At 35.8% G+C, this 576,716-nt stretch overlaps 1 protein-coding gene and 1 long non-coding RNA gene across 2 annotated transcripts; both read right to left on the bottom strand.

The window, feature by feature from the left end:
* Positions 1-28,428: 28,428 nt before the first annotated feature.
* Positions 28,429-29,347, bottom strand: LOC122140781. Its single transcript, XR_006157353.1, has 2 exons — positions 28,705-29,347; positions 28,429-28,631 (listed from the first exon to the last, which is right to left on the bottom strand). It is a non-coding gene; the product is annotated as an uncharacterized LOC122140781 (long non-coding RNA).
* Positions 29,348-30,623: 1,276 nt separating this feature from the next.
* Positions 30,624-286,122, bottom strand: adgrb2 (adhesion G protein-coupled receptor B2). The gene is given in 35 exon segments (XM_042745491.1): positions 30,624-31,139; positions 33,389-33,442; positions 41,767-41,880; positions 44,294-44,329; positions 47,587-48,035; positions 48,038-48,331; positions 49,958-49,972; positions 50,152-50,191; positions 53,127-53,201; positions 56,610-56,781; positions 59,906-60,004; positions 63,971-64,056; positions 68,158-68,224; positions 70,174-70,231; positions 73,758-73,923; positions 75,728-75,830; positions 76,885-76,920; positions 79,777-79,835; positions 91,430-91,721; positions 112,090-112,133; positions 115,257-115,359; positions 118,184-118,259; positions 122,980-123,126; positions 123,270-123,378; positions 129,194-129,262; positions 129,769-129,963; positions 132,288-132,394; positions 134,186-134,251; positions 136,187-136,351; positions 137,170-137,334; positions 143,827-143,991; positions 152,419-152,604; positions 154,735-154,815; positions 217,568-218,396; positions 285,428-286,122. Coding segments are annotated over 34 exon segments (4,884 nt in total). The 5' UTR covers positions 218,382-218,396; positions 285,428-286,122; the 3' UTR covers positions 30,624-30,962.
* Positions 286,123-576,716: the final 290,594 nt, after the last annotated feature.

Consider the following 576,716-nt stretch of genomic DNA (forward strand, 5'->3'; position numbering starts at 1 on the left):
GATGTTCAGTTTAGCGAACGAGTCAGTGCCCGAGAATTAAAGCGAAAGTGATGAAAACAAGCACGTAAATGAAGAAGGTACAGACAAGGTACAGCAATAAGTTTTCCCCGAAAAGTCCTGACCAGTCACAAACAATGACACTATCTCAACCAAACCTTGTGCGTTTAGGGTGGGGCTACCTGTTTGTCTGACCAATGGCCAATAGGGGGAGTCATTATATTCTGTTTGGTTCTGCCACTGTTATAAGGATTACACACTTCATCTTTAATTTCCAAAGTGAACAACAGTCCAATCCTCTTTAAGGTTCATTACATATTCTAATACAATACCAGAAATCTCCTTAGCTTCTGGTTCATGTCTTACTAAAATCCCAACATAAAAGTCTGAGCTGCTGTAGTATGTCTGGACTTCGGATGGCCTCTCTTCTCAGTTCTGTAGTGAATAATGATGTATTTATTGCAAATGGTGTTAAAATGCCCCACCATTTGCAAACTTGTCTTTTGTAGAATAATGCTAAACTGCGGGAGGTGACCCTCTGCATTAGCATTCACCCGACTGACTGCTTTCCCCAATAGCATATGCTTTTTGGCTGTCTCTTTTTCTCTTTTGCCCCCTTTTTTCCCTTCCTCTGCACTTCTTCCTTATCAGCCAGTGTTTAAGATGATAATTGACATTCTCCGACAATATCAGCAACGGAAGAATGAAAATAAGCCCATTTAGACCACAGTCTATTAAAAAAAAACGCCTGTTGTTCCTCCAGTAATTACACTGCGGTTGAAAAGATCACCATTGCTCATTGAATTCATATCAGATTAAATTGAAGTGGCATCTGAACTGTCCAAGCTGTTCATCTTCTGTGAAACTCTCCCAAATTAGTTAGTTATTCTCTCAGTCAAGCTTGCTTTTATTCTCTGTATGCCCTTATCTTTGACCATTTACACATTCCCCCTGCTTTTATCGTTTTCCCCTCTCTATACCCCATTCTCTGTGTCTTTCTGGTTCCAGATGCTCCACTTTGGTGCATCATTTTCATCATGTAATTGTTTTTCTGTCTTCCTTTCCTCTCATCTTTTTAGTGGCACACATAGTGCTTTATGTGCTCAGACTGCATGATTGTGATGTTCCATAGCAAACCATCCAACAAAGAGAGATCTGAGATGAGTGTTTTCTCAGGTCGCAGTTCTCCCATACACCACTTGGAGGCAACGTTTACATGGTTGAGCACGTGCGTTTGCCCAACGAATGACTGCAGCAGTTGTCTTTGGCCAGCCACCCTATGCAGCCAGCCACCCCTAAATCAAGCCAGATGAAAACAGATGCTGGATGGAAATGTCACAAGTGTATCTCAAACTGCCAGCACATTAACCTCCTTACCCAGAGTGCCCTGCTCCCCTGAGGCCCTTTCTGAACTCCATTGATTAAAACACTAGCAGGTTATGAGACATAAGGGCGAGAGAGAGAGAAAAAAAGAGTCAAAGTAAGCAAACAAGATCTCTTTAACTCACCTTGCTGTCAGAGGAATGAGACAGAAAGGAGGGGGAAGATACTTACTTTATTTAGTCTGTTACCAGGCCCTGGTGCTAAAACTGAATGACATGAGCAAAAATAGTAAAATATATATAATACTGTAGGTAAGTTTGATCATTCTCAATAAAAAAAACAACAAGTTTGGCTTGCATAGGGAAAGAAACAGGAAAAAAAAGAGGACTGAAATAACCTGATCTTCATTATCCTACATTGATATTTGTGATGGAATATTTGAGAACGCACGTGATTTAACAGGAAGCCTGGTGTCTGAAACCATAATAAATCTTGATGTGTTTTCCTCTGCCGTCAAATTCTTCCTTACACCCACATGCACCAAGCAGCGGCTCTGATCTTCAGACCTCTGGCTCCTCTTAGTAATTGAAGCTTCTCCTAAGCAAAACGCATAGAAAGATGTTTTGATATGCACTCCTTTATAATAACTCTCTTGAAACTGTAATTCAGCGTAAACGCTTCTGCGAGGCAGTGGCGGAGGTTTCATTTGAACATCAAACACCCTAAAGAGCATACACAGATCTTAGTCAAGGAAGACATATTGAATTTTATACTAATGAAATCTAGGCTGTGAGGGATTGGCTACAGGTTTTAAAATGGTATGTACTGTATAAGAGTAATATATCACATACTTTTCAGTCCCTTTTTAATATTCAAATGCTGTAAAAATAAAAACATTTGTTTAGGCCAGTGGTTCTAAATTCCAGTCCTCTCGCCCCCCCAGCTCTGCATATTTTGCAGGTCTCTCTTTGTTATCACACCTTATTCAGATAATCAGCTTATTAGAAGTGAGCTCTGTGCATGAACTTTGTTCTGATTGACATGGTCCCTACACAGTGTTCATTGCTCCCTACTCCCTGAACAGGGGAAATTTTGGAACATTCATTCACGGATTTGCGCTGTGCAATATCTTCACACACGGACAAGTGTGACATCATATACCTCTGTAAATAAATACAATTTAAATTGACGTCTCGCACACTTCAATGCACTTTGAATGGAACATATACGTTCGCTTCGAACTGGAATCATGGCAAAATATCCTGCAAAATACAAACAAAAAAAACACTCATAGCAGGGGGGCGCCAATGTCTGAAGCCATAAGAGAAACATACAAAATGTGCAGAGCAGGGGGGCGCAAGGACTTGGATTGAGAACCGCTGGTTTAGGCCAATTTAAACACCTATTATTTCTCATTACACAGAGTTTTAGAATATTTAATCATGGCAATTAAATCTTTAAGAAAATATCACACATATATATACAGACAAACAAAACAATTCTATACAACAGTTCAATAATCATTAGATTAATATTGAGTAAATTTAGACATACTGTAAAATTGACAATTACCTGATTTAAGGTCAACAAAAAATGGTAAGGAAAAATGCCTAAGAGAAAAAAGTCTCATAGCAACATGCAGTAGTGGGTTTGTGAATAAATGAACATTTTTGAACAAATCGATTGAAAGAATGACTGTTCAAGTTAGTCAAACAAAAATGGTCTGTTTACACTTGTAGTTTGGTTTCATGGTTCTTTTAAACCAGATTAGAAAAGTGAAAGTTAAAAAAAAGTACTCTTAGTTTTCACACTGTCATTTTTAACATAGAACATAGGATATGGTCACAACCTGATTGTATTCATATTGGATTGCATCCAAATCTGGTAAGTATAAAGACATCCAAAAAGTGACTTCTGCTTGAGTGGTGCTACATGCTTCACTGTATTATTGACAATGGACAACAGACCTTTTTGGCCTGCAAATGTCAGTTAATTTTTGTTAATGTGATCAGCCATTAATGCTGTAACCTGTAGGAAGTGTCACTAAATTTCCTTATTAATGTGCAAATGGAGACTGAAATTTAGCATAGTACATTTTACTATTTCTGCAGCATTTTTGTAGGTTAATAATTAGGCATCATAAAAGCTGTATTGTTGTTTTTCAGTGTGAGTATGCTGTTATAAAAGTGCACTGATAAACATTTAACCCTGTTCCCGAGGTAAAGTGATGACCAGAGCTGTCAGCGTTCTGTCTTTTCAACCTGTTGATCTGCTACAGGTAGACATGAATATAACACACGGGTGAGCTGCTGCAGGTAGAGCTGACTTTAGCACAAGTACAGCTGGGCCCCGCAGGCATGGCTAGCGGTGAATAGACAGGAAAGAATACAGCCCCAGGGAGGGTGTCTGCTGATGGCCGTTCTTCATTGTCTGAGCTTGGCTCTGTCACCAGGCTATGGTCAGAGTGTGTGGCATAACAGAGTTACATGAATGCTAGTACTGCAGTGCAGCAATAGTGCCTATTTACCTGAACTGTTTCCTTACTGAGTTAGTTTTTTAACAACTGTAAAAAAAAAAAAAAAAAAAAAAATTGATAACTCATTTAAGAGAATGCTGACTAATAATAGTAGATATGACGGAAAATAAAGAGCATTAAAGTACTGTACTGTGGCATAAAAATGGTACTGTAGTATACGTTAATAAATATGTAGTTTACAGTATATTTAATACATAAAGATGTGAACTACTTCAAAAACTACTTGAATTAAAATACATGACATTTTTATGACCTCCTATTAATTCGGAGTCTACTGCATACTGTATGTACTTGTACTGTATGTATATACTGTACTTGTTTATGAAATAAAAATATAGACGCAGATATGACAGAGAGGGTTTATCATTATTATTATTATTATTATTATTATTATTATTATTATTATTATTATTATTATTAAAGATGTCTCTTATGCTCACAAAGCCTGCATTTGATATAAGGATTTCTTATTAATATTAATGTTGAAAACTGACAATGGACAAAACCATGCTATTTTTAAACCTAAAATTCAGGAGAACAGCTTTTATTTTAAGGAGAAATATTTTGTAACATTATAACTTTTAAATGAAATATTTTTTTTCTTTGAACAGTGTACAGTATATAGGGTATATGGTGGTATATGGTAAGACTGTATTGAAATACCTGTATTGTAGACTGTACACTGTACTGAAGTACAATGAAATACCCATGTTATTGTCAGATTTGCTGCCATAAAACAAAACAAAATCAGAACTTCGAATGCTTGAAACTCACAAAAACAATTGTGAAATAATTCACAAATGGGCACAAATAATCTTAGATGACAGCTCTTGGCATTGCTTTGTCTTTTTCTTGGTCCTTTTCTTTATTTTCTCCCGCTCTTTCTCATAACTAATGTCTCATCTTCGTCAGCTGTCATACATTGTCATACTCACATTTCTCTCTATTTTCAGGTCTCTCTCTCTTTTTCCCATCAACATTATTGGATCACTGGACCTCAGCCACAGTATTAAGTCACAGAGCCCTCCAGCACTGGAATACATGGTTTGTCTGCTCGACACTCTATACCAGGCTTTTGCAGCTGTTGAAGCACTCAGTGTTGAGGGTCTTATGCTGGATGTACATTACCCATGCAAACTGTTAAAAGTTTACAACTCAATCTACACAATGAACAAATAATAACCCGTTGAACAAATTTGAAGATATATAATTCCATATAAAGATAAGACCTAAAATCCAGGTCACCAACTAATCCCCTCTCACCACCGTGACCGGTGAGCTTATGCAATGACATACTAATAAATCACCTGGCAGCAAGCGTTGTTTATGTTGGGGGCAATTATCCCAGGCATATGTAAACCATCAGCACCGTGATAAATTAGATGCTGTGAATAGGTGTCCAAGAATGACACCATCACCGCCCTTCAGCGCACAACACCAGCGCTGATACAGAGTACAACAAGCTTCTGTCACTCACCGTCAACTGGCTACTTATGGGCGAGGAGGGAATGGGGTAATTGGGTAAGAGAAAGGGAGAAAGGGACTGGCGGGATAATGAGCACAGGGTGTGGGATATAAATAAGCCTTATTTTGTTTCAGTTTATTTTTGACTGTTTTACGTTGTGCGATTTAATTTCTGGCTCTGCCGAGATGTCTGCAGAGTGACTTATATCCCGTCTGGAGGAGGAAAACAGAGTGGGATCCAGGCTTCCGGAGAAATAGAAGAATGACAGATAGAGAAAGAGTTGGCAGTCTGGACACGATGCCATCCACCACAGCTATCAAGGTTAACTCTCTGGCCATTCCAAATCGGACGGATTGTTCCAAATGAGGATTAAGCCACGAACACAATGTGCCCGCTATATCCCACTCAGAAGAAAGTAGATGGTAATAAAAGTTTGTTTTAAGGTAGCAGCCAATCTCACACCACGACGAGTACAGCTGGTGAAGGACACACTCTAGTGCTCCTTAATGTTGTATGGCGGCCGTGGCTGCAAGTATAACTGTGGCACATCGATGCGGGACAGCATCACTTACTCCGATAGGAAAATCCAGCCAGTGTCACTAGAGGTAAAGAATGCAATAGATCTCAGCAAAACAAATCTAGAATATTTATCAGAGGGATGAGAGTGACCTACTTGCGATTCTGTTGTTGTGCTAGCGAAGTAATATTAATAGTCAGCCATGAAGAAAATGAATAAAGTAGGAAAGGACGCTAAAACTATGATTATCCTAGAAATTGTCCATCACCACCCATTAGCTCCGGGAGATAGATGTCACCCGAGTAAGACGCAGATATGACAGATAGGCTGATTTCATTTGGTCAACTGCTAACCATGAGTGATGACAGCTGCAAGCACATTGGCATTCCTGGTGAAGAGGACTGACTGATGACCCACACAGACCGATGACTGATGAGACACAGAGAGATTTGTTAACACCAAACTGTATTTTACTAAAGGCAATTATAAAACCCAGTGGTCCTAGAAAGCATTATTGCTTTCAGAATGCTATAACATGTACAGTATTATCACTTAAAGATGCACAATAAGTCAGAGTGCCAAATATTCTGCAGTCATTTATACTTTTAAGTCTGGTTGAACAATAAGATGTGGTTTATAGCTGTGATTGCCAACATGCATATTTCAGAGGATTAAATTAATCAGTCTGTAATTTCTTGTAACTTTAATCTGTGTGTCCATTTTTACATATTTTATAAATATTTATTTTATTTATTTATTAATAATGACCAGGTCCTGTAACAGCCCTCTAAATGTGTCTTTGCACTGGCCACTTTATAATTTTCCCCTTGGCCTTAAGAATTCAAGCCAACATATTTAATAAAAGGTAAAATATTGTGACTAATATGCTGTAAAAGCATAAGGGTTAGCAATAATAGTAGGATTTCAGGCTTATAAGTACTACACCTTTTTTGAATGAATATATATATATATATATATATATATATATATATATATATATATATATATATATATATATATATATATATATATATATATACAATTAAATTTTATATATATATAAATACACACACACACACACACACACACACACAAACACACACACACACACACACACAATACAGTACAATCAACTGTATAAGTCTTTTCAACATAAGTTACATTAAACTGACTTAAAAACATGAGTTGAATCTTGTATAACTCATTTTAAAAAGTTGAAAACTGCTTAACTTATTTTGGTGAGAAAAAAAATGTTGTCGTGACTTATTGATCATACCATATATGTAGCTCAGACGTTGAAAATCTTGTTCTCCTGGACTTTTTACACATTACCTCTCTAAGCAGATGTTTATCAATGACATTGTAGTATTTATTTGCTTGCGTTTTTGTATTTTTTTTTTCTTCTTCTAGGGTCTAGAATAGGGTCTAGAAATTCCAATGGAAGTTCCAGCGGCATTCAAATTCCAAAACTCCAAGAAGTTCTCGAGCTCTTGGGCGTTACGCAGTATATTGTAGTTTTATGATTGATGCCAAGTTATTAAAACATAAGATACAGCCCAGTACCTGCTTAACATCACCTGAGCTTTAATCAGTTTTTAATCAAGCAATTGTTTTAGCAAGAAGCATAAAGTTATTCACACAGCGGGATTAAAGACAGAAATTCATTTTCCATAATTGTGATAACTCTCTTTCACAGCAGCTTACACACCGGTATCACTGAAGTAGATGAGTCAGCCCTCGAAATAGACCAAGTACTTTTCACTTAAAGCTGAAAAGGATCAGAAATGGACCACCCGAATGACATGATACCCCTGTCTGTTTGTGTATGGAGTGTGTGTATGTGTGCTGTATCCTTGTGACTGCTGGAGTGGAACGGTAATGAATAAAAAAAGAGAAAGGTCACTCCCAGCCTCTCTGTAGAGAACTTCTAACCCCCACCCACTGAACAACTTCAAACAACATCAACACACCCACACATTCAAAAACACAAAAAAAAGCTAACATAAACACAAAATAAAACACTTATATCAATGAAATTTATATCCTTGAGTCTCTTAGTCTGTGGTGATTACAGACTGGGTATAAATGTTGGTCCATGTCAATGTTTATATTAGGGATTTGCATGAGTATTTAAGTACACAAACGTGACAGCAACAATCAATCATGAAAACAATGATTGTAAGATCTGATAGTACAGATAAAAATGATAAAAATAATTTTCCCATGAAGATCATAGCCCAATCCCCTCAGTTATTCAATTAATTGTTTTACTGAGCTTTCAAGTACTCGAAAGTAAAAAAAAGGGCAAAAATGCTTATCCCTGTTGTGTGTGTGTGTGTGTGTGTGTGTGTGTGTGTGTGTGTGTGTGTGTTTTGGTGTATTTGACTCAAATTATTCTGAAGGGCAGTTAATTGATTTCAGTTAAACAATTCAATTACGCTGATTAATTATTCAAATTAAGTAATATCAGTATTTCCTCATCTATCCATCTGTGTGAGACAACATAAGGCGTTTTATTAATTCATGTGTGTGTGTATGTATATATATATATATAACATGGATGAGTAAAATGCCTTATGCTGGCTTGCAAGTCTTGTGAAGCTCCATGGGGAGATATGATGATAGATATGAGCAGCGGAAAATTTTTCAGTTTTCCGTTTCTCTTTCCGCGCTGACAAGCTTCTGTCAGTTTTTGTATGAGAATTCTCTTGACATTGTGCTGATGCTTACATCACAACTAGCAACACATACACTGACTGAATACTCACTACACTTTCAACACAAACTGATTCAGCTTCTTAATTAAAATAAACTTAACCTGTAAAACTTAATTAAAATAAATAGAGTTGTTAACTAAAATAACAAAGTAAACAAATTGAAGCTATAAATGTACAATACAATGCAATTATAAATTATACTGAGTTACACAAATATTTTCAGCCAGTGCAGGATGGTCCAATTTAATAACGCCTGATGACCTCACTTAATTCTCTTAAGACAAAAACAGTTGTTTAGACAAGAAGGGGGCATTTGATTGACATGTAAAACAATCAACCACAGTTTGAATTGTGTAAGTCTACATCTGAATTTGTCAAGAGCATCATAATAAACCAACGTGCAGCAAAGTAGTTACAGGAAAAAGGCTGCAACCCACTCTGTGAATTATTTTAAGGACAGTACAAATGAAAATGAGTGTCATTTAGTTGATCCAAGTAGCCTCAAACAAAACTCTTGAATATATTTCAAAGATTTGGTGCCATAAAGATGATTTTGGCAAACCCATCAGACCATCTTAGTGGATACCCTTGATGGCAGGGTGATTCTACAATTTAATGCAAAAATAGCTTTATTGTTTTATAATTTAAAACACATTTCTCTGTATTGTTATGAATGTTACACACGTTTGAATATGAATTTGAACTGATGGTAATATTTTGATTATGGTTGCATGTCTCGTCACAATATGTGGTGTTGTTAGGGAATGAAAAACAAAATAAATCATCATTTAAAAAATACATACAAAATGCAAGCTATTTATGCACCATTAGACTAGCACAATTTTGGTCTGCTAAACAAATGGTGTAAATCAGGTGCATTGTAATTTCCCATTAGTTCAGTGCAACCAAGAAATGAACAAGGTGCTCATCTGCTTGAAGATCCTTATATCCACAGAACTCATAATAAAGCGCAGATCTCATCAAGCATGTCCAGACAATCATATATGATAAAGCATAACGGCATCTCATTTCATAATTAAAAGCCCATTTTCTTTATCTCCATGACTTCTAGGATGAAAAGGGGAATGGCACTTGATGAGAAGAGATACTTGCTCTACGGATGAAACCGTTAAGCCGCATTAGAGAGGCCATGTTCATTATCATTAGAGTCTCGCACCGCTGTGGTCTGCTTTGCTCCAGTTCCCCCTGTCTGCAAAAGCAATTGCTCCCCATATCTGAGCCATATTAGAACAAAAGAGGCAATCAGGATAGAGGAGAAGAAAAGCCCAATTTTCTCCTGGCTAATTAAAGTAAAGGAAGACAAGATGAAGGGCAGTGCCCCCGGCATCCCTGTGCAAACTGAAGGACCCTTAAAGGCTGCTCTTTTATGTGTCTGGAAATTGGGCGCCACTTTTTTTCGATCTCCAAAGAGAAGGAAAGAGAGCAGATTAGAGTGATGGAGGATGTTTTCATGTCTTTTGATAGCAAGACAGGAGACCTTCTACATCTATACATTACAGAAGCATGAAAACAATTACAAGAGTGACATATTACCTTCTGAAAGGAACATGACTTCAAACCAACTGACTGTGTAAATGTTTTGAATGGAAATTATATGCAATACAATTATAAGGGGGCTTCAACAGCAGAACTTTTGGTGCAAAACCAAGTCTGTTCATTTGATCAGCGTGAAAGAGATTTTCTGAATTAAGCAGTGCACCAGTGAATTGCTTAAAAATGTGGTCAGGGGTGCGGTTCATGTGAATAATTGGTATGAATGCAGTCAACGTTTCTCAGAAATTCACAGTGTGACTCAAATAAATAAAAAAATAAAAAAAAAAAAAAAAAAAAAAAAAAAAAAAAAAGTCAAAAGTAAAAATATATAAAATATTATTTTTGTAGTTATATGAATAAACTTCCCTTAAGTTCAGTAATTGCTGTTTATTTATGACAAGCAATATTGAAAAATATAATAAGATATACTGTACAAATTATGAACAAGCTTGGTTTTGTCTACGTTTGCATAAGAATGCACCTTCATGCTCAATCCTGCAACTGTAAGCATGCATGCAGATGTTTCTGAAGATGTTCTGACATTTAAATGTATTCAATTGTTTATTTGTGGAAATGCTGAATTATTACATTTTATGTTACTGTAGGGAGCCAGTTCTGTTTTCTATTGCAACTGGCAGAGCCCACACTATCACTGACATTATCTGCTCTCACACAGTCACAGAGCTGCAACTAAAGAGATTTAGATGTGTCACCTTGTTCCCCTGGTAAAGGAGCCGGTAATGCCAGGCTGCAGAACTGTACTCGGCACACTATCCTCAAAAGAATCACCACATTTAATCAGATTTTAATTATTTAGTCAATACAGGAGGTAAATTTTCATAGGCAGAGAAGCACACTGGAAATACTGTAATTGATGTTTATAGGAATAAAAAACAAAGTGAAGAGAGAAGAATAAAGTGAGGGAATTACAGCCATTAAATACAAACAGAACCATGATGGTTCAGTGACTGCCATTAAGGTGTCTTCAAAATTTTACCATCATTCACTCACCCTCTTGTCATTTCAAACCTTTGAATTTTCATCCTTCTTTTTATACTTTAACAGAATGTCTGATGGGCTGTCAACTCAAAAGACAAGAGGGTGAGTAAATGAGATTTCATTTTCAGGTAAACTATCCCTTTAAGAAGATTCTTGGTTTGACTTTTGATGCTCAGGATTAGGTCTAATGTAACGAAAACAATGAAGTTGCCAATTATGAACAGTAGATGACACAGAGTTATGACTTTTTGTCATTCCTCAATAGATATGAAAGGCTCTCATCTCTAAGAGTGGAGTAATTCATAAGCTAATGCTGGAGTGTGTGGGGAGAAGTCTGACCTTAAGGGATAAGTGGTGGCAGATGATAAATGATAGAATAAAAGTGCAGCAGAATAATGAAGGCACAACAAACAGAAAGAAAAATGAACTCAGAATGAGCAGTGTTTAAATGATAGTGTAAAATATATGAGGCAAATATCAAAATATCTAAATTTACCTGAGGCAAAATTAAACCTTTCCCAAGAATATATTTCTTGAATTAAGTTTATTTTTCTTATCACATTGGCAAATAGTATAAAACTCACTAAAGTATGTTTCAGGATTTATGCGGAAAAAAAAAAAATGGGTAAGAAAAAAAAGAAACACTGGACACAACATATTATTAGTTCTTCTTGTTTTAAAGGTCCACTCACATGTTATGGCATTTTAGAGCTACTGAAGAAAACACCAAAAAATTTTGCACTGAAGGTCATGTTGTGACCAAATTATTTGTTGTTCCGCAGCTGTTTTTTTTTTTTTTTTTTTTTTATATTGCATTTGTACAATGTTGTTTAGTGGCACATAAAAAACAAATAAATAAATTCTAAAATTGAGGTTAAAGTCATAATATTTGAGAATAAAGTCAAAATGATGAGAATAAAATTAAAATATTTTGAAAATAAAGTCAAAATGACGAGAATAAATTCAAAATATTAATTAATTGCTATGATTTAATGACTTTTTTATTTTGACATTTAAATATTTTGACATTATTCTTGTAATGTCGACCTTATTCTCAAAATATTTAACTTTATTCTCATAATTTAGATGTTATTCTCAAAATATTTTGACTTTATTATCCTATTGCTACTTTTTTTTCTCACAAACAAATTGTTTTTCAAACAAATTTAGTTACCAGTGGTACTGTAGAAATGTTGTATTTAATGCCAGCCATGATTAATGCATTTTACTAGCTAAAAAACAGGGAGGTTATTGAGATAAAGTGAGTAGTATTCAAAGGGTCTTGTGATCACAACATGGCAGCCCCATCAGCATTTATTTGGTAGCTGATATGACTGCTTTGTTAAAAAAAAAAAAAAAAAAATATATATATATATATATATATATATATATATATATAGATATGTTTTGAAGCATGGCAGCTGGTTTAAGCTGGTCCTAAGCAACTACTGTAGCTCCTGCTCAGGACCAGCTCATAACCAGCTTATAACCAGCTCATGACCAACTAGGGACAAGCTTAAACCAGCTCAAACCAGCTGCCATGCTTAAGCATACCTAACCAGCATATGTAGTGTTTTTTCAACAGGGTGGACAAAAACACAAGACAAAATAACATATTTTCATGGAAAAAGAAGAGTATAATGGGCAGTAAGGACAACGGTGCAGCCTGAACCAGTCAGAGAAATTAACAGTATGGAGAGGGATGTGGTGACAAAGAAAGATGGAGGGAAGAGCGAAGAGGAAAGCAGAGGGCAGAACCAGCAGAAGAGAGCAGGAGAAAAGGGCAAAAGCAATGGATAGATGGGGGTGGATTGTGTGCAAAAGTGTGATGCTGAGTTTGGCTGGCTTACAGACCCTCTCCATAATTCAAGAGTTCTCTTCCTGGCTGAGCCTACAGGCTGTCTGCCACTCAACCCAGAGCCTCTTTTAAATAATGCGAGGTGGGGACTCAGAAATCCCCAAAACCCTCACTATCTCCTGGATAAGGCTCTGTCTTTTGTCAGCTATTTTCCTAAGACACAGTGTTTTAATGTGTGAATGAGTAATAATGAAAATCTGTGTGTGGCGCATACAAATCCCCGAGTGTGTATTCTGTGTTCATACAAGCATACTTTATAAATGTCCATTCTTTTCTTATGAACAATTAAGTACAATTAAACATCCATTTAAAGGCCCTATTAAATTCAAATTTGAGTTTTGTGGCTTTTAGTTCATGTCTATTAACTTTTGAGGTCATCTACAGTACCATTCAAAAGTTCAGTGTCAGTAAGATTTTTGTTCAGCAAGGATGCATTAAACTAAAGTAAAAGACATTTATAATGTTATGAACGATTTCTACTTTAAATAGAACCTGTTCTTTTGAACTTTCTTACTTCAAAGAATCCTGAAAAAATAATAATGCATCATGGTTTTTACAAAACTGTTACTGTTTTCATCATGGATAATCATACAAAATGTTTCTTTAGCACCAAATCAACATATTAAAATAATTTCTAAAGGATTATGTGACACTGAAGACTGGATTAATAATGGCTGCCATCACATAAATAAATTATATTTCAAAATATATTAAAATGGAAAACAGTTATGTTAAACTATAATAATATCTCAAAACATTACTGTTTTTACTGAAATTTTGTTCAGATAAATGCATTTAAAATGTATTGCTCTTCCAGGAAAATCGATTGAAAATATTGATGACTCATCCTGCACTACAGAGATCTTTCTCCAATCGAATGCTATCCAGAATAAGAATGCCCTGCCCCCAGATACCACCTGCAGCTCATTAACATCATGGTACCTTCATCAGGGTCAACTCAAGATTGAATCACGCTGAATCAAGAAATTGATTCATGAGATCGGTTGAGCCTCCTGCTTCTAATAAAATGATAGATACACACCTCTGTAACACTCCAAAAAATAAGAACTCATTCAAAACTCCACTCCATTTGACTTGATTGTGTCCAATCAAAGAATCTGGCTGCAGGGGCCGTGTGATTGGACCGAATCATTCAGTCATTAGCCAGGCAATCAGCTCAAATGCCTCCTTTCCCATGGGATCCCCACATCAGCCATTCTGAAAGAGAGAAAGGATGGGAAAGAAAAGTAGCAGAAAACAACGGCCCTGTTCAATCACAGTGTTAATCAGATTTCTAGTTACCTTCTATGTCTCTTCTTTTTTACTCTTTCACACTGAAATGTGTCTCCATATCTGGGTGCTCTTGCGCATATCTCTTCTCTTCTCTTCTCTTCTCTTCTCTTCTCTTCTCTTCTCTTCTCTTCTCTTCTCTTCTCTTCTCTTCTCTTCTCTTCTCGATGTATGGCTGCTGTCAGATATGGAATCAATGGGATGGTGGTTGTTTTAATTTAGCAGAGCACTGAGAGGATACTGACACTGGCAGGCAGAGAAGAGGAATGGCAGTGGCCTTTCACCATCTGTTTTTACTTTCCCTTCCTGATTCACACATTGATCAACATCCAGCACTTGCAGCGAATGCTTAACCCGCTTGGTGTAGGTGGCTGTGCACAAACTACCGCCATCTTTGGCACCAGTGCTAACTGACAATGTTAATCTGTATATTTAAATCGAAGACTTCAAGGTAAGGCTTAATATGGATCCACTTTTAGCTTGACACCGTCTCACATCAAACCTATCATTATCATTTTCATCATCTTGATTAATGTTATTCATTTCTCTCTATACCGTGTGACTGCAGGACGCCTGTCTGGAAATTCATCCACTGGAAATAGTAATGAGAGACAACAGCAGGAATAAAGAGGGACGGAGCCTATATGCTCATAAATAGCAACAGATTTTACGGCTATAAATTAAGACTTTAGTCATAAATTATCATTCTGACCATCAAAGCTAGTGAGCTCCCTCAATAGGCAGCATTTTAATGCATCATAGCAGTGCTCCTGAACTTAATTATGCTGCCTACTTTTAGCCTAATTTTAAGGCAGCACTGCATTCTTCATGAAGAAGGCTATTCCAGAAGTGCAGTGAAAAAATAAATCAGTGATGGTAAACAGCGCAAGAGGAATGTTGAATATAATGCAATTATTATTATTCTAACAATACAGTATGTATGTATGTATGTATGTGTATATATATATATATATATATATATATATATATATATATATATATATATATATATATATATATATATATATATATATTAGGGGTGGAATGGTTCAACTTTTTCATGGTTCGGTTTGTATCACGGTTTTAGAGTCACTGTTTCGGTATGGTTCGGTATGTGCTATATTTAATGAAAAACTATATTTATATCAAATAAAAATAAAGAAAAGCAAAAATAATATTCTATCTTAATACAAGCAACAGCACAAATAAATACAAAAGAATAAAGATACAAATAAAATAAACAGTGCTCCAATATTTTTTTTTTCCACATCATGCAAAAGTTTTCAGACTATCAGACAATCACACTTCCCATAAAGGACTGATTATGAAAATGGTATGGTTCTTTTGTATTGCAAACATGATACTTGACTCTGAACTGCTGCTAATTGTTATTCTTTTGTCTAAAATATTCTGACCATTGCTGCCCGTCTCACACCTAGATTGCCCACGCTTCTTCATTTCATCGTTGTTGTGTTTAGGGCATACAGCTGCTCTCGAGTCATGTTTACATTAATATACACACCACCTCCAGCAGCGCGGGGGTGTTGAAATGTTCGAAAACAGTATACCGTCGCTCAGCCTTTTCGAAGTTCTTTTTGCCCCCAAACAAAGAACGAAAACGAACTTCGTTTGATGTATATCGGGGCCTTTAGTTTTCAGGTACAGAAACTGAATAAAGTCATCAAATGTAATACAGCATTGCATATTTGACCATATACATTAAAGATGAATATTTATTAAAGTTACAAAAGCTATTCAATCAAGAGCAGTGAGTGATTTATTTGTTGTTGCTGTTCGATTAATATTAAGACTGTCACTTTAAAAGAATGCACTGATCCAGTACTATGTGCTTTCAATCGATTAAAAAAATTAATCGCACTAATTAATAACTAAGGCCCCATTTACACTGCATGGTTCAAGTGACCCAATTCGGATTTTTTCCTCTCATGTGGCACAGATCGGATATGACCGGTGAACGTGTAAGCAGGAAAAAAACGCATGGATTCCGATTTTCTCCGATCGGATTCAGGCCTCATTCATATGTGGTAATAAATCGGATATGAATCGGATACGTGCATTTGCGTGTGCCATGTAAGCAGACAAATCGGATATTCCCCAGTAAATGCGAGTCGTACGTCATTAAAAAAGTGACGTTAACTCAGGTGGACACCACCAACTGAGATCACATGACTTATTATAGGCGCGACGGAGGATACACACAGTGGAGCAATGCGGAGGTTTCATGTCTTTTAAGTCCTCTTTTTTTCTCCGCCGTACGAGACCAATGTTTTGCTGATTTTTTTTGTTGACTTTTCAAAATATTGTGGAAAGCAAAACACTGTAGGCCTATAATTTTATTTGCATCTGAATCCATTGATTTTCGTACTGTTACTACTTCCTTTTTCTGGGTCAGAACGTCTACGTTTGGTAGTTTCAGCAGTGTATAGTGTAAATGCAAAAAATCGGATACTGGTCACTTTTAAAAGATGATGTAAGCGGGTCGTCAAAAAAATCGGATATAGTCAGAAAATCGGATTTGGGCATCAAGACCTGCAGTGTAAATGCAGCCTAATTAACTAACCAGGATTGTGTATATATATATATATATATATATATATATATATATATATATATATATATATATATATATTGTGTATATAATTCATTTTTTTTTAATAAATATATATATATATATATATATATATATAAATAAATATATATATATATATATATATATATATATATATATATATATATATATATATATATATATTAGGGCTGTCACTTTAACGCGTTAACTTAATTAGTTATGAAAAAATAACGCAATTAAAATATTTTAACAGTTAACGCACTGGCCCCCCCTTCAGACCTGTACGTCATCTTACATTTCATACAGTTTACTGTTGACAAATATGATGCAGCGCAAGAAGCAGCTCACTAGCTTTTGAAAGAGTGTTTAAATGCTGTTTAAATAGCTGACAGGGGGCCTTGTGAAGTAAATTTGATGTTGGCACACCGTATAAGGAAGCGAGCAACGAGGAAACGAATGGCGAAGGGTTAATGGAAGCGAGCATGTAGACTCCCTGTGGTCCCGGAGAGCACTTCCTGTGTAGCCCACAGGCAAGAGATGAAGAAAAAGCATTAACAGTTCTCCCAGCCTTTCACATGAGATCTGCCTCATCTACAGCCATATACATCGTTCCTAAAAATGACATGAACCAAAGAGCTGAAAAGAGGAACAAAGAACCTGAGATGGAGAGTGATAAAAGGAAAGGTGAGGTGCGTATGGGAGTTTTAAGCATGTTTTATATAGTGTGCGACTGCCGAGAGTGTGGGAAACGGATCTCTCCTGGGCTCTTTAAGGATAATAGGACCATCTTCAACCTGCCACGTTTCCTCTTCACACATACTTTTTCATCGACTCATACATTCACTCTCTCTCACACTCTTTTCTCTTTCTCTCTAATAGGCCAATCTGTCCTTCTCCTGCTCGGCCGCCCAGACTGCTCTTTGAGTCGCCAGTAGTTTTGATGAGATTCGCCATAGACAGGCCACTGACCCTGAACTGATCTGAGACGCACTCTACTTGACTGGTCATTTCCCGGCTTGTACTGGGAAAAGGTGACAGGGGCTGATCTGTCTGCTGCATGACCAATGCAGGACAATACACAACCCACACCTTATAACCATGGACTTCAATCTGTAGCTAATGGTGAGGCAAAGGTTAATTGATCCACAGCTGGGATTGCTGCTCCGTCAGCAAAGGAGAACTGTGCCAATAAATGATCCTAACCAAGCCATTTATCATCATTTATAAAAGGTCAAAATGTCCCTACTACCTCTCAGGGTGGATAACTAAATAAAATAGCCTTTTCTTTTTCAAATAAGTTATGAGTTTTAAGTTAAAATCCCTTCAGAAGACCTTGACCTCTTGGCTCATTGATCAGTATGCATATGTGATTGTGCCCCAATCAACATTTCTTGAGAAATGCGTTGAAGGCAATGGCCCATAGGGGGAGCTGTGTGATATGATACTGACCGTATGGTGATTTATTCTCTCATAGAGAAAGCATTGAAGACGAACATGGAGGGGAGTGGAGGGGGGTAGTCTGACATTTCAAGTTCAATGGACGCTACAGGCGAAAAACAAGCCATAATACTCAGCCTACAGTATCTGTCAAAGTCAAGAAAAGTTTTCCGAAAGGTGGAGAAAGTTACGCTCTAATCTGTTCATTACCTCAACACTCTCTCTCCATATTGTTCCTAACTCTATTTTGTGACCACGCATACACCCACATATGGTTTCAATTGGCCATCTTACATAAATATACACAAACATATTTCAATACAATACCAAAAACTTTGCAGCCAGTTGTGAAACTTGAATTCTCAAACATTAAATTCTGCGATCTCTCTGTAGGCTACAGAAAGTAAAGCCCAAGACACACTGCAGATGATGACGCCTATTGACTTGCATGCTATGTGGAATGAGTAGAAATATGGTGTGGCCCCTTTAAGAGGTGTGTATACGAGGTGTTTCTATTTTTCTGTGCTCCTTTAAAGTTATTTTCTTTATTAAGTAACGGTGTGGACGGCACAACGTTCATGACGGACAGTTACACGAGTTCCATGGGGGAATAAAGCGCCAGTTGTGAAATGTCAATCGCCTTCGTGAAGTCTGTCTGATATCAGAAAGCTAACTGAGCTATCCCTATTTGTTCCGTACACACAGCATTACATATGACGCACATTACTAGAAGAATAGAACATCATCACATTCATCAGCATGCTAGAGTGGTAAAAAAAAAGAGTCACACTTTAGCAGTTATAGTTTTTATGTGTGCTGAAAAAAAGTGGAAGTGGTGAAAGAGGAAGTGATGCTAAAGGTAAGCAGTTTTATGTTTTAGCGCCATGTCGCGTTGATTTCATGTCGCATTTTTATTGGCTGGTCAGTAAATGTGGGTAGTAGCAGCAAACACACTGTAACACATAAAAACGCAGTCGGTTATGTATGTGAAGGTAAACAGCTGGGAAAGGATTTGCATGGTTATATTAGATCTGTGTATTAAGTGACAGCAGCGTAATATACAGTATATGCTGTCTACACTGTTAATATGACCCCATATAAAATAAAAACAGAAAATCCCAGTCAATAGAAAAGTGTATGTCAACAGTCGTGGGCGGGGCCTGCAAAGTGTGATGTCACATTTTACGCATTGTTCTGAGCTACTGCTTATGATTTATGGGTATTAAAAAAAAACACATTTATGTTTAAACAACATGTAAAAGTGAATTTTGCATAATTGGCGCCCTTTACACAATAATATTTAAAAATGAGGAGAATAAATGACTAAACGAATAAAAACAAACTAATAAATAAATAAGATCTATAATGTGTACGTATGCTGTTATTCCTCAATGCAGTATTTACAATATTTAAAAATGCAGGAGAGGACTTCAGAGTGGTGTACATTTCAGAGTGTTGTTACAGCAGACGTTATGTTTCATCTTAGAGCCAGAGCCATTGGGGAGAGAGTGAGAGAAGGAGAGAGAGAGGAGACGGGGTGTTAAAGATGGAAACAACAGCCAAAGGGTTTATCACACCATCCTTACTAGTGTCTGCACCAAAAGGCATATGAAAAGAGAAATAATGACTAAAGATGGACGGAAAGCTAAAGGTGAAAGTTAAGACAGCCTGAGCAATGCTATAAGCCACTGTCACCTTCTATCCCTAGATGATAGTTTCACAATTAATATTGAATTTAATTTAATTCAAAACACTTGTAATATACCAAAGGGTATAGCTAAAGGGCAGGTTGCAGCTTTTTTTTCTTTTTCTTTTTCTTTTCTCTAACCCGCACTCACCTTTCTGGTATCTTTAGCTTTTTTATTTTTGCAGTGGTTACTTTGAGCAATGTTAATATCACAGTCTTCTGAAGCATGAAAAATTTGAAGCTGCACTCAAAGGGCCCTTTGAAATGGCATCATTAAATGGTAATAGCCTGAGGCACTCACTTTACAAGAGTATTCATTGTTAGCCTCCTGTGAATGGGAATCTACTATACGTCTTTACAGTGCACTTGATCACAACATTGCTGACTTCTGAGAAAGTTCCTATGAAAGCACACATACGAAAAAGTCTGGTGATCATCACAATTACTCACAACCAAATGCCAATAACTGTAATCCTGCCATTTTCAAGACTGACTTACAGCGTGAAATTATGTGCAAGCAGAGGATCACTAATGAATTCATTGAAGGAACATCCATAGCTTAAACAACTGCACTTTTCCTGGTAAAGAGGGAATTAAACTCAGGCTCAGCTTTAAAAATGATGTACATAAGAGTGGTGTTCACATATCACCTATGACTTGTTCTTAAAGCCTTACCTGACACTGCATGCATGAAATAAACACTCTACAAACCAAATACTATTTTCCAAATCTAGCAGATTCATTGGCGACCATTAGCTTACTGTTCTGATTCAAATTTAATATGCAAAAAAAAAAAAAAATAAAAAAAAAAAGGAAAATACACAGAGTACCTGCAAAGCTGCAGAGTACCTGAAAAACAATGTGCAAGTATACCTGGACAAAAGCTGTTTTAAATGCAAAGGATGGTCACACCAAATATTAATTTGATTTAGTTAATAGAAGTTAATTAATAAATAAAATCCATTTTATGACAATATTTTGGAAAGCATCCTTTACAGCATATTTACACAAGTGCCTAAAACGTCTCACAGTATTGTAGCTTTGGATGCAGGTTGGCAAAATGAATGTTTGGAAATGTAAACTGATTTTTTTCTACTGACACAATACAGCAAAAGATAGAAATAACTTGCTTAAAACCCATTTTAAGCATGTGAAAATACTAATGTGCCTAAGACATTTGCACAGTACTGTATGTCTTTAAGCATATGCATATACATTTTTTACAAATCTGATTTATGGGATAACCTGTGATGCTTATGTTTAAGCTAAAGCTTTTTGTTAACCATAGATCTTGTTAGCCTTTGTTCTCATTATCATGTTCAAACAGTGCCAGAGAGGCTCTTAAAGTACTAACTTATATTACACCATCCACATGGCTGAACACTGAAAACACACTGCTTAACCCCCCCCCCCCCCCCCCCCCCCCACCCGCCACGCCACATAATCTTACTTAAAATATTTTTCTTTGTCTTCTTTAAAAAAAAAATAAAAAAAAAAATAAAATGAATGATTGGAGCTTGTCTAATCTCAGTTGTTTTGTGATTTGTGGTACATAATGACTGAAAACAGTTCCATCTCTCAGGTTTGCAGTACAAACAATCAGACAAACAAATACAACTCCCAAAAAAGAAAAATACTCATCATTTACTGACCCTCGTGCATCCTAGATGTATATGACTTTCTTTCTTCTGTGGAACACAGAGATCCAAAACAATCCATCTCTGTGAGTCCATATACAAAGCAGTTGATAGGTCCCTCAAAGTTGACACTTCAAAAACCACAGTAAATGAACACAACAGTAATCTGTATGCTCCAGTTGATGAATCTGTGTCTTCTGAAGCAAAACAACAGGTGTGTGAACTTAAAACTATGTACTATCAATTCCAGAAAACTGTCAGCACGTTGTGAAACTTGATAAAAGTGTGTGAGAAATTATGTGTAAAGCAGCTTAGGTTGCAGTGTTGACAAGTCCATGGTTTTCCCGCAGAATTGTGCTACTTTTATAATGCTGTCACAGGTTGTTTTTTGAGTCAAGCGAAACCGATTTTGATAGCCATTTTCAACCGGAACGTGAATGGGCTTATTTTGAGTATCAATTGTGCTGGTTTTGTGCAGACCTGGCAACCCTATTAAGTGGAAGCACAGATGACAGTCACTTTTCACAAGGGTTTCAAAACTTGATCACGCTTCAGATTTCTAATTTATCATTTGTTTTGGAGCATCTGCTAAATCATTAACTGTTATGACTTAAAGTACATTTCGTACAAGGCCAGCTGTTCATTGACACAATAATTCCAAAATAGAGATTCCATCTTGTGCCAAAAAAAAAAAAAAAAAAAAAAAAAAAAAAACTCAGACAGCCTCGGGAATTCTGCACTTTGGAATTCTATTATATGGTTCTGGAAACCATTTCAGGGTTTCAGGACTCGTCATGTCCATATTAGTTTTCATTTTCGGCATGGGTAAAGAGTGGAAAAGTGTCATCACAGCAACACCTGCTGCCGTGAATCAGCATGAATGCGGAAAAGCTGCAGAGGTTTTATTAGGATCTCACACTCCGCAGCTTAACCGTGACTTTCTGCAGGAAGCAAGCCAGCCGCCGTGTTTCAATATATCAAAACCACAGGGCATTAATTTCCTCTTATAAACCATACTTATGATAAAAAAAAAAATCCCAACAACCACATCTTCCCTTCTTAATAACATTATGAGAGAATCAACTGTGCCATCAACCACAGCTGCCCTTCTGAATAACATTAATGTTCCACAGGAATGATTTTGTGAGGACGATGACACTAGAGTGACGAGACCACCGATGTAACACTGTGATAAAAGGGCAGAGAGAACAGACACCGTGCCGTTATGAGTCTGAAATACCGTGACATTCTTCAGTGGGACAATTGAAGAAGCCCCAAGAGAGTAATTGATCCAATTACTGAGGTACTCTTGGATTGCTATAAATCTGCATACTGTAGGAGATACAAAACATTACAACAGTGGAAATGATAGTTTGATTATGACAAAGATGCATATCATGTGTCTCTCATGAGCACCCAAGCCCAAAAAGTTCTTTGCGTTCAACCCCAACACTATCCCCACACATACTCTGTGTGCTCAGGTTCAACCCCAATAAAACAATCGACACGCTTTTCACCCTAATGCCACCACTAGCTCCAGTCAGAGAGAGCGGCTTGCTTGGCATCCAAAGATAGCTCTGAATGGACCAAGCCCTCAGGCTCTCAGTCCCTGCCTGACTGCCTGAAAGTCACTGTGAATTATGCATCATATTTCTGAGATTTGCCCTTCTCCTCTATGCAAAAATAACAGTGGAGAGTGCTTAGAGGCAGACCTACACAGTGTTCAGTGAAAATTAGAGACACAAAGAAAGAGGTTTTGAAGACAAGAAAAAATGGTGAGCAGAATAAAGTAGCCGAAGTGTGTCCATGTGCATACATATATATGGTCACAAGGACACAAGATCATATTTTCCAAAGATAATGTGGTGGATTTTTAAAATGAGGATGCTAAGTGACCCTATAATAATAAAAAATAAATAATAATAATAATAATAATAATAATAATAATAATAATAATAATAATAATAATAATAATTTTGTCACCAAGGCTGCTTTTATTTGGTTAAAACACACACACATACAGTAAAAACTAATATTGTGAAAACAGTATTACAATTTAAATGAACTGTTGTCTGTTTTAATTTGTTTTAAAATAGAATTTATTCTTGTGACGGCAAAGCTGAATTTTCAGCAGTCATTACTCCAGTCTTCAGTGTCACAATATTTTTCAGAGATTGTTCTAATGTGCTGCTTTGGTGCTCAAAAATTTCTTGTTATCTTGCTGCATAATATTTTTGTGGAAACGTGATACATATTTTTCAGTATTCTTTGATGAACAGAAAGTTCAAAGGAACAGCATTTATTTTAAATATATATATATTTTTTGTAACAATGTTAAGGTCTTAACTATTATTTATGATCAATTTAATACATCCTTGCTGAATAAAGGCATTAATTTCTTTAAATAAATACAGATCTCAGTGATCCCAATCATTTGAATGGTAATGCATCTTTCGCCTTTGCGACCACTAGTCAACCAATGCTCAGCAAACATCACAGAGGACATAAAGTTAACAGACATGGAGGTGCTGTTTAATTTAAGAGATCTGAGATGTTGCAAAAAGCATTTGTTTGTTCCAAATTTGTTCGCTGAGCCACTGCGTCCCTTGCCTCCTCAGACAAAACACTCCTGAGTCTATTGTACTTTTATTTCGGGCAAATCAATTTTCTTAATTTTTTCCTTGTGCTAATTTACATCTACTACTTTTACCACAAAACACATTAAATAAACATTATCTTATAAAAAAGCAGAAAGCTTTTATTTTGTCTCTCTTGTATGAAAGCTGAGCTGTTAAAAAAAAGAAAGAAAAATAATTCTGTTTGAAGAGTGCAAGAAAAAAGCCTGGCCTTATTTAAGAAGACAGCTAATTTGTTTTTTCCTCTTAAAGTCATGGTTGGGTCACTTAGGCAAGCATGGAATCCAGACAGTATCATTAAAAAATCATGGTTTTTGTTGCAGAAAAGAAATGCAGATTCATTGTCTTGCTTAAAAACATTCCTCTAAAATGTGGACTACTAGAACAACGAGTACCACAGGCTTTGAATATCTTTAACACAAAACAACAGCAATGATTATGCTTCAAAAACATTGTGATTGTTAATTGCAAAGCAGTAGGTGTGCGAGGGAAATCAATGAGACTTCCCGTGAATACTTAAATCCATTAAAATTCCTGCACAAAGGGAAATGTATGGATCCAGCAGAGCATACATACCATTACTATCCTCTGATAAGAATACACACATTCGTGCCTGCATAATAAAAAGCTATTTCCCTGTCGACAGCATGTGAGTATACTAGTATGGATGTGTTTTTGTCTTGCCATCGGGATGGAGCTGGTGCTCCTCTTGCTGGGCGAAGTATGTGCCGTTCCCTGAGGCCGAGCATTCCTGAAAGCACATTCTTTCATCCAGGGCCATCCTTCAGGCATCCAGAAGAGGAAAATCATCTAGTTAATGCCAGGATGAAATCCTTCCACACATGAAACATGCATTTTCTGCATGTTTGGGGGACACCTTACATCCCAGCTGCTTCAAAAGACAAATGCTGCGAAGGAGAAATGCTGCTTCTGAGGGCTGAAAGGAAATTTTGAAAAACTCATATATATATATATATATATATATATATATATATATATATATATATATATACATATATGAGTTTTTTTCCTGATTATTTATGTATGTATTGATTTATTTATATATTTATATACCACTTGCCTTCTCTGTGAACAATATGCCTTCTTTGTAAGCACATCACATCACAAACTGTGGCTACAAACAAGTAAAAAATTTGACCAACAACAACAAAAAAAAAAAAAAGTCCCAATTGTGGGATTAGTTGTGACATTGGAACCTGCCATTAGTAAGGTTCATTATCCCACTTATTTGCACACACACACACACACACACACGTGCGCACACACATGCACACACACACACACACACACACACACACACACACACACACACACACACACACACACACACACACACACACACACACACACACAAAAAAGAAATAGAATGAAAAAAAAAGAAAGTCAGACCAGTCAGAATCAAGTAGGCTATTGCATAGATGTAATAAGATATAATAAAACATGTAATAAAGCAGCCAATTAAAGACTTTTGAACAAATATAATACTGAACAATGAATAAAACAGTAAAAAGGCAAAATATCAAACATTTGTAAAATACCAAACTTATTCATGTCCTGACATATAAAATACATATCTTTGTCCTAAGAACATAATTCAAACTTTAATTAATATTCTACATTTATTCTATAATATCTGACTGAAAACATTATATGAGGGCCACAATTCCCTTTTTTCAGTTATAAGTTGCTTTGGATAAAAGTGTCTGCTAAATAAATAAATGTAGTGTAAATGTAAAATTTATTTTGATGAAAAAGGATAAAACATCCAGCTCAACTCTGGATACAAGCTAAATGGAGAGAAAAAAAATCAATGTAGTCTGTGAAGGAACTAAAAATAAATGGTGGCCATGGGAAAAAGTATGCTGTCTGACTTTAACATCATGACTCAAAAACTATATTGAAGAAATAACATGATCTTTCCAGTGTCATGTTATCTAAAGAAAATAGTGCCAGGTGAGTTAATGCCTCAATTTGCCTCATTTGATAGAGGTCAAACCCCTAAATAACAAAAAAAGAGCAAAATGGCTCTCGAGGCCCGATTTCGGTTAAAATAGATGTGAAAAACTGACACTGAGCGAAAAACTACACCTTAAGGACTAACAAGCTAACAGGAGATTGCTCTCAAAGCTTCATTTGGAGAGGCCATGGCTGCTATTAGCAGGCAGCTGTGTAGGAAGAACATCTCATTACTCAAACATGAATCTTCCACTGCTGTAGAGAGCATCCTTTCCACTCGTCCCACTCCCACATAGTCGTGGAGAGGCCCCAAAGGCCACGTTCAAAGCCATCGCATTAGATCACTCGCAGGCATAGCACATTGGATTGATAGCACAGAGGCTTGATGTGCTTCAAGTGGCTGCCCATTGGACAGTAAGCCAATTGCATTTACGATGAGGCAATCGGCCAAAGCGGCCCTCAGCGGAGAAACGATGCACAAGCTCTTGCAGTTCAACTGTAGAGACGAGGGGATCAAGCTGGCAATCTTTGTGCTTTCCAAGGGGCCTCTGAATATTTGCATTTGTGCAAGACAGAGAATTCACATTCATTCTCTTCTTCCAGAAGCAATCAGAGACAAATATGGTCTGATGACAAGCATCAAAATGGTCTGATGAGTGCTTATCAGGAGACAGACCGTTTGAAATGGACCACTGGCTAATTGCCATTGTTCTGGAACAGAGCTTTGATCGTTGAGCTAAATTGTGGCGACCTCAAGGAAGATTTATTCTGTCAGTATCACCAAGGCCTTGATTGTTTCTTTTCTCCCAAGTTCTTTTCTTTCTAATAAATTGATTGCAAAACCACAGCATCAAGCTTTATGATTACAGCCTTCTTTCACAATAACTTATGATTAAAACCAGTATGAATTTTAATAATGAGACAAGTCTGTTGGGTGTCGTACCTGTGGGTATACAGATCTCACAATAGACACCTGCATATTTAGTATCAAAGAACCTTCTAATTATGCAGACCTTCATTAACACAGAAATCTTGTTACAACCAATCAGACCTGAACAACATCCTCCTGAGGTGACAGTAGAAGTTTCAAGACTCTGTAAAAATAAAAAAGGATTTAGAGGACAACAACAACAGAAAACACCTTTTCGACACACACTCTTAAAAATAAAGGTTCCTACCTTTAGGCTATATATTTAAAATACCTTTATTTCATACTAAGTATAGTTCAAATCTATTAACATACTGTATTTACCGACATATCGCTCAAGGCTTACTCATAAAAAAAAAAAAAAAAAAAAACTCCTTATTTGGAATACTTGTGCACAATACACATTTCTTAATATTAAGCCAATATGTGTTTTAATGTCACTATTGATGAGGATTGTATGACCTTTGCATAATATCAGTCTTTAAATGCAAGATATTTTAAGTGTACCGGAAGTAAACTTGCAATAGTTCTACATTAGCACAATCAAATATACTTCAGTATATCTTTATTTGGAATTCATCTCTACTTCCGCACAATTAAAGTGCATTAAGTACAACATTAGTTGTTCCAATTTAGCAGACTTTTAAGTAAACCAGTTTAGTATTCCAAAAGTACAATTGCAGGGTATTTAAGTACATAAATATGTAAATGTATTTGTAGTATACTTGGCATGAAACAAATGTGTTTCAAATACTTTTTAGTATATTTTTTTTAACTAGGGTAGAGAGACTTTTTTGCAGAGATTTGGTTCCCCAAAGAATCTTTCAGTGAACAGTTCCTAACAGAACCATTATTTTCTTACTGAGAATAATATTTAATTAATTAGAAGAACCTTTGTCCACTGACTGTAAAGAGGTCTTTGTGCAGTGGAAAGGTTCTAGAAATGTTAACGGTTCTTCGTGGAACCACAGATGCCAATGAAGAATCTTTATTTATTTTTAAATTTGGAGAAATCGACATTAATATGGCATAGTATGAATTCTGAAGGGGAAAACAGTGTTACAACCACTCCATGTACTTTGACAGCAACATTTAGGGATAAGCTTTCAAAACAACTTTAATTTGCAGCAGATAAATGTGGAAAATGTATATCAAAGTTAAAAACTAATAGTGTAAACAACAGTGGATTACAAAGTGACGGCCATCCCCATTCTCTCCTAATTGGGTTTTACCAATGGGATTAGGAAACATGAGGAGGAAAAACCCTACAAGGGCATTCATCAGTTTGAAAATTTATTTTCATATAAAAAAACACTATATGAAAACAGTAGAGGACTACTTTGTACAATCTTATGTATAAAAAACCTAAACGGTGCAAGGAGGATTCTCTGTGATAGCCATCTTCTTTAGTCAATGGGATTGTGTGTGCTGGCAAGGGGAGGGTCCAAAAGTTTCAAACATGTCAAGCCATGAAGAAAACTTCCTGTAGATCAGGAAGTCCAAGCAAAAAAATCCACCCCACAATACACACACACAAAACACATAACCATTCATACATTTTTCTACGTGACAATCCTCCTCACAATACATATCTCATAAATTTTATGTGACTGTAAGGCCATTCTCAATATTTTTGTTTCTTTTTTCTTTTCTTTTTTTAAAGAGCATTACATAAATCTGTTTAAAACATAGTAAGTTTAGTGGGATTCTGGAGTATAATTCCCCAGCTTCAATAAGTAGGACTCTGTCTATGAAAAAAAAAAAAAAAAAAAAAAACACTCATATACAGAGACGGAAATAGAGTGGAATGATAAAATGTTGAAACGGTTGATGACTGCATCAGACAAAAGAGCAACAAAAACAAAACAGGCACTGTAAATAAAGCAGGGTTTGCGTACAGCTGTATGGTTGCGAAGAGAACAACTCCAGAACTAAAATAGCTGTCTCATCTGTGTGGTTTGTCATACTGACCTTTTAAGACAAGGCTACAATGACCTTACTTCCTTTCACCAAAGACTTTATCTAAATCCCAAACATTCTGAATTTTAAAATTCATATTATAAACATTTAGTTACAGTCCTCCGGTGATTGATTAGCCGGTGTTCCAAGAGTGCTAATATACAGTCGAACTGCATTTGGACTTTTCCAGTTCTTGTATCTTGGCTTCTGTAGGAATTATTTTCATTGGTGGAACAAAAAGTTAAAAAAAATATCAAAAAAAAAAAAAACTACTTAAAAGAACTGTTAAAAGCAATATCACAAACACGCTACAGTACTGAATATCAACAGAACTGTCGCCAAACAGCACTCTTGATTATGCAATATTGCTTTTCCCAAATATGAGAGTAATATTCAGTCTTTCTTGAATGCAGGATGACACAGGAGAGACGAAAAACTAGTTTTAATTGCTATGGTGGTTTGGAAATATATTTCATGAGGACTATGCAGCCCGTGTTCCCCATTAGTGCAGATTACTTGCAAAGGATCAAATGGCATGCTCTAGTCTTGCCATCTGTGCTTATATGATATGCTGACTTCAGGGATCTTTGAGCAGATGAAAATTGCGCCAAGTAAGAAAATGTCAGGACAAATCATTATTCCCCCAAGATAATTACCACAACTCTCTCTCCCTCGTTCGCCCTCTCGTTCTCGCCTTCCGAGTCTCCATGTGGAGTTACATCAGCCAACACAACTAATGAACGGGTTATAAAGAGAAGCGGGTTAGCAAAGATGACCTCTGCAGTCTTCTTAGCATTAAGCCAACTGTCAAACTCCACAGTCGAAGTGCAGAAATAAATCCAAATCATTTCAGGAAGACTGGTAGAGTCACTGGACTTCAAATGAAAACATCACAATGCACTACTTATTGCAAAAGCCGAAATGTAGCACCATATTAAGATGGAGAAGAAATGTGGAAACTTAGCACTACCTTTGTGTCGGTTCAAAATGGAAACGTTCTCAGCTGGAAGCGTGTCTCTTACTGGATAAGCCCATTCTGGAACACCAAAGCTCCTTATGACTGGAATGTGTATTCTTTTGGTTGTTTTGTATAACATGGAGCAAAGATTCTTCCCTGGTGTGAATGAATGCAAATTTGACAATAAATCGCACATACTGTATAGCACAAGATTTTCTGTCAAGCATTTTAAGAAACTTAAAACACAATTACACAGCGGTATGACAAGAAAGACCTTCTTTCACCCATAAAACGATACCTGAAGTATACTAAATACTAAATAAATTAGAACACACAGCATGTAAGTACACTATGCCTGATGCAGAAAAAACAAACAAACAGAGGATGGCACATATTAATGAACACTTTCAAAACTTCCCCTCACTCTTCCCTGAAAAACAAAGAAAAAAAACCCTAAGGGGTTATTAAACTGTGTGCGAATCATCAGTACGGAATTAAAAAGAAAAAAAAAACAACAGCAAAAAACTTAAGGGTTATTAAACAGTGTGTGAATCATCAGTAGTTTTTTTTTTTTTTTTTTTTTGTTCCTCTATAAAAAGAAGGGTGCATTTAAATTCCCAAATCATCAAACAGGAGAAAGAGAATCCTTTCTGGAGTAAAATCAAGACATTTCAGAAACAGTTTTTTTTTTTTCTTTACCATACTCTCAGGCCCTACTCTTTCATTTAATGTCTCTTTGTGAAAATATAGAATAGAGCACTCTTCATCTCTGGTCTGTCCTCACACCTGTAAACAAGTACAGAAACCTTTAGAACACGTCTTGCTGAAGACCACTGACAGTGTGAGTACGTAAGAGGGTTTAGTTGTCTCTCAGTTTGTTGTAGGTGTGTGTCCTCTTCACACTTCAGTCTGGAAGTCTCCTTCGGATGAATCAGGTGTGTTGGCGGAGCATGTGTCCCAGGGTTTATTGCGTAACTCCAGTCTGTCCTTATGTTTGCTGGAGCCACACGTCTGCTCATGGGTCATGGTCTTAAAGCTGTCCCAGGATCGCTGGTCATCTGTGGTGGACTTGTCCTGAATATGCACATACACAGAAGAAAATTTAAATTTAAATTTGAGCAGGAACCCTAATCACCTCTAACCTCAGCCAAAAAGTGTCCCTGCTACAAACATACAGGTTTTAGCAGGCTGGTTTTTAGAGGGGTTTTGATATTTTTTAGCTGGTTACAGTGGTGGCTAAAACCAGCTTGGCCAGGCTGGGATTGTTCAAAAGAGATACTTCCAGTTCAGCTAAAACCATATTGGTTTTGTTTTATTTAATATTATAATAAGTTTCCCAAAGATGCAAAGATATAAACTCAAAATAATTACATTAAAGGTGTACATTAATCTTAAGCAGCTTTTTTAACTGTTTTTTTTTTTTTAGAGTGGTAATATTAATAGATATTTTCTTGAGCAGCAAATCATTTTATTAATATTAGAATGATTTCTGAAGTATCATGTGATAAAATAAGCAGCTCAAATAATAAAATAATAAAAATAAAAAAAACCCTAAAGAAAATAAATAATACAATAAAAAGCTGTTCCTTTGAACTTTCTATTTATCAAAGAATCCCTAAAAAAAAAAAATAATAAAAAAATAAGCAGCTAACAATAAAAAAAAAAAAAATTTTAAAAATAATTCAGAAATAATAAATTTTTATAAATTATTTAATATAATATCAAACATAAAATAAAAAAAACATGAACAGTTAAAAAATGATATGTATATAATAAATTAAAATATATTATATACATATATATATATATATATATATATACTATAATAAATTAAAATATATTATATACAAACTTATTCACACTACATACACATTTGGGGTTAGCCACCACTATAATAACAAAAACAATACATAAATCATAACTACAAAGTTCAATAACAATAAACACAAATATCAACATAATACTGACAAAAAACATCAATACTCAAACAGAAACAAAAATAATAAAAAAACAACATTTTATCTCATCTGGAACGTAACTAATGAAAATGTGCTCAGGCATTTGTAATTTCGCATTTAATATGCCTGAATGCATGTTTCAACAGCAGCATAAAGACTAAATGGCCTTATAGTCTTGCTACATTACGGCTTGTCTATACAACATATGGAGCGACCCGCTCATCGGCATTAGTGGTGGTCTGTGCTGCATTTTATGCCCGGCTATTCAAGGTGTTCATTACTTCAGATGGCCAGAACACATACACTCTCCATCCCATTGAGGCTAATGGTGTATCCTACAGCTATACAGCCTTTTAATGGTAGGTAAATTGCATTATACAGTAGGGGCAGATTAATCTAATCATAAATAAAATATTGCAAAAAAATGATGTAACAACAATAATAAATAAAACAATAAAAAAATATATATATATATATATATATATATATATATATATATATGAGAGACAGACCCCTCGAAGGGGCTCTGTTGAGACCTCACAAATTTACCTTGCAGTTTCCCTCCTCTCAAATCTATTCCCAGCTTCCCCAAAAAATGAGATGTATGAACCTGCATATTTCTAAACGTTTGAGGCGATCAATTACAGGGTTGCTGTTGGCTCCCCCTCAGCTCAAACGCCTGCTGATTGCATGTGTGACGGATCGGGGAGATTGGAAAATACCATGTAAATGACTCGTCTGAGATATGACTGAGAATAAGTTTCTCTGCCTTCCTCTTGTTCGTGTTTGTAAAGGGGGAGGCTTAAACTAAAGCTGTGTGGGTGGGTTTGCCGGTTACCATGGAAATGGAAATATGAACACAAACACATGTACACACTAAACTCACACATGCACATTACGACAATATTTCGAGTAGAGAGCAAACTGGACAGCTTTTCTTTTGGCTCTTATTCACAACCTTAAAAAAATAAGCCATAGTATACAAGCTAAAAAAAAAAAAAAAAAAAAAACTGACAGTCGACAAAATCCATACCAAGTTTCCGTCCACTAGGGGGCGATAGCAGCCTGGTTATAATTCACCCAAATTAACAGGCTGACAGTTGGCAAAATGGATACAAAAAGCATAATCTGGCAGCCAATTTGCATGCTAAACTCTGAAGAAGGAACATTTTGTCGAGCAGAAGTGTTGTTAATGCTGAAGAGGAGCCCGACTTTATTCCTAAGAGAATGCTAACGCGACTGTGCTGCTCTTGCGTATTTCCTTTGCCCTCCATCTCTCTTCCTCCCGATCGCTTTGCTCCCAACAACCCTCCTTCACTTCCTCTAGCTTTCTCCATCTCTCCTTGTCAGGCCTTTTCTACTTACACTCGAAGAATTCTTTTCACCTCCGGCAGACGAAATGCTCCATCGCTTTTCCCTCTGTTGCAATAAAAATGAGGATGGGAGGAAAGAAAAATAAAGGAAGAGAGACAGAGAGAGAGAGACAGACAGAGCGAGAGAGTGAAAGAGAGAAAAGGAGGGGGATCACAGTCACTGAACATGTCTGGGGGGAAGCGATGTTTGTTTGAATTTTTGTTACCTTGATGGAGGAGTCTATGGATTCAATTTTGGAGGCATGTGCACTCCCTTCCCCCATATTTCTTTTGCACAAAGACAGAAACAACTTAAACGGCAGCAGCACTATGCTCAGGAAAAGTAACTGCTAACTTCAGCATATATAGTATGAACCATGTCAGACATGTCTGTATTGAAATACTGCAGTAGAGGAAGAAGAAACTTAGCACTGCAAGCTAAAGAGAAGGAAATTCTGTGATGTTTTGGAGGCAAAAAGGACATAAATTCTTTCTAAGGCAGCATGCTTACAGAAATAAAACCTTATTAGTGGTCTTTAAACTAAATTGAACTACTGTTTGGTTAATACCTTCCAGTATTGAAATAATAATTTTTTTTTTTTTTTGACTGTCTACAATTTTGGATAATTTTGGTGGGCCTATTTTAAAATGTCGCTAAGCTAACAGAATAAAATAGCTAATTTAAAGATTCAACTATTTTTGTCAATGCCTTTCAGCATTAAATATATTTATAATCTGAAATTTTCTTGATTTAATCCATTATTTTGGATACATTTTAGCAATTAAACATCTTGCTGTGCTAACAACACAATAAAATTGCTCATTTGAACTTGATTACATTTTTTGTTCAATAGTAATGAATTAAGTTTATTTAAATTCTGTATTTTTCTTGACTCCTTTCACTATTTCGGATACATTTTAGGAATACATTACATGACTTTTCCCAGATATTTGCCTCAAATTTTAGTCTGAAGTTGTTGACATTAGTTGTCGAAAGTCAGAGCCAGTCTGCAGTTTTGGACAATTGTTGATTTTGGCAGAGTTGATAAAGGATTTTCACATATTGCACAGTGGGCATATAATCCAAATTTAAGTCCATTCAGTTGGAGGTCATTTAGTGTATGATGCCCAGTGTTTCGATTCTGAAAGCTGTGTAGTGCATTTCAGCCTTAGTATATAAATTTCACTGTGGTTACAATTATGAGCTTGATTCCTTGCTTTGCAAGGGTTATATATCATGCTGCCTCAGAAATGATCCAAAATGAGAAATATTAGGAGGAAGAATAATGTTGCTGCCTACCATTTGAAATAGCTTTCACATCAGGAGTACACCTACAAGCCCTTAAAATGCTGTCTTGGTAGGCAGCTCACCACATATTTGAAAATAACTACTCTGTCTTTACTAATTTTCTAGCAAGTCCCTGTAGAGGATTCTTACAGACTATAAGACTACCTCACTCTCTCTTTCATTCCTCCCTTTTCTGAAAGTAGTGATGGGCAGGAATGACATCAGCAAGAACACATATAGTCTGCACTACCCTAGACCATTAATGAGGTATATGAAAATGATAGCATCATTCGAATCACTCCTTTGATTTTTCTTCATCTCTTCCTTCATTACATTTAGTCATCAATTCCACCATCCATCATTCATCAGTCTTTCCCACCAAACAAATTCTTCTTTTTCTTCTCTTCTTCTCTTCTTTTTTTTGTCCCAAGAAAGATTCACCAATTTATGTTTTTTACAGAGTTAACAACTGCATCTCCCCTTCTCCTCAAAGACACTTTTGGGATTCGAAAAGTAGTAATAAGTGTGAGCAGACAGAAAGGAAGGTACGGCAACACAGCAGTGACCACAACCTACAGTCTGTGTCCACCACACAAATGAGAACGCACAGGTCAGAGAAGAAGTCAGCTGTTGCACAATGAAGCAAAGGAAAGATGTGAAAGGAGCAGTGTCTACAGCAGCAGGGCAGCGGGAGAGAGCAAGTTTAGTCGCTGCGGGAGTTCTGTACTGGTCTAGAAGTTTCTATGGAGACTATAGGCTGGAAAGGACAAAAACGAAACACTCTCTATGACTCTATGGCTCACACACTGCTCTCTGGATGAGATTTTTTTTTTTTTTTACCTTTTCTCTGTTTGTCGCCCTTGGGTCTGCTGACTGCCTGGCTACAGTCAAACTATGACAGAAAACATGTAGTTTCAAACCAAGGAAAGACAAAAACAGGCAGCAGTGCATTATGAATAAACAAACAAACAAACAGACAAATAAGTAAATAAATATGACAAACAACTGCACCAATAAACAAAATAATAAGCAATAAATAAAGAAAAAAACAGTGGATCAAGTAAAACAATGTGGGTATGAAACACAGAACAAGAAGCAGGATAGAACGACAAGGCCTTTGTCAGAGATGAGTGTCTGGGGTGAATTCACTAAACAATCTTAGTTTTGCCAATTTGGTAGCAGTAATTAATTAAAATTTAAATAATGGAGAAGAGCATTATAACTGGCTATTTATATATTTTTAGCATTCTAAAGCCAATTGAGGTGTCTGAATTGGAGTGATGTGCTAACACTATATAGTCCAGTTAAAGTATGCCAGATTGTAATATAGTCTACTGCATTGTCCACAATTTAACACTGAAAAGCTTTCAAAAGACACAATAGTCCACAATTTAACACTGAAAAGCTTTCAAAAGACACAATAGCATCATGCAAATTGTGTTGAAGGCCACATTTGTTTAGGCATGTTTGCATTAAATTTTAAATTTAATTAGCATAATCTCTTTAGTGTACATATACTGAAACAACACTTGCACTCTCAAAACCAGAATAAAAAAACAAAATAATATGCAATTTTAGTGAATTCTCCCCTCCACATTTATACACAAAAGACAAAATTAATGATCTTTGTTACATAAAAAAAAGAAAAAAATACCAGAAAAATTCTAGAATATACAGATTAACCTTTTTTTATTCAGTAGTATATGTATCTTAACTTCTATATAGTATTAAATATAATCGGATAACCACAAGAAATGTTGATGTATACGGTCACCTTCATTGCATACATGATCACTGAGTTCCCTCCATTATGAAAGTCATACATTATGTATAAAGGATAATGCGCTAAAAGCCTTATCTGGTCTCTCTGCCATGACAGCCATTGCTGAGTTATACTGCATTATGTCAGCTCTGCTAATATTCTGTAATCTATTCTACTCAGTTCAATGTTAGAAAAAACACAAAAGGCCAAAATAGACACAAAACTGTCACAAAAATGAATATTATTTCTTCTATGCCATGATCCAGATATGAGCTGAGCTACAATACAGCAGGAATAGAGTCCTACATGACAAAATCTGCAGACACATATCTCACTAATTACATCTTAATTGGCACAGACTGCAAATTAGCATTTGGCTGTGTGTGTATGAGTGTGTAAGAGTCCCATCCCAGCTTTAAGCCCCTTCATTAAGCTGTTTGATGGTGCATCTGCTTCACGTTCGGTCAACACAATACACCGTAAAGAAAATATCATTTCGGACCTAATTCTGTGTGGACAAAAGGCAAATACAAGATGGCAAAAAAACAGTTATCGAATTAATACCCGAGAGGGATGAAGCCAAACAAAATAACCTCAAATACATACATCGACAAGGGTGAAAACATACTCATCCTCACTGTAGCAAATTTTTTCAAACACCTGAACTTCACAGTTGAGCTCAGATAGCAATGATTTAATTATGTTAACAGTTTCAATGAGGCATAACCAAACATGCTAAAAATAGGTAAACATTCACAGATGCACACTAATGTGTACTTACAATCACACACACACACACACACACACACACATTGCGCGAGTACTGATAAATGTTCAAAGCATAACCTTTAAAGCACGACAATTACAATATTAGATTCATGAAACCACTCTACTACTGATACTATATATTATCAGTGTTATAGGGTTTTGGGCGTTTTAATGAGCCATTTGTATTAGAAAGCAGTTTGAATAGTACTAGTTGATTGGGGTCACAGAATGTAATCATGCTTTGGATTAAACTTTCTAATTGCAGATGTTTCTAATGTTTCTTTCTAATAGCCTTTAACACCTAAACGATAACCAAATTACACATGAGTCAGACTAAGTAGGATAAATATTTTAGCTGAAAATATATTTTTATAAAAAAGCCAGCAATGTTGTCCAGATTACAGATGAGTTAGCCATAATGTATTTTACCAGAAGACTTTATAAAAAAGCTGTGGTTGTAATTCTTTTCAGGAGTGTAACATAACAAAAAAATCCCAATGTACAGATCGAAAAAATAAATAAATAAATAAAAAACAGAAAAAAAAAGGAATAAATAAAAAAATGAAATTACATACATAAAATATTTAAATTGTGGCTCATGTTTTTATTTACAAAAGCAAATTATTATTTTTTATTTTAATAATTTACTCTGAAAGTACATGCATTTCATTGATGAGTATTATACATAACAAATGTCAATTTATGCTTTTTATTTTCATAAAAAAATAAAAAATGAAAAAATCACAAATTTTACCCTCAAGATTTATTTATTTATCTATTTAATATAAAAAAACAAACTATAAGATTTAAAGCATCACAAATGCATAAATGTAGCAACTATAAGATTTAAAGCATCAGTCATGTCCATAGTATACATTATGCAGGTTATGCACCTAAGTTAAGTTTAGGGGATTGTTCAAGTCTTACAATATTGCTAACTCCGTGCATGTATTTATGATGTTTACTCTTTCATAAAACAGTCAGTGGGTGTAAGAGCAGAATTTTTCAGCTAATACATATTTCAAGAGCCAGACTGTTGCCTTCCCCTGCTCTCAAGTTCCCTGCTGTGTTCATTTGTAGGATCCCCATTAGCATGAATAGATTGAACACAGGGTACTAGTCCTTCATCCATTTGGGACCATATGGGGTGCCTCCACTACAGCTATCAGCCCAGCCAGCATCTTCACTTAGAGGTTAACTGCCTTTCAAACTGCATCAAGCTCCATTCGCACTAACACAAGCAATTTAACAGACTGCAAGTGACTAAGGCGCCTCCACTGTCCCTATAGAAAAAGAAGAAGATGAAGCGAACCCGTGGTACAAACGAGAGATTGAAGTCAGCGTATGTAGGAGGGAAATAGAGAGAGAAAGACGATTAGAAGAAATGGACAGTGTCTAGAAGGGGCCATTTGGATGTGTTAGAGACCCCACTAAGCTCACTTTCCTCACCAGCTGTTAGAATGATCAAATCGGATAAAAGGAAAGTCTACAATAAGACAGGAGAGAAAAATTGCTTGGATTTTTCCCGAATGTGCACTCATCTCTTTAACGGCCCATACACACACACACCAAACGCGCTTCTAATAACATCAGCATCACCTTGTTGCTGGAGGAGTATGGGCTCACTTACCATACACCAATAGGGTTATTCTCACTTTAATGCAGATTTGTGGCCAAATTAAATTTTGTGTGTTTATGATCTTTTAAAACACATTTTGATAAATTTAACCGAAGGTTTTGTGGTTTACAAGGGTTTATATATGTACGGTTTGGTTTTAAATAAAAAAATAAAAACTTAAAGGGTTTAAAACAACACTAGCACAAGCACGATGTCAACGCAAGGCTGTGTGATTTACAACAGTACATCACAACATTGCAAGGAATATTCCACGCTGAGTTAACACAATCTAAAGGGGAAAAAAAAAACACCCAACATCTAGTTCTCTACACCTCTTAGACTCCACAAAGTGAGGGTTTACACTTCACCAATGAGAGCCTTCATAAATCGGCCCTACCACACGGGGCTGGGAATACTGGGTCTGGTTGACATGCTTACGTTGGCTCTCTTTGTAAACGAAGCTCATTCTCCGTGTTAAAGGCTCAGATTGTCGTGGTGGAGGTGGAGGAGGATCCTGTGAAGTCGGCCGGATTGTTAGAGGGGTTTAAAGACCACTGGCATGGCACTTTATTTTAAGCACAGATTTGTTGTTATGACAGTTTTTGAGCTATAGAGAAAGTAATTTAGAGAAATTAATTTAGGGAAAGTTGTGTAATGTTGAAGGGTTATGAATCCAGCAGGATCCTGTAAAGTGCACTTATGTTTTTTTTTTTTAGATTACATTTATCATCATGCATTTGAAAACCAATTCTTTATGAAGGAATTATCAAAAATAAATGGAAAATCAGTCTCACACTGGTCCTGACCTAAAGAAGAAATCCAAACAATTGATTGTCTTAGGCACGGAGTTATTATAATAATAACAAATGTGCAATTTCATTTTTTCAAACCCTCCTGCACACCATTATCACTGTAATTATAGCATTGTCAACATAATCAAACCTGTGGAATGAAATCAAAAGAATTTTATGCTGCAAGCTGGAAGCTTTTCCATTGGGAATCGAAAGGCGAATGCTAAAAACATCATGACTCATCATCAATACTGTCAGAAGAACTCTGTAGTGTCAAAACATTTGAAAAGCATTTAGAAAGCATTTGATCTTCTGTAATGTGACAACATGAACCTCTAATCCAGCGGTTCTCAATTCCAGTCCTTGCGCCCCCCAGCTCTGCATATTTTGCACGTCTCTCTGTTAACACACCTAATTCAGATAATCAGCTCGTTAGAAGTGAGCTCCGTGCATGAACTGCGTTCCCACTGACATTGTCCCTAAACAGTTTTCATTGCTCCCTACTCCCTTAGCAGGGGAAATCTGTTGAAGTTTACCTCACTTTGGAACATTCATTCACGGATTTGCGCTGTGCAACGTCTTCACGCACGGACAAATGTGACATCATATACCTCTGTAAATAAATACAATTTAAATTCACGTCTCGCACACTTCAATGCACTTTGAATGGAACATATACATTCGCTTCGAACTATAATCATGGCAGAATATCCTGTGATGTCCACTTCGCAGGGCACTTATGTTTGAATAGAACAAAGTGATAAGGGAAACATACAAAATGTGTAAAGCAGGGGGTCAGGGGACTGGAATTGAGAACAGCTGCTCTAATCTAATGCTTGCCTGAAGTTATCTAGTAGTGGTGAGTCCAGACTTTTTTGACTGGGGTGGCCCATGTAGGGTACAGACTCATTGTCAAGAAAAATACTAAATATACTGTATCTCCACTGATAACTTAAGAGATGGCTAGAATTTTGGGGCGACCAATCAAACCACTCCAATCACCATCTCCACCACAACAAAACACACCTCTAAAAAGCAATGAACCACAAGGATCTAATGGGCTGAAATAGGCCGTAACTGAGGCTGCAGACAGCATGATCCAAATGAAAAGTGAGTGAGCATGTGGCAAATGCCACCAAAGTATACACTTGTCACAAATTGTGGGCAGGTAATTTTCCGCAGGGTATTTGTTTTTAAATCTTAATGACAAAAGCCTCTGGACAGTGGTGTATGGATGTTTGCAATACTCCTTCTACTAATAGAACATTAAAGATTCAGCAGTCTAGCTAATGCAAAGATGAACAGTCAGCTATTTCCAGGGAAAGCAGATAGGAGACAGGACTGCAGCAGGCAGGTGTACTTTGAGAAGCTTAATGGAAAGAGACTAAATATGATCCAACTATTAATACTGTACTAATTAGCTTACAAAACACAAGTCTTGTAAAAACCAAAAACAAAAAAACCAACAATAAACACCACATCACCAAACATCATTTTCATTTCAAACTAGTTTTTTTTTTTTTCTAATTAAAATTCAAGTATCACAATACAAACTGTTCACTCCCCATTCTTTCTTTTTTTAACTTTTAAAGAGATATTTCACCCAAAAATAAAATTATCTTATCATTTATTCACCCTTGCGTCATTCCAAACATGTACTATATGCTTTTCTTTTTTCTGTGAAACATAAAAGATATTTCTTAAAAAAAAATAAAAAATGTTCTTGCCCATACATTCAAGTCTTACAGGTTTAAAACAACATGAGAGTGAATAAAAGATGATAGAATTTATTTTTTTATTTATCATATAGCATATCCATTTGAATCATTTTAAATAACAAAACACAAATTAATTATGAAACCATTACAAGTTTTTTTTTTTTTTGTGGTAACAAATTAATTAATACACCATTAAAACAAGAAGTTTCCTCCAGTAACAAATTACTTACATAACTATCATTAATAATTCTTGTATAAGAAAATAATTTAGAGCTCCAGTTAGAATTGCAGCATTGCACGTGTATAGTAATACATTAGCGAGTTTGGAGACGCAATTATGCAGGATTTTTAGAAAACACATGGCGAGATTATTTAACTTAAAGTGAACGATTTGACTGTGTCAGGGCTGGGTATCAGTGTGGGCTCGCAGGTTAGAGGGGTCTTACCTTGAAGGAGGACATGGCAGGGTCCCTGTTATACCTGTCTATGGTGTGGAACTTGGTGGAGTGGTTGAGTTCATGGTAGAGCTCTGAGTGTCTTTTGCGAGTGTGCATCACTTTCTGTAAGGAAGGGGGAAAAAACAAACAAACAAAAAACAAAAAGAAACAAAAGCAAAAATAAGAAAGGGCAGGCCAGGGAGGAGCTGGGTCAACGGCTACTGGTGTTAAACAGCAAAACTAGGGTCAATATGAACACGCATCCTCTTGAAGGGTGGTGCTCTGATTGAGTAGTAAAACAGATTGGTCCTGATGGGTATTAAACAATGTTAAAGCTCTCTGGTCAGTATCATTTCCTAATGACAGACACTTCCACCAATTCCCAGACTTAATTGGAGGTGGTTGGAAGCCGGCTGGGCTGTTTTGTAGTCACAGCTGGTGTTCACATAGAGCTTACATGGAGCTCCAATCTGCAACCATGTACTATAGGTTGATTTCTGAGAAATAATGGAATTTTGGGTTTATTTTGCTTTCTATTTCTAATTCTCATTTGTTTTAGGGCTGCCAAAGTTAAATATATGTATTTATAAAATGTTTACATTTTGTTTTATGCATTTAATGTAGCACATTCACTCGTTTAACTTCATTATGCTCAGTGTGAATTCTACTTGTCAAAATATGATTGCCAGAACATAAACACACAACAATCCAGCCTGACCAAAAAACAAGTGCTACAAATGCCAAACCAGCAAACAGATTAGTTTAACCAGGCTGTGAGACTAACTGCTTTTTTTTTTTCTCACCAGAGCAATACCTATTTTAGTCGAATATTATTTTGTTTTTGTTTTCAAGAGGAATTTAATGAATTAAAACTAAATGCACTACATTATTATGTATTTACAGGGATATTTCAGCTAATTAACTTTTCCGAATGAATCCTAGTAACAAAACAAATGACTATCTAAATCATTTAAAATAATTTTAGTCAACTGTCAACCTCAATTGTTTGTCAGGACAGGAGGAAGATCTCATGCAGCACTTACTTGGATGGAAAAGGTTATGAAGCTCTAAAAGCATCTGAATGCGTTAGTAACAAGACATACCTCCTGTGTGAGAAGAAGCCTCCATACTGGAGAGCAAATATCCAGTCATAACATAAGCTTTCAAACATAATTGAAGAACAGCTGGTTTAAAAGCACACACGTGTGTTCTGGAGAAAATGGATTGGGATGTTTTAGACTGGAGATTTGCTGGATCCTGCCAGTTGATCATTCCATGGAGGTGCCCTCCAGGCTGCCTCAGTCATACACGTGCAGTCTCTACTCATCCCATTATGCCATCTATCTCTTTCACACACAATAATGCCACTCACTCAACACTTACAGAGCTCTACACTGGTTCAGTGTTTCTGCAGCCTTGATCCTTTTGTATTCAGAAACATGTCCTGCTTGTACTGTATATGGTGTCATTAAACAGCACACTTTGTGATGACATATTAAAGATGTCATATTGAAATAGGGTGACCAGATTCCGGAAATGCTAAATACAGAACAGTTTCTGAATTTACTGAGCATAGCTATTGCTGCACAATTTTTAAACTATATTTGAATTGCAGGAATGCTGTAAATTACAATCATTCATCAACTTTACATCTATTAACTGTCAGTACTGTTTAAATTAACTTTAAATCTACTGTCAAATGAATGACATCCCCACGAAAGACCATGTAAATGTTAATAATTTTTATTTGCAAATGATCAACCTGTTCAAAAGTTTACATCCCCAACTCTTAATGCATTGTGTTGCCTTCTTGAGAATCAGTGAATGTTTAACTGTTTAGGACAGGAGTGTCCAATCCTACTCTTTGGGGGCCACTGTCATGCAGAGTTTAGTTCCAACCCAATTAAACACACCTGAAACAGCTAATCAAGGTCTTACTAGACATACTAGAAACTTCCAGGCAGATGTTTTGAGGCAAGTTGGAGTCAACTCTGCAAGACATTGGCCCTCCTTAACCAAGTTTTGGACACCCATGATTTAGGACAAACCAGTGACTCAACTGTTGATATTCTAGGTAGGTTGATCTTCTACACCTCATTCAGGACAGTACTAAATAAATAACATATCATCCCTTCTATTTTGTTAAAATCATGAACATCTTTCATATTCCATCGGGGGGTGTAAACTTATGAGCAGAACCGTATGTACACACAAATGCTTATACACACTCAATTAAGTTAATGTATATTTTATATTAAACATATGTATATATTAATTTTATCATATATATTTCAAAGTGTGATATGTGGTCACCCTATTTTGAAACAATGCCGAAAAAGCCTAAGAAATCAAGGCATGTGAAACACTAAGCAGTTCTGCCATGGATAGGACTGTTGCTAATACTTAATGCATGATGGGAAACAAGCACCAGAGCAGCAACTATCATTGGCTCCTGTTTGAGTCCATTGAAAAATCTAGATAATGTTGGACAGAAGCACAAACACCAGTCTAAGGACAGATGGGGACGGGGTCTTACCTCAAAGTCCAGCTCAGAGTACCGTACTCTTTTCCTCTGGGGGAAGGGGGAGGGGAGAGAAGACACCATCAATCACAACTGCACATCTTTCAGCACCTGAGTAAACTGACGCCCATGACGCAATTGCCTCATGCAGGTGCAGTGAGCATATAATACCCCTCAGATGACTGAACTGTGCTTTTCCAGTGGATGTTTTATGTTTGGATTGAAACTGACCTTCACCGTGAACACAGGAAAGGTGTATTTGCCTTCAACAACAAATGGGTATATGGCGGACGTCTTACAGCATAAGAGAAGTGCATAACAATGTCCACAAAAAAAAAAAAAAAAAATGTAATGTAAACTTTTCAAATCATACCTGAAACTGATTTCATCTAATACAGTATATTTAATGACATCGTTTTAAGGATATTTAACTGGCATCTGTTAAATTTATATTTCAAACAGGCCATATTGGGCCACTGGTTGGATAGGCCTTGGATACGATTTTCCTCCATAGAACAGCATAAGTGATATGATATGAGCCTTTGATGTAATAAATAAATAAATAAATACTCTGTCTGCATATAATGTAAACAGCAGAAGCAGTTGTATGTTTAGAAAATGGCATAATATTTCATAAATGTCCAAGTCTGTAAACATCTCTAATTTTCTGTAAACACCAAAACCACTTGCTCGGTAGGAACTTGCTTAGTTCTAACAAAATTTGTTTGTACTTCTGCACTTTGCATAGTAATGTACAGGGTCTCAAATTAACTTAATGCTCCACTTCGTGAGTCAGTTGAGAAGACCAATAGGCAATAAATGTTTGTTATAGGCCCATGAATCTGTATTTTCATTTATTTTTATTAAAGAACAACTTCACAGATTTTTCAACCAGCTTTGTGTTGTTACAGTGTTGGTAGTATAAATGAACAATGTATAGGCTACTCTTTCTCCATGTTACCTGCACTTAGTTTCTTTTCTTTTCCATTACAAAGGTAACCAAAAAATAAAAATAAAAAAAAAAATAAAAAAGATTGAAAATCCTTTATGCACATATATTTGTCCCTAATATTGCAGGTCATTATGTCACTCATAGCAACACAAACAGGATGAGCCAGTCTGTGTCTCAGTGACATGACAACTGTCACAAAAATGTGAAGACCTATTGTGGTAAGGAAGTTTTTCCTCACATTTCCATTTTATTGGCTAATACAAATAATAGGACACACATAATGTTGCCACATTGAGTTCTGTAGAAAATACCTTCTGAGCTAATATATTAATTATATAATATATACATTTCTAAAGTCTGAAGACATTTAAATCATAACAAATTTTTCATTAGTAGAATATTTGCATTTAAGACTGAATGGCTCAGCAAGGATAAGACTAACATACTGAAACTAAGCCGGTCTATGTGTTTCTTGGCAATGACATTTGACAGTTATGAGTATTAATTTTGGACTCTAGGACTGTAGCTTTTTATTATAGTTAGTGTCCGTTGAGTGTTATATATGCACCTCAGAAGGGTTTCCTATCCTGTTGTATTAGAAGCTTAAAATTTCATATAAGAGACAGTCTATAATAAAAATAGTTCTTCGGAACACTCTCACAAATACAGTTAACCAATAGTGTCAGTACACATTGTGCCAATTTGTCACAAGCTCAGACTCACAGAACACAAATCAGTCAAGACCTGGGCCTAAGCTACTATGCCACTCACAAAGGGAGTATGAGTCACGATGTTTACTTTGTTTAAAGTGTGAGAAGTTAGTTGTTGACAAAGTTACTTCAGGTGTCACTGGGTGAGTTAGGTGAGAGGAAGCCAAAGCACTACAGACCCCACCAGTGTTCAAGCCCAATAAAACATTGATACGTAGGTACCTTTCCCTGAGTGGTCCAACCTTATGGCAAAGCGCTTTGGGTGTACAACAATACACAATAAATCGCTATATAAAATGCCCCATTCATTCATTCATTCATTTGGTCCCAAACTTACTAGGCCTTATAAACAAAAAGATTAATGTATGGAAGATTTTACCCTGCCTTACTTATAGCCCTTTTGCTGTATTATTATAAATAGTATATTTTATACTTTTTTTTGTGTGTGCATGATTTATTTGATAAAATTATTGCTAGAAAACTTTAAATCACAAATCACTGTTTAAAATGGAAGAAAAACGATTTTAAATTAGTTTGACCTCCTGAGACCATGCTTAAGCACCTGTTCGTTGATAATTTGCAATTTCATACCCTATTTTGTTTGGTAAGAAAGCCCTACAGAAAAAATAAAAAAATAAACTACACATTTTATGTTGACTTTAGGTTTGACAACTGACTTTAGTTAGAAATTCATGCCCCAGCCCAAAGAACTATGTGTAGGAGACAGAGAGGGAAGGTTTTGTGTCCGTTAATGAAGGAGTGCAGGCTCTCTCAGGCACTTCCTCTGGCTGTTTCTCTCTCACCATCTGCTGTTTCTCCTTGTAGGGCTGTAGTGTAATTATAGAGAGAAGAGCAACTGCACACACACATATACACACACCGATGCAGTCACTAAGTTGTGTAACATCATGTTGACAGGGGACTCTGGGTATAGAAGGCACACCTGAATGCATTCCTGTGACGGACTGATGAGAAAGCTGCAAGATGATCAGCATGTATGGTGTCTCAGGGACTACAGATGATGTGGTGTCATCCGGCCCCAAAATGAAAGGAGACATTACTAATAAAATAATTCAGCCTCAGTATTTCTCCCTTGTAACAACACCTTTAAAGTATTCACCCTCATGTTATTCCAAACCTGACTTATGTTCTTCATCTTAAAAAACAAAATGTATCAAGTAAAGCAAATGACCCCAATTACTTCATAAAAACCCCAAAAAATCTCAAAAAAAAAAAAAAAACCTTCAAAATATCCTCTTTTGTGTTTCACAGAGGAAAGTCATACATGTTGGGAATTATGTGAATGATGACAATTTTCATTTTGAGAGAACTAGCAAGAAATTGGCTGTTGCTAGGTTAGAAATGTACTGTTTGTGTGTTTGGATTGGTGTGTTTCGCAATCACTGCATTCATGCTTGTTTTTGTGCAGATCTAACTGACATTTTCCTGCCATAATGATTCTCTGTGCTATGTGGTCCCCAGTTCCCTTTTCCTGGCAAGAATGCTTGGAGATTACAACACTATTGTGCTCCTAGGTTGTACACCAAAACTGCAAACTGCAGGTGGTTTCCAAAATACCCTGGGACATTCAGCAGTGATGCTTCTAGATTGTGAAAGAATGAACCCCTTCTTTAACCCTTACTTACTTCCAAAGATCCAGCCGAGAGGCTGGTGTTGGTGCTGCCCAGATTGCGGGGTAGGGTTCTGGTGCGCTCCACTGTTCCCGAGGTGAGGATCTGCCGGACAGAGGGATGATTCTGCTTGACCTGTAGGGTGTGGGTGTTGGTGTGGGAGTGTGTGGGCCCAGTGTGGGCTGGCAACTGTTTGAGTGTGCCGTAGGAGCGGTTTAAGTTCATGCTGATGTGGTCCACAGCTGCAAAGTCTGCGGGGTATGCCTCACTCTCTGCTGGATGCAGAGTCATGGGTGAAGGGGGTGGTGGAAAGGGAGGGTCGTCTACTGTAATGTTCAGGGGCTTCCCCTCATCCTGGGTTGGAGGAGGGGGCTTAAGACTGACTGTCCGACGAGGCAACACCATGTAGTCCCCTTCCCCACCTCCGCCACCAGCTGAATCCTGGGTGGAAGATGGATTTGGTCGGGCCAACCCAGCCCGCTCTCGGTGCACAGGTAGATGGGTCCAGATCGTTGATGCTGACCTTGTTGCTCCACATTAACCTCCTTCTTTAGTGGCTGCTCACTTAGCTCATTCAGCGGACCCAAAGGAGGTACCTGCACCAGGAGATTAGGGGGTGGGATGTTCCCAGGCAGGCTGCTGAAATTAACGCCTTCCTGATGAGCTGCCAACTTGGGGTCATCCTCATCGTCCAGGGAGATGCGGGATAGAGTGCCAGTTATGGTAGCAGGGTTACAGGTGTTTACCTCCTTAAAAATGACTGAGGTAGAAAGAAGAAAGGGAAGAGAGAAAGAGAACAGAAGACAGAAGTGGGGAGGAAGAAAGAGACAGAAACAGAGGTCGAGTGCACATGATCACACAGATGGACACAGCGGCAAAGAACCGAGAGAGAAACCGATTATAACGAAGTTGGATGCCAAAACATGACAGAAAAGGAAAGGGGTGTGATGGAAGATGGTTACAAGCAGTTCCCAAAGGTATAGAGCCCAGATGTTTTGGAGAGAGGTTGAAGCAGTTACAGAGTAAGCAAGATTGATTTGAGTGGGTGCGGAGAGAATGGGATAGAATGTGATAGGGTAGAGGGAATGATGGGAAAAAAAGACAAAAGAAAATGAGCTCAGTTACAGTGCATGGAAATGGAGTGTATGTCAGTGCAGAGGTCAAAAGAACAGCTAAAGTTAAGGCAGTGAGGGCAGGAAAGGACAAACATTTTCAGGCAGGTGAATTATTATCCAGGAGTTTTGGCATGCAGAAGTTGTATGGTTGCAAAGTTGGTGCCCCAGAGGTGTTACAATAGGAGTTCACTTGAATAAGGTAGGGTTAGAAAGTAAAACCATGCACATATCAGCCCCTCTAAGAGAAAAAGCATCAGCCATAATGGCCTACCGGTTTTATACATCATTAATAAGGTCACATTTAACAGCCAACATAACTCAGTCCAAAAGGTGAAAGAAAAGAAATTAATACAAAACAAGTGCATATATTCAAAATAACAATTTTTTTTTTCTTTTTTCTATTACTATAATGTTCAGGTTACAGACCAAGATAAGTTTGGACGTTTATAAACCTGCCATGCCAACACTGCAGCACAGCCTTTTTCTTTATGAGGCGAAACTAGTAGCATGATCAAGTTGGATTAGTGTTAAAACTAAACCTGCCAATTACGGTTCTTTGAACTTGAAATTCCAAGCTAAAATTAAAAGGACAGTTCACCTAAAAATGAAAATTCCGTCATTATTACTCACCTTCATGTCATTTTCAAACCCGTAAAACCATTCATCGTTCATCTTCAAAACACACATTAAGATATTTTTGATGAAATCCAAGAGCTTTCTGACCCTGCATAGACAGCAACGCAACTACCACGTTAAAGGCCCAGAAAGGTAGTAAAGACATTGTTAAAATAATCCATGTTACATAAGTGGTTCAACTGTAATTTTACAAATATACGAAAACACTTTTTGGGCACAAAGAAAACTAAAATAACTACTTTTTTCAACAATTTTTCTGATGTCACATGGACTATTTTAATGATGCCCTTAACTACGTTTCTGGGCCTGGGAACATTTCAGTAACAATGCTGTGTCTATGCAAGGTCAGAAAGCTCTCGGCTTTCATCAAAAATGTCTTTATTTGTGTTTCAAAGATGAACACAGGTCTTATGGGTTTGGAACGACATGAGGGTGAGTAATAAATGACAGAATTTTCATTTTTGGGTGAACTATCTCTTTAAGACTCTAGTATGCCAAAGTAGATAAGGATATGACAATCAAAAAGCAGGCATGCACATTTGTATGTCAGTTTATGCAAAACAAAAAAATACTATAATCTAACTAACACAAATGACATACAAACAGGAATGTTCTAACTAAAGAGTGAGACTTACATGGGTGTCCTCTTTCTGCAAGTGAGGGGGAGACAATGATGTGTAGGGTTAACTTTACATAAACAATTTTTAACAAACAAACTGCATTAGAAAAAGGGCAAAGTGAAAAATGGTGAGGAAAGTGCAAGAATGAGAAAGCAAAGAGGTAGGACAGTGGTAGTGAAAGAAAAAATGGAGGTCCCAGAAATACTTACCTGTTTGACACGCCAAATCCACATCTTTCTCAAAGTCCGTCTGTATAGGTCAATGAAGGACAGAGAAGAGACTACTTCAGCTTGTTGCAAATGGCATTCTGTCCACAAGTGAACTAAATATATAGAGACCAATTCTTGATAATTTACATATGGGTCATACAACTTATGTATAATGAAGGGTGGAGCTAATTGCTGTTACAGGCAGTATGTGGTGGTTAAAGATTCCATCAAAAATAAATAAATTGTTCATTTTAGCAATCATCCCACTGTGTTTCGACAAAGTACTATTCAAATGCAACACATCTGCAACACCTCTACAATAAACAGCAAATCCCTTAGCACCAGCACAAATTACAATGAACCAAAGTGAACATAAATTAGCATACCACAGTCTGACAAAGCTGGGCTAGACTTTCCAAACAAACAAAACTGATATTATTTTCATGAAAAAAGGGGAGGACTCTTAAAAAGAGGTACAGTACAATGGACACAAACTGACTGAGTCCCTCAGGGTAAACCGAAAATGTCCGTCCCAGAGCAGGCTCTTTTTAACTCCAGGCCCTCATTGAAATGCAGCGTTGGCTATTGCTGCCAAAAGAATTGACTCTCAAAGGAGTTCAAAACAAAGCTTTAGTCAGGGCATTACACTGTGTAACAATTTTAGCATGCCCTAGCAAGAGCAACTTGTATGTACAGTATGCATATACCTGCATGTTAAAGTTAAAAGTGAGACAAGAAAAGAGACCTGCGACTATGCAAAACATTTACTGCACAGCCATGGAAACTAAGCAGTTACTTTGCACTAAATAACTTGATGACAGCTAATCACTAATTAGCTGGCTAAAATGCTCATGCTAAGCTGTCAGCTACACTCTAAAATTGACAGCACTAACTCTAAAGCAAACACGTGCAATCAAGCACATTTGAGAGACGTACGGTCATGTGATTGTGCTCCAAGACAAGGCTCTGGCTCTGGTGGAGTACGTGGGCATGGTTGTGGTTAAGCGTATGCAAGTGGTTGTGGTTCAAGGTGTGGGTGTTGTTCTTGTCGAGGGTGTGGTTTAGAGTATGGACATGGTTGTGGTTGAGGTTGTGGGCATGGTTGTGATTGAGAAGGTGGGTATGGTTTATAGTCTGAGTGTGGTTCTGGTGAAGAATATGAGTGTGGTTATGGCTATGTCCATGACTGTGATTGGCCAAGGCTAGAGGAGGGTGGGCGGGGCAGGTTTGGTGGCAGCCTTTGCAGCACCCAGGTGAGTATCGGAGCGAGCCACACTGCTCCTGACTGTAGAGGCTCGGACGGTGTGGGCACCTCTGCCGGCAAAGAGGCAGAACGGAGAGAAAGGTAGGAAGAGAGAAAAAATGAGGGGTGAGTTGAAGAGAGGAAGCGGAAAGGTGGAGCAGACCTGCAGAGGCAGTGATCCCTCTCATCCAAACTGATCCACACACACACTTGGAGAGTTCCTGCTGTAGTTACCATGGTTACATGCAAGTCTAGTCTTTGAAATCACTGTAAGGCACTGGGTAAAGTGCTTAATAACTATATGAAAATACCCCATAAGGTTGTAACTCCTAATTAATATAACTACAAACTTTAATTTTTTTTTTTTTTTTTGTATTGGATATAATTACTGGTAATTTTATTCACAACTAGTTGACCTTTCAAAAAAAAAAAAAAAAAATGCTATTCAAAAAGCTTACGATTTTAAAAGGCACCTATTATGCCTATTTGTGATATAAGTCTCAGATTTCTCCAGAACGTGTCTGTGAAGTTGTAGCTCAAAATACCCCACAGACAATTTATTATATAATTTTTAAAATGCCTATTTTTAGTGGAAACAGAAACTCACTGTTTTCATGAATGTCTTTAAATGCAAATGAGCTGCTTCTCACCACCCTGTTTTCCAGAAAAGGGCTGAGCCTTTACAGCTCGCTCCTCAGATATTCTGCTAAAAAAAATTCTTTTTGGTTTTGATTGTCATGTCTATTGCACTGAAATCATGCATTTTAAAGCACTATCAGTTTAAACTTCCGATTTAAAAAAAAAAAAAAAAAAAGTTTTTTTGAGTGCACACATCTGAAGCACACACAAAGAAAGCGGCTGTTACACGGCATACGAGTAATAAACTAAATTCTCTTTCATGTCTTATTACACAAACTGTCAAATACACACAAGTTCATGTTCAAAACACACATAAGTTGCAAAAACACAGTCGGTAATGTCTATGATGATAAACAGCTGGGAAAGAAATCACATATTTATATCTGTTCTTTTTATTAAGTGACAGTAGCAGAATATACAGTATTTATCCAGCTGTCTATGCTTATAATATGACCCAAAATATTAAATAAAAAAACTGAACTGAAAACTTCTATAGATTTAATAAAATGACTTTTTTAATACTGATTTTTATACTATTTTTTTATATGTGAAAATAAACATGGTGGATTGTGTGCCGCTCACTCAAGGTGGGGTCTCTACTAATACAGCAATGTCTGTCAACAGTTGTAGGCGGGGCTTGTAAAATGTGACGTCACATTTTACAGATTCTGCAAACATCTTGTTTTGAGTCACTGCTTATGATTTATGGGGATTAACAAAGGAGCAGATGGATCTTTATGATTATATGGTGGTTGTGTACACACACTGCCAACACATGTTATATTTATGTTCAAACAACATGTAAAAGTGAATTTTGCATAATAGGTGCCCTTTAAGTCTCTAACTGAAAACAGATTGCATAACTTTCATCTAAATACTAGAAATTGCACAAAATGGCTTTCCTAAAGGAAACAAGACATAGATGGGAGCTTTAACTAGCAACCTTCTCTAGAATAGTCAAATCCACCAGCTTCAACTAACAAAAAAAAAAATACTATAAACACAATAACCCAGTATTAAAATGGAAAATCAGAAAGAGGTGATGCAGACCCTCTGAGAGATGTGAGATGAGATGAAATGGAATGCTATTCACCATGATCTGCACCTGGCCATTCTTGCAGGAGTCCGGAGAGTTTTCACTGTCGTCTTTGCACCCACCCATCCTGAATCACACAGACACCCATACAAAATTAAAATAAGAAATAGTAAAAAAAAACGACAAGCCGAAAAAACAAATTAAAAATAAAAATCAAACCAAATAAAAAAAAATAAAGCAAACCAAACAAAAAAAAAAAAAAAAAACAATCATTACTTCAATCCTTTCTACTGTCCATTAATTACTGCAGCAGAATATGGTTGTCAGTCCCGTTTATGTTCATACACAGCTCAGGTATGAAAGAGTGCATCAACCATATTCCATAACAAAAGCGACCCCTTAAAATTTCAGGAGGCACAACTGAATTTTTAAAGTGAGTATAGTTAGTATGTGCTTACCAACTGAAAATCAGTATGTCCGTCAAGCATGTGCTTTGCACGTGTCAATCACTAATGTTAGGGTTGTCAGCCTCTCTCGGTTTCTGAAAAATGGCAGAAAATGAGGTATTGTGTGGTCGAAGAGCAAGACAAAACTGGAATGTTGTCAACACAGATCTGAGATGAAACCAGGAGTAAGAGTGTCCTAAAATGCAGACTAAAACATTTTAGAAGGAGTAATAGTGTCCTAAAATGCAGACTAAAACATTATAAAATAAGTATTAAATCCTTAATTTTTTTTTTACTATCCGTCATTTTGATTCTAGATTTTTTTTATAATTATATTCAATCACTGTATAACATGTAGACTGTTAGTGATTCTTAAGACTGTTACATCATTATTAGAAAAAAAAAAGAATAGGAGGGATGAATATCCATCTTGTGTTGATGCTAACATTAAACTAATGATGATAGCAAATATCCTAAAGACACTAGCAGCTTCTATATACTCAAGAGAATCTGTCGGTTTAATCTACAGAGGGCGTCTGTATGTGATTTCTCATAAAACTTTGATATTAGTTTATATTCCTGAGTGAAAAACATTGCAGTAAGCCTGTTTGCATTTCCGCAGGAAGAGTTTACATAACTGCAGATGTACGGGCTCTACAACAATAGGGAGGAAGACACTCCCTTTAATCAAAAAAAAAAAAAAAAAAAAAAAAAAAAAAAAAAAAAGTGTGATAGGCTGTTTCCCCTGACAACAGTGTAGCCTTAGCAACGGGATGCCACTCATTTGCATACAGATTTATGGCCAAAACGCCTACAGAATGACCAAGTGAAAGCACAGTGTTTCCTTACTGGGAAGATCAGAGCTCTTGTTGCCAAAAAAGAACATAACTGAGATTAACTGAGACTGTCTGGATGCATGACAAAGAGCCCTCTCAAGTGATTCAATCACAAGAGCACAGAGCTAAATACAGGTGTAACGAGACATCTTAGAAATGCACTCTGACTTAATTGTTCAGATGCTGTATTGACACACACTGATTGCCCCTAACACATTAACCTATACTTAAAAATTAGATGACAGTGAATAGTCAAACATAATTAGTGTATTGATAAGGATGCATTACAAAAAAGAAAAATTACATCAACAAAAATTCACAACAATGACAAAAATTAAAATCCAAATTATATAATGAGATCGCAATTTCAAATACATTACATGTAAGAAAACAGCAAAATTTTTAATTTTTTCCTGGTAAAATTCCAAAAGTGTTCACTGGAGGCTCTTTCAAAAACATTAAAACATCTTACCCACCCTAAAATTTTAAATGGCAGTGTACATGCACAAGACAAGAACATTTGGTTTGCCTGGTAAAATTCCAAAAGTGTTCACTGGAGGCACATTTGAGACATGTTAATTCTACAACATGCTGTACATATCCCAAGTGGTTGATCTGCCATGACCTTTATGGTTGGCAAAGGTTACATGCTGAACAAATGACACTTTAATCTATTTGCGTCCTCCCAATAGCATCAAGCATATTCTGTTGAAACACTTTATTTATTGACTGCACATTCTCTACACTGTTTAGTAAATCCCTTCTCTTTCTATTCAACTGAGCATGAGTTATCATGCTTCAACACTATTCACCAGCCTAGACCAGAATCTGTAATCAGTCTGCTCTCCTCCCCATAACTAAAATTACGATGTGCAGGAACACTAGACTGTTTCGCAAGACAGAGCAGGAGACGGTCTCATTTTCAGAGCTTGTTTATGGATGACTGTCTGCCGAGTCAAAGCTGTAGACGTATCAGAATGACACCCGACGGCATGCCTTCTAGACTCTCTCTATCTTCATAAATGCATGAGAACAAACTATTCCCATAAACCATTCCCCACTCATTTGCCTGTGCTAATCATGAATGCTGCCTTTCCATTATTGGCTCTTCCATCTCAAAGTGTACTTTGCACATCAAACTGCATATAGCACAAGGATCCGGTGCACAAACTACACTCCACTCCACTCTCTTGTTTTGCTAAAGCTATTAGGGATTACATCAAAGCCTTGCCAGGGATTTTCATATATTTACTAAAATAATACCAGGATTTATTTTACTTCTAATCCTTCGGTTTTGCGATATTGATTTAACATATAAGGCTTAGCGATTTAGAACTGATTTTTTCTCTCCCTCCTTAAACTCCAGCAGCATATTTTGATTTACCCGATACGTGAAAGTCAGCCAAGTTACCACAGTACATGCTGGAGAGTTGAAACTGTCACATCTTGGCTACAGACTCACTACAATGTGACTATAGTTTGATCCATCAGTTGATTTATTTATGGCCGGTCAGACCAACCCATTATTACATGAAAGCGGTGCATGCCATTTCAAAAAACTGACTGCGTCAGCGGTCCAAGCCAAGTTTTATTCCTAAGTGGGCCTTAAAATAATTGACTCAAATAAAAGTCCCCCTCCAATCTCCATTTAAATACACCTCTGACTGTCCTCTAAGACTGGCAGTATAACAGTGAAACTTTTATTTCTAATTGTAATAAGATGCATATTGTTATGGCCAATCACACGCACATAATATTGTGATCAAGACTGAGGTTATCTAATTCAGTCATATATATATATTTATTTTTTCCCACATATTATCATATTCTTTGATGCTGGAGGCCAGAGAATTTTATCTCTTATTATATTTCTCATCTAAAGAAAGTATTATATTAAATTTTTCCTGTAATGCACAATTATTAAAAAAACCTACAGTAATTTGCCTAACAAACCAAAATTAATAAAAAACCAAAAAAAATTAAAACATAATGCTGTTCAATGACCTAATGAACTAACCTACAGTAATTTGCCTAACTAACCTTAATTAATTAAAGCTTAATTTTCCTTGCGGGAAAACCTAAACATATACACACACAAATACTATCCTTACGCAACAATACTATTTAATCAAACAAAAATATCATAATCCAGGAAAACTCCTAGTACAATTATAAATATATGAAATCTAACTCTTCTTAGAATTTCTACACAGATAACTAAATCATTGCTGGTTGCATCATAAATGTAAGCAACTGACCTCTCGGCGCATGGCACAATGCACGGTGATGATGACGAATCCCTGGACTGAATCAAAGACAGCAAAGAGCACCTGGAAGAGGGTTGATCGGCGGTCTGTGATAGCCAACACAGCTGACATCCACGTGAGTGCCAACAGAGGGAGAACCACACAAGAGCTCCATAACGACGCCCTGAGCAGAGAGAACACAGAGCAAAATGCACTTCATCCTCCATGCAGTGAGGTGGCGACATAACCGCACCTGGAATCATTAGCCATCAGATATTATCACGATTAGAGTTGAGTTATGGGGGTGTTGATGAGGTTAATATACTTAATGAGTCATTAGTAATCACAAAAAGTATATAACAGACATAAAAAACAAAATTATTACAACATTTAAATACAATAAATTAAAATACCATAAACAAAAAAAAAAAAAAATTCATCTACAAAAGTACACGTCATATAAAGAATATATCCAATTTACAGATTTTAAAGTCATTAAGGGCAGCTAAAAGTAATATGTAGCAACCAATTTACAGATTTTTTTTAGAATTACTTATTTATTTATTTCTACAAAAGAACTTAAATATGTATCCCATAACATAAAAAAAATCATAATAATATTGCGATTATGATATCATTAAAAATTGCATGTATTACAAAAATTAGTATACAACATAAAATGTCTACCAAAGTTTTTGCATTTATGTAGCCATAAGATTTTAATATTTGTGTTTTATTTATTTATTTATTTAGTTCACAATAACACATTACAAATTAAAATAATAAATAACAAAAAATCAATAAAATCAAATTCAGTAGTTTATGTATTTTGTCAATTTACTGTTGTTTGAAATTCTGTTCATAGCATATTACATTGCTATACTAAGTTAAATTTTTAAATTTTTTTTTTTTTTTTTTTTAAACATATTGCATTTTAAGATTCTGGCATATGTAGCAGATTTCAAAGTTTCATTTCCTGTATTAATTTATTTTATTCTTACAGTTTGTTTATTTCACTTTGTAGGAAACTATGGTTACCATGGTCCATTTTTCTTAAGGGAATGACAGCATGTGATCATGCAAAGACTACTACTACCACCAATAATGATAATTATAATTTAATAATTTATAATATTATTAATTTATAATTCAATGAAAAGACGCACATAGTAAATCAGGTTAGGACACGCTCTCAGTTTGTTTGTAAAACAGGCAAATAATTGCTGTTCATAAAGCTGAGCGCTTATGCTAACATGCCCTGATGAATTTCCAACATGTTGCTAATTCTACTGGAGTGTTTTGGTTCTGTATCATGCAGAGCCTATTTAGATAAATATCAGGTGTCAGTAAGGATTGTCTGCACGAGCTCAACCAAGCAAGGGCACACCACAGCTGGGCATCAATTTAACATCTTCACGCTGCACTGACTCAGTCTCCTGCATATGACTGCGATGGGACGGACATTAGCAATGAGACAGAAAGAGTATTTGCTTCTATGCAAATCTACAGTATGAGTTCTCATGCTCATATAAGAACAATGCAGGAAAATGGAAGACAAGATTGAGTTGGTAAATGTGAAACAGCATGACTCAAATTCAATGTCCCCCCCTAACTAACTGTGGAGAGAAAGCATGGGGTTGGGATGGTGCAGGAACGCTGACATCAAATAAAATGAGGTAATCAATGGGATCATTGTGAATATGGTCCTCACAAACTTCTTTTAGGTAGTCATCTTCATTAATTTCTATGAATGGACGTTGTTTTATGGCACCACACACATATGCCCAATATTTATACTCGGATAGTGGAGACAGAAAAAGCAGACAGCAAGGACAAGATGAGGAACAAAAAAATGACAAAGAGAAAGAGGAACAGAGAAGCGATATCATTCATTTCATTATCATTTCAATAACATGACTCCCTCCAGCAAATAGCAGAGATGAGTCCAATTTATCCAAAGCCAAAAGAATCAGAGGTGGCCCACATTCGGATCCACACTCTGATTCTTTACCTCTTCAAAGAGCACAATCCTCCATGTTTGCATGTATTTGCATGTATTTGTGTTTCCAATATGGCTGTCAATTTAACAAATTCATTTAGTTTAATAATAATAAAAAAAGGAATTGCCTAAGTAATACAATTATATGAATTTTATTAATAAATATATATTTATAAAATAACATTCAATAATGTTTTTCCAAGCATTTGAGTAATTTGACATGTTTTTTTTTTTTTCCATTTTTGGTAGACATACGTATTCCGTGTTTTTGCAGTGGGAGTTTTTCAGCATAGCGCGAGATTTGTAAAAGACATTGCAGGAAAAAAAAAAAAATAATAATAATAAAAAAAAAAATCCTGCACATATTTTTGTCTAATTTGCAAGTTAAAATTTAAACACAAGCTAAATTTACAACACAAAGATATTAAGTCTTTTAGTAAGTGTATTTTGTCGTACTGCAGTGGCAGTTTTGTCTTTCTTTTCTTTTCTTTTCTTTTCTTAGAAACAAGACTTAAAATAAAAAACAATTAAACAAAAACACATTAACAAAAAACAAAACAAAAATATAATAAAAAAAAAAAACTATAAAAATCAAAAAAATGCAAACAAAAAAAGTCCAGAATTTTCTATCAAAGATGTCCATTGGCACGTGTAAACAAAACAAAACAGTCACTGAATGAATGACCCCTAATGGCTTGTTACCACAGAACAGGTTTTTCTATTCAAACTTTCAAAAAATTCACCTTGCCCAATATAAACACACCAAAAAAACATCAATTAAAAAAGTTACACACATAAAAAATGCATCTACAGTGTCCTCAAAGTGCCTAAAAACGATCAAGTTAAAGTTAAAAAGTTACACTTTTAAAAAATGCATCTCGAGACCTTGTGTTTTTCTCCCTTCCACCACCCACGTCTTTCATTTTTCAAAGCAAAAACGTGTTCTGTGTGAATGGCCCCTAAGTCTGTCTTGGACACTTTTATAACTGGACTGCAAAATATATTGCACTGAATTGTGGTTCCAGTAGACTTATGTCTGACGAATAAACAATATAACGACTTCTAAAGCCAGTTTTATAATGTCTATTCAAAGATTTGCAATATTGTGATGCCATAAACGATCTTCTTTGAGGGCAGTTTTCAGCAAAGATTTAAGAGAATGATTTAGTGTGCAGACAGGAGGGTGGCTCTTTGAAGAGTTTCTGTTTCTTACTGTCAGTGTTGGGCTCTAGAGATAGAAAAGAGAGAAAAAAGAAAGAAACGGAGAGAGAAAGAAAGAGACAAAGAGAGAATATGGAATGAGACTAACATGGCGCTGCTGGCGGTAGAGCTGGACAGGGCGGTACTGGAGATCACACCGCACTTGGAGCATTTCAGGAGCAGCCTGCTACGCGCTTCCAACGGCGGACTTCAGGACCCAATACACACACACACACACACACACACACACACACACACACACACACACACACACACACACATATATATATATATATATACATATATATATATATATATATATGACATATATCATTAATATATGTTCATACAGGAACGAAATGTACATGACACAAAGCAGCAAGGTAGGCAGGAATATAATAATAAAAAAACACACTCATTAATATCCATCCATACACACATTCATACCAGTACACATTAACATAACAAAGGTAAAAGGTTTGAATGTAGAATGCAGGGGAATTACAAATGGAATTTTTGACAGATGACGACAAAACACGCACATAAGGAAAGGGAACACAAAACAGAGGAAAAAGAAAGAGAAAGAGAAAATTAAAGTAATGCCAAGAAAACAGCATCAAGCAATGAACAACAGCAACGACAGAGTGAGATCTGTAATGAATGTCACAGCGTGAAAGTGGCAACACAGTACAATAACGAGAGAGAGAAACAGATGATGATGGCAGGAAAATGGAGAGAAACACAGTAGAATGCGACCACAGATCATTAACAATCAGCAGATGAGGCAGATGGGAGCTGCAAAGACTAACCTACTTCAGCTGCTCACTGAAGTGTGTGCGTATTATAGGAGTATTTGTGTGTGAAAACAGGAAAAGCTGCTGCAGAGAGAAGGATAGTCTCTCGCTGTTGTCACACACAAACACACACCTGATACCACCCGTGACCCCCTGATTTGTGTAAGCATTGTTAGAAAGCAGATCAGCATGTCCAGGTTGGTCTCCCTCAGGTCATTAACCAGGAAGTTCAGTTTTTAATGAACCCTGTTACAATCCCCCTCAGCTTTATAAATAAGAGTCTGCGATGTAAAAGTGGCACTACAAATGTAAAGGACACTGAATACTTTTCCAATCAGGAAAAATGGATTATGTATGTGTGAATATGTGAATACAAATGTATTTTGTCTTGTGCCTTTGGGAGATTTTTCCACTTTGTTTTAAGTGAAGAAATGTTTAAATTAAGTGAGATTTATGCTAAAACCTACTGAAATGGAAAAAAGACAAATTACACATATATATATGATATATTCTTAGAAAATACTGATGTCTTGGGAATTTCTTATGCAGTTTTACATCCTGGGTAAATTATTCTTGTTTTAAGGACGAGGCTAAGACTTTACATTGACTACATTGTTACAAAAAATAATAATAAAAATAAATAAATAAAATTCTATTTCACATGAATGCTGTTCTTTTGAACTTTTTATTCATCAAAGAATACTGAGAAAAAGAAAAAAAAATCCACCAAAATTTTAAGCTGCTCTATAGCTATCTGTGTGAGCCATAATAATAGGCACAACCAGTTTTATTAATTGAGAGATTTATTCAGTAAGGAATAATTATCTCATCATTTTATTGCAGTCATACGCACATTCCATACAGTTTGTCCGAGTTGTGCATTAATCTGAACGGTGAGCTTGGTTTTGGTGGAGGAGGTTTTGATACATCGCATGAGATGCAGCCACAATATTTTTATGCCGCACAATTGATTTAAACACAGTCAGTTATATTTTAAGATTGATTTTATGGATTACGAAACTTTAATTTCCTTGATCTTAATTATATGATGTCATTACATTGCTGTCTTGCCGCCAGCCAATCAATGCATTGCTGATCATGGTTTCAAGTATGGATATATCTACCCTTTTCAATGAACATGACAACAGAAAGTAATTTTAGACAACATAATCTAGACATTTTAATCTAATCTTCAGACTTGTTTGAAGAACCAAATTATCCAGAGATCAGTTATCAGGATTAAAAGATCTGTCAAATAATTTCAGATGTATTAAGCGGGGTATGAAGAACAGACCCCAGCACTTCTATACTGATAATAATAAGAAATTAGAAATTAAGAAATACTATTTTCTTTTGGCTAAATGAAATTCATTTGTCCAGTGCTTTATGGATTTACTGAATAGACATCCTACACTTGGCTCAAACTCGACAGTTAATTCAACTCGCTTAACTGTATGGCGCTCTGAAATCGTAAAAAAATACACAAAACTACTGTACATACTGTACATATACTTTATTCCATTTGGTTTGAATTTAGTGTGTGTTCTGAGATGCTGATTGAAAGTGTAAAGGAAACAAAAGACAGCCTCATGTCACAGACTTGGAGAAAGTGTTCTGAACATCAGAAATATGGAAATGAGGGGCACTCAGGATCAGCAACTAAGAGAAGAAGCAGCTTATTACAACAGTGGACCTGTGTTCCATTTACACACACAACCTTAAAACACAGAAAGCATGAAACTAAATTTAGTGTAGTATTTAATTTACTAAAAAAGAAATATGTCCACCACAATAATAATAATAATAATAAAGGATTGTGAATAAAATATGACTAAGGTTTCTTAAAATATGATTAAGGTTTCTTGCTAAGGTTTCTGAGTGGTTTTGCTCTTGCAGTGCGGTTGCTTACTGGCCCACTTCCAATTATCTGATACTGCAGTCTCTAGATATGGCTTTGGTCCCTCCTTGAGGTCTATTTTATCGCCTGCCAGGTGCAGTCAGGTTGCTTTGAAAAATAATAGCGCTTCCTCTCAGTTAGTCACATGTTTTGAGGTATCATTTATGCACACAGCACAATGTGTTACGTGGCAAAATGGAGCACCTGAGGTTAGGGACAGACAGCAAACTCCTAAGGCACAAATATGAGCGATAAAAACAGTGATGTTTGTTGTACTAAAAATGATTGCAACTAAAAACAGAACTGCATATGTACTGTACTGTTCTGTATGTGAAAGACAGCATGAGTGTGTGAATATGGAAATGAGTCAGATTGAATTTAAACGCTGAGACATTTTTATATCAAAGCCACTAGCTTAAAAATCCATAGTTGGCCATTGCAGCTCCCAATATGCATTGAAATCCCTTGTACATAAACATTACAGGACAAGAAAAGTGGAAAAAGACAAATCAATTAGGGCAAAATTGCAGAACGTACTCTTGCCTGGAGGGATTACAAATATCCGGTCATTGGATTAGCTCAGATATCTGATTAGCTCCTCATTCAATTAGTAAGACCCACAGTTTCCTGTCAAGACATCGGTATGGTGGTCCACCAAAGCAATGCCACATATCTAAATGGCATTTTTACAGCTTACATTCAGATTACAATGCAGAGAGGCTATCGGTAGCTATTAGATTCACTAATTCAGTTGCATTGTGAGCAGTAAGGCTGTTCTCATGCCTTCAGTACTGGCTAAAACACGTTCATGCATCACAATGAGCTCAACAGCAGTTGAACCCTGTGCTCATTTTAAACAATGTAGAGCACTTATCTTTGCTTAAAAATGGGGGTTTCTGATGCAGCGTTAGTTTAATTAAAGACGAAGGGCTGTGAAAATGCTCTTGAAGTTTCCAGGTAGTGGATTCATGGAGCGGAATGGGAATATTCAATCTCTCAGTGCGATTTAGCCTCTTGTTTGAGGTGAGGGATGTGGCGGTCCACTCATTAACACAAGTGTTTAATGGATCACTCTGCTTTGTGTCCAATCAAACAAAGGCAAAACAGAACAAGCATTTTAAAAGCACAAGGGCTCCTTGATCCTGTCAGTATATGCAGTTACATGAACAATGAATATACACTTAGCTAATGACAGAGCTATCAGAAGACAAGCCTGAGGTTAGCAGGCCAGCAAATCAATACAAGTCCATTAATGAAGCTGTCATATCTTGGCTTTCAGTCTGATGTTTTTCAACTTTTAGTGGGCGTGTGTGTGTGTGTGTATGTGTGCGTCAGAGAGAGAGAGCATGAGTTACTTTGCCCATACAAATATTTGACAGGATATTTTAAACCTTCAACAGGCCAGTGGTAAATGAGTGACTTGGTGCAAATCCAGAAATAGATGGGTATCACATAGCCATCACTTTGACCTTCACTTACTTACCCTGCTCTCTGCTTTTTGGACTTGTCTGAGATGCCATCTCTAGACATGAGCTTATTGAAGACCACTATTCCAATCAGCATGTTCACCTGCAGCAAAGAGAAAGAGGGTTAATTTATTTATTTGTTACATTTTTTGATGCTAGATTATGCTGGTTATTTCAAGTCAGGATCTTATTTAGCCTGTAAAATGTAACTATCATATTTTTTTTGTGGTGAAGTCAGTGAGAGTAGTGTTTGTTGACTAGTTAGCAACAGGGTTACACTCTATTCAGAACAGAAGAAAAAGCCTTAAAGTTAACAGGTTTATAGACTTTCTGACAGATAGACAGATACAACAAATCGACAGAACGACAGAGAGAAGAGTTGAATGACTGATTGATTGAACGATTGAGTGGATCGACAGAACAATCAACATATAGAGACTGTTAGATAAAATGATAGAACACTATAATGATAAAACAGATAGAATGACAGACAGACAGACAAATACAGGTGCATCACAATAAATTAGAATGTCTTGGAAAAGTTCATTTATTTTAGTAATTCAACTCAAATTGTGGAACTTATGTATTAAATAAATCCAATGCACACAGACTGAAGTAGTTTAAGTCTTTGGTTTTTTAATTGTGATGATTTTGGCTGACATTCAACAAAACCCCACCAATCTCAGCAAATTAAAATACTTCATAAGACGAATTAAAAAAAAAAATAATAATAATAAAAAAAAAACATTTTTAGTGAATTGTTGGCCTCCTGGAAAGTGTTCATTTACTGTACATGTATTTAATATATGGCAATGAGGTGATCAGTTTGTGGCACTGCTGAGGTGGTATGGAAGCACAGGTTTCTTTGACAGTGGCCTTCAGCTCATCTACATTTTTTGGTCTTTTGTTTCTCATTTTCCTCTTGACACTACCCCATAGATTTTCTATGGGGTTCAGGTCTGGTGAGTTTGCTGGCCAGTCAAACACACCAACACCATGGTCATTTAACCAACTTTTGGTGCTTTTGGCAGTGTTGGCAGGTGCCAGATCCTGCTAGAAAATGAAATTAGCATCTTCAAAAAGCTGGTCAGCAGAAGGAAGCTTGAAGTGCTCCAAAATTATTGGTAAATGGGTGCAGTGACTTTGGGTTTCAAAAATCACAATGGACCAACACCAGCAGATGACATTGCACCCCAAATCATCACAGACTATGGAAACTTAACACTGGACTTCAAGCAACTTGGACTATGATATTCTCCACCCTTCCTCCAGACTCTAGGACCTTGGTTTCCAAATGAAATACAAAACTTGCTCTCATCTGAAAAGAGGACTTTGGACCACTGGGCAACAGTCCAGTTCTTCTTCTCCTTAGCCCAGGTAAGATGCCTCTGACGTTGTCTGTGGTTCAGGAGTGGCTTAACAAGAGGAATACGAGAACTGTATCCAAATTTCTTGACATGTCTGTGTGTGGTGGCTCTTGATGCCTTGACCCCAGCCTCAGTCCATTTCTTGTGAAGTTCACTCAAATTCTTGAATAGATTTTGTTTGACAGTCCTCATAAGGCTGCGGTTCTCTCGGTTGGTTGTGCATCTTTCTCTTTCACACTTTTTCCTTCCACTCAACTTTCTGTTAACATGCTTGGATACAGCACTCTGTGAACAGTCAGCTTCTTTGGCAAAGGAATGTTTGTGGCTTACCCTCGTTGTGAAGGGTGTCAATGATTGTCTTCTGGACAACTGTCAGATCAGCAGTCTTCCCCATGATTGTGTAGCCTAGTGAACCAAAACTGAGAGACCATTTTGAAGGCTCAGGAAACCTTTGCAGGTGTTTTGAGTTGATTAAGCTGATTGGCATGTCACCATATTCTAATTTGTTTTGATTGTTGAATTGGTGGGTTTTTGTTAAATGTGAGCCAAAATCATCACAATTAAAAGAACCAAAGACTTAAACTACTTCAGTCTGTGTGCATTAAATTTATTTAATACACGAGTTGCACAATTTGGGCTGGATTACTGAAATAAATGAACTTTTCCACAACATTCTAATTTATTGAGATGCACCTGTAGATGGATGGGTGGGTGGGTGGGTGGGTGGGTGGATGGATGGATGGATAGATAGATAGATAGATAGATAGATAGATAGATAGATAGATAGATAGATAGATAGATAGATAGATAGATAGATAGATAGATAGATAGATAACAGCTAAATACTTCATTTGAACTACTGCAGCATCTAAGTGGAAGAAAATAATTTAGTACTCCTGGCCATAATTTTTGTATAAATACAATTTGGGTAGTGGGACAATAAAGCAGTGTTGTGAGGTGACCTTTAACCCAGGAGCATTTACAGCAGTGGCTCGCTAACAGCCTGTGACAGGTGTTGTGGATTTAAGCCTGGAAGCAAATGGGCAGGTGGGATCATGAAGGGACAGTAATGCCCTCATGTCTCTCAACCACTCTCTCTCTCTCAGCAGATTGTTGTCCAGTCAGCTCAAGCCAGCTGCCCACTGGACACACAGAGCACTGAAGAGGAGCTTAGACAAAGGCCATGGAAAGACCACACACACACACACACACACACACACACACACACGCTCCTGTACCTTTGATACACACATGATTTGAGCCAAGACTGTACTGTTTCTCTTGTATTACAACAGGATGGCACAACTGTAGGGACTTATATGCAACTATTGCAGAAGGTTCATCTGACCATGTAGAATGGAGACTTATTTCAAATAAATGAGCCCCTGGTATATAAAATAAAAAACTTAGTCACCATTTTTAAACAAAAAATAAATTATATTTGGAAACATGTTATTAAAAAATACAATTTAATGTAACATGTTGTTATGATACATCAATTATTTTTGATCTGATGTCATATACAAGTACGATACTATGTATTACTTAATACATTTTAATGTAAGAGAGAAACTGTTATTTCATTAACATTATTGAATGCATTAGCTATCATGAGCTAACAGTGAGCAAAATGTTTACAGCATTTATTATTCTAGATTAATGTTAATTTACAAATATGTATATTGTAAATCTAAAATAATTTATACATACTTTATTGCTCAAATGTTTGGGGTTGGTAAGATTTTATTTTTATTTATTGTTTTATTTGTATTTTTATAAACAAGTTTCTTCTGCTTTCCAAGGCTACATTTATTTGATTAAAAATACAGTAAAAACAGTAATGTTATTAAATGGTATTTCAATTTATTATAAATGTTTTCTATTTTAATATTTTTTTTCTTTTAAACAATCAATTATCAATCATTAATTACATTATTCATCATCACCACAATAACACACATATAACACTACAATATTTTGCTCAAAAGAAACATTTCCTATCTATATCCTACTGACCCCAAACTTTTAAATGATGCTGCATTTTGTTCATAATACATTAATTGTAATTTTTATCAATTTGAGATGTTAAATATGTATTTATATATGTTGTAAACACTTTAAAAGTACTATTTATTGTTAGTTCATGTTACTAATGTTTCATCCGAGCATTACCCAAAAATAGTTTGAGATGAAACAATAATTGGCTGGACCCACGAAAGACCCCCTGTTGAAAACCCCTGCACTAAATTAACACTCAGCCTGTTCAGTCTGCTCCGAGAGCATATACAACCTACCAAGTCTAACACGTTTACAATTGCCGTTCATATTCTCATCATGCAAGGCGCTAGCTTAGACAATAGGTCTTCCGTTTTACTATTTGCTAGAGGCAAGATTAATTATTTTTCCATTAATTAGATTTGCCTCTCCAAGGAGGGAACCAGCATCTCCAGATGCCCAAATCTCATTTGCAGTTGTTTGTTTGAGTGGGCTGCTTCATGACACCACCAAGAAACAAACAACGCAAATCACATCTGACCATGAAAAACAACGCAAACACCTCACAGAAAACACACAGCACCTGAAGGGCTGTGGACGATATATATATATATACACACACACTTTGGTTGCTTTAGGCTAATAAGCTCATCAAGTTCACTCATGCATTTTACACTGATGAAAAATACACACATTTGAAATGAGACAGGCCTCAACTCTAATCTCATTAGTGAAAATTCTCTTTGACTGCCAGCTTGATATATTTAAAATGCATATTAATCTGGGCAGAGATCATGTTGGCTAAATCTGACCAATGAAAAAGCACAAAGTCTGAGACCTACCAGTACAATGACAGCAGCAGGACCGACAAAAGCATAAAGCAGCCCTCCTTCCAAAGACAACCAACAACTGAAATTGAGAGAAATAGATACAGTGAAATATAAACGCTGCAAATTACAAATGAGAGTTGAGATATTTTTGGCTTTTGTTCAGAAAAAAAAAAAAAGGGTTGTTGAAAGTAACTGAAAAAAAAAAAAACTAAATAAATTATTATATTATGCAGTTTTCATTATACCTTTAATATATATATTATATATATATATATCACAAAAATAAAGATTAAATAAAAAAAGGAGAAGAAAAATAAATTAAGCCAGCTTGTATTCTAAACAAATTGATTCCCTAAATTAAAAACTGAAGAGGATATCTCAAAAACAACCTCTCCATCTTACTACTTTGTTTTTAGAAATACCATACTGTTAAAGTGCTTTCATTGCAGAGATCAAATAAAAACGTCATAGCTAATAGACCAATAAAGATAGTGCCTGGTAAAGTTCTACACAAACAGCGCTGCAAAAGCTGGAAGGTCATACTTTATAGATGAGCGTTATTAATCATGATTTTAAAGGAGCTATTTCAATATTTGCTAATGTTCTGGTCAAGTGCAATCAAATAGATTTCAATTTAGTTTGTATTCTGAAGTCCTTGTGAAATGTCCTCTTTGAAAAGATCATGGACGTATGCACTCAATCATGCAGACGTCTGTAGAGAAGAGTGCCTGTGAAGTACTGTAAGCAGGCTGTTACTGATCAAAGATCTCAAAAAACACCACTATTCCCAACTCTTGTCACCAATCAAAAATGTGTCCTTTGGTTTGAGGGGAATCCATGTGTCAGACGTATCCAATTAAAAATCTCAAAAACCACCACTGTTTGCAACTTTTGTCTCCGATTAGTCAGGGAGCCCCCTTCCTTAAATCAATTGCTTAGCAGTGCAGCAAAGACAGAAACCATTATATGCAGAGCAGCAGACAATGGCCACCACTTTGTGGGAATCCATATGAATAGAGGTAGAACAGGACTTTCTGAGGACTCTCTGACTCAAGATTCTTGTTGAAGAATTTCTTCCAAAGTAAAAGGTCAACATTAGGCAGAATATACAAAATACAGCTCTAAAGATGAAAAAAGCTGGCATCATATCAGTTGATAAAACCTTGGTTATTTTCAGACTTGGATTTGGATTGCAAATATTTAATTTGGTCAGACTTTTACATGTCACACTTTGGTCCAATTCAACTTTTACCTCAAAAAAAAAAAAAAAAAAAAAAAAAACCTCCTGATTTGCTGCTTATTAATATTTGATATGGTAGTTGTTAAGTTTAGATACTGGGTAAGATTATAATAATAGGCATGCTAATGAGCAACTACTTAACACTGAGAATTGGTCCCTGTACTTAAGTGTTACCTATTATTTGTTCATTGGTCTCTTGAAATGAACATAAATAAGGACATGTCGATCAAAAATCAATGTTAGATATCAAATCATCATTCTTAGAATGGTGAAACTCTATATACTGGAATGAAATGTGTCATGTATATTGCAATAAATGAAAAACGTGTATTTTTAACATGCTAGTAGTTTCAGTTTCACTTCAAATATTATTTAGGCTTGTCATTTATACTAAATATTTATAATGAATGTATATATTTCATTCTTGTTCTGCTCTGAATACTATACATTTAAATAATTAGTTTTGGAGTGAGGGGAATTCAATGCATTTTTATAGTGGTTGTTTTGTTTTATTTACCAGTATTTTACATTATTTCTGAATGCGACTTACAATGCAATATGTCCCACTACCCATTTTACCAAGTACTCTGTGATCATACAAAATTACTGTAACATGTACATATCTTAATGTATTTTTGATGTACTGTAGGTACTTCTGTATTTATTTTAACATCCAAAGACTTGACTGAGTCTTGACATACTGTAACCCTCAAAACAGAACCAGAACAATGTTTTAATGTAACATAAATGTTGTCTTTGTGAAACTGTGCTGCATCAGTGATACTTACTAACTTGGCGTGCCGTAACCTCTGGCCCGGGTAAAACCCACAGATACAGCGAAAAAAAAAACAAAAAAAAAACCAAAACAAACCTAAATAAAAAAAAAGGGGGGAAAAAAAGGAACCCACTGAAATTGAAAAGTTCATTGAAATGATTTACTGATAAAGAATATTGAGTTGAAATTCCGAAAAATAAACTAAAATATTGACATGCATGCAGAAATTGCCCGCCACATATAATAACAGATGACAAGCACTGCTAAAAGGAAAATTCTGAACAGAAAATGCGACCTAGAATTTTTTATTTTTTTTCAGAACCATTAATGGCAAATGGCCAGAGGCTGGAGGGGAAGTTAGCTGAAGTAATCTCCTCTCACATTGGCGACTTTCTTTAGCTTTTGCCCTTTTCACGGACAAATGCACATGGCGTACAGGTACACCATTCCCCCTGTGCGCAGTGCCCTCCCAGACCCCAGACACGCTACTTTAGCAGAGAGCAATTCCCATGGGTCTCTGTGTATGTGTCTTTTTTCATGAGGTCGAAGTGTAGCAGTGTAAACGTTCCTGTCTGTGTTCTCTAAAAGCGCTCCACAGGGCAAGTACACAGAGCAAGCACTGTGACCCTCTTATAGAAACACTGTGAATGCTAGCTGAAACCAAAAGCTTTTATGACGTACAGTATAATATCATTAAATACACATTACTGTGTTTTGCTTCAGGTGTTAGCTTTCAAATGCATGTATTAAAAATGTTTCAGTTCAGAAATCCAAGGGCTCAAAGTGTAAAATAACATGTTCAGTATAGCAAATTTATTTTAATAGAATGAAAGGGATATTTTAAATACAACCTCTTTATACTACTTAAGGTTTCTGGATATATCACATTGTTAAATTGCTTTGTGATACAGTTCAATGTAATTAAATGCATATTACTGTGTTTTGCTGCGGGATTCAGGTGTTATCTTTCAAATGTATATATTTTATATATTTCAGTTCAGATTTCAAATGGCACAATGTGTAAAATTAGCACATTCACTATAATACATACGTGTTTAAAACTGGCCAATAATTATAATTAATTTCTTTGAAAAAATGACTTTTCAGCCAGAAAAACAAAACAAAACAGGGCTCTAACATTTGCTCACCACCTAGACTTTTGTAAAAAAAAAAAAAAAAAAAAAAAAAAAAAATGGGGGCGCTTCAGAAAAAAATCATAGCTTCCCATTTATAAATAAGATGTACAAAAATATCATAAAACTAACTTTATGTATATATTAATATATGTGGATGGATGGATGGAGATATATATATATATATATATATATTATATAAAAATAAGCATGCAATTGTAAATATTGACAGGTCTTGGAATTGTACAAATGTATATTTGTAAAAAATAAAAATAAAATAATAATAATAATAATAATAATAAATAAATAAATAAATAAATAAATCTGAAACCATAATAAAAAATAAATAAATCACAAAACCTTCAAAAACAGCAACAATAATGAATGAATGAATGAATGAATGAACAAACGAACAAACGAATGAATGAACGAACAAATTTGACATGCTGTTGGCAAAGTATGCAGGATTAAATAATAATTATATATAATATTATATAATTACATCATTTTTTTTAATTTATTTTTTATAATTGGATTTTCTTTGTGAGAATCTATATAATATTAAATGTTCATGAGTTCATGAATATAATTTCCTGCCGTAGGAATAAAAAAATACAAATAAAAAAGACTGCATTTTACTATTTAGTATACAGCAGTAAACACTATCATAGCTAAATATCTTTTCAGAATGAAGTTTCCCATCTCAAGACTGGTCCTTGATTACACTGACATGTACAGTGACCTTTCCTCTCCACAATCCCTTCCTCCCAATCCTATCCGGTCTGTGAGACCGGTTTCACCCAATACATAAATAGACCCAACCATTACTCTTGCCCTAAACAGTCAGGGAGGCCAGCTTTACTCATGTGCTAATTAGACCTATCCATTCTTCTCGCTCTATGTCTGTGTGCCACGTCCACACATAATGAGCTCTCCTCTGAAATATTCATGTAATTAACAATGCTCTGATTAACTCTGGAAATTAAAGGCAATTAGAAAAAACTCCAGTTTAGAGAACAGGATTGAAAGACGTGGGAAGGGAGGAGATGAACGGGATCCAAATGCGGCTCTGGAGGAAGCAGCACACAATGAAGGAACATGAGTTTGCTCTGGATTCAAGCTGTGATCATTTCATACTGTAACCAGCGGGGGGTCAAAGTTTGGATAGTTAGAATAGTCAGCTGGCTCCTTCTGGTCGATTCTTTAACCATACTATGTGGGCAAAATAATGTTTCTTCACGGATGGCAAAAGTAGCTGTATATTGTAATAATTTCTTTTTTCAGCAGCATAAAAAACTACACTGAGACACAAACAGTAATCTTAAAAAATTATCAAATCTTTATAAATATATAATATATCTTGCAGCAGACAGGCTATAATGTAGGTAAAAAATAAAAAATAAAATTCTGTCACTTGTGAAATACACACACACACATTCCACTGTTATTTATTTATTTATTTATTCTGTAAGTTCTAACAAAGAGCCCAGTCACATAAATAAATAAATAAATAAAATTGTGCAGGCAGAGGTAATATGCAGTGCTTGATGAAAACAGGAATATTTATATGTTAAACATTAAAGATTAAAATGCAATAATTCTATTTTCCTTTGTTGGGAAACTATGTCATTTTCAATGTCCATGAATAGTATATAATTTATTTAGTCAATTAATCATGGCATTTTTTTTTTTTTTTTTTTACATTTTAATCATTACAAACTATATTTTCTTTAACCATATGTGTTTCATATTCATATTCATATTTAATTTTCTTTCTTTCTTTCTTTCTTTCTTTCTTTCTTTCTTTCTTTCTTTCTTTCTTTCTTTCTTTCTTTCTTTCTTTTTATAATAGGCTTTTGGCTTTATGGATTAGACAGTCAGATATAAGACTCCAAACAATAGGGAGAAGAAATAACACAAGCTGGATTCAAATTTAGGTTTCCCATGCAATCACCACCATCTGACCTTGTACACGACCAGCCAGAGCACATCTATAACAATATCCACATTTCACATTTTGAGTAACATGAGTAATACTTTGTGGACATCCTAGTTAGAAAACTACCACTTCCCTGTGGGCGGCAATGCTATTCTACAATATCTGCAAAGGGCATCTATGAATTAATGGAAGTGATAGTGGATCAATAAGTTACAAAAGAAGTATGTGTGTGCTACTGCAAGTGCTTGAATATCCTTTCAGATCCCGCCAGTGTTAAGATGGTGGCACAAAATGCATTTCTTGTCAACTATCAGACATCTAAGTCTTAATACAGAAGTAACATTGAGCTCCAGTGGCATGTTTATGGTGTATCATTGGGCTCCACTGAAGCAAACTGACATTGCAGACAATCTGATGTGACTGAATTGATAAGAGCTGGCATGTTATACCCCTATGGATGAAAAACTGAAGCTGAAGCATTACAATAACATCAATTTTGACCTTTGATGTTAGTTTCTGGTGTGTGTGTGGGTGTCCTACCCCAGCCCAGGCACAGGAAACGCTTGCGAATGAGGCGGGACCTCATCTTGCCAATCACAGCCAGGTAGGACTGCCATGCCTCTGTCAGTACCCAGCAGAAAGAGGCCAGAAAGAAGAAGTGCAAAAAGGCAGCAGTCACAGTGCACAGTCCCTAGAGACAAAAGAGGGAAGAAGAAAGAAATAGGGAGTAAGAAATAATGAAAAAGATGCGTGAGAAAGCACAGGAAGCAAGAAGAGGTGCAAATAGCTCTCAGCTGATCGTTATCAAAGCCAAGAGAGAGAGAGAGAGATGAAATGATTAATAAGGAGAAGTGGGAACGAGCCGCGGACATTAACGAAAGTCCATTTGGAGAGAAACTGACTCGGTTCCACTGTGGTGTGAAAATGAGCTCTAACGACGCATACTGTCTAGGCTTTTTTTCTTCGTAGACGCTACTTAAAAAGTGAAAATGGGTAAAGTATGATTTAAGTTAGCGGCAAAGGCAAATGAGAAGCGGTAAGCAGAGTATCTCGCTGAGGTTTTATATAATAATGAGGTGCATGTTCTAATGCTAAACACCAGGCCGCTCAGCAAATGACCCAGGAAATGAGAGGGATTTCACACCATTCATGGTTTCCGAAATTAGGCTTATCTGTACTTTCTGAAACTAATGCCGAATATGAGGATTTAGTGAAATATTAAGTCTGGATCGAGGGGGAAGGGGTCCTCCGAGCAGTTTTCTCTGTAGCTCACAGCGACAGGTTGGGTCTTAATTCCAACTCTCATCTCTAATCTCCCTCACTATTATTTTTCAGTGTGACTGTCACAGCTGACACAAAGCTGACCCTCTAGGGCCTTCCACGCATCTGTCTGCTACACATGCCTGCCTGACTTTCTCAAATTCTATTGTGGCCACTTACATAATTTCATGACAGGCTGGAAAGAGAACAAACACCAGTTACCTGTACCACAGACAGACTACTATCTCTATGGAGTCTGCGATCCGAGGTTAAGTACCATTCAGTACTCAATTTTAAATTGAATGTATTTCAATGTATTTTATGGTGCCCTCGTTACACGTTACATGTACTTACAATTATAAAAACAATAAATTATGCATAATTACATGCAAGTAACCCTAAACCAAATCCAAATCCTAAACTTAACCATATAGTAAGTATAATTACAATGTAACAAGGACACCTTAAAATAAAGTGTAACCTAATTTAATTTTTGAATTTGAACTGAATTTGTATGAAGGTAGGGTTAGGGTTAGGTTAAGATATGTAGCAGATTTACAATTGTAATTTCAAATTGTGTAGAATTAAAATAGAATTAAATTTAAAGAAATAAATTGTGTATGTAACTAAATCATTGTAATAATAATAATAATTAAAACTCACCTTATAACGTTATATAATAAATCACTTTATATAATAAATACCAGTTACATACAATTATGAGGAAAACAAAAATTAACAAATGCATATAAAACTACCTTTCAGTTATATAAAGTATTATTATATATTATTACACATTAAATAAAGATGACGATTGTTTATGATTATTATTATTGTTATTATTATTATTATTATTTTTATTATATATATATATATATATATATATATATATATATATATATATATATATATATATATATATATATATATATATATATATATATATATATATATATATATATATATATATATATATATATAAACAAAAACAGCTACATAGGGGCTACTTCCAGAAACACAAAACTAATATGTATATAGTTTAATGAGTTATCTATAATTTTATAAGTTAATATCATGTAGATCATGCTGGAAGGACATATAATTCCCCAGAATACTCTAATATCTTCAAATTGGAGCCAAACATAAAGGGAGCAAGATGGGAACCTGAAGGTTGTTCTTTCTCAGCTCTTTCTCTCATACACATGAGAGAAACACAAATGTGCACACATACTCACCTTACTGAGAGTTTGGGACTGTCCCACCAGTATCAGCACATTGGAGGCCAGTATGGACAGGCAGAAGTTCACCAAGATGATGGACCTCTCTGAACGAATGTACCTAAGAACCAAAGAAAGACAAGAATATCACACGCTGACAACTTTAACAGCGACTTTGTGTTGCTATAATGCCATTGTTATCTGCACAAAAGCTTGATATACAGGTTTATGACATAAAATGTGTGGGATCCATTTATCAAAATCCATTTATCATTTTTTCACTTAATTGAACACTGACAACAAGAGCAGCATCCAGATGACCTACAGATGAACTCCAAAACAGCTTCTTGCCCACAAGCACCGGTGAGCAAAATGTCCTCATCCGCTGTTTGAGCTCTGGCCAGATCTGCTCAAGAGGACAATGACAGTGTCCCCTGGATCTATGGTCTGAGTGATGGGGAGACCTGTGATAAGCTCTCTGATGTGGCAAGTGCACTAATCTTGGACAGAGGAAATACCTTCCCACCTGCTACTCAGGAATTATGGGATAAGGGGCAAAAATCATAGTATGTCGAGACATAAACCAGCTCTAGCACCATTAAAAATTAGCACCAAAACAGCATATTAGAATGATTTCTGAAGAATCATGTGACATATAAATTCAGGGAAAAATTAAAGTCATTCTTCTGAGGAGATAAATACTTGACTAAGCACTTCACTCCTTGTCCACCTTCCACACTCAGTGGTGTTAGCTGATCACGTGACTGGCCTGGGCCATCTGCCACACTGAGTTGTTAGCAACCATGCTAGCCTTCACTAGCACTCTCCACATAATCCTGTCCTGCCACAGGCGGCTCCCGCCATCCCTCATTTGTTCGCAATTATTGCTAATTGCAGTTTTGGCCCACTCTAGATCTACCCCATGCCAGCTGCTCTATCCCATCCGGGGCAACCCCATGTGGGAAGCTACAGTCTGAAAAATGAATCTTTTAGAGTGTAAGTGTACCTGTGAGAGCACTGGGAAGTAAACAAGGGGAATAGTGCAAAAATAGCACATAATATCCTATTATCAGAAGAGGACAGCATAACCTGGAAGCTACATTCAAAGGGGGTCTTCTGTAGGTCTGTGTTGTGTTGCTGGCTGTGGGCCAGTGAAGGGTTTTTGTTGAACCCACCTCCAAAAGGCATATAATATAAGCACCAAAACCATAAAAACAGAACAATATATACAACAAACAACATAATAAGATCACAAACATAAAACTATACCACAACAAACACTCAAAAAATATCAAAATAAAAAACAAACCTTACTGTGAGATGTTTATGGTAAATATATGGGATAAGATACAGTCAGTTGGTCATTAATACAAAATAAACCTGAAGGATAACAGGAGGACCTCGAATCAGCCTGAAGGGGTTTATTTTGTGATAATGACCAGGTGACATTATGTTATCCTGCTAATGACGTGGTTACTTACCAAATGAATAAATAAATGAACATAAAACATTGGAACTGGTACAGTTTCAAAGCAAATAGTTATACAGAATATAAAATGTATAAATGTTATGCTCCACTTCACTTGGTTAAAGTTGCTTACTGGGACAAGCTTTACACAGCTTGATTTTCAGTAAAATTATTTTGAATAAAAGTGTGACACTGCAAAAGAGTATATATTATAATATACACTACTAATTAATATATAGGCTACACTATTGTTTAAAAGTTCAAAAGTAAGAAAATTAAAGCTTTTATTTAACAAGGATGCATTTAATTTTTCAAAAGTGTCAGTTGACACAAAAGATTTCGATGCTGATATTAGTTCAGATATTAGATGCTGAGCATTGTTCATCATTGTTCATAGTTTTCAACACTGATAATAAGTCTGATAAATATAGCACCAAATAAGCATATTACAAAGATTTCTAAAGGACCATATGACATTCAAGACTTTTGACTTTGTCAAAATAAAATAAAATAATAAAATAAAATAAAATAAAATAAAATAAAATAAAATAAAATAAAATAAAATAAAATAAAATAAAATAAAATAAAATAAAATATTATTTTAAACAGTAATATTTCACATTATTATTGTTTTTTTCTGTATTTTAAAAAAGACAGCCTCTGTAATCATAAGACACTTGACATTCAGCTGCAGGATGGGTGAAGGATAAAAAGTGCAGGGGAAAAAATACAGAGGGGCGGTAGGGAGAGGATTACATTCTGCTCAGGATAAAGCTAAAGGCCAAAGGTCTTCTTTCTGAACAGCGTCATGCTTCCCTATCTTCTTTTATACTCCTGGGTTCATTTTCTCTGCTTCCCATCAGGTCAAAGCTAGATTCTCTTCTTAAAGTGGGCATTCTATTCACATCAGCCCTTTAACACTTGCGACCCCTTTGCCCCAGCTTATTAGGCATCTCTGCCGAGAGAAGGGTTACTACGGGTGAACACATGCCTCATGTTTCTGGATTAACCCTCCTACTCAGCCCTACCACCAAGAATTATGGGTAGATCTGTGCAACCTCATATTACCACTGAGATAAATGTTCAGTTCAGGGTTCAAAAGTGCAACATGCAAATGCAAAGAAGTCTAAAATACACAAAATAAAATAAAATATCAATGTCATTCAGCTTTCTCTCCAGTCTGGAAGGAATGACAGTGTTAAATGCAGTGCTGTAATCAGTAAAGAACAAAGAAAATTCTGACATTAGTGCTTTCCTGTTGAGTCAGTGCAGCATGAAGATCCCAAAAAATTGCCTTTTCACTGGACATGTTAGATTGTGAACTCCAGGGGGTCTAATCACTCAGACTGTATCATGTTAATGCGCTCCATCAGCAGCTCTTCACAGCACATCATTATGGTGGATCAGTCTGTAATCATTATACAGGTCACGGTATTTTTCTTTGCAACTAGAAAAATATCATAGTCATAGAGTAGTGAGAAATCCCTACTGCCTTCATTTGTCTGTTTTTGTGACTATGCCACAAACTGTGGTACACAAAGATCAGGAAAATTGTGTTCATTTTTTTATGTTACTACTCCTGATAGACTACTTCTGAAGGTCATGCCTATGCCAAAACGTAAATCCACACTTCTCTTTTGAATTCTATGTGCTGCTTATGGGAGATAATAATAATTCAGTAGAAATCTGTAGAGCTTTCTACCATCTGCTGGTTGGCATGATTAAAGTCTTCCACAATCAGGGACACAACATCAGGGTAGGTACTTTAATAGCTCTTAATATTAGTTTACAAAATGTCTTTTCTTGATCTGAATGGGCAAAACATTTATTTAACAGTAAGATATTCAAAGTTAGGGCAATTAATTGCTTAATCAGGACACCGGGAATTTACAGTTAATTATTATTATTTTTTTTTCTTTTGTGCATTTTCTGTTCTGTGGAAATTCGCAAAGTTTATTTAGCGGCCACAGATTCTGTGTCAGCATACCTTTTAAAATCAGTCAATTTTAAAAGACTACTGGTGACTAATGTTCATCTCTGGGATGAACGTTTATTGGTGTGATTCACAATGCACTGACTGTCAATTCAACTCAGCTGTTATCATCGTAAACAAATTATTGAATTTATTACACAGAACTATGGAAGCTAATTTTTACTACAGAATAAAAAATATAAAAAAAGATAGTTGCAATTTTTACTGTGGCAGAAAAAAAGATTCTGAGAGAGAAAAAAATTGTGAGATGTAGACAGAGAATTCTGTGGGGGGGGGGGCAGTACTGGTGATGTACAGTAAACTCAAAATACAGAGAAAATAAATCAGAATTGTGAGATGTAAATTCGCAATTACGAACTTATAACTTGTTACTGTGACATATAAACTTGCAAATCTGAGAAAAAAACTGAATTGTAAGGTACAAAATCACAATTATGAAAAAAAAAAGTTTTAATTTTTGTATTCCATGGTGGAAATAAGCTTACATACTGAACAGCAATTCAATAAAGCAGCTTTTAAATACATTCTTCAAGGTGATTAAGATAAAACAAACAGAAAAAATCTTATCTTAATTGAATCACTAACAAGTGTAGTTCACTGACTCACACCACTTCAACTGCTCCTGCATCCAGTGTCCCTGTGGACACATTCTTCCTCTTCAGGTTCTTGGAATAGGAAGCACAGGCAGGTGATCTGCGATAGTGGTGTGGCAGTAATCAAGAGCATTCTTTCAGGGCAAGAACCATGCTGGTAATATTTCTAAAGAAATTAAAGCATCCTGCAATCATTAAAGTCTCCTGCAATCAGGGACACAGCATCAGGGTGGCTACTGTCATAGCTGTTAAAGGCACAGTTCAGTCAAAAAAATAACATTCTGTCATCGTTAGCTCATGTCGTTCCAAACCTATATTACGGACTATCTTTTTGTGGAACATAGAAGATATTTTGGGAAATGTCTCAGTGTGTTTTTCCCATATGGTAACCAAAACTGAATGGTTAGCAACATTTTGTAACCTCAAGGTGAGTCAATGATGACAGAATTTTTATTTTAGAGTGAACTTACTGATCTGATTGGAGCAGAATATAGATTGCATACATGATGTCAAATGAAAATCCTGAGGAAATGCTGTTATTTAACAGTGGGATTCCATATTGGAAGGACAACAAAGTCAGAAAACCAGAAGCTTAACATGAGACATGTGCCACCTTTCAATCCGTGTGATCCATCAAGCTGCACAGCTTCAGTTGTATTAGGGGTCAGCTAAGGATTGTTGAGACAGAATCTAGCAATACATGATGCCCAACTAAAGGCTTAACCTCTCTGTCAGTTTGTTCATCCCATTCTTCACAGACTTCATGCTGAACAGAATGCATATATAAAGTTGATTGGAAACAATGAGTATTGTCAAAAAAAAAAAAAGATATAAATTACCAGTTTCACAAATATTTTGTGTGAAAAGTTTAATTTAAAATGTTATTTGCTTCTGAAGAGCATCTTGTGTTTCAATGTACTGTACAATAAGCATCTGACAATTCATCTCAAATCACATGCTCAGTGTCGTAAATTAGCTTTTTAGATTAGTGACCAAAAATGTAACACCATAGATATTCAGACCCCACTGTATATGGTTCAACAGCCACTATAAGGTCAAAGGCAGTCATAAATATTGGTGAAATGAGTGGCGTGGGTCGACATGCAACAATCTATTTCTCTTCAGTGTCATGAGACTCCACAGGTCTGTTTCTATATTCAAAAGCCTCTCTTTATGTTGCCTTACCATTAAAAACACAAATCTTTAGATTTCCAGTCAGGCCTTCTCTGTGACTTAAACACTTGACATGATGGATTTAAAAAGCCATGGCAGAGACTCAAATAAATAATACTGAATGTTCTTTAGTAGAGCCTGAAATGGTACAGGTTTGCATTTATAAAGCTTGCAGCTGTTTAGAACAAGCTGTGAATTGGCTTGAATATGAAGTCCTCATTCATGCACTTACAGCTCAATTGGCCTCCTGGTGTGGACCGGTCAGGCTTCCACACAAAGGGTTTATGACTAAGCAGCCTTTGTGAACAAAGATCCCTAGAGCTTGTGTGTGGGTTGTGGCATTGGCCTACCAACAGCGCACACTGTGCGTATCTATGTGTGCACATCTGTTCTCTGTAAACCTGTGTGAGTGTTTGTGGGCAAAGGAAAGGTAGGCAAGGGAAAAAGAGGCGATAAAACAGCTTAGAGAGTGGGAGAGAGCTCAGAGCGGGTATAGCAGCAGTGTTTTTACTGGAACTGGCAGGTGCAGGTGTAACAGGTGGCATTGGAAGAGGTGCTGCCAACCTTCACTCTCATCTTTTGCTTAGCCTATTGTCCCTGGCATATTAATTGCCAACATTATGCCTCTGCCGGCTTCGGTTTGGCAATTTTAACCATTTTAGTAAGCCAGCAGCCTGAAAAATGACTAGAGATGTTGTCTTTCTCACAGAAATGCCATTGACAGAGTAGATGGGAGGATTGCTCCTAATGTGAAGCTGAAAACACTAAAGCACTAGGGGCGTATGTATAGAATATCAGTCTCTGTGAGAATAGACAGCAACAGCTGGGTGTTGAGAGCAAAAATTACATTCAATTTCTCTACAGAGAAGGCTCAAAAGTTTTTGTTGTATGGTCACCTACCAAAAATTTTAGGGTTGGTAATATTTAAAATGAAAAAAAAAAAAAAAAAAAATGAAAAAATTGATGCTTAAGAAACATTTATTATTATCAATGTTGGAAACAGTTGTGTTGTTAATATGCTTGCTAAAACTGTGATAATTTATTATAATTCTTTGATGAATAGAAAGTCCAAAAGAACATGATTTATTTAAAATAGAAATCTTTTGTAGCATCATAAATGTCTTTACTGTCACTTCTGATCAATTTTATTTTTGCTAAATAAAAGCTTAAAATACATATAAAAATTTCAAATGAAATAAAATTTGTATACTCTAAATCAATATTTTCACATTGTACCATTGTTTTTCATGATATTACTTTATGCCCAAGGAGTCATGGGATGCACAGTTCATTGCCTCCAGAGTCAATTTTCACATTTTGATTTTTATGCGTCAAATCAAAATCTCAGATCTGGCTGGTTTTTGTTCATGGCTCTGAACTCTTTATTGAAGAAAAATGATTTGGAAAAATACTTTGGTAACCAAGGCTGCTTAAATTGTATGAGGACACTGTAGCGCTCCATAAAAATAAGTGAAACAAAAAGAGAGTATCCTTTTTTTGGCAACTTTAGCAGAGGCCTAATTTCCAATTCACCACCACATCTCCAACAGATGTGTGAATGCTACACAGCATGACATCAATACATCAAAAAAACAAAAAAAAAAAAAAAAATCAAATTTATTACCTCACAAACAAAAGAGAGATAGAGAAAAATAGTAACTTTTTTTAAACACACTGAAGAAGAAGAAGAAGAAGAAGAAGAAGAAGAAGAAGAAGAAGAAGAAGAAGAAGAAGAAGAAGAAAGAAAGAAAATATCTGTAAGTATTATTGCTCTTCTAGATTACTAGGGACAGCTTCTCATCCTTCAGCTGATGCAACAGTGCAACAGCACGAGTCAATCTACACTGCACTGTCGACACTGTATGTCACTGCATGACACTACATTTATAATGTTACACAATAATTTTATTTTAAATAAATTGAACTGTCTATTCATTAAAGAATCCTGAACAAAATGCCACAAAAATATTAAGCAGCACAAAAGTTTTCACCTTTGATAATAAGAAATGTTTCTTGAGCACCAAATCAGAATATTAGAATGATTTCTGAAGGATCATGTAACACTGAAAACTGGAGATATTGCTGATGAAAATTCAGCTTTGCCATCACAGGAATAACATCTATATTTTTTAACAAAATGTTTCACAATATTACTTTTTTTTTACTGTCTTTTTGATTAAATAATGCAGCCTTTGTGAGCATAAGATACATCTTTCAAAAACAAAAACAATAACAACAACAACAAATCTTATTGACCCCAAAGTTTAGAACAGTAGTTTATACATTAGGTTAGAAACAAAATATGAGTTATATTAGCAGGTTAGAGAGCAGAGACATTACAAGCTGAAATTATTTAACTATATCAAACAACACTAAAAATATGACAACACTATCAAATTTGAGTTAAAACATTATTTTTATGGTCCTCCAACACACATTCTACTGACTATAAGAAAGTATAATGTCAACTGATTCTACTAACCCTAACCCTAACCCTAACCCTAACCCTAACCCTAACCCTAATATAACAGTCTACTAATGCGCTACTAATAATCTAATTAGAGTTAGTCCACATATAGTTGCAAATGCAACAGAATGCCTAAAGGAGACCATTAAAATAAAACATATCCTTTCATTTAATTTCAGACAAAAAGAGAAAATAAAGTGGCTGGACTATTTATCAACTGCAAGCATACGAGACGCTAGGCTGCTTTGTTCATTTCATTTTGCTTGAGTTTTATCACATCACAACATGTCACATTTAAATATAATGATAGTTCAATCAGATCATTTACTAAAAGCACTAAACTTCAAACTAATGCTTCTCCATGATACCCACGCCTACTTCCCCCATCTGAGCCACACACACATCTTTTTAACTCTAAACTAGTCCTACTTGTCTCTCAAATTCACACTTACAATAATACCACACATTTATGGTGAAATTCACCCATATATAATCACAAATGTCGCCCATTGAGGGGTTATATGATCATTTGCCATGTCCACAGAGAACCTGCTGAGGTGGAACCTGTTCCCATTCACAGGCCTGCAGCCCTAAGCAGCCATACCATAAGACATGTCCTAAAAAAGCATATGCCACAGCTCCCATTGGCACTGAGAGCCATAGAAGTCACGCAAATTACAGGCCGTCTATCCCAGCACACCCTAAACCAAATTCAACATCCTCACAAAACAGTAACCAACTCCACCATCATCACAGGCACTTTAGCCTACTTCTCAGCCTCACGCGCTGCACAGCCACCATTTATCCCTGATCTCTCAACTTCCATTCCTTCTCGCTCCGCAATAACTCATTATGACAATAAGAAATGCACTTAGCAGAACCAGGAAGCGGGGACAAGGGAACACAAGAAAAACTTAACACGAACTTAGTCAGACTCTGCATTAATCAAACAGTTGAAACTCTCAGAGGTGTATCGTTCCCTCATCTAAGACCTTCCGAGACAAAACCTCGATCCACTGTTTGGATGCATGCCGCAACGCTCCACCTGATTAGCCCAGTACATATCCACATCAGGAGAGACCGAGTGCCATTTTATCACATGCTAACGCTATCCTTCAAGTTCCCTGGACACTTGTTATCTTTGAAGTTGGCAGAGAATCGCAGGGTGGTGGGACTGTTTGTTAGGGAGTCTAAAGCCCAAAACAGGGCGCTGATCAATCATCAGCCTCCAAACTTACCACAATACACCCAAACCACGACAACCAAATAGAACTCCATTATATTGTTAAGTGGTTAGCACTGCATTATATGAAGATTTGCTGTAGAATAAACCGGTTTACATCCTGTAATTGGGAATTAAATGAACATGCAAGAAGGGACAGCTCTCCTAACAAAAATGAGCTGGGATGTGTATCGCCCAGGAGAGCAGCTATGCTTATTACTGTGTGAGGAAACGCATCACCTCAGCAGCGACTTACACTAGGCCGTGTGCTAATGAGAATCATGGCTAGCGTCTTAGCAATTGTGCCCGTGTCACAGCGGAGACTGAGCATTTCACTGCGAGAGACTGCGCATTTATTAGCATTTAACTCCTCATGTTTTATTTCACTCATCTCTTTGGAGTCTAATGGTTAAAAATCTGGGCTGGTAATCAAAAGGTTGAGGGTTCAAATCTTGTAGTAATTAAATAGTGGTCATATTCATTAATATCTTGTGCAAGATGAACCAGCATTATATTAATGTAACACATAGAACTAGATTTGAATTTCCTAAAGAAACGACCAATTCTGGCAGCAGAAGACAGTGAAAGTGTTTTAGTTCTGCATTAAAAAATAAACGTATAAAAACATTTTTGTTAATTGAAATATAGATGAAATAAAATAAAATATAATGCTAAATGGAAAATTTTAAATAAATGAAAATTAGAAATATTGCCTTGGCCTCTACCTGAAATAAATTAAAGCTGAAGCACTACAGTTATTAAGAGTAAATAAATAAAAACTAAAAGTTAAAAAAAAAAAAAAAAATATTTCATCTAAATAATATTACAAAATTGCTAAACATTAAGCTAAAATGAAAACTAAACTGGAATATATAAAAGCTATTTGAAAATATTAATAAAAAATAAGTATATTAACAATATTAAAGGAAGACTGCTTCTTTGCAGTGTGAAATAATTGCAGGGTAGAAGACTGATTAAAATTCAAAATGCAAATACAATGACGATTCAAATTTGAATGGTGAACATTCTATTAATGTACATCAAAGGGAATTTTTCACATTTTAACTGTATGTTTCTTAAAGTTCATATAAATCAAAAATAACCACATCACACCTAAGGCTGAACTTTTCTGCAAAAGATAGTTGGAATAGAGTCTGCATGTTAAACGGTTTGAGCTGAATTAATTGCATGAAATTGCTGAAAGAAAAAAATGTTTGAGGAACATCAATATCGTTCTGCCTTGCAAACACTGTAAAAACTGTTTCAACAGACTTTGCTGTTTCAGTGACATTAGCTAACCTTTAGAGCTATTTTACATTTTTTAAAGAACCATACACCAAAAAAATACACTTATTTTTGCAATTCAAATAGCTTTACATGCCTTCTTTGACAATACGTGCAAAATAACAAAACATAGATAGGGTGAGATACACAAGACCCTATGAAAGCCATGCATCTACAGAGTCTTATGGGACGGTTAAAGATACACCACGTGGAACAGATAACCTGCAGACATAATGTTTATCTCCACAAAATACTTATTTATCTGTGCTTCTGTTTATCTGTATACAAGGATAGCAACTAGCAAGATTGGTCAACAAGCCTGAGGCAAATTACAACACTATAGAGATTCCCTGATACAAAGAGAAAGACCTCCGTCCTTCATCCAACCAGACAGCGAGAATCTTAGTATGCAGGGCAGGTAGGCCTACTTGTTCAAAATAGACGCATGCGTGTGTCTGTGTTAAAGTGGGTAATAACACCAGATCTTAGCGTGCTCCGTCATGTGTGTCTTTGTCTGCGCTTGAGTGCCTCTAGTTTAATCCTATGTGACGATGAATCAGTTGCATGGGAAAACTGACAGGCGACAAATTGTTATGGCCTAAAGAAGCCGCTATCTTCTCTGTGCCAACAACTCCCATCATCCATCACTGAGTAACTGATCAGCACAGAGTTATTATGCATACTATGAGGCTAGCATGATAACCATAGGAAGCCTTTGAGCTTGTAGTCACTGTATAAGAAAAGAGGCGCTGGCTTAAATAAAAGCTTTATTTTAAATAAAACAGACCTATAACCTTGGAAAATAGCAGTGTTTTCACTCTTTGGCAAAGACAGCAGGGGATAAACAGGATCAGTGGGTGATAGCAGCTAAACTAAAGATGGCCTGTAATGACAGCCACTTTCCACCCTCGCTCTCCTCTCGATTAAACATGAAGGCTAATCCATCCATCTATCTCTGTCTTATTTGCCATTAAACATTTGATCTGTCCCTCTTCCTCCGTAAAGTCTTGAAGACGGGGCTAGAGCTGTTGATACCCCTCAGTTTGTTTGAAGTGTCAGGATTGCTATAGGATGTTTAAATATATTTATTAATGACAGTTTACACACACACGCAGACACAATAACAACAATAATAATAATAATAATGGGCTGTTATTGTTTATGTGTTTATTCCTGACAGTTTATACAAACAATAACAACAACAACAATAATAATAATTATAATACATAAAAAAATGTTATAATTATTATTATTATACTGTAAGTGTTTGAGGAACATCAATACAGTTCTGCCTTCCAACAGTTTTAACTTCATTATTATTATTACTTTTATTGTTTTTATTATCATTATCATCATCATCTTACAAAAATTGGCCACACTTTATTTTAAGGTCCAATCCTCGCTATTAACAAACCATTAACTATGACTTTTTCCTCTTTCTGGTACTGCGCACCGGTATACCATGCAACACAATCTTTGGCTAAAGTCACACACACAACAAAACGCCAAAACATCCCTTTAACAAGTTCCTAAGACAGTATAATTGAAATGCATTTTCCATCACGCCTGACTCTCTTCTAGTTCTCAACTACAAAGCCCAAGAGCAGACTTGATCTGTAATACTGAGAAGATACCAGAGCCTTGGGAGGGCAAAGAGCTCAGAACAAAACAAGATGAATGTGTTCAGACCACTGGATATCTGTCAGAGCAACTGTTGTACTTCGCAGGGCCCTATTCAGAACTTTCCCATCTGAGGTTTACGGATTCAAAAAAGGAAGAAAACAAATGAGCTCTGTTCTAAAAGTGAGCTGTTTTGATGTTAGAATCCTGCCTTTTAACCAAAAGAGAACCTCAAATATGACTGATTTGAAACATTTTCCATCAGTATGGTCACTCAAACTGTACACAAGTAGCTCTACTTCCTTGAAGTGCAAAAGATACTTCATTAACAGTAGAATGTGTGGTTAGCGTGTTGCTATAATGACCATGTGCTAAAGCAAAACAAGCACACATACTGTACCTAAACTAGATATTCTATTAACACCTTTTAGAACTGAATAAAAAACATTTCCCTCAAAGTTTCTGCAGCGCATTCTGTGCATTTATGTGTGAAAAATAGAGGTGTCTTAGAAGCAATCACAGTTTTTAAAACTACACTTTGAAACATCTTTTGCATTTAAAGGGCATTTATAAGGCCTAAAAATGCTGCCTAGATAGACAACACACTAGATTTTGGAACACAGCAACAGTGTCTGGTTTAAGGTTTTTTTTTTTTTTTTTTTTTTTTTTTTTTTTTTTACAATGTTAAGCTGCTGGAGAACATTAAAGTCTCTGATGGAGATGTGATGACCCATGCAGAGGCAGGCTAATGGTTGGAGACTGTTTGCTAATAGTGTCGTTTACTCTGCACTTCCAAATGTCACCAGGCACTCCCGCAAAAGCCAATAGCCAGGCACTGACGTCATAATGAGGGACAAAAATTGATAAATGTCGATTAGGAAGCATTGACCTACAGCTTAAGGTCTGGGTGACAGATAAGAGACGTGAATTATAATTTTATTTTTGCTTGTCACTCTTCTATTCTCTAAGGAAGCAACATATTCAGCATATTTTAAGAACAGTGACATTTTAGAAAACTTTACGACTGAAAACCATTATATAATGAATAACGAATATAATGATGAAATATAAATCAACGAAAGTGACAGCAAAGACATATAGTTTTACAAGATTTTTATACTTTGAATTTTCTTTTTTTTTTCTTTTTTTTGTGTGCATCAAAGAATTCTGGAAAAATATCTAAAAACAGCACAACTGTTTACATTCGTTTCACTGCAGCGTTGGCAAGAAAACTGGGCTGGTAACCTTTTCTAGCTAAATTTGGCAAATCTGGCAACTATTTATTGCCAGAGCTCGACAAGGCTGCATTTATTTGAGCAAAAATACTACTACTACTACTACTACTACTACTACTACTGCTACTACTACTACTACTACTACTAATAATAATAATAATAATTATTATTATTATTATTCAAGTTAAATTTAAAAAAAATATATTTTTTATAATGTAATTCATTCCTGTGATGGCAAAGATGAATTTTCAGTATCACATGATCCTACTTTTTAATATGTTGATTTGGTGCTCAAGAAAAATTCCTTATTATCATCAAAACAGTGTTGCTGCTTAATGTTTTTGTGGAAACTTAGATTTTTTTTCAGGACTCTTTAATGAACAAAGTAAATGTATTTTCAGTCACTTTTGATCAACAGCTCTTTATTTCATGGAAATAATAAGTTTTATTTATGAAGTGCTTTTCTCATACCCAAAGCAGTAGACACACTTTAGTCTCCCATTATTATACTCTATTAGTAAACATGACTTCTGACTTTAAAATGTTCTGTCCTCGACTTTTCCCTCTTTTTATTTTAGTATTCCTTTTAGCTCTGCAGTTTTTAGAACTGGCATTGCATCCACCTTGCCTCCCTGTACCCAAAGCTCAATGCCCCTGCCTGTGCAGTACTGTGCCTGATGGGCAGTGCTGCTCTCTCTCTCGCTCTCTCTCTCTCTCTCTCTGCATGCGTGTTTCTGCCTGGCACGCTGTCTTTAGCCAGTGTCAGTGGTGATGGCAGCCAGCAGCGTGTGGTCCAGCTCCTGTGTGACTGTGACTAGCCTCTGGCTCTACTCTCTCCGCCCCACATTGCTCATTCCTCAGGGCTATTCTCCATCTCCCAGCATCCCCTTCGCCTGCCATGCATATCAATCACTTTAATGGGGGTGCTTTCAGATGAAAAAACACTCGGCTAAACTAAACTGGGTCAGTATCCTTTCATTGATGATGCAGTTGAGGGGAGGGGAGGAAAGAAACGGGAAATGAATGAGAGAGATAAATATGTAGATAGAGACATGGACAGACATATATATAGAGAGAGAAAGAGAGAGAGAGAGAGAGAGATACAGGACACATAGTCCTAGAACAGTGAGGTCTAAGCAGCCTCTCACTTCCATTAAGTGAAAAGAGGGCAGAGGGTCAATATAACAAGCGGCAACATGAGTCATTAACCTGGATAGCTAAAAGCCACATCACAGATACAACACTTAGTGTCTAGTCCAGTCAAAGTTGACACATATCTACTCAGTAAGGACTCCAAACATTAGTTTGTACTTAAAATAAATAAGGTGAACATAATAAACAAAAGCTAAAGATGCTAAGCTATTTATTTCTATTCATGTTTAGGAACATGTCAAAGCAATAGTTATATTAGCATGGTTTTTAATTTTCTTCCTATTGGCAGTAGAAAAATAATAAAAATAATCTAATGGCAACAACAGCAAAAAAAAAAAAAAAAAAAAAATTGTAATTTTGAAAATGGCACTATTAACTATACAGTGCTTTTCACAATACTTTATTTAAAACAGCTTTACAGAAAATCATTGGATGCATGTAAAAAATGGTCACTGTTTTACTCAAAGTATAAAATGTGTACACTACTCAAAAACACACAAAATCATACTTGACCAAAAAAGGTGTGAAAATGTGATTTTTGTTCCTCATATTTCAATTTCAGGGAGATTTTCTACATTTGTCATCAAGGCTGTATTTATTTGATGAAAATTTGGTGAAAATGTAAAATATTTTATTCAAAAATTTTGTACTTTAATACACTACTGGAAATTAATTTATTCCTGTAAAGGAAAACCTGAATTTTCAGCATCATTACTTCAGTCTTCAGTGTTAAATAATCCCTCAGAAATCATTATAATAGGTTGATTTGGAGCAAGTAACATTTCTTATTCATATTATCAGTGTTGAAAACTGTACAGCCTAATATTTTTGTGGAAACTGTGATACCCCCCCCCCCCCCATACAAATATTAATATTTAAATATATATGCATTACTAAACGGTCTGAAATCTTTAAACGGTACCGTATTTCTTTTTCATTTTTACTTGATAACTGTATACCCATTCATCCCTGGATGCCTCACAATTTTGATATCCACTGCTTTATTGTATTAATCGCTACTAGTGAAAAAGTGCCGCTCATTTGATTGATAATTATGTACAAAGGGTAGGCTTAATAAGCAGAGGCTTCAGCCTACACCTTTTCGGTTATTATGTACAACTTTATTTATTTTTGTATGATTGATTGTCTGTGAGGACCGAAATTAATTAAATAAACATTAAACATTAAACATTAAACATTGATATTAATATTCATAATCACAGAAAAACAACAACGTTGCTGTGCATCAGTGCCTTTAAACTATACCTGGGAGAAATCCCAAGCTAGAAAAACCCTGACACATAATGCATACCATGATATATTAAACACCTGATCCACCATCTGCTTCTGTATGATACCCTCACACTATGGAGGCAAGTTCACATCAAATGTCACAGCAACAGTGCAGATGTTACACCCCTACCTTTAAGAAATCTTTACAACAAAATAATTACCCAAGAACACAGTTTCTGATCTTTTTTTAGCTACAGCATCTAGCATATGTGGAACAGACGGGATAATGACCTTCTAGAGAGCAACCACACAATATTCTCAATGTATGGCAGCATATGTTATGCATAAGACAAATTTCACAGAGGTCTCGGTCGGCTAGGCCCTGTCCCGAGCAGATGCTGAGAGGTAAAGTGTGGTGTGGAAAGGTAAAGATAGCACTCACCGGTTCTTTAGCTTTCTGCGCTAACACTGCAAAGGTGGACAGCTTGCTGCACAGACATTTGGTGTGGGAGACTGCCGGCGATGGGAGCGTTTGGCAGCTCTCTGCGTCCCAGTTTTCTTCGCCAGCCTCTCTGTTGATAGGGTATAGCAACAACACACACAAACACACATACAGAAAAAAAGAATGAAGAAAAAAAAAAAGAATGAATTAATTGGGTCATTCCATGAGAGAGAACAGGAGAGACCGTAGTGAGTTGTACGGTGCCATGAGAACTAGTCGATGACAACCCCACTCCAAATGCTCTCAGCCACAACGGCCCTCAAGTCCACTGGCCTTGCTTTATAATGGGCCGTCTAGTCTTTCTGTGAATATCTGCTTGTCATAAACACTTTCAGGGTCTTGTGGCTGTCATATGTACCCTTCATCATCCTCTTACTCAAAGTGTTCTCAATATGTCCTCAAAATGTCTAGCAGAAGCACTGTAAAATTCCCATCGCTTCTGAACTACAATTATAATCATGTGATTGTTAAATCCTTCTTTCATTAATCTATTAACAAGTCATCTTTATTTTACAGTATGCCTATATTAACACTACCATCCAAAGGTTTGGGGTCAATAAGACTTTACTTTTATTAAGGAAGGACACATAAAATTGATCAAGAGTGACGGCAAATACAAAATTAAAGTTAAAAAAAATTCCTGTTAAATATAATTATAATCATAAATTCATCAAAGAAAAATAAATAAAAACTATAAAAAACATCAAAAATAACAACTATCATCATCAGCATTGATAATAATAAGACATTTTTAAACATCAACATATTCAAATGTTTTCTGAAGAACCATCTGACACTGAAGACTGGAGGTATGGCTGCTAAAATTCAACTTTTCCAACACTAAAAACTACATTTCAAAATATACTACAATAGAAAAAAAGTTATTTTAAATTGTAATAATATTTTACAATGTTTTTACTGTATTTCTCATCAAATAAATACATACTTCTTTCAAAAACATTTAATAATTTTACCCACCCCAAACATTTTAGCGGTAGTGTATATATGCACATATTTACATCATCTGTTTCAAATGCTTTATTTTATTTATCTATTCTATTCGTTTTTTTTTTTTTTTTTTTTTTACGTACAAGCTGCCAATGTGACCCTGTGAACTTAACATACTCCCTCATATGCACATCTTAAACTCAGGGAAGAAATAATGCGAATGGAGGATGGGAAGTCATAAAACCTTTGTTAAATGTAAACTGTAAAGCTTCATGTTGATCTTCAGATTAAACTCACTGCCGAGGCCAGATGGTCGGACTAAGAGGAACTTCTAATTATGGATTCAGCAAATCGTGTACAACAAAAAGCACAACTGATTAAATATGTGTAACATTCTGTTTCCACAACTGAAACCCTATTTAAGGCAGATAAGTCTGTACATAACCGGTGACGAGTTGGGTCATTTTCCAGCAGTAAGGGTAGTGCTGTGCTCTTTGCTAGTAACCAAAAAATGGTCCATGAATCATCACCATTGTGTCCTTGAGCAAGACACCTACTTAAGTCAACATGAAATCAAAATTCAGAAATTTCTTTGTGAGCAGTTCATCACTTCATGTTATTCCACAAGAGAAAACACTTTAGCAAATGGCAATTTGTCATGTTGACTTTAAAAAGTTACAATGAATGAATCTTTCAAGTGAACAATGAATAAGTGAATTTCATCTACTTCCAAGTAATGATTTGTATTGTAAGCAGTAATAGCCTTTTCAGTTCACTGAGGTCTCTCTTTTGTATTTGACCCCTTTAGAGATTTTCAGATTCTGACTATAGTATATCTAAATAGCCTTACTGAATCTAAATGAGCTTGGTTGGGACAATACCATTTATATATCAATACACATTGATGTAGCAAATACATCTGAAAGATACCCAAGGACACAGAGTGAGCTGTTGGAGGAAAGGTGCATAATCCAAATTGCCTTAAACGTGAGATGTGTTTTATATTAAGAGTACAGTTTAAGGGAGTCTGCCAGATGTGTATACTGTATAATTTGAGACAATTGTTCCTCAGCACATAATGTTCATTTTTACATTTTACTATTTTGCACAAAGGGTCTCTGTTAAACTTCACAGACTTCAATGAATGAGCGCTGATGTGCATTTGCACATTAAACAGACAGACTGAAATATATATTTTACTAAAAATATTTTGCATCCAAAAGTGGAAGCTCTTAAAATCTCTATAAACTACAGTACAAAGATAGACTTTCTGAAGTTAAAGACAAAGCCATAGTTTCTTCAATAACCAGGAAGATGAATAAAGAAAAAAGAAGATATTTGTTTTTTCTCCCCGCTGTACTGAAAACATACCAAACCAAGGGTATGTACTGAAACCGTCATTTTTGTGTGCCATTACATCCCTAGCAAACATAGAAGAGGTGGTACATTATTAAAATGCATTTACTTTAATCCTAGTACTTTTATTTTATGGAGTAAAGGAAGCAGGTATATTATTATGAATATCTTAAATTAAGAGGTTATGAGTCTGTAAAGTCTACTCAGGCGGCAAAAATAAAGATAAATCCCAACTAAAAAATAACTATAAATAAATAGTCCCCGAGATTAATTAAAAAAGGTCCAAAAATAAATAAAAAAAGGTCTGTATACAAAAAAAGCTCAATCAAACAATTAATCACAAATCCACTAAAAACTATCATAACTTCCCTCAAGGTCAAAATCGTTTAATCAAACATTTTAGGACAAATTCACTAAATAGTTGCATCACTTTTGTGTGCAATATTTCTGTTTAAAACTCTACATCTTAGTTACTAACAAGCCAGATTTCAGTTTAAGTCATTGTCATTTTTTTTTTTTTTTTTTTCAGTGCAAACTTTCTATGCAAATTAGACTTGATATAGATTGAGCTATATTCACTTTTAATTTGCCTGGCACAAATGACACTATGCTATTACCGCCTGTGGTATTTTGTTTAAAAGACATGTTTGTGTAGATTTTCAAGGCGTCAAGCCAGCAGTGATTCATCAAATGATGATAAAATTATGGAGAGGCACATTGTAATCAGGCATTTATCCAGGTTTGTGATTTAGACTGCAATTTCAATATTTTAAAGAGTCAATTCAGGCTTCTGGGTTACAGTGCAGTGATGCCGGACAGGTCTAGTAAAGTATGCCAGATTGGTGTAGTCTGCTGCATGCTTCACAACCTAGTCTCACAACTGCATGGGAACTGCACCATGCAAATTTAATTGGGCTTAGGCTAACTAATTAATTAATAAGAAAAAACAATGCTATAAGAATGAGCAATTAATTCCTAGTGCAAGAGTTTTGTGAAATATCAATCAAACCTATGCAGAAGCAATACAAGAGCACATCTGCATTGTCTACATTTTAATTTCTCTCTCTCTCTCTCCCTCTCTCTCTCTCTCTCTCTCTCTCTCTCTCATAAACATGCATCATTCTTTTCTTCAACACATATGCTACCACAGCTAGAGCTCAATAAATAAAAACCTACCTAATGCAATGTAAGTGCAATCTTTCTCTACCCTTGATCTGCAGATTGACACTTCAGAGGCAACTGATCTGAGGCAACTCCCATTCAAAGTCTCTCTGACACCAACAGAAACAAAGATGAGCCAACAGACACATGAATGGAATTCTGGGTATTTCTAGTTAGGCTAGGATCAAGCATAGAACATCAGGTGCAAACCTCCCGAGGATATTAATCAACAGCAGGTGAACAGGAGCAGGTGAGATAAGAGATACAGGGCTTTGTGAAAGATCATCTAAAACATTGTTTGGCAGATCAGAAAACATCCAATTACTGAGCTCTCAGAATGAGACAGGTACGCTGTCCGGACAACATCATTTACAGCCCTTCGGGACATTATCTTTTTATGCAAGATTATACCTGCTGGAAAGATATTGTTTTGAATGATGGTTGCCAGTATGGGATGGCTTTTTAATTTAATTTAAAGTACCATGTAAATCCCATACTATATAAATATTTTAACCATTCAGTGCCATGGGGAAACATACATGGAAATTACTAAAAGTTTTTTTGTCAAAAATCCACACAAATGCCATATCAACAAATATCAGTATCAAAACCAAATAAAAAAGTATATCTGTTATAAATAATGAATGAATGAATGTTCAGTAAGGCAAATGGTCATGTTACAAATGATATGGGGAAAAAAAAACTATGCATGTTTATACAAAAAGTCAATCTGTATTTAATGTTAATGTAAGTTTTAAAGACTTTAAAGATGTGGTCACATTAGAACATATTCTGTGATATGTTTGTGGGCAAAATGGTCCATTGTCTAATGTTGATGAGTTAAGCACAGCTCACAGAAGCAATTTTCAAACGAAGCAGCTTTCTGTTGGTCAACAACAGAACCTGATGCAAAACCTGTTTGGGGAGATCACATTCCTCACATTAAATTGCAGATCACATGGAATCCTATTGAAATGACTGGATTTCACCCATGAAAATTTACCAAACAGCAGTGAATGTGACAGCACCTTAAAGTTTGTGTCTGCACATACGGTTTATTTTAAAAATAAACCAGCAATGAGAATTATACTGTAAAAGATGGGACTTGCCCCAGTCACCCTTATATCAACATACCACGTGGCTTTAGACTCTGAGATCATGAGTGAACCACAACTTCACCAAAAAGGTCATGCAGGTACCATAAACCAAATTTCAGCAGGGCTAATTCCAGAAAAAAAAAAAAAAAAACAAAAAAAACAAAACAAAACCTTTGCATATGTCCAACTCAATTCTATACACAATTAAACTCCCACACAAGAGGAACCTCCATAGCCATTCCTATGCTTCAAATAGCATCGGAAAAAGCACATGGGTACACTGTGTACCCTCTTTACATTATTAGCCAGCATGGTAAACAAACTCTGTGAACCTTTTCATTTCTCCTTATGGTTTGAGGTTTTTCTCTCAATAGCTCAGTAGGCATCTTCACTCTTACGCTGCCACTCTGTCGTACACACAAAAGCAAATATACATGCTAAAAGCAAGGGCAAACAGGGTAACATATGGAGAATGAAATGCCACAGCAGTCATTTTTCACCCTTTGGTGTGTGAGTGCGGCTCCATTATTTAATTAGCACATGCTGTGATAGGTTTAATGAACCAGCAGCGTGCTCCCTTCCTCACCAATGGCCCGGCCCGTGTTTGTGTTTAGGTCTCTGATTAAATGACCAGATCTGCCATGACAGTAGTCTGGGGGGGATCAGATTACAGAACAGACCAAATTGACTTTGTCCCCTTTTGTTTTTAATATCCACTACAAGATGAGCTGCCTCAAACCACAGGATGAAAACATGAGATAAACGCTGGTAAAAGAGATCAAGCTGTGGTGGATTACAGCAGCCATCATCTTGACATAGGGTGGCGGTTAAGTTGGAGTCACGTCTACCGTGAAGGCTGAAAATATGAAAATACGCCTTAAACAAACAAATTAAACGTGGATTCTGACAGCTAATCCATGTGATGAACAGTTTTATTTCGGGAAAGCAATTAATTCTAATCTGGTTATAGGCACCTGTGTTATGAGCTAAATATGCCCTATATGATTACAGTGAAAGGGTGTTCAGAGAAGAATTATGGGAGTGTTAAAAATTAATGCAGAGTATAAAATGCTAAAAACAGGGGAAAAACACTGAGAGAAAAAAAATGAAAAAGTGATCTGAAAGGGAGGAAGCGAGAGAGAAAAAGACTGAAAATTAGCTCTGGAAGTATAAAGGAAAGGAAATATTACATGACAAGCGTAATACACTCAATCTGGCATATCCTTTTCACTACACAACAGAAGAATTTTCTGGAACTTAGTACATGTAAGACCATTCATAACCAACTTTAGTGATATATTTAGGGAAGTTCTGATCAATTTAGAAAAGAAATGGAGCTGGTTGGGGAAGCAAGTGTAGTTCTCTAGGCACAAGGCTCAGACTGATATTCTGAAAAAACAAATGCATGATTTTGAGTATTATATGGCTTTTATCTGACAGTTCAATAAACAAGAATTTATTACTGAGAAACTTGCACTTTAGAAACAATATTGCCAGGTCATGTTTTTGCACTGAACAGAATTGAGTAGCACACAGTAGTTATGTTTGATTTCTGAATGTATAAGCATTTTTTGTGAATGTTTTTGAAACTGTTTGTGTTTTTGAAAGTTTTGAAATGTTTGAAACTGTTTGAGTGAATGATTCAATGACTCACTCATTAAGACAGTCACTTGTGCTGTTCTTGAATGAATCAGTGTGTTTGAACGAAATGTCTGAATAGATTAATCTAAACTCACTACTAAACTCACTAAATCTCAATTTATGAATTAATCAGCGTTTTGTAACGAACCGGTTGAATGAATCAATCTTGTCACTTGTCACCATGAGGATAAATCGCGGTTTAACACCATGATTTCTTATTTAGTTCTTCCAAGATCAAAGTATCTGGACTACTCCCACATTGATTTAATAGCTCTATACTTATACTTCATGTCAAACTAATTCTAATTTGCCCAAAGGATATTAGGAGAAACAACTGAGACAACATTGAAACTTACACATACCTGCAAAACTAAAACTATCTCTGAGCAATCCTTCTTTTTTTTCCATTTGGGCATCATGCCTCAGATCTGAACTTCCGCAGATACTGAAGCACTGACAGTAAAAAGTTTTCACCCAAGTATGAAAGATCATGTCCTTGTCCTCAGAAGTAGAAACACACACAATGCTTTTGATTCAGTGTTGCAATCATGTCGGAATGCATTGAAAGTGCTTGTCATTGGCTTTTCACCTTTGCCTTTCTGACCATAATTGTTAAGCTTCTTTAAAGAGATCATCCTTCCTCCTGGTGCACTGATGGGAATGATTCCAGGCAGGTTAGCAATGTGTGCGACTAGTGGCCCTGCACAACTGGTGTCACAGCTTCGTCAAACAACATCCACAATTAAATTCTCTGAAGTAATGACCACAGTAGAGTGTTAAGAACATTGCTCCTTCAACTAAAAATAGCCCACAACATCAAACAAATGAAGATGTAGCCAGCTAAACCAGAGCAAGAACTTACCAGTCACCTCAAGCAAGCCATAGAAACCTCAGCAGATCTTACTCCCTTGATGTGTTTGCCTTTTTAAATGCCACATTTTCCAAGAGTTTGAGATCTTGACAATTAGATTTAAATGATTCAACAAAAAAATAATTAAAATTAAAAAAAATAATGACAGGGAGGATAGAACATTCACAGGGAAGATGAGAACATGCGATTTACATGATTAAAAAACCCTAAAATGATAGATGATCTTTTCCAACATTTAATCCAACCAAAGCTTTGATTCACAAGCTATCCAATCTATTGATCATAATTATTTCTTTTCATTGGTTAAAAAGACATTAAACATGTATGTACTCACCACAGAGGTGTAGTCTAACTCCACACAGATGCTATATGTAAGCAGAGAGACGCTTGCTGAGATTCAATCTGCTGGTGTTTCGATTGACATACTAACACTGTCCCCTGCCCTGGAAGCCACTCCCCCAACAAACACACACACACACACAAACACTTGACTTCCACCACACACACACTCTAAACCACCAGAGGAGGTACAGGGTTATTTCCGCATCAGGTGTTTTGAATCTAAATATAGAACGCTGAATCTTTAGTGACTCACAGACGAACTCAAATATACTTACTCATTGAAGAATAGCATGGAAAGCTCACCTAACTTGTGTGTAATGACATGAACAGGAAGGAAGCAGAAGATTACATTGGGAGGAACAAATATAAAGAGAGAGAGCAGCCCGGTGTAGAGATGTAGGTCTAGCCATGGTAAGACAGATAATAGATGCTTGAAGCCGCTCTTGCGGTGAGATGGATTCCACATTATCCCAGTTCAGCTCATTTTAACCATAAGATGCTTAAGTCTCACTTTATTACAGGAAGGGGGGGTGGGGTGACCAGGGGTCACACAGGTTGCGATATCATAGCGAGGAGGGAAGAGCTGCATCCGCCCTGATATTTCACTGAGATAAAAATCCCCGTAAGCCAAATGGCCCCAGGAATCACTATTAAGTTGCTGTGATTATTTACTCCCATGGTATCATAAAAACAGAAGCTGTTCTAGCAGCTGATCTACAGTCCACTGAGTGGGAGAAAGTCTGAGTCACAGCCTCGTTAGAGAGAGAGCTCCATGCTTATTTTCAGATAATGAGCGGGTGCACAGAGAGTTCAGGAGTCTGTAAACCAGACTCCTGCCCTGAATCACATGCCAAAAACATCCACAAATGCCTTCATCCTGCTGTAAACATATACAGCGGCTTTACAGTGACCTGAAACAGATCTGTTATACAGTTGTAATGGGTTCTCTGCCACCTGAACAGAAAATTATCTGAATTCTGTGCATGATACACATTTTTAGTATATCTTTATGCATGGCAGGCTTGTAAATATATATACATGTATATTAAAAATACATATTGCTCAGGAAGTATTTAATACTACATAAATATGTATTATATTATTATTTATATTTCTATCATAACTCTTGGAGGGTTTGGCATGGTAATGTACGTACATGACTATTCTGTCATTTATTACTCACCCTTGTGTTGTTCCGAGCTTGTAAGACCTATATTCATCTTCGGAAGACAATTTAAGATATTTTTTTGATGAAATCTGAAGGCTCTCTGATCCTCCTGTAGACAGCAATGGAACTACCACATTCAAGATCCCTCAGATTTCATCAAAAATATCTTAAATTCTGTTCATTACTTACTCATATTCATTTTAATTTATTTCCATTATGATACCACTAATTTATTTTAACTGTAGGGTTCACAGCCTTTTTGTTTGTTTCATTTTAAAGCTATTAATGAAGGTTTTATTTTTCATTATAGTTACTAAAGAGATCTTTTTTTTTTAATCTGTATTTAAAGTCACTGGAATGGGTCATACAGTTTATTTAGTCGTGCATTTCATTTTATGGTGTTCACATTATAATTTAAAGGAGTGGGTACAGCTTGCAAAGACTGTGAATACCATAGGGTGTGTTAATTTCATTTTAGAAGCATTAATGAGGGCTGATTGATTGATTGATTGATTGATTGATTGATTGATTGATTGATTGATTGATTGAGAATATACCTGCTGGGAACAATAGAATACATTTAAATGAGAACACAATAGAGAACAATATAAATAAATATAAATAAATCACTTATTTTACTGACAAACATCCATCCCTTTTGCATCAGAGGGGATAATGGCATGATAACATTCTACAAATATATGCTTTCAGACTAAAATAAACTGCATGTTTTGTTGAAAAGACAAATTTAGTTGAACTTAACAACAAGATCTACTAAATTCTGTCAGATTGAAGTAGAAAAAGAGCCCTGTGTGTGTGTGGCTAGTAGCTGCATGCTTTCACACAGCAGTGGAGTGTGGTGGCCTAAGGGTGATGGATGGCAGTGGTGCGGATTAGGAGCCGGATTAAAGCATTCATTCCATACCTTCTCAGAAAAAGGTTGTTGGGATCAACATCCTGTTATTTACCCTGTCACTCCACTCCCTCTGGCATGAGCCCTGCCCCAATAAGCAGCATGGGATTCTAGGTCAAAAAGAGAGAGCTGCTAGTGGCAAGGTTGAATTCCCAGACTCAGACTCCACAATCCAGAAAAATTGAATGCTTACTGTGTAATGAATGTGCATGTTACCATACAGGGTTACTAAAGCCTATAGTAAACTGGGAGTTCCAGTAGCTGTGAATGTGTTAATACTCTGTCGCTCCAACAAGGGAAACTGACATTAAATTGACTGCAGAGGTAATGTTAGGAAACACCAAATACACCAAAATAAGTCTAAACATACTCACAATAATTGCCAAAGAAATTAAAGTGACGTGACATTCAGCCAAGTATGGTGACCCATACTCAGAATTAGTGCTCTGCATTTAACCCATCCGAAGTGCACACACACAGAGCAGTGAACACACACACACACTGTGAACACACACCCGGAGCAGTGGGCAGCCATTTTATGCTGCGGCGCCCGGGGAGCAGTTGGGGGTTCGATGCCTTGCTCAAGGGCACCTAAGGTCGTGGTATTGAAGGTGGAGAGAGAACTGTACATGCACTCCCCCCACCCACAATTCCTGCCGGCCCGGGACTTGAACTCACAACCCTTCGATTGGGAGTCCGACTCTCTAACCATTAGGCCACGACTCCCCGACCAGTAAGCCAGTATCTTAAATTACACATCACAAGTATAAGTTTGAAAATTATGTTTCTCATGATCTTAAATATTGAATATTTTTGTTATTTATTTTAAAGAAGGAAAGGTGGTCATTAATAATAATAATAATTCAACCTTTTATTTATTTATTTATTTTGTTTGTTTGTTTGTTTTTGTTTAATCATGCATTCATTATGTTTAATTTAATATTAGCTTTGATAAGACGTTTTTATTGGGCTATTAATACAACTTCTTAACAAATAATAATAATAATAAGTATTGTTGTTGTTGTGGTTGTTGAAATGATAGCTAACCAGCAATAACAAGTCTTTCTGGTGAATCTGGTTCACTATAGGTAATTCCAGACGCCAAGTGGCAGCACCAGCAATCCAGCATCCCATAATGGGCACCGGTATCCAAAACATAACATGATGGTACTTCACTTTATGTTGATTCATAGTTTTGGTGACTTTACTATAATTACAAAATGTGTATGATATGTCCTAATGTTTACCATAAGTAAATAATCTAAGAACCTCACAAGTATCTCATGACCCACAATGTTCTCAGCACACCAGCTTTAGTAAATGAGGCATGTACTGACAGATGATACCATTGTGTTTTTGAAGCATGGCTGAATGCAAATCTTTGTATATGTGGGGCATTACGATGGACTCAACTTATTTCTGTGCATTCACTAACTCTAAATTTCATTGCAGCACATTTCTCATTTAAACAGAGGTAGGGCTTTAGAAGACAGATGGCACGGACATAAGGACATTTAAAACATTGAACTGTAAACACGAAGCCACGGCCAGCATAATGTCCTGCAGTTGCCCGAGCAGATAGAAACATTTTAAAATAAACACATGCAGTGGGCCATTAGGTTGGTGTGGGGTTTTCATGCCAAATTCCAGCATAATCCTTTAAATTGACTATGTACTTGCACACACTGACACATATTCACAGATTCAGACAGACACAATGAGTCGATGTGGGGCATGTGCTCAAACACACACACACAAACACTCAGTGAGAAGTGAAGTGGATGTTTGTGGAGATGAACCCTGCAAAAAGAATGATTTCTCATCTCAAGCTGTGCTAATGTCTCACGAAAAATCCTTGGATGAACAAATAATTACCTCCCTGTCTTATCATCTGTGGGCTGTGACTTCTTTATTTATTTATTTTTTTCTTGTGTACAGGCTTTTTTCCCTAATTGGAAGCCATCCAAATACAGCATAAGCCCACATCTAATGTTGAATGGATGTAAAATGTTCTGTAGAATCATCTAATTTGATAAGAGAATGATCTTGCAATTCAATCACTAGTCTACTAGACTATTAGCATCAACTCTAGTTCACTTTGCAGGCCATTGTAGCCAAGTAAGATTTCATGTCACCATGGTTTGATGTATGATGAGTTTATCAAAGCTATGGGGGACGTTACAGTGCATTTGATTATTTTATGTTTAATGTTTATTTATATTCAGATTCAATTCAAATGCTTATTAGTGCTTAAAGACCCTAAATCTCTCTCTGTGTGAAACCATCTCATTGACTTGACCTGTTTCAGCACCACGGACAGCAACATGCAGTGCTGCAGGGAAATGTGTCTGTGACTGTGTCTGAATGTACTGATCCAAGGCTTAGAATGATGGCTGTGGAAATGTGCTTCAGTTTAATGCAACTCCTACACAGCAAATTAACTGAAATAACCCTGAACGATGGTGATATGTCTTGCCTCTTCCTCTTGCAAATGAGGAAACAGAAGGGCAAAGGGCAATCTATAAAAAACCAAACTATAAAAAAAAACAAATGGATTGAAACTGTGTCGTGGAAAATAAATTAATAAATATGCATTTCACACTGAAATACAAGCATATACTCTACTGTGAAAAAAGTTGATAGACTTTTATGTTTTTGTCTCTTACAAATGTATCTCATGATGAGCAAGGATGCATTTATTTGATCCAAAAAAAAAAAAAAAAAAAAAAAAAAACCAGTAAAAACAGAATCATAGTGAAATATTACTACAGTTGGGGAAGTTGTGGCCTAATGAGTTTGACTCCTAACCCTAAGGTTGTGGGTTTGAGTCTTGGGCCGACAATACCACGACTGAGGTACCCTTGAGCAAGGCACCGAGCCCCCAACTGCTCCCTGGGCGCCGCAGCATAAATGGCTGTGTGTTCCGGGTGTGTGTGCACTTTGGATGGGTTAAATGCAGAGCACGAATTCTGAGTATGGGTCACCATACTTGGCTGTATGTCACGTCACTTTTTTCCACTTTTTTTTTTAAAAATAACTAATTAATTTTTTCATGTAATTTGTTCCTTTGATGGCAAGCTGAATTTCCAGCAGCTTTTACTATAATCTTCAGTGTCACATAATCCTTCAAAAATCATTCAAACATGCAGATTTGGTGGAAAGTATTAATCTCTCTTTCTCTCAAATAAATAAATAAATAAACAAAACAATAAAAATAAAATACAATAAAAATGATAATAAAATAAAATAAAATAAAATAAAAATGATAATAAAATAAAATAAAATAAAATAAAAATGATAATAAAATAAAATAAAATAAAATAAAATAAAATAAAATAAAATAAAATAAAATAAAATAAAATACTAACCCCAAACTTTTGAATGATAGTTTAGTCACTGGTTCTACCAATGGTGTGACTTTTGGGGTGAGGCTATCTGTTTGTCTGACTAATGAAAAAGAGTCAAGGAAACCGGTTTAAAAACAATCAATATTTTAGCAATTTTGCATAACTGCACACATAAGCTGTAAGCTAAAACATACTGTCCTTAGAATATAAACATAATGAATAAATTATGATTTTAGCATAACTTCTCATTTTTCTGGTCTATTTCCACATCAGCCTCAGGGATTCAGAGTTCCACACTTTACAAAATGACAGAAAGAAGCCAAGGGATGAGAATAACTGGAGTAAACAAAAAGCGCCTTTGTAGGACATATTCTCCTTGCTGCTCTCTGGAGCTGATTCCAATTTAACAGGTTACAAACAGATTAAAGAAGCAGACCCTCATCCCTCAGGAGCCCCTTTAAGCCTCACAGACCCTATACCTCTGCTGCTGCACACATCCTATAGCCTGAGAGGAGGAAAGAGACAGAAAAAAAGGGGCAAAGGAGGAGGAGTACTAAAAGAAAACAGAGTGTGCTACACACAAACACATACAGAACTGGTGTCTTTTCTCTCATTACCCTGGCACTAAATAGGCAATAAGAAACCACACGAGAGCACTGTTGTTGTTGTTTTTTCTAGACGTCTGTCTAGAATCTTTAATTTCCTTTTGCTTCTGCTTGTTTAACCCCAGAACACCCCTATGCAGCATCAGCAGCATGACCAATTCAAACTCAAAAAAGAAGAAAAAAAGATTATTACTATCTTCCATGTTTTTCACAACCAAGAAAACAGAAACTTAGTAATTCCCACACACTATAAGAAGTATAACTAGCCTGGCCAGCTGCTGGTGCTGAAGAATGAAAGTCGGCCATCAGAGATGTGTCTGTGCTGCGATCTCCATCGATCTCGCTTTGTCTCCTGCTCTCATTTCCTGTGGATTGTAACGGGGGACATTTCTAACGCTAAAAATGTCTTCAGTCACACTCAAGTTAGAGTGATGACACTTACTCAGCAAATCTGAGTCAGCCGGAAAAGATCAATGAAGTTCTGTCTCTGCTTGAGAAAGAAAGCAAAATGTGTGAATGTCTCACTTTTTTTTTAATCCAAAAACCTTCAGTAACAAATGTTTTTCTTATGCTGCTTAAAGTTAACATGAATGGCAGATAGTAACTCCTAATTGAGATTGTAGATAGAGTGTCATTGGTCCATTTGAGCGATAAGTCTGCGATCTGACGTAAAGCAAGCAAGAAGAAGAATACGCGTCATGCGCTGGCTGTTGAGAACTCACTCAAGACTCGTTCAGGAAAGTTCGGACATATGGTGAATAGGTGGTAAAAAACAATATAAATAACGTTCAGTTTCTTGCACAGACCGATCATTTTGTGTCTTTACACATCAATGTATCGTCACAAGCCCCAGGGTTTAATTTGGTTTTGTTTGTGTATGTTTTTTTTGACTCTCAAAGCCGCGATTCCCATTCACTTGTATTATATACTGACAGACTGCAACGGTTTGAGTTAAAAATCTTCATTTGTGTTCTACTTAAGAAACAAAGTCATCTACATCTTGGATGCCCTGGGGGTAAGCAGATAAACATCAAATTTTCATTTTTGGGTGAACTATTTTTTTACACTACTCATAAATTCAGCATATTGAAATTATACTAAAAATTAGGCTTTACCGTCATAGAAAAACATCACCAACATCTTAAACTATTCATTTTTATCTACTTTTTATACTTTTTTATTATTATTTAAAAAATAAAAAATAAAAATAAATAAATAAAAACTTGCTATGTGTACTGCAATAGACAAACCCGAACTTGTCAAATCACTTAAGTATTGTTGCTCTTTGTTGGTTTGGTTGCTTCTATTGTCCTTATTTGTAATTTGCTTTGGATAAAAGTATCTGATAAATAATTACATGTAAATGTAATGTAAACTGCTCCAGTATTAGACATTTAGGACATAAATGTGTGTGTGTGTGTGTGTGTGTGTGTGTGTGTGTGTGTGTGTGTGTGTGTGTGTGTGTGTGTGTGTGTGTGTGTGTGTGTGTGTGTGTGTGTGTGTGTGTGTGTTTATTTGGAGGCACATGCTCCTCATCTCATGTGAAGCGCTAAAAGCTCTGTCCTTTTCATGGGGAGCAACCAAAGGCTTCCTACAGCACTGAAAAGGGCACCATAACCTGCTGGCAATTAACATGCACCACTGCTGATAAAGAGAGAGACAGAGAGAGAAAGAGGGACTGGAAGAAAAAAAAAGAGAGAGCAAGAACAACAAAGAGGAACAGCGATAGAAAAAGAGAGAGGACCAGGCTGATTCAACAGATTTTCAGATTCAACAGCAAGACAGGGAAAAGGGTGAATAAAGGCAAAATCACCCCAGAGTGAAGAAGAGAACTTCAAGGCCACAGGGAAGAGAAATGGAGGAAAGGAGAGCTGAGGGAGGGAGATCAGGGGGAGGTAAGGCAGCTGGAAGGAAAGGTGGCATTAAGATGAAATAAAGCATGCAGAGATCAGTTCCACTTCAAACGAACAAAACAAAGAAAAACACAGAAAAGAAAAAAAATAAGAAAAATAATAAGAAGGGTAATTAAGAGAGAGAGACAGAGACAGAGACAGAGAGACAGAGAGAATGTGGACAGTGAAAGGCAATTGAGAGAAGAAGAACTTGTGTGAATAAGTGTTTGAGTTTGTTAACGTTATATTACACATCTATTTGGAATCTCTGGATTTTGATTGGTCAGTAGTAACATTCTGCCATCAAATATCTTGCGCAGTGACCTGTAAACTGTTCATTTGACCGTTGTCCATGACAACCAAATTCCTACACTGTGTTAGTTTGATGTCTCTCATGGCTTTCCATGGGGTCTTTCTTCTCAAAGAATGCAGTAGTTTTAACTTTGGTATTTTAGTTACATTTATTTACAAGTTTGGACTAGAGCATGTTAAGTAAAATGTTGGATAAAGTACATCCAAGTTGCTCTTCATCACAAATTAAACCCCTTCAGGAAGGCACAAGACCTGATTACCCTGCCTGTGATGATCTACATGATTTACTTTTATGTCCAATAAGAAAATTACTATATTAGAAAATAACAATTCCGTCAATTTAGGAAAAGAAAAGTAGAATTCCCTCCCAGTATTCTTTCCTTTTATGCCATTCAAGTTCTATATTAGAAAATGACAATTTAGTAATTTTAGGAAAAACAAATCAAAATCAGATATTTTAGAAAATTTAAATTTAAATCTAAAAAATCTCAAGCAAAACCTTTTGTTTGTTTGTTTTAAATAGAAATTACATTATAAAAATATTTTATTAATATACTATTGAACACTATTGTTCAAAGGATTTTAAGAAATTAATATTATTATTCAGCAAGGACATATTAAATTGATTAAAACTGACAGTAAAGACTTTTGTATCAGTTACAAAATCATTAACTATTTCAAATATATTCTGTTCTTTTGAATTTTCTATTATCAAAGAATCATGAAAAGAAGTATAATCTTTTCCACAAAAATATTAAGCAGCACAACTGTTTTCAATATTCATAACCAACAAGGAATATTTCTTCAACACCAAATCAACATACAGGATTAATAATGATTATGAAGGATCATGTGACACTGAAGACTGGAGTAATGGCTGCTGAAAATTCAGCTTGGCTCAAAAAATTAAATTACTTTTTAAAATATATTTACATAATAAAAAAGCTATTACAAATTGAAATAGTATTTCACATTAATACTGTTTGTACTGTATTTTTAATCAAATAAGTGCAGCCTCAGTGAGGATAAGTCTTGAAATCGTTCCAACCCTAAATATATCTATACTCTCAAAAAGCCCATGTAACCTGTTCCCACTTTCTTATAACTGCTAAGATGTGTCAGTCAACCAGGCAGAGCTAATGAATATGACAAACCATGTTTGCCCCTCTAGGCAAATGAGCAAAGACCATTTCTGCACAACATCAGTACCCATTAGCCCATGTAACATCAACACGTTCTGTTCACAAACATCAGCAGCACATGTCCTAACTGCACGCAGTCTGATCCTCCACATGCAAACAAATTCCACACAGATTCACTCAAAACAAATTAAGTGGTAACATATACAGCGCGGACTGATTCTGATTGGAAGCCCCCTGCATCCATTCACACATGCAACAGCTGCACGACCACACCTCTGTGAAAACATTACTCAGCCACTGTGCACACATTTATATAGTACATCCATTACGTTATCATAATCAAAAGCAATTTGTTGCTTAGTGCCAAGGTTTTTTTGCCAGCAGTGATTAAAATGGCCCCATGGAGGTTTAGATTTGGTTGGAGGGATTAAATGTGATTTAATGCGATTGTACAAGAGTAAAGCCCAGGCAGTTGTGAGCTTTGGAAGAAAGAAAATAAAACATTAAAAAGGAAACTCTGGTAAGGTCATTCTGTACATAAAAGAGAATTTATGATCATAAACCACACACAGTGCAAAGTTCATGCAGACTTAGGCTTTTTTCCCCCTCACTGTGAGTTCTCCAAGCTCTCAGAGATGTTTTTGAAGACTTTGGCCTCAAAAAAAAAAAAAAAAAAACCTTTTGTGAATGAATAAATGTTATAATAAAAACTGGATAGAGAGTCATTAGGAATGGGAATATCTTTTTTCCTCATGCTGTTTGGAGACCCCAGGACCATTTTTACAGCTTAAAAAAAATATACTCAACATTGTCAATTTCCTTCAGGATGATACTTTTTGAATTCACATAATCTTACACAAACTGATTATAGACTATTTTATTTTATTTTATTATTATTATTTACATATTAAGACTCTAAAACACACACACACACACACACACACACACACACACACACACACACACACACACACACACACACACACACATTTGATTGCCTTTATTTGGATCTAAAAGACATTACAAAGAAAACAAGATCCAAATACTCTGGGAAGGGTCTTTGGCAAGGTGACAGATCTAAAATTCATGGCTCACATAGTTGTACAGGTTCTTCCATTTATAATACTCAACACATTAAGGATAAACAAAACATCTCCGTGTCCATATTTGCATGCTCCCTATGGTGGCTGAAACAGAGCAGAATTTTGCAAGCCTTTTTGCTTCCTTTTTTTGCAGCCCCCCAACTGCATCCCACTGATCACATTCTTATGGACATTGCCTAAACTTCCAAATACCAGAATTATTAATTTACAGTTGTATCCAAGTTGTTGAATGAGATCTACCAGTGGCTGATATTTCAATAGTTTAGAATAGTATTAAGTAGCAAGTATCCATATACAGGTCAAAACAGCAGCCCACCTCAAAGATACATACAGATTTCATAACCTCATTTATAATTACAATGTCAGGAGTATTGAGTACACACACACACACACACACACACACACACACACACACACACACACACACACACACACACATATATATAACGGATACACAGGTTTTTAATGCATGTCTACTTAGGGTGTAGTCTAACTTGATTTCATTATGCCAAATAAACACAAAGTTAAAAAAAAAAATAAGGTAAAATAATTTTGAAATTCATATTATTATTTCTGTGCATATCTCTGTTCTCTGGGACCCCAAACATAAAACCTGTAGAGTCAATCTCAACAGAAAGCAGGAGATAAAGTGCATTAAAAGACATGCAAATATTAAGAACAATTCTCTGCTGACACACTTCAGCTAATCGTGGAAATTGAACCTGCGTCAGAGAGTGATGGTTGCTTTAAATAAATTAATTCACTGAAAAAAAGAAGATTGCACAATTTTCACTTGATTATGCACAGGCAAAGTGCAATAACTACAGTGAGCTGGAAGCAATTAGAAATCATTCTATTGTGGTACAGGAGACAACAATAAAACAGAAGGCGAGAGAAAGATGATCGTAATCTTGAAAAGTCTGATGCAGGGAATAGTTTAAATGAACAGATAATTGCATGAGAGAGAAAAAAGCAGCACCAACACAAACAGACCTATACTGAAAAAAGAAAACAACAAAAAAAAAAACACCTATGAAGTCCAAAGGCCTTGTTATTCTCTCTTTTATACAGTACAGTATCAATCTCCCCCTTAAGCATCTGAAAATGAATAAAGGGCAATGAATGTTGCTTCAATCCACCGGATGGGCTTTAGGAGTGATTTTGCCATGTTTTGGTTTATAATAACGATAAAAATCTCGATATCTCGCCGCTTTTTAATCACACTAGCACATTCATCTCGGAATGATTTGGAATGTAATTTGGTGGGAGAGGTAATCAGGTTTTGCGTTAATTGACTTTACGGCCTACAGATAGAAGGGTTTTTCTGCTTCAGTAATTACCGCCCGCCACTCTCTTGTCTAGTCAGGAGTGCCTGTTGCAGTGCCGACCACCTCCCGGTGCGTATTAATGATGCGTGAGGTGTTGCTGTGCCAGTGGGGAGTTACACAAAAGGAAATACTGGCCAACCGAGCATACAGGACACACAAGATTCTAGCGTTTCCACAGGTGCTTCATGCACAGCTGTCATCAAAATCAACAAAGTCTGCAGCATAGACAGCTTCACTGATTAAAAAATGCAACATTTTAACTTCCTTATGCTGTGTCGCTCACTTTCAAGGTGTCTAGTCGGTGACCAAAGTTGCCGAAGGTCAAACTTCGCTAGCAGTCTCTTTCACTTATTGTCAGTGCATTACTGTAACTCGCTGTCATTGTGAATGTATCTTCAGTGTAGACGTGTGTCTTTCTGCCTTGCGTCTCTTTTTGTCCTTTTCTCTCTCACCTTATTTGTGATGCTTCAAAAACTCTTTTGTATTGCTCCTCCCTGATATAAACAGACTCAGAGCGCAGATGTTTTCCAACGCAAATACAAACAGAGCGTGAACTAGAATACATGCGGCACTCTCAAAGCTCCTAAATAAACAGGCACAAAGACGCAACCAAAGCATATCAATAGACAGGATTACGTCATCGAGATCCAGTCAAAATAAGAAAAAAAAAACACTTTTGTTTGAAATTTTTTTGTACATCTAGACTGAGAGATGCTTGTTACGAGCTCTGCCAATAGGGGGAGTAGTTTTGAGAACCTGAAAGCACAATTAACTGTAGACTGTGTTCACTTTATAGGGAACTACTACAGAGTGAAACAGGACACAGCGTGTTATTTCATAACCAGAGATCCCTCAGGAAAAGCAACATTGTTTTGATTTTTGAAGACAATACAGTAATAAACCTCCTGCCATGACTGCTGACAGGTTTTTGGATGTGATCGATTCACAAGACAATCAGATCATGAGATTGAAGGCATTTTGTTTTGAAAACACAAGCTCTCACTTTAACGCATGAGGTGAGAAGAATGATGCAAATTCAAACACATCAACAAAATTAATTCAGAAAAAGGAACTCCAATACAAGGAATTCTGATTATTAATGAGTCTGCGAATACAAACACTGAAGTCAAAATGCTCTCAACTGGGTTGAATAAATATAAAATGAGATCTGAAATATGTCATGCGTGTGTTGGGTGCAGATTTGTGACTTACGGGTTTCCGTAGTCCCAGACAACACACTGAGGATCCGTTGTGCCCTGAAAGAAAAACAGAAAAAGTTAGGAATGACTCTAAAACAAGACAAAACAAATAGTGTCGCATAGTAGAACAGCAGAAAGAAATAATATACTGCATGCATTTGTGTCTGTATGAAGGGAGATGAAGCGTGGGAGAACATATGTGAATTTTATCGATTTATTCAGCAACATAATCAAAACAGGTGGCATCTGCAAACACACAAATATTCACATACATAACAAACATATTCTGAAAATTCTCTTATAAACTGTTTGTGAAATGTTTAGCTTCAGAAAAATATATACCATATTTCTGCCACTTGGTTAAATAATGTGTTAACTAATATAAATTAAAATTGACCAAGACTCCCTGGTAGAAGAGATGTGTGACATTTTTCTTACAATTATTCTTATTATTATACATTCAAATTAAAACAAGTATTTTTAATTATTAATACAATTAAAAATATAAGGGTCAACACAATTAAAAAAAATAATCGTCAACACGATTATAAATTATGACACGATAAACAAACATAAAACATACACAAATATAAAACAGTTATTTTAAATTGTAATAATATTTCACAATATTACACTATATATACACATATATATATACACACACACACACACACATTTTCCTTAAAAACAAAAAACTAAAAAACTTTCTCTTGAGCCCAGAGTACATACTAGGTGAATCATAAAAAAAGGCTCATTCTTGCTTCACTGATTTGTGAGAGTCTGCGATGATGCTCTCACTTTATGCCCAGTGTGAGACTCTAATCAGGGTTCAGTGGTGCATGGTTGGATGAACAGCTCATTATTGATTCATAAACGAATCAACTGCTATAATTGACTAATCTGTCTCAGCTCAAGTTATGCCTGCTATGTCTGTTCAGGAAGAGGAGTCCCACATGGGATCGTATGACCTGAACAATGATCACCTCTGACCTTCAGGGGTACAACAGACTCCCTCTAGGACTTCCAGAATCAGAGGGCAATTATATCTTGTTATATGGTCTCAGTGAGGTTGTATTTTTCCAATGAAGATGGATTCAGCGTGATACAGGTGCTATACAGGATTTTTTTAACATTTCATTGTGCCCCAAGTGGTTAAAAAATGCCACATACTGGGTTGGATCAAATGATTGAATTACATTTTGACAGCTGACACAAAGTAATAAGTGTTTGAATGACAGATGGTTGACACAGTCCGCTCCAGTGGCTTTCAGGATAGAATAGCAGCCTAATCAGTCCAGAAACACTCACGCAGATGTTCGATAATTGTGATATGTTTGCTAAGGCCAGTTTTAAGTGTCCAGTATGGACTTGTGGTATTTGATTGGCTCGAATGTACTTATCAGCACCACAGACAGATGGCATTGGTACTCCAATTCATAATCAAAACAAAACCAACAAAACATGTAATCAAACAAATCATTAAAAAAAAACAACAAAAACAACCAACAGAATAAATCATTTAAAATCAAAACTGACAGCCAGACGCGATTGGACATCAGTGATCAATAACCAGTGTAGACGCCAGTAAGCCCGTGTTAAGACTGATGAATGGGGAGGAAACCAGCCAATGACACAGCTGGAGTGCACTGCCTCCATTCCCAGCAGCCTCTGGGAGTCAGAATGGCTCAGAGCAGCTGTCCACACAGAAAGGACAAGTCCCAACACACAGCATCAGAATCCACCCCCCCAATCCCCCCCCCCATTTCCCACACATCTGCGGCCGGGGCTCTACTGGACAATCTGGACACTGACCCCTGCCAAGGTCTTTCGTACGCAGATGGGACTTACCCAGGACAGGTCATGACCTCGGCACGAGGGGGACGCACACATATAAAACATTCACGAATCACGTCCACTCCCGCATTCCCATAACTCACGCCTCTATAGAGGAGACAGCAGGTAAAGGTTGCCATGACGACTAGGACAACACAACAACAGCATTCTCCACCAAGCAGATTACTTCACCAATGAACAACAAAACAATCAGCATTCTCACAATTTTCAAAAAACCCTTGAGGGTATATTTTTATTACATTTTTTCCCACATAAAATATTGAGAGCCTTTATGTGCAGTACTTTATGTCCTGTGCATTTAGGGATTGTTAAAGATGTTCTATTCATAACAGAGGATCATTAATAGAGGGTCATTTTAACAGAACTGTATTTCGTGCCTGATTATGGTGTTCAAACAGACTTACTGTACTAGAAGTCTGCGCTCACTGCATCTAAGGCAATTTGTCAGCATGAGTGAATGTGCATTGGTTATAGGTCATAACTAGCAGTACAGAACCAAAAGGGGAAATATAAGAATATATAAGAAGGCAGAAATTATATGAAATGAAAATTCGTTAACACTTTAGTACAGGGACCAATTCTCACTAGTTTCTCATTAGCATGCGTATTATTAACACACTGGCTGTTTATTAGTACATATTCTGCATGACCATATCCTACATCTCTAATCCTACCCAATACCTAAACTTAACAATTACCTTAATAACTATTAATAAGCAGCAAATTAGGAGTTTATTGGGGCAAAGGTTGTAGTTAATGGTTTGTTAATAGTGAAAATCAGACCTTTAAAAAAAGTGTGAGGAAAATTCTGAGAATATATGAAAATATTCCTCTATTCTGCATATATAAACTACCATTCATAAGTTCATGGGGTCTGTAAGATTTTTTAAAACTAAATAAACACTTATATTATGCGAGGATACATTAAATTGATCAAAAGTGACGGTAAAGACTGCTGTACTTTTAAACTTACAAAAAATATTCAGCATCACAACTGTTTTCAATATTGATGAGAATTTATTTCTGAGAGTTTTTTTTTTTTAAATTCAGCTTTGCCATCACAGGAATAAGTTACATTTTAAAACAGGAAACCGATATGTATTAATGTTGAATTAATATTTCACAATATTACTCTTTTTACTGCATTTTGATCAAATAAATGCAGCTTTGCTGAGCAGAAGAGACATTCAACAACAACAAAAGTTCACCAACCCCAACTTTTGAATGATAGTGTATTAGAAAATAAAAGTGCTTCAACTAGTCACCCAAGTGATTTAGTTAATATTAAAGCCTGTTAAAATATAAATAAAAGTATGAAGTACTTACATTGAGCAAAGGGGCGAGTTCCACTGATACCAAGGGCTCAGTGGGCTTGGGTAAAGGACGTACCGTCACAGTCAGAATCTTCGAGCTGATCACGAATGGATCTCTGTCAGGAAGGAACACAGAGAGCGTTAGATCCAAAACTGACTACATTTAAAATCAAACAATACTCAGCTGATTAGACATCATTCAGAATTTAAGAACTGGCTCCCTTCAAGACTGAATTGGACACAGCCCACAGAATGTTCAATTGGGAATGGAATTGAAATGACAAAATGATGAAATTCAAAATGGCAGTTCAAACACAGTCACACAATAGAGAATGTTTATTAGTTGACAAATTGTCACAAAATGATTGGTTCATTTGAAAATATTCAACATATTTATTCTCAAACACTTTTTTTTTTTCAACTGATTACACATATCTCTCTAAACTAGGTTCAATATTGCCAAAATAATTTACATAAAAACAGATTTTAATTTTTGTTACATTTTTTAATTTTTTTAAAAATATTTTTTTATTAAATTTGTTTTTGATTTATTAAATAAAATAGAATAAACAAAAATACATAAATAAATTAAATACAAATCTCTAATACATTTCAAATACTTGTTAGAATTGGTTAATACATTTACTGCAGTGAATTTCTTTAAATTTCATTGCATTTTAAATGAAATTTGATTCAAATGAATTCTGAATGGTGCATAACCCTGGCAGGTAAACCGTGACAGAGCATGATACAATGGCTGAGTTCCACCGTTTGTGTGTGTGTGTCTGTGTGTTTTAAATCCATTGGCAGAGCTATTTTGGACCATCCTGCGCTATCTATTTTTGGTGTGTGAGGGTGTGTGTGTGCGTTACGGAGAGAGATAAAACTTGTGGGAGTTGGGTCACAGGGAGTTACATTCTGTCACAAACAAATCGGGCAGGTTAGCTCCCCCTGGGGCAGCAAGAGCAAGAATGTGTGCTCTGCGCAGAAAATTAATGAGACACAAAGCAAAAGCAGACCAAAAACAAACAAATAGCCTTGATCCCATACATATTCAACGAGCTCCGTCACAATCAACCACACTGAGGAGCAATGACCTGGATACCCGTGCCTCTAACATGGCTCACAATAGAAAGCGACAGAAGCAAACACAAGCAGCGGTTATCGGCACGCTCTTGTGTTCCTCGTCAGGGTTGAGGGATCTGAGTTTGGACAGTGAACTACAGACCCCAGCAGGGCTTGAGCAGGAGAAGAGATGACTCTACATACCCCCCGGTGTCAGCTGTACAAATCAGTCTAATTACACTTATCTCCTTTCTCTCAATACAGTCGGGCTCTCAGTAGTGGCTATACTGATGGCAATGGCAACACAGTTACATGGAAAATCTAAAAATGTAGCCTCGTGCTTACCCTAACTGTGCACAACGTGAATATTTTCCCGTAAGTGCTCTTTATGTTCACACTGAAAGCGCAAATGATGCGTGCCATTATGAATATGAACAAAATGTATGTAAAAACTGTCCCTGTAAAACCTGAGCTACTATATGAGACTTAAGATACTGAAGTATCTTGTTATAATTTTCTCAGTGATTCTGTCATTAATTACTCGCCCTCATGTCGTTTCAAACCTGTAAGACCTTCGTTCATCTTCGGGACACAAATTAAGATATTTTCGATGGAATCTGAGAGCTGTCTGACCCTGGATAGACAACAACACAACTGAAATGTTCCCAAGTCCAGAAACGTAGCAAGGAGATCTGTGAATTAATCCATGTAACATCAGTGGTTAATCCGCAATTATACGAAGCTACGAGAATACTTTTTGTGCGCAAAACGACTTTATTCAACAATTTGTCGCAGCTGAGATATTCTCCAAAATGGCACCAGGGTGATGCGGAGGAGACAAATTGTTGAATAAAGTTGTTTTTTTTATTTTTTGCTTGTTTGTCTTTTGCGCACAAAAACTATTCTCGTAGCTTCATATAATTGCGGATGAACCACTGATGTCACATGGATTCATTCACAGATCTCCTTGCTACATTTCTGGGGAACATTTCAGTTGCGTTGCTGTCTATGCAGGGTCAGACAGCTGCAGATTCAATTGAAAAAAATCTTAATTTGTGTTCCAAAGATGAACGAAGGTCTTACGGGTTTGAAATGACTTGAGGGTGAGAAATTAATGACAGAATTTTCATATTTGGGTGAACTAACCCTTTAAGTTAAAAAGTTTAATAAATAGGACAAAAATGTTTGAATTAAAAAGTAAATAAGTTTGTGTCACTGAACCACATACTCCAAGTTAAATATAAAGAGAAAACTAATCACATAATTTTTTCGAAAAAATACAAATTCTAATTGCTTTGCTTTTACCTTTTAGTGTCTGTCAAGACTAATAATGTTCCCCTGTGTCAATCTCTGTGAGAACAGCTGAGTCAGTTTGATAAGGCTTTGGCTGTGTAACGGAAAATTTGAGGATTTAAGAGCCACATCCCTTGGCACAACATCAGAATATCCATGGCATGGATCACAGGATTAACAGGTGGAGCAGGAATAGGAGGTATTCTAGGAACAGACAGCGCTGCATGTCCATTTTAGACTGCTGCTGATAAACTAGAGCAGAAGATAGTGTGGCAGCACAATGAGCCTACAAAGGGGGGGAAACTTTACTGGATTGACCACGGTTAATCCTGTATAAAGTAGTATGAACTGTTGACCTCCCATCAGAATATAAAGGGTACGGTCAAGACCTCCAAATAAGCATCTTAGTTAAAACAGTCTTAATGATTGTTCCACTTTCATTCTTTGGATCAATTTCAATTTTGTCCATTGTCTCTGCCAGCTGGTGTCAATCGTATGCAGAGAAACAGAATGAATGTCCTTGTAAAAAATGTATTAAAATACATAAACACATGTTCACAGACACTCAAACACTGGACTTACTTTGGTGGGGGCATTATGAGGCCGAGGGTGCGGTACAGGATGGCTCCGATGACAAAATACGGTGTGTCGTCTGATTCTATGAGACAGAAAGGGTTAAATTGTCAAAAAAATACATGAAACATCCTGAATTTCCCAGATTAAAACTCCAAATGAATTGAACTATATAAAGAAGGGAAAACTTTTAAAATAAAACATCTGAGAAGTTCTTAAAGGAAGAAAAAAAAAATCAGTTTAAAAAATATATATAAAAAAATGTATGTGATCAAGCAATAATATACTTTATTTATATTTTGAATACAAGGGAGTGTATAAATTTGAATGAATGAATGAAATGAATCGTAAGTAAAAACTTTCTAATAAGGAATTATTAATTAAAAGTAACAAAATTCATTCAGAATTAGTTTTTTTTTTTTTTTTTTTTAACTGCATTGTGGAAACTGCATTTTCATATAAGTTTAAGTATTTAATTTAATTTAATATTTTATTTTATTTTATTTTGTATTTTTAAATAAATTAATACATAAGAAAAAAAAATAACATTGAACATTGATCTATATGCTTAAAATCAAATATGAAGGGAAAACACATCACATCACATGATCATAATATGCAGCTCCAAAAACATAAAGCAGAACATAAAATTTTTATAATATAACATTCTCATTTAAGTTTAAGTGTTTAATCTAATACACACACTCTCTCACAAACACTCACTTTTTGTACATTAATACATAGGACAAAAAAAAAAAAAAAAAAACCTGAGCATTATGTCACTGATCCACATACTCATACTCAAATATGCAAGAAAAACACACATCTCTACGATGTTATGATCATAATATGCAGCTCCAGCTGAAGGAACCAATAACACAAAGCACAATATAAAAGAAGGGCATTTAAGAAAACTCTTAGAGAGAATCAGAACAAAGCCTGACATTTAAAAGACACAGAAAGGAGGGGATTCATAGAGATATGACCACCAATTCTGTTCCCAGGCCATCTGTCCACTCCTCCCTACTGGCTCCGTAGCCCTGTTTCAGCAGCACACATCTCCGTGCTTTTCATATCATTTTTTTTGTTCTCTACTCTGCACGAATGCCTTGCCTCCACATGAACCTCATCATCTGTTCTTTTCTGAAACACTATTTATCAAGGACCTCTTTCTTCTCCATCCCTCTTCAGTCTCATCCAATTCTTCTTCTCCACGAAATGCTGTGAGCCTCCAGTGAGACTCGTCCCTGAGTAAATGCCATCATATTTCACTTATGGAGGACATGCTTCGGACACAAAGTGAAAGTGATACGGTAATTGGTGATGTAACGGGCCTAAAGTCCACATTTCATTGCTCTGTTGTTCTCATGCTGCACTGGAAGTCCTCGCAGCTATTCAAAGTTTATCCAGAGATGGAAAATGAGCATTTAGCCCTGTTCTAAGGCACTTCAGAGGCTCTGATTTTACTGCAAATTTCATGAAGAGAAACTCAGCCAAGCATGGCTGAAACACTGTTGCAATTTCCACTGACATTATGAAATTTAAGGTTTAATAATTTAGCTTGAATAGAGCTTTCTAAAATCACAGAACACAATATGCATGCTCTCTGATGCAAAAGAATACGCATGTCACAAAGTATGAGTGAATAATGTAATCTCAAAAGCATATATTTGTACCTCTCCAAAGTTGTTTATGGTTTAGAACCTAAGAACATTTATTAAATATGTTTAACAGTTTTTTTTTTTTTTTTTTTTATCTGTGTTTGACATGATAATGCATATTTATTGTGAAAATAAATGTTCATATCTATCTATCTATCTATCTATCTATCTATCTATCTATCTATCTATCTATCTTCATAAATTTGAAAACATTTTGTTCTATGGTATATTTTACCATATATATTATATATATACATATTTTTTCTGTTTTATTTTAATTTCAGATTAGGTTTTAGTTATTGTTATGTGATGTCATATTTTATTCATTCATATTTTATCTTTTTATCCATTTTATTCGTTTTAATAAGTTGAATACTTCAACTTAAAATGTTTTTTGTTGTTATTTTTTGTTATAGTTTCTATAGTTATAAAGTCTATAGTTTATAATTTCAGCTAATATTTATATCATTTTTCAGCTTTATTTCAAATAGCAAACCTTTTTTTATTATTTTATTTAGCTTTATTTTAGCTTTTTGTTGCTGTTGTTGTTGTGAATAATACCAGCACTGATGCTTAAAAAAAAAAAAAAAAAAAAAAAAAAAAACTTTGTGTCGTTGAAAGATACCCACAGACAGACACATTAAGTTTAATCGCAGTTCTATTTTGGACCATCATGCGCTAAAAATAACTAAAATCAGCCAGTTTCACGGCTAATTTAATGCCCAAAATCTCTCATTTAGCTCAGTTTTCTGTCAAAGGATGAATAAAGGGAGGCGTGCATCTTCCCTTCACTAAGAACGGGGATGTCACAGGACAAGTGACGTGACTCATCCAGCAACACTGCAGTTCTATCAGACTCAGCAAATCAAATGCCAATCAGCTCCACAGCGCTTCTGCCAGCATCTTAAACTATGAGTTAATAGATGACAATCACACAACAAGCCCTTTTGGTCTGGTCTGAATGGAGCCTGACTTCTATCTTCTCTCTATTCTCTGAGCTATCACTTCAACAATGCTATTTTGAGAAAGGGCCCTGATGAACCTTTCCTTTTTTTCAACAGAAAACCATTCTGGACAAAGCTCAGCCCAGGGAGCCATCTTATCTCCGATGGCAGTGGGCAGAATGGGGAGCGTGTCGAGACGGGAAGTGTTTGTTATTTCCTGCTGGGTGGTCCTCCATGGGCAGGCAGGTCTGTAATGGTTTAGCCTGGAGTTGTTGAGACACTCGTCAAGACACTAGCAATAATGGTCATTTCTTTGATGTCCATTTGTTTCTTTCTCATTTCATTCAGCACTCGCTTCAGCCTTCAAACCAGCTCTTCCCGGACCACATCCTGTGTTTTCATTCTCTCAGGCAGAATATCTCTCGTTTTTCGCTATCTTAACAATACTAATTAATTAGCCCATTTAATCCTCCCATACCACCAACATTTCATTGGCCCATTTATTCTTCCTATTCTCTCAACCGTGTCTTTTCTCAAAGCACTGACTGATTGAATTCAGTTCTTTTCTGCAGTCAGCTAAACACGACTGTACATACCAAAGCTTAATGCTGCTAAGAATTGTACACACAGAGTTTGGTTATTTATCTAAGAATGGGAGTTCTTCTGAGCAGTACACACAGAAAATGACAATTGATCGCCATCTTGGTAGCTAATTTCATTGCTGGAAATGGATATATAATTACAGCTCCTATAGCTACTTGAATGTGGAAAAATGTTTGAATAGCAAATGGCAAATTAGCAATAAAATCTAAAGACAATGGAGCTATGGAATTTTTTTTTTATACTTAACTAAATATTTTACAGGATGGTCTTATTAATACAGAAAAAATATGAGCTGGGAGAAGAAATAAGTTTAATTTCAATGTTTGTTTTGTGTTCGCTTGCAAAAAACATGGATTTTGCATTCCCCTGAGAAACTTTGTATTTTCTCGCAAAACATTTGAGCATGATCGCAAAAACTGGTTATGGTAATAATATGACTAGGAAAGCATTTCTTTTTGTCCCATTCCTTAACTCTTGTTTTCAAGTGAATTCAGGTGCAATTTTGACCCGAAAGTTGCAGCCAGGACTGTTTTGACAATAATAATAAATAGCCATATTATTATATATAGTCAAGGGAAAAAAAAATTAAAATAAGATATTTTAAAGAATTCTGAAGAACCAAACAGTTCTTGGTCCCCACTGACTTCCATAGTAGGGAAATAAATACTATGGAAGTCAATGGGGACCATCAGCTGTTTGATTACCAGCATTCTCCAAAATATCTTCTTTTATGTTCAACATAAGAAAGAAACATATACAGGTTTGAAACAACATGAGGGTGAATAAATAACGACAACATTTCTATCCCTTTAAGCTTCTCAAGTTTTAAAAGAAAGGTTCCCATTTCCCATATCTTTTGTTGTTGACATTAAAGTTTCTCAAATTAAATCTCCTGGCACAAGCTCTGTCTGTCATACTGTAGAAGATTTGCATAGATCAACAAATAATAAAACAGTCACATCCAACCACAAACCAAACTCACTAACAAAACTACACAAGGTAAAAGAAAATATAATCCAGACTACATAAACATGGGAGCAATCAATAAGAAAATAGTCTCTGCTAACCACAAAGCATTCTGTGCAGTGAATTTTTGGCTGCCAAGAGCATGAAATCATCAAAACTCAGTTTAACAATTCAAACAATTTTGAAACTGTGTATGGTCGCTGGTAGATGTCCAATGAAAAGTCTGTTGAGCATCACTGATTTAGGTGACTCATTCCTGCATTTTAATGCAGATTCAATGCTCAGAGCTCAGGCAGTGTGTACATGTTCTAGGAGGGATGGCAAAAAGACAGGAGAAAGATGTTTGAAACTCTTGCTGATACCAAAGGATCTCATTAATAACAATGATGGAGCTGCACGCAGAGATTCAGTGCAACTCACATACTGTTACCACAAAAACAACATGATCGTTGAAAACACAACCCAAACAATAATGTATATTTACACATTGTATATATCACATTTAGGCATAACTAAAACTCTTTGCTTCTGTCTTGGATAAACAGATTAGAAAATGTTTCAAGCTGGAATCAAACCTGTAAGATTACTATCTGTTAACAGGCACTAACACAACACATCCCATATCACTCACCATCAGAAGACAGGGTGAAGACTTCTTTGGGGATGAAGAGTTTGTCGTCTGCAGAACGTGCCCAGTCTTTCATTCCTCTCCTCCCCTTCATGGGGAAGTTGATGTCACTGGAAACAGCTGAAACCGGTTCTCGCTGGATGGTGATTACTGACAGAACCAGAGAAAGACAGATTAACAGTCTTAAAAGTTCAAATATTAAACACCTCATGGATGTACCTTTAAGAGATCTGCACTGCAGGCCAACATGACCTTTTTTTTGTGGCACTTTAGTGGATGCCATGGAAACTTACTGAGGTTGTTGGTGACGGCCAGAAAGCTCTGGAACGGCTTTTGAGCCTCTCCAACTAGATGAATGAAGTCTTCCACAACTCTCATCAGTAACACAGAACCCGGAGAGACCTGATTGATCAAAAGTGGCAGTGAAGATATTTATAATCTTACAAAAGATTTCTTTTTCAAATAAATGCTTTTAAATCTTCTATTCATTAAAGAATTCTGGAGAAAAAAAAAAACTTTTTCAACCAAAATTAGCAGCACAACTGTTTTCAACACTGATGATAAGAAATGTTTCCTGAACACAAAATCAGCACATTAGAAGTGCTAACAAAATCAGCTAAGCAAAACATAACACACCCAAATAAAATAAAAAAAAAAACCGGCCCCAAAACTTTGAACGATAGTGTACATAATAACGCTCGTAATAGACAACAGACAGAAAAACCACTAAAGACAAACAAAGCTGTTTGTTACTGACAAAAATAAAAATTCATCCTCAAATAAATTTTCACATCCAAATCTATATATACAACCAAACAGCCGATAAATTCTGTCTTCAATAATTTTTCATTTTCAGTGCTATTTTTACAGCCAAATCGTGATAGTTTATGATGCAGCCGTGAAACTATGATGGAAAATAAGCATCCACGTGTGAGATGAGGCACAGTAAATATCGTCATCCCTCCGCTCTGTCATGTTTATTAATTGGCACCAGGTTTTAATTCACTAGCCCTTTGTTCCATAAAACAGCATGCCACTTGCACATTTCACTGTCAAGTTTCTTTACTTGGAGCCCATTTCTCAATCTAATTGGAATTTTATTCTTTCTTCCCATGTATGGAAAAAAAAAAGCCATTTGTGATTGTCTGAGGAATGTGGTGTTGCTCCATGCCATAGTGGACTCCAATTTATAGAATATATACACTTTTGTTTTGTATTTGCTTTGAATTAATCCCAAATTAAACGTATTGTAATATGTGGCAGATGGTGATTTTATATGCATCCAGAGTAGATTGGTGCTCATTGTAGGTTTGAAATAAATAGGAGGGGAACTTACATCATTCTTTCCCAAACAGGCTTCTGGTATCTTTCACAAAATGACCTAATTTCCTTAGTCTGCTGAAAATACGCTAGTTGACAGAAATCTGACTGGTAAATTGTGACTTCTGTGAAATATATGTATATATATGTATGCATTGTGACTTCTGGTATAATATGCAATTGAAGAAGACCGGTTGCCACGGACAACAACATCAAAACACCCTTACAGACAACATTCTACACAAGCAAATACAATAAGAACCATATCCAAAGACAACAGTCTCTACATGGTACTACCATGGAACCATATGCAAAAAAAAAAAAAAAAAAAAAAAAAAAAAAAAACTTTTAATGTGGTATTGTGTAAAACAACACGTTAATACCACAATATTAGCTACCAAAGTTTTGTAAGATTTTATATTTATATTTAAATTCATATAATCCCCTGTTATCATTAAAGCTTTTGCACAAATTTTATCACGTTACATGTACAAAAACCATGGTAGAACAATGAAACCCTAACTACATGGTATCTCATGGAAATGTACCAAAAAATTTACCCCAAGAAAAAATACAATTTAAGTATTTTTATATGTTACTCCAAGAAAAGATACAGTGGATGTATTATCATGCATAATTCATGAAAACATTATTGCTTGGATTCATATTCATTCAGTATGCAAACTCAAGATTTCTCTGTTATTAATAGCTCCTGTTATATGTCCAATCAGTAAGAGTCCAGATGGTGTGGCAAAGCTCTGTTACTGAAGGGCAGCAAGACTAAGACAATCGCAAACACAAGAACACACATATAAAGTACTGTACATTCACTAACAGACATACAGTATTAACAGTGAGAGGCTTGTGATGCATGAGCCTGAACAGGTGTCATGTTTATGTAAAAATTATGCTACAGTTTTCAGAATCTCACTGTAACTGAAAAAGAAAACTAAAAAAAGTAATGGCTCAAAAATATACAGGTTCTGATAAAACAGAAATTGTGTACAGTACATACAGTCAAAATGAATTCAATATCGTCCCCATTTACTTTCCGTTTGTAAAGTATAATAAAAATATTATAACCTGACACTCACCATTCAATAACAATTTCAAAATATAAACACATTATAAATAATCAAAATATTATAACTTGAGTTTCAGCTGTCACGGTCTATTGGATAATATTGTCAAGTGCTAAATACAATACCTAAAGGTGCTGTATGTAAGATTTTGACTCTACTAAAGCATAAAAATACCATAATATGTTTGCAGATATTTAAGAAACATGATAAGTTAACATACTTGTTTATCTGGAAACAATACAGTCAGTTATTCTCCTTTGAAAATGTGCGTTCCCGGGCCGGTATGTCGATCTTTGTTTTGGTTTGTGAAACCCGCCCACTGGCAGTTTACCCAATTGTATTTCGGCACCCAGGGTTGCCAGTTGGCGGAAAATACAGCGCATTTAATTTCATTCATTGTCAAGTGTGCTCGTTCCTGTTTGTGTCGTCAATCTGGCAACCTGCGTGTACGTCAAGTCTGAGGAGTGGCCAGGTGAAAAAAACCCTCTCCAATATTTTGAATTTGGACTGCGATACCTAGTTCAACCACTCGGTGTCAATCCTACATACAGCACCTTTAAATAGTGATTGTTTAAAGGGGTCATATGATGCTGCTAAAAAGAACATTATTTTGTGTATTTGGTGTAATGAAATGTGTTTATGCGGTTTAAGGTTAAAAAAAAAAACACATTATTTTCCACATACTGTACATAATTGTTTCTCCTCTATGCCCCGCCTTCTGAAACGCGTCGATTTTCACAAGGCTCATCTCTCTGAAAAGCAACGTGTGCTGTGATTGGCCAAAATGCCTCAAGCATGTGACGGAAATGTTAAGTCTCATTACATATTGTGATGCCTTGTCCGGCTGGAGCGACGAGACAAAAACATAAAACCCATTATAAACATGAAAAAAAGCACTAGTCCTAGTCTTCTTTTCTAATGCAAAAAAAAAACAAATTAACTTCACCATCTAAACAAAACAACACAACACAAGTGAGCATGAGTGAGCAGAGGCCAGAGGCCTAGAGTTGAACGGCTTGAATGAGCAGAGGCGGGCGGCTTGAGAACGGTCCAGCAAGCGGATTCTACGAAGGAGCGTACCTTGTGCTTGCTGCAACCACATGTGACTCTTTTGGAAGGCCAAACAAAGTAGTTTCGCTTTCACAGTGAAACACACAGCGTCTATACTACATGGCACCGGCGGCAACAACAGTACTACAACGAGAATAAAAGGTACGCCTTCTTTCTTTACATGAACATCTGGGCAGCGTTATGCAAATCTTCCCACATACTGACGTAGATATGTGGGGGCATGTTAGAACGAGCCATTTCAGGGGGGCGTGGACGAGTCTCAACTTTTATAAAGAATATCTCTTTGGATTTGAAACTTTAGTCTTTGCAACTTCACAGATCTTCTTTATTCACCAAGAGCTTGTTACACTCCAAAGAGAAAAGAAAATTTGAAATCGCATCATATGACCCCTTTAAGCAAACTTCACTATTCAATCCGTCCCAGAAACTGTATACAGTATAGTACTGCTGACAATTATTACTGCTGATTTTTAAATTAAATTAATTTTTTTTTTTTTTTTTTTTTTGCTCAGCAAGGATGCAATAAATTAATTAAAAGTGGCAATAAAAAATAAAAAAAAATGCACAATGCTCCAAAATATTTATATTCTATTTATTTGTTTTCATCAAAGAATACTGGGAAAAAATGCATCACGGTTTCCACAAAAATATCAACACTGATAAAAATAGGAGATGTTTCTTGACCTGCAATCAGCTTGTAAATTTAGCTTTGCCATTTTACAACAGGAAACAGTACTAAGTACTACTACTACTAATAATAATAAAAAATATTTTGTAAATATCTTAAACATCTTACCCCAAACTTTTGAACGGTATAGTGTATATAAACAAATTAAAGTCAAGTGCTGCCCTAATATCCTTTTTTATAATGTGACAATGAAATTGAAAGATAAGTCACATTTTGGTAAAATAAATAAAAGTGAAACGTTTTGTAAAAGCAATACACATCATTCAAAACCTTCACCAACTTTTTTTCCACTGACCCTATCTGTCATTGCTGTAGAAATGGCTTACTTGTAGTTTTACACTGGGAAAGAAGAAAGTATTTTAAAATAAAAAAAGACACAATTCCCCTTTAATATTCTGGCAGACAGAATGAGTATTGAGGGGACATGGTGAACACTCCAGCAGGCTCACGGGAGAAGATGATTATTTACAGAGCGGGGAGAGCAGGAGGTGTGTCAAAGATTTGCCTGCTCAACTGTACTTTAACACCAAAATCTGGCTCAGTCACACTGAGATAAGCACCTGGCGCCCACATACGTACACAAACATAAACGTTCACTGGAGTCACGAGCATGTGCTGCACAGACTTAGCACCGTATGTGACCATTAGTCACCATTACCTCCACACACCCCATGTCTATCATTTTTAAAAAGTACGAACTACACTTGCACATGTATGAATGAACCTTAATTTGTTTACACAGGAAATGACATCAGTGACTACACAACACTTTAAATGCACAAAAATGCATTAAAAAAAAAGAAATGCTCCCCTTTTAGCGTAGCAATGGCACAGTTGTGTCAGTATTAGTAAGGTCAGCATTATTAATTTTCCCATTAATATTAAAATAATAAGGTCAGCAGGGTGATGTTTCCTGTGTATTTGCTAAGATTTTTCCAATGATTTCAAAACAATAAAACCATAACATCATAAAATTTAAAAAATTAATTTATATGGCACTTTACTCCAGTCTAAAAAGTCAAATTATAAACTCAGAAACAACTTTAAAATTATTATTTGATAAACAAAAAACACATTGTGGAAACTGTGATACCTTTTTTTTGGGATTCGTTGATAAATAAAAAGTTCATTGTACAGCATTTAAAAAAATATATATCAAAAAATCAATCAAAAAATACAACCAAACAAACAATCAATCAATCAATCAATCAATCAATCAATCAATCAATCAATCAATCTCACCCTTAACCTTTGAACAGTAGCATACGTTTATGGGACTTTTTTTTTTTCACTTAAATCCCTTAAAGTAATAGCACACCTCTCCTCAAGTCACATGACTTAAGGAATCAAACATGTACATAGCACAAACAGTTACATGTGACAGGTTTGTTTAAATCCCCACCTCTAAATTTGAGCAATAATAATATTTTTGCCTTAGCAAGCTCAACTACAAATTGGCCCCCCAAAAATAAGACTTATTTAAGCATATTTTGCTCTTCCACCTATAAAGATTGAAACAAGAATGCATGTATTTGGCAATCCTGGCATGATGCACACTACAACTCTGGACTGTAAAGCGTAAGCATGCCATAAATGGTCAGTTATCTGACATTACCAGAAAAGTGTATGCTCTTGAGTGAGTCAGAATATGATCTCCTGCAGTAAGTTCAGGCCTCAGGGCATGAGTAGGTCTTCACCAAAAAAATAAAAATAATAATAAATAAAAAATCTTCATGGATGGATGAGTTGAGGAAAGTTTATTACCATGCAATATGGCCTGGCTTGACATCGAAGTCACCATGGACCTCACTGCACAGAATCTAAAGTCAAATAGTGTCTAATGGAGCGGTGTAATGCAAAGAGGCAGCTCTAACAGCACATCCCTTTCCCAACACACTTCACAGTCGGCTTCTATTACATCCAAAGCCAGTCTGATTACAGCTGTTGTTAATCTGTGAGATCAGACCTGGCTTAGATGACACAGCTCTGTCTGAGGGCGAAATTAAAATGGCACAGATATGAACAGTTTTGCCAGGGGTGAGGAAGGACATTTTACCTGGTGAGCATCTTCCCACTTCTCAAGGTTTTCAATGTCCAACATTAAGCTGACAATCTGGAAGAATTTCTGGAAAAAAATAAAAAAATTAAAAAATTGGATGTGTATCTGCTACTTTTCATATAATTTATTTATTTAGTACTTTGTCTTAAAAGATAGATATAATAAGGTCACACAACACACACACTGTCTATGAAGTTGAAATGTGGAACAAGATATGTAATTCTGAAGTTGAAAATGTTTTTGTTTTAAATAAATAAATAAATTGAAATTTTTAAATACATATAACTTTTTATTATGAAGTTGAAATGTGGAACAAGATATGTAATTCTGAAGTTGACACGTCAATCATTGATCTAAAAATGTATAATATACATGGCATTGTATAGATTCATATTAAGCCTGCATAGAGTAAACATACTTTTTTCTATTTAAGTCTACAAAAGAGTTTAAAAAGCTCTTAAAAATCTGTGCAATCAGTGGAAACATCAAAAGAAATATTGCCTGGTCACAGTTTTTGTCATCTACCCATTTATTACTTGTACCTTTACACACACCCACAGGCAAATACTCACCTGCACGTCGTCAGGAGCTGGGATGTAGGTTGCTCGCTTGAAGGTGTCCGTCACATTTCGGAGAATCTCCACGGAGAATAAGAGGTCGCCGCTATAATAATCCTTACGGGACATTAACTCCAGGAGACTCCTCACGATCTGAGACATGCCCTCCCCTGCCAGGGTCCTCTGACCCTTCGCAAGATGTTCTCGCAACTACAGGAGAATAAAAAAAAAAAAAAAAAACGCTTTTATGCACAGACACTGATAAATAAAACTCAATAATAACCACATAAGCACGAAGTTGCACCCTGGGTTTATAAATAAAACCAGAGAGATAAACTCCAGCTCCCAAATTAAATCAGCAGACCAATTTTGGAATTGTTTATGCATCTTCTCCACCGATTTTAAAGGAAAATTCAGTGGATTTATGTTTATTTAAATATGGTAATATATGCCAAACTATTTGTAGTTAAAAGAATAATTAATAAGCTAAAATATATGAACAAGCATGGAGAAGGATGTGAAGAAAAGTGTAGCTTTGTGTACCCGTATGGGCCTAAAATGCACTAATATACTTTAATTTCATTCACTTAAAACAAACTTAATAAATAAACTAACTTAAAAATAGAATAAATAAGCACACTGAAATGTAGATACAGATTTAAAGGTAAGCCAGAAAAAGGAAGTGAAGAAGAACATGCTGGCTTTGAAGCTGAAACAACATTGATCCGGGTCTGAAGCAAAGCGAAAGCAGTTTGAAAGTATCGACAGCCGCCTTAATCTACTTCCCATCTACAGTCAAACAAGCTGTGAGCATAACAAAGTGAAAACAACTTCTCCCTTAGTGAATCAACTAGCAGAGTTCTTGTTTGTGGTCGAACGTCAGTAGATGAAGTGTTGACAGTCTAATGACAGTACTGTGAGTGCAGGAGGTGGCAGACAATGGCAATCAAAGTTAATTAAGCACTATCTGATTATAATGAGGGGTTAGTGGACAGGTTAACAGCGCAATCAACCCCGTCAAATTACGCCTTGGTTGAGACAGAATTAAAACCTATTCAGCATTATAAACTCAAAGTCAAAGGTTGTGGCTGAGGAATTAGAAAGAGTGCGTGAAGGCAGGATGTTAAATCTGTTAGAAAGTAATCAATCATTATCAAAACACGAGGTCTCACAACAAGCGACAGAAAGTACATAATCGATATGAAAGCTGTGAGACTGGTGAAGTATCTTTTCAAACATTTATGGTAGGGACTAGCTCAAATGAAGCTTCTCCAAGTAGTGGTTTTCATTTTCTTTGTGTGTGTTATAATGAGTAGGGATCCGACAATGGAATTGACTCTCTTTAACATTTTGCTGAGTGGTCATTGCAGTCATTATCATTTGTGAAAAGTGACAGTAGCAATGTTCTTTCCAGCACACACGGCCTTTTAAATACACTCCAATCTATCACTTTTCTGTGGCTTGTTATCGCTCTATTGAAACCACCAAACAAACTGCAAACAAATACATCCTCGCTTCTGATATGCATTCACTGATGTACAGCTACAAATCTGGTATATTAAACTTGTATTACTTAATATTCAGCTGCTCATCCATGCTATCTCCTGAACTACAAAACAAAGTCACAAACACAATCAGATGGAAGTTATCAAATACAATGTCACAAGTTCAGTTGAGCAACTGAATTAGTCAGCAACTATGATTACTCCCTTTAATCACTGTGTAAACTGTGATTTGTCTTTTTGTCTTGTTTTCCATTAAAAATATCCATGTATCCTCAATAAATAAATAAATAAATTATATATATAAAATAAAGAAATAAATTATACATTTATTTAAAAATAAAATTATAAAATTACAACATAAAAATTAAAATAACTAAATACATAAACAAAATAAATAAAAAAAAAAACTTAAAATAAAAATATATATATATATATATATATATATAAGTTGTATGTATATACAAGAGTATATATTTTTAATACCAAATATTAGTTTAATTTATTTATCAATATAATAATAATAATAATAATAATAATAATAATAATACATAGTATTCTACTTATTATTATTATAGCAAAGTTTTATTAATATTATTACTAATGCTAGTAGTAGTAGCATAATTAGAATTATTATAATTAATAATAATAACAATAAATTGTGTATTTTAATTATTTAATATAACACCAATTAACAACAACATATCCTCACCATTATCATCAATACTACTACTACTACTACTAATAATAATCCTATTACAAAAAAAGAAGATTTGTAAAGCTTAAAACAAAGTTTGATAATAAAAATAAATTTAATTCAAAACTCTCTGAAAACAAGTCATATTTTCTCATAATATGCATGAGAAGATGGCCATACTCTAATACAGACCTGATTTCAAGAAAAATCACACAAACTATTTATCAAAACAGTAAAAGATTGTAAAATAACGTGCATAAACAAATTAGTATTCATAATCTAAGTTTTCCCCATCTTGTGATATCACAGCACGTCATTATCATCTATGTACTTACAGATAAATGTAAATATCTATATTCGAGTGAGACACATCGGGCGAAGCTCGGAGGACCCCAGTAAGCAACTCCATTAGCGTCCAGCAAACAACGACGACTAGCAGATCCTACAGGGAGAGGAAAGAAAAAACAGATCATTATCACCGTCGGGCACAAGCAATAACAACATGTGAAGGTTTGACAGACACCTACTGTGATGTTCACACGTTTCATAAAAAAGATTTCCCTGGGATGCGGTATTCGATAATTTCTGGGATAATGTCTGTTTTGTATGTCATTTTACACAGTTGTAAACTCAGTTCTGCTTAAAATTTCTGCTACTTGCATCATTCAGATCACGGCCAAAAAGACACAACTGAGGCCTCACCCCCTGGTATCCTCGCTAGGATAAAAACATGCCTGAAAATCAAATGGGGAACGCAGGCAGACGTAAAACTGTAGCCCGGAAAAGTCAAGCAAAACGCTCTCTGCAGGAATTGTTTTTTCTTTTGGGGGTTAGCGTGTATGACAGTCCATGCTGGCCGGGATGTGGAGTTGATATAGATTACAGCTCACCGTTGACCTCATTCAACACTCTGCTCTGTGCTTCCACTTCAAAGACATCATTTATTAGGTCTTTCTGTTTTTATTAGGTAAAAATCACTGAGCGCCTTGGGTGTCTTTCTTCACTAGTATCTGAGAATTATTGCACGCTGTATACTCAGAGGGCATAAATAACCCCAAAAAACTCTCCCACTGCGATGGGAAGAGTTAGAACCACTTGAGCCAATCTGAAGAGTGCAGAATACTCAATATATAACATTCACAAAACATGAATGTCATGTTGTACAAAACGACAACATGTCAGTCTGTGACATTAAATCTACAGTCTCTCAAAGTAAGAAATATGATTTTTGTTGGGTCCCAATGTAAGCTCTGCAGCAATGTCTGGCATTTTAATCCACCAAAATCTGACTTGATATCATTGTTACAGTATATTAACTTTCTGTGGCAGCATATATTGGGCTGTAAATATTCTCATTAAGTTCCCTCTCATACACCACTAATTCATCTCAATGGGCTTAAGAACTGAATGCTGATGAACTGTGTGGAAACCAACTTATTTTGAGCATGTTGTGCGATGTAGATTTTGGAAGCTGAACCGATTGCACCGTTGATGGAGTTTTATAATGCAGTTTAACCAATCATAAAATCTTTTAATAAAGCTGCATGTCACAGTGAAAAAAGAAACAAATGTATCAGAGACTACATTAGAAATGGCATCTTTGGCTATGGCCAAAACAACATTAGATGTGATGTAGGCGGTGGCGTACACTCTGAAGCTAATCATGCTCAGATCATTATCTTTTCTTGAGTGGTTTTAATTTACTACTAATTTGTCACATAGCTGGCATTTTTATCCAGAGCAATGTACTAAAGACTTTTTAGAAGAACAGTCATCCTTGAGCAAGCTGGGTTTTGGCTAAAGGGCACAATGGTCATGGACTGGTCTTTACACAGAACCTGCAAACTTTCGAATTAATGGCCTAGATAGAGACTAAACCAGCTATTTCTAAATCAAGAAGAAGCTTAATCAAATAAATTGGCATTTAACTGACATAATCAATGAATGATGACTTAAATGACAAATTCATAAATTGTAATTATCTGTGGGTTTTATTCAGTTGATTTGGACCATAACAGCCAAAGAAACTATGAACTGTCATTTAGATCTGCCTCAAAATATTAAACATTTTGTTCCATGGAAGGAAAAGTCATGGGTTGGAATAACATGAGGGTAAGCCCAAAATCAGGTTAACCAACATTCTAATATAACTACAAATTTAATAAATCATATTTCTAAAATGACTCCAACAGACCTTAAGTGGTGAGTGGAGAGAATGTGTGCAAAGACGTACCAGTGGCATTAGATGGACACTTGTTGTATACCGTCTCTCCAACTGAGGCTCATATTTCATGAGGTGCTGCACATAGTATGAATCAAAAATGTAGATTAGGCAGAAAAAAAGACGAGGGAACATGTCCAAACTGGCATTAAATATAAAGAGACTAGGGATACATGTCACTTCACTGGCATTAAATATAAAGCCCATTTAGGATTGATTGATTGCTCTCACATACATACATGCATATGCGTGCACTTTATCTCATACATACATTTATTGCCATTATAAGGAGAAAATTTTTTTAAAAAAAAAAATAAAAAAAAAAAAAATAAAAAAATGAAAAATAAAAAAATTTTTGTCTTGCTTATAAATAAATAAATAAATAAAAAAAAATTTTTTTTATTATCTTTTTCTCAACAAAAATATAAAAAAAAAAATCCTTTAAAAAGGATCAATTTTACCTCAAAAGCAAAAATGTTTACAATTTTTGTCTTGCTTATTTATCTTGAATTAAGTTTATTTTTCTTACCCATTGGCAAACAGATTTGTCTTGTTTTAGTTATAAAATTTGATAAAGTTTATGTCTCTAGATTTTTCACTGAAACAAGGACAAAAAAATACTGATTAAGAAAATGAGTTTTTGCAGCGCACAAAGCAGACTCTGTGAAGATCAGTGACTAGAACAACACACATCTCTCTCCAACTTTCATTCAAAAGCTTCTTCTGAGCAGAGAACAACCCAGGGGTGAGATACAGAAGGGTACTGGTTGAAAGCTAAAAGAGACGGAGAAGAGAATCCTACTCTTTTCATCTAAACATAATACACCCCGACAAAGCTATCGGACAGATTTTTGTCTTCAAGTTTCTGGCGCCATCAAAGCCCTGTGCCCGATAAAAGCTCTGTGGCAATGTCTGACATTTATTTAATCTATAGCCTCCCAAAGCTGCAGTCAACGGCATGTTAATGTAAATATATAATAAATTGAAACAAAGCATAACATAGCTGACAAATCACACATAGCAGCACTTTGAACAATTCCCTTCTGTCAAGAATGACCCGTCTCAATTAAAAGAGAGAAGAAATGGAAACAAAAAAGAAAAAAAGAGGAAGAAAAGACTAATAAAACACAAAATGAAAAAGAAAAAACCTAATACAACAAAAGAAAAGGGAAAAAGGGACAGAGACAAAAGCAAAGGGCACTTCTTACAAATAGGGTACAAATTAGGGTCTGAAAGTGATGTTTTTTAAGCATTCAGTGAACGGTTCATAATATGTTGATTATCAACCTCAGAAGACCACGCTTCATGTTCATTGAGCTATTTTGTTTTCTGTTTATTTTATTTTAAGGTGTGCAATTTATTTAAGCCTGTTACCAAACAACAAAAAGCTTAAAATCCTGATTTGATGGATTTTGATATTTTATATAAAAAAAATAAATAAATAAAAAAAATAATAATGTATAATAACTAAAAAATAAAAAACGAAAATAAAAAATAATAAACAAAAAGATTAACAAAAAAATAACAAACCAAAATCAAAAAATACAAGGTGTGTCCCTTTGTCAAGAATGACCAGACTCAATTCCAAGAGAGAATAAATGTGTGACAAAGGAGAAAAGAGAGAATGAATGTGTATTTATCTTGGAAAAAATTTTCTATATTTTTTTAGGCCTATTTGATTTTTTATTGATTAAAGGAAAAGGGGGAAATACTTTTATTTAGCAAGAAAGGGCACCTTTATACAAATAGTGTACAAAAAAATATCTAATTAATATATTTATTTATTTTTTTTTCATAAAAAAAAAAAAAAAAAAAAAATCATGGAACAACAATTTCTCCCTTCATGGAGAGTGCCATACAACTTCACAAATGTTTGAGGCAGACTTATAATTGGCTTTGAGAGTGAATTGAAATGTATAGGAAATCAGAGAAAAAAACAAAAAAAACAAAGGAGAACAGAAGAAAAAGAGAGATACAATAAATTAAAGACATGCTTTGATCATAAACACGCACCTGGGCACTTCTTGTCATTACATGAGCGCACTTCCTCTCCAGAGCCATCACAAGGGTAACCCTGGATTCCCGTGCCTTCACACATACGGAACCGCCGCTGCCAACCCGAGTCACAGGTCTTGGAGCACAAGCTCCAGTGATTCCAAGCACCCCAGTTCCCTCCACCTACACATGAGGAAAGAAAATGAGGAACAAGAGATACAATTAGGGAGTAATTGTTGACCATCTACACAATGCAGTTTTGACACTCTGGACAAGAACACTAGAATCCCAGTGCTGTTGCACTGTTTATCAGCACTCTTGGAACCAGGGTTATTATAGATAACTAGAACTAAAAATCTAAAAATGAATAAATAAATAAACTTATTTTATTTTAGCTAGTTCCCTAAGCAATATTTCTCATTTTCATTCAATATTAGTTGAATTAAGTTGAAAAACTAAAATAATTAAAACTAAGAAAATACCTAATAAAATAAAAACTACATAGATATATTTTTAAATTTAAATAAATAAATACAATTACTAAAAGTTTAACAAAAATTATATTGAAAGCTGAAAATATAAAATCTGATATAACTGCAATAGCATATCATGATTCTGTTCACTGTTCAGCCAGTCATATTTGAGGACTGGCATTAACTGTTGTGTAAAACATGAAAAAACAAAAACAAAAAAAAAAACACTTAAAAGTGAATCAACAACAATATTTACATAAAGCACCAACATGAACATAAATCACCCTCATTACGCTTGTTTGCACTTATTAATTATTATCAGGGGTGCTAACTGGCATATGCTGACACAGCAGCATATCTGTGGAACAAGATGAGCGGTGCAGACCGGTAAGTCTCTGCAGTTTGGTACCACAGACAATTCAGAGCATTCGCTGCGATTAATTAGACCATGACAGCAAAACAAATTGCAGCTGTGCACATAAACTACCTGTCAATTTAAGACTGTAAGCCCACCAGAGAGAAACTTACCCCCACAAGATGGGTTGGTGCACTCACGAGTTTCCACATGTGGCCCCTTACACTCCGCCCAGCCATGAACCGACACACTGCAACGCCGCTGCCTCTGCTGAGTTCCAGAGCCACAAGAAACAGAGCACTGAGACCAGGCAGCCCAGTCCAACCACTGCCCCTCCACTGCAAACACAACCACAGGGAGACACAGAGAGAGAGAAGCAGAGGTGAGAACAGAAAAAGACAGTACAGATGTGGAGGAAGGACAGGAAAGAGAAGGACAAAGAAGTGAGGTACAGGAACAAACAGGAAACAGGCGGTCGGAGGTACGGACAGAGAGACGGGTACAGCAAGGGTCTGTGTTTGTCTATAGCATGTGAGTTTGTAAGTTCTTACTTACCCTGATACAAACCTGTGAGATCACTTCAACAAACAGAGTGATTATGATAATGATTAGTGATGAACCAGTGTAAATTCTCAGCATTTTTCTAATTCAATGCATTTTTCTTTCTGGTTTCTTTTCATTTAAATGCACTAAAACTAAACACTAAGGGCCCTATCATACACCCGGCGCAATGCGATGCAAGGGGCAGCGCAAGTGTGTTTGCTAGTTTCAGTCCAGCGCCACGTCGTTTAATTAGCAAATGCATTTGCGCCCATTTGTGCGCCCATGGGCAATGCTGGTCTAAAAAAGAGGTGTGTTCAGGCGCATTGCTATTTTAAGGAGCTGAAAATAGACTGCACCATAGACCAACTCAAACCTGGTTTTTTTCTTAAATATTTAAAGAGCATGTTAGTAAAGGCGAGTCCACAGTGCGCGTACACGCTGCTTATTAAACACATGGACGCACAGCAGCACACAAACATGGCAAATATTAAAAATTAAAGGACTGCAATGTATAAGAATTTTTTGTAGGTTAATTAAATATAAAAATGCCTACATGTCATAATGGATAGTCATCGCATGTATCAGAATTAGGATATCTATTTGCTTGCACATGAGCAGCTCCGTTTCATCTCAGAGATGCGTTCTGTCTTTGCGCTTGCCAAATTCCGCCGTGTAAATAGCAAATCCGTCATGGCACGAGCGCAACTGGTTCTTAAAGGGAATGGAAGATGAGACTCTGATTGGTTTATTGCAAAAACACCCATTACTCATTAAGAGAATAGGGACAACACGTTTAGACCATGCGCCCGGGCGCGCCAACTGTTTTTCCGTCGTTAAAATAGCAAAAGTGGATTTGGACACGCCCTGAGTGCACCTGCGCCGTGCGCTTTACACTTTGCATTTAGATAGTTAAAATAGGGCCCTAAAACTTAATATAGAACTACATAGAGATTAAAAAAAAACTAAATAAATAAATAATCGAAATTACAAACACAACTGAAATACTAAAGCCTTAACTGAAACAAAATAAAAAGAAGAGACAGACAGTGATGGATGGATGGATGGATAGATAGACTCTTCAAATCTAAAAAAGGTTCCATGTAACCGAGATACAGAAAGAAGTTACATAATAAACTTCATATTTAAACCCTGCTTAAATAATTACTGTAACTTTTTAATTCTACATTGAAAAATGTTTTCTATATTGAATAATGTCTTCATCACTGAACATTAAATTAAACACATTCTGTTAGAATAAACCTTGACCTGCACATTAAAGGTGCTCCAAGTAACACATTCATTTCATGAAAATTGTAGTCTAATGGGTTTCAGAGAAGACTAGTGCAAAGAAAAGACTAATTTTGTTTAATTAATTAAAGAGAGATGGACTACTGAGACAAACCTAAAAGCACAGGAATTTAAATAGAGGCTTGATAACATAGCACTAAAATGCATGAGAAACCTCACTTTGATGATAATAATTTTAGTTAGACTGTTGCATATTGCAGATGTTTCAGTCTTTAATTGCTCACTGAAAAACAAAAACAACAAAAAAATGAGTAAGAATTAATTAAAGCTAGGGGGAAAAAAAATCTACTGATTACCTTTCATTGCTTTTCTATGTATAAAAGACAGCAAGGACATTCTGTATCTTACATTAATTGTATATAGTAGATTAACTGTGGATATCAATTGAGTATATGCTAACACAGCAGTACAGGTTCTGCCTGTGGTCATATCGGTCCTCTCTCTGAGCATCAACTACAACAACAAAAAACAATACAATAACTATTTCATAATTGATAAAAAAGATACAAATTTTCAGTTAAAATTCATTGCTTAAAAAAAAAAATTAACCCTTTCAAAATCAAATCCAAAGTGAATAGATATTATGCAGGGGGCATGTCGCTTATGAAGCCCATGTAACTAATCCACTCTTTTTGTTGAAGCATTTATGAATTTCTGCAGTGTTTATGGAGAACGAAAAAAGAAACTCTTTTAAATGTTTCACATCTCATATCACCAGAGACTTTGCAAAATATTAGAAGGCCTACATGCCTCGATGGACACATATTCAGCATGTAATTCTTATGCCTAAACTTCATCCATCAAATGATGCCATTAATCTTATGGCGTTATGTTTATATAATGAATGCTTTCTAGTGTGCACAATCTATTTCACAGTAGGGGAGATGTTACGTCTTTTGACATTAAGCAGCAATTTCAGCATCTGTGCATATTAACCTCTAATATCACTTTTATCTTATTTAAATGGGGGGAGGGGAGGTTGGGGGTAGATATTCATATTTCATCCAACCGTATCTCGAAATGACTGATGGCATGAACTGAAATCAAATTATCTCTCAATCTAATGGATTCCAAGGAAGACAAAGCACACGATGAACGAAAATGCCTATGTCACCTTTGCTCTGTCAATGATGTTCGTCAAACTGAGAAAATGTACAATGTAACATTACTTCAAGGTAGCCACAAGACCAAACTAAAATGGTACTAAAGGAGTGATGTAGTACAAACAGACAGACGAGTAGCATATATATAAATGCATGCTTTTATAAAATATGGGGGGAGGGGTGTCAATGGTATATAAAATACCATTATAAAAATAAAATAAAATAAAATAAAATAATAAAATAAAATACCTCTTTAAATGTCGGCAGAACGACATATTGCAAAATCAGATGCAGCTGCATTCTCTGAGATCATGGAGGATTTATGTCTCAAAGAAAGACCATGATAAATAATAACCATATTCTAAAGCCTCACAAACTCAATAAACATGGATAAACTTTCCCCGCCTCTCTGCACCACAATAATAGAATTATAATCACCAACAAAAACAAAATCAAAAGACAAGAGAGAAAAAAATCCTGCATTTTGTGGTTGCCAGGAGAGACATCAGCTGCAGCTGAAACCCAACAAACACAGCTGATCATTTATGGCATCTCACTTTACTTCAAAACAACATAAAGGGAAAGGCAGAGAGAAATAACTGTATAATCAAAGTAACAACACTGACTTCAGCACATCAAATGGATACTTTGAGTATCCCTCACTTGCAATTCATACAGACACACAAACAAACAAATAAACAGATGCATCTGAGTGTTCAGAGTTGTTGCTAGGAGTTCTGGGCCTGTTCCTTTACTTTATTTGATTTCTTATGGCTTGTGATTTATCTTAAATTTATTTCAGCTGAATTACATAAACTGATGAGCTCATATGTCTGCAGTAAATCAAACGGGAGGTTCAGCGATGTTTTATTAGCTAATTCTGACATGTTCAGCAAGTTGCATTGATGATGCAGTATAGTGTAATAAACTGCTAGGTTATTTGCCCATTAAAGCAAAAATCTGTTTTTTAAGGAACAGAAAATGTTTTAATAAATATATATATATATATATATATATATATATATATATATATATATATATATATATATATATACAGGAACAGCAAATGTTTGAAACAGTTTTCCATCTATTTTTTGAGGCGACGACATGAAAAATGAACAGTATTTGAAAGATTTTGCTTATCGATAACTGAGAACATGACTTTGATCTTTGATCAATGTTTCTAGCATCATTTTATGCAATTATTACTATTATTATTTTTTGATAAATAAAAAAAACACATCTTTTATACATTTATATAAGATTTTCAGGAAACATTGCTCAAGACACATTTTATATTATTATCACTATTGAAAATATTTTTTGTTGCTTAATATTTTTTATAGAAATCTTGACCACTATGATTCAAAACTCTAGGTAAGAATTAAAGAAAAAAATATTTTTATTCAGCAAGGATACATTAACATGTAAAGATATTTATAACACATATATTACAAAATATTTTTAATAAATATAATAATAAATGCTGTTTATTGAATTTTCAATTCATTAAAGAAAAATTGTGTCATGGCTTCCACAAAAATATTAAGGAACTCTTTTCAACATTAATAGTAATAATAATAACACTGACACAGTGACACTAAAGTCTGGAGTTATGGCTGCTGAAAATTCAGCTTTACCATCACTGAAATAAATTACTTTTAAAAATATTCTCAAACCATAAACAGTCATTTAAAATCATAATAATAATATTATTATTAATATTATGTATTTATTTATTTATACATACATACATAAATACATACCACAATTCTTCTTCTTAATAATAATATGTATAATAATACTAATAATAATAATAATAAATTCCCTGCAAATTTGGAAGACTGAATAATACAGTCCAATTTTGAAAACATTTCTAAATTTGATCTCTGTTAAAATAATAGATCTAAATACTTAGAACTCTCTTTCTCTTTTTTCAAGACAAACTGCCATATAAATAAATCTTAAAACTCATTCCTCTAACAAGCCAATAGAATGCACTCTGAAAAACTTCCTATAAGCAAATATATACTTTATTCTTTAATTACCAAACAACAAAAAACATGTTTTGTACAGCATCATTACTTACCAAACAAGAAAAAACAATCCATTGTACAGTTCCATCTCTTATCAAACAAGAACAAAATAATTAATAGGAGTAACTTACAATAATGATCTGATGACTAGGCTGGAACTGAAATTGCTCACATTTACAGATTACAGAGATGCAAACCATTACTCTAATCACATTCTCAAATACAGCTGAAGTAATGTGGGAGTAAAGACGGCAATGTTTACAACGTCTCCATTTAGATTCACAGAGCTAACCATCCTTTACTGTGAAGGTATATTACTCCAAGTCCGGTGTTAAATTATATCAGCAGATTACACGTCAGTAGCCATTCATGAATGCATTTGAATATGAGGAGGATGAGATGTTTTTACACATGGCCGCCTCTCGGTGGGTGAGGACAGGTGGAAGATTTGCTCTCTGACAGGTTGTAATCACTGTCAGTCAAAAGGCGCTCGGCCGGACTGGCCCAGCTGTTCATTTGTGCCTCCTCAAATAAAAGACAATCACAGTGATTGGCTGTCACCCTTAACCCTTCAACTGTCAGCCTAATGGAGGTTTTCAAGTCCAGGTAAGACCAACTGTTCAAACTGAAAATGAATTGAAATGTGACAGACAAATGATTTATTGCTTATCTCAGTGGGGTAATAACTAATACTCGATCCAACACCCATATAAATAACACTCGCTGTAGAAGAAACAACAAACCCCAGCATGTGCGGACACGTGTGATTGGTTTATTTGCGATTCCGATTAGCTTAACTCGAGCCGAGCCCCCATTTGAATAGCACTTCAGCTAACAAAAAAAAAAAAAAAAAAAAAATCTTGAGACCTGCATAATGAATGAATGAAATCCAGAGAAAACTACGACGCATGGCTGCAGAAAGAGAACGAAGACAACACAGAACTCAAGCGCGGCCTTCAGACTGAGACGGAACAGGAGGAGTGACGTGACACAAGCAGACTTGGGTGAAGCTGGAGGCAGTGAGGATGGCACACAGGAAGGAAAGGGAAAGGTCAGCCAGAAGAAGACATGTGAAAAGAGACACAAGGCAGGAGGCGACATACAACATGGAAAAAGGGTAAGAATAAGGAAGTTAGAAGAGTCCAGAGCATAGAGCACACTGGGTCTCATTCACCAACTGTGCAGATGCATATAAATATATGCACAAAATAAATCAAGTTTACTCAAACCACATATACTTTACTATTATTATTATTATTAATTTGTTATAAGATGACAAAATTGTTATAACTATATATATCATATATATATATTTCACATTAAATTACTAAATGGCTTCAATAATTCTTTTTTTCTTGTTCATTTTAGTTTGCTCTAAGATTGTGCAAACCTCTTTGTAATTGATGTAAAAATGACATTTTTCAGTTACATTCTTGTTCATTCTAGTTTCTAGTTTGAATCTGCAATCCTCTTTGTAATTTCACAGTTACATTTTTCTCTAAATTTAGGATAAAATTTACTCAAACTACATATATTATATTATATTATATTATATTATATTATATTATATTATATTATATTATATTATATTATATTATATTATATTATATTATATTATACACATAAAAACATACAAAAAAAAAACAACAAAAAAACAAACAATGTATAATATATATTATATAAAATATTTCTAGAAAAAATTTTCTACAAACACACCTATGCAATTATTAGTGCATGAGACCCACTGTGATAAAAGCGTAAAGGCAGAACATACTGTGGGATTAAGTAAGAGAAAAGAGAGAGCAGACTGGCAGATGATGAAATGGAGATTAGTACTAACCGGGGCACACAGCTATATTGCAGAGTTTGGTTTGCACCTCGGGCCCTCCACAGCCCTTGCTTCCATGCTGGGGGAGCACACAGATCCTGCTCCGGGTCCGAGTGCCACGGCCACATGTGACTGAGCATAGGCTCCATGAAGACCACTCCTCCCACAGCCCATGCACTGCAAACACCAACAAAACCACCAATGGGGATGAGGGAAGATGAAAGTGGGCTGATCGGGTCCTTCAGTAGCCAGAAACAGCACATGGGGACACAAAGAGGTGAAACTCTGCTCAGCTGAAGGATAAAACCAGGAATGCCACCAACAGACTGGGCCTAAACCGTAAAACGCCAGAGTGGATGAAGCCTTCAGATCAAGGGTTGAGGTCAGAGAAGGAAATGAAAAAGAAACATCATGTATAACATGAATGAGACGTCACTTATCCTGTAAGAAGGAGTACCAAAGTGCAAAAGATCAAGGTATGACTAGAGCAAAAATAGATGAAATGCACCGTTTGATCATGAAACATGTCCAATTGATTGTGTTCCTGCTGAGAGGATTTCAATGAGGTTGTGCCCCTGAAGGATTCTTTGACTATCAATAAAAGCGATATGTGTTCCGTTTCTTTTTATGTTGAGTGACTTCCGAAATAAGTATTCCCTAGATGTATTCTTCAACTCTTTTAATAGAAGTCATATGGAGATCTTGAACTTTCAGGCATGACTCTAGTAACCATTCCGATTCTGGCTCTGTTCCAAAATGTATTGAGTTGCTTACACAGGCAGCTGCCTTCTAAGACAACTTTCTAACTGAAACTGGACCTCATAAGTGATTATTTTGGAACATACAAAATTTGGGCCATGCAAAAAGAGAAATCAGCACACATTTGTTTTTCACTTAGGCAATCATTTAAAGCATTTTTTTGTTTTGTTTTTACTGATACATTTTCGTTTCTAATTAATTTTAAGTATGTACTTTTTAAAATTCAAATAACATATAAGATATATGAAATAACTCCCCATGTAGCATACATGAATCAACCCATAGCAGATCTATATATCTATATATAAATACAGGTGGAGCTGGGGAAGCTGGAGGGTTTCAGATGCACGCTGCAACTGCTACAGCAAGCACTAGCCAAGTATTTGAATGTTGAGCAGCAAACTCATTGGCTGCTGATACTAAAAGAACAAATCAGCTGCACCATGTCATTATGTCAAATTGAGTTTGACCTATCGGACTGCATCTTCTAGAATTTCACGACAGAACTTTGGATATAGTGCACACAAATATAAACAGTGCATAACAGTCTATAATCACCTAAAGAGGTGGTTGACCTTTTTTTCTAGGCTTGGTTGTGTTTATGAAGTGGAGTCTAACATGTGTTAATGCTTTGTTTAAAAAAAAAAAAAAAAAATGCATAATTTTTCACATAATTTACCTTTATTCTTCACCGCTCTGTCTCTTCTCAGATGAATGCTCTGATGATTTCCTGGTTGTATAAGTGTTTGCCAGCAAAGTATTGGTCACTACCACTGCAGCGGTATGAGTGTTCATGTTTAACGCTTCTCGTAGCTATGTGAAAAATATCTGTCTGTCTGTACACATAAAGTGTATAATTGGAACAGTTCAGAGCTGAAGAGCTGGTGATCTGAATCAGGTGAGAGAGAGAGAAAGAGAGAGAGACAGATGCAGAGCATGTGCAGAGCAGGGGGACGCGAGGAACAGGATTGAGAACCGCTGCTTTTAGAACATTGATTTTGAAACTTGTGAATCCATTAGAATCGTTAGAAGACAGAATGGTGATTTATATATAAACAGATTTTTTTGTGCAACCCTAGTTTTAACAGTATGCCTCAAACTTGCATTAGAAGCCAGCACTTATGATATCTTAAAATTCTTCCTATGAAGGCAGCTTACTAGATTACTAAGTAGCTAAGTTTTGGAACAAACATATGACCATGGGCTTGATGAGATATTATGACTGAGGGTGTGAAAACCACTGCAGTGCGACAGTTAAACCAAGCACAAAACAACCCAGGTGAGCCTAACTGACAATCTTCCCCTTCTGTTTCCTCTACACTGACTGTAGGGATCTTCGGAAACGGAAGAGCAGACATCCTTACTAAACCAACAAGGTAGTCAACATTTGATTATCTGAGTTGCCAAAGAAAGAATGAGAAAATTTTGGAGTGTGTGGAGTGACGGTAAAAACAGAAGACAGACTTTAATATAAGGCAAGATACATATGGAAAACTGAAAAGAAGGAGGATGGAAGGGTGGGAAAGATTGAAAAGAGTGATTCAGGTGTGGACAGAAAGAAAAACGGATCCTGACAGAGGATGGAACACAAGAAAATTGGCCAGGATTTGGTGAAAGGGGCAAAAGAAAGAGTAAGTAAAAGAGACAGAGAAGGAGATTTTGGAAATGGCTTTTGGAAATAACGAGGGAGAGATTGTAAGGCCTCCTCAGTGTAGAGCAGGGATGTACTGTGAATTATGCATGCTGATAAATAATTGATAGCGCTCTGTAGTGCAAAGCTCAAAGGAGCCATGGCTCAGCTGCACATACAGCACGAAGATTAAAAAAAAGAGCTTCCATGAAGTGAATGAGCGAGAGGGGCTGGACAGGTAGAAAAATAGAGGTAGTACTTGTTACTCAAACAACTTTTACAAAAAAAAATAAAACCAATCCATCAAAAAAAATAATACAAACAGAAACAAAAAAATTAGGTTATTATATAATTTTTTACAAATAAACAACAATTAAGCCAAAAATCACGTTCTACTGACCTAAAAATAGGTTACAGGTGCAGGATTGAATAGGGTTGTGGACAATGATACTGTAAAAGCAAATAACCATCTAATTAAGAGTGAAAAAAAAAAAAAAAGTGACGTGACATACAGCCAAGTACGGTGACCCATACTCGGAATTCGTGCTCTGCTTTTAACCCATCCAAAGTGCACACACACAGCAGTGAACACACACCCGGAGCAGTGGGCAGCCATTTATGCTGCGGCGCCCGGGGAGCAGTTGGGGGTTCGTTGCCTTGCTCAAGGGCACCTCAGTCGTGGTATTGAAGGTGGAGAGAATGCTGTACATTCACTCCCCCCACCTACAATTTCTGCCGGCCCGAGACTCGAACTCACAACCCTTGGATTGCAAGTCCAACACTCTAACCGTTAGGCCACGACTTCCCCTAATTATGCATAATAATTAGTTAGGATTCATTTTGATTAATACATAAAATTAAATGAATAAACAGGCTAAGCATCTACCCAAACTTTTAATCAAATCAAAAAAAAAAAAAAAGTTTATTTAAATTTTAAGCATTTTAAGATGTCCATATTGAATACATTTTAAGTATATACTTATTAGTAGTCAAATGGTCTCACTTCACAACTACCTTTAAGACAGATTATGTGGGACAAATGATATGCTAATATAAGAATAACCATACAGCACACAAATTTATTTTTATTTATTTATTTATTTATTTAACATGCATATCTGATTCCTGAAGCAAAACCAGTTGAAAACCATTGATTTATAATATTTCAAATTTCAAAAAAAAAAAAAAAAAAAAAGCAGTCACCAGAACAATGTTCTGTGACGCCACTGACTTCAAATTTGTTGCAATGCATCTTTGAAATAAAGCTAAAATGATATCTGAGAGCTGCAGCAAAAGGGATATTTGTGAAGCTTGACCACCTTTAGGATAAATAATTAAATTACCTTCAAACTCCTCCATGGCTAGAAAGTCACTGGCAGTCTATTCTTGCCTGGACTTCCAGACACTCTTTCAGTGATAGTTTTAGGCTGATGACGCTGTTGATTGCGAGCTGTAAAGCGTGAAACGTGAGGCTAGGATAACAGCACTGATTTTGTGTGGCATGGGGAGAGGTTGAATACTGGGCTGATGTGCCCGCAGTGCTCACTGCCTCTCTATAGACCAAATTATGTACTGCGGTATCCATCAAATCACTGTCTGTGCTGCCTCATACAGAGACCCAGAGCCCGTCTATCCACTCCCCGCAAGGGGTGCTGATTCCTCCTATGGTGGAGGAAGCGAGAGAGAAATGTAAAAACAGGTACACACTGACCACCAGACCACAGTCAGGAAAAAAAGCAGCAAAAAAAGCAGTAAGGTTTGATGATGAAAGGCAGAGAAGCAGACTAGACAGAGAGAAATAAATAAACAGGCACAGAAAGAGATGTGGTTGTGAACCAGGCATGCGGGGCAGACAACAATCCTCAAACCAATAGATCAATGTCCCCTCAGAGCATTTCTAGAACACCACCAAACTCTGTTCTATGGCTCTGCAGCCATTGATCAGTGTTGTTTACATGTTGTAAATATTATTTATACCAGTTAAGACCAACAGCGACTGCAGTTATAACTGATGCAGTTACCCTTTAAAAAGCTGTGACGAATGAGCAATCCTTGAATCCTGTAGTCTGAGGCGTCACTAGATTTAAAGGGTCGGAATAGATGCATAGCACCACCTGTTGGCTAACAGATGCAATTGCCCCTTTTGCCCTGAGATTCATTGAATACAGTGGTTTCAATTGTTTTTTTCTTCAGGAGCCAGATTTGATTTGCACATCACATGTGTTGACTCAATAAACTAAATGAGCACAGAGACATGTCATTAAAATCATATACTATAATATATATTGATATCCCTAAACAATATGCAAAATAATAATAAAAATAAAAATCTATTTTTAATAAAAATATATACACACATACAGACATTATTATTATTATTACATTTCCACCCTCATGTCATTCAACCTGTCCATGTTGGCTTCTGCCTAATTTGGCTGCTTCTACTAAGTGACAGATGAATTTATGGCAAAAAAGCTGTAGAGTTGATTGGATGCCCAGCCTTTGACGTCAACAACAAAAGTATTTTCTCCTCCTATTTAGAAGTTGATAAGCCTATTTATTTTACTACACTACCAGAAGTTTACTTAAACATGGCTCCCTCATTTGACTCTAAGTCTCATAAGTCATTTTACCTGTCTGAGATAATTGCATCAGATTTCATTTATCAATAGGGCCGTAAGCTTTGAATAGTGTTCCTTCATTAAAGTTGAGCAGATTGAGTTTGGTCTAGCACTGATCCGCTCCACTGCCCAGACACAATGATATGCAGCAGCGCTAGACACATCCTCAAATGCACTGAGAGGAATTTCTCAAGGCTATCATGAAAAGATTAATTTAGATTTTGGGTTTCATTGGGACCAAGGTTTAGCATTGCAGAGAACTTGTGATCTTGCAATGGAAACCTTTTGACTGATATCTTTGCCTTTGTTTGGAAAAGAAAACCACATTCTTTCAGGTTCGTTACAGAGGAGATTAGGGCTAGTTGTCATGACTGCTATACAGTATATAGTAATTTTGAGGTAAAAGTCCAGGAATTTCTGTAGCAGTGGTTTTGTATGTTATAAACAAAAAATCAATCCACTCAATTTATTTTTAATTCAAACCCAGTAACAAAAACAAAAAACGTAATAATACCATTTATTATTTTTATTTAATTTTTCAGGTCGAGGTTGTCACGTTTAAATTTGCTTATTGTATTGCCTTTATCATTAATTGCTTTTGTTTCCTACTTGTTTTGGTGTTTACATTTTACTGAAAAGTCTAAATAGACTGCTTACTGGTAGCTTCCATTGTGACAAATATTTTGTGCTATACAAAAGGTCAACTGCACAATTTTTTTTCTTCAAAAGTATGATAGTTGACCTCTAATATCCTTATTTTCCTCTTTTGTGATGTGTGGATACATGAAACAATGCATTATCTAGAAATGCAGTCATGAAAATCAATCCAATCTTAAAGCTTACATGGTAAAACATTCCATACCATTCCCAAGAAAGCAAAAGAAAACAAAATTCAAGAATTTGCAGTGTTAATTCTAACGGAAACAGCTATCGATGGCTTGTGTCCACAAATTAGACTGAGCTCAAGAATGGGATTAGCTAATGAGCAAACAGAGGGCAATTTAAGACTGCAGCCAGAATTGCTGTTATTTTAAAAGTACCCATTTTATTTGAAGGCTGTGCTTGATCAATTCTGAATAATAACTCTCCTCCAAACTAAATAAACCTGGCCATAATTGCTTTCGCAAATCAATTAACTTCCGTTTGAACAAAAGCCAAAAGAAGGACCAAGGGACTTCCATTGAGCATTAAACTATGCTGAAGCTATGCTAGCTCAGGTTAATCTCAAAGACACTCGGTCCCTTTTCGTCAGTGCGCATCCATGTTAAACACTTCCCGTGGAGTGAAAGTAATCTATGAACACATGCGGCTCTGCTCCGGTTCACATTGTATTTCTCTGCCAAATTTTGTGTCCCTTTAGTAAATATTGCCTGCCTGCTTATATTGTCAGCATAAATAGTATAAAATTCTCAAAAAAGTCAACAGTGAGCATCTCGCATTCTTATTATTGCCAGTCGTTTACCTTTTTATTGACACATACTGTAGTTTTCTATAATCAGCTTTTCTGTCCTATAGCATCCAAAATCTATGTATTCCAAAAGTTTGCGTGTCTAAACGTAATCTCACTCATATCTGAGCTTCATCGATCGCTGTTTAGAACCAATCCTAAGCAAGCAGATATTTCCAGGAGAAATCCTTCAATTCTCTTCAGTCTTGCTCGCTCGACTGACATCATCTGATGTTGTCCTCAAATCACATCCTAAAATGCTGATCTGCACTCTTGGAGAGACTGAAAAACACCCAGTGCTGAACACAGCAAACATCTCATCAAAGCCCAAACGCTGAATATCAGAACTAAGGCTGAATGCACAAGTAAGAGTTAAATTGAGTTATCCTGTTTTACATAAATATAGAATTAACACACAGAAGGACTTACACAGCTGATGATATGCTACAATGGACAATCTATATACTGTATGCCTTGTAAACATGAAGATTTGCATCTACTACTCAGTGTTTAAAGATAAAGTAGGAGCATCATTCAAAAGGCCCCTGGTGAAATGATTTGGGCTGATGGGGGTCTTTACTATAGAGATGTATTAAATAATCTCCTTCCATCTCCAAAACAATACAAATGCAGAAAAAAAGAAGAGGGAATGATCATACCCAAACATGTTTGTGGATTGGGACCTGTTGTGACCTGTTGTGCTATGTGTTTAATATAGTTTAGTTGTGATACATAGTCTATGACATATACACCACTGTTCAAAAAATAAATAACAGTAAAATATTATTTTAATTAAAAACAACCATTCTCAACAATAATACATTTATTTGGGCTTAAATAAATAACTAATTGTGAGATATTATTGGAATTTAAAATAACCATTTTCTATTTTAATATATTTTAAAAATTTTATTTATTCATGTGATGCAAAGCTGAATTTTTTACAGCAGCCATTTCTCTAGTCTTCAGTGTCACATGATCCTTCAGAAATTATTCTTTGAATCATATTTAGATTTTTTGCTCAATAAACATTTATTATCATCAATTTTGAGAACAGTTTTGCTGCTTAATATTTTTGTGAAAACCATGATACTTTTTCAAAATGTTTTTCTGATGATACAACATACATTTTTGAACAGCAGTGTACATTGAGCAAATTAATGAATGCAAAATAAGAAATATCCTAAATCAGTAAATGAAAAGATAATGTGTGCATGCTAAATTGTATTTTCAGCATTCACAGCTTACAGCAAACAACAATTGCAATGGTTATTTAATTAAAACATCCAGAGACACCCACTCATAAAGACAGCATTGATCTGTCTTTTACTCATGAGATGTTTTGTTTTGTTTCTGAATGAAACAGTGTTATTGAAAAAGAAAAAAAAAAGATTAAATCAAAAGGACAGTCACTTGTCGTCACCTACAGTCACATCTACTCAACCACAAACAAAACTAACTAAACCCCAAGAAGAGTCACTGAATCCCCCACCTCTAACATACACACTAACAGACAGTCCATCTGGAACGAACATATACAAGCTGAGTGATACAAACAGTGAAAAGTCCCTATTGTATAATGTGGATTGTAGCACCTCTTGAATGCTGAACTGACCAATCAGCATCCAGGACTGCAAATGTCCATTCAACAGAGTGTTTTTAACATGCCGATACTCATTTTGTTGAAAAACAATTTGCAGACGTGCAAAAAATAAAATAAAATAAATACGAGTGAGACTGATCTCATCAGAATCACACAACCTTGATGCACACCAAACTGAAGTGTGCATACTCAAGCACATGGACAAAAAAGACTGAACAGCTTGATTTATATCAATGCAGTACAAAGAGTGTCAATAGTGCCCATTGTACGCAGTTCCACAGTAGATACTCAACAAAAGTCACTTGTGTGTGATGCACATCTACTTCAAGCATGCAGTGGAGGGAGTAAATGTGTGTGCCATGCAAAAGAAATATTAACAAACAAATCATCTAACAGCTGCAGTTTCCTCTCATGCACTGGCCAATGTTTACTTACAAACCAAAAGCAAACATTCAACTAATGTTTAATGACATTTGACCTGCTCATGCAATGTGAGGGAGTGTGAATGTGTAGATGGGCATCCAAAAGCATGGAGGTACGCTACCTGCTTGATGCTGCGGCTCACCTGGGCAGGTGGCAGTGTTGTTGCAGAGTCGGGTTTCCCTCAGCGGGCCGCTGCAGAGGGTCCCGTATGGAGAGGATACACATGAGCGAGAACGAACCTGCCAACCCTGCCCACATGTCAGCGAACACACGCTCCACTGAGACCACTCCTCCGCTGCTGGGTCACCTACAAAACACAAGATGGAGAGAAAAGGAAAATCTTTTTTCTTCAATTGTTGACCCAGACACAAACCCCAGACTTCAACATCCGTCCTGAAGGGTTATGTTACCCTACCACTTGTCAATAAATTCCTGTGAATCAACCAGAACAGCTCTTCCAGGAATGTTTTTTTTTTTTTTTTTTTTTTTTTTTTAAGTATTCAGGAAAACCTCCAACAATCCATTCCATGTCTTCAGCAACTTAAAAGGTTTTGCAAGGTCAGCAGCAGCTGGAGCCACCCCATCAGCTTGGGCTGAAAGTGACGGGTGGGAATACGGCACAAAGTTCCCTAGTAATTTTTTGTCATTTTTGAAAGCCATGTCCTTGGACAGAGGCGACATCACGAAGTGAATGAGCAAATCAAATTAATTGCACATCTTGTAATCGCATTACATCTTAATTTGCATGTGGTGAGTCAGAGCTTAGCCTTATTTGCAGAGCAGATGGGTGGAGAATAGAATTTAAGGGGCTGATGGGGACAGGGATGCCAACGGGAGTTTATGCACATAAGTTTCTATCACAGACATGGAGGCTGAAGTGGGGAAAAGGTGGAATGCCAATTACTTCAACAGATATTATTTTATTACTAGTTTTTAATTGTTAAATCAATTTTAGGGAACATTTAGAGACATATAGAGATCATTTCTCACTAGTAACAAGTTGCTTATTAGCATGCACATTACTAGCATAATGGTTGTTTATTAGTACTTTTAAAGTTTGGGCACTCCTTGCAGAATCTTTGAAAATGTGAATAATTTTCAAAAAATAAGAGAGATCATACTAAATGCATGTTATTTTTTTATTTAGTACTGTCCTGAGTAAGATATTGTACATAAAAGATGTTTACATTTAGTCCATAAGAAAAAAAAATAGCTGAAAGTGGTTGAAATTATTAAAAGAACCCCATTCAAAAGTTTGGGAACCCTTGGTTCTTAATACTGTGTGTGGTTACCTGGATGATCCACGACTGTCTTTCTGTTTTGTGATGATTGTTCATGAGTCCCTTGTTTGTTCTGAACAGTTAAACTGAGAACTGTTCTTCAGGTTTCCAGCATCTTTGCATATTTGAACCCTTTCCAGCAGTGACTGTATGATTTTGAGATACATCTTTTCACACTGAGGACAATTGAGGCACTCAAACACAACTATTAAAAAAGGTTCAAACGTTCACTGATGCTCCAGAAGGAAACAAGATGCATTAAGAGTTGGGGGGTGAAAACTTTTGAATACGATGAAGATGGCCAAATTTTTCTTATTTTGTTAAAATATATATTTTTTTCCATTTAGTTATGCCCTTCGTAAGCAACAGAAGATACTTACAAAGATACACAAATTAAGTACAATTTACCTTGATCTTCAAATTCCAAAAGTTTTCACCCCCCAGCTCTTAATGCATCTTGTTTTGCCTTTAAATGTGTCCAAATTACGTACTTAGCAATGCATATTACTAATCAAAAATGAAGTTTTGATACATTTACGGTAGTAAATTTACAAAATATCTTCATGGAACATGTTCTTCTATTTTTAATGATGAAAAATCTATAATTTCACCCATACAATGTTTTGTTGGCTATTGCTACAAATATACTGTGCAACTTATGACTGGTTTTGTGGTCAAGGGGCGCATATGTATATTTATACGTATTATTTCAAGATTATAATTTGTGAGTGTGTGTGTAATTTATTCCTTCAATGTCGCATGGTATTTCAGGAATTTGGTGCACAAACCAGTTTTGATGCTTAATATTTTTGAAATTAATACTTTTATTCAGCAAGGACACAATGTTTTCATCAAGTGACACTAAACACATTTATAATATTACAAAAGATTTGTAAATTGTTTTCATCACTGATGATAATAAGAACCATTATTATGCACTGAGCACCAATAATGTTTAATAATAATAACTGAGCAGCAAATGTAACACTGAAGACTGGAGTATTTTCGTTTTTTACTTACAACATACATACATGCATACAGTATCCTGTAGGAGTTGCTATTTTCAGACACTTTTTTTTTCTCTTGAAAAACATCAAAGCGCTGTCCATGGTTCTGAAATGCAATTCAACTTAATAATGAAAGGAGATGGGACTCACCTGTCTGGGCCTGAAACACACCCGGCTGGTCAGCTGATCGCGGCCTTTGTGTCTTCACCTTCTGCTCATCATCATCAGGTTCTAGACAGACACATGACAAAACAATTATATTAAAGAAAGACATAGAGGATTTATTATTTCACGAAGTGGTGCCAACAGGAATGATGCAGAACACTAATATATTTTATGTGTTCATATATTTAATAATAATAATAATAATAATAATAATAATAATAATAATAATAATAATAATAATAATATAAACCAAATTATACAAAGAATATATAAACCATGTAGGGTCACAAATTTGCATAAGTCTGTTTTTTATATGCTTTAAATGTGACTCATCAATCTCACTACAATCTAGTCAGAATATGCTGCTACACACGTGTTTTTATAAGTATGGAACTGACGCATATGGTTGTATAATCACAAATGCTAAAGCCCACACATACTATAAGCACTGTTTTACATTTACACAATAATGTAATACATCTCTCCACTGAGCTTCGCCTTGTCCTTGAATGAAATGTAAATCTCACCATTGTGTGAGGAACATTTTAAATGTGCTGCTACAAACCTCATCTTGTAGTAGCTCCTGAGTAAAACTACATAAGCCAACAGAGACCTGTCACCAAAGTCTTTATTACATCTGGTCTATTCTTCAGGCACATGAAAATCCCTCATAATGTGAACACAAACTCATGAGAGCATATATTTCAACTCCTCCTCGCTCAGATGAGGCTACCTTCCACAAAAAAAGTGAAATTTAGAGAAAAAAGGCTAATTCTTTGTCTACTTTGCTAAATGTAAGTCTTTAAATCAGCACATTCAGAGTGTAGTGTCATGAGTGCCTGAACAAACCAAATGAATCCAAGGGATTAACTCTTTGTGACAACTCAACCTAAAAATTTAGTGTTTCTGGTTAATTCAAGAAAATTGCACTCATTCATTCATTCATTCATTCATTCATTCATTCATTCATTCATTCATTTATTTATTTATTTATTTATTTATTTATTTTTATTTTATTTGATTTTATTTAAAAATAAATTGAAAAGTATGGAAGCTTGTTTCTGCCACAGGATTAAAAAAAAATAAATAAATAAAAATAAATAAATAAATAATTGTGACTTTAATATCTCACAATTCACAATTATGAGTTTAAATTTTACAATTCAATTTATTTCTCGCAAGTGAGACACACTTAGAATTGTGAGATACAAACTCAGAATTATAACTTGTAATTGTATGATAAATCTGACAAATTTAAGAAGAAAGGGCTAAATTGTGAGATAAAAACTCACAATTGCGAGAAAAAAGTCAGAATTGTGAGATAAAGCCACAATTACATTTTTTATTTTTTATTTTGCGTAGGAAACAAAAACAAACAGATTTTTTTTTTTCTGCAAGATGTAAACAGAATTCACAGAAAGAAATGTCAGAATTGCAAGATAAAAATAATATAAATTTGGAATTGCAAGATGTAAACTCAGAATTGCAAAAAAGTGAGATTTTAGAGTTTTGCAATTTTTTTTTCTCAGAAATGCAAGTATATATCTCACAATTATGAGTTTACACATTAATTAAATCTAAAGTTGCCTTTTTTTATTTTTTATCTTAATCAGTGGTGGAAACAGGCTTCCATGTGCACAGAAAAAATGATGAGAAAAAAAATTAATAAATAAACAAACAAACTGGTGATTACACATTTATTCAAACTAATGTTAATAAACATGTGTTATATGTAAATGAGGGAGGGCGTGTCCAAAGTAATTAGCATACAACATATCCAAACTGTCCCCCTATGAGGGCCTCTACACAACCTCTCCTGTTCGGCAATTATCTAAAAATATGTCTACAGTTACACGTGGAGACCAGTATGTGTGTGTGTGTGTGTGTGTGTGTGTGTGTGTGTGTGTGTGTGTGTGTGTGTGTTTGTTTGTTATTTTTTCCTCTCTCTCTTAAATGTTTGCACTTTTAACGTTGACTTTGTTTGTCTCTAATGTATAGAGTGCCCAGTACACTCATTCAGCGTGCAGCACTCACTTCTCTAGAGCTGATTGCTCGACTTGACCTTTTGCTCTGAGTATGTGAAAAGATGAGTTGCGTGGGTTGCTAATAAATTCCACCAGCATATGCAGGAAAAGAAGATTTCCATAAGATGCAGCAGGAACAACCGAAGGAAGGAAACACTAGAAAACAAGTGGATTCTCTGAGGCTCTTTCTAAATTACCATGAGCATTTATGAGTGCTTAGAATAATTCACAATCATGATGCACATCCTCAACATGAACTAAAGAAAAAAAAATCCTTTTTTGGGGGGCATGATTTATACTTAAGCAAGTTCCTAAAACTCAATGCTAAATTCATCTTAGTCAAGAGGCAGAGAATGAAGCACCCCACAGACTGCGTGTTTACGTTTCCATTATTTTGCTGCAAAAAGTAGTTTACAGGTCAGTGCAGACGGCATTTTAAATGCAGATACTACAGTAAAGATACAAATGCATTTGAATAATGTAGGGCACAAAACATTTGACCTGCATTTTTTAAACAGAATGCTTCAAAAATAGATAATAAACAAAGAAAAGTTTAAACTAAATGTACTGCTTTTAATATACGGATTTGTAATACATATTCTCAAAAGACAGAATGGAACAGAATGTGACTCTCGAAACAAACTTTAACTTGACACCGTCTTATAAAAATGCAAAGCTCAAGATGAGACACTCCAAAAATAATGTTGTGATAAACAACACAGACATCCATTTGAATGTGTATGGAAATACAGTAGCAGTGGTGCTTTAAAAGAGATGAAAAACATCTTCCTACCAGCTAAAGCACAGCATGCTTATTAAACAACCACTTCTAAAAACAATAAAACATAAATCAATAAATATACATTTGCATTAATTTATATAATAACTTATTTAAAGACATTTATTAAATAAAATTAATTCATTTAAATTAGTGCTGTCAAATACTTAATCATGATTAATCGCATCCAAAATAAAAGTTTGTGTTTACATAATATATGTGTGTACTGTGTATATTTAATATATTTAAATGCACATACATTCATGTATATATTTAAAAAATATTTGCATGCATATATATATACTTATATTTATATATAATTTATATTATATAAATATAAATATTTTATATATAAATTTAACTTATTGTTCTTAAATATATGCAAAGTATACAAAGTATACATGCATATATTATGTAAACAAACTTTTATTCTGAATGTGAATAATCGCGAATAAGTGTTTGACAGCACTACTTGTTAATGTTAATGTATATAAATCTAAATGTATTTTATTTAATATATTACATTTATATACATATATACATTCATATACATTATTTTTGATTAAATAAAATACAAATATATACAGCCAATCTGTACTACAGGATAAAAAAAAAATGTGGTAGAAGCTACACACTAGAACCTAAAGATAGAAGCTAAAGACTATTTAAGATGGTTTGTGAGAACTGTGAGAAAATAAAACATACAGTACAGTATAAGAAAGGGAGACAGGCATTTATTAGCAAAGATAGCTGCATCATATACATTGGAGCACATGGGATGGATGGATACTCTAGAGACTTCCCCCTGTTGGCTCTGTCAAACAGACCTGATTACCAGCGCTTCCCGCAGGGCCTGTGTTAATACGCTTATGATAGCTCAGACGCGCACGCAGACGATCACACTAATTTACTCTGTCATGGAAAAGACAATAGTGGTGTCAGGAAAGGCAGGGGTTTGTTCTGCCTGCTTTTTGTATCTCACTCCTACGCTCTGCCTCTCCTCTGCATCTGTTGTTTTATGTCGGGTCTACGCCACTGTCTCCATTCGCCAAAAGGTGAAGAGAGCAGTTCAGTAAGACAGAGATAGAATAAACGCGTCTTTTATCTTCATATCAGACACAGATTCTGGGTTGAAGTATACCCTATGACCTCTTATGTCTTTGATTTCTCAATTTCCTCACAATAACATCTCTATTAACCTCCACCCAGCTCCTTCCTGCTGCATTTCACAGAGAGTCCAGCCTGCATCCAATAACATCCACATGTTGAGAAGGAAACAGCCCACCCTTCATTAGTCTTCATCTTGACCGTGCTTCAGAGTAAACTGAGTCATCAGACAGTGCCTTTCACGATTTAAAGCAATAGTAGTGTTTTTTTTTTTCATTTACTCAGTCATACCGTATGTTGTTCCAAACCTGCAAGACTTTCTTTCTTATGTGTAACATGACAGGGAATGGTGTTTTAAGCTGTAAAGAGAACACAAAAATACATAAAAGCACCATCAAAGTAGTCCACATGAATTCTAAGCACTATGTGAGGAAAAGGCCAAAATTAGAATGTCATACACTACAGTTCAAAATTCTCTTATGCTCACCAAGGCTGCATTTATTTGATCAAAATATAGTTAAAACAATACTTATTTTAGAAATAACACTGCAATTTAAAAACAGCTGTTTTCAGTTTTAATATATTTTTACAATATAAATTATTCAAGTGATGGCAATGACAAATTATCAGCAGCCATTACCATTATTTTTACATGATCCTTTAGAAATCATTCTAATATGCTAACATTTCTTTCACTAATGTATCCTTGAATAAAAGTAAAAAAAAAAAAAAAAAAAAAAAAAATGAAATCCTTTAAACGCACTTCAAATGCCTTTTCTTTTATAGAAGCACTGAGGAGATGCTCAATCTATATATGTAACAGTACAAACCTCAGTTTCTTCACTGAGTCGATATTTTATTCTCAAGCTGAAACTCAGTCATGTGGTAAAGCAGGATTCTCTAGAGAAGGCTGCAGCAGTGGGGTGTGTAACCTGCCTAAGAGTCCAGCACGCTAAACAGATGTTCATCATCCTGGGACGTCTTCTGTACATTTCCCCTTGAGAGCCAACTGTACTTATTTCCACCATCCGGTGTGTGTGTGTGTGTGCACATGTATTTGACACTAAGCACTAAATGAGAGGTTGAATTATGTTTCCGCCACTCTCACAGCTTGTTCTTGGAAGCCGGAAATGAATTTAAGCGGTTAGCTCAAATTGAAGCCATTTAATTAAACGACCTGGCGGTGTGTCTGTATTACTAACTTGTGTACAAGTAAAGCTCAGTATGCTGAACATCCGCACGCATCCATCCGAAACAATCAATACTGAGCTTGGGTGTTTAAAGATGCTGCACCGCATTCATCAGTTAAAGCAACATTAGACATGGGACACAATGGCAAGTCGGTCGACCAGTTTTTCATATTATATTAAAATAATGGTCTACACCAATAAGTCAATAATAATTTTTACAATATAGCTGTTAAATATTAAATGTCTGATAATAAAATTGTACACTACTTTGACTAAATACAGTAAAAATAAATAATTACAACCTAAAAACCATTAAATGATACAAGTGAATTCAGGCAGCAAAAAATTATCATGTACAGTGTAAAAATTGATATTAATTTCAAGATTTGTGAAATATTACATTTATTATATGTGTTTTTAAGGATTACGTTTGTGATATATGCATATATTAAGAAATATATTAAATAAAAAAATAATTATTTAAGAATTATTGTATTAAAAAATAGTGTATATCTTACATAATTTTATATAATAATATAAAGTACATATGTATCAATAGCCAACAATACATATACGGGTCAAAATTTATGATTTTTCTTTTATGCCAAACATCATTAGGATATATAGTGAAGATCATATACCATGAAGATATTTTGTAAATGTCCTTCCGTAAATATATCAGAGCTCAAAATGTAGATTTTTTTTGCACCCTCAGATTCCAGATTTTTTTAATTGTTGTATCTTGGCCAAATAATACAACAATGAAAAGCTTATTTATTCAGCTTTCAGATGATGCATAAGTCTCAGTTTCAAAAAACTGACCCTTAAAACTGGTTTTGTGGTCCAGGTTCACATTTATATATGCGTGCGTGTGTGTGTGTTTCTTACATATAAATGAAAATGTATATTTACTGATTGTTTATTGTATTTCAAACTGGTGGGTTATTAGCAGGCAATATATATATATATATATATATATATATATATATACACACACACACACACACACACACACACACACACACTCACACACACACACACACAAACAAACAAAAACGCACAGGACCACATTGTTCCATCAAGCTGTTTTTCAACACACAAAAATGTGTCCTATGCAAACACATCCAAAGAAACACATCTTTTCTGGCAGGTGAGCCTGATTTTGAAAGCACATACTTGCTTTTTTAGTGCACAAAAGAGTCTGTTTGTGTATCTTGGTAATGCTTTGTGAAAAGTACATCTTGAAGAAAACTAAAACACTTAACTTTGAAACAAACCGCAGCGAGGCACCATACCAGCCAGCTCAACATAAAACAGATGTAGCAGAAGAAAAATCGGCAGCACCATCAGCAAGAGAATCTATCAGCACGGCACGGCAGCGATGCATCTCCAGCAGACGCCTGACACCCCTCAGCCTGCCTCTCCACAGCAACATCAACAACTTTAAAACCCCAACAATTCACTCCACATCCTTCCTCTCCAGCTCTCCCACATTCCGCAGAGTTCTGTGAGTGGCAAATACGACCTGTCCATCAGCCTCCAGTAGGGGTGGACAGTTATTATAACAAGCATCTATCCATTCTCAACTGCCATGAAGGTACAAATAGAAAGTAAACAAAAGCCTTAGTTCAGCACACTGTGCTGGGCCTCCCCATAAAACAATTATGACCGGAACTCAGAGCGGTGCAATGGGATTTAGAGTAATACAGGTGGTAGAAACAAGCATAAAGAATCAATAGTGATATAAAAAAAAGTAAACCTTTAAATGACTGACCTTTCACGTGTTCCCTGTAGCTTTCAATAGCATATAAAGGGCCCTATCATACACCCGGCGCAATGCGGCTCAAGTTTTTGCTAGTTTCAGCCTGACGCAGTTCTCATTTTCCCATCCTGTGGCGCGTTGTTTAAATAGCAAATGCATTTGCGCCCATTTGTGCACCCATGGGAATGCGGGTCTACAAAAGAGGTTTGTTCAGGCGCATTGTTGGTGCGTTGCTATTGGAGGAACTGAAAATAGACTGCACCATAGACCAACTCAAACCTGGTCTAAAGTCTGGCGCAATTTTTTTTCTTTGTTATTTAAAGAGAATGTTAGTAATATGCGCCTATAGGCGGGTGCACGATGCACGTACACTTTGCTTATTACTCACACAGGGCAGCAGCACACAATCATTTTTAAAAAATAAAAAATTTCATTCCGCCATGTAAATTGCAAACCCGCCATGGCACGAGTGCAACTGGCTTTTAAAGGGGATGGGAAATGAGACTCTGATTGGTTTATTGCATGCTACGCCAAAAAATACCCATTTCTCATTAAGAAAACAGGGACAACCCATTTAGATCATGCGCCCGGGCGTGCTGACCGTTTTCCCGTCATAAAAAACTAGCAAAAGTGGATTCGGACACTCCCTGAGATCATTAAAATAGGGCCCAAAATGAATAATTCACCCAGAAATGCTTTTCACTGAAATTCTTGATATTTGCACTTCCTCACCTCATGCATCAGAGTTCACGAGAGAAGTAGCAAAAACTGTTCTTTTGAGTCAGATCTGTTCAACGAATCAGTTTGTCCAGTTCACAAAACGAGTCTAAATGATTCATCCAAAAATCCGATTGATTTGGTTCTTGGTTAATCAGCTGAATCACTTAATGATTCAGTTACAGAAGTTAATAATAACTTATTGGAAAGAAAGATAATTGAAAATAACAATGTACATTCAGGGCTGTTTCTCACACAAAGCTATTGAGAGGACTTTAAACAGAGGGTATGAGTTATATGAACCATTTTGTGATACTTTTATGGTGTTTCTGTGTCCTTTTTAAAGTTAGATAGCTTCAATGCTCCTTCATTGCAAATGCATGAAAATGATACCAGAATATTCTTCAAAATATCATTAATGTTAAACAGAAGAAAGAAAGTCATACCTGTTTGGAATGACATTGACATAATTTCTCATTTTTTTTTCTTATTCATTCTATTAATATTTGGTAGAGGTCAGTGGGTTTTGACTGTCAACATGATAATATCTAAATGTTTCTGTGTGCTTCATGTATGCATCATTGTGTTTTCATTTTAATGTGGGTGATTTATTTTTATTTTTTTGAATCCACTTACTATGATTACTATGTTGTGTCTAACTGTGTGTGTTCACATATCCTTGATGTGGTGATTCCATCTGACTCAGTGAGCCACACAAAGGAAGTGATTTATGTGCCTTCATGCCCACATCTCTCTCCTCTGACTATCCATATTTTATGTACACGTCCCCGAACCCTGAATGTGTACACGAGTGCATGTGCGCACAGGGCTATTTATGACTATACACTGCAGCATGTGTGACCTACTCGGCACAATTATAGGTGTGTGTTTATTTATGTATGTATCTCCTTGTCAAATTGAATCTTCAAGATCCAATACTGTAAATAAATCTGACTTCATGATTTTCTATATTAAAAAAAAAAACTGTGTGTGTGCTGTACAGGAGGTCTATAATAGCCAGCAGCCAGGGAAAAACATTACCAGTGATCTGATATTAAATTCCTGGCATATGTCAATAATGTCATGGCAGATAACTGACTATTGTCCAGTATTAAAATCCACAATACAATTTTCTTTAAGCAAAATAAAACTTAAATAAATCTTTTTAAATGCTAAAAGTAAATGTAGGTACTATAGACCAGTTCACACCAAGGAAGATAACTATAACAATAATTCTAAAAACATTTTCATGTTATCAAAATACATGTCATACACAAAAATAGTTGTACAATGTTATTGAGCACTGGTGACATTAATATAGTTATCATTCTTGGTGTAAATGGACTTTACAACATTATAATGTACAGTATAAAAAAAACTATATTAATTTTGAGATTAGATCTACACGATCACATTTAATTAAGTGCTATTAAATATTTTTAAGATTAATTACACATGAGAGTTAGATGACAGTGGAGATAATCTAAATATACATTTTCGGGAAATGAGCATGCAATTAAAAATGCATTTTGAAAAATATCCATATTGAGGGGGAAAAAAAACCTAATTTTATTCTACTCCGTGTTTTCAAGTCCTCTAAGAAGAATCAAATACTGATAAAATATCTACTATAAAATAGGCTAAAATATTTTTTTTTATTATTAAACGCTAAAGTTTGCTAGCAAAAATGTAATTTAAATCAGATCAAACAGCTGTTCTGAATGACTTTCACTTGACAAGATGCTGTTTGCATTCAGTTACAAAACACAAGTATTTAGCTATGCTAACCTGTGATAATCTATACACTTCCACTACAATTGCATATCAGTGGGACACTAGGGGTTAGTGACTCAAGTAAAACTCTCTCTTTCTATTCTCCCAGCAGGACTTCTCCTTATTTTCTTCACTTCCTTACTAATCTGAGACTGCAGTAACACGCTGGGACTCTACCCTCCAGGGTGCTGCAGGGTGAAGTCAGGTATGAAGGTAAGAATATCTGTAGGGCCTTTCAGTAAACATGCCTTAATAAGAGCCAAAAAATTTGGATGCCAATTTAAAGTACATATAGATACAGAGAAAGAGAGAACGAGAGGGTGGAGAGAAACAAGAGTAGAGTAAAACCTTTCATTCCGACAAAGACTGAAGCTAAGAAAGAGGATTTGGTGGATTGCCAGTTTGAGCCAAAGTCGTTCTTTGTTGATTGCAAGGCCAGGATTTAGACACAAAGATGAAAGAGGAAGCGCGGGGGAAAGAGAAACGAGCCGCAAAACATGCAAGGAAAAAAACAGAGAAGTAAAAACAAAAAGATGCATAAGGCATGATCACAGCTGTGTTGGGGAAAGACAGATTTCATCCACACCGAGAGCCATGCATTGTGGGAGACCCACAGAGAGACAAATCCAAATGTGTCAGAGCATGTAGGTGTGCATGTGTGTGAGAGATGGATTACGTGGTTGTGATGTGTTGTTAACGGTGGGAAACCGTGTGGAGGTGTGTGTGTTCGCATCCCAGTCGATTCCTTCAACGCGAGTGTGTGGTTGCAAGATAAGAACTTACAAGCATATGCACATTCACTGCTGTGTGTGGTGTGAGTGTGCATATATTTTTTTGTTTATTCAGGTGTTTCATTCTGACACCAGCAAATGCAATAATCATATTCACGCTCTTTCTTTCTACTCAAATCTTCTCGCCTCTCCTGAAATATTAAATAGCTTGAGCTGTTGAGGATTGAAGGACGAAAAAGTACAGAAGATTCATGCATAGAACTTTCTTATCAAGACAAGATTAGAGCATACATTGTACTTTTGATGCAGGAATATGTTGAGTTAACCATGATTTTGCCACAACAAGTCCCACAATTAAATTCTGTATTATTTTGTGTGTATATATATATATATATATATATATATATATATATATATATATATATATATATATATATATATATATATATATATATATATATATATATATATATATATATATATATATATATATATATATATATATATATACACACACACACATATAAGTTATGATGTAACAGAAGTAGCTATATAAATTTCTTCCATACTGTGAATTGGTTCTGTCCATCAGTTGTTGAATGGATGGAAGTAGATCTGATTGTGAGTTTTAAGGTTGAATTTAAGGAATGTTTAATTAAGTGGACTAAATGATTGGAGAAGTCTGGCATAGGTCACTAAATGAAGTGTTGTTTTCACTGGAAGATTGAGTTATGACATTTTAATGCTGTAAAAAATAAAACATGCATGGATGAATTATTCACACTAAGATTTACAGTGATTCCATAGAAGTACCATTTGGGTTCCCAAAAGAACCTTTTAGTTCCTTTCCTCATGAAACCAACAATGCCAATAAAGAACTTTAAATTTTAAGTTTAACACTGTGTCCTACCTACACACGATAAAGTGTATCTTTTCCATGTTAATCAGAGTCTTTGTCCTAACTAGCAGTGATGGCAACACGTGAAATTTCTATTTTAGAAACAGTTTCTATTTTCGTGATGTTGCAGCTCGAACAAAAGCAACTATATGACAGTAGATGATCTCGGGTGCATGAATAGCTTTTTTCAAAGTTAAACGTGTCTAATATGAGTTTGAATATCATTTAGCGAGACCTTTATAGACATGCTGAAAGCAACAACAGATAGTTTACCTCATATCTTGAAAATACATGTAAGCAAATATGCACGTTAAAACTGGGAACTCAATGCAAACCAACAAGCGTATTCCATAACAAAGATGCTCTCAGCACTCAGTATGTACATTTTATAATGTTAAAAAAGGTTTAATATTTATGAATTAGATTATAAACATATCCTTTTCATTGCGAGTGCAGTGCGCCTCTAGAAAGAGCCCGTCCACACACGCTTTTGATTGGTTGAGATATTTGATTGATTCTGTCGCATCACGTCTGGTGTGGACACCCAAATTGCTTGTCGCTGGAATCTTGTCGCATCACATCACGTCACATGTAGTTAGGACAAAACGTCAATTCTGTGCCATTAACAATGTTGGCCCCAGTTGGACCAGCACAAACCTGTGTAACCCTGATTGGATCAGTGTGCAAATTTAAGTTGTTTTAAGATGTTCTTTTTTTTAAGCTGCAAACATGTTGGTAGAAACATGTTTCAATAATCCTGCCAATCACAATGAGTTCACCCTTTCAACAACTCCTCCAACATCTCCACTCCATAGTTAGGTCCAGAGAGAACATGTTCAAGCCCTTCTATATGGACAGCATGTCAACCCTGTCAACCCTTACCACATGCCCTCATATAGATTACATCATGTCGAAGCGTCTGGGTCATGTCGAACACCAGAGAGACCTGTCGAAGAGTCTTTGAGTTTAACACATGCAGGATTGCCTGGCTAGCCAATTTTATTAGTCGTCCAGATAGTTGACCTAGTTGAAAGGTAAACATTTATCTATGCAAAGAAACAAAAGTACCAATATCTACACTGACAAATCAAAACTCAAAAAAACACAGATCACAAATGATATTATATGTAAGATGAATAAAAACTAAAATAGAGGAACGTTAAATCATTGCATTCAACCACAAATCCCAGAGTCTGTTAAACATAAGCTGAAGCAATACTTAAGGAGGGTCACATTCAGACAAATGAGGGTCCTTCAAGCACTGGCAAGTCCTCTTTATCCTCTAATTGAGGGGATTTACAGGTAGCAGCCATTTGCGTAGAGTGCACTGTGAGGCATGTGGAATGATTTGAAGTTCACTAGGAAAAGATTATCATATGAATGACTTCCTCATTCAACAGCACTTCAAAATAGTGAACAGAAATACATAAATATCTTGGAAAATGCAGAAGATCAGAACAGAACAAAGTCTAGAGACTATATTAAAGAAAAGCGAAATAATATATAATGCTTGAATGAACTGTATATATCATGCTACAAGTTATGAGAATGTAGGCCTTTTGTTTACTCATTTCAGCCAAATAAAGCACGGCAAACCCCTCAATATGGTTATATTGTTTTCTCGAGAAAAGCAGTGTGTGCGCATGCTTGTAAACACATACAATCGATAGTAACTGCTCCCATTGGACTTGACAGTACATCAGAAACAATACACTACATCGCAAATGGACTGAACTGTTGAACTGTTTGACATCTTAGTCTTTGATAGGCTTTCCACACACACACCACTGAGCTCTCCGGTGAAGTAAATGGCCTTTTAGTTTGCTGATCTGCCTCTTTCCATATTACTCTACCTCCCTCCCTTTCGTATTCTTCATTTCTCTCCTATTTTGACTTCCAGTTTTCTCCTCCAAAGCCTGCATGCACTGTCAGTCTAAAGACTATTTCGGCAGTACTTCCAGTAACACATATGAGTCTACTTATGAGTTCTACTTTGTTTCGGAAAATGAAGGGATGTAAACGGTAATATTACTAAAATTAATGATAAAGAATTTCTAATAACAATAAATGAATAAATGATGCAACTGCATATGCATATGCACAAGGTCAAATGCACCTCTTGGTCAAAATTGCCATTTAAGTGAGTTATTAATGTAAACCATCTGTTTGCCTAAACACATTAGACCGGTTACCATTTATTAAAATAAAAATCAAACAATTAAATGTTAAAATTAATCAAACAATAATACTGTCATAAAGAGAATACTTGCTTTTCTTTATTTATTTGTAATTATCAATTACTGTATTGTACAATTACTTAAAAAAAATAATTAATCGGCTGCTACTTAAAGGCTACATTCCTTTGATTTAATTACTTAATATTTATATTCAAAAAACCTTCTATCATAGCAATACTATTCTCCACAAAAAAAACTAGTATTGAACTGTTAGATTTTACTGGATTGGCATAGACTGAAATTCTGGTATCATGGCAATACTATTTTCCACAAAAAGCTTTTCAAATTTTCTCTCAGACCTGTTTGTATAGCTCCACATTTAAAAGCTTTCAGTCAGAGTCACTTTACGTTGAAGATCACATTTCTTTTCTGAGAGAAACAGTGTAACAAAAGCGAGCACACTTGCTGAGATTTTACAAACTATCCATGTCTACAGCCACTCAGGTCACTCTTTGTCTTCCAGACAGGCTGCGGTAAAGCTGTTTGGAACCTCTCAGCCAAGGTGTGATTAGTGTGTGTAGTTCTGACATCTGGCTAAGGAAAGTATCTGTTCTTCCTTGGGGTACATACACTGCCCATAGTATTTAACACTGCCTACAACACAATACAGCTTATGCATTTCAACAAATGTCGAGTAAATGCAATAAATATGGCATAATGCATGTTTATATCATAGATCTACTCCACTTTTTTTTTTTTTTTTTTTTTGTGGTTATGGTATTGCTTCTTTCTCTTTTTCTTTCTTCTTTCTCTTTGAACACTATGTTCTGAACTTGGCTTTTGGAATAATAAAAACTGATTTGACCCAGCAAATCTAGGCATTACTGAAGCGATGACTATTTGATGGCTATCCTGTATATAAAAACAGTTTCTGGAAAACACACACTGGTCTTTTCTAAAAGATGCCGCTTACTACTTCAACAAAAAATCCTAGAAATCAAAAATGTTTGGTTTGAATGATAGAAAGTGCTTTGTAACCTGGAAAAGTAGCTGCTGGCAACAAATACAAAAAGAAGCATCAACCACAAACAAAATAAATACTTTTAACCTAATATATATATTTTCCTGTTTCCCTGTTTCCATTACAGTATACAGAGAACTATAAATAAGCCAATTTGAAAAGGTATGTGTTTGACTAAAATAAACATTTTTGTTTTATTTTATAAACTACTGTTAGCATTTCTGCCAAATTTCATAGAAACATATTTATCATTTAGTCATTTATATAAATTTTACAAAAAAAAAAAACAAAAAAAAAAAAAGACAACTGGTCAGAATAACAAAAATAGCATTAACTAATATATCATGTATTGTTGATGTGGTTTAATTTTAGTAATAATAAGTTTTGACCTCAGTTTTATATAAAACCTTACTAATCAAATTTAAATAATTCAGCAGCTCAGCTCAAGGTCTGGATTTCCATCTCAGAAATTGAACCGTTCACTCTACTACAGGGCATGTGGCATAACCAGAGGAGGTCACATGATACACTGTCATGGAAACCATGGAATGCCACCACCTGTATAAGGACTTCATACATGCCAGGTTTGGAAATTCACAGCCTTTTTAAACATGAAAGCTAGAGGAAGACACACAGGCTGCATTCATATAGTCAGAGTTACAACTATATTTAATAACAGGTGACTCAAATAGTTGTGTTAATACAACAGCCTACAGAACAGGAACAACTAAAATGTATTCTTAATGCATTGTATTGTATCTAAACTGTATTTAGCACTCTATAACACAATTATCCACTGTTTTCTATTGTGTGAACAGAGAAAATCTATTAAAAATAAATGTGTGGACAAAATCCTACAGTTAATGTTTACTAACTATATCAAATGTGCAAAAAAAGAGAAGCCAAGTCTGTGACTCCAAAAATGTGTGACTAAAAATAACTGTGTGGAGGCTGTGTGTTTGTGATTATTTACATTCTAGGGACATTCTACATCATACTCATGCACATCCAAACATCAGAGCATATGTACAGCCACTGATTAAAGAATCAGTCAAGTGCACAGATGTGCATCTGTTTTAAGGGGATGTCATTTAGAGGTCACAGTAAAATTGAAAGTACTCATTCAGACCTTTTATTACCCTTCATACTAACATGAACAGTTTAAATGTCAGAGCATATATATCCACAACATTCAAGTGTGCAATCTTCCCTTCCCTTTGGAGTGCTCTACCGAGAAAAAAAAAAACAGCAATAAACAGCACATTTGAAACCTGTGTTTAGGTCCAGGACTGGAGAGAAGTGAAATAAAACACTGACCATAAGAGCGGACAGTCTCCTCAGAAACGCTGCTTCTGCAAATGTCTTATTTTCTGCTGCCTAAACGCTGTGTTTATCAACCTTTCATCAGAAGCAATCATAAACCTGTCTCTCTCTTACTCGCCCTTGTCTCTTTCTCTCTTACCTTTTCTAGAATTCAGCCATCAGTTCCCATCAACCTGACAGTAACAGTTTGGACATCACTGAGGAACATGTGGTCAAGGCAGTGGTGAGTCACTGAGCACAATTGTGAGAGTCTGGTCTGGTCACACAAGATTTCATTAATGTGAAATTATTCCAGGGAAACCAACACCAAAATGGGCAACAGGATATACGTCATCCTGTTTTGTTTTTTTTGTTTGTTTTTTATTTTATTTTATTTTATTATTATTATTATTATTATTATTATTATTATTATTATAAAACAGTAATATACGATACCATTCTGATGTAAGATTTTTTTTTAATGTTTCTGAAATAAGTCTCTAGTGCTCATCAAGGCTGAATTTGTTTAATAAAAGTTCAGTAAAATTTTATTTATTATTATTATTAAAAAAAAATCTTCGTTCTTCAGTGTCACATGATCCTTCAGAAATCATTGTAATATACTGATTTGGTGCTCAAAAAAAAAAAAAAAAAAAAGTTAGCAGTTTTGAAAACAGCTGTGTTTCTGTAGAAACTGTGCATACATTTTTCAGGATTCTTTGATGATTATAAAGTTAAGAATTCAGAGAAGAACTAAGATATTTTAAAACAGACACTTTTATAACATCGTAAATGTCTTTACTGTCCGTTTTAATCAATTTAGTGCACCCTTGCTGAAGAACTAAAATTATTATTCACTTAAAAAACTGACCCCAGTCTTTTAAACAAGACAACTGAACTCATAATATAAAACATTTATCATGATGCTACAAACCAAAATCTGTTTTGTTTGAATGATAGTTTACTACATTTTGTCATCATTTATTAAACCTCATGTTGTTCCAAACCTGTATGACTTTTTTCTTTTGTGGAACGTCCATGATATTTTGAGAATGTTTAATCTAATTTTATGTTATAATGGAAGTAAATGGGGTCCCAAATAACACAAAAGTGTGAGCGAGAGAGAGTAGTATGCCATAAATGCCACTTTCACCCACCCCAGCTTGAATTGCCTCACATACTGAGCATTTGTAAGAGCCAGCGGATAGAGATTTGGTTTTCTTTTTTCCATCTACTGATTCACAGCAACTAATGACACATCCCAGTCAAAACATGTCCTTAAATCAATCTAATCTGTTTATATGCATAGTAGGAGTCTTCAATGCCAATATCAAAACAGACGATATGATCAATAACATTTCATATCAAGCGGCATATCTCCAATATCTGCAATGTGTGATTCACAGAGCTGTGCAATATGTCATGAGAAAATGCTCAAAACACAGTGGAGTCAAATTGGCAGGATGTAACGATATGAAATATGGCCTGACAAGCATTCTGGGAAATAGAGGGTGCCCGGTCTGGTTAGGAGTGTGGGGACGAATCTGAGACAGCTGAAGTCAGAAGATGTCACAGAGTGGCAGACATGTCCAGTCTGCTGCTGGCTAAGGCCGTCCATTCCATCCTCTGCCAGAAATACTGATTGTCATATTGGACCAATCATTCTGGCTCTGATGTTCCATCAGCTCTGGTCGGCTGAAGACAAATCAACAAGGCAGTCGCTGAAGCCCTGACACTCAATAAAACACCCAATCCTTTCAAAAAAATCAAAAAAAAATATGCAATCACAGATAAAACTCAAGGACTGATGTTGGAACCTTGGAAAAAAGTTGCAAATAAAACAAGTATGTAAGTTAGACGAACTGGGCAGAAGAGAGGAGGATGATGGAAAGAGAAGTGGAAAAAATGTGAATTATGATACCCAAATTACATATTGCATAACATTATGGAACCAAAAAATGGTTCGGCATTCAGAACAATGTCTATTGAATGAAATTAATAGTCTTATTCATGAAAGGATGCATTAAATTCATCAAAATTGACAGTAAAAACTTTCAGATTGTTACAAAAACAATGAAAAAATATTTATTATTTTATGCTGTAATAATATTTTACAATTCGTTTTTAAGGTAGCCTATTTGTTTTATAGGAATGAATGAAGCCTTACTATAAGCATAAGATGCATATATACTGTACTGTATATAAAAAGAGGAAATCTTACTAACCCCAATATTATTACTATATATATATATATATATATATATATATATATATATTCATACACATACACACACACACACACACACACACACACACACACACACACATACACACATTTATTTTAAATATATAATAAAATAGTCAAATTTTGAGACACTTAGTCAAACGATACATAAGAAGCTTGTATCCTGGCAAACTACAGTTTCAAAGCAGCTTCCCTAACACTGGAGGAGAGAACATTTTTTACACCTAAATATAGAGTATAAATATTCAGTATTATGCTGAAAACGAGACTCAAGACAAAGTGGTGAGGAAGAAAAGCAAATGAGATGGATGGGATGGCAATGCTACAGAATGAGTTTCTGCATATGCTAAAGCACTCTAAATCTTTCAGGTTAGAGTTATATGGATGAGGTGTGTATTTTCCATGATGCAGTGCTGTTTACGGGCCGGATGATTTGTAGCTTATTGCTTGGACTGTTTTTCCAGCATGTGCAAGAATGATAGCATGGCCGCTTCACAAGATCACACACATTCAAAACTGTGCCCTAGATTCAGTGACAGTCTCCATGGCCACCGGTACTTCCTACTTGGCGCGAACTGTACCTGGGCATTGTACCTGACAGGTGTAAAAATAACATGCGGTCTGACGCACACTGTGAGGGATCGATCCTCTTAGCTCAATCGCTCTCTGTCCCCCTTTCCCAATCCTCTCCTACGCCAATGTCCACTGAGATCCACGCAGGAGACATACAAAGGAACAATCTCCCCACATCTCTGCAAACATGCCAGTGCCTGGCAGCTTTATAGCGACATGATAGCAACAGGGAACACATTTCAAACTCCACACACAATGAATCTTTTAAAAAAAAATTCCCAAATGCCTCTTAAAAACTTACCCACCTCAAAAAAAATAAAAAAAACAAAACTAAGCGTTGCCGTTCCAACAAAACTCTCCTGAAAACAGCAAATTTAATTAAAACGTTCCTTTTCCCAAACAATCAGCCTCTTCTGTCTTACAGAATTTTATTTTCAAAGGACATAAGATACGAATTAAGGGATAACTTTACTCACTGATATTTTATTGTAATTAAAAATAAAAATAAAATCACAATTAACTGCTGAGCATGGATAAGTCTTCAGGGCATAATGGTTTCTTCCAATTAAATTAATCTTTTTTTTTTTTTTTTTTTTTAATTATATCTTTGGGTTTATCTTGGACTAATTTGTATCAAAGTCCTCTAGCTTCCTCAGTGTCTCTTTATTTCTCTGTTTCTAAAATACCTACTATGCTCAAAAAAAAAAAATATATATATATATATATAAATATATTGATGGCTGACAAGATAATTTATTTATTTATTTATTTATTACAGGGACAGTGCATATTAATAAACATTTCTGCCAATATGCCAGAGTTAGCCAGAAGGCTATTTTTCATCTGCAGTCCCAGGACAGATGTTAAAAGTCACCCTAAAAGACAATTCAGTCTACTTTCCCACCCTGTCCCTTCATTATTCCATATTTTGGGATCCTCCATTTGTATAAATCTATTCATGTAACAACGTTAAACGCATTGCTTTCTTATATGGGTTTATTTACTTGTCTGTACAGAGAATGCTTTATTAATGATGTGTTACTGAGGTTGGTCTTTTAAAAACACTGCCTTAATGCATTAAGCCACGTTAAGTGTTGTCTGTATGGTAGGCTATTCTATGGGAGGAAAACGATTAATGCAGAATTAAATGCATTGCATTCTTATTATGGGCTCATCTTCTTGTCTGTACATAGAAAGAATTACTAATAAATGTGTACACTGAGTTTTTTTTTTTTCTTTTTTTTCAAAAACACTCTCAATTAATGCATTAAGCCAGGTTAAGCATTTTAGAATGTCCCCGACAAAGTTGCATTGCATTCTTTGCACTCACTATGCATTGTGTTTTAAACAATCATTGTTAAAAGAACCACTTTTGTTATGTCGAAATCACAAGAAAATTAAGTCATGATAACGAGAAAACAACTTTTGTTATGTCGAGAAAATTAAGTTGTGATCACAAAAAAAACCCAACTATTTTTATGTCGAGATCACAAGAAAATTAAGTCGTAATCACAAGAAATAAATTTGTTATGTCAAGATCACAAGAAAATTAAGTAGTGATCATGAGAAAACAAGAAAGAAAAAAATATATAATAATGCATGGTCGCTTAGAACTTCCATATATTTGTCTTAATTAAAATCAAAATATTCTTTTCAAATATTTTTTTCTTCTTTTTTGAAAAAATAAATTGCAAAATGTTCTTAAAAAACTATATTGGTTTATACAATTTAGTTTCATGCTAATTTATCTTGATTAAAGAAATGCTTGCATATGTTTACCTAGCATTAAAGTGTACAAGCAATCTTACTGATCACCAAACTTTTGAACAGTAGTGTAACTAAATTACTAAATATTAACTTTCTAAAATATATATATATATATATATATATATATATATATATATATATATATATATATATATATATATATTTTTTTTTTTTTTTTTTTTTTTTTTTTTTTTTTTTTTTTTTTGCAGCATGAGTGTAAGGTAGACAGACTAGTTAGTCTGGTTGATGGATAATTTTCTTGAGGTTTATGAGGTGGATTCAGAAAGTACAGGGATTGTTCAAACAAGAATAAGAATGAATAGCCTGACAAACGAATGAGCACCTTTCAAGAGGACAGGCAATTGTAAAGGCCGCAACGAGTGCGTTGCCTAGACACACAACCATACGAGTAGCTCACTCATCTCCCTCATCCTCTGCCTCTTTAATCTGTTTAAAAGAAGCCAGCCACATTGAGCCTCTGTCTCCATAAAACTTGCATCATCATTTGATATTCATCCCAGCAATCTTCAAAAACACATTAGCCTCGGCTGAAGGCAAGGCCTGCTTGTATCACCCTTCTCTCAAGATGTTTCTCTAAGAAACAGAATCCTTTCTATCGTTACACTTTTTATCTCTCTCTCTTTTTTTATTTTAGCTGTTTTCACTGTTTTACCATTATTAGTGTTAGACTTTGACCCTGAGAATATTTCTCATGTTGGAGCAGAGAGCATATCTATTAATAAAATAACGCCACTGAGTTGGTCTTCACCGCACCAGTCATGTTATGCATTATAGACGACAACCCTGCTTTATTCGCCTCGTAACGTCAGAGATGCACAAAGCTATAAGCAAGCACAAACGCATCAATCTTTACAATTTCAATGGGCTACCTAGTGCAGGTTACATCAAACCAAGGTCAAATGGATTCCAAGATGATGAGCTTGTTTCCAGGGCTCTCTGGAAAATAGGCTCCCTTTAACTTGTCCTTGCTTGCTTTGCCACATATCGGACGCAATAAATTTGTGGCAGTTTATGGTGGCTCTGAATAGCTGTTGGAAGTGCAGTTTGCCTTCTTCAGGTGTCTAGACATTGGAAGGAAAAAGACAGGAAAGTAAATGACAGGAAGAGAAAGACAATCAAAAAAAAAAAACAATTCATCATATCACACAAGAAATAAAAACAAATTAATCTCAACTTAAAAGAAAAAAAATCACAACACTTTACATAAAAATAGCATCTGTCATTTATGTAATTTAACTGCATTTTCTCTTGTTATGTTCAGGTGAATATGTAAGGTACTGCGGAGCTGCATTGTGAGCCTCAATTTTGTGGCAAAGCAAAGCAGTTAATGCAGAAAAACTGTAAACTGCATTTTTGATATGTAGTCCTTCTGAACACCCTACAGCTGACTTGTAGGAAACACACCTAAGTTTCACCCCTCAAAACTTTCATTTTTGCATTCAAAAGTTCACCACCACACATCAACACTGTTCGCAAAGTGCATACAAAACCGATTCGCCCTTCAACAAGCGGCGATGAATTCTGACAGCGAATTCGTCATGTTAAAGGTGAGAAACAATTCGACAAGACAAGAGATTTTTGATCTATATTTTAAAGATCTTTTTTCAGCATGGGGCGCAAGCGTTCCTGCATGTATGATTTGTTTCAGAGGCGATCGATGAGCTTTGCAATTCTCTCTGTTGTACTCCACCCGCACACAGGATTGATTTGGCTTGCTGCGGTCCAATGACATGGGATCTAATCTACTCATCTGCACTCTCCACCTGAGCTAAGGACATCATGGAGTGCCGGAGAGCGAAAAGAACAGTGGAGACAAAGAGAATCAAAGAGCTGTGCCTTGACCACACTGACATCACAATATGTAAAGCAGAGGAAACCACATGAACCCTGGACATGCATAGGCACATGTACTCAAATGCTTGGAATAAGATATGAAATCAAATGCACAAAACAATCAAAAATAGCATGCAAATGTTTAGGGTTATTTACTAAGTTACTGTAGATAGATAGATATACAGACAGACAGACAGACAGATAGATAGATAGATGGATAGATGGATAGATGGATAGATAGATAGATAGATAGACAGACATGCTGTCTTAAAAACATGGTAATGTAACAACCAAAGAAGACCATCTGAAACATATATACATACAGTAGATCAAACATTAAATATATATAGTACTCAAGCCCATCTCTTGCACATGGGCAGTGCAAAAGCTACAATCAGAAAGTAAAGTTAATATATTTTCATGCTTGAGCCTTTTAACTTATTTATCTGGCTGCTAAATAAAAAATGGAAATGCAGTGGGGTAAGCAGCCCTCGAAAGATCCATTAATTATGTAAATGTCTGTAATTGTGTGGGAAAATGTGAGCAGTCAGAGTATCTGTCCAGATGAGGAGTGTAAATGTTTTTCTCCACTTTCTTTCTCTACCTCTCATCTTTTTAGTCGCTAACTTGTTTGCACTGGAGCAACACTAATGTCTTTACCTCGTTCCATCACTCTTTCCTCTCATACTTCTACCTATCCACAGCAAACCATCACAATTTGTTCAGGTTGCCACAAGGTAGTATAAAGCAACTTAATGGCTTTAATGAAAAGCTGGGTAAATTTAGTCAGGCAGCCTGTGGGGTCTTGGTCTAGGAGGTTCTAAATCAGTCAGCGAGACCTCAGGCGTTAGCAACGTCCAAACTACTCCTGACACCGCTGCCAGTGCGTCTTTAATACAGTTAAATGGTCCTACTTATCGCCGGTGAGAAATACACGAGGAGAGAGTGCTCTGGCTCCATTTGTCAGATGAATTCCACTTCCTCTGTGGACAGAAGGCTCTAAAGGCATTAAACACTGCCATGTCCACACAGCTTTACTGCTGAGGAATGGTAACCACTCAAATATTCATACTGTTGTGATAGATTAAAAACTGCCTCTTCAACTTTTCTCCCAGTGGAATAATGCCTTCCAGCTTTTTAAATGGATTCATTAGGCCGTAATGTGATAGTTCACCTAAAAAAATACAATTCTCACATTTACACACCCTCACATCATTCCAAACCTTCTGTGGAAGAATTTGTGAAGAATAAGTCTATAAAACTCTCCAGTCTTCATTTATTGTAACTGCAGGTAAGAGAGTAACATGCACACTCATTAAAATATCTTCTTTCAGGTTCAGGTTTGGAACAACATGAGGTTGAATACATGATTGATTTCATCACTGAAGTAAATGTTCTGCTCTACCCAGTGTACAAGTCAGATCCAGACTGAATGTGGACAAGTATGAGTGTCAGATAGGACATCTTTTGTACTTAAAGTAATAGCTCAACACAACCCTTATGAAAAATAAGTTTATTCAAGTGTGCTATTAGTATACTTCTTTTAAACTAAAAATAGGAAAGTATGTTTTACTTTTTATGTACTTCTCAGAAATATACTTAAAATGACATTTAAGTATACTTGACATATACTTATAAAAAGTCTAAATAGATTTGAACTATACTTGTACTCCTAGAATCCGTGTTTCATTGTTATATGGTAGAGGGCGCAAGTACACATCTTCTGTGCAGAATTTCCAAGAAAACAAAAGTGAAGAAGAAAAGGAAACAACAGGTACTTACACATGTAACACGATCATCTGACATGAAACAGCATCAAACCTATAACGTTATGGAATAAAATGTCGACCGATGAAGATGTAATAATTACAGTAAAGCTTTGGGGTTGTTGATCAACTCCATCTACGATTTGATTATCTTTTTGAATCCAATTCATAGTCTTTTTTTTAGCTTTTTGTTCAAAATGTTATTTCTTTATTTTTTATGAAACACCCACATAAAAAAGTGTTTAATAAAAGAATGCATTAAGCTAAAATAAAATGTTTTTGTTTACAAGCAGATACCCTGTTCTTTCTTTGGATGTTTTGTATGTTCAGATATTCATATAACAAAATATATACAAATTAATACCTAAATAGGGACATAGTAGTATACTTAAAGTATGATGTAAAGTTCACTTAAAGAAAACTTATGAGTATAATTGCAGTATAAATCTACTAAACTAGAAGTTTACTGAGACTATACTTCAAAGTGTACAAAGTATTTAATTAGTAAACTATTAGTATACATATAAGTTCACTTTTAGTATAATTGCAGTACAAACTGCAAACATAGAGGTAAACTAGATGTGTACTCAAAGTTTGTTACTGTTATACTTAAAGTATACTTAAAAGTATAGTTTTATATATTAGAAAGTGGGCCAATTTAGTCTCAAGGAGTACTGAAACAGTACACTTACAAGTATACTACTAGAACACTGATATTTGTATACATAACGTATACTTAAAAAAATATACTTGAACTTTACTTAAGTATACTTAATAAAATAACCTTGAAGTATACTATTTGGTAAGGGAAATTTTAAATTGTCATCAATTACTCACCCTCCTGTCTGTCAAAACTTTTCGTAAATTTTTTATTTTTTTTTTGAAGAATAAGTTCGTAAATTAACAAAATATATGATGCTTTCGTGTCATTTTTGAAGCTTGAAAGCTCTGGGCTCCATTCATTGTAAGTACATGTGAAAGAGCAACAAGTACAGTACATTCCTCAAAATATCTACTTTTTTGTTCCACAAATGAATGTAAGTACTACAGGTTTGAAACTATGTACTCACAAGAAAGTCAGTCATACGAGTTTGGAACAACATGAGTAAATAGATTAATTTTCATTCTAAAATCATAGCATTATATAACAGTACGTACTTCCAAGAAAATAACATTCTCTTCTGCCATTAAAAATAATCTTATTCCTGTCACCATTCTTGTGTAACACCTGAGTGATCGATTTTGACAGCTGTTTGATGGAACATCAAAAGGAGATGTGACAACTGGAAAGAGATGCTCTGTGTATTTGCACATCTTGCTCAGGAAGGCCATACGCCAATGGACCTGATGACAAATGTGGTGTGATGGGGCTTGTTTCCAGTGCTCCAGAATGTGGAAGTATAGTTGTGGGTTGTTGGTAAGCCAGATCATACAATCTCTTGTGAGTGCTTCTTTTTGTATACATTAAACTATTTCTCTGCTGTTAATCGCTTGTGTACAGTTAAGCTGATTTTAACTGACGTGTGGTGGGAGTGTTTGTTCACTGAAGTTGTCATACAGTCACTTTGATGAATCATCTGACTCAAATGAGGAACTAAAACAATCACCAGTCTCTACAGACCAAGAGCCTGTTGTTTGTACAGGAATTACGTTTTTTGAATTTGAATTTAATTGTTAATGATTTGTCAATACTGGAGTGTTACGATATTTGAAGCTCATCTCAGAGTTGTTCTCATAGCAACAGATCTGTAAGCTCAAAAAGCAGGTTTATTTAACTGGACTATATTGCACCGTTGGTGATACTGAAAGTCTGTCTCATTCCATTCTAATAAGAACTCACTGTGGAAGAAAATAAATAAATAAAAAAATCCTTGCATGCCCAAATTTCATGCTGAAACTGTAATCAGATCAGCTCAAGAGTGTGAAGAACCAGGTATAAAGAAGAAACAGATGCAAAGCTCAGCTCAGATTTCATCAAAACAATGCAAAATAACTTTTCCTCGATTCCATATTGCGCTGAAAACAGACAAACATGCTCATCACCTGCACGAAAAAAAAGAAAAGAAACCCAATATGTTACTCCTTCATTACTTTGTCTGTTGGTGTAGCTTCATGTATTGTGGCCAGGTTGCAGAAGAAAAATGTCTTAATAGACTCAAGCTGATTTATAGGAAAGTGAAGATACAAAAGCTTCCTTCGGACAGAGTTGGTTAGTTGGTGATTACTATGTATTCTTATATGCATACCATTTCCTTTAGACCACCAAAGTAATGGCTGCTAAAAATTCAGGAATAAATTAAATTTTTAAATATATTAAAACATAAAAATGCAGTATAATTCAACAATATTTATTTTATTTCAAATATTTACTTCCAATCCTAATGTTATTATTAATCATTATATAATTTAATAATTAGATTAATCACACTAAGAAAAAAAAAAATGTTTCTAAGATGCTGAAAGGTTCTTTGGGGAACCAAAACTGGGTTCTTCTATGGCATCAATGTGAAAACCCCCTTTTAGAACCTATATGAGTGTGTGTATATATACATTATACATTGGAATTTATTACAATGTCTAAACAAAATGTTGCCAGATCACTGCATATCCACATATGACTCTGGTCTTTTTCCAGAAGCCAGCTTGCACTCCTACTGATCTTTTGCAAAGCTCTCTATATTTCAGCATAGGAACGCATAGACTGTGGTGCTCAAACGTCAAGCACTCTGATGCAGTGTGTCTAGCTGTTAAGCACAGGGCTCTGCTGAGATGCTGCTGATGCCCTGCTCAGTATTCTGGATGCTGCCAGTAGGTTGGAGCCGGCTGGGTCCTAGAGAACTGGCTGAGAGCTGCAGGCTCTGGCTCTGGGCCTTTGGCTTGGGCCTCTATGGGTGCTAACATAGCCCTGGCTAAACGAGGCCCAGCGCTCCTCATTACCACCCCAGCTCACCATCACAGCATGTACAAGACGGACCGAGCTTCATCCACACAAGCCTGCTGTGTCTGGCTGAAAATCGGGTTCCCATGACAGTTACGAGCTCCAGTTGTCATTAGTGGAGATGTCGTGGGCTAATGAGCCATGCAAAGAGAGGGAGTGGGGTCTGGCTGAGGGGTGAAGTGTTCTAGTGAGTCAGTGAGATGAGTAAGGGTTAGTGGAAAGGACAGAGGAAGCCATGCTGGGTTAAAACTCCTCCTCACAGTTGGAAACAGAAGATAAGAGCAGAGCTTGACTGACTATCAGTGTACACAGGAAAAAGAACAAACTTAAAATTCCAAAAACACATTTCTTTTTTTTTTTTTTTTTTTTAAGAAATAGTTGATCCAAAATCAACTTACTCACCCATTTACTCATTATTATCTTACTGGAATACAAAAGTCAGAATATTAATGCTGCTGTTAGCAATACAATGGAAATGAATACAAGTCTCCTTAATAGGGATGCATGATAAATATGATCGTGGTTTGGCTCTGTGTAGTAAATGCTGCTCCACGTGAAAGCACACAAGTGTAGAGATTTACCGCTGATAACAGAACTGGCTTTACTGACGAGATGCGCATTAATATTGTGCCGATATTTATCGTGCATCCCTACTCCTTAAGACATTGATCATTTTATGTAAGGAACACATCGGAGTTGAAGTATTGGTGTCATTTCTTTTATTTGCATATGCACATATTCAAATTTAGCATGTTGCAATCGGTTAAAGGACACTCTAACCATTTATCATCAGTCCTTTTCCTGGCTTTAAACTTACAAGACTTGGAATATAGAACACAATAGTATTTTGATTTACATGTAGTGTAAAAGCTTTAGAGGTCTACGCCACCATTTACACTTATTGTGTGGAAAACAGCAGAATCAACTTCATTTGTATTTCAAGACAAAAAGAAAATCATAAAAGTTTGGAGAAGCATGAATGTGAATGAAGACAAATGAATCTCCTTTAACTGAGGACAATAGCAGGTTGTGTTGTGAGACATGTTTCATGAGTACCAAATCAGAATAAAAGAATGATTTCTGAAGGACACCAAAGACTGGAGTAATGGCTATAGGTGTGTGTGTGTGGGGGGGGGATTTCTGAAGGACACCAAAGACTGGAGTAATGGCTATAGGTGTGTGTGTGGGGGGGGGGGGGGGTAAAATTAGGGGGGGGGTAAAATTACATTTTAAAATACTGTATATTAAAATTTATCAAATAAATAATAAAATATGTCCTTCAAAAATATGAGAACATTTTTTTGTTAGCTTATCTTTCTATAATAAAAACTGCTCATCCTAAAGCCATTCAATTTAATGACTTTGACGATCTTTATACATTCCGTTGTTGAAAGATACCACATGTTAATGAACTATTCATATGCTTTGAAAGACTAATCCTATAGCTCCTAAATGAGCAGATGATTCATATGACACGTGTTTTAATACAGTCGCTATCAGTAATATTACAAGCTACTCCTGAGCCTCTGGGCCAAACAAATCCATCTCACTCTGTCCCTGTGTATCTATGCGTGTGCATTTACTTATGAGTAACCAATATGACACTTCATCTGTGTCTCCCCCTGCTGTCTAGGGTCTTGAATCCGGTCAGTCTATCACATCCCTGCAGCAGTGCAGCCTGTTCTGCACAGGGTTATTCACTGAGCTCATCACAGGGGACATGTTGGGGACAATCAATGAGGCCTTTAGGCAGTTCACCCCATCCCACTTTCTGCTCTCTTCACTAAACACACGATAATGTGCACTGACCCATCAAGCTTGCTACTAAGGATGAACAAAACTACAAATTTTCAAACTCTAATAACACTTTTAAATGTAATCTTTGCCTAGCCTCAAAATTAAAACATTTTCTTACTGTACATTAAAATGATGTGATGCCTAAATTTACTTGTAACATTTAAAACAATACATTATAGTTTGCAATTATTTATTCTAAATAAATATTGTCATTATTAACATTATTATAGTAATTATCATTATAGTAATATCTCTGCATGCCTATTGAGAACTGTCTAACAGCTCAAGCACAGCATAATGTCACCACCACAAATAAAGCACTGCTGCAAAGAAAGAAAGAAAGAAAGAAAGAAAGAAAGAAAGAAAACATGACAGAGCACTAGACAGAAAGATAGACTAACATCAACAGATAGAACGATAGAACGATTGATCGATCGATAGATAGATAGATAGATAGATAGATAGATAGATAGATAGATAGATAGATAGATAGATAGATAGATAGATAGATAGATAGATAGATAGATAGATAGATAGATAGATAGATAGATAGATAGATAGATAGATAGATAGATAGATGACGACTAAGGAAACAAATGGCAGTCAGAGAGATGCAGGTGATAGACAGACAGACAGGCATTTAGAACAAATAATCAATAAAAATAATAAACAGTATATTGACAGAATAATAAAGTCTACCTTTCAAATCAACTAGTCATTTATCAGCCAGCTAGCCTACCATCGTGGCCCATCCCTACTCACTATCTGGCTGTGTTATTTTCTGATGATGTTCTGGACTGACAGATGCTCCTGGAGCTCTCATCTAGTAATGATGTTTGCTGTGGGAGCTTCCAGGGTGCTTTAGGGGTAATTGGAAGGGATGCGGTGGGCCGTTAATGGCTGTTTGACAGGACTACACCAATTACAAGATGAATGGGCGACACATGAGACACGGGCCCTTCTCACAGGAGCTGCATGTTGAAGGCCAAGTACAGGTCTCCCACCAATAGAAAGCTGGCCAACAGAAACAAAATAGCAGAGGGGTTAACTGGATCCACAGCCCACAGAACAAGAACAACCAATAAATCATTTAAGGTGTATGAAACCATGATTCCATGAATGTTGTACACAAACGTGCCGAACAGGAATGCATATACCTGTGCACGGCAGAACCTTTGTTTTTCAGTGAGACTTTGGCTTCCTGCGAGTGAAAGAAGATTCAGATATTCCACATTTACGAGCCCAGTACATCGACACCTTCCTCAGCCAACATCGTCCATGAATTCTTTACTACCACATAAAATGTTAAAATTGAAAAGCTATACAGAAGGTCTTCGAACCCTGAGGCAGTTTTCAGGAAAACAGAAAGAAAAACAGCTTTTCTTCCTTGCCAAGCCCACAAATCCCTTTCTGAGTAACCAGTGGAGTGTGACAGCGCTCTTATAATTGCTGAAATGCCGATAAATCCTTACATTGCTTTATTTCCAGAGGGAATTAAACTGAATACCGTCCTGTCTGTCCGACGGAGAAAGTGCAACGCTTTCTTATTTCAACGCACCTCACAAACTTTTACAGCCCGCTCTCTTTCACACAATAGCCCTCGGGTGGAGGAATAACATGCACTGTTAGATACCGTCTCCAACATCCTCTCAGCAACTTCATGCATTCTCTCCAGAGGAGATGAAAAGATTTCATTTCCTAGTGCTCTGTTCTTCAGCTCACTAAATTAACCCTCGCTCCGCTCATCCATGTGGCTTCTCTGTGAGTTCTTCTGCCTCCTGCAGTGTCTTTCCTTCCTTTTGTTTCTCATCTTTTGGAGTGTTTGCGATGTCATGATTTCATTTTGACTCTTACATTAGAAAATACAAACCTTTTAATCTGTTTTGCGGTCTTGTTTTCATCAAGGTCTCCAGAGCCTTCATTGTAATTATATCCTTCAAACATCCATGTTGTGTCAAACTGAAGAGCAATAATTAAAGCAGAGCAGTTCCTTCTTTTTTAGGAACTACTGGGAAAAAAATATATATACATTATTTTGCTGTTCAATGCTTTTAGATATTTAATTACATATTAAACACACACACACACACACACACACACACACACACACACACACACACACACACACACACACACACACACACACACACACACACACACATATATAATATATAATATAATATATATATAAACATTTGCTATTGATTTGCTTACTTAATAAACAGTATCTATCATAGTATTCTATGAGTATTCTAGTCATTTATTAGCATTCAAATAAATAAGAGCTACTGATACACTGGCATTTAAAAAAGAAAAAAAAAAAGTTAACCCAAAAATAAAAATATGTCATCACATCAAACTCGATTTACTTCCATGGAACACAAAAATAAGTGTTAAACTGTTGAAGACTTGTTCTTTTTTATGTATTCACAATTAATGGGCATTGATGCTTCATAAAGGACACAAAATCACCATAAAGTGATCCATATGTTTTCATACACTATATTCAAAGTCTACTAAAGTCATACAACAGCATTGTGTAAGAAATAAGCTGACTTTTCAGTCCTTACTCACAAAAAATCTTGACATTCACCCTAGGGTCTATGAGAGTAGTGATGTCCAATGCAAAAAAAGATATGTTCCAAGTTTATTTATTTTATTTATTATAATTTATTTTTTTATTATCATTATTTTAAATGAATCAGTTCGTCTGCTTCATGAATAGGTGATATTATTGTTTGCTTGTTTGTTTTTCATAAGGGGATTGCAGGAATCAGATCAAGTTATCAAATTCAACTCACTGACCTAATGTTCTGGTCATGTCGACTATTAGTGAAATATTACCTATATATAATGTACACGTCATACAGACCGCTTTCATTATCCTTTTAAAGTGTGTTTTCATGCTTTTTTGAAGTAAAGTTTTATTCTCTATTTTGTTTAATGCATGAAAAACACTAGTTTTCACTACTCTTTTAAAGAGAAACTGTTGTAGTATTCTATAAGCACTGTTAATTTTTTCACAGATAGTAAAGCTTGTGAACTCACATACACTCTCTCTTCCCCTCTCTGACTATCATGCTTTCTGACCCTCGTCAGCAAGACTGCGGTCACTGTGGCAGAGCACCCAGTGCACTAATCTTTGCTGGAAATGCAGAGGAGCGATTGGCCTCCCAACTCAGCCAATCTATCCTTGGATCTGGGCCAGTGCTCCACTCTCTCTTAAAGCCATCCCCCCCTCCATGAGCAGGTGGCACATGGTACCTTCAGAATATTCCAGTCACGTTCCTTCTTCCTGCCTGAAGACAGAGAATTTGGGCAGATGATACACTTTCAGTCTCTCCCTGTCTCTTTCTCTCTGTGCATTGTTCTCCTGACATGTGAGAAATACAAATATAAGAATGCATTTAACAATGCATTTTGCATGTGTATGTATATATTTTAACTTTAAAGCCTGACATATGAAATAATAATCAGAAAAACATACAAAACATACAAAATTTTTTAAAGGACCAGTCTGTTGAACTATTAGACTAATAAAAAATAAAAATCATATTTGATACATCAGGCTTTTATGACTGATTGATATAGGAGAATATGCTCATCCTAAAAGGAAATATATACGTATATGAAAAATATATTTGGTACTCCAAATTTAACAGGATTTCTCAAAAAAATAAAAAAATAAAAAATAAATAAATAAAAGTATGCATAATCAAGCTAATTCAATCCAATAAATGTTCATCCTGAAATATTACCAACAATATAAAAGTAATTCTCACTTTTAAAAATCAGTAAATATTTCAACTTTCATCAGCTACAATTGAAATTACAATTGACTGAAAGTTGCCTTAAAATCTATTGTCTTGGTTTAGTAAAGGTATAGCACCCAAAAATTAAAAGTCTGTCATCTTTTACAGAAAGGATGATGTTCTAAAGAAGGTTTTAACTGTTTCTGTCCAAATAATGACAGCCAATGTTGTCCAAAACAGCCTCGAACCCACTGTTCCACAAAAGAAAGACATGCGGGTTTGGAACGACATGCAAAAGAGTAAACGATGACAGCATCTTCAATTTGGGTGAATTATCCCTTTAAGAAATCCACTTTGGATTCTCAGTCACTGGCTTATTCCACCATACTGTTTTAAAAAGCGCTAGAGGGAATCTTCTCTGCCTGTTGCCATCAAACATTAGAATGCAGCCGCCTCCTCCTCCTCCTGCCAAGCCCACCCTCAGTTAGTAGAAAAATTATCCATTTTTTACTCACTCTTTTATTAAGTAAACTTACTAAATAAATCACCCATCTATCTAATATATATTTTTTCATTCATTCCTTTCTTTGTTTTGCACTGTTTATTGTAACTGCTCTGTATCTGAGTTTTAACATAGTTGAGTTTCGTGCATTCTATATTTGATGTCACTGCTGTTTCGCACCCCAATTTTCCCCTGAGGTTTCTGCAAAGATGTTTCTAGCAATCTATCTATGTATTTATTTAAAAATGCACTGAGCCAGTCAGAGATAGAAAGCTACATGGAAATGCTCATACTGTTCACACTAAATGACCCCCTCTCTTGGTTTTGCACACATACCCAAAACATATCAAATCATTGCCAAAATAATTACCTCATGTTCACCCACACAACATATCCCTACTTGCTTCTCTTCCAACAGAGATGTGAACCCCGGGGAGATAAAGTACACACATCAAAAAGCAAGCACTTAAAACAGAGTCTGTTATAACTCTGTGCAGTGCCTTCAGACACGAAACATGTTCATCTCTTAAATCCTCAGCCTCAATTACTTGACCTGCAAAACAAAAACAGCTTTTCAGATTCAAAATAACCCAGAACAAAGTGACAAACAATCATTTATTTGTCTAAGGGTATACACAATTAAAAGGGTTATTTCTAAAGACTTCAAAGGCAACAGATACTTGCATAACAGACATAATGTCTGAAGTGAATGTGCTACAAACATGCAGAACAAAGCTATCAATGCAATCATAAATTAAAAACGCTCTGATTCTTTTTCTCAGAAAATATGCATAAATTTTATATACAAACTAACACTTCTTTTTAAAAGTTTGTGGTCAGAAGAATTGTTGAATAAATTGGTTATTTTTGTTTTATTTGCGCACAAAAAGTATTCTTGTAGCTTCAAAAATAAATAAATAAATAAATAAAATAAGGTTGAACCACTGATGCCACATTGACTATTTTAAGAATATCCTTACCACATTTCTGGGGCTTGAATGTGGTAGTCTCTGCAGGGTCAGAAAGCTCTCGGATTTCATCAAAAATATTTTTATATGTGTTCTGAGGATGAACAAAGGTCTTACGGTTTGGAGTGACATGGGTGAGTAATCAATGACATCATTTTCATTTTTGGTTGAACTGGCCTATCCCTTTAATTAAAGAGACACAGTAACAGATGAAAGGCAAAGTGAGTAAATGTGTGTGATGGTTGAGGCTGAGGTTTAGACTTCGGGCTAAATAACAACACTGGCATTATATTGAGCATGAGCCCAACTAGCAACAACCAGCACAACAAAATATGAAATAATTCAGTTCCATACCATTACCACCCAACATGCACAGATGAATGACGGTTGTGGCATGTGTTGTCTGCCCATGTCAAGTGGTGTGGTGTAATCCTTCTGTCCTGCCCACTGTGGTGCCAGAACTGACACGTACCCTCCGTGTTTGGGAGATACACTCTGCCACTAGCATAATTCACAGACATCACTGCATGCAGACACAATTAAATTATGTCCCCACTATAAAGAAATAAACCATCCGTTTTGATATAGCATAACACACTGAAATTTTATGACCAAAATGCTGCAAACTGCACACTATAAGGAATTAAACCAGCCTGTTATAGTATAGCATAATCCATTGAAATAACTGCATATTTACAATGCCAAAATGCTGCAAACTTCACTGAAAGTATTTATTTTACTACCTAATAATAAAAAAATAATAATAATAAAATGATAAAAAAATAATAATTGGATAGGGCTGTTAATTAATAAATATATATTAATCACTGTGTCTAATTATTTTTAAATGCAAGAACATTTTATTTGTGTGCTGCTTGCTGTGGGTGAATTTGAAATTTATAAGTTTTTAATGAATTGGAATTATTCCCATTTGTAAGTGAACTTGGATTTAAGTGTGAGCAAATGCAAATTAGTGTAAATGCAAATTAACACATTAAATTGGCAGCTCCAATTTAAAATACAACAAATAAATCAGAAAAAAAAAAATACAAACGTGTGTGTGTGTGTGTGTGAAAGCAAAAAAGTTTTACAACAAAACAACTAAAGAAACAAGTTTAAACAAAAAAGAAACTTAATATAAAAAAATAAATCATATCTCTGTACAAATCCACTAAAGAAACAAGTTTATTCTATTAAGCCACTTATTTTAAAAGCATCTGCTAAAAAGAATAATGTAAATGAAAATAAGTAACCACACAGCAACACATAAAACACATGCCAGTGATACAAGCGCTGCATAAAATGAGCAGACCTGTGAAACAGACCTCAAAACAAGCACAACAGTTGTGAGCTCAGCGTTTGAAGATATTTCAAACCCTGGGAACAGAGGCCAAATCCACCTCCATCTTCATTTTTTTTTAATTATTTTATTATTATTTTTGATTTTTTTTGTAGTCGTGATGTGATTTTTTTATAGCAAAACCATGCTAGACCGTGTTGCCATTTCCCCTCCGCTGTCTGTGAAGATGCTGTCTTTTTCTTTCCCCTCACCCATCCTGTCTTTAAAATCTCACTGAGACTACTTTCCTGCTTTTTTATTTTCCTTCTTTCCCATCAAATATCACACCACAAAATACTCCCCCAATAGAAATCAATAAAACAAAAACTCCACTTAACTTACCCAAAGAACAAGAACCCAGCTCCCAGACCTCAGCTCCAATTTACATTACTAAATTCAATTAAGAGCTGATGCCTGGTGCGCGAGCGTCGGGGGCAGTGGTGATCGTAAGGCCGCCTGCAGTCTCACAGAAGGGATTACCATCCTTAATGTATCATAAAAGGGGTGAATGAAGAGAACCTCTAGAGTGAGTTATCATGATCCAGTAGAGCACATGCAGATTCTGTGGGTTGTAAAATTGACAGTGGTCCTAAAACCTTCTCTGGATAGTCTGGATTTGTGTTTAAACCTCAAAAGTCTTTAGGTACAGTCATTTTAAAGGAAAATTTTAGGCAAAAATACACGTTATACACCTTTTTTTATTTTATTTTTTATAAAGACAATGAGTTTACATGCAATGTAAATTAATAGTGACCATTGCGATGAAAAGACTGATCTCTAACGTTTCATACTGCATGTTCTCAGTAGGCTTGGGAAATAGTGCATAAGTAATATGGAGCACTTTTATAGTGTTTTTTGTGCTTTTTGGAGCTTGACATTCCCATCCACTTTTATTTTATGGAAAGGTGCAGCCCAAACATGTTCCTTAACTTATCTTTTTGTAGTTGGCTGAAGAAAATAAAGTAATATACACTAGGCTGAGTAAATTATGACATTTTTCATTTTGGGGTAAACTATCCCTTAAATTCTTAATATGTGCACCATTTTATATATTTATGTAGTGATTGTGGGCAAAGAAAAAAAAAATCTGAAAAATGGATTTTGGTGTTTAAAATATGTCAAAAATGTGTTAAATGGAGTGCTACGAAAAATTAGGAACAGAAAGTGTTATCAAATTGTGCAAAGATTTCAAGCAAGGAGCATAGATGTGTGAATAAAGCAGCTTATGGGGAGAAAGGGAAATTTGCTAGGGTTGATTTTGTGTCATTTTTCCTATTTCGACTCAGGAATCTTATCATTCTCTTGCATATGCCTTTGGTCTGCTCCAGGGTTATTATAGATAATTAAACCTAAAATTTAAAAACTTAACTAACTAAATAAATAAACAAACAAACAAATAATAAAATAAAATAAAATGTTATGTGAAAATAAATAAAATAAATGTTACTTGAATGAATGATTAAATGAATGAATGAATGAATGAATGAATGAATGAATGAATCAATCAATCAATCAATCAATCATACAACCTAAGTGTACAAACCTGAGACACAATGCAAATAAAAACAGCCTTTCCTTTCCCTTGTTCTTCCTATCTCTATCACTTCTTTTTTCCACAGCCTTGTTCTTCCTATCTCTATCACTTCTTTTTTCCACAGAGGAAGAACAAACAGCACCCGCTCATTATATTAAAAGCTTCTGCTATGTACTGTAGCTCCTGTTCTGTACTAAGGACTTAGAGGAGTCTTTCAGAGAGAGGGAGAAATTAGTTTTCTTTGATGCCTCTAAGAACGATAATGTACCTCTTCTTCAGCACTGCCATTAAATAAAACAAGAGCTAATACTACCAAAAAAAAAAAAAAAAAAAAAGTTCTACTTTCATAGAGCCTCCACATTTCTGAACATTTTATGGGGTATTAAAACATTTTAATATCTATTAATTACTCTATTTATATGCATGGGGTGATGTGGTCATTACTAGCAGCTTTGTTTTTCATAGAAAAAACAAATGTGATGCTTTTCCATGGTGGCAGTGAAAATAGTTTGTGCAATGCATTTACTGAATAAAACAACTTGTATTTAAGAGATAAAGAAAAGACATGGTCAGATTTTTAAATAAGCATATAATCTTCCATCGAAAATAATCTTTTTAACAGACTCAAGAAACATAGTGAATTTTAAATTGAAAGTGTTCATGTGACATACTGTACAGTATCTGCAAGGCTATAGTGTGCATGAGCACATATTAGCACTGTGTTGAAAGGAAGGGTGTTGCACATTTCATATTATGATAAATAGCCCTGTCTGTCAAGAGTAGCAGTGGCTAGCAAACAAATTGGAGGGAAAATTCCACTTTACGTCAGTGCAGATGAACATAAATGAGGCCCATGGACATGGGCCCCTGGACGCCCCCCCAACCAAAGACATAAAAAAATCCAGCCCGCGTGTTCCCCTTACACACACACCACATATATATGTTCCACACAGCAAAGAGAATGCTGGCAATGCCAACACAACCAAAGAGAAGAAAAAAATGAAAAAAATGGAGGTGGTGTGCTGATGATTGATGAGGAGGGGTGTTGACAGGACATGGATATGTGTGTGGGAGTGTATGTCAGAGAGGACGGTTGAACAGAAAATGAAGCGACCAGCTATCACATCAATCGTAACCTGTTTGCATGCTAACCTGACCCTAGAATGAGTTCTGCAGTCTGTCAATCCATTTGTCATTTTGTTGCTAAATCACCCCAGATTGATGTTACCCTCCCACTCCGTCTCTCTATCTCTCCCCTTCAACGTCTTTGTCTTGCTACCTCATTGGCTCAAGCTCTGTTCCAAAACCTCCAACGGCAGCATTTTAAGACACTCCCAACGCGAAATCTAATCCAAAAGGTAGGCAACTTAATTATACTGTCTGCTAAAATATCTTGTTTTATCCCAGCTCTAGGCAGCATCACAAGATCCATAAAGAAGTAAATAGTTCAAAAAAATAAATAATGGAAAAAAATAAAAGAACACCAAAGATTATAAAACAGTCTTGGTTATGAAGCTATTTCATTAAAATACCTCATTCAAACAACACCAAAAACATCCATTAAATTCAAACAAAATATAATAATAATATGACTAAACTTTATAATTTAAACCAAAGACATTTAATCTGTGGATCATACTTTTAGTCTAACAACATATTCATGGCAAACTCTATGAAAATCAATACTGAGTTAACTTTCCATGGCTAAACTCATTTCAAGGAAAGTCAGTTTACTTAACGGCCATATTTGCAACTTCAGGCAGTGCACTTTCATTACCTTTCAAACTGCGCAAATTGAAAATATGTCCAATAGAAACATGTCAATTCTGCAAAAACTACCCTATATCGCAAAAAAAGTTTTTACGCTTGAATGAGGTGGTTTTTCAGACAATTCGAAAAATGAATATTTCGCAAAACTGCAATGGAATTGTTTTTTTTTTTTTTTTTTTTTGCATTTACAGGTCACCTGGCATACGTGAAAGTCACATGATCATTCTTTAATGTAATATAACCTCCAAGAAACACCTCATACATGTGTCTGCCCTCAAGAACAAGAGGCTTTTCTTTGCCATTATGCTTGGATAACCCCATATTTACACTGCACATGCCTGCGGCTCATTATGGCTTTGACGCGGCCACTCTGCAATGGATGTGATATGCTTAAATCTACCAACATCCATCACCATGACTTATCGCGAGAGGAAAAAATTATATTTTAGTCGCATAGCATAACACCGCCATTTCGTAATAGTTTTTTATCGACATTTCTAAAATATTTCAAAAGTTTGGCGCAAATCTATAATGAAAACAAGGTTACTGACTGTTTCAGTGGGAACTGGGTCTTTTGTTTAGAAGGCAACAAATTATCACCAAGGACTATAACGATAAAGATATAGTTTGTAAGAAATATTTCTACAGTCCACACCACAAATATAACAATTACAGCATTAAGGAATTAAACAATTACAACTAATCTCAATCCATTTTTTTTTTTAACAGCTCAAGAACAAAAAAAAGACAACAACAAAAAATCAGAACACATACTAAAAACAAAATCTCAATCAACAAAAGTAGCAGACAACACAACAGCAACATGCAGCTTACTATAAATGGGTCATCACTGTACATTGGTGTAGACACTAATGTATAGTTATTGTTATTTTTATAGTCTACCCTACTACATGCACAGTAAAAACACTGCATATGTCCCTACTACATGCACAGTAAAAACAAATGAACTGCCTTTGCCTATACAGTATACAGTACATTAGAACAATCTTCCTGTATCAAAAACATATTTCATCTGTTTATTTTAATTTTTCAACCTTTTATGATTTAAGAATAAAAGAAAAATAAAAAAATAAAATTAACAAACTCATTCTAAAAAATAAAATACTAATACCATTAACATATTCTTGCTGAAAACTAAAGGCTGTTTGAATAAGAATAAGAATAACAGAAAAAGGAAAAACGTAACGATAAACCACCAACCTTTTCTCAAGCAAAATCAATCACCTAGCATTGTTTCTCTGTGTTTATGACTGTCAGCATGACTTCATGCATCTGAAACCTTTTTAAAGTGCTGTAGTGGTGAAAAACAGACTGCAATGTGTTAGCAACATGTCTCCAGGTGTAATGAGGGTGTTGAGGATCTCGCTGTGAGCATCAGGATAACATCAGATAAACAGCTCCTGTCACTCTAGCACCTGACAAATGACTCTACGCTCTGCTGGAACACTGATAGCTTTTACACAGACTCAGTAAATCGGCACTGGTGTCAGACATCAAGATGGAAGAACGTTATTGACTGAAGGATCTGGGGGTGTTGTTGCAAATCGAAAATATGAAGCTATATAGAAATAATGATGTGTTGAAGCTGTGGCCCTGTGGTTAGCATACATTGAGCGGTGATGTACATGTGAGCAATAGTTTTGAAAGTAAAAAGTGATAAAAATCTAATAAAAAAAATAAATAAAACAATACAGAGTAAAACTGTGTAGTTAATATAATATAATATAATATAATATAATATAATATAATATAATATAATATAATATAATAAAATAATATACAGCACATATTTTATAATAATAAAAATACAATAAATATTAATAAATATTAAAAAAAATCAATCAATACACAGCTTACAGATTAACTTTTATAACTTGAATAAAGATTAATCTATATTTAATATAGTTCATGCATATACAGATTACAGTTTTTGTAAAGATTGTTTTAATTTCACTTGAATTAAAAGCTAATATATTTTTCAAAGCCTATTATATGTTCTTCATTATTAAATATTTCAATTATACTTTCAATTATTATATAGCTTTTAATTATACTGTTCTGCTGAATGGCTATATAGGACAATTATTTTTGGTTTAAAAAAAAGAAAGAAAAAAAAGAAAGAAAGTACATAATTGTGTAGTTCTGTGATATATACACAAATATTCAATATGATGTAATATAACAATATAATATAACAAAACATAGATTTCTAAACAAAAACACATCCTTTTTTTTTTACCCACCAATCCCCATTTTGGGGTAGAGAAGAGTCTGAAATATTTTATCAGACAATATCATCAAACAATCACTCACCCACCATAAACAGCCACCAAGCACAAAAACTAAAACTACACTTAAAAAATAACAAAATGTCCACCCACCAGTTCAACAACTAAACTGTCATACAGTGTCACACAGGGATATAAAACTGTGATTCCTTTCACAACATGTAAACAGAAAACACACAAACAGAGAAAAGTCGGTTTAACTGTAAAAAAACTAGGACTACCACTGTGTAAGACAAAACCATGCCCATGCTCTGCTTCAGTCTCCCTTTCCACTTCTACCTCTCACATCTGTCTCCCATGGCACTCACAGACATATTCCTGCTCAGGGACACTGTCTAAAGGTCCCAGTGGACTACAACACCCCCTGAGAGTTGGCCCTGTCCCCCTTGTCACCAATTTATGTCTGCGGGCTGACACTGGCGTGCAATGGGAGCAGGCCTAAGTCCCCCCAAGAGCCATGCCTCAGTCTCATTTAGGATTTCACATTTCTCTGTTGGTTACAACATTGAGGGAAGAAAATGACCTAGACAAAGACACACCAACAAAGGCAAAAAAGAGATAGAGGGGAAAGGGACACTGCTATGCTGTCTTAATATCAAACAAAAAGAAAACCGACCAACCCTTCAGTTAATCTGAAATGTTTGGGTTCAGATGGGGTGATCAGTATCCCAATTTTAAAAAGGCACATGGTGTCAGGCAGAACTATATAAACAATGTTCTCGTACCATACCATTACCAAAAAAGTGGCTTGTACATTATATTTTAAGTCATATAATAGCTTTCAATAAAGAAAAGATTGTAATAGTGTTAAATCTTTTAGAATAGCTCTCCTTGTTCATGACAGAAAAGCAGTGATTTTAAATTTTACAACTTATCTTTCTTTTGATCCAATAAATTGGCCGATCTGGTTTGAATGATTCATTCAAATAGGAATGGTCGTTCAAATTTCTGTGTCATTGCATATGTCATTGAGGTTATCTCATTTTAGAAAAGTAACCACTGTAAAATTGATTGTTATTCCTTGTCAGGTGCAAATTACTGTATTTTTTTTTTTCTTTGGTATGCATTTTTATTTTTATTTTCCTGATATGAGGCAGTCTCTGACAATGAGGCTGACAAGAAATCAGACAAAGAGTCTGATTCAATCCGGAAGCAGTGGTTAACAGCTCACTGGAAGATTTTCCATTTTTAGTAATATGCATCTGTTTCTTGTACAGTTAGTTAGTGTTATCATATGAAATTCTGGAATATAACACATGGGTCATATGGACCAAATTTACATCTCATTTGAAGCTTGAAAGCTTTCACTTTCTATGTTGCACAAAAAGAAAATCAAGTAAAAGAAGCTAATGTAGATCCATTAAAATGTAAATAAGATGTATACATGAAAAATACACAATAACAACCAAATTCCCCAGTATGAATTCACCGGAGATCATGATTGACGCTACGGAATCATGCAAACCCCCAGTCAACATGCCTTCTCTATTCATCTGTCACCCTCTCTACCATTAACACCAATTTCCAGTATGATGCATTACATCCTACGCATCATATCCTACACAGCATGCTCCAGGCAGTTACCTGAACTTACTCAATTGTCCACTTTCCCAGATGCATTGTGGGTACCTACGGTGTAACTCAAGAATTGAAAATGGATGTCTTACGGCGACGGGAGAGATTGAAAGGTTTGGGAAAATGGAGATCTCTGGGGCTTTTGATAGCATGATGTCCTCATACATCTTCTTGCTTATAATTTTTCATAGCTGCATCATTATAACCCAAATGGCAGTGGAGTAATGGAGAGAAGCAAGATAAGATGTTCAAAGGGACACAAGGGCTTTCATAAACATCCTTACTGGATATATATGTTACCTGGGCCCAAAATACCTTGCTCTTCTCTTTCTCCTCAACTTTTCTGAAAGACAAAAATCTGCTCACCCTTATTCAGAGAGTAAAGAAAGTGATCTCTAGGGTTTTGGTGCACCATCGTCTCTCTTTCTAGGATGTTGTACCATCCAAACCCTATTTTTCAACTCCTATGGGCAGGGTCTCTGGGGAGGGATATGGTTTCAGGTTTTCCAAAGTTAACAGAAACACTCAGGACAGACCTAGCCATTCTAATGAAGCCAACTCCCAGTTGTCTTTGTGTGCAGCTACCATGTGGGATGTGATCAATTATTTTATCATTCCCCGTAGAAAGCCTTTAGATAGACAGCATGAAGCTATAAGTATTGATTAAGCCACAGCATAGAAACTCAGACACATAGTAACAAGCTGAAGGTTGCTGAATACCAAACTCTCAACCGTAACAAGACATTGTTAAGGGACAACCCATTATATATCAGTAACTGTGCTGGTACCAACCTACCTACTATAATCCAGAGGGATCCAATTTGTATCACGCCGAGAGTCTCAACATGCCAATTTCACCTGGTTTAGTATGATTTTTATAAATTGAGAATATCAATTTGGCTATCTCACAGAAGATTTAATTCTTATCTAACTCTAGAGCGAAAAGTACATGGAGGGTTCGCTGTAAAGTAGAAGATGACTGTGCCACTCAAAATAGTCTCAGAACATTGCTTTTCTAAAACACTCTTCTAGCAGATGCAGTGCAATCTGAACTGTAAATAGCCAGAATATATATAGCGTACATATACACAAACATAAGGTATACCTGTATGTGGGCGCTTCTTGAACTTCGGGTAATTTTAGTCCCCATGAGCTGATTTTTAAACAGATTTCCCCCTTTTTTTAAATTTAAACATTTTACCAACTGTATTTTAATAATTTAAAGGGTGAAATATAGTAAATAACTTTATAAATAAGTATTTTGATAAAAGAATCAACAGTGCCAATTAAAATAATACTTGAGATCATAAACATAAAAAAACACTTAGAAACAGTTTTTACTGTGTCCATCGCGTTGTACCTTTCACTTCACAGAAATGATTTTTTTATTCCTTTCCCCTAATAAACATTAAAGTCATTTCCATCAGTGTCATTTCTTTTACATAATATTATCAAACAGTTCAAGATTTGAGATGTTGTGCATTTTCATGACTTTCAAAAACAATAATAATAATTACATGAATCTGATGTATGTATACTTTTGGGCATTTTTGGGTAGCAGACAAATTAAATAAATTAGTGAAATTTTGAAAAGCATGTTTTTAGATACAGGACCACAAGTGTCTATAGCTTAAGAAACACCTATATACAGTACACAAATAGGCACTTTTTACATGCACTTCAACTGAAGTCAAAACCAATATCCTCTGACACTGAAGGTCCCTGCAATTGTCCCGATTGACAAAAGCACATTAAAGTCAAGACAAGTAATCTCACCCCCTGGCTACTACTGCATCAATATAGTTAACACTATTAAATAATGTCTTAAGAACTCCTACTGAGCACACACCTCACTGCCTGAATGAGTAAGTTACTTAGCAAACTCCCAACTTCAACACCAACAGTATGACAAGGACAGCCCCTCTGGAACAACCTGAGGACAACAGTGACAGTTCATGACTCACTTTTTAGAGTTTTAGAGTGATAAAATCCGAATCCTGATGATAACGTAGCCACCACTTCTCCAAACAACATAGATCATTTACCTGTGCAAAGTATAAAGTGGCCATTTTTGCCTTGAGTAATTAAAAACACTGCACCCTGAAGTCCTTCACCACAGTCCAAGTGTAGTGATGGCCAGCTGCCAGAGGTGGCCTCCAACCTTGAGCTCTCTAAGCCTGTACGCATCTGAACTCAGAGGATAGTGGATTGTAGCTAGAAAGTAAGCCGCTAAGAATGAAGGCAGCACATAAAAGACCTCAGTGCTTTGCCACCAGCCAAAGAGATGGTGAGATGGAACTGATGGACTCGGAATACTAATCCCGTTACCACAGCAATCAAAAGGGACCTGTCTCTCTCCATTTCGCTCTCTTCGCCTCACTCCGTATCTTTCTCTCGGTCTCTCCTCCTTGCCCTCCCCCATTCATCTGCTCCATTTAAAACAGTCTCTTGACACTGACCCATGGAATAACAATCACCCAAGTCTGATCTTGAGGACACGGCAATCAAGAAACAGACGAACATATGCCACACTACTATCAGTACCTTTTTGAAGACGAACAAAGGGATTGCTAGCATGCCTGAAAGGCATGTTTCTAACTGAACAAACAGTACTTTTGAGGGTTAAACTGTCTAAAGGGTATATATATTTATAAATAAAATGTTTGTGTTTTGTTTTGCTTCAGAACATGTTTTGTTCAAAAAATAATAATAAATAAATAAATAAATAACACAAAACAAACCAAAACATTGAGAAAAACAGAGCAAATAAATAAATAAATAAATAAACAAATAAAATAAAATAAAATAAAATAAAATAAAATAAAATAAAATAAAATAAAATAAAATAAAATAAATAAAATAAAATAAAATAAAATAAAATAAAATAAAATAAATGGCTGTTTTGGTATGGGAGCTTTGATTTTTTTTAAAGAAATGTAATTGTATAAACTTGCAGATAAAGAGTGTGATTTGGCTAATCAGCATCACCAAACAGAATTACAAAAATAATAGCTGTTTTCAAATGCCACAATTAAATATATTTTTTGGAGGTCCCATTTGAGTTCCCTCACATGTTAGAGAGACAAAATCTGTTCTGGCCTGTGTTGTATCTACCACCCCACGCCCCCCAACCCCCCAAACCAACCCCATCTCTTTCTCTCCCCAACAATTCCTTGTCCTCTCTCCACATTAATAAAATAATTTGTATGCATTACCTATAGTGCTTTAACAACTGACCACATGGAATAAACCTTAGACCTTAGATTCCGGTGCTTCCTGCAGTGGTCAATAAAGTAGTGTGCCCACTTCCCCTCATCCTTACTAGGTCTCATTACTATCCTCTTCCCCTCTCTGTTCCCATTAATCCACACACACACATCCTCATGGGTGTATTTGAATCATGAGCTCCGGGACTGGTGTCCCCTGACGGATTACAGCTCGGTACTGTGGATGAGATAAATGATAACTTCCTTATTGCAGAGAAAAGTAAATTAAAGTCAGCCGCACCACTCACCCTCCCCCATACACACTCAGCGCAAACTTCTTCATTCACTAACTCCCGACAAGGACACCCAGACAAACACACACAACAGAAGGGGGGGGGGAATAATAAAAAAAATCATAGTTTTATGCACCTGGTGAAGCTCTCTACACGCACACAACAAGGATTTAAACACACATGGATGTTATTTAAATCAGTCATTCGGTACAGAGGATTAGCTAGGGAATATTCTTGCTATCTCATTTCCAGGTGCACTGACCACAGGAGTCAAACTGTATTTTAATCCAAATAAGAAGGGTAGGCAATGAGAAAGGGAGTGATAATAATGTTAACACACAGCATAATGAACACAAAGACATCAGTGCCCGTTTACATAGGCAGAAAAAGCTTTAGACACAGTAGTTGAGCTTTTTTAAATAAACCACTCTATGAGCAAGCAAACATGTTTCATTATCAACTTTGTTTGCACTGTTATATTCAAGTAATAAATTATATAAAAATAAATATTAATCTTTAATTAATACTAAAAATAAATAAATATTTGTCAGAAATTATTGCTGGAGAAGAAGCTTTAATTAAGATAACACTTGGCTGGGTTCAGTAATTAATGTTTAAATATGTGGATCTCAATCTCCACAGTTACACACTGTCAAACACTGGACAAGCTGACAAAAGAGTGATGCAAACAGCTGTTTCTGTGTCTTTGTGTTGTGACTGGCAGATCTGACTTGACATGCTAAAGCCAAACATTCATTTAAATCACTATGAACCACATGAAAATACTCATCTTCCCTGTATATGGAAAACAAATGTGTTTTCTGCCAAAAAAGGGTCATTTCAAGTGTTGATTAGAATTGCTCTAAGGGTGGCCTTCCATCTGTTGTGTGCTCTGGCACACCTCCACACAGGTGGAGAGTGACATCTCTTTGTGACCCATTTAATTGGCTCTTTACCACCGTAGTCATATCTCTTGAGAAAAAGAGAGAGAGGGAGGATGGGGGGGGGTCTCGGGGAGAGCAAGACATGAAACATCTGTTGTGCTCCTCTGCTTCTGATGCAAAATCAAATAGAACTAAAAGAGCACGCTAACAAGGAGAGGCTATCAGACACAACACTGAATTCACTGTGGCAGGGCGGACAGGAGAAAAAAACATATCTTGTGGAATATTCAGATTTGAATTTGTGTAAACGCAAGAGATACAACTGTTTATAACTTTTGACCAGTAGAATGCATCCCGTATGTCAAACAAAAACTTCCAAAATCCTACACAAAAAATAATAAATTCAAAAACTATCAAGAAGATTTGAATAACTTTTGACAGACATGGTTTCAATATGATCTGTGCCAAATTTGGGGATTAAAACAAAAAAAGAAATTGAACCCCCTCCACAAACACAAAAATTCATATCAATGCAATCAAGCACAAAATTAACCCCCAGGTCGACTAAATTTCAATTCAGTTCAAAAGTTATTAGCTAAAAAGTGCAAGAAATGTGAAATTGTAGGTGGTGCTAGAGGGCACAAAACACTGGCACCAACATTGCAATAGGGATATTGAAAGTAATCCTAATCACGTTGCCAAATATCACAACTTTTTTTTCCATACGGTTCTAGGGGTTGCAAGAGACTCCCAGCCAGAAGAATAATAACCTTCTCTGCTTAGGCTTGGCCCCCTAATAAAACAATGCAAAAAAAAAAAAAAAAAAAAAAAAAAAAAAACAGGAAATATCTTATAAAAACAGGAAATATCTACATATGGAAAAACACGAACAGACCAAGTGGACAGACATTGTATCTAAAAACAGTCCAGCTGGATTATCAATACTACAGACCTCATGGCTGAATTCTTTGTCAAGTTTTAAGAGCACAGAGATCCACTCTCAGCTCCCACAGGGTTCAGCTCAGGACAGTGCTCTAATTAACAGCAGTGCTGCATCGCACAAGAAAAAGTTGGGGCGCACAAGAGACCCTTTACAGTCCCTCGAGCTGAACCCGATTTCACACATTAATGAAGATTGTGACTGATTCAGGCTGCAGCAGTAATTGGTGCCCAATGCATCCAGGTGCTTCATGCTTTGGCAGTACAGTCGCGTGCTACACAACCAGCATGCACGCTAGCAATAAAACCACAATACAATAACATGCCCGCTTAATAGCAAAATATCTTTTATTATGTATTGTGAAATACATCTGAGTGAAATGGATTATTGAAAAAGGGGGGGGATAAATACTAGACAACTAATAGACTTAAATTGATGTATTGGAAGTAGCAACATATACATCAGGGCGGGCCTTGTTCTACCCCTTGATTGTTGACTGGATGGATGCAGATTTGAATGTGTTCTACCCCTTGATTGTTGACTGGATGGATGCAGATTTGAATGGGAGTTTGATGTGATTGTAAGAAAGGGGCAAGGTTTTAAGTGGACTCAAAGAGTCTGGCAGAATAAAAGTCTGTTGTTTAAGAGTTGTTTCAGAAAACGCGATTTTTTAGCCACCTGATCCAAAAAAGATTGCAAACCACCTTATCCAAAAAATATTTGAAATCAAATTTTTATTAAAAATTTTTTTTTTTTGGAGCATTCACATATTAATTATCTAGAATTCAAAAAATCCCAAAAACAAGCAAATATGCATCAATTAAAACAGGTCTTACCAGGCCATTTACACTTTAGCTAATACATAAACCACCAGACCTGGTCTTACCAGGCCATTTACACTTTAGCTAATAGCTAAACCACAGCATGTTTTAGCACACATCACTATCATATAAATAAGCTAGTCATTGTCAGTCATTGAGATACATCGATATTAGTCAATAGTATTTTGAAGAGTATTTTTAATAGTACATTTTGTAATAGTATTTTGCAGTCTCTTTGCAAAAATTGTCTTTTACAAATAGCCAGAGTGGTTCTCGCTGTTCGAAGATGAAGGCATATGTCCTTTTGGTCTGAATCTGAGAGCGTTTGCAAATGCAGTCTGTTCTAAAAAGCTCAGTGTGAAACCCAAACAAATCCTGGTCCAAACAAGTCCTCCTGCCAAAGATGGTGGGTATAGTGTTCTGATTCAGAGTATGGAGTGTTGTACAGCGACAGCTTGAGGTGTGTGGGTCTTCTACTTCCCATACCCAAGCTTGTTGAACAAGCATTACCAGGAATGAGAGCTTCATTCACAAAGCAGATTGCAAGGCATACCATAAGGGCCAAAGATGCATATAAATACAAAAACAAAATAAACAAAAAAAACTCATCAAAAATAATTTCATCAACAATTGTAGAAAAACAAATTTTTTTTTTTTTTTTAAACCACTGATTTCCGAAGGCAGTGGTGGGTATGATTAAATGTTATGATTAAATTAATAGCGGTAATACACCAGCTAAAATATGATTTCTACCTCACAATCATACAACATTTTACTCCAACACAAATTATAAAAACACTACAATAATATACTACAACAAACTCTAATTTTAAAGATACTGGAGAAGTGTAGAAGAAAAAGACCACAAAGAAAGCTAGATAACACCCCCCATGTGAGTCAGACCTCCGAATGTATACTAAAGGCTCTCTAAAAATAATGATACAAAAAAGACTGGGACCCTACAGGGCTTCATCAACCTCTCCCTCTCTCTCTCCTTTTATCTGTCTTTCTTTCTCTGTGACTCTGCCCAAAGTCTTCAAAGTGAATAGGAGAGAACAACCGCAATGAACAGAACCGCAATCCCTCTGAATTTCACAGAGGCTGCTTTCACACACCTGGCCATGTGTTTCAAAATATCTGCATGAATGTGGGTGCAGCGCATGCACACTGCATCGGTTACCGCTCTGTGTGAGCTGCAGTAGAGCGTGGTGACTTTAATGATTAACGACGGTTCTCCGTTGGGCCCCTACACACCGCCCAAACCTCAGTCATGCTACCAAAAATAGACAAAGTGCAGCGCCACGTTTAATGACAAGCTCTTCTGATCGATGCTCTTATCATGCATGGAAGCAACACAAAGACAAGTCTTTCAACCAGACAGCCTCGCCGCATGGGGAGGAGGTTTTCAAAGGGCCCGCTTTTGAAGATTTGGAAAGGCCTTTTTCCTTCCACTGTGCACAGAAACAGTGATGGGCAGGCACTCGATGATGGAGTGAGCACCGCCTATGGCAGATCTAGGGCTGGACAGAGAGAGCATAAAGAAGCAGAAGCTGTCATGTTTCTTTTATGGTGCAGCGCTTCTGTTTTTCTCTGAAGAGGCACTGGAAGCTTGAAAGTCCTCTTGTAGTCAGAAATGGATTGAAGTGAACGATTTGCAATGAGATATACTGGATTTGAGAAAGCATGGTACAAAAGCAGCATAAAGCAACAGATTTCCCAACAAATCAACCCAAGAAGATCCAATAGCATTTACTTGGCTTTCTCAGGCCATGCACGGTAAGTCAATAATTGACTGGCAAGTTCCATTTGAGTTGGAACTGATGAGCCAATCTTTGCTGCAGTTGTTAACTGACAACAGATTTACCAGAATACATCACAAGTGCACCTTGTAACTTAAACTGACAAAGGTCTTTTCGGAGATTGAACCAGTCTCATCATAGTAGAGGTGGAAAGTAACTAATTACAAATACTTTCGTTATAGTACTTGAGTACATTTTTTCTCTACTTTCTTGAGTATAATTAAATTGTGTTACTTTTACTTTTACTTGAGCAGAATAAAAGTAAATTATTCAACTTTGCTACATTTATTTTTCACCAAAAGTAAAAATACTACTAATAATTAATAAAATAAATAAATAAATAAATAAATAAATAAATAAATAAATAAATAAAAATACACAAAGGAGTCGCAGATGGACGGCACTTTTCAAACTCCTGGGGTGGAGCCCTGCGCTTCAGCCAATAACAGACAGGCCTGACTCGGGTGCAGAATCAATCAAAACTTCCAGTTCAGCTGCAGTTGTCGTTTTGAATCAGCATCATTAGCGTTTCAGTATTTTTTGTGAATGTGAATGTGAAGGACACAGTTATTGCATGGATGGAGCAAGAACAATGTGAGTGTCTAAAATACATGCACATAGTTCAGTTGAATGGTAAAAATCTTTAACAGTGCAGTTAAACTAAATGTACGAAGCTAAAATAACCTCAACATCAACAACAACATTGAAATAAGAGCACATGCATTTTATGTGCATCTGGCTGATAGATCAACCATTTATCTGTCAATCAAACAGATTGAAAATAACTTTTTCTGTGTGTGTGGTTTGGATGTGTGAGCACATGGGCGTATAAAAAAAGATAGTCTATGTATGACCAGACAATTTATTCATATCCAAAACGAGACGATATGGACATTACGGAGTGCTAAACACTCTCATGCAGTGCATGTTTCATTCATATTCAAAGCCGGAGGGCGCTCTGGCACAGAAAGTCCAAAATGGCCAAGTAGATGTGATAACTTATGACCTGCAGGAAATCCCTAATATGGACAAAGGCATCCCACTATTGCTGTAGCTAAAAAAGGTAATTTCAGGTCATTTCAAGGTAATAAATATAATATATGAATAATCCAGTGCTAATTGACATAACATTTAGAACAGCATAGAAACTATTCTGCCTTATTATGTGTTTGTATAAACCAATCCTAAAATTGTCATTAGAAAAATACAGAAAAACATATTATAGAATGCAAATTACTGGTTATCATCCAGCAGTCTATTTGATTTCTTATCCAATTAAAGTACATAAGAAAAAAAGCCTGTCAATGTTTTCTGTCCCCCATTTCTGTTTTCTCTGCTGCACACACATCCTTGTGTAAGTGTTCTTTAGCCTGTTGATTTTATTCATAGTATTCAGCTAACAAGGAAATATTTTGAAATAAGAGTTAGAATAAATGTGAATGATATCTATCTATATCAAACTGTTTTAAAGCCTTTCTTTTCTTTTAAACCTTCACTTACCCTTCTTTGCTTTTGCCCTTCTCAAAAACAACCACGTAATCTTAAATGTGAATGTACTTTTCAAAATGAGTTATAAAACATCTGCCCCTGGCAACAGGTATAGGTAGTATGTTAGCGTCAAACTTTAAAATTTATGAGACTAATATCATGTTTTGCTCCAAAATCACTATATAACATAAGCCGTGTTTGAAACAGTTAGCTTCTGTGGTTCCATGTTGCTTCTTATCACAGTAAGACAGAAAATATTCTTTATAATAATCTTTACTGTGATACAAGCTATGTCAATTAGCATTGTATTGCAATTGGGTGTTTATTGTCTTCCACATTTCATCAGTAAAAGCATCTCTATCTGCATGTTATTCAGCTGTAGTGATATCTGATGCATTTATCCATATAGGAGATTTCCTGGGTCTCACTTGTGAAACAAACATTATAATACATGGGTGTTAGGATTACGGTTAACCCTGCTCCATAATGCTGACATTGTCTCATTTTGGGTAAAAATAGAAAAATAATACTAAAGTACTTTGTAACGCAGTAACTTGAGTCACTTTTCAGCAAACTACATGTTTACTCTTACTTCATATTATTCATATTAGTCATATTATTTTTCAGTACTTCTTTAAGTAGCAATACTTTTACTGAAGTACAATTTCTTAGTACTCTTTCCACCACTACATTATAGAAATAGAGAGATTTTGACTAAAATAATTCAAAGGAATATTCTGGTTTCAGTACTTAGGAAAACTAAACCAGCACCATGTTGATAAGCACAAATGTTAATTTCAGGTTTCAAAAAGAGAACAAAAAAAAAAAAAATCTGGGTTACAGGGAGGCAGGAATGTTAAAATACTCACTGTTTCCAAATTTAGCCACAATGTGCAAACAATATGAGTGTTGCCATGATTTAGATGCAAAATCACTTACTGACTTTTTCTGTGTACGGTATCTTTGTTTAAATAACAATGAAATGTCTCAAATCCTAAAATGATGAAGTTTCAACAAAACAAATGAAGTGCTTTTATAAAATTAATTTCTGCTTTCAAATCCTCAAAAAAATTGCCTGTTTACTTTCATTATAAGTGCATCACCATAACATCCTAAAAAGAAAGAAAAACAAAGTAAGCTGTACTGAACTTGGAATATTAATTTTATGTGGTAGAGGTCAGACACATTTGTAAGAGGTAGATAGTACAAAGTGCATGGAAAGGCAAAAACCATATCTTCAAAGAAGCACAAAATGATAATACTTCAGCTGACCACCTGTCCTTTCTGGACTCAGGGTGCTTTCTGCTCTCGGGGACCGTCAACTGGCTAGCTTTCCTCACAAACAAAACAAAAGAAAAAAACAACAACATTACATGTCAGATCAGATCAACCAAGCAATTAAAGCTTCTTCAAACATCACAATTCCTGAAAGTCAGCTCTGAAAGTGTGGGAAACAAATCCAAAGAAGAGAATGAGAACAACTCAGTGTTCCCTTGGGATTTTCCGTTTTGCAAGACTACCTGCAGCTTGGAAGAGCTTATTTTCCTAGATGAAGGGGCTGGTGCTTTCGAGCTATTTTGTATAGATGTAGGGTATTTAACTATGACATATTAAGTCTGCACATTGAAGTGGAATTATACTCCTGTCTATCACCACACCATCAATGAGGCCAAGAAATGAAGATGGATAAAAAGAGCATGATCCTAGACTATTAACGCAGAAGATCTACCATCTCTGAACAAACATCTACTGTTTGATGTAAGAATTAGCACAATAAGCTGAAAGAGGAAGATGTCTGGATATAGGTCACGTAACCAGGGAAAGTGTCTTACAGGTGTCTAACCAGGGAGTACTGTTTTACACACACATAACACGTTTTCACATTTATAATTGATTAGTCTCTTATAGAAATAAGAGCGGTAATTTTACAAGTTTTAATAACAAAACTGGACTATAATAGACAATTTGAGCATGATACAAAACCCTTATTTCAATGAGTTTTCCATAAACAATACAGGTATATTTAATTCTACATTAAGATAAAAATAAAAAATAAAAATATTCAGAATGATTCACTAATGAATCATTCCATCTGATTTGTGAACTGGTTTGACTAATTCATCTGAAACAACAGACTCAAAAAAAAAAAGAAAAAAAAGCTAACAAATACAATAAGAGAAAAGTATGACTTGCAAGCTAGATTTATTCCACACAAAGGAAATATATTAGCAAATATTTTAGAAAATGAATCAGACATGGAAAACATTGTTTTAATTGAATGTTATAGAGGATTCATATATTTAAAAAAGAATGTCTGTCTAATAAAGCCCTAACCTCTCTGTAGTTTATTCTGATAAGGTGGCAAAAAGGACCAAATATGTAAAAAAAAATCTAAATTTACTTTCATCGAAATACTACTTCTTTCCAATGAAACCATTTTGAAAATCCCTTGACAATACTAGACAAATGATGCTGGTTTATCCTTAATCCAATTACGTTAAATATAACTTCTGTGCAAGACACTCAGTGTCAGAAGATTACAGTAGTGTATCAATTCTACTATAAAGAACCATGGGTTATGAAAAAGAGAATTTTATGTTTGCAGCTTTTCCATGACCGTGGGTTGACTCTATGAAAAAAAACTTTTTTTTAAAAAGTAAAAGAGAAAAAGCAAGCCAAACTAAGGATTAGAACACCTGGCTAAAGGTGTAAGAGACAGCAGAAAAAACAATAATCTTAAACTACAGCATCCCTCTCCCAAGCCCAACCATTTCAAAACAGAAGGCCAGACTCGGATCATAAAGCAGTCCTCTTCCTCCGCCCCTGCAGTTCAAATCAGCAGCGGAACCAGAACTGAGAGGACTCCTCCATCCATCATAATCACACTGCCACTGCCCACAAATCTCTAACAACAACACTGCAGCCTGCAAATACTACCTGCAGAGAGGCTTTCAATAAGCATGCAAATACTTTAAATAAATGCTATTGTTACAACATCTATATATGGGATCCACACCTGTTAAATTGAGCAGAAATGTTGCAGATTTCCACAAATTTTAAATGGTTGACTATGTTACGTTTAGTATATTTAAATATTTCTATTTTAATGATTTAATTATTAAATATATTATTTAAAAATACATTAAATAATTGTTATATATTACTAAATACAAATGATTTCAAAATGACTTCAGCCACAATTTATTTTATTTTTTTTTACCAATTTGAAGTCCCATTCTGCCACAACAAGCTCAGGAAATGCAAAAAAATGTGGGCCTAAAAATTGGAATGCATGCACAAAATCAGCTGGCGTTCCCATAACATTTAAAAAACAAAAATTTGTGTCCCAAGTAGAAACACTGGGAGGCTGGCTAACAGTTTGTGAGTCTCTCTTGGCACAAGCATACACAGAAGCACACTTATTATTCAGAGAAGAGTGAGTTATATTGATTCAAGGTCTCGAGTCCAAATAGAGAGACAGAAAGTGTGCAACTATGAGAGTGTGTGGGCACTGAAGTTAATAAAACTAGTCAGACTAGCATTCAGTCCATCTTCTTTCTTTTAAAAGCGGTTGTATCGTCACTAGCTACATGTATTTCTAGCAGAGAAAGTGCCAGTCATTATAAAGCTATGACAGTACTGTGGGAAAATTAATTGTTGCACAGGTGGTGAAGGCACCCTGCTATCTCTGACAAGTGCAGCTATTTGAATTATTTCAGAGATTTTTGTCAGCTGTTATTCAAAATCATTTACCCGCTGAACTATTTTGAGGCTGAATCTGTCTGAAAACTGAGAACAGGCCCACTTGCAGCTCTAAGCAAAACGGTAGTGCTTAGAACTCAATGGTCACATCAATTTTTCCATGAATTTCTCAATTGTGTAGTGATGCATAAAGGATAACTTACATAAACATACAAACCAAGCACCTTCTTCTGGTCAAAGTGACAAATTTGTATGACCAGCTTGATCCTGTTGCAAAATCTGTGTTGGGATATCTTTTGCGCTTACATAGAATTCAAAATTGTGTGGATTACTATTTACATTACTGGAATTCACCCACAAAAAATTGTCAAACAGTGGTAAATGTGATGGCACCTTAACAGTAGAAGTGGTTGATGGACAGTAGCCAGAGTGGGCCGAACTCACGATTAGGTGTGCCATGCCCACACTACTCAGATTCAAGTAGTGCTACAGTTAAACTAAATGTAACTAATGCTCGAAAAAAGCAGATTTTTTTACACAACACTTAAGCTTTTTACACAACACTGAAGCTACAGAACAATGACTCACTGGAAATGAATCATCCAGATAAAACGATTCACTAAAATGACTCAGACTTCAGAAGACTAAATACGGAGGAGGACATTACAGGAGAAATGGTTTGATTACTACCTCAACTGATTGTATTGCTGCATATGTAAACTGTGATACCCAAGCTGTCAAGTCAATTTTATTCACACATACACATTGTTTCAAAGCAGCTTTACAGAAAATCATGATGTCAGTGTTTATAATATCTTAATATATTCATGCCTTACAGTTGCATTTAGCAGATTACAGCTTACATTTGTAATAATATAAACAATCACATTTAAGATTTGCTATATAGTACATTTAGCTTTACGTAAGTGTATAAGGATAAAGGTGGATGTTGGATACTTCTATATCCAACCTCATATACAAAATAAAGCTGCGCAATATAGTATACATGTTGCTAAGTAGTAAACTGTTTTGCTACATTGCTAATAGTGTATTACTAGTCAAAGCTATACTATTTGAGGGAATAGATACTATTATACTAGTAAATATGTAGGCCTAGTAATGCTAGCAGCTATGCTAGTTAGGGCTGACACAATGAATCTACCACCAACTGAAAAATTGACTATTTGAAAAATAATTGTTAGTTGCAGACCCAATGCTAATCTTTTACTCCTGTCTGAAACCTACACTGACATCACAATTACCAAAGAAGCATTTTAAGAATTCAGAGAAATACACCCAGATGAATTCACAGTAATAGATTCTAATGATGTCTTTCATGCTTCATATAACCTCTGTTATATTTCACCTTGTATTCATTACCCTTTCCATATGTCAATGATGTAACAGACAGTGCGCTCGAATGCCAGCTGGGAAGAAAAAAAATGCAGCGTAGTCAAAATTCAAAGAAAGACTCAAAAACCAACACAAAACAAAACAACACAAACAGCTCAAACAATTCTGAGAAACATCAGGAAATCAACACAAAAAAAGCTGCAGCTCAAGCATTGACCCAAACTGGCTTCTCTGCATGTACAGTGCCGTAATTATTATTATTATTATTTTTTTTCAAAGTTTTTGCATATTTGTCTCACACAAAATATTCAGATCATAAAACTAATTTTAATATTACACAAAGATAACCCGAGTAAATACAAAATGCAGTTTTGAAATGATAATTACATTTCTTAAAGGTCCAAACCTACCTGGCTCTAAGAAAGTAATTGCCCCCTAAATCTAATAACTGTTTGTGTCAACCTTTGCAGCAACAACTGCAATCAAGCATTTGCGATAACTGGCAATGAGTCTTTCACATCGCTGTGGAGGAATTTTGGCCCACTCTTCTTTGCAGAATTGTTTTAATTCAGCAATATTGGAGGGTTTTCGAGCATGAATGGACTGTTTAAGGTCATGCCACAGCATCTTAACCGGATTTAAGTCCGGACTTTGACTTGGACACTCCAAAACCTTAATTTTGTTTTTCTTGAGGCATTCAGAGGTGGACTTGCTGGTGAGGCCTGCAGTTCTTTAGATGTTGTTCTGGGTTCTTTTTATGACCTCCCGGAGGAGTCGTCGTTGCGCTCTTGGAGTAATTTTGGTAGGTCAGCCACTCCTGGGAAGGTTCACCACTGTTCCAAGTTTTCTCCATTTGTGAATAATGGCTCGCTGGAGTCCCAAAGCCTTAGAAATGGCTTTATAACCCTTTCCAGACTGATATGTCAACTATTTTGTTTCTCATCTGTTCTTGAATTTCTTTAGATCGCAGCAAGATGTGTTGCTCTTTAAGCATGCTTCACTTTGTCAGACAGGTTCTTTTAAGTGATTTCTTGATTCAGCAGGTCTGGCAGTAATCCGGCCTGGGTGTGGCTAGTGAAATGTAACTTTTTTTAAATAACGTAGTTAATTACAGTTCGTTCGTGATTTAACAGGAGGGGGCATTTAATTTTTCACATAGGGCCAGGTAGTTTTGGACAGCTTTTTTCCCTTAATTAATCAAATCATCATTTAAAAAATGCATTTTGAATTCACTTGCATTATCTTTTGTGTAATATTAAAATTGTTTGATGATTATTTTAAGTGTGACAAATAGGCACTGTAATTCAGCAAACCAGCAGCAGTATATTCTATTTCAGATGACAAATATCAGGGGTTTACAACCTTTACAGAACACAAACCAGTAACTCAAGGACAAGTTTATTTTTTTTTTTGTTGTTTTTTTTAAAGGTAATCTTTTATAGCAAGAACATTATAGCATACAGTACTTGCATAGCAAGTTCTTATAAAATAACCTATTAAAAGCATTAACAATGTAAAATTCATCTTCACAATATGGAAGAAAAGATCTGTTATTAATTTAACAATTACCCATTTTATTTATTGGCAGAATGAAGTTGGATATTTAAGAATTATATACTAATGTTAGAGAAAGAATATTTAAAATAAGACATAAATTAATATTTGTGACATATAAAGTCACATTTGTGTCATTAAAACTGTGACTGTGAGAGTAAAAAACAAAAAAAAAAAACACTAAATTTGCAATTTATTATTGCTATTAGAAAACAGTTGCGACTTAAATTGACAATTGTAAAATATAAAGTTACATTGTGTGAAATAAAGATGCAATTGTTAGATATAAAGTCACATAGTGGGAAATAAAGTCACAATTCTGAGAAAGTTATCACAAGTTAGAAAAGGCAAGAAACTTAATATATCATCTCCACAGACCCACTAAAGTACCTTGTTGAAAACTCCAGACAAACACAAAGGCTATAAACTAAAACCATTGAGAACGGCAGAGCTTATGAGCTGTCAGACATTACGATCAACTTCAGCCTACAAACGCCTCTGTATATGTCAGTACGCTTCTAATAATTCCTGCAATTTAGTCAAGTTAAATTTGACATTCACTAAATATATGTGTGCAGTACAGTATATACACATACACTAGAGATCTGAAAATATTCAACATTCACTGTTTATGTGGAACAGACAGGGACCTCAAGTAAAGCAGAACACAAGGCGCTTTATGGAGAGATAGAGAAAAAAAAAGAAAAAAAAAAACCTAATGGATGTAATCAAAAAGTGATTATATCAACATTAACTCAAACACAATAGATAATGCAGCATGGCGATCTGGCTTCTTCTGCCTGCAAGCTGATCTTTAAGCTACAACACTAGCATAAAAAAAGAAGATATGCTATAACAGCTTGTGGATTAATTTATTTTAATTTATTTATTTTATTTGCCTTCGCCAACCAAATCTCAAGGCTGTGGCACACGGAGGAGCGAGAAGTTCCATGTTCATGTGGGCTTTGAGCGTAGGGATTGTTTCTGATCCAGAGATGAGCAAGAAATACCTAGGCCTGAAGACAAATAATTAGTCCAATTAAGCCTTCAGATAACATGCCTGTAATCAAATCATTTGCACACAAAGAGATGGTGACAATACACAGAAACAAACTTCATCTGTGGTGGGTTCATCTCCCATCCAAACAAAAAGATTTAATTGCAGTTCAGTATACACAGATTATGGTAGAGAATGTACTACCCTCAGATCTCTGATGAAGGACCTGCAGAATGTAAAGACGAGTGTCTTTTACAAAACTGTATAAAAACAAGTGGATTTGAAACAGGTTAAAGTTACATCCCGTGGTAACTAGGATTTACACAAGCTCCAGTCTGGATCCAGAACACCTGAGAAGAGTTGATGCCAACCCCTCAGAGGACCTCAGATGATGCTAACCCTGAAACAACATACAGAACTACCACATTTTGCTATAAGTTTTAAATAGTGTTAATCATCTGTTTGTTTACGTCTTTAACTGATATTTCTGAACATTTCTGCCGTATGCACATAAACTGACAGTCATCACTGATAAGCTTCTACTAAATATTGTAGAAACGTAATTTTCTGCAAAGTTGCTTTGCAATGATTTGTATCGTAAAAAGTGCTATACAAAAAAATAAATAAACTTGAATTGAATTGAATTGAATTGAAAAAAGATATTGTTTAACTAAGAGGCAAAATGTGTATACTTTTGGCTGAAATTTTCAGTTGCTATCAAGAAAATTGGTACAGTTCAGTATAAGGTGCACTTAGTTATTTCCATTTGTGTTGTGCCAACAATAGATGAGTACTAAGGTACAATAAAATGAGTATTCCTTTAGTCATGAAAAGACAGCTATGAAGATATGATGGAAGCCCTGACCTCATGTGAGAATACATGATTGTTTTAATAATATTTCCAAAGGTTTAATTTTTTAATATGTTAATCATATTTTTACAAAAATCTACTTATTAACGTAAAAATGTATAAGGAAAAACTTAAAGTGCACCTATTTTTTTTTTTTTTTTTTTTTTTTTTACCTATTCCACATTTTTCAGTAGATTGGCTCTTACCGTAAATATGAAAAAAGTGTGCAGAATCCTTGTGGGTGTAATTATCACATCCACCTTATTTTTAACACAAGAACAGGTTCAGCCATTTGTAACTTGAACATGCAAGGCTTCCGGTGTCCTTCATTTCCAGTTATTTTTAGCTGTACAAAAGAGCTTGTTATGCTGCTTGATATTGTGAACTTGATATTATTTTAAAGTATTGTCATAGTTATAAACACACTGATTTTGAGCACAAATAGTTTAATATACTTATGTTATTTTTCTAGCAATTTACCTATAGGAGCTAATGAAGTCTCACACATTCACAGAAAATAACTAGCTTACTTTTGCACAATTACTGCAAAATTAGGTGGATTATTACACATTGCATGTATAGTTAAGAGACCTATATGCCTGAGTGCTCTGATTTCCTGCATAATTTGTCATGATTTTGAATCATTTGCAATGACTGTGCAGGGTGCTATATATCCTCTATTCCAGAGTGGCCTAATTACGGAAAGAAATCTCCCAATATACACCTAAAAATACTGTCAACATCTTTCCAGAGAATAACTCTCCATGCTTGAAATTGGCTGGTGTCAGTGATGTCAGCTTTGAGGAGAAGGCCGTTTAATGTGCAGTCTTTGCGGGCACAGGAGAAGGCTGCATCTCTGTAACAGGCACATTGGCAGTGTCCTCCTGTCTGGCACAGCCAATCAGCATGCTGACTCAAGGGAGGATAAAACTCAGAGTGGCTTTAGCTGAGAGACACTAGAGCGAGCCAGGAAAAGCCCGGCTGAAGCATGCGCGCACATGCATGTCCTCTCATTCTCACTTTCCCCTTCTAGTCGCTTCTTTTTTCGGCATCAATAACACACTTTCTGACTCTCTCTGTCTCTCAATGAGAAATACATGCAGAATGTTTCTATACCTGACATAATGACGTCTATCAATGCCGTTGATTGCCTATGGGTCTGATAACTTGTAACTTGTATCGGGGGAGATTTTAAAAAAGAAAAATGCAGGGGCCAGAGGGAGAAGTTGACCTGAATAATGGCAATACATCAATATATATTTAAAAATGATCAACAAGGCCCATGAACTTTCATCTACCTCTATATCCACCCACAACGACAAAGCAACAACACAAAACGACATCAGCAAAGTGACAAAGGACAGATTTGAGACATATACCATTTTAAATTCTGGTTAAACGGTGTGATACATCAACAAGCAACTCTTCCTTGCTACTCTTTCATTTCTCTCCTGACCAGCCACGACAAGCAGGCAAAACATTTTTGTCAAACACTTGATTTCTATTTCTATCCTGAAACTTTTGATATGCATAACATACACACAGCTGTAAAGTTGCGCTTTTAAACAGCAGCTTAATAAACAAGTTAATATCAAATAACTTGTGTCCACTGCTAACAAATAATCAAATAATGTCAATAACAAATAATGAGCTTAATCGCATTATTTAGATCATAGTATTGCTTTGACATGAGGTAAAGTTTAATCGCAATATTGCCAAAATGTCATTATAATCTCATTATAAGGGTGCATGTAAACACACTGAATGAATTGCTTTTTCCCTGAAAGAATCAGCGTTTTGAAAAAAATAGTTTCAGTGGTTCAATGACTCGCTTATTTCTGAAAGAATCTGTGTCTTTGAACAAATCAGTTGAACGAATGATTAAGGCTTACTCATAACACGTGCAGAATTCAGAACTACAGTACATACTAGCGTGCTACTCTTACTATTTTTACTTTTTTGTGGCAGAAATAGTAAGAAATAGTTTGCTAGAATGAATGTTCAGAAACAGTCAACTTGTTTTATTTCTGAATGAAGCAGTGGTTCAGTGAAGTAATTTCAGGTTTACTCCTGATTGAATCAGGGTATTGAATTAATCAGTTTAGTGATTATTATAGTGATTATTGGTTTAGTGAGTCATTATAATACAGTTATTTGTTGCCATCTACTGGCTTAACAATATATCTTGCAGAAAGAGTCCCTGAAATCATACTATACAGACAAAGAGAATTGACTCAGTTCCAAGGGCTGAACTAAATATCAGCGCTCTTGAATCGCTGCTCAGCCAATCAGATTTGAGGACCAGACCTAAGCTTGCATAATAAACACAAAATGTTCAGATTCTACTAATAGATTACATGTTACTAGAAGCTTTTCGAGTCACACCCAGTTAGAACACAGTGTAGAAGACTAAGTAGCACTCATTTGGAGGTGTTGCCTCCCCACCCAGTATCAGCAGGACCAAACAGTGCAGCCAAGGGGAGTCAGTAATTACTATTTTATCACAAACACTTATCCTGATTGGAGGCAGTTCCAAGCACTTTAAAGTTACTTTCCCTTTTGTAATTAGAGGCTAATAATTGAAATATAAAATGAGTTCTCCAAATCAAATCAAATCAGGCTAAAAGTGAAACACTTTGCTTGTGATCCACAATGGATTGGTCCAATCAAACAAAGTAGCTTGTAAAGCAGCTTAATTGATTTTAATGGAGCAGGCTATAAATGAAACAGCTAACAGCTGGTCAGAAAGAAGCCTGGCTTACCTTGCCGGACATCCCTGGGTGCAATAGCAATGCCATTCTTTGAATGAAGCTGTGTGACACAACAGTCGTCAGGTGGGGATTGCAACACGCTCGCGCTGGGGTCTAAAGAGTGGTTATGGGGAGCAGTGGGCAGTAGGGAGACCGGAGGTGCCGTGTTAGGACAAACGCATCCCGTCTGGGTGATACTGCAGCTCTCGGTTTCCCAGCCTGAGCCGACGTGCAAGCACTCCTCGAACCACCGGCACAGGACTCCACACGTAAACTGACTCGAATTCTCATTATTAATGAGCAGAACCTCTACGAGCCGGAAGTCCAGAGTTTCCTCCCATAACCGTTCCCAACATTCGAACACCCCATCACCCGTCTCAAGGTCTTTGTTGGGATGAGTGGTCAGGCACAACTGCACAAAGTTCTTATCGAACTGCAGGAACGTGTGGGGTCCTGGAACCATGCAAAGTTCGACGGCTTCAGGGTCAGAGGGGAAGGTGAGCTGGTCTGGGGGGCCACAGGTCTGGTTTGAGAGGTAGTGGTCCAAGGGCAGCACCAGCGCGGAAAAAGCTAAACACGCGCCGGCATGGCGATTGAACCGGAAATAGAGCGAGTACTTGGTGGGGTCAGGGTTCTCCACAGTCCAGGAGCATCCAGATGCCAGAGCAGACGGCCTGGGAAAGAGGTCCCTGAGCGAAAAGGAGCCGTATAAGACCCCAGCCACCAGAGAGGAGCAGGGGGCAGCCTGACCCAGCGGCTCCACGGCCCAGGCCAGTGCAAAAAGGGATGACAGCACAGACAGACAGAGATGACCAGCAGTGTTCATCCTATGTCATTTGTCCTGCAGGAGAAGAAAGAAATATAGATGAGTGATCCAAACACCATTTCAGTGAGGTCAAACAACTAATTAATTATTCTGTCAAATCTGTCTTTGATTAATCAGATCATATCTTGCTCATTTTGCTTCTTCAAACAATATTTAAATCTATTGCTATACATAACATACAGTTTTAAGGCAGCTGAACAGTTTAAATAACCAGGATAGATAGATAGATAGATAGATAGATTGATAGACTGTTGGTAGATAGACTGTTGGTAAAACAAAAGAGAAGGGGAGCTCTGAAGGAGAGACTGCAAGAAGGGCAACACAATGTTATTTGAATATTAGATTCATTAACAGATTTACATCACTAATCCTATTTTATCTCTTCTGCGGAGACACTGCAGAGTGTCAAAAACAAACAGCCAGAGAGAACGAGAATGACAACAGAAAACGGTCCTATAAAACATAAGCCAATTAAAGATATCAGCAGCCGTGTCACATATCGGGCCATTTAAGCTCTCTGACAGCATTAATGAAGCGGAAAGTTTTCCTGTAAATCAGCCCTTCGGTCTTGATTCCTGCCTCCTCACGCCAGCCTTTTTCCACAGCTGTGTTTGCGACCCCCTATTCAGCCTCTCCTGAGCTACCGCTCACTTTTCATTCAGTCAGCCCGCCCCTCTGGCACCGGTCCCTTTGTCTTAATTACATGTGGTTAGTGGGTCACATTAATGGCATACATTCAGCTGCAGTGCGACGTCCTTCATTTGGAGGGCCTTCGGGTTTCCTGTACACTCCCACCTGGATCAATAGGTGGAAATATCTGACTTTCCTCCTCCTTTATGCCTCTTTGTCATTCTGTCTCACCCTTCCTCTCCTCCTTCCCACTCTCACTCAGAGCAGACTTGTAAATCATTTCAGGGCTGCGTGTTCTCTCTGTGAAGGTCGCAGTCCTATTCACAAAGACACAAAATGGACACGCATACTTTTCTCCGATGTCTGAAAATCCCTGACGGATGTGCTGAGAAGACTGATGACTCTTCTATGGAGGGTTTAGCCCTTCAACTAATCTCCCACACTCTCATGCACACGCACACATGCATCCTTTAGTTTCCCAATGTGACACATTTATATGTCTTCGAGTTTTTGATTAATAGGATGTGGCACATGATATGACAATATATATTTGTCCTATCTATTAATTTATAAAAAAAATACATTAAAATGCAATTCAGAGATACAATGACTTGAACACACCACTTCTGTGATAAGCACATCTTTAATTTCTGAATTATAATTAATTTAGATAGGTTTTTGGAGCATAAATTCAAGCATGAGGAATGTCTACTGATAGAAACTTTGCTAATAAAAATAGTTCATTGATTTAAGTTTGTGTGGTGTGTGGCACTATATTTTCTATTTGGCCATGATGTCAAAAATATTAAGGTGATACAATGTGATAGTCTTGATATTGCAATAAGGGAAAAAAAAAATCATAAGGAAAAAACAGAATTCTTTTTTTTTAAGTCATTATCGCACCTTTACTAGAATTTAAAAATAAATTAAAATAAAATAAAAATGTAAAATGGTGTCTATTTCTTTCATTATAAATTTCTTAATTATTTTTGAGATATTCTTTCTGATAGTCTTATACCAATTTGGTTTATAATAAAGTTACAAATTTATATGACGTATATGTACATTTATATATAATAAAGTTATACCAAAATATACAAAAATTTTTCCTCTGTTATAATTCTTTGTTAATGGTATATATTGCCATTGTTTTTTTTTTTTTCAACTTGTTTCTATAAAAAAAAAACCTAAATTGTTTGACAATCTTTTATTTCTTTGACAAAAATATTTAAATAAAGCTATTCCTTACTCATATTTAAGAAATACCAAATCAAAGCCATGTGCAAACAAAGAAAATAAATATTTTATAATACACACACACACACACACACACACACACACACACACACACACACACGCACATACAAGTTGATTGACATATTTAAAAACTTTCTTAAAAACTTGGCATGTGTGTTTAAACTAGATTGTTAAAACATTTTTTTTTTTTTTTCTTGTGGATACACTTATGTCATTGACCCATATACCAGAACCTTAGCCATTTTTGTTGATTTTGCAGCCTGTCATGCTTATTTCAAATTCATCTTTGATAGTTAGAACATTAAAAGTTAAATATATAAAGATAAAATGCATTTTATGTAGTCAAACATCTGTCGGGATGTTATGAATATTCCGATGCATCCCAGCAGCCCATTAGCTCCGTGTATGAGGTGTGCTGGAATCAGTCACCAGCAGCGAAGCGAGTTAAATGAACCTAACAATTGGCTCTAGAGAGGGGCCTTTAGACAAGGAAGATGAAAACACGAGAGTTTAAAGTAGATACATCTTTCATACGATGAGAGGTTCCTTACTCAAGCTTATTATGAGATGGCTGGAATAAAGGGTTGACATGAACAAAATGCACAAACAAATGATTCTACCAAGAAATAAGTAAATGCTGAAGATGAACTGACACAGAGAACCGAGTCGCACTCCATTTCACAGGTGCTTATTGCTTCTCTCGGTCCTTATATTGTTGAAAAATGCTTATCTGATCATGCGTTTGCTTATTGATTTATTTTGTGGGATTATGGTGATGAAGAACAGTTTTTTTATTTATTTTTTTTAACTGCAGGGTGCAGACAGGCCATATCTGAATGTTTGTATACATGTGACACTAATCTGAGTCGTGTGAACAAATCCTTTCAAATCCGATTTGCTCTACTTTCATATGTGGTCCTGGATTGGATATATTTCTGATTTGAGTCTAAATCGTCACACCAGAATTCATATGTTTGTTATACAACAAAACTACCCTGTGGATTCCAATCAAAGTCAGAAACAAATCTCATAAAAAAAAAAATGGCAAGATAACACTTTTAATTGACATAGGAAAACATACATCACAAGATAACACTTTTAATTGATATTTTAGGAAAAACCTCAGCAAAACCTGAGGGAATATATCACAACCAAGCTGTGTTAGCACATTAGTGCTGCAACTTCTAGGGCTGGTGTTAATGCCGTAAAATGTGAGAAAAATTTAATGGGGCCCAAAGGCCCAGCAGGATTGATGTAGGATATTGTGATAATCTGGTCACAGACATTTAAATATATATATATATTCAATAAACAATAAACAAATTTAAAGTAAATTACCAGGATTTTTTTTAATTCTGAAAGTCAATTTATCCTTTAACAGATGGCTACATCCGAAAAAAAAAAAAAAAATTTATCCAAAAAAACTAAAAAAAAAAAAAAAAAAAAAAAAAAGACACACTCTCTTATGAACCACTATAAAAAAAAAAACCAAAAAAATAAAAAACACCACCACCACACAACACCACCACCAACAAAAAAAACACCCACTTTTTTATGCATTGTGATAAAATATATGTTAAAAATTTAATAATTGCTGTGATGTGTATATATACATATACACATACATATATTTATAAAGTATATATAATGCATTGTGATAATCTCAGTAAAAAAGTCAAGGCATCTGTTCAGCTCATTTTCAGGCAACTGTCTTTTAATTAATGACAGATACAGGTCACTGAATATTAAAAGTCAAAGCAAAAACAACAACAACAACAAAACAATAAGGCCTGTTATATCAATAAAGCCACCATTTATCGTACAATAATGTACACTTTATTCCTGTGAATTTATTCTTCTATTCCTGTCTACCACCTTCATACATTTCTGTGTACAAATTAATACTTCCTATTTGATTTTTATTTTATTTTATTTATTTTTTTTGCCAATATACTTGCTCATTAAGTACACCAATGAGCAGCTGTCAGTTACAACAGAAGAGCATCCCTCACCAGCACAAAAAAAATAAAAAATAAATACAAAAACAAAATTCACACACTAAACCAACTCTGAGAAAAGAAGCATGACAGAAGGTGGGAAGACATAGAAGGTCAGGCAAACACAGAGTAAGGAGCATGTCTGGAAATAATAGGTTATGAGATGAAACAGACATGGGGATCTTTAGAGATGCAAGGATGGCTTTGATTTTTGTATATATATGTTTTATTTTTTTCTGTTACAATACTCCTATCTAGTTTAGTTTTAAAAAATGCAAGGTTTGGGAGGGACATATTTAAAGGCATGTCCTATTTCAATAGGCATCGGACTTTAGTTACATCACATTCATGAATCATGCTGTGTTACTTGCTGGTTGGTTGTAAGGGGCGGGGCATTCTCATTCGAAATACATTTTTATTTGACAGAAATCTATAGTGCAGATTGAGTCATCAATATTTTTAGTCCTGGAAAAGTAAGGCTTTTAAACGTGAATATCTGCTAAAAGCCTATTTTTTTAGGAGCACACTAGCATACAGATGACCTCGAAGCCAAAAGACAAGCCACAAAACTCTAATTTTGATTTCAAATTAATACTGTTCAATATTCACACAAAACTATGATACATCCCTTCCCATATTGACCATCAAAAGAATTAAAAACTCATCCATCCTCACATACCAAAAAAATTGGCCTTTGTTTGTTTGATCTGCTCATCCAGCCTGACATAGCAACAACCAATGGCATTTCTTTGGGGGTGGGGCTATCTTTTTAGCCAACCAATCACAAATGGGGGATAATTCTGAAAATCGTGTTTGAAAAAAAAGTTAAAAAAATGTTGTACATTTTCATTTGTTGATGCTATGTGATGCAGAAATTATACACAATTCCTTTAAATAACAGCATCTAATCTTGATCTCTCACTTTGCTTGTTCACGTGTAGAAAAAAATAAACAAATGCAAAGAGAACATGGAAAGTCGAAAATGGCTTGCTAAAATAGTTTTGTCAGTTACTCATCATGTGATATTACCCTTACTTATGGTTGGCTTCAGCATTGTCAAATGACTTCAAAGCTACTCTCTACACAATAGCAAAGCTTTTGCAACTCAGTGTACTTTTATTGTTCAGGTCAGGTAAGCCAGCTCATTAAGTCCAGATCCCCAGGGTACAAAAACACACACTCTCACAAACAATTACGTAACTGTTAGGCTGAACCAGCCATGTGTCATTACAGATGAGAGCAGCACCTTGACATTTGTAAATCCATCTTCAGTACCATGCTCAAAATCCATCTGAGCATTTGATTGATGGATACAAGGATTCCCAGCTAACTTTGGGGTTGTGTAGGACCGGAAGAAGAGAACCAGGCCGTTCAGGGATATCAAAGGCCCTGTAGTGGGTCCTAAAGCAAGCTAATGTAATGCTATAATGACCTTTCAGATGCAGGAGAGCAGGCTGGATAGATGCAGGAATAGCAAGGTCAGGTTGAGGGCACATATGTTGCCTTCGGATGTGATGTTCAAAGGTCTAAGCAAGACTCCATTTGAGGTTTGAAGGACAGAATATGTACTTGAGTATAGTGGACTTTGCAAAGGTGAAGAGAAAAAACAGATGTTCTGTTATTCCCATCAGAAAAAGGATGATATGTGTTGGAGAGTGTAGATCATTTTTCTTCAACACCATTACTTGTTTGGCCATATCATGTACCAACTGGTTAAAATGGTTCAGGTGCTTAACTGCATTGATCGGTCACTCTAGATTTCTTCTATTGGACTCGAAAGTCCTAAATGTGAAGATTTCACATTTCAAATACTAAGCAATTGCTTCATCAATAGGGACAGCAACTGAATAAATAATTAACAGCCAACTATTCTGCATTCACTCTACGGTGATTCAATGGTAAACACACTGGAAAACAGTATTCTTCTCACTCCTACTCTCTTCAGCAAGTCTATTTTATAATTCACAATCATGGCATTCATTCATTTGGTAGGTTTTTCTTCATAGTTACTTTAAACTGAAGGCATAGATCTATTATTTTTTTATTATTATTATTTCCAGTTGATTTTTTTTTTTTTTTTTTCAGTTCATGCATTCTCATGCAACTGAACCCATGACCTTGGTTTGGCGTTTACTTGTGCTTTACCGTTTGACTTACAAGAAAGCATACCTAAATTATAACTAATAACTGGACAGATTTCTGAATACAAAGTCTGAATATATCAATATATTTAGTGTTTGTTGTACAAATGTTAACATAGATTGCTGCTCTGCTCTGCTGTATTATTTGAACTATCAAGTTACTGGTCAAAATCAGTACCATAATTTACACACCAACAAACAACAAGTAAAAAAGTAAAAAAAATAAATAAATAAAAAAAATCAGTTAACAGCTCCTTTGGGCAGAATAAGTTACAGTGCAAATGAGAGTTTATGTCAATAAACATAAGTGTGGCTCTGTCAGACTAAATGCCTAGCAAATAAGTATTCAGTTATGTATAATCAACCATACAGTTCACATTGTGCCATACCACAGACTGCCCCTAAAATGTTCATATTGTCAGCCAAGAGCATAAACCAGTGTTACCACAACCCACAGTGTTATGCTCAAGTCTTTCCCAGCACTTATTCCCTCAGTCAGAGTAATCATAACTAATGCACTCTAAAAGTGTCAAGAAGTTAAAGTCAGAGATTAGAGGTCAAAAAGATTAGCTAGGGGTTCTGTCTTCGCCTTAAAAACAGTTTTGGGTCAGTGTCGACCTGCTGGCCTAGTAAAACCCTGACCCATTTCTACAGCCCTAAGCGTAAAAGCCCTCGGCTTTGAGACACCGTGCAGAAAAACTGAATGTTCTGCTTCACTAACCAGGACGCCTAGTGAGAGACTTGACCCTCGTTCCTGTTTCTGATTCATCAGGTTTTATCTACACACCTCAGGGATGGGATTACGAATGAGAGATACCAACTCCATCTCACGACAAAATTCAGTATCATTCCAAAGCACATTAAATCACATGATTAAAAAAAAAAAATAACAATTTTTAGTTTTTTTTTTTTTTTAGTCTACAATAACATTACTGATGCAGTGACACAAAGAAATAAGGCATTTTAATGAGACTGTAGCCAAAATATAGATATTCATCATTTTCATAAATATCATCAATCTTATTCATCACCATTTGCTACTATCAGAGGAGCACAATGCTACATGATGCAAAAACATAAATCACAAGTATTGAAAATGCTAATACATTTAACTACAAACACTCATCCAAACACCCTTTTTATTGATTGGCCAAGAAATCCAAACTCATTAAGAAAAAAAAAAGTATAATGTATTACATATATCATATTCACCATTCATATCACAGACAGACAGACAGACAGACAGACAGACAGATAGAAAGATAGATAGATAGATAGATAGATAGATAGATAGATAGATAGATAGATAGATAGATAGATAGATAGATAGATAGATAGATAGATAGATAGATAGATAGATAGATAGATAGATAGATAGATAATTCTAAAGTGCACTAGATATTTTGGAAATCCTGCACCCCAGTTGTGACTCTAGCATAAGCCCTCAGTGTCCTTAAATCCTAGATACACTCCTGCTCCACAGTACATGTACATGAGCTCTCTGTTGCAGACCCCATAGGAGAGAAGCTCAGCGGCTCCTCTCTCGTCAACAACAAGGTCATGCAGACCACATGCTGGAAGATTAAATTACACTTTCGGTGGAGTGGATGCAGCGCCATGGCTATTTTACCCAGACCCCCAAGGCCTCTCGCTGAGTGTCCCGTGGTCAGGGGCTGGCTAACATTGAACCTCTCTTTCATTGACATGCTTACACTCTCCCATTAAACCTGCCCTGCTTTAGCCATTGATTTATTCATCCACACTGCAGGGGGCTAATAAGCAGCAAAAGCAGAAAGAACAGGGTTTAATTTTCATGGGGACAAAGGAATTATTGAGGCAATTACAATGGTGGGAAAGACAGGGTACCATTAAGCCTTGAAGGTCACCAATTGCTGCCTAAATGACAGGAGAGAAAAAGACGACCCTTCAGTGGAACTATCATGTAAATGTTACATCATACAAAAAAATGGCAGAAAATGGCATGTGGGTGATGCATTATCTTGCTGCACTGTGTGACATCTTCCAATATGAATATCCACGTTGAGCTGAATTGATTGAGACTGGCTGATATCCGATCGATGGCTTGCAAGCCAGCAGGAAGTGTGATAAATGTAAGGAGGTCAGCAATCAGCACAACAAGCTTCCTGTGATCTCTCTTATGGATGCCAATAGATGAACGTTAACAGGGATGAGATCTCATAACTTAGGTTTGATCTTATTATGAATGATTCCATTTAAATTGGTAATATATTTTTTGTATCTTATTGTGACTAAGATTCACACTTGTTTTTTTTTTTTGAATCAACAATATTAGGGCTACCATTGTATCGCAGCATTTGTGATTCATCTCATCCAAAAATAAATAATGATTAAATAAAGTCTGTCACCATGTATTCAAACGGGAGCGGGATGTTTTTAAAACATAAATATAACAAAAAACATGAAAAAATACAACAAAGATGAAACATGAAAAACTTCTGGATGGATGTTTGGCTAATCGTTTGGTCTCCCTACAGTAGAGGAAAAAATATGGCGCTCCCTACAAAACAGAGGAAAAACATTTGGCGCTAAGATGATTGGCTAGTTTGACTGATTTAAACTAAGTCTATCAAAGCAGGAATACAATACTTCTCCCAGTCAATGCACACTTTCCACAAACCATCAATTCTCGATGGATAAAATCAAATCCTGTCCTACTTTTTCTCTTTAAATATCTTTTTCACTTGGCAATGTTATAATCTTAAATATCTTTACATCACACATGGCAAATAAAACAACCATACTTACACTCTTTTCAAAATACTTGAAAAAAACAAGACAAAAAAAACAAATCTAAACAAAAAAAATTCAAACAAAAAAAAATAAGACATCTCAAGCAAAGGTATTCAAACAAAATGCAAACAAACTTTCCAGACAGCATTTACAGTAACAAGAGAGGAAAAGGTGAAAAAGTAAATAAATAAACAAATAAAATAAATTAAAAAGGGATCAAGAGGGGAAAATATAAAAATTTGACATGAGAGAAGTAGTAACCATGGAAACATCACATAGAGTTTTATTTTAGTTGAGTTTGAGGGCTGAGGGCTTTTGAGGGCTTTCTGCAGTTGTTTTCGTCTAACCAGCTTCTCCAGAGACCCTTAAAGAGCATTCCTGAACACAGAACAAATGCGCTAAACAGAGCCACAGCTACCAGCTTCAATGAGAAAGCTTCAATCTAGTGTTGGGTTTCACCAACCACACAACCAAAAAAAAAAAATCACAAAACATCATTACAATTACAATTGTAGTGCTGGGTTGCAGCAACTATAATCGATACAAGGACGTATATTATAATGAGGAAAATAACTGATACATATCAGTGTATGATTATATCTCCACTGCCTTAAGATAAAATATCAAGCTAGGCCTTTTCTTCCTATTATGGACTTGGCTGTGGGTGTATGTGTGTCTATGGCCATTGTGAGGTATGTGATAAAAGGAACACTTCCTTGCCTATGGGGCATCGTGACAAATTCATAAGCTTTGAGAGGGACGTTTATTTAAGGTAGGGGAGAACAAGCCAGTGACATGTTGTGTGTGATTTCTCTGCAAGACAGCGGGAGCTCAAACAGCAGTCACAGCAAACTGACAGCCCCTCCCCGCCAACCCTCAACCCTTCTATAATTTATTGATGTGTGGTGCCCTGTTTGTGCAGCAGGACACTGGAAAGACTTTTCTATTTGCAGAATGCCAAAACTACACATTGACAAGCATTAAAATGAGATTAGGGCCAGGTTCACATGGCAGCAAAATATAGCTGTCAGTCCTGTATTTGAGTTCTGAATAATGTTTACACACAGTACAGTTACTTTTAGGACTCACAACCACATTCTTGGAAAACCCACTCTGTGTGAACGGAACCGGACTGCACAAATAGCTATCTGTCAAGTCATGAAGTGTGAGAGAGACACTCTGCTGCACAAACATATAGGACTGTGTATTGTCAAGAATCTGGCGATAAGATACGTATCACAATACAGGGGTTGCGATACATTGCAATACTGTAAGCAAGGCGATATATTGGGATATTTCTTATTTTAGGACTAGGATATGTTTTTAGGAAAGCTGTCATTAAGAACACATCACCATATGCATACCTTAGCAATAAATAAATAAATAAATTAAAATTATTTAACCAGAACACAGTGGGATTTGCATTTACAATAATCAGTCCCTGTAACATTCAACGTTATTGAAGCACTTTTTGTGTAGTATGAGTAAAGGCCCTGACTCTGCTTTAAAGGTTCACATTTTAAGTTTACAATTGTAACATACAATGTCATAACATTTTGATCAGAACAAAAGAATTACATCTTCTTAATATCAATGAAAAATAAAGTGCATATATTCCTATATAAAACAAAACAATTGTAAAACAATACAATAAATACAGGTGTTGAACCTTTCCACTTGGATTTCACAGGTTTTTCAGTTTGTATTTATGTTCCGCGTGGAATCGCCGAAACCGCAACGCGAGCACCGCCCCAACTGCACAAAACTCCCCCAAAATGAGAGAAAGCTGATGCCTCGTGGCGACCCTACCGCCACGGTCCCGCGGTGGGCGTTACCACAGAAGGCCAAATGACGGCACACTTCAGCTTTGTACACCAAAATAGGAACTGGGACAATTCTTTCCTCCTCTATTAGTAGCAGCAAACTATATTATGATATTAACGCTAACATGGCGTGCCTAAATACTAGTATTTCCTGTCACTCAGGATTTCTTCAGAGATGACTGCCATTTAGCGGCTGTGATATAAACTCAAAACGAAACAACTGCCATTTTTTTTTATTATTTTTATAATTTTTTAAATATCGATATTCCATTTTTGAGAATCGATAAAGTATCACCAAACAAAATATCACGATATTCACGTGTATCGATATTTTCTTACACCCCTACAAACGCATGTCTATCATGTGTTGTGGGTTTACGATGTGTGGTTTCGGTAACTTACAAAGACACAGATATGAGCTGTGTGTCATCTGTAGGTTTCAGATCAAGAGCTGCCCCCTTTAGCTTTATGTTCTACACACAACTCAAATGCTGTGCTCTCCACCCAAATATAAAAGCTGTTGTCGGTTAACGGAGATTGTTGGGTGAACTCCCAGCTCGATTGGACTCTTGTCAAAAAGTGATGTATGGACATCTGTGTCTCATATCATATATATATATATATATATATATATATATATATATATATATATATATATATATATATATATATATATATGTATATTGGCTGATTAGCAATTTGTGTCACCAAGCAATTGAATACACACACACACACACACACACACACACACACACACACACACACACACACACACATATATATATATAATGTTGATTTTATATTTTAGTTAAATTTCAGTTTTCATTTAATTTTTTAAGACAGTAATTTTATGAACTGTAATATTTATTCTATTTAGCTTTATTTTTATTTTAGTTTTAGTTTTAATTTTAAAACTTCAACTTCCGTTAGTTGTCAAAGCTGTATTTCTCATGTCTTTTTTCAAGTTAAGTTTTTCATCTAATATTCATATTTTATTTATGCTTTATTTCAATTAATGAAAATAACACTGCACAGTAACACAGTAACACTGCTTAATGGATGCAAACCAAAAGATAAAATAATTCATAACAAATTAATCATGTATAAGTGCAAAACAGCTTCAAATTATGTAACACTATAAAAGATTCAATAAAGAAAAACAAACTAATATTATAAAATGGATAGTTCTGACTTGTGAGTACATTCTAAAAGAAAAATCCACATTAGAAGCTTCATAAAATAGAAGACAGACAGACATCAGTACAAAATATTAATGCAGTAAGTTGTTGCTTGGCAACCATAAACATCTAAACTGCACTTTGCATTTCAAGCCTTAACAAACAGCTCCTCCTCATCTCTCTCGACATGCCCCACTCTGTATTTTTACATTACTTCATTTCTTTCTTCATCACTCTCACATGTTCTAGCCTAGTGATAGCTTCACAAAAACATCTAGCACATCATAAGTGCTTCATACATTTCTAATGTCACATTGTATATACCATCACTCCACCCAGCCTTAATACATACACTACAACAGACCGTAATCTTGTTAGGAACATACGCTGGCACACACAAAAGACTACATTTGAAGTTACACACTCAGACAAATGCAGAAAGGATTTGGCACATCAATAATTCAAATGGATCCTGAAACAGGCCGTTTGAGCTCCTCTAATCTGCCGACTGTGAGGCTGTTCGCTCTTGTCGTCTCTGCTCTCATCAGCCAGACTCTGCCATAATGCTGCCATTAACCAAGAGTAAAAATCAAAAACCAAAACTTAAAAAAAAAAAACTATTCAGACAGGATTACTTTTCCAAATCACGACAGAGTTAAAATTAACATAGGACATTTCATGTGCTCATTCGTACAGAATTGGGATCTCTGTAGTTATTAGCGCAATCGTAACCTCTATTGCCACTCTGATGTACATGATGAAACACACTGAAATAAAGAGTTAAGATGAGGATTATATTTGACCCTCCCAATACACACTTCATAAATAAAATAAAATAATCACAAAAAAAGCATTTATGTGAAATACAAATTTATGTGACATTTTCAAGTTAACCCTGAAAGACCCAAATTTAGAAAGAAAAAAAAATAAATAAAATAAAATAATTTCACCACTAGTCCTGCCCAAATAAATAGCTAAGAACAGCTGAATAAATAAAATTAATTAAATAAATAAATAAATAAAAAATCACAAAGCATGTCTGAGACACATGTCTGACCTTCTCAAGTAACATTAGTTATGTTTAAATATATAGATTAAAACAGCTGAATAAAATAAAATAAAATAAAATAAAATAAAATAAAATAAAATAATCACAAAAAAGCATGTCTCTGAAATTCAAATTTATCTGACCTACTCAAGGTAAGCTTGCTCTGTCCAGACAAGAGTTCACAAGCGATTGGAAGTTGGTAGTCTTGGTATATCATTTAAATTTTGTGAATAATTTCAAAAATATTTCAACAAATGTGATGGAAACGCTTTATGAGACTCTTCATCCATCTGCGGTAGGTCATACCTGTGCATCTGACCCTACATGAACCTTGTGTTAGTGTCTGTGTGCCAACCCTATGCCCCCGAACCTTTTTTCACACTGGCGAGGGCTGAAATGTCACCATCTGTTAGCTCCAAACGTGCATTGAGACAAAGTTCCCTCTTAGCAGAGGCCTAATGGAGCAGCTGGACAGCAAAAACAAGAGGTCTCCATCTCCCCTCAGCAAAGTGTGAATATTTATTAGTACGAGTCTCTCCTTCTCACCCATGTTCATTTGCAGCCCTGTTATACATCCCCTCTGCTGGTCTCTGCAGCAATGGGCTTCTCTTTAAACGCTCGGAGGTGGCCCTAACTTCAGCTCCAACACAAGCTCTCCAATAACCCAATTAATCTCAGCTACACACCAGAAATCATCAGATGCATTTTCCATGGCCAGCAACACATTCCTACTACATTTATGGCACACATACTACATCAAACGAACATTCCCTGCATGACCGGAATATAATTTTATGACAAACAGCTTTCATACTTCAAAAAATTGGTGTTTAGTATATAATTACATTTTAGCAGGGACATGCAGTCAATATAAGCTGTTCATACCCAAGTCATTTGAATGAATGAGTTCAGGCACTGGAAAAATTTTAATATAACTATAAATCCCATTTTGAGGTGTAACATAAGGGTCAAATAATACAATTCTGAATATATGCATGCAACTGTTTGTAAACTATTTATTTGCCAAACAACAGTTATTTTCTGCAAATGTGTGCTGGTTATAAAGGGATTCGGTGAGCTGATCCAGCTTTAGTGCATAAGCTCTATGGCTAAGAATCATCATTGTTGTTTGGTTTGTTGGCATGTAGGTGATTTAATGAGTACGAAAATCTGTCCGCAATTGATTGTCCAAGCAGAAAAATGTGCTAGATTTCGATTACCAAAAATCACATTGTATTTGATGCAAAACTAAAGGGGTGATCACACTACACTTCTCATTCACTGACTTCCATTCATAGCATGCAAAACACAAGTAGTTTTGCATTTTACTGCATTCCAAAGTTCAAATTTAGTGAACATTGGCCTGTGAATTTGTATCACATGAAACCATGTAACAATTGAAGATTGATCTGTCACAGCATGAATAGCTGAATTGACCCTTCGCCAGGAGTTTGACTGACAAGCGATCTGGCCAATCATAACGCTGAATCTGCCATTTTGTCCATCAAAGCCAAACAGGAGATTACAGTAACGTCGATGAACGAAAAATTGTATGTATTCACCTCTTTTCACGATTGAAACGAGATACCTTCTGATGTTCATTCATGTTTATTTCATGCTATAACTTGTAAAAAGAAAGAGATCGGTTCACGCGCCGCTTGAACTGAGGCACTACAGCGATCTGTCGCAGAACAGTAAAGAGCCGCAAACTGATAGTTATTGTCGAATTTCTTGAAAATGACAAAATTTGAAAGCTGAGACTTTGTTTCAAACCTAAAGTAACCTGCTCTATCTTGTCTGTCGGCACGCTGTTATTGTCCTCTTTGCTCCTCTATGTATTTTTCACTGCGTGTGAACATGTTGCGTGGCATGAGAGCGTCATGGCTTGTCGGAAGTTGCAACAGTAACTAAGAGGGGCAGGACTTTGAAAAAGGTCAATTAAAAAGACACGATATTTGGCAACATGCTTCAGAAAACTAATCAAAGTGAGAATTTATGAAGATTTTTATTGTTCCATCTGTTTTTCCTATGCTTGACAGATTTTGGAAAGGCACCGCCACCTACTGGTTATTTCTGACGACTGCCCTACTTTTAAATTGACACCAGCCACGGTGTTTCTTATTTGTCGCCTCTAACAAATGAATGCATTAGATAGCATAAGAAGTCACCACTTGCCACTGTATTTTAGTTACACTGAATGAATTGCGTACTGAAAAAAAAATCAACAAGAAATTATCCAGAAGATATAAAGCCAAAAAAGATCAATCTAGAAGAAAAACACTTACAGTATAGCCAAGGTCTTGGAAAGACACTATCAGGCTAGTCAAACACCATCAAGACGAAGCACCCTTACAGTACAGCGCTGACAATTTTGAATGCATCTGCAACTACTCATTGTGACAGGCCGGGTGAAAACATCTTCATTTGAGACTCAGCGTCTTCACCAGCTCCATCTCAGGCCATTGAGAGAAACAAAAAGAGGATTGGCAATCACACGGAGCAGTGTGCAACATGTCGACAGCTTTAGATTAAAACAAAATCTATTTAGACGATGGAGTGCCATGAACATATCCCCGCCGTGCGGATGGGCCACGCGGACAGCCTGAGAATTTAGGATCTCTAAATGCTGCAATCTCATTTGCAAGCCAGAGCGGAGACTGCACCAATCCTTTCACGGGCAAAAGCATCTAACAAGACACTGATCAAATGAGTGTGCATGAAGAGGATGTCACAAGGGATGTAATCTTTAAGAACAGGGTCGAAAAAACACTAAATTAGAAAAAGGGCAGGCCAGGGTAAGTCAGAGCAGCTTTCCAAGTCCAACTTTTAGACCAGGATAAAACATCCAAACTTCTTCAATGCAGAACATTCATGAGAAAAACAAGAATAAAATGAGAAAGAATGGTGGCCCGTGAGGGATTTTTCTGTGGAAGCTGGTATGTAAATCGATTTTAATAAAACATACTAGATTTTTTTTTTTTTTTTTTTAAGAAATTAATGCATTTTATTCAGCAAGAGCGCAATTAATTGATCAAAATTCGATTTGAAATAAATTCTGTTCTTTTGAACATTCAATTAATCAAAGAACCCTGAAAAAAGTATCACTGTTTCCACAAAAATATTAAGCAGCACAGCTGTTTTCAACACTGGTAATAATAATAAATGTTTCTTGAATACCAAATCAGCATATTAGATTTCTGAAACATCATGCCACACAGAAAACATGATTAAAAATCCTGAAAACCACTCTTTCCAATCACAGGAACAAATTACATTTTAAAACATATTCAAATAGAAACTGTTATTTTTTTCCCTGACATCAAACATTTGAACAACATGTTTTACATTACATGTGTATTTATTCATTTATTAAGTAAACTGATCAAATAATTTTTTACATTCATGCTAAACAAATTTTAGAGGAGGTTCTGATGAACCACTGGCATAAAAGTAGTCAGTAAAGTGAGTTAGCTGTATACTACAGTAGGATTGTGACTACGAGCAGATTTTAAATTACAAGTACTGGTGCTTTGATGGTCTGTCAGATGTGCAAAACCTTCCAGATGGAGATGAGATGCACCAATTCTACATGTCTATGGAGGGATGCCGTGTGCTGCCTCGCAAGTGTCATTACATTGTGATTGGCATGACCGCACAAATGGAAGCATTCGAGTCAGAGTCCAGGGGGAGAGAAAGAGAGTGAGAGCTTCTTTCCTCAACACTCAATCACCAAAACTCCTCCAACTAGCAATCTCAGTCAATGGGAGAGAAACAAAAAAAGTCCAAGCCACAACACACCGGGAGAGAGAGAGAGGTTGCTTACATTAGGACTAAATTAAAACTCCAAATTAGAGTAGCAAGTGGAGAAAGTGCTTCATTTGGCAAGATGGAATAACGTGTATAAAAGAGAGAGAGAGAAAAAAAATAAAGAGAAATAAAGATTAAAGGGGTCGAGGAGGAGCAGAAGAAATTAAATAAAACCCCTTAGAGGGGACTTCGCTGCAATGTTATTGGTTTTTCCTCAGCTTTTTCCAGTTGTAACTGGACAAAAGAAAAAGCTAATGACACAGACTGTTACCCTTAGTCCACTCAGCCCACCACGAATGCAATTATATGACAGAAGAATTGAAATAGCAACCTTAAGACTTAACATGCAGATACTGTATTCTCTACGTCACCCTTAAATGAAATAAAATCGAACAAAATTTTAAAGCACACACACAAACATACATTTAACTTAAGGTTTAAAGCTAAATACTCTTTCAATTTCTTGACAAAGGTGGAACAACATTCACTATCTGTGTTGAATTCCAATGTAACTTCCTTTTGTTCCTGCTGAATTTGAATCGGCTACATTTACGCTGTTAGTATTTGGGATTGACAGTCACATTTACTTAAGGGATTGTTCACCCAAAAATGAAAATTCTGTCATTAATTACTCACCCTCATGTCGTTCCAAACCCGTAAGACCTTTGTTCATCTTCGGAACACAAATTAAAATAATTTTCTGACCCTCCATAGACAGCAATGCAACTACCACATTCAAGGCCCAAAAAGTTAGTAAGAACATCGATAAAATGGTCCATGTGACATCAGTAGTACATACTTAATCTTATGAAGCTACAAGAATACTTTTTGTGCGCAAAGAAAACAAACATTTTGAATTTATTCAACAATTTCTTCTCTTCCATGTCAGTCTTCCACGCATGTTCACGAGAGCACCACAAAGCACGCGTCTTATGGTTTGGAACGATAAGAGGGTAATTAATGACAGATATTTTTATATTATTTTTGGGTGAACTAACCCTTTAAGGCCTAAGTATACTTTTTTTTTTACATGTACACTAGCGTATGCACACAGTAGAATGTGTTGCATTTTAAAGTATAGTCCAATTGAGGCGTACAGTATATAAACGCAGGCAGTCGACACATGCGCTCTAGAAAGTTTCATCTTTGTCCAGCATTTGCTCTGTTTTTTTTCCCCAGAAGTTATAAGCAATAAAAATGTCTTTGTATTCTTTAATCTAATAACCCTCTCACACAGGCACTCATCAATGCATCCGTCTGTTGTTGCAGTCTCGGCTATTTTGATGCTGTTGTTTTTCAATCTCTTTAGTTTTGTCTTCTACTGTGAAACAACAGCCGGGGCCAGTGCTGCCACCTTGTGGAACAACTGATTAGTGCAAAATCAAGTAAATGTATGTGTAACCTGCACATTAAAAGTACGAGGTTACAAAAATCGAGTGGTGCACAGTACTATTATGAAATTTGCTGAAACCTGTGAAATTTCCTATTCACACAGCAGCTTACAACACAGGCTTAAATACTATCTTTATGAATGTGCTACTGAAGTCATCTATTCGTGACTATAACCTCTAACCATAGCAACATTGATTAAAGTAAACATTAAAGATGGCGACATCCAAAACTTTTAACTTGAGGTGTGATTTAATCTGTCAAATCTTAATTAACCGATGGCAGCTTTTATATCTCTATAAAGAGTAAAGCATTTATGTCACACGCAGTCCACAAAACTGTTTGGAGCAATTTCGGTGGTGGACAGTAACTGGATCAAAACCTACAGATAACACACAGATCATATCTGCATCTTTGTAGGTTACCAAATCCACACATGATAACCTGCAATATGCTGCATATGTCCAGTGCAGAGCGGCTCTCTCACACTGTAACATGACAGACAACTGGATCCAGTGCAGTTTCATTCTTACAGCAGGGTTTCACGGAAAATGCAGTTGTGAGTCCTGAAAATTTACAAAAAAAGTGGGAGTTCAACTGAGTGAAAGCAACCACATTAATCACTCAAATAAAGAACTGACAACTGTATTCTGCCGCTGTGTGAACCTGGTCTATAAAAAGAACAAACTTTATAAGGCTACTGTGCCTACATGCTGCACAAATGTGCCCTTTGTTTCCTGATATCTCAAAAAATATGCATGTGGTTCTTTTTTTTCAGCTTATGACTCATTTCTACAGAGTAATAAGCATTGCACTCATTAAACATTTTCTTGCTTTTTCTCTCTTGAAATTTGTTATAAATCATTAAATGTGACATTATGGTGCCATGGAAGCCTGTTTGAAACCTTATGAGGTGCCTTCATACACAAATGCCTATTTAGTTATTTACTGACTGGGCAGCGAGGCAGCAAAGCAGCTGCCTTGGGTTTCGGACACAGTGACAGTATGAGTCAGAATGAAATTTCCCAGAATGCACTATATGCAGTAGCTGTCCCCCTCACTGCCACTTGTCTTTGATCTGCTGTAAAAGTAATTATTTATATTGCTTTGTTGGTTCATTCATTTCTTCCCTAAACAGGCCAGCACCTTCCCCCCTCTCTCTTTGTGTGCTGTGGCTCTGGGTCCTGCTGACGCTGCAGGTATGTGTTGTATATTTGATCTGCTCTAGGTGGCGAGGAGATCAGATCAATGGCTGCTGCATCATCCAGACAACAACTCAGCAGCATTCAAATGAGAAGACCCACAGAGATAGTGAGGGGAGGGAAAGAAAATGGAGGTAGACACCTGAAGAAAGTAGGAGAAAGTTTACACTAAAAGTAAAAAACTGCAAACACCATTTACAAAAACCAAAAACCAACAATATATACCTTACAAAATACTGAATCAATCTAAAATCAAAACCAAAAATCAACAATCTACCGGTGGATCTGAAATCACAAACTGTAAGTAGGTCCTAAATTAGAATTTGAACTATGCAACTGTTAAAAATCTATGTTATATAAAGTATGAATATTGGTAGTATGAATGAAATTCGGAAGTACTACAGTCACCATATTGTTACGGTCATGTGACCTGCCAACGTATATACGTCACAAGTAAATATATTTCCAAAGGTGCTGTTGACATTAAATTTTCAACAGATGTCGGTAACAACCCAAGTAATCCATACATACAAGGAAAATAAAACAAATAAGTTCAGAAATTAAGTTATGTGTAATGAAATGGAATGACACAGGGAAAAGTATGGAACAAGCTTACTGAAATTTATTTAATAACAGCTTCAAGAGGCCTCCTGTATGGAGAAACTAGTTGCATGCATTGCTCAGGTGTGATTTAGGCCTATTCTTCCACACAAACACAAACAAGTCTTTAAATATTGAAGGTTCCATGGACCTCTTCTATGAACTCTAATCTTAGTCCTTTCCATAGATTTTCTATTGGATTCAAGTCAGGTGATTAGCTGGGCCACTGTAGCAGATTTTTTTTTTTTTTCTCTGAAACCATTTGAGAGTTTTCTTGGCTGTGTTTGGGATTATTGTCTTGTTGAAATTTCCATCCTCATTTCATCTTCATCATCTTGGTTGGTGTTGGGACTGAATCAGCTAATATTAATTTCCACTGACAAGGGGCAGAATTGATTTCTAATTACTGATTGGCTTTCCATGCCTTCTTGCACCTCCCTTTATTATGTGTTTTTTCATACTTTTCCCTGTGTCATTTCATTTTATTTCACATAACTTAATTTATGAATTTATTCGTTTTGTATGTCACTGACATCTGGAAAAATTACATGTCAACAGTACCTTTAGAAATATATTTACTGAGAAAAATGGTGACATGTCCAAAACTTATTTTACCCACTGTGTGTGTATATATATATATATATATATATATATATATATATATATATATATATATATATATATATATATATATTATACATACATATATATATATATATATATATATATATATATATATATATATATATATATATATATATATATATATATATACATACACATGCATAGTGTCGTGAAAAGGTTTTTGATCCCTTCCTGTTTTTTTTTTTGTTTTTCTTTTGCATATTTGTCACACTTTTAGATCTTTTAGATTTAGAGCAAACAATTTTTAATATTACACAAAATTAACCCAAGTAAATACAAAATGCAGTTTTGAAATAATTTCATTTATTAAGGGGAAGAAAAGCTGCGTTTACCTGCCTAGCCCTACGTGAAAAAGTAATTGCCCCCTAATAAATCTAATAACTGGTTGTTTCACCCTTTGCATCAACAACTGCAATCAAGGGTTTGCGATAACTGGCAAAGAGTCTTTCACATCGCTGTGGAGGAATTTTGGCATTCTCTTCTTTGCAGAATTGTTTTAATTCAGCCACATTGGAAGGTTTTCGAGCATGAATAGGTCATGCCACAGCATCTCAATCGGATTTAAGTCCGGACTTTGACTTGGACACTCCAAAACCTTGATTTTGTTTTTCTTGAGGCATTCAGAGGTGGACTTGCTGGTGAGGCCTGCAGTTCTTTAGATGTTGCTCTGGGTTCTTTTATGACCTCCTATGAAATCATCATTTAAAAACTTCAATTAATATTGATAGGCCGGCCACTCCTGGGAAGGTTCACCACTGTTTCAAGTTTTCTCCATTTGTGGATAATGGCTTTGACCGTGGTTTGCTGGAATCTCAAAGCCTTAGAAATGGCTTTACAACCCTTTCCAGACTGATACGTCAACTATTTTGTTTCTGATCTGTTCTTGAATTTCTTTAGATCGTGGCATGATGTGTTGCTCTTTAAACAGTCTTCACTTTCTCAGACAGGTTCAAGTGATTTCTTGATTCAACAGGTCTGGCAGTAATCAGATCTGGTGGTGTCTACTAAAATTTAACTCAGCTTTCTAAAATAATGTGGTTAATCACAGTTCTTTCATGATGTAACAGAAATTAAATTAAAATTTCACATATGTCCAGGCAGGTTTGGACAGCTTTTTTCCCTTAATAAATGAAATCATCATTTAAAATCTGCATTTTGTATTTACTTGTATTATCTTTGTGTAATATTAAAATTTGTTTGATGATCTGAATCTTTTAAGTGTGACAAACATGCAAAAAATATATATATCCCATTTACACACACACACACACACACACACACACACACACACACACACATACATATATATATATATTCATCTGAAAAGTACATTCTTTGACTCCTATTCAGGCCTATGAATACTGTACATACTTATCCAGTTGGCATAATATAAATTAAAGATATGACATAATAGCAACACTATGAATTCAATCTGAATGATTTTACTTAGTTAACCTAAAGGTTTTAATGAATAGCAAAGATGCTTGAATGCAAACTCATAGAATTATTGGAAAATAACCCTGTGAATTATAATAAGCAATATATAAATCTATCTTACCCCAAGAATCTAATTTGAACTTTTTCACTTCAATAAAAACAATATTTGTTCACAAATCGAAAAACACTAATGAGTCCACAATCTCATTAACAAACAGATACAAAAACCTTTGATATTCAACATAATATTAAATTTATTCAATTAACCTCAAAACTGTTTAGAACAAGTAAATCTCAATGTTGAAACCCTGCATTCAGATAAAGCAATTTGAAGTCTTTGTATTTGACTGAACTATTTATATATAAATGTTTTAAGCTTCCAGGAATTGTGTACAGGTCCTTGCAACACGGGGCCATATATATATAAAATAGTTCAGTCAAATACAAAAAGGCTTTAAATCTTTTCAAATACTTTAACAAGTATATTAATTAAATAATCACTTATCACTGAGATTGATGCAATGTATTATGGGATTGACTAGTCTGTGAAGGATACTGTACATGCCATGTGTGCTTTAAATTTGGCAAAACTAAAGTATTTTAGAAGACCGCATACTCCTGTGTATCTGTCTGGTGAAGCTGGTTGTCCAAGGCAGTCTTTGTTTACACTAGTTACACTGAACAAAATTATAAATGCAACACTTTTGTTTTTGTCCCCATTTTTCATGAGCTGAACTCAAAGATCTAAGACTTTTTCTATGTACACAAAAGGCCTATTTCTCTCAAATATTGTTCACAAATCTGTCTAAATCTGTGTTAGTGAGCACTTTTTCTTTGCTGACATAATCCATCCACCTCACAGGTGTGGCATATCAACCGGCCTCACAATCGCAGTACACGTGTAACCACACCAGATCGTCTAAGACCAGCCTACCGGACAGCTGATGCAACAATCGGTTTGCATAACCAAAGAATTTCTGCACAAACTGTCAGAAACCATCTCAGGGAAGCTTATCTGGGTCTCGACCTGACTGCAGTTCATCGTCGTAACCGACTTGAGTGGGCAAATGCTCACATTTGATGGCGTCTGGCACTTTGCAGAGTTGTTCTCTACACAGATGAATCCCGGTTTTCACTGTACAGGGCGGATGGCAGACAGAGTGTATGGCATCATGTGGGTGAGCGGTTTGCTGATGTCAACGTTGTGGATCGAGTGGCCCATGGTGGCGGTGGGGTTATGGTATGGGCGGGCGTATGTTATGGACAAGAACACAGGTGAATTTTATTAATGGCATTTTGAATGCACAGAGATACCGTGAAGAGATCCTGAGGCCCATTGTTGTGCCATTCATCCACGACCATCACCTCATGTTGCAGCATGATAGTGCACGGCCCCATTCCTGGAAGCTTAAAACATCCCAGATCTTGCATGGCCAGCATACTCACCGGACATGTCACCCATTAAGCATGTTTGGGATGCTCTGGATCGGCGTATACGACAGCGTGTTCCAGTTCCTGCCTTGCGAAGGAGATGTGTTGCACTGCTTGAGGAAAATGGTGGTCACACCAGATACTGACCCCCCCCACCCACCCCTGTGAGGTGGATGGATTATCTTGGCAAAGGAGAAGTGCTCACTTACACAGATTTAGACAGATTTGTGAACAATATTTGAGAGAAATAGGCCTTTTGTGTACATAGAAAAAGTCTTAGATCTTGAGTTCAGCTCATGAAAAATGGGGGCAGAATCAAAAGTGTTGCATTTATAATTTTGTTCAGTGTATGATGCCTGGTGGAGACAGCAGCATTCCAATGTATGATGAAATACTGTGAATTGTTTGAAGGCGAAAATGTGTAAACACCCTGTGTATGTATGGGTAAAACGCACATTTCTTACTGCTGTCAAGGGCTTGTGGCTCTGGCCTCCTTTATGGACCTACATGAATGTAAAGAGAACAGATGCGAAGCCCTCTGCCCTTTCCATCTCTACTACACTGACATCCTGCATGCCTTATCAAGACCAAAAAGATGTTTCACTCCACAGGTCACCTCACCAGGGCCGCAGGTCATCAAAGATATCACGGTCAAGGAGGATATGCAAGACTTGTCAGAGTTCAAGCTTCATATCAAAAACATGCGCAGTGCTTGAGAGGTTGACCTGAGAGCAGAATAACTGATGTCAGATCACTCAAGAGTGCCTTTCCAAAAGTAACTACTGAAAAAGCATCATGAAATTCTCACCCATAAATCATGACAAGAGATATCAAGTGAGTGCTCAAAAACTTCACCCACCGCGAGGCGGCTGCCATAAACAAAGATGATGCATAGAGCCTCAGGACAGTCTGGAGTTATGAACAATATCAGAGTAAACATAACATTAAACACACTAGAAAAGATTGCACACTATTTTGCATCATTCAATACCACGTTCATGGCCTAGCAGTTAGCTTATATGCTAAATTGTGGAGAAAGCCATGCGTTTGTTTTCCAATTCCTAACAGCAGTTGCTCATATAGTGCAAGACAAAAGTGTTAATAAAATAAATGAATAAAAATTCCCCAACTTTGCTCACTTTTAATGCCAAACACCTGAGCTGTAAATGTCATACAACCAAACTGCAAAATAAATAAATATTTGGGTTGAACTGATCCGGAACAGTGTTTCAAATACAACTTAACCACTGATTTCTAGTTGTGTCCTCTTTTGGAAGACCAAACTAAGTATTTTCGCTTTCACAATGAAACACACAGTGTCTCCACGACATGTCGCAGCAACAATACTACAGCAAGAATCAAAGTCACGCCTTCTTTCTTTGTGTGAACATTTGGGCGGCGTTATGCAAATCTTCCCACATCATGATCTAGACATGTCCACTCTTATCAAAAAGACACTTCACAAGAAGACATCCTTTCATATTAACATTTTTTCAATTCATCTCCTTATATTCACAGTATAAATTAATGAATTAAATCTCCAATGTCTCTCCTCAGTCTCAGATGTTTCCTGAATGTGCTAAAGGCAAAGAAATGTCTCTCAAGACTCTTCTATCTTGTTCTAACAGCCTTATAATCATTCTGCTGTCGCTTGTAGGTCTGGACACCATGGGCTTTTGATGGTACTATATTCTTTCTTCTTAAAGCTTTGCATGCTGTTGTGGACTGACAGATGTTTGCTCACTGAGACTGGCAGGAAAAAAAAAAAAAACAAACAAACAAAAAAAGTGGCTCCCAATGTATTTTTAAGCAACCTTGCATGAATATGTGTGAGCAAGAGAAAAAAAAAAGTTCCCTTGTGAATTCATAAATGGTAGAAGGGGATGAAACATAACCCAATCTTGTATATCTGGTATAGCTCAGCCACAACAGATCAGCTACAGCCCTTCTAAACCACAATTACTCTGGCCTGACACCCCTTCCGACCGTAAAGAGACTCGCAAACCAGACTCATGGATGTTGAAGCAGGAAAAACTAATTGTTAAGTCTTGGTTCGTTCTTGACACTTTGTCTAATTTTAGGACAGTAAAGGGTGGAAGACATAACTAGGCAGGAAGCTGCAGAGTTGCACATGAAACAACTGACTCAGCATGGACCCATACTGAAACATCTCTGTGAACTCTCTATTATCAAAAAGCTTTGTTTGACATTCACACCAGTTCATCACACCTGATTGGCTGACTTCCAGCTCAGGAGGTTACTGCAGCTCTGACTGCTCACAGTAAGATGAAAAACAGCAGGGTTTGACTGGAGAACATGCTCATCTTTCACGAGCTTCATGTGCGTGTGACATCCATACCTCTTCTCAATGTGTTGCCACAAGGTTGAATAACCTGAATGCCACCTCCACCAAGGCTGGTAACACAGACACAACAATATCTCATTTAAAACATAAAAAAAATTACTAATTTAATAAATTAAAACCAAACCATAATTGATTTGCATCAATCAAACCAAACCCCAAAAAAAATTGAATTGGTTTATCAAATTAGACCCCAGAAAAAATACTGAATAAAAGTCCCTGGATCTCAACAGGAAATGAAGACGCTTTGGATAAAGGTTGATGCAGATGTAGTGCACTTGAGCATGTACAATAACACATGCTTTATTCCCTCATTTTCAGTTCCAAAAGGTGAGTGCTCAAAACTTTGCAGACCACAAGTGCCAGGTATGAACAGTATCAGAGTGAGCAAAATTACACCCAACAGAAAAGCTTGCAATGTAATATCCACTCCCATTCAGTAGTTGTCACATTTGTATGCTAATATCTAAAGCATTCCCTCAGCTACCACATCTCTTACCAAAGTTCTGTGATTTGAAATGTGCCATTTTTGCTGTTTACATCAAGTTAAAGGAATTTTTCCTGGTTCAATAATTGGTAAACTCAGTGAACAGCGTTTTTGGCATGATGATTTCCACAAGAATGTATTTGGACTCCTTTTCTTTAAAAAAAACAAAGCAAAATTCTTGTTTACAATGCAAGTGAATTTGGGTGAATTTGAATTTTCAATGTGTAAATGCTAACAGCTTTTCAGCTAAAAGAAAACACAATAATCAAAAGAAGACACAATTTAAGTCCTTTTATAAAAGCATAAGCTTCCAAAAATTGTCCCCATTAACATTTATAGTTAATGTCTCATTGTAGCCTTAATTTGTGTCAAATATCGAACATATTAGATCTCAAATACCTCCTGTAGCTAGTGATCCCTCGGCTCATTCTTGTTGCCCTGCTGTGTTTTATCAGTTCAAACTTCAACTTTCTACCTTGGCTAAAATAGTTGATCAATTGAAGGCATCAAATTCCCCTCTTGATGTTGTTCCATCAAGGCTGATCAAACAAACTTTTGATGTAGTTGGGCCTAGCATTTTATCAATAATAAATAGCTGCCTTGTATCAGGGACTGTTCCTGCATCTTTCAAGCATACTGTAGTACAACCTTTAATTAAAAATACTAAATTGGATCCAACAGATTACGCAAATTACAGACCTATTTCAAAACTGCCTTTTTTTATCAAAGGTGCTGGAGAAAGCTGTCCTTATTCAACTGCAGTCTTTTTGGAATAATAATTCCTTATATGAAGTTTTCCAGTCAGGGTTTAGGGGAGCATCATAGTACAGAGTCTGCACTTTTGAAAGTTCTCAATGATTTTTTTGCTAGCAGTAGACTCCGGTGATACTGCAGTTTTGGTGTTAATTGACCTAAGTGCAGCTTTTGCCACCATAGACCATGAAATTCTTATTGCTCAACTTTGGGTGGTAGGGATTCTTGGTACTGTATTAAACTGGTTTAAGTCATATCTTACCAATAGGAGCTTTTCAGTTACCCTGGGGAAATTTTGGGAAAATCATCATTGGCCTCTCTTACATGTGGGATCCCACAAGGATACATTTTGGGACACATCTTGTTTTTATTGTATATGCTGCCAATTGGATCTATTTTTAGTAAACATGGTATATCATTTTATTACTATGCTGATGATATGCAGATTTATGTACCAGTGAAAAAGGAAGGCAAATTTTTAGAACCTATACTTGCATGCTTAAAGGACCTGAAAACATGGTTGGCTGTGAATTTTCTGCACCTAAATGAAAGTAAAACTGAGACTATTGTTTTTGCACCCTCCAATGCATCTGTGTCTACTAATATTGATTTGGGCCATGGTAAAAAATAAAAATGGTAAAAAAAAATGTAAGTGTAATTTTTGAAGATGCCTTGAAATTTGATAAACAGATCAATGGTGTGGTTCAATCTGGCTTTTTTCAACTAAGAACACTGGCTAAGATTAAGCCATTTTTATCCTTTTGTGATTTTGAAAGAGTGCTGCATGCTTTTGTGTCTTCTCGTCTGGACTACTGTAATTCCCTGTATGTAGAAATTAGTCAGTCCACCCTGTCACGACTACAGTTTGCCCAGAATGCCGCTGCAAGGTTGTTAACAGGTTCTCTGAAATAGGACCATATCACTCCCATTTTGTCATCTTTACATTGGTTGCCGGTCTGTTATAGAATTGATTTTAAAATCTTGCTGTTTGTTTTTAAATCATTAAACAGCCTTGCACCATCTTATATTTCTGATTTGTTGCAACCGTACTCTCCATCAAGATCTTTCAGGTCCTTTGAACAAAAACTCTTGATTGTTCCTAGGTCGAGAGGCAAACTGTGGGAGGACTGTGCTATTGCAGTATCAGCCCCGAGGCTTTGGAACAGTTTGCCTTTACACATAAGAACTGCCTCCACTTTGGTGTCATTTAAGTCCCTTTTAAAGACTCATTTATTCTCCCAGACTATATTGCAAAATGCTGCTCAGTGACGTTGTTGGAAAGTTGAATGTTGTTTTATGTTGAATGTATGCTCTGTGCAGTGTAAGTGATGTGTATATATTGTCTGCTTATTTATGTTTTTTTGGGTTTTTTTTTTTTTTTTTTTTTTTTTAAGAATCTGTACAGCACATTGGTCAACTTGTTTTTAATTGTGCTTTAGAAATAAATTGCCTTGCCAAATTTTAAGAAAAGGAGGGAAAATTCTAATTTATTTGTGTGGCAATCAACATTATGCCACAAATGCTGTCTATTAAGCTTAACTTGTATTGAATCTAGAATATTCCTTTAAGAGTGACAGCCAAAATATGAATACACAGATAATGCAGCACAAACAGGCTTATCGAATTATACCTCAGAAAAGTACTAAATAAAAGTCAGGAAAACAGCAGCACTTTGGTTGAAGGTTGATGCAGAGGTCATGCATGTAAACATACACAAAAAGCTTTATTCCTTAATTTTCTATTCCCAAAGGTGAAGCAAAGTCATCCGAGTCAGAAATTATATTGAAACAGAACAGCTTATATTTTCAAGGTTGCCTGGAAGCAAATGGCTACAGTGATCCATCAATTTGAGACACGTGGAGAGACAGACAGAAAGAAAAAGAAAGGTAAAAGATAGATACAAAAAATAGGAGGAGAGCAGCTGGGCTGTGACAGGCACGCTGGTGACCTCTGGTTGAATTTACAGCAGCACTTCAATCCATAAGTGCACAACGATGTAGACAAGAGATAAAGCAAGAGAAACCTTTGAGGGGTGGTGTCCCACCATGTTGTAAGGATCGCATCGATGTGGCCCTGCCCCAGGCTCATTCAACACGTACAAAGAGCTCTTCAGACATAATGCTCGCCATTGATGTCCGAACCCCTTCACAGGTGTCCGATTAATCCAGCAGGTGCTGATAATTACATCTGCCCAGCATTTTACAACTCTGCTATGACAAAAAAAGAGATTGGAGAACCAGACTCTCAATATCGCTCCTTCCCTCAGAACATGTTCAGGCTATGAAAACAGTGGCCTCTGTGGGCAACAAATAAGTGAAAGGAAATGAGTACACAATTTGCCGTGCCACCTGCAAGGATTTAAATTGGATATTACTGGAGGCGAGTGTATTGTGTAGCCGTGTACTGAGAATGACAGGGACAGGCTAGGTTTTAATATGGTGGTCCTGGCTTACTTTCCAATAATGAAGCCTTTGCCTACGGCCCATCAGTAAAACGCATGATCCTGAGATCCGGAGAGAGAAGCGTCTCACCTGAGAAGTGACAAAAACAATGGGGAAGGAGTTGTGCAACATCTGTGGCAGTTCTCTCTATTCCAGAAGCCCCTGGGCATATAAACAGTGTGATAATTAGCAATGACATTAAGAACTTGATGCGCATTTGTGGAGATTAAATCAATTAATTTAATTACGATAGTAATAGGTTCATTTCTTCCTGTGTGTGTGTGCATTTTTACGTCTCTGTAACTCCCCTTACACACTCTGGTGATGTTAGACGAAGCAAGTGTGTAGTTAGCTAAACATGGGGGCTAAATTTAGCCAAATTTGACAAAAACTACTTTGGAGGGAGTAATTTTTAAGTTTAAAACCCAAGTTCTCATTTACGGCTAGTTTTAAAGGAATAGTTCACACAAAAATGTATATTTGGTCATCATTTATATACACAGAGACAGAGACAGAGAGACAGAGAGACAGAGAGAGAGAGATACTTGCATAATACTCACTGTGAGAAATACTGCAAGCCTGTAGAGTGTATACAAGAGTGATACAGTTCTGTTATCACTAGATTATCACACTCAGCCAATCAGATTTGAGGACAAGAAATAACTGTTGCATCAGAACCTCATAACAGAAAATCCTGAAGGACAATGTCCGGCCATCACAATGTGACCTCAAGCTCAAGTGCACTTGGGTTATGCAGCAAAAACACCAGCAAGTCCACCTCTGAATGGCTCAAGAAAAACAAAATTAAGGTTGCCAAGTCAAAGTCCGAACTTAAAATCGATTGAGATGATGTGGGGCATGACCTTAAACAGTCCATTCATGCTTGAAAACCCTTCAATGTGTCTGAATTAAAACAATTCTGCAAAGAAGAGAGGGCCAAAATTCATCCACAGTGATGTGAAAGACTCATTGCAAGTTATTGCAAATGCTTGATTGGAGTTGTTGCTGAAAAGTGTGGCACAACCAGTTATTAGATTTAGGGGGCAATTACTTTCTCACGTAGGGTCAGGCAGGTTTGGTCAGCTTTTTTTCCCCTTAATAAATGAAATCATTATTTCAAAACTGCATTTTGTATGTACTAAGGTTATCTATGTGTAATATTAAAATTAGTTTAATGATCTGAATCTTTTAAGTGTGACAAATATGCAAAAATAAAATACTGGGAGGGGTGCAAAAACCTTTTCACGGCACTGTACACTATATTTTGTTCATATTATATAAAAGTTAATTAAATTAAAATTTGCAGTGTTGCCTTTACTGAAGAAAGCTGAAGTATACTAAAATTACTCTGAAATGAAATAAAAAATATTTAAAAATGTTAAATAATAATAACAACAACAACAAAAGCACATAAAAAATGCTTACACTAAACTAATTTAGATAGTACATTTATAAATTTAAATAAATAAAACTACAATAACATTGTTTACCAGTCGAGTGCACATACATGTGCTGGACAAAAAGCTTGCACAAGATACAGTACATAAAGACAGCATGAAATTGCCTTTAAAATGTTAATCAACCAAGATAACAACATGAGGCTCATGCTTGGGTCAAACCTCCAACTGGACAACAAGCACACAAGTACCCACTGAGTGTACAGTCATTGATTAGGAGCTGAAGAGAGAAAGTACAGATGCAGGCTGAGAAAAATGGACACACAGAGAAAATGCTTTTAATTCAAAGGCAAACAGCTGAAAACAGCTCAGCTTCCACTCTCTGTTTAGCTATTGACCCTCATGCCGAGGTGCTTACACACTCACTACCAGCAGCCTGAGAAAACCAATAAATACTAGGGATTCACCGAATGTTTGGCAACCAAAATTAATTAATTAATTAAAGAATAAGCTAAGACTAAAATAAATTGTACCGAACAATGATATTATGCAATCAAATAACTACCAGTGAAGAGTGAGAGGCGTGCACTCTTTATAATGCAACGAACATGTCAGCAGTGTGGAAGCATTTAAAACTGTCCGAGAAAGACACAAAAATCATTACAAGCACCGACAACCAGGGACTGTTTAGTACTGCTTTGCATGTCTCCGATGAGAAGAGGAAGGGGTGATTGTTGCTGGTTACTGTGATTGAAATTGCGAAATTAAACAAAAAAAAAAAAAAAATAAACAACATTTTTTTTTCTAATACACGCACACATTGCATGTATTCTGACAGCACTGCACATACACACCGCGCTATCTGCTTGTTAACCAGGGTTCATTGACTAAAGCGCAAGGAAAATCTACGCTGAAACAGTGTTACTTGTCAGTTGCTCAGTCACATTTTTATGAATTTTTACAAGGCATGTGACAATAAGATATGTACGATGTATTCCTAATGAGACTCATTTATAAATCTGTTGTTGTCAACAAAAAGAAGCATTGAGGTCTTCCTGCGCGTTTCCACCAAAATAAAAGTTGAGAAAAAGCAAGAACTCTATCAACATTTATAAATGGTAGTATTGTAATTTTACTGTTGTTCTGTAAAATAAAATAAGACAATATTAATGATAGTAATCATTACAACGGCTCTGTAAATACATTTATTATAACATTCACACAGTGTTCAAATTAGGATCTGTAATATTTTCTATTGTTTTAAAAGAAGTCTCTTCTCAGCAAGGCTGCTTTTAATTGTACAGTTAAAAAAAAAAAAAATAATAATAATTCATGCCTGATTCAAGAAGGGGGTCTGATGGCAAAAAATATTATTTTACTAACTTAATAATTTTAAGTTAAATTGTGCTTTGTTGGTATAGTGTCTGCTATAATGTTATGCTTGAATGTTAAATATTTTTAAACTGTTGTTTTGTAATTGATTTTTTTTTCTTTGAAACACAATTTGGCTATTTAATTTATGCAATAGTGAAATTTTTGTTGGCAAAATACATGGGGGAAAAATTTGAAAAACCATGTTTGGTATTCGGTATTCGGCCTTCGGCAGTGTTTCATTTTGTTTGGTTTCGGCTTCGGCCTCGAATTTTCATTATGGTTATTATCACATTAACGCATTGATTGATTAACGCCAATGATTATTTTAGCAGTTTTTTATTATTATGAAAGTCCGGTGCTCACTGGCTTTGAATACACATACAGACAAACCATGGGTCACAGGAAGGATGGGATGTTGATTAGTACTGGCTTGGGATGGGTGTCATCATGCATCTCAATCAATGAGAACATTTGGGATGTGCCTAAAGTCGGTGTTATACTTTCCACATGACCAATCCGGACGCGTACACAGACAGCGCGGACGCGGACTACTTGTATTTATATTACCGAAAGCTTATGCTGTTTGTCTGCTCCGCGGATGTATTCCATACATGCGCAGTAGATCGGCTTGAACAGTACACAAACATGTGAACAAACAATTGCCCAAAGTTATTGCACATCTGGCTGTATTTCTAGTGTTTTATCGATGGATTGTACAGGTTCAAGTAGCAATGGGCTTTTTCACACAGCCTGTGCACGCACAGTAGCCTACTGACCGCATGGGAGGCATGCTGATGTCAGTGCTGATAAGTTGAGATTCACAAGAAATATTTTAACTGCTACTATGTAAAAGGAATACTGCTGTAAAAAAGCAGCTTATTTGTTTAAAGAGTTTGCAAACCAAATGTTACTGCACTTTTGCTCATATAGCAGTACTTTTAAATTTTAAAAAAAGTGCACATTACACTACTTTTAAATTCATTATTGAATTTTGTGCATGCATATATATATATTCCAGTTTTACTTTTTGGGCTATAATCATTTCAATAGCTCACTTTTGCTTTGCAGCAGAGCAACAAATAAATAAATAACATACAGTATATGACAGCTTTGAGAAAAAGAAGAAGCCTGAAAGCGGAACAAATCGAACAAATGCAGCCGGATGGTGGCAATCCTTTGTTGCTTACAGCTCTAAAAACTACTGATTACTTCAATCATTTTGATAATCTAATAATAATAATAAAAATAATTAAAGAATGCTATTAAGCAATGTGCTAACTGAATGCTATGAAACCAAATAGTGAATACTACATATGTTATGCATTAAAAAGGGTTAAAATATAAACATAAAAAAACATAGTAACATACATCTTCATTATTATCAGTTTTACTGATTAAATGCTGCAGTCCTAAAAGTGTTTGCACAGAATTTGAATTTGACTTCAAGTTTAGTTTAGATTAAATGGTGCTTATAACGTTATACTGTAGTTCACATTAACATGTTCAGTTCAGTTTCTTGCAAACATTTTTTTTTTTACTGCTAATTTTTGTTAATAAAAAAAGATCCTAACAAGCACCTCAATTTTATCAGTAACTGTTATACAGAATATGATTTAGACTTCATTTGTTAAAGTCTGCCAGCCACATGTCTGTCTCTCCTGTGATGCACATTAATAAATCACACACACAAACTTCAATAAATTAAAAAAATTACACACCAAAAAATTTCTACATTCTAACTGCATTCATTTAAAATTTGTATAACAATTCTACATTAAAAACAGTTTATTATTGGGTTACTGTTAACTAAAACTGAAATAAAACCATAAAATTTGATTACTTGAAATACATTTTTAAAATAAACAGCTACAGCTCATTTCCTTTTAACTGAAATATACTATAATCAAATAATTAAATATAAAAAAAAACAAATTACAAAAAAAATCACAACAAAATGACTAAAACTTTAAAAATAAAATATATATACATAGATTTTTATACTTAAACTATTTATTACATAAATAATACTAAAATATGCATGTTAGGACACTGAGACACACAAGCCTAATTTAAAATTTGCAAAATACCTGGTAATATTCTCTCTCATGACCTATTATTTAGTTCTCTACACTCAACCTCAGGGACATAACTTTCCTCTCAATAACCTTTAAACAAAAAAACCCAAAAAAAAAAAATAATAATCAAAAAAAAAACATAGATCTTTCAATAAACAAACAATTAATGATTTGTTTGACATACATTAAAACACAAAAAACACAAGTCACAAAGCACAGTAGACACTGCAGTGATTTTTTGGCAACAGCAGACTCAAACAGGGTCAAAGCTACATCTGTGAGCTCAAGAGATCTTGTGGCACACATTGAAAATGCAATTAAACTCATGTGTCATGACAACTACATACCTTCAATGAGCTGAAAGGGCACATGTTTCTTTAAAGACAGATCCACCTTCATCTTGACCCGGGCTTTGACCTGGAATGTATGGAGCGCACGCTCTCACTGACTCTGACCATCAGTGGCCCACTGCTGGGCCTGTGGGAGGTCAAGAGGTCAGAGCGAGGTGGACGTTCCCTTGCTCCCTCACAGATCAGTTCTAGCAGCTGCCTGGACTCACAGAGCAGGCGAAAACTCGCTGTAATTGACTTCCCTGCAGTCTTCTCCTGTCAAACAAATAGCCTGACCATTGCTACCCCAGAGAGCTCTTCCGTGTCATAATCGATGGTGCTAGCGTTGCATTAGTCCATCTCCTCTCCACTCTGCCTCTGCAGCAGGGTGTTTAACTGCAGAGTCTCTCTCTCTCTCTCTAACACACACACACACACACAAACACAACAGGATGCTACAAAACAACTATAAGCTCTGATAGGCAAGGAGCATAAAATAAACTGAGAGTAAAATCAATTAGGTTGCAGCCACAAGCAAATAATTATCAAAAATGTGTAAAATCCTAGACTAGTAATAACCAAGACACAATGTGAAATCAAAATTATATATATATATACACACACACACACACACACACACACACACACATATATATATATATATATATATATATATATATATATATATATACACACATATTTTTTTAAACATTTAATTTCCCTCAAAAAACAATTCAAAACAATCACTCTTAAAATTTGTATTATAATTTATCAAATTAATTTAATTTCACTCAATAAATATTTCATTCAAAACAATCACTCTTAAAATTTGTATTATAATTTATTAAATTCAATTTCACAAAAAATATTTCATTCAAAATCACTTTTAAAATTTGTATTATAATTTAAAGTAATTTCATTTCACTCATTTCATTCAAAACAATCACACATAAAATTATTATCATTGTTAAATATTTATTAAAACCACACATACATATATATACACATGTATGCGTACATGCATACAAAAACACACAGATACACACACACACATACATATTTCTTAACTATATATCTATATCTATATATCTATATATCTATATCTCTATATCTATCTATCTATCTATATATATATATATATATATATATATATATATATATATATATATATATATATATATATATATATAATGATATACATTTAATTAACATTTATTATATTTTAATTTATACATTTTAATGAGGCAGACAACCCCAAACAACTCTATAAAAGACCCCTGAGATAGTCTGTGAAGCATTCAGCAGGTGAAGCCTACTTCATATTCATATCATATCCAATCCAACACATCTTGGATGAGACCTCATGAATATGCACGCTCATTCTCTAATCCCCACCTTTCTCTCCGCTTTTATGAAAAAAGCCTGGAGAGAGCTGCGTGAATTAATTGCAGGGAAACTGGTGAAGACAGAATCAGATCCCATTAGAAGTGTGATGAAACACACGTGGCAAACGGACAGATATGTCCCGTCTGCTGAACAAAAACAACAACAGGCCCGTTAATTGAAATGGCAGGGATTCAAACGTGAAGGCCCTCCTGATAGATGAGTGTGAATGTTCATTCTAATTGAAGAGTTGCATGTCTCACCTCAGGTTAAGGACAATAAAAAAACTCTCAATCAATACAAAATCAAAAATAAAATCAGAGCAGATAAGATTAGACCAAACTTTTTAAAACTTGCGTACCACCACAGCAAGGATCAAATACTTCTCTATGAATACCAAATTTATATATATCCCTTTTATCTCATATAAGTGGATCATTAAGCATGAGTACTGAAATTAAAGGGATACTCCATCCCAAAATGAAAATTTTGCCATTATTCACTTACCCCCATGTCGTTCCAAACCTGTAAAAGCTTTGTTCGTCTTTGGAACACAATTTAAGATATTCTGGATGCAAACACGGAGGCTTGAGACTGTCCCATAGACTGCCAAATAAATAACAGTGTCAAGGTCCAGGAAAGTATGAAAATCATCGTCAGAATACTCCATCTGCCATCAGTGATTCAACCGCAACATTATGAAGCGACAAGAATACTTTCTTTTGTCTCTCCATTTTGACAAATCTGACTATCACTCAAACCCCCTACACAATTCTTTTTAAGCCTATTCACAATTATACGGACTTTCTAAAAGTATTTACGCTTTGGTTTGAAAGCAAACGGCGCATCAAACAAAGCACGGCTGACACAGAAGAGCGCCGCCACCTGCGTACTGCTCAGAATTGACAAAATGGCACTACGCTGATTTGCAGAGACACAGAGGAGAGGAATTGTTGAATAAAGTCGTTATTTTTGTTTTCTTCGTGTACAAAAAGGTATTCTCGTCACTTCATAACTGTTGAATCACTGATGGCAGATGGACTATTCTGATGATGCTTTTCATACTTTCCTGGACCTTGACATTGTTATTTATTTGGCAGTCTATGGGACAGTCTCAAGCCTCCCAATTTTCATCCAAAATATCTTAAATTGTGTTCCGAAGACGAACGGGTTTGGAACGATATGGGGGTAAGTGATTAATGACAAAATTTTCATTTTGGGATGGCGTAACCCTTTAATATCAACTGATAACACACACACACACACACACATACAAAAAACATTTTATTAGGTGATTTGAACTACTATGCACTTACATCAACAAAACAAAACAAAATTAAACAAAATAAAAATAGTTTAAGTGCCTATCATGTTCAAGGTTAATTACAAAACACTTTCGCTCTCACTGAGGTGGGATATGAAGGTTAGGACAGGATTGGTGGCATAGTTAGGTTTAGATTTAATTTAAGTCTGGGTTAAGGTGATAGGTTCAACATTGTAATTATAGATTTTTTTGTTTGTTTGTTTGTTTGTTTTTTGTTATTTTACGTACAATGTAAAAATGTAAAGAATAAGTGCATTGTATCGAATGATTAATTTAAATGTAAGTATTGAGCAGTTAAAGACACTTAATGTAAATTGGGTCCAAAAGGCATAAATGCAAAATCAATTCACTACAAGTGTCTATATAAATTGCCAAACCCTTTGTTCCCCTCTTTAAAGTTAATGAAATCCATTAAATACTAAAAATGCTTTGTGAAACAGGTTTTCCATTGGTTTTTCATCCATAAGTTCTCTGAAGAACAAAGTGTTACACTGAGACAAGTCCAGTTACCAAAAAGGTATGTGTTATTCGGTGTTTGCCAAGCTGGGAAATAAAATGTCATGTTGAGAAGAGGGAAAACAGACAATACTGGGGTAGAGAACAAACCATTTGGCTCCCCTCAGATAAACATGCCTGTAAAGTGGCATGTGTGCAGGTTCCAGCCGATGCTGCCACCTCAGGACCTTCAGTGTGTTTGTGTTGGTGCTGTTTACTCTACTGCATTCAGTCATACACGCTTCCTGTAATCTATTGTGTTCTCTTGGAGATTCACCACCATGTGGCAGAAATGGAGCACAACAATGCCTTTCAATCTTATATATAATATGGTCATTGCATATCAAGATTTTTATTTATTTTTTCTGCACTGCAGTAGCTGGAGAAATCCAAAACAACAATTAAAATAATGCTGCCTTATAGACCATTTCATTTCATAGGGTGTTTCCTCAAAATACTAAGAGTCATTAATGAAATCATTAAGAAGCAGGTAGAATCGTTCAGGGAATTGGAATCAGAATAATTTCACTCGTTACAACCTAGTCATCCATCCCTAGTCATTGCATCCACTTTGACATTCACACGTTGAAATGTCCTTCAGCCTTTTCATTGTACCTCCTCTTCTCTTTCTCTGTGATGAACTTCATGAAAACAAGGAGCACATTCATCTTCATCTCCATTATATATGGAATATGATTACTTCAGCCATTGAACCTAATCATGGTCAAAAAACACCCAACCATAAAAAGCAAAAACAAAAACAAGCCATAATAAACAACTTCTAACACATTAAAAAATAAAATACTATTACACGATTAAAAAATTTCAAAAAAACCCAGGTTTTTAACAGCTTTCCCTGGGTGTTGTTAAATCCACTGGAGATTAACTAGAATATCTGAGGGATATAGAGGATTATAGTTTTATTGGCAGTTATCTATATATTTGTTTTAAGTTGCTCATAGCTTAATGGCCTACAGGGCTCAACAAAAATAAACATCTATCCATAACAAAAAAAAAAATAATAATCATTATTTAAAATACATTTATAATAACTGATTTATCGGTAAGCCCAGTCACCCTTAGTTGCTGTTGCGAACTCGGACAAACAAACGGAGTTGCTAACAGTCTTACAATGACAGCTGTCAGCTGTCAGTGTCCCTATATCTTTTTGATACATTTTGGACACAGAAGGACCACCATTCAAATGGGACTTAAATATGCCATGGAGGGATATACACAAGATTTTAAAATAAATATTGTGGGTATTAGTTTGGAAGCAAGTTTATAGATCACAATGCAAGCAGGAGAAGTCTCATGTTATGGTTGTCATCATCGCAGATGAACAAGTATTGGTTCAACACTGTTCATGTATCGCAGGGTACGATTATATTAACTTACATTTAACCAGTTTAATATGAATAGACAGTGAAATGTATAACTTCGTTTTTTTGTCTTCATTGGGATTGGGGGTGAATGCTTAGGGACATTTTGTTCTGTTTTGTTTGGGTTTAGGAAATAGAATAAAATAAATTCCATTGCATATCCTCTCAGGATTCCTTGAATCAGTGTTACAAGTACACCAGGCACATTGTTTTACCAGTTTTTAGGCATATACCCCATGAAAGCTATGCGAGCTTCGGATCTTCCAATGTTTCTCCATGGCGCTGAAACCTAAAGATGTCTGAGTTCCGCTCCCAGAGCAAATGATACTCGACTGCCATTGGCTAGTCTGCATTCAAGGAGAGGGGCGTACCGATAAGTCAATTGCATTAAAATGTTCTAGAATTATTATTATTTGCGCTATAATATCTGGGAATGAGAATGCAGCTTCACATTATCTCCAATGATAAACTTATGGCATACTATCATTAACTGATTCGTTCACAATCAGACCATTTTAACTGATACTTCCATGATATAATTTCAAGAAGTCATTCTCTTAATTTCAATGTTTCATTTACAGTGTAACTCATCTAAAAATAAATAAATAAAATATAGTTGCAGACTTTATGTCAAGGTGTAAAAACAGAACTACAAAAGTTGTTGATAAAGTTACAATGCAGCAATTGCCTGACAGTCCAGCAACTGGCCTGAGACCAATGAAGACAGTGTCCATTTACAACAAAACCCGGGCTATTATCATAAGCACCAGCTTTGTGTAAATATTCCCCTCTGCATCAATTTAACATAAACGGTGAATGTTTTTTTTTTTTTTTTTATGAAGAAAATTCAGAAGAAAAAGTTTAGGCCCCAAAGTTCTGTGCCCAAACTTTTCACTACAGTCGCAGAGAGAAGAACATACAAAGGAAACTGCAAATATGTTGTGGATCAAGCCTTGCGATGTACAGTATATGAATAACTCAAAGGTGAAGCCAATCTGAAACCCAAGATCTGCTGGAGTCAGAGGCCACGAAAAAGGCAGAGGATGACAAAGAAGCGTTCCTTTGAGCAGGCAAGCATGTGTGAAATGCAGCATTTATTATTCATGTGGAGATTTCAGAAGGTAAGGACAGAGGAGAGACAGATGTGCTCAAGCCTTCTCCCACAGGACTTCAAAGGGTCCAGAAGATGAGAGCACGGAGAGGAGAAGAAATAAGTCCTACTTTAAAAACACAGAATAACTACATTAAAAAAAAATAAAAAAAACACTCAAGGTCATAGAAACAAAGTACGAAAAATAAGTTTAAAGGAATTTTGTTTAATCTGAATTTCTAACTCCCTCAACTCTGTTCCATCTCGAACCCACCTCACTTTCAAACAACAGTCAGGCAGCTTATTAGAGGAGAAGAAATGACCTCTGCTCATTTCTCCCCCTGTGGTAGCACTGACAGAAGATTGCAGAGAGCCAAATCAGTACCTTATCACATTTTTCCCTCTTCTTTTTTTTTCTAAATGGCTCATCAAGCAAAAACACTTATCATGGCAACTGCCCGCAGAGAGATGAGGAAGAGAAGGTCGTGCCCACTTCTGCTCAGCATGCTTTTAAGAAGAACTGAAGCTCTATTAAGCCATGTACAAATTCAGTCCCTATGCAATGCTCACAAAATTCACGGTACAAAAAAATGTGCACTGTAAAAAATTTGATCAATTGGAATGCACTGATACATTAAACCAGGATCACTTCTAATGAGGTCTAAAGTAATTTGTTATTCACTTTCATTTTATAAAGTCAAGCCAAAACATTGTTACATATATTTGTATCTCGAAGAAAAAGAACAAGAAGAATTCATCAACAACGATCACAGTTTACTTACTTATTTTTTATTTTTTAAACAATTCCTGCATTTCTATAGCATAGGTATATTCTGCATGGCCATGTTTCCAATAACTGACAACAGAAGACAATTTTATAGTTTTAAAAGACTTTAATGACCAAAATGATATGCTACTTGTAGTTTATTTACAATTGATATTGCATCTTTAACAGTGTTTGTCATTGACTGATTTTAGGTAATGATTTGCAAGCTGTAAATGCCGCACTAAATCACAAACAAGTTCAATTTATACAAGTTACAACTGCATAAAATTGAGGGGAAAAATGTCACCCAGTGAAACACACATACACACTGCTTCTCTGTGTGTGTGTGTGTGTGATATATGGCAGTTGCCAGCCCAATGTCGCAGCATACCTGTGGCGATGGCCACTCAGGTTTCAATCCACAGCCCAATTATTCACTCACTCTTTGATTTATGAGGACTCAGCGCCAACCACGAGCTCATTTCCTTAAACACCATCGGCCCATCGCACCGTGCTTCACACTGCAAAGTCACATCCTCCAGAGCCACAGGAGTCTCAGCCACCCAAAGACCAATAGATTTATGTTCACTAAACATGCAGCTCTCAACAGAAAGAAGTCACATGTCCTAGCAGCTAGGCAAAATGAAACACATAGCATTTAACTCAATACCTAGTCAGCCATACTCATCACTGGACATGCAAAGGATATAATAAGCAGAGATGTAAAAAGACCTTTAAGGTTACTGGCAATTATGGAGGTCGAAAAATTATTAAAAATACATTGAAATTCATAGATCTCACAGAAATTACTTATATCCTTTCTATAGGAAATGGATGAGCTCCAGCATACTAATGCACGTGTGAGGAGGGAAACCTATCAGCGTCTTTCTCCTTTGAAGATCAAGACATTCTGTGCTCTGTTGTCTTGGCGACATTAATGCGAACTTCATCTTTTCTGTCATGACTAGAGGTTTAACACTGTGGTATTAATGAACTGCGACACATTCAATGAAAGTGTGAAAGATGAAAAAACCAAGATGGAGGCATGAGGCGGCTCTATCAGAATTCAGATTCCGGTGGAGAAATATTGCTGATCTGAACTGAACAAAAATCCCAGGGATATGATGATCTCGTTTGCAAAGGACCCTAAAATCTATACAAAGGAAATATTGTATGGCTGCCAATTCAATAAAATAACTCATTAATCACATGGTTTCCAGTCTTTATAAAGCATACATTTTGATAACAATTTAATACTTTGAAATAATGTATTTATATTTTTATTCATTTAAACAGTATTTTTCTCCAGAGAAACCTACATGTAGTACCAAACCAAATTTACCAAAACAAATGAGCATTAGAACTGTACAACAATACAGTCCCTGACATGCAAACAAAGATTAAAAATTGGTGCTGCACAGTAAAACATTCAAAAACTAGGTGAACAGTGTTTCACATAACAATTAGCCAACAACATTGCACATTTTAGCAAGACTGGATTGATATATTGACCAAACACAATCCAAGCCTTGAACTATCTATTTTATCCCTCTAAATAACCATGTAACTTGTTGAGAGCGAATTCATACAAATTAAAATGCTTCACCCACAGTGCTTAAGTACACTGCAAGCTCATCATAAATGAATTATCCAATCATGAAGGTCTATGAGTGTAGGGTTTGGCTTTATCCTGTCAACGTCTACATCCCAAGGTCTCACCGATGCTACTCTGCATATTGAAATCCTCAGCTTTGACCTCAACATAAAAAAACAGTCTCTCTGAAGAGTGCCATGAGCATCAGCTGTCAAACTCACTCCCATACCTTTGCTATCCTCTGAACGACTGCAGAAGGTTATTTTTTACCTTCAAAATCCCTTACTTTTAATAAGACATCCCTTATGCCAAACAGCACTTTATTATTGTCTTCACTTGCGTCTCCAAATGTTTCCACCTGCTTCACTCAACTGGGAGGCATTCAAAACACAGTCACACACATATATATGTATAATAAGAAAAGATGTCATGACCTATGCAGAAAATTAGAGAAAAATCCTATAATGATACATAAATGTATAATTCTATGCTATCTTGCCCACCTATGTAATGCTTTCAAACACTTGAGGACTAATGGCTCACTAGGTTTTTCATTTCCATGAAGGACAGTCAAGTACACACAAGTAGTTTGAAAAGTACAATTAAAACAACACCAAAAACAAAATGGTTTAGACATTAAAATCAAATGATCACATTAATCAGAAAAAAAGTCAAATTTCTAAGAACAAATTAAAACCTGATCACTGTTACAGTAATTCATTGCTGTGACACTGCCATGAAAGTGAAACCAAAAAGAAAGAACCAAATAGCACATGTGGATGCACTGTTCAGATGGAAGACGGCTTGGTGATACATTAAACTGAACTGCGACTGTTCCTGCAAAGGAAAGCGCTACCGAAGGGTGGGCTTCACCTCCCTGCTGTACAAGCGCACACTGGAGGCCGAATTAATGCAGGGCTGCAGCACCACTACAAAGGGAAGAGATTAGTCAATGTTGTATAATTTGCCTAATCTTGATATAAGAATGTGTTCTTCAATGCAAAGCATGGGCTTTAAATTTGTTAAAAGCATTCATCGGAGAGCTGAGGTTAATAGTAATGTCTCTAACTTGAGTCTCACTTGGACTGCATGCAGCTGTTTTTATGAATATTAATGAGACTGCTTTGATTGACATGCACCATCTGTCCTGACAGCTGACTTTTAATGATACTGTAGCAGAATGAATCAATATAAACAATCAAATAAAAAACAGAGTGAGATAGCAATTATCAGCGAATTATCACAGGTGAACACCTAATGCAAATAGAAATAATTGCTCAGCTTATAAAAAGTTATATATTAGTTCATTAGCCATCTTGATGTCTATGGTATGTGAAACTGTGAATTCCTGATATCCACTTTTCCCACCAGATGAACACAGAATATATATCCAATCCGTATTTTCAATATAATTTTATTACATGGAACAAAAAATATATATATATATTCTCTGCTTTTTATGGGCAATCACCAAACTCTTCCAGTTCACCAACACGCTGACAGTGTTGTATTGAAATTACAGTGATTCATCAGTTCAGGTTTTATGCTGAACTTGCACTTTAGAAGTTTTCTGCAAAAACCATTGGAGAAAGCATGGGAATATGCAGGTAATCAGTAGATCTGATACAGCTACTTTATAGCTGTCTGTGCTCCTAGACCTCAACATAATTTGTGCTATTCTTCTTAGCTAATGTTCACTCTGCCCTTGCTCAAACTGGTGATAAATCTTTTATAACCCATCACAGAACGGTAAATACTACATTTAAAAATGACTACAATTCACAAGTTTAATTAACACCAGATATTAATTAATTACTCTAGGTTAGTCACAAGCTGAAATAATTCCTCCCTTGAGAGTCCCTGGAAGCAGAGCAGAGAGGAGGTGGGATGGATCTCCACGGCAACCATCACCCAATACTGCAGCAGAACCAATCCAAACAGTTTGGTGAAACTCACAAATGTGAATCTCACTTCAAAGAGATTGTGATTGATAGTGGGTAAACAGGTGTGCAAAGAGCTACAACGGTTGTTTAGATGCACTCTGTAGGCCCGGTCCCCAAGGGAACCCACTGGCGGAGGCTCACAGCTGGCAAGCTAACATTTTCAAACAGCAGCTGGGAGTGGCTCAAGAGGCCAGCTGCATTAAACAGGAAGCTAGTCTTTAATTATGAGTGGCTGTTCTGGCTGCCTGTCGAAGTTAAAAGAGCAAATACTCCTGCGAAAAGCTGTTTTGTTTTAGTTTCCCTATTTTTCTTCCATCATATCAGATTCTTGCCATCATATCAGATTCAACCTTTGCTGGACATGGCTCCACTCTTCATCTTGTAGAGTGGGTTTCTACTAACTCACATCACCCTAGTGCATCTATCCCTCGGGCTGTTTGACCTCCTTTAAAAACAATGTGGCTGGAACACAATGGGAACAGAGTGGGACAGTCTCCTTCCCTGTCAGTGTGCAGGGACTGCCAGCTTGCCTGCAGACATAGCCCTCCACTGCAGTTGGCATGTGTGCTGGTGGTGTCTCTGCTACACCCATTACTATGCTGTGCTAATAATGTGCTTGAAAGCAATGGCTTTGGGCAAAGCGGTCTCGCCGGATCCCATCTGGGTCATGGCAAAGATCTAAAAAGCCACCATCCTGGACACAAAGCAGACCTTCAAAGCCTCGACCTATGTAGACAGACAGACACACGGCCCCTGGTTCTCTGGGACTCCATTATCCCAAAAGGGATCTGGGCTCAATGTCAAGGCTCTATGATCTATGATCTGTCAGTTTCCTGGCAAGATGAAACTTTGATGAAAAGCTGACATGGCAGCACTTAAATGGCACTTCCACAAATTTAGACATGCCAGATTTGCATGAGTTTATGCCCTTGATTGGGCATTTTGGACCCTAGGCCCCATAAGTGAGATGTGGCATCCTTTTCTTGTGCAAGTTTTAACTGAAGGGCACCACTAAAATAAGAAACTGTGCAAAAAGTGTGCCTTTAGGGGAAGAATAGCTTGTCACTGGTGTAGTACCCTTAAAGGGATTTCTGTATCTTATTTACCCCGAAACGGTTAACAGTTGTACCTTAAGGGTACATATCACTACTCTAACAAACTAAATGCACCTTTTAAAGTTAGATACGGTGTAAAGCTGTCACTTCAAAGGAACTTTCCCAGTGACAGCCTGTTTGGTTTTGTTGCGCACTTTTTATAAATTTATTTGGATCTGCATTCTACACTCTAAGAATGGTGCTAAATAGCACTAAAGGGTTCATTGGATTGTGACCATAGGGGAACAACTTCAAGCGCAATATAGAACCTATCTTTAAAGGTCCTATACAGCACCTTTGTCAATGGGTGGTGTGTAGAACCATAAAAGGAACCTTATTCTCCTCCTTAGATTTTAGATATGTTACTCCACTCTTGTATGTTTGCTATAAATGGCAATTTACTACAATGGCAAAAGCTGTTTTGAATCACTCATTTCCTTATGGGGGGGCTTGGTGGCAAAAAGGTTGAAAACAACGTTATCTCCAGGAAATACAATGTATTTTAATGTCATTTTTAATGTTTCCCCCAATTTGAATTGTTTTGAGTTGGGTCATGGGGTGACACCTTAAGAATGAACAAGTTACAACAGAGTCAAGCAAATGCTGGACCATATCCAGAGCAATTACTGATGGCCGCCACCTGTCCAGCACCTTTCTCATCAGTCCACTCCTCTTTAAACAAAACAAAGCCCCCCAACGTTTGAATAGCAGCTTCAAAAAACAGAACCTTTGTAGATTAATGGAGCAGCAAGGGAATTGGCCTGTCAACCAGGCTCCCGCATTCATCAATCTTATCCACACAGGAATCAAACAGATGATGCACAATATTAGGCATCAGAAATCCCAGCTCTCAAAGCAACACATTCCTGCTTTACAAACAGACGACCCATTCTAAATGGATTCATTAACAGCACATAACAACACCTGACACAATGCTACAACTAATATAAATGACAATGATATACAGCAGGAAGTCTCCCTAAATGTTTCACAGACTCCAAATGTGGCATATGAGGATGGAATATGTTTGGGCAGGAAAAGCGAACATGAAATTAGGCACCAAGCATTTTGCCATTTTTCACTACATGATTTTAAATACATGTGAGGATTGCAACACAAGATTTTCGGGTGGGGGGTGGGAGTATCCACTGCACTAACCTTAGCTTAAGCATCATCTTGCACATTCTGTGACTTCGGGCTGAGGATATCCATAGGAAGAAAGAGTCTGCTTTAAACATGAAGAGGATTCCAGGAGTGATGGTGTTAAACAAGCTGTCAGAGCTTGACACTACGGCAGCATGCTAAGAAGGTTGTCAAGGTAATTCACAGCTGCTAAATGGAGTATTAGCTTTTTAATTCAGACTAATCAGCTTTACCGGGGTGATATCAGGCCAAAATTTCTATAGCATCCACTCTGTGGGTGTGTTTGCAAACAAATTCAAGAGCTGTCCCAATGATGAACATGACAAATTGCATACATTGAGAATTGAATGCAATTGACCGAAAGAATTCAAATATGGTGGGTATGGTTGTCTTGTGTCGCAATGTCTTTTGGAATGACTACCATCAAATGAACATAGATCAGAGATATCTGTCATGCTTTGTGCCGCCATGGATCCTTCTCCTGAGAGCACGGGGATAAATCTGATGCGCCTCACAAACCACCATCTAATGGCTCTTTCTGGTCTTTTTCTCATCCTCAAAGTCTTTTATTCCTGTCGTGGTATTAAGCAAATCCCAGATAAAAGCCTGCCGAAGAGTGGATCAATACCTATATTCTCCAAGTTTGCTTTGAAAATCTGACACTCTCCGAAAGTTTTCATCTGCCCCCGGGGTGTAAGCCATGCAAATTTGCTGTGAAAAAAGCACCTTAAATCAATAAGAGCCAGACTTCTACTATTCATAAGCAGGGACTCATGAATATCAAGTGAAACGAAGGACTGAAATAGCAAAGTGATTCAAAAGCTATATAATATCTTGCAAAACTGAATGAATAATGAAAATACAAACCTAAAAATGCATTGTTTTGTTAACAGTTGAATCAATATGTCATATTCCATTCTATAAATATCACCGAACTTTAGGCCTAGATGTTATTTCCCCAGAGACTTTGTTATATATGAGTATTTAAGTTAGGGTCAGTATAAATTGCTATAGCTTCAGAATGAATGACTTTAATCAACAAGTCTAAATAATGCAGTTGCTCCATCGCTGGTGTCAGTTTGATGCACTCTGTGAGGAAATACTGTCTACTACACCTGCAGCTCTGAACTCAAACAATGGACTAATTTTAATGAAGTAAATAACTGAATGATTATTCCATAACATTAAAATAAATTATTAAAATCAAAAAAATAAAAATCAACATCAAATACATTAAAATAATATATACTTGATGAAGTAAGTGTGTGACAAGTGAGGTCTGTGCTATACAGTTTAGCCTCCAGCGGCTAACAAACATTAAAGTTTTGCACTGCATTTCAATTTAAAAGAGCACACATTCATAACCCCATCATCGGTTTGCATTTAATAATTTAAAAGATCAGTTCACCCAAATATAAACATGTATTCCCATGTCATTTCAAATCCACAAGTCTCTGTTAAATTTTTTTTCCCCCATACAATAGCCGTTTATATTGGAGCATGAATACAGTAAAAGTATGTGTTACCTTGTCAGAGGCGGGAATCAAGGCTTCTTTGGGACAGCATTCTTGCAATGCACTTGTTTCAGAGAAGTGAAATTTTACAACATTTTGAGATGAAGAGATGCTCCTTGGTTTCCATCTGCGATAACTAATGTGCTCACCCACAGAATCAGACACTGCTGTTTTTTTATGTAATGCATTCCCCATTATGAATTATGATACAGCTTGGTTTGTTGGTCCATTGGGTCAGATTGCTTTCGCACTACAAGTGAACCACTCCAGAGTTTGTTTTTAATTAGGCTGAGACCACCTCGTTCAGTCCCAAACGAGTCAGGTGTGAAAATGTCCTAAAATGACAGAGGTGAGTAACTGATAATGACAAAAGAAGAAGAAGAAAAAAAACAAATTCATAATAACAATCATATTTGTAATAATTAATACCAATTGTAAAAAATGATTAAAACATCTGTTGGAAAAAATACAAATCTGTTTCCAGAAATCCAGTCAGATCACAGATGCATTTAGGCCTATGATTATTATTTTTTTTAAAGCACTTCAAGCACTATAATGCATAGTTTACAGATGCTGGGGTCATTCAAACAGGGGAAAGAGTCATTAAAAAGAGCCAGTGTACACAGAGGTCTGGAACCTATGAATAAGGTATGTGGTGTCAATCCCAAAAATCACAAATCATGTCATCTCACTCTCCCTCCTGTGGTTTCAGCCCTACTTTCCAGTTTTGGGTGACTCCAATTCCTGGCTCAAAATAAAAATTTTCTTCATGGCTGAGCGAGACAGATATCCTTCTTGACATATGACCAGAACTAATTTCCACAGCAGGATGTATAAAGCTTTAATGAGATTTTGTTGGATATTGACTGAAAATTGATGTTTTGGGTGGAGGTCTCATATGAATAACACACGGCACTTTACCCTGTCTTTCTCTTGTGGGAAAAGGAGGCTAATCCTGTCTCTTAGACTGACATTCATAGTTAAATTGGTGGATAGGGCAGAAAGTTTGTTGAAATGTGAGCACAATAACTGCAAGTGATTGGCATTCAAACACTAAGTGATAGCCATTAGATTGATTCAGTCTTGCGTGATATGGTATGAAGGGCGCATTACATCTGACTCTTCACATTATGGTCCATAAAATAAAAGTCATTTAATGACTATCATATTGAATGTCATTTAGTGTGCTAATTCTTGCACTTAGCAATTTTGATCCTCTAACAGGTATTGAAAATGAATTGAGAGATTTTTATTTTGCAGTTTGACTGAATCATTTCACAGGGTCAATCGTCAGCTCCTGGTGCAATACATTTCATCAAGCCACCAGAAACTGAAACCAATGTCAATATGTTCCTCACTGTAATATCCAGTATTTAAATGGATAGACCTAGACTTTTTTTCCTACTGTTGAACACATAAGAAAATATTTTGATAAATGTCTGATTTTTCAAAATACCTTCTTTTGTGTTTCGCAGAATAAATAAAGTCATATAGATGATGTAACAACATACGGATGAGTAAATTATCACAGAACTTCAATTTTGGGTAACTTATCCCTTTAAAGTCGAACTATTCTTACTATTTACCATTACCTAAACATGTTTTCAGAGTATTCCTTAAGAGATCACCAGATATACTGTAAATGTCTTTATTAGCGGCACAAAAAGGCCCTTAGGGATGCACCAATATTAAAAATTCCTACAGATAAGTATTTTCATGTTGTTGCTGATAACCAATAATAGGCAGATATTAAAACGTTATACTACTGTTTAACTATTATAATTACATGAATTAAAATTAATAAAAAAAATACAGTAAAATCATTTAATTAAGTACTTCAAGTAAATTTCAATCAAAACACACAGTATGATTAAATTTGAGATTTCCTAATGGTTAGCCTACATTTAGCAGTTAATACATTAGTCATTTTAAACAGTAACTTTCAGTGATCATCAACAACAGCAAAGTAATCCAAATGTAAATATTCACACAATTTAACCTCTAAATGTCTAATACCGATATACTGTTCAGTAGAGTGTATCCCCAGAGTTCCTGTCATTCAAGTTGCATTAAAGAACTTTACATGGATTTAAAGAGCTTCTAAAAAAGCAAATAAACCAGCACTTGCTTTATCCACACAAGCTCACATCCAACAGTGCAGAAATCATAATTGACAAGATAACAGACTTGACTTGAGGGGTTGTGGCCAAACATGCCCCTGGTTGTTCTTGTAATGGGCTCCAAAGTGGTTAACATCCTCTTTGTGCACTTCTGGTGCCATTAAGAGGTAATCTAGGTCACAGCCCCAAAGCCTGAGCCAAAACTCTAAAGCAAAAGACAACCTATAGTTTACTGTGCATTTACAGAGGCTGCGCAACATTAAATACTCCTTCAGATTCTGAGGTAGTTACAGCACAAAGACTCTCTTAAATGGTATGTTATTTCACGATTGTTGCATGTCAGATTGTGCGACGTGACCCTAGAGAGATCTTGAGTAACGGCTGAAGGACCGCACGATATCAACTGTCTTTTATGTCACGCTGTACGGTACACATCTTAGCAGACTGTGGTCACAACCGACAGCATTGACTGGGCAGTCTAAGGTTGTTCTGACATCCTCATTGACACGTGAAATTGAAATGGTACTGCAAATGGAAAACCCTGCAAGCAATTGTGGTAATGTCTGCAAAGTTTTGCCTGGAAAATAAGAGAAAAAGAAACCTAAGTGTCTAAAGACAGTGACTGCATGAAAGAGGAAAACTGTGAACTGCTTGTTCTTGAGAGTGAGGGTGAGGTTGAGGATTTCTTTTTTAACAATCGTAAGGTGAAAAGAAGATATCATGGATGGATGGTCAAATGGATGGATGGAAAGACACATAGACAGATAGTTGAGCAGTCACTGATGAGCATGTTACACCAAAAAGCCTAAGACAACCAATTTTGCTTTTAGACCACACTAATTTTAATTGCTCAATGCAGTCTCAGACAGTGAAATCACTAGAAAAAATCTAAGTGTGCAGCCGACTGAAGACAAAAGAGTAGCAGTATTTAAATTACTCTTTTAACATATACTCCCAAAACATGCAGAAGTCTAGAAGCTCAGAGCATTGCATGGCTGATGTTTCCTCTCCTCATAATAGCATTATAAGACCAATGACTGGAGGTGGGAAGGTGTACTCTTTAATTTTCTCCCAAGTCTAGACATAAATCCATACAAAAAATAAGTCATCTGCAAATCCTGTTAAACCACGTGTAATAAAAGTGGACAGCCAGACCAGCCTGACAGGCGTGAGTGCAGTTGTATAGACTGAAAATGACTCAAACTCAACTCTGAGAGCTTTTTTGGTACCAAAGAGCTAATCATTCAGACGACTGCCACAGGCAAGCACTTCCAGCAAAGTGGATTTCTCACAGCATCATCAAAAACAGCATTAAAGTCAAGTCTCAAATAAAATGCACAACCCCCAATTAAGAGCCGATTTAATTCTGCACAGGTCCAGAAGCTATTCTGCTCATGAATGTGGCTCATTCAACATCTGCCTTTCTGCCGCCCAAGGGTGGATACTGAACTGCAGGTTAGACAACAAAACACATCCTCTCTTTGTAAGTACATGTGGTTGAGAGCTTAGAAATATAAAGAATGACATCTATTCAGAAACAGCAGCTGCAGTTCGAAGTGATGCAAATCTAATAATGTGGAGATTTACAGCGCACTTGAGCCAATCCTGAGATGAATCACGACTATGTGTAAAATGCTCTTAATAAACTACATTTCTGTTAAGTTTCACTTCTATACACAAAGTAATTAAATTTTTCACTTAAATGGATAGCTTACCCAAAATATACTTCTATTTCTTAAATATACTTCACCAAAAGGTGTAATTATCAATAACACAGCACTTTTTGTCCCACATAACAGTGCATTTGAGAGTAAACTCATTTTGAGAGATGCAGAGAGTAAACTCATTTTGAGTTTGGAGATGCAGATGATTTCAAATATCAATAATAATAACAACATCATATAAATTATTAATTGAAACCTAATTTATGTAAGGCCAATCTACAATCACAAGACAATGGGACTAAGTTTAAAAATGAGAACGAGAATGAGAAAATGATAATAGGAGGAATTTGGCCTGGGCCCCATTTCTGATCAGGGCCATTAGAATTGTCCTAACATTGGCTCCCCTGTTGCCTTTACGACATGGCAAGTAATATAATGCTAAATTTCCCCAAATCATCTAAATATCTTTGATGGTCTTATGGTGAGTACATTTTCAACAGACTTTCATTTTTGATTGAACTACTCCTTTAACAGTGTTGAGACAGAGGTTTGACCAGCATGACCTCACACCAGGAGGACAAACAGTTGCATTTTATGACCATTTACTCTCATTATAGAGTTCTGTCTTATCGAAATATGATTTCATAAAGAAACTTCAGTTATTTTTTCTAAAATAGATGTGAATTTAAGGATGCACATATTTATTGATGCTCTAACAAAACTTTGTCACACAAGTAGTACAATTGGGTACATTATATGACCATTTATTCAGATTATAGAATCCTGTCTTATCTAAATCTGATCAAATCGAGTTGCTTCAGTTACCTATGTTATCTGAAAAGTCCCTGATTTCACATATTTCACCCATGTGCACACCAATTTCATATTTCTTTTGATCTGCTAGCCATGACAAAATGCACTGTTTTTCTTTACAAGAGATCAAAGTGTCAAGTTTTGACTGAATAGTATTCTCTTCTACAATTCTGTTGTAAAAGTCCCTTCTTTACAGCATTTCTACTTACAAAAATGCTTTACGAGAAACTTTTGCTGTCCTGAAGCAAAGAAACAGAGATACATCTAATCATGCTCTCTGATATTACCTGGGCTACAGCCAGTCAATGATTACATCAAGTAGCACATTAAAAATGACTGTCCTTATTTTAAAGAGGAGTGACCTGTCCCAGCCACCAGATATTATTAAACCAATTTATCTTGTCCCAAACCTGGCTAAATCCTTATTCTTATTGCCAGAGATCTATTGCATTACATAAACTGTTGCTTGATCACAGGGGAGCCAGTCTGGGAAGAGAAATACTGTATGCATTAGAGGGACTCTGGCATAATGCAGCGCAGCCGTCTTCCACAGAGGACTTTTCCCTGGAAGCAGGAGCTGTGCTCTTTATTTACACATTTTTAAAATTCTACCCATGCGAATTTGCCATGAAATCCATCGATCAGCATCAGATGATGGGGTAGGACAATGCTTATCTGTGAGATGCCTTGCTTAGCAGCTTTGTGAAAATGCTTTGCTCTCAGGCCTAACGCTGGAGGCCATAATTAGTCAAGCCAAAGATGAGCCGAAGAACAGGAATTGGGGCTAGTGAGACAGTCCTCAGCGTCTGTATCGAGCCGTTTCACTCCTATAAGGGAAGTACGCCACACAGGCAAATGGAAAAATTAAAGTCAGCACCTAAAAATATTACTCAAACTGATGTCTTTGCATTTCACTGCATAAGCCGCTACTCAATTCAGAGACTTTTCCTTTAAGTTTGAATCTGAGAATATCAATATATATTCAAATGCTTCCGAAAATCCTGTAGAAAGTCAGTGGGTGTTGAAGGTCAGACATCCCAATACCTTTAACGTACAGACTGCTAGATCTACAAAACAGAGCTGACTTTCCATACATCTCATTCATTAATCTGGCAAAAAAAAAAGATGATGGCAGAAGGACGAAGGGAGAGTAAAAGAGTATTGAAAGAAACAAAACCTAAGGAAGCTTATAAATCAAATGTTTCCTTTGGGATCACAGTACTTGGATGGCCACCAAACGAATGCATGGTGATTTAATCCGTAGACATAGCACTTGCACTTTGGAATGGAATAGAAAGAAAAACACATATCCTTATCTGACTCGTCATTCATTGAACATCAACCTCCCCTGAGAAGCCTTTGAGTCAGGAGCAACCAAAAGCCATTACGCAGTCAGATGAAAACAAGACTTACTGCGCCAGGCTTTTGACGACAGCACAAAGCCTGAAAATGTTTATATTCTAGTTTTTAGAAGACCTGTGTAGAAAGGAGCTGCGTTTGACTGTGTTTTACATGTGGAAGTTGAAAGGGCCGACAATACCCACGCAAATTGATTTCTGGATTTATTTTTCTCTTCCCTATATATATATATACAGTACACACACACACACATACACACACACACACTTCCGTTTATCAGACTATGTTTAGAATGAAATACTAGCTTACTTGGTGGTGAATACTACATAGTATATACTGGCTGCAAAGTGATATATTGAGCTTGGGGGCAGTCGTGGCCTAATGGTTAGAGAGTCTGACTTGTAACCCGAATGTTGTGGGTTCAAGTCTCAGGTCCAGCAGGAATTGTCGATACCACGACTGAGGTGAGACCCTTGAGCAAGGCATTGAACCCCCAACTGCTCCCCGGAGTTTAGAAAGAAATAAACACTTTCATTCTACAATAATGCATTACATTAATAAAAAGTAACAGTAAAGACATTTAGAATTTTACAAAAGATAGCCTATTCTGTTAAATAAATGCTTTTCTTTTGTATTTTCTACTTAAAGAGTCCTTGGAAAAATACCATGGCTTCAACAAAAATATTAACTTTTTTTCAGAAAATGATTTCTGAAAGATCATGCGACACAGAAGACTGGAGTAATGGTTGCTGAAAAATCAGTTTTACCATTACAGAAATAAAGTACATTTTACAATATAGTTTTTTTTTTATTAAATAGAAAACAGTTAAATGATAATACTTTACAATATTACAATTTTGACTATTTTTGATCAAATAAATGCAGCCTTGGTGAGCATAAGGAACTTCTTTCAAAAACATCTTACCAACCCCAAACTTGTTAATTTCTCCTCTTCTCTAGCTTGCTTTCTAATCTAATTGCCTAAGAAAACTGGCATTCTGAATTATAAACATTGTGGGCTCTTTAGGAAATTGCTTTTGTTTTTCTTTTGTAAGTTGCTTTGGATAACTGCATCTGCTAATGCATAAATGTATTCATAAATAAATTGCTCAAATGACCAGAGATGACACTTTGACACTATACGAATACTAAAATCACAATTATAGCAATACCAATTTTTCTACACTATTAGTTACCTTGGTAGATGAATGTTGTCTGTTGTAAAGAGAGATGGCTAGCATGCATGTGAACGCATGCTCTGTACTGTGCCTCGCAGTAACACAGCTGTGCATATAAACTGTCAAATGCACTTCTTGGTCAGAATGATCTTGACGAACTAAAAACTGAAAATCTTTCTAAAAATCTACAAAATGCCACAAGAGTGTGTTGGAGCTTTGCATTAGGCCTTGCATTGTAAAAACAGCACAGTAGACTTGCTTGCATTCACCATGTGACCTTGTTTGATGCTGCACAACACCCACTTGGACACTTTTCTCTCTTTCACCTTGCGACACATTCTGGTTATTTGTTTTCCATAAAAGCCTAACCAAAGCACTGCCAACCCCACTATTTTAATCGCTATAATATTTAGAGCCACTCACCAACTTGGTTGCATAAGAGCATCACTGTTGAACTGGTTAGCAGCAGGCTGTAACAGGATGATGTGGCAACACTTGGGAGTCGAGTTACAGAAATTAATTGCATATGGATAAAAGTGTAAGTTACGTAAATCCTTTATCAGCTAGGCAATATATTTTTGTATATATTATATATATATATATATATATATATATATATATATATATATATATATATATATATATATATATATATATATATATATATTATATATATATATACACATACATATACACAGTATGTATATTTTCATTCCCAGGGCCTCAACATGACATGCTGAATGGGTCTCCAAGGCATTTCTTCTGAAATAGCAGAACTGCAAAGTTTCTGTGGCTCAGACTCATTAATAAACAGACAGATTAATAAACTATTTCGGACATGCAATTAATATGTACACCAAAGGGGAGGCAGATGAGACGGTTTGTTCATTACATCATATATTAACATAAAGCTTCCTGGGAACCTGCCATCTAAACAGAGTACTGTACTCTCCAGTGAGCTGTTACCACTGATGTTGCAACATGAAATCCGTCGCAACACTACCTCTGTGCACAACTTTTGCTGAATTGGTATTTCATATTCTCCAAGGATGTTGATATGCACAGTAGACACCTAAAATGTCCTTTTCAGTAGTGCCAAGTGCACACTACAAGACCGAAGATCAGCATCCAGTTGACATTTAAAGGCAGTTTACTGATGTTTTGGTCACAGATTGTAGTTCTGATCCTGAAAATAATTCTTCTCATTCAAGTTCATGTACATAGCAATGGGATAATTTATTCTATAATTCAAACAAACACTAAGGAGGAAGTTTTTGTCATTTCCTGGAACAAATATGGAAAAAAGACATCAAAAAATGGGTGAGTAATGGTGTCCATGTAAAAATTTCAAAATAATTTGAAAGCAGTTTGAAATCGGATTTAAATGCAGTTTTTGAAAAATCTATTTTGAATGCAGTTTCTAAAAACTGGTCTTAATGCAGTTTTTTGGAATATGGTTTTAATGCAGTTTAAAGTCTGATTTGAATGTGATTTTTAAAAAGAAATTGTTGAATGCAATTTAAATTGGTTGAATGCAATTTAAAAAATATTGAATGCATTATGCATTCTGGCTGAAACTACAAAACCATTTCAAATCAGTTCAAATCTGATTTGAATCCAGTTTCTGGTCTATACTGACTGCAGTTTCAGAAAAATTTTTTGAATGTTTTGAGGTTCTGGCTTGATTGCCGTTTTTGGAACTTGATCTGAATGTATTTTTTGCAATCTGATTTGAATGCAGGTTTTGGAAACTGTTTTTTACAAATTTGATTGAATGTGTTTTTTAAAATCAAGTTTGAAAGCAGTCTGCATTCTGGTTTGCTATCAATTTGAAATTTGCCATAGCATCTGGGACTACAGCCGCAGTGCATCTCAAAAGCACGCACACTAGAAGAGTGTCAGTGACTGGTGCATGCTGGGAGCTGTCTACAATATGGGGATTTTGGTTGCAACCTAGTTGGAGATCAACTAAATTGGCAAGATATTAAAATAAAAAGAACAGTAGAACAGGATAGATTTAAGACTCCACTCTCTAGATCTACTGCATCTAATGCCTTTGGACTGCATGTGAGTCATATCTATGTAGTCATACTCATGTCTTGCCACAGTTGCCAGTGAGCATTAGGCTAATTTCACACTACAGGATTTAAGCCCAATTTAAGCCCAATTTGCAAGTTAACAAGCTCGTCGACAGGTCGGGTTGGGTGACAGAGTTGTTGTCAGCTCGTGTAGTGTGTCACCCCCTGTTGTGGATCATTTACGTAGTGTTGCGTAGTGTGAACACCACAACGACTTCAAGACAGACAATCAAGTCATGTAGTCTGAAAAGCACAGCGATCTGCCGATGTTTAAAGTCCTGTAGTGTGAACTTAGCCTTAAGAGACAGATCTGCTGATTGCACCTCTTCAATGTTAAAGTACTTCTTCTCACCCAGACATATCAGCCTCATATTCACAGCTTGATGATCTGATAATCATTATAGCCGCATTGGAGGAAATCAAGAGAGGCAGAAACAAAGAGAGACATTGATTTGGTTGAGGATGAGGCAGAGAATGACTGACTAACAGCGACGTCACACTGAGATGGGTGATATGAAGCTTTGAGCAGAAGCCAGAAATGTGGGAGATGATAACACTATGCCTGCTGGGAAACACGTGATGGAGTTCACTTGTTGGCAGCGTTTACATAATTAAACCATATAAACAAACAACAAATATGAAATGAATAACCAAGATAATGAACAACTTATTGTCATAAAGAAAAATTTAAGATGAACCATTCAAAGATCCTTTAAGGAATGTCCAATGTTGGTGAAAGAAGACGATGACTCAGTGTTCACCTTGAGTGACTCATGCAGTGAAATCGGATTCAGATTTCAACATCAGCAATGTCCACTAAGCACTAAGCAATTTTTTTACCATGGTTTCCATCTGAAATTACCAATTAGTTTTTAGATTCATGAGTAAAATAATAAATTTCATTTTAATTTAAAGTGAAAAAAAGTGAAAGTGACATGACATGTGGCCAAGTATGGTGACCCATACTCGGAATTAGTGCTCTGCATTTATTCCATCCAAAGTGTGCACACACAGAAGTGAATACACACACCGTGAACACACACCCAGAGCAGTGGGCAGCCATTTTTTTTCTGCGGCACCTGGGGAGCAGTTGGGGATTTTGTGCCTGCTCAAGGGCACCTCAGTCGTGGTACTGAAGGTGGGAGAGAGTGCTGTACATTCACTCCCCCACCTACAAACCCGCAACCTTTGGGTTACGAGTCCGACTCTCTAACCATTAGGCCACAACTTCCCATACATTGCCAACATTGTCATCGTTGTTAGTTTAGACCTCAAACTTTGACACTGCTGTATTTTTTTTTATAAAATGTTTCTACATAAGGACTACAACTACCAGAAGAGTGTGAATTTACATGCTTGATGTATTGGGAAAAGTATTGTAGTCCTTATACATCAATCTGTAAGCAAACTTAAAGTACAACTGGATGTAATTTATGTTGTAGACTCAAAACATTAAAGTTGTTTCTAGTAATTTTGAGCATACAATGTTGATAAGTTAATGACCTTAAAAACTGCTTAAAAATCAAAGGAATTTTTTAGGGAATCCATTGTGAACTAGCCTTCCAGTTGGCCAACAAACTGATGTCAAGACTGAACTGCTGTACAGAAAAAGACTTGTAATATTCAAGTTTAATGCAGCACTCTTGCTAATGAATTCTTTCCTAATCCTGTTCATATGAGTCCAATACATTATCCATTGCTACAGTGAGCATAACTAGCTGTGCAAAAGCAGTTGAGATCATTAGCATTGTGGTCTTCCCACGCACAATAATTGATCTCTGTGACAGAGGTTTCACAGAAAGCTACAGCAAATATGCATAAAAGGCTCTTGGATACAGCAGGAAGGAAGATGAAACCTGTGCAGAGTAGTTAAAGTTAGTTCAGCCCATGTAGCTAGTCTGCAAACACATCAGCGTAATTGTCACATGGCCTTCCAAGATCCAATCAGATTATTGCAAGCTAAATGCTTATTACTTAGTACAAGACCTCTAAAATTTAACAACATGATGATGATGATGATGATATTGCAGTCCATATGAACCTTCCACAAACTCAAAATAAAAATCATTCTGTAAACAGTATATTCAAAAACAGAGAGTGCCTCCACTAAAAATACCTTACATGAAAATTTAATTACTGAGAGTGGCTGCTGTGAAAATGCTTTACAGGACAAACAGTTAATCAAAGCATGATTTACTGAATTGGGTTGGCTCCAGGGGCATGTCCATGCATGTACACTGGATTCACTTCTGATTGATCTTAATAAACTGCCACTAATCTGTACATGCCAATGCTTAGGCTAAATAAGCATTTAGGGAACTGCTGACACTAACCAAAATATTAAAGCAGAAAGATGCTATTCCAAGCCACTTTGGAGAAGGTGAAGTGACCAGACATGCACAGTAGAATTAGGAGAACCATTCATTAAAAAAATAAAACAAATATTTTAATATGCACACAATTTTATTAATAAAGGTTATTTATGGGCATCTATCATCTCATGAAGAACATCTGATATCCTTGGAACCTTTTCTAAATTTAAAAGGTTCTTTAGAATTTTTAAATATTCTTTGAACAAAGAAAAATGGCTCTTTTAAGAACTGTTCACTGAAAGGTTCTCTGGGGAAACCAAATGTTTCTTCTCTGGCATCAATGCAAAAAGCCTTCTTTTGGATCCTATATTTTTAGCAAAAGGGACATGTGTGAACCCCTGGAGATGGTACATAATAAGCAAACTGTAAAGAGAAACAGTGTAATTCAATAGTGTTTTGTCCCTCACATAACTGGGAACTATAAAGCTAAATAAACAGCTCAAAACAAACAGTGGATAAGTCCTGAGCAATGCAGAGTCAACAAGTGTAAACAAATCAGATACATCCAAATATAACATCCTGACACTACAGGAATAGAAGACAGTCTGTTTTCTACATAAGAGTAAAAATAAAATAAAATAAAACAAAAATTTTAGTTTATAATCAAATCACGACTTTATGATTTTAAGAGTATGAACAGCAATTAATACATTATGCTGACATCAGAGTTTATGAACAGCAATTAATACATTATACTGACATAAGAGTTTTAAATTTGGTTGGTTACAACTCGACACACACTTCATCTTTCTATTGAGATGATAGTGCTGTTGTGGCTCTATACAATATGTAACCCATGTCATAGTTACACTATGGTGACAGGAATTGCCAAAAGAATTAATGTAATTTATGGCACAATAGCACTTCAGGCAAACCTTATCTCTTTATGAGATAAATGCCTTTAGCTCATATTACAAATCATAATGTTTGTTTTCTACTGTATATTTCTACTGTATATCCTCCAACCATTAATTTCCTGCATCAGCTGTAATAAGTGACACAAATGTAACTTGAGTAATAAATCTATAACAGATTACAATTAGATATAAAAAAAACCTACTAATCCAGTTTGTCAAATCATCCAATCATCTTAAAAATAAAAAAAAAATAATTTCTTATTTAAAAAAATAGCTTTTTATTTAGAGACAATTGATTTTCTGTTCATCTTAATTGGAGATTTGTTCATTCTTAAATCTGATTACTGTTGATTTGTTTTGAACAGCAGCTGTCTTGCTCAAAAATATCAGTCTACAACTGAACTTCTTTTTTTGTTGTTATTTTTTGCCTGTTCATACTTCTCAGAGTCAGATACTAAACTTCCTAATAGACCACCACTTCACAACTCCACGTACTCATTGCCAGTCAAGTGTTCAAACCGTTTGAGTAATACAGACAAAATCTAACAAGTAAAAAAAAAAAAAAAAATTAAAAGCCAGTTATGAATCACAGAGCGTGTTGACTGACAAATACCAATGACAAAACTGAAATCCATAACACCCAGAAATATAACTAACAGAAATTCAAATCCACACATCGCAGTCAAACACAAAATGAGAGATTGACTTTGACCGTAAATATACAGTGAGGGGAAAAAGCCATCAAGACTTTGTGTCGCTTCAAAGTCTCAGGGGTTCTCCCATACAACAGCACAGAGGCTTAGAGACGAAGAATCAATACAATTTCTCTCTTTTTTTTTCTCTCTTGGCTGAACATAATGGGAAAAAAAACATTACATAAAAGCAAATATTGCTGCCAGGCAGCATGCTGCAACCGCAGAGTGCACTGCTACAAGTCCTGGAGTCACTGGAGGACTGAGAAAGTTGATGACAGCTCCAAATGGTTGACCAGAGGACAACAAGGATAGATACTTGCATCAAAAAGCCCATCACATCAGCCCATGCTGTGTTCTCACTTATTTACAAATGGCTTATCAAAGGTCACTGTGCTTGCAGCAAGTTTATATCTTAAAGGGATAGTTCACCCAAAAATGACAATTCTTTCATCCTGTCAACTTATTTTGTTCTTTGCAACTCAAGTTATTTTTGAAAAATGTGTCTGGGTTTATGATGTAAATGCTGTTTTTCTCTTCTAGTTGTTTTTAGCCCCTATTGACTTTCAATGTAAGCACAAAACAGTTACAAAAACATACAAAATAAAGTCATGCAGATTACATTAGTGTATAAGTAAATGATGACAATTTTCATCTCTGTGTGAACTATCCCTTTAAATAGTTACTTTGGCTGCCATATACTTCTTTTTAAACAGCAATTAATTTGGTGACACTCACGCATTAGAGTCATTTTCAACAAATCGATTCAGCTTTAAGGGCCTTGCACACAAAATGGCCCACTACAAATATTGACACATGAAGATGGGTAGAAGCCAGAGGCACCCTGTAGATCGCAGCATCTGTGCCTCAAAACGCAGACTTCCAGCATTACACCACGACATGAACAATGGAAGCCAAACTAGATCTGGCTTTCCTGAATGATCACATTTCCGGGGCCGAGAGCTGATAACAGATAAAGGCAGCTGTGCTGAAGGACGACAGACAGGAAAGCCTGCTGAAGCACAGACAAGAGGCTAAAGCGCATTTGTCAGGCAGTATTGCTCACCAGGGCTTTCCCAGCCGGTGAATGTGAGGTGACAGTGTTTGCAAGAATTAAAACATCATGCTTTATCTCACTGCCTAAACCTGATACATCATATTTTCAGTGAGGCGGCGCATGAACATGTACAAGAGGGTTGGCGTATGGGCCAAAGCGGAAGTGGGAGGGGTATTTTTCTGAAACAATGCAACAGCCAGGGACCACTCAACCAGGCAAGACCAAGCTGTTGCCTGGCTCACGGTCCATATGCAGTTCTCTATACCCTTCACATGCAGGAGACAGTGAGGAGCATCAGTCTCTCTTACAGGATCACACAGCTCCTGCACAGCCAGTGATATCCCTTCTGCTTTCCAAAAGCAACAGATATATCAGAACAAAGGCCTCATTTTAACATGAAATACAGCCATACATTAAAAAAGTCAAATGAAATAATTATCAATTAATTTAAACAAGAAATCAACACATTCAAAATTAATAAAAAAAAAAATAAATAAATTAAATAAATAAAAATAATAATTACGGATCTTGCATAGGGATGCACCAGTGTTCAATCATTGTGTTATGGCTGATAACCAATAAAGACTGATATTAAAAGTTGATACAATTTTGTCTAAACTTAAAAAAGGATACTTAATAAAAATATACAAAATGAAAAACATTCATTTTAAATGCTGCAAGTGAATTTATGCATCACAACAATATAATGCACAGTATGAAAAACTGATATTTATTTTGAGATTTGCTGAAGAATTAAATGAAAATGTACTATTTAAAACTATTACCATTATTTAAAAAATAATAATTTTAAGTGAGAATTAGATGGTGGCAAAGGTAATCCAAATGCAAATTAGCATGCATAATTAAATATCTAATAACCAGTAATACAAATACATTTTTAAAAACATTTTCATTAATATATTAGCCAGTTCCTAAATACTCTTCAAAGGGGTAAAAGTAGGCTAAAACAAATAATATATGGGTAAGACTTTAAACTTTAGGTTTAATTTGTTAACATGAATGAGCCATGAACAGTTTTCCACAGCATTTATTAATCTTAATGTTAGTTTCTACATTTACTAACTCAAAAGTTTTATCTAAACATTAATTTGTTAATGCACTGTGTACAAACATGAACAAGCAATGGACAACTTTATTTTTTATCAACTACTTGTTTATCAACAAGTGCTATCAAATATATTGTTCAGTTCATGTTAACAAATAAATATTTTTTTAAATTACAAATATGCAATGGATCTTTTGATATTAAATGTGCTGAAAAGAATGAACAGCTTTGATGTACACTTGACAAATTAACTTGGTTATGCTAAGTGCCAAAACAATAAATAAAAAAATAAAAAGCAAGATGCCAGTAATGGGACTTTAAGCAAGCAGGAAGAAATTAATTCTACGGGACAGTGTGTACAAGAGTAGGCAGCTGTGGAATTAAAAACTCCATATTTTCATAATTGATTAATCAGTCGGTTGTCTAAACAAGTACTGTGTCTGTGTTCAGGAAATTCTATATAATATGCTTGCATCATGTCTACCAGATCCAAATCAGACATGTTTCAGATACTACTGTACAGTAAGTGCAGCCCTTCAATAAGGCCATTCAACAAATAACTATAACCTTATATTGAACAAAGTTACCAAAGTCCTCATTATAAAGGATAAATACACAATGGCACAAAACTACGTATGTGCATCCCGGATGCAGAATGATATGCTTCAATGTAATCTCAGTGCTTGGGCTCATGGGATTTCCCTTGTTCAGCTTTTAAAAGTTCATAACTGTTAGATCAGAAACATCGTCTGTGCCCAACACCTAGTTTACTGCACCCAACAGTCTTGAGTCTTTATTGTGCTAAAACTATTTATTAAAGCATTAATCTGCAGTATTCTGACAGACACCTGGGAGTCAATTCCACACCATGAAGAATCAGACAGACTATGCTGAATATAATATACTTAAATCCCTCCATAAGACCCCAGATGCAAACATATGGGTTCTGCATAACCTTTTTTTTTTCAGAGAGGGTTTTACCATGCTAAAATGCTAGCATGCTAAAGTATCACTGCTAAAATAATTGCTGAAAGAAACGCACACAGAAATCTAAAGAGAGAGAGAGAGAGAGAGAGAGAGAGAGAGAGCTCTGCTGTGCATTTTTATCAGAGTTAAAATGTGATTTCAATTTACATACCTTAGATCTTGTTTTTTAGCTTTTTAGTAAAGTTGGATCATTTCGATACAACTTATTTTAAATATTTTAAATAAAACTCATCTTGCAGCAGTGTACAGAGTCTGCTTGGTTTGGAACCATCGCATTAAAGGAACCATTACCGAACATGTTCACGCTGTTCATTTTCATCTAGCAGTGCATGAGAGACCTAATTCAATCCTTGTTATCACACAGCTACAGGTTCAGTACAGTACAGTGAATCCAACTGCATTGCATGCCAGGCATAAATAGACATAAACTGATCAACTTAGCATAAATGCTTCTCTCACACATCACGCTAAAGGTATTATCCCAAGCAGCCTGCATACTGGTTTTATTTCTCATTAATTAGCCAAGCTTAACCCTTAAATGGTGTCTGTATCCTGGGAGACTTTTGAGAGGCTGGAAGGAGGGGAATAGTGAGTGAGGGAGTGGGCCTAATTTCAGAGTAAAAATATTTAAAAAGAAGTTCCTGCAAATATTCAGGACAAACAAACTATGTTGTCAACTTGCCACCTTTATCTAAAAGTAACATGGCAACATGCTGTGAGAAGGCCACTGACCTTGAGGTAAATGTTCCCATCCTTTACTACAGGCATACGGGACACCCCTGCAGTGCAGAGGGCCCCCTCACTGTGTTATAAGCCAATTATAGTTAAACTTGCCTATCTACAATGTTTATTCTCTGCATAGGAGCTGCATCAAGCTGTGTGAATCCACTGATTTTTAATGTGGTGTAGAGTCAGCGTTGACACACAATCACAATTGGTGCAAACAAAGTATCACACTGTTGATTTCTAAGATAAAAAGATATGGCAAAAATATAAGCTATATGCTACTTTGAAATTCAACGCACCAAATTTACAAGTTTATTACAAAAATAGAATGCTCAACTGAAAAAATAAAATAAAAATAAATTTCAGCATAGAAAAAAAAATAACTAAATAAAAATAAACATAATGAGATTGTCCAAAGTAACAGGTTTGCCATACAATTCCACTGTTGACCTTATTTTTAATATAAGAGCGGGTGCATTTCCGTAACATTCCTTTGCCACAAAAATAGTTTTATGTTTACTACACTTTTTTTATTCTTATAATTTATACATATCTGCTAATTAAAAAGATGTATGGCACATTCACAGGTAATGGCTTCTGGTCTTAAAAAAAATAATAATATTATATTATTTTATAATAATAATAAAAAACACTCGTACTCGACGTCACATCTTGTGGGTGGGGCCTCGTGACATGGATCACAATAAGTCTTTGCCATGTTATATTTTAACTCCAAAGCATTAGTTTGGAAAAAAATATTGCGCTGCATTATTATTCATCAGTCATAATGTGTCGGAAAATAAGCAATGCCGTTTCATGTTCGTGCCTATTAAAGGGTTAATGCACGTGCTGTGTGCTCTTCATTCCATAACAGACTCTTACATCAAAGGACGTCTACTCTTGTAAATTCTACTCAAAGTAGTGGTATCTGAAGAGAAATGTAAATTTCGATCAGCGTATTAGCGCAGAATATATTATCATTTGTGGATGCAGAAGAAACGGCGCTGAAAGAGCAGATGTAAAGACGCGTTCAACAGATGGGCGACTGCTCTTCCTCACGACCGCAGACCTGTACGGACAAATCTTGCTTTGATTAATTAGCATAAAGCCTGGTCGGGAATGTTAATTGAAAAACAGCTGCATTGGCTTATTGACTAAACGATGATTATCAGTGTGTTGGTTATTGATTGAAACTGAATTCTATTTTAAGTTGCGGCGTTAAAGGCAACTACAGCGGGCGCCAAATCACAGTTGTATCACCTTCAAATAAAAAAAATGACGAAAAATCACACTAAACACATAACTTAAACGTAAAAATAAACGCAATGACGAAAATCCAAAAGAACGTACAGCTGTAGGGGAAAACGAGACGCAACCTTCAAAACAATGTTTCTACTTATAGTTTTCCAGTGAGACGTACACTGATTGATCATGAACGTGGTCTGGTTAGTATAAAAAGCATTTTCTCTGCAAGTTTATGATCGAGGCATGAATAGGAAGGGCAACAGAGACCTCGATCCTGAATGCATTTTTGTTCTAAATGCTGCTTATAAGGATAAACTTGATTCTGAAGATAAAAAGAGATCTGATTCAAATTCACAAACGATACTTTTACATATGGCTATTCCAACTTAAAAGGATCATTAAGTGAATTTATTCAGAGTGATCGGTCTACACGCTAGTCTTTTTAGACCATCCAAATGCACAGATTGCGAAGCAACACAGTAACAGTCATAACATATGGATATTAAAAGAAATCGAAGCACTGACATACCTTGTCTCTGTCAGCAGTAGTTATTCTATATTCCCCGATTTGTTCCGTAGATGCAAATACAATTTGCCATCCATGACACGACTCAGTTTGAGATTGAGTATCTTTTACCACAATCTACCCTCGCAAAAACGAATCCGAGTATTTTCAGAGGATAAGAAAATAAAAAAACTGAAAAGGGCAGATACTTAACATTAGAATAGAAGGGGAGAAACAATACACCGAATCAAAGAAGAACAAAAAATAAGAAGCGAAAACAAAGAAGGTTAACGAGAAAAATTCGCTAAAAAATCAAATGCGGTAGAAAACGAATTGACTTTAGTTCACAAACTGAGGGCTCCAGTAATTCCACGCTGCGTCTCTGTATTCCAAACGCACTGAATGCGCTCTGCAACAGGAAACGCCGATCTATCCGTTTATTCCCAATCTGCTGCGGTTTTACTTCCTGGACTTCAACTTGCAGTAGCATCACTTACACCTGAGCGTCCGTGTGAATGTACATTTGCCTTCTCTTCCTTTCGGCTTCAGCAGAACCCTTTCCATGCACTGGCATCCGAGCTCTCGTAAAGAACCGCCGCACTCAGTCAGGCGTCTGGATGCCCGCATTCACTGTAGCAGCGAGGAGGATAGAGGCGCGTTCACGCTCTTCTTTCTCAAGGGAGTAGGACGCGCGCGCTGTTCACCTACGTCAGCCGGCGCGTGCTCCAAATAGAACGTTAGGGAAGTTCGTTCCGAATTCTCATTTGGCGAGTCGATGTCGCAGCTCAGAATATGATATCAGGTCATTATGAATTGGGTTTTTTTGCTTCCTTTCTGCCTGCAGGTTGGAAGCGTTGTCTTCAAAAGGAGAATGAAGCGAGTAGACAACTTGACATCAAATGAACCAAACACAAGTATGTGACTTGTGGTAGATTTCACACCCCCCAGTTTTTTCATGGTCTAAATGTTTCATGGGTACAATAGTTTTTGAAGCTATGCATGGACTATTTGACAAACTGTGGTAGGCTATCAAAGAGACACCAACCATATGATTAAATGTGTTGAAGCATTAAAAATATTGAAGCAGCACTTTACAAGTTACAAAACTCAGCACTCCTGCATGGAATGATACAGCCTTTTATATCCATGAAGTAAGTTCAGTTGGTGCATCAGTCAGCATAAATTGGTCTGTAATAACCAGTATTTCTTAAGCAAAATCAGACTCTTTCATTTTGTACTGAATATTTTATGATCTGAGTGAATAATGATCATATTTGAATCCACAGTTACTGTTTACTTAAATGAACTGATTACAAAAGCAAGTATGAGTAAGATAAACTACAAAAAGGGACGGGAGAAACTGCTATGGAATCAACATGGCTGCAAGTTTTTTGTCTGTAATTGTAGGGCTATTCCCAAGTTACCCGATGATTTACCTGGCTTGAACTTTTGTTTCCTTTATATGTTTCTTGTAGCCAGATAAAAATCTCTTTTGGTAAAAAATAAATGTATAAAAAAATAAAACTTCCGACTTATAGAATGTTTCTAGATCACTGAAATTCATAGGTTGTCTTGGATGTACTGCCTGTTTAAAATCTTCCTGGAAATATCAATAATATTGAAGTCCATTCCAAAACCTTAATATTTTATTTCTTGAAGTAGCATACTGTATAGTAGTAATAGTAGTAGTGGTTGATTTTGGTTGGGGATGGCAGTCTGGATAATTATTTTATTTTTTTTCCCCATATGAGACATTACTTTTTGGGATTTAATTATACTTTGTAGAATACTTTCTTCTTCTTCTGGCATAAAAATGTACTTATGGTTATTGTACCCAAATGTTAAATTTTAATTTTATCTGATCTGACAACGCTATCAATTTGTACGTATTTTACGAGGTGGCTTATTCGTATGACCTCACTTGAACAATTTATCTAGACCCCAGTGATGGGTACGTTTAGGGCCAGGGTTAGGTGTAGGTCATTCATACAAATTGTGCAACTCGTGAAATACGTACGATTTAGCAAAAATCGTATGAATTTGTACAATTGTAAAATTTTCATTTTATCTGATCCAACCAGAACACTTGGTTCAACAACTAAATATTTTGAATATTTAAAATTCAACAGCAACAAACATTTGTTTATTTAGAATTTAATCTCCACCTCCACTTTACTTTTGTGTGCAGGCTTAAGTGCACCACTTTAATAAGTGTTTGTGGCGGGATCACTTTGAACTTGAAAAGGACAAAGCAAACAAGTATTAATGTATATTATTCTTATCATGTTGTTGTTGTTTATAAATTATTTATCTGTGCACATCATTATTATTTTTTAATTCATGTGCTCTTTAATCAAAATAATTTCCCCTCCCTCTTGCAACAAAATCTTATCTTTTCTCTGATGATATGTGTCCCGGGATGAGAGCGGGACAACCTCTCACTCACACGAGATTGCAGCAATAGTAAACGACAAAGATCCAATGATCCAGTTAATTACTGATGAACCAAACTGAATCCTGCCCTACTTTATTTATTTATTTATTATTTTTCTTGTTCGAGAAGCCACTTTACTTGTATGGGGAAGAAAAAACGATCACAACTTGAACAATTGTTTAATGCCAGCTTTAACTCTTTGTAACTTTATAGTATTTTTACTGTGCCCCTTTGGAGGCACCACTGTCACCAACAAAGCTTCCAAACCCCAAATTTAAACTACAAAACGCCTAACAAATCTTAATTAATTCACCCTAGGTGAATAGAGGTTGTGATTTTGTGCTTTGCCACTGCCTGTGTAACCCGTATCACGTCAAACAATAGATGAGTAATTTGCACCATTATTTACTGATGCTTCATAAAAGCCTATATTCCAAAAGTTTGTGTTGATGAATTGTGTTGATGTCAGCAGATTTCATCATATTTACCACTGAGCTCTTGACCATATACATGTTGTTTGCACATTACATGTTTTTTAAAGACATTGCAGGTTAGGTTTCCTTCTGTCCATGTATATCATGTCTGTCCCAATAACACAGCACAGTGGACTGATCCACCACTACAACACTACTCCCTGCTAAATCTTCCTGCAAGTCTTTTGTAGCCATACGGTGGTTTTAGTTTCAATCCCAGACCAGTCTAGTTTTATTAAAGTTATTTTTTTATTGGTCTTCAGATCTTGCCTTGAATCTTTCCATAACTTATATTTCTCAGTGACATCACTGCACATTGCAAATACCAAGTGTTTCCATATCTTTCCATAACCTTCCCCTTACTTTATAAGACCCAATTATATTTTTTTTCTGATTCTCAGTCAGCTGTTTAGAGAAGCCTGTGGCTGTTGAGTGTAAACACCTTCAGAAGTTTGAAGAGTGAGATCATTATTATATAAGCTATGGAACTGTCATCACCTCACTTACATCAAGGCCTTACATTTTCAGAGAATTAACCTAGCCCTGAGAGGTTAAACCTAACCCTAAGGGTGCCAAAACCTTTGCACATTAAAGGGGTGGTTGATTGCGTTTTCACTTTTTTAACGTTAGTGTGTAATGTTTCTGTTTGAGCATAATCATTACACAATAAACAATAAATTAAGAAGATGAAAGTTCAGTGCAAACGGAGATATCGTCTTTTAAAATTCTGGCAGTTTAATGCCTATAAAAACGGCTGGTAGGGACTACAATAAGTTACTTCCTGGGTTTGTGACATAACAAACCCTGATAAACGTTGCCTTCGGGAAAAGGCAGCAAAGGGGGTGAGGCCATGCTGTGCTGCTTTAGAGAAGAGGAAGAGAAAACTAGAGGTGCACGTAAAAATCTGTTCACATATGAACGATTCTAATGGATTCACAAGTTTCGAAATCAATGTCCTAAAGCAGTGGTTCTTAATACTGTTCCTTGCGTCCCCCTGCTCTGCACACGCTTTGCATCTCCCTCTCTCTCTCTCTCTCTCTCTCTCTCTCTCTCTCTCTCATTCAGCTCTGCTCCAACAATGAACTGTTCCAATTATACACTTATTTTCACATAGCTATGAGAAGCGTTAAACATAGACGCGTATGCAGTTGCCATACTGTATTAAAGATTTAATCAGGATATAACTGTATATTAAAAGCTAACATAAGCAGTTGCATTTACAAATAACAGCGTATCTAAATGTATGAGACAACAACAAACAAAAAACATAGGCCTACAATTGAGAGCCGTGCTTGCACAGGTTCTGCATGATCCTCTTCAATAATATCCTCTGCTTCTCAATCGGGCTCAAACTGATAAGTGAGGGGCCGCTGAGGTGAGGGGCGGGACGTTTATACACGCACTAGAGGCAGTTTAGCCAATCACAACACACTGGGCTAGCTAACTAATCAGATCCCATCACCTATTTCTGAGGGAGGGGCTTCATAAAAACAGGAAATGATCAGCGCATTTCTCAGAGAAGGGACAGAGCAGTGTGGAATAAAGGTAAATTATGTGTAAAATAATGCGTTTTTAAAAACGAAGCATTAACACATTTTAGACTGCACCCCACACACAATCAAGCCTAAAAAAAAAAAAAAAAAAAAAAAAACTTGAACCACCCTTTTTACTTTTTTTATCAGTTACATTTAGTAAATAAGAGTGAACCATGATTTGCAGAAAATATGTCGTTTAAATTTTGTTTTTGTTTGTTTACATTTTTTTGCTGAGGTTATGTAAACTTCTTTTCAGTAAGAGCTTCAGTGGAACAATGGAAGAATGCCCAAATAGCTTATAAGAGGACACATGGAAACTAAATATGCATATGACAGACAGTGCAGTTCACAAAATTTGTTTGCACTGCCTTCCCTCAGCTTGTAAGTCAATTTAAATGTATATTAAAGTTTCTTAAAAATGCAACAGGTGTGAAGATTAAATGAAAATGTTCAGCCCTTTTACCAGCTATTTTACTTCATGTATATGTACATAAGAGTAAATGTTATTTAACAAAGATCACTACAATTTTTTTACATACAACATACTTACTCAAAAGCTGTTGTACCATTATTAGAATTGGAGTGGATGTTGGAGCTGAAGTACATCTTCCAAGTTGAGCTAGCATTCATTGCAGACACATTTTTTTTTTTTTTTAAAGGGCCATACTGTGCCAGCATGAATGGCCCTTAGGGGTTTATAAATAAGAAATGAAGAAAAAAAAATCTATTTGACATTTTATTTACTATTTTTCTTGTCATAGCACAATGTTTGAGATCCATAGCATCTGACAATTTGATGTAAATCACTTAAGAGGCTTCTTGTTTGGAGTTCACAATAAGCACAGTTGATGTGAGCAGCCAAACCTTCTGGTGCATGTAAAGAGATTTCTCCCTGGCCTTGACTATTCTATTTGCTTCTGTTATGTGCCAGGGAGAAGAACAGAGGCTGAGAACACAAAACACTGATTAATGGACTGATGGAACAGAACATAAATACAGTTGTTTTCTTAATTGACACTGTGGTAATTCTCCTTTGCTCTGTATAATTTGAAATGCCTGCCATGTGAATTTTATAAACCACTGCGCTAATTTTCCTTTTTGAAATGATCTGCTAAACAGTGGTTTGCATGGTTAAATATAGGAATGCACAATACATTGGGTTCATATTGGTGGAGCTGATGTGTGTTGTTCTAACCAAGTTTATATATATATATATATATATATATATATATATATATATATATAATATATATATATATATACAGTATATATATATATATATATATATATATATATATATATATATATATATATATATATATACACACTACAGGTAAATCATTTTTTTTTTCAATCAGTATCAATTGATATAATGTTGGCTGATCTTAAATATATAATTTAAATGTTCATTTGCTTCTTCTTTTCTCTCCCCCATTTTAAAACCCTTCATCATATAGATCTTTAAAAACACTAATAATTTGAGATTGCTAAATGTAATGTTTAGCAAATCTTTAAATGATTATTACATTTTCATACTGTGTATTTAATGTGATTTCTTCTGTAATTTTTGAATGTTGCGTGCTAACTCTGGTTTTTAACATTAGAAGTCTAAAGACTTTATAATGAGTAATTTTTGCAGTTTGATATCAATAGATGGCCTTTTTGTGCTTTTAAAATACATATAACTCTGGTATTTTCTCTTCCTGAGTTCAGTCCTTGATTGACCAAATAGACAAAGAGGCCTTTAAAATACACATATACACCTTTTAAGTGTTCAATCTGTGACCAAACACTTAAACTCAAAATGTAATTTGGCTTTAAATTCCACTCCCCAAATTTCCCCTTGCATTTTCAAGGACATCTGCGACAAAATGTGTTAATAAGTGCTGACGTGATAAACATATCCACTAAAATCAGAACAGAAAATTTAAATCACATGATCCTAATCTTACATAACATTCCCATCATCACACATATCCGTTCCATTTTCACTTATGGTTTTATCTATGCTTTTCTTCTCATCTCACACGTCTCCCCCAGCATTTGTTCCTGACCTATAATTTGGTGCTCTTTATTTTTTAATTTAGAAATGTCAGAATTTAGGGCAGGTGGTGGGTTGTGACTAAATGTGAAAATGAAAAATAGCCTCCTAGTGGAAAATCATGAGGCATTACAAAAATGCCACATATTCATCTCACAGCCTCACCTTCCTGTGATGCAGTGCACTCTCTTTTCTCGGTCTCTGTGTGTCTCCATCTCTCTCTTTTCACATGCCCCCAAACACAATCCATTGGAATGCTTTGTTGGAGTTGGGAGCCCAGCAGCCCGTGGTTTATCTCGAGTAGAATGCTGATAAAATACAACAATTATGATGATTTTCCCTTGCAGCATGATTTCATTCATAGAAGGGAGGTGAAGTCATCTTTAATGGCTACCTGAGTAAATAAAGTCAGACTTGACATTCTCACCCACTCCACAAGGGCCATAAATCACAGCTGCAATGCACTGGTGAGCAAACACATAAACAGAAAGGAAGAAAAAAGATGTGAAATTTAAGTTCATGCATATTTATGTTTGTGCAAACCATTGCTATGTGTTGCTGTCACGCTAGGCAGCATGCACAGTAAATGTGCAAGGCCTTTTCCACATAGGAGGCATGATTACCCCAGTGTCAAGCTGTTTGTAATCACCAGCTTCATATCAGAACAAGGGGAGGAATGATTTCCCAAATCCTGGTTACAAAGTATCTAAAAAAAGATGGCAATAACTCTAAACATTTCCCCTGGGGCTCTGAATTACACACAGTGACTTGTGCACCTGACTTGCAACAAAAAACACAACCACTTGTTACACTAAAGGCCCAGATATAGTCACAGTGAAGTTTGAAATACATTAGCACTGGTACACTGTTAGTAAACATCCCACAATAACCACACCAAAAAAAAAACAACAAAAATGACAGCAAATAAGAAAACAACTCTAAATAAATAATAACAAAAATGAGAAATAGTGAGAAAACAGCTGTTAAGAAAGCATCTGATCATAGCAATTTGTGCATATCTTTGCATTTGCTCTACAATTCATGTTTTTTATATATAGCACCTCATGCAATACACTGCTTTAAAGCAAGCCGCTTAACAGTATTAAACATAAAAAAGAAGAAGAAAAAACTGTGTCAGGTGTTGCTTTCAATTAGAATCATGACTTCAATTTCTTCTGTTAAGCAGTTTAAAGTGTGAAGTTTTTACTTGCGTTAATCTGACCTTGACAGACTGAACAGAAGATATAATTCAGGGAGATTTCCACACCAAAGAGGTGTTTACCAGCTGGAGCTTTTCTGGAAAGTTCATTTTGGTAAGCTGTTTAAACTCCTGAAACGGATTCCAAACAAATTTAATTTTCGTTTGGAGTTTGAAACTCCAGTTCGTTCTTCATCTCAAAATTATTGAAAGCCATAAACCAAACCTGCCAGCTCCAGACAAAGACAGAAGACTTGAATGAACAATGCAGCCCAGTAGGCTATATTTATATTTTACAAATGTCTTCATCATATAAAACATGATAGTACATTTTAAAACTGTCTATTTATAGACATAACATTGTATAAAATTGTAAAATAGTCAAATAAGAAAGTTGTTTCTCATTTGTGGATCCAGTTAGACCTTTTTTTAAAGCATAACTTAAAGAAAGCGTATGAGAAAAGAATGCAGTTTTAGCAAAAATAAGACAAAAAAGATGTGTCAGTAAAGATCTAGGAAAGGGGGACAGGTCCCATCAGCAGAGGAGGCTTTTGTGTCTGCAAAATCTGGAAACTGCAGAAGACATATCACATAAACACATCTCTGCACAGGTGATGCCCAGCCTTATTTTTCTTCCCCAAGACCAGCAAGACAAACTTCAGACTATGCAGACCTTTGAGCAAACACTGTCTCTCTCTGGACGCACCTGCTCCACATCCTAGAAGATTGAGATAGGGAAGTGAGAAAACCTGTACAGACCGTCAAACGTAGCTGTCACATTGAATAAAAGCACCAAATTCCTTGCCTAGCTAAAAAAAAAAAAAAAAAAGTGTACTTCAGTGTCTTTCACCCACCTCTGTCTGTATTCCGCCCCACATCATATCCCCTGTTACATGTCAGATTAGAGGGTGGAACATTACAGTTTGAGATCAGCCTTCTGCCCTGAGACACTTTTTGGCTGCTAACAAAACGACTGTTGACTTAAGCTATTTGTGAATAATGAGACAGAGCATAGACATCACGCTCACTAAACATTTCCAATTCCATTACCAACTTTTTTTTTTTTTTTCATCTCAGAAGCAAGCTGTTTTCATTGAATGTGTGATATTTCTCATTTATTACTACAGGTAAATCATTAAGAATAGCAAATGCAGTAAATTGTACAACTGTCTGCGCCACAACCCAGTGTGTTTATTATGGATTATATTAATAAAATAACATGAGACCAAATACCAGTTTCCAATATAAAGCAGCATAACAGACAGGTACAGAAAAAAAACAGCCGGAAGAAAAGAACCCTGGAAGCCTTTCAAATTACAAATGGTCGTACCTGGTGGTATGTTAAAAATAAGGTGGATACTCCAAAGACTCGCAAACAGATCTCTAAAATCTGTTCATAGTGTGGTGTGTGATCAAACCAGCCTTGAAACAATAAAACAACAAGTCCTTACAATGTGAATCAGATTTTTTTTATTCTGGATGGTTTCATTCCTGTCAGCTGATCCAAAATCTAATTTCACATAACTTAAACACCAAATGTTTTCTTATTATCGGTGATTTTGTCATATCTCACACCATCTGTAATCAGAGGTTCTCAAACTGTGAAGTGAGACTTAAATACATTATCATAAAATAATGTTACCACAATAAGTTCATTTGTGTTGATTAATTAGTCTATTGATTCAAAGTTGGCCGTTTTGTCAATTATAATTATTTTACTTATTTTGCTCTATTTTAGATGTTTTTCTCTAAATTTTAATACATTATAACTATTTAAATATGACAAATTCTCCAGAGAGCAACAGTGCAGGGCCAACTTTGAATTAATAAGACTAATTAATCAACACAAATGTCTGTATATTATTGTGGTGTATTCCTTTTATGAAAATTTTATTCAAATGTTTCTTTTGTCTCAGAGACTTCAATAACTTTTTTATTAGTAGTATTTTTTATTTTATTTTAGTTTTTTTATATAATTGTGCATCAGTGTATATAAATATTCCTTCTAATTTCTTAGTGTATGGTTGGTTCATTAGATAGAAGCAGAAGTCTGAACTTTGATCTCAGTGAAGTAATAACACAACTAGTCTAGAAAAGTTAAAGGGACAGTTCACCCAAAAATGAAAATTCTGTTATTAATGACTCACCCACATGTCGTTCCAAACCCATAAGACCTTAGTTTATCATCAGAACACAAATTAAGATATTTTTGATGAAATCCAAGAAATTTCTGACCCTGCATAGACAGCAAAGAAACTGAAACATTCAAAGCCCAGAAAGGCTGTAAGGACATAATTAAAATAGTCCATGTGACATCAGTTGTTCAACCATAATGATATGAAGCTACAAGAATATTTTAAGTATGGAAAGAAAACAAAAATAACGACTTTATTCAACAGTTCTTATCTTCCGTGTCGGTCTCCGCTGCACATTCACAAGAGTACAATGACTTTTCATTTATTGGGTGAACTATCCCTTTAAAAATGTATGCATCATGTCATTCCAAACCTGTATGGCTTGCTCCTGAGTAACACAAATGAAGATATTTCGAGTAGTCAATTGTGTCCAAATGTTGGTAAGTAAATAATGTCAGTAACTGCCAAAACAGAATGCCTCAAGCACCAGAACCCAGAAAAAAAAAAAAAAAAGGTCTCCAACTGCTAAAACTATTTTGTGACACAAAATGAATTTGGTATTCTCATCACTGCACTTTTCCATGTCTGTTCAGGTATAGACAGGTAATGGCACTGGCATCAAATGGAGCAGAATAAAACACGTGTTTGACTTGGAACTGAATCAAATCAGCCAGGCCACTTATCACATTAACAGCCTCTATCTTGTCCTTGGAGCCATGGATTTGCACTCCATCAAAGAGCTCATACAGAATGAGTTTGCCTTTGTAAATAGTAAAACACACCCACACCTCCTCCACTCCCCAGCAACATCCTCCCCAGTCTTCCCCCTAAACTCCCTCCTCCTATCTGCACTCTTTTCCCTTCTTTTAGCTCTCTGGCAGGTCATTTGCAATGCTAAGCATCAGTTGGCAGTCATGTTTGAGAGGGTAAGAGGAAATGGGCAGAGCCTTCCCCAACATCAGGCTAATCATTTTATCTCTGCTTTTCATTGCTGCATAATAAAGTGTTTTCACGGGGGATTAGTGAAATAATGTATACATGAGCTGTTGTTTTTGTATCTTTGGACCCCTGCGCTTCATTCCACCACTGTTCCACCAGCTTATGTAATTTAGCTAACAAAAGGGGTCAAGAAGGAAGAAGAAAAAATAAAAGAATACAAACGAAACCACAAACCCAACATATACCTCAACCCCCTCCCCACTTCTCACCAATCAACAACCCATAAATGATAATAAAAAAAAAAAAAAACATGAAAAAACACACAAAGCGCTAACTCTTATTTTTTAACTTGTGCATTTAGTGTGGAACATTTGTTTATAATACCTGGCTATTTTCCATTGGTATGGATGAGCAAAATTCAAAGGACCTTGTGGTGTTTTCAAACATACAGCAATTTACAAATGGGGACAGTTTACACACACACACACACACACACACACACACAAATCATATTTAAAAGAAGATATTCTGGAGAAAAAAAAAAAGTCAAAAGTGTTTAAAAAAAGTCAGGGTAATCAAGTCAAGTCACCTTTATTTATATAGCGCTTTTAACAATACAGATCGTGTCAAAGCAACTGAACAACATTAATTAGGAAAATAGTGTGTCAATAATGCAAAATGACAATAGTAAACACTCATTTTTCAGTTAAAGGCAGTTCATCATTGAATTCAGTGATGTCACCATCCAGCTCAGTTCAAGTGTGCCCAACTAAGCAAGCCAGAGGCGACAGCAGCAAGAAACCAAAACTCCATCGGTGACAGACTGGAGAAAAAACCTTGGTAGAAACCAGGCTCAGTCGGGGGGCCAGTTCTCCTCTGGCCAGACGAAACCAGCAGTTCAATTCCAGGCTGCAGCATAGTCACATTGTGCAGAGGACTCAACTGTTTCCTGTAGTCTTGTCCCGGTGATCGTCTGAGACAAGGTCTCTACAGGGGATCTGTATCTGGAGCTCATCTAGTTGTCCTGGTCTCCGCTGTCTTTCAAGGTTGTAGAGGTCCTTTCTAGGTGCTGATCCACCATCTGGTCTGGATACGTACTGGACCCGGGTGACTGCAGTGACCATCTGATCTGGATACAGACTAGATCTGGTGGCTATGGTGACCTTGGAATAAGAGAGAAGCAGACTAATATTAGCGTAGATGCCATTCTTCTAACAATGTAGCAAGTACACTGGGTGTTATGGGAAGTGTTCCCGGTTCCGGTTGACCTAATTAATGCAGCCTAAAAATCCTTATATACTTATATTAGAAGCATATTAGTGTGTTATGTATAAGCCAGGTTAAAGAGAGGGATCTTTAAACTAGATTTAAACTACAAGAGTGTGTCTGCCTCCCCAATAATGTTAGGTAGGTTATTCCAGAGTTTTGGCGCTAAATAGGAAAAGGATCTGCCACCTGCAGTTGATTTTGATATTCTAGGTATTATCAAATTGCCAGAGATTTGAGAACGCAGCAGACGTGGAGGACTATAATGTAACAAGACCTTGTTCAAATACTGAGGTGCTAAACCATTCAGGGCTTTATAAGTAATAAGCAAGATTTTAAAATCTATACGATATATACGTCCTGATCCATTTTGGACCAGCTGGAGTTTGCTTATTAAGCATGCAGAACAACCACCCAATAAAGCATTACAATAATCTAACCTTGAGGTCATAAACACATGGATTAACATTTCTGCATTCGACATTGAGAGCATAGGTTGTAATTTAGATATATTTTTCAAGGAAAGATTGCTATCAAATAGCATACCTAGGTTCCTAACTGATGACGAAGTATTGACAGAGGAGCCATCAAGTCTTAGACAGTGTTCTAGGTTATTACATGCAGAGGTTTGAGGTCCTATGATGAACACCTCTGTTTTTTTCAGAATTTAGCAATAAGAAATTACTCGTCATCCAGTTTTTTTATATCGACTATGCATTCTGCTAGTTTTTCAAATTGGTTTGTTTTGCCAGGCCGTGAAGAAATATAGAGCTGAGTATCATCAGCATAACAGTGAAAGCAAACACCGTGTTTCCTGATGATATCTCCCAAGGGTAACATGTAAAGCGTGAAGAGTAACGGCCCTAGTACTGAGCCTTGAGGTACTCCATACTGCACTAATCGTACTGCACTGATAGATATGATACCCCTTCATTCACTGCTACGAATTGATGGTGGTCATGTAAGTATGATTTGAACCATGCTAATGTACTTCCGTTAATACCAACAAAGTTTTCTAGTCAATGCAAAAGAATGTTGTGGTCAATAGTGTCGAATGCAGCGCTAAGATCCAATAGCACTAATAGAGAGATACAACCACGATCAGATGATAAGAGTAGGTCATTTGTAACTACTATGATACGGTCTAAATCCTGACTGGAAATCCTCACAGATACCATTGTTCTCTAAGAAGGAATATAATTGTAAGGATACTCCTTTGTGAGGATACTACCTTTTCTAGTATCTTGGACAGAAAAGGGAGATTCGAGATCGGTCTGTAATTAACTATTTCTTTGGGGTCAAGCTGAGGTTTTTTGATGAGAGGCTTAATAACAGCCAGTTTGAAGGTTTTGGGGACATATCCTAATGACAATGATAAATTAATAATAGTCAGAAGAGGATCTATGACTTCTGGAAGCACCTCTTTTAGGAGCTTAGATGGAATAGGGTCTAACATGCAGTACATGTTGTTGGTTTAGATGATTTAATAAGTTTATACAATTCTTCCTCTCCTATAATAGAGAATGAGTGGAATTGTTCCTCAGGCGATCTATAGCATGCTATCTGATGCGATACTATAGCTGACGGCTGCATGGTTACAATTTTATCTCTAATAGTATCGATCTTAGAAGTAAAGTAGTTCATAAAGTCATTACTGCTGTGCTGTTGGGAAATGTCAACACTTGCTGATGCTTTATTTTTCGTTAATTTAGCCACTGTATTGAATAAATACTTGGGGTTATGTTTGTTTTCTTCTAAAAGAGACAGAAAGTAATCAGATCGAGCAGTTTTTAATGCTTTTATGTAGGATAGGTTACTTTACCGCCAAGCAATACAAAATAACTCTAGTTTTGTTTTTCTCCAGCTGCGCTCCATTTTGCAGGCTGCTCTCTTTAGGGTGCGAGTGTGCTCATTATACCATGGTGTCAGTCTGTTTTCCTTAATCTTCCTTAAGTGTAAAGGAGCAACTGTATTTAAAATGCTAGAAAAGAGAGAGTCCATAGTTTTTGTTACATCATCAAGTTGTTCTGAGGTTTTGGATATGCTAAGGAATTGGGATAAATCAGGAAGATTACTTACAAAGCTGTCTTTTAGTGGTAGAAGTTATGGTTCTACCATACTTGTAACAAGGAGTAGAATTTACAGTTTTAGCTATATGAAGTTTGCACAAGACTAGGTAGTGCCACATCAAAATTTTCCCAGCAATGAAAATGAGACTCTGAGGATAGAAGCACAGTGTGCTCAATAGATCTGTACTGTAGTTTAAGAACATGCCAGTTGTTCAACTAAAAAAGCTTCTTTCCATTTACCAATTTTAGAAGGCTTCATAAAACAAATCACAGTACATGCAATTTGAAAAGTATGTCCCTTGTAGCCTCTATAAAAGAAAGTCATACAGGTTTGATACAGTGTTATTTTAATATCATTGATATTATATTATAGCTTTTGATAATATTTAGAATTTTATTTTATTTTTATATTTTCTGTTTCCCATTTTAATTTTAGCTGAAGTTTTAGTAATTGTGTTTTGTTGTGATATTGTTTTTGTCATTTTATTTTGTCTGTATAGTTAAGTTTTTAGTTTTAGTTTCATACTTAAACTTTAAATAAGAAAACTTTACATAAACTGAAATTAAATAAGTTTGTTTTCATTTTATTTTTCTTTTAATCTTTTTTATGGTTTTAGTTAGTAAATTCATTTCGGGGTGAACTATCCCATTTGAAGGCACTAGGGATGGTAAGATTCACCGATTCATATAAAATCGATTCATATAAATCCGATGTAAATGTTAACGATGCGATGCATCAATTTAAAAAAGAGTGCAAGTTAGCATTTGTATCGTAAAGCATTGTTTTTAACATATTTGCATCACTAAAAGCATTATTTATCTATAATTATTAGTAGGTGCACTATACTTTTATTATTTTGAAAATTACCAATATTTTATATGTTGATTGATTTTTCCTCTCTAAACTGTTTCTCAAGCGCGTTCTCTCATCAATCGTGTTTTCTCATCACTGCTGCTATGTGAAAAAGACACGTCACAACATTACGGAGACTAAAGCATGTCCTGATAGTCACATAGAATATTAGATTAACATGGCTGTCTGTCTGAACCAAAGAAATGAAAGTGATCCATCTGTACCGTATTGAATTGCATAGCCATTGCATTGTATTGCATCGTAATAGGGATGAATTGTATTGCATAGCTGTGGCATATGTATCTTTAATGTATCATATAATTGGCTTTGCATCGAGATGTGTATGATATCAGCCTCAGAGATGCACATCCCTAAAAGGCACTATAAGCATGTTAACTGTTTAGAACTTCCACAAGAAACAACCCCTTTTTCTATAGCAATATATTTACCTGTCAGTCAGAAGCACAGCAAGACTGGAATCCATTTTCAAGTTGTTTTGAAGCTCTCTGCTCCCTCCAGCGTTGAAAAGCTTGCTCTTGCTTTCTTGTTTTTTGGTCACATAGTTTTTTGGCCTCTTTATTTTCCCATGTCATTCTATTCCCCTCAGGATGTTTTGACACATTTCACATCCTCCAAACATACACACACACACACACGTATGAATAGTGCTTGTTGTGAATGTGCAAAATCACTGACAGACAGAAAGTGCTTCAAAAGTCTGATTGGCTGAACAAAGAATCTGATGGCTGCAATGTTTTATTTTACAGAGGTGTGGTTTTGTTTGTCAAACTGGACCTAGCTTCTCTCCATCTGCATAAACTTAAACATAACAAATACGGACAAAGACGGGAAGCTTTTACAAATACGAAAAACTACAAAAAGTAGGAATCACTGAAACAGGAAAAGCAGTTTCAGTAATTTTACTGCAATTTAACAGGTTTCATCTGTGAAAGTGCCTCACGTTTACTACTTAGCAGTTTAACAGCCTCATCTGGTGCATTGACACGACTCAATCAATTATTGATACATGCATGAGCAAGAAGAAAGGGCTGTATTGATCCAAACCATGTCTGATCAAAAAACAACATGCTCTTTTACCCTAGGTGTTACAGATGGCAGTAACCGAGGTTACCGTGTCAATCTTGTATTGTATGTGCACTCAGCATGTGAACAGGATATTAATTTATGAGCTACAATTATCCCTTTATTATACTAAGTTACAGTGAATAATTGTTTGTAATCAGCAACTCAAACACAATCAAACACAACCAATACATAATCATACATCACCACCAAAGTCTTCCATAAACAAGCATAAAATAGCCTAAAAAAACTCTATTCTTTACTCTTATTTGTGAGACAAATTTATTTAAATAGATTTATTATGAAAGTGCAATTAATCACACTGTGATAACGGTGACCAAAGCAAGTGATTAATAGCTTAACACTTAAAAACAGCAGCTCATTGGAGTCAATATCTCCCATGTGACAGGACTATTGCCTGCTGCTCATCTGAGTTGTTCCTTAAAAGATGGTTTAATAATGCTAATTTACTGTGTAAACTTGTAATGCTTTTATTTATACCCAATACTGTGGGTGCAGATGCTTTGTGAAGTTACCTCAGCACATTTATTTCGCTTGGCTGCGTTGCAACCTGAAATCACTTCCCTTTGGCTGGGCAAGATGTTCTGCTTTGGTGAACAGTTCAGAATAGTGTATGCCTATTGGAATACTATCATCACAGTCTTTACAATTACAAAGTTGTCAGGGGAACATTTTTACTACTGGCGAAAATAAAGACAGGGTAAGATGTCCTGCATGTCTCCCGCCCAATAAAACGTAGCCCTCATGAGGCCGCGACTCATTACCACTTTTCACCTGAGGCTTATATGGTTCCATTGATTCTGTGACATCACTGATTAAAATCAATGCAGCGCTCCCTGTGTCCCTGACTGGCTTGTGTGCCCTGAGGTGGACCTGGAGCTGAAATTCTGTTATGATGTAGGCCTACCTCTTCCCACAGGACTTAGGGAAGGTTATTTTACTCTTTTTACACAGACACACACACACACACACACACACACACACACACACACACAAAAAAAAAAAAAAAAAAAAAAAAACCTCAAAAGCTCAAAAGCACACAAACTTTTACTTTTGAGGGAGATGATTTTTATTCATCAGTGATTAGATAAACAGTTCTGTAGGTTTAGGTATTTTTTTCATTCAAGTTGTGATAGGAATCGAATTCTTTTTTGTAAACTGGTTTGAATCACGAGAATCACGTCACATATACGCAAAACTAGTACAAAGGCACCCAAAATAATGTATGTTTTACATGTCTAAAGCATATAAAGTGAATAAATTAATCTTAATCAACTCACCTTTTACATGAACCATGAGGAACCATAAAGAAACTTACATTTCAACAGCTCATCAGTCCTAACTCATAATTTGAGTAAGAATAGTTATCATTGTACGTTGACTTCATTGAATCTACTGCCATCGGATCAGTTTTATAATCTCCATTATGCTTTATTTATTATTCTTCGAAGCTGTTCAGCAAAATACATCAAAAGCAAGCATTTTGCCTCCTTCATGAAATCTTCAGCAGACTGTTCTTCTCAAAAACTGGCATCATAGAATCATATACTCCAGAATACTGGCTCATTTCAAGTCTGAGTGACTGTCAGAACATGTTTAAAAGTGAGATTTGAGATTTGACTTGAACTGCAAACTGTTTCAGATGGTTCAGTCCATTTTGATAAACTAGTTCATCTAGTTCACTAGCCTTACGAAAAAGAAGTTTATTCAAGTGTTCTATTAGTATACTTCTTTTAAAATAAAAATAGGAAAGTATGCTTTTAGTTTACTTTTTATGTACCTCTCAGAAATGGGCTTTATGTAGTTCTCAGAAATATACTTAAATGACATTTAAGTATACTTGACTTATACTTACAAAGAGTCTAAATATATTTGAGCTATACTTGTGCTCCTAGAATCTGTGTTTTCATTGTTATATGGTAGAGGCCGCTAGTACACATCTTCTGTACAGAATTTCCAAAAAACACTAGTGGAGAAGAAAAAGAAACAACAGATACTAACACATGTATTCTAACATGATCATCTGACATGAAACGGCATCAAAACTGTAACTTATGGAATAAAATGTCGACCGATGAAGAGGTAATAATTACAGTCAAGCTTTGGGTTGCTGATCGACTCCATCTACGTTTTAATTATCACTCTGAATCCAATTCATAGTCTTTTTTCAGCTTTTTGTTCAAATTGTTATTTCTTTATTTTTTTTATGAAACTTACCCACGTTAAAGTGTTTTAAAAAAAGCATGCATGAAGCTAGAATAAAATGTTTTTGTTTACAAGCAAATACCCTGTTCTTTCTTTGGATGTTTTGTATGTTCAGATATTCATGTAACAAAATATATACAAATTGAAACCTAAATAGGGACATATAGTATACTTCAAAGTGAACAAATTATTTAATTAGTAAACTATCAGTATACATAAAAGTTCACTTTTAGTTTAATTGCAGTACAAACTACAAACATAGAGGTAAACTAGTTGTGTACTCAAAGTTTGCTACTGTTATACTTGAAGTATACTTAAAATGTAATTATATATACTAGAAAGTGGGCCAAATTAGTCCCAAGGAGTACTGAAACAGTACACTTACAAGTATACTACTAGAACTCTGATATTTGTATACTTGCTACATAAAGTATATAGTTGAACCTTACTTAACCCTCTGGAGTCGGCTAACGCGGATAAGCGTTTTGAGGCAAGTTCCCCTAATAAGACTGAAAATAACTTAAATTACACTTTCAGTTTTGATCGTACTGATAAGAGCAATACATCAAATGAATCTGTAAAGGGTCTACTTTTGTTTTACAAAAAACATAACAACAAAAAAACTTTCATCAATAAAAAAAAAAAAAAAAACAGAGTGCGCTGTCTGCAGCCTTGGTCTGCGGTGATCTTCATTTAGAAATGCGTAATTAAAATGAACTATAACTCAGCAAATTCTCAACACAGAGACATGAGAGATAGATCTATAGAAATCTTGACATGTCTACTTACTGAGCAAGTCTTATTGAAAACAAATATTCTGTGATAAAGTAATCCACATGAAAACAACGCGATGTCCAGTCTTTCACGTCTCCCTTCATTATATCTAATGCGACCATGTGCCGAGCGCGCTATTGAGATTATAATCATCCACTTGAAGCTCGCGGCGGGTAACCGCCCTCATCAGAGCAAACAAAGCAGCGAGACTGTATACTTCACTTTTTTTAAATGTTACTGTTCGCTTCGCGCTGAGAGGAATAAGACATAATTCACCTCAATAAGACCGCTAAGAGGAATAAGATTTGGATTACCTCAGAAAGAAAAAACGAATCGGCTTGACCCAGCAGAGATAAACATGAGTAAGTATTTTTATTATTAATCTACTTGTATTAGTTTTCATATAACTTGTACACATTTTACTAGTTAGACTTTTTCCAGACGATAATTCCTGACTAAATGTATAATCAGGTGGAAACATTATGAAGTTTCATTTACATCATCTCAATAAATGTCAGTAACAAAAATTAAACAAAACTTTTTTTTTTTTTTTTTTTTTTTTATGTTCTAGAACATAGACATCAATATGATATAAAAGTAATATGAGTTATAATGTTGCTAGCTTAATGTCAGTAAGAATGATTAGACAAAACTTTACTGTGATAGGCTATTCTCTGTTCACGAATATAGCCATATATGTTTATAACTATATATAGTATAGGTCTTCATACAAAGCATGCTTGTGTTTTCAAGAGTAACTAAGTTAAGCTTCTGTTCATCAATATCTGCTCTGGTGTAAATACTTTTAATGTGTTATACCCCATCATTGGTGTTTGCAATCGTCTGAGGTAAAAAAATAAATAAATAAATAAATAAATTTGTATCAAGTACGCTGTAAATATCACAATAATGTTAATAATGCAGTTTATTTGCACAAACAGCATGCTTACTTTTTTATTTCAGATAAATAATAACCTGTTGCAAAGCGAGCCAATGCAAATAAGCAGCCCACTCAGGAACCTGGAACACAGCTAAGACCAAGCGAGGCACACACTCCCATCTCTTCAAAGTCTCTTCAAGAAAGTATGTCCTTCAGATCACATAAACAATATACATTTTGGAAATGCCAGGTATGTGAAGTTCATTTATATATTTCAACAGGACACATGAGCCTGCATTTATTTGATCCAAAATACAGAAATTTGCATTTGCTGAAGCAGTAATATTGTGAAATATTTTTACTATTTAAAATAACTGCTTTCTATTTGAATATATTTTAAAATTTAATTTATTCCTATGATCAAAGCTAAATTTTCAGCATCATTACCCCAGTCTTACTCCAAGTGTAACAATATATACTATACCATTTAAAAGCTTGGAGTCAGTATATATAGAAATTAGAACTTTTATTTAGCACACACGTGATGGTAAATAAAATAATCATGTTAGAAACTATGCTGTTCTTTCAATTAATCAAAAAAAATCTTCTCTTTTCAAAATTAATAATAATAATAATAATAATTATAATAATAAATGTTTTTTTTTTTTTGAGTAGCAAATCAGAATATTAGAATGATTTCTGAAGGATCGTGTGACTGGTGTAATGATGCTAAAAATTCAGCTTTAAAAAGTCAGCTTTGATTGTTCCTAATTAACTGTTTAACTGCACCCGCAAGTGAATCTCAAGTTATTTTGTGGGATAATTAAATATATTCTAAATAAACTACAAACATAAAAATATATACATTTATTTTGTCCTCACATAATTTCTTTCAACTCTTCCCTCTCAGTCACACACCTGGCTGAAAGGCTCATTATGCAGCTCATTATGTGGGTCTTTGTCTTCTCAGGTGTGAATCACACAAATATTCATGATCGTTCACGCCTACTCGCATATGCCCTTTTGAAACAAAAAGTGTCTTGGAAAATTTAAATTAATCCATTGTTTTCTGTGAGTGAGTAAACAATATGATTTTCACTACATTTTTAAGCAAAAATTCTAGGCAACAAGCTCCAGGTTTGACCGTCTTGTGAACAAATGTTCTGTATGTGTTTTATGACCTTATTTCAGTGACTTCAAAATTGTAGTTTTTTTTACAAACCACGCATAAACGTTGTTTTCTCAAAAACACAATCATGTACATACATGCTATTTAAATATTACTGTAGCCCAGTTTGTACTGATTACAGTGTTATTAGACTTTAGCCATGTATATGTTTAGAAGCAACTGAAAAAAGCATAAAAGTCAGGGGATGTCAAAACTTCTCCAGGACCCCAAAACCCCCTAGACCTCAGAGGGTTTTAAGTATACTTAATAAAATAAACTTGACATATACTACTTTTTGTAAGGGTAAAAAGAATCTGTTCAAAATAACGATTCACTACTAAACTGGACATTACTACTTTTCAATAGACAGAAGCTGTACTTGCATGACTGGAAATATTCATCTTCCTGAAATATTGATACACCTGTGATCTTGGACTTTATCCTGACAACTATTGGAATGTACTTTATGTAGCAACACTAAAAAGATCTAACTATAACCATGACTACAACCAGTGGCATTTTAGAAATACCCAATTCACAGGTGTATTTGTCATCCATGATGCATTTATTATGCAACAATATGCAAGATTATTTTGTGATTACCAAGATAAAGTGAGTAGTATTTTGACATGAGAGCCACCATGAGTGGACCACCTGCCGAAAGTAAAATCTTTTTTCTCTCCCTCTCTAGGCCACTGATATGATATGAGTCTTCGTGATTGTAAATGATTTTAAACATAGTTCAACATAGTATCGATTTTTCTTTTATGCCAGAAATATTAAGGATATTAAGTAATGACCATATTGGGATATTTTGTAAATTTCCTACCATAAATATATTAAAACTTTTTTTTATTATTATTATTAGTAATATGCATTGCTAAGGATTTAGTTGGGACAGCTTTAAAGGCAATTTTCTCAATATTTAGATTTTTTGGCACCCTCAGATTCCAGATTTTCAAATAGTTGTATATCTGCCAAATATTGCCCTATCCTAACAAACCATACATCAATACAAAGCTTATTTATTCAGCTTTCAGATGCTCAATTTTGAAAAATTAACCCTTATGACTGGTTTTGTGGTCCAAGGTCACATTTATTCTTGTAATGCAAAGCAAAATTTTCAGCAGCCATTACTCCATTTTGAGCGTCACTTCAGATCCTTCAGAAATCATTCTAATATGCTGTTTAGTGCTCAAGTAACATTTCTTGTCATTATAAATACTGAAAAAAGTTGTGCAGGTAAACAGTTTTGTGGAAAGGCTTCTTTGAAGTTCAAAATAAATAGCATTTATTTAAATTAGAAATCTTTTGTAACATTATAAATGTCTTTACTAAAAGTTTAACCTAAAACAAAAATGAATAAAAACATACACAAAATGTAATCAAATTAACAAAAAACAAAAAAAAAAAAAAACTAAAAGTTAAAAAAAGAACTAAAAATAAACCTGAAATAAAATGAAGAACTATCTGAACATAATGAAACCAACAACAATAATAAAAATGACAAAAAACTCAACAAATTTATAAAAACTATAATAGTATCTCAATGATACTAAAATAGTATGGAACTACAGTCTTTTAGAATGGGGACAAGACCCCATCATTTCGGGTCTTATCAGTGGAAAGGCACTTCATGAATGCTGCTATGGAAATCTTTGTAAGAGCGCGTTTTAATCTGAATTTAAAAGACTGATTGACAGCCTGTGCCTATCCAGCTGTAACAAATTTGATCGTGTTCTAATATGTCCCTGTTGTCCATGGTGTGTGAGTGTGTGTGTGTGTGTGTGTGTGTGTGTGTGTGTGTGCGTCCTTTATCAGAGTTCATTGATAGCAAGAGTATTATCAAATGATGTAAGATGGAGATAAGTGTGTGGATGTGCTTTGTGGATATGTGGATAAGCCTTGCAAAGATAAAAGAAACCTCTTCAGTGCAACCTCTGCAGTGACGGGTTCACTATCATTGAATCTGAATAAAAAATAAAAACCTATCGACTTTGAAACGTGTGCATTTTATGGCTTTGAAACTGATGCAGATCATAATGCACAAGCAAATGGCATGCTAATCAAGTAAGCAGAGGAAAAGAGGTTTTATCTGTGGCTCAGACACTGCTGGATGGATGTAGCTTTATCTGGGTCACCTAAAGCCAATGTTAAATCCACTTGGGCTTACCCTCAGCCTGAGAGTGAGTTTGAATAAGTGAAGAAAGCAGTGTGCTCACAGATGTTAAAAACCCACACCAAGTCATTCAGAATTGCGGTGCTCGCACTGTACTTTACAATGTACTGTATCTGTGGTAGGAGTGGGTGGAATTTCCGATAAAATATGGTTTATATATGAAATAAATATTAAATTTAATTATTAATTAAATAGATTATTTTAAAAAATTTAGAAGTTATTCATAATAAATTAATGATAGCATAAGAAATGAATGATACTCTAACATTAGTGCACAAACAGCTGCTTCATATTAAATGCTTAATTTTAGTATACAAATGATTTAAAACGTAAAAGTAGCAGCATTTTATATATTAAATAAGACATATATATTATATATACTATATATATATATTATATATATATATATACTATATTTTATTTATGACATTATTATTCACTTAGGATGCATTGACTTGCTTGAAAAGGAAAATAAAAAACATTTGTAATTTTACCACAGACTATTTTTATTTAAAATAAATGTGTAATTTAAAAATGATTCATATGCAGCTTTGACAGCTTATGCATTAGCAGACAGTTTATAAATATATGCAGCTGATGTTTCATTTCATGCTTTTTGTTTATCTTCCCATTGATGTTACTGGATTTTTCCATAACAGCTCAACACCTCGGACTCCATCCTCTTTTCTAATTGGTTACTAGTAAATCCTTGTTCTTTTGTCCATTCAAACTACTACTTCTTATTTGCCTGTATCAGATGTACTTTTTTGTAAGGATAAATTAATTCTCTAATAATAATAATTTGCAACTGTATTTTGATTATTTAAGTGCTACAGTGAAAACAAGGATGAATTTCTTTCAAAACCACAAAAAAAAAAGGTTTTAATAGAACTCTATTAAAAATAGAAAAATAAAAAAAAATCTTTCAGATTATTAAAATGTTCTTTACACTAGGAAAGAAGGGTCATTTTGAGAACTGTTCACTGAAAGGTTAGTTGGAAACCCAAAGGTTTCTTCCGTTGCATCACTGTCCCTTTTTGGAACCTTTATTTTTAAGTCTCTATATTTGCCACCATCACAGCCAGCCATAATTTGCAGTGTGATATTTGTCTCTTTGCAATTAACTGCAGCTGAAGTGCTCCCCTGAAGTCTCTTATCACCTCTTGATCATACACAGAATGACCTTTAGCATGCAGGGGGTTGAATGTCAAGTGTGAGAATGATTTGAACAAACAGTGCCAAAACAGCAAGTCTGTACACTAGAGGACTACCTCTGTTCCCTCAATCACACAGAGAACATCTCCAGTTTCTTTGACAGTCAGACAACACTAGGTCACACAGAGGAGTCCTTATGGATGCTGTGTGAGTGTGTGTGGTAGATGTCAGAGGGCGGAACGAGTAGTCGTTCAAGCACTATGGCTGTTATAATAGTTTAAAATCCACATGGTGACATCTAATTATCAGATAACATATCACACATACAATATACAATCAAAAATCAAACTTTCAGATGGGTACACATGCACTAGACACTGAGCTTGAATCTGGCCTTTGTATATAAGACAGTGTTATTTTTGTATTATTTATATACTAATATAATATTTAATATTTTAATTAGCTTTTATTTTATTATTTTCATGTTTAATTTTAATTGGTTAATTTTGTTATGTGCCTTTCTCTTTAAAAAAAAATAAGAATATTTATTTACATTTCATTTATGAGCTTGAATCTGGCCTTTGTGTAAGAGGCAGTGTTATTTTAGTACTATTTATATACTAATATAGCATTTAATAAAAATAAAAGTTAATTCAAAATATTATATTTTCAGGTTTCATTGTAACTTTAGTTTTAGTCACTTTATGTGCTTTTTGACAGTTTTAGATTTAGTTAACAATAACAAGTTTGTCAAGTTAACAAGTGTGCATATTCCAAAACATAAGCCATGTTCTGGCATTTTTTTTTCCCTTAAGATGAATGCATAACTGAAATGACTAATTTTGGCGTTAAGTCTCTCCAGTGTGACGAATACTAAAGTTTACCTCTGAGCAAAGTTGTGGGGTCTAGCTTCCGTTAAATCAATGAGTCAGCCTTTTACTGCAGCAACCTTTTTCATTATAAAAATGAACCTTTGATATTAAAGTGTAAGTGAGCATTTGAAGAAAAACAAAACATTAAAACTTACTCAAACCCTTCAGCACTCTGTCTTCATTGATTTTCAGATTGAGTATTAGCTCTGACAGAGCCCTTGTGACTTGACTGACCTGACTTAGCCTAATCATACAGTGTCAGCTCCAAGCTAAAGTCAATAAGTGAATCAAGGGCCAACTTTTAAAACCATAGCTGCTGAATGTACTGTACATAAATATGTTAATTTCTATTTTATGCTGAACAGACTTTTTTTTTTTTTGCATAATCAAGTCTCAATCAAATTTCAGATATTCTTGCCCTAGAATGACACACCAGGAAAAGTGTTCTGAGTCTGCTATTTTGAACATCACATAAATGTAATTATTCAGTCTGAGTTTGCTAAAGTGCATTCCAACCAGTAGTGGGAGATTTAAAGGGATAGTTCACCCAAAAATTTCTTAAGGTAGGACTTAAGGTAGACATGAGGTAATTAAGTTAAAGAAAAACAAATCTAGCGTTTCTGTTCCTTTACTCCTGCTGTGGCAAGTACAAATTTACCAAGGACTCATGTCGTTACATTCGACCAAGTGTTCATTTTTCGTTCTGTCATTCTTGCTTTATTCTAATAAACACATTTGATGATGTTGCTTTAATTCAGTAAAGTAAAGTTCAGGGACTCATGTAAGATGGTGTTATCTATGTTACTGTATCTGTCCATTTAAGCTCCAAATGGTCAAAAGAAATCAGGGAATTGCATATTAATGAATTGCATTGCATTGTTTTAGCACTCAAATCAAATAACATAGCAGACATGACTAACAAATCTGTGCTGTACACAATTTACATTCAGCAATTTGGTTACAATAGTCTACTTTATCATTTTATGACCATTCAGTGAATAATTGCTGCGATTGCTAGAAAATGTTTCAAAAAAAGCAATTTTTTTCCTTTCTTTCTTTTTTTTTTTTTCTTTTTAATGTGGCAATAAAGCAAGTGTGCTAACAATATGCTAGTTTTGTAAATAAGGAACAAATATGCCTAATATATAGAATAGGCTGCAACTGTGGTTTTTCTGCACATTTAGCACTTACAGTATATTAGCATCATAAATTTTGCAAAAACAGCCACAGAAAACAATGGAATTTTTTATTTATTATTTTGCTACTGGAACAAATGGAAACACAAAAAAATGTATTTGTTGTAGGTTCTGTTCACCACTACAGAAGTTTAACCAACTATGATGACTTCTACTTCTAAGAACCATGGAAATGTGAAAAGTGCTCATTCAATTAAACATATCAATTCATGTGTCAGTTCCTAAATTAAACATTTTGTACAACAGGCTTTTTGCACTAAAATGCTGCATGCTATTGCACAACTGAATTAGTCCAATTATCTTTAGTGTTAAAGTACCAAAAAAGTTAGCAATCACATAGAGGGCAGAAGGCCAAACGATATCTCTGACTGGCTGTGGGAGGAGCAATCCATCCACAACACTCATTTCTTATTGCATAGTGGTTTCCATGATTAGCCATTTAACAACCACCAAAAAAAAAAACAAGGGCAAAAAATAGGTGCTTCATTACCGCTCCGTTAGAAAAGGAGAAACAGATGGAGAAGAGGCAGCAGCGAGCATGAGGGAATCAGGAACAGAAAAAAAGGAGTGAACTGGAGCATGGTGAGAGGAGAAGAGCTTGAAACCAAATCCCATAACATGGCTGGAACAATGCAATGTGAAGAGAGCCAGGGGGAATTCTGCATGATGTCAATTTCCACAGAGCATGTGCACTTTCCCAGATTGCAAGGCTGTAAGAACAGGATGTAGACGGAAGCCCCTCTCCTTCCAAATCACTTGTGAATGCTTTTCTCCAGATCATTGAAAACAGCATGTTTTTATCGATCTGAAACACCTGGAAATGGAAGCGAGTGGTTCCCAGTCAGGCCTGCTTCATGCGTCTTGAGTCACATCTATGAACATGGCGTGGCGCCTCCACACAACAAATCTGGAAGGAGTTTCTTTCTTGTAGAGCTTGAGGTGAGCTGAGCAGGATGCTCAGAGGGTTAGCATAGCACAACTGGTGAAAACAAACGCTGAAGAAATGGAAAAGTTATTTCCTGCTGGCCTTATGGCTTAGTAGAGCTCAGTGAAAACCAGATAAGCAAAAATACTGATAAAGATGACTCAGCATGTTATTGAAATTCACTGTTCTTGACCTTTGAGCACAAAACATAAAGAAATCTTTTAGTGCATTAGTTCCAAAATGTGCTTTTCAGAATAATGCAACGACAAAAAAAAAAAAAAAAAAAAAAAAAAAAACTAAAAGCAATATTTAGGGTTCAGTACAAGTTAAGATTAATTCAGTTTGTGGCATACCACAAATATATTTAAAAAAAAAAGCAAATATCAAGGTTGAAGTAAAGCATTTACAATGAAAATAAATGAGGCCAATTTTCAGAGTATTTAATTTTACAAAAGCACTAACATTAATTCTTCTGTTAAGCCTGGACTATTATTTGAGATATGAAGCTTAGTCTGTAATTTTTATTCATTTGTTTGTGGTTTTGTGGTGTTGTCACTGGATATAAAATTGGATATAAATGTACGCAGAAAAGGTAAGTGATTTATAGAAGGATTGGCCCTTTTCTCTCTCTTTTTTAAAATAATTAATTATTTATATATTTATTTATTTATTTAGCTAAAGGAGGGGCAGTCAACATTAAGTCACAAATGCAGCGAAGTAAGATTAACTTGTACTACTCAACCTGGAATATTCCTTAAATATCACAAAAATTAGCTTTCTGCCACATAGAAAAGCATTTATAGTACCCATACAGCAAAACAGAACAAGCTGCATTTATTTAGGTGCATGTCGACACAGAGTGTCACTGGATGTGACAAACTCCAACCCTTTTGGATTGAATCCTAATGAACCTTGCCAACACACACAAAGAAACAGACTCACATACACTTCTTATCACTGTAATGTTCACCACAGGTGGCACTTTAATACCTAGTGTCAATCAAAAAGCCCTTATCTGCAGCCATAATGGAGACCAGACATCAGCGCCTTCATCAAGCCAGACATATATGAACTCATAAAAAGCACACAAGAACTGAATCCTCAAAAACACCCATACAACAAATTCCCACAATAATTTCATAGACCATTACAACAAAGTCCCTGTTCGATTTCAGAGATGGCTCGATTTTTTTGATTATCAGTTGAGAGTGAATGCGTAAGTTTGTGTGATTGTGGAACTATGTAACTATTGGGTCAGTCCTCTTATGCAAAATATTTTGAGCTATGTAGCTTTAAAAAAAATAAAAAAAATAATAATAATAATAATAATAATAATAATAATAATAATAAAATGCCTGCATTGTATTTTTTAAAGAATACAAACAAGACTTATGGAAATATGATTTGCTCAAGCTATATCTTTTCAAACAAATAAGAAAAATTTATTATTATTATTATTAATATTACTATTATTATTAATGCTTAGTGAGGGATTTGGCGTAAGCTTACATGAGGGTGTAAACATTATTTATTTTTATATTTTCTTAAATGAAACATAGCCCAAATGTTGATATTATTATTATACTATATACTTTTGTAATTTGATCAAACATTATGAAATGTTTCAGACCAAAACAACCAGCTCATACCAGAAAACAATCAAATGCATTGATAATACTTACTGATCTGTTTTTGTTTTCACTTCAAAGTTGTGTCAATTTCTGGATGACAATGTCATTAAAAGAACAGTGCACCCAATAATGAAAACTGACAGACAATTTACTCACCTTCAGGCCATCCAATATGCAAATACTGTAAGTTTGTTTCTTCACCGGAACAGATTTAGAGGAATATAGCATTACACCACATGCTCACCAACGAATCCTCTGCCGTGAAAGGGTGCTGTCAGAATGAAAGTCCAAACTGCTAATAAAAGTATCAGAAAAATCCACAAGTAATCCATATGACTCCAGTTTATTGATGAATGTTTTGTGAGGAGAAAAGATGCATGTTAATAATAAAAAAAGTCGATAATTAAGGTGTTTTAACTTTAAAATGTTGCTTCTAGTTAACAAAATAAAAATAAAAATAAGAATATTAATATTATTATTATTTTACTAGAGAAAACAGTATTATAGATAGACTCTGGGATTTTAGTTTGAAGTTAAAAAAAATGTCTTGAATGTGAATTTGTTTATTACAAACACAGCTTTTTGCTTCACAAAACTTTAATTGACAGACTGGATTTGTGGGGATTATTGTAGTGTATTTTATCAGCTGTTTGGACTCTCATTCTGATAGCGGCCATTCACTACAGCAGATAGTGAGCAACTGATGCGATGCTAAATTTCTCCAGATCTGTTCCAATAAAGAAACAAATACATATCGTATGGCCTGAGAATGAGAACATTTTCAGCCAATTTTAATTTTTGGATGGACTATTCCTTTAAGGACCCGCTAAACGAAGAAAAAGTCATCTTAGCACTGGTCTTTCACACCTTAGATCTGAACAAGACTCCAGAAATGGGTGTGTAAAACTGGAAAAGTGGTAGTGTAGAGGATGGGAAGAGGGGAGAAAACAACTGATAAAACACAGACCTACAACACACTCATACAGACAAATTAATATTATCTCTATCTTTAAACTGAAAGAATACTGTTTACTTTTCTTTAAATTTTTAGTCTGTAACGTTTGCTGATTATCACAATAATCCGTTGTGTCATTGCGTTGATCAAGACGTACCGCTGTATCAGCGCTCTTATTTGCGTGTATTTCATTTGATGAAGACATGATATGTGCGCATTCACAGTGCTGGTTTATGTTCAGAGCACGAGAGAATATGAAATATGCTCACATAAACTTGAAACACGCTTGCTCTGGATATGAACTATGATCCGTGCAGCAAGTGTTGTTAAACACTTTGTGGCGTCCAGCACAGAAACCGCTCTCTCATGCATGTTGTTACATATTAAATATTGTTACGGTCATGTTTAGAGAAATGAACTGACAGTGCAAAAGCTCTTTCATGAGATTTGAATTCTCCGCTGTAATACAACCTCATGCATAATTCAGCACAGTGATTGAATCATAAGAGTTAATCCTAAGGAACAATACTGAGAAAGCTCTGAAAACTGATGATGCAGACGTATACTCTCCAACCACGGCAGCCAATCACCACTCCGAATTAATGCATATACTGTACCTCACTTTTTGTGACGTTGGTTCAACTTATCTAATGAACTGGAAGAACGAAATTGCTTCAAAAAAAATGACAAAGAATGCTAAAGTTGTTTTCACTGATGTGCAACCTGTTCATATATGTTAACATCTCAAAAAAAAAAAAAAAACTTTAATCTTCTTCCTCTCTGCATATCCCCTCTGCTCTGTTTATTTTCTTAATCTAGCTTTCTAATAAACCTGGCACTGGATGAATATTGTTGGCTTTGTGGCAAATTGCTTATATCCTTTATGTTCCTCTGTTGCTTGTCTGTTTGAATAAAAGCATTGGCTAAATGCAAATGTAAAAAATGTGTTTAATATTTCATGTGGCAAATTAAGATTATGATGGGGGCTTGAAAATGCACTTCATAACAGAAATGACCCTATTGATGTTTCATATACATAACCAGTTCATGTGATAATATCATGTTGGCTTTCCTCCATCTGTTTTGTCTGGTTGTCTTTGAGAAAACATCATTGTATCCTCAGGCAGAGGCCTTTGTTTTAAGCATGGAGAGAGGCCACTAATTGAGTGAGAAGTGCTGCGTGTGTGTTTATATCAGCTAAGATCATGAGAGAGCTGGGTAATTTACATCTGTCAAAAGCTCGCCTGTGAACACAGACCTGACGTAACCCCATCATCTCTCCCTGTAATCAGCACTAGTCTAATTAGCGTTTTGATGTATGCTGATTCACTCCACTGCCTCTGCGTTCTCATTTTAAGATGATCTGATCGTAAGCGGAGAAGTTTCGTTTTGATGTATGCTGATTCACTCCGCTGCCTCTGCATTCTCTTTTAATGAAACCCGCTATTTATTCTCCCTAAACATGCCAAACACAATATTCATTAACAGCACAATGTACCTGCAGGCTTCTTCAGTTTACAAGTGGTGTCTTTTATTAATGAAATAAATAAGTCTATTTTTTATAATTATTTATGTGCACTCAGTATTGGCTTAATAGGAGTGGATGCATAATAGATTTGCTTACATGGAAGAACAAGGGAAGAGGCACCACACTTACAGGCATATCACGCCTCTTTAATGCAGCTACCTTCTCATTTCCATGACAGCTTCTTGCTTTAAAACTTCTGGAGGGAGCAATTCATGCCCTCATTAGCACAGCCGAGTAAATCTTTCTTGTTTAAACACATTATGTTGCTTGTATCTCTTTCAAAATGTTTCTTTCAGTGGAAAAATAATCAGCCTTTTAATAAGCTATGGTTCATCTGATGTTTTAATGTCCCTCTCTTTTGTTTGCTTGACCACATTAAACTCACAGAGATATATCACAACCACATATAGACTAACAACCAAAGCAGAAAACAACCATAGATGGAAGATGGATTAACACACCAGCTTATTATTTATTGTCTCCATACCAGCAGGGGGCCCTGATTAACTACAGAAATTCATATTTTTCATATTTTTATCATAGACAGTAAAAGAAATGGACACAGCGACCCCATTGGATTCAACAGAGACAAGTGAAGTCAATTAGAAGCACGCACTTTCTGGGGGTCGAGCGTACTGCGCAGACTCAAACTGAGGTTGATGACGTAGATGTGACGTAAGCAACCTGTCTGACAGTTGCAAGTCTTCTAATAGCTGTGCCAAGAGAAATCTGAATCACCCACGAATCGTGCAGAGACGGCGAGTGTGAACAGGAGCAAATTTTGGTAAGTTTTCTGATTAATTATTTTGTAATTTTGCATAATCACAATCCCCCCGATTGCCTCATAGACAGTAAAAGATTGCCTGTGAGCTTCTCCTCCTGTCCATACGGTAATTTCTCTACTGTGCGACAGAGAGTCGCAGGTTATGATGCAATCGTTAGCCTATTTTTACAAAAACTGCTTCTACGGGGCCATAACGTAAGATACAAGGTAATGGAGCCTTTTATTCATTTTCGTGTTTCTTAAGAAATAATTAATGGACAAATGGAGTCTTTAAATGCCTCAGATGTAAATTTATTGCTGTCAAATCGACGCCAAAATGAATGGGAGTCAATGGAATGCTAACAGCAGGTGGGGGTCCGCTAATCAATGGCGGCACCCGGGGAAGCTTCAATAAAATATGAAACCCTGCCCCCCTGATTTTTATCTGTAGGCTGTTATTTATTTATTTATTTATTTATTTTAATTTTATTTAAAAAATGGGCAATTATTATTATTATTATTTTTAATCAAATTGCTATTTATGATTGGGATGCACCAATATTAAAATGATGGAGGATTTGATAAGCTGACATTTTCATGTTATGGACAATAAATGATAAGTGGTTTATATTATTATTATTATTATTATTATTATTATTATTATTATTATTATTATTATTATTATTTATTTATTTATTTATTTTTTATTTTTATTTTTTTGTAAATACTATAAACATTTTTTAATGCTATGTGAATTTAGGCATCTAAATATTATAAGGTACATTGTGAACAACAGCTATTCGTTTGAGATACATACTGTATATGAATTTATTTTATATAAAGCAATGGACACAGTGTGCATATCAAAGTGTATTATGTTAATTATATCAATAGCCTATTGGAGTTACACAAATGTAAACACCTTCTGTTTAGTTCTGTTTCACTCTGTCTTGCTATTTTTAATGCAGTAATGTGTCCTGTGTTAAGAGCCCATGAGACATCTGTGCCAAGGGCATGTCAGCGGCTTAATCCGTCTCTGGCTATAGCAAGAAAGCAAAACAACCAGTCACAAGAGCCCACGACAGTGTTCCTCTGAAGAAATATTCAGACGGGATTAGTTTTATATGGGCAGGTGGGGTCATGTAATAATTACCAAAGCTTGTGTGTGATTGTAATACCTTCCAAGTCAGCCCCGTCAGTAATTTTCAGAGGTTTTACAGACTGTGCACTCCAGTGCCTATAATGGTTACAGCGTCTTTTACCTTCTATAAAATGTCATGAAGAAATGAGCACAGGTAAAAGCAATCTCATGCGAATTGACATGCTGGTAAAAACCTGTGAGTCTCCACGGCCAGTGTCTAGCCCGTAGGCCATGTCTCTATAATTGTCAATCAGGCACCTCCAAGTCTCTCAAGTGGACACTGACCAATGAGAAGACGCTAGAAAATGAAAAGATGCACTTTACAGCTTCTCACAGGGATAACACTCGACAATTAATATATATTTATTTTCTCAACTAAAGCATATCATAATATTCATGTTTTGTGTTTTTGTGTGTTTGCTCCGAGTGCTTTTGATAATGAAAGGATGCTGCATGATGATATTACAGCCTTACACTGTTGAACTTTAATGCATGACAAAGAAAAAGTGTATATATATAAACATTTTTTTTAATGTTTTTGAAAGAAGTTTCTTATGCTCACCAAGGCTGCATTTGTTTGATCAAAAATACATTTAATATAACAGTATTGTATTTGAAAATATATTTTTTAAATATAATTTATTCCTGTAATGGCAAAGTTTAATTGTCTGCAGCCATTCCTTCAATCTTTAGTGTTACATGATCTTTCAGAAATTATTCTAATATGCTAATTTGGTGCTGAAGAAACAAAAAATGTTGTATTATTCTAAAAGTTGAAAACAGTTGTGATGCTTAATATTTTGGTAGAAAACATGCTGATTTTTTTTTTCATTTAGAATTCTTTGAATACAAAGTACAAAAGAGCAGCATTTATATGATATAAAACTATTTTGTAAATGTCTTCACTGTCACTTTTAATCAACTGAATGCATCCTATACTATATAAAAGTATTAATAAAAGTATTAATTTCTTTTAAAAAAAAGTACTGACCCCAAACTACTGTATATTTGTGTATAATGTCTATATAATATTATTGTTTGAACCTGAATCGCAATGACTCAAAATATTAAAACAAAAACAACATATAAAACATAGAATATAAAAGCAACATTAGAACAGGACTAAAAACACATTTGTCTGTCTTAAATAACATTAAATATTCACATAAATTTGTAAACTGTACCAAATTATTAGTTAATAAGGACCATTTTCTCTTTACATTTAAACATTCTCCTTTCATATTAACAAAAGACTTCATTCTTTACGCAGCTGGGTAGAGTTAATTCACTTTGTTTCCCCACAGTTTACGCCAGATTCAGTCAAATTCATTAGTGAACACTAGTGAATCTCTATTGGGGATTGGCCTTTCTGTGCCTTTGAGTAAACCACTTAACCTCCCTTCAATAATTATCCACTCACTTAAGACAAGTCATTATTTAAATGCTGCTCACAGCAAAAAGGCCCTGAATAGACTACAGGGGGCTAATTTGAGAATAGGGGGACATGTAAGTAGCGGATGAAAACTTCCCCACGATTAGGGATGAATTTGGCCGCAAATGAAGCGAGCCCGGCTGATGTACCAACTCCCCGGTAAGGCTCCGAAGGCTTTTTTTCCTCGAAAGGCCCTTGAAAGGTTTGATGTGTAATGAATTGAGTTTGGTGGATTAATTTAATTGAGCTTTATGCCCGCTAATTTGGTTCAAAATTAAGGCAACACAATATAATGATGAGCTCAAAAGGGGGGAATTCCCTCAGATAGGGCCTCCGGGTTCCGGCTCCATCGATAAATTAGCAGCTGAATGCGACTGAATGAAAATTAGCTCCCGGGTCTCCTCTCTGGGCTGATGTTAAGGAAAATGAATTAAAGAGTCCTACACCCTTAACTTCACTCCCCAACAACATACCCCCCCATTCCTTTTCTAAATCAACTTCTAATTTAATTCCGCTAAAATCCAATCAGAATCATTTGACATTAAAATTAAGTCTCAGAGGAAAAGTGAGCAAAAGAACTGCGGAAAAGCCAGTAAGAGGAGGATAACGCTCTTTCCCTTTCATCCAGGCCAGACTCTTTTCATTAGGACTCTACAGTTAGGAGCAAAACGGTCAGGACGGCAGTGTGATGTGCCTGAGGCCTGGAGTGTATGACAAGCCACCCTAATGAAAAGTCTCAGTCACAGTAGCAGGCTGACACAGCGACCCCGCATATAATTACGGCTTACATAATAAATGTCCACGCATACATTTTCATACTCTGTGAGACTGTTACAATGGTTGGCCTGAATATTCTTGGTTCAGAGAGAAAGGTCTGTGGTTTATTTTGATTGTCCCGGTTTAGTTAGTTATAGCTCCACTGGCTCGTTTTTGCCTGGATTGTGGTGAATAAGTTAAGCGCAGTGACTGAGTGTGCCTGAGTAGTGTGAGAACATAATCAGGTAGGCAGATGTATCATATTACTCACACTTTCACAGGAAAATAATTTACACATCTAACATTGCATCCTAATGCATGTGATTTACATCCCTCCTCCTGCTGAGCGCGGAGCTCGTGACTCAGTAACACACGGTTGTTCGTCTCAGACCTTTTCCCCTCTTATAAATTACAGAGGATTCCACGGCAAAAGCGTTGTAACCCACTTTTCAATTATCTGTTTCCTTCTCTCTGTTTTGGGGTAATTTTCTGTGCTGTTTTGGATTAGGAGGGACACGTCGCTGAATGCTTTCAGTTGTCTGTCTGTGAGAGGGTGTGAATGATGGGAAGTGTGAGTGCGTCCTAGCAATCTCTACCCAAACAATCTAATCAAAAAAAATCTCATCAAATAAAAAACCAGTCAATATCAAAAAATCAATATTTATTTAAACAACTAAAAACAATCCAATTTAAAACATTCCTAACCCACATAAGCAAAACATTCATGTCCTTTTTGCAAATTATGTGTAATTGAAAACGAAAGTAAGGCCATAATTTTACAGTAGGGTTATATATGATAACATTAGTTAATGCATGAACAAACAATGAACAATAATTTTTAGAGCTTTTAATATTAGAGCTTTTAATTTTAGTTATTTATTAAAGGGGTCATCGGATGCTACATGCACTTTTACAAGTTGTTTGAACTGAAATGTGTATTGGCAGTGTGTGTACACAAACCCCCTATAAGGATAAAAAATTTTTTTTTTTTTTTTTTTTTTTTTCTCCTAAAATCTTTACCCCTTTCTCAAATCGAGCAAATCTCAGAAGCCTGTCTTTGTGGAGTCACAAAGACAGGCCCGTCCCATGATAGTTTGATTGACAGTAGCATTTCAGCACAGACTGGACTGGTGTCTTACCTCAGACCCGCCCGGAGTGAGCTGTCAATAGTCCACCACTGTTTCAACGCCGGACCAGATTTGAATGATTAAAGTGGTTAAAGTAGACAAATATGATTTCTAAGCGATTGAGGTGTTTTGTTGTTGGATGTAATATTGAACAAAGCAGTCGTCATTTACCATTTGTACACTACCATTGAGAAATTTTAACAAACCTATGTTACAGACTTTTCATTAAGACCCTATAAAGAATCATATTAAACTTGTAGAAAATGGGCATCCGATGACCCCTTTAATGAGTTTAATATAAATTTGTAAACACTTTGCATATACTACACTGCAAAAAAGATTTTTCGAAGTTGTGGAAAAAAAAAAAAAAATTGGAATAAAACTATTTCAGTTTTTCTTACTGATTTTTTAATTCAATGGGTTGCTTTTTCTTTTTTTTTTCTTCCCAGTGTAGTTCAGTCTATAAAATGTATAATGCAATAACTAATGTATATGTATATAAAATTCATAGTGCATTAACTAATGTACATTTTTAAACAATGTTTTTTATACAAAGTTGAAAACGTAAAATTGCATTATGCAAATTAATTAATTAATTAAAGATGACTAAATACTGTAAAAGTATTCTTCTTTTTATTTTTTTAGCCTAAATATTGTGTACCTTATGTTAAAGTGTTTAAAAAAAAGATAAAAGAATAATATGACAAATATAGTTTCCACATTTTGCAATTTGCCTGTGATAACTGACAAAATATTACACCTCCGATGTAATCAATAGGTCATTTGACACAGCAGTTAATCATCAAGCAACAGTTTCTATGACTAATTGTTTTATCTGTTTCTGAGGGCCAAAGGTGGAGATGACGTCCTTTCACCAGGTGAGTAAAAGGCATCTAGCATCATACGCCCCACATGTTTTCATTAACATGCAAAATAAAAACACGAGGTAAGACATTTGAATACTATTTTTTTTTAAATGATCCTCAAAAACAACAACAACATAAAAAAAAAACATTGTGACTTCAATCTGCTAAGTCTAAATTTAAATTAAAGTTGTGGTAATTTGCAGCACAACACTGGCTGCCACTTGTGTGGGATGAACGACTGTCAACAGTGATTTAACGCTATATATAGTTGTGGGAGTGAAATGTCATTATCTTGCTATTGTGAATCCCTTAATATGCCATTTAAATATATGAATAATATGTTATTCTCTATCATACGTATATATCCAATGTACAGTAGGTGTACATAATTCTAAACTTGTTTTTTGAACATGTATATTTTTGAAATACTTTTAAATGAGAAAAACAGACTTTTGCACATTTAAGTCTCTGTGTCATTTTTCTAATTAAGTCACTTCACTTAATGATCATTTACAAAATCCACAAAAAAAATAATTCTAATAAACAAAATACCTATAAAAAAAAAATTATTTTAAAACTCATTTATAACCATAATTTGTGTGTCCAGAACAGGATTTTAGAACTCAGAATAGGAGCGACAACCGCATTTAGCTGCAGGCTGTCTGTGGTCACTCATCACATACTCAGACTGCGTGCAGATCATAAAAGGATCTGTTTAATGAACTGAACTGGGATGAAGAATGTTCCAAAATTCAAGTAGAAACTTCCTCTGTCTGTGTGCTCATGTAATATTCAGGTCTTTTCTGGGCTGCTATTAAAATGCGTCCAGTGTGAAGCCAGCAGTTTAGACCTGGGGAGAGCTTCCCGTTCAGTCCCCCACCCCTCTCTTTTTTTCTCTCCCTGCCTGGCTTCATTCACGCTCTGCAACCCCACTCGGTCATCCATCCATTCTCCTAGAGTACACAAGCATGCTCTAACACACTCCAATACACTACCCCTTTCCCTTGTCAAAGCCTGCTGTTGTCTTATACACTCTATCTGTCTCTCTCTCTCTTACATCCTTCATTTGGCCTCTTTCTGGGTCATCATCCTCAAAGCCAGCAGTCTATTAATGTTATTAAAAATATATCACCAGATGCTAAAGCCCATCTTTCAGCTCTCTTGATCTGTAGTTTTTATTATATTTCTAACCTCCCACATGCCTCTGTCACCTGTGTGCTGAAGAAGTGTCAAGAAGAACAGTATATGCACACTTCCAGCAATATATTTCCCCCCCGACGAGATCTATATAATTCAAGTTAGTGGTTCTAAATTCACATTAAACCATAGCTTCATGGGTTTTTTTGCTCTAATTTATTTTTGGTTGTGTGCTGGTATTGGTATATTTTGCATGCTAGTGATAGGAATCCTTGAGACGTTGCCACAGTTCCTCTGGATGTAGTCTGTCTCCATTTTTCCTGTTTCTTCTTGTAATCCCAGACAGACTGGATGATGATGAGATCAGATCTCTGTGGAGCACTGTCTGTTGTAAATTAAAATAGAAAACAGATATTTGAAATTGTAATATTTCACAATATTACTGTTTTTATTGCATTTCTGATAAAATAAATACAGCCTTGGAGAGCATAACAGACTTATTCCAAATGCATTTTTTTCATCCACTTACCTACAGTACAAATCCCCAGAACGGATATGTAAGCTTATTAGGTAGAGAGGTAGCAAATCAATATGTTATTGACAATGTTCATTGTTTAAAGGATTTTGCGAGTTGTAATTTGATGGTAGACTGTTGACATGCCTGTTTTGACTTTGGACAAGAGCCAAACCGATCTGATCCACAGATCAATACGTCTTGGAGATGTATTTTAGGATGGATGCCAACAAATATTTTTTTTTTCCCCAAACAGTAAAAGATGATAAAAACATTTGAGCTGATTTAAAGCTGTTATATTTGCACAGGACTGAAATGGTATTTATTATTTTGCCATTTTATTTATTTTATTGCATTTTCTTTTTTTCCACTCCAGAACACATATCCACATAATATATACAGACAATGATATGAAACACATTTAGGGAAAATAAGCAGGGATCTGTGGAAAGTTAAATGTGATCTGATTTCGTTATTTTCAGTTTGACATATACTGTAAGTACTGTGCTACAATTTCTTCAAGCTAAACTGTCAAATGTCATCTGCATTGTCTATTTGTCTGAGTTTATTTTGTCCTTGCTGTGGGTTTTTGTTTGGGACTGGAGGGTTATTTTCATTCTGTTGTGATTGGTGTAACAGACCTCTCCTAATTGCCAATTAACAGTGCTCACAAAGCAATCAAGCACCAGTAAGCCAGATGCAAAGGATGAAAATTAGCTTGTTTATAATTTATTGGGCTTAACTTTAGATCTATTTTGGATTATAATGAGGCAAATTGTACAAAATATTCCTCCTTCGTGTATGTTACTATGCAGGGCTATATTCCTGGATGCAATCTGCATATTTTGGGATTTTATTCCTGTGAAGAGTTTTCATTTTCTCTTTTTTTCCCTATATCCCCAATTAAAATAAATAAATAAATAAATTAAAAAAAAGCACTTTGAAGTTATTTTTAATTGCTTCTTGAACAGATAATGAAGAAACAGTCATTAAAATTGGTCATATTAGTAGAGTTCACCCTCACTTGCAAATCTTTTAACACTGGGAGCAACTCCATTAAATCAAGACATTTCATTTTAACTGTCCCCTCACACTTATAATAAGCCAAACGCATTTTCAAAACATATTCCAGGATATTCCTACACTGATCTTTTTTTTCCCCATGTTGTTAAAAATGCACAGCATGTAAACACTTTGTTGCACATAAGTAAATAAGTGCAAGGGCTTAAAATAATAGGAAACAACAATCATAGTTGTATAGCTTTGCCTTTACATTGGATTGTCTGTCTATTGTAGTAAATCAGTTTAATTATGTGCGTACTATTCTGTAGTAGCTTAAGCTTAAGTAAGAGTAAAAGAAAGTTGATATACAATGTCGGCCAAAAAAATTGAATATTTATTGAGAAAGATCTCACTTATGCTCACCAAGGCTGTATTTATTTAATCAAAAATACAGTAAAGATAGTAATATCATTGTTATAAAATAACTGTTTTCAATTATTTTAAATGAAATTTATTCCAGGGATGCAAAGCTGAATTTTCAGCATCATTACTCCAGTCCTCAGTGTCACATGATCCTTCAGAAATCACTCTAATGCTAATTTGCTGCTCAAGAAGATTTTAATTCTGAAAAACATATTTTTGCTACATAATATTCTTGTGGAAATCTTGATACACTATCATGCAAAAGCTTGGGTAGATTGGAGTAAGGAAGAAAAAAAGGAAGGAAAAGGAATACCGAAAGGAAAACATTTGGAATTAACATGAAATATGGATAGAACCACTCATCAGTGGGCAGTGTCAACTTTAAAATAAAGAGATGAGTGTTTTGTGTCCCCACCAATGCTGTGCCTGCTGTACACAGAGAGAGAAACTATCAAAAACACTTGACAAACTCACATGAATAACAACCTAACAACTCGTAACAACCATACACAACAGGAATGAAATTATTAAAGTTAGAGTGGCCACAAATTTCATTTCCCATTTCCTCTCTTCATACGGTCACGTCAAGATACCAATTCTAACTTCAAATGGCTTCTCTTGAGCACAGGGACACAGGTGGAATGAAATTAGTGAAGAGAGGTTCACTTGTCCTGAAACTAGGGAGAAATGTCCACTCTGCACCATGTCACAACCCCCTCCACACCTGCTCAAGTGATTTCTGAAATCATCTCTGATTACTGCAGAGAAACACACACACTTCCATGATCGTAGAAGCAGTTCTCTAATAGCCCGGATTCCTTCACAAACAAGGGATGACCTTAACTCAAGAGCCCAAAAATAGAACATAAATCACTGGGAGAGAATGGTAGATGAAAATAGAACATAAATCACTGGGACAGAACAGCAGATGAGAGTATAGTAGCATGTATAGGGTGCTGACAGCTTGAAGAGGAAAGGAAAAGGAAATAGAAAAGGAAAAGCTATAGATCAAGGAATAATTAGCATGAGGAATGGTGGGATGGAAGCAATGCATATGGAGCAACACACAAACCTTATTTCACACTGGCAAATTATATATTCTTTTTTTTTTTTTTTTTTTTTTATGATGCCATAATGGAAATATATTATGTCAACATCAATATGCCCAAATGGAATTTGCAGACCTTTTTTTTCACACGTTCTACATTGTTTTGAATGTGTGGAATTCAGTGGATTCACAGCAACATTTTTATTTGCAACTATATTATCTGGTGAATGAATTATGTATTTCAGTACTACTACTAATGTATTGTTATTATTATTGGAAGATTGTTATATATTAAATTATACAATAAAAATATAAATATATCAAATTAAATATAATACACTTTCTTTTTTCTTAAGTTTGAAATGCTATAGAACATTAGGCGATATAATTAAACAAGACTATAGCAACCTGATGTATATCTATTTTTTCTCTGTTTTTAAGCCCTTGCACTTATAATTTCTCTTATTATTAATATTATTAGAATCATTGTTGCTATTTTTATTATTATTGGAAGCTTTTCTATTTTAATCTATGTATAATCTATGTACTGTATAATATTTACATAATTATTTTTAAAGGTGTAGATGGTTGCCTGCTTCTAATTCATACAACCTACAGGTTTTTCTGTGTGAAATATTACTGTTTTCTGGTTTCTCTGGATAAATATAATTCTCTGGCCACTGCTTAACACTCTAGATGCACTAAATGAATATGGAGTTACTTTTGTGTTAATAAATTCACCCAGTGTCTGCCAATAACCAAACATTAACAGAGTTCAGATGAAATGCCAAGGGAAAAAGAAAATGATTGCACCCATTTACAGACCCTTCAGATTCTGATTTAAATTAATAAAACCATCTGTAGTCGAGAGATAATTAATGTTACCATGAAAACTAGTCAATGCGATGTCTCTAGAGTCTACAATGTCTTTCTGATTCTTCCAGTAACCTTGCCTTTGCTCTCATTGACTTGTCTCTTATAAACCCAATGCAAAAGTTCCCCAATCACCAAGGTGCCCTCGAGCAAAGCACTTAACCCCAGGATGCTCCGGTGGCCCTGTGACTGCAGTAAGTGCACTTCAGTCACCGAGAATAGAAAGAGTCTGCTAAATGACATATAAACAATTAAAGAGTGGAACATCTTTCCATTTAGCTGTTGTTTTCTATTACATACATGATCTGGTTCATTTTCAGTTTACACAAACACATGCCTTTAGTAGTTGAACGGTATGCATTTTTCAATGCCCAATGCCTACCAATTCAAAGAGATGGCAGAGACCAAGGCTGCATTTATTTGATCAAAAACTGTTTGTATTTTAATATATGTTAAAATGTAATTTATTCATGTGATGGCAGCTGAATTTTCAGCAGCCATTACTCCAGTCTTCAGTGTCACATGACATCATTGTAATATGTTGGCTTATTTTGTGCTTATTATTATCATCAATTATTACTGATGTTCAAATGTCAATTATTATTATTATTATTATTAAATATTAATTGTTGAAAATAATTTTGCTTCTTTGATCCTTGAGGAATCATTCTAATATGCAGATTTTGTGCATATTATCATCAATTATTACTGATGTTTAAATGCCAGTGATTAATCTTATTACAGTATGTAATGTTTATTATTGTTGTTGTTGTTAGTTATTATTATTATTATTGATAATCAATATTGAATATAATTGTGCAGATAGATAGATAGATAGATAGATAGATAGATAGATAGATAGATAGATAGATAGATAGATAGATAGATAGATAGATTTAAATAAATATATACATAAGCATCCTTGCTAAATAAAAGTATTAATTTCTTAAAGATTTCTTAAGAAGAGGAAGAGGAAAAAGAAGAATTGTTGTTGTTGTTATGCTATTATATACAAACATACTCAGTTCACACCTTATTATTCAAAACCTTCTAAGTTCAGAATGCCTCTCATGTGGAGGCTATGAGGTCATGTGACTCTCTTGTCTGTCAATCAGTCCTGACACACGCCAGCCTTATTCAGACCCCCATGAGGACTGCAATAAGACATGTCAATCACATGGCAGTCACACATACTCTTATAATTAATTACACCCTGTTTTGAGAATACAACACATACATTTCAGTAAATGTATGTGCTGTATTCATTGAGTCAATGTAACACAGTGTTAACATATTCATTATTTTAACTTAGAAAGCTTTTATAGTGTTCTTCTTTTTAATTGTCGATATACTTTAAGGACTGGGCTACAATTTCTTTAGGCTGTCAGATTGTCTTTGGACCTTCACTCTACTGTAATTAGACTGACTGTAATTAAGCCACCCAATTTTCTCAGAGAGGTCCATTTTCCTTGATGGATTACCAAAAATAAGAAAACACCTGTATTAATGTCCAAACAAAGGATAACAAAACTGTTATCACCCACACCCCTTTGCTGTATTGATCGCTTAATTGCAATGTCTTGGTTAAAACATGGATCAATGTTGAGAAGAGCAACAAGAACAGAGCAAAAGCACTGAATTAATCATTCAAAATAATGAGCAAGCACTTTAAGACCTGTCCACAGGCATCAACCTCCTCTCAAAGAAAGTGAGATAGAAAGCAGGAGCAGATATGAGAATTCAACAAAGGGACAAAGAGAGAGCTTCTGGTTAAGAAACATGGCCTGTCACTGACACATCACAAAATACACCACCAAAATCAATAAAAAATAAAAAAAATAAAAACAAACTCAATAAAACTTTTAAAATTAATGGCATTTTAATGTGTCAAATGTCAAAATATTATCCTCATTGTTTATGTATAGGCCTATTTGTGCTTGATGAAAAGAGACTGGACATGTTTTAAGATTGTTTGCTTTCTTTGATGGCCATTTTATGGTAACTTCATTAATGCCATTGACAAACATTAATTGCTTTGTGTATTGAAAATTAGAATTGTATTGAAACTTTGATTTATAAAGAGGGGTCCTGAAAGATATTCTGGGCATTTTTTTTTCCTTGTTTCATAAGTAATAAAAAAAAAGATATATAAAGAAATAAATAAAAATAAATAAATAAATAAATTCCCATTGTGGTCTCAGACATCTGTACTCACATGTACATTCATATAATAAATATTCTGGCAAAATACAATTTAATTTCTATTTTTTGTAAGGTTTATAAGACCAACTTTAGTTGACCTCCAACAATCCATCATGACATTAAAGCCCTAATATGTCTTATTTTTATTACCTGGACTTTTTCAAAGACACATGTCTTTTAAGTTGAAGTGAAAGAGGTGGTTGTGAGTCTCCATTTAGATCTGATCTCTGTCCGCTTTTAATTGAACCGCTACATAACAGGCCTCTGTGAAAGCTGTTTTTGAGCATTAACCCGCTCCACTTGATCAATCAAGAATTTTATGTTTGTTTATTAAATGGAACATATTCTTCTTGGACAACCAGGGACCACTTGTTCTGAAGCACATTATTGAAAGAAAAAAGGAGGTTGATATTTTACAGCAAGTGTCATGATAATCAGTTAGATTAGATTAGTACAATACCAAATGTGTGGACTCACATTGTTAATGTAAAGGCATATGGTTAAATGCTTGTGGTTAGATGTGTATCTAAATGTAAATGATTTATTTTTTATATGACAAAAAAAATATATATATATTTCTATTTTATGTTTTTATTTTATAGTATTTTAATTTATTTCATTTTACCTATACAAAGGGTGCTACTTTTTTGTTGTTAAATAGTTTTGATTACTTTACTATTATACTCAAATGTGGAAAACTGTAATAATAAAGAATGAGTATGTGTGTCCACACTTCTGACTGGTGATATGACAGGTGTCTGTACCTAAAGGCAGTTTTATGGAGCAATTAATGCTCATCCACTGAGACAAGCAGCAAACAGAGCATCTCTAACTCATGTAAATGGAGCAGTAATAATGACAGGTGCAGTTGTCTCTCTTATAAAAGCATAACAAGTCACACTAGTGTATTTCTTAATTCCGACTCTGTAATGATGATATGGCAAATTCTCCAGAGCATAGGGGCGTACAAATGTCATTGTAAGAGTTAACGATCTGCTTTACATTCAGATGTGGTGGAAATCAGATATTGGCAGTGCCTGGGGAGGGGGTTGTGATGCCCAGACTGGTTGAGGGATTCTCTGGCTTGGCAGTGGCAAGAGTTAAGTGGACTGATTGGGGACAGAGCAGGGAGACGCAGGGCAAGGTCCTCTTTAGTGAAGAGAATTGCTTTGACCAACCGAGCTTGGCAGAGGATCACCTGTCTCACCCCAGTCAAGAGAAACTTTAAATGAAGATGACTGGATGGGGAGTGGAGAGCGAAACTAAACAAGGCCTTAAAACTGAGGGCTGAATTTACTAAACTTTTGCACACAACTGTATCCAATTCACTAACCACTAATAATCCATCTGAAACAGATATTAAATGCACCCAAAATTTATAAGTTAAACCACTGTCATCCATTTTAGCAAAACACATTTCCTTTTTATGTAAATTAGGCCATTATAGATTGCGCTTATTCCCAAAATGTATTCCCATTTGCATGCTGCTGTTTATGGCAAAAGAAAATGCTTTTGTTAACATATTGATCAAATGAAGAGGAAGAGCAAACCAACATTTTTCTGCCAATGTTGCTGGAATACAGTACTAAAATAATAACAGATTTTGCTGCACTACTGATTCAGCACCACCACAACACCGCTACTGAATCTACAGCACAAACAGTGTAGTCAAATTACAGAACAAATAAGGCATTTACCAAATGAATGACTTCTATGAGCCGGTTCTTTTTAGTCTATCAAAATATGTACAGTGCAACCAGTGTAGCCTGAATTCTGAAAAAAACAAAAACATGAGCTGATCAAAAACAAAGAGCAGTCAGTGTAGTTTGATTCCTGAAAAGATGAATGCAACCGGTTCTTTTTAATAAATCAGAAAGAGACAGCACAAAAAGTCTATTATGAATCCGAAATCATTGACTCTTATGAGCCGGATCTTTTTAGTGAATCCAAAACATTCAGTGTAAACAGTCTAGTCCGATTCCCAAATGAATGACTTTCATGAGGCAATAATTTAGTGGATCAAAAACATACAGTGCAAACAGTTTATTCGGATTCCTAAAATAATGAATGTAATCAGTGCCTTTTAATGAACCAGAAACACACAGTGCAAACAGTGTAGTCCAATTCCCAAATGAATGACTCTTATGTACTGGTTATTTTTAGTGAATCAAAAACTTACAGCACAAGCAGTCTAGTCTAATTCCCCGAAATGTCTTATAGGCTGCTTCTGTTTAGAACAATAAATAAATAAGTCCAACTCTTAACAAATTACTCTTATGACCTGGAACGTTACACATTTAGTTACACACATTAGTTTTCAGTCATGTGACTAGCTCAAAGACCTGGAGGGCAAAACATCCATAGAACTGCAGCAAAAGCCTGTTTCCAATCCACAAATATTTACATCACCTCTCAAAAGAATAAAACAAAGATATGTGAACAAAATGCAAGCGTTGGCCATTTGCAATCCATATAAAAGCACCCGCTGCAATATTTCAATCCTTAAAAACAGCAGGACATTCTAAAACATTTAATGTGAAAAACACTTAAAGTGTCTTTTAAACAGAGACATTAAAGGATTAAATTCAGTACACATCTTATTGATGATGCATACTTTATATAGGCAAGTGAATGAGCTCGAAATATGAACGCAATGTGCTAAACGGTTAAGTCTTTTCTATATTATTGTTTTTTTTTATGGGAAAACTTTTAATGTGAAACTTTGCACATTGCGTTTACATTCTGGGTTCATCTGCAATACTGAATTTGCCCTTTCAATATCAGTGTCCTACTACTGTACATTACTACTTCGTTCAGTGGAGGAAAGCCTTGTTTTGGTGGGCATTCCTGTTGTCATGTGAAAACTCTGAATAGTGAATCGTACACATACAGTACAGCTTATATAAGTTTACTTAGAGACAGTTTGTTCATATGACAGCATGAGAATAAATGCTTTATGTGTTAAGATAAACATTTGTGCAAGCACATAACTGTTTTACATTATTAGTAATTATACATTATAGCTTTTCTTATTTTGCAAGTATTTATTCCTTAAAAGTACTAGACGAATTGTTAATGGAGCTGTTCATTTATAATGAATGCCCCCTGAAGATGTTCAAGTAAGATCGGAAAATGAAATTATGAACCCCTTGTCAGTATTAAGATCAATGGAAGCAAAATGTCTTGCAGTCTCACTACCACGTCATCCACCTCTTTCTCGGTTTCTTATAACTCAGCACGGTCTCCCGGCTTTGTCATGTCCGCCGTCAGCAGATGCTGAAAGGGGGGCGTCTGCATGTGTTCCCAGCATACAGGGCACTATGACTGGCACAGAGAGATCCTGCTCTGGCACTGCTATCCCATGTAAAACTCTGCCAGACATACTGAATGTCCCCTCAGACTAGATGCCAAGGTACATTTGTAATAGGATGAATCATCTAGACGTAACCCAATCCTGTCTTGGAAGTTATATGCTGTAAGTGACTTTGGCACTAAATGACAAGAAACCAGGTCACCAAATAAACAGGCAGTTGTGTAGAAACAAATGACTTTGCATAATCATAAATTGTCAAATGATTCTCAGATTAAGTAAATTGTTGTTGATTAATTAAAACGTTGTTTTCTGACTTTCTGTAGAACATAATACAAGATATTCTGAATTCAGTCATTCATTAACTTTCAGAAACAAGTACAAGGAAAATACTTCATTTTTTATGCTGAACTGCAAGCATAGCAGGTGAGCTGGATTCTGTTTTTTTATTGTCCCATTCGCCCTCTTCCCAGCATGCACTAGGGTATGAATAATTAATATTATTTCTGCTTGCCAGTTTTATTTACATTGTTGTTGAATTTGTTGTTGTGTTTAATAACTTACTGTCTCGTTGGGATCTGCGTGTAAGGTTTTTCAAGGGTATTTTTGCCTCATGAGTATTCATGTGTTATTGTTAATAGTTTTATCATGATATAAATGGTACATTTCTTATAGAAACATGAGATGAAGCGCATAACATTAATAAATAATATAACAAATAAAACTACTTTAAAATATTTAACAACTAGCATTAAGCTCTACTTTAAGTTGAAAAAACTTTAGAATTCTTATTAAAAAATGACTTTACATAGGAACCAGTGGCAGCATGTTTTTCCTCCAATAATGAAAAGAGAAAGTTATGGGAAAAATATGTTTTTGTCACTATCTTTTGTATGTTGTATGAATTACAGCGATTCATCACACATTTAAATAATTACATTTTATAAATATTCTCTTTTTCCACATTTCTAGCACTTCACACACATTATTATTAATGAAGAAGACTATATCACAGAACGGCCCATGAAAAATACATCCACGCTCAATGTTGATTTTTTTTTTCTTCTTTTCCTGTATAAACTGCAGGGTGAAGGCAAATTCAACATGTCACCTTATTTTACACACACATGCATAATTCTACATTCAATTAGAGGCCATCTGACAATGCATGGCATAAATCAAAGTGAATAAGTGCATGGGGAAAGAGAAATGTAACAGTATGTGAAACAGGGCCTGTTTGTCTGCAATAAATACCGTTTCATCATCTCCCATCTCTCTGGAGAAAAGTGCTAACAGGAGGAGTCACAAATGACCCTCAGGAATATCTCTCTCTTCTCCAGTCAGATCTGCTGTAGTGGAAATGCAGTAGTAAACATATAGGACCATCTGCAAAGGGAGAGGAGCGCACAAGTGGACACATACAGACACACACACACAATGCGCTGAGGGAGCTCAAGCACATGGCCTACATTCTGCTGAGAGAAGCTAGACACTTTGCCAGAAATATGACCTAATTTAAACTATAATTAAATTAAAATTTGGTGTGTGTTTTGGAATAAATGACAAGATACAACAAAGTCGTGAACACTAAAATGAGGATCAGAGTTTAAGTTGAAGTGGAGCTGGGAAGTTCCCAAACGTAAAATCTCAAAAAATAGGGTGGTACCCTAAAGTACAAAAGTGAAAAGGTACTAATACTGTATGTGACCCATGCTGAAAAAAAAAAGGTTCATTAAGCCCTCGCCTATCCCAATGCTTCATATAATAATTAAACATCTATTTGTGCATTTTCTGAGAGGTCTAACTTCTTTGTTTTAAAAAGTTTTGTTTGGTTTAGGTTTTAAAATGAACATAAATTAATATAAAGTGTGTGAATTAATTGATGTTAAAAGAGTTATTAAGAGTAATAAGCCACAGAAAGGATCTTACTCTAGCTAACTGACACATCTCGGAAAGTGTGATCCTGATATACATGTACACAGAATTACAGTATTTCAAAATATCAGTCATGGCGTATTCATGCAAACATAATCTGTTATGTCTTAAATGAAAGTTTGGTTAACTGTTGGGGAAAACATTTGATGTGTGACATTATATTAGATCAGTGCATGACAGTAGGTCTTTATATATAGGCCATCTGTCTCATTAATGTTAAAGGGGTCATATGATGCTGCTAAAAAGAACATTATTTTGTGTATTTGGTGGAATGCAATGTGTTTATGCCGTTTAAGGTTCAAAAAACACATTATTTTCCATATAATATACATTATTGTTTCTCCTCTATGCCCTGCCTTTCTGAAACACGTAGATTTTTACAAAGCTCATCGTTCTAAAAAAGCGAGGTGTGCTCTGATTAACCAGCTATCCATTGCGTTGTGATTGGCCGAATGCCTCAAGCGTGTGACGGAAATGTTATGCCCCTTAACATATTATGCTGTCTCCCAGGCCAGCAGCACGAGACTCAGTCCAGCTGCTCTGCTCGTGCACATCCAATCATCGGTTCTCTTTTAGCAGTTCAGTCAATGTACTGTTAGGAGTAACTGAATAACTCGGGATATTCGTTTATTTCGCGTCCGAGGGAGTGTAAGGCATGTTTATAAACCAAATAACTTAAGTAATTTGTGGATCAGTGCGTACTGGAGACGCGAACCTTTTCAAATGATTCAGTTTGATTTGGTGAACTGGTTCGACCGGTTCACTAAGAAGATCCGGTTAAATAGAAAGATTTGTTCGCGATACGGACATCACTAGATGAGACAAAACCAATAAAAACCCATTACAAACGAGGCATTGGTTGCATCCAGTGAGGACATAATTACTGATTATAATGACTTATACTGTCTTTTTATGCGTTGTGTTGCGTATCGCAATGCGTAAACATAAAACCATGTCTGCGTTTGTGATCTGAGAAACAACAAACAACAAGCCTACTCTACTCCTCAAAACTCACGTTTGATCATTGGCAAATTATTTAAATATAAAAAACGTACTTACAGGCTGTGAGTCAGAAGCACCAGACTGTCCTCGCAAAGTTTGAACTGCTTAACTTTATGGAAACAGCCGTTGTGCCACAGACGCATTATAGGCTACTGGTTCAGGAAACAGTTCTCATCCTCCATAAAATGCGAAGCACACATCTGAATATTTGGGTTGGACTGTTCTGGAACAGTGTTGAAATACAACTTAACCACTGATTTCTAGTTGTGTCCTCTTTTGGAAGGCCAAACAAAGCAGTTTCGCTTTCACAACGAAACACACAACGACTCCACAACAAGGCAGCGCCAGCAACAGAGAGAATAAAAGTTACACCTTCTTTCTTTGCGTGAACATTTGGGCAGCGTTATGCAAATGTTCCCATATAGTGATGTAGAGATGTGGGGGCGTGTTAGAATGAGCCATTTTAGGGGTGTGTGGCTGACTTTCAACTTTTTTAAAGAATATCTCTCTGGATTTGAGTAGTAAAACTAAAGTAGTCTTTGCAACTTTACAGATCTTATTGATGCGCCAAGAGCTTGTAACACTCCAAAGAGAAAGGAAAAACTGAAATTGCATCATATGGCCCTTTTAAACAATAAAAGATGGTAAAAGAAATGAGGGAATCACTCAGTGCTCTTGATTGAACTACTTTACATAAAATGAATACATTCAAGACTATGCAGATGACTTTTACATTTGATTATTTGTTTTTCTTACTTGAATGACTCTGTTTAGATGTAAAATAAAGAGAGTAAAGCACTGTTAATTTAATTTGTTTCTTTTATTTGTTCTACTGTTTATTTGCATCTTCATTCTTATTTTTAATAACAAAGATAAAATAAAACTATAATATGATTAATATAGTAATTATTACCAAGAAAAGAACTGGAGGGAAAAAAAGTGTATTGTGATGCATTTTTAGAGTCGAATTGTTACTCTCTGAATTGTAATGAATCATGAGGCAAGTGAAGATTGAAACCTCTAGTTGCAATAACGTCTTCTGTCATTGTGACATAGATATACTGTATTTTTCCAATAGATTTGTTTGTGTTGAATTTGGTGGTAGAGATTTTGAGGTATGATTGTTAGGTGATTTTGTTTTGGAACCTTTAGAAAGTTAGATTTTTCTCAAAATCGACTTTGCTGACTCCATCAACTTCAAACAGGTCATTGCTCAGTCATTTTTTGTCTGATTCCAACAAATCATAGATCGTTTTGAAGGTTTTATTATTTTATATAGCATTGGTAGCACTTCATTTTACAGTCCTGTTCCTCATGTACATACTATGTACTTATTATAGTAATTACAATAACTATGTAATAACTAGGTACTAACCCTAAACCTACCCCTAAACCTAACCCTAACCCATGTAGTTACCTTGTATTACCAGAACTTTCTTAGATAAATACACTGTAAGTACACTATAAGTATATGTAAGTACACGTACTGTAAAATAAAGTGCAACCAGCATTAATTCATTTTTGAACATTTACTCAGTCATTCATTTTGCCAGCACAGTTAACATTTGTACACCTAAGGTACTAATATGTACTTTTAAAGTACTATTTGTACCTTTTAGGGGTAAGTAAAGTACAAAGACGAACTTTTTAGCTTTTGTACCTGTGACAGCTTTGTACCTTTTTTGCTGAGAGTGTATGACGGTTTCTGCATTTAAGAATAAACCAGGTAATTGTGACTTAATTTTCCGCATTTGCAAACATTTTTGCAATCTTTGATTTTATTTCTTGTGATTGAATTTTTTTAATGTTTTTATTTATTAAAGACAAATTTGTCAGATTTAAATGATAATTACAAAATATTATCATTTTCCATAAGAGTGTCACTAAATTAATATCAGACATTTTTGAAGACCAAGGAGAGGGAATGGTCATGGTGAAACATCCAAACATTTAATATCTCTGAAAAGCCCTGAATGTGCTCTGTACAGGACTGTGGCATGTATAGTCTCATAGAATTTCACTGAAATATAATGTCCTCATATTAGGATACAGGGTCTCAGGAGGTTAAAATCACCTGTTGTCTTTTTCTCTGTATGCATTTACACAGAAATTTCACAGCCTATTTATGCTTAAGCAACCGTAATTTTCTTAGACATTTTGAGTAAAAACAAAAGACAGTTTAAATGAATTATGCTCATACAGAATTTTTCTTCAAGGTCCTATTCTTAAACACCTTAATTTGTTAATATAATATTTCCTACACCTGAGACAAAAAAATAAAATAAAATAAAAATAATGCCAGTATATGTCTGAGCACGTATCATCTGTTGCTTGATTGCATTCAGAACTGCTGCAGTCACTCTTCTGCCTCCAGAGATCTTGCCTCTCAGTAAGTGGTAATGAACAAGACAGAAAAGCAGTGAGAAGAAAAGAAATAGATGTTACTAAGAACGTGGACAGTGTATGGCCTGACTGAATATCATTTGTATTCTATGTTGTTCCTCTAGTGAAAAGGTGAGGGGGCAACTGTCCTGAAAACAGTGTAGGCTAATGGCAGTCTAAGGTGAGGCACAAAATGGTGTTAATACCAGTTATTCATCTCCCTGCTATTGGTAGAGCACTTATGCTACAAGATCATCAAATGAGTTGAGCTGTAAAATTACACTTCAGAAAAAAATAAACCTGTCACACAATACAGCAGCCTCTAAACATCTCACTACAAGGGCATCAGCTGCCCAGCTGGAGACACAACAACCACTGGCTTTGTATTATGAAATCTACACCGTAAAAGATTAAATGTTCATATAACTTTAACATAGGAATACAACAGTAAGGATTTTATTTTCATCTACCTAATTATTTTACACATATTGGCTAAACTTAAAATTTGTGAAAAGTATAGCATATATATGTGTATGTTCTTCAGTGTGTGTGTGTGTGTGTGTGTGTGTGTGTTGTGTATATATACTGTATATATTTTAAGTCATTTTAAGAGTTATATGCACAATTTTCAAATTATTTACATGGCCAAATTTTTTAAAACTTGCTTTAAAACTCATATATTATAATATAATTATTTAGTAATGTTTTAAACTAATGACTTTGTAGGACTCTGCAAGGCTCAGAAAACCAAATGTGCCAAAATAGCTAAAAAAAAAAGGAAAAAAGTGTAAAACACAGAAAAGAATACACAATGCAAGCATATTAATTATTTATGCCCCACTCACAGCATGCTGAGAAGAGGGTGAATGGGACTGAAACACTTTTTATGTCCATTTGTTCATTATAAATAAATAAATAAATAAGCAAATAATGCTGTGCTTCTTGCTCTGAGAAATATGAGTATACCACAAGAGAAAAGGACATCTTTCTTTTGTTAGCCCATAATCAAATAAATCTTTCCTTTTTTTTTTTTTTTTTTTTTGCAATTATTAACTTAAAATTAAATAATACAGTGTAGCAAAAAAAAAAAAAAAGTTACCAAATCATCAGTTCACATATTTTTAATCAACACTGAAAACCATGCTGAGAGCTGAGTGAATGGAGAGAGAGAGAGAATGGAGAGAGATAAATACAAGAAAAAAAGTTGCCACAGTGGTATCCATTTTGTTAATGGTGCTTTACCAGGCACTTCTGTCCTCTCAGATAAGGGCACCATCCTTCTGCTGTAGACTGGACACTGGATGCCACACGTTGAAAGGAAACAGACAGACACGCAGTGGCCTGCTCTCGCACCCGCTACCCTGAGGGGATAAAATCCTAAAATGAAACATGAAACACTCCCGCCTAGTACTACAACGAAAACAAAACTATAAATAACCACATGAGTGTAATAACTGGGATGGTGGTGCTGCCGGCTTTATGGAGTAAAAAGCCCACGATCCCAAAATGCTCCAGAACTCTGCGTGACCCCAGCTAGCTTTATTTTAGCTTTCGGTAGAGATGTGCTCCTCAGCATTCATTGGTTAGATGCTGATACACATTAAAGGGATCAATCAGGCTGTGCGATGGTGCACAGCAAGCCAAAACTACTTTTCATGCACCGATTCATTTCCAACAAAGAGTTCTGTTATACAACAGCCTGCTATTTCAGAGTGGAACAAACAGCATTGGAAATGTTATTTTTTTGTTGATATTGTCAGCTGGAGTTGTGCCTCGTTTATGTTCCATTTTGATTTGTTTTAAAGATTGAAAGTGTTTAAATTGTGTTCTCTTTTCTGTTTGTTAAATCAAATCAAAGTTTTTGCTTCAGTGTATCAAATAAAATCACATTCAAAACATTAACACAGAACCCTGCTCAACCAATAATACATACTAAAACTAAAACTTAAAAGCTAAATAAATTCTGTTTCTCTATATGTTCTTGTATGCTTGGTTGTAACACTTTCTACTATAATGTCTGTAGGCTTTATTTATTTATGTTTTTTTTTTTTTTTTGCACTATTTACCTTTAACTTTGATATAATTGCTACACATTTATCTGCTACAAACACAGTTGTGTTAAGATCTAACAAATCTCTTACTTTTGTTAATTAATGCCAAGCATAAAATTAAGATAGATAAATATACAGACAGATAAATAAACAAACAAACAAACAAACATGATCTGAGCTTAAAAGCAGTTATACTGTTCAAATGTTTGGGGTCTGTAAGGTTTTCTTAATGTTTTTGGAAGAAGTCTCAAATATTGTGAAATATTGCAATTTAAAATTCATTAAAATTATTTTTTAATGAACTTTCTATTTTAATATATTTTAAAGTGCCCTGTAACTGACAAATCTGGATTTTCAGCAGCTTTCTCTAGTCTTCAGTCTCACATGATCCTTCACAAATCATTCTAAGATGCTGATTTGCTTCTAACCGTTCATTTTTTTTTCTTTTTTTTTGTGATTTTACATATACATTTTCAGGACTTTAAAAAAATAAAGTCAAATAAAGATTACTTATCTGAAATAGAAATCTTCTGTAACATTATAAAAGTTTTTACTTTCACTTTTATTATGTTACAGAATTTTACGTTATTCGGCAGAATAACTCTTAAAAAAAATAATAAACAAATAAATAACTTTTAAATGGTAGTGCATGTTAAAATACGCACTGTAAGCTGTAATGGCATTGCATAGCATCCAGACACTGCTGTCACCACTGCACTCTCACTTCCTGTCAGGCTAATGGACCGCAGGGCGTCCATGGAAAAAGAGGTTTCAACGCATGTTTAACAGAGCAGATGTAGCAGAAATCAAAGTCAGCATTTTTCGCTCTCTTTCACTAGCTTTCCCCCCAGGTCTCTCCTCCTCCTCTTCCTCATGTGTAACTATACGATAGACTAATGAAACTCTCTGCTGAGATGAAAGCTGCATACTCCATTGTTTTGCACCTTTAACGTCATCATCTCCATTCCTCCCTTCCTCTACCCATCGCTATTTCCATCTTTTACTCCCTCCCTTCATCTCCATATTGTTTATATAAGATTTGTTAGGTTGATACGAATCTCTGGGCAATCGCTCAGACTATGAAAGTTTCATTTTTCTGTGCCTCATACATCAAATGGAGATGTGCTTTGTCTTTCTTTGACAGAAACAAAAGAGACACTGCAGGCAATGGCATATTTATTTTTTTAAATAAATTTCCCTTCTAGAGAAAGAGTAGATAACACAGATAAAGCAATGTGTCCCCCTTTCCCCATCCCTACAAGACTCTGTAACTGGGGAAATGCCAGCAGCAGATAAATTCAGCTCCTAAAGCGGAATTAAATCCTTACTAAAATAACAATCATCTACTACACACAATAACACTTTTCCCACCACATAAAAAACTCACTAAATTCAAAGCTTGAAAAAAAAAATCCCGAGGTACCTCGGCGTGATTCACACACTAAAACACGTTTGCCCATCAGGTAATAGATTTTGTGATGGTTCAGCATGAAAGGAAAATGCCCACATGACTGTGAAACATCTCCTAGAATTTGTAAACATATAAAAATGATGGGAGGCAAATTGCTTCTGTAAGGGAAATTTGAACAAATGCATACTGTATGCAACCGATTCATATTGTAATATTTCCCCTAAAAACTGAGCTGTGCAAATATGAGTTGTTAGTAATTCTTATTAGCGCAATTACATGCCAAAATGTTTACTGATTGTTCGATATCATTAAAAGATAATGTATGCTGCTCACAAAAATATAACAAGGAACAGATCAACGCAGGATTTCAACAAGGTTTTTAGAAGAAGACAAATTGGAAATAGTAATTTAAAACGTATAGTTCCGAATAAAGCTTTGCAACACACAGTATTTCTTTCTGAATGATTCCTTGTTTTTGAATAATGATTCACTTTTTTTCATCTCAGAAGTGAATCAGCGTTTTTGAACAAATCGGTTGAGTAAATGATTCAATGATATATTTATACATAAAAATAAAAATTATATTTTTACATTTTAAAATAGCTGCTATTATCTCTTTTAGTATGGCATAAGCTAGTCTGCTCTATAACATATACAATGCACTTTCCGTTAACAGATTTGCTCACATGTTAGATCTCTCAGAGAATATAAAGCTTTATCAGGAAAAGCTTTCAAATACTTATTGCACCGTAATCTGGATTTTTCATGTTTGTGTTAATCATGTACTATTAGTAATTTTAATAATGGATTGGTGCAATACTGTGTTGTAATCCGTGGCACAGTGGGTGGTGTAGGATCATGGGTTATGGAATAGGTCCCCGTGGGAGAGGGTGGATTTATCAGGAAGACACATGCTAATTCTCTGCTATGGTGGCATCCACTGACTAATGAAAAAGGGCAGGCACTATACTAGAGGCACAAGCAATATAACTGGCCACATTGGCTGTAATCTCTTCATTACACATCTCACTTATCAAACGACAAGTGATGGGTAATTTAATGGCCCCAGAATCAGCTTTCAGCCAAATGAGAGTAAGAGAATTGAGGATGCTAAGAGAAACAGAATATCTGCCGGCTAAAGAAATATACAGTAAAGTCCAAAAGTCAGACATCACTAGTGAAAAATGCTCCTATTTTGCCTAAATTAATACTTTAAATAAATAATACTCTAAACAGTTTTCATTACAAATTATGTTATAAGCAAAAATTTGAACGATATAAACATGAATTTCAGAATGTCTTAATATTTGGTTTGCCTTTTTTTGGCTTTTCACACTAGCTACATGGAATAAATATATAAATAATGAGAAGATGTTTGAAACAAGTCTCTTATTCTCCCCAAAGGATGCATTTGTTTGATCAAAAATGCAGTAAAACAGTAATGTTATGAACTATAACTTCCATTTCAAATGACTGTTTTCTATTTTAATATATTTTAAAATGTCATTTAAAGCTGAATTTTCATCAGACATTACTCCAGTCTTCAGTGTCACATGATCCTATTGATTAAATTCACATGAATTTTTTGATTAATTTTCCTTTCTTATTTTTTTTATGTAATATAACACTGTTGGACTCTTAAATAGCTCTTAGTCTGATATTATGTAAACATTAATATTTCTAGTGCACTTAAAATGACAGTAAGTCTGGTGGGATGAAATAAATCATTGCTAAATAACCCATATACAGATGTGCATTTTAAATAATGTACTAGGTGGTTAATTTAATAACATATTATTGCTAGTTATTGCGAATCCTCTGGATAATGTCTGTAATGATCAACAAACCATTTTAGCCTCTTGTAAACTCCTGTGAGGTTTATATCATTCTGTTTAGCCTGTGCGGCCAAAATTAATTACCAGCTTGCATTATTCCAAGCAACACAGACTCACTAGCGGAAAGACACTGTGTTCTCAAGGTTAATTTGTGAGGCATCTTGCATTTGTATGTTGTCATTAGATTAAGCCCTCCGAAGACTACCTCTAAGCATCCCAGGGATTTCCCTCCATCCTGCCTCGGAGAGGTGTGATATGCAGGTGGTGTTGAGCGCCGCTCACTTCAGCGACTAACCCTCGAGAAGAAGCCTACATTGCTCTCCTGAGTAATTACCCAGCAGCGCTAGAGCGAATAGACTGGAAAACAACAGGCCAGTGCTAAACGTTCATTACAGCAATCACTTCATAGGAACGCGGCACTTAGCAACTGCACAGACTCCACCAGAAACACTTAACAAAAAACAGGCATCCAATTATAACACCATCCTCAACAAACTGAGCCTCATCCACTTAAAGGTGAAGCTCACACTGAGAATCTGAGCAGGAACAGATTCAAGTGTCTGTTAGCATTAGCATTAGCCGCGCTCCAGCGTTTCGGTTCGAATCGGGGTCCGACGGGAGAGTGACCGGCCAAAACGAGGTCCAGAAACAGATGGCCACAGCTCTATTAATACATCAGACGACCTGCGCGGTCTAGCCAAACACGCACGTCTGCCAGTTGCTGCCAGCTACCCACCTGGGAAGCAGCAGGGAATCATTTGGCTTAATTAGCCTAATGAGAAAAACAATAGGAGGCTCAATGTCCGTCAGTCAGGAAATGAGGGCTGGAGAGGTCATATTGTTTTACCTTCGTCTAGCATATGCAAGTTGTCTTTGTGTCTTAGCTTTTGGAGAGGGACAGAAGGTGACAGCGGGAAATAAAAAAGGGTCACCGAATAAGTTAAATAACCTTTTGCGATCCTTTAATCACAGGTGAGAGTCATTAAACACTATTTATGGACACACACAAATAGGCAATACACAGCTTTACCAAGCCAGTACAAAAAATACAAGCTTACAAACAAAAGAGCTCCCATCAAAAGCAGGGTATATTGATTCTGCGAAGCATGATTGCATTTGCGCAGTGTTTTGAACTGTTACACTTATTCGCAAAATGCTAAGGATTGAAGGAGATTTTTTTCTGTGCGTGTGTGTATTTTTGGCTGATACTGAGCTAGCTTCCTAGAATGTTTCCATCACCTGGTCATTTAAGGTGCTGTAAACATTTTTTTTTTTTTTATATATAGAATAGCACACAGAAAATATCCCTACTTGACAGATGTAACAGAAATCGGTGTTCTGAGATATGGCACCTGTCTCTGTGAAAGCTCTGGGCTCAGCTGAAGAATCTGATTGCGGGATGCTGTTGTTTTGCCCAGTGGAGGCACAGAAAAATTTAAATTCTTCATCTCATGTAAAGTTATGGATTCATATTTTTGAGAAGGGGGTGATCTAATTTAACTTTGGCAGATGTTAGTGAAACAACTAACATTGCTTACATCACCTTTAACCGCTGTAAACAATTACGCAAGTCTAACTATACTGTTGCTGCCTATTCCTTCCCATAATTAAGACCTACAAAATTAATGAATAGTAACAAGTTTTGTTCAGTATTTTCTTCCTGCAGCTTGCTGACACTCTAGCTATCTATATCTGCTGTCAAGCCAAAGACCTCTTAAATTTTCAAAACTGCCAAGTCATAGGCTAAATTTACTTTCTCCAAAACATCAGCATAACATCTTTACATGCTCCAAAAATATAAAATTAGAGGAGTCAGCACCACAGGCTTCTGTGATGTGTATACAGCAAACTGTTATAGTCTCTCTCTTTTTCCCTATGTACAAAGTTAAACAACAACATGCTTCAGGACAAACATATGTTCACAATAAGCAAACATTCACATAAAAGATTGTCTCAAGATTGTGTCAGCATGACTACTGTTGAAGCTAATAGTACTTTTTTTCTTGCTCTAGGCTATTCTGTACTTTATTCCCTATCATACCGGTCAACATAATAAATACCTGCTAGACAGATGACTTAGTCATAGAAGTTAAAAATATATCTCTATCTGCTGCTACAATAGGCAAAATAATAAAAGGAAAATAACACAAAATGCATTTTAGATAATACAAATATAAACAACAAAATGCTGTAATTTATTTAAATTTTATTTATTATTTGTAAATTTATTTTAATCTTACATTTATTTATTTTTTATTTTCCCAGTGATCTATTTGTTTGTATGTTTGTCTGTTATTTTATGTTGTCAAAATAATCATTTGAAAATAAAATAAAAATTAACATCAAGCAAATAAAAATAATAAATGTTTTATGATTAATTGTTGGTATTATTTCTTTTATAAAACATTTTTTTCCTCCTACATTTGTTTATTTATTTCCATTGATTTTTGTATCGGTTTCTTTTTTGTTTTATTTGTATTTGTCACAAACAAGTCCATAAATTGATTAATTGATTAACTGATTTTTTTATTTTTTTTTCAAAATAATAATTGGAATATAAAATAAAAAATAATCAAACAAATATAAATAATGAAATGGTTGACGTACTTGTTTTGTTAATTATATATTTTCGTAATCATACAAGTTAAAAAAAATTTCCAGTGATATTTAATTTATTTATTTTTTTCTTTTCAACATATAATTTTCTTAAATACCATCATATACTGTATGTTTGTTTGTTTCAACACTTCAAATATAAAAACATAAAACTTATCCTTTAATAATGACAACACTTGGCAACAACACAGTTGTCTTACTATCCTTAACCATACTGCAGTGCGAGAAACTTTCTCTGGTTTAGACATGCAGCTGTTAGTTAGCTTTTTTGGCACGGCTGTCAACGCAGAGCAGCAAAACCATGTAGAATCATATTCTGTCAGGTAGCTGACCGCTAATGGCCATAATAAGTTGTCACTGAAGCTTAAGCTTGTCTTTTCATTACTTACTTTCTAGCGCCCACAGCCCACATAAGCCTTTAAATTCAGCCATACAATAAAAAAAAAAAAAATTATTTTTATCATTCATAATATAATAAAATACTGGATATATTTTCTAGACATGGCTATTTCTCCATACATTAGGCATTCAATAAAGTAGCACGAGACGCTGAGTGGAAGCATGACTGACCAATAAAAATGACATTGATGATAAGTGTGAATAAAAGATGATTAGTTTAAAGTATGTTATGATAGCATGAGCTTGTCCATTGGCTCTGTGTGAATGTGTGTGGTCTTCATCAGTAATGTAGGGTAGGGGGAAGCGGATGGGATTCAGTGTGCTTGGGCTGAGGTTTAATGAAGCGGTAGGCAGCACCTGCGGCCCGCTGTCTATCTGGAGCAGTGGCCGGGATGGGAGCAGCTGAGAACTGTTGGCCTGCACAGGGAGCAGAGCAGAGATCAGGGCCCGACCCAAAGCATTCCGGCTGGGCCAAACTGTGTGCTCTGCCTCCATGCCAGAAATAAGCTCCAGTGGGCCACCAGGCTCCCTGAGATACAGCGTCTCACATCAGTTCTTCCGTAATGTTTCATTTGTTCTGTAATCTTGGAATCTGACATTGAGCTTCTAACTACATGTCTGCATATATAAGGGCTGACAGACGATCTGGGTCATGTACTGTATGGATGATTCTGCATGTCAAGTGTGTATATATTTGAGACAGGTGGAAACACGTGTAGCGCTTCTTACATGATTCCTGATCGTTCCAGTGGAGCAGAATATTAAGGGCAGAGATTAAAGAAGTGCTGCCAGTGAGGAAAGCTAAATTTACAAAAACGCTACAATAATGCAGCTTTAGACATGAATTTTATTATAATCTTTTATTTTTCTAAAGTATCGATACCCTTTTCTAGGCTACACAAGAAATTAAAAGCAAAACTATTATTCCTATCCTAATTATACAGAATACATTTTAAGAAAGTTTAAAATGTAGGGCCATTGAAACCCTAATAAAAAGGTTATATATATTAAATGCATTTATTTGATACTAAATATAGTTTAAATCTATTAACATGTTTACAGACACATCGCTTAAGACTTACTGATATACAAATTGTAATAAATCTTTATTTGGAGTGCTACTTGTGCACAACACACATTTCATAATATTAAGCCTAACATGTGTTTTAATGTCACTAATGATGAGGGTTGTATGATCTTTGAATAGTATGTTTTGTTGTTGTTGTTGTTATTTTTTAATGCAAAATATTTAAAGTGCACCTGAAATTTACAATCAAATATACATTCTGAGGGCATCCAGAAAGTATTCACGGTGCTTCACTTTTTCCTAATTTTGTTATTTAAATTTACAGCCTTATTCCAAAATGGATTCAATTAATTATTTTCCTTACAATTCTACAAACCATAACCCATAATGACAACATGAAAGAAGTTAGTTTGAAATATTTGCAAATTGATAAAAAAATAAATAATAAAAAATAAAACATGTATATAAGTATTCACAGCATTTGCTCAATACTTTATTGAAGCACCTTTTGCACCAGTTACAGCCTCAAATTGTTTTCATAATTTATAATTATGTATATGGACACATTTTACCTACTGACACATCTTACCAACTGTCCACTTGCAATAAAAACATAAAACCGAAAATGCATAAAAAATAAATAAAATAAAAAACAACTGAAAGAGACAAGTTTTCATTAAGTCTTTGCCTATGGCACAGTCTGATAATGCTAATTCTCCAGTCTTCAACAAGCTGTCTGTTGTCTACGATTATAGGCCAAAGTGACTGAGGCTATTTACACACCCAAGTAAGTGCAGCAGAAAGCCAAAGCATTACAAAAGTAGCCAAATAATTGTTTTCAAAATCATGACCCAAGGTGACAATTACTTAAAAAGAAGTTTCAGACAAAAGTATCATTTACAATATCATGCTCAATGCTATAAAGTGTATAAAACCAACCAATTCCAGAGGGGGAGGTTGGGGAAACTAGGTTGATTTGGTAGTATTTTACATATTTGCTGCCAAACCTCACACTCTTGTGACTCCATTAGAGAATCCTACAATATTTTGTGTAAGTTTTCCGACTAAACAGATGCTGATTTGCCCCTGACTGACAGCCACAACTCACAGACAGCACCAGATTGTTAGAACATTTAAATACAACACCTTTCAGCATTTTTTTACACGACAGCTCGAGTGAGTTTTCAGTTAATGTTTTGTCAGTGTGATGTATAGAGAGCAAACCTGACAGAAGCAGAGTTAAGCTGACATTTGCAACACTTTTGACTGAATAATACTTGAGAACGGAGACAGACAATGAAAGGCTGGCTCACAAATTTACATTTTGAGAATGTTTCCTGTCTTTAACAGGGGAAAGAAGAAACAGCCTGGTCACAGACAGTGCGTCCCCATGCGTGTTATGTGTGAAGTGCAGAAATACTGACATGTTCACTATGTCCTGTACAGTGTGATACAGTGTGATTTGATCAACACTGACATTGCCATGTGGCTATTGTGCATATGTGTGTGTGTGTTTGCACTACTCCATCTGCAGTCCCTGTAGGGAATGAAATGTTGAAGAGTTCAGCCAAGAGTCCACAAGAAACGTGTGAATCATTAACAACCTCTTTACCAGCAGAGAGTTCTGGGAAGGTGCCAGTGACTTCAGTCATCGTTTTTCTGTCCACTCTCCAGACTTGTCTGTGTTCCTTGTTGATGTCCTTCATCTTTACCATTATTTTTAATTATTATTATCCCTTATTAAACATTACAAAATAGGACAGAAAAGAAATAACATTAAAAAAATTTGGATGTGGCAGAGGTTGAGGACTGGGATTGAGAAACGACCCGAAACACATCTGAATTCAGGTTGACTGCTTTTGGGAATTAACCTAAAAATAGACCAATCCACTATAGATTACTAATACCGTATATTGTAAATGGATTCTGCCATTAAAAACGACTTAATATTCAGTTTGTTAACAATTGTTAATGTTACTATTGGTAGGGTTGCAAAGGGGTGGAACATTTCCGGTAAATTTCCAAAAACTTTCCAAAAATCCCTGGAAGATTCCAAAAAATCCTGGAAAATTTCTGGAATGTTTCCAAAATTTACTTGAAATTTTCCACCTTTTTGCAACCCTAACTATTGGTATAATAAATTAACATTAATCTAAATTAATAAATCCTGTAAAAAATATTGTTTATTGTTGTTTCATGTTAGCTACTAAATTAATGTTAAATTAAACCCTGTAAAGTGTAATACACAGATTATTATTTTTTATTCATATATTGCAACTTATTAACTTGTTAACTTATTAACAATTACAAAGATAAGGCAAGTAATACATTGAATGAAACGAAGTAGAAAAACGAAAATAGCACTTTTTTGTAAAGCATTCCCCAATCATCTTTATTTTATTTGCACCTTCAAAAAACATTTTTATGGTGTAAATCTAACTTCTTGAGAGGTTTAAAAACATTAAATCTACAAAAATGTGTGAATGTGGCATGACGTTTTTCCTGTACTGTCATATTTACTGAACACAATGAGAAATACCGTATATAACAGTCAGAATAACTACAAGAACTTATGAAAGTAGTTAATTTCACTAAAGATTTTATGTTTAGGAATGAGTATCTATGTAAAAAAAAAAAAAAAAAATGGAAAAGAAATGTTTGTATAGTGTATATCGGTAACAGTGTCAGTAGCATTAATAACATCTGGATACATTTTTTTGTTTTGTAACCATTAAGAGCTTGGCAAGGATGAATGATAAAGAACTGAATCAAACTTTGAGAGTTAAGGTACTCTGATAAAACTATTTTTTTTAGATGCAATGCATTATATTACAAAAAAAAAAAAAAAAAAAAAAAAAAAAAAAAAAAAAAAAAAAAAATTTGCATTAGGGATGGGATGTGGATTTTTACAAATTTCATGCCTGTACTGTGGGGTTAGCATAACCCTGATCAGTTGACACAAGCACTTATGATAATTCAAATGCAAGAGCAGATTTGACAGAAAAGGGCCTGTTTCAGCCTAACAACTACAACGGAGAACATTTGTTCAGACAACATCGCAAATGAGCAAGAGATCTCCCAGGTTAAATCCACAACATAAACAGAAACGAATTACATCTCTTTTGAAATTAGTTGCTAACACAGAAACAATGGACAAGACAGGCCCATCTCACAGAGAACACATTAAGCCTTAATGAGACTGAAGGAATTTTTCTGCTGGCACGGTGACTTTGGCGCCGGCCTACGCTGATTAACAATTTATACGTTTCTTTCCCGCCTTGACTGGGCCAGCTTTTATGAATTTCAACAGTGCTGTTTGAGACAAGAGAATGATGAGCCCGTTTAGCTGGGAAGTCCCGAGTATCACTGGAAGTCGCCTGACCTTCGAATCAATCAGGCAGAACTAGTGGAGCAAATCAGAAACAAACAAACTGGACTGCCAGAGTATAAAGAAATAATTTGACCGGACCGACTGCAGGATAATATCCACATATGCACCACCTGGGTGCACTGTTCTCAACAGACAAATAACACAAATGGCATTGGATCAGTGGATTGTTGGGTATTTAATGTTTCCAGGAAAGTCTACATATGAATACATATTGACTTCTTGGGAGAAGTTGTCACAGTGGAACCTGCCATTAAACAGGCTTTTCTGCAACATTACAGTTTTTTTTTCTCTCTCTCTCTCCAACTGCTTACACACATTTTCAAAACTTTACACACAAATCCAAGAATTGCACACACAAAATGCAAAATGCCTCACATCTCTTGCAAAATGAACCACTCCATTCAAAATATCAAAAACACATCTCACCTTTGCCATAATATTAGCTTATATTTTTGGAAATATCACATACACAGTTATTCAAAACCTAAAGCTCTTCTTTCAAGAGCTCCTGTGTACATTTCTGTACAAGACTGAAAGTAATTGGCTGAGAGATGTTGAAAAATGTATGGTACACACGAAAGCAAGATTAAATCCAAACTTCTTATTACTATAAGCATTTGTGGTTGTGAATACAGTATTACACAGTATAAAAGAAAATAAATACATCAGCCATGTGTAGTTGTGTAGATGTGTATTTATATCCCTATTCTAAAGCCATGACTGGTTGGTGTTAAGTAAAGCAATGAGTGTTTGTACATGTGAGGAGTTAGTGTGAGGCACTGATGAATTAGTGTGGTATTTTGATTGGTTGTGTTTAAAAAAGGAAATCAAGATACTTTCAGTTAGAGTTTTGCATACAGAATTGTGTGTTGTGTTTTGCAGTGTGTTATGAAATTGAAAACTGAGTCAAAGGGCAAGAATTAGTGTATGGTTTTGCAGATTTGTTGTGTGGTTCTGGTGTTTGTTTCAGGTTTTGGAAATTGTGTTACAAGTAAAGATTTTGTGTGTAAGCAGTTAAAAAAAAACTGTAAAAGTAAAAACAATTGTGAAAACAATTCAGGCAATCAAAAATTAAATTAAATTAAATTAAATTAAATTAAATTAAATTAAATTAAATTAAATTAAATTAAATTAAATTAAATTAAATTAAATTAAATTAAATTAGACAGCAGTTCAAAAGTTTAGAGTCAGTAAGATTTTTTTTCTTTAACTTTTAAAATAAAAAAAAGAATATAAATAAATCAATTGGAAAGATAATAAGGATCCATACATTTGTATGGATTATATAAAGTTAATATTTTAATTCAGCAATGATGCATTAAGGCTACGTCTAAATTAATTCGGATACATTTGAAAACGGTGTTTTTGTTTTAAAACGCTCTCCGTCCACACTAGCGTTTTCCAAAAGTGTCTCATCCACACAGAAACATCAGAAAAAGTTAAATTCGCTTTCTGCGCTTGCGTAAAGCCTCAAAAAAGCTCACTGCAGATGATACACATGGAACAGACATGAAACATTTTCATGCAGTTTTTTTCTGACAGGAAATTTTATATATTTTATTTACGAAAAGAACTCACCATTCACTGACGCATCCAGGTCGCACACACCTAAGATTGTACGTCTGATCTATAACGCAACTCGCGGTCGCGAGTAAATTTGCTTTCATCTTTGCAGGACTGTGATATGAAGAGTGTACAAACACATCTATAGCAATAGTGTGAAAGTGCATAGCACATAACGTGCACAATACCAGTATTAACATGGATATCTATTGGTTTTTCAAACGAAAACATATTAGTGTGGACATGGCCTAAATGTATTAAAAGTGACATTAAATACTTATTTTGAACTTCTATCAATCAAAGAATCCTAAAAAAAAGATATAAAAAAAAAATAAAAAATAATAATAATAATAATAATACATTTTCCACATTTATGATATTAAACGTTAATCAACAAACAAACAAACAAAAAAGAATTTTTTGAATGATCATTAAATGTGACACTGAAGACTGGAGTAATGACTGCTGACAACCCAGCATTGTGATCACATGAATAAATTACATTTTTTAATATATTCAAATACAACTCAGTTGTTTTAATTTGTAACAATATTTCACAATATACTTGCTCAAATAAATGTAGCTTTGGCCAGCATATTAGACTTCTTTCAAAAACATTTATAAAAAAATCTTAACAACCCCAAACCATTGAAAATTAAATAGAATTGACAAGACCTTAAATTGATGAAAAATGTACATTTACTATATAGTTTACTCTTGACTGAAACTGCTGCAAGTAATGTTGTGATGTGAAATATGTTGTCTTTTTGATTGCAAGTTTTGTAAGAGAATAATAAACCAAAAAAGTGCTAAAAAGAGATCTAGAGAAAGAGAGTATAAAACAGCAGCCAAGATGCTGAAGTGTTTAGTCAATTACTAGCTCTCTCTTTCTGTCTCTCACAGACACAAAACACATATACACACACTGACATGTGCAGAACACAGGAAGTGACAGAGATTTATTAGCCTCACAAGCGTATTACTCCACAACTATATTCCCCCTCCAAACACACTCACACTCTCTGAGCTGCTCTACACATGCTCTCCTTCATCCATATATCTCCAACCATTTAATTAGCTGAATGGCCAATAAATCCAACACCTCTTTTCTCACTTGTTTTTGAAGCAGTACTCATTGGCTGACACTCACTATGAAGCCTGGATATGTCTTCATGTCCACTGCAGAGCTGCACTGTTCTGACACAAATCACATCTACAGACCAAACTAAAATCTCAACAGCATCATTAACTGCAGACCATCCTTTTATAAGAACACATGATTGAATGGTTATGGCATCTGATCTGATATATTATGCAATAAAACCCCCAATAAATAAAAAAAAAAATATTGACTCAAAATCAATTTTCCACTCACTAATAATTCACAAATATTTTATTATGTGTGCTTATGACTGTTTAAAATATCTATGCTGCCTTTCATCAATAGAGTACAAAAGAGGGTCTCGAACTATATATGGTGCATATATTGGTTTTATATTGGTATATATATTTATATATATATATATATATATATATATATATATATATAATATATATATATATATATATATATATTATATATATATATATATATATATATAGGTAAATATTGGTTTCTTGCAATAATGGTTGAATGGTTAAGCATGACAAATGCAGTCAAGCCTACATTTGTTTAACTGTTAACCCGCACCTGGACGCCGGCACACTGAACACTCTTTGTTTGCACGTCAATGTTTGTGAATAAATTAAATGAAACAAGACAAAATTAATCTTGAAAAACTATATATCATTATAAAGGTCTAAACCACAAGCACTGACGATAGATTGCTGTTTTTCAATGGAAAGCTTATAGGAATGTATTTGTTAAATTTGTGTAAGCAGTACACATCAAAACATGCATAATCAAAACACAGTACTAACCAGGGGTCTCATTTATAAAACTCTCCATAGATTTCATCCTAAAAGTGTACAAAAGTATGCACAAAAGCTAGATTTTGTGTACGCACAAAAGTTTTCAGATTTATAAAACCATGTGTACTCCAGAACCTGCGCAAAAATCCCTTTATAAATCTCAGTCAGGGGAAGATGTGCGTACATGCATCTCCACCCCGACTCCTCCCCGAAATCACCATATATGGAGCTTACAACGCCTAGTTTTTATATATTTTTTAATGTTGTGTACATTATAGGACTTTTTGTTTGATAAACAATAAGGTTCTATCTACACAGTCGAATGGAACTCTGGAAACTTTGAAGCTCAATATCTTAAAACTACTCAGAATGCAGATAGAACCTTATAATTCCAAGGGGATGATTTGGTGGATATATTTTTCCTCAAACTGGGAGGGGGGAACTAGAAATAGTCTCAGAAAAATGGTTGTAGGAATCAAATTTTTCATGGTATCTTCTTCAAATTTGAAATATAAACTCATGAGACATGTGACTTTCAACCCATTACTTTTCTGGATTGCTCCAGGACTTATTTCATGTACTTGTATATGAAAAAACAAACAAACAAACAAACAAAAAAACATTCAGTGTGGTATATTTGTTTTCAAGGCACTTCAGTATCTATAACTTTTTATCTCTTTGAGCATTATCAACTCTAGGTGGATAGTAAAGCCCAAAGGGTATTCTTTCCACAGACACCAAAATTGTCTGTGTAGCACACTATTGTCAGGAACTGTTACCATTTTACGTTAGGTAGGTTACGTTAGGGGTGCAGGTTAACAGGTAAAAAAAAAATAATAATTCCTCATATAGAAACTGTCCAAATTATGTCTATGTTTTACGGAATATAATACTATAGTGAAATAGTGATTTATTATTGGTAAATAAATAAAAAATAGTTTATAACTGCAGTTAATAAAATATAACTTCAACAGATTAATTTATTATTTTAAAGTCTCAATCATGCTGTATGCTTTTAATTGTTAGATACAGTCCAAAAGTAAAAACCTCTGAGGTGAGACAGGCCAAAAAATCAAAAAGCTACTTCTACTTTTACATTAATAAACAAAATAAAAACAGCAGTGTCCCTAATACTTGGAAAGTATTATAAAAAAAAAAAGAAAAAAACACACAATGTGAAACAGAGGGTTTAAATAGAGCAATCTACTTAAAGAATGATGGAAGATGGAGTTTGTGGTGAGTGGCACACCTGTCAGATCTGTGTGTACTGTACATCCCAACACCACTCAAGCATGACCAAACCCCATCCAAAATGTGTGTGTGCTACAGCATGACCTAATGAATTGTAGGTTTGGGCTTTGACAGATTGTGTTGCATCATTTAGAACGCAATGATCTGCCAACAACCTCATTGATGAATGACATATGTGTGTTAACTCTCCCGATGGCAGATGGATTGACAACAGAGACGAACATGCGCTTCAACAGGTTCTAATGGTCATCTAATGCTCCTATAAAGCTGAGACAGGCATGAAAAGTACATTCTTACATATAAATGCATATCCTCAGCCCACTCAATGTCAGTTAATCTTCCATTAACATACATTAAGCATGTCCTCTCTGAATCTCTGCAGTAATGGAAGCTGTTTTGCCCACCGATCTCCTGGCATCATTTAAGGGCAGTAAAGGTAAAAAGCCCATAGGCAAGATATCATAAAACACTTAGTGCACACTAAAAGTTAAACACTTGCTTATATGACATTATATCACCAACCACTCTCTCAACTCACACTCTATTAAAACTCAAAGCTTTTTAGCCGAGCACAGTCATTTCAATGGAAAATTTCTCTAAAACACAGCAGTTCCCTATTCTCATATGAAAATTAATTAAAATTAAGTAAAAAACATATAAAACATATTTAAGAGGTGAATATAAAAAGCTTAGATTTGTGCAAGACGGATGGAAGCAATGCAGATATGAGTTCTAGACTCAAATGTATAATTCCTATATAGAAATAAAACGAAGACATTTTAGTCTGACATTGATGCTCTTTTCTAGGTCTCTTAAATGTGTGTGTGTGGATTTGCTGATGGAAAGCTATTACACACTCATTAGTTCTGTTTCAGTGGTTTGGGAATGGCACACAGCTGACCCCCTTCACCTCCAAACACACTCCCCTTCCCATACACACTGAAGATTGATACATTCTTTCCTATATATTCAAATCTGTTTTTCATTTAATCTTTCACAGTGCAAGAAGGACATTTAAAGGCTTTAGTTTAGTAATTAACTTCTTCACCTTCAACAGCACATTGAAAAGAAAAGAAAAAAATCAATACACTTTTATTACAGTATGTGCAACAGTGCTCTAATATTGTTCATATAATATTATACTGAATTATAATGAACAAAACATCAGTCTATTCTACAATGATAAGCTCAAATAACGAATAAAACAACTTTTACTTACAGCTTTTAAGCAGGATTTTTATTCTTATTATATGATTTTATTACTTGTTTTATTAAACTTTTTAAAGCAAATCAACTTCAAGTTTGGAAATCTGGATATTTTTCCATTCTTCTCTTTCTCAGTATAAAGTGCTCTCTGTTCTGGTGTTTATACAGTTTTACAGTTATAAATTATAACTTACTGTACAATGTTTAGAAATCCACCCACTCTGAATCAAGTTAAAACTCTAAAAACCTGAGAAAGAAAATCAAGTAAAAATGCTAGAAATTACTGGGATGAGTCAAATGAATGGAAACAAAGATGCTGGTTTCATAATGATTCATACTTTTTAACAGTGCACACTCAAAATTCTGTTATTTTCTTCTGTCTTTTTTGTTTCTTTGTCACTTTGTGTTGTTTTTCATTTTTGATTTGATGAACATGAAATCAAGATTTGTTAATATTCATACGCTCTCTCCACAACCCTCTGCAAATGGGAGGGATGATCCATGTTGCTGACAGGTGCATCAAACATGGGCGGACACGCACAGGACTTCATGAATATGAGTGTTACTTAGCAACAGGTTGATCACAAAAAAAGAGAGGGAGAGAAACAGGAACGTGGGTCTCTCTTACAACACCCAAAAAAAAAAATACTCCACTACACATCCAAAAAAGCGTGTGTAGAAGAGCAAGTAAAGTTCATCTCCCTCAGCCGTGTCTGCAGCTCTCCGAGGCTGGGCAGGAGATGTTGGACTTACTGAGCCAGAGCTTGTCTTTGCATAAAGTTTGTGTGAAGGGAAGCGGTGACTCCACTTTCAGTGAAAAGTATATTGGTATCAGTCAAATTAGATGACTGGAACTAACTTGTATGATTAACGCATTACAATACAGAATACATGTCACAATAAGCAATCTACAATCTATAAAGTAGAGCAGTGGTTCAAACTGGTGCAATGGAGTCTTGTAAAATAATAATAATAAAAATAAATAAATAAATAAAAGTAAAATAAAAACGTTCTGACCCCAAACATTTAAACAGTGGTGTCTATATAAATATACAGCATATACATATATATATATATATATATATATACACACACACACACACACACACATATACATATATATAAAAAATATACACACACACACACACACACATATACTGTGCTTTGACACATGGCATTTTTGTCCATTCCGAAAACATCAGGCTCATTGTAATTACATCTAGTCACACCATCGATCTCCTTCACACACACTCACACAGCTGGCGGATGTGTTTGTGATACTGAGTTTCCAAATGTGGAGATATTTCAGGGCCCAGCATGACGAAGAGTTCTGTACGTGCTGTGTTGCACGGCGTGTGAGTGTTCAGTCAATGTCATGAGAGTGAATTCACTCGTGAAATGAAGCATGTGTCAAATATTTAAAGCTCCAAATCTGTTTTGTGGCCTCATGAGCATTTGACATGTTGATGAGCAGATGGCAGCACCCTCATGTGTTAAATTGTTAGAATCTTCATAAGAACAACACATCAAGTGTATCTGTCTGCACCCCACAAGACAATAAACCATTCCTGCTACATCTAAAAGATTTTTAGAAAACTGTCTGTTAGTATTCCCATTCATGTCAACAGTGCAAGACTCCTCCAAATATTGTTTTGAAAACATTTTTGCTTGTAGGCACTCAATTTTGGACACTTTTTTTTTTTTTTTTTTCAGGTTTTTGAGCCTGAGCTTTATATGTCATGACAACACTGACTGGCTGATGCACCACAAGACAATAAGATATGGTTCCCAAATATGGGTTCATTTCACTCTTTTGAAAGGCCTCCAAAAGTAATCTGGCAGTGGGAAATATTTATACAATTAAATTCATGATAAACACAAAAAGCAGAAGAAACAGCTTTTCTTTTTTTTTTCTTTTTCAAAGTATACTGTCTAGACTTTAAGTGACTAGGGCAGATGTTGTGAACAATAAACAACACTTTTTAATAATGAGAAATAATTTAAAAATGTATTTCTCATTAAACATTGTTTCTTATAATTGCTAGATAATATCCTGCTGTGAGACTTAATATTTCACAATTACGACTTTATTGCTCATAATTGTGACATTATATCTCACAATTCAAAACACTATTTGGGGTCAGGATTTTCTTAGAATTATTTATTTTATTAAACAAAGATGCAATAAATTGATCAAGACTGACAGTAAAGAGTTTTTCAGTCTTACAAAACATTCTATTTGAAATTAATGTGGTATTTGTGAACTTTCTATTCATCAAAGAATCCTGAAAAAAAGAAAGAAAGAAAAAACCTGTTTCTACTAAGGTATTAAGCAAACAACTGTGTGAACAACACAATGTTTTAAAAATATTTCATCATGGAACTGCTCTTTCTTTTGCCTCCATTTTTTTTGCCTCTTATTCAAAATTGTGCACATCTTAAAATGCCTTCCTTGTATATACAGGGCTTGACATTAACACTCACCAGTCACCAACCCAAATATGGGTGGGTTTCAGCAGTGGCGTGAAACATGGACACTCCCACTAGCCACTTTGGCGTGTTGAATTTTACATACTGTACGTTAACATAGCTTAACATTAATGCTTGTCCGGGACAAGTGTTTTTTTTATTTTTATTTTTATTTATTTTTTGGAAGGAGCAAGTGAAAGAGAAATCAAAACAAATCAACACAGCTGCACACAGAAGAAACATACTGCAGTAAAAAGGTAGTTTTTGCATTTATATCACAATATAGCCTAGTTACGCAACATGACATGACCAAGAGAGTGCAGTTTTCCCTAAAACCAGTGCAAATTTACATTTGTTTTGTGCAAGAGTGCAAACGAGTAGTTAATATTTAGTGACTTACATTTTAGACACAAGGTTGTCAATGTTGACTGTTTTTGCTCGATTTGGTAAACGAAAACAGTTCCAAACAAAGATCACACACAGTTGCACATCTCTGAGCAACTGCTGTGTTTTGTTACTGAGTGATTCAGCATTTTTGAATGAAGTGGGTGAGTCAATGATTCAATAACCCATTCATAAATACAGGCACTTGCTTCAGTCTTGAATGAATTAGCTTTCTGAACTAATTGTTTAAATGAATGAGTCTATCATTGCATTTCTTTCTAGCATTTCATATTTGTAAATATATATATAAAAAATGATTTAAAACACTAGGCTCATAACATTTTTGCAGTTGTAATTTTGCATTGTTATTGCATTTCAGCATCATTAAGGTGCATCTAAATGCCATTAACCTATAGTGTATTATTATAATAACTTAAATTATTAATAAAATTTAAGAATTTGATATGAAAGATGACACATACATTGCCATTTATATAGCCAAACAATATCCTGGAAATCAATTTAAAGGGGTCATATGATGTTTTTTTAAAGATCATTATTTTGTGTATTTGAAGTAACAGAATATGTTGACATGATTTAATGTTCAAAAAACACAGTAATTTTCAAATACTGTACATTATTGTAGGTCCTCTATGGCCTGCATTTCTCAAACGCATCGTTTTCTACTAAGTCTCTTCTTCTGACAACCACAGTGTGCTCTGATTGGCCAAATGACCCAGTGCATTGTGACTGGCCAAACACCGCAAGCACTCGTCAGAAATGTAACAGCCTTTTCCATAATCACGAGCTTCATCTTTCAAAATAAATGTAAAGACAGTTAATAATGTCCTGAGATTTACCATCAGTTAAAGCCCGAAAAGGGAACAGAGTTGCGTGACAGACACAGTGATGAAGCTCTTATGTGTTTGCAGTACACAAGCCACGGACGGTTAAGACAGCTGACTCCACTGTGTGACCCTGTTTCTCCCTCTCTCTCTCACACACGTGCACACACACACACACGACGCGCAAAACTCCGCATTTGAACAGTCAATAGCAAATACTTTAATAACTTACAGTTGCTGATTCAGAAGCGCCAGATTGTCGTAGCAAAGTCAGAATTACCACGGTCGTCCACGGTGCGTTGCTGTTCTGTTGTAAGTAATTTTAAAGATTCCTAAATGCATCTACTTTCAGAAGGCCAGATAAAGTGCTTTTGCTTTCGCCTAGATACACACAGCATCTCCCTGACATGGCTGCTTCAAAACTAACTGCGGTTACTGAAACCACGCCTTCTTTCTATGCAAATATTTCCACATAGTGACGTAGAGATGTGGGGGCCGTTTTAGGAGGGTGTGGCAGAGTCTTAACTTTTATAAAGAATATCTCTTTGGATTTGAGACTTTAGTCTTTGCAGCTTTACAGATCTTCTTCATGCACCAAGAGCTTGTAACACTCCAAAGAGAAAGGAAAAATTGAAATCGCATCATATGTCCCCTTTAATAATGTCTTTAAAAGCAAACAGTGGTAATCATGTAGATGTGGCAGTGGGACGTCCATACTGTAGCTTGGTTATGAGGATGAGTGTCTCTCAGCAGTGAGGTCCATGCCAACCAGGACTTGAAAGCCTTAGTCATCTGAAACAAAGAAGACAACAACCAGAAGGTGCGCGGTAATATGCTCATGCTTATAATGGGGAGGGAGGGAGGGCTGCAAGCCATTTGAGCATACTTACTGAGCAGTAGTGCCACGTATATATGTCCCATGTCTAATAGGAGAATGGTAGTGATTGGAGCGATTTGACAGCTGACCGCATCAGCTGGTCGCAACTTATGCCTCCGTGGCCTGATTGAACTAACACTGCGCTCGATTTATATAAATGAAATTTCCCAGCAACAGAATTTTGGCCAGTTAAAATACTGAATGGCTAGTAATTTTGGAAAACCACTAGCCATAGTGGCTGGGGAGCAAAAAAAACAAATTAATAAATAAATAAAAAGTTAATGCCAAGCCCTGTATATGTATGAAATAATGTACAATTGTTTATTATCTACTTAACATAATGCATGATATTAATTAGCCACATGATATTAACATGATATTTACTATCCCATTATCAGTATTATCATATACTGCCATATAGATGTTACTCTGAAACACTAATCTCTGACCAATAATAGAATATCTCATGATTGTGTAATTGACCTATCTGTAAGCCCCTCCCCGCGAACACAGATGAGCCAATGGAAGTTGAGTATCAGTTGCACGGGGAGCAGAACTTTCAGCACCATGAAGAAACAATGGAAGATCCGAAGCTTGCATCGTTTTTATGGGGTTTATGCTTAAAAAAATGGTAAAACGATGTGCCTGGGGTACTTGTAACAGTGATTCCATGTATCCTGAGAGGATAGGCAATGGAATTTATTTTATTCTATTTCCTAAACCCAAACAAAACAGAGCAAAATGTCCCAAAGCATTCACCCCCAATCCCAATGAAGACAAAAACGTTCGTTTTCTGGTTGTCATACTCTCATTAAGTTACAATTTTCATCCGCTTGCATTGTGATCTGTAAACCCTCCCTTCCAAATTAATACCACCAATATTTATTTTAAAATCTTTTATATATATATCCCTCCATGGCATATTTAAGTCCCACTTGAATGGTGGTCCTTCTGTGTCCAAAATTTATCAAAAAGATAAATGACAGCTGTCATTGTGAGACAGTGAGCAGCTCCGTTTGTTTGTCCGAGTTCGCAACTAAGGGGGCGGGGCTTACTGATAGGTCAATTGTAACATACTTTATGAAGCTGCTTTGAAACTACACGCATTGTGAAAAGCGCTTTACAAATAAATTTGAATTGAACTTAATACAGCTGAATGTGTTTTTGTCAAATGTTTGCCAAATGAGAGCAGCTAATTGATCTAAAATACTGAAAAAATTAACAATAAAAAAACAATAAATAAGCATTGTGTACATAATACATTTGATGTCATAAATACAAGATGATTCTCAAGGTGTGCGATAAACAAAAGCTCCAGATCAGTCACTTATGCTGTAAGCTAACATCTGAATCCATATAAAATTTAAGCAGTATCAGCACTCCATAAAAAAAATCTAAAACAAAGATACCCCTTATAAACCAATCATATTAAGCAATAATTTAAGCAGTGAATCATAAATGCTGTTCAGAGCCAGACAATTGGCAAACAACCTTTCTGCGGTTTCATATTTAAAACATACTCAATTCTACAAATGGAAAACCAGTTTAGAATAAGCTTGAGTGCTCGGCTCCCACTGAGTAGCACTTATACTAAGTGATGTCTGTATGTTCATTTTGATGCTGATGTTTGCATGTGTGTGTGCAGCAGCTGTGGAGCGATGAGCCGACCAGTGTACTTGGCTACAGTCTTAATTATGGTGTGGGATTCTAAAAGCCCCGCAGAAGCTGGCAGCACCCAGGAGGAGCAGCACACAGCACCTGAACCTGAGCAAATGAAAGTCATCAATCATGTGAGGATGCACCGTTTCCATTCAGTGACTGAACACCAACCTGCATGCACACACACACACACACACCTTGTGTGAAAATCAGAGTGGGCTGTACATGTGCATGTCTGTTTGAAGTTTGGTAGAAATAGAAAATCATGTTATATGATTAACGCCCACAGCAATGCTGTGGTTAAGCAGATCTGTGATCATAAGAAGCAGCATGAAATAAATTGTATTGCTGTGAAAAGTAACTCTTGTGCTCTTACTGTTCATGACAAATTTCTGTATAAACTTTTCATATAAACCATTTGTTTATTTATAATTAAAAATTTCTTTATTGCATTTTTCCACATTTTACTGTAAATGTGCAATCCAAAACTGTATAAACATAGTAACTTTTAAATCAGAACCATTTACATTCAGCCAAAAAACAAACAAAAAACAAACAAACACAAAAAAAAAACAAATACACAATTGCAATTTTATTTCTCATTACCTTGTAATCACTACTGAACCTTTATTACTCATAATTATGACTTAATTTCTCTCAACATTCTCTCAATATCATTTAAAATACTACTGTTAAAAGTCTGGGGTTAGTACGATGTAAAATAGTTCAACTTAGTTAAATTAAATGCTTTTCTTTTCATCAACGTGTCCTGAAAAAGTTTCACTGTTTAAAAGATTAAGCAGCAATGTTAACAATGATTATAATGTTAAATCATAAAAATGTTTCTAGAGCAGCAAATCAGCATATTGGAATGATTTTTGAAGGATCATATGACACTGAAGACTGGTGTAATGATGCTGAAAATTCAGCTTTGGTATCATATGAATAATTTACATTTTAAAATCGGTTAAAATAGACAACTATTAGTTTAAAGTGTAATTCTCACTGTATTCTTGATTGAATAAATGCAGCCTTGAAATGAACTTATTTCAAACACACACACAAAATCCTATGGACCTGAACGTTTGAACAGCAGTATAACTTTAAATCTCACAATGTGACTATTTATTTTAGCCCTTATCTCACAATGAACTGTTTAAGTTTTCACTATATTGCAGAAACACCTTTCCATAAAAATTTAAGAGTAATTGCTCACAGCTGAGGTATCACTGAGCACTTAGAACTTCACTTTGTATGCTATTTGCATGCTATAATTTTTAAAATTTAGTTGGCCGTAAAACAACAGCCAAATTAACAGCTTTTCACTACAATTTGCAGGTGCAATATGAAACATCCAAAGCAAAATGTTTCATTTGATCTCTTTTGAGTTTGAAAGCATTGCTTTTAAATGAAAGTTGAGGTTAATTCTTGTATAACCTTCAATCAGCACAACATCTGTATAGTCACACGCTTTTACGAGCACTAATCTTCCCACAGAGTTTGTAAATGTTAGGCTGTTCCTGAGTGCTTGCCAAAAATGTAAGCTGGAATTATAAGTGGGATCTTATGAAATAGCACAGTAACTATTTTTAATTAGACACCAATAAAACGTTATATCTTTAACAAATTATTATTATTATTATTATTATTATTTTTTATTGAAGTTTAACTCAAATTACACTTTTTTTCTCCTCTTGCTGAAATAGCATCTTAAGCTATCAGTTAACATGGTAAATGCTAAAATGAGTTATGCAGACCAAACTGGAGTTTAATAGTATTATAAATTAACCTAACATGACAAAAAGACTAATGTGCACCTCAAACGTCTATTTCACACACACACACACACACACACATAGACTTATGTGGACACACACCAATGCACCTGTCGACCTGCAGGTAGATTTGACAGGGGGTTAAAATAATTGAACTTCCCTGAAAGTGTTTATAAAGGATGACAGATTATTGGTTGTCTCTGGGCATTCTGGCCTAATTAAAGAAGACACTGCAGTGAAAGGGCAATGGCGTAGCAGGCCTGACTCCAAACAGATGCTGCAATGAGATGTGAAGGTGAGCTTCCCTCAGACACCTTCCTAAACCTGTAACACTGTCAGCCCCAGCGGGTTCTGCTGGCCGTGAACCTGCAAATCAACAACCACATCAGCTTTTCCCCTACAACAAACAAATAAAAAAAAAACCACATAACATTACTGATACATCCCTAACAAAAACAAGTTTAAACTTACTTTTATATACTAGAAATTCTATACTATATCTGATATTAATGGACTGTGTTTGCAGGTGTTAACTATTTAATTATTACCAATGTTATTACTTAGAGGTTTTGACATCAAATGTTTAGTCATTTGATATGCTTAGTATTTACTAGAGATCAAATAACAACTGGGAAAAAAAAAAAGTTTCTGGAGAATGTGTTTTCATTTATTAGTTATTTAATCTTACTTATGACTTACATTGTTCCTTATTGACATCAAATGCTTGGTCATTTGTTTTGTTAAGTGTTTACTAGATCCACTTTTATCCAATTAATTAATGAAAAAGTATGTTTATTTCTGCAGATCATGTTGAATTAATTAGTAATGTAATATTAGTTTGCAATATCATGACTTGCATCTTTCATATCATTATTTGGACATTTGATATACTAGATCCAATTTAATCAAAAAATAAATAAAAAAATATTTCCACAGATTATGTTGAATTAATTACAATTGTGCTATTGATATACCTTAATATCTTAATCCACACACAAATTTGTCTTTGTTTTCCATTTTTGAAACTCATCTTCAAACAGGTTTTCATAAATCCAGTCATCAAAGTTGAACTAAAATAATAATAATAATAATAATAATAATAATAATAATAATAATAATAATAATAATAATAATAATAATAATAATAATAATAATAATAATAATCATCATCATCATCATCATCATCATAATTAAATATGTGAATGAGTAATTAGTAATCAGCACAAGGAAGCTTGGTTCTTTGCAAGTTGTTTTAAGTTTTATGTATTATTATTTTATCACCCTGACTTCAAAACGCATAGCAATTTCACTGGAATGGTCCAATTAAAAAGAACAAATTCTTCTTGAGCAGACTGGGCAGGTAATTATGGTAATTTTTAATTAAATATTCATTTGAACAATCAGAACTGTAAAGCTTGTGTCGACGGGTGGGATAAGACCTGATATAGTCACTGTCATCAAAAGAGTGACCTTTTGTTGCAATCGTGAAATTATGTTCTCTTCTTATCTATCCTATATTTTTTCTCTCATTTTCTTACCCTCATGCCAATTACTAATTACCCCCCCACCCGACACCCACCCACCCACCACATCAAGCACTAAGGGGAGCTTTGACAAATACATGGCAACCACAAGCATTTACAAGACTCATTATGCTTAAATATTGCCAGAACAGCGAAGGTGGCCCAGCATTGCCCAATCTCTCCTCAAATAAGAGCACATTTTTGCTGTTGCCTTGACAACATCAGGTAAGCCTATCTAGAGAGGACCTAAGAGATTTGTTAAGGGAATTTCCAAATGCATTCATTTCCCAGCAGGTCTGATACGCATGAAATCAAAGCCCTGTAGCACAGTGGCAGGTGTTCATTTCAACAGGGGATGATTCAAATCTTTTTGTTTGTGAGAGAAACATGAATGATCAACAAATGCAGTCAGGGACAATTCCAGTGTCTCTTGATGACTGTGAGCATTAACGAAAACAGAAGAAATTGCCGAAATCTGGCTGTGTTTGCTGAACACAACAAGCCACAGCAGAAACATTTTCTTCTGGAAAACTCCATCCCTAAATATTTGGGCTACAGACATAATCAATAAAATGACAGCAAAATGGACAAGAAATCCCACAGATTGCACTGAAAATGGGCACAAAGTACATACAGTGATCAGAATAGCAACAACAAAAAACACCCTCACAACCCCTAGCAATGCCATTCTGACTACCTAGGACCAGTGTTGTTATCATACTATAATACTAACACTAAAGATATATTATATATATATATATATATATATATACAGGTCCTTCTCAAAAAATTAGCATATTGTGAAAAAGTTCATTATTTTCCATAATGTAATGATAAAAATTAAACTTTCTTATATTTTAGATTCATTGCACACCAACTGAAATATTTCAGGTCTTTTATTGTTTTAATACTGATGATTTTGGCAAACAGCTCATGAAAAACCCAAAATTCCTATCTCAAAAAATTAGCATATCATGAAAAGGTTCTCTAAACGAGCTATTAACCTAAACATCTGAATCAACTAATTTACTCTAAACACCTGCAAAAGATTCCTGAGGCTTTTAAAAACTCCCAGCCTGGTTCATTACTCAACACCGCAATCATGGGTAAGACTGCCGACCTGACTGCTGTCCAGAAGGCCATCATTGACACCCTCAAGCGAGAGGGTAAGACACAGAAAGAAATTTCTGAACAAATAGGCTGTTCCCAGAGTGCTGTATCAAGGCACCTCAGTGGGAAGTCTGTGGGAAGGAAAAAGTGTGGCAAAAAACACTGCACAACGAGAAGAGGTGACCGGACCCTGAGGAAGATTTTGGAGAAGGACCGATTCCAGACCTTGGGGGACCTGCGGAAGCAGTGGACTGAGTCTGGAGTAGAAACATCCAGAGCCACCGTGCACAGGTGTGTGCTTTTGAACCAGAAACAGCGGCAGAAGCGCCTGACCTGGGCTGCAGAGAAGCAGCACTGAACTGTTGCTCAGTGGTCCAAAGTACTTTTTTCGGATGAAAGCAAATTTTGCATGTCATTCGAGAATCAAGGTGCCAGAGTCTGGAGGAAGACTGGGGAGAAGGAAATGCCAAAATGCCTGAAGTCCAGTGTCAAGTACCCACAGTCAGTGATGGTCTGGGGTGCCATGTCAGCTGCTGGTGTTGGTCCACTGTGTTTTATCAAGGGCAGGGTCAATGCAGCTAGCTATCAGGAGATTTTGGAGCACTTCATGCTTCCATCTGCTGAAAAGCTTTATGGAGATGAAGATTTCGTTTTTCAGCACGACCTGGCACCTGCTCACAGTGCCAAAACCACTGGTAAATGGTTTACTGACCATGGTATTACTGTGCTCAATTGGCCTGCCAACTCTCCTGACCTGAACCCCATAGAGAATCTGTGGGATATTGTGAAGAGAAAGTTGAGAGATGCAAGACCCCAACACTCTGGATGAGCTTAAGGCCGCTATCGAAGCATCCTGGGCCTCCATAACACCTCAGCAGTGCCACAGGCTGATTGCCTCCATGCCACGCCGCATTGAAGCAGTCATTTCTGCAAAAGGATTCCCGACCAAGTATTGAGTGCATAAAACTGAACATAAGTATTTGAAGGTTGACTTTTTTTGTATTAAAAACACTTTTTCTTTTATTGGTCGGATGAAATATGCTAATTTTTTGAGATAGGAATTTTTGGGTTTTCATGAGCTGTATGCCAAAATCATCAGTATTAAAACAATAAAAGACCTGAAATATTTCAGTTGGTGTGCAATGAATCTAAAATATATGAAAGTTTAATTTTTTATCATTAAATTATGGAAAATAATGAACTTTTTCACAATATGCTAATTTTTTGAGAAGGACCTGTATATATATTATATATATATATATATATATATATTATGTTTATATATATATATATATATATATATATATATATATATATATATATATATATATATATATATATATATATATAATTTAAATTGGTAATTGAAATATAGCTGCAAAATCAAAAACAAATTTTAAATGAAATGTTAAACTAAATTAGAACTGAAACAGTTTGCAGTAATAAAATTGCTAAATGAAATTAAACTAATTCTAATACTGAAATAAAAGTAAATTAAAATTTAGAAATATGTAAAATAGTTAAGACAACAACAACAACAACAAGAGGCACATAACAAACCTACTAAAACTAAACTAAAATTAGCTATAATTGTAGTAGCGTTTTGCACAAGAAATAAATTTTTTCCAGGAAATGCACCTGGTTATTTCAAGGCCGTAACTATGTCTTGAACATTGTGTATATATATATATATTTGACACACAAACACACATACCACTCACAGAAACATTCAGGAGCACAGAAAAACTTCCTGTCAACGCTGCCCCGTTACTTTTATTAATAAAATAGCTTCAATACTGAATCTCTACATTATATTTCTCAGCAACTAGGAGGTAAAAGCTGTATTTGAAGTAAACTCACAGCTTAATTGTTTGTAGAGAGAGACGCACAGATTCACACACACAAAACATCCATCACTCTCTCTCTCTCTTCGCTATCTCAAAAGTCGAGTAGTCGTCACTAGATACAGCTGTCAGTTGTATCTTAAAACAGTTGACTAATTTTAAATTATTTGCAACTTCCCTCTTAGCTCGCTCTCTTTCAATGTTAAATTGATGCTTCGTGCTGGAATTCACACTCTGCTTCTGTGAACAGCAAACCCCGCTATCAAAAGATTTATTTTGACTATTTGATTGACATTACTCAGTTGGATGTGGGCCAACACCCGCCTGCTTTTATTTGATTGGCCATCTCAATTATTTTGACATTGACGAGCGCTGTAAGCCCACTGAGGCAGACCAGGCTGAAAAAGTCACTTTTAAACCTTTTTGTCATCTTAAAAAACAGAGCGCTGCAAAATGGAGTACAGCAGATCAGTGAAAGAGATAGATAGATAGATAGATATTTGTGCTGTATTTACATGTTTATATTTTAGATATTTTATATTATATATAAATATATTTAATATACAAATATAACATATTTTTCTTAAATATATACATGCATGCATTTGTATTTATATATACAAATAATAAATATACACAGTACACACATATTTTGTAACGAAACCTTTTATTTTGAATGTGGTTAATATTAATCATTTGACAGCACTAATATATATATATATATATATATATATATATACTGTATACAGTACATACACACATACACATATATATCTATATATTTCAGTCTAATAAAGAAGAATTAATATACAGATAGAGTATTCAGAATTAGTTTAATTTGAAGAAAAGTTTAAATACTGTTAAACACTGTGGTAACATTGTTATTCTGTAAGTGTTCTCTGGAGCAAACAGGTGACGGACTGCTTCTCACGACATCTAGCTCATGCAAAGATCAGTCGTGTTTTTCCGTGTGTGTATGTGTGTGTGGGTGGATGCCTGTGTGCAATTAGATCTAATGAGCCTTGCATTTCACTGACCTCTGTCACAATCCTGACACTTAGTCTTTGATTAAGTGGCCCGCAGAAATGAACTGGGAGCTTGGGATGTTCATCGTTTGGAAAGCATTCCAGATGACACAATGACACTTTACAAAGCAACGCTTGAACAAAAACTTGAACTACAGAGGCCGAAGGCTTGAAAGGTCTGTACAAAACATTTTCAAGTCTAAGTTCTATAATGCAGCCTCTCAGACTACATGAAAATACATGCTGTATAAAGATTCACAGCACATTAAAAACATTTCACACAAAAATGGCATTGTTTCAGAATCTGAGAAAAGAATACAAAAATGTAAATTTAAGGCTTTTTTTGTTGTTGTTATTGACAAAATTGGGAGATATATTCAAATAAATAAAATAATTCAGACACGACAGGATAAAAATAATTAATAATACAAATTATTATTATTAATAATACTGTTTTTGCACTTTATGCTCTTAATATTATTTTTTTTATTATTATTTGTATTTATTTTTTTCTGGCTAGGCTAACAAATGAACAATAGAAATTGAAGGAATTTCCTGATTGAAATACCAGGTGTGTTTAAGCTATTTTAATGATATTCATTGACTGATGTTTGTTGTAATGCAATTGATTTGAATTTCGAGCCTTTGTTTTATCAAAAATAACTAGATTATATACTATATTATACATACATATCTACACACACACACATATATATATGTATATGTATGTATGTATGCATGTATATGTGTGTGTGAATCAAAATTAATTAAAATGATAGAGTGCATTACATTTAATTAGTTTGAATTCCAAAATAAAATTGACATAACTGACATAACTTGTTTGGGGACTGCTATTCCTTTAAGCATGAACTAGAACTAGAACATTCTCATGTCATGAGAGAGAGAAAGAGAGAAAGAGAAAGAGAGAGAGAGGGAGAGAAAGAGAGAGAGAGACTACAAACCTGTTGTGTTTTGATTGAATCAGAAGGAGGCTACAGGAAGTGCCAGCCAAATTGCGTGTGTCGGAGAGAGATAACATTGCTGCGAGTGCAGCCCCTTTCAGCTCCTCTCCTGGAGTAAAAAGCAGTTACTGACTGTCTACACCCCACGATGAAAGCCTATAGAGACTGAGTCACCCTTAAAGAAAAGACTGACACGATACCTCTTTCAAGCACTCTGCAGACACTCTGCAGGAGAGGGACAACATCGCATGAAGTGTCCCGACACAAAGCGAGAGACATCTGTCTACAGGAAGAAACATAAGTTGAGATGATAGAGCTGAGGTTTATTAAACACAGATTCATGGCTTAATGGCAAAAGCCTGTTAAACGAAAGGAATGAAACAATGCAAAGCAAAACACTAAACAAAAAGGCACATAAATGAAGCTAAAATCTTTTATAAAAGTGTTGTTGCTAATAAACAATTACTTGTAATATATGCAGACAGTCTTTGAAGTGGCGATGCTTGGCCACTTTAAAGCATCTAATTTACTTTTAGCATTGCTATACACTGGAATATTGCAAATTGAATTCACAATTGAATTGGATAACGAAATATGAACTGTGACTGTAAACATTGTTTAGCTTCTTTATTTACCTGTTTTGATTTACACTGCTGAAATATAGAATAAAAAATGAAATGCATCAATATCTGCAGTTTGTGACAGCAAAGGAAGAATCTAAAGTTGATAATAGTCAAATAAGAAAACAGAACAATCAGTTCCACACAAAAGATGAAATGTTTTCTATATTTCTTTCACTCTCTCTCACACTGCCTGTCTGTTTCTGTTTCTGTTATTCTCCTTCTCCTTCTCTCACTCTCATTTTTCCTCTCTCATCATCCTCCATCCCTGTTGACTGCCATACATATTTATAATGCATCAAACCTTAATGAACAAGCAGTATCTCCATTAACAAACTCTGTGTTTGTGTGCACATGTACAATGTGCAAGTTGTCATTCTGCTTCTGTATAACGGTCCTAAACATGTAACCGCAGCCAAACTCTCCAGTAATATAAATGAAATGACTATCATATACATCTAATCTCTGAGGTTCGTAAGCAGGCACTGTTCATATTTGATCACAACAGCTCAGTTTCTAAGAGATAAATTATTGTTTCCTTTGTTCCTCTACCTTTCATCCCTTTGTATGTGGATCTCTGTAGTTCCTCTGTGGTTTCATAAGAATCAACAGCCTTTATAGTATGCCAAAATAAGTTTTGCATCTATCAAGTTAACGAAGAAACTTACATTAACTCAAAGGGTTTTTATTTTTTTATGAATGTACAATAATTCTTTAATCTGATCAATCGTGGCACTCTGCTATCAAATATTTTGTGTAATCAATGGTACAGTATTTGAGAGTTGTTCTTGAAAACAGTTGTTCATCTCCTACAATGTGCTAGTTTCTTGAAGTATGTACTGTCTCATTTCAAAATGAAAAAAACCATGTCTATGTATGCACATTTTTAATTTAATGTTTAATTTGATATTTACTTTAATTTAATTATGTAGCTAGACAATATAACAATGCAGTCAGTTGAGCATCACTTCAAAATAGATGATAATTTTGTCTGGGTCTATTGTGCAATAACGACCATTATCCCTTATCATTATCTAGTAAGTTTTGAACTATGAATATTAAAAATATATATTCCACACAGGGCATAGCCAAACACTATGCAATATGCTTGACACTGAGTTTGAAAACAACTAGCATTATCATTACCTAAAGCAAACATACAGTGTGAATTTTCACGGAGGACCTGATTGAAATGTCCATTGCCTTAAGGGAATCTGCATATGTGTGCAAACGCATGAAACGTGTGTAGGCTCCCTACATAGGTAATTTTCTGATCTCTGGCCTTCAAATCAATGAGGGTTAGAGATTTGCATTTAACCTGCATATAATTATGCAGTCAAGAGCTCTAATTGATAGTGTGCTTATAAGATCCAAGATTCAAAAACGCTGTGCACAACTATGGCAAAAAACTATGGTTTCCCTTTCTGAAAACTGAGATACTAAAACAAGATAAATCACTTCAGTCCAGTTGTTTTTCTATGCCATTTTTTTAAGCATATATGGTTGAAACTTGTGTTTTTATACTACTCTTTCATCTTAAAATATCAAGGAAAATTTGATTCCTCATGATATCAAACAAAAAATTCAATCAAACACAAAGTTCATTGATTAATAGAGTTGTCTGAGTTTCTTTCGAGATGTATAATCCAGTTTCCATTAGTGATCCTCCACTAAAAGCCATCACTCAAGTGCCGAAATTGGACATCGTTACACAATGCCTCTCTATTGGACACATTATTCATAGCCCTTATTTAATCCTTTATGAATCTTTCATGAGTCTTGGGTAATGCCCAGAGGCAAACTGATTGTCAAGCATTTTCTCTTTTGCTGTCATCAGCCATTGCTATTGAAAGCTGTCTGAACATGATTTTAAAGGCAAAATTAAATTATATAAAAAGAAAACAATAATTTGAAGGATCGAATTGTTCAAAATAAGAAAGTTGCCAAAGTTGTGCAAAAACATGAACACAGACATGGATTTTTTTTTATTGATAGGGTTAGTATAGAAAGAACAGGATCAATATTTGAAAGTCCTCTGCATCACCTATAAAGTTTTATTAATGATTTCTGAGGATAAGAACATGTAATTTCTACCATGTTAATGTGTGTCACGAGGTGGATGCTTTTTCAGCAGTAAAATACACAAAGTAAGCTTTGCCTTGCTATCCTAACTGTTGAACATATTGTTAAATTTAGTAAGATTAATTAAAAGGAGCAATTGTATTTGCCTCTGTTTGCTCTTCTCTAGTGCCTCCCTCTCCCTCTGTGTACAATAAAGATGAAGTCTCTCTGATTCTCACGAGTGCCTTCTCTTTTCCTGTGCTTTTGATCTGCGGTTTCACAGGTCAGGAGGCATACTAAATCTCAGTTGCAGTGAGGGCCATTTGTCAGACACCACAGAACATGTGCTTATTACCACAGAACTTCACAGGGACGTGAACCCTAGTGCCTTCCAATGTTTGCCCGAGAGCATGCCGGATATATACTGAAAGCAAGTGCTCCGCAACTACAATACCTCAAAATGAGCCGAGTGTTTCTCCCACAAATTGCTGAATGGTTTCAGAAGACTTGGAATATAGCACATTAGCTGCCAATGTTCCTATACTTATGGATTTTGAGTTTCAGAGATACACTTGAACAGTCTCTGAAAACCAGAGATTGGTTTTGATAAAAGGTCTTGTTGGACTGGTACATTTTGGTCTATTTCTCCCAGAAATTATCAAATGGTATCAGAAGACATATTACGGAAGCCCTGAACCGCATGGTGGAGAAAAAAAAAAGGAAACTTATCTCGTTATTTCGACATATTAAGTCGTTATTTCGACATAATAACTCGTTATTTCGACTTATTAAGTCGTCGTTATTTCGACATAATAACTCGTTATTTTCGACTTATTAAGTCGTTATTTCGACTTATTAAGTCGTTATTTCTACTTATTATGTCGTTATTTCGACATAATAACTCGTTATTTCTACTTATTAAGTCGTTATTTCGACATAATAACTCGTTATTTCGACTTATTAAGTCGTTATTTCGACATAATAACGCGTTATTTCGACTTATTAAGTCGTTATTTCGACTTATGTCGTTATATCGACTTATTAAGTCGTTATTTCGACATAATAACTCGTTATTTCGACTTATTAAGTCGTTATTTCGACATAATAACTTATTTCGACTTATTAAGTCGTTATTTCGACTTAAGTCGTTATTTCGACATAATAACTCGTTATTTCGACTTATTAAGTCGTTATTTCGACATAACTCGTTATTTCGACTTATTAAGTCGTTATTTCGACTTATTAAGTCGTTATTTTGACATAACTCGTTATTTCGACTTAAGTCGTTATTTCGACTTATTAAGTCGTTATTTCGACTTATTATGTCGTTATTTCGACATAATAACTCGTTATTTCGACTTAAGTCGTTATTTCGACATAAGTCTCATTATGTTAAGGCTTGTGTCAAGTTCAGTATGAGCCACTAGAGGGCAGAATAAGACCGACAATCAAAGAACGCATTGTAGTTATGTTGACCTTAAGCACTTTTACAAGTTGGTGCTCCAATTTCTCAGAGGTTTTTTGTGCTAATTGCCAGTATTGCTCTTTCATCCACCTTTTTTATCTGTTTGATTTGCTTTATTTGTTAACTTTAAACAATCATATTATCGACTATTATTTTTTCTTCAATATTTTGCTTCATGTGCTTGACCTTTATTGTCTCGATCAGAAATTCTGTTTTTAATCAACTTGGCTTGCACTGTGTTAGCCGACGACTACTACAGGTTCCACTACTGTGGATATTATTATTATTATTTTATCTGTTATTGCTGTTGCTGTCCGTGATAAGAGCAGACGATTATGAAACATACACTAAAAAAAAAAGAACATGGCAGGTCTTTGAATTTTACAAAAATGAAACAAGTACCTACAACCCAATTAACAATTGATTTTCTACTTAAAATGAAATAAAGAGAAGATTTCAGGTCCGTGTATCTTTTGGTCATTTGATTTTCTACTTAAAATGAAATAAAGAGAAATGAGAAACGGTTTGATTTTCGTTTTCGGGGCTTTGTTTAAGAAACGGAAAACTAAATTTTAGCTGGATTTTTCGTATTTTTGATTTTGGGTAAAAAAATAGATTATGCTTTAATATTTGTTTGAATGTGTGGGCGCGGCGGTGAAACGCCCCTTTCATCCCTTCTGTAGCTACTGCACCGACAAGCGGCAACCGCGAGCTCAGTTCATTTTCAACAGGAGAGAAAGCGGCAGACGAGCCGAGTTGATTAATCCCGCGGATTCTTTGCTTGCGGTGCTTGCAAGATTTAAAAAATAAATAAATAAAATTAAAATAAAATGTAATATAGCTATAGAGAGAGAGAGAAAGAGAGAAAGAGAGAGAGAGAGAGAGAGAGAGAGAGAGAAGAGAGAGGGAGAGAGAGACTCTCTCTCTCTCTATATCTCTCTCTCTCTCTCTCTTTATAGGCCTATATATTGTTTTCACGACTGCTGCATGTTATTGCCAAAACGGAAATTAATTTATTTACTGACATTTTAATTTTACTGTATGTGATCTACAACGACATGAAATATGATAGGCTATAGTCTACTGATTTTTAGCCTACTAATTTTATTCTATGCCTGTTTAAGAAAAACCTCAAAGGTAACATGTTTTCATTTGCTATTACAGCAACAGCAGCAGTAGCTAGGCTATATCTTGTAGAGTCTGCTGCACTTCTCCGATCGGCGGATCCCGATCCACACTCTCCATCCCGATAACAGAGGAAAGAGCTTCAGCTCCGTCAGTTTTGGTCGGAAGACACCCTCAACAACATGAAAACGTTACAAAACTCAACAGGATGTGCTTTCTGCCATCTCGGTCTACATGAACTTCTTTCTAAAACGTCAGAAATGAACCAGGCTCATGCATCACAGACTAACCATGTCTATAAAAGGGCATGTCTACTTTTAAAATAAACAATTTAAATAGAAAAATAATAATATTAATTTTATGTTTAGCCCTATGTAATTCATATGAAACAAACGAGAGGTTTTTCCTGTCTGAACTCATTATCTGTAATGTTGTCACACCATCACTCTATTCCACGGAATTCGTGAATTTCAGTTCATAATTCCAAAGTAGGCTATAGTCTATAATTTAAATAGTTTTTATAGTATTTTATTATAAATATTGTTATAAATATAGCCTATTTATGTGGTGTTGGGTTTTTTCCCATGAAACTGTGTTATGATGTAAAAAAAAAATGAGAAGGCTAAAAATAATTTTATTCCATGTTGTTGATCACAGGCTAAAGACAAATTCAAATGGAGTTGTATTGGTTATGAACGCCGGGACCGGATTAAGGTGGGTGCTATTGATGCTGCAGCATTAGGCCCCAGACCCAGATGAAAATGGACGAGAATTTTCCACCTCCGTGAAGTTGGCACCCCATAAAAAGAAATAATCACCAAAACTATGCCATTTGTTTGTGCTGCATTTGTGCTGATTTGTGCCGCAAAAATGAACGTTTGTGCTGGTTTGGTGTTTGAGATATTAAACATACTTTTTTTGACCGTGTGACGTCACTCTCCACCCCATGTTGCCCAAATCGCTGTAAACCAGCGCAGTTCGTTTTTGCTCGATTTGTGCCCATTTGTGCCGTTAAATCAAACACTGTATCTATTTTCCTTCCGTAGATATAACCAAAATATTTTCGGAGGCCGTGACGTCACTCTACACCCCAGTTCATCTAAATCGCACAAAACTGGTGTCATTCGTTTGTGCTCGATCTGTGCCGGTTTGTGCTGTTGAAATGAACGTCAAATATATTTCTCCTTCTTAGAAATAACAAAAACAATTCTGGGCAGTGACGTCACTCTCCACCCCATGGCGTCCAAATCTCTCCAAACCGGTGCCATTCGTTTGTGCTCGATTTTTGCTGGTTTGTGCCGTTAAAAGAAACCCTGTAACTATGACAGCTTCTTTTATATATATATATAAAAATAACCTTTTTTTCGAACAGTGACGTCACTCTCCACCCCATGCAATCTAAATGCTTCCAAACCGGTGCCATTCGTTTGTGCTGGTTTGTGCCGTTCAAATTTGTATTGTATCTATTTCCCGTCCTCAAAAATAACAAATACAAAACAGGCCAGTGACGTCCCTCCAAACCGGTGCCGCTCGTTTGTGAGGTATTTGACCTCCGTGAAGTTGGCCCCCCACCCAACGCAAAACGTCAGCAAAATAGTCTCAGTCGTTTGTGCTTCGTTTGTGCTGTAAAAATTGTCGTTTGTGCCGCTTTGTTTTTTTTGATTAAAATAATATTTATAGGTCAATCTGAGGTCACTCAGCCCCCATACCCCCCCCCCCCCCCCCACATATACTCAAATTCACCCCAAACAGACTCGTTTGTTTGTGCTCCGTTTGTGCTGGTTTGTGCCGGTAAAAGAAACAACCATGACCTCTTCTTAAAGATAACAGAAACATTACTCTCCTCCCTGTTTAGCGTGGCCGCAGAGTTAAAAAAAAATAAAATAAAATAAAATAAAATAAAAAGTGCTCGTGCTGCCTTAAAATTTTAAGTTTAGTCAGCTCCAAGTTTTACTAACTTCATATTTCAAAGTTCACTAAGCTTAAGTTTCAAGGCAGCATTATTCTGTTTCATTTGTGTTTGATTTGTGCCATTAGAATATCAAACATCTAGGTCTATTACCCACAAATATTCGTTAATATTAATAATATTAATTAGGTCATATAGCCTAGCCTAATTCCAGGTGATCTCCACACCAAATGCCGCGTTTATTTGTGTTCGATTTGTGCATGAAATGAAATCCTGGTTGTACCTAAAAATTCTTCTTAAATAGGCTTATTTAAAAGGGAGGAAAAAAGAAGCACTTAATATGCCATTAGCTATAGGCTATATGTCACTGTTATTGCATGGTATTACTGCATTGAACAGTTAATATTATTATATTAATATTATGTAAACTTTTTTCTGTCCCCCTTACAAACAACTATCGCACTGCATAATAAGACAAAAAGGACATAATGGACTGTAGAAAAAGTGCTTAAATATATAATAGCCTTAACCTATAGCTGAACATGTGAAAAAAAAGACCACAAAAAAAATTATAGATAGGCATACTGTAGATACATATAAAAGAGGTAAAACGTTATGAATATTTTGCAATCAAAAACATCTAAGCAAAAACGAAAAGAGCCGTTGGCATGGACTGAGAGCTTCCTAAATTAGCATATATTTGTTATGTATTCTAATGGCACAAATCGAGCACAAGCGAATTAGAACGATTTAAACTCGCAGTAAAAAAAAAACGGTCTCACCATTTCAACTTAATGCTGCCTTGAAATTTAAGCTTAGTCAACTTCAAATATGAAGTTAGTAAAACTTGGAGCTGACTAAACTTAAAAATTTAAGGCAGCACGAGCACGTAGTTTTTTTTAACTCTGCGGCCACGCTAAACAGGGAGGAGAGTAATGTTTCTGTTCTCTTTAAGAAGAGGTCATGGTTGTTTCTTTTAACAGCACAAACTAGCGAGGTTCGAGACCTCCGTGAAGTTGGCCCCCCACCCAACGCAAAACGTCAGCAAAATAGTCTCAGTCGTTTGTGCCACTTTGGTTTTTTAGATATTAAAATAATATTTATAGGTCATTCCGAGGTCACTCAACCCCCCCCCCCCCCCCCCCCCCCTCCCAAATTCACCCCAAATAGACTCGTTTGTTTGTGCCTCGTTTGTGCTGGTTTGTGCCGGTAAAAGTTTTGTTTGTGCTGCCTCGGTTTTTAAAATATTAGACATTGAATTATAGGCGATGACGTCACTCAGTCCCCCATATACTCCAAATTCACCCAAAACAGGTTCAATCGTTTGTGCTTCGTTTGTGCTGGTTTGTGCCAGTAATATTTTCGTTTGTGCTGTTTTTTAGATATTAAAATAATATTTATAGGTCATTCCGAGGTCACGCTCCAAATTTACCCCAAATAATCTTGTTTGTTTGTGCTTCGTTTGTGCTGGATTTATTTTCGTTTTTGCTACTGTGTTTTTTTTAAAGATTTTTTTTTTCTTGTCAACTAGTCCCATGTTTATATTAAATTGATTAATAATAACCTATTAAACCATCCCTTTAATATATAGGCATTTATAGCCTATTCCACGCTCAAGCGCGCATAAAGCACTGGAAAGTATTGATTGAATGCATAGGGGAAAAATAAGACATTGTAATTATTTATTACTTATTACTATTAGAAGTATATCTCTGTGCTAGATTATTGATGGGGAGCTGGGCAATTACTAGTGAATATGACCAAAAGTAGGGTGTTATTATTATTTTTATATAGGCGCATTTCATGTGTTTATGAGGAGTGTGGGAGTATTATCGCGCTTACTGTATGAAATGGAGACGCCCGCATAATCCCTCGCATTTTTTTTCTTTCTTTTTTTTTTCTTTTTTTTTTTTCTTCCTGCGGAAAGAATTTTTTTTGGATGTGCTTTCTGTCGTCTAATGCAGTCTCCCTGAATGGAGCACGTCACAACAATGAACCGGCTGACAGACAAGAAATAAATCTATATAAATCTTAAATGGAATAAGCTATAAATGTCTATATATTAAAGGATTGTTTAATAGGTTCTTATATTAATCAATTTAATATAAACATGGGACTAGTTGACTAGGAAAAATCTTTAAAAAAAACAGTAGCAAACCCGAAAATATTTCTAGCACAAACGAAGCACAAACAAACAAGATTATTTGGGGTAAATTTGGAGCATGTGGGGGGCTGAGTGACCTCAGAATGATCACTAAATATTTTAATATCTAAAAGACCGACGCAGCACAAAAATAAATAAATAAATAAATAAATAAATAAAATACAGCACAGACAAAGAAGATTATTTGGGGTAAATTTGGAGCGTGACCTCAGAATGATCACTAAAAATATCTAAAAAAAACGAAGCATCACAAACGAACATTTTGACGGCACAAATTAAACATAAACAAAGAAGATTATTTTGGGTGAATTTGGAGCATGTGGGGGGTTGGGTGACATCATCGTCTATAATTCATTACCGGCACAAACAAACGAGTCTACTTGGGGTGAATTTGGAGTAGGCTATGTGGGGGGGCTGAGTGACCTCAGATTGACCTATAAATATTATTTTAATCTAAAAAACCAAAGCGGCACAAACAAAAATTTTTACAGCACAAACGAAGCACAAACGACTGAGACTATTTTACTGACGTTTTGCGTTGGGTGGGGGGCCAACTTCACGGAGGTCAAATACCTCACAAACGAGCGGCACCGGTTTGGAGGGACGTCACTGGCCCGTTTTGTATTTGTTATTTTTGAGGACGGGAAATAGATACAATACAAATTTGAACGGCACAAACCAGCACAAACGAATGGCACCGGTTTGGAAGCATTTAGATTGCATGGGGTGGAGAGTGACGTCACTGTTCGAAAAAAAGGTTATTTTTTTATATATAAAAGAAGCTGTCATAGTTACAGGGTTTCTTTTAACGGCACAAACCAGCACAAATCGAGCACAAACGAATGGCACCGGTTTGGAGAGATTTGGACGCCATGGGGTGGAGATTGACGTCACTGCCCAGAATTGTTTTTGTTATTTCTAAGAAGGAGAAATATATTTGACGTTCATTTCAACAGCACAAACCGGCACAAATCGAGCACAAACGAATGACACCAGTTTTGTGCGATTTAGACGAACTGGGGTGGAGAGTGACGTCACGGCCTCCGAAAATAATTTGGTTATATCTACGGAAGGAAAATAGATACAGTGTTTGATTTAACTGCACAAATGGGCACAAATTGAACACAAACGAACTGCGCTGGTTTGGAGCGATTTGGGCAACATGGGGTGGAGAGTGATGTCACATGGTCAAAAAAAGAATGTTTAATATCTCAAACACCAAACCAGCACAAACGTTCATCATTTTTGCGGCACAAATCAGCACAAACGTAGCACAAACGAATGGCATAGTTTTGGTGATTATTCCTTTTTATGGGGTGCCAACTTCACGGAGGTGTTTTACCTCGCTATATTAACCTCAAAATAATTCTTATAATGAAATTTGGGGTCCAACTTTCGGACGCACAAACAGCATTACTTATTATACAGTTGCTATTATTCTATATTTTTTTGCACCGTGATGTTACTGACGTAACTAGGGATTTTAATTTCGTAATTTTTTTCCCCTAACCGACCGATTATTAACCATTAACCAACAATATTATCTTAAATTAGAATTGAATTAAATTAGAAAGGTGTCTGTGACCCATTAAAAATACTAACAGAAAAACATAAAGTTAGGCTATATATAGGCCTAGGCCTACACCAGAAATATATTTTTTTACTAAATCATAAATTAAGAAAATGAAAGAAAAACTGTGCAAAGAGTAGTTGAGTTTCGTTTCATTTTTGTGCTGCGCGAAATGAAGTCGGCAGAAAGCGACTTCCTATTTTTCTTTAGGCTTATTTTACAAAATCACAGAGATTTGTTTTTATTGTGAATGTACACAAATAAAGGCAAACCTTTTACAATTCGGATTATATGTATGACTAAAAGGAGTCCTAAAAAATCAAGTGATTGCAGCGTGCAGCATGCACCACACACAGTTGACAATGCAGCCTGTTTATCATAATAAAATACAGTCAGTCTTACATGAAGGAAACACACACACACACACACACACACACACACACACACATACTACTCAGTTTAAATATTAAAATCGTGATGTTGGGCCTATGCAAAACATTTAGTTTTACGTGGATACTGGAACGTGAGTGAAGTACATTATAAATAATAATTTGACATTCAAATACATCGCATATACGGAAATATTTGATTTTGTGGTTTCAGTTTCGTTTTAGCCTAAATTAATTCGTTTTTGGCTTGTCGTTAATATTGCTATAGCTTCTTATATTTTTAATTCTTGTTATTTTCTAAATACTGTTAATTGAAAGGATTTGTTGTGGAGTGAGGGGAACTAAATAGCCTAGTTTACAGTGTTTATTAGCCTAATATTTGTTAATATTTTGTGTCTGCATTAGGTCTATTTCTGAATTAAATAATAATCTTTTTTTATACGCCTAGCGTATTTTAACCATTCAGCAAACCTTTTTAAACCGTTTAATTGATTATTAATCGGTCAAAATTAGCTGATACAGTTTGCTGCATTTATGCGCACTCAGAAACCGGTGACTGTGAACGAATCAGCAGAGCTTTTACAAGCTTTTGTCATCGTTGAATTTTTTTTCTCAGACATTTCCAAACGTCGAAATTGGGTTGCGCATCTATCTGTGCATGATGGTGTCCAATGCTTCCGGCGAGCGGAGCTTTTCAAAGTTGGGAATAGTCAAAGGAGAGCTGCGGTCTTCAATGGGGCAGGAAAGGTTAACCTTATGAGAATTGAGCATGAGCCGCTGCGCAGCCTTGACTTCACTGAAACGATCGAAGAATTCGAGCTTGCAATAGGCTGTAAGCAGCTAGCGCGGTAGTAAGAGTTATATGCTTATAAGTTTATCTGGTTTAGATTGTTTCTTTTTTCAGACAATTTCTTTTTAATGTTGATATTACATAGTTTGATGTTAATCTCGAGTTGTTACAATAATAAGTCGTTATTATTATTCATGTTTAATAAAGGCTGGCTGGTTGCGTCACTTCTCTGTCGGTCTGAGTGCGCGTGTATGTTGAGTGTCGAACACACATGCACCAATGCCGAGAAAAAATAGGCCCTTTTTGGGCTGCAGCATCAGACCCAATTTGGTCTTAATCCGGCCCTGGTTATGAATACAGTAATTTCTGTTTTGTCAGTATCATGCAGCAGCCGTGAAAATATATTATTTTTTATTTATTTTTATTATTATTAGCTATTCTTTTATCTTGTAAGCACCGCTAGCAAAAAATCTGCAGGATTAACAACCCGATCTCACGGCAATTCGTACATATTTTACGAGGTGGTTTATTCATACGAATTCGTACGACCACACTCGTTTTGCCAAATCGTCTGCTCTTATCACGGACAGCAACAACAATAACAGATAAAATAATAATAATAATAGCCACAGTAGTGGAACCTGTAGTAGTCATAGGCTAACACAGTGCAAGCCAAGTTGATTAAAACAGAATTTCTGATCGGGACAATAAAGGTCAAGCACATGAAGCAAAATATTGAAGAAAAAATAATAGGCGATAATATGATTGTTTAAAGTTAACAAATAAAGCAAATCAAACAGATAAAAAGGTGGATGAAAGAGCAATACTGGCAATTAGCACAAAACCTCTGAGAAATTGGAGCACCAACTTGTAAAAGTGCTTAAGGTCAACATAACTACAATGCGTTCTTTGATTCTCGGTCTTATTCTGCCCTCTAGTGGCTCATACTGAACTTGACACAAGCCTTAACATAATGAGACTTATGTCGAAATAACGACTTAATAAGTCGAAATAACGAGTTATTATGTCGAAATAACGACATAATAAGTCGAAATAACGACATAATAAGTCGAAATAACGACTTAATAAGTCGAAATAACGAGTTATTATGTCGAAATAACGACTTAATAAGTCGAAATAACGAGTTATTATGTCGAAATAACGACTTAATAAGTCGAAATAACGAGTTATTATGTCGAAATAACGACTTAAGTCGAAATAACGAGTTATTATGTCGAAATAACGACTTAATACGTCGAAATAACGACTTAATAAGTCGAAATAACGAGTTATGTCGAAATAACGACTTAAGTCGAAATAACGAGTTATTATGTCGAAATAACGACTTATTATGTCGAAATAACGACTTAATAAATCGAAATAACGAGTTATTATGTCGAAATAACGACTTAAGTCGAAATTACGAGTTATTATGTCAAAATAACGACTTAATAAGTCGAAATAACGAGTTATGTCGAAATAACGACTTAATATGTCGAAATAACGACTTAATAAGTCGATATAACGAGTTATTATGTCGAAATAACGACTTAAGTCGAAATAACGAGTTATTATGTCGAAATAACGACTTAAGTCGATATAACGACATAATAAGTCGAAATAACGACTTAATAAGTCGAAATAACGAGTTATTATGTCGAAATAACGACTTAATAAATCGAAATAACGACTTAATAAGTCGAAATAACGAGTTATTATGTCGAAATAACGACTTAATAAGTCGAAATAACGAGTTATTATGTCGAAATAACGACTTAAGTCGAAATAACGACATAATAAGTCGAAATAACGACTTAAGTCGAAATAACGAGTTATTATGTCGAAATAACGACTTAATAAATCGAAATAACGACTTAATAAGTCGAAATAACGAGTTATTATGTCGAAATAACGACTTAATAAGTCGAAATAACGAGTTATTATGTCAAAATAACGACTTAAGTCGATATAACGACATAATAAGTCGAAATAACGACTTAATAAGTCGAAATAACGAGTTATTATGTCGAAATAACGACTTAATAAATCGAAATAACGACTTAATAAGTCGAAATAACGAGTTATTATGTCGAAATAACGACTTAAGTCGAAATTACGAGTTATTATGTCAAAATAACGACTTAAGTCGAAATAACGAGTTATGTCGAAATAACGACTTAATATGTCGAAATAACGACTTAAGTCGAAATAACGAGTTATTATGTCGAAATAACGACTTAATAAGTCGAAATAACGACTTAAGTCGAAATAACGAGTTATTACGTAGAAATAACGACTTAATAAGTCGGAATAACGAGTTATTATGTCGAAATAACGACTTAATAAGTCGATATAACGACATAATAAGTCGAAATAACGACTTAATAAGTCGAAATAACGAGTTATGTCGAAATAACGACTAAATAAGTCTAAATAACGACTTAATAAGTCGAAATAACGAGTTATTATGTCGAAATAACGACTTAATATGTCGAAATAAACGAGGTGGTTTCAGAAAACATAAAACATTATTTCCACATATAATTAATAAAATAAAAAATAGTGCATTAGATGTATGGAGTAGTTTTATGATACTTCATGGTGCCTTTTTTTTTTTTCTTGAACCTGGAAACTGTATGTCCTCATTTATTTAATAAATGGAAAAGAGTAAAGTAATGAAATAGAATAAATGGAAAATGGAAAACATTTTTTTTTAAAAGGCATGAGTAAATAATGACATAATTTTTGGGTGAACTATTCCTTTAGTAAAAAGGCAAAAAAAAATAAAAAATAAAGTGAAGTGCTGGACCTCAGTCATATACTCACATTTTTGATTTAAGCTTCTTGTAAGATGATTCAGAGTCAGCACTATCACATTTCCGCTTTGATACTTCTTGTCAGAACACAGCACAGTGTTCAGTTCCTCCACAGTTCTTCGGCTCTGTGCCATTCGCTCAGGAAACAGAGGGTTCTGTTAAACAGTACTAGTGCATAGAGCTGGGGGGCAAACTGCTCTGCCATTACCTAGCAGGATATTGAGCAAGATTCAGAGCAGCGATGTGCACTCTGGCATGGCACATGTAACACACCACTTACAATTTTCTGCATCACATCAAAAACCTAGAGTTTGTACACCAGCATCTTGGTGACTAAGTCTTGTCTGATAGCTGTGACCTACTGTAAGACGTTTGTAAAAGCTACAGGGAACTAGCCATTATCAGTCCTGTTCATCACAAATGGCAGCTTCCTGGCTGATGCATACAGACCTGGATATACGTAACCTTTTTGTTTTATTGGCACTGAGACTTTTTTATTAATTTATAGAGCTGTAATTGCTAAGGTTTTTTTTTTTTTTCTGAAAGCTTGGGGGGAATTTACAGTAAAGTGCCCATATATATGGCTGTATGATAGTTAAAATAAATGAATAAATTAATTCAATAACAAAGTCACAAAATGAGTAAATCCACGTTAAAAATAAGATGACTGCATATGTTTTTCCCATTGGCAGATTAAAAGATGTGATATAGTGAAAGCATTTTAAGTGAAAAGGTTCAGCAGGTTTACTTGACAGGACATCCTTAATCTTTTCTTCTCTTGTCTTTTTCCTCCTGACCTTTTCACAGTCCAGGGGTGTGTAGTCCAAATGTGTGTCTTTTTTTAAAGATAAATAAATAAATAAATAAATTGATAAATATAGTGCAGAAGCCGTGTGTACATCTTGGAGCTCTAGTCTGGCTCAGTGTGAGAGAGCAGAAATGGATCTGTCTCTACAGCCCTCCAGTACATCAAGGGATTTTTTGAAGTCACTTAGTCTGATCTTCTTATAATTATTTACCCTATATATATATATATATATATATATATATATATATATATACACACACACACACACACACAGTATACACACTTTTATTCTGCAATGACATTAAAATGATCAAAAATAACATTAAAGACGTAATAATACAAAGTTGTCATTTTTTAACCATGTACACTATTGTATTCAAAGTTATTTAAAAGAACTGTGCCATTTTAGAAACATTTATGAAATGTATGTGTGTGTGTGTGTGTGTGTGTGTGTGTGTGTGTGTGTGTGTGTGTGTGTGTAAAATATCAGTCTGGCGAGTAAACAAAAAAAATTTACTAGCCAATGGCGATTCAGTTGCCAAGGTGTAGAGGCATAGAGGGTTGTTTATACACACACACACACACACACACACACACACGCACACACACACCTTGTATATTTGTATATTTACTGTAATAGAGTCCTGTTCATAGTGCTATCAAGGTTATTAGGTTCCAGCATGCATTTCAGAATGAAAATTATTATACTATTTTCTGGTATATTTTTGTTTTTGTTCTCACTTTTAGATACTTCATTTGCTCATAGTTCAGACAAATTTATTTATTTATTTTATCTACAATTGTCTATTAATTGTCACCATTACTTTTTTTGTAAGCTTTGTTTTTGTAAGTTTTGAAAGTAACAATCCCATACTCCGCTCACCATAATAAGCATTACAAGCACCAAACTCCCTTAATTGCAATTTTCTCATAAAGACCTTACAAAAATGTGACTTCCATGTAGCCAGTTGGCAGCAAGCTAGTAAAAGTTTCCACATTGAGGATCAAGGTTAAAGATTCTCCTCTTTTGGCCTAATACACTCAAATCATCTCCTTCTGTTCGGTCCTTTATGCTTCAACACACATTACTTTAAAAATGTTCAACATTTCAGAAATTCAATGGTTAGTCTTCTCAACTGTAACATGCAGCTTGAGAGTCTCCCAGTGGATTCCCACTCTTTAAAATAATGGAGGCTGCAGCAGACAGACGCCCACATTGGGACTAACCATAAATGTAGTGTCGCAACACCAAATGCTGTATTAATGGACTATATGAATATCTTTATGGCAAACTGTTATCAAAAGTCAACTTAAAGGGAATTGTCAGCAAATACATCTGAAAATCTGAACAATGCTGGGAGAAATGGCATGAGCTAACAATGAGAACACTGCACCATAAACTCTACAAGGGGACTGTCACAATGTCACAGAAAAACTTTTTTGGGGAACCTTTTAATGAACAGTTGAACAGATTTTAATAATCTAAAGAACCTTTTCTACAATAAAGAAACGTTTTTTTTTTTTTTTTTTTTGGCAATGGAAACGTTCCATAGATGTTGAAAGGGTAACTCAACCAAATTACAGGAACTTCGCCGGCCAAAATTTTTGACTTTGTTAATATTTTTTTTTCAGCAGAAAGACAAAAGTAAATAGTAATGAAAGCCAAAATTTTAAATGTCATGGATGAATATTTACTGAGCAATTCACTATTTTGAGCGAGGGTCAAAGCGACATTTTTTACTTGAGATTTGGAAAATTAAATGAAAAATGACAACATCATTATTTTATTTTTACACAGAGATAGGTTAGTCTTTTAGCATAATCTGTTGACTTTAGCAATCTTTGTCTCTGCATCATACTGTACGTCAATGGAGACTCACTAAAGTTTGCATGCCAGTAACTTAGAGTATTAAAGATATTTTAATGTACTTTTAGATCTTGTTTGTCATCTTCTTTTGATATTTTTAACTTATTTTTAATTTAAGTTTAATTTCCAGATATACAGGGATTTTAATGTAGCTCCATAAGTAAACTGTTAAATTGTGCACTGTGACGAGTGGGGTGGGGCGGGGCCGAAAGCCGTGGGAACGGAGCGAGGTCGGTGGAGTGATTGGGAGATGAGCGACACCTGCTCCACTCACCGGTCTCGAGTCCCACGGAGGAGATTGGGAGGATACAAAAGAGGAGCGACGACAGTGAAGGACGAGAGAGGACCAGGCCTGGGCTTTATTTTGGGTTTGGTTTTTGTTTGTGCGCCGCAGTCGCCCGTGAGGGGCTGTCACGCTGTTTTGTGTTAATTTTGTTATTAAAGTTTTATGTCCGTCGGTTCCCGCCTCCTTCTTCCCGTGATTATGGAGTTTTTATTGTTACATGCACATTTTCAGTGCTCAAAAACCAAATGGTTCACTTTACATTGCTGCTTATTTTTCAATCATTTTAAAAAAGGAATGTCTGAAGAACAAATATTGTCATTTTGATCCTCCTCTACACAGTAGTGGATTACTTAATAAAAATGTAAATATAGTAAACATGGCATTTTTTTTCTCTCATTTAATTACTTTCACAAGAAAACAATGATCAAAGTTTAAATATTTCACCAGGGTTGAGATGACATGAAACGACCATGCATGGCAATAAACAACCTTTATTTTCAAATGTGTAGGTGAATAAACAGTGACAACATGGCTCATTTTTGACTGTCACAATCCTCAACTCACTTATACATTTATTGCTTGAATCTGCAAGAAATGAGATGTTTGGTGCCAGCTAAAGTCATCAGCTAAGGACACATCTGGTTGCAGGCTGCCCTCTGGGCTCATAACACCTGGAGGAAGCCTTGGGGCAGCTGTGTCTACTGGCCGAACATTTATAATGGCCTCTGGTCTATCTGCAGTACTGTACACTACATTATAACTCACCTTCAGTCTCAATTACACAACTGCAGAGTAACCACACAATATTGTAAACACTCTTCAGAATATCAACTATACCTCGGTCTTAATACTAAACAGTCGTTTTCTGCGAGAATAGTCATTTAAGAGTACAAGTTAATGTCTGTATGTGTAAAATACATTCGCTGAAGGACTGTGGAAGTCGACTGAAATGAGACATTAATGTGTTTTTCTGCCAGAGGCAGAATGAAAATTCAATTTATATTATGAAGATAAGAGCAGGGCTGCATTCGGAAATTTCACTTTTTATTATTACAGGGTCATTATTCACTTCAATGGAAAAATTAGCATTCACAATATTTGTTGGTTACAGCAAACATACATGTATGCATTGTTAAAAACTGAAACGAACCACTTCTTTACAAGACAAAGCTTTATGCTTCCTTTGCGGTTAAAGATAATGAATTTAATGGAACTCATAGGTTGATAGTTTTATTATATGTATGATCGATGAGGTTAATTAAATGTTAAATACATCACATTCATTTAACAAAATTAAAGCTCAGAGCTAATTTAACATCATAACACTTTCATAATGCGCTGTGTGACTTTTGAATTCACATATGGAGAAATATAAACATAAATCAGTAAATGTATTAAATGTTGTAATCACTTCAACACTGATGCTTTTCCACTTATATTTCATACTTGTTGAGCTTTCATCATAATTATATTCATCCATATAAAAGGTGCAAATTGCTTTACTTTCATTAGGCCCATCTGGACTTCATTCATACATAATTTTTCCATTAAAACATCTTTCCCAGACAAAGTTTTTCCACCATTTACTAATAAATTATATTTTTGCTTTGGGAACAGTTCCTTTGGAAATGTTCTGGCAGTTTCAGTTTAACTGCAGTATTGGTAAACAGTTTTTATTTAACAAATGTATTTACTTCAAGAATCCAATGCAATTTTAGCAATAACAATGCAGATGTGTAGAAGTTCATATTACAGACTCAGACCCTTTTTAAAGGATGCTAAACTTAAATGCTCATTAGACTTTTAAATGCCATCTTGAAGGTAAGCTTGGCCTTACAGAACCTCTTTCACTCCCGCTAAGAGCATTTCTGTGTTTTACCTTAGGTTCTCCATTCTTTGGGGGTACTGAAACATTTGCGATGTTCAGCATCCAAAACACGCATCCTTTCCCCAACAGCAAAGGGAGAGAAGAGACACAAAAGTGTCTTTTTGCTCTTAAGTTTTTTTTTTTTTTTTTTTGGCACAAATGCCATGCAACTAGCAACAAGGACATGGAAAACATTCTAAAGAACATCTTAACAGCTCGAGGTACTGTAGATGCATATTTGAGTGACTGACATTAATGGGAGGTGTTCCACATGACGTTGTCACTCAGACATGCTCTTTTCCCCTGCCACTTCAGCTGTAAAGGCAGAAAACAAAGCTGTTCTGCATGTTGCACATTAAACGCCATAAGTGCCGTCAGCAAGGTGCAAATGCATGTTAAAGAACTGCCCCACCGTGCTGACGAGGTTCTTAATGCAGATAGGGCACGACACTTGACTCTGGCCCCTGGATGTGTTCCAGTGCATTATCAGTCTTATTCACTGATCCAAACACTGTGTCTACATTAACCTTGGAACGGAAGGAGTCATCCAAGCATATCAGGAGCAGCAGAAGGCAGGAGATAGTGAAGCAAAATGGCTTCTACATTCAAAAACTCATGCAAATCAAGCCTGTATGTATTCATAATCCAACTCCCTCCAGGTAAGGATTATTAAAATTGACGAAACCTAGGCCATCAAATCAAGGTAGTTATGTGATTCTTATTTTATTGTCCTTTCTTTTAATTCATCTGCTAAATGTACCTATAATGGCTTTAGAAAACGTTTCTTGTTTTTCATTTTGGAATTAGAATTCATTTTTGTGAGGGAACAAAGAAAGAAATGTGATACTATACTGATTTCACTATAATAATTCCTATTACTGTTAAAATAAGTCCTATATAATAATAATTCCTATAAAAAAAAAATAATAATAAAAACGTACTTTGGTACAAACTTTTATTATTTTGTGCTTAAACATAAAATAATTTTTCAACAAAACCACTTCATTGCTTATGAATGTTTAACAAAATGATTGTCAAATCAAATTCATGTAGCAATTACCATATGATATGCCATGTCATAATTACCATATCACTAGATGAGAACCACTGACTTACTACTCTAAGCTGTTCATTTCCTCAGACTCGGAATTGTATGTTTCTAGCAACACTATTAATATCACAATTTTCATCTGTGTAATCTGAGTAATCAATAGACAAAACCATAATACAACAAGTAATGCAAATGCCTTATAAATAAACTTCTTAAATTGTTCATTTTCAGATTATTCTTGCATTATTAAGACATTAAGGAATTATTAAACAAAAATACTACATTTTACTACATGGTGAATCTGCTGATATTTTGAATGTTTTTACATGACGATGCAGTGGTCAAGTAAAAAGAGCTATAATGTTATGAGTTCTGTGAGGACGTGAATGCTTTTTACAAGTTGGAATTTCATAATTGCACACCTATAAAATGGCAAGTGGGGTGAATTTGGTCAGAATTTGGTTTCACACCAGAAACTGCACTATTTTTCCTGCTGTGTTCACATAAGCCCACAAACATGGTTTAGTTAAATGGATTTATAGGACCTCTTCTTGTAATAAAAATGCCTTCCTCAATAAACGGCACCCAACTAAAAGAAAGAACATGGTTCATCTCAAATACACCTTGAAAAGGGTTTCCTCAGAAATATCAGGAGTCATTAGAGTCAATGGTGACGGTAATCATTCTTCATAAAATTCAAACCATAACTTCAGAATAAAACAAAAAATAACAACAAAAACACAACACACAAAAACAAAAAAAGACTCACAAAGAGCTAAATGCATTTTCAGGTGGCGTTAGTTGTCTTGTTTTCTCATTCTGCAGGGTTTTGCTGTTCATTTCGACCATGATCCTAAAGAAGACCTCAAGCTGTTTTAATATTGCTCCCACCTAACGTAATATCTAGGGGCTTGGCAGAAATATAATTTGTTATTGATTCAGTGGCACATTCACTGGAGATTCACAATGCGCTCGTAGAATCTTAAACTAACACATTACTACATAGGACAAGGAAAAGAAAACTATATTGGCACTTTTACACTATGGTAAGTCTGCCGCAGTGTTAACGTATCACATTGAATGAACCACATTTGGATTTACACAAGTCAGGATTAAACGTGATGTTTTTGTTTAATGGTAAATTAGCACAACTTTGGGTTTGACAGACTAAGCATGATCGAAACCACCAAGAGCACCAGACATTCACAATTAAGTCTCAAAGTTTTCCCCAGAGAAACGCACAACCGCCAACATTCGCCACACAAAAGCTAGTGTCGAAAACAAGCAAGTTGAAATTGGTTTCTGGTTCCTCATCAGTGAACAAACATTTACACTTGAAACATTCTGGAAGAAGATCTTAAGCATATTTACATGTTTTTCTCTCTGCTAATGATATCAGATAGATGCGCTGTCACTGAAGACGACATTTGTGAATAAGCTAGTAGAACATGCATGTCTCCTTCTATCTATCTCTAATTATCACAGGTGCAGGTGTCTGTGAGCACATTAGTGAATCTTAACACAGAGCGATGCAGAAAGGCCTGAGGGAAATCTGTGGCGCTACTGAAGTGAAGGAGGAATAAATTCGTAATAGTCATCTTAAACCCATATTACTTATGGAAATTGACTCTGTGGTTCGTTTCTCTGTAATTATGTTTTTCCTATTCCTGCATGTGAAGATTCGAGAAGGAAGGGTAAAAGAAGTTATAATTGTTGTTAATTGATTTGCATGTATTCCCATGACACGCAAAGCTTCAATCTGGTTACGAATAGAGACATCACTGCTGCAATGGAGACATAGTGATGCATCACTGCATGAAATGGGGCTATGGGGAAACAGTGAGCTCAAACAATAGTGCTCAATACCAACAAGCAAAAGATCTATTGATGCTGACACTGAGATTCGACTGTATTCGAATTCAGTGCTTTACTGTTGCCATGATTTAAGATTTCCAAACACTTGTCTCCATATTGGATAATTTTTTTTTTTGTAAGTCACATTAATTAGTTCTGTTTAAGTGGATGTTGTTGTTTTGTCATGTCATGGGTATTGACTAAATTCTAACATGAAAAAACCCTTTGTCCCTTTAACTAACAAACAAGTTTGTAATTTAAAAAAATAAAAAAATAAAAAATAAAAAACTATTAAGTGGAAGTACCTCAGACCAAATGAAGCCATTATGTTTTTGCCAATAAATAATGACTTTTAGCAAAGAGACCTGATTTTAATCAGGTTTTAATCTGTCTGTGTATTATTCAAAGTGCTCATGTTCTTACCACTCAAGATTGAACAACACAAATTTACAAATACAAATGCACAAACAATAAATCCATTCAAATGAAAAGATAGCCTACGCATGTGTCAAATACCTCTAACACTCCTATGATTATTAATAATAATACCACACAAAATACTCATCATTCCCACCATCCAATAACAACAATGAAAAAAAAAAGCAAACACACCCTCCCCTCTATCTATAGCAGAGATCTGCAGTAGTCTTAAAAAAAGGTTCAGGTTGTAAAAATGTGCCAACCCTCCTAAGCCTTGTCTGGTCCTTTATGTCCTAAATAATCTCATAAATTTTAAAAAGTTTTGAATGATCAGCACAAGTTCTAAAATGTGGAGAAAAAATTATTAATATTCTTTTCTTTCGATTGTATTTACAAATTATTAAATAATTAATAGTCAGAAGAAAATGTTTTTTTGTAGTGTTGTGTAAACGAGAAGGACCATCCTAAAGGGGTCACCTGAGAACACTGTCCTAGGCTTTGTGATGAGGAGTCACTAAGGCCCTCTATCTTAGTTTTTTTCCAACTTTTTTTGGTCCCATTCTAATACTGAGGCTTAAACCAGAACCTTGTCTATATTCATATTATGTGGGATATCATTTAGGACGTCACTCTCTTTAATGTGACGCCACAGCTTTTTTGTCTTTCAGATCTTTAACATTTCTAAGAGCAATCATGGAGAAACTTTCTACAGAAATACCTAACAGCGAATTTATTTTTTTAATCCATATGGGACATTTAACAAAAAGTGAAATCATTTACACTTTTGTATGGTAAATTGTAATTGTCATTTTAGTGTAATGAGTATGAAATATCACCCATGATACTAAACTTTATTTGTACAGATTCTGGTAAATCAGTAACACATGTAAGATTAAGCACATAAAGTTGGGATGTTAGGGATGTTTTATTATTTTAGTATTGCAAATTTGCACTGAGATACAACTGAGAATTATACAATCTGAGTTTGTAATTTTATACTGCCATTATTTGACATTGGTTTCCATCCTTAAGAGATGTGATGGAGAACATGACAGAATGTTGAATTATGAAGACATACGTGCGACTGAGACAAAACAAAAAAAGAAACCCACAAAAGTCTGAAATAAAAAAAAAAATAAAACCACAAAATCAAAAAAAAAACAAAAAAATACAAAATAAATACAAATAATGGGATTCCAAATCTAATGTAAACCTGGAAATGAACATAAGGCAAAGAACACAGAACATGAAATATGAAACATTTCAGATTCTGCTCTATGTTTAGGTCACTAATCAAACTTTTGTAAGATGGTCATATGTTTTTGCTTACACTGACGCTAGATTCCCTTTGCATTATCTCAACTTATGCTGGAGAACATGGAGTTCAAGCAGCTCTGCCAAGTGCTTCTGCCATTAAAGCAAAAATGAATGTTCTAAAATTCAAAACAATAAAATAGAAAATAATAAACAACAAAAAAAAAAACAAAAATTACAAATGCAAATTGTTTAATACAAAATAATAAATTACAAAAATTAAAATAATCATTTACTAGTTTTCTCAGACTTCTGAAGCCCATTGTTTTTGTTTCAAGTGTCATAAACAATCTTTCGGTGTTACATGGTTTTATTTATTTATTTATTTTTTTATTTATTAGCTTTATGTTTCCACTTAAGTAGCCCCTTGGGCACACTGTTGAGAATCAGTGCTCTATGGTAAAGTCTGCTCTACAGGCCCAAGGCAGAGAAAAACAGAAAGCAGGATCTGCTTTTGACATCCAGCAAATAGAGTATGATGGAATTCTTCATCACGTGCTACTGATGTTTGATTTATGACCTTACACAGCAAACAGAATATTGAGGACCCTGCCAAAACTGTTATTTTCACATCATTCAAACCTCCGTTTTCATAAAGCATTGAATCAATAACCAACACTGTGGAAAGTTGTGGATTTTCATTCTCTCCCTCCCCCCTCCCTCCTTCTCTTTTTTTGAAAGTTCTATGTACCCAAGGGCACAAGAAGGTCTGCTGTACCTTCTGCTTTTGGATTAATGCCTCACTTTTGAAATGCAGCCTGAGTGTGTCTGAGGCGTACCTGTCAGTCACACACCTAAGCACAGAGGTGCAATCTCCACTCTCCTTCTTTACCTCTCCATCCCCCATCTTCCTCTCCCCCTCTGCTTCTTTATCATCTCGCATGGATAAAACAAGTACAGAAGTGAAGTCGAGTGAAACCACAAGAGCTGCTCATCAGTAAGACACATTCCAACATCTCATTTGCAGAGTGTTCACTGATTACCACATCCCAGAGTGCAATTTCACTCCCACCATTCCCAGGGAAGAGGAAATGCAGATGATAAGCACACAAGTCACAGATCAACAGACTACGATAATAAATTCTTACATTTAAGAGTAAGAAAGTGTTGGAAAAGCTGCTGTTTAGCTGTGTTAACTAATTACACATAGTTTCTGAAATTAAACACGATTAATTACAATTAATCCTACGTAACATTAAAGATTTTAAATATACTTTTATATTAAGAATTTCAAATTTAATAAAAAAATTAATGTAGAAACAACATAAAGACAGTATATTTTTAATATGTGTTTAATGGCATCTTTTTATGACTGAGTATCACTGATACCAATACTACTAATGATGTCTAAATGATTTTTCCCCTAATACAAAACCATTGACTATAATCATTCAAGATTACAGTATAATTGAGAGCTATCAATTTTAACATTTATTAGACTTTAAAAAATAACAACTTCTAATTTAAGTGAACTTAAAACGATCCTCACATAAACCTATTATAATAAATGTCATATTTACCTGTGCCCTTCAGCAAATAGCAAATATGTAAAAATTGAGTAAAGTTATCAAACATTAAATTCTAATTTAAATATAGATGAATCCTTAAAGGGATACTCCATCCCAAAATGAAAATGTTGTCATTATTCAGTTACCCCCCATGTCGTTCCAAACCCATAAAAGCTTCGTTCGTCTTCGGAACACAATTTAATATATTTTGGATGAAAACCAGTAGGCTTAAGACTGTCCCATAGACTGCCAAGTAAGTAACACTGTCAAGGTCCAGGAAAGTATGAAAAGCATCTTCAGAATAGTCCATCTGCCATCGGTGATTCAACCATAACGTTATGAAGCGACGAGAATACTGACACAGAGAGCGCGTTACTTGACAGTATTACTTATTGATTCCCTCTTTTTAGGGGTTCAAGCACGCAGTGCTGAAACCCTATTGTAATTGTTAGGATTTTTATTATTATTATTATTATTATTATTATTATTATTATTCTTCCGCCTTAAAACTGAACGGGCAGCCCAAACCGTAAGGCCTAGAGAGCTGAAACTTGGTCAAAAGGTAGTAGTCTTGCTCGCTACTCAGGCGCAAAGAACCGGCCCAACCGGCCTGACGGGGGCGCTACAGCGCAAAATACAAAAATTTCAGACATTTTTGGCCCGCATTCGTAAACCGCTTGACGTAGACTCAAAAACTTTACACCGTTGTAATCCTTGGGTCAGTCCGAACAAAAGTGGAGTCCGAAATTTTTGCTCTACGACGCACGTTTTTTCCGCAAAATTGTGTTATATCCGAAACCTACTTTTGCGAACTAGTCCTAGGTTTTTCACCTGATCCAAACCAAACCACTGCAGAAATATTCTCTGTACACTGAATATCAATAATTATCAAAAAAAAGTAGAAATTTCAATTTCCGCGCGAAAAACAGTACACCAAAAAGCGTCTATGCTAACGTTAGCCAAATGTTATTTTAGCTGTAACTCTTGAATGTAATGAGATATCTTCACCAAACTTGGTACACATGTTTATAAGCTCAATCTTTGGTCAAATAAAAAAAATTGCGCATATCTGCCACTTGAGGGCGCTATAAAATAGAAAAAACACATAAATAACTATAACTAGGCAACCATTCGTCTGATCGACTTGAAACTTGGTATGCAGTGTCTTTGTCTGAAGGGGCACAAGTGTCTACGAGGACATTTGCATATCTCAAAAAACATGGCCGCCATTGGCCAAACAAATTTAAGCACCTATTAAACAAGGTTAACAGAGGTTGATCGGAACGAAACTCAGTGGGCATGTTCGACTCATGGCCCTAAAGGTCTGTAAGAATTTTGAAAGAAATCGGACACTAGTTGGCGCTAACGAGTTTTTTTGGCTCAGTAATCACGTGGTGTTACACAGATTCACACAATATGCATATCATTTGATAGATCTCCTCATAATGCACAACTTTGCCTCAAGAACCATTGCTGTCAGTCAAATCATTCATTAATTATTCACAAATATGTTAAAAACCTGCTTTTGCGAACTAGTCCTAGGTTTTTCGCCCAATCAGAACCAAACCACTGCAGTAATATTCTCTGGACTCTCTAGATCAATAATTTAAAAAAAAAAATTGAATTTTGTCCTTTGGTTAGCTTTAACTGGGTCATTTTTAAAAGGGGCGTGGCCAAATATACCCAATAGCCTATAAAACCTAAATGAAAACTCAAAACTTTATGAAACCTGGTGGAAACATGTAGCAGATGACTCTTAACAAGCATACAAAGATTCATGGAGATCGGACCATAGGTGGCGCTATAACAGTTAAGAGGGCATCAAAAAACACAAGATTTCTACAGAAAATGACCTCAAATTGTAGAACATGTTCATATATTCACACAAACACGAGATCTTCATATCTTAAAATAGATCTCCTCATTATGAACAACTTTGCCTCTGGGCCTAATGCTGTCAATCAAATTGTTCATTAAATATTCACAAATAAGTTAAAAACTTACTTTTGCAAACTAGTCCTAGGTTTTTCTCTTAATCTCGATCAAACCACTACAGAACGATTCTCGGGACTCTCTAGATCAATAATTATCAAAAAAATGTTGAATTTTGTACTTTGGTTAGCTATAACAGCTTAATTTAGAAAAGGGGCGTGGCCAAAATACCCAAAAGCCTATAAAACCTAAATGAAAACTCAAAACTTTACGAAACTTGGTGAAAACATGTGTCAGATGACTCTGAACAAGCATGCAAAGTTTCATGGAAATCAAACCATAGGTGGCGCTACCACAGTAGAAAAGGCCTCAAAAAAAAAAGATTTATATGGTAAATGGCCTCAAATTGGTTGAAAATGCTCATATATTCACACAAACACTAGATATTCATATCATATGATAGATGTCCTCATTCTGAACAACTTTGCCTCTGGGACCAATGTTGTCAATAAAGCTGTTAATTAAATATTCAAGATTATTTTGAAAAGTTACTTTAGCAAACTAATCCAAGGCTTTAAGCTGAAAATCAATAAAACCACTGAAGTACAATTCTCTAGACTCTGAAGGTCAATAATTATCAAAAACATGTTGAACAATTGCATTTGGACAACTATAAACCAGTAATTTTTTAATATGTTCTTTTCATAGTGTACACAAAGGCCTATTAATACAAACAGAAAGCCCACAAATTATCAAAACTGTGTAAAAATAATGCATAATTTCATTCTAAACAAGCATGCAAAATTTAAGAAAGATTGGGCAAAAAAATAACACTATAACAGTTATGTTTAAAAACACAGTGTTGTTTGAGTAAATGCATTTTATAACCACTAGATGGCAGCGGAAGACCACTAATGGTCTCATTCAGCTAAGTTAAACAGTACTGTTCAAAGGTTTCATGAATTCATGCTAAAACATTAATAAATTAACTGTTATAACATTTTAAATATCATTGAGTCAACGTTAATGATTTTGTTCATACAGAAATATCAGTTTTTACAATTTTGTCAGATTATGATTAGAGTGAAACCTGAAAATGACATCTAAACTCTTATAAAGGAAGACTTGCAATAAGTTTATTGTCACCTATCTACTTATTTCAAATACCTATATCTGCAACAAAATGTGTGTGCATGTATGTGTGTCTTTGTCTTTGTATATATGTGTGTGTGTGTGCATATGCTTATAGAGTATTAATATATTAGTCTAATAATTTACTTTCAGTGTGTGTGTCTGTCTGTTAGCCTGTTCTCCATTTTGGATGTGTTTAACTGTCATCCATACATCCAGGTTGGCCGAGACCACCTCAGAGGCCTTAATGTGCTTGAACCCCGGTAATCGCTGCTTGCAGCTTTAATTTCCTTTCGTTCTTTGATTAACAGACATCACAGCAGCTGGTTATTAGGTTATTTTGGCTGCCTTAAAGGCCGAGACACACCAAGCTGACTTCAAAGAAATAGCGGCGGCGAAAGTCGACGATGTTGTCGCCTCGCGTCAGCATCAACTCAACAAAAAGCTACAAACAAAAAAACCCCACATAACACCAAACAAACAAAACCAACACGCGCATCCTTCACATGAATTAAATCAATCAGCAGCTATCAATAGTATATATTCGTCATTCCAAAGGAGAAACCGAAGCAAATATATACGAAATGTACGAAATGTAAACAAAGCATCGCTTGCTGATTTTGAATATCAGTAACGTTGATAACTTTAATCATTTTAAGCGGCTCATGTTGTTATGAAAACATTTGCGTATTAGAATGATTGGGAAAGGTCACATAACATTTAAACAGCTTTTTGTCTGTACCGCCTTTATTTACGTGCTTGTTTTCATGACTTTCGCTTTAACTCTTGGGCACCACTGATTTGTTCGCTAAACTGAACAACCAATCAGAGCTCCCGACGGCCCAAACGCAGATTCAACATGTTGATTTGGGCAAACTCCCGCCGACGTGAGACTGACGAGAGCCGACGAGTGGAACACACCAAACAAACTAGCCCAACCATGCTTGCCGTGTGCTGCTGCTGCTGAACGTGATGCGGATCTGACATTGTATGTACTCACAACTCTTTACCTTTTCTGTCCCACTTCAGGTCTTAACATCTCTACTTGAATCGAGTTGAATTGGGTGTGTTACATTAGGGTAGACATTGCTGTGGTGTTCAAGGAAAGTTTTGAAAATCACTGCATTTCAGAGACATAACCTTAAATGTGACACACATAGAACAAATACTTACATGCAGAGTTTTAAAGCAGCTTTAATCACCTTTTCGGTAACTTCATTACTTAACTGACGACACAGCATACTCAGTTTCATTTGCAGTTTAATATGAAATGTAATACAGTGCACAACACCATATTTGTGCGTTCAGTTGAAGAGCATGTGTTACAGTAAAACGGCTGACAGGACAGGAAGATTTGTTTTTACCAACATATGGCCTGACACCATCTCATCTGACCGCAGGTTACTGTACCTTTTCTGTGTTCGTTTAATTAGCACCTGGCGTTGAGGCAAACTGGAGTGCGCATCTAAAAAGTCTCCTGTTTCAAGTGGTTATAAAGATGTTCTGCATCTAAATAAACACAATTCCTGTCTAGAAAAAAAAAAGAGACAGAAGCAGCAGTTGTGAGCAGGGTGGCCAACCCTAGCTCCACCCCCGCATTAATTGTGCTAAATATTTTTAGTGTTAAACTGACAAAAAAAAAAAAAAAAATTTATCGCATACGTTAACGTGTTAATTTTGACAGCACTAATTTATATACATACAGGTGCATCTCAATAAAATAGAATAGCGTTTTTTTGTAACAATTCAAAAAGTGAAACTTTCATATATTCTAGATTTATTATATGTAATGTAAAGCATTTAATTTTTTTTTAGAGTCAAATATAGTATCCCAAAATATTAGAATATTTACATTTGAGTTTAAATAAATGACCATCCCTACAGTATAAATATGGGGTATCTCTTGTTCTTTGAAACCAAAATAATGGGGAAGACAGCTGACTTGGCAGTGGTCCAGAAAACAATCATTGACACCCTCCACAAAGAGGGTAGGAAAAGGTGAACAAGCAACAGGGATGACCACAAGCTTGAAAATACTGTCAAGAAAAGCCGATTCAAACACTTGGGAGAGCTTCGCAAGGAGTGGACTGAAGCTGGAGTCAGTGCATCAAGAGTCACCACGCTCAGACGTCTTCAGCAAAAGGGCTACCAAGACACTTCTGAAACAGAAACAAGGTCAGAAGCATCTTACTTACGCTAAGGAGAAAAAGAACTGGACTGTTGCTCAGTGGTCCAAATTCCTCTTTTCAGATAAAAGTAAATTTTGCATTTCATTTGGAAATCAAAGTCTGGAGTCTGGAGGAAGACTGGAGAGGCACAGAATCTAAGCTGCTTAAAGTCCAGTGTGAAGTTTCCTGAAGTTAGTGATGATTTGGGGTGCCGTGACGTCTGCTGGTGTTGGTCTATTGTGTTTTATCAAGTCCAAAGTCAATGCAGCCGTCTACCAGGAGATTTTGGAGCACTTTATGCTTCCATCTGCTGACAAGCTTCATGGAGATACTGATCCTTTTCCAGCAGGACTTAGCACAAGCCCACAGTGCCAAAACCTTTCAAGTGGTTATTACTGACCATGATATTACTGTGCTTGATTGGCCAACCAATATGAACCCCATATGGAATATTTTCAAGAGAAAGATGAGAAAAGTGGATCCAACAATACAGATGAGCTGAAGGCTCAATAGCGCCTCAACAGTGCCACAGGCTGATCTCTTCCATGCCACACCTCACTGATGCTGGAGTTTGTGCTAAAGGAGCCCCGACCAAGTAGTGAGTGCATAAATGAACATACTTTAAAGAACTTGACAACTTTCCTGTTTTGCAAATCCTTTTTTTTTTTTTTTGACTGATTGATCTTAGGAAATATTCTTATATTTTAAGATACTGGATTTTTGACTTTCATGAGCTGTAAGCTCTAATCATCAAAAATAAAACAAACAAACAAAAAACATTTGAAATGTTCTACTTTACATGTAATGAATCTAGAGTACATAAAAGTTTCACTTTTTTAAATAAGTTACAAAAAAAAAATTATATATATATTCGTGCTAGATTATTTTAATTTATCGAATAATTCTTACAAAACAGCTACATTTGTAGGAAGTATTAGCCTAGATAAACCAACATAAAATTAATCTAGCATGAAAACATCCCATAATTTTGGTCAAATCAACTGAATTAATATGCAGTTCACTGATCTAAAGGGATACATTTGCAACTTTTGTGTATTAATTCAGATGTTTATTTAATGTTTATCGCTAGAACATCATCATGGGCACAGACTCAGATTTAACTGACTAAATAAATCAGACTTCCCAACATCATTTGTGAGAGACAAACATTCTAGGATAGCACTTGTTGGGCCAAAGTGACACAAACACAACAAGATAGGGCTGTATTCCCACTGCACTCTACTTGTTGAAAAAAAAAAAAAAAGTTTGTTACTGGAAATGCTACACTAAAAATAGATGAACTACTGCCATGCCACTTTTATTTAGTTGCCTCCCAACACCAGAGTCAGGGGGTGCACACGTTCCCTTACATCATCTTCAAAAACGTGAAGTCTCCTACTTACAAACACAGCAGGATGTTCTGAATGGCATAATTGACTGCAAGGAGGCGAATGATACAAATCTAATGAGGAAGAAGAAACAAACATATTGTGCAATGTGTATTTGTGCGTGGGAAGCTGCCATTTTAGTAATGGATGTGTTTATTTGTGGCATAAGCAGGGGAACGTGTTACGCAACTGCGCATAAAATGTCGCGCAGATGTCTGGGCCGAGCATCATGCTTAAATTAAGAGAGTAATCCTATGACAGATATAGGGCTCGGGAAACATGACAGAACTGCACACAAACACAGATATCTGCAAATAGTGTTTATTATTACAATTAAATAATATTATTATTACAGCTAACAACCATGTCAGTTCTGACAAAAGCAGCAAAACTGTCTGGCGCACGAATGGAGTTGCTCATCATCATGGTGCCTTTGCCTCAATTGTGCATTTTTAAACAAAAGCAGTGAAGTGGAAAACAAGAACAAGAAGGGGAAAGATTCTGAATAATAAGGGCAAATTAGACTCCTGCCTGTGTGCGTTTATCTGTAATCAGAGAGAGCAGCAGTGAACCACCCCTTAATGAAGAAACAGTTGCCGCTTAAATCAGAGACATTTTCTTCCTAAAACAAATCTGTCTTTCTTTCTATCTCTAGATCTACAGTGGGGAAAATATTTATTTGATCCCCTTACAAAGAAATGAAGAGTCTGTAATTTCTATGGTAGGTTTATTTTAACGGATAGAAATAGAATATCAACCAAAGATTACAGAGAAAACATGTTATATAAAGGTTAGAAATTGATTTGCATTTCAGTGAGTGAAATAATTATTTGATCCCCTACTAACCAGCAAGAATTCTGGCTCCCACAGACTGGTTATGTGCCCATGTGGAAGACAGATTAGTCCTGCCACTTTAAGAAATTACTCCTACTGTCAGCTCGTTAGGTGTAGAAGACACCTGTCCACACGATATGTATCTTCCATTCCAACCTTCCCCACCACAATGGGCAAGACCAAAGAGCTGTCAAAGGACTGTTTAAAGTTTGCCAAAGAACATCTAAATGATTCAGATAAGGCTTGGGAGAAATGTCAAATGAGACCAAAATTGAGCTCTTTGGCATTAACTCGACTCACCGTGTTTGGAGGGAGAGAAATGCTGACTATGATCCCTACAGTCAAGCACAGAGGTGGAAACATTATTCTTTGGGACTGTTTTTCTGCTATGGGTACAGGATGACTTCACCACATTGAGGGGCAAATGGACGGGGCCATGTACTGTAAAATCTTGGACAAGAACCTCCTTCCCTCAGCCAGAACACTGAAGATGGGTCATGGATGGGTCTTCCAGCATGACAATGACCCACAACATACTGCCAAGGCAACAAAGGAGTGGCTCAAGAAGAAGCACATTGAGGTCATGGAGTGACCTAGCCAGTCTCCAGACCTCAATCCTATAGAAAATCTGTGGAGTGAGCTGAAATTTGGAGTTGACAAAACGACAGATAAGAAACCTTAAGGATTTAGAGAGGATATGTAAAGAGGAGTGAATCAAAATCTGTCCTGAGATGTGTGCAAACCTAGTGACCAACTACGAAAAACGTTTTACCTCTGTGCTTGCCAACAAGTGTTCTGCATCAAGTACGAAGTCATGCTTTGCTTGGGAAACAAATACTTATACGTAATTTTCCCGCTTATCATGTGGCAACTTGCCTGATAAGTAAATAATTGAGCTCAAAATATTAATTTAACATTTTAATCACCTCAACATGATTTGCAGTACCTGTGTGAGTGCTCTGTTATCAGTTGTAGAAGTTGTGGTTGTATCACCACTAGATGTCGCGATTTAAAAAATTCAGAGTTGTATTGCCGGGGGCCATGTAGAGATATAAATGAATGATGCATGGTTCTGCTTTAAGCGTCTACACCAGACGCGAACGGCGCGGTTTGACAAAAGCAAATAGAACACAGTGATGTTCTCTGTTGTGGATGTGGCGCGACACAACAAATCCATGACAGTAAACTGATGCCCTGTTCTGTTTCTGATCGAACTCCAGCGCTCTGAAACAATTTCAAATAATCATAAAAAAAAAAAAAATAGTTTCCTCAAAATTATTAAGCATATATATATATATATATATATATATATATATATATATATATATATATATATATATATATATATATATATATACATATATATATATATATATATACACACATTTATTTACTTACTTATTTATTTATATATATATATATATATATATATATATATATATATATATATATATATATATATATATATATATATATATATATATATATATATATATATATATATATATATATATATTAAGCATAAAATCCATATCATGGAACAACATAACACCAAGTAGTCACTTTCATACCGGTATAGTGCCCGCCCCTACTATACATTAAAATAAGCCTACCATAAAAATAACAGACCTCTCATTTTTTTGTAAGTGGGCAAACTTACAAAATCAGCAGGGGATCAAATAAATATTCCCCCACTGTACCTTAATGTACATCATTCTTTAGCACCAGTGTTGTAGGTAACATATTATATGTAACATGCATTGTGTCATTTTTTTTTCTCCAAGTAATGTGTTAATGGTTAAATTTACCATGAATGCAAGCAATGACTGCAAAAAAATTCAGCTCTGCATCAGGAATAAATTACATTTTACAATATATTAAAATCTAAAACAGTTGTTTTAAATAGTGAAAATATTCCAGTACTGTTTTCACTGTATTTTATTATCTAGCCTTTGTGTGCATAAGAGACCTCATTCAAAAACTTTTCTCAAACATTTGAATGGTAGATATGAATGATTACTTTTTAAGCTACACTATCCACAGGTTAAATTACTGTATATGGGAGGTTATGTACATATAGGATACAGTGAAATGTCATGTTTATTTACTCAAAATGTCAATAATGCATATGTAAAGATGAAATCATATCCAAATGGAAATGGAATCACATCTATATAATTTTCCAGGAGATTAAAAACGACAGATAAATATAGAGCATGACAGAACATGTTCAACCTAGTCTATCAAAGTGATGTTTATAATTATTTGCAGTATAACTTCTGTTCCAAAACAAAGTCAAGTTTTTTTTTTTCTTTTTTTTCTTCATGAGCATGTACTGTAGGTCAGTGTTATTCCTAAAGGAGATTACAATACCGGATGTTCTGTTATGGCCACCCAAAACTGCAGAGATTATGTTCGATTAGAGTCCCTCTCCCTTTGAATGTGAATCTATAAAAGGCAACATGTTCTTGTCTCAACTACACATTTAATTAATATCATAAAAATTGATTTGCTTTAGAGAGTCAATAAGGCATGAATGGAACATCTGGGAATGTCTAGATTAATGACTGTTACAATCACAATGACTGTGAAAGCATATTAAAAAACGCTAATGAAACAAATCCAAGTATTACTTTCACTATGATTTATTTGGAGTTCATCCATTAATTGCATTGAGCATGACAGAGTCTTAACAAACGCTTTAAGATCCCGGAGTTCTCCAGCACTTAATATGATAATCATGTGGTTTTCAGTTTTCTTTTCTCTGAGTACTTTAGTAGTAGAAGATTACATTCAAATTGTATGTCAGTTTTGGGCTGATCTATCCTACTTGCTATATATTTGATCCCAGGGGAGACCCCGTGAGATGTTAATAATATATATTCAGATCATAATTTCCAAAGTGATGCCGCTTCACATCCAGTCACTACTGCAAGCAGGTCCCATGACAATATACCCTATATTATTCAACAAATAGTGTTCTTACTGTTTAATGTTTAAATCCCTTTTGCATGACAGAAACAGTGCTTGTCAGAGACAGCATTTTTATAAAATATAAAATAATATGGGGATGGAAGAGTCAAAGATATGAAAGACCTGCTCTTTAAAAGGTATGCATTTTATGACCTCATATTAAATAGTTTGTGACACTGCAGGACAATTTGAACTCCAAAAAGGCTAAAAGAAGCACTGAAAAGGTGTAGCCTAGATTCTTGATGTTAAAACTCTGAAGACTGCAGTATAAAAGTGCTTTGACAGATAAAGAGGTTGTCAGTGAGGTGCCGTTGTTGCTTTAACCTCACTGCTGTCATTAGCTGAAATACATCACCATGTAACACATAACAGCCTCCTGTGGAGTTCATCTTGAGGCATCTGACACAACGACACAAAATCGCACATGTTTCTACTTGCTCAAAAAAAAAAAAAAAAAAAAAAAAAAAAAAAACCCTGCAAAATATGCTGTAAATGAATCTTTTCACTCTGTAACGCTGATTCATGTAAGACTTCATGTAAGATTGAAACAAGTCTCTTCTGCTCTCCAAGACTGCATTTATTTGAACAAAAGGGCATTAAAAACAGTAATATCATGCACTATTATTAAAATGCAAAATGTCTTATTATGCATGCTAAAAACAGCTGTTCTTCTTTTTCATTGAAACTTTTTTTTTTTTTTGATGAATAGAAAGTTCAAAAGAACAGCATTTATTGGAAACCAAGTTTTAGTGTCAACTTAAAGTCTTTAATTTTATATATATATATATATATATATATATATATATATATATATATATATAAAATAATAAAACCACTTGACCCATTTTTTTTTTTTTTTTTTTTTTATTATATATTAGTATTATAAATAGCCTTTTCTTTTGGAAATAAAAATAAGAAAAAAATAAAATAAAACGGTTTTAGTATTTTGGACCCCACTTGTATACTTTACTTATACAGCCATAAAACTCAAAACTGTTCAATTCTAGTGCAGTTAAAGGAAAATGAAAGTGTTTTAATTTTGTGTCATAAACATCATCTCCATGCGATTGAGTTTTTCAGAATTGATGATAATTATTAATTGGGTAAACGGTCTTTCACCATTTATTATATTGATTTGAAACACCATCAATCAGCGGCTTAATTTAGCAGTTAATTCATTGAAGTGCTATTGATTTTGTATGTCATAGACTACAAGGCTAAATGTGAGCAAATGCAACTCCAAAAGTCCTTTTCACATCCCTGCCAGGAGAACAGACTGAGATTTCCTATCAATTTTCCAGGGAAATTAAAATCATAAATGCAAAGCTATATTAAGCAAGCAAAGTTCTGTAGAGGTCTTTTTAGAGTTTATGATCAATCTGTGACTATTAAGAGTTGGTAAAAGTTTTCCTCAGCCTTTAATATAGTTGGCAACTTCATAACATTGCTAAAGTCACTAATTTGGACACTACTACAGATGACAATGAAACTGGAACAGGTAGAGTATTGAAAATTTGAGTAATAAAATAATTCATTCAAATTAATTCAACACTTTAATTAAACATCTCTTCAACTAAAAAAAATAGTTTTTGAGATTTTTGGCAACTAAGACATAAATAAATACCACCACCTGTTCCATCTCATCACAAACCATACCAAACGCTTTTCCCATTCTACAAATTTTCATGAAACACCATCCAAAGAATACAACTGGCAACTTTTTCTTTGTAGGACATCGATTCTTGTCACATCTCCATCAATGATACAAGTGCATGAGAATGTTTCATCATTTTATAAACTCCAAAAACAATCAATATAAGTTCCTGTTGGCCCCTCAGCTACAGATACATATGCTGGCAGCCTCTCATCTTGGTGTTTACAGGAGTACCAACAACTCCAAGTGCCCACTACATGCCCATATTTCAAGCTGTAAAGAAAAGAAAGAAGAATGTATGCAGTGGAACTGTGTACTGCATACTGTGTATGGCTTTACCACATCAAAACCTGATGCTACAGGTAGAGCACTGTGCTGTCAAAGCACAGCTCTCTGCAGTATTTGCATTTTGGTCAGTTACTATAAAATGGTGTCACATCCCCATGAATATTTTTACAATTCTGTCTATATTAGCAGTTATAATGTAGGGTCATTAACATAAATCTCTTTGAGGTACATGCTTTAAAAAACTAATAGCCTACATTGTTAAATTAATGCAAAACTTTTTAGACATAATTATGAATTGTAAGATCGATGAATAATCATGAAATCAAATTAATCAATTAAACTTCACTGGAAAAACTGCCTCGATTGATACAAGCAATTAATGGAGGGACATTTATTAAAAATATATCTATATGTGTTCTGAAGATTAACCCAAGTCTTATGGGGTTGGAATGACATGAAGGTGAGTGAACTATCAGTTTAAATTTAGCTTAAATTTATTTCAATTTAATGCACATTACATTCCATCTGGGGTATATTTAATTACATTCATTTTGCCATTTCATTTACCTAATTAACATTACTTGTATAATGAACAACTTAAGGACAAGATTAGTTTTCAACAAGATGTGGCAGGCAGAGCTTAAATAACTTCTTTTGAACGTCCATCAATGGAGAAAGCCTTTTTTTTTTTTTTTTTTTTTTGCAGCCAGATGGTGTAGTAGGGGCTAACCCTGATACTTTGTTTGGATCTGGATGTGTGTATTTGTGTATGTAAAGCAAGCACCTGAACATTCTGCTCAATGTTCTTTTATGGTTTGATGTTTAATTTGATTTAGTGACATTAAGAGACTATTTCAGTCATCTCCTGTGCTCTTCACTGCTTTTTGCTTCAGTCGATTACAGTATCCTTGGCACATGGTGATGGCCAACACATGGTCACCATCTACAGCTCCAGTGATCTGAGTCCAGAGTCACACAGATAACAGGTGCAGCAGAGTTTGAGTGCTGTATTACCTCCTGACATGTCAGTCTCAATCAAACCTCCCAGCACCACAACAAATCAGCCAATTAAAAAAACTTTATATGTTATGTCAAAAACTCTATGTTTTTTTAATCAATCAATTTATTTTGTTTTTTTTTTTTTTTGGAAACAGAACTCAGTTGATTCACACATGACTGTCTCTCTATGAAATTGTGAAACAGTATTAAGCTTTTCAACAGCAGACTGATCACAAATGTTATGGAATTTGTGAAAATTAATTTTATAATTAATTTTAATTATATATATATAAAACCAAAAAAAAAAAGTTGTTGAGGTTTAGGTTTACGAAAATTATTCATGAACGATGTTTTATATAAAATATATATTTTATTTTGAACTCTATACCTGCTAGAAAATCAAATCCATAAATCTTTTGAAGAGTTGTTTTCTCTCAAATTTTACAAGAACACACACAACGTTTTTATGACACACATACAAACCACACTCTGACATCCATACCAACACACCCACACAATTATAGAAGCATTATTTATCTAATTGGCTCTATAATATGCAGAAGCAGAAAATGGGAATAAAGCGTGTGTTTGCTTTATAGGAAAAATCTGAAAAAAATGGCACCATTTGCTAAAAAAATAGTAATAATAATAATAATAATAATTTTAAAGCCTTGCCAACAGAATGAAAGCCTATTAACAAAAATTGCATAATTTTACAGTTAAATGGCACTGCAATTAAAAATAGCAGTTTTAATGGGGTTCAATGGGGACATTTTTGTCCTTATAAGGTCCTGAGAGCAACAATTTTGTGTACCTAGTGCAAAATAGATTTATTAAAGGAAATGGAAGTAAAACAGTAAAATTACCATAAAAATAGACACCTGTGCCAAAATTTATGCAGTTGGCAGAAACACAGGCAAAATGATAAAAAAAAAAAACTAAAAAAAAACTAAAAAAAAAAAAAAAAAACTGAAAAGGACAAAAATGTCCAAAAGGTCACAGAAGGGATAATATTACTATCAAATGTTTCATGAGAATGATTTCTGAAGGATGTAATGGCTGCTTAAAATTGCTGCTTTGCCATAACAGGAATAAATGACATTTTAAAATATATTAAAACAGAAAACAGTTTGTTTGTTTATTTAATGCATCGATTATATAATATAAATGTATATATATAATGTATATATAGCATTGTCTTCTCTTCCGGGTCTGTTGTGAGTGCGACTGCTGTGACAGTTGACGTATGACGCTGCTGACGTGCTATCTTTGTTATTGGGCGCACCAGAAAACACGTCAGCAGCATCATAAGTCAGCAGCGTCATGAACAGGCTCACAACAAACCCGGAAGAGAAGACAATGGTGAATAAAGTCATCATTTTTGTTATTTTTGGACCAAAATGTATTTTCAATGCTTCAACAAATTCTAACTGACCCTCTGATGTCACATGGACCACTTTGATGATGTTTTTATTACCTTTCTGGACATGGACAGTTTACCGTACATACATTTTCAATGGAGGGACAGAAAGCTCTCGGACTAAATCTAAAATATCTTAAACTGTCTTCCGAAGATGAACGGAGGTCTTACGTGTTTGGAACGACATGAGGGTGAGTCGTTAATGACATAATTTTTATTTTTCGGTGAACTATCCCTTTAATGTTGAACTAGTGCACACTTTACAATAAGGTTCACAAATTCCCTTAGTAAATGCTTAGTTAATGGTAAGTGATGTTAATAAACAGTCTAAAAACATGAGAAACATTATCAGTTGAAGTTTAGATGGTTTCCAAGTTTACCATGAGCCCAAATCAATTCCCAAATGGGGAGTTAGTATTGTTAACATACTGTATATAACATATACAAATATAACTATTTTTAATCAGTAAACATTCTTACTGACTCCTAACTTTTGAATGGTTGTGTAAGGGATTTCAACCAATACATATTAAAATAAGTTTTTTTGTTTGTTTGTTTGTTTTTTTTTTATTTTTTTTATTAACCCATCGGGACATAGTTTAAGAAACATCCTATTATGTCCTTGAGTAAGTGTGTTGTGTAACTGAAGAGCAGTTGCATGTAGTCAGGCTTGACTGGACACTAGATGTGTCAAGTACAAACAAGATGTTGAAAGGCTACAAGAGAGCCTGTCTACTCAGGGTCACCCACAGCACTCATGTAAAATGCTAAATCAAAACAAATCAGTCGAAATAGAAACAGCAAGAGTGGAGAACACGGATAACAAAAGGGATAAAGTCCCTCCTTACCTCACAGCTGGCCAATCTAAACAGCATTCAAACAACTAGACCCACCAGAGAGCTGAAAGCCTTGTCATGAAAAGGATTTCAATCACAAACATAAAACTACACTAAAAGCTTTCTTGTATCGGAAGTGCATGGCCTCTCAGCACCAGCAAAAGTAAATTTCCTCAACGTTGACCCAAAGGGCCGGGTTACAGATTTAAAAACAGGGTTTGGAATCAGGTTCTCGGCTATCACAGACAGAGGGTTGGCAAATGGTGGAAGTGTGAGTGAACGATTACTGTACTTAGTTCCCTGCCCTGTCATAGTCCTCAGTGTTTGAATTATGTCAGAGCTCAGGGGAGGGTGAGTGCAATCATTTAAAGAAATGTTCTGGATTCAGCGTTTATGGTGATGTTGCACAAGAAATCTTGATGATCAAATTGCAAAGGCTGTGTTTTATTTAAATACATACAGTATATGCTCTGCATGTTTCAGAGTAAAGCATGGTACTGTGTTCCTTTACACATCGTAGCTTACACAGGTCATGATTAGGGCTGCACCATAAATAGCATTCGATTGGCATGCGCATCTAGTCAGTAAAGCTGTTCTGTGATAAGTAGTAAATCTCCGTCACATGCATTCAGATGGAGTGGCATTTACTACACAGAGCCATAGTTCACTGACAAGCTACACAATATTGTGTTCATAATCACAGATGAATTGCCTGCGATTATTAACACAATATTGCGTAGCTTCTCAGTGAACTACGGATCTGTGAAGGTTATATCGCGTTCATAATCACAGATGAATCGCCTGTGATTATGAACACAATACTGCATATGTTAAAATATGTTAAATTAATGCATTAATAGCATTAATGTGCTTCTATAAAATTATAAGCTCCACATTTGCCTTTTCAATACTCCAAAAAAAAAAATGTACTCATGCACTTTAATTGTAAGTGGCTCACTGTAAACACAGTAAAATGTTTTGCCTTTTTTTCCAAGAAAACCAGGGGTGAGTTTAAATAATTTTATGATAATCAACATTATGCCAAAAAAGCTGCTGATTGACACTGCTTCATTTTGCACACACAAAGTCAGCTTCCTTAAATTACAGTGTTTCAGCAGCTACAATGATTGTCATTTGTAAAGTTAGTCCCTGCAAGAAGAACAAAAGCAGAACAAAAGCACGCGAAACAAAAACTTTCGTCAGTTCTGGTGTCTCCGTGGAAGCAGTCATCATGTCAAGTCGTGAGAAACAAGTAGCAGTGAAGTTAGGGAAGTATTTGCATTTTACACACAAGTCAGGTCTCATCATGTTTTGTCTCTCTCTCCTGCCCCTGCCTCATTGGCAATCCCATTCGCCTGAGTGTCTCTCTTTGTAACTTTGATAGAGATATCAAAGTAGAAGCCCTGCCATCCCTGACATTCTACTGTCACACATCACATCTTAATCAGATTTTCATAAAAAGTTATGTGCAAGATTACGTGTTTTTCCACGCTGAGCATTTGTCTACATGAATTTGAGAGCACAAGTTTACACACGTTAATTTATGTGAACAAGAACATAAGACTTTCATGGCCTTAGGCCTCAAATACATTAGATTTTTCTCATAAATTCCATCACACCACCCACCCCTCACATAAAACCCGCCTAAACTTAAACCAGCACAATTACATCAAATCACCACAACCATAACAAATCACCATCACCATAAGAAAGCGAAGGGTGTACGCTGTCACTTGATGAAGTCGCTGCCGTTTCTTGCCTGGTGAGAATGAAATTGACAGGCAAAACGTCGCGACACAAGGGGAGGTAACACCAGAAGCGAGATGGCATGGACTCAATATCATCTAGTAAATCCTATTAATTTACAATGCGCACCTCCTGCCTCTCACCTATTAGATATTCTGATTAAAATCAAGGCTCTAAGCAAGACAGGGCAAGAGAGGATTTGGCGCTCCACCAGGCTGCGAGTTTGAGCCCTGAACCCATCGCTAAAACAGATGCTGGGCATCACGAGCTCAGTTATTATCTGCCGCTATATGCAAATGCACACTGCGGTGTGCGTTATCATTCTAGCACTAGGCAGGAGAGCTATTTACCTCATGGTATTTGTGGACCTGCTGCCACATCTATTTTATGTTCATTTTTTAATCAACGCTTCAAGAGGGAAAACAAATTTCCTTACAGGTAGTCAGAGCTCTAACTGTGACCTAAAATTAAGGGTTCACTTGCGTCCAACAGAAGAAAGTTTGTTCAGCAGGGTAGTGCCTTCATAATATACTCTTAAAGGAATAGTTCACCTTAAAATGAAAATCATCAAGCACTCAACAGTATTTTTTGAAAAACAGCAAACGTTTTAATGCGTGGGACCCCAAAATATTATGATCATATTGTGGCAGCTAGAGCTGGGTAGATTACTTAGAAACTGTACTCTGTTACTGATTCCAAATTACATGACAAAAAATGTAGTTAGTAACATAATCCATTACACATTTTAGGTAATGTAATCAGACTACTTTTTGCTTACTTTTAGATTGCTTTTGACCCAAGTAATTTATCACATTGATTTAAATCTACAAGGATAATCTTGTACCATACTTCAAGTAAATATATTAGGTGAAAGAGGTTCAGATGAGAGGAAAAGTTTGTGAATGCCTGCATTACATGAAAATAAGACAAAATGTGAATTAATGTACTTGGAATGTGTCTGAAAGACTAAAACCTTCCAAAGACATAGTAATACATGATTAAATAACCTACTGAGTGATAATTCAAATAAAAATTAATGTGTTCATCAGTAGTTGAAGCAAAGTTCAAACACTTCTTAAATCTGAAATTATCATTTAAAAAAAATACAATAGTAAAGATAATAGGATCATTACTCAGCTCAAAACATTTCAGTGTTGATTTAATTCAGTTCAGTGATGTCAGTAATGCAAAAGGTGTCAATCAAATTCGATTCAGGCTGTCAATAGAATAAAAACATCAGTTAAATAATATTTAAATAAAATAAAGCAAAATAAAACAGTAATAGGATCTGTAAACTTTATTTATTTATTTATTTATTGTAAGTATGTTTATTAGTATGTTAAGTATGTTTTATAGTTAATTGTATGTAGCATGGACAGCTGGCTAAATTTCTCCTTCAGTGCTCCATGTTATAAATCAATATGCCTTACAGGGTTGGAATGACATGATACTAAGAAACTGATGACAAACTGTTTGTTTTAAGGTGATTTATACCTTTAATGTTTGCATCTGTACAGTATGCTATACATTTTTTTGAATTGGCTTGTGCCTGAACCGAGAGAGGTCACAAATATACACTTATGTATACATCTCATCTGTAAATACAGATCAACTTGGGTATCTTGCTGATCTATAATTGTTGCTCTTTAACCTCTGTGAAAGGATCTACACATTATTCAGCAGGAAACACTTAAAATGTTCACAGAAGGTATCGCTTTTTCCAGAGAAGCATGTTTCACACTGAAAGCAATTTAAAAATAAAATGAAAGTTCCATGCAATCTGTCACCATCAATCTATAATTACCAACAATAGAAACTGTGTATTTTCACAACATTTTCAAGGCACTTCTGATACTTGAAAGGCCAGGAACCCCATCAATGAAGACTAGGACATTTGCACTTAGCGACTAGAGTGATTTAAAGCATTTCATGTGCAAATGGATATGGGAGGGCAGAGGGCATCAGCTGGATAGATTCATGTCATATTCCACCCATCATCATCTAAAAATAACAGCAAAGACGGGGGGGGGGGGGTGTAAGCAGAACAGCTAGCATTTACTGATTTATGCATGCATGGATAGATAAAAATGTTCTATATTATATATATATATATATGTGTGTGTGTGTGTGTGTGTGTGTGTGTGTGTGTGTGTGTGTGTGTGTGTGTGTGTGTGTGTGTGTGTATATATATATATATATATTCACAATACATATTGTTTCAAATCAGCTTCGTCAAAAATTTATGTTTCTACATTATAATTCAGAGTGATCAGTTGTCAGAGTTGTCAAAATAATCACGTTAATCATGTTAAAGTTCACATATCAGAAATCAATAAAATATTTTCAAAGATGAATAAAAATTAGGGCTCTATGAAAACCATTTTATTTGTTCCCAAAGTCTGATTTTATTTTTTTTTTTATTCCATTTTTACATGGAAAAATGGCTACTGGCATTAATGGAGAGATTATTATAGAGACGTGGATGGAGTCATGACTGATTAAGATGACGTTTGTGATTATTTGAATATGTGGAACTTAAAGTAAGAAAATTGGTGAGATGTAAGATAAATAACCAGATAGTCAACAGTAGCACACTTTTCCACAACATTCTGATATCTTCCTATAAACCAACATCTTTATGTTGGTTTATAGGAAGATAACCAACATCATTATAGGGGAAGTCGTGGCCTAATGGTTAGAGAGTTTGACTCCAAATCCTAATGTTGTGGGTTCGAGTCTCGGGCCGGCAATACCATGACTGAGATGCCCTTGAGCAAGGCACCGAGCACCCAACTGGTCCCCGGGCGCCGCAGCGTAAATGGCTGCCCACTGCTCCGGATGTGTGTGTTCACTGCTGTGTGTGTGTACTTTGGATGGGTTAAATGCAGAGCATGAATTCTGAGTATGGGTCACCATACTTGGCTGTATGTCACGTCACTTTCACTTTCACTTATGTAAGCACTGAACTCTGTGAGAACAGTATTCATCACTCCTAGACAGCACACTAAATATTTATCTCTGTCCTAATGTCTGTCAGGAGCAGATGAACCGCCTGAGTCATCTCAAATGTCCTTACTTTTCAGTCAGGGCGTCTCTTACTATCTTTATACGTCTCTGCTTAAGACACCATCTTCACCTCTTCAGTTGGTAGTTCATCACAGATAAAATTGGAAAGGTATCTGCCGCAGAGGTAAAGTCTTGATTGAATTTTGAGAGATTAATTAAAAGCCATTATACTGCAATATCTGCCCATGGGTATTACCCTAAGCATATGGTGCTTAATTATCTTTAGAGCGACTGAATGACATTGTTCCACTTCACTAAATGTTTACACTCTCAATATGATCACACTGTCTGTCTCTGAGAAAACTACACATCCATCATGCGCCATACCTGTCAAGTCCATCATTACCACACCTTGTCTTTCTGTTGCCAAAAACCATCCAACATTGAAAGTGAGGAGTGTTTATTTAAATTATATTGTGCAAAGTTTATGTACCTTAAACATGTGAAAGAATGTTCTCGTCTTGTGCCATGAAGTCTGTTTTGCTGCATTTCAGGCATTTTTGAACACAACTATATGTCCTGTTAGAACAGTCCCTCATACCTGTGTTGAAATCAGCAGTTATACATAGAATTGTAGGACACAAGATTTTAAGACATATTTGCTGCTTAAAGAAACATTATTTTGAACATCTTTTTAAAAACAGCATTTATTTCAAATAGAAATATTTTGTGACATTATAAATGCCTTTACTTTGACTTTTGGACAATGTAATGAATCATTGCTGAATAAAAGTATTAATACTTTAATTATAATAGAATACATATATACAGTATTGTGTATTTATTTGTAGTTCAGCCAGCATACAGTCACACACAAATCAAATGTAATTTAGTGATTGTGCAGAATAAAAGCTGACACATTCGTATTCCCAAAAGCAACATTGGTGGCCCAGTAAGGTATGTACCATCTTTGCCAGAACCATCAATTGCTCCTATTCCAGTATTGTAAAGTAAAGTACAGTACTTAATTATTTTTTGGGAATATCTGTACTTTACTTAAGTGTTTATATTTCAGTCAACTTTTACTTTTACTCCACTATATTTCCTAGTTAAAATGTATACTTTTACTCTGATACATTTCCCCGAAGAATATTCGTTACTTTCTACAACATAGTCAGAAGTCAGAGGAACACAGACTGCAGGAAAGCAGGATCTCACGTCAGCAAGGTAGACTCCTAAAAAACAACTTTGCTCATGTGCAAACAGTTGCTCACACAACCACGGATGATTTCATTTCATACTCAAGTCGAGTCTGGGCTCTGCGATATACAGTATATCTTCTGCAATAAAAGTGTTGTTGTAATGATGTGCGATCTGACATTATCAAGTATATCACCAAATCACACACACAGAGTGCATGCACGTGATTTATTAGTCTATTAAATTGCATTCTAAATTGTAGACGGCAAAAATGCTCCCAATGAGCACACTATCCATCCTAAATTCTTTGTGATATTAGTAATTTTCAATAATATTTAGGGCAGATAGGATGGATAATATGCATATTGGGATGGAGGGAAATACTTTTGAGGTTTGAATGAATATGTTGAAGCTCAATGACTCACTCATTAACACTTGCTGTCACCTACTAGCAGTTTTAATTTCACATTTCTGTTTGTTCACATTTCTATTTCTATTCACATTATTTTCATGTTTTAAATCATTTCATATATCCGTATTCAACGTTTTATGTTAAAACATTATTTATCCATCTGTAATTGCCGGTTAAATGCATCCATGTCCCCTCTGAGATACGTAAACTGTGTAAAATGCTCTTTCAGATGCTGATTCCAGAAATGTTTTCTTATGTTGGAATGACATAAGTACCGGATGAAGTGCTTCTTATTCTTACCCAAAAATACAAAATGGAAGAAAGAGTTAAAACTGAACACAATCTTGCTACTAAAGCTGTGTATGAACATATTTATTTATTTATTTATTTATTTATTTATTTATTTATTTATTTATTTATTTATTTATTTATTTACTCGAACTTTTACTTTCAATAATTAAATATGTTTAAGATAAAAAATAAAATAAAAACATTTCGTACTTAAAGGGATACTCCACCCCAAAATGAAAATTTTGTCATTAATCACTTACCCCCATGTCCCGTAAAATCTCCATTTGTCTTTGGAACACAATTTCAGATATTCTGGATGAAAACCTGGAGGCTTGAGACTGTCCCATAGACTGCCAAGTAAATAACAGTATCAAGGTCCATAAAGGGTATGGAAGTCGTCGTCAGAATACTCCATCTGCCATCAGACGTGCAATATTGGTGTTATATGAAGCGACGGGAACACTTTTTGTATAAGCGAAGAAAACAAAAATAACAACAGATGGAGTATTCTGACGACGACTTTCATACCCTTTATGGACCTTGACACTTTATACAGCACTGTCCTATTCTCCACTCCCGCCCCACTGAACTCCACTGAACCCAGCCAAACCATTACAGCCAACACTAACCGCCATCCCTATTTCATACTCACTCTGTTATACTGGCTCTTCCATTTGTCATTATACAAACATATAAAGCACACCATTCATTTCTGTCTGCTTCACCCTCCTCACGGTTATCATTAACAGTCCAGGTAAAAATTTGTCTCTTTGTTTCTTGCAGGGTCACAGCTGATACTCCCCGCCCACACAGAAATAAGCAGGCTACTTCATGTAACGATGCCTGAAAAAATAAAAAAAATGAAGCCCATTGGTACTTACAGATGGAAATTTGGTTGGAAGAGAGAGGCAATTTCACAGGAAGGTAATTTTATCCTGGCTCACACTTCAGCCGTACACATCAGAGCCACCATCAGCGATCTTTCATGCTATTGTTAGAGCACTGAGCGAAAAGTTACACAAAGGTTACTCCATCAACCATTACAGCAGCCAGGCAAGAAAATTAAGCACACCATGAGACAGTCTGAAAAAGAGCTACTGATTATAATAATCATTATGAAGATGATGAGCGATAGAAAGATGACAGGCCTTAATTCTAGCTTAATTCATATATTCAGTAAAGGCTTTATCAGATGATATTTTTTAAAGATGCAAGTTGAGGGCTGCTTTTCACCCTGTGTAGTTTGCACAAATTCCACAATGCATTTTCAGCAGTTTTAATAGCTTCCTCTGAAAGGAGAAGTAATAATATGCTTTTAATGAACAATTTCAATAGAGAAAGTATATCAATAAATTTGCCCAGTCTTTAAAAAAACCAGCTTTTTAGTTGCTATTTAACTTAGAATTCCCAGAAATCATTGCATTAGCACTACCCAGAAGTAGTCCATTTATTTATTTGCTTTTTATAGTGACATTTTAACATACTCATTAAACTTGTGGCAGACTTCTGCTAATGCTCTAAATTTTGTGACTGAATGACTTACTGAAATCTTTATTTGGATAGACAGCAACATTCCTCCAGGTCACATTTCCACAACAGCGATGGAAGATGTGAAATCTAACAGATTTTTTAACAATAACTCTCATGTACTTGAAGGATAAATGTGAATTGAAAGATTTCTTGATCTTGGTCCAACTCTCTCCTACTCATTCATCAATACTTATCTGAAGGGATAGTTCACCCAAAGATAAAAGTGAAAAGTCATTATGTAGTCACTTTTCATTATGTAGTCACAAGTCATCCAAAACATATAATGACCATATTTCTTCTTTGCTACACAAATAGACACAAAGATATTTTGAAAATTCTTTGTTAACACAAAGCAAATCAATGGGCTCTAAAAATGAAATAAACATCAAAACCAATTAAATTAACAAATACATCTCTTAAGTAGGGATGCACCGATACCGATACCGGTATCTGGTATCGACCTCGATACCACATTTTCTAAAGTATTCGTACTCGTTAAAAGCCCCCCGATACCGGGGACCGATACCACGGTCTGAGAAATGTCTATGTTTGAGCGGCATGTAAGGGGTTAATCAAAGGCGCCGACGCCGCCGAGTGCCCGCCCCCAGGCCCCGCCCCGGCTGCAGCTCAGAGCGGGGAGAAGGCGAGGTGAGACAACAGGTCAGCCGTGTGGAACTATTTCAAAGTGAATGAAGACGACAAAACAAAGGCGGACTGCAAATTGTGCTCAGCGAAATTGTCCAGAGGAGGCTCAAAAGGTAGCGCATTTAACACAAGTAATTTAATCAAGCACCTAAAATCCCAACATGACAATGAGTACAAAGAGTTTACCCACGCTTCTAAACCAACACAACCCACGCTGCAGCAAACTCTTGCAAGACGAGAGAAAATGTCCAGAGACAATCCACGTGCTGTGAAAATAACACAGGCAATTATCGAGTACATTGCATTGAGTGACCAGCCACTCTCGGAGGTAGAAAATGTGGGATTCCTGCGTCTTCTCCATGTTTTGGAGCCCAGATATGATGTCCCAAGCCGCCGCTACATGACTGACACAGAGCTGCCTAAACTACACGACTCCGTGAAAAAACATATCCACAGCCTACTGCAAGCCTCCTCTGCGTTTAGTTTCACCACGGATATTTGGACAAGCAGTGTTAGCCCCGTGTCGCTAATTAGCCTAACCTCCCAATGGATAGACGAGAGTTTCACGCCGCAACGAGCCATATTACATGCGAAACAATTCCGCGGCTCGCACACCAGCCAGGCTATAGCGCATGTGTTTGAGGAAATGCTCCAGACATGGGGTATACCTAAAACATCAGTACATGTTGTGCTTCGTGACAATGCCAAAAACATGATTAAAGCCATGAATGACGCAGGGCTCCCAAGTCTGCCGTGTGTCGCGCACACGCTCCAACTGGCTGTTCACGAGGGCTTATTAGCACAGAGGAGCATAGCTGATGCTATAGCAGTGGGGCGGAAAATAGTTGGGCATTTTAAACATTCCGCCTTAGCCTACTCCCGCCTCGAGGACATTCAGGGACAGCTCAACCAGCCAATAAAGAGACTGCAGCAGGACGTACAGACACGCTGGAACAGCACGTATTACATGCTCCAGTCCCTCATTGAGCAAAAGCGAGTGCTGGGGGTGTATGTGTCCGAGCATGAACTCCCTGGCTATCTCACCGCTCACCAATGGGCTCTTATGGAGAAGACTGTTGCCATCCTCGCCCCCTTTGAGGAACTAACTAAAAAATGAAGCTACGACGCACTAGCCTCTGATGTCATCCCAGCTGTGACTGTGCTAGTGAGACTTCTAAACAGAGAAACAGACGAGGACCACGGCGTCAAGACAATGAAAGCAACCTTACTGGAAGCTGTCAAGAAGCGCTTCAGTGACGTCGAGACCAATCCACTGTACTTCATCTCCACCATACTTGACCCAAGGTAAAGTCTGTGTGCTATTATGATAAACTACAGTACTAAATGTAAGATTAATTTCCATCTGAAATATTATATTATATTTTTGTACTAAATACACAATAAAAAAAAAAAAAATACAACTAAAATACACAAATGTATGCAATATATATAATATGAAATATATTTCCCTTATTTACGGTGGCCGAGAAGGGTCACAACACATACAAACGCCACTACCAGAAAGCCAAATGGCTGGCATTTATGACAGTGGTTTAGGGGAAACTAAAATCTGTCCTATTTTTCCACATATTAATACATTCATGAATTTTGTTCAGGTATAAAGATCGCTTCTTCTCCAACAACACTGCTCCAGAGGCCAAGCTGCACCTGAAGCAGGAGCTGCAGATGATGTCCAGAGCTGAGGCAGAGGAGAGTCGGGCAGAAGCTGCAGAACCTCCTGCTAAACTGTTCCTCAAGGCCCAGGCCAGCACTAGCAGCAGTCTGGACACTGTATTTGAAGAAATCGCTAAGGAGCAGCCCCAGGCAGCACAGCCGCTGGCAGCAGGTGCTGCCATTGAGCTCGACACATACCTCGGAGAGGCCCCAAGCCCTCGTGAAGACAGTCCTCTGAAGTACTGGGGTGTCAACAAAATTAGGTTCCCCCACTTTGGCTAAAATGGCCCAGAAATACCTCTCAGCCCCATGTAGCAGTGTGGAAAGTGAAATGCTTTTTAGCTCAGTGTCACACATTATAGATGAAAACAGAAACAGGCTGACTGCTGATAATGCAGAAAAGCTACTTTTCTTAAAAAAAAACCTGCCACTCACTTTTTCTAAATAGGCTCCATTAAGTGAGTCGTCTCAGACTTGATGTTAATACCTACCTCAGTTGCACTATCTGCCGCAGTTCTATGTTGGTGGATGTTGTTAGTTTATTCAAATATTGTGCACTAAATAGCAAAGATGTTTATTAATCCCCCTTGTGTTGTCCAAAGCGGCAGAGTTTACAACAAACTGAAAAAAATACTTGAGTTGCACTGTCACTGTTTAATTTTTTTTTTATAATTATTTATTCTGTAATATTTTGCATACAACATGCTTTTCATTTTAAATAAATGTTCTTAATTCCAAACTAGTCACTTGTTTTTTTGTTAAATTTATATGACTAAAGCTGTTACCTGTAAATTGAAATCATGTTTTTTTTATTAAGTACTCGGTATCGGTATCGGCGAGTACTGAAATGCAAGTACTCGTACTCGTACTCCAAAAAAGTGGTATCGGTGCATCCCTAGTTTTTAGAACATTCTTTCTTTCTGAACAGAATACACTAATCTTCAAAACTTTGGGATTAATACTCTCTCCCCCTCCTCCCACCCATTTTATTTAATTTTAATTTGATGTATTTATTTATTTATATATTTCTGTGGTGGAAACGGGCTTTCATAGAAAATTCAGACATTTTTTTTTAAATATATTAAAATAGAAAATAGAGATTTAAAATTGCAATAATATTTCACAATATTACTATTTTCCAACAATTAAATGCTGCCTTGTTAAGCATTAAAAAAATCTTACAATCCACAAACTTTTGACCCATAATGTGTTTAGGGCCACGTCCATTTAATAAGTCAAACTCATTTCCTCGAAGTCACTTGCCTTATGAGTTACTTCCAATAAATGTCACATGCAAACAATTTAATTTACTTTATGTTTTCAATCAGAGATGGGCATTGAGCTGGCTGCAGGGCTGTGCTCAAATAAAGCTTTATTTGAAAACAAAAAAAAAGAAGTCCTGCACAAAGCTCAAATAAAATCTTGAGTGTCTTTGTTGGACCTTGAAGATGTGAAAATGGAACTTAAGCCCACAAAGATTGTGACTAGTTCCTCATGTTTGCAAACAGCCCAGCCATAAACACGTAGACACATTCAGCCAAGCAGGTCACACAACAAACCTGAGTAACGTGTCTCCACCTCTGTGCCCCTTTATCACTGCCTTGACATATTTTTTCCTTTCCTTTGCACTCTTTCTGTTGTAACTTTGCATTAACCCTCTGGAGTCTAAGGGTATTTTTGGGGCCTGGAGAAGTTTTGTCATGCCCTGACATTTGTTCTTTTTTCAGTTTCTTATAAATATCTAAATGGCTAAAGTCTAATCTCACTGTAATCAGCACAAACTAGGCTATAATAATATGTGAGCAACATGTATGTACATGATTGTGTTTTTGAGAAAAAAAATGTTATGCGTGGTTAGTGAAAAACTAAAAATGTTAAATCACTTGAAAAAGGCAATAAAAACACATATAGAAAATTGGTTCCCAGGAATTTTGAGAACTGGAGCTTGTAGCCTAGAATTTTTTTTTTTCTAAATGATGTGAAAATCATCTTGTTTACTCACTTACAGAAAACAATATATTGATTTAAATTTTCTAAGACACTTTTTGTTGGTAAAAGTCATATGCGAGTAGGCGTCAACTATCATGAATTCACACCTGAGAAGTCAAAGACCTGCATAATGAGCTGCATAATGAGCCATTCAGTCAGCTGTGTCACTGAGAGGGATGAGTTACAAGAAAGAATGTGAGGACAAAATAAATCTATATAATTTTATGTTTGTAGTTTATTTAGAATATATTTAATTATCCCACAACATAATTTAATATTCATCTGTGAGTGCAGTTAAACAGTTTATTAGGAAAAATCAAAGCTGACTTTCAAACTGAATTTTTTGCATCATTACTCCAGTCACACAATCCTTCAGAAATCCTTTTAACAATCTTATTTTCTACAAAAAAACATTTATTGTTATTATTATCATCATCATCATTATTATTATTATTATTATTATTATTATTATTATTATTATTAATGTTGAAAAAGAGCTGAGAATATTTTTTTTTTAGGTTTTTTAGGGGGGGATAAATTGAAAGAACAGCAATGATTGTTACATTTGTTACAGTTACATTTATTGTTACATTTATATTATTTACATCAAGCTTTTGAATGGTATAGTAGTGTATATTGTTATTGAAACTTCATAATATTTCACTTGATTATACATTTAGTCAGGAATTATAGTTTGGAAAAAGTCTTTGGAAAAAGTCTAACTAGTAAAATGTTTACACGTTATGTGAAAACTAGTACAAGTATATAAATAAATAAAAAGAGACTTACTCATGTTTATGAACTCTGCTGAATAAAGTGCTTCATTCTTTTTTCTGAGGAAATCCAAATCTCAAATCCTCAACCACATCACATCTTTTTGGGGTGAATTATGTCTTATTCCTCTCATCGCGAAGCAAACAGTAAAATAATAAAAACTTGAAGAACAGTCTCGCTGCGTTGTCTTCTGTTGTGTGGGCGTATTCAAAAGCCGCGCGCTTCAGTGAAACATTTGAATCTCAAAAGCGCGCTCGGCGCGGGGGGCGTGGTCGCATTAGAAGATAATGAAGGGAGACGTGAAAAACGGACATCGCGTTGTTTTCATATGGATTACTTTATCACAGAATATTTGTTTTCAGCAGCACTTGTTTAGTTTAAAAGTAGACATGTCAGGCTTTCTATAGATATCTCTCTCATGTCTCTTCGTTGAGTATTCACTGAGTTACAGTTCATTTTAATGACGCATTTGTATCTGAAGATCAGCGCAGACAAAGGCTGCAGACAGCACTCCTTGTTTGTTATCTTTATTTTATAAGTGCACAAAGTTTTGTTGTTATTATGTCTGTATACAAAAAAAAGTAGACCCTTTAGAGATTCGATTGATGTATTGCACTTATCTGTACGATCAAAACTGAAAGTGTAATTTAAGTTCTTTTCGGGGTTATCAGGAGAAAATACCCCAAAACGCGTATACGCGTTAATCGACTCCAGAGGGTTAATAATGCAAACCACATTTATCACCACGAGCCCAAGAGACGGTAGTCTTTCCTGGATATAGAAGCAGTACTTAACAGAGGCGTCACCTGGGAAATAAGAGAGCACTTCCAAGGGCTTACTAGATCAAAGGGAATGCAAAAATGGCAACGAAGTTTTAAACCCTGCCCCTAACTTACATGAAATATGTATGCTTTGGTTTATGTGCATGTCAGTATTACATATGTATGTGTATTTTGAGTCTAAAGGGACTTGAGAGTGGATATGAACTGAAACATAACTTAATATACTACTGCATCTACACAGATCCATCTTGACTCTCTCTCTCTTGCGCATCTACTCTCTGGAGGCCGGCTAAGAAGCCTGATGTATGGTATAATCCACAGCAGGATTTGATTAAAATCTAAAATATCACCTCGCTTGCCTTCTGACTCACTTGGGTGGATGTAAGGGTATTTGAAACAGGCAAACAGCTGGGCACACAGGCGCTTGCTCCAGGGGGGTTCTTCATGGTTGGGAGGAGGGAAATTAGAAGCGACTAACACCACTTGCCACTAACACCACACAACACCTCTGACTGTGTTGCCGCAGAGTAAGTAATCTAAGTGGAACAGCACATGGAATTGGAAGTCCTGGGCTCAAAGTGACCTTTTTGCTACATGTGTCAATTGTGAAGGAATAGGTGAGAAAAATAACATAACATAACATAATAGTTCTATATAAATGAGTCATGAAAAATGCATCAAGGTTTCTACAAAATACTGAAGAGCACAAATGTTTTGTCATAAGATATGTTTCTTGAGTAGCAAATCATCAAATTATAATTCACAATATTATTGTTTTACTGTATTTTTGATCAAATAAAGGCAGTCTTGGTGAGGAGTATAAAACTTTCAAAAACATTATATATATTTATATATATATATTTTTTTTTTTTTTTTTTTTTTTTTTTTTCAGTCCCCAAACTCATGATATAATATAAATGCAATTATCATTTCAGATAATTTGTCTGTTTTTATATCTTGAAGTTGCACGTGTCACCAAAATGTCCTTTATTTTGAGTGGCTTTGCGAAGATTATTCCGCATTCAGTGCGAGGATTGTTCCAAATGTCAGGTCGAGTCATGTCAAATTGTTTATTTGACATATGTACAGCAAGGTTTACTGAGCATTGAAATCCAAGAGCTCAGTCTCAAACACTGGCAGTACCTGCAATTGTGCAGACAAGCCAGACACTCGGGATGTAGACAGACATTTAGTATGTAGACAAAAAGGTAAATAACATACTGTTGGTATGTCTTTTTTTTTAATCGCTCATGTCACTTTCATCACTGAGGGTCGGACTATCATTTTTACAGTTCTTACAGACTATCATTCTTACAGTTCTGTAAACTATGTATTATTTTACAGTTACTTCCCATGTACAGGTATAATTTACTCGCCAAAGATGTGTTAACAGGAAGAAAAAAGTCCAGTTGACCTATGCATTGAAGCTTTCTAAGGCATGAGATGATCTACAGTACACATAACGTGACAATATTAAGACAAAGCTGTTGTCTTTTCCTCCCCAGAATGTGCCTTCCTAACTAAGCCGGGCAGATTGTCTGTGCAAACAATGTGTACCCGAGCAGTAATATTTTGAATCACTTATGTTGTGAAGAAGCATAAACAATAAGACATTTTCTAATGTCTCTTTACCTTACACAGCTTTGCTTTTGCTTCTAATTGTAGGCAGTTTCCATCAAAGGGGAAATAGGCCTCTCCCTACACTGTGTTTAGGAAGCATCCCTATACACATAGTCATTAAAAGAAGCATGATCTATTCAACAGTATAGGTAATCATATTCTTTACATCATTGGATTTGGTCGTCTTTGGATTCAGAAGATTTTCTAATGCGAGTCTCTGTGTGAAAACCATGTACCTATTTTGTCCAGTTATCACTCATTCCACTAGATTCTTCAGAAGCATGAAGGCTGTCTTAAAATATTTAGTGCAAGCCAGACCAAAGACAAATAGCAGTAATACGGTCTGTGGGAAACTGTTATGATTACATGCCTGCTGGTTTCTTATCAAATCAGGAAAAGCTATAATGCTGGTAAATGTTTAATGTATGGGATTTTATGGGTATATATTAAAACATATTTCTTACTGCAAAAATCATTTTCTTAATCAGGATTTTGTCTCATTTCACTTCAATTTATAATTAAATTAAAAACAGACAACACACAAGAAAAAATATAAGAATTATCTTTAACCATAAACCACACTAAATTGTTCAAATTAAATTACTATTATTCAATAATGAGCTGATAAAAATTAATTTAAGATTTATTATATTTTTATTATATAGTTATTTAGTTATTATACAGTTATTATATATTATATATTGAAATTATGTTTAATACAAGTATGTGTATTTTGTCAAGTAAATTATTTAGTTTTAAGTATAATACTCTTACAGGAAAAACAGACAAAACACTGATAAATTACCGATAGGTTTGTTTGTTCGTTTGTTTTTGTTTTTATTAGTAGCAGTGCTGGACTTTTATTTAAAGTATTCATGTATGATCTCCCTCTCAGTTCTCTTGAATGAAATTATTATTTACACTGCACACGGTGTCCTTTTCATTTTGTCATGGTAGTTTTACACCACAGATGTGTACTGAAATAATTGGGGCATGTGAACTGTACTTCTGGTGACCTATATGTATTTACTCTGACAGGCTATTTGTATTTGCTGTACTCTGCTAAGTCAGTGGACCTGTTTGTATGCATTATATGCCACAGAAAGGTCAGCTGCTAAAAAAGGAAGTAGATCATTGCTTCAGTCAACCTGGTATGTACACAATGACATTCCAGTTTAAAATACAATATTTACCTTTTTGGGGATTTTGTTTTATGGAGTAAAGTCATGAAAAAGCATAACAAACAGCTCTAAGTCACAGTAAATCTCCATTTGAACTCCTTCCATTGAAAGAGAGGGGCCAACAAAAATAACAATAAAGAACAATTGATCGTCTAGGACTGATGAATATTTGGAGCTCATAGTAATGAGAGGGGCACCTTGCCATGGACACTCAAGTACTTGAACATGGGACAGTGTCTGATGAGGTTTTATTGCTCATGATGGGAACACTAAGCCAGCACTTGGCCAGCGACACAAAGTGGGAACAGTTTAGCAGCTTAGTTATCCTGTCAAAATGGTTGAGATTGCTTTCCCCCAGGTAACCTATAATAGAGGTATATCTCTTTGTTCCACTAAGAACAACTGAAATCTATAGCTTTCATTGTCACTGTCTTTCAATCTTTTTGGGCCTCACAAACTCCAGTCAATTAGCAGCATAAAATCAATCTGAGCTTTCCTACTCCCAGACTGACATTGACAGACACAAACGTAAGCAGACACATTTGCAGGGACAGATTATGAATTATGATTGCTGTGGGCACAGGTGCGTCACAGCAGGTCTAGCCTGGAAAAAAGGCATTCAATGTCAAAGATCCACCAGAACTACATCTTCCACAGCACTGCTGACACCTGTCTGGCCCATCACACAAAATTTAAAGACAAAAATAATATAATAACATTGAAAATGAATAGTGAATTGGACAATATTTTAAAACTCGATTACAAACACACCTAAAACATTCAGGTCTAAACAGAACGTTTCACCCAAAAAGAAAAATTCTGTCTTACCCTCATGTTGTTCCAAAACTAACTAACCCTTATGGTTTTCCAAAATGAACAGACTAATTAACTAACCTACTAACTAACCCCCTTGTCTTTCCAAAATGAACTAACTAACTTAGTTGGTAACCACCCCCGCCCCTCCTAAACAGTCAGTGATTAAATAAGAATAATAAGCTAATTACAAGCAATAGGATAATAAAAAAAAACCACAGTAGAACAAATAAGAAATGCTACATACAGTACATTGTATCAAATGTATAAAAACACAGAATAGCCTATATTTCGCTCTGTAAATTAAATATTTCTTCTTTTTAAAGTTACAAAAGTTATTTAATCAAGAGCAATGATAGATTTTCTCTCTTTTGTTGTTTGATTAATATGCATGTCAGACAGCAGGAATATTAGACTGCTGTCACTTTAAGAGCTGCCCAGATCAATATAATGTTACACATGTGTTTTCTTTCACAGCTGTTTGCTTTCACTTAAAAAGAGAATATTTGCAAAGATGGGTACCTTTTCATGACCACGTAGCACAGCAACATCACATGAGCTTGTAACCACATTTCAAAATCTCTACCTTAATCTTGTCTACCGTTATATTGTATATTGCCCACCCTACCTTTAAGCATGTGAAAAAGTATCCTCTCCATTTAAAACTTTTACTTCCTTATAGTCACATGTTGGCCAGGATGTTGGCATGTCTGGGATGTTTGTGCCCCATTAGGAATCTTTGCATTTAATTATATCCACATTATCCATAATAGCTTTGCCTATAAATAAAAATCAGAGGTATTAATTAAAGAATGTCCATTTCCTTGCCCCCTTCACCCCAGATTCTGGCAACACCCACATCATCTCAGAGCTGGAATGTGATTATTGAGTTTTCCCACGATCCTCCCACTACCGTTAGTGCCACATTCTGATAAACTTCATTATTTTCAGTTGACTGATATATATCTACATTCATTTCAGAGGGAGTGGTGACAGAAAGGGGGAATACTTCTATTTTTCTTCTCTACAGTCTTTTTATTTGTCATTTATTTCCATCTCTAATTTTAAGACCCTGCATCATTCTACAACAGGGTGATGATAAAGACAGAAACACGTATTTTAGAGAAAAAAAAAAATTGTAAAGTTGGAACTTACTTCTGCTAATTAAAATAAATATATGTATACAAACCATAAAATTTAGCATGTATACAATTTGTTGTTAAATTAAATAAAACCTCTTTACTTCAAACAGTTTTTATTTCTTTGATTTTTTTTTTTTTTTGTGTGTCACGTGATTTTAAACCCCTTACCAGTCACCCCCCATTTTCGGCATGGAGACACAAATGACATACCCAAAATAAAAAGGTTTCTGCTCATGATTCTTTCTGCCTAGATACATAATCAACATATGTTCACAAAGCTGACACTTCAAAGTTTACTGTTCAGGAATCAGAATTACTCAGACTGTTATGATAATAGAGATATATAAACTCAAACATAAAAACAAAAATAAAAAATATTAAAAAACATTTTTTAAATGTATTAAAAAGTTGTTGATGTAGGATATGAGTTTAGAAACATAGTGTAGTTAAAGCCATAAGTCTACCAATACTTAATTTGAAATTTCATTATATAATCTGTAAAACTGTGAATTTTATGAAATATTTTCTAAGGCCATGTCATGTGTGTTTTTAGAGAAGGCTAATCAGATTGATTTATGGCCCCTGTCATCTTCTGTAAACTCACATGTAAAGCTCTCATATGTGCTCTGTCATTATGTTTGGCCCTGAATACTCCCCCATTCATGATTCTTTTGTTCTTACGAAACGAGCCTTTCACACCCCCGCCAGGTATGAGACATTATCCACATTATTCTTTTATCATTATTCTTTTGTTTTTATTCCACCATTATTAGCTTTTGTTCTGGTATTTCAAGGTTTACCAAAAAACAAAGCTCCAATCTCGCTTCAATCTCAGGATACATTTACCCCATTTTTATTAAAAACCTTACTATAAAAATACAAAAAAAAAAAAAAAAAACATTTTCTTACGACCTTACGTGAATTATTGTGACAAAATGCATTACGAAGAAGAACTGCACCTGCTATCTAGCTGCATTAGAGCTAACATTAGCATCAAGCTACATAAGACTATTTATGAAATTATTAGTACACTTTTACTCAAAACTCACTTTAAACCCAGATCGAGTGTTTGTAATAACTTCCTTTTGCAGGAAGGAATCAGGATTTACTGTTGTAAAAATATGCTATTTATAGCCTTTTACATCGCTGCACAAGTTAGCATTTCAGATATTTCGTGGGTACAGATGTTTATCTGTGTTGTTGTGCTCAGATATCAACGCAGAAGTGTACAGGAAGCATGTGCACAATGGCGTTGTCCTGTTTTGGGACTCTAAGATTGACAAGGTGAAGGACGAATCAGAGATTGTCTGAGTCACAGCGCGAGCACGCAGCACTGCACTCACACACGCAGCGCTGGGAGAGGCTATTTATCATCAGATTGCGTAAATCAGTGGAAAATGAATAGAAATGATGATTCTGTCAGAAGAAATATGAAGTAAACATGAGTAAATATATCCAAATATCTCCATGTGCATGCATCTTTGGACTATAATCCCTTATTGACGCTGTTCAGTGAATCTATGTGAACACAAATAAACCACTGCTGACGTGACTGAATATGAATGAGTGGTGAATTTCTATTCAAAATTTGACATAATACGGATTAATTATTTTGCACTCCTGACATAAATTACTAAATAACTGTTACTGCAACAATGTTTTAACAAAAATGTTTTTATTAAGTGGTCAAATATCGAAACTAAGGTCTTTAATCTTTCTACTGATTGCACAGTTTGTCCAGAGTGTTATTTATAACAAACAATAAAACATAAAAAACAAAAATGACTGCAATTACCAAATCCATAAAAAAAAAAACTACAATTACAAAAAGCATCATATTTAATTAAAAATAAACTACAATTTCAAAAGGTAACAGATTTAAATGAATACTCAAAATGGCACAGCAGATCTGGAGAAGAGCCTTCTAAACCACATCACAATGTCAAATTATTGAGTCAGAGCCTCTTTATAAATTAGATATGAAAGCAGCTGCTTTAAAGATTTAAGAGTAACCTTTTACGAAAATAATACCGCATCAGTAAAGGTCTGGCGCTCCTAGCATCTGTATGTAAATGTCATACGGTATGTCTCTCTCTCTCTCTATCTCTCACTCTGTCTCACTCTCTCTCTCTTTATTGCTTTTCTTAAATGTTTAGTTTAATTTTTTTGCCTGCAAGACTGATGCGCAATGCTGTCAACCCATACTTTTTCAGGGGGGACCCATCCCGGCACCTTCAGCCAGTGTTAATGAGAAATGACAGATCACACCCCCACAGACCTTTCGTTTCGCACACATTTCACACTTTACGCTTTGTCTTTCCTCCCCATATGCCGGGGACTTTTCTGCTTTATGGCCTATGTTCAAAACCTATTTAAGCCCATCTAAAAAGCCAGGTTGATGGAATCAGTGCATGTTGCAATAGATTTACGTGAAAAGCGAGTCTGAGGCATCTTCGAGGACTCTTGCTCTTCAAAAAGTTGGTTATTTTTTTAAAAGGGTGCAGGTTATGCACTAGTGGACCAAAACTGGAAAAACATAAATTTACAGAAGACACGGTGAGAGATACAGGCTTGTTTAAAACTTAAAACTATGATGTTGAGTTGCTAAGCTTTTCTAAGTGATTGCTAGTTAGTTGTTCTTAAGGTTACTTGCAGGGCTACACAAGTTTAAGAACTGGTTCCCTTGTAATTCATGAGAAATTGAAATGGCCACACTCCAGAGGAAGTTACATTGGAAGCAACATTTCATATTATCAATTTTTAAAACAGTTGTGATGTATAGTATTTTTATGGAAACCATGATTTATTTACTTTTTTCCAGGAATCTTTGATGAATAGAAAGTTTTATGAATATTTATTTAAAATAGATTATTCTATTTTATTTTTGTAACAGTGTACAAGCATTTATTGTCGCTTTTGATTAATGCAATGCATCCATGCCAATAAAGATTTTTTTTTTTAAATCAAGTATTTAAAAAAAAAAACGTGTATGTGTAAACAACGTATGTGTAATATGTATGTGTAAACTATTGCAAACAAGATTGTCAAGCCATCATTCAAAGTTTCTCTTGAATATTCTTTCTGTTAAAAATTAGATTACATTGAATTTCAGTTTCTTTTAATTTCACTAAATTATCAATAAAATAGCAAGTTTGTTTATTATTTCAAATCAAATTCAGAGGCCCATCTCTACTGTTCTATGATATTTTGGTGTTCATAAGACATATAGTAAAATTGATTGATTGATTTACTTTTTCTTTCTTTCTTTCTTTCTTTCTTTTTTTCTTTTAAAGTTTTATCATGCTTAATGCAGAATTTGATAACTTAAAAAAGCAGTCATTCATGGTATCATTCAGATACAGCACAAACTATGCAGAACAACTTATCTACCAAAGATTTGGCCATAGGAATAATAAGTACAACCAATATCAATAGGGATACTTACACACAACTAATTATCCTTTAACAGTTTTAACAAGCTTGCCTCGTCCTCCGTAGTTAGGACAAACTGGTGCCCCTGTTCCAAATTCAAACCATAACTGTTATTTTGAACCGCTGCTGAGATCAATGTAAATGCACCACAGAGCCAATTATGTCATTTTTAACATAAAAAGTGGCATCGCTTTTAAATATAGCAATATGAAACTGATCTCAAACTGAAAATAAAAACTCCACTGTATCTTCTGATTAAAATTCTACACTGGCTTGAAAGTGCAAACAGGGATATAAATCCTTTGAGCCTTCACTGAGGTTCAAAGAGAACACTGAAAGTCAACTATTACGCACCAGTCCAAAGCATTAATCATACGTTTCTGGGGAAAGGGCCTGTCATAGCATTCACTAAATGGCCAATTAAATCACCATGAACTTCTCTGACCATTTTCTCCCAGTCAAGCCACTGGAGGAGCAACTCACCCTGGCAATAAACCTGCCAGTACCCAACCTATCCATTCTCAGCTAATTGCATCACATTAATCAAATCCAGAATAAGCAGCAAATAAATACAGCGAATGTCACAAGCTGGGCTAGAGGAAGAAGGCCTCTCCGTCCGGACCCCAATAAATCCTTCCTCATCAAAACAAACTTGCAGTGTTGGGTTTCACTTCATTGGGGTTTGTGGAGATAATTAGCTACACAAAGGCTCTCTCGTGTTGCTGTCATGGGCTTTGTAATAGAGCTCTAATGTAATTGCCTTTACCGCTTCATCCATAGCTGGTCCACAGTCCTGCTTTTATAAGCTCTGTCAACACAGTATCTGTGTGCTAAGCATTTTTATGTCTCACCATCCAATACCTACAAAAACAGGCAATGGATCAAACTGTCAGGGAACGTGTTTGCGGCGCTACTGATTTTATGATAGAGCGAATGTTATGTGTACATAAAAGAGGAACTCCAAATTCTCAGTTGTAAAGGGAGTGAGAGAGGGAAAATCTCAAAGATATGTGCTCGAATAAAGGTTGAAATGAGTGTGTGAGAGATCAGGCTAAAAACACAGAAGCAGAGCTAAGAGATCAGCCAGAAGAGGTTGTAAACAGATGTATGTGATGTATGAAGAATACCAAACACTCAGAACAGTGCTGTACAGCTCCAGCCTCAGAAATCCTATTTACCACTGGCACGCTGAGCAACGCACCACATTGTCTCCTAGAGCATGGCACATTGTGTATGTTTGTTCGCGTGTGTGTGTGTGGAGGAGGACAGATAACGAGGTGCTGGTTGAGTGGTCTCACCCGCGCGGGTGCCCTGCACAGGCCTCTATCAGTAATGACTTTCTCCTCACCTCCTATCGGCACAAGTATTCTGAGTGTGTACAGAACAGAGAGACAGCAGCAGAAAGATGTGCAGGAAGATGCCTATATTTAACAAACCTTTTGACACAATTTTGAGCCATTGTGAATCATGTCTTTATGTAAAATGGTGCGAGTGGGTGTTAAAAAACACCCCAGGACCTACTTTTCATGATACAGGGTCTATTGTTTTGTTCTCCATGGAATAAAAAGTCATATACTTTAGGTTTGGAACAACATGAGGGTGAGTAAAACAGACGGAATATTAATATTTGGGTCAACTATCAATAACCATAAATAAACTGAGGTTTTATAGTATAGTATGAATAGTATTGGGATTTATTACAAGTATAGTATTAGGAGCTGCATAAAAAAGCAGTTTCTTACTATGGGCTAGATTTACTAAACAGGGCAAATTAGCATTGGAGCGCAATTCCATAAAAGCACCAATGGGAGGGGAAGAATCTGCGGGTGATTTACTGACAATGCACACATTAAAGAACACAGACGTAGTCAGATCATTTCCATAATGACCAGCACAATCTACCAAGGGCAGCACAAATTACTGCCTGCTTTAAAACATGCTTTTTTGGGGCATTAAATAATGGCGTAAAATATTAGTAAATCGGTCCCTAAGATAAAAAAAAGAACACTATAACAATGAAATAAAATGTTAAAAATAAGATTTTATAAACAGATCTATTCTGTTTATTTACAAATGAAATTTGAACTTCCTTTGTTTTGTTGAGAGAATAACCACAAGATTAATCATAAAGTGAAAGTGACGTGACATACAGCCAAGTACAGTGACCCATACTCGGAATTTGTGCTCTGCCTAACCATTAGGCCACGACTTCCCCCTAAATAAGTACAATTCAATGATATGTCAAATTTTTTTTCAGAAGATATTTAGAATCAAGTTTATTTTTATTTATAGCTCTCTATTAAGCAGACATTTTGATTATAAATTCCGCAAACATTTCAAATTGCATTTACAGGATAAAATTAAGATTAATTTGAATATTAGGTGGGTGACGCACACCAGTTTGCACCGGGCTCAACCATGAGTCATGACCCGACACCCTTTTATTTGACTGCACTGACAAAAGCATTCGTGGTGCTCTCCTGTATGCGTGAGCTCTGTGCCATCAGCACTGCTTTAATAAAGAGCTCAGACGCTATCAGCACAGGGCCTACCATAGCTCAGCATAAGATTGACGGGGATGGGGAACAAAGACACCATCTCTCATAACGTAAACATCGGCTGACATTCATCATGAGAAGTATCTGTCCCTGAAACTGCAGCGAGATAAGGTCAAGTAAGAACCGGGTAAGGCCTTCTACTGCAGCAAATCAAAATGTTTCATTAATCTGTAAAGGGACAATTCACCCAAAAATGAAAATCCTGTCATCATTTACTCACACTCATGATGTTCCAGACCTGTGTGACTTTTCTTTTGTCCGTGGAACACAAATGTTAATTTTTGAAGAACATCTTGGAAATATATATATATATATATATATATATATATATATATATATATATATATATATATATATATATATATATATATATATATAAATAATTGCTCAGGATCAACAAATACTGAGATAATTGTTTTATTTTGGGGGATTTGTCCCTTTAAATGAACAGGCCTACTATGTATTCAATACAAGTTAAGCTCGATTGATAGCACTTTTGCATATTGTTGATTACCTTAAAAATGTCCCTCCTTTTCTGTAAAAGAGCAAAAATCTTGGCTAGAGTGAGGTGCTTAAAATGAAAGTAAATGGTACATCTTTAAATATTAATGTTAAATGAACAGTTCACTAAAAATTAAAATCTGCTGAAAATGTAATCATCCTCAGGCCATAAAAGATGTAGATAAGTTTGTTTCTTCATTGGAAGATTTGGAGAAATGTTGCATTGCTTACAGTTGCAGTACATGAGTTGCTCTGCAGTGAATGGGTGCCGTCAGAATAAAAGTCCAAACAGCTGATAAAAACACACAATAATCCATTACAAGAATCCATAAGTAATCCAAATGACTCCAGTTCATCACTCAAAGTATTGGGAAGCAAAAAGCTGTGTGTTTTTAATAAATCCATTAAGGCATTTTTAAGGTTAAACCATCACCTTCAGCTAAAGTACAGTGTACATAATCCATAACGTTTCAGCAGTGAAAAAGTCAAATTCCAGTTGTCCTCACAAATCAAAATCCACTGCCATGTTTTTTTTTTTTTTTTTTTTTTTTTTTTTTTTTTAACTCTTTCAGACTGTTTTCACTTATAAACAGTGCTTGATCTGTGTATATTTCTGTCCTGATTTGAATGATGAAACGCCTTTTTCAATGAAGAAAGCAATATTATGGACAAAGGACTTTTTTGGCTAGAAGCAACACTTCGAAATTAAAAATCATAATGATGAATTTATTATAAACAAGCAGCTTTTCACCTCACAAAATGTTAACTGATAGACTGGAGTCTGATGTTTCTTTGTCTGAACTCTCATTCTGACGGCACCCATTCACTGCAGATGATCCATCAGTGATCTAGTGATGTAATGCTAAATTTTCCAAATCCGTTCTGATAAAGAAACAAATGTGGTGCTACATATTTGTGTAGCAACCACTGATCTATATATGACTGGATCGCTCATCGCGTTCTAAACTGCCAACAGGCAGTGAAGCCACCGGGAGTGTTCGATCCGCCATCTTACTAATCCCTACTGGCAGAGAGCACCATTTAGTCGCATTCAAACTGCTGTCCTAAAATCACCCGATTTGAACAAATCAGTCAAACAGGACTAGTTTTTATGTTATGTGTATGTAAATTAATGTTTACTTCAGATGTTATCTGCAGTGTTTACGGTCTTTTGGGGCAGTATAAGCGATATATTTAAACCGTTTAGGTGGGGGTGAATTATTAAACATGAACATATCAGTGTAACGATCCAACACAAAATATAGCCTATTTCTTTATGAACATAATTATTCAGGAATTATTAAACATGAACATATCAGTATCAGAAATGGATTTGAATATATTACAATGAATAATACAATTATGTTGTTAATGTTGCTCTATAATGAAATGAAAAGCTTAACTAAACTTACTATCTTGGAAATAAAGCTTTATGTCCGTACTGTATATAGTTAGTTATTTCTCTGAATAAATTCAGATTTCAGAATGAGCACTTTGTCGTTTGTTTTATATTTTGATGTCATGTCCGTCTGATGTTTATCATGTTCATGATGTTCGCTATACTGTAATGAACGTAGCTTTTTAATAAGTAGGGGAAATTCCCAACATTTAAAAAAAAATAACCGTTTGCATGCCTAGGGTGTTTGCATTGTAATAATATACAGAAATACTTCAGATTTATAAACACTGACTAGTTAGGTGATGTTTTCTCATTAAAATCTTACAGTTTTCTATTAATTCAATAGAACGTTTATGCACACTAGGGATTACCAATATGGCAGTGCGGCGGCTCGACTTTAATGACGTCATGAGCAATCCAGTTCTATATTATAGATCAGTGGTAGCAACACAAGCAATATTTTGTAGATTGTACTTGTACAGTCACCACCATGTGATTGGGTCTTCCACAGAGACACCATTACTTATTCTCTCTGTGAACTCAAGAGTCCCACTTAATATGATTGACAGGAGCAGTGATAATTGATTTTAAACATGTCAGTGTGCTTAAGTACATTATTACGGATCTATAATTGATCAATGAGTTCCGTCCAAGTTTGATTATTACCCAATACTTCCCTTTGTTATTCTGCATGCTTTTTTAGGGGCATCATAACACAATCAAAAAAACTCCACATAACAAAACCAAACACACTCATAACAAATAAAAAAAACCAAGCCAAACACCAATACAAACAAACAGGAAATAACCAAGCTAATAAGGAACGTGTCACTCCATTTCAAATGCACAGGAAACGCACCTGCAGCATCCACAAGACGGACCACAGTGGGAGCAATTGAGAGGTGTGCGCTATCTGAAATACAGAAAAAATTTCTGCCGATTATAGTTGTCTTTGAAACATTAATATCGATCTTCCATCTCTGCAAATGCTAAAAAGCATTAATGCAATTACGTACAGTAATCCATGTTCATGCATGGTGGCACTAAGTGCCTCGTCAGAGCCGCTTCTAATGTCATTCACTTGAAGATGAGCATGTACTGTCTTTCCTTTATTGTCAGTGTGCATATCTTCAATCTAAAGCCTCTTTGCTGTGTTCCTGGCTCTCCTGATTAGAAACTTCTTGGCAACCTCCCATTATGTTTCCCAGATGTTTCTTGAACTGTAAATCTGCTTTGTCTAAATTGTGATTTCAGTGAACAAAGCATAAAAACTAAACAACATGTGAATGAATATGTGCACATTCTCACCTTCATATCTTGATCTCCTTTTTTGTTCTTCTGTTTTGTTTTGTTTTCTTGTCTTCGTTAAAACGGTACCCCCCGCCCCCCAAACCCTAAAAATGAATAACACAGAGTATTATGAAACCAAACAAAAAAACAAACAAACACAGGTGTTCCTTAAAAATAATAACAACCCTTTTTTAAAACCAAAAACAGTTAACAAAGCTACAAGAAAACACAAGAAAATTGTTGTATTAAAAACTAATGCTTCATTAACCATGATGCTTTTTATTTATTTTCACCATTTTACACAGTCAATTATACCATCACTATAAAAACTGACTGCAGTGCTTGCCAGAAATTCACTGTTAAAATAAAGTGACCGTTTCAGAAATCACACACACACACACACACACACACACACACACACACACACACACACATATTTATACACACACATATATTATATATACACACATATACATATATATATATATATATATATATATATATATATATACACACATATACATATATATATATATATATATATATATATATATATATACACATACATATATACATACACATATATATATATACACACACACACACACACACACAAACCCGATTCCAAAAAAGTTGGGACACTGTACAAATTGTGAGTAAAAAAAGGAATGGAATAATTTACAAATCTCATAAACTTATATTTTATTCACAATAGAATATAGATAACATAACAAATGTTGAAAGAGAAACATTTTGAAATGTCATGCCAAATATTGGCTCATTTTGGATTTCATGAGAGCTACACATTCCAAAAAAGTTGGGACAGGTAGCAATAAGAGGCCGGAAAAGTTAAATGTACATATAAGGAACAGCTGGAGGACCAATTTGCAACTTATTAGGTCAATTGGCAAGATGTTTTGGTATAAAAAGAGCCTCTCAAAGTGGCAGTGTCTCTCAGAAGTCAAGATGGACAGAGGATCACCAATTCCCCCAATGCTGCGGTGAAAAATAGTGGAGCAATATCTGAAAGGAGTTTCTCAGAGAAAAATTGCAAAGAGTTTGAAGTTATCATCATCTACAGTGCATAATATCATCCAAAGAGTCAGAGAATCTGGAACAATCTCTGTGCGTAAGGGTCAAGGCCGGAAAACCATACTGGATGCCCGTGATCTTCGGGCCCTTAGACGGCACTGCATCACGATGCTACTGTAATGGAAATCACAACATGGGCTCAGGAATACTTCCAGAAAACATTGTCGGTGAACACAATCCACCGTGCCATACGCCGTTGCCGGCTAAAACTCTATAGGTCAAAAAAAAATAAAAGAAGCCATATCTAAACATGATACAGAAGCGCAGGCGTTTTCTCTGGGCCAAGGCTCATTTAAAATGGACTGTGGCAAAGTGGAAAACTGTTCTGTGGTCAGACGAATCAAAATCTGAAGTTTTTTTTTGGAAAACTGGGACGCCATGTCATCCGGACTAAAGAGGACAAGGACAACCCAAATTGTTATCAGCTCTCAGTTCAGAAGCCTGCATCTCTGATGGTATGGGGTTGTATAAGTGTGTGTGGCATGGGCAGCTTACACATCTGGAAAGGCACCATCAATGCTGAAAGGTATATCCAAGTTCTAGAACAACATATGCTCCCATCCAGACGTCGTCTCTTTCAGGGAAGACCTTGCATTTTCCAACATGACAATGCCAGACCACATACTGCATCAATTACAACATCATGGCTGCGTAGAAGAAGGATCCGGGTACTGAAATGGCAAGCCTGCAGTCCACATCTTTCACCCATAGAAAACATTTGGCGCATCATAAAGAGGAAGATGCGACAAAGAAGACCTAAGACAGTTGAGCAACTAGAAGCCTGTATTAGACAAGAATGGGACAAAATTCCTATTCCTAAACTTGAGCAACTTGTCTCAGTCCCCAGACGTCTGCAGACTGTTATAAAAAGAAGAGGGGATGCCACACAGTGGTAAACATGGCCTTGTCCCAACTTTTTTGAGATGTGTTGATGCCATGAAATTTAAAATCAACTTATGTTTCCCTTAAAATTATACATTTTCTCAGTTTAAACATTTGATATGTCATCTATGTTGTATTCTGTAAATATAATAAAATATTGAAATTTGAAACTTCCACATCATTGCATTCTGTTTTTATTCACAATTTGTACAGTGTGGAATTTGGAATTGGGTTTGTATATATAAAATGTAGGTTGGTATATTAATATTTATATAATTTAACCTTTAAAGTTATGTTTTTCTTTCACAATAAAATTGCAATACATTTTTTACTGTAGCATTTATTAGCAAACTGTAAATAACTATAATTCTTTTAGATATATACTTTATGGTTTACAGAAAAAATAAACACTGAATGATCTCCTCCTAAACAAGATTCTGTCAGATCCATTCAGCCAAAAGACGCTATTGAGAGCAATTCTCTTTCAGAGAGTCTTTTACTCATTGGTAAGAGGTTCTCTTCTACTGCTGCACTTAAACTCTCAGTCTCTGCGAGGAGCACTCAGTCTCATCTCTTGTAGTGCATTGTCAGCTTACCCGCTTCCATTTGGAAGCATGTCAATACAGCTAAGAACAGGCCTGGCAAAGCACACAGTCCATTTGGAGGAATTCCTAAGCTATAAACAGTAGGAAAAAAAAATTTAAAATGAAAAACAGAAAAACTCTACACAAACATGAAGCAAGGCATCAGGCCCTGCCATTTCTGTCAGCCTGGCTGAAGTGATACAACTAAAATTGTAAAAAATAAATAAATAAATAATAATAATAATAACAATAATAATAAAGTGCAATATTTCTGCTTGGCCCACACGGAGTCAGAGAGGCCAGTAAACATAAGACTGTGAAAGCAGTCATTCATTTGAACTCAGGAGCAGATTGTTAATCTTCTAAGTACTTAAAGAAGGATGTAAGGCCATGAATGTGGCAAATTACATTTACTCATACACACAAAATCACTCACAAACATGAAGCTTTGGCTTAAGGGCCAGATTGCAGCTTTTAGGCGGTGTTAAGGACAGTGTCCTGGATGTGAGTTTGCCTGGATTAAGGCCTGAAACCCAACAGACACCCCACACATACAAAAACAACACTCAAAACAATACCTACATAAGAAAAATACAAAAAAAACTTTGTAAATAACTGCAGTTTGGGAAATAGGGCTTGCATCCAGCTGGCAGTGACAGCCAGTCATTTCTAGAATTTTTTTTTTTTTTTTTTCACTGAAAGTGGCCATTTCATTTAGACCCGGGGGAATCTGGAGCTCCCAGGAAAGTCCAAATTTGACACCAGAATTTTCTGTTTTCATCTTCAGTAAAAATACGTAAAAAGAGTAAATCTCACCTTGGGCAAAAACATATCTGCTGCCATTCAGCATTGAGGTCAGACGTTTCCTATTGTGTAGTTGCAGTGATTAATCACAGCCACATATACCATATCTGTCCGTACAAGTAAGTTTGTGCCAAAAAAAAAAAAAAAAAAAAAAAAAAAAAAAAAAAAAAAAGCAGGGAGGTGCACAGAGGCTTTATATGTTTTAAGCCCTAAGATCCTTGTGGAATACACATGGTCCTCTCCCAGTCATTGTACCCTGTATGACTGCTTATTTATTTACAATAACTAGTGGCAAATCAAACAAACAATCAAATAACATGACATTAAGTCTCTCTGCATTGCTATTTAGAGTGTAAATGCATGAGTTCAGACTTGCTTTCACAGCATTTCAATGTCTGATAATTAAACAGATAAAAAGTTATCTAAATGGCTCAAAATGAAATTTAACAATTGCTCAGGGGCCAACAAGAGACCCAGATGGAATCTGCAGACATTTTTCCTGCCTTTTCTGTTGATTTTTAGAGCAAATTCTGTAAAAAATAAATAAATAAAAAAAATGAAAAGGCACAAATGTTTTCATTGAAAGTAATAAAGGTTTCATTGAAAGCAATAAATGAGCACCAAATCACCATATTCAAAAACATGTCCCATCTCAGAAATAAATTACAAAATATATTAAAACAGAAAATGTATTTTAATTGTTATATCTCATAATGTTATTGCTTTTTACTGAAGTTTTAATCAAATAAATGATCAAACATAAGAACACAAGAAACTGCATTGAATGTATTTAAAACTTTCTTGAGCACCAAATCATCATATTAGAAAATTCAGCTTTCCGATCACAGAAATAAATTACAAAATGTATTAAAATACAAAACAGTTACTTTAATTGCAATAACATTTCACAATAATATTGCTTTGACTGCAGCTTTAACCAAATACATGTAGCCTTGGTGAACATAAGAAGCTTCTTCCAAAAACATAAAAAAAAACCTTACTGACCACAAACTTTTGAACAGTAGTGTACTGTATAGGGTTGGGAATCGTTAGAAATGTTCCGGTTCTGGTTCCGATTCCGGTTCCATTAAAATCATTAAACAACTATTAAAAAAATAGTGGTACGGAAAAAAGCACAATACTCAAATACCCAATGCTCAATACTGTTTATTACTTACTGTCAACTTGATTTAAAGGTTGTCAATGTCAAAATTCAACATATATATTACAGTATACAAATTTTCTGGTTCCGATTCCATTTAAATAAACTATTATTATGTTTTTTTTTTTACTATTTTACCTTCATTGAATGTAGTGTTGCTGGAAGGTAGTAAGTAATGTTGAGTAATGCAAGTCCATCAATCAGCATGTGCTTCAAAGTTCATGTTTTTTACACTATCAATAACATTTTGCTTTTCAAGCAGTAATAAGGTTGGCCAAATAGTCCCTTGAGGGCTAAGACACTTTTTAATTTCCCTAAATTAATGAAATATAAACTGTTATACTTATAACCATGTATACACACACTCCATAAAGCCCCTATTTTACAAATAATAATGCAATCAGGAGATGCTGTGATGCAATGAGTGGTTTCCACATTTTTAAACATTTAAAATGCATGAAAATAAATATTTTCTATCACTTTGTTTATCACTCTTGAAAAGACCTGTACACTAAATAATCTAACCCTCATACTTACATAACAATAGCAATCTATTTATTTAGTGGTCCAAGTTAAAGTCAGTATGTGTATTAATGACAATATGTGACAAATATAATGTAATTTTGTGGCGGCAGTTGCTGCACGCTGCCGGTACATGTACAGCCAGACAAAACGATGTGCAGAGTTATCAAAGGCAGGGTGACGTTTCTGTTATTTGGTTTGTGACATCCTTTACGGGAAACGCCGAATCGTCAGAACACCAGCGCAAGGCTGCTCACAAGCTTGGTCACGTGTTGCACCAGAACCGTTTTTGGAACCGAAACTTAGAAATTGCTCACGGTTCCGATTCTTTTCAAAAAACAGAACCGGTTCTGAATAAGAACCCAACCCTAGTTAGAAGTAGAAGTACTTTACATCTCATTTTGAGGTTTATGCATTAATTAGGAAGTCATACATTTAATTCAACGCATGCCAATGAAAAGCATGTATTTCAGATGTTTGTTTTTGTCCTGTAGTTTAAATGGCATGTTTACTGAAGGTGGCATCTGAGTAGATGGTTGCTGTCCACTGACTGGTGCTGAAATAAGCTAAGACCATCATCTGTACTGATGGAGCTGTCCAGTGCTGAACTAACAGCCGACTGGGGCTAGAAATGAGCACAAATGAGGAAATGTAATTTCTACAGCCTCTAACCTTTTTGAAATCTCTGAGTTAGGACATCTTAAGACCCTCAGGGCATCCAAGATGTAGATGAGTTAGTTTCATTGTAGCAAATTTGCTCACCAATGGATCCTTTGCAGTGAATAGTCAAAATGAGAGTCCAAAGAACAGATAAACCTAGGGCTGCACGATAAATCGCACGCGATTCTCATGCGCATCTTGTCAGTAAAGCTGGCTGTATGATTAGTATTAAATCTTCATCACATGCTTTCAGATGGAGCGGCATTTAATACACAGAGCCGCAGTTCACTGACAAGCTATGCAATATCACGTTCATAATCACAGATGAATCACCTTTGATTATGAACAGAGAACTACGGCTCTGTGCATTAAATGCCACTCCATCTGAAAGCACGTGATGGATATATACTACTAATCACAAAACTGGCTTAACTGACAAGATGCACATGACAATCGCATGCAATTTATTGTGCAGCCCTAGATAAACCTTACCAATATTTGTCCAGAACTGTTTTAGGCCTTTTTTGCTCGTAAACAGTGCATGATACGTGCATATTTCTCTCCTGATTCAGATAAGTTGACTTTTTTAAGAAACAATGATTGAAGTTATAAATGTTTTAATGATGGATTATATCATTAAAGATTTTGTTTCTCTCAATGAACAGGCCTATACTGTGATTATGCAATTCAGATCCTATTCCTAACTACATAACTAAATAAACTGACCTAAGAAGAAACAGCATGGTAACATCTGTTTGAGCTGGCGGTGTGCATAATTTTCCTCAGTACCCAGTACCAATGCCAGCCCTGCATTTTCTTTCCTCTCCTTGGCATACAAATTGTTAGGTAAACTGGCAGGATAGATACTAAATTAGGCAAGTAGTGTTTGTAGGAATCAGCTTTTTGTGTTGACACCTGTTGCTTGTTTGCCAGTAGGAATTCAGTGATGCAGCAAGTGTCTCCAAGCATTCCATGAAGAATTAACTGTGCAACGATAGATTAATATCAGAACGAAACAATTTGCCTGAAGCAGAATACCTTGTGCATGCTGGGATAAGTAAGCGGAAATAGATGGAAGAGATCTAGACACACCATGATAGATGCACTAACATTGATAACTATCAACGTAGGCCCCTTAGAAATAAAGCCCCTCAGAGCTGATAAACAATAGCTGTATTTGTTTAGTGTTCAGTCAGTTCTGTCTATCCCTGCCAATATATCAAGAGATCAGATTGCTTTTCAAGTGGTTTATGTTCTCGAATCCTGCCAATAAAAAGAGCTGAGAGAGAGAGACTGTTCTTCATCTCGCTATGCAGCACAGTCTGTACAGTCTGGGAATCTCAGTGGGTGGTTAATGGTCCATCAGTTTCGATCCAAATCCACCTACCATGAGTCAGATCCTGGGGGGGGCGAAAGCGGAATTCCGTGTCCGAGTCTAGACATAATCTAAACACCCAGTTGCAGGCGCAGACCCCCTTCATGCCTTGCTGAAGGAGAGTTTATACTGAGAAGAGAGTTAGCGATCCATAAAACTGCACACATTTAATAAAACATACAAGCTTTGTTGATTAATAGCCAGAGTTACTGGGTCTTAAGGGCTCTGTCACCGTAAGCTTGCTTAAAGCACAAGTGCCAGAAGGGAATGCAAGGCCTCTGCTTGTCATTTCCTCCCAGACACAACAAAAAACATAAACAAACAATCATAAAAAAAATAAAAAATAGTCTGGAAACTGGCTGCTGTTTAAAAGTGTCAGGTCACACCATCATTACAGAGAAAACAACAAACAGCAGCAACAGAGCAGCATGGACTGAAGAAAACAGCCCTGAAAAAAAATTATTTACCCACTTAATCCATCATGCACATTTGTGCCAAACATAGTTAACACTTAACAAGTTAAAGTTCAGCAAAAAGGTAAAATTCTCTCTTTTACTTCAATCCGCATCGTTCCAAATCTCTTCGCAGTTATTTTACAAATAATTTAAAATAAAAAAAAAAAAAAAAAAATGAAAATACATAGAAAATTCGAAACTTACGAACCAAAAAAAAAATCCAGACTTATTTCAAGTCTTCTGAAGCCATCTGACATCTTTAAGGAACAGGTGAAAATTTAAATTGTTACTCACAGAAAATGATCTACTGCATCACTGAAGCACACAACTAATTAAGAAATTCTATTTTTTACAAATAAATCAATTTTGAAAGAAATCACTTGCTCATCGAGGCTAGATTTATTTGTTCAATAAAAAAGTAAAGATATTGTGAAATATTATTTCAATTTAAAATTTACTTTATTCCTGTGATGGCAAAGCTGAATTTTCAGCAGCCATTACTCCAGTCTTCAGTGCTATATGATCCTTTAGAATTCATTATAATATGCTCATTTGGTGCTCAAGAAACATTTCATATTTTTATTAATGTTGAAATTACTTGTGCTAAATAATCACAATACAGCTGTATCATGATTCTTTGGTGAATAGAATGCTCAAAAGAACAGGATTTTTTTTTTTTTTTTTTTTTTTTTTTTTGAAAAAGAAAGCTTTGGTAACAACGTAAAATTCTGTCAATTTGAACCCCATATCCTGCAGCTGAACCCCTGCACTCTTCACTAACAGGCATGGTGTTTGCTCGCTGTGGCTTTATTTCCACTCTTGCCCACCCAGGCCTCGGGGGAAAATCCCTTTAAGGGCTTAGTGAAAGTGGGATCCCAAATTGTAACAACAGCATTATCTACCAAGCTGAGCCTATGCATGACCGGCAAGCACAACGCACACACACACACAAAAAATAAACATGTAAATAAATCATGGATTCTTCACGCACACAAGCTAAGCTGCTTTTCAGATACTCTTCTGGGGGAATACAATAGCACAGCTACAAAAACTTATGCACATGCATAAAAACGAGGCACCGATGTGACATCTGCTGCAGCATTTAAAAGGAAGAGACAAGCGTATGCAGTGAAAAGAGAACCACAATCCAACACACTAGCACAAAATGGCTTTTTGTGCCCAGCAAAGAAGCATTTTCAACAACTGTGAATGCGCAGAGTGAATGTGGAGCAACGTCATGTAACCTCGCGAACATGAACTTGCGTTGAGAAGCAGCCGGAGAGTTTCATGCCACCGCTGGATAAATCTGATTAATCATTTATTGCATCTTGCTGCAGCAGATTACTCTAATTTTATCTTTGTTTGTCTGTATAAACAAAGAACACAAAACCTCAAATCACAGAAACTAACTTTAACAAAATTAAATTATACAATCCTGCATTACATAGACATTCTTTACAAAAAGAATATAAAAAAAGAATATTAGAGAGTGACAGAACTCGATATAATAATTTATGTAGAACTATGCTTTTAGAATACAACCCTCTACAGACACCTTGGCAATTGAATATATATATATATATATATATGACCATAGCAACCCAGGATTATAAAACATTTTTATTAACATTAAACATTTAATTTAATATTTGTAGATTATTATTATTATTATTATTTATATTACTACAGTAACTTATTAGAGCTATATATTTATATTTATTGCTATATATGCTTATTTCCCCTTTCAGTGTATCGCTTTACCTAATTAATGTTTTGTATAATTATGCTAGTATTTGCAAATAAATGCCTGACAATTATGCCAATAAAATTTAAACTTTATGATCGTATTTCTGCCCATGTGTGATGACAAATGAGTGTGTTGTGTTTTCATTTACAAATTAAATTACATGAATGATTAATTCCTCAAACACTATAGTATTTATAATTACGGTCTATTAATTAGCCGACATAAAATTAAATATGTTCAATTTAAACCCCACAAAAACAAAAACCACAAAAATCAAAATTAAAGCTTTATTGGCATGTCGAGCACTTACAGTAAGCTAATATTTACAAAAATATTCATAACGTTAAGTAAAGAGATCTAAATGAAGAGGAACAAATGAATATAAACAAATCTAAAAATATACCTAATAATAATAGGCTGCTTATAATAATAATAATAATAATAATAATAATAATAATAATAATAATAATAATAATAATATACAGATATTACGGTTAATGGACTTACAAGACTAGGATGGATAAAAACATTTTCTTGTAGGCCTATTTTATATTATGCATTTTATTTAACATTTATTCATGATAAAATTCATTTGAATGCTGACTATCGCACGTAATACAGTCCGGTAGCCAAGGCCTACAGTTAATATAATAATTTAATGATGTAATAATTTATATAATAAATAATCTAATAATTTCTTAATTTAAAATAAAATTTTAATGGATCCATTTCTGACAATCCCGGGTTCCTATGGTCAAGCAGGTTTGTTTACGCAATACGCATTAAACTCGTGACCACAAGAAAAATGTGTCATTCCCTCAACATAAGAATTCATGGCCATGAGTAATGGATGTTGTTTCCTCAACATAGCATCTGGAGGCCACGACATAAGGATGTTTTTACATCTACAAAATTATCCCATTGCCACAACATTATATCACGTTCCCATGAGTTAATATGACGTTCCCACAAATTAATATCTCTTGGCCATGACATGATCACGTTCCCACGAGTTATTATGTTGTGGCCATGACAAAACTAAGTGAACGGACCATGTCAGCTCCCAGGCACCATACAGATCACTTGACGGAGAGAGAAACTCTAAGTGCTCAGTCAATGTGCTCGGCGAGTAAAAATATATCTGTCCTAAACGTATACATAGCCTCCAACTCACACACTGCACTGGTGAGTACAATCTGAGAATTTATTAGCCATTGGCTATTATTAGACATCATTTGGTCGCTCAGAGATAAGATTTAGTCGCATATGTGAGTGATTTACTTGAAACGTAGAGGGCTGTGAACATCTAAATTACCACCTTAAATGCCCACATATAGGGGTGCACGATACATATCGGCCGATAATTAAAGCGCATCTCGTCCATAAAGCCAGTTCTCTAATCAGCTGTAAATTCCATTACGTGCGTGATTTCACATAGAGCAGCTGTTAATACACAGAGCCATTATTAACTGACAAGCTGCGCAAATCCACGCTGATAATGAACGTAGATTTGCGCAGCTTGTCAGTTAACAACGGTTCTGTGTAGTAACAGCTGTTCTATGTAAAATCACGCATGTAATGGAATTTACAGCTGATTAGATAACTGGCTTTACTGACGAGATGCACATTAATTATTGGCTGATATTTATCGTGCCCCCCTTCCCACATATATCCAATGGTTACCATGTATTTGGGGACATAATCTCTGTCCATGACTTAATTTTTCATTATCCTACACCAGTGTTATTTTAGTATGATACTATCATTGAGATACTACTGTAGTTTTTAATTATAGTTTAAACTAGTTTCCTTTTTTGGATTGTTTTCAAGAGATTTTTTTCTGTTTTGCCATTTTGATTGACTATAGTTGACTATAAAAAACTTTCCCTACACCACAGTTTAACTCACAATAATTAGTGCTTTAAAAATCAAGGGGTTTCAAAACTGGGGGCCATAAGAAAAGACAAAAGTAAATATATTTTATATATATATATATATATATATATGTATATAATTATTATTATTATTATTATTATTATTAAATAGGTCATATGATGTGTTTTCAAGCTTTCCAAAGACTGAAGTCTCAAACCCAAAGAGATATTCTTTATAAAAGTTAAGACTTGTCCACGCCCTCCTAAAACGCCTCATTTAAACACGCCCCCACATGTCCACATCACGATGTGGGAAGGTTTGCATAACGCTGCCCAAATGTTCATGCAAAGAAAGAAGGCATAACTTTGATTCTTGCTGTTGCCACCAGTGCCATGGAGACGCTGTTTCGTTGTGAAAGCAAAAATACTTAGTTTGGTCTTCCAAAAGGGGAGACAACTAGAAATCAGTGGTTAAGTTGTATTTACAACACTGTTCCAGAACAGTTCAACCCAAATATTTAGATGTGTGAAACGCATTTTATGGATGACTGTTTCCTGATCCTGGGAGAGAATACTACAATGCCGGCGCTTCTGACTCACAGTCTGTAAGTATGTTTACATATGTAAAGGATTTGCCACTGATGATTCAAACATGAGTTTTGAGCAGTGTAGAGCAGCGGTTCTCAATTCCAGTCCTCGCGCCCCCTGCTCTGCACATTTTGTATGTTTCTCTTGGTTTCAGACGTTTGTTCTATTCAAACATAAGTGCCCTGCGAAGTGGGCATCATAGGATATTCTGCCATGATTCCAGTTAGAAAGCAAACATATATGTTCCATTTAAAGTGCATTGAAGTGTGCGAGACGTGAATTTAAATTGTATTTATTTACAGAGGTATATGATGTCACACTTTTCCCTGTGTGAAGACGTTGCGCAGTGCAAATACGTGAATGAATGTTCCGAAGTGAGGTAAACTTCCACAGATTTCCCCTGCTCAGGGATTAGGGAGCAATGAACACTGTGTAGCGACCATGTCAATGGGAACAAAGTTCATGTACAGAGCTCACTTCTAATGAGCTAATTATCTGAATAAGGTGTGTTAACAAAGAGAGACGTGCAAAATATGCAGAGCAGGAGGTCACGAGGACTGGAATTGAGAACTGCTGGTGTAGAGTAGTGCTTCTTGTTTGTCGTTTCTCCAAACACCAATGCAGACATGGTTTTATGTTTACGCGGCGCGATGCAACGCAACGTGTAAAAACACAGTATAAGTCATTATAATCCATTATTATGTCCCCTCTGGATGCACAAATGGCTCGTTTGTAATGGGTTTTATTGTTTTTGTCTTGTCTTGCCGGTGTTCCGACCGGGACACGCATCACAGTATGTTAAGGGGCGTAACATTTCCGTCACACGCTGGAGGCATTCGGCCAATCATCAAGCACTGGATAGCTGGCCAATCAGAGCACACCCCACTTTTCAGACCGATGAGCTTTGTAAAAAAAAAAAAAAAAGGCGTTTCAGAAGGCGGGGCATAGAGGAGAAAAAATAATGTACAGTATGTGGAAAATAATGTGTTTTTTGAACCTTAAACCACATAAACACATTTCATTACACCAAATACACAAAATAATGTTCTTTTTAGCAACATCATATGACCCCTTTAATATATATATTATATATATATATATATATATAAGTGGTGGGCCGTTATTGGCGTTAACGTGCTGCGTTAACGTGAGACTCTTATCGGGCGATAAACAAAATATCGCCGTTAATCCATTCTCAAAGTTGGGTTGGTAGCTGGGTCTATAATACACAAGCTATGATGATTTCACCTTGATGTTTTAGCGTGGATGTATAGGCTACCTAGCCGAATTGCACTGTAGGGGGCGAGAACGAGTCTTCGAACCTGTGTGTATGCCTACTGTGAAATTACCACATCAAACGTGACGTGCTAACATGGATGCAGCTATGAAGCCGCCGGGTTTACTTCAGGGAAAAAAATTATTTTAAGAAGCTTCCCAATAGAAACATCGACAAGACTCACGCCTGTTTCACACATACTCTGTCTGCAGTGCGTATGCAGTCCGTGTGTGTGTGGTGCAGAAGCAGCACGGACTCATTGTGCTTTCACACAGGACGCGTTTGCAGTCCGCTACTGATCCGCGGCTGTTTAGTCCACAAACACAACATTTGTTCATTATTTTATATTTCAAATCATGTAAAAATAAAAATAAAAAATCATTTTCAGCATTGTGACTCTTTTATCACAGAACAGTAACAATCTTTCATAATCATATTAGTTTAAAATCAATAAATATAAACAACATATTCATACATTTGACTTCTAGGTTTGTATAATAAGCTGCTCAAGCAAGCGGCAAAACATTTAAACACAACAATAAGCCTACTTTTCTTGTTAGGATATCGCAAATATTTAAAATTAAAACACCACTAGCAGAAACAGTCGACTCTCGTGCCTTTTGTATTTAAATCTTTATTACAAGCAATTGCACGGTTCATGAACTTTGTTTTTCTGCTTCCATAAAAGTGCATATATTATGTTGCCTCATTTATCTAAAGGTGCTCTTTTTCTTGTTTTAAACCAAGCCAAAAACCTATGTGTTGCATGTGAAACAGGAGATGAACCCCTGGTCTCAAGTACCACCTAAACGCAAAGCATCCCTTACCTAATGCGGAAGATGCCGGGCCAAGCACTAATGTAGCGCTGGGGAAGAGTTGTCGTCAAACTACTATGTTTGAGTACAACCGAGGCAAGCCCGTCAGCATAGCTCTATCAGTACTAACAAATACATCTTATTGAACAATTTATTTTCATCACCAATTATTATAGTAGAACAGCTTTCTCAAGCAGTTTGTGATGCATTTTGGAAACAGGAGATGAGGCCCTGGTCTAATGCGCCACCTGGCTTGAGAAATCCGTTCTCAAAGATTTAAAATTAGCCATTTTAATCTAGATTAATTCCAAGATTACAGTGAGATTAATCTAGATTTAAAAAAAATTAATCTATGCCCACCACTAATATATAACATTGAAACAATACACATTTTAATGCTACAAAAGTATGCACATTGAGAGAAATAAACAGCAGATGTTCATGTTAACAACTTATTTAACTTGAGCAAACGCTGCTAATACACATATGCATGCATGTTTTAATGCTAGTGAATAAAAGGAAACGATCCACTCGCAAGCCTCTGCTCATGATGGTACCTGGATCAGTGAGCTACGTCTCGGCCCGATAACATAATTTCCAAGGAGGCATGTTGTACATGCCCCCATCCCTTGACTCCACCCCCATGTCAAAACAGTGCCACAAAGCGAGACGTGCAGAAACGTGAAGCGCAAAGGGAAAACGGTATCGCAAGCTCAAACTTGACTGAAACGCAAAATCAAAGCAGCGTTGCAAATAAATTAGTAGATATGGCCATAGAAAATATGTATTGCAAAATCATTGCTTTCACGCTGTTTCATTTATATTTTGCAATTCTTTATTTTTGTTTGCAAAACGTTTTTTTTTCTCGCAATACTTAATTTTCTTTTGCAGTTCTTTATTTTTGTTTGCAAAGAGCACATTTATTTTTCTCAATACTTTCATTTTCGTTTGCAAAACTTTACAATTTTATATATATATACGGCATTATATTGACTCAGTATACATTAATTTATTGTAAACTAAAGGCAGTTCACACACTAAAACTCCATAGCAACTACTACACACTCCATAACCTTGCTGTCCAGTGTGAAAAACACATCTTGCATCAGGCCTACTGCCCCTGGACTCCTTTCACTCTCCATTACTTCAAACTTCTGTGTTACAGCCTCCAGACTCCAGTAACAAAGCAATTTAGGCTGAGAGGAAGAATGCAGCTCTGAAGATCTAATTGGTGCGCTGGGCTTTTGGATCTCTAAAGCACATTGGTGGGGATATTAGCTTTGAGTGTCTCCCCTCACAGGCAGGCCTCATGGTGATGGATTTGGAAGTAATGTGTCCATTCACCTGTGAAATGCAACCAGCCGGTTTATACTGGACCTGCAGATATGACATATTGAGCAAGGATATACAAACAGTCTGATTCTGGAGAAACAAACACACTGCCAGAGTGTTTGCAGTCAGGTGAACTAGATAAATGCTGTATGGACAAAATTACCTACTAAGAGTGAAACAGAGAAGAGATATTTTAATGCATAAGTGAGTAATTTATGCTACACTAGCATCACTAATGTCAACATAACTGTTACAGTATATAAAAAAATCTTGTTGAATCTAGTTTGAAACATGTAAAAAGATAAGAACTACATAAGCATACGTTTTATGAAATGGTATTCAGGGTTAAACTAACTTAAACCATTTTTTGTTTCTATACATACAGTGTATATATATATATATATTTTTTTTTTTTTCATTCAACTTTAATTAAAATATCAAAAACTGAAATTAAAATGAATAAAAACTATGTAGGCATATAGACAAACTATTAAAAGTGACAAAACAACACAATTACTAAAACTTTAAAATTAAAATTAAAAAAAAATTCTGCATGTTTCTGATTACCATTTAATCAGACTGCAGCGATGTTGATAGTTCAGATATTTCTTATGTATATATTCAGTCACAAGTCTGCGAGAGCTGCAGATGTCTGTCGGATGTTTTAGTGTGATTGCTGTTAATTGCTCACTCCACATTTACACAAATCTCTCTGGTGCTTGAATCCCTCATTACAGCTGCATGAGCCCTCAAACAAACATGTACCGCAAACACACTCACATACATGCAATGGAACACAATCACATGCATATAGACCAAAATAAATATATAAATACATAAATCACAATCACAAGTATTCACATTTGTCTGTCCTCCCAAGGCACTGTTGAACATTATTTATCAAGTGTTTCATTTTTGGATACAAATATGACTGGCAAATTACCACAGTTAGAATTCTGTGGAAACTTGCTCTGGGTCGAGGTGCGGAATTAATAAATCATATTTGTTCATACATAAATAAAACTGGATGCAAATAAGCGGGTCTGGGATCTTTGTAAACCAGCAAGAGATTTGCCCCATCAATATTTAAATAGCTCATACACATCAGTCAGACTGAGAAGCTGTGATAGAGTCTGACGGAAAAGACTCGATCAGTAGACTTGTTATACCTGACTGACTGCTGCGGCTGTCTGAAACCCCATCAACTGACAAATAAAGACTAGCATATATCATCTTATAAATGAGTATGCATCTATTATCTCTTGAGCCACTAAACACACACACCACTATCTCTCTTCATGATCTCACATAGCTGTAATCAAATACACTCTGCAATACCTGAGAGGCATAATTTATTTTAGAGAAATATTTTAGATGGCATAAGGTATTCCATTTCATCCTAAAATTCAATACAATTGCCATTGGCTAGTACGTTTTTTTATTTTAAGTTTATTCGACAGACTATGCAGTCAAATACGCTGTGCAGCCAGTGATATCAAAAGGAATAATTTGATAAATGTGGTGTAAAGACATGGAAAGTGAAACTCTCAAGCACTCAGTGTGTTCACATGTAGCGAGAGAAAATATATCACTTATTCTTAGCTTCAGACTCAATGATTGCCAAGCTAGACAGTTCGAAATTTATTTGCATGAGAGAGTGATTTACTCACAGAGGTTTGCATATACTGTATCATTTTTGATGTAAACAAATTGGTTGTGTATGATTAATACAAATGGACATATCCAGCAAAAAGTTTGAAACTTTTTTTATTAATTAAAAATGGAATTATTTATGTCATTTGAGGTAAACATTACAATTATTCATTTTAGGAGTGATTTTAAAAAATAATGGGGCGGGACAACATACTTAGCAAGATCTCACCTCATTCTCACCAGTTAATCTACAATCTCTCAGAGAGCTTTTATGCTATGCCAAACTGTTTGGAAAAAAAAGTGCAGACATTCAGGTGTTACCCTCAGGAGTGTGCGGAGCAGAACTACAGCCCTGTAATTGAATTTTTCCCTCCTGTAATGAAATGCCAACATTTTGCGTTTTTTATTACAGCATTAGGTATTTTCCCACATGCCTCTAAAACAAACAGTGATAACAAACAGAGGCATGCAACGCTATTAGCAACAGGTAAACATAACCTGCAGGTGTAGTCACTGCAGGGATTACTGATCACATGTGTGTATGCAATTTCATGAGAATTTTTGCCATTATGTGAACACAGCTACACTGCCAGAGTTCTTTTAAAAATGAAAATAAAATGGATAATAAATGCATATTTTGAAGCTGGGTTTGAATTTTGAATTGTTTCTGAGCTCTTGAGAAGTCCCATGCCTGAATAAAGAAAGGTTTCCACTTTTAAATCAATCAAATAAAATTACTACTCTACACCAATGGATATGTATGTAACAGATGCAGGATCTCAACTGGTTCCATTTCAGTTAGCGATTGATTTCACTGACTCGATTAAGTTCACATCAAAACAGTGGTGATCTCTCCATTTTCTGTCAGCCCCACTTAAACATAATCATCCACAAACTATTATTTGCCAGTATTTGGAGTCAGTATTTTTCCACTGTCATGGCTAGAAATTAGTTTGGGGTGATGTGGAGATTTTAATTAATTTCAAACATAAAAATATGTTTAATCATACAATAATGCTGGGTTGTTTCAACACAGATGTCTAGGCAAGGCAGCAGTAAAAAACAAGTAGGCTAATGCTGAGAGAAACTGACAGTTTCAGGAAAAAAGTTATATGGTCAGGTCAGCTTAGATCAGCAGCACATCAACTTGTTTTCCATCACAAGACAGGCAGAAAACTATTGTATATTAGGAGAAAATTAGTTAACATAGTTTTATTGTATTATATTTTAAATCTTAAATAAGAATTCACGGCTCAAATCCCCAACCCCAAAATCTGTAACACATCAGACAATGAATAACAACCCTTAAATAGCAACACAAAATATTGCATCCATAGGCTATATTAAATGTCAGTTCAAGTGCTTGTAAAACGTTTACTATGTGAGGTTTGTTTCACAGATAAAACGTTTGTTGCAAAACAAATTATTACACAAGTTATATAATGACCAAACTGTGCTCTACGCAAAGGCAATAAATAATACGCCATAACATTGCTATCAAACCACAAATGTTTTATGAGGATTACAGTAAGAACAACAAGGCCTGTGGGATGTGACATCATCAGCATCCAGATTGGAAAATTAAGACCAATTTAAAATGCTGTAGCTACTATCAAACTTTACTCTCTGTCAAGTAAAGGCAGGATATATAAATGTACAAAATCAACTCTTAACATCATTAAACATTTGGTAAAAACCGATAATGTAGCCTACCTGCACTTTCACTGCACGGCGGCAGCAGGTCATAAAACAAGTCTTACCTTATGTTGATACAAAAATGCTGCAGATGTACAGAATTATGTCTCCGAAGTATCCAATAATTACCAGTTCAAACAATACGCGTGTTTGTGTTCCGCTGCGCTTTTTAATCTATTTATTTATTTATTAAATAGTTCTCTCTGTAAACATGCGACAGGCGAGTCTCGCTGCTCTTCAGCGTCTTACGTCAAACGCGACGCATTTTTAAAACTTGCGCAGCTCATCAGCGAAAACAATAAACGGAAGGGAAAGTGCCCAGCTCGTGCTGTTAATGTTAGTCAACTAAAATTAATGCACGTATGCTATTTGCATGCAGATATTAATTTAAGTGCATTAAAAAATAAATTAGCGAAGATCATAAGCCTGTGCAGTGGGCCGCCTATACTTGATTCTGATTGGTCAGTTGCGTCGATTTTGCGTCGTACAGGTAATGTTCATGTAAAATCATAAAATAGATCAAATTGCATCTCAAATTAATACTTAGTTATATATCTGGTATGTTTTTATAGGGAGCCCCTATATGGGAGATCAAAAAAAAAAAAAAAAAAAAAAAAAAAAAAAAAAAAAAAAAAAAAACCCCTTTTATGACAAAATAAATTGTGCTTGCTTTTGTGCACATTTGAAAAGTTTGCATATGACCAGGCAAGTTCATGACTAAACTGAAAGAAAACAGATATTTCCAGGCCTGAGGGTAAAAGCTACTAAAATGGCCATGCAACCATGACAGAAATGAGCCCCAGAGTGAGCAACAACTGGCAGATCAATATGACCAGGGGAAGAGGAAAAGAGAGAAGAAGAAATGTCTTTAGAGCCTCTCTTCTTTAACTGTGTCTGTGAGAGCCATCAGATCAAAGTACACAGGACTTGTCCCTCAATTGCTCACTTAAGGTTCTAGTGCCTATCCTGACTACTATAAAACACACAAGGCCGGATGTCACTGAGAATAGAGGCTATAACCTTCTGCTTTAAAGTTGTTGTAATATGAAAATGAACAAATATGGGCGAAAGAAAATATTCACCAAAAGCATACAAGCTGCTTTGCTGTCTACTTCCTACATAGACTGCTGCCTTCCAAGATGCTGTTCACACAGAGCACATTTTGTACATTTCAAGGCACTGTAAACATGCACTAGAATAGACGGATGTGTTTGACCATTGCACTCTCCAGAACCCCTCGCGGGTGTTTTTTTTTAAATGCAGAAACTTGTTCTGTGTGAACAGCACCTAAGGCAGCATACTATTAAGTAACCAATTTGAAACACATAGGTAGCAAGTCCAGTATCACTCCAGCCTTTCATGCATATGATTATGTGACTGACATGTATCCTATTCATTATACTTAGAGACAGACTTCAACCTGTTTCAAAGCTTAATAGATTTTAAAGCATCATAACCATGCCTGACACAAAGTCAATAATTATGAATCAATTGTTAGTAGAATCTTCCTTGTGAAATCCTGTTGGTGTGGCATGTAGAGTTACTCTTTTCATCCATTCTCTTCTCTTCTCTTCTCTTCTCTTCTCTTCTCTTCTCTTCTCTTCTCTTCTCTTCTCTTCTCTTCTCTTCTCTTCTCTTCTCTTCTCTTCTCTTCTCTTCTCTTCTCTTCTCTTCTCTAGCAAGGCTCTCTCACATTCTGTGTGTTCCCTCACTAGTATGTGGATTAATAATGGAGTGGGTGTGAAGCTCTTCCTGCCGGAACATTCTCAGTCATTAATCCCAATATGTAGTGCGCTGGAGATCTGACAGGATTCATTTTGGCTGCGGACACGCTCGTGCTCCACTCCACTATACAGCACACATGCGGACACACCAATGGAATACTAGCTTACTTCTTACTGAATACGATGCACTGTATAAAGTACTTTTATAAAAAGTTTATTTTAAGTATACTTTTAAAAAATAGGAAGTCAGCAATATTCCATGATAAATGTTTCAAACAGTAGTATGGGACATTATTTATCATATGACTTTAACATGTTGCATTAGAATCTAATCATTACATTGTAAATTACATTTTACAAATTACATACTTTTTGTTTTCATAGTTGAGTTGCCGTAATTAATTCTAATGTTTTCCTGTTTCTCTCTATGATGCTGCTTTGATACAATCTCTACTGTATAAAGTGCAATAGAAATATTTTAACTTGACTATTGTGGCACACCGGTAAAGGCTCTGTTGTATATTCATCGAATGCATATTATAGTATATACTGCAGCAGTCTTAGGAGTATACTAATTCCAAAAATATGTGCATGTTGATTTGGTATCCAGATTGTCTGTTTACCCATGGATTGCTTCCATATATGAGTGATTCTGGATTAAGTAATGTAGAAACATTTATGCAATAATAATCAGTTGGAGGACTAAAAACAAACATTGTCACAGCTAACAGGCTGTGTGAACATACTGTACCATCATGCTGAAGCTACTTTAGGCAATATCCCCATATGCCACTTCAGTCCATTTCCTGTGTCTTCTTCACATTCACATGCACACAACTCAGCATGTGGATTAGAGTTTGCATATATCTTAGATGCTAATGTCAAGGTCAGGGGTAAAATATTAAATCATTCATTACGATTTCCATTGGGTTCTCCTAACTCACAGAGCACATATAGGAAGTGACCTGCTTGACATAACATACTAATGAAAGGTGCTGTCTAATCAGATGGAAATTTGGAGAATATTATTTATAATTTGTAATTAATTTAAAAATTCAAAGGTTGTGAGTTCATGTGTTTGAATAAGAGTTCAGGGTAAAGGAGAGAGACCTATTATCATCATTTTAAAATTAATACATGCTATTTCCCATGTTTAAATAACACTGTAGAGCGAAACATTTGCATTTACTTATAATGAGCAATCTTTGAAACAGAAGAGAGCCATTAAAGAGATAGATTTCATCTATCCATACAACTTGTGACCAACAGTCCAAGTCTACTGAAAAAAAAAAGACAACTTTATTCAACAATTTGTCTCCTCTGCATCACCCTGGTGTCATTTTGGAGAATATCTCAGCTGCATCACGCCGATACGCTGTTTCTGTTCAGCTCAAATCACAACAATGTAGGAAACAGTTCTGGTGTGACGCAGCTGAGATATTCTGCAAAATGCACCAAAGTATTTTCGTAGCTTCGTATAATTGCAGATGAACCACTGATGTCACATGGATTAATTCACAGATCTCCTTGCTACGTTTCTGGACTTGGGAACATTTCATTTGCATTGCTGTTTATGCAGGGTCAGACAGTTCTAGATTCCATCGAAAAAAATCTTAATTTGAGTTCCGAAGATGAACGAAGGTCTTACGGGTTTGAAACAACATGAGAGTAATTAATGACATAATTTTCATATTTGGGTGAACTAACCCTTTAAAATCCTCACCAGTAACTCATAACCCGACTGCAAATACGTTTTCTATCCCAGTGCACTCTGAGATGCATGACTTCCTCAGTGGATTGTTAATAGATGTGCTCAGACAGCAAGACAGTGTGTTAAGTGAAAATATATACAGCAAGTAAAGGCTAATAGAGTGTGCAGCACCCCATCAAGATTTAGGGGAACAAGCAGACCTGCATTAGAAAGTGTTTTCAGGGAAATTGAATTTAAAAAAATATGTATGAGGCAACTAAACCAAGATGAGGTCCAACTCATGTATTCATGTGCACTTTGCATTCCAAAACAGTATAACTAAAATAAATAAATAAATCGCTTTAAAAAGGAAAAAAAGTGCATTTTGATATAGGGAAAAATAAAAAACGCAAAATACGAATATTTCATTTTAGATTCTATTAGAAAAGGTTTGATTGAAAAAAGCATCTACAGATGCACTGAGTTCTATTTACACACTCTAATACAGCTCAGCTTGAGAAATAACAGGGCTGTTAAAAAAAAAAAATACACAGAGAAATGAGAACCACTTTTAAATGTGCTTGGAAAGCAAATGTTGGATATCTGAAGCGGAACATGTGGTCTGGCCTCTGCCTTGACAGGCCATTATGGTAATCTGTGTTACTTAGAAAGACACCAAGAAGCTTAATACGTGCTATCCACTTTATCAGCATGAATAGAGCAAATTAAAAAGCAAACCCAGGCGCTGTCTCCGTTAGAATAGAAATTCTAAGCCATTTATTTTTATTAAAAGCTATATAGGAACTTATTGTGTACAAATATACCCCCCCCCCCCCCCCCACACACACACAGTCACTTCTTCCCAATTAGTTACAAGACATAGCAACGTGTTCATTTTCTGAGCTGTTAACTACACAACACAATGATGCCATGATTCTCTGAGCATGAAGCTAGTAGGAGAACTGAGACTGCTGCAATTCCGTTACCTGTTCAGTGGAGCCTACAGCTGAGCTCTATGGAGCTTCGCTCAGGAGTCAAACATTTAGTGGTGAACTCTTGTTTTACGTTACCAATAACAACAAGGCCTCAGATGCAATTCAGTGACATTTGTAAATCTGCATGTTTTTATAATAAGAATTATGTCCAGCTGTTATTAGCAGACTGATATAGTCTCAGCCACAGACAGCACCCTTAAAAACCTTTGAAGGCTTAGTGCATACAAAAAAGGACAGTGCTTTAGAAAATCTCATGTTCCAATCTGATTGGTTGGTTTCTATGCAACTGACCAATTTTGGTGAGCACAAGCCTTTTTTTGGTTCACAATTTTACCAGGCTACAGTGAGTGCTTTTGAAAAACTAGTCATTGGCCAAAGTTTGCACAATTTATTGCATTTAACTTTTTAAAGAAATGTAAGGGTTTTGTCATTTTGTCATTAGTAGCATGTAAGTTAAATATTATCAAACTCATGTATATTCTGATTTATTTGAAGACTTACTGTATCTGTGAAATAGTGTGGCTCTTTTGTAGGAAGGGACTTTTTCATGACATTCTTATTTCCCATTTGTTTGTGATTACTGGATTTAAATAATAATAAAAAAAACATTTAATAGAGAGTTTGCACTCAAATGAATAATTTCTAGCTGATTAAATCATTTAGACTTGAACATAACTAGAAACAGTTATATTCACCATAGACATTTCCATTACTTTTCCAAGTTGTTTTTGATCACTAGGTATAAACTTTTTAATCTATATTTTTTATATATATATCATATAATATAGCTTGCAAAAAATAAAATAAAAAAAATAACAGATTAAATATTATTGACTTGTGAATAGCTAGAAAAAATTTCATTCACTGTAGAAATTCTGATCATGTGATTACTGGAGCAAAAAAAAGGACTTTATTTTAAGGTGTCCTTGTTACAGTGTAGTTATACATTTAAGTACTGAGTAATATTAATTAACTACTGTACATGCACTTACTATATTGTTAGGTTTAGGATTAGGGTTTGGCTTAGGGTTACTTGCATGTAATTATGCATGATTAAATGTTATTATAATAATTGCATGTAACGTGTAACAAGGACACCTTAAAATAAAGTGTTACCAAAAATAAATAAATAAATAAATAAATAAATTTTTATTGCCATTTTTACATACGGGAAAAAATATTAAGAGCATTAAACATTAAAGAGCTTACATGTGAAGCCTAAACCTTGAGTTTAATTTACAGATCTAATTGCAACCCAAACATTCCATCAAATTCCTCCTGTCAGTGTTTAATCCCGTTTTACCCTGTTCTCTGTCGCTACATATTTTGGCAAGTCTTCAAATTTTGACATGAAATTTTGCACTTCCATAAATGAATCTGAATTTCTTTTTTTCGCATGTAATGGGTCAGCCATAATCCTACACTGGCTAAACACCCTTTGGTTCAGCCTGCTACTGTAGCCATGCCCCAAACTCTCGCTATTGGTTGGGCTGGAAAATGATTGATGGATCTGAGTGAATTACTATAAATGTTTTGATGGTGCCTTGGAGAACCCATATTCATGTCTATAAAAAGAAATAAACAGCTCTTAAGCGTAGCTTCTTCAGTTTTAGAACCTGCCCCTAAACCTGAGATTGGTCACATCACATGACTGTCAAAGTGGGTGGTTCTTGTTCAGAATGATTATAGTAAAGAATAGGAGAGTGATGACTGAAGGACAAAAAAATTCACCTCAGTGAATGTTTGTGTGCAGATAACTGTCAGTCAGACTTCCCATCATTAGCTTTACCAGTTCTGTGCTGGTCATAAGGGCATGTGTAAGGGTAATTCACACAATTTTTAGTCTTCCTTGCTCTCTCGGTGTAAAACCAAACAGCATATACAGTGAGTGTTCTAATCTGCCTGTCCCCTCAGGCTGGCCGTGCTCTGCAGTAGCATCATCAGAGATGCCTCGTAATGATGCAGTGTCACCACATAATAGATAACTCTCAACAGTACCCATTCATTTCTATCACCACATGTCTCTCTGTGTACGAGAGAAAGCCCGACACAAACAATGGACCAAAACACTGAGCCGACAGACACATTCATCTGCCTGCGCACACACATACACACACACACACAAACTGCCTGCATCATTCCTGGCCACTGTATGGGCACATTGTGGGATTTTAAAGCACTGAGAGAAAGAAGTGGATAAAGTAAGAGTGAGTAGCAGGACGATAAAGAATAACAATGGAAAGAAAAAAAATCAATCAACTTTGTGTATGGTATCTCAGTAGATTGCTGGAACAGTAACTAATGTCCTTTCTAAAAGGCTGGGTTAAAGCCTCCTGGGTCTTTTGCTAAAGAAGAACCAGAGTGTGAGAGAGAATTGTAACATTCATAAGGTATAGAGTGCCCTTGAACATACTTCTGGCAGTGTTTGTGACCCTGTGCCAAAAGGCAAAAGAGCACATCAAGGGCGCATAACAGCCACAAAGGGGGCGCTAGTGAGCACTAAAAGCTTCTACACATTTTAGAGCAGCACTTCTCAAAGTCCGGACTCCGGTCCGGATCCGAAACACACATCCAAATCTCTGACTAATTTGCATTACCTATACTGACAGGAAATACAGCCAATAGGAGCAGAGAATATGTTGCTTCTGACATATGATTGGTTGAGCCAAATATAAGAATACTACACCCCCTTCTTTTAAAATAATACAACATAAAGTACAAAATACTGAATAACATATTACGTAAAAGAAGGAATTCAGTTTTCAAATTATATGCACAAACTAGTATGCTAATAAACTATTAGACTGAAGTGAAAACATACTATGTGTATTCACATAGCCACAGATTGTCACATACACATGAATATAAACTGCATTAAACATTTGGAATGCATTGAACATTGCATTTTCTTTTGAAAGGGCAACGATCCATCTACACCCTTGTACAATCACAGATCCAGAATGACTCTGGGCTTTATCTGTCATCCATGTCTGGTTCTGTAAGTGGTGCATTTGGGCAGCCCATCAGTGTGGTTAGGTTTGTGTACAGTGTCATTGTGTGATCTACTGTTGGTTGGTGTTGCACATAGTTCAGCACCTGCATGTCTTGCTGCTACGTCAGAACTTTCAATTTGAGATTCTTTTGTGTTCAGGAGGTGGAGACTGTTTTGTTGATATTCCTGTCCATCAGCAGTATGCAGATGATACAATATTTCAGTGTTGGCTATTCTGACGGTAACAGCTGGCTTCCAGTATCTTTGCTCCTGCATTCTAACTGCCTGTCCATCCATGAGCTGAGACAAGGGTCTTGTCGATCTGTCACAGTAGCTCTTTTGATGTTGTTGCTTGTGCAGCCTCTTTGCTCTGAAAACCTTAAAGCTGACAACCTTTGGCAGGAGCTGCTGAGTGGTATTGGGTAAAGTTGACCACAGATGGCAACTCATTAACAGCTAAGCTGGGGACTTGAATCCATCAACAGGGCTGTTGCTTTACTCCAGGAGACTAAGGTATGGGACACTTTTGTCAGCTTTGGTTTTTCCCAGCAACATCATTGCAGTGTGCACAAATTTCTCTGCTAATCCATTACTTTGTGGGTAGTATGGGCTTGTGGTAGTATGTGTAAATTCCCATGTTCTTGCAAATGATTCAAACTCACCAGAGCTGTACTGGGGGCCGTTCTCTGAGATGACAGCTTCTGGGATGCTGTGCCGTGCAAAAGAAGCCATTAGTTTACTTATCATAGCAGCAGAGGTTGTACTGTGGAGCTTTTCCAGCTCAAAATATCTGCTGTAATAGTCAACTATCACAAGATAGTCCTCGTTGTTCCAGGTGAATAAATCGGTAGCCTCTTCTTGCCATGGCCTTTCTGGGATTTTGTGACTGATCATGGGCTCTTTGGTATTGGAGGGGTGATACGTGAAGCAGATCGAGCACTTGCTGATAATGTTCTCAATTTCCTTCCCCATCCTAGGCCAGAAAATTGTCATGGGCCCTCTGCTTGCTCTTCTCGATGCCTAGGTGACTGGCATGTATGTGTGACAGCATGTCTGAACGAAGGCTTGTGGGAACGACAATCTTCTCACCTTTGAAGATTATTCCATGCAGGTATGATAGCTCATCACAGTGGTTTCAGAATTCAGACATACTCAGGGGACACTTTATTTTCTCTTCAGGCCAACCTCTTTGTATGAATTTATTGAAAGGAGAGCCCATTGAGATGTGGCATCTTATTTTCAAGGGGGTCCAGAAACAAAAAACAAAATATTAAAACTCCTTTCAATATCTGAAACTGCAGGTCCTTTTCAGTTTGAGCTCTGATTTCCTCTAATTTTGAGTCACTGACGGAAAGACTGCTGTACACTGTGTGCACCTGAATATCCATTCCTTCACTAAGGCTTGTATCCTGGTCAGACAACGACTTTCTGGATAATGGGTCTGTGACAGGGATGTCCTTGCCTGGTCGATGTAGTATGGTGAAGTTATACTTCTGGAGCTGAAGGATCACCCTCTGAAGCCTTGGGGGAACTGATGCCAGGGGCTTCCACTTTATTGACTCAAGGGGCGTGTGGTTACTCTCAAAGACAACTTGGCGGCCATGGATGTATTGATGGAAATGCTTACAGCCAAACTGACTTGACAAAGAGTTCTTTCTCTATTTGAGCATAATTGATTTCACTCTCAGAGAGGGACTTTGATCAGTATGCGATAGGACTTCCATCCTGAATCAGTACTGCATCAGCTTTTATCCTGTTTCTGCAAAGGTACTGTAGATATAGAGTGTAATCTGCGTAACAATGAAAAGACAATGAAAAGATACTCCATGCTTATGAAATATAGAACCTAAGGGTAACATATATACTGAAAACAAGACTGGGCCAAGAATGTATCCTTGTGGAACTCCACTAGACAATGGGGCCGTTTTAGAGTAATGTTGACCAAAATGGACTGAAAACGTCCTATTAGAAAGAAAGGAAATGAACCACTCAAGTGCCGTACCCCGTATTCCCACTATATTTTCTAGACGAGAGACAAGAATATTGTGATCTATGGTATCAAATGCTGCACTGAGATCTAATAAAACTAAGTTGCCTGAATCAATCAAAAATAAAAATATCATTTAAAACTTTCAACAAGGTCGTTTCCGTACTTGCTTTAAACCCTGACTGAAATTTCTCAAAGATCTCATTTTGAACAAGAAAGGTCTAGAATTTTAGATAAGAATGGCAATTTAGAAATAGGCCTGTAATTATATAAAACATTTGGATCCAAATTAGTCTTCTTTTTTTTTTTTTAAAAGGGGCTGTACAATGGCATGCTTAAAATCCATTGGAACTGAAGCTTCTATTAATTAAAGTCAGGATACTGGGACGAATAATATCAAACACAGCCGAGTTGAAACAAGTAATGGGGGGATCATATAAAACAAGTACCAATTGTGAGCTAATATCATCAATTTTCTGCACAAAGAAATTCAGCAAATCTTCACATGTAATGGTGTACAAAACAGGAAATGTAGTAATAGGATTTAGCACAGAATTAATAGTATTGAATAGAATTTTATAATAACTATGGTACCTTGAAAGTAAATCAGCAAAATATTTTCTTTTAGCTGACTTAACTGCATTCTGGTAAGTAGATAAAGACTCGCGTAGCATATTATAAGTCACATGTAATTTGTCCTTCTTCCACCTACGCTCCACTTTCCTACAAGCATGCCTCAAGCCCTGAGTAACCTCATTTAACCAAGGTTCTGGTTTGGCCTTAACACTCTTAACCCTCAGAGGGGCAAAAGAATTTAAGATAAAGGAACATACAGAATTAAGAGTATCAAGTGAAGCATTCACATCTAAATGCAAAGATGGGCTCTCCAAAGTAAAAATTGTATCAGATTCAGGGAATGCATTTTTAAACTGCTCAATAGTGGCTGCATTTAAATTCCGAACCTGACGAATTGGACATGAGGTATTGCGAATAACACCAGGGAAAGTTACAGTACATGTAATGGGCATATGATCAGAAAGGGATAAAACATGAATTTCAACATCCCCAACAGTAAGGCCATAAGTTAATATTAAGTCCAATGTATGTCCATGAACATGAGTAGATCCATAGATGTGTTGTGTAAGGTTAAAATAGTCAATCATGTCCAAAAAATCTCTAGCCAGTGCATTAGAGGGACAACAAACATGCACGTTGAAATCTCCCACAATTTAAATTGAGTCATATTTTAAACAGATCTCACTTACAAAGTCTGAGAACTCCTTTATAAAATCCAATATATTATGGCACAAACAGTTGATTGTATAGAGTTTAGCTGAAACAGTCGCAGTTCAAAACTTGTGAACACTCTAGTGTGAAGATATCGACAATTAAAAGTGATCTTGTAAATAGTTGCCAGGCCACCTCCACGACCAGACGCCTGAGGAGAAATCAGAAAAGCACAATTTGAAGGAAGGAACTCCGAAAATGGGCTTAAGTCACTGGTATTTAGCCAAGTCTCAGTCAGACATAAAATATCCAGACTCTGAGTGTTAAAAAAGTCATTTAAAATAAACGTTTTGTTTGCGAGTACCATCTTAATGAGGCCATAAGTCTATGCATCCTTTTAGCCCTAGGACAGGGGGTGCATTTGTGTTGACTACATAGTGCACAAGTGCAAAGTGCAATGCAAAGTTCACTGCATGTCCATTTTGGTGTATTCGTACAGGGGTATGATGTTAGCTGAGGATCCTGTTTCCAGCTTGAACTTGATTTCATGCTGTTTTGGACCTATTTTAATGTTCACCAAAGCCTGGTCCTTGTCTTAGCTCTGTCTGCTCTGTGTCACTGAGTCAGTAAACAGCTCATCACACTCCCAAATGCTGGTCTGAACCTTCTTGACATATTGCATGAACAGTTTTCTCACAGTTAGATAGCGATCAGCATGACACTTGTTTCCACAGTAGCCGCATCCTTTGGGGTGCACTGAATGAGCATTTCTAGGCTGCAAACTGTTGCTGTATCTCTTTGTGCACCTGGCATTACGTTGCTTTGAAACTTAGATTGTGGGGGGGTGGGGGGCCCGAGCCCCTGCCCCTTTAATTGCTGACACTAAAGTGCCCTTTCGGTCCGCATATTATTACTATGAATTAGGCTACTACTACTACTATTACAATCCTGTGCCCTACAATAAACATTTACTCACACTCTCTGTTATGAGATGATGGGGGGCGGGGGGAGAAAATTGGGCAAACATATCGGCAAAAAATAAAATAAGATAAAATAAAAAAATCAACATTATATATTCATCGGCTGCCCTGATTTCTAAATCAGCATCGGCCAGAGAAAAACCCATATTGTTTGACCTCTACTGCTGACACTTAAATTGTTTTGCCACTTTTGAACTTGTTATTAATGTATTTTAATTGCAAAAGGCACTTCATTTATTTATTTATTTAATAGTGTTGATTTGTTATGCATGTTTATTAAAAACAATTGTTCCGGACCTCTGACACCGATGAAAATTAAGATTTGGACCTTTGAATGTAGACTTTGAGAACCCCTGTTTTAGAGGATCATCTTCATCTTTAAAACAAACACCACTGAATTCCAGACCATTATGCAAGTAGTGTGGTATTATATCTGAACTTAAGAATTACATTTGACTCTTATATTACGTATATTTTGAGCATTTCTGACTTATTACATATCTAGAATTTTAGGCATATCTTTTTTAATTTTGAATTTATTTAGGCCTATTTTACATAGGGCTGGATGATATGGACAAAATAAATATCACAATACATTTCTTAAAGTGCCCCTATCATGGGTAATGAAAGGTTCATATTTTGGTTTTGGGGGTGCCCAACAACAGGTTGACATGCATGCAAGGTCAAAAAACACTTTCATTGTCTTATAATATGCATTTATTTTTACCTTATTTGCTGAACGACTCCCAAACAATTCGTTTAACGATTAATTTTCCAAACCCCTCCTTTGTGTGACGCTAATCTGTGGTGATTGGTCTGATTGGCCATTTCATCATGCCTGTAATGCCTGATAAAGCAGTGCTTGTGAACGCAGTGCTGCTTTGTGTACAGGGTTACCGGGCAAACCGTTATTTTACTGTTCCAAAATAGGTACCTAGAGGCAAAGAATGAATTTGCATTTTCACTCAGACCAACGCGAAAAGACCAACAAGTGGGCGGGCAATAAGTAAATGTTTCATGTTGACGTCAACATGAAACGGCTTGGGATTTGTTTTAAAAATTAATTGTCCCAATGATTCAGAGTTGACTCTTTCTTTTGAAAGACAATAACTTTATACACGGTGCACTTTCAGATTTAAAACTTTTCAGGATGTCTTCATTCACTTAGAGCTGTGTTGCACACTGCATGGAAGGTAATTTTCAAAAATACATAATAGGGGTACTTTAATTTCGGTCGATGCAATATAATTCTGATATTGATATGAACAATACTAAAAACTGGAGGTTATAGTACATTGAAAAATGATAATTTGAAATTTATGTATGCCAGGAGACCTGTAAATGCAGAAAAAAAAAACTGTTTCCATTGCAGTTTTGCGAAATATTCCTATTTAGAATTGCCTGAAAAACAACCTCATGTGATCATGAATACTTTATTGCAATATATTTGAGTTTTGTGAAATTGACGTGTTTCCATTTTCAATTTGCACAATTTGAAGGGTAATGGAAACGCAGCTAGTGACAAATGCTTTAATGCATATTGAAATATCAGAAATGTGTTTAAAAATCATATCACCATTATTGAAAAGAAAATCATATTCCAATATATATTGATATTAAATTATTGCCCAGCCCTAATTTTACATAGCTTTACAAAATTACAGCTTGACAGGAAAAGGCAAACAACAAAAATATTCTGTACACGTGATCGTGACAGCTATTGATATGGGTGATGTTTATTTTTGATCTTTGTTTACATTTAAGTTTGAGTCTGGGACAAGGGCAAAACCGTAACCTCTCTAAATAAAACCCATTTGAAGCAAAACATTTTTTTTTAATAATGTTTCACTGAATTTTTATACCATATTTTGACTGCAGACTTCTTTAAAATACATTAAAACATCTTAGTGACCCCAAACTACTGAACTGTAGTGTAAAAGTGATGGAAATTGGGTAAACAACCTATTATACCACATTAAAACATCTAATGCTGTAAAATATATTAATAAAATATAAGGTTTACTGGAAATCAAAAGCAATAATAATGTTGGAGAGAAATACAGAGGCAACAAGATAGGAAGTGAGAGCTAGACGCTGAAATATGGCACGAAAATGAGAGTAACAGAAGCAGCACGCAAAATGAGCTGAATAAAATGATTTCCCCACGTGCAGTCAACCAAGGGCCATATCCAGGACATTCCCAGGCACAGCCTCACAGGGTCCAATCAGCCGACACGCTCTCCTCCTTAAAGTCACTTCATCCAGCTGTCATCCAACCGCTTATGACCGTGCTGCTTAGCACCGTATTAGCACTAGCACAGTAAATCTCTCCCTATCACAGAGTCCCAGGTCACTGTTTAGTGAATAATAGTTGGAGGGGGGTTGATTTTGGCCTGAGGGAAAGTAGAGGAGCGCTGCTGCGCTGCTCATATGGTCTCATTTTCACTTCCAGATTTCTCTCCGGGGAACAACACTCATAAAAGTGTGTCAAACAGAGCATCACAGAGGAGGCAATAAGGCACTAGAATTAGAGTTATTGTTTATGATGTCTGAATGAGATAACCAAGACCTTTGAGAAAAGAGTGAACGTGATTGAGAATGTCAACAAGACTGAAAGACATTTATAAGAAAGAAAGAAAGAAATATTATAAAAATTAAATTATAAATCATATTATAAAAAATAAATTCTATTCTGTCAACATATTATCTTAGTGCCAACGGCAAATTGTTTCATTTTGAAAACATCACAATGTTTTTATAAAATTATACAGTGCTAAATAATTTTCTCATACAGTATAAATGGATCTTTACACATGAAAATATGTATCTGCTTTTATATTTCAGGAAGAGTTCCCCCGCAAGGGCATCGTTATATTTGAGGGTCAAACAAAAGTTTGAAAACCCATGAATTAAAGAGAAAGAATGGTAAAAGGTCAAAAACTTCCTATGCAATTATATTTAAACACCCAGTAATTGTGCTGTGACAAATGTATAAATCAGCATGCATAAAAATGTATAAATATGACATTTCTACACCTGGAACCTCTAATAACTGTGTGCCGAATCACACATCCCCTGAGACCAGCACAGCTGTCATCAGCTGAGCAACAGCCCACTGACTCCAAATCACGCAACCGTCCTCTTAAACAATCAAACATAATTACATACAGAACACACACACGCACAGATAAACCACCGTTTATCCATTTTCATGGAGTTCAGCGTGACGGGCTTGATGGATGATGACTAAAAATAACACAAAAGCAGGCACCTCCCAAGTGTTCGAGCTTGGCGATAATTACTTTTTTGTCGGCCGTCTAATCAGTGTCACAAAAACAAGCAGAAGAGAATTAGGAAACAATTAGGTTACAGTGGAAAAAAAGAGTCGTTTTTAGACTCTCTAGATTACAAGTCTTTATTAGAAGGCAGGATGGTTCTCATGCTTGGAATGAGTAACTGATAAGGTCACAGGCCTCAAAAAGAATCAATTATTGTCCAGCTAAGTGAGCTAACATTAGACATAAATGAGGAATCACAGTTTAATGAACAGTTTTAAAGGGGTAGTTCACTCAAAAAGAAACATTCTGGCATCATTTTCTTATATTAATACAACCATGTTTAAAAAGTGTACCTTTTTTTTTAGACCTTGTGAGGCCAAAAAGTAACTTGTAATTTTATGTTTTAACCACAGACGGCAATAGAGAGGCCACAGTTCACATTCACTACAATTTTGTCCAAAATAAGCTCTATCCACGACCACCACCAAAAATAAATAAATAAATAAAAACCTTACAAATAAATATTGATAGAAAATGGTAGTAGGCATTTTCTCAACTAAAATCTTGTCAACACACATATTGTTTATATCTTGTGGCAATACTATTAGTATTATAAAGAGTTAGCATTTTAATGTTTACAAAATGTTCCCATTCACTTCAACGATGAACTTCAAGTTCATCACTGTCACACAGTCATAATTATTTTTTTGTGGTAATCAACATTAAAGCCCCAATTGCTGCCACAAAAGTGTAACTTATTCCTTTAAATTTTGGTCTGTTTAGTTTAGTTCTTGTTTAGAATGGACTGATTCTTTGACCAAATAAAAGATACAGTACAAAAACCTTTTTTTACAAATCTGCTTGATGCCAAAAAGATATACAGTACTTCACCTTTAAGTGACCATAGTGTCTCTTTGATTTGGTGGACATCTACAAGTCAGATATCAAGGGTGTCTGCTTCAACTTTCTTTTGCCCCCTGATCTATTCAGACCAGACTGAGCCATATTTTTTGTCTTATCACATGACCCACCACTGCCCTCTGTAGATAAAGTCCATTATAAATCATACAGTCAAAGCTAATCCATGATACTAGTGTAATAATGAATAACTTTCCTCAGGAGAGACTGATAGATTCTCGTCACACTGCCAAAGCAAGAACCCCCCCCCCCCCCCCCCCCCCCCCACCCGGTATCTTCTCATAGTCCAGCCTGACCTGGAAATTATCATTCCATTCTTATCAGTTTAATGAATATTTTAGTGCATTATTAAAGAGCCGTATTGAATTAATTGTTGGGGGTCTCGGCTAAAATCTTGTCTTCCCAATTCACCCTCCTCAGCAAAACCTTTTTATGCAAATGCTAATTGGAGAAACTTTGCTAGTCAGCACAATCTAAAAACAGTCCCACCACACACACAAACACTGTATTTCCTTGCTGTTCTTTTTCAATCTGTTCAGTAGCTTATTCGGAATTCACATAGACTGCAGTTGATTGCTTGTGAATTATTTAAAAGTGCAATGAGTATGTGTAGATCGAAAAGAGAGATGAATAGAAAGAGAAGGGCATTTGTTAGAGGTGAAATTATGTTGAAATACCAGCCACGTTCAAACAAGACTGGACCCATCAGATGTAAGCATGAACACTTTCAGAAAACTCAACTTTATTTGAGTATGTTCTACAGCTACTGTGCCAATGACATTTAAGAGTCTATGAAAGCGAAAAATCTAGTTTAAAACACATGCAAATTATTAATGTTGCAAAATGAAAAATTCATGTTGATTTCATAGTAACAAACAAACAAACAAACAAACAAACAAACAAACAAACAAACAAAACATACAATTTCCAAAAAAAAAAAAAAAAACTTTAAAAATGTGGTGTAATCAAGGAAAAATGATGATGATGATGATTGTGAAGAGATAATTGTATATATATATATATATATATATATATATATATACATATATACATGCCCTTTTTCCAAAACAAAATTGTCAGATTTTTCCCAGATGAATGACTGACTGAGTTTTTTTTTTGCAGATCATTCTAAGAATTAAAAATGAAATATCTTGCCAACTACTTAATTCATTTCTTTTCCATGTATTTAATTATTTTAATTATTTTTTCCTCATTATTTTGTTTCCTAATTTTCTTCCTGATCTTTTCCCTAATTTCCACAAAAAAAGGTAAAAATTATTTAAAAAAAGTGATCGAAAGCATGCTCATTACAGATTTAGCGCAGTCAATTATTGAATTTTTTATGTATATTTGAATCAATTACTAGATCTAAACCAACGCCCCCCCTTTCAAGTAGCTGTTGGGTGGTTTGAAGTTTATTCAACACTGGTGCAGAAAAAGCACTAATGGTGTGCTTAGCGTGGTGTACTCATTCACATTAGTACATTCATTCGCAGTTTAATGAGATACACAACAAGAAGACAAAAACTCCAGGGTTGTGAAAGAAAAGGAAAAGAGGGAAGGAAAGAAAATGAGCCTGAAATGGTGTACGTGTGCAGAGAATCCAAAGAAAGGGGCAGGTTGTTTATCAGCCTGATGCCGTGAAAATATTGCCGTGTTTATCAGCCTGATGCCGTGAAAATGACACAGTGTGCTGTAAATTTAGCCATCATAAACCCAAGCAGGAAATAGCCAAGGTGATAAAGACAGGCCACAGCGAGACGACATACTCCTCCGAGACCCGACCCTCGACCGCACTGCATCAGATACACACCTTCAGCCATGACAATTAGCAACAGGCTGGCAGGAGCAGGTTCAGCTCATAAAAAAACTATTGATGTGAGTATGGCTATGCCTAAGCCTTTTTCATTAGTCTCCACTAAACAATTCATTTTGACAGACTTACGAGTCGGGTCTTAATTCACTCCTTCACTACCGTCTGATTAACAGAGCACTCAGTGAAAATTACTACTCCCCCAAACCCCTCGGCAGCTGATTTAAAGTCCATAGACTACTGTTTTTAAACAGTGTCACATCATTAATATTTTACACTCTTACATTGATTTGTTTAGTGAGCAACACAAAGTTCATTGTGTTTTAAAAGGGGATAAAAATCTTGGTGTCTCAGCATCAAAGGAGCTCATGAATAAACACAGCTTTCGGGCAATGATACCATGAAACCATTTGCATACCTACAGTAGTCTCAGAAAATGTTTCCATTTGCAAAGTGAAGATTAAACCAACAAAACAAAACACAAATTGCGAATGTGATACTGTTTTTATACAATAGAAGTTTATGTTGTTAAGTAACTTGAGTTACAGACTACTGTTCATGATTAATGGTCAAATATTTGGAAAGAGTCATATCTCTATTTTCTACACACATTTTATATATATATATATATATATATATATATATATATATATATATATATATATATATATATATATAAATCCCATTACATATTATATACTTATAAATATAAATATACTTTTGATTATATATTTTTTGTATTACATTGTAAAAATATACAGTAAGTGAATTTCATTTGTTTTTAATATAATATAATATAATATAATATAATATAATATAATATAATATAATATAATATAATATAATATAATATAATAACAATTGATTTCTTTTTCAGACAAGTGCCCATTTACTTTATTTATTTATTTTTTACACAACTTGGCCAATCAAATTACAGGACTGAAACAACCATAACTGTTGCAAAACATTAAACAAGCCAAATGAGTTTTCAAGTTGAACTAAGAAGTAATTAATTTCACCAAAGAGCAATAGACATAGAAGTCATATTAAAGTCCTTGATTTTTGCTTCTTTACATTTTGATAAAATGTCAGCCCAGGCATTTCATGCACTGCTTTTACAGGAGAGTGAAAAATGGGCTGTATGGGCTGTTGGAAATGGACAGGAAGAATTAAAAGAATGAGGGAACATACATGCTGGACTGAGCAACGGGCACACTGATCAATAATAAATTAAACAATCACAGAAAAAGAACAAAAATGTTGCAACCGTCTGGAACAGAGTTGTGATATTAATCCGAAGAAAGGCCTCTCCCGCACATCAAACTCGTAACAACAGCAGGCTGAAGTAATTGCCTTGTCTGCAGAAAGCTGAATAACATGTGCCATGACAAATACTTTGAGTCAGCCAATATCCCCACATACATTTCCATCCCTTTTACTAGGGTGAAGAAAACAACAACAAATATCTCCGTTTTTGGAAACATTTGGGCCCGTCTGGGTTTTAGGACATCAACAAGTGGTTCTCATTCTTAGAAGAATTCATGACAAGGGAAAGCTATTATTTCCTGAGAGATAGCATGGGATTTGAATTTAAAAAAATTAATGCTCTAGACTTATTGAAACACTATCGGCTATGCGCATATTAGCCATAGCCTTGATATACAGCCTGCGATATGAGTAATTTTACTCCATTTAGCTCAAACTATCTTCTAGTTTTACACAAGGAAACCACTCTACATTTACATTTATTCATTTGGCAGATGTTTTTATTCAAAACGTCAAAACTAAGGAATACAACAAACGATTTACCATAAGATGGCCCATTATACAAGTGAGTTATGTGACATCATAAATCAATTTCATAAGTACTGCATGGCACTAGCAACAACAAGGTTATGGATTTGATTCCCTGGAAAAGCAAGAAGTGATAAATTGTAAATGTAAACATTGAATGCACGGAAGTCATTTTGGATAAAAGCATCTGCCGAATGCATAAATGTAAATGTTGGATATAAGCATCTGCCAAATACATAAATGTAAATGTAAGATGCAAAACACATAAGATGATTTCCCAATATGTGGACTTTTCCTCATATAAGGTGATAAGACAACAAGCTGTGTGAGTACTAAAGGACTGTATTTGTCTTTAAAGTAGGAAAGACAAAGAAAGTATGTTTGCACTCTATGAATAATGTATATACAGGCTTTCACACACTTTTAAGGGTTTCTATGCCGGCCTTCAACAACAACCCATCGTGTATTTTCTCCACTGTCTCTCTGGACAGAGATGGGGGTGCCAGATTACAGCTGGGTCATGGTTAAAGACAAAGGTACATTTGCAGGAGGTCGATGAACGATGCTTGTGTTTGCCCAGGAGCGACATGGCAAGTTGCTGTTAATATTCTCCTGCCTGCAGGAAGGCTGCTGCAGCACACAGGATGTGTAATGGATTCCACGCAGACTGCTCTTAAATAAAGCATTAGGGCCGATTTGGGAGCAAGCTTTTTTTTTTTTTTACCATTTCTCCCACTTTTGCCACTCTGCATTTTTGTTCTCAGAGTGACTGACTAAAGGAAATGTGGGTCTGAAAACAACAAGTCGCTTGGACCATTATAGAGTGGCAGTGTATTTTGTGCTCCATGGTGACTGCACAAATATAATAAATGAGTCAGGCACTTTGTGAAATGTGCAAGAGTTGTGGGGAGAATACACTAGATTGAAGATGAATCTGTGGAGGTATTGACATGGTCAGAGTCTTCGTTGTAAATAACATCCCGCCGCACCATATCCATAATCCAGTCATGCTAGTGTAAACAAATACGTACACATCCTCAAATTCACAGTACATTTTGTCTGTTGTTTATTTTGCTTCCCTCGTGGACACAACAGGCGGTAATAAAACAATGACACGAAGACAAAGAACTGAGATGCTTTTCCTGTGGATCCTGTGGCTTTGATTTTACATAAAGTGATATTATAGTACAAAATAAACAAATAAACAAACAAACATTGATATTAATTTATATTACATTATATAATGTATTATACATGAACTAGATAGACCCAATAACATGCAAAGGCATATTCACTTATTATTGGGTTCTGTAAGATTGGGGTCAGTAAAACTTGTTTTTATTCAGAAGAAATGCATTAAATTTATGAAAAGTGACAGTAAAGACATTTTACATTGTTGCAATTTTTTATATTTTAAATAAATGCTGTTCTTTTGAACTTTCTATTCACTGAAGGATCATGTTTTCATAAAAATATCAAGCACCACATTTTTTTTAACATTGAAAATAATTTTTAAAAAGATGTTTCTTGATCAAATCAGCATATTATAATGATTTTTGAAGGATCATGTCACCACATGAATAAATAACATTTTAAAAATATTAAAAAATATATTAAAAAAGAAAACAGTTATTTTAAATTGTAAGAATATTTCACAATATTACTGCTTTAGTGTATTTTTGGGCATTAATATATATGATGTAAATAATAAAATGAATAACATGACATTAACTGATTTAACATAACTGATATACAGGTCCTTCTCAAAAAATTAGCATATTGTGAAACAGTTCATTATTTTCCATAATGTAATGATAAAAATTAAACTTTCATATATTTTAGATTCATTGCACACCAACTGAAATATTTCAGGTCTTTTATTGTTTTAATACTGATGATTTTGGCATACAGCTCATGAAAACCCAAAATTCCTATCTCAAAAAATTAGCATATTTCATCTGACCAATAAAAGAAATACAAAAAAAGTCAACCTTCAAATAATTATGTTCAGTTATGCACTCAATACTTGGTCGGGAATCCTTTTGCAGAAATGACTGCTTCAATGCGGCGTGGCATGGAGGCAATCAGCCTGTGGCACTGCTGAGGTGTTATGGAGGCCCAGGATGCTTCGATAGCGGCCTTAAGCTCATCCAGAGTGTTGGGTCTTGCGTCTCTCAACTTTGCTCTTCACAATATCCCACAGATTCTCTATGGGGTTCAGGTCAGGAGAGTTGGCAGGCCAATTGAGCACAGTAATACCATGGTCAGTAAACCATTTACCAGTGGTTTTGGCACTGTGAGCAGGTGCCAGGTCGTGCTGAAAAACGAAATCTTCATCTCCATAAAGCTTTTCAGCAGATGGAAGCATGAAGTGCTCCAAAATCTCCTGATAGCTAGCTGCATTGACCCTGCCCTTGATAAAACACAGTGGACCAAAACCAGCAGCTGACATGGCACCCCAGACCATCACTGACTGTGGGTACTTGACACTGGACTTCAGGCATTTTGGCATTTCCTTCTCTCTCCAGTCTTCCTCCATACTCTGGCACCTTGATTTCCGAATGACATGCAAAATTTGCTTTCATCCGAAAAAAGTACTTTGGACCACTGAGCAACAGTCCAGTGCTGCTTCTCTGTAGCCCAGGTCAGGCGCTTCTGCCGCTGTTTCTGGTTCAAAAGCACACGCCTGTGCACGGTGGCTCTGGATGTTTCTACTCCAGACTCAGTCCACTGCTTCCGCAGGTCCCTCAAGGTCTGGAATCGATCCTTCTCCTCAATCTTCCTCAGGGTCCGGTCACCTCTTCTCGTTGTGCAGCGTTTTTTGCCACACTTTTTCCTTCCCACAGACTTCCCACTGAGGTGCCTTGATACAGCACTCTGGGAACAGCCTATTCGTTCAGAAATTTCTTTCTGTGTCTTACCCTCTCGCTTGAGGGTGTCAATGATGGCCTTCTGGGCAGCAGTCAAGTCGGCAGTCTTACCCATGATTGCGGTTTTGAGTAATGAACCAGGCTGGGAGTTTTTAAAAAGCCTCAGGAATCTTTTGCAGGTGTTTAGAGTTAATTAGTTGATTCAGATGATTAGGTTAATAGCTCGTTTAGAGAACCTTTTCATGATATGCTAATTTTTTGAGATAGGAATTTTGGGTTTTCATGAGCTGTATGCCAAAATCATCAGTATTAAAACAATAAAAGACCTGAAATATTTCAGTTGGTGTGCAATGAATCTAAAATATATGAAAGTTTAATTTTTATCATTACATTATGGAAAATAATGAACTTTTTCACAATATGCTAATTTTTTGAGAAGGACCTGTATATATAAATAACTGATTAACATATATGCCACATTAACCTAATACTGGCATTTAGATAAATAAATAAATAAATAAATAAATAAATAAATAAATACAAAATGCTGTACATAAGCAATATCTATTATGCATAAGCAACTTCTATTAATTATATATCTATTTTATATTAATATATATATATATACATGCCTGACTATATATATATATATATATATATATATATATATATATATATATATATATATACTGATATATCCAATGAGGTCACAGAGACAATGGAGGAAACCTGAAATGATAACACATGAGCGCGCTGACTGAATTGTGATGTGAGATGCATCATAAAAACCCATATATATATATATATATATATATATATATATATATATATATATATATATATATATATATATATATATATATATAACAGGCAATTAAGTGTCCAATAAATTTAAACTAAAATATAGAGTTTTATTGGACATCATTTGAGCTGTTGATAATTGTATTTATTTTGCTATCTTATCACTAACTACATAATTTTGTTGAATTTTATAATTTGCATTTGTGTTGTTTTCCCCTTCTGTCTGTGGCCCCCTCAGAACAGACCTGTGGTCTGTTTTTGTGTTGCAACCTACCAATTGAGAACAACTAATGGATTAAACCTATATGTATCATCATGGGAGCCACCAGCAGTGAGGGTGCAAATGTGCTGCCATTCCATAAGGAAATCACAGGGCGAAAGATGCCCCAAGCTAAAGAAATAATCTATAGCGAGACATAGCAGTTGAGGTCACAGAGACAATGGAGGAAACCTGAAATGATAACACATGAGCGTGCTGATTGAAATGTGATGTGAGATGCACACACACATACTCACTTATTGATAGCTGGATTAATATTCCCCTAGTGTTTTTCTCTGCACTCCAATCCAAAGTGAGATCTCATTGATATGTGAGGGCACATGTGTGGCCCTCTTAGACAGGGTAATTGAATGCACACTGAGGTGGAGGCCTCCTGGAAATCCACATGCAGTAATGCTCATCAGGGAAGCAGCACCAGTAACGTGGTTCTTGTATGTCTGTGTCTGAAAACAAAGGCAGCTAATTTGCTGCATTACTGACCAATCAGTCAATAACTGAAAGGTGTAGTTCACCCAAAAATGAAAATTTGTTGAAGATTTACTCAATCTAAAGTCATCCAAGTAGATGAGTTTGTTACTTCATCAAAACATATATGGAAAAATTGAGCATTACATCACTTGCTAAAAAATGGATCATCTGCAGTGAATGGGTGCTGTCAGAATGAGGGTCCAAACAGCTAATAAAAACATCACAATAATCCACAAGTAATCCATATGGACTCCAGTCCATCAACTGGCATCTTGTGAAGAGGAAAGCTGTGCATTTGTAAAAAAGCAAATCCATCATGACATTTTAAAATTCAAACCATCGCTTCCAGTCAAAATTGGTTTCCCCAGTGAAACCACCTCATCTGAATCAGGAGAGAAACATGGACAGATCAAACATAATTTTTAATGAAAACAATCCAAAACAACCTCATCTACATCTTAGGAGTAAAGAAGTAAATTTTCAGCAAATTTTTGGGTGATCTATTCCTATTCTGACACCAAATCATTCAAAACAAATTCAAGTGATCATGTAAACATTCAAAAATATGTTTTGGTCAGGATGCAAATGTAAATGTACTTAAAATTAAATGTTTTGCCTTGTTTTCAACAACAAACAAACAAAAATCTTAATGTCATCCTTAAAACAAGATCGGTTTGCTTAAGAAGTTGTTTAAAATAATATTTATATTCTCTCTGTTAGAATTTTTTTTCTTGTTTTAGACATACATTAATTTTGCAAAACAAAAAATAAAATACATTTAAATGAATAATTAAAATTATAATACTATGATTCTTCATTTTATTTATTAAAATATATTAATTATTGTAAAAACATTTTTCAAGATGCTGAATAATTGTGGCAAACAATCCTTATCTTAAGCTATTTAAAAAGTGTAAAAAGTACATGTAATCATGTTTAAATATTTAAATATTTATGTTTTACTGGAAAACAGGACAAAATATTAAGAAAGTATATTTTGCGGAGTATACAAACATCAGAAATCTTCATGCATTCCTCTGTATACAGGGCATCGTTTTCAGCTTTATAACAGTGTACATATACTCACATCCTCAAACAGGAAGGTTCCCAAAATTCCTCCATAAACTAAGCTTTATGAGACAATGCATTTTCAGGCTGTGGTGTGCTTTGAAACCATTTCAACTGTGTCTGCAATTACGGCAAAAAGCATACACCTTGAAAACAAACATATATACACACACATCAGTATTGATTTTGACGGAGAGCGTGGTAGACTAAAATATAGCTGTTTCAAGGTATTAAGGTACTTGTGCAGTGAAAGAGTACAGTCATAAATCAATGTCTAGCAGATACTGTCATAACAACATTATCAGCTGCGACTATACACACTCTGTAATAAGAAAGCACATCATTATAGACAACAAACAAACACACATACAGTATAGCACCCTTTTTCTCTCTCTTCCTCTTCTGCTCTCTGTGGACTGTGCCATGACTATGGAAACCCCATCAATACACCTTCACACACAGCTCAAAGGAAGTTTATAAGAAGGGTCCATAAAAATAAAATGTGTTCTATCTCCTTTACGTGCACACACACAGTTATCCGAAATCCAGCTGTCCCTGTCCATCCCAAACCGACCTAACTTCTTTTCAAAGGAATTTATACGATTCCTGAACAGTCTGTTGACATACTTGAGAAGGCATGCTGAGAGAATATTTCTGCCTTCATAGACAACATAAAAAGACTTGGAAGATGGTTTTGGCACAAACTCTCAACATTTAATGTTGACACATGAACAACTGCCTTTGAACACACAAACACACATTTTGTGTCAGTGGCAACAATCTCATTCCAACCTAAGCTTCACAGTTGCCATCTCCTATTTATTTTATTTTTCTATTAAATGTTTTGAAATAATTTTATACATTTGATTATAAATTATAAAATTATATTATGTGAATAACAATTTGAGTAAAAAAAAAAAATACTATAAAATCTTACTTAATATACAATTCACAATGTTGTGATATTCATTTCCCCCTTTTTTGCTTTAATAACAGCAGCAGCGTGAACTTAACATGTTTGCGCAAAATCTGATGATCATGTTCTCCAGCATGATCCAAAGAACATCTTGAGCTTCTGTGGTAGAACATCTGATCATCTGTGAAAAGCCGCATGATCACTTTTGCTAATTATTTATATTTGATTAGTGACAAAGAAATATTATATTTATTTGACACTTTTCTTGGTTTTAAAATAATGCAAAATTCTAAAACTTGTTTATTTCTGATTTAAATGAGATTAATGTGGTCTGTTTGCTGTAAGCAGTGGGCTTATTTCATTCAGAGGTTTTGCCAGATCTGTTATTGGCAATCAGCGCTCCAAATCTTTTTGACATTTGCAGTTGCTTGATTCTCTAGTTTTCTTCTTGTCTGCAGAGTAATGTTTATACCTGTAATTACAGATTGACCTTTCAGTTGTACGGGCACCCCAAAATCCTCCATCTCCTCTTTGCTTGAATGTCTTTGAGCCCTTTTGCCGTTATGCAGCCCCTTTTAACTTTATCTATCTTGCTTTCTTTCTCTGTCCATTTTCCCTATCAAAACAATCAGGAAAGATAAATATGTGTATGTCTGAAAAATAAGATATAGATCAACAACATCACATATCTAAATTTGGTCAGTCCAACTGTGCAGTTTTTCAGTGATTCTTTCTGCAAGGTACATTGTTACACCAGTAGGTGGCTACAAGTGATTGTTTTTCTTTGCGTCAATGGCTACGTCTCACCAGAAGACGTTGTCTAAATGTCTCATTTGCTTTTATTCACCCCTTCAGGTAGACTATATTACAGTATTTGAAGTAATATAGGGAAAAGTGAATGAGAGTATAAGAAACGATTACAGATACAGTCAATGATTCATTCACTCAACCAGTTTCTTGAATGACTCGTGAGTCATTGAATTATTCATTCAACCAATTGGCTCAAAACACTGATCATTTAGGAACACGTGATGCTTTGACACACAAAATGGCATGGCTGATTTTGCTTTGACTATTTTTGTTGGAAAAGCAAAAACAGACAAAATACCAAATATGAAATATTCTGTCTAGACATTATTAGTTACAAGTTAATAGTTACTATGAGTTACTAGTTACAAGTAGGTCTTGTAACCTATTTTTTATTTAATCGTGGTATCAATGCAATATCACTCACAATCAGTGTTGGGGGTAATGCATTACAAGTAACACAATTTACATAATCAGATTGCTTTAAAGTTGACATATCATGAAAATCTGACTTTTCCAGGTTTTAATTGCTATAATCAGGTCCCCGGTGCATCTACCAACCAAGGAAACATGAAAACGATTAACCCAGTAACTTTGTTTTGGTAAGCCTTTTTCTGCAAGCATCTGAGAAAACGAGCGGGTCAGATTTCGATCCCTTGGTGACGTGGCAAAGGGATCTCATTATAATATTACCGCCCCTTAATCTGTAACTTTATACCCACGGCGCCGTTATTTTGATTTTGCAAGCGACAACGGTGTACCAGCTCTAATGCCATGGTGAAGGTTTGAGCAAAACATACTAACTGTTCTGCCTTTGGCTGCACAGACGAGCACAGAACACTATTTAGAGTCCCAGCCTCTGAGGAGACAACAGAGCAGTGGATGTATTGATTTATTTACTGTATATTGCTGCTACCACACTGATCTAAAATAAGCATGCAATTTATTTCCCAGCAGTTTACCTTCACAGACATAACTGACTGTTTTTGTAACTCGTGTGATTTTAACGTAAACTTCTGTGTGAAAGAGAACTTAGTTTAGAACTTACTTGCTGTGACAGCCGTTTTCTGTCCGTGTGCTTTGGATGTGTGCTCTCAGAAAAACATATATCAGAAATTTAAACTAATATGGTTTAAAACACATGATTTCAGCATGATAAACATGATAATCAGAACCAAAACAGATGTTTTTAGCAGGTCAGAGCTATAATGGCACAGCTCTATTCTGGAAAAGGGGGCGGAGAGCAGCAGCTCATTTGCATTTAAAGACACAGGCCCGAAAAACAGTGTGTTTCTGCCTCCACTCAAAATAGGTATATTCAAAATGATATAATAAATGATCTGTGGAGTATTTTGAGCTGAAACTTCACAGACACATTCTGGGAACACCAGAGACTTATATTACATATTGTAAAAAGAGGCATAATATGTCACCTTTAAGTAACTACTAAAGTAATGCATTACTTTTTAATTTAAAAGGAAATATCTGAGTTACTTTTTCAAATATGTAACTCCAGTTACATTGTTTCCCATGTATTGACTGACTGCTCTTGTGTAGCCATGTTGAGAGAAACCAAGAGAGGCGTTGTGTGCGCTGTGTGAACATGATGCTATTGTAGTTCTAAACTAAATGTGAACATGCATTTACTCATCTCACCTGTACAAAAGCAGATTCAGTATTCCTCAAAATCAATAAGAACAGTCAAATGTAAACTCAGAATATTATACGAACCTGAAATAGGCTAATTAAATATGTTAAATAAGACAAATGTCATTTATGTATTTAATCCTATTTTATTAACCAATGTCTTTGCTACTTCAACCATACTAATAAGCAAAAACAACACATTTGTGTTTCTATTGTACAGATGTGAATTTACATTTCCTTCAGCCTGAGGTGTATTCATTTCACTTTCGATGTGAAAGTGCTTTTACATTAGTAAAATTACATTAGGTAGTAACGCAATATTGTCATGGATTACTTTTAAAAGTAACTTTCCGCAACACTGTTTACAATCATCCTTTTGGTTTTATATATTGTAATATTCCACAAAAAAAAAAAAAAAAAAACAGCACTCTTGCCCGTATAGTAGACTAATGTGACTTATGTGATGTTCAGATGATGCTTTGTCTATTAAAGTGATTCCTAAACATAAGAATCACGGCCCCAATTCAGTTTGTGAAAAAAAAATCTTTAGTCTTATCTCACATAGGGCATCTAGTAAGTCAGGACTGGCACTGGTTTTCTGTCCATCCAACCACTTTTGTTGTTTTGATCATCGATCTGTATATCTGCAAACCAAATTGATGTTTTGTTCACCCTGTGAATCAACAAAAAAGCTGCATATTTGCTCATTAGGTATTGCTGAACAAATTATACAGACCACACAGACTTAGTGTTGATGATTAGCACAGCACTGAACTACAAAGGACACCACTTTCATATAAATTATATTATGATACATGATAAGCATCATCAATGGCTAACAAGCCAGTGCAGTAGTAAAGCTTACACCATGCAGAATGAAACCGCTCTGTAGTCTCTGCAGCATAGCTCATAAACGCAGCACAGACAGGGGTGATGTGTGAGCAAAGTAATTATTATTTTATGATTGAACATACTTCTAGAAGCATTTATAGCTGCCATTTTTCCAATAACAGTCAAGTTGATGGGTAAACAGGTTTTGTATTAGTCAGACATGGTTTAAAGGGACAGATCACCCAAAAACAAATTAAGTTCTGTCAACATTTACTTACACTCGTGTTATTTTATACCTGTATGACATCCTTTCTTTTGTGGAGCACAAAATAAGATATTTTAAAGAATGTTTTTGATTTTGTTTGGACCCACTGACTTGTAAAATATCTTTGTTTTTTGCAGAAAAAAAAAATAAAGTCCTATTGTTTTAGAAAGACTTGAGTGTGAGTAAATGATTTTTGGTTGAACTATGCCTTTAAGAGTTGAAGAACTTTTCTCTCTCACCATCTCTTTCTTTTCTTAGATGACAAAATGATCCTGAGGCTCTAATCTGAGATGAGAGCAATATCAAAGGCGAAAAATACTCACAAAATAACACTTTTTTCCCATCTCTCTCTTCTTGTCCCTGTATCTCACCTCTCTCTCTCGCTGATGAGATATTAGACTTCAGAGGGATGAGAAATATTGGTTGCACAGTGAGAGGTGCTGAGAAGGACACAGGGCAAAAGGAACCCAAATTGAGCAGAGTACACCGATCCTCATTGACTCATAAAACACCAGAGATCATAGAGCACCAAGCTTTCATAAACAGCCATGGGGGGTATTCTCAAAGACCTGAACCGTTATTCAGTGACTCAGTTAAAGATGGTACATCTGATTCCCTGCAGGTGCTGATGAGAAGACACTGAGGCCACTCTGCACAGGAGAGAGCATATACACCTGCAGACGGAATAAAATAGTGGAAATGATCATAGTTAATGTGATGAACTACACCTGTGGTTGCTCTGCTAGGACACCTTTGTGAACTTTAGGAGAACTGACTGCATACATCTATTTAAAATCACATCGGTGACCAGGGACTGGTTGCAGCAGCTGTGCATATGTTAAAATTAGCCTAGTTGTGGCATAAATTAGTGCTAAGAAATAATTCAACACATTATAATATATGTGAGCATTGCACTATGAAACTTTATGTTGAAACGATTCTGCAACAAAGTAAATGAATGTAATGTCTTATTTTACTTACCTGATACTGTAACACATGTATTACATTAACTAATGGAACCTTATTATAAAGTGTTATGAAAGCTTGAAATTTAATGAGATGAACTGAAATTTTGTCTTTTTCACACCACTTCTGTTCACAACTTTGAAGACTGCTTATTGGATCAGTAAAGGCAAACATCGTATTACGTGAATATGAATTACTGTACTTTAGAGTTTGACATACTAGTTAAGTTCTGCCTTTGGTTCAACCAAAATTAAGTGACTATTTCTGCATATTATATGAAAATGCCAGTAGATGTTAACACATGACTGTCTTTGTTAGTGAATCACTGAATTATTTATTCAATTGATTCATTAAAAACACCAATTCAACCAGGATAAAAATAAATGACTGAATGAATCATTCGGTCAACTGATTTAGTCAAAACACTGATTCATTGAGGAACCAAGTAAGTGAATATTTGCGTGTGTTTGTGTGTGTGTGTGTGTGTGTGTGTGTGTGTGTGTGTGTGTGTGACCCTGGACCACAAAACCAGTCATAAGGGTCTTTTTTTTTTTTAATTAAGATTTATACTAATCAAAAATTATATTTTTTATATATTTACATATACTCAAAATATCATCATGGAATATAATCTTTACTTAATATCCTAATTATTTTGGCATAAAAGAAAAATTGATATTTTTTACCCATAAAATGTATTGTTGGGTATTGCTACAAATATACCCATGCAACATATGACTGGTTTTGTGGTCCAAGGTCATATATAAATATCTTTCTTTTTCTTTTTTTTCTTCTTCTTTTTTTTTATACAAAAACACCATTTTAAACAAGGTAACATTTAGTACAATGCACAATGATTCAACACTACCGTTTAAAAGTATGAAGACTTTTTAGTGGATCGATGAAATTAAAAATAAAATTACTGTATGTGACTACAGGTTTACAACCTATTAAGTGCAAATGGTGCACCAAATAAAGAATTAGTGAAAACAAACTAGTACTTAGAGTACTAAGCCCCTAGTGTGAACTTAATGTTCCGATTTAAAAAAGACCTTAGCAGGGCTGGTACAACCCATACCCTGTTGGATAACAATTACTGCAAAATTGGCCCATTAAAAGTCATACATTTTTAAGCATAGCCAAACACTTTGTGACTGCACAGTAAATACAGACAGCAAACCATACAGCAACAAAATCCAATCAATAACAATCTCTCCTTCCTTTTGTATTATGACAAAACATGGAAAATAAAGCAGGCAATTATGGTACTTCAGTGATTGCTATTCATGAAAAAAAAAAAAAAAATTGAAGATAACTCACTGCTGTGAAGAAGAATTTGCATCTGACACTCTTTTTTGTCTCATCCTGTAGTCTAGTGGAAGAAAATTGCTTGGTTTCATCACATGCCCCCGAATAAGAACATAGCTATTTGGAAACAGGCTTCCACATGTGGAGCCATTTCAGTCGGGTCTGGAAGTGTTGTTTCAGCGGAACGGGTAGCTGCATTTAGTCTGTTAAAACTGCCGTTCACCGTATGTGTCGGAGCGGCAGCTGGGCACGGGCACAAACTGTCCTCCTTCCTGCTCGTTAGTGCCAGTCATAGTCCTGGAGGCCTCCACCTTGTCCATCCCCCACCCCAAACAGGCAGGGAGGAGCCGAAACTACTGCGTCTAATGAGAGAGGAGACAGAGGGTGTGCGTGTGTGCGCGAATTTGAAAGGGGTCACTGAGGTCACTGCCACCTGCCGCAAAGAGGAGGATGAAAGAGGAGAAAAGGAAGGAATGGCACTCTAAACCATAATCCCATTATGGCCATCTACAAGAAGTACTTCCTTCAAGGCGAAATGAGTGTTCGGTGTCTGTGTGAGAGAGATAGACTCCTTTTGATGTGTAGATTAAGAGCATCTACTATACAGGAATGTGGCTGAATGAGGCATAACCTGCAGTGTGACACTCCAGCAGCTCCAGAAAAAATGAAAAAGCTCCAACTGTGAGGAGTTGTTTCAGAGCGGCTGCGACATTCGTCTGAGCAGAGCTCTTATTGTCCTCTAGGGCTGTAAAAAAAATAAAAAATAAAAAATAAAATAAAGTGTAAACAAACTGAAAGCAGTGACAAAAAAAAATTAAATCACAATTTCTATTCCTATTAGGGCTTTCTATTTAATATGTTAATTTAGCGTTATTAATTATTATTCAGAAATACATCTATTATTTAAGTTAATTAAAATACTGATAAATAAAATTAAAAGTTAAAGTAAAATAATAATAATAATAATAATAATAATAATAATGATAATAATAATAATAATAATAAAGGTTATTATTATGTATTTTACTAAACTTAAGAAATAATAAATTAATCTAACTAAACATGCCCCCTGACCTGTATGCATAAGCAATTTTACCACCATTGGATTAATTTTAGCATTATTTGTTTTTGCTAGTCTGCAAGCAGAGAATCTGGCTAAATAACATACAGAAAGAAGGCAGCACATTAATGAGTCATTTACATTGGATGCAACATTCTGTTAAAAAAATAGCAAAAGAGAAGGCATCTACAGTAGATACAGGATTTAGAAGTTTAACTAAAATTAAAAGTAATCATGGTGTGCTCATATACAGCCATATCACACAGCTATGAGTGTGATATTGTGTTTATACAACAGTTTGAAGGCACAAGTTTGTAAATGAAAATTAGATAACAACATTGTCTTTAAAAACCCTCTTTTGTGCAGAACTACTTCCCTCCGCCAAGGATTCAAATCGCAGTTTGACAGTCTAACAGCTGAGCCCAAGCCTCCATTACTTATTCCAAAACGTCACTTTAGAACTAGTAAACAAAGAAAGATGAGTTGATACGTTAAAAGCTTATTGTATTACTGAATTAAAAGTTGTATATTATGTAGAGTATCCCACCCCTCCTGTGACCCATGGTTTGTCTGCACGTGAATTCAGAGCCAGTGAGCAACGGGCTTTCAAAATAATAATAAAAATAATAAAAACTGTGTCAATGTGTGATACAATAATTGTCCAGCCCTAATACAATATATCTATAAAATGTGATTCATAACAGTTGAAAATCTTTCTGCGATAAAGGCTTAAAAGGAGATATGCTAACAACTACTTCATTCTGTTACATAATTTAGTTCATATTAGCAAAGCTAACATTCCAGCAATGCCTGCAAGTGTCTTTCTGCTGCAGTTATTAGGGAGCTGTTTAATGCTACAAGTCGATTTACACTTGTTAATACACTAGTCCTGGAGAAAGGGATCTGTTTTGATCAAAGAGAGTGTGTGAGCCAAGTTTCCGCCCCCACTGGAGCAGTGAAAGGCCTTGTCAGATGAGCTTGGCAGCACTGTCCTGCAGTCAGTCTCATAACATAAATACCAGTCAATAATGTTCAATACAAACAGCCCAAAGGAATACCAGCCTATTATACTAAGATATATGAAGTACCTCATCAAAAGCTTACACCATATGCGATAGTCGGAAAGAAATTTTACAAACAAATGCTCGACAGCAGCACTTCTGGGTTCTTTTAGCACCCGACAAAAGAGTCTATTTTAAACTAGAGCCTTCACTGTAATGACCAAAAATTATATGTTCGTGGTTGTAGCACATACTTTACTAAATATTGTTGATTTGGGTTTCTTTTGATTTTCATCAGCATCAGCATCAGTGGAGCAAGACAAACTCAGGATTTTACACAAATTACAATAATTCACCGACCTCGGCCCTCTGATCTAATTAGATCTGATTACCCCACAGCTGGTGTCAGAAGATTTGTTTTTTCGAAGGCAACACACAAACCCTGAAGTTGCAAACAGCTGATTTGAACTTTTAAAGCCAGTTCTATACACGATTATGAGTTAATTAACAGGACTATATGTTGCCAGCACAAAAGCACAATAAAACAATGCAATCAATCAATCAATCAATCAATCAATCAATCAATCAATCAATCAATCAATCAATCAATAATAGTAATAATACAATGAAGGCAAAAATGTGCTATTTTCAATGTAGTACTGTAAGAACAGTTTCAATTTCTGCAAATTCTGATCTATTCCAAGGATTATTTATGCTATTTACAATATGTGGTCAAACATTCTTTTAAACAAAAGATGCATAGATGGATTTTATTTATTTGTTTTACAAAAGTTTAGGCTCAGATTTTTATTATAATAATTTTTCTAGCAATGATTTTGTGAAATATAATTACAATTTCCTACTGTAATATATTTTAAGTTGTAATTTATTCCTGTAATGGCAAAGCTGGGTTATGTTTTTCCAGGCTCCAAACTTTTAAACATTAGTGTATAAATCATGGGAATCGCTTAATAATAAATTATTTTAACATTTAACAAATATTATCACAATTTTAATGCTTAACTGATCATCATATCAGAAGGATCAGAATCTGCTCACAGCCACCACATAAAACTGCTCGCCCAAAGAATCTGGAAGCGAAGTTTCATGTTGTGTGATGTCACATAATATCATCCATATGTAAATAGCCGTGGCACTGGCCCCCATACCAATGCGATATATCCACCAGTGACACTCAGGTGTGAGCGACTGGGATTCAGTCTCATATAGAGACTCAAATGACTCACATTCATAACTCTGAGCTCATAAGAACATCAAGTTCAACCCATCCATTTCAACTAATCTTCCATCAAGCCGGCATTCGATGCAGCAAATACCATCCAACAGTCAATTTCAATTAGCTAGGAGAGGCTAAGCCCATCGCAGCACATGTTTTCAAGGATACAGCGAGTCAAGCTGACAGCTAACACAAACAAGCACCAAGGATTTAAAATGAGAGCGCCGTTTCAAATGTGCAATGAAAAGCTAGAGATTTCAGATTGTTTACCCCAATCTGTCATGACTGCAACAGACAGTGGTTTTCATTATTCATTGCATATATTTAGTATCAGCATATTCCTTGATTTGAATAAGATGAAATATTTTATGTAACTATTTTCCCAGAGCTAACTGAAATTGATTTTATAGCTTTTTTTTCAGGCAAAACAAGACAATAATTCTTGAGAATTCTTTATTTTTCCACTACTTGTCTTTTAACAAAGAATACATCTACTTCTAGTTTGTCCCTTTCAGTCTAAAAAACTTGGCTGTTTTCCATATAATAATGATCACCACATTCACAATTCACTAATCACTGTTGTCATAATCATCACAGGATAAAGGATATGACTATATGTGCCCCTAGACCACAAAACCAGTCTTAAGTTGCTGGGGTATATTTGTAGCAATAGCCAAAAATACATTGGGTCAAAATTATAGACTGAAATATATATATATATATATTTTTTTTTATGCCAAAAATCATTAGGTTATTAAGTAAAGATCATGTTCCATGAAGATATTTTGTAAATTTCCTACTGTAAATATATCAAAACTTAATTTTTGATTAGTAATATGCATTGCTAAGAACTTTGCTTGGACAACTTTAAAGGATTTTTTTGCACCCTCAGATTCCAGATATTCAAATAGTTGTATCTTGATCAAATATTGTCCTATCCTAACAAACCATACATCAATAGAAAGCAAAATTGTTCTTTTGTGGAATTGCTGTGAAAACATCCTTTATTTTTAAGATTATCTACAGTATGTGCCACAAAGCTTTTTTTATTTTATTTGTTTATTTATTTTTTGTGTGTGCTTCAAGTGTCTCTACTTTGCCATCAAATTTTTAAGAGGATCTTGGTTCAAATCCAGACCTACAAGGCCTATAGAATTTTTAATCAAGCAAGCAAATTTATAAGTGAACTTGACAGCAAGTTATCATGTATTAATTATTTTGAATTAGCGCTTGTACTCTTCTCATTCTCTCACTGTTGTCATGACAATCATAGCACATATGTATTCTGTCATGCAGAGTTGTGCAAAATTCAAAATTTAACAACTGGCTTCCTTTTAGATTATTAGTTGGATTTAAACAGAACTGGCAACACACCACAGAAAGAGGAATTTGCTGAATTATAATTAAAAGAAATTCAACACCAAGGTAATGGCATTTTGGAAAAGTATGTGCTCTTTCTCATTTCACATTTTGAGACTTTTCAAAAAAGTTTCCTAATTAAAAATTACACAGTTGCAGTTACTGTATACACATTTTTAATTCATTTTAATTCTACTTTTGATTCAAATTTAATGTATGCAATTAAAAATTTAATTTCAGGAACTAAAGGAAAACCCTTTTCAGGATTCTTTGATGAATACAAGGTGCAGAAGAACAGCATTCATTTGAAAATTAAATCTGCAGAATGGTAGCACTTCAGATGTGGCTTCTGTGCCACCCCATCTAAGCACAAAAGTAAAACTTTGACTAATTACTTAAACATTATAGTATTCCTGGTTTGAAAGTCACTTTGAATAACACATCTGCTAAATGTATAACCCTTAATGCTAATTTAGTTCTCTGTCCAAGAGGGAAAATGGGCTCTGCTTGCTGTAGCCACCCACTATGCATGTCTGATGTCACTGAATTTATTTCCAAATCCTACCCACTTCTTTTCCAGATTGACCATATGGACAGCAGATACTATACACATGAGAGACCTCTCAAATAAGGTTTCATCAAAAACAGTCAAACAGAAAATAGAACAAAACGTTCGGTTTGTTTTCAATGATACTTGAAGAGCAACTGGACCTCTCTAGAAACTTGCTTTAAGGATCTGTTTTAAAATTACGAGAGATACATCCATAAACCCATCAGTTTTTAATTTTTAATGCCGAGACTCCGCATACAGCGTCTTCTGTGAGAGCCAGACTGAGTGTGATGCATTATATTTTCATTCTTTGAACCCATGCAGTATCTCCAACTCACTGATTCCAACAAATTTCCTCAAATGTCAATCAGAGAGTGCAGTGCATGATACACGGAATAAAACAGATAGCATTTGGACAACTTTAGCACTGGCTGTGCTATGAAGAGAGAGAATGTCTCAGTTACATACGTAACGTCTCGGTTAAGTATGGTAACCCTCGTTCCCTGAAGGAGGGTACGGAGACGTCATGTCGGATGACTGACGAATTGGGATATCGCTTAGATAGTCCAATCTACTTAGAGTGTAAACTAAACGGGCCAATGCACATTGGCATGCGATTATTGCAAACCAGGCTCAGTCGGGAGGCCAGTTCTCCTCTGGCCAGACAAAACCAGCAGTTCAATTCCAGGCTGCAGCAAAGTCACATTGTGCAGAGGACTCTTGTCCCGGTGGTCATCTGAGACAAGGGCTAGTAAGAACTCTAGCTTCTGCATTTTGGACCAGCTGGAGTTCATTTATTAAGGATGCAGAACAACCACCCAATAAAGCATTACAATAATCTAACCTTGAGGTCATAAACGCATGGATTAACATTTCTGCATTTGATATTGATAGGTTATAATTTAGATATATTTTTGAGATGGAAAAATGCAATATTACAAATGCTAGAAACATGGCTTTCTAAGGAAAGATTGCTATCAAATAGCACACCTAGGTTCCTAACTGGTCGCTACCTAGGTTCCTAACAGGTCCTGAGGGAGATTTTGACATAACTGATCTCCACACAAAACAGTGGAAACAAGTGCAGTGTCTTGCTGACACCTTTTGGAAAAGATGGCGAAGGGAATATTTGTCGATACTGCAGAATTGTAAAAAGTGGCCTGATGCAAAACCAAATGTGGAAGTTGGTGATGTCTAGCTTTTGAAAGAAAGTCAAGCATCAAGGAATAGCTGGCCTATTGGACTTGTCGTAAAAAACATTCCAAGTGCAGACAAATTGGTTCATAAAGTGGAACTGAAAATTGTTGACCAAGGAATCACTAAATTCTTTATGAGACCAATCTCGGAAATAGTCATTCTCTTTTCTAAGTCTTAGTGACTTTACTGAAAGACTCTAAAAAGCAAGAAAAAAAAGGTTGAAGTAGTGGCATAATTTCATTATACCATGCGGGGAGTGTGCTGCCCTTAGAAACTGAAATGGTATTTTTGTGTATTATTTTACTATTTTATTTGTAAATATTGTGAATTATTTCCTCCGGGACTTTTATTTTGAAATCGCGATCTCACTGTAGGGAAGCACGGAAATTTGGGTATGTTCAGAAACAAAAGAGAAGGAATGATTACGAAGTTCCGCACATGGCATGCAGGAAAAAATAGTAGGCGAAATCGTGTGCACGATTTACTAATTTGTTCCCTTGATTTGCTAAATTGTGCACACGAAATAGTAAATTGTGCGCATGATTTAGCAAATCGAGGGAACAAATTAGCAAATTGAGGGAACGAAATAGTAATCGTGTGCACGTTTTAGTACATTGAGGGAACGAATTAGTAAATCGTGCGCACAATTTATTTATTTTTTCTTGCATGTCATGCGCAGGGCTCCATAAATGATGACGCAGCACAGCTCAGAAATGCGATCTTTTAACAGTTTAGCTGTGGAAAACATTTGACTGTAAGTAGTTACAATCTTAAATCAAGTTGTTATGGAGGTTTAAATGTAACAAGGGATTTGACTTTCTTTGATGTTAAAACGAACACTGTTATTGAAGAGAACCATTTTAAATTAGAGCAAACAGTTGACTGTTATCAAACACAGTGGTTTTCAATCCTGTTCCTCGGGACCCACTGTTCTGCACATTTTGCATGTGTCATTTATCTGACACTCATTTGCGCTCACAGAGCTCTTTCCTAATGAGCTTATGACCTGAATCAGGTGTGTAAATTAGGGAGACATGCAAAATGTGCAGAGCTGTGTGTCCCCAGGAACAAGTTTGAAAACCCCTGATCAAACAGGATAAACTGAAATTATTTTTTCTTGTAATGTGAATTTACATATTGCATTTTCTATATTTTCAGTTTTACAGTAAAGAATAATCACCAAGAAAAGTATGCCTTGGGACTTTATTCTAAATGTTTGCTATCTGTTTAATGGAGCACAGTCACGTTCTATGAGGGCAGAATATTCACATTTATTATAACTCTTATTGCAAAATATTTCCATGTTAGCTGAATACTAAAATCAACAGGCTAAAGAACACTTACACAAGGATGTGTGTGCAACAGAGAAAACACAGAAATGGGGGACAGAAATGTTAAAAAAACAAACAAACAAAAAAAAAAAACTTTTGACTTTTGACAGGCTTTAATTTTTCTTATGTATTTTATTTGGATAAAAAAAAATCAAATACACTGCTGAATGATAACTATCTGATTGTATTCTATCATTTATTTATTTTTCTTTTCTGTATTTTCCTAATGACAATTTTAGGATTTGATCATATATTATATTTATTACCTTGAAATTACCTGAAATTACCTTTTTTAGCTACAGCAATAGTGGGATGCCTTTGTCCATATTAGTGATTTCCTGAATGTCATAAGTTATTATTTGTCTTTGGCCATTTTACACTTTCTGCACAAGATCGCCCTCCAGCTTTGAGTATGAATGAAACATGCACTGCATGAGAGTATTTAGAGCTCTTTAATGTCCATATTGTCTCGTTTTGGATAGACTATCTTATGTATACGCCCATGTGCTCACACATCCAAAGCACACACACAGAAAAAAGTGATTTTAAATGCATCTGATTGACAGATAAATGGTTGATCTATCAGCCAGATACACATAAAATGCATGTGCTCTTATTTCAATGTTGTTGTTAATGTTGAGGTTATTTTAGATTTGTACATTTAATTTAACTGCACTGTTAAAGATGGCAAATTTTACCATTCAGCTGAACTATGTGCATGTATTTTAGACACTCACTTTGTTCTTACTCCATCCGCGTTAGCATAGCTCACATTCACTAAAATACTGAAATGCTAATGATGCTGATTCAAAACCACAACGCAGGTGATTGATTGAACGTCAAAGTAAAGTGCGGTTTAAACAGCCCACCCCTGCAGCTGAACTGGAAGTTTTGATTGGTTTTGCACCCAGTCAGGCCTATCTGTTATTGGCTGAAGCGCAGGGCTCCACCCCAGGAGTTTGAAATTGTCCACATATATGCGCAATGCTCTTACGAGGACACAGCAATGCCAAGACTGGATCTGCCTCCTCCAAGGGCACTGCTTGCAGGTTCACCACCTGATCGCAAAAGTGAGAGTAGGCTGTTCCGAACACAAGGCACTCTTCGCTCACCGAAAATGCTTGGAGGTCCCCGACCCTCTTGAAGGAAGTAAGCGCAGACAGGAACTTAAGCTCAACTAAGTCCAGGGGCTCAAAGGGATCCCTCTGAAGGCCAGCCAGGACAGTAGAGAGATCCCAGGAGGGCACCAAAGGTGGCCTAGGAGGATTTAACCTCCTGGCACCCCTCAGGAACCTGACAATTAGATCGTGCTTTCCCAAGGAGTGGCCATCCACTGCATTGTGATGTGCTGCGATAGCAGCCACATACTCTTTCAAGGTGGAGGGTGACAGCCTACATTCCAACCTTTCTTGCAGGAAAGAAAGCACTACAGCAACCTATCATAATAACACCACTTCACAAACAGAATAAACCCAATACATTAACATACCCCACTTCATAGAATAAACTCTACATGTTGAGGGAGCTCTAGCCTGAGTGATCGTGTTTACCACCGCCGGTGGCAGATCACTTAAGTCTGAACATAGACCTCCCTGCCGGTTGATGTACGACATGGCCACAGTGTTGCCTGTGCGGACCAATACATGTCTGTCCTGTAGCAGTGGCCGGAACTGCCGTAAGGCAAAATGCACTGCCAACCGCTCTAGGCAGTTGATGTGCCAAAGCAGTCGAGGCCCCGTCCAGAGCCCCGAAGGTGCCAGCCCATTGCATGTAGGGCCTCAGCCCATACTGGAGGCATCCATCGTGACAACAACATGCCGGGACAATTATTCTAAGGGCACCCCGGCCGTAGAAAGGCAAGGTCTGTCCAGGGGCTGAATGAGTAGCAACACATCGGTGTGATGGTCACGTGGAGTGTACCGTGATGCCATGCCCATCTTGGGACTCTGGAGTGTAACCAGTGCAGAAGTGGTCTCATATAAAGGAATCTGAGCGGCGTGACTGTGGCTGCGGATGCCATATGCCCCAGGAGCCTCTGAAAGGGTTTCAGAGGTACCACGCTCCTGCCTCTGAAGGAACTCAGGCAGTTCAGCACTGACTGGGCACACTCGCAGGTGAGCTGCATGTCAGACTCATCGAGTCTAACTCCACACCGAGAAAAGAGATCCTCTGCAAAGGGGAGAGTTTGCTTTTTCCAGTTGACTCAAAGCCCAAACTGGCTGAGGTGCTGAAGCAACAGGTCCCTTTGATCGCACAACTGCTCTCGTGACTGGGCCATGATGAGTCTTTGAAGTAGTTGAGGAATTCTGATGCCCACTTCCCATAACAGGGCAAGGGTGCCCTTCCGTGACCTTCGTAAAAACAAAGGGGGACACTCCGAAGGGGAGGACCCTGTACTGCCATGTCCGACCCTTGAACGCAAACCGTAGAAAAGGCCTGTCTCGAGGGAGAATCAAGACATGAAAGTAAGCATCCTTCAGGTTGACCGCTGCAAACCAATCCTGGGGCTGGATGCATCTGATGATGCGGTTCTGTGTCAGCATCTTGAACGGAAGCTTGTGAAGGGCCCGATTCAAGACTTGCAAATCCAGGATTAGCAGAAGGCCACCACCTTTCTTGGGCGCGATGAAGTAAGGGCTGTAAAACTCTGACTTCATCTCGGCTGGAGAGACAGACCCGATTGCATCCTTCACTAGTAAAACAGCAATCTCGTCACACAGGACAGGGGCATCTCGGGCTGCCACCGAAGTCTCGAGAATGTTGCTGGACCTAGGAGGTTGCCTGGCGAACTAAATCGTGTAGCCGAGTTGAATTGTCCAAATGAGCCAGTGGGACGGGTTGAGCAGCGCAAGCCACGTCTCCAAGCTCCGTACGAGTGGCACCAAAGGGACAATTGACACACCCGCGGCGTTACAGAAAAAACACAAAACACAGAATTCTCTGCCCGGCCCTCCTCCAGGGGAAGGAGTGGCACTGTCCTCACCATCTCCTGAAGAAGAGCAGCTTCCCACATCTCTGGGTTGCCCATGTCAGGGCCGCTTCGTCATCTTTATAGAGGACTTCTAGAGGCTGGCTGGGACAGGGGGGCACGCAGTCCTACGAGAGGTTCGATGCGCCGGCCTTGAGACTGTCTCAACACGAAGCGGAGGCACTCTGGAGGACACAGGGGGCTCCCATTAATTTGTCAGCTCCTCATGCACCTCCAGGAAAAAAGGCATCGGTGCAGGATGCGGTTGTGAGACCCACCCTGCCCCAAGAAACCAATCATCCAGCGGCGAGGGTTCGGGACTGGGCGGTGTGTTCACCTCCAGCCTGATGCTCACCACTGCCCGGGCGAGCATGGCCGTCAGCTGTGGGTCTGATTTGGTGGTGGCCTGATAGCCTGTCCCCTGATGCCGCTTTTAACATTCGATCTTCCGGTGGTGCACATGAAATGCTGGGACCGTCACGAGCCAGGCCAGCAAAATTACTTGGGAGCCACACAGGACATTCGCTGTGAGAGGAGTGAGAGGTCCGTGCCCGGTGGAGAAGCTCTTACTGTGACCCTCAGATCTCCCAGAGCTCTAGCCGCCGGTCCCCTGCTTGTGACAGGGAAACTGGGATGGATAAAGACAGAGGGTGCCGCTCCATTCCCCGTGAGGACAGAGAGGTGAGAACGCAGCGAAGCCATGCTCATACGCTCACAATGAACAAATGAGTCATCCACAAATGCAGCTTCAGTGTGTTGGATGCCCAGACACTGAAGACAATGATCATGTCCTTCAACAAAGGACAGGTAATGACCGCAACCAAGAGAACACGGATGGAACGGCAACTTTAAAAAGATGCAAACTGACCGTGATTTGCTCTTTTAGACAAACTGCTCTTTCAGTTGAAGACAGGGACGATGATGACAGGAACACCGTTGTTTGCATCGTAACGCCAACCAAGAATAGCTTCTTCCAGTCAGATGAGTAAAAGGCTTTGTGGAGATCAATTACTATCATCCACTCTGCTCTGAAGCAAAAATCTGAAGAGTGGATCCACCTGTCGCCTATTTATACCCGTATGCACTCAGTGGCTCAGGTATGCAAAATCCACTAGCCAAATATTTTTTAGCATTTTATCTTAAAGTCAGAGAGGATTGGGGCTCCCAAGTGAACCCCCTATGTCGTCACAACATAATTAATAGTGACTGACAGATAGAGAAAGAGAGAAACTGTAATGTGGTACTGTTTGTCAGTGGGTATACAGTATGAAGCTTCTTTTCTGAGCTAAAATAACAGAGACTAGAGAGTATAAAAGGCCAAGACAGCAGCAAAGACACCAGGATAAAAGGAAAAGCTGGACTACCAAAGAGACTCGGGTCGTCCCTCGGGTCGGCAAGGACAAGGGACATACAGTAATTATTGTAGCTCCTCTATTTATTTCTTTTCTTTCTTTCTCATAAATATATTACTTATTTATATTGCATCCAATGCATACAGAGATCTTGTTCTAACACGATAAACCAGATATGCAGTGTGCAGTTTGATTTACAAAATAAAATAAGTATAAATCAAATGTTGGTAATTTCTACTGAAAAGGCTGTTAAAAATGCTACAATAAAAACCTGTCAATTGGATAACCTTATCATATTATACAGTGACAAAAATATAAGATTATTAAACATATATGGTAACATTTATGATTTTCGGAATAAATAAATACTATATAATTTATAGTTTAAACTAGTCTATGTAATACCAAAGACTACAGAATACCTTAAATTGACTTTGATAATACTCAACAAGAAAATATATTCACTGTATAAAAACCTAGCCTTATAACACTACTTTCCAATAAATATAACAGGGTAGTGTAGTACTAAATCTAATTTATGTTGTAGAAGAAAATGTGAATGTCTCTTCTAGTATTGTTAAAGACTGGCATTATTTTACTTATAAATTCAAAAAGCTTATTAGAAATTCCCAAAGGAACCCATGGCGATTAGCCTTCAGGGTTGCCCTACAAATTGATGTCATGACTGAACGGCTTTATTGAGATTATTTTGTGGAGGATTTACAAAATGTGTGCTATGTGGCTCAAATAAAGATTCTAACATGATTATGGTCATGACTGACATTCTTTGTCATGTTACAAATCACATACCATCGCCCAAGGCTTCTGGATTAATCAGCTTTTGAATTAAGCATTACCTCAGTAAAACAGGCCCCTGCAATTTCAGTCATTTGAATAGAATGCAACTCTTTGAATCACTTGCTTTATTAGCAAAGTAGATGAATAAAGGTTTGTTACTTAATGACAGAGCCACATACTCTGGCTGCCAAGCAGGGCATTTTCAATAGCCAGCAGATCTGTGCCAGTCATTCTGAAATCTTCGCCCCCTCAATTAAATTTGATCTTACAATTATATTGCATTATTTAATAGAGGGCACTATCAGCTCTCTGTGGTTGGAGTGAACCAGAAAAAAACTTTGTGCATGATTCATTTCTTTCACAGGGGGCTTTGTAAGTATACATGTAAATGACTTAATCAACATCTGCTTGCATGCTTACTTTTGTATGTTTCTTTCTAATTATTAATACAATATTGACATTTTTGTTTCAGAAGAGAAATGTTGTTCTTTTGTCTGCCAGTTTCCAGTTTAAAAAAGTAAATAAACATAAGTTCTAAAATATTTCAAGTATGTGTCAAATACCTGTTGTAAACCAAGCAACTATATTTTCTGATTGAAATCAAAAATTTAGTATAAACATTCAAATGCAAAAATATACAAAAAAATATATAACTCAAGATAGGAAAATGTACAATATAAAATACATTTGCGGTAAATGCAAAATTTCAGACAAACAATACAAATTTGGATTAAATATACAAACCTGATTCCAAAAAAGTTGGGACACTGTACAAATTGTGAATAAAAACAGAATGCAATGATGTGGAAGTTTCAGATTTCAATATTTTATTCAGAATACAACATAGATGACATATCAAATGTTTAAACTGAGAAAATGTATAATTTTAAGGGAAAACTAAGTTGATTTTAAATTTCATGGCATCAACACAAAAAAGTTGGGACAAGGCCATGTTTACCACTGTGTGGCATCCCCTCTTCTTTTTATAAAAGTCTGCAAACGTCTGGGGACTGAGGAGACAAGTTGCTCAAGTTTAGGAATAGGAATGTTGTCCCATTCTTGTCTAATACAGGCTTCTAGTTGCTCAACTGTCTTAGGTCTTCTTTGTCGCATCTTCCGCTTTATGATGCACCAAATGTTTTCTATGGGTGAAAGATCTGGACTGCAGGCTGTCCATTTCAGTACCCGGATCCTTCTTCTACGCAGCCATGATGTTGTAAGTGATACAGTATGTGGTCATGTTGGAAAATGCAAGGTCTTCCCTGAAAGAGATGATGTCTGGATGAGAGCATATGTTGTTCTAGAACTTGGATATACTGTACCTTTAAGCATTGATGGTGCCTTTCCAGATGTGTAAGCTGCCCATGCCACATGCACTCATGCAACCCCATACCATCAGAGATGCAGGCTTCTAAACTGAGCGCTGATAACAACTTGGGTTGTCCTTGTCCTCTTTAGTTCGGATGACATGGCGTCCCAGTTTTCCAAAAAGAACTTCACAGAAAGTTTTCCACTTTGCCACAGTAGATTTTAAATGAGCCTTGGCCCAGAGAAAACACCTGCGCTTCTCGATCATATTTAGATATGGCTTCTTTTTTGACCTATAGAGTTTTAGCCGGCAACGGCAAATGGCACGGTGAATTGTGTTCACCGACAATGATTTCTGGAAGTATTCCTGTTGTGATTTCCATTACAGTAGCATTCCTGTATGTGATGCAGTGCCGTCTAAGGGCATTAAAGATCACGGGCATCCAGCATGGTTTTCCAGCCTTGACCCTTACGCACAGAGATTGTTCCAGATTCTCTGAATCTTTGGATGATATTATGCACTGTAGATGATGATAACTTCAAACTCTTTGCAATTTTTCTCTGAGAAACTCCTTTCTGATATTGCTCCACTATTTTTCACTGCAGCACTTGGGGAATTGGTGATCCTCTGCCCATCTTGACTTCTGAGAGACACTGCCACTCTGAGAGGCTCTTCTTATACCCAATCATGTTGCCAATTGACCTAATAAGTTGCAGATTGGTCCTCCAGCTGTTCCTTATATGTACATTTAACTTTTCCGGCCTCTTATTGCTACCTGTCCCAACTTTTTTGGAAAGTTTAGCTCTCATGAAATCCAAAATGAGCCAATATTTGGCATGACATTTCAAAATGTCTCACTTTCAACATTTGATATGTTATCTACAAGTCCTTCTCAAAAAATTAGCATATTGTGATAAAAGTTCATTATTTTCCATAATGTAATGATAAAATTAAACTTTCATATATTTTAGATTCATTGCACACCAACTGAAATATTTCAGGTCTTTTATTGTTTTAATACTGATGATTTTGGCATACAGCTCATGAAAACCCAAAATTCCTATCTCAAAAAATTTGCATATTTCATCCGACCAATACAAGAAAAGTGTTTTTAATACAAGAAAAGTCAACCTTCAAATAATTATGTTCAGTTATGCACTCAATACTTGGTCGGGAATCCTTTTGCAGAAATGACTGCTTCAATGCGGCGTGGCATGGAGGCAATCAGCCTGTGGCACTGCTGAGGTGTTATGGAGGCCCAGGATGCTTCGATAGCAGCCTTAAGCTCATCCAGAGTGTTGGGTCTTGCGTCTCTCAACTTTCTCTTCACAATATCCCACAGATTCTCTATGGGGTTCAGGTCAGGAGAGTTGGCAGGCCAATTGAGCACAGTAATACCATGGTCAGTAAACCATTTACCAGTGGTTTTGGCACTGTAATAACATGCCAGGTCGTGCTGAAAAACGAAATCTTCATCTCCATAAAGCTTTTCAGCAGATGGAAGCATGAAGTGCTCCAAAATCTCCTGATAGCTAGCTGCATTGACCCTGCCCTTGATAAAACACAGTGGACTAACACCAGCAGCTGACATGGCACCCCAGACCATCACTGACGGTGGGTACTTGACACTGGACTTCAGGCATTTTGGCATTTCCTTCTCTCCAGTCTTCCTCCAGACTCTGGCACCTTGATTTCCGAATGACATGCAAAATTTGCTTTCATCCGAAAAAAAGTACTTTGGACCACTGAGCAACAGTCCAGTGCTGCTTATCTGTAGCCCAGGTCAGGCGCTTCTGCCGCTGTTTCTGGTTCAAAAGCACACGCCTGTGCACGGTGGCTCTGGATGTTTCTACTCCAGACTCAGTCCACTGCTTCCGCAGGTCCCCCAAGGTCTGGAATCAGTCCTTCTCCACAATCTTCCTCAGGGTCCGGTCACCTCTTCTCGTTGTGCAGCGTTTTTTGCCACACTTTTTCCTTCCCACAGACTTCCCACTGAGGTGCCTTGATACAGCACTCTGGGAACAGCCTATTCGTTCAGAAATTTCTTTCTGTGTCTTACCCTCTCGCTTGAGGGTGTCAATGATGGCCTTCTGGACAACAGTCAGGTCGGCAGTCTTACCCATGATTGCGGTTTTTGAGTAATGAACCAGGCTGGGAGTTTTTAAAAGCCTCAGGAATCTTTTGCAGGTGTTTAGAGTTAATTAGTTGATTCAGATGATTAGGTTAATAGCTTGTTTAGAGAACCTTTTCATGATATGCTATTTTTTTGAGATAGGAATTTTGGGTTTTCATGAGCTGCATGCCAAAATCATCAGTATTAAAACAATAAAAGACCTGAAATATTTCAGTTGGTGTGCAATGAATCTAAAATATATGAAAGTTTAATTTTATCATTACATTATGGAAAATAATGAACTTTTATCACAATATGCTAATTTTTTGAGAAGGACCTGTATATTCTATTGTGAATAAAATATAAGTTTATGAGATTTGTAAATTATTCCATTCCTTTTTTACTCAAAACTTGTACAGTGTCCCAACTTTTTTGGAATCAGGTTTGTATATATATCTATATATCTATATATCTATATATATATATATATATATATATATATATATATATATATATATATATATATATATATATATATATCGGGTTTGTATATATTCAAAAAGAACACACTACATTGACTTCTACAAGCTATACAACATGCAAATCTGACATATTTTCTTCTTGCTTTTTATTCTTTTTGAAAAACAGTAGGTGGCCAAAAAGGAATCAAATACAAGGTGATGTTTATAAGCGATTGCTTCTGATTGCTTGGCTGTGTCAGTCTCTTTCTTCAAAGCCCTCTTCAAAGTGCCCTACTCTGCACCTTTTCCTTATTCCTGCCAATGTTGTATATTCATGCTCTATTGTTTTTGCACTCAATGTAATGTAAGGCTGAATTCTTGTACTTTCTTTTGTCAACTTCACTGACACTGACTTTCTTTTGTCAACTTCACTGACTAAGCAAATGTGTTTGCTGTGTACAGACTGTTCTTCCCTAGGAACACAAGAACTAAAAGAAAAATCAATAGTGAAATAAATTATCTCCATGCCTGTCATCCTTGATTTAATGGATTTCAAAAGAGAAGTCAAATAAAGTAGCATTTCCGACTTTCTTTATGCTCATATTTCCAAATATTCCATTTCTGTATTGATTACTTTTCCTTCTGTCTGCAACCTACTAGAACACACTGCTATTTCACTGCTTATCTTCTTATCAGGACCATGAAATGAGTCATCGATGAAATGCATACGAAGTCAGAGCAAGCTGGATTTCATGATTCTTCGAGCATCCATTATCCATGATTCTACAGAATCAGAAGCTGCTCGCACACAGAATGCTTGTTCCAATGCAGTTGAGGAAGGATTCCTGGCTTAGAAGCATCATGTAATAGATGTGGATCAGTAGTGGCACACCATCGTTCCCAGGGGCAGCGGCACACATGCTGGAACTGTGCTCTCAGCAGAAGGGGAAATAAAGCATTAAATAAATCCTGCATCTCTACTCTGTTCTCTCGGGCCAGATCAAGCGCTCCATCAGGGGAAATGTGAGAGGAGCAATATTGTAATAGGCTCCATTTTACACTAACCTGAGGAGACAAAAGTCATGGCAAAGGAAAGAGGTGGAGGCAGGCATGCATTACTTCTGCTGCTTCCCTCGAGCGCTCATGATTCACTCGGAGTGAGCCACTCACCCACCTCTTAGACTGCAGTCGTACACTTAATGCCACAGAACAGGTACACACCAGCCAGGAAAAGGTAGATTCATCCATATGGATTAGCAAAATAGGCAATAGTTTAATCAGAGAAATAGGTAGTTTTAGCAGATAGCAATGTGTCAAATTGACAGTTGGTAGGAAGACTGAGGGAGTCGGAAAATACAGATTAATTAACAAGATAAGGAAACCTACATACACCAAAATGTAAGTCATTGGAAATGATGATATACAAATGATATAAATGTATTTATTTATTATTTTATAAAATAAAAATAATAAATAAATTTAAAATCATAATATTTTTAATCATGAGATAAAATCTGCAGGCTAATTCTGAATCATACCAGTGCACCACAATTTCTTTTTAGTACCCGCTGAGGCTCATTTATGAAAGCAAATAATTTTTTTTCCTTGTGTCAAAATTTATGAATTTAAGAAAGAAAAAGGGTATTATGTGTAGAATATTACAATTGTATTATTTTTTGGGGGTGCTTTTTAAAGTTTAAAAGCCTCCGTTCCCAATCATTGTAATTGCATGGAAAAGATATTTTATGGAAAGTATCATACATTAAGATAAGCATGTGAATCTATCTATCTATCTATCTATCTATATATATATATATATATACATACATACATACATACAGTAGTCAACATTTGAAGTGGATCTAAAAAGTTCATCAAAGTTCATCAAAGACAAGAACAGGTCTTGTTTTGGTTTAGGATGAAAGGTTTTGATCCACTACAATTGTTGACTACCATATATATATATATATATATATATATATATATATATATATATATATATATATATATATATATATATATATATATATATATATATATATATATATATATATATATATACATATATATATGTGTGTGTGTGTGTGTGTGTGTGTGTGTTTGTGCGTGTGCGTGTACTGGTATATAAGATTTATGAGGACACAAATGTGTATAATGACATGGGTACTACAATGTAAACATGGCTTATGTGGACACTTCCTGTATCCCCTTAAATAAAAGGCTTTAAACCATACAAAACTGTGTTTATGAAATTCAAAAATTGCCAGTAGTTTTCTGTAATGGTAGGTTTAGGTGTAGGGTGATAAAAAATACAGTTTGTACAGTATAAAAACCTTACAACTATGGAGATTCCCTGTAAACCACAAATGCATGTGTGTGTGTGTGTGTGTGTGTGTGTGTGTGTGTGTGTGTGTGTTTAAACTGCATTATCACTATCTGAGACTTCAAAGGAGCAGCACATCTGTGTATGAAAGAACAGTGAGTGGATGTGTTTTCCCAGAGAGCAGAGTACATGAGGTGCTTTTCCATGTGATCTCTTCAGTCAGGTGACAGGCTGATCCACCCACCCCCACACCTCATGCTTCACAAACAACTGAGAAAAAAAAAAAACCGGATAGAAAGTGAAATAGACCACAGATCCTTTTTAAACCAGAACAATGGGAGATATAAACTGTATAGGTATAAATGATCTCTATAAAGAATTTCAGTCAGGTTTCAGGCCCCACCATAGCACAGAAACTGCACTTGTTAAAATTACAAGTGAATGACTTGCTTCTTGCATCAGACCAAGGCTGCATCTCATTGCTAGTTTTACTTGATCTTAGTGCTGCGTTCGACACTATAGATCATGACATATTCATAGATCGATTACAAAACTATACGGGTATTCAAGGGCAGGCTTTAAGATGGTTTAGATCCTACCAGTATGATCGCACTTTATTAATTTAAATGGGAAGTAATCTCAATTATCAGTAAAATATGGAGTGCCACAAGCATCTGTCCTCTGCTATTTTCAGTATACATGCTGCCCCTATGAGAAAATACAGAATTAGTTTCCATTGTTATGCTGTTGATACTCAACTATATATCTCAACAAGAGATATATGAAACTTGAATGAAACTTCTAAATTATCTAAGCTAACAGAGGGTGTTACAAACGTAAAAGATTGGATGACCAATAATTTTCTCCTACTGAATTCGGGTAAGAAAGAGATATTACTTATTGGACCAAAAAACAGTACACAGAATCTCTTGGATTACAATTTGCAACTAGACGGATGTACTGTTACTGTCTTGTCTTTTGAAAATCATATTTCCCATGTTACAAAAACAGCATTCTTCCATCTTAGAAACATTGCCATGTTTCTGATGCAGAAAATCTAGTTCATTCATTCATGACCTCTAGACTGGACTATTGTAATGCACTGTTAGGCAGTTGTCCTGCATCCTCAATAAACAAGCTACAGGTAGTCAAAAATGCAACGACTAGAGTCGTTACCAGGTCAAGAAAATGTTCATATTACCCCAATTTCACAGTTTCAGCACTGGCTACCTATTAAGGTCCATATCATTTACAAATTATTATTACTTACCTACAAAGCCCTTAATGGTTTAGCTCCTGTGTACCTAACTAGTCTTCTACCATGCTACAATCCATCACGCTCCCTAAGGTCGCAAAACTAAAGGAGATAGGGCTTTTTGGCACTTGGCTCCCAAACTCTGGAACAACCTTCCTGATAACGTTCGGGGTTGAGACACACTCTCTCTGTTTAAATCTAGATTAAAGACACATCTTTTTGGCCAAGCATTCAAATAATCCATCTCACAACCTTGTACTGCAGTTATATCTGAAGTGAAGTGACGTGACATACAGCCAAGTATGGTGACCCATACTCAGAATTCGTGCTCTGAATTTTACCCATCCAAAGTGCACACACACAGCAGTAAACACACACACACACCGTGAACACACACCCCGAGCAGTGTGCTGATCAAATGCACATTATTATTCCTTAGCTTGGGTTGACCATATCATTTTTGCTTGGTTGGAACAGCAACTACACTAATTATGTCTCTATTTGTTTCTCTAATTGACATCCCATGGTAACTAGGAATTACACAAGCTTCAGTCTGGATCCAGCCCTTACAAAGACCTGAGATGACTGAACACCTGAGAAGAGATGATGCCAACCCCTCAGAGGACCTCAGATGATGCCAACACTGAAACAGCATAAACTACCAAATTTTGCTACAAGTTTGATGGCAACATATAATCATGGCTGTTAATAGTGTTCACTGTTTGTTTGATTATGTCATTAACTGAATTTTACCATACATTGCTGCCATATGTACATCAATTTGATATAGTTACTACTGATAAGTTATTACTAAATATATTGCAGAAACTTAATTTTCTGTAAAGCTGCTGTGCAATGATTTGTATTGTGAAAAGCCAGTTTATGTGCATACGGCAGAAATGTTCAGAAAAATCAATAAAAGACGTAAACAAACAGACGATTAACACTATTAATAGCAATTATGCAATCCAACTTATAGCAAATTGTGGTAGTTCTGTATGTTGTTTCAGGGTTAGCATCATCTGAGGTCCTCTGAGGGGTTGGCATCATCTCCTCTCAGGTGTTATGGATCCAGACTGGAGCTTGTGTAAATCCTAGTTAATCCCGTGGTAAAACAGAGAAACAAATAGAGACATAATTAGCGTAGCTGCTGTACCACCCAAGTAAAATTAATTAGTTTAACCCAAGCTAAAGAATAATAATAATGAGCATTTGATCAGATATAACTGCAGTCCAAAATTATGAGATGCATTATTTGAATGCTTGGCCAAAGAGGTGTGTTTTTAATCTAGATTTAAACAGAGGAAGGCTATTCCAGAGTTTGGGAGCCAAATGCGAAAAAGCTCTACCTCCTTTAGTGGACTTTGCTATCCTAGGTACTATCAAAAGTCCAGCGTTTTGTGACCTTAGGGAGCGTGATGGATTGTAGCGTGGTAGAAGACTAGTTAGGTACGCAGGAGCTAAGCCATTAAGGGCCTTATAAGTAAGTAATAATATTTTGTAACTGATACGGAACTTAATAGGTACCCAGTGCAGAGACTGTAAAATTGGGGTAAAATGATCATATTTTCTTGACCTGGTAACGACTCTAGCCGCTGCATTTTGGACTTACTGTAGCTTGTTTATTGAGGATGCAGGACAACCAGTTACCAGTGCATTACAATAGTCCAGTCAAGAGGTCATGAATGCATGAATTAGCTATTCTGCATCAGAAACAGGTAACATGTTTCATAGCTTGGCAATGTTTCTAAGATGGAAGAATACTGTTTTTGTAACATGGGAAATATGATTTTCAAAAGACAAGTTACTGTCTAATATAACACCCAGATTTTTGACAGTAGAGGAAGTAACAGTACATCCATCTAATTGCAAATTGTAATCTACGAGATTCTGTGTAATGTTTTCTTGGTCCAATAAGTAATATCTCTGTCTTATCTGAATTTAACAGGAGAAAATTATTGGTCATCCAATCTTTTACATTTTTAACACACTCTGTTAGCTTAGATAATTTAGAACATATCTCTGTTACTCTGTCCTTGCCACAGTAAATCAAAGCATTTCCAGGTTACACATGTAACCATGGTTCCCCGAGGGAACAAGACACTGTGCCAAACTGCTATGGGAACGCTTCAGCATTCAATGGATGGACAGGACGTCACTGGTGGGGTGACGTAACGACCAGGAAGCTTAAAAGCATGAGCGGTGGAAACAGCGTCAGCTCCTAGGAAATGAAGCACGCGCTCTCAGGGATGCCGAGTATGGCACTGAGATGCAGCGTCTCATTCAAGGCATACAATTTCATCATAGAGGGAGCTCTGGATTGGAGGATGGTCCCAACAACCTTGGTTGAGAGACCAGAAGATACAAGATGTGCCCCCTCAGGGGCCACACCCATAACTTCCACAGATCTGGGCAGTGGTGAACTATGGTGCCCTCCGCTTGAGAGAGGAGGTCCCTCCTGACAGGAATCTCCCATGGTGACCTGTTGAGAAGGGACTTAATTACTATGGGAGCAGAGCGATTGGGGGAAAAGGAGCTGGATGAGTCAGAGAGAACCAGAGGGGACAGTGCAATGTCTTCTCAGTTGCAAACAGGTCCACCTGAGCCTCAAAAACTCTCCATATCTGCTTCACCACCTCAGTGAAGTCTCCATTCCTTGGCTCCTGCCTTGACAGGATGTTTGCTCCCGTATTGAGGTTTGCCCTGGGACCACACATGGATCTGGTGTGCCAGCCTGTAAAGGGGGTCGCAACCGCAGACCTCCCTGGGGGTTGATATAAGACACCACCGCTGTGTTGTCGGTACGCACCAACACATGGCAATCTCTTAGGTCCGGGAGAAAGTGTTTCAATGCTAGAAACATGGCCAGCGTCTCCAGGCAGTTGATGTTCCATGTAAGATGGCAACCGCTCCACAGACCGCGGGCTGAGTGGCCACTCATGACCACTCCCAAACCGGTGAGGGACGCATCCGTTGCTAGTGTTATGCGGCGACAAGGAGCTCCCAGCACTGGGTCCTGAGACAAGAGCCAAGGTTTCCTCCACATGTCTAAGGCATGAAGGCATCGCCTTGGTCTTGAGCCACCATTTCATGAAAGTATGGGTTGAGAGTGCAAGGCCGAAGGGAAGAACCCGATATTGTTAAGCTTCGCCCCAGAAAGCAAATCTCAGGAACTTCCTGTGATGGGGAAGGATGGAGATATGGAAATATGTGTCTTTTAGATCGATCATGACAAACCAGTCCTCTGACCTGATCTGAGACACAACTTGCTTGATAGTGAGCATCCTGTACTTCAGTCCCATGACTGAGCGGTTCAACTGACACAGATCTAAAATGGGACGCAACCCACCATCCTTCTTTGGAGCAATGAAGTACTGGCTGTAAAACCCGGACTCTCTGTCATGAGGAAGGACTACCTCGGTGGCCTCCATCCTCAAGAGAGTGTTTACTTCTTGTTCCATTACCTGAGCCAGCTTGAGGCCAACCAGAATGGGAATGATCCCGTTGAAACAAGGCAGTGGTGAACCAAACTAAATAAGAAGTTTCCATGCTGCCAAATAGTCTACTAAGGGAATCAGTCTTTCCAGACTGACCTCTGGTGTAATCAGAGCAGCTAGCTTGGTGCACTGAAGCGGTGGACTGGCAGGGGACGGCCGAACTAACTGCTGTAGAGACCTCCGCAGAGGTAGCGAGCCTCTTAGCACGTCTACGTTTCTGGGCGGTCACTGAGAGAAGTGCTCGCCGGAGACCGCTGCACTCTGAAGCATCGTGAGTGGCAGGGTTGACAGACCGATCTCCTGAGGGCACTGAGGAGAGATGGGCATCGTATGATGAGGTGTACACTGCTCTTCCCCAGAGGGGCCTGCCCTCAGAAGTCCTGAACCACAAGCGTCAGGACTTCTTGCCCGAGGCCTTCTCAGATGTAAGAATGGTCTGCAGATCCGGCTTCTACTTAGAAGACCCCAGCCTAAAGCGGGGGAGCACGGGAGGCGATGATCTGCTCCCTGTATGAAGAGCTGGTACACAGAGGGGGCTGCTCTTGCCTGGCAGCCCCCAGACCTAGAGAGTGGTGAGGGAGGAACCGCTGAAACGCCACCACATGTTTACGAGCCTCCTGGTACCTGTCGACGACAAAATTGATGGTGTTGCCGAACAGGCCAGAAGGCACAAGCAGGGCGTCCATGGGGAAGACCCTGTCCTTCTCCTTCATATCAGACAGGGTCAACCACAGGTGTCTCTCCGCCACCACCAGTGCTGCCATTGACCTGCTGATGGCATGGGCGGTCTCTTTGGTGGTGCGGAGAGACAAATCAATGGTTCTGCGGAGCTCGGTGATATCTTCCTACTTAATCTCCTCACCCTCATCTAGCTCTTTCAGCAGGTCAGCTTGGTACGCTTGTAAAACTGCCGTAGTGTGCAAACACGCACCAGCCTGACCCACTGCCATGTATCCTTTGCCCATCAATCTAGATGTCGTACATAGCAGCTTGAAGTGCAATGCCGGAGCCTTCAGGGAAGATGCCGCGCTGGGGGACAGAAAGCTCGCAAGTGTCTGCTCAACCCGGAGTATTGCCCTGTAGCCGTGATTACTCAGCCCCGCCACGTTGGCATAATGACTGGAGGCGGGACTGAAGTTACGGGAAGAGAATGGTCTAACCCATGATCTCGACACCTCGGTGGGGAGGTCAGGGAAGAAAGGAAGGTTCTGTCTAGGGAGGGCAGCTTGCTCCACAGAAAGTGTTCATCTAATTTGCTTTTCTGTGGCTAAGCCTGTTTCTCAGCGGGCCACTCAGTGTTTAAATTGGCCACAGCACGAGTAACTACTTCCAATAACTCATCATACTGGGGCAATTGAGGGGGCAATCGGTGAGGAAAATAACCGTAGTGCGGGCTTCCGATCCCAGAGAGCGGGCGTTGGATCTGGTGGGTGAGGACGAAGAAAGGGATTCGCCCATCTCTATTCCCTCCACCAGATCCATCTGTGAACCCCACGAGTGCAGCTGCCACTCTGCCTTGGCGGATCAGGGGCCGGCACCGCAAGGAATGCTGGTGAAGGCTCCCTCCTTGAAGAGAGCCTTCCGGTAGTGAAGCGTAAGCAGCGGCAGACTCTCGCAGTGCGAGCAGTCAGCTCCCTCGAGAGCTGACTCTGCGTGCTTCGCTTCCAAACAGACAACATACAGACTTTGTGTATCCCCTCCTGAAATGTAGCAAGGGCAGGGAGGAACACACAGCCTGAAACGCTGCATGCTCTCACCCAAATGCTTCGTTTTGGCTGAAGCTTTTGACATAATGTAGCTTATAAAGTGGACAAACAACATTAAATAAGACTCACAACAAATAATGACTGAAACAGAGCGGTTGCTGAATAATAGAAAAGCTGCGCTGTTTCCACCGCACATGCTTTTAAGCTTCCTGGTCCTTACATCACCCTGCCCGTGACATCTCACCCATTTATTGGACTGATTACACATGTGATTTAGAGAGTGGTCACGTTGAAGGCGTTCCCATAGCATTTAGACGAAGCTTGAGTTCCTGAATCTGAAGGCATTCTCCTCGCATCGTGTAATGCTACACAAACCTATTCACGTTCAGTAGCAGGATGTATGCATGCAGACAGCGCTGCTCTTTATCCTGCTAAGATGATGCAAAGTTTTTAAGGCAGATCAAAATGTGGAGTAACAAAAAGTTCTTGGCATTCAGAGTCCACAGGAGTCATTAATCTGAGCTAAACTCATCGTTTACACCCGCAAAATGACTAGTTTTACGCCAACTCACTTGACCTTTTTCCACCAACTCCAGTCATCAGGGGTTTAAATGTCACAGACGAGCTGCTACAAAGGATCTAGCAGGAGAGCAGCAGGAACAGTCGCTATGACATGGATTCACATGTCTGTACAGCAGCATGATATACATTATCAGATTAAAATCTGAATAGAGGGGATAAAAACATATGAAAGATAAAAATAAAAAATAAAATGAACTAATAATGAGAAAAGATACACGTAAACTTAATTTTTCAAATTAGTGTTACTTTTATATTGATTTATTTACTGAGATATACTGTATATAAGTTATTTTTTATAATGAGTAACACAATATTGTAACATTTTACTTCCTGCACACTAAGGGAACAGAGAGCATCAGAAGGTTCGCGGCACATTGCATGAATGTACATCTTATAAATGTAAAATAAATACAGAATAGGAATTTTAACATATACCTTCACATAATATGAAAAGCATAGTGTTATTACACACACGAGCGTGCACACACACACACACACATACATACACACACACAAACACACATATATATAAATATATAGATAGATATATATATATATATATATTTATTATATAAACATGTATATGCTATACCAACAAATACAAAAATACAAATACAATACAAAAAATACAAATAAAAAAAAGTTGAGGAAAAAAACTGCAGATATTATATACACCTTGAACTTTTTTTTAGGTTTACCTATTACATGCATGTTTTGTAGATTAAGTTATAAATCATTTACAAGTGATTAGATGATTATGAACTAATAATTTACAAAACATAACTATACGTTCACAAATTATTATTAAGTAATATGCTAACGATTAACAAATCTGTCGTAAGTTATCTTAAAAAATAGCATCATGAAATAATCAAACATATCTTTATAAATGGTTAATGGTTACTAGTTAAGTCAATAGAAAAAATGCAATTATGCTAAATATATATATATATATATATATATATATATATATATATATATATATATATATATATATATATATATATATATATATATTTAAGAATAATAAATGATTTGCTGTCAAGTGAATAAATGTGTGAATGACTTACAGTCAGGGGATTCCAGTGGGTTGCGTTAAACCCTTTCTCTCATCAGCACAGACTTGTGTTCTATGTGAAGTGTGTGGGATCTAGTGATAATGTGAACTGGTTTCACCCTCCTCTCAAGTGCACAGTGTTAAAATATTCCATGTGTGTCAGAGAAGACATCTGTCTACACCCTCTTTAGTCAGCCTTTACATCACAGTACACACTACAAAGTATTCAAAACCTGTTTTGTAAATGCATGAATTAATCATTTATAAAGCTTTCTGCATCCCCTAATTTAAAGTGTAAACTACTCATCACATGTAAATGTGTTACACATCATTGTAGATTTTTCTTAAATGATCTGTAGGTGTATACAAGGCAAATGTTTTACAAACCTTCCAGTTACAGGTTGTGTGTGTGTGTATATATATATATATATATATATATATATATATATATATATATATATATATATATATATATATATATACACAGTATATACATGTGTGTGTGCGTATATGTGTGTCTATTGGCAGTAGCAATTTCCTTTATTTTTTTTTTTTTTTGCAGTAATAATCTACAACAACAGCAGAAATCCAGCAGCACAGAAGACCTATTCTGGCAAGAACAAATATATTAACATTGGCATATACATTACCATGCTTAAAGCTTCCAAGAGTTGTCTTGATAGAAAAAACACAAGTAAAGGGGCTGTAAAGGGGCTAATAAAAGTAAAATGACTTAAATTCATCTTTTCTTTTTCTCCCTTATATTATTTCTTCTTTTTACAACAAAATCACTCACAGTTTTTCCTAAATTAGCAGTGTCAAAGCAGTCTCATGTTAATCGTCTCTTTTTCTCGTATTTTCTTCTCTTGGCCACATGGGTACCTGAACCCATCGGGCTGGAACAGCAGTCTGACCGCGGTCACGCCCAGGGGAAGCGGCGACGGCATGGAACCATCTCTCACTGCACACCTGTCATGCGTTTCCCACCACTGGAGACAAAGAGACAGAGACAGAAAGACATTGGCTGATAGAGGGAGCAGAAATTGTTTGGAAAAAATAATATTGCAGTAGCCAAAACCAGAAGGGAGAGTAACATATTACATTAATATAACAGAGGCAGGCTATATTACCACAGGAGGGTTTTCCTATTAATTTGGCAGAAATTATTGTTTTCAGATCATATCAGTCCATATTAAGCAGTTTAACAATATTTACAGTCCATTGCAAATTAAACTAAAATGACAAATTAAATGACTAGATTATTTGAACTGTACAACTCATTAATTCTTTATTAGGTTAATCATCAGATATTAAACTGGCTGTACTGTGTTTTGCATTGGCTTTAACACACCAGACACCTGAAAACAATGTGAACCATAACAAATGGCACAGACAACTGGAACAAATGTGCTTTTTGCTTAAAAGGATATTTTAATGCCTCTCTGTTTTTCTCATTTTACAGGCTTCCTGGGAATGGTGGTGGATCCTGTTAGGAAAGGGCACAGGCCATCACGTATGAGCACAAGACATAATCTCCCAATACCTGTGACCTGGATCACATCATGCTTGTGTTGGCAGTGTGCATCTCACTTCACTACAGCAATCAGAGAGCTGGAAATCAAATGGTGGAAAAACCAAGAAATTGCAAAGGTTTTTTTTTTTGGAGTGTCGTTATGAATAAAAGATCAGGGAATTACTCAGTCTTATGAGGTTTTATATATGTTTCATGTGAGTCTCTGTAATTGTAGCATGCGTGAAAAAGCATGTGGGTGCGTAAACAGCGGGAATCAGAAGCTTTTTTATTCAGTTGTTTCAGACATTCAGTTTATTTCAACAGACTGGTACAAAAAAATAAAAAAGATTTTTATCACTCATTCAGGTCTTGGAACTCCCTACAATACATTTTATAGAGTGAGATTTTCTGTTTTTTTTTTTTTTTTTTTGGTTTTCAAGAAATTAATACTTTTATTCAGCAAGTACAAATTAATTTGATTATAAATGACAGTACAGACATTCATAATATTACAACAGATTTCTGTTTCAAATACAAGCTTTCTATTAATAAAAAAAGTATTTAAAAGATTTTTTGCAGCATATTGTTTACTGTCATTTGCATCCAAATAATTACCCCATCAGGACAACAGGAACAGTATCACAGCCTGGTTTAATTATTCTCTGTTGAGCCAAGCTCAGAATTTAAATTGCAGATTTAGGATTCCCTTGTTTGCATCTGTAGAAAGCTTTGACATGCATTAAGTTTACATTACACACTCGTACAGCCTTCTGTCTATTCTCAAATGTCAACTTCTGTTTGTTAGATGACAGATTCAAATATAAACATGATCATTTTGTTTTCTCGAAATAAAAGCACTTTACATTTCTGATTTTATGCACATAAAATTTATGCACACTGTTTGTGTGCTTTGTGAATGCGTTGCTTAACCCTTAACTGCAGTACTTACTGTATGTTAGTTTCTTTTTTCACAAGGTTTTGTCTGTTTCTTACAAAAATGGCTTGCATTAGTGACATGAGGATAGTTTTCTACTGGTAAAGTAGGCTATTTTTGCTCTCCAGCCATTTGTGGTCTTTATCCAGAGCTGGGAGTTTGTATACGCTGCAGTAAGTGCTTCATTTTGCAGATGCACTTCACAGTGTCCTCATGTCCCACAAAGCCAAAACCAATCACAGAATACAGAGCTGAAACACAGGATTTAACCAAATGCTCAAAATTCCACTGAGGCACTAACAAGCCAAATCACAATATGCAAAAACTGAGGCTCTGATGTAATGTGATAAAGTAGAAAGAGGTCAAGATAATCAACAGTTTCTGGGAAACAACAATTACATCTGTAGTAAAAGTGGTAACACTTTACAGGTCCCATTAAGCCGAGACACACTGCACGATTTTAGCAATCCTATAAGATCATTGCATGTCACACTATGCGACATGGATCTTATAAACATGGCTACGACGTGTGTAGACTGTACGATGATGACACCTATTGACACATACACTATGTCAAATTATAATAGAAGAATATTATAGAAGTATACAAATTACTATAGAAGAATAAAACGTTATCAGCATGTACTAGTGGTAAACAAAAAGAGCATGATGAATCACCCTTTAGCATTAGTAGTTTTTATGTGTGCTGAAAAAAGTGGAAGCGGTGAAAAGGGAAGGCATAAGAGCTTGAGGTAAGCAGTTTGATATTTTAGAGCCATGTTGCATTGATTTCATGTCACATTTTTATTAGTTGTCAGTAAACATGGATCATGGCAGCAAACATTGTGCGATCCTAATGCTGTATTTCTGACACTTGTCAGAAAATTATCGCAGGCTATCTTTGGTCGCAAAACGGTGACAACTGCGATCCTTGAACCTGTCTCACTGTACGACACAAGACCACCAATTAGGAGCCATAATCACAGAAATTGATACGATATTGTTTCACAAGACCAATCTTTTGAGAAGATTATAATAAGCTCAAAAACAGTTTGTGATGTATTACCTGAAGCAATGTTCCTACACGTATGCTCAGTTTCAAAACCTAGGGATCTGACTACAGAGGCAGCATTTTAAGGGATAATAGAGGCACACTGTCTGTTCAAAAGGGTACTGTAGGCATTCTAATTAAAGGGTTAGTGTAAATTAAATTAAATTTAAATTAAATTTATGCATTTAGCAGACACTTTTATCCAAAGCAACTTACAGTGCATTCAGGCTATCAATTTTTACCTATCATGTGTTCCCAGGGAATCGAACCCCCAACCTTGCGCTTTGTAACGCAATGCTCTACCACTTGAGCTACAGGAGCACTAGTGTAACAATATAAAAACTCCATAATCACGGGAAGAAGGAGGCGGGAACCAGCGGACACTCAAATAAAATTTTAATAACCAAATAAACACAAAACAGCGTGACAGCCCCTCACGGACGACACACAAACAAAACCAAAACAGAAAATAAAATCCAGGCCTGGTCCTCTCTCGTCCTTCACTGTCGTCGCTCCTCTTTTGTATCCTTCCGATCTCCTCCATGGGACTCGTGACCGGTGAGTGGAGCAGGTGTCGCTCATTTCCCAATCAGCTGCGTTGCTGTCTATGCAGGGTCAGACAGCTCTCAGATTCCATCGAAAATATCTTAATTTGTGTTCCGAAGATGAACGAAGGTCTTACGGGTTTGAAACGACATGAGGGTGAGTAATTAATGACAGAATTTTCATTTTTGGGTGAACTAACCCTTTAACCTTCTTTATAATATCTTATTTTAGCTAAATTCTAAGGCAGCATCACATATCTCCTTCATCGAGAAATTAATCCCATACTGCATTAAAACCAACTGCATCAACTTATTTCAAGCAAAATTAATACAAGCAATTCAGTGTAATTAAAAAAATTGACCCAATATTTGTATGCTTATTAGAGTATTGTGCTGGTAGCCTAGCAACTTGCTAACTCAAAACAAACTCAAAGCAAGCTAGAACTTTTTTAAACAGCACTGTGTGTCCCAAATCCATCGCTTATGAGGTTCCATGGCAGTTAGGATGTTGTCTTGAAAGGGAGCTGTCTATGTAGCATTTAAGGGTCTCAGTAGACCATGATGGTGAGCAGCTTTGTCACACATTCTTACCTATTTGCCATGTCAAAGATATGCCTACTAAACTCCAAGAGACCAGGCTGATGAAGCCTGATTAGTATGTTCACAGCTGAGGATGGATTCTGGACTTCAGTTAACAGAGAATGACAGCAAGATCTCAACAGCTCACAAACCTTTATAAGTCAACTAGAAAATCCCTGCAAGAGTACAGTTAGTAGGGGGAAAAGAATGAGTGCCAGGGACAAATTCAGATTAAACCAATGCAGATTTATTTTTATTTATTTATTTTTTGTGGTAAAAAAAAAAAAAAACATGGATTTTACATATGAAAATATTATCTTTAAAACTCTTTATACTCAAACCATGATGGTCAGATGGTCATGGTATGCATTATTAATAATAATAATAATAATTAAAAAAATGTAAAAATGAAAAATAAAATAAAACCACTTGCAAAATGCTAAATGTTATATTATTAAAATGTTTGTTTTTTTAATCAAGCTGTTATTGTCCCGTGACATAGTATCCAAGTATTCAATGTGCTTTTTGTGTTTGATGAAGCAGATTCTTTCATAGCAATTTTACGACCTCTAGGGTTTTTCTGCCACAATGATTTGAGAACATATTCTGAGAAATGTCTCAAGTCTCTTTGACCATACAAAGAATATCAGTGGGGTCCAATGGCGTTTTGAAACCCACTGACCTCTGTTGAATAGACCATAACAGCTGAAACATTCTTCTAGGGTGATAAATTATGAAAATGAAATCTAGAATTTTAGGCAATTTAGAAATCACAGCAGGAAAAGATGACATATGGTCACACTAATTCTTCAAAAAGAGAAAGGAAGTTATTTAGGTTTAGAACAAAATTAGGGTAAATTATGAGTAAATTATGACAGGGTTTTCATTTTTGGGTGAACTATTTTCAAGCTTTCAGTAATACTGAGGACAAAAATACAATAATAAAATCAGGCTGACGTGTTAACGATATGTAGCAAACAAACATTATCCCTTAAGTATATTACATATCTGTGATTCTGAAAAAAACGTTGTCATTAGTTGGTAGTCAAACTGTGAATGCAAAGGTGTGCAGAAGATACGCAGCTTTATTATTCTCTCTATTCTGTAAGGCACTTAATCTGTTGTAAAAACACAAGGCAATGCATGCGGACACGTGAGCTAAAATAAATCAGTCTTTGTCCTTTACATCAACAAACCTAATTGCTGTGAAGTGATACTCACACATGCATGTATACTTTCATACAATGTACTCAAGCATCCACAAACAATCATTTTTGGTCACAGGGCCTGTGGAACCCACCCAGCATCTTTAGATTGATCATAATGGCTGTGTTTAGAAATAAAAGGGCCCAATTAGCCATTCAGCAACTCTTGCCCCCTTTGTGCACATTACACTTGCAAATAATCCTGTTATCACAACAACACAGTGTAATAAAGAAAGGCTGCTGCATATCAATAACACAGCAAATAAACAATGCATTATTATTACTTTAATGAAGGTCTGTCAATTTTGATAAACTCCGAGAGTGTGCAGTTTCTAAATTGTATCCAGTTTATCTAGGGAGACAGAGAGTATAACGTTGTTAATTAAGCAACAATTAGTGAAAAAAACAACATAAGATAACTGTGAAACAAAAGAAATCAAAACAAAAAAGCTCACTTAATTTGTTGACCCATCAACAATGCATCCTGCATAAAGCAATGTGACTTTTTGTAATGTAATGTAATGTAATGCATTTTGTAATGACCTTTTGTGTGTATTCAATGTTTTTGTCTCCCACAGTGTAATATTGAAATGTGATTAATTCTGACAAATTCCATTAATTTAATCTAATTACTTCAATTGAAAAATGTAATCGATTGACTGCCCTTAAAAAGCTGATTTAATTTGGTGACCCATTTGATTACAAGTAAATCAAAGGTTAAAGTGATTAATAGTCGTGCTGGAAACATTGGTTTTGTACAATCAAAATCTATTTATATTGGTGACATGATGTCCAGTGTGCAGTCAGGAGAGAAACCACATGTCTGTCAGTTTATATGCAGGAAAAAAAACAGATGGGAATCTTTTATTAAACAGTATGAAGAAATAATTATTTGCAGCAGCCAATAGCATCTTATCTGTACAAAGAAACAAAACACGCACATATCTTTCAGTAAATGTCGTATGAAGTACCGGGATGTATTGACATACAAGGATGGGACAGCTGTGTATTCTCTGTGGCGTGTGTCACACCTGTTCCCAAACAAGAGTGTCCAGCATCTGGACAGGTCAATGCACATGGTCCGCTGACAGGATTGCTAACAAGCTTAGTGCCACAACAGTCCCAGAGCCAGAGATGATGACAAGACTCACTACAGCCACATGACATACTACTCTATACTTTACAGTTTGTTTCATGTGATTGTTTGTCTGAATCAAAGGGGTCTACTATACCTGTAGAAAGCTATCTGCTAGCATTCCCACTCACCTCAATGACACAGTCTGGCTGGTGCAGGAACCCCCTGAATTTTTTTATTTGAAATCTGTCATGGTAGCTCATGGAGTTGGACTTTCTGACCTGTAAAAAAACACTCTGACAAACTAAAACAGAATCCTCTACTACACATATTATTTTATGCTTAGTTGTATCACAGTAAATCATTAATCTTATTTATTTTACAAAATGTATAAATGTGAATAAAAGAACTAATGATTTATATATATATATATATATATATATATATATATATATATATATATATATATATATATATATATATATATATATATATATATATATATATATATATATATATTGCTGTCATCAATACCCATGCTTGGTCACACTTTATTTTAAGGTCCAATTCTCGCTATTAACAAACCATGAACTATGACTTTTGCCTCAATAAATTCCTAATTTGCTGCTTATTAATAGTTAGTAAGGTAGTTGTTAAGTTTAGGTGTTGGGTAGGATTAGGGATGTAGAATATGGTCATGTACAATATGTGCTTTATAAGTAATAACCAATCAATATGTTAATAGGCATGCTAACAAGAAACTAGTTAATAGTGATAATTGGTCCCTATACTAAAGTGTTACCCAATGCGTCGCTATGATCCATTTTGGCATTATGAGCACTGTCATAGAACTGAGCTGTTGATGAATCTTAGAGTTGTCATCTTATAATTCCAGTAATTATAAAACAAACTGAATGCAGCATAATTGCTCTTGAGCCACAGAAAATTACGTTATGGAAACACCAATTGGCTGATGCACCATAAGAGCACACACAGTCCAAAACCCTTTACTGTGACAGCAAAGTTTGCAAACAGAGACAAATATGTAGTACGTCTGTTTTGGATTAATAAAAGTATCCAGTGTCACATGATCCTTGAGAAATCAAATATGCTAATTTGGTGCTCAAAATAAATACACAGTTGGAAATAATTTGATGTAATAATTAAAAATAAAGATTTTTTGATAACCAGAAAGTGAAAAAGAACAGCATTTATTGGGAAAAGAAGTGTTTTGTAACATTTTAAATGTCTTAACTGTTGGCCAAATCTTAAACCTTTACTCTAACCATGTATAGTGCAGGATTTTGCCCTCAGTTGTCACTGGCACAACAGTAAAAGTAGGCTAAGCAGATGAAGGGAAACATGTCAGAAGACTGCATTCCACCAACTTTTCATCTTTTCGCAAGAAAAGAAAACAAGACCCACACACTTTCAGTGAGTGACACTTGTGCTGGTGTGCCTTCCTGAATTGAAATAAGGAAACACAAGCACTGACACCTCTCTGCGGAGTCAGATGCTGCCTCCAGGAGGCTTTAGGTTCATGTTCTTTAGAGGTATAACAGGCGACGGGTTGGGTTCAAGTGTGATATTCTGATATAATTCCATCTTAATATGCAAACCTGAAGATGTCTTCTATACAACTTTTGTGCAATACTGTTATGGTGCTTTCTTGTAATACTAGAAGCTGACAACCCTTTCATTATATTTAAACGTGTGGTCATTCTATTCCCATGGTGTTGAATATGAAGCCCATTCACATGATCCTTTAAACATAGTGTGGTACTGTAGTGTAACACATCAGCAATGCCATGGAGAGACCCACAAACAATTTGCAACCCAACTCAATAACCCGAACAAAAATAACCAAAAATCAACTGAACTGTTGATAAGCATAGAGTGTGGAAAGGGCCTGTAGTGCAGCACATCTATCCAATTTCAAGGTCATGTGCTTGTAACCAGCAAATACCATTTTGAAATTGGATTTGTGAGTTTGGTAAACTGCACGGGATACACAGCCTAAAGGGAGCCACAGACTGTGTTTTATTTTTCTATTTTTAATTTTTTTTCTGTTCCCTCTCAATTTCATGCACACCAATTTCACACAGACAGCATGGAGACTGGAAACTCACCCAATATGGACTGGAAACAGAAGATTAAATATAATCATACAGTGCACATGCAAAAGCCGAGACTGTCAGGGTGACACATTTTTGCATTTGCAAAACATGACTGCATTAGATATCAAAATATTGCTAGCAACTTACCACTGGCTAAAAAAAAAAAAAAAAAAAAAAAAAAAAACTTTTCAGATGTAAGAAGTGTAAATAACATATTTAAATATATTATGATCTAGAATATTTTATGATCAAAAAAAGGCAGATTAAAAGTGCACAGAAATATGTTGTGCATTGCTATAAAAAATAATTACAAAAATATTAAGTTCTGAGAGATCTGTCAGCATTTGTTTGCAGATGGCACTTGGGTTGATATATTTTGTTTTTAATGCAAAGACATTCACACATTTTAAGTGTGACATAGTCATTCAAATACTCTGAGGCAACTGTATAATTAATATACTATAGCTTTAACATGTCATGGATATACAGTATGTGCAATGGATAAAACAGTCTGCTTTTAACATAATGGAGGCTCTTTACTGAATGTCTGCCTTTAAAACCATGGAAAACAGATGTTTATGTGAACTCAGTAGATGTCAGTACTAGTGTCCTGTTTATTGCTAAAAAAAAAAGCTGAGCTTGTGATTCTGGGGGTTGGTTCTCTCTCTCTCTCTCTCTCTCTCTCTCTCTCTCTCTCTCTCTCTCTCATTCACAGCAGAGCAGAATGATTTTGCGAGCCGAGTGTTATAGAAAGCGGTGTACACACACACACAGAGATGCACACAAAATGACACACACCCGGCCAGGGTGCTCTATTCTGCTGTGATGTTCTCAAAATGATTTCCTGGCAGATATCATTTTAGTAGCTGACTGAATCGAGGCGGAGCGGGCAGAGGAAGGGTGTTAAGGTGCAGGAGGTATCTCAGGTGCACTACAGGAAATGAAAAATGAAAAGAAAAAAAATGAAAGGAATGTTTGTCAAGGGGTGCCGTCTGGCATGCCTCATGGAAAATTAATAATGTATTTTTGCAAATTTGCAATGTTATTTTGCCAGATCAGGGGAGCAGGGCAGGAAGCCAGTGTGTGGAAGAGGACGGGACTCTGGGAGGAATGCTGATTAAACCTCAGCAGAACGAAGCCAACTGAGATCAATGCTGGAATGCATGTGATATGTCTTAATAATGAGGCCAGTGCGGTCCAGCAGCTCCGTACCTACATGTATGTGAGCATGTCCCAGTGCATATGCTCTGCGGAACCAAGAGACACAGGAAGAAAATCCTCAGTAGTAAAATAACATAAAACAAATTTTATGAAATATAAACCAAATTATATATAAATCCACAAATTTGAATGCAAAGGGAGTAATGGCTAAGATAAAGGCTGTTATCATGTTAGAGAAGGTGATTAGCTGTGATTGGGACAATGTGATGTCATGCTCACAAATTGAACTAAACAAGTCAAACTGGTGAAAATGAACAAACTAATAAACAACTGACCAATTCAGACATCACAATTTCTGTTGCGACTTTAGATCCTTTACTGCCATTGATATGATATTCTGTGAGTCCTGGAAGATTTGTGAATATGGTCAAAAATGCTGGTGGTGGCTAACAACATAAAATTATTACTTTTAAATTCCCCCTGGTGGGTAAAGAGTTAAATGAACTTAAAATGGTGATGAAACAGTGAGCCAGTCAGTAAAAAGCATTTTTTATGTGCAAAAAACATTGCATATTGTCTAAAGCAATACAGTATGCATTCTGCGTTTTAGAAGAAATCTATTCATGCCAGAACAGATTTCAATGTGAATAAAATCTACAATCCAAATCACTCTGCCATAAAATCCAAGCATTTATGCATGAAATGCATGTATAAAATAAAATATAACTTGTAAAATTCACTTTAGAAATGCACAAATCAAGTTGTTAAGACTGCAAGAAAACAGCACCTACATGTTTGCTATACAGAGACAGACAGCAAGAGCAGCTTATTGCTGCCCATTACTTAAGCCTGTGATTTAAATCTTGCTCAGTGTCATGCAGCAGTGGCTTGGCTGACAGGAAGGCTACTTCTCATTGCTTCAGTAATATCCTGTAGTCTTTTCCCTTAAAGACAAGTGCAACACTCAAAAGCCCAGATCAATTTCATGGCTGGATTCATCTCAGACATTTACCACACACATCACCCTGGCACACTAATCACACCCGCAGACCAGGCATCTGTACGCAGCAAAAAAAAGAAATAAAAATAATCAAAATCCCTTTCTTAATCAATATTTTTGTCTTGTTTTCAGGTGAAAGCATCTAAACATCTTTGAAACAAGATATATTTACTGAGAAAATATGATTTATTGTCAGAACATATTTTTTTAAGTTTATTTTTCTTACCCCCAGAGGCGGTTCTTGGATTTCAGTTTTGGGGGGGCTCAGTCTCCCCAAATGAACATGAGATGATGGGGCTCAGAGGAATATTTCTTGCCTGGAGCAAGAGACATCACAAGTTCAAACCTAAAAACTTTATAAATAAACAAATAAAATAGCATATATGAGTCTCTAGGTACACTGTCATTTAAAAGTCTGAGATCAGTCAAATTTTAAGGATATTATTATGTTTATTCAGCTGAAATTACTCAAAAGTGAAAGTAAAGCCATGTATAATGTTACAAAAACTCAATATATCATGGTTTTCACCAAAATAGTAAGCATTACTGTTTTCAACATTGATAACATAATCAATACAAAATAAATAAACACAATATTAAATTTGAAAATGTTTATTTTAAATTGTATTAAGATTTATAAATAATAATAATAATAATAATTCTTTAAAAACTTAATTCTTCAATAAATGCAGACTTGATAAGCAGTGGAGACAAAAACATTAAAAAGGGGGGAAGAAATCTTATTCCAAAGTTGCAGATATGGATGTATTTATTATTATTATTATTATTTTTATTGGATTGTTTTCTATTTTCTACATTTATTATTATTTTAACATTAATTGTTTTTCAATGGAATTAGGAAATAAGGCCCAGCAAAGTCTATGCTACTTTTTTCTTGTTTAGAGTTTTGTGCTTAAATAAATAAAATGCAAATGAGGTAAGAAAAATACATTTAAGACAGTATTTTCTGGAAACAAGCCTAAATATCTCATGCAATTTTGACTCTAGGGGGTAAATTGATCTTGTTTTATGACTGTTTAGATGCTTCTCCTTGCAAAAAAAATAAAAAAATAAAAAAAGACAAACTCTAATTAAGAAACTGATATTGCATATGTGTGCATGTGCTTCTACAATTACAGCTGCAATAAAGTCCAATCCAGCTCCATATTGAGAGTTTTTTCCAGGAATAGAAGCATCATGATGACCATTTGCATCTTTAATATCAGCTAAATCAAACAGCTCTGCAGTTTGTGAGGTTTCTTTGATCGTCCTCAGAAATAAAGAGCCTTTAAAGACCCTCATTCTTCACATAGTCAGAGAATAAAGAGCAGGCATTTTTGCACATGCTAAGAAAATGAGACTCACTGAGACTCTCTCGCTCGTTGCTCACTGTGAAGGTCTGACACATGCTCTCCGAGGCCTCATAAAGTCGACAACTCCCGTGTGACATCTGTTACCTGTGGGCTCATATAGAGCTTCCAGTATATAGATATATGATCAAAAGAGAGAACAGAGCCCACATAAATTAGCTTGTCAGATTTCACAGTGACTTCAGCACAATGTTCGATTCACTGTTTCTCTCACAAACGAACCGTAAGTGCACACTGATCAATGTGACATGGGATATTGTGAACCGAAATTCATTAAAATAGAGGTGAGAAGCTGGAAAGGCACATAAATACAGCCTATACTGAGAGAATAAGATGTGTCAGAGCAAAAGGCCATGAATACTTGCAGCTTCACTTTTCCTCCAGCCTCATTAGCGGCTGATTCATTGATTCAGACTGACCTCTCAGAGCTAAGAATGCGTCACGGCGTTGGATGCTAGAAATTCTGTTACATTTGCAACTTGTATATTAGACATGTCAGGTATGTAGACCCTCGTGGTCTCTTGAGACTCTTTACACTACGGGGAGTTTATCCTGCAAATATGATCATAATGGAACTGTCACTTGAACAAATGTCATTTACTGGAAGTCTCTGGGTCAAGTTTGACATTACTGCTTTTGGGTAGAGATTGATTTGAGACCTTTTCAGGGAGAAGGCCTACTTGAAGTCGTCATAGCAACACTTAATAAGGGTCTTGTGGTGATTGGTGTTTAAGATCAGTAGGTCTCAAATGGTTTTGCTCCTTTAAATTGGACATACAAGTAACAAGTGAAAAAACTGGTGAAATAGTTTGCTACTAAGCTACTGTACACAAAAATAAAACACTAAAGTGTTACATTTTAACATAAAACAATTACTATTAGTATAAAATAAAATACTGTTGATTAAATAATAATAATATTACTAGGAATTGCATAGACTCCATAAATGTAGTCTGCTTTGTATTTTCCTTTACCTTTTTAGATTTGTTTTTCAAAATAATGGGAGTGTGGCATTTACCTAATTTGAATAATTTCTACAAAGTGGCAGATGAACACAAACAGTAATTGAAGCTGATTATGTGATGCCTTTGACATTAACGACAAAAGATATACCTGCCAGAAAAAGAAAAAAAAATAGAAAAAAAAAAATAAGCTGGCTCTTAGATAGTCTTTCGTCCTAGTTAAGGTAGTGTGTTGGCTGGGGGTTTTTTAGGCACTTTTTGGTTAGGAAACGAGCTATCAGGCAGTTAAACACCATTTTAGCCAGGCTGGGAGTCCAGGTTAAACCAGCTAAGACTGGTTTAAATAGTTTTCTCTTCAAAAGTTGATAAGCCAATTTACTTTTCTACACTAACCATATATTATATTTGCGCAGAAATCCAAAAGCACATGCTGCAGTGGTCTCATATGGAAAATAAACGAATAATGTCTACCTTATCTACTTCTTTGGCAGCAGCCGGCTGCAAACTAGAAGGTTCAACAAATGACGCCGAAGAAAACCTTGGAGAAACAGATCTAGGCTGAGCTTAAAACCAAATGACTTAGCATCCTTGATGCTAAATATGAAGCACTTCACTGTCAAGACTACAAAATTTCCATGAACCAGCAGAATCTGCAGAAGCATACTGGCTCTAAACATTTGCTAAAGGCTGAAGAAGATTATTTGTGTTTAGCATTGTTTATTTTTTAGGTTATTTGTTGTTGTTGTTTTTAGCTGAACATAATTTTGCTATATTTTCACAATCAGTTGCATCATAAGCGCATCACATAGATGACTCAGTGCAATGAGTTTTTAAAAAAATATATCAGTGACCTTGACAGCTTAAATAGGTCCAATAAGACAGAAAGTCTCGAGCTGTGCTGTTTTTCTTTGATTTTTTACTCTGTCAATAAATACATTGTGTGTCATTTCACGCAGTGTGTCACACAAATATGGCTCCCTTTGATTAACATAACAGTGCTTGTGACCTTGGTAAAGTTTTTCCTTTGCTTTATGTTCAGTCTTCAAGGTTTATGGAGAAAATTAATTGAACTGCAGTGTTCTCATGTTGCATCCCAAAGCAGTACATCACCAAGCTAATAACTAAACACAATGGGTCTCATTTGGTGTTTACCAGCCGGGTGGTTAAAGCTACTCAATTAAGTCGACTGATATACTAATACTACGTGAGCTTGCTTACTCCACTGACTGCAGATTAGACTGTGTGGCAAATGATAAAACTAAGGTCAAAATAATATCACTGCAGTTTTAGATACTAAAATATTAAGATTAACATTAAACTTGAGTGAGTAATGCTAAGTTCAACCAAAGACCGCCAATAACATGATTACACTATTTACTTTTTTATTATTATTATTATTATTATTATTTACACCTCAGTATAACCTATCACACAGATTTAAGCAGTTCAGTATCTAAATGAGATATTAAAGGGGTCATATGATGCGATTTCAAATTTTCCTTTCTCTTTGGAGTGTTACAAGCTCTTGGTGAATAAAGAAGATCTGTGAAGTTGCAAAGACTAACGTCTCAAATCCAAAGAGATATTCTTTATAAAAGTTAACACTTGTCCACGCCCCCCTGAAACGGCTCGTTCTAACACGTACCTTTTATTCTTGCCGCCATGTCGTATAGAAGCTGTGTGTTTCACTGTGATAGCGAAACTACTTTGTATGGCCTTCCAAAAGAGGATGATATCCATTTCGTCATGCCTGGAACTGATCCATGCTGGTCGCTAAGAAAATACAACAACTTTGTGCTGTGGATCGCCGAATCAGCTTTCACTGTGGACGAAGCGGCGTCCAGCCTGGGGTCGTCACATGTGGTTGATGCAAGACCAAGGTACGTGCCTTCGTAGAGTCCGCCTGCCGCACCGTTCTCAAACTGCCCGCCTCTGCTCATTCAAGCCGGCCGTGGCTCACTCTAGACTGCTGCTCACTCAAGGCCACGGTGTGTGACGTTGTTCTGTTGAGAAAGCGAAACTACTTTGTTTTTGCCTTCCAAAAGAAAACACGACTAGAAATCATGTTTATATCAAGTTTATAATGGGTTTTATGTTTATGTCGCCTCGCTCCGGCCGGACAAGGCTACACAATATGTTAAGAGGCGTAACAGTTCCGTCTCACACTTGAGGCAGTTGGCCAATCACAACACGCTGGATAGCTGGCCAATCACAGCACACCTCTCGCTTTTCAGAGAGATAAGCCTTGTAAAAATCGATGCGTTTCAGAAGGCGGGGCATAGAGGAGAAACAATAATGTACAGTATGTGGAAAATAATGTGTTTTTTTAACCTTAAACCGCATAAACACATGTCATTACACCAAATAATGTTCTTTTTAGCAGCATCATATAACCCCTTTAAGGCCAGAACATTTTCTCAAACAACTGCAGATTTTCTTCAGCGGATAAAGTCATCTGCTAAATTAGCATGTCAGACCCAATATATATATATATATATATATATATATATATATATATATATATATATATATATATATATATATATATATATATATATATATATATATATATATATTTTTTTTTTTTTTTTTTTTTTTTTTTTTTTTTTTTTTTGGTGGGGCAAGTGAAAATGACAGAAATGAGAGAGAGAGAGAGAGAGAGAGAGAGAGTGTAACAGCAAGGTGGAGAAGCGGGAAAAGTCCTTCTTACAATCCCTAAGGTGATGTGTCACTGCATGTGGAGAGAGGAAGAGGTGAAAATGACACAAATTAGGCTGGAAACAGCATGTATGTCCCCAGTCACGGAAAATATTTAATCTTTCATGTATGTGCCATAGCATGCCAGTAGAAAGAGAAACAAGGAGAAGAAACCTCCATGATTCGACCAAAGTGATGAAGCCATCTATCTATCTATCTGAAATCATATAATAGCATTGTTTGAGGAACAGAATGAAATTCAAGTAATTTTCCCTCAAACTCTTCCCTTCAGATCACACTTATTCAAAATTTGCTGCATCAACATGCATTGAGCCAGGTTTGTTGTTATTGATTAGGACTGCAGAGGTTTTGATGGAATAATCTGAATTGAGGTGGCACAGAATAAAAGTCAACATTTTTCTTTTTGAGACTCTCCTGCTCAGAAACACAAACATTAGTCAATTATAATACTGTTCTGATCCAGTTTAACTGGATTGTGTGTAAGGTACAACAACACAGCTGTGTTTTCTGTGCTTAATTGCAATATTATTTGACACAAATTACTCTAAATACAAGGAACAGTAAAAGTTAAACAGCTTAGAGAGCGATACGAATCAAAGAGGTAATGCTTCTTAACAAGATAAGAGAGTACTCGTAGCCAAAACAAATTTACATTTGATAAATGAGATTTTCAATGTGTGTGTACAACTTTGAGCTGCTTAATTAGTTTCATTTACAGTAACTTGCAGCCCTGGAAAAGCATTTCTGTATACATCCGCCACACAATATATTTGTGGCCTCAACTATTGTTTCAGTTTGACTCTCAGTCCATTTTCCCGAAGTTTAATCCCAGGAAAGTCATGGCTCCAGCTCAGTGTTAAATAGTGTTAGACTCTTGGCCTCTTCCCTAATTTTGTCAATATCCCAACTCCAGAGGAGCCGCTTTTTGGCTGCCAGTGTGGGAGGCTGGAGACATAGCTAAAGGATGTGGATGATGGGGGTGTGTACAGAGCTAAGAGGCTTGACAACATCTTCTGAGACTTCACCAGCAAAGATCTGGATCAGAGAGCCAAATATGGCTGCGTCTGCTGCTGCTGCTACTCTAGCTTCTGGACAAAAGGCAGCACAGTCATGCTGAACAACACAACCACCTAGCAAGACCTATAGTGTATAAAAACTGTTAGACCAAGATTTTATGATGAAGCTGGCTGACAGAGAAAATCTTCCTGGTTAAGCATGTTAAGAAGATACTGTAGGTGGGGACCAAGCTGTGTATCTTAAGGTCTCTGTGCAGAACCAAGCTGGGAATTTCCCAATCAGTGGCAGTTTTCCACCGCTTCACTCAATTTGCTAAAATCCCAAGAGTAAACCCTCAAACCTAGCTCACAGTGGATTAAAGGAAATCAGGTAAAGAGATTGAAAAACCCCATTCCTTTGAAAACGGCCACTGATCAGAAACCGTTCACGGCATTCTGCAGATGCAAAATCTCAACAACAAAATTAAATGATTGGTAATTAAGGATTTTTTTGTCAACAATAGGAAGAAGAGAGGAAAGTTCAAAAGAGGAAAAAACTCATATGTGACCCTGGCCCACAAAACCAGTCAAAAGTAACACGGGTATATTTGTAGCAATAGCCAACAGTACATTGTATGTGTCAAAATTATTGATTTTTATGCCAAAAATCATTAGAATATTAAGTAAAGATTGTGTTCCATGAAGATATTTTGTAAATTTCCTTCTGTAAATATTTTAAAACTTAATTTTTGATAATATGCATTGCTAAGAACTTCATTTGGATCATTTTAAATGTGATTTTCTCAATATTTAGATTTTTTTTTGCACCCTCAGATTCCAGATTTTCAAATAATTGTATCTCGACCTAATATTGTCCAAACCTAACAAACCATACATCAATGGAAAGCTTATTTATTCAAAATGAGACCGTGTCTGAGCATAGAGACTGTGGCCACTTTTTCCAGGAGAATACAAGTGGGGAGAGAATACCAGAGTCAGTGATATTTCTTCCCAGGGAGTTTGAATGGTGTTTGCTGCCAACGATGCAGGAAAGCAGATGTTGGTGTTGAAGATGGGCTCTTGTCTGCTAAAACATTCTAACTAGGAGTACTTTGTCAAGAAAAAGTGAAGTCGTGGAAAATGATGGAATGCCACCAAGCCGATCAAAGATTTCACTCTCCTGGACAAGCTCAGGTGCTGTCACAGCAGAATGATATGAGTAAATGGAAACACATTAAAGAGAGGAATGACAACCCAGTGTGAATGGGAAATGGCGAGTGAGTGGTGCAGTGCACAGAAAGTGGGGTGATACAGAGAGAGACTGCTGCTGAGTAAATGTTATAGCACGCTATCCTGCAGTATACTGAGATCACAAATCATACTATATGTACCCCAAAAAGGATCACAATAAAAGTGCAGAACACAATAATTTATGCAAAATGAGAAGAAAAAGCCATGTAGAGGATGACAGGTGAGTCAAAGATGGCACACTCTAGGAAACTCATAGAAAAAACAGGGTGAGATGAGACGTGAATGTGGGATAGATGAAAGGTTGCAGTAATCAGGCACTTCTCGTCTTTTTTGTTGCTTGTCAACGCAAGTCGAGACAGGACAGGAAAGCAAGACAATGAATCTTGTCAAGGTAAAGCACTTAAAAGTTGGTGCTTGTCACAGAAAAATTAGATTGTGTAAATTTAGGATTTCTTTTTTTCCCCACCTTCAACAACAGGATGATTAATGGAAGCCAAAGAGGGGATAAGACAGCTAAATACAAAACAACAGGGAAAAGTTAACCATTACACTCATCTTAATGGATCTGAATCAAATAATCAACCAATTCCTGTGTGGATTACAGATTACATCATTTGATTATCTATTTGATTTGATGTTTTTTTCATAAATTGTTTTTTAAACTTTTCAAAAGTTTCTTGAATAACAGATTTACAGTGTGCCGGTACTGAACACCACTGTATGTATGTGTGTGTGTGTGTGTGTGTGACAAGGCCAATGCATTAAAAGTTCTGTTCAGTTTAATCACCGTTCTATATTAAAGCTGCAGTCGGTAACTTTTGGGGCTCGTGTCTGGCGGAAGAACATTGTAGCCGGAGCTACTTCTCTCTGTTTACATCTATGGCGAGTCACGCAGGTACTGTGCTACTCTGCAGCGTTGCAGACCCCAACCAGACTAAAATAGTCCGAATATAAACACTTATTATAGGTGTACCGTAGTGATTCAGGATAAGACAAAAACACGATTTGGAAAATGGATTCATGATGTACTCGCTCATTATATATATATATATATTTTTATTACATTTTTAACACAAAACAACACTGTGGTACAGCCCTGCGCTGATTGGACCAGAAGAGCCGGGAGTGGTGGATTTTGTTTATATTGGAGAGAAGTAGCTCCGGCTACAATGTTCTTCCGCCAGACTCGAGCCCCAAAAGTTACCGACTGCAGCATTAATGCGCTGCTTTAATTGATGCGCGCGCACACACACCACTAGCATATAGATCTAAGATTGCGCTGTGCAAAAAGTAACATTCAGAAGGTCATAAACTTGTCAGCGCTGCCACGCGACTTTTATTAATCGATACTAAAACGCTACATTATATTTCTCAGAAACCAGGGGGGTAAAATCGCTGTTTTTTAAGTAACGTTAACTAAACTCAGCTTCATTATTTGTAAAGAGGTCCCCCCTCTCTCTCTCTCGCTCTCTCTCTCTCTCTCAAAATTGCCATATTTGGAAAAAAAATCGAGTAGTTTGCATCACTGGATATAGCTGTCGGTCATTTAACATTTCTATCGTAAACGTATCGTTAAAAGTTGACTAATATTAAATTAATTTCAGCTTCATCTTACCTCGCTCTCTTTTACGTTAAACTGACGTTTCGCGCTCTGGCTGAGATGGTCCTCACTGCAGAACACAACATCCAGGGGGCGTGGTTGGATCCAGATCCAACTCCTCCCACCTTACATATACCTAAACCTACCCGTCTCCACCCCCTGATCCCTAAACCCACCCACCGCCACCCTTAAACCTACCCATCTCCACCCCTAAACCTACCCATCTCCACCCCCTAGATGGGGATCCAACCACCCCCTGGATCTTGTGTTCTGCAGTGAGGGGCTACTGCTCTGGCTGCTTCTATTATTTTGACACTGACAAGTGCTGTTAGACCACTGAGACAGACCACACCTAAAAATTAACTATTAAAGATAGACCACTGAGGCTTTGATCTGAAGCGCCTGTGCAGCGATCCGTAGATTAGCACAAATTAATTTAAGTTAACTTAGTTAATTCTCACACTTTAATAGTATTTATAGCTCCTAACAGGCTGTGTGACTATGATAAGTTATTACCTCCAAATCAGTATGCAGTTTTCCCTATTGCTCGCGTGCCAGCGATTATCCCTCTGCGTGCTACTGTTGGCATGCATGCCGTAGGTTGCCGACCCCTGCTATAAAGCATGAAAAGAACCAAGAAAAGCTTAAATTTGTATGGAACTGAGAAGGAAATCCAAGGAAAACAATAGCAGTGGGGAAAAAAAAATGTAACTGAAGAAGATATATTTTTTAAAGCAAAGTAAACTGAACACATCAGTGTCCAACAAGAAAAAAAAGGAATGCCTAGGAATCTCTTTGTAATGAATACTTGCATAAACCATTGCAACCAGCTGTTGTTGTCAGGTTTGAAACATTATTATTATTATTATTATTATTATTATTATTATTATTATTATTATTATTATTATACATAAAGCAGCTGTTTTAGAGAGAGTCATGGTCAGAATTAAATTGGCACCCTAAAAAAATATGATCAAAGAGGATTGTGAAAATCAATCTGTATTATTTATTCTTCTGATCTTTTATTTAAGAAAAAAAAAAACACATCGGCCACAATTATTTGTAGTCCTTTAAATTATTATGAGTAAAATCTCTGAAGATCTACATTCTCATTCGTATTTACATTTTTTAGAACACCAGGGTGACTAGGAAGATGGATTTATCCAGCCATGAATTAATGCCATGACAGGAATATAAATATGATGAGCACAAAATCCAAATTCTCTTTGTCATCACAATGGGGGGAAAATAAATAAAAATAAATAAATAACACTCATAATTTGTGTAGGGTGTGTCTATATTGTCTTAATGCAACATGAGGAGGATAGTTGTGGTCAAAGATTCTCCAAGGATTACAGCTGGATGATTGCAGAAAATAGTTAAGTCTTGGGATCAGAAAGCCTTATAACGGGCCATAGTTGGATCTTCCAACAGTACAATGATCCAAAAGGACCATCAAAATCAACACAAAAAATGGGTCACTGAGCACAAAACGAAGGTTCTGCCATGGCCGCCCATGCAGTCCCCTTGACTTGAACCCCAGAAAACTGAAGAGGAGAGAGTATCAACACTGAGCTGGGAATCTGAAGGGTCTGGAGAGATTCTGGATGGAGGAATGGTCTCTTGTCCGGTGTTCTTCAAATTTATCAGTTATAGGTGAATACTCAGAGCTGTGTGCAAAAAGTATTGAATAAAACGGTGCCATTAATTGTGGCCAATGTATATGGGGGTGGGGGGGGGCATTAATAAAATTTCCCTTCCTTTCCATTTTACTTGGTTGAAAGGCTGTAAGGTTCATTTGTTTGTTTGTTTGTTTGTTTGTTTGAATAAAAGATCAAAATGATTAACAGTCCAGATTTATTTTCACATGCTTCTTTGTTTACATCTACAAAGGGTACCAATAATTTTGATATATAAAGACTGGAAACACAACCTTAATCTGAAGTTAAGCCTGCCTCCTGGTGGGTTTAATTTAAGCCTCAATGCTGACCTGTAGCTAGTCTTAAAATCTGGACTTCACTAAATCTGAGAATATTTAAAACCATGTCAAAGAAAGAAGATTTAATCTGGTGTAAAGTGCCATTATAGTGTAGTATAGTAGGCATAATCTCTGTGGAAACCACCCCTATATGTTCCAGATGCTCAGGCAAATGTTCAGGGAAGCGTTCCATAATTTTATTTCTTCGTTTTTGATAATGGATTGGGGAGGTTTTTGCAGCAGGCATCACAGCATTATAGATGGAATCTATCAACATGCATTACTTGAACGTCTTTACTAGCTTTATAATACAAAAAAAAACAAACAAACAAAAAAAAAACAAACAAACACTTGCAGTTAAAGGTGAGTCAATAATCACTAGTGGCAACAACCAGAATTGCAAAAATAATTGCCAAGTTTCCATCCATTTATCTTCATGTTAAATCTGAGACATTACATTAAAAATATCAGGATGAAATTTGCTATTGATCTTTTTCTTAGACACACTTCAAACTTTTGATATTTTTTGACCTGATCTTGCATCAGGTTGCTCAAACAAACAACAGTTTTTGAAGCGTCACATAGCAACTCTCTTTACATTTGGGGTGTATAACCTTACAAAAGGCTTACTTATAGTCTTTTCGATTTAAACTGGGATAGAAGAAGTATTTAAAAAAAAAAATACAAATAAAAAAACACACACACACAAAAAGCACAGGCTTTTTATGCTCCAGACTAGGAAAAAACCTGACAAAAGTAAAACCTCAAAAATAAATGTAATTTGGTCCCAGGTATCTTAAACTACATGTTTAAAACGAAGCAACCTCAGTCCATATTTGATTTTTCATCTCACTTCTTCAGATTCCTGCCACATTGAATAACTGTCAAAAATAATAAAGTAACACCCAGCTGTCAGCAGCGTGGACCTTGAATTTGAGGTTATCTGCAAATTTGTGGATGAGACAGAGTGAGAGAGAAAGAGAGAGTGGGAATCCAAAAGTCTGTCTGAATATTGATGCAAGGTCTTGACAGTTGACTCGGCCTGGGGAGACAAAGAGAAAGAGACAGATCTTTTTTTTTTTTTTTTTTAATTCTAGTTCCCATCTTGTTCCCATTAAGTACTTCCTCAACCATCTTGTTCTTTCCTTCATCGCTTTGATTGGTGCTATACCTTTGATCACATACTCATCTGTAATTATATTCGAGTGTTAAGATGATGCTCGTTATTAAAGAAGGTACACCACGATCCCCAGTGGCAGCTGTTAAGAGTGTGAAAAGCATCCAAGAACACTTGCGGACCAGCCCACGTAAACAGATAATTGACATAGCCCTCTCTGGTCATCCCTGTGATGAAAAGCCTCCCTTGTTCCATGTCCTGCTACAGCTGTCATTTACAGAGCGTCTCACCTATTCACCCAGGGAGAGACAAAGCAATTAAAGGCCTGCCTCTGTTTTAAAAAAGCTTTATAGTTGACAGCTGCAATCTATCATTATGTATTACAATGCAGCTCACCTGCCACTGATGTTATGCTTTCATTATAATTACAGTTCTTAAAACATTTGCAGTGCAATATATCAAAATAACACAGATTGACTGGAATCAATGATTATGTGGTTCAGGCAGCTTGTTTACATGTATGACTGATCTCTAATCAACTGATAAATGTGGTTGGGGTTTAACTCCTTTAGTATCCACTGAAGATTATTACAATATTATAATTTTTACTGTTTTTGATCAAATAAATGTGTCCTTGATAAGCATAAGAGACTTCTTTCACAAAGTTACTTGCCGGCCAAAATAAAAGCTTGCTGATTTTAGGTTTGGAAATGTTGAAAATGTATAAATAAATAAATAAATAAATAAATAAAAATGAACATTTAAATATTGGCATTGTATTTTTAAGTGTACAATAATATATATGTTTATTACTACTTATGAAGCACATATCCCTTTTTCTGTATGATTATATCCTAGTTCCTGTAAACCTACCCCATACCTAGATTTAAAGGAGCCGTATGTAGGATTGTGGCCTAAACTGGTACTGCAATCACTATAAAAATACTGTAGAGCGGTGTATCCCCTCCCACTACCCCCTGACTCGAGGTTGCCAGATGAGCTGCAGGATTTAGCAGAAACGTAGGCTGCTTCAATGAGCTTCCAAAGTGACGAACAGACGTACACAGTAAGTGTTTTTGATTTGATTTCTTTTTTTTTTTAACATATAAATACAATTACAATAATTAAAAAAAAAATCTGAGAAAAAAAAAGGATAGTAGTAAAACAAAACAAAAAACATATAAACAACAAAGTAAAAATTCCTTATTTTTCAATACGAAAAAAAAAAATTGATTTACAAGTACTAAAGTTTTTGTCATAAGTAGGCTAACAAATAACCAAAACATTTGCCACAGCAATTATAACGTGGGACAAATTCAATATCACCAATGGCTATCACAGGGTTGTTTTCAGTTCCATCAGAAAATATTGTTAGAGTAACTAAATTACATTAGCAATGGTCATACAGGTCAACTTGCAGCATGTGTAACTTAGTCCACGATATACGCGAAGAACAAATGACGAATCATTTTTACTGAGGTAACATTAGGCTACTGTCTCAATTACGTTTCAAATTGTCATAATGAGCGTGCTAATGTTGTTTTCCTCAGCTTCTCAGCATAATGACAGAGAAACAGGCTCCTGTAATGCATTGCTAATGTTAGCATACGTCCATGTGAGCTAACGTTATGTTACTTTGCACAAACATGCATAACTTTGTTCGACTGTCATGAATATATGAAATGTCCATTGACATCAAGTACAAGTTAGCCAAGCATAGATGAATCTTACCTGTCCAGGAGAAAATTAGCAACGTTGGCGTTGTGTTCAAATTCTTCTCCGTTTTCAGCCGTCTCCACCTTTAAAAGCATCTCCAATACAAATTCTGGTTTTATTTCGGACTTTGTCACGACGAATTTCTGAATTATAACGAGGTCTTTTTGATTTAGTAACATTAGACATTTTTATCCGACTGGAGTTAGAGTAGATTACAGCAAAGCTGGCAACACGGATCCCGAAACACTACTGACTTTGTGATTGGTAGATAGGTGGAGGGAGGCGCTTCAGACCAAAACACAAAATGACAACATCAACATCAGTTGAGGGCTGCAAGTCCACTTTTTTAAATGACAATATCCTGGCCGGACTACTGTTGTCAGTGATATAAGTATTTGAAATGAACATGATTTCTTAATGTCTAGTGACACATCAGGGCCATTTTATGATTAATTGAAATAGATTTCTTACATACAGCTCCTTTAACAACTGCATTACTAACTATTAAAGAGCAGCAAATTAGGAGTTTATTGAGGCCAAAGTTATAGTTAATAGTGAGAACTGGTCCCCAAACTAAAGTGAGTCCAAAGTGTGTTTTATCACAATATTAAGGCTGAATAGGTGAATATACAGAGGTGAATTTGGTTTGAGCAGAACTTGACTTGATGGTTCACTCCTTTAGCTGTTTATTGCCACACAAGCTTACACATTCTATATATGTATAGTTTTGAAAGAGTTCAAAAAGGTACTGCATAACGCAATTTACCATTAGAAATACATTTAATCTTCAGTGTTACCCAGTGACTGTTTCACTGGAGCTCTGGCTGAGCATTTAGAAACAAGAAGCTGACTGAACTATGGGGATGTATCATAGAAGTGACAAAAAGAGAGGTGGCAGAAGGAAAGAATGAGAGAAAGAGAAAGAGAAAGAGAAAGGGGAAAAAGGGGAGCGAGAAGTGCTTCAGAAGTGCTTTAGCCATCTATACTCCTCTGAGAGACTGAAGAAAAAGCTTATTTACTTTTCCAAAAAAACTTCAAATGTGTTTACCCTGCTTGTGACCTCAGATGTGCCAGTGACAGGTTCACACCAAATCATCTCCTCTCAATGACAACAAAAAGGTTACGCACGTCTTTGAACCTTAAACACATCTTTTCATCAACATAACTTGAACTATAAAATGAGTCTATGAGCAGTGAAGCAGTTGGATTTAATTTAAAAGATATTAGTGGTGAATCGAATAAAACGTGAATATTCTCTCTCTCAGGTTCAGCTGTCTGATCACATCACCTGCAGCTCTCACACACGGATCAATATCTACCAATGTTACATCTGAGAATATTGATTTGCTGCTTGCTATACTCCACTACTTTCACTGTTCTGATCATCTCTACCACCTTTAACAGAGTCCTTATGATCCCAAGTTTTAAACACACTCAGTCAGTCTTACACATCTGCAAAGGCCTTCTTGGTGCACTGGCATCATTCTAGCCCAAATATGTAGCTTCCTTGTTATGTTCTTAATAAGCATGTCAAGGTTAATGCATTAGCATGGACTACCGATTAAAAGTTAAGGGTCGTTAACATTTTTTATGTTTTTGAAAGAAGTCTCTTATTACCAAAGATGCATTTATTCAATCAAAAATACAATAAAATTATGTAATAATTTGAAATATTACAATTTAAAATGACTGTTTTCTACTTTCAAATATTTAGAAATGTAATTTATTCCTGTCATGGGAAAGCAAAATTTTCAGCAGCCATTAATCCAGACTTCTGTGCACACAATCCTTCAGAAATTGTTCTAAAATACTGATTTTGCACTTAAGAAACATTAATTAATATTATCAAAACAGTCAGTCAGCTTAACATATCTTTGAGAAATGCAATCAATTTTTTTCAGTATTGTCTGATGAGAACATTCAAGAGAACAGCATCTTCTGTAAAATTATGAATGTCTTTAATGTCGCATTTAATGTGCCCATGCTGAATAATAAATGTATTACTTTCTTAAAAAAAAAAATACTTTTTTTTTTTACATTTTATTAGGAAAACTAACAAAACAGAGCTGTCAATATACTGTATTAGAACATTTACTCATAATTTAGCGATATTTAAGTGATATTTGGCTAAACCTTTAATATTAATAATTACACAGAGACCCATTATTTAGTCATAAATAATATCGCTAAATTATGAGTAAATGTTCTAATACAGTATATTCTAATACAGTATATTGACAGCTCTGTTTTGTTAGTTTTCCTAATAAAATGTAAAAAAAAAAAAAAATGAGAAAGAACCAATGCATAACATTACTCCAATGTGATGCATATTATTAATCAGATATGACATCATACTTGCCAGACTAAGTCACTTGTTAAGCAAACAATATGTCATTCCTTTGTCTAATACAAAATTCCTTCGTCTAACACTAAATGCATTTACTTTCCACAAGCTGTTTAAAAGTTTGTAAAAATAACAGTTGGCTACATCAAGAACATTTCTTATTAAAGGGATACTCCACCCCAAAATGAAAATTTTGTCGTTCCAAACCCGTAAAAGCTTTGTTCGTCTTCGGGAACACAATTTAAGATATTTTGGATGAAAACAGGGAGGCTTGAGACTGTCCCATAGACTGCCAAATAAATAACAGTGTCAAGGTCCAGGGAAGTATGAAAAGCATCATAGTCCATCTGCCATCAGTGATTCAACCATAATGTTATGAAGCGTCGAGAATAATTTTTGTACACGAAGAAAACAAAAATAACGACTTTATTTGACAATTCCTCTCATCTGTGTCTCTCCAAATTAGAGTAGTGCCATTTTGGCAATTCTGAGCTGTATGCAGGCGGTGTACGCTCTTCTGTGTCAGCCGCGCTGCACCAATACGCTGTTTGCTTTCAAACCAAAGAATAAATACATGTAAAAAACGTCTCCTTGTGGCGCGGCTTATACAGAAGAACGTACGCCGCCTGCGTACTAGTCAGATTTGCCAAAATGGCGCTACGCTGATTTGGTGAATTTTAAGAACTATCATGGTTCCTTTTTCCTGAAGTTTAAGAGGCTTTACAGCGACAATGGTGCAGAAAGAGGGAAGAGATCAATTTTCTATGCTAACTGAATGCTTACATGCCACCTATGAATAGAATCCATGGTGTGACAGTACCTCAATGGTTAATCATCTGGAAGACATGGAAAACTAAAACACAGACCGTTCAACTCCAGCCACTGCGTTAAAAAACTTTAATGGTTCCTGGAGTGCGGAAATTTCTTTAGACATACCATTCATGGCTTCTGTGAAACTGCTGCTTCTGAAAATGCTCTGTTTAGGGAGAAACCAAAGAAGTTGTATAAACAGAGTTTAATGAATGCAATTACAGTGTGGGAAATCAAGACCAATTACCAGCGAAACTGGTACTTCTAAGTAATGATTCTGCTAATTAACTAATCTATATTTAACTATAATTAATTAATCATGAGAACCTTTGAGAACCTCTGAACACCCTGACCTACTGTATTCACTCTGCTACAATATCCATTTTTGGGTGAACTCTTCTCATAAATGCACAAAAGGAATCAGATAATGGTGTATCATGTGGGTTTCGCAGTAATTCCAGGTTCTACCTCACTGTGATGAAGATTATTATAACCTAATTCTCAAGAGGCCATAATGACGTAGACTCTAAAAGATTAAGATTTCACCATGGACCTCCAAAGACTTTAGCATCGTCTTAATACTCATTGAACTGCTGTCTGGTAATACAGCCATGTATTAAGATAGAAAAAAAGAAAAAGAAAAAAAAGTCATTTCCAGCACTGCAGGACATCAAAGATATACAATTTGCATCACATATCTGGAAAGCTCTTCGCAGACTATTGCAAATCAATGTTACTTTCACTTCTAGCTAGAAATGCTATTCATTGGACAAAGAGTAAATCAAGATATTGGATGCTATTGGAGATCAAACAGACCTGTTTATAGAGGTCCAGTTGGATATTCAGTGCTGAGACAGAATGATGTGTTATCTGTTATAAAATACGTGTTATGTGTTATAAAAGCAAGCAAGTTATATTTTAAAACAATAAAATAGAAAGGTTACTTCAAATTGTAATAATAATTCACAATATTATTGATTTTTACTGTAATCTGTTCAATTAAATGCATTCTTGGTGAGTTTATATACAATTATTGCATCAAATTTGCTTGTAATTAATGGATATGAGGCATAACAAACAAGTATTACCCCTTCGAAAAGACTGAATTAGTCAGTCAGGAGCAAAGCCAACTTATACAACTCAGTCTAACTTTTGTGTGCTTTTACATTTTACTGTAGTCACTGAAAACTTCATATATTTCATATAGCATATATTTTCTCTTCAAGCCTGAGCTTTAAACCACTGTTGAGATCAAACATAAAGTAAGGCATTTTACCATTGTCCGCCCCCTCCTGCAAACCTTTTTTTGGCTGATTTGTCAGCTTTTCTTAGACTTGATCCTTACAGATGTTCTCCTGACCTTGGCAGACTGCACAGGGCATTGAACAATAAAAAAACAGTCCACTCAGAAATAAAAATTGTCATGAACTCACCCTCTTGTTGATCCAAACCTGTATGACTTAACTTCTGTGGAACACCAAAGCAGGAGTTATGAACAATGTTCATGATGCTCATGATCTCATACAATGAAAGTGGATGGGGACCACTGTTTGTCAAGCTCCATAAAACGCACAATAAAAGCAGCATTCAATTTATTGTACAGTATATTCCAAGTCTTCAGCAGTGGCGGCTTTAAAATAGAGGAGGCACACTAATTGTATTGGTCGATGATGATTGGCTATTTTTTTTTTTACCAACTGAGGCCCGAGAGCTCAGCTCTGCCCCGGCCTCCCCCTCCTCTTCTTTATCACCTAGCAGATGTAATTACATCAGCAGATTCGGCACATTCGCGATAAAAAATGCAGTGCTTTCCAACTTCCTTAACATTTTATGGTATTACAACTGTTATTACAAACAAAAATACACATTCTGAGACATGAACTGAAATGAATCGTGAATTTTATTAACGTTAAATAGTCCTCCTCCCATTTTCACCTCAAAATTTGGACGAACCACCACTGGTCTTCAGAACCTGAGAGTTTTAAGTTAGAAACAGGCTGAAATGTAAACAAATTATTCACTGAAAATACAGCTTGACAGTTGTGGTCAACCTCAACATTTTACTGAATGGTTTGAAAGACAAATGGTTTAAAAAGATTAATCTTCACTAATATTATCAGTTTGACTGTACTGACACTATTGGATGAGAACAAAATTAAATTCAGCTGAATAATGACAACAGTCTTATGTAGAGCTGCTTTATTGCTGAATCGGACATTTTATAATTAATGAACAACTGTTACAACTTAATTGAATCAACACTGAACTGACTAAATAACAATGAGTACACGAGATCACATTGTTTAAATACATCAGGATATTAGGATACAGTAAAAAAAAAAAAAAAAAAAACATCTAACTCTTTACATATAAGGTAATTTAACAACAATAATTTGTAAATTACAGTGACAAAGAATGAAGAAGTTCAATGTTTGTACATAGCCTATTAAAGTGCCCCATTATGGATTTTTGAAAATTACCTTTCATGCAGTGTATAACAAAGCTCTAAGTGAATGAAAACATCCTGCAAAGTTTTCAATCTAAAAGTGCACCGTGTATAAAGTTATTGCCTCTCAGAAGAAAGAGTCGACTCCAAGTCATGAAAACGAGTCATTTCTAAAACGACTCTTTAGCTGTTTCAAGGTGACGTCAAACTGAAACATTAGCATATTTATGCCCGCCCACTTGTTGTGCGCGCAGACCCGTGAAAACTTGAACCTCCCCTCCCTCAAACGCCTTGGCGGATTCCTGTGGAGGAGACACTGTGTTCTGCACTGTGAGGGGAAATCCGTTAGGGTACAGAAGCACCGACCCCCCAAAAAAATAAAAATAATTAAATTAATTTAAACAACGATGCAGGACGATTTTGAAGTTGGAGGACAAAAGTGTTGGGAGTTTTAAGACATACCCTGTCTTGAACCTTTGTACACAGAGTAAGAAAATGACCGATGTTTCATTATATAAGTTGCAACTGATAAATTATGCGACTGAAGAAAGGGTGACATGAACATCTTGAATGACATGGGTGTGAGTAAATTATCAGGATATTTTTATTCTGAAAGTGGAGTAATTCTTTTAAAAGCTTGCCGTCATGTACTCTGAAGCCTACTGTAGCATGCAAAATACGTATTTAGTTGTGTGCATTGTGTTCGCTCCATGCAGCTTGTAGGTCTCTGTCTAACAGCAATATCTGTTTACTCCCAATTGTCTAGAAATGTATGGATGAATAGTGAATGTTTATCGTTGTTATTACTTGTAGTTCTGATAAAGAATAGAGCAATACATTAGTGTACAAACTGCAGTGCTTTATCAATACGTTTCTGCATTGGGCTAACACATAACATGGCTGTTTGGTTATTTACCACCGAGCTGTGGGCTAAGTAATGGTGATGGGCATTATTGACCTGCGCTGCAAGCAGTAGACCAATCATGACAAACTAAGTCATCAGACCAATCACTGCAGTTTAGCGTCACATAAAGGAGGAGTTTGGAAAAATGAATCATTAAACTAATCATTTGGGAGTCATTGAGCAAAAAGGGGAAAAATAAATGCATATTTTAAGACAATGAAAGTGTTTTTTGACTTTGCATGCATGTCAACCTGTTGTTGGGGACTCCCAAAACCAAAATATGAACCTTTCATTACCCATAATAGGGGCACTTTAATGTATTAAAGGGGTCATGTGATGCGATTTCAAGTTTTCCTTTCTCTTTGGAGTGTTACAAGCTGTGCATAGATGAGATCCCTAAAGTTGCAAAGACTAAAGTCTCACACCCAAAGTATTCTTTATGAAAGTTCAGACTTGTCCACGCCCTCCTAAAACACCTAATTTAAACATGCCCCCTCATGTCTACATCACTGTGTGGGAAGATTTGCATAACACTAAATTTTCATGTAAATTTTATGCATTTTTACGCATTTTATTGAGGACTGTTTCCTGAACCTGGGAAAGTAGCCTACAATGCCGTCTATAAAGTGGGGCAATTCCAACTTTGCAAGGACAGTCTGGCACTTCTGACTCACAGCCTGTAATTACGTTTTTTTTATATATATTTAAAGAGTTTTGATCAGTGTAGAGTAGCGCTTGTTGTTTGTCGTTTCTCTGATCACAAATGCAGACATGGAGTTATGTTTACACGGCGCGATATGCAACGCAACACATAAATACACAGTATAAGTCATTATAATCAGTAATTATGTCCCCACTGGATGCAACAAATGCCTCGTTTGTAATGGGTTTTATTGCTTTTGTGTCGTTGCACCGGGACACGGCATCACAGTATGGTAAGGGCGTAATATTTCTGTCACATGCTTGAGGTATTCGGCCAATCACAATGCACTGGACAGATGGCCAATCAGAGCACATCTTGTTTTTCAGACCGATGAGCTTTGTAAAAATCTACACGTTTCAGAATGGCGGGGCATAGAGGAGCAACAATAATGTACAGTATGTTGAAAATAATGTGTTTTTTTGAACCTTGAACCGCATAAAGACATTGCATTACACCAAATACACAAAATAATGTTCTTTTTAGCAACATCATATGACCCCTTTAACAATGTAGAGACTACAATTTATAAACTATGAATTAACTACAAACTAAGAGTTGCAAAATAATTATAAGTACTTTATTATTGTATAGTTATTAAGTTAACTTATCAACACTGAACTGACTTTAATAATGATTACAGTTTTTCTCGATTGCTAACACACTATAACTGATTCATTTGGCCCAATTTTCCAAACCATTCATACAGTTCTCGAAACAAAGACATGTTTCAAAATAAAACTTTTAACACATTTCACCTGTTTGCACACATGGTCCAGTTTGCTCAGTGTTTTCTGCAAAACTCTACACAAAAACGCCATCATTTTGCAGAGGTTTAATCATGTTCTATTATTATTATTATTATTATTACTACTGTTATTTTCTTGTTTATTACTACGGGCTGCTTTAAAACAGTCTGCATTGTATAAAGCACTGGAGTATGTATATAAATATGACTTATCAAAAAGAGTGGCTTTGTATTCTGCTATTAATATCTCTTTTGTGTGAAAATGATGCCAGATTTTCTTTTCTAGGGGAACTGTTTCTTTAACCTTGCTGAGTGATGATAAATCATAGCCACTAATACCTTGTCCAAAATGTCTATTCTAAAGTAACATAATTATCAGTAATATAAACCATTAGTTGACAAATTGCAACATGAGAGGTGACTGAGATGAAAATGAAACAGACATCTGTTTGAACCTTCCTTACTGCAGTAATACAAAAATAGAATTCCTTATGGGAAAGTGTCTTCAAGGTGATCAAAGGAAGGCATTATTATAAAGGATGAAAATAATAGTAAAAAAAAAAAAGAGGAGGAAAAAAGATCTCTGTTTGTGGGGGCAGCGGTGAAATCCATTTCCCTCAGCAAGACAAATTCTCAGAGAATGAAAAGAATATGGAGTCAGCAAAAATGTATGGCTCACTTCATATGGTCAAAGCTCAATATATATTCATATCTATTTACTCTTTCTGTGACCTCCTGGCATGAAAACACATCTGCAAATGTGTGTGTATGTGTGTGTGTGTGTGTGTGAGTGAGTGATTGAGTGTGCATGTGTGACTGTGTGTGTGTGTGTGTGTGTGTGTGTGTGTGTGTGTGTGTGTTCTATATTCCTATTAGTGAAGTCACTGAGAGTTAAGGCCTCAATATTATTACAGACAGAGTTCTACAGATGAAATGGGTAATAAATATTAATGTGATGCAGTTAGTGCCTTTTGAATACATAGAAAACACTGAAGTGAGAGGAATGTGACGCATCTTCTCAGTTTGAGACGTAATGAAGATGCAGGTCGCCTCCTCTGTCCCTGTGTGCCCATAAGCAATCACGTGTCCTCGCTCACCCCTTCTGCTCCACTCTTTTTGTGGAGGGAGGTGAATGGAAACACATTGTGAATCAATTTTTAAACAAAAGAGAGAAAGATTGAGATGTGATAATTTTTCTTTAGACTGCATGCTGGCACAGAGGAAAGTCCTGTGGGGAATGTGTGCCACCAATTTCCTGAGAGCGACAAGGGGAGGTCTGGCACAGAGGTTCGGTCTGAACAGTGTCGGACAATTTAGTGTAATGCGATGGTGCATTGGATGACGGGCAATCTTGGATGTAATCGTAAAGAAAAAAACACAATATTCCTAAACGGTGGTGATAAAAGAATAAGCGGCAAAAGAGCGAGCAGTTTAAGGTATTACAAAACATAGCAATCTCCTTAAAGACTACAATTTACCTTCGCTAGCGGTTATGCAATTACCGGGGAGGGTAATGTAATTACTAGGCCTGACTAGGATGGGCGATGGGAAAAAAGAATGACAACAGTAATGATTTCTCAGCACTAGAAAATCACAAGCTATCTATCAGACCATCCTGGCCTAGTAAACATGTCTCAAAGCTCTACAGAATAACTCAAGGCAGACCACATGAGCCCATGGCCCCTAACCTTGTCATAGACTCCTTTTCCTACATAAATTGGCTCAAGGGAGGGAAAAAAAATGGTATTAGTTAGCTTGTGCTGTTCACTGAGGGGATAGAGAGGCACTATATGTATTGGCCCTAGGCCCTAGCCAGTTCCAGGCCCATAATGCCCTGATCTGGTCCACATTGCAACCCTGATACTGAGGTTCAGGATTCAGCAATTCATTTAATTTTTAAATCTTTTTTTTTTTTTTTTTTTTTTTTTTTGGAATACCTGAAGAATATGGAAGCCCATTTCTGCCACTGAATTAAAAAAAGGGAATTGCAAGTTATCTCAGTTTATATCTCACAATTATGACTTTATAACATGCAATTGCATGATATAAACTCGCAATTGTGAGTTACAAAATCCAGTTGTGAAAGGGGAAAAAAGACTGATATATTCTCAGAATTGCTAGTTTATACCTCACAATTCTGACTTTACTCACAATTGCATGTTACAAAATCAGAATTGTGATACATAAAATCTCAGTTGTGAGAAAAAAAGTCCCAATTGCAAGTTTATATCTCACAATTCTGAGAAAAAAAAAAAAATAACATAATAAAAAAAACAATCAATATCAAAAAAAAAAAACACCATTTTGTGAAATAAAAGGTCACAATTACCTTTTTTTATTTTTTATTCAGTGGCGGAAATGGACTTCCATAATAATCAGATACGTAATGATGATACTTGAGTGCAAAATATGACAAAATGTGATGAAAAAAAAAAAGAAACACTTTTTTTTTATTCAATTTAATTTTATTGATTTAATAGTTGTAAAAAAGAAAAAAATGTTCAAATTATTTACTTAGATATTTATACATCTTTCAACACGTTTCTAGATGAATTTTGTTAAAGTTTGGTCTGTAAACTTTTCCATTTTACATATTAAAAGAAATCACACAATGAATTGAAATATCTGAAATATCTGTAATCAAAATGTGACATTGAAAATTACTGACATTATAGAAGTAATTGTTTAATTTTTTTCATGTTCTTAAAAAAATGCTCCAAATGTAGCATTTACTTGACCAAAACAGTAAAAAATGTTATTTATATTACAATTAAAAATATTTTATTTTAAGAATTATTTATTTATTTATTTTTTTTCTGTGATCACAAAGCTGAATTGTCAGCAGTCATTACTCCAGTCTTCACTGTCACATGATCCTTCAGAAATAGCACTCTCTAAAATGCTGATTTGGTTCTCAGGAAACTATGATGAACAGAGAGTAAAAAAAATAATAAAATGAAATAGCATTTATTGGAAAAAGAAATCTTTAGACTAAAAAAGTACCACTGAATAGGCTACCACATTTTTCTGCAACATGAATTCATGTTTCATTGGAAATCATTATCTATAGCAGGGTTGCTGCACAGAGCTGAAAACCACCATCCAATCTTCAATAGGTACTTCTGTTTGGAAGAAACCATAAATACGATTGACTGAACATTATAGAGCAGTGACATCAAATATTGTAATATACTGAAATATACAAGGTTGATGACAGTCGTAGCTAGCCGCAGTCAAAAGATTGTGTATATTTAACTGTTGTGATGGTGCAATCAAAGACATCTTTGAAACATCAACCTCCTGTTTATCACATGTCCTTTGAGCGTACACAGACAAAGTAATGTGTGTACTCAAAGAACGTTCTCCACAGCCTGCTATGCATATTATGGATGGATTGGTGATGTTAATAATGAACATCCTCAAAAGAGAAGGCAAGCACTCTGCCTTTTCAGTCAGGGAACAAATCAAGACCGCAGCCTGCTACATTAACAGGAGACTCACAAAGCTCAATCCAGAAATCCCACATTGCTTATACAGTATTCCAAAGAGTGAAAGCAGTTTCTACTGTAGTACAATCCATCTCCATCCTAGTCTATTAGACATGGCTGAGAACTGTATTCCCCTGAGGAGAGTGTAATAAAAAGGTCAGATTCAGTCCCAAAATAAGAAATGTGCAAAATAATGTGGGGGAAACTAAAGGGAATGGAATAATAATGAATTGCTAGGCGTTGTAAATTTCATCAGGGCAGAGTAGAAACCTGTCTCCTAGCAACATGCAGCTCCCCGCGTGTAGCTCCCCTTTAGCATCCATGAGGCCGAACTCACAAGGGCTTAATTAAAACAGAACAAATCAGTCTCAGGTTTACTGTAATTGTAAAGCTAAGAGATCTACCCTTTGACCTTTCATTCCGATCCTGGCAATTGTTATTGGTGCAACACAGAATGAAACAAGGCATTGTCTAATTTTTTTCCAGCACTCTACTGACCTCAAGAACCATCAAGTCCTGAAGAGAGAAGATTATCTGGGACAATTGCTGCTGGTATGATTATTTCAAACGACCCTGCATTAATATTAATATTTTAATATTAAAATTAAAATTAATATTTAGTCTTGTATATTCCATATCAAACATGTAACTTAAAATAGGCTTTCTTCTAGTTTTAGAAGTAGTTTCTTCTAGTAATATTCTCACTGCAATTTAAATGGAGAACATTGGAGATACTAATATAGCAGATGCAAGATAATTTGCAGTCAGCCAGTCATTACACTGAAAAGTAAATAAGCTAAAAACAAGAAGCTAAAGTTCACAATGCACAATCCAGTCATTTTGATAAGCAAATAATTAGTTTCATGTTATAATATGGACAATAACCGATAAATGATCAATATTAAAATGATATTATTTAAAATGATTACTAAATAGATAAAAAAATATAATTAAAATAGAAATTAATGCTTTTCTTCAGCTAGGATGGATCACAAATAACTGTAAAGACATTTAAATGTTACAAAAAATTTTGACCTTTCTTTCCATCACAAAAAAAAAAAAAAATTCCTAAACAACAATTTCAACATTGACAGCATCAAGTCAGCATATTAATTTCTGCAATGATTTCTGAAGGATCAAGTGTCACTGAAAACTGAAGTAATGGGTGCTGAAAATTCATCTTTGCCATCACAGGAACAAATACATTTCAAAATGTATTCAAATAAAAACTGAAATTTTAAATTGCAATAATATTTCACAATATTACTTTCTCCTGCAGTTTTGATTAAATAAATGTAGCCTTGGATAAACATAAGAGACTTTCTTTTAGAAACATTATTAAATAAAAATCGTACCAATCCCAAACTTTTGAAAGGTACACAATATTATATGAAACCATTATAGTAAGTGCAGTGTGTTACATCTAAGTTAGGTTATGTCATAGAAATAGAAGGTCAGTATAAAAAAAAATAGGAGACAACAGAAAAACCCTGTGCACAAGTTGAATTTTTTTTTCCCCCTTGAGTTTTCCATTCTTCACCTTCACCAGCACTGTGAGCAACTGCCACTGTGATTACAAATGCAGTGTAATTTCTCAGGGCACAGACTTCATAACCGCATTACTTTCCAGGCAGACACCCTTGCACAATTATGAACCATCAATTTCTCCGGCTCCAGTTTGTCAGCTTTTTTAATGAAACATTGCTTTCACTGCCTCCTGGTTGATTAACTGAGAGTCCTATACTTTCTCCCCACCCCATTCTGCCATAGCCCAAAAACAGCAGCATCATGCGTGGTCTCATCAATGCTGTCTCACCCTCTTCACTGGCAAGCAGGTCAAAAGGCATAAGACCAAAGGCAGGGCATTAAGTAATGTTCTGTGACATTTGAGTTGTGTAAATTGAATATGCCTGTCTTTGCCCTTTTCTCATCCAGACTTCTAAATATAGGATGGAAATGGGACACCGTCAAATGCATGACAGCAACCGCACAGCATGACCTATTCACTATTACTCATCACAATTAGAGAGAGTGCAATTGAGTGGAAAAAATGACATGTATTTAAGCACAAGCACTGTGCATACCAGTGTTTTGGCCCACACTGACCTTTACAGTGTTGAATGAGTTATAAAAGAACATCTGCACACCAAAAGTAACCACACTAATTGAGTTATAAAAACTAATAAAACAAGTGTGACTACGCAGAATAATCACCAATTCCATTACCAAGAAAATGACATTTACTGTAAGAGTGCCCACGACAAAGGAAAAATTACAGTGAAAGAAAGGAAAATCAATTGGCAAGTTCTTATAAATGGACTTTTCATGTGGTTTAAATATGGTTTATATCATTTTCAAAAAAAAAAAAAAGTAAACAGTATATATATATATATATATATATATATATATATATATATATATATATATATATATATATATATATATATATTTTTTTTTTTTTATATATATTAAGTCGTAATAGACATTTAACTTTTTGACATTCATGAGTTGACTTGGCAGACAAAAATAAAATATTAAAATTAATGTAATAACAATAAATAAATTATTCATAATAATTTAATAAATAAATAAATAAATAATAATTTAGTTTTTCTTTAAGTTGTCTATTTCCTTGAAGCTTTTTTTATTTACTTTATAAAAATAATAAACAAATAATAATAAATAATAAATATATAAATAATAAAAACAATATATTAAAAATTAATTTTAATTCAATTAAAAATATGTTCATTATAGAAGAGATGTATTCAAGGCATTGTATGCATGCATTTAAAAAAAAAAAAATGGCATCACTTTTTGCTGCAGTGCAGCAGTGGAAGCATGAGAGCGCCTGCCAAACTCCAGTGATCTGTATTTATTTTTAAATGTAACATGCCAGTTAAAATTCTATCTCAATAAAGAAGAAAAGGGCAGGAACATGTTATTATGTCAATCATGTTAGTACATGTACAGCTCTTTTGCGTTCCTTAACTGCCATTTCCTTAATAACACCCTACACGCGCCCAGCACCCTCTCGCCTTTGTCATTTTTAATAACACAGTGAAAGCATCAGTGGCTAGTGGCCTTCATTGTGAACACTTTCATTAGCTGTTCTCCTCTGGCATCTCCATCCGTCTTAAGCTCTGTAAGATCCGCTGAGGGACTTATCTCAAATCCAGCTCGTTGCAGGATCGCATCAGGCATTAGTCTCGCATAGCCAGACCTTCAGACCGAAGGTCTGGAGTTCATGGCAGCTTTCATTGGCCAAGGCCCGCCCATGAGGCCATTTGACCGACATGTCAAACAACCAATCACAGTTCATATTTTAAAGATTCTATGCCACGAACATTAAATATTTCACATACTTTTGAAAATCCAGCATTTAGTTGATCCCGATAAGCACTCGTCATCACAGTTGTAAACACAACGGCTTTCTTTTTTTGTGAGGGGGTTTGGTGCCACGGTATCTTTGTTTCCAGGCAGAACCTTAAAGAACGTGACACACACGTCTCGCGGAAATCCTGTAGAATTCAACCAATCCCATGACGACTTCGACACTCCTGAAGTGTTTCCACTTTTGTGTCCCATATGCATCAGACGTTTAGCCAGCAGTCTGTGGGCATGACGTCTGAGGCTGAGACTAACCAGGCATTAACGACTTCTCTCCCTGTCATAAATCTGCCAGGTTATTTCAATTAACATTTGCTGAGGTGTCCCAGCGTCTCATTCCCTGCCTAGAGTGGGCAACTCTTATCCCACTCTGTAAAGGTTGCATTTTCCATGCTTGGCTGTAAGTGCCAGTTTCAGCCTCCATAAAAGAGCTGTCTTTTTTCACAAATGCGGCATTCATCAGTCTGCATAAAATGAGTTATGGATGAAACGATTAGCACCGTGCCCTTGACCAAATTCCACAGATTTGTTTTCTAAAGTTTGCACTGTTAATTTTCGATGTTGAACAATCAAGTCATGCGTAAAATGAATGCAAATGTGCATTTGTTGTGGCAATCAATCGTGCTTTAGGCATTTATGGCACCAAAATGTTTAGTCACGGCCCATTTAAATGGTTTTCTACTCTTAATAAAAGAGGCTCAAAAGGTTGGAATATTGGGAAAATATGCTTTTTTAAAAAAAGAAGACTGATAGTATTCCAATATTATTATTGTTTTAATAATATATTATTACTGTCATATATATATATATATATATATATATATATATATATATATATATATATTACATTTTGAATAAAAGTGCCTTCTTCTTAACATGTTAAAATGTTACATTTTCTTAAATAAAAAATGATTATAACATTTTATTTTGTTATCAAATCATTAAAAATATCCAAAATATGCAAAATAATAAAATAAATTTTAATTCCAAAAGGCACTGAAAAGATTGACTGGTCCAGATTATGAAAACCTAAAACTGCAATAAAAATAAACCATATTAAAAAGATGTTATTGATATTCTTTTGATGTGTATGCACATAGAATATTAAATGGCTGTTGGCATGGTGTTGGTATAGCCTCTGATAGCAATGAAATCAACAGCGACCACTGACCTGTATGCTGAGCAGATTCACTTTCTTTGGCAATACACATTGAAGAATTTATTTCCTGAATGCAGATATTTCTACTCCAACAGAGAGCCCTGTAATATTGGACTTATATAATTTTTTGTTTTTTATCATTTATTTTTTTAGCATTTTAGTATTTTAGCATTTTTTGTTACATTATAGCAACATTTTAAATTTTTTTTTTTTTTTTTTTTTTTTTTTTTTACACAGTATTTGCCAAAAAACGGTGCAGGCACAAATAAACATGTTTTTGCTTTTCTTACTGACAAAACTGACAAAGTCAAAGATAACCAGGAGTTTGCCATTCCCAATTTTACTCTTTTCATGCAGTGATACCTTTTCATAACCTGCAAAAAAAAAAAAAAAAATGTTTTCTATGGTCCGTAGATCTCTGCCTTTGTTACTACCTCATCTTCAAGATCTAGCTATACAACACATCCTCACTCCCAACTCGTCACAAAATGATGCTTGGCCTGGACCCATTTGGCGTCACTTTATGACTCACAGGGTATCCATTTAGCATCATTTTTGACATGAAGTGTCTGCCATTGCTTTAAATAAGAAAACTTTGGCAACAATATGCCAACACAAAATGCATTGGGAATTTAATCATCACGATAAAATTATATATTAGGCAATAATATTGCCATTATTGCATGTATGTTGATGTGCGATTTTTCAATGTTAACAGTCACAACAATTATGAGCACGTAACACAACCCCTACCCCTAAACCTACCATTTGTCAAGAAAATAGATGCGATCACCATCTCCATCTGCCATAAAGCTCAATCTCGTGATTGATTGCTAATGTCTCATGCTAATGTTTGGGAGTTTCTTTTTTAATTCATTTTTTTGAATTTATGAATTTTGAAATTAAGGCAAACAACTGAAAGCAATTGAGGACTCTGCATGTCAAAATGTGTCTCTAAAAAGGTACCCTGTGCATCAAAAAGCAACGGCAAAAAGCGTCAATATGTGACGAGTTGGGAGTCAGAACGTCTCTAGCTATAATTGCATCCATTAAAATGCAAATGCAAAATGCTCCCTAGTGCCCTTAAGTGGACAAAACATTAGGTTGTCACAAAACTTATAGCAGAATTTCATGTTCAGAATCAATCCCACAATGTAAAAAAAAAAAAAAAAAAAGAAAAAGAAAAAACATTGGTCAGAATTCTTATTTCACAATTCCTTTCGAAAAAAAATAAAAAATAAAAAATTTGAATCACCGGAAAACAACTTTTATCCCTTCACACTCTGCATATTCAGAGATGCTTCCTCAAAAATGCAAAGCATGGACTGCATCATAAATACACATCATTTGCTTTCTGCCCACATTCAAGACAGATTAATCAAGGGAAATTAAATATAAGTAAAGCAGTCAAGAGGGACATTGGTATTGTTGCCTAATTACCTTACACCTAATGTCCTGCAGTTACTGGTAACCATTTGCTTTGTAAGTAAATCATTACCTAGAATCGGCTGTGGAAGAAGTACAAGTAACCTTGATTTACTAAATAATCATTGTTTTCTTTATGCATTTCACATTTTAAAAGGTTTACATTTAATTAACAGTGAACTAAATGTTGCAGAGCTCACTTTGGATAAACCAGCAACACAAGTAGGGTGTATTGATTATTTAAGATTTATGACTGATTCAGTCAGATCAATAGAAAGAGTCTTGCTGTCGAGCTCAAATGAAAAGTGCAGTGCAGGTATCTAACTGAATGAACCCACATAAAACACCCCTCTGAATGGAAGAAAGAAAGTAATGGCGGGTATAGAAATCCAGAGGAACATGACAGCCCAGAAAGTCACTTTAAGACGTAAAGCTTAACACCTCTATTTTTTGTGATATTTACAAAAATGAAGTATCTTGTCAAAACACTGACAACCACACTGACGAGTTCCTACGAATTAGTCTGTCAATCAGTCCATTAGGCCGTGTGGTTATAATTGCATGGCCTGGTGAACTAGCGTCTTCTCTGGTTCTTGATATCTTGCAGAGGCAATACAATTAAACAGCGAAATCTAATAACGCCCGAGTTTTCATACAGCATGTCATGTAGACAGGAAGCAATCAATGCTCACTGCCAACACAGACTGAGGTTTACAACAACACAATTCTTATTTATAATGACACAGCATTTTCCTACTGGCAATTACGAGTCATGTAGGACAAAAGGGGAAAAATAAAAGCCAAATTACACAGTATACGGCAACCACGACTTCTCATTATATTTTCAATAGGAGAGAGGTGGCACAATGGTGGCAGCGTGAACAATAGCAAAAGTCCTGCCACTTAGTTGTGCACACACTGTAGCAAATCTTTCCGCAATAAGCTATCTAAAAGCAATTAGCTTTTTACACGAACCCAGATCAAGGAAAAATTAATACTCATTGTTACTGATTTTCTGAGCTCTGTGACATTTGAAGAAATAAATTGCATTTGATTTAGTTAATAATAACACTAAACTGCAGTAACAGTAACTTCAGCATTCTAAATTGCATGTGTACAGGTCTTCATGAAACGTCTATAACATACTTTGGTTAAAATTTCTCAGTGGTAGTGTAAAACAACACCCTCTGCTCACAGCGCTCCGTTTTGGTGCATGTCCCTTTAAGTGATAATGAGCTACTGCTAAATGACAACTGCTATGTACATTATTACATTCAACAACAAAACACCTCAATTGCATAAAAGACATTCTTGTCTACACCTGTTTTGTTTAAAAAAATGGTGGACTGTTTACAGCTCACTCAGGGCGGGACTATGCTAAAACGGCGGGAGAGGCCTGTCTGTGTGATGTCACACAGCCAAGAATCTGTGAATGGCTTGCTCTGAGAAAGTGCTTATAATGTGGGAATTTAAAAAAAAAAAAAAAAAAAAAAAGCAGTGGGTGGATTTTTATCATTACATGATGGTTGGGTACTGTACACACGCTGCCATCAAACATTTACAGGTATGTTCAAACACCATGTAAAAGTGAATCTTGCATCCGATGTCCCCTTTAAGAATTCATTATTATAAAAAATGGTTTATAAAGAGGATATTGTTAAAGGATAACCCAGACACAAATAAATTGAACATACACACACTTAGATTTAGCCACTCTCCTTTATGTCAAAAACCTTCAGTTCATAAGTTCCAGATCAATCATTTTTACATTTTTGGTTTCAATAACTGTTCCTGATATGACTGCTTTAACATAATTAACAAGCATTTCTAAAAGCAGTCATTTCTCAAGCTGTTCCAGAGTGTTTTATCTTTCCACAGGCCTTTTTGAAAGCAAAACAAACCATATAGACATATTAAATTGGCTCTGTCATTCGTCTCAAGCAAACTCATCCACAGACATTTCTCTAGGCCGACTATTTTCATACTGATTTTGTTCATTGTAATATCAGAGTGTGTCCACAAGCATTTCAAGCTTTACGCACCATAACCCATTGAAGATTTATTCCTTTATTCCTTGTCCAGCCTAAAGCAAATAGAAGAGAAATGGCAGGTGACTTACCCATCCAACATTGAGCCAATCCTGTCAAAAGTTATTGCTGCATGCCACTGTCAGGTCAGCCTCAGGGCTGTGTAATCCAGGGCAATGCTTTAATTAAACACAGGTTTATAGGCTGTTTACACTGGCAGCAAAGGGGGTGGATAAGCATATGCTTCTCTGACAGGCAGCTGGTGGGAAACTAGATTAGATAAGATGTTACATGAACAAGATTAAATTAGAGTGGAGGACAAACTCCCATGGACTGCAGGTACCTTCACGGCTCATAGCACATGCCACAAGCCATAGAGGTGTCATAGAAGATGCATGTTCTAGTTATTCTGTTTTGCCCTTGTCTTGTGAGCTATGCACATTTGCCATAGGGCAAAAGCATCTTGTAAAACAAGGGGCTGAGGAACACCGTTAAATCTGCAGGCTGAACTTGTCTGAACTAACAGATGCTCACTTTTTATTGGAAAAGCATAAAAAGTCAATTAAATGTGGTTTCAAATCTGTGAATCACTTTTTTTCAGTGGAACACAAAAGAGTTCTAAAGAATGTACAGGCCATTCTTCTTCACTGCAGTTAAAATGAATAGAGGAGATATTAAAAAAGATAGTAAGTAATAGTATAGTAAGATAGCAAGCGATATGAGTTCTTGTAATCAGGTATGTCCGATTCACGAACAAATGATTAATTGAGTTGAACCTTGTTGATTTGGTTCACACAGCCATTTTGAATAATTCATACCAAAAAACACGGAATGAGTCACGAGGACAATCTCTATGATACTATTTTGTGTTCCACCAAATAAAAAGGTCTTCATACCCTTGTTTTGGCACAACACAAGGGTGAGTTAATGATGACAGAACTTTCCTTTGGGTGCAATATTCCTTTAAAAGTGAGAAGAGACAAAAAGGCAGCCCTCATTGTATAGTGCTTGGCAGCAAAGTGGGATCCAGATCAAAGAGCAGAAGTTCTCGGAGGAAGTCTCCAAAGATCGTCTAATTCTTGACACCCAGGAACCCAACCACAGAAGGCTGACCGTAGTTCACTTCCAGTTGTTGTTGGCTACACTGGAGGGGTGAGGGGGCATTGACTTCCTGCAGGAATGGGAGGGAGGAAGCTCTTATAGAATTGCATGTGCTGTAAGCATTTAGAGTTGTGGCAGTGAACCGGGCAGGTCATTCATCATGGACTGTAAACCTCCCTCTGCAGTCCACTGTTTTCTGTGAGCTTTGACAACACTAGAGAAGCAGCACTACAGCTGCAGTTGCTTGCACGCATTGCTCACACTCTACATGTTGTAGGGTATTTCAAGGGTTTCTTGGGAGCATTAGCATCATAGGAATAATTATAAGCAGGAGTTAACAGCATACATGGTGTTTGAGTTGGGTAAAGTGTGGTTGTTTGTTTTCTGGAGTATGTTCGCCTATGCACAACTTCAGCTTAGACAAACACAAGGGCTTCTGAAACAGTGTTTGCGTCTTAAGTTAATTTGCATATGCATGTTCATACACCAAGATAGCACTGTAATCTATTTAACTTGAAAAATTTGGCTTTGTGCTTTGATATGCCTGAAATTCAGCAATTCAAATGCATAGAATGGCTTTTTAATGGGTTTCTAATTTAGCAAAGCAAACAACAATCAAGACGACACCCATCTGGCCTCTAGAACATCTCTAAAATAATGGAAAGAATTTTTCAAATGCCACAGAGTTTTGTTAACATCATTCCAAATGTATCCTTATGTTTATACAGTATAGGAGTTAGAATGTAGCAGGTCATGTTCTGAATCTTAACATTTAGTATGTTATGGGGTCGATGAGACAAGAGTCGTTTTGATCCATTTGCGTGCTTTATTGGTAACAAGGTCAAACACAGGCAGGGTCAAGAATCAAAAACACGGAAAGACAGGCAAGGCTAGGAACACTGACAATGGCTAGTAGAATAGCAACACCAGAAGTGTGATACACGCTATACAATACTCAGCCCTGAGTGGGTGAAAGTCCAAGGCTTAAGTAGGTTGAGTTGATTGGCTGCAGCTCTGTTATCAGCTGAGAGTGTGATTAGGGAAGTGGCCAATGTGGTGTCCATGTGGTGGCTAGTGACATTTGGTGGTGCCTGGACAGAAGGGCAGGCACCAGATTCCTAACATAGTATTTGTAAATAATAAATATATGAAATATAAAAATTCAATTTCACTGCCAAATTCTGAGGTTGTTATCATTACTACACTTAATTAACAAGATTTCTTGCAAAATGTCTTTTCAGAGGAGCCATTAATGTTATCAAATAACTGGTCCTTACTATCTATTAAACAATATTCTAAAACAAAAAATGTGGTTCAATTTTTCAATTTATTTTCATAAAATACTACTGCTAAAACACACAAGTGTATCTTTCATTCGTCCAAGAATCTTACTACACTCTTCACATATGCCTTTGATTTTGTAAGAATGCATGTGTGAGAAACAAACATTCACCATCATTTTTTAAAGGATTAGTTTCCAATCCTATTACAAAACTATAACTTGCATTCAATTTTAACATTCTACGCTGTTTTTCCCCTCTCCAACACATTCAGAATAAGCCCGAAATAAAGAAAGCCCTGTGGGTAAAAAAGGAATAACTGTCCACATACATGTCATACTTCATTAAAAAACTGTCTCGTGCACACTGGATTTAATTTACTGGCCAATTTGGTTTCGATGAGTGCCCAGCTAAAGAAACAGACTGCTATGACGAGTGCATTCAATTTCCCACTAGACCTAACCATCACCTAGGGGAGTTTCATAGTGAAAACTTAAGAAATAGCACTTTTACAAAAGAATGGTTGTGATGTCTCTGCAGGGGCACCCAAAATAACCCTGGAGGGAGTAAGCAATTTTTCTGAACCTTGGACTAAACAAGCACAAGGCCATCTTACTGATATTAATGAAAAACATCAGCCCTTGGCTGAGTCGCCTCTTTTCCACTGGTCATAGTCCCTACATTAAACGTCCTCTTTTCACTTTGCCTGGAGAGTTATTCCATCCCTGACTGAGTCAGCAGGTCTACCATTTCCACTCACTGCCAGCTATATCTCCTCTTCGCTCTCACAATGATTGACGTGTTCTCACGAACACACACAGATGGGCAGATACGGATACGCTCACTCATGACAGGCTAATATATTGTCTTGTTCACCGTCACACGTTCATTTGAACATACGCGTCAAATCACACACTTGTCTTGACTTCTTTTCTTAGTCTCTTTCTTAGTGTGGGGAGATCCAGGGCATTGCACAGCTTGATTAAAGCTTTGGGGAAGAAGCCGACAATTTAATTACATGGATTGATTACACAGGGGGAATTGGAACACAATGGGCTTACATCACAGACAGTGTGTGTGTGTGAGTTTGTATGTGCGTAAGAGAGAAACACTTGCAATTACGCTGTTAAATGTTGCAAGCACCCCATGTGAGGAAGGGAACGCAACTGAACAAGGAGAGGTAAGGCAACTAATGCAATAGTTCAAGAAGCAGCTTAGATAATACACAAACAGCTCATACTCAAACTCAGTATCACAGGGAGCAAACATACAAAAAAAAAGAAGAAAAAAAACTGCTAATGAGAAGCAACAAAAAGGTGTCAGGTCTTTCCTTTCAGATTTGTGAAAATGCTCTATTTTAAGCTCAATTTTAAACTGCTTTTAGTACCAAAAAAAAGTAGAACATTGTCATCAATGCTATAATCGATAGTATTCTGACCCTCAGGGATTCAATGGCATTAGCAAAGCAAGCAACACTTAACAACACAACATTATCATAAATTACCAAAACATCAACCAACAAGTGCGGACAAAACCGCATAAACAAAAAACCTAACATGAAAATCACTCATAACTGAAGTGCACTGGATCACTAGGGGTTTCTCATTTAATTGGGTTTCCAAGGGAAAACAAACAGAAACAAATGTCTGTGTAATTTCTTTGTATAAGGGATGTTTTAAGTCTATTTTTTTTTTTATTAAAATACTGCATTGCCAAATTATTCATAATTCACACAAACCTGCAACTGTTTACGTATGTTGATGTATTTTGTTTTCTGTGTAATCAAGTATTAATTAATACTAGTATGTGTATGAACACAGAAAAACTATATTTCAAAAGAAATCAAACAGAAGATTTGCTTTTCTCTCTGGAAACCAGCCAATTCCGTATGCAGTCATAAAGTTTGATTTCACTGCCTCTAGTGGTTTCAGAAATTACTTAATACAAATTGAAAAAAACAACAACAAAAAAAACACTTAAGGCCTAACAATATGACTTCTGTATCAAGAGCATGGGAATTAAATGTTAGAATAATCTGCCTTAACAAAACATTTTTCTGTAATTTTCCTATGTCAGATTATTTATAACAAGCATAAATACTAAAGGAATGATTTAGGCCAGTTTCCCTTTGATTACTGAGTAAGGTCATTTTTATTATTTGATAGCAGAGTGCTGGCCAGATATGTGGTTACATACTGAAACAATAAGTACTTTCTAATTACTTGTTCAACTGGCTAAAAGAACTATGCAAATCGTGCTCTATTCATAAATCACTTATGATGATGTTATGCTGTATGTAGAGAAAAACTGTGGAGCTACAGTACACAGTACAGTACAGCACACCAACTCTTCCTTCCTGGGTTCATTCGCTAGCAGAGGTGGGGGGGTCAGTCAGAAACCATATATAAACTGATAGTCCTAAATAGACTCTCTGACCCTTGTGGGTGTCCAGGTGACTTCATTACTTTAAGCTTCTTTGTTGTAGTCTCTTTTTAGCATTGAAACTGGAAGGCCAAGGACCCAAATTATCGAGCACTTTCAGAGTCAGTGGTCCAGAACTCAACTACAGCCTCAATGAGAGGTGTTCATCTTGAGGAATGTGTGTAGGAAGTCACCTTCTCAAAGTTCTCACAGTGGACCACCAAGTCATTGAGGTACTTGGTAGCATATTGGCAATGATGTTTTTTTGCTTCTTGCTGTTGGGTTTAGGCATGTGTTCACGTACTAAGGGCATGACTCATTCAATCCATTCCTCCCTCATGGATTTCTTTGTGACATAGAGACCCAGAGGCTGCCACCAAAACAGAAACTCAAAGGGGTGAAACCGGTCAAACCCATAGGCACCTATGAGATTGAAGAGAACGTAGTAGAGCGTGAGGTCCAAGTCACATCCATCATCCAACACCACCCAATACAGCATCCTCTTGCAGTGTTGTAACACCATAGTGTCTGAGTATCTCTCTTGGGATATCCACTGGTCTGCACAACATGAACAGCTCTTTGGTGACATTTTTAAAATTGGCCCTACAGAACAGTACATCTTCAGGATATCAAATGGCATAATCCATCAGAACCTAAGTATCTATGGCCCCAATGTACTATATCAGTGCTGATGCATATCACACCAATGACAGAACTGTTTAACCTCTTCAGATTTAGCCTATGAATTCACTCTCTGATTTTCTGTATGCTTTGATTCTCATAATCCAAGCTGGGTCAGTGCAGCAACTGCCCCACAAGAAGGAAAAGACAGACAAGAAGCTCCAGCTTCTAAGTGCACTCTGTTAAATTCTCTAGAGAAATGTTTCCCAGCCAGTGGTCCTGGTATAACCGTCGTACAGAGTTTAGCTCCAGTCCTAATTAAACACACCTGAACATGTTAATAAAGCTCTTCAGGATTAGAAAGTGGCAGGCAGCTGAGCTTGTTTAGGCTTGGAGCTCAGCTCTGCAGGACAGTGGACCTAAAAGCCAGAGTTGAGAACCCCTGCTCTAATGTGAACTTATGTGCTCAAACTTCTACAAAGTACTGTATTTCATCAACCGTCTGTGGTTCTTCATTTTTCTCCCTTCAGATAAGCAGCTGGTGTTACTCATTGCAAGGTACAAGCATGTTGGGTCCAATTAGTTGCCAGGCACGATGGTAAGATTCACAAGGGTGGGTCAACAACACAGTGGGGAGAAATAATGAGGTGACAGAAAGGAAATAACCTCAACATAACCAAAAAGAGTATTTTCTTATGAACTTAATAGAGCTCAAGATAAGATCAGTCAAAATCTGTGACAAGATTTTACTCTTAAATATGGTCCAGTGAGGAATGGAGAGGAAGTCATCATTGCTCAAGGATAACTACAAATTAAGTGAACAGTGGCAATCTGGCATCATTCCTAATAGTTAAAGAAGATGTATCCCTTCAAGAATCAGCTTGTACCCAAATTTAGATCTGTTCAAAAGTTCTGAAACTACTTCCCAGGAGGAACTTATTACCTAGCTCATCAATATCTTTATGAAAAGGAGATTGCTCAAGTTTGGAGAAGCTAATCGTCATACAGTTAGTGAATGGGCCAGTGGGTGAATTAAGAAATAACCAAAAAAAAAAAAAAAAAAAAAAAAAACCCTGGCCAATGGTGTGTGTATGTGCACACTTTAATGTATTCATCCAGGGTTGCCCAATCGTGCTTCTGGAAGACCAACGTCCTGCAGAGTTTAGCTTCAACTTGCCCCAACACACCTGCCCCAATCTTTTAGTAATCCTCATAAAATCTTGATTAGCTATTTCAGATGTGTTTAACTGGGGTAAGAGCTCAACTCCAAAGGTGGATTGCCCTTTAGAATGCGGAAAAGTTACCCCTGTATTAGTCAAAAGACTAAAATGACAGTAACTCACTAAATATAATTTTCTTCAGTTGCTTGATTCTCTATAAAAAAGTAATTTCACACTGAACACAGTAGTTTCTTTATCGTGTCTTTGTTGTAGTGGATTTAACAGTGTAATCACATTGTGATTTAAAATCTTCTAGAATTCAGTTTATATATGTAACTATACAAGAGTATTCAGAAGCAAATATCCAACTGACAATTACTCAGTGGCTGTAAAGCAGAGATGAGTATATGCTTTAAAGCAGACCAGAAACGACTAAACAGACAGAAACAGCCTGTTAATGTTGAAAGATACAAAAATTTACAACATATTGGATCTTGGTGAAGTAGCAAAAAACAGCTGCTCTAATCTCTGTGTTTGAGCAAGTACCTTGACTGGATCCATAAATCGACAATGTACATGAAAGTGGGTCAGTGCAATGACTTTGAGTTATCACATCGGTTTCTCTATCAATCTCTACGTAAAATCTGAGATGGGCACACTCTGCCACACCATCTCCACATTTGTGCAGCCCATCTGTGCAAATAGTCTTTATCATTGTTAATAATCCCATATCCAGCTATGACCTAGAGACTGTCTGGCTAATCGGCAGTCAGACAGACCTGCCAGGTCCTCAAGTACATCTGTGTGCTCCGGTTGTCCCTGCTTGCTGACATTATCAGCAAACACATCTTTCACCTTTACAACAGCATCATACACCCAAATTTACACAAAGCACCTAACATGTACAATTTTACATGTCTTTCAAGACAAATACATGCATTTCCAGGCTTCCCTTTCTTGATTGTCCTCTTTGAGTTATCCAGCCTGTTAACCTTTCACCCTCATAAAACCTGGAAGTCTGGAAACTCACCTTTTCAAAGCATGTCACCGGGCACACCTGCTCCAGGCTATATGAGAGACTCCCTCTCTCTATTAAACAGACTTTCACACACATTCAGGCTGTCTGAAGAATTCCTGTGAGACAATGGAAAGGTCAGGGTTGTAAGTTAATAAAATATACATTTCCCTCACAGTGTTGTGCATCCTGGCTTCCTACTCCCCACAGTAATTGCATTTCTAGTAACAGTCAGCAATACTCTCCCAGTCTCACAGCTCCTGGAGGAATGTTGAGGGGAAACGAAGGCTAACAAAATGGCTCTCCGCATCCCGCCTGTTATCTCGCTGGCAAAAAGCCTGTTTTTTTGCTGTTGTGAGGGCTTTGAAGCAGGTGGCGTATTGTGGTGTATTGTACTGTGTGGGACATGGTGTGGACAGATCTGCCACACACATTCTGTGATAGTCTATAGCTCCTGCTGAGAATGTGTTATCATGCCAGCCCATCACTGCTGTTTCCTCTCACCTAAAGAGCCGTGTGAGTTGGGTCTCAGTACAGAATAGAAAAAATGGTAGGGTAATCTCTGAAACATCTCTGGCATTCCATTTACTTTAATGGTGTCTAGATATTGGACAGTATCTCATATGTGTTTTCATGTCTTTCTTAATGTCTTAATGCTTTTTTTCCGGTTTCTTCTAGGCCATAACATAATGGTAAAAACACTAATTATGTCACATCAAAGTAGAAATTATTAATTTATAGTGAGAAACTGTTAAACTTAATGTGATTTTTATAAAAATGTCGAAGATCTTATGGGTTTGGAATGACATGGGTTTAATCAATTAAATACACAATACAAATTTCTAGGACAACTAAAAATTTAATGGGTTTTATCTAATGTTTTGCTAAATTAACTGCTTGAGGGACAGTGAGGCAGGATTTTGAGCTGTTCAAATCAATTCTAGACCCAAATAAGAACATGCCTTGAACTCAAAAGAACATATTTAACGTAGCTGCTGTTCCAACCAAGTAAACTTAACTAGTTTAACCCAAGCTAAAGAATAATTATGTGCATTTGATCAGATATAACTGCAGTCCAAAATTATGAGATGCATTAATGCTTGGCCAGAGAGATGTGTTTTTAAACAGATTTAAACAGAGAGAGTGTGTCTGAATCCCGAACATTATCAGGAAGGCTATTCCAGAGTTTGGGAGCCAAATGCGAAAAAGCACTACCTCCTTTAGTGGACTTTGCTATCCTAGGTACTACCAAAAGTCCAGAGTTTTGTGGCCTTAGGGAGCGTGATGGATTGTAACGTGGTAGAAGGCTAATTAGGTACGCAGGAGCTAAACCATTAAGGCCTTATAGGTAAGTAATAATATTTTGTTTTGGCTTGAGAACGGTGCGGCAGGCGGATTCTATGAAGGAGCGTACCTTGGGCTTGCAGCAACCACATGTAACGACCCGGGGTTGGACTCCGCTTCGTCCACGGTGAAAGCCGATTCAACAATCCACAGTGCAAAGTTGATGTATTTCCTCAGCGACCAGTACAGATCAGCTCCAGGCATGACAAAGCAGATATCGTCCTCTTTTGGAAGGCCAAACAAAGTAGTTTCGCTTTCACAGTGAAACACACAGCGTCTATACGATATGGCGGCGACGGCAACAACAATACTACAACAAGAATAAAAGGTACGCCTTCTTTCTTTGCGTGAACATCTGGGCAGCGTTATGCAAATCTTCCCACATACTGACATAGAGATGTAGGAGCATGTTAGAACGAGCCATTTCAGGGGGGCATGGACGAGTGTTAACTTTTATAAAGAATATCTCTTTGGATTTGAGACTTTAGTCTTTGCAACTTCACAGATCTTCTTTATTCACCAAGAGCTTGTAACACTCCAAAGACAAAGGAAAATTTGAAATCACATCATATGACCCCTTTAATAGGTAGCCAGTGCAGAGACTGTAAAATTGGGGTAATATGATCATATTTTCTTGATCTGGTAAGGACCCCAGCTACTGCAGTTTGGACTACCTGTAGCTTGTGTATTGAAGATGCAGGACAAGCACCTAGCAGTGCACTACAATAGTCCAGTCTAGAGGTCATGAATGCATTAACTAGCTTTTCTGCATCAGAAACAGGTAACATGTTTCGTAGCTTGGCAATGTTTCTAAGATGGAAAAATGCTGTTTTTGTAACATGGGAAATATGGTTTTCAAAAGACAAGTTGCTCTCAAATATAATACCCAGATTTTTGACTGAAGGGGAAGTAACAGTACATCCATTTAGTTGCAAATTGTAATTTACAATATTGTGTGTATCTCTGTCTTATCCAAATTTAATAGGAGAAAATTATTGGTCATCCAATCTTTTACATTTTTAACACACTCTGTTAGCTTAGATAATTTAGAAGTTTCATCTGGTCTCGTTGAGATATATAGTTCAGTATCATCAGCATAACAGTGGAAACTAATCCCGAATTTTCTAATAATACGAAGGGGCAACATGTATACTGAAAATAGCAGAGGACCTAGGACAGATCCTTGTGCCACTCCATATTTTACTGGTGATAAATGAGATGACTCCACATTTAAATAAACAAAGTGGTAGCGATCAGACAGGTAGGATCTAAACCATCCTAAAACCTGCCCTTGAATACCTGTATAATTTTGTAATTGATCTATGAGTATGTCATGATCTATGGTGTCAAATGCAGCACAAAGATCTAGTAAAACTAGCAATGATTCAGTATCCAGCCTTGGTCTGACACAAGAAACAAGTAATTTGTAATTATAACAAGTGTAGTTTCTGTGCTATGGTGTGGCCTGAAACCTGACTGAAATTCTTAATAGAGATCTTTTTTTTTTTTTCAGGAAGGAGCACAATTGAGCAGACACAACCTTTTCTAAAATTTTAGACATACATGGAAGATTTGAAATGGGTCTGTAATTTGCCAGTTCACTGGGATCTAGTTGTGGTTTCTTAATAAGAGGCTTAATAACCGCCAACTTGAATTATTTTGGGAAGTGACCTAAAGATAATAACGAGTTAATAATATTGAGAAGCGGTTCTTCAGCTACAGGTAACAACTCTTTCAGTAATTTAGTGGGTACAGGATCTAATAAACATGTTGTTGGTTTAGATGCAGTGATAAGTTTATTTAGCTCTTCCTGTCCTATAGTTGTAAAGCACTGCAGTTTATCTTTGGGTGCGATGAATGAAGCTGAAGTATTTGACGCTGTAGAATTTACATTTGTTATTGTATTTCTGATGTTATCTATTTCATCAGTGAAGAAATTCATAGAGTCATTATTATTAAACTGTGGGAATATTTAGATTGGGTGGCGCCTGGTTATTTGTTAATCTAGCCACTGTGCTAAATAAAAACCTTGGATTGTTTTGGTTATTTTCTATGAGTTTGTGTATATGCTCGGCCCTGGTAGTTTTTAGAGCCTGTATAGCTGGACATACTGTTTGTCCACACAATTCTAAAAACTTATTTTTTTTCCATTTGCACTCAAGACTACGGGTTTCTTTATTGAGAGAGTGGGTTATTACTGTTGTACCATGGCACAGTATGTTTTTCTCTAACCTTTTACAATTTGATGGGGGCAACAGCTTCTAATGTATTAGAGAGGATAGTGCCCATGTCGCCAGTCATTTCGTCTAGTTCATGTGTGTTTATGGGTACATAAAACAGGGTGATGCCTGATGAATGTCCTGCTTACAGCCCATTTCAGTTGCACAAACAGCCATAACTGTTCTTCCTTTCTTTAATAACCTAGCGGATAACTTTAATAATGAAGCTTGCATTATGCCATTGCCATAGCCAGCATGTATAACATTTTATTTTTTAATTTCAAAGCAGGAAGTACATTCTGGAAGATCAGACTATTGGGGTAATTAACATTAATAGGCATGTAAAAGAATGGTGGGGTGCAGTAATGCTAAATGTTTAACAGCCTTTAATAGCTTCCCAATTGCCTCTAATGTTTGATGAATATACAATTAATTTTTCTATTAGTATGGGCTTAATAAAAGTCAAGGGCTTTTTGTGTTCCCTTGCTTGTAAGGTGTATAACTAATAATGAATCACTTGTCCTAACCGTTATGAGCAAAAAAAAAAAAACCATTATCAACCATTATCTTTCATTAAAAGTCTTAGCATTTTGAATCCTGTGTATGCTGACACCCACATGATCTAAGAAAACTAAGTGTCAACACTTCTTTTTCAAACAGATATAATACATTGATAAATAGTTTAAATGGACAGTTTGCCTGGACCTAAAAATAAAAAATAAATAAATAAATAAATCTCACCTACATATTTCTTCTTTTATCTTGTGAATCAAATAAGAAGTTCCTTGATTTATCTTTTAAATTCAATATCCAAATAAAAGTGTTGCCAATTTAAATCATAATACAACATAATACAGTTGCATACAGGCATAAGTGTACCACACTTGACATAAGAAAAAGGAGAAGAAATAGCACACAGATTTAATTTTAAATGAATATTTAACATGCAAACATGAATAGGTTATGGCGACAAGGGCAGAAATCAAGGTTTTCAATGAAAATGACCCAAATATCAGTCTGTTCCTGACACAAAGTTATCATATGGCTTTAGAAGTGCTAGCATTAACACAGTGCAGTACTCTCCTGTCTGATCTTCTGTTGAATAGCCTGACTAGACTGCTAGAGTGCTGACTAAGAACAGCAGCACAGCATATATTACATCGGTTTTATACATGAAATCGCTTATTTGGCTTCCCATAAATTTTATACTTGATTTGAAATGTTTATGGTGTGCCCTCAATGTGCTTACACATAAATGCATATCCAATATGCTTATGAGACACATTCTCAGTAGTTATAGTCTTTACTGCCGTGTTACTTTTCAAGGATATAAATGTAGATTTAACAGGGATGAAGGTTTAAATTTGCATAATACCTATTGAACAGACCTCCAGCTATCTCAGTCTGTCAATATATGTAAAAAAACTCTTCAGCATAGCAACCAGTGTCTTCATTACTCATCTTAGAAACACTCATCTTAAAAATGTAACACTTATATATTTACATATTGTGTATGTGTACTTATTTTATCTCTATTGCAATTCTTGTCAGTTTATAAGCACTTAATTCTCCATCCATCTATTCACCCATTTGCAATGCTTGACATGTAAAACACTTTGTATTGTACCATTTGCGCTAGAGCTGTTCAAAGTTTGAATTGAGGTTTAAACCTTGGGGAAATGATGCCAGTAGTTTGATTGTTTGGACGGATGCAGATTGTTAAAAAGGTAAAAGAACATGTAAGAGACCATAAGCCTGAAAAGACCCAACAGTTAAAGGGTTTGTTTGGAGCACTTGGCTTGTCGTCTTACATTAAAGTTGCTTGCCAAGTTCTTTGGTTGGTTTAATTTTTATTTGGCTGAGAGAGGCAGAAACCAAGATCATTCGTGTCAGTTCAAGTCGACAGAAGTTCAGTTGAACTTCCAAAGGCACAATAGATTTACAGACTTTTAACAGGGTAGATGAAGTCAGAATCTGAATGGCGTTTATTAGCCAAGCAATTTTCACACGCTCCAATTTGACTGACTTCCAAGATCTGAAGTAGATTTGCATTTCCCAAAGGAAACGCCAGTACAGTCACTTTGCTCTTGAATGCTTAGGTTAAAAAAAATACCACATAAAAGTTAGATAACAAATTGAATGGATACCACTTGTTATGCACACAAAAGACACATAACTTTACAGTGTAAAGATGACTTTTGATGATTGAATGGATAAAAGAACCAAGAATTCAGTGCGTAAGCTCTGAAAAGTGCTAAAAAAAAGGACACTTCGCACCAGTGTGTTTATTTTTCAGCAGCTTCTGTACAGAAATTAATTTCCCCATTCTTTTTCTCAATATGAATTTCAGAAAATTCTTCAATAAAGAGCCAACCAATTCTGAGATGAATCATAGCACCACAAATGTTGAAAAACATCTGAAAAATCAATAAAAAAGTATGTATGTACTTGGACATGAGAGAGAATTGAAGGA

Source organism: Cyprinus carpio, chromosome B19, assembly GCF_018340385.1.
Source record: "Cyprinus carpio isolate SPL01 chromosome B19, ASM1834038v1, whole genome shotgun sequence".
NCBI classification, from domain to species: Eukaryota; Metazoa; Chordata; class Actinopteri; order Cypriniformes; family Cyprinidae; genus Cyprinus; species Cyprinus carpio.